At 44.5% G+C, this 541,404-nt stretch overlaps 1 protein-coding gene and 2 long non-coding RNA genes across 4 annotated transcripts; 1 reads left to right on the top strand and 2 right to left on the bottom strand.

Moving 5' to 3' along the window:
- Window positions 1-193,836: 193,836 nt before the first annotated feature.
- PLXNA2 (plexin A2) lies at window positions 193,837-441,721 on the top strand. Of its 2 annotated transcripts, none has more exons than XM_003831204.8 (32): window positions 193,837-194,563; window positions 246,406-247,673; window positions 253,984-254,166; window positions 321,580-321,714; window positions 360,770-360,870; window positions 365,055-365,178; window positions 367,125-367,278; window positions 367,883-367,979; window positions 371,106-371,220; window positions 379,417-379,617; window positions 381,484-381,580; window positions 384,540-384,730; window positions 403,130-403,281; window positions 409,429-409,546; window positions 411,504-411,640; window positions 412,544-412,711; window positions 412,865-412,958; window positions 417,856-418,095; window positions 418,763-418,906; window positions 419,231-419,465; window positions 420,770-420,912; window positions 421,607-421,875; window positions 423,915-423,981; window positions 424,206-424,352; window positions 424,992-425,151; window positions 425,502-425,605; window positions 429,382-429,481; window positions 430,467-430,657; window positions 432,214-432,383; window positions 434,932-435,144; window positions 435,815-435,965; window positions 436,640-441,721. In XM_003831204.8, the coding sequence occupies exons 1-32, from the start codon at window positions 194,524-194,526 to the stop codon at window positions 436,733-436,735; spliced, it is 5,805 nt and encodes a 1,934-aa protein (XP_003831252.5). In that variant the 5' UTR covers window positions 193,837-194,523; the 3' UTR covers window positions 436,736-441,721. The 2 variants fall into 2 exon arrangements, with proteins under 2 accessions (XP_003831252.5, XP_034801699.3); XM_034945808.4 differs by lacking the exon at window positions 193,837-194,563 and adding an exon at window positions 220,101-220,731.
- On the bottom strand, window positions 218,501-219,878 carry LOC117977035 (uncharacterized). The gene is made up of 2 exons (XR_004667929.3): window positions 219,313-219,878; window positions 218,501-219,187 (listed from the first exon to the last, which is right to left on the bottom strand). It is a non-coding gene; the product is annotated as an uncharacterized LOC117977035 (long non-coding RNA).
- Window positions 237,629-240,350, bottom strand: LOC129397272 (uncharacterized). The gene is made up of 3 exons (XR_010110467.1): window positions 240,273-240,350; window positions 239,699-239,757; window positions 237,629-238,702 (listed from the first exon to the last, which is right to left on the bottom strand). It is a non-coding gene; the product is annotated as an uncharacterized LOC129397272 (long non-coding RNA).
- Window positions 441,722-541,404: the final 99,683 nt, after the last annotated feature.

Genomic DNA, 541,404 nt, shown 5'->3' on the forward strand with positions numbered 1-541,404 from the left:
CGCTGAGACCTCCGTGGGGTTGCCCTTGCTTAGAGAATTTTGCAGTGCCAAAACTCAGAACTGATGCTTTGTCTTGCCTGAGGAGCTGAGCAGTTTCTCTTCTAGAGTGGGGCCTTCCTCCCTACCCCAAGAAGAGATGCAACAAGGAGAGGTAGTGGCATCTGCAGTTGGTAATGTCCACAGTTTGTACACAAATGACTTTCTAAAAGCAAACAGATGAGTGGATGGGCTAGTGGCCCAAGAAATAGCCTGTTTGGGGGCAGAGATAAAAGTCTTAGATTGTGTCTCTGGCTAATCTGGCTCCAAATTAACTCAGACTTTAGAATTATTATCCACAAGCATGTGCAGATTTGCGAAATCAGGATATATAAGAAACTCCAAGCTGGGATCTCTCGGTATGGTTTAACTCAAGTGTCGGAGAACTCTGTATGAACTAGATACTGATCCCTTAATCAAAAAAATAAATAAATAAACAGTAAGGTGTGAATGAGTTTTCAGCGTTGTACAAATAACATAATGAGATATTATCTAGCCCGAACTGGAGTGAAACACCAGTTTGGAATTGAAAAATGTATCTATCCACTCACTTCTCTGATGATTCTGAAGGAGAAACAGATTTAATGGAGTAGTGTTTATCTGCAGAATCATTACTTTAGGCAGATGCTCCATTGTCTCTCATTTCCTACCCACAGATCAGCTTGGAAAACTGGTCTTATACCAGAATTCAACTCAGATATCATCTCCCTGAAGAAATATTTTCTCTCGGTATCCTGTACTTCACTTGTGCAGTTGCATTTGTCACCCTGCTTTGTAACTCTGTGGCATGGCTGCTTCTCCTTAATAGGAGTCCTTGAAGGCAGGTCCAAGGTTTACTCAGCTCTGTATCACGAGCACCTAGCACAGTCCTGATACATAGCACGTAAGCAAGAAATATTTGCTAATTCTGTTTGTTAAGTGGGATTTCATTCTGATTTCCATTTTCCCTCCCTGGTCCACCATGACAATCTGGGCATCGCCTTAACCTTGGAGATCATTGCTTCTAGTCCTCTGCCTCCTCCTTTTTCAGGCACTTTTCTCTATTCCTTTTCATTTGTCACTTTATCTTCCTGTCCCTCTTTCCCACTTTTCCAGCCTTGTCCTTGGGTCTGCCAGTGGCTCCCATTGGTATTTCCTAACAAAAAGTACCTTTCATGAAGATAGGCTATTTTCAGTTATTTGCCGTCCCTTGGAATCACCAGAAAGAAGGGCATAGAGCAGTGAAACTTCTCAACGGGATAGGATGAAGGAGAAGAGGAGTGCTGTTTGTCCTCCCTGGTAGGATAGGGACCTGCATAGGGAATGGGGGACCTTATGGTAGCAATCAGCTTTGAGCTTCACCAAACAATACTCCAGCATCCCTAAAGATATTCATGCCCACAAGTTGGGACTCTTTCATCTAGCACAACAGGTAGATATAGGGAGCCAGCCCTACTTTGGTGGATTTAGTTTTTTCCTTACTCGATAGGGCCCAACCAAAAAACATACATTTTTTTAATTCTTAGAAAAGGATACTCTCACTAAGTCCAGAAGTCGTGAAATGAATAGAATCATCCAATGGCAGACTCCATTAGTAACATCTCAATGCTCTCTAAACATAGTCCTCCTAGAGATGCCAGATTCAGCAATTCTGAGATGTGCTCAGGGAGCCTGTGATATTAATCAAATTCATGAGGAAGACTGAGTCCAGAATGGTCAAGGCCGTTGCATCCTAACATGCTCTTCCCCCATTACAGGGAGAAAGCAAGCCCCAGTGTAACATGACATCATCAATCTAAGTAGGCAAGTGGAATAGATTTCCCGATTACCAGGTTAAGCGATGCATCAAGCAGGAGCAAGCCTGGTCATTGCTAATCATTTAAATTTAAGAAGACTGAGCTCAGTGACATTATCAGGCCCACATTAAAGAGTGACTTCTCTCTGCTATCAGGAATGTATTGGTGTTCCCTCCAGGATTTATTACTCTGGGAAGCGCCAGGATGGGCTGATGCTGCAACTATCTATGGCACTAGCTCCCCATCCATCATCCCCACCACCCCTGTTCTGGTCAGCCTAAGAGCCTGAGGCCTCTGATCTCTCCTCTTTGCTGGGGTCTTCAGTGGCCAAGTCCACAAGCAGACTGAGAAGCAAGTGTCTAGAAATGAGTTGAGTTAAAACATTCTTTTTCACATCATCATTAAATCCCCAACTGGCTTATTTTCTCTCTGGTTTTCATCTTGGGAAAACACAATGTTTTATCATACTCTGGACTGTATCTGAACCCGAAGATAGTTTTTGCCTAGGATATACATGATCCAAACTCACCCCCAGAGAGTCTATTTCACTTGTTTTACAGTGGGAATCAGGCATATAAATTTAGAATAAAATCCTCAAGTGATCCTGAATCATACATATCATTAATAATCATTGATTTGCAAGGTTTCCCTCTGAGGAAAACTAGGAAGTAGAGCAGATCTGTGAGGACTACCCACCAAGATTACTAATTAATAAATTGCAAACTAGATCTGAAAACCAGGGTAAAGACATGGGGCATGATCAAGGCCTTGAGCATTATCATCTATAACACTGGTGCTTCGCGAACTTCAGTGCCATGTGAATCACCTGCGCAGATGTTAGTCTGCAGATTATGACTCAGCAGGTCCCAGGTAGAGCCTGAGGTTCTGCATCTCTTACAGGATCCCAAGTGAGGGCAGTGCTGCTAGTCCATGGACCACGCTTGGGAGTAGCAAGTATCTAGAAGAATGGTTCTCAAAATTGACCTCACATTAGAATCACCTAGCAAGCGAATTTTGAAAACCCCAATGCCAGGCTCCCCCCGGACCTATCAAATTAGAGTCTCTAGGGATGGGCGGGGGGGGGGGGGTCTCAGCCATGGTATTTAAAAAATCTCCTTAGTTGGTGCCATTGTAAGGCCAAGGTTGAGAATCAGGATCTATACCGATGAACAGCTCTGCCCCCTGTGACCAAATTCAGTAATTACATTATCTTCTCTGTCAAGCATTCTAGTGGACATTTACTGTAGAGATCCACCTTCTACCCAAACACGCAGGCCTAGTGCTCCCAGGGAAGCTGACCCCACTCCTGGCTCCAAGTATGAATCTGAGCAGTCCAAAGATTACTTGACCCCCCCACAACCAGGCCCTTTCCACTGGTCATTGAGGAATAGGCATGTGATCTAATATGGGCCAAGTGATGCCAGCAGAGTCCCTGAAACCAGTCTTCCCTGTAGATATATGTTAGCCAATAAAGTTCTTATTGCTTAAGTCAATTTGACTTGGATGAGGATATTTTAACCCATATTCTCACTTGGCTTATATAGAATGAGGCATTGGATAACATGGTAAATCCCTCCTCATGGGATTAGATCTATAAAATTTTACCAAAATCTATCCCACCTCCCTTAACTTTCTCTCACCTTTATTTCTTCTGCCACCCTCCTCTCTGTGGACAAGGCAGAGTAGAAGGTAAAGGAAATAGCTTTAGGGCTATAATCCTGTTTCTACCCTCTCATAAGAAGAGTGACCTTGGAATAGTCCCCGGCTTTATCTGAGTCATACTTTGATGATATTAATCGGAATAAAAGTAATATCTGTGCCCCAAGGCATTTGTGAACATCGAATGAGAAAATGGATGGGCAAGCATCCTGTAAATGTCAGCTGTGGTTTTTTGTGGTTGTTGCTGCTGTTAGAAAAAACGAGCAGTGATCTCAAAGGTGGAAGTTTCCCCATAGTGATAGCAATTGTGTGTCCACTCGCTGTCCCATGGGAGAATCTGAGCAAGGCTGAGAATACTGCTGGTGCTGGCATAGCTCCCATCAGTGAAGATGTCCCTGTGCTATCAAGAGCAATCAGGGTGGAGGGAAAGACATAAATCCTACTGATTGTTGCAGGCAGAGTGGGGAATTGGGGCAGGGGGAGGGAAAAGGAGGTTGCACTCTAAATGATTTTTAATTATTTTCTGACTCACTACATCATTAGGAAGACAGGAAAACTCTTAAGACTTAAGACACAGTGATCTAATGTCATTGATTTTCACATATATTTTATGAGTTATGAAATATGATGAAGCTGGGAGAGAAAAGCTTTTCAAATATGATAAGACTAGAGAATATCCAACCCACTTATAAAAAGGATCAAATTGTGGACTCGGGGTTTGCAAAAGCCAAGTTTCAAGATACCCACAGGTGGGTTTGGCCTTAAAGCTTCCTACCCCAAACCTACTATGAGGGTGTTCTAATCCCCCTGCTATCACCACTACCAGTAGCCCTCACTCTCAATTATAAATGTAAAAATGATTTAATCTGCCTACTAAAATGTAAGCTTCTCTATATTATCTCCATCATATACTCAGTTTCTAGCATAGGGTACAGCACATAGTAGGTACTCAATATATTTCAAATGAATGAAATCCAAGTGCCTAGCACTGTATGGGTCCTTCAGGGAAAAAGGAGAATGAGACTTGTACTACCTTCATTGAAGTTATAATTGTTTGGAAACCTAGATTAAAAAATAATTTAACAACAAACAAATAGACAATGGCACAAAATCATCCAATCAAGTATCAAAGAGCCACAACAAGCCATGAGGTATTAGCAGTAACTGAACAAGGGGAAAGTGAGTGTTGGCTAATGTTACATAGGATGATATTCCAAGTGGACTAGAGTGTTTGTTAATACCCCAGAGCCTAGGATGTTGCCCTGAGCAATTACAAAGTCTTTAAACATTCAATCAAGTGGCTTTATTTTCAATCAATAAGCTTTTCATTTTTTCCAAAGGTTAAAGTGAGCGAACTTCAATCAACCCATCTAATGTATGAGTTATTAGTAATGGCATGCAAGAGTGTATGCTGTGTTCCAGCTTTGGACTTAGAATAAACTAGGCATAGATGTAAAGTACTGGAATAAGAGGGGTCAAATATCCTCATGAGATGCATATGGTGGAAGGAATAGCAACACTGTCTATTAGAATTGGTGTTGGAAGTCTCCCTCTCTAGAGTTGGTTCAGACATAGGCTTGATGCAAGCACAAAGAGGGGATGCAAGAAAGAAAGAACAACTTCAGGCATCACAGGTTTCATGTCATTTACATTCTTTGGCTATTCTTGTCCTTCCCAACCATACCATTATCAAAGACCTAGGAATCTTTTAATACCATTAATGTCTTCATAAAAAAATCTTTCAAATAATAATAATGCCAACACAAAACTGTCATTTATTTGAGCACCGTTTATTCCCCAAAATCAATGAGTGATTTATTTTTATTTCTTATATTCTGACGACAACTCTAAGAGACAGGCATTCTGCTCTTATTTTACTGATAGAGAATCTAAGGAATACAAAGCTTAAGTAACTTTCCCAGTGTCACTTAGCAAGTAGTAAAACCAGAATTGGAACCAGCTCTGTTTGACCCCAGAGACAATGCTGTTAACCAGGATACTACACCATTTCCCCCTGCTACTATGTTATTAAATCAGAATTTTTGTAAAAAACAGAGGACAAGGCACTGCTGTTTTAAGACCTACCTAGAAACAGAATGCAGTCAGGAGGTAGGAGAGGATTGGGGGATATAACTTATTTCCTCTTCTTTTTTATGGCCAAGGGACTCTCTCCTGTGATCTGGGAGCCTGTGATCCGGGAGCCTGTGATCCACATGGCAATCATAGGTGAACTGGATGTCAAAAGTTCACTAGAGACTCGATGAACAGTGAATTAAACTTTAAGCCCTGGAGTCCTTGATATAGAAATGGAAGGGCCAAAGAGAAAAAAAAAAAAAAAAAAGAAAGGACTCTCACTTTCTCACTTAAGAAGATGATTCAACAAGGCCAAGAGAATGATTGGCCACCTCAAAGGAAAGAAAAAGGATTCAGAGAGTTCCATAAGTCTATGCTGTGGGGATAACTAGAGAATCATGAGTCCTTTCCTAGTTCCAGGGATTTCACAAAGCATCCTCAACTGTGGTTGGAGAGACAGAATGTGTGCATGACCTCCAGGTAATAAAGGTTAGAACTCAATAAAGTGTTGTGAAAATACGAATGATCAGTTGAAAAGACTATTTTAGGAAAATGAATCTATTAGTGGAGAGCAGGATAAACTAAGGAAGGAGGAGGCGGAGTCAATGCCTCAGGGACTCAGCAAACTTTTGCTAAAGTAACAGTTCATTAAAAGGTTATTATAATGCAATAAATGTTGATTATTTGGAGTGATCATAGAAATTTTTGAAGTAGATAGGAGAGTGGTATGAAAAGAAGGCTTACTATGATGTGTATAGCCTACATTGCTTACAGAAGACTGGTTATGGCTAATAAAAAATGGAAAAATAAAGACACGTATCCAGTTAGAAGAAAAATTAACAATAATAGCCACCAATTATTGAAAAATCACTATGTGCCGATCACAGCGTCAATCACTCTATAAACCCCATCTGCTTTAGCACAAAAATTCTGTGCCCTAGGCACTATTTTTAATTCCCTTTTCAATCAAGGAAACTAAGCTTAGGTTAAATTGTTTGCCAAAATCACATAGGTCATATGTTATGGCGCCAGAATAACAAACTCAGTTTTAAACATGTTGAGATGGAACATCTCAAAAGAAACATGGAAGACAATTTGGAAAATGAGGTAAAAAGAAACTCAACTGGAGGTGTCACCACAGTGACCTTGGAGCCTGGAAGCCACACAGCTAACAAAGATCTGACCAAGTATTGCTCCCTAACAGGACACCAAAGTGAGGTTACCAGAGTAAGGAGGAAAAATAGGGAGAATTTTTCATGGACCTAAACCAAAAAAAGTTATTTATCTAAGAAGGTAAGTGTCAAAAATGATGGAGCAGAAGGCCATGTGAAAGGATTTTGTGAATTCCCACAAATTAAAGAGTAGTTGGCCTTTAGGATGACTATTATGTAATACACACACACACACACACAGAAGACAACAAGTGTTGGAGAGAGTGTAGAAAAATTGAAACCCTGGTATAGCCACTGTGACAAACAGTATGGCAGTTCTCCAAAACATTAAACAGAATTACCATATGATACAGCAATCCCAGTTCTGGATATATACCCAAAACAATTGAAAGCAGGGACTGTAAGAGATACTTACATACCGTCACTCATAGCAGCATTATTCCCAAAAGCCAAAATGTAGAAACAACCCAAATGTCCATCAACAGATGAGTGGATAAACAAAATGCAGTAGATACATACAATGGAGTATTATTCAACATTGAAAAGGAATGAAATTCTGACACATGCTACAACACGGATGAACCTTAAAGAAATTATGTTAAATAAGCCAGACATAAAAGAACAAATATTCAAGAAACAACAGATGCTGGCAAGGTTGTGGAGAAATAGGAACACTTCTACACTATTGGGAATGTAAATTATTTCAACCATTGTGGGAGACAGTGTGGCACTTGACCATTTGACCCAGCAATCTTATTGCTGGGGATATACCAAAGTAATATAAATCATTCTATTATAAAGATACATGCACACATATGTTCACTGCAGCACTATTCACAATAGAAAAGACATGGAATCAACCCAAATGCCCATCAATGATAGACTGGATAAAGAAAATGTGGTACATATACAATATGGAATACTATGCAGCCATAAAAAGGAACAAGATCATGTCCTTTGCAGGGACATGGATGGAGCTGGAAGCCATTATCCTCAGCAAACTAACACAGGAACAGAAAACCAAACACCACATGTTCTCACTTATAAGTGGGAGTTGAAAGATGAGAAAGCATGGACACAGGGAGGGGAACAACCAACAAACACTGGGACCTTTTGGGAGTAGGGGTGCGGGAGGAGGGAGAGCATCAGGAAAAATCGCTAATGCATGCTGGGCTTAATACCTAGGTGATGGGTTGATAAGTGCAGCAAACAACTATGGAACACCTTTCTATGTAACAAGCCTACACATCCTGCACACGTACCCTGGAACTTAACATTTAAAAAAGGACAAATATTGCATGAGTACACTTATATGAGGTACCTAGAGTAATCACATCCATTGAGACAGAAAATAGTATGGTGGCTGCCAGGACCTAGAGTAAAGGGGCAATTGGGACATTATCATTTACTGAGTACAGCATTTCAATTTGGGATGATGAAAAAGTCCTGGAGTGGTAATGATTGCACAATAATGTAAATGTACTTAGGACCAATGAACTGTATGCTTAAAAATGGTTAAAATGATAAATTTTACGTTATGTATATTTTAACACAACTAAAAAGAAAGAGTAGTTGGCCAAGCATAAAATTAGAAGTTGAATACAGGTTCTCTGAGTGTTTTGAGGAAGTGGGAGAGACCCACCTTTTTTCACTCAAAGGATAATCCAACTAATCATTTAAAAAAGACCAGCATTAGGAAAACAAGCTACAGGTATGTGGTTGCAGATTTTTACGCAATGACCCACTTTATTAAAACAGAGGCTGGGACTAACAAAATGATTTTAAGAATTTAGTAGCAGATTCATTAATTTATCCCCCAAGAAATGTCACCTTCCATATGGCACATAACCAGCTCTGGTCCCAGCATGACCTCAGAGTAAAGGGCACTGTATAATTGGGATTAAGAAATTGAATAGCAAGACTAAATACACGGACAACTTTCTTCACAGTGGGAGTCCTTTGACTCTGGTACTGGGTACCTCAGGGAGCATGCAATATTGTTTTCTGGAGGTACTCAGGCACAGAGTAGCATCAAATCTTCCAGGTTAAAATAAAAACAGGAAATGGACACCATGACTCCACAGCCTTCTTCCTGCCTGGTGAGTTTGTGACTCATCCAGCTAGTTGTTTTCTGCTAAATGTCTCATACAGACTTGAATATTTCTCAAGACTTCTTAGCTTGATCAAACAGACAACACAACTCCAAGGCTACGCAAACACTTAGATGGGGGCTGAGGGAGAGGAGTTGACATTTAGTGGAGATAATTCTCACAAACATTTTTCATCTCAGAGATGTTACAACTCTTGACGGCTTCAATCTTTCATTTTAGAGATTTCTATTGATTGGGTAAGAATCACACATATTTTGTCCACAGCACAGAGATAGCAAAGCAAACTTTTCCCCTAGTGCCATTTCCCCAGGGATGGGAATGATTGATTTTTATTGGTTCAGCTTCTAGGATACTCACATCTCAATTCAGCCAATTTTCTTTGGAGAGAGCACACTCCAGTACACTTAATTGTATTTTCTTTCTTTTCTTTTCTTTTTTTCTTTCTTTTTTTTTTTTTTTTGACAGAATTTCGCTCTTGTTGCCCAGGCTGGAGTGCAATAGCGTGATCTTGGCTCACTGCAACCTCCGCCTGCCGGGTTCAAGCGATTGTCCTGCCTTAGCCTCCCTAGTAGCTGGGATTACAGGCACCCACCACCACACCCAGCTAACTTTTGTATTTTTAGTAGAGATGGGATTTCACCATGTTGGCCAGACTGGTCTCGAACTCCTGACCTCAGATGATCCACCCACCTCAGCCTCCCAAAGTGCTGGGATTACAGGCATGAGCCACCACACCCGGCCATATAGTTAATTGCATTTTCTAACCAAAGAGTTGAGAGAGATTTGTCATCTTTACAGTCCAGAGAAGATGAACCTCCAGCCTCCTCTTCCAATTGTGTAAGCTTGTATCTGAAGTTGGTAATCAAAGGAAGGGAGCCAGGGCTTAGGGGGAAAATTAAGTAAAAGCATAAAGCAGAAAATACATAGACTACGATACAGGCAAAAAATAAAAAACAAAACACTAATCAGTGCATAAAGAAATTGAAAGGTCTGAGGAGAAGCAATTTGCTCCGACAGTTACTTTAAGTGAGTCTTTCATTTGGATCTGAACAAGGAAGTCTCATATACTTGCTACAAAAGTCATCCTCACAATTCTCTGATTATATTTTCCTTCTGTTTGCTGTGTCTCAGTTCACTCTGCTCCTGTGAACTTCTCATCATCCCACCCCTGCTTATTTTAATCTCACACCAAATTCCCTATGCCTTATCTGCCCCTATAATAGCCTGTTCTGAAGTGTGGACAGTTTCTAGAGAAAATTAGGAATTCTGTTTTATTTGGGTACTCTGGAGAAATTAATGCCCATGGTAAAAGGAAGCCTTCCTCCACTCTTTTGGCAAACAGAAAAGGTGCCCAACGTTGTCTCTTCTGCACATCGCTACTTTCCAGCTCCCCAATCTTGCACTTGTTCATGTTAAATATACACCAGCCCTGAAAATTTATTTACACTGAACCTCTCCAAACCTATATATCCTATACTATTTTACGTATTTCTATTTGGTGCATGGATTTATTTTTATCCTCACTACTAGACTGTAATATACCCAATTAGACTGAAATATTCCTGCAGATCCAGTAATACTATTTATTTTGCATCTTTCATAGCGCCTAGCAAACACAGTGTTGGGTAAGACTTTGGAAATGTAAGATAGTACTGTACAGTGGCAATATGACTTTTTTTTAAAAAAAGGCAAGCAGAAATTATACAACCAAAGTACTACTAAAACTTAAAAGATATCATTGTAGAGCTGCATCATTTTTTCCAGCAATGCTGCTGATTTACTTTTTTGTAACTTTTGCAGCCAGTTTGCAAGGCCCAAAAGAGAAGTTGGTAGTCTTAGTTGGTAGTAAATCTTAATTTTTGATACATTGTTGTGACTTTATTCTTTACTGGTATTTTTATATTATCTAACTTGTCTGCTACTTTACTTACCCCACTAGGTCAAATTATTATTCTGGAGACTTAAAAAATTACTACTGGTGATTCCCTTAAAGCAAAATATATATATATACACACTCAAGTAAAAACAATGTAACACTGGGTCTACAAGCCATCCTCAAATAGGAACATAAAATATTTTCAGCATGGATAATATCTTAGAGTCTGTGTATGGCTACTTAAGGTGGCTTCTTTGCAGAAGATATTGGGAAATAGCTCTCCATGAATCTGTTCACCTTTCTGCATGGTCTGGGCTTTCTTGCAAACCCAGGTTAAAGAGAGGATTCAATGGTAAACAGTGGTAAACATTCAATTAGAGACAGTGCATACCTCCAGAGATATTTAAAAGACTCATTTCCTCCAGAGCTATTTTGCTATTTTCTTATATTCTAAGAGTGGTGAGTAGAGTTCCTTCTCTCCACCCCAGAGAGGATCTCTCTCTCTTTCTCTTTCTTTCTCTCTCTCTCTCTGGAATTAGATCAGTGCAGATGTGCCAGACATACTGTAGAAGTTTCAAGCCTCATGAATTTGGGGCTCCTCCTCTGTGGTGTGACCTCACTGCTTGCACAGATAGTATCAGGCCCTTGGCACACCAGTCTGTGCTTGACTAGGGCACAGGGAACCAGCACTAAGATGTTCTAGGAGTAAATGGTCTGTTCTCTAATGCAGAGGTCTGGTGTTTCTGTTAGTGTGTGTGTGTGTGTGTGTGTACACACACACGTACCCACACAGGAAGGTTAGCTTGCAAGTCAAGTAACATCTCAGCCCCATTATAATTTTGGACTTAACAGAAGATAATCATTATAACACTCTTTACATTAATCAAACAAACTACACAAATAAGTGCTTGATGATGGCATAATTAGTGGAGAGTCTTCTTTGAAGGATGTAAAAAAACTCTGCCCTTAGCCCTATAGTCTTGCCTTCAAGTGGTTGCCTAATACACACAAGACAGGGTCATTGTCTTTGGGAGCCACAACAATAATTCAACACATTCCCAGTCCTTAAGGAGCTTATAATCTACAGAAAATGCTAACGTATTTACCTAAATACCTTTACAACAAAATAGAAACTGCTTTTGTGAGAGAAACATGTTTGGGATGAGGAGCGAGAAAAGGAAGAAGTTGTTGTTATTTTTAGCTGTATATGTTGTAAATAGGGAGAAGCTAACTGAAGAGTTCTTGTGAAGGAAAATGTTCAACATTTGTATTTATCATTTAGGTAAAACCACAGAATCCATGCTTCTTGAATTTGTGGATCACACAAAGCAGAAAGTGATGGCCAGTAAACTGGTTGGCAAAATCAAGATTCTCTACAAACTGGAATGTCAAGAAAAGCTAACAAATGAAACTTTACAGTTATAAGTGTGGCAAAATAAATGGGTTAGTTGCAATATTTATAGAGGAAAAATAACAAGGTTTGTAGCAGACTACATAAGCTCAGTATCAGTACAATTGAACCCAAACTCTCATTTTTGTGCTATAACAAATCCCTTCATATATCGTTCACCTTTGAAGCTCACCCAAATCATTTGATGGCTTCACCATGTAAGTTTTATTGTTCCCATTGAATAGAAGGGGGATTTGGTCTCAAAGCATGAGTGATTTGACCAAGGTTGGTAGCAATCAAAGAGGTGAGAGCCATCTTTGGTCACACTGATAGAAGAACATCACAATCTAAGAAGGCCCAGCAATGACCAGAATTCTGTATTCAGCTTCAAGAATACCATTATATGAAAGATATTGCCAATGTGGGTACAATCCATTTATGAGGACAAAGGGTCTGGACATTGTGGCATATAAGGAATGTTTGGAGGAACTTGGCCAGGAACAGAAAAGACCTCAGAAGAACTGCTGTCTGCAAATACGTGAGGAGCTGTCCTGAGGAAAGGAATTATGCTTGTTCTGGGAAGGTTCATGAAGCAGAACCAACACAGCTATATGAAAGCTAGGGGAAAGAAAATTTCAGTGAAGTTTAAGGAGAGCATTCTGTCATCTAGAACTAGGAGAGATGAGCTTGCAAGAGTGAATCCACCATTAAAGGGCCCATGATAGCACAGGTTGTAGCCTGCCACAAATTGCAGCTGTTATAGGAGGAATGCCTGGCTAAAAATAAAAAGTCCATGGCTCCTAAGATCTCTTCCAACTCTAAGATTCTATCACTTAAATAACAACCCACAACATGAGTAAATTCATGTCCCAATAATAGATCTTGAAAATATGCTTAGACATTAGCATGCTGACACCATGAGTTAGCACTGTATTCATCTGGGTTATAAAGACATCATAAATAATCATAAGGCCAAACATGTATCATGACTTTTGCATTTTGCTGGTCTTCATATCCCTCCATGAATGAGAACAGGGGCTGAATTATTTTCTCAGAAAAGATAAGTGATGATTTTAAGGTGATATGGCAAGCTAGTGGTAAAATCAGAGCCAAAAAAAAAACAAAAAAACAAAAAAACAAAAAAAACACACACCAGTATCCTCTTACATTCCTTGAGATCTCAGCAGTAATATTAACAACAGAATGACTAATACTTACACAGATAGCACCCACTATGTGACATCCATGGTTTTAAGCACTTTACATGTATGATCTCATTTAATTATCACAAAAACCCTGTGAAGTGGGAACTGTTTATATCCCTATTTTGTAGGTTAGGAAACTTAAGATGCAGAGAGCTTAGGTAACTTGCCTAAGATAGCAGATGTTATGGCGACAGGATTAAATTTCAAACCTTAGCAATATGCCTCGAAAAACTGTACTCTCAACCACTGTGCCATGTTGTCCCTCTAGACCCACTTTATATGTGAGAGAGAAAGAGACCATTCTCCTATTTGCACATCACAGCTTCCGTAGAATACGTTGCCAAAGGAACCAAATAATCGAGTTTGACAAGCTAGAGACACAGAACAGGCTCCACTTTAGGAGATGTCTTCCTGCCTGGCTCCGCTCGGCCTCTGCAAACAAGCAGCGTGGCTGCAGGAGCTTCATCTCACCAATGGGATGGCGGAAATTACCCAAGCAAGTCGCAAACTCGAGACTCAGCGGTTCTGATCACCAGACTGGGCTGAAATGTGACCCAGATTCAGCCAAATCCAATGGAGGAGGGGCACTCAATAGAAGGGTAGATGGCAGAATCCACATTTGACCTTTAACTGGAGTGCGAGGAAGACAAAACCGAAATAATGGGTACCACAGATAACTGTTTATTCCTTTCCAGCACAACAAGCAAATAAACTGCCACTGGTGCCTCAAAACTTCATACAGAGTAATATTCCTTTAATGGAATGCTTTTAGAGAAGAGTCATAAAAATAAATTGAAAAGTGCTTTCTGCTGGCTACAGCTGGCATAAGCAGCATCTGAGCAAACAGGATAACACAAGGCTTAACTTAGCATCGCCATTTTTATTACTCACCCGCGACAGGTCTTATAATAGTATAAATTCACTTAAAAAACGGACTCTTCCTCCCATTGTCGCCCCTCCCTCTCTCCACCACCAACAACCCGACAGTCTTCTGTGTTAATTCTGAACAGCATAATTACAGGTCTTTTTATGATTTAGGTTTGAGACCAATTAGCTGATACTGCAAGCCTTTCAAATGCCAACTTCCCTCTCGGCACTCCCTGTGCTGCTGGGGATTTATCTGTGTGCTTGTAAAAAGCAAATGTTTTGTGAGGAGCACAGAAATCGGGTTTGTTTGTGGGTTGGTTCCCTCCTCCCCTCTCCCTTTCTCATCTGCCTGTGCATCTTTGGTGCACCTGGTCTCTAAAATTGTCGTGGTGTGAAAGACACACTGAATATTTATGCTGGGACCTCAGGCAGCCTCTGATAACAGGTAGTTGTTGCACAGAGCTGCCAGTTGCGCCCGCTCTGTGATTGCCTTCCTTACAGGTGGAGCTGCAGACCCATGCTGGGCCATGAGCTGCCGCCATTTTAGAACCTGTTGGCTGCCGAAAGGAGGCGCAAGAGTTCAGAAACTCAGAAAGCACACGCTCAACAGCCCTACCTCCTCCACTCCCTCTGCCCCTAACACCCCCCCACCCCACACTAATCATATACAAGTTGACAACATTGTCCTTGAAGTCAGATATTCAGCAAAGATCTACATAATCAACTAACAAGCATGAATCGTATAAATCCCTCTGCACCATTGGGGGATTCGGGGGCAAAGAAAATAAGATTCCTGCCCTCGATGTGCTTTTAATTGGATGTAAGAAGACAACTTTCTTTGTCGTGGGGTCCCCGGTAATCAGACCGTCTAGGCATCTACTGTGTAGCAAGCACTTTATAAATGTTGTTGTTAATCCTTACACAACCCTTCAAGATACATATAATTATAGACATTCTCCAGATGAAGAAATTGAGCTCACAAGATGAAATAATGTGCCCAGTGTCACAGGATCCCCAAACTAGTAAATAATAAAAATGGGAAACCTGATTCTGACCTGACAGCGAAGCCTTTACCACCACCCGTGTTTCCTCCCTATAGGCCAGTAGAGATGAAGTGGAATGGGCATTCTGCTGGTGGTTGTGGGGGTGGTTGCAGGTAGAAGTTTAGGAATATTTGGGAAAGGAAAGGCAGACTAATTTGAACAATGCAGAGGAATTAAAGAAGTCCATAAAAATACTCAAATATTGGGCCAGCAATGGATATACAGAGCTAATACCAGATATATTATTACATTAACAATTCTACAATATACTGGGATATTATGCAGCCATTAAAATAACTGTGAGGACCAAGCAGAAATGTGGAAAATGCTAATTGTACAATGTTTAATAATAAAATAATAACAAACTAAAACAGAATACTAAGTACTCTCTTGTACTTTGATAGTGTTTTCACATAAAACTTCCAGTTAAAATTGTTTAAAAGGAAAAAATAAGTCCATCCCCTGGGCATAAGCATGACTATATTTACACTGTTCCAGACAGATGGTTTTCTCTCCTCTTCTAACAGATTTCCACAGAGGGAACTCTAATGCCCTCCCTCTGTTATTTTAGTGCCTTGCAACCCTATTTTTCTCAAGTCTACCCTCATGTCCCTACTGATGCAATTTCACCCCACAGTTGGCTTCTGTCTCTGTGAGCAAACTGCTGGTTTAACATTTTTACCATGCTTTGGGATCCAGGGATCGAGAAAGTAAGATTGTCATTCTTCCCACCTTCTTGCATTCTGCATACCTGCTTTTGATACTTTTGATATGACTGAGGGGGTGGAAGGAGGGAAGGTAATGACAGAGAAAATACTAAGTGCCGTAATTCACCAAACCTATTATTCTCCAATTTTACACTTCTCTTTCACACTACTCCCAATAATTTCACATAATCTCCCAATATTATTCATATGTAGCAATTGTTAAAAGCTCCCATACCTTAGCATCTCCACCTCTCCTCTAACGTTTGTCATGGTAATGTCACATACCTCTCCTTTCAGACGTAGTTACTATTATCTTCTCACCTTCCCCCACCTAATCCCATCCTGAATAACATGTCTCTTGATGAGGTTATAGAAACCACATCTGTTTTTCTCTTATAAGTAGATCTCAATAGCCCTCATTAAGACAGGCCTTTGCCCATCCTATCTGATTCTCTCTTTCCAGGATGGTACCTAGCGCTGGCATATATGGTCACTGCTTAGCTGGACAAAGGCCTGAAATGCCAGTGGAGAAGATGAAAGCAGGGCCTTAACTGAAATAGGATATAAAAGAGGCCATGGTTAAATCAGTAGAGCGTAAAAAAAATGAAATGAACAAAAGAAGGTGGGGATGTCTAAACAGAAACAGATGCCATGAAGCAAGGTCAAGAACAAGCCCATTGGTTAGTCCCCAGACCTGTAGCCACTGAGTAGGAAAGGCAGCATGAGGACAGACATCTGAGCTTGGAATGGGCAGTAATTTCAAAGGAAGAGAAAGTCAGAATCTTCTGCTGATGTCCCTTTGGAAGGTCCACCCTCTCCCCCTTCCCTTGTCTTTTTGGGAGGCACTCTGAACCTGATATCTGATATTCACATAGGGGGAGCTCTGTTACTGCCAGCCTCTAATTTCCCTTTCCAGCCAGGCCTTTGCGCTCTCTCCTCTGCCTTCACTCTCACCTTCTGTCCGGTTCCACAACCCAGCTGGCCATTCCTCCACACTCAGAGCTGCTTATGCCTGAATGCAGTCCTCACCTTCCCTATCTGAAACACTCCCAGTCATTTGCAAGGCTCACTTTTTGACACACTGTCCCTGGTACACCCCTGGGAAATTTATAACTTCATCTTCTGGACTCCCATGGCATTTTGCAGAGGTCTCTGTAGGAGAATGTATCAACATGTTATAATTGCTTGTCTGCATGTCTCTCTCTCCCACTATATATGAAGATGCTTAAGGACTGACTACTTTCTTACTCACCCTTGTGTTCCTGTGCCTGGCACATTGATTGGCACATCAAAGGTGCTTATGTGTTTTCTTTAAATGCCAAAACCAAATATTACTTATTGTATTTTCGCCTAGTTTTTTCATTCTCCTCTAAAATCTTACAAATCAAGAGAAGCAATGTCCCAAGACAAACAGTATGACACCTAATAGATGTGTCTATTAACAGCCAGCCAATGTCCTCAGTCAATAATAATAATAATAATTAGCATGCCCAGATACTGTGTTTCTATTTAGCCCTTTATTCCCAGGGCTCTTTGTCTAGGGAAGGGCTCTGTCTCCGTCAGAGCTGGGGGCACATGCAAATCTATTTTCTGAGACTAGCTCTGTGGAGTACAGAGTGAGATTGTGAAATTCAAAACACACCTGGGAAATTCAGACAAGATCTCAATAGTAAGGACTGTAATCAAGGAAGAAACCCTTACTTAAGCAAATAATTTGCTTTGGGAGTAAAAGGCTGAACATGATGTTCTTCACACACAGGGACTTTAGCTGGCATTTCATCTTCAGTCCGAATAGTCCTTGCTGAACAAACCTCAAAAATGAAATATTTACACTATGCCTGCCACCAGTAGAAATGGTCTTCCAATCAGAGAAGCAAGCTGTGGGAGGTGAATGAATGTCTTGAATTCAAAAAAGATACAAAAAAAAAAGAGAGAGAGAGAGAGAAAGGACAAGTTTAAAATTAAAGAAAAGTGTTATCCAAGGGTAAAGAAATTTGACCTGAGTTCTCCCCAAGTGAGGATAACATGAATGGTAATGAGTCTTGTCTTATCTCTGCAGTTACGGGGATGATTTGCAGACATCAGATTTTGTGATGTTACAGACATGGTTCCCAACTTCGAAAAGCAAGAAAAAAAAGTGGATGCAAAATAATATACTTGCATTGGACAAACAATAGCCAGACAACTGTATATCACAGTGAGATATAATGTCAGGTTTAGAATCAGATAAATTGCAAATAACAATGGAGAAACAACTGAACCTTGAGGACTCTCAGCAGATAAACCAGATGAAGTGGTAAAGACTCGCTGTGTGGAGAAGGCAGGGCAGCCCACGCAGAAAGGTGGGAGGTAAGTAGACAGAGGAGGTGGTGGAGCGGCGATGGAGTGTGAGCATCTAGATAAAAGGCTGCAGTCAGCTTACCAAAAGTCAGGGAAAATAATAGCTGGAAATAATAAAGTAGAATGGTAGCAGTGTCAACTGTGATAAGCAGATAATTTGTTACTCTGGACAGCCTGGGGCCCCTTTCCAGAGACAGGCAGAAGTCCAAGTTCCTAGACTTTCAGCCTGTGCAATCAAGAAGGAAAGAAGTAATGCAAAGGGCAGCAAGAATCACAGAGAGGGGGATTTCAGGATCATGGCAGATGGGAGGGAGAACTAGATTGCAGCTGGGAACAGAGCAGCATGCAGGGGCTTGCACTGTGAATTTTAGCTCCAGATCAACAGCAAGAACAAACCAGCAATCCTGAGAGGACCCACAGACCCTCTGAAGGAAGCATACTGCTACTGCAGGACCCGGGAGACACCTCAAATATACTCTGGGAGGCGGAAAGCATCGGCAGGTTTTCAAGCCCATCTGGCCCTCTGCCTGGAAACAGACTCGGGGCTGTTGTGGTGGGGCACCGTGGGAGGTAAGATCAGCCCTTTGGTTTGTGTGGGAGCTGGGTGAGGCCTGTGACTGCCACTTCCCTGACTGCCCTTCCCTGACAACCTGCATGACTCAGCAGAGACAGCCATAATCCTCTTAGGTACACAACTCCAGTGACCTGGGAATCTTACCCCATCTGCCACAGCAGCTGCAGCAAAACCAGCCCAAGGAGAGTCTGAACTCAGACACACCTAGCCTCACCCCCATCTGATGGTCCTTCCCTACTCACCCAGGTAGTGGAAGAAAAAGGGCATATAATCTTGGGAGTTCTAGGGCCCCACCCATTGCCAGTCCCTCTCCACACTGCTACAGCTAATGCTTTCTGGAAAGTGACACCTCCTGTCAGGAGGCCGACCAGCACAAAAATGGAGCATTATTTTTTGCACAGAGTCCAATGCACCCTCTGCCACCTCCACCAGAACAGGTGCTGGTATCCAAGGCTGAGAGACCCACAGATGGTTCATATCACAGGACTCCGTGCAGACAACCTCTGGTACCAGCCTGGAACTGGGTAGACTTGCTGGGTGGCTAGACCCAGAAGACAGACAACAATCACTTCAGTTCAGGTCACAGGAAGCCACATCCACAGGAAAAGGGGGAGAGTACTAAATCAAGGGAACACCCTGTTAAGGGAGGAGACCACCCCTCATATTGTCTTATGCCCAATTTCTGCCTCCAAAGAAAGAAGTAAAAACTAAAAGGCAGAAATGAAATCCACAGGCAGACAGCCCAGCGCCATGCCCTGGACCTGGTAGTTAAAGATTGACCCCTGACCTAATCGGTTATGTTATCTATAGATTACAGACATTGTATGGAAAAGCATTGTGAAAATCCCTGTCCTGTTCTGTTCCATTCTAATTACCGGTGCATGCAGCCCCCAGTCATGTACCCCCTGCTTGCTCAATCTATCACGACCCTCTCACGCAGACCCCCTTAGAGTTATAAGTCCTTAAAAGGGACAAGAATTGCTCACTTGGGAAGCTCGGTTTTTGGAGTCCTGAGTCTTGCCGAAGCTCCCGGCCAAATAAAGCCCTTCCTTCTTTAACTCCATGTCTGAGGGGTTTTGTCTGTGGATTGTCCTGCTGTGCTGTGGGACAAAAGAATCTGAACAACATCCTTCAGCCCTAGACCTTCCCTCTGACAGAGCCTACCCAAATGAGAGGGAACCAGAAAACCAACCCTGACAATATGACAAAACAAGGCTCTTCATCACCCCCCCAAAATTACACTAGTTCACCAGCAATGGATCCAAACCAATAAGAAGTCCCTGATTTACCTGAAAAATAGTTCAAGTGGTTAGTTATTAAGCTCATCAGGGAGGGACCAGAGAAAGGTGAAATCCAATGCAAGGAAATCCAAAAAATGATATAAGAAATGAAGGGAGAAATAGTCAAAGAAATAGATAGCTTAAAGAAAAAAAATTAAAAATTCAGGAAACTTTGGATACACTTTTAGAAATGCAAAATGCTCTGGAAAGTCTCAGCAATAGAATTGAACAAGTAGAAGATTGAAATTCAGAGCTCGAAGACAAGATCTTCAAATTAACCCAATCCAACAAAGGCAAAAAGAAAAGAATTAGAAAATATTAAAAAAGCCTCCAAGAAGTCTGGGATTATGTTAAACGACATAAGAATAATCGGTGCTCCTGAGGAAAAAAAAATTCTAAAAGCTTGGAAAACATATTTGGGGGAATAATCAAGGAAAACTTCCCCAGCCTTGCTAGAGACCCAGACATGCAAATACAAGAAGCACAAAGAACACCTGGGAAATTCATCACAAAAAGATCTTGGCCTAGGCACATTATCGTCAAGTTATCCAAAGTTAAGACAAAGGAAATAATCTTAACAGCTGTGAGACAGAAGCACCAGGTAACCTATAAAGGAAAACCTATCAGATTAACAATAGATTTCTCAGCAGAAACCCTACAAGCTGGAAGGGGTTGGAGCCCTATCTTCAGCCTCCTCAAACAAAACAATTAGCAGCCAAGAATTTTGTCTCCAGTGAAACTAAGCATCATATGTGAAGGAAAGATACAGTTGCTTTCAGACAAACAAATGCTGAGAGAATTCACCATTACCAAGCCACCACTACAAGAACTGCTAAAAGGAGTTCTAAATCTTGAAACAAATCCTGGAAACACATCAAAACAGAACCTCTTTAAAGCATAAATCACACAAGACCTATAAAACAAAAATACAAGTTAAAAAGCAAAAACAAAAAACTAAGTATGTAGGCAACAAAGAGCATGATGTATGCAATGGTACCTCACATTTCAATACTAACATTGAATATAAATGGCCCAAATGCTCCACTTAAGAGATACAGAACTGCAGAATGGATAAGAACTCATCAACCAACTATCTTCTGCCTTCAGGAGACTCACCTAACACATAAGGACTCACATAAACTTAAAGTAAAGGGGTGGAAAAAGGCATTTCATGCTAATGGACACCAAAAGTAAGCAGGAGTAGCTATTCTTATATCAGAGAAAATAAACGTTAAAACAACAGCAGTTAAAAGAGACAAAGAGGGATATTATATAATGGTAAAAGGCCTTGTCCAACAGGAAAATATCGCAATCCTAAACATATATGCACCTAACACTGGAGCTCCCAAATTTATAAAACAATTACTAATAGACCTAAGAAATGAGATAGACAGCAACACAATAATAGTGGGAGACTTCAATACTCCACTGACAGTGCTAGAAAGGTGATCAAGGCAGAAAGTCAACCAAGAAACAATGGATTTAAACTATACCTTGGAACAAATGGACTTAACAGTTATATACAGAACATTTCATCCAACAAATGCAGAATACATATTATATTCAACAGCACATGGAACTTTCTCCAAGGTAGACCATATGATAGGCCATAAAATGAGCCTCAATAAATTTAAGAAAATTGAAATTGTATCAAGAACTCTCTCAGACCACAGTGGAATAAAGCTGGAAATCAGCTCCAAAAGGAACTTTGAAAACCATGCAAATACATGGAAATTAAGTAACCTGCTCCTGAATGAGCAATGGGTCAAAAAATCAAGATGGAAATTTAAAAATTATTTGAAGTAAATGACAATAATGACACGACCTATCAAAACCTCTGGGATGCAGCAAAGGTGGTGCTAAGATGAAAGTTCATAGCACTAAATGCCTACATCAAAAAGTCTGAAAGAGCAAAAACAGACAATCTATAGTCACACCTCAAGGAACTAGAGAAACAAGAACAAACCAAACCCAAACCCAGCAGAAGAAAGGAAATAACCAAAATCAAAGCAGAACTAAATGAAATTGAAACAAAAAAAAATACAAAACATAAATGAAACAAAAAGCTGGTTCTTTGAAAAGATAAATAAAATTGATAGACCCATAGCAAAATTAACCAAGAAAAGAAGAGAAAATCCAAATAACCTCACTAAGAAAAGAAACAGGAGATGTTACAACTGACACCACTGAAATACAAAAGATCATTCAAGGCTACTATGAACACCTTTGTACACATAAGCTAGAAAACCTGGAAGAGATGAATAAATTCTTGTAAAAATACAACCCTCCTAGCTTAAATCAGGAAGAATTAGACACCCTGAACAGAACAATAATAAGTATCAAGATTGAAAAGGTAATTTTAAAAGTACCAACAAAAAAAGTCCAGGACTAGATAGATTCACAGCAGAATTCTACCATTCAAGGAAGAATTGGTACCAATCATTTTGACACTATTCCACAAGATAGACAGATAAGGAATCCTCTGTAATTCATTTTATGAAGCCAGCATCACCCTAATACCAAAACCAGGAAAGGACACAACCAAAAAAGAAAACTACAGACCAATATTCGTGATGAACACAGATGCTAAAATCCTTAACAATACTAGCTAACTGAATCCAACATATCAAAAAGATAATCCACCATGATCAAGTGGGTTTCATACCAGGGATGCAGGGATGATTTAACATACACAAGTCAATACAAGTGATATAACACATAAACAGAATTTTTAAAAAAATCACATGATCATCTCAATAGATGTAGAAAAAGCATTCAACAAAATCCAGCATCACTTTATGATTAAACTCTCAGCAAAATTGGCATACAAAGGACATAGCTTAATGTAATAAAAGCCATCTATGACAAACCCACAGCCAACATAATACTGAATGGGAAAAAGTTGAAAGCATTCCCTCTGAGAATGGGAACAAGACAAGGATGCTCACTCTCGACACTACTCTTCAAAGTAGTACTGGAAGTCCTAGCCAGAGCAATCAGAAAAGAGAAATAAATAAAGGGCACCCAAATTGGTAAAAAGGAAGTTAAACTGTCCCTGTTTGCTGACCATGTGATTGTTTACCTTGAAAACCCTAAGGACTCCCCCAGAAAACTCCTAGAACTGATAAAAGAATTCAGCAAAGTTTCCAGATAAAAGATTAATGTACACAAATCAGTAGCTCTTCTATACACCAACACCGATCAAGCAGAGAATCAAATCAAGAACTCAACCCCTTTTACAATAGCTGCAAAAAAAAAAAAAGACTTAGTAATATACCTAACAAAGGAGTCAAAAGACCTTTACAAGGAAAACTACAAAACACTGCTGAAAGAAATTATAAATGACACAAACTAATGGAAACACATCCCATGCACATGGATGAGTAGAATCAATATTGTGAAAATGACCATACTGCCAAAAGCAATCTACTAATTCAATCCAATCCCCATCAAAATAGCACTATCATTCTTCACAGAGTTAGAAAAAACAATTCTAAAATTCATATGGAACCAAAAAAGAGTCTGCATGGCTGAAGCAAGACTAAGCTAAAAGAACAAATCTGGAGGCATCACACTACCTGATTTCAAACTATACTATAAGGCCATAGCCATGAAAACAGTGTGGTACTGGTATTAAAATAGGCACATAGACCAATGGAATGAAATAGAGAGCCCAGAAATAAACCCAAATACTTAAAGCCAACTGATCTTCAACAAAGCAAACAAAAACATAAAGTGGGGAAAGGACACCATTTTCAACAAATGGTAATGGGATAATTGGCTAGCCCATGTAGGAGAATGAAACTGGATCCTCATCTCTCATCTTATACAAAAATCAACTCAAGATGGATTAAGGACTTAAACCTAAGACCTGAAACTATAAAAATTCTATAAGATAACATTGGAAAAACCCCTTTTAGACATTGGCTTTGGCAAGGATTTCACGACCAAGAACCCAAAAGCAAATGCAATAAAAACAGTGATAAATAGCTGGGACCTAATTAAACTAAAGAGCTTTTGCACAGCAAAAGGAACAGTCAGCAGAGTAAACAGACAACCCACAGAGTGGGAGAAAATCTTCACAATCTCTACAACTGAGAAAGGACTAATATCCAAAATCTACAACAAACTCAAACAAATCAAGAAGAAAAAAAAATCCCATCTAAAAGTGGGCTAAGGACATGAATAGACAATTCCCAAAGAAGATATACAAATGGCCCACAAACATATGAAAAAATACTCAACATCACTAATGATGAGGGAAATGCAAATCAAAACCACAATGGAATACCACCTCACTCCTGCAAGAATGGCCATAATAAAAAAATTAAAAAACAGTAGATATTGGTGTGGATGTGGTGATCAGGGAACACTTCTACACTTCTGGTGGGAATGTTAACCAGCACAACCACTATGGAAAACAGTCTGGAGAGCCCTTAAAGAACTAAAAGTAGAACTACCATTTGATCCAGCAATCCCACTAATGGGTATCTATCAAGAGGAAAAGAAGTCATTATTCGAAAATGATACTTGCACATGCATGTTTATAGCAGCACAGTTCACAATTGCAAAATTGTGGAACCAACCGAAATGCCCATCAATCAATGAATGGGTAAAGAAACTGTGATATATATATAAACTGAAATATATCATATATCATAGATATATCACATATATATGATGGGATACTACTCAGCCATAAAAAGGAATGAATTAACACCATTGCAGTGACCTGGATGAGATTGGAGACTATTATTCTAAGTGAAGTAACTCAGAAATGGAAAACCAACATTGCGTGTTCTCACTGATCTGTGGGAACTAAGCTATGATGATACAAAGGCATAAGAATGATACAATGGACTTTGGGGACTTGGGGGAAAAAGTGGGAGGGGGTAGAGGGGTAAAAGACTACAAATATGGTGCAGTGCATACTGCTTGGGTGATGGGTGCACCAAAATCTCACAAATCACCACTAAAGAATTTACTCATGTAAGTAAGTAGAAATACCACCTGTACCCCAATAACTTATGGAAAAATAAAATAAAATAATAAAAATTTTAAAAAGATTTGCTAAAAAACAATAATACACTAAGGTAAAGGTGAAATTTTGCTTTTTCTCTTGAAAAAGATTTTCATGTAATTTTTATCAAAGATTTGTGTTTGCTTTTTAAATAAACTGTAGGAAAAATAAGAGAAATAAAAGAGGGAAACAGAAAAGAATCACAAACAGCTTGCACTGCGAAGGACCTTAGGAATTATTTAGAATAACTTCCCTTTCCATGACACCACGCTCCATTGGCTTTCCACCCACCTCACTAGCCATTCCTTCCCAACCCTTTTTCTGGTTTCTCTTTCTAAATATTGCAGTCACAGCCTTGGGTCCTCTTTTCTATCAACATCCATTCCCTAAGTGATCCTATCTAGTCCCTTGGATTTAAATATCAAAATGCCGGTCATTGCCATATTTGTGTTCCAAGGCCTTGACTGTGCTCCCAACTGAGCTCCAAACTTGTATACCCAAGCATATACTTGTTATATCATTTGAATGGCTTAAAGGCATCTCAAATATAGTATGCCCAGGGCAGAGTTCTTGATTCTGCTTTTTCCACCCAAATCTATTGCTCCCCTGTCCCTCCCCCAACCCCTACATCTAAGTAAAGATTACCTCCATTTATCCATTTTCTAAGCCAAAAATACAGAAACCCTCTTTGGATTATTTTTTCTTCTTAAAAACTATATTCCGTCTATTGGCAAGCCATGCCAACTTATTTATTAGTGGCAAATATATGTCTCTGTTCTATTTCCACTGCCACCACCCTAACTGAAGTCATCATCCTCAGTTCATCTAGATCTTTCAAAGACATTTCTTACATAGTAGAAGTTGGATAAATATTTGTTAAATAATGAATGAGACAGAAAAAGTAGGTGGGCAGAACTTTCCTGGAATGATTATTGTGAGTAAACGTAACTTCATTCCAGCTAAATCTTCCAATCACATAATTGCCCACTGAGTACCCAGTATTTCCAGCAGCCCTGCCATGTTTCCTAACACCACACCATCTCTTCTTAGGAGCTACCTGGACTGTACCTCTCCTTGCCCAATTACAAAAACAAACAAACAAACACTCTTTCCATTGTTCTTTCCTCCCTCACTCCAGAAACCTTGTTTCTAAATTGTGATATAAATCTTACCAAAAAACTGGACCATCAGAAATATGTGGATGGTTAGGAACGTTGCATACTTTTCTTTTGAATGCTGAATAATGCATAGTCATAGCTACAGAGTCTCTTAGCTTAATAGAAAGCAGAAGCAATTCAGGATTTGGGAGCCTGTCTCATTCCCATTAATACCACTTCTCAACTGGAGCACATAGGTCAGTGGTCATGTCCATAGTTGCATTAAAGCCATTAAGCTGGCGACGAGGAGGGGTGAGATGGAGAGTTGTGTGTTTGCTTGCTTATGATAAGTGCTAGAATAAGGGCTCTGAAGTGCCCCCAAGGACTCTGGATTCTGAATAATATAATGATGTGCACTTTACAAAGTATCATCACATTCATTATGTCATTATTCAGCCACATAATGCTATGGCTATAGGTTTTAACATCTCTATTTTATAAAAGAGGAAACTGAGGCTCAAAGGGTAAAGTAACATGCCAAACATTACAAAGCCATGTTATTTTATGAAAAATCCTGAAAGCACTTTAAAATGAGTGGATGGTGAAAACATCTCACATCTCCCTGCTGAATGAGCAGATAGCAAAAGGCATTCCAGCAAGGTTACATGTTATTTATGGGAATTCAAGAAAATCTCTTCCCTGTCAATAAGCCCTTTGGCTGGCACTCTTTCCCACAGCTACTATAAGCACCAAATGGGGTCCAGGTTACCCTATTATTTAAGATATTCAACTTCTGGTGCAAGATTTCCCAGTGGACCCGCAGATTGTCTTTTCGCCTCCTCACCTCACTGTTTCTGTGGGTCTGTAAACTAGGTGTCCTTGCTGCAGGGACAACCTCACATTCACACTCTGTGACCCACCTGGGGGAATGACTACTGATTAGACTACGGGCTCTTCCCATCACAATCCAGTCTGAGGCCTGAGGCATTGTCAGACGGCCCCTCCATCATCTTGGGCTCTCTCTGCTGTGTCTTACTATGCAGACAGAGGAAAGTGACAGTTTTCATCATTTCCTGCTAAATGATTCAGTTCTGATTCAGCCAGTTTCAACTCCACAGCAATGCAATAAAAAAAAAAAAAAGAGAGAGAGAGAGAGAAAAAAGACCGAGAATAGAAGAGCAAATGCTTATCAACCATTCTGAGGTATTGTTACAGGTAGGCCCTCTCTTTTCTTTCACTCAGGAAAGTCCTTGTGCTTCTCCAAGGACACGCAGCTGTATTGGATATCAGCCTCCTGGGGTCTGTCCCTTCATTAACCCTTCATATTTCCATTTTAGAGGGGCAGGTGTTTCTTGGGAAAACAACAACAACAACATTATTTCTCAGGCCCCAGCAATGGAAACCACATGCCAAAATAAGAACCATCCGATCAGGAGTGTAGTGGCACTGCTTCCAAGTGGAGCTGCAACCTTAGGTAAGTCATTTCCCATTTCTGAATCTCAACTCCTCTCTACTGAACAAAGATGACCAAACCCTCTTCAGATATATGTGAAATACTTTGCAAGCTATAGAGTATAGGAAGAAAGCAAAATGAATGGAGGGTTTTTTTTCCCTTTCTAAAATCCCAAATTAACTTGCACCACAGGCTCTCCCTGCATAAAAGCATGAAGGCAGGTTGGCCAAACTAAGGGTTTTTGTGCCTGAGAGACACTCAGGACTGAGTTATGGTCTGGACAACACTTCAAGTGCAGAAAGTTTATCTTCTTACCAGCTGAGGGCATGAAAGAAGGTTTCTCACCTCTCTTTGTGCAATTTTTTTTGCCTTGATATCTCTAAATACCTCCTACCATGCCCCAGAAGGCTCATGCTATTCCCCTGTAACCTATCCCCCAAAACTCCACTGCTTTATTCAACCAAACCCTGCCTGTAAGAGATAATCCCCATTTTTTAATCCCTACCAGATCACTTTAATCCGGATCAAAAGGCATGTATTCTTTCTCTGTCCTCCCCTACCTCAACTTTTAATTTAATGCAACCAATTAAGCTGTGAAAATAAGTCCATAAGGTTCTCTCTGACTACCACATTTTGTTTTGTTCAGACATTAAAGCTAAAGGGTAATTCCACAGTTTGGACTTGCCCTTTGTTTCCTCCGTGTTTTCATTCACTCTGTTCTCCTTGCGTAAACGTATCCTTTTCTCTCTCTTTGTCCCTCAACATTTCCTCCTCCAGGAAGTCCATCTTCATCCTATCAGACAATATATCCAAATACCTGCGATACATTCCATAGCACCTGCACTTCTTCATAACAACCAGCACGAGGCAGTAGGTGCCATGAGAGCCGGGTTTATGTCTGTGTGTTCATCCTCATGTCCCCAGTGCCTAGCACTTTGGCTGGGACATAGTAGAGGCTTAATAAATAAGTGCTGAATGAATGAATCATGGTGACAAGGAAGATAGTTTTATGCCAGTTAGAACTGGCACGACCTCAGAGGTCATCCCCAAAAGTGTCCCACCCAAGCCTGGCATCCCCTACACAGTATCCCCAGCAGTCAACTGGCTTCCATGTGAACAGGAGCAGATACGGAGAAATTACTTCTTTACAAGACCATCAGTTCTCTTCTTTGACAGCTCTCACTATGAGCAAGTCCCTCACCCAACCTGGGGAGGCACACTGACTGCTTCCTTCCTACCTACAGGTGAGGCTTCAGGTGTTCTGTAACATGCCCTGCAAATGTATCCATCAGATGAGAATCTTCACATGCGGCGTCCCCTGATTCCCTTCTGAAGTCACCTGCTGGGTCCCACTGCCTGCTGTCCATCCCACTACACACTGCCTGTCTTTCAAATCTCATTTGACTCCATCCTCCTCATTCTATACCTAGGCACGAGTCCTGGACTTCTTATGGAATCCAGCACCCTGGATACCCTCCTCTCCGCAAGGTGAATTAGGACATTATTCAAATAGAATAAAAATATTCTCCCTTATGAAAATAGACTTTGGTCCCAGTATGCCCTCTGGAGCCACTTGCCCCCCTCTATATGAGACTCACTGCTAACTCCTACAATGACCTTCTTCTACCCCTTCTCCCTTCCCTAAGGTTATCTTTCTTCTCCAAGTCAAACAGCCTCAGATCCCTCTGTTCTTCTTCTCACGTGGCATTGTATGCTGGTCCTCTGCAGCTTTGACCATCCTCTGCAGGTTGATTATTAACTGGGGCCTTTGGATAGCCCCAGAAAATCACAAATCTCCAGCCTAGACCTTAGCCACACCCAACCAAGTCCCTGGAGTAACAAATAAGACAACGAACACCACTGGGCAGGTTTCAGGTTTTCATTTATATGCACAGAACACTAAGAAGGGTCTCCGTCACTATCAGATAATTATTCTTTCTCACAGTGGAATATGTTACATTCAGCAAGGCAGAAGTTGCCCTGGGGAAGGACTAGGATATATACAATCTGCTCTATATTTAAAAAATGAAAAAGAAATGGAAAAAAAATTCCACAACTTCTCCCTTTCTGTGCTGTTAAGATAAACATCCTTTCCCCCAGTTACACAGCTAAAGCTGATGGTGAATACTTTTCTCCCCGCAGAAATCACTTCTGAAAAGCAGACATTTAACATTTCCAATCTGTCTCTGAAGCCGAGATTAAATTACATTCTGTTTTGAAGGAATCGAAAACACACTTGTTAATATAATAAATGCCTTCCAATAGTTCTAGAATTTGTCTTTGTTAGGCACATAATTCAAGAATTATCTATTATGGTAAAAAAAAAATTGAGCCATCTGGGTCTGTGCTAATATCTGTAAGCAATAAGTCTTCGATTTCCTTCATACTTCATTACGGGCAATACACAGAGAGCAATCATTCCAAAATCAGAGGTTGTTTTCTGTTGTCGGACTATTGTTCATCAGGATTTATGAAGCAACAAAAAGGCATTTTCTTGATTTTCGTAAGTTAAGCTAACAGTCCGGTGATGACAACCCCATTAAAACTCAGCAAGTTAGATGTTTAAGCTATGGAGTTTTATACCGTATCTATCATTTTTACAAAGTGGCTTTCTGTCCTCCTTCAACTTTCTGTAGAATCTTTCATCGATAGAAAGAAGAGGAAAAATGCTTATTTACCATATATTTGTTAAGCCACATACATTTGCAATGTATCTTACCTGACAATGTGTAAAGGACATAGAGCATTATGAAACTGACCAATTTTGATGATGTGGAGAGAAGAAATATTAGGCAAATAGCATTCTCTTTCAAATCAACCCTGCCTGCTCTGGCTTTTGCTAATGCATTTCTCCCTGGGGCTGGAGGTTGAGGGAGATGAGGAAAGGACAGCTGACTTGTAGCTGGGGGAGGCAGCACACTTTCCTCTAAAGATAGCGGCCCTGTCCAAACTGCAGCCTGTATATTGTTAAGAGCCTTCTTGTGATTTAGGCTGCTGGACACAATCAGCACCAGCTGAGACTTTGGGAATGAATGTGGGAAAGGAATCCCCGGTTGGCAAGAAAAAGAGATTTCTTGGCTTTTAAGTCTTGCATTTACGAATCTCCCATTTGCGATAAGGAAATCCTGTTAGGTATGAAGATGGAGTTTATTCTCTGTGACTCATTTCTTCCTTAGGGCTGTCTGTTGGATTTACCAGCATAAGCGCTATCCAAGGTAGAAAGTCTTTTCTTCTCTTTTTTTCTTTATTGTTTTCTTTCTAAGAAGGGAGCTCTTGTCTTCTGAGAATCAAGAGGCTTTCAGGTCCATTCCATCGTGAATCAGCCTACAGCTTGCTGGTGGCCATGGCCTTAGTCACAAGGGCCTTAGAGACACATGTGGATGGTGCTAGAAACAGAAAGGATCTTGAAAACATTTTATTCTCAAAAGAAGTGAGTTTCCCAAGCCATGTGCATTAATTGTAAACCTCTATGGAGTTAGGAAGACGGACCGAGTTCCCAGAAAGCCCAAGAAAGTCTTGTCTCCATCTGATGATGGAAGTCGCATCTTCTATCATCTTGCTATTCTAGAGACACAGTGGGACGGGGAGAGGAAAACAAGGGCTGACATTTGTTGTGCTCTCGTATTCTATACACTGTGCTGGGCATGTTTATATATGTAAGCTGTGGTTTTCAAAAATGCCTGGTCTGCTGGTTTTCCCAACATAGCCTCTTATGAACCCAATGCTACCAATTCCAGCTGTGATGGTGAGACATGGAAAAATATGTGCCAATTGTGCTTGATGTCCTGCCCCCAGGAGGTGACTGATGTGGAGCCAGCAAACTCACAGTCCCTTTGATAGATAGCTGGCTCCTCCTCCAGGCTCTGTTTCTAAGAAACTCAACATCTTCCTGTGGGATTACCCAAGATTCCAGAAAGCCTGGGTTTTGTTTCTTTCTGCCTTCATTGTGGCTGAGGTCACATGTCATCTTCTGTGTGACTAACTCACTTTCCTGAAATGAAAACCCATAGAAACAGCTACCAAACACACGTGGCATGGGTTGATTGGTAGTTGAATTTCCCCATCTACCAATTTGTGCCTCTTGCTCTCTCAGCCTGGTAGATTAATGCCATAAAGTTAATTCCCATTAGTTCTATTATTGCCCTTTATCTGGCTTCCCTTGGGGCACACAGTGGGATATTGGAACATGACTCTATTTTTTATAAAACTTCCCTGTAATAAAATAATTTTTAAATGATAGATTAGATCTTAAAATATATGAACAGCTTATGTTATCGCTTGCTTGAGAGACTTCACCCCTCCTGTATGGTTTGGATTCCTTTTCTGATTAAAGACAAAAAAAATTGCTATTGTGAGCATTTGGCTTCTGATTTTCCATAATTCTTATTTGTAAGCACTTTCATGCTGGTACCTCCTTATAATTTACTAAGTGCTTTGCTCTTAAAGAGTACTTAACAGAAAGAGGTGCAGAGAAATTACATCTGGCAATTAGGCCAGTAAATTTAACTCCAGGACCCAGGCAAAATAGGTCATTCCTTGCTTCAGGTTTCCTATCCCTGTCACCAGCAACAGGTTGCCTGTGGGCTGCTCCTGACCATGTTGAAGGAAGCATGGGGTAACTGCCTGCTGTTAAGCTGTCATTTAGGGCTCTGATGGCCCTTAGAATACATTAGCAAGACTCATTGAAGAGCCAGAACAAAGATAGTTCAGCCAAGACAAAGCTCAAGAAGCCTGGATTACAAGAAGTCATGTGGTCTTAGTTTCTTGTGGCGCCAACTAGCTTAGTCCTCAAAAAAAAAAGAATTTGGCCCCAGATTTTTTTTTTCTGCCTTGAAGACTGTGCCAGTAACCTTGCCCATGACCTGCACCCCTCCCTTGCTCAACCATTTCCCATGCCTATGCATAGAACAACTATGCAATTTATCTCCAAACTCAGGCATTTTGAGAGTGAAAGGGGGAGCTCCTAATAGTCACACACAGAAAACATGTGTAAAGGAAGATCCTTCTGGACAAATTGGGGATGAATGGACACCGTCTATATGCTATGCCACCCACTTCCAGAATGGAGAAGAAGATGGGCATATAAAACAAGTTCGAAGAAAGTGTGGTTTGAGTCATCAGCTCTGAGTCCATTTCTCCAGGCTGCCTTTTCCAAAGAGCCTGAGGTTTGAGCTTCTTGCTGCCAATAAGAAAGAAGATATTTGATATCATGTGTACTTTGTCTTCTGGGGAGTTAGCATGGTGAGGCATCAAACTGTGTGGGCTCTGAAGCCAGACTGTCTGGGTTTATATTCTAGCTCCCCACTTACTAACTGGGTGACTAACATACTAGCAAGCTACTTTTTTGTGCTTCAGTTACTGAGTGAGCGGAGAAGAGAGAAGCTGGGAGGGTTACATCAACGGAAATTCATCCACCTGAAAACAAGAGGCAAGAAAAAAAGAAGGTGGCCTCCTAGTGAAGATGACCATTTATTAAATCCTCACTCTTGTCAGGCCCTACATGACAACATCTTAACGACAACTCTTCAAAGTACACATTCTCATCACCCTCATAATCATCATCACCATTGATATGTCTGTTTCACAGATGTGGAAATGGAAGCTCTGAGACAGTTATCTTTTGCAAGGTCATGCAGCTCGCAATAATTAGAAGCTATCTCTGACCCTAAAGTCCATGTCATTTCTAGTATGCAAAGTATCTTAAGTGGTGTATGTGAGTAGGACAGGGGCATTCTGCTTCAGTGAGACCTCTCCAGTTAAACTTATCTCAATTTACCACCAGCACATGCTTTCTAGAGACATTTAGCCCTAACCTGGAAGCTCTTCTTGCTAAAGTATTCTTCTCCTCCTTGGGACTTCAGTGACTTAGCTGTGTGACCTAGGCTAATTAGCCTTTTCTTGCTTCAGTTTCCTCATCTATAAAATAGAATGTATATTCATGCCTATATCATGAGAGTTTTGTAAGCATTCAATGAACTAATACATGTGAAGCCCTCAGAATGGTGCCCAACACATGATAAGGGTTCAATAACTATTAGATGTCAACGTCTTGCTCCAAGTTGGCAGGAGGAAGTCAAAAAAACTGAGAGCTAGTAATTCATCACTGGGTAGGGGAAATGTGGGGAAACTTCAAGATCCCTCTGCCACATAGGAAAAACGAGGGCAGACAAAAAGATTTCCCTTTCCCGCACTCATGAAGAACCTTCTCAAGGACAAAGCTCAAAAGCAGCATCCTCATCTTCATTTATATAGTAGCAAACAATTTGTCCATATCCAACATCATTGAAACCTAAGTCTGCGATTTCAGCCTGTGCTTACTGACATTCCCCTACTTCCATGTTGTCCACATTAGCAGGCATGCTAATGACTCCTGTACTAGTCCATTCTCACACTGCTATAAAGATACCACCCAAGACTGGGTAATTTATAAAAGAAAGAGGTTTAATTGACTCACAGTTCCACATGGCTGGGGAGGCCTCAGGAAACTTACAATCATGGCAAAAGGCGAAAGGGAAGCCAGAAACTTCTTCACATGGCAGCAGGAGACAGAAGTGCAAGCAGCAGAAATGCCAGATGCTTACAAAACCATCAGCTCTTATGAGAACTCACTCATTATCATGAGAACAGCATGGGGGAAACCACCCCCATGATCCAATCACCTCCCACAGGGTCTCTCCCTCGACAAGTGGGGATTACAATTCAAGAGGGGATTTGGGTGGAGACATAGCCAAACCATATCAACTCCATAGCCTTCCTGCTCTGGATCTACCTGGAGAGAGCAAGCCAGAGCAAAGCAGCCAAGCCTGCAAGGCACATACACCTAACGAGAGGTTCCTCATCTGTAAAATGAGGAGGTTGGACTTACCTGATGATCTCTAAGGCCCTCTCCAGCACTAACATTCTATGGGTCTGTGATTCAGAGGCACCCCAGGATTACCAGGGCACCAGAAGTTGAGCCAGTTGCATTTCTCATGCATAATGGGCTGGAGAGAAACAGTTGGCGGGAATTAAAGTCTCAAGTCCCAAGCACTGCAATTTGTCCTTGCTGCTTATTGGGGAGCCGAAGGTCATGCTTTGCCAGAGTCTTAAATATCAATCTCATCCATAAACCTCATTCAGGCTGCCTGGAGAGTCAAAGTCTCTTATTTAAGAAGTGAACACAGTAGGGGAGAGGACACAGGACAATGGAATATTTTAATGCAGGCAAATAGCTTTTCGAAGCCCTATAGCCTTGTTCAGCTTTACTCTGCAACCGTGCTATTTGATCCCTTTGCCATTGGGTTGAAAATTGTAAAAATATTTTACTCGCAAAAATTCACTGTATATGTGGATTTTTCGATCCACCAGCTTTTAGGAAGCATTAAATGTATTGCAACAGTAAAATAACCAGAGTTCATGGGCTGAAATCACCAAGGGCAAGAGACCCTGGAAACAGAGATGCAGGTCACAGGCTTAGTCCTGTCCAGCCTATAAAGTGCATATTTGAGAATAAGTGGGAGCCTATGTAAGGCAAAGTAACAGTTCCCTGAATGACACATTCAGCATGGAACTGGGCTAAAGGAGAAAGAGGTTTCTCCTAGTCCCTTAAGACTGAACTCAATTCTGACTGCTGTTGGGATTGCACCTACCCTTGAGCAAGTTGTGTCTCTACAGTCTTGCAGTGGCATATTCAACAGTCTAATGAGACCTTTGCAATGGGTCTTTCTGCCCGCTGATCGGGGAATCACTTGATTTCATCTGGTCCCGATTTCTTTCTGATTCATATCACATGTCTTGGCTCTAAAAACACCAGTGAGGTTCATGTGTGATTTTGGGAGGTTGTGCTCTGGATACATGTGACCACAGCCCTGAGAAGCAGTGTCACAGGTAGCTAAGCACGGAGATCTACAGCCGGACTGGTGATTTCAAGCCTCAAATCTGTCATGCCAATTGTGTCACCTACACACATTACTTCATTTTTTTCACCCCAGTCTCACCATTTTAAAAATGAGAAATCAAATATAGTATACTTAGGAGGTTGTGGGAAGGATAATATGAGTTTTAAAATAAAACACCTCCTACTTTGTACTTCATCCTCCTCAGGAGAGGGCATATTGTATCAGGGGCTACTGAGGAGACACTTACGGACAACTGAAACTCACCTGAGGGATTTATTTAATTCCTGTCTGTGGCCACAGAGAAACATTACAGCGATCTCACTATCTCAGCGAGATCAAATCTTGGCTGGGTTTGGTAGAAAGAGGAAAGAAAATAAGAAGGTACTAAGTGCTCTGAAACACAGGGTGAGAAAATGGAAGGAAGAAGAGAAGGGAGCCAAAATAGGCTTGCTTTGAGAGCTGCAAAAAACCTCGTTGGTTTTACGCATTTTCTTCTCTGGGCCCACTGATTGTGCACTTCTCCCATCTGTCATCAGAAACCGCCATATCCTCTTGCCTTACGCCCTCTCCTCCTACGGCCTGCCTCACCCTAGCCTGTTCCCTAGAGGCAACTCAGGGCTGAGAAAAAGAAGGAGATGGGATGAGATGAGATTTCACGTGACGTACTGGCCACCATGAATAACACCAAGCCCTGCTGGTGATTCCTAGATATTCAGGAATAAGCCTACAGACACATTCAAATAGTGCTCAGATGAACCCTGGACCTGCATCCTGACATCAGGGCTTAGTGCAGAGGCACAGAGGAGAAAACCCACCAGCCAGAAGCTAAGGGAGGGGCCCCCATCTCCACTGGAAAAGAGGGTGTCCCCTCTTCCCATGCCAAAATCTGATTTCTTCTTTGTAGTTCAAAAGCATTGAGAGTTACGTCAATTGCTTATTTTACTAACTAGGAACTGACACTTTCTCTGAAAAGATTCAGATGCCCAGCTTGGCAGACACTGGAACCCCCATAGTGGATCCTCTGGGTAGAATTCCTTCTCCTCTTCCTCTACCTCTTGTTTCTCTTCTCCCTCTTAAGAAAAAGGCCCCTGTACAAGAACTTGGATTTCCAGAAGGAGAATATATTTAGAAAGTAGTATGTGCCCACTGGAGAAAAAAAAATAAATAGATAATTTGTGAAGCAAAAAGCAAAGGCTTTCCAATAGTGACCCAACAAGTCCCCTCCTCAGGGGCAGTCTTGATAAACAGCCTTTAGATATCCTTCTAGGCACTTTTCTAGCTACAAATAAGCACAGTGTAGTTTTCTAGCTACACATATTGTTAAAATGGCAACATTTTAACAAAATAAATTTGCATTATATTTATCGGTCTACAACTTGATATTTTGCTTCATAATAGATCATGGGTGTATTAGTGTGCTAGGATCACCATAACGAAGTGCCAAAATCTGGGTGGCTTAAACAACACGAATGTATTCTCTCACAGTAATGAAGGCTAGGAGTCAGAAATCAAGATGGCAGCAGGGCCATGCTCTCTCTGACAGCTCTAGGGAAGACTGCTTCCTTGCCTCTTCTAACTTCTTTTGTTCCCTGGCTTGTAGACACATCACTCCAGTTACATGACCAGCTTCTCCCTGTGCATCTTCCCATAATCTTCCTTCTATGCCTGTCTATCTCTTTGTTTAAATTTTCCTCTTTTTTGAGGTGGAATCTTGCTCTGTCACCCAGGCTGGAGTACAGTGGCACGATCTTGGCTCACTGTAAACTCCACCTCCTGGGTTCATGCAATCCTCTGCCTCAGCCTCCCAAGTAGCTGGGATTACAGGTACCTGCCACCACGCTGGGCTAATTTCTGTATTTTTAGTAGAGATGGGGTTTCACCATCTTGGCCAGGTTGGTTGTGAACTCCTGACCTTGTGATCCACCCACCTCAGCCTCTCAAAGTGCTAGGATTACAGGCGTGAGCCACCACACCCAGCCAATTTCCCCTTTTTGTAGGAACAGTCGTTGCATTGGATTAGGGCCCACACTAATGACCTCATTTTCATTTAATTGCCTCTGTGAAGATCCTATTTCCAAGTAAGACCACATTCCACAGTACTGGGGATTAAGACTTCAACATTATCTTTTTAGAGGGATCCAATTCAACCCATAACAATGGGCATCCTACTGGACCTACTTCAGTTTCTTAATAGCTACCTAATATTCTATAGTTTTGTTATGCTATAATTTATCATTCCCTAAAACTTGAACATTCAGTCTTCTTCAATTTTCTGATATGCTAACCAGTACTAAGAATTCTTATACATATTATTGTACACTTACCTTTGCAATTTTTTTAAGGATACTGCTATAGTCTGGAAGATGGTGTTCCCCCAGACTGATATTTGGGAACAAATGTCCAATGTTAGGGTATTGAGAAGTGGGGTCTTAAGGAAAGTGATTAAGTCATGAGGAGTCTGCCCTCATGAATGGGATTAGTGTCCTTATAAGAGAGGCTGAAGGCAGTCCCCTAGTCCCTCCCACCCCTTTCGCCATTGGAGGACACAGAGTTTTTCCCTTCTACCATGTGAGGACACAGCAACAAGAATGTTCATCCCTTCCTCCATGTGAGGACACAGCAACAAGGCACCATTTACGAAGCAGAGAGCAAACCCTCACCAGACGCCATATCTGTTGGTGCCTGGATCTTGGATTTCTCAGCATCCAGAATTGTGAGCAATACATTTCTATTGTTTATAAATGACCCAGTTTAAGGTATTTTATTATGGCAGCCCAAACAGACTAAGACAGATGGGTTCCTTAAAGTAGAATGTATGGGTCAAAGGATGTGTACGTCTTAAATTTTGATGAATATTGTAAAATTGTCCTGCATTAAGTCCTATCAGTTTTTATACCCACTAACAGTGTATAGCAGCGCTGTTTCCCCCTACACCTTCATTAACCAGAAATCATCAATCCTTTATATTTCTACCAATCTTGAGGGGGTAGAAAGAAAATTGTATCTTGCTTTATAGCTATTCCTCTGATCCCTAGTGGAATTGAAAATAATATGTTTACACCCCATTTGCTTCAATGAATTTTTAAATGCTTTGCCCATTATTCTTGGGGTTGTTTATTCATCCAACAAGCATTTCTAAAACATCCACGATGTGCCAGTCAGAGTGCTAGGTTGCTTATATGGTATTTTAAAAATTGATTTGTAAATTTTTAGAATCTATCTTTATATTAAAGCAATTAGTCCATTGTCTATAGTATACCTAAATTCTTAGGTTTCTGTTTGTGTTATATTTTGCCCTATACAAATTATTAAAATTTAATTTAATTAGTCCTATATATATTTTATTTATTCTGAATGTCTGTTTAGAAGGCTTTTCATAGTCCAAGATTATAAAGAGTATTCTGATATTTTCTTCTAGTACTTTTGTAACATTGTAATTTTTTTCTTTAATCCACAGAGAATATCTGTGAGCTTGATATAAATGTAATTTTTTCATCTATGAAAATGAAAAGCAGAATGGTCTGCTGATACTTAAATACCACTTACCAATTGTTCTGTCATTTTTCCTACTAATTGGCAGTAAAGATATGAGCTAACATTTTATTATATACTTTCTGTTATAGCCTACATTCTCTGAAAGCAGAACCTGGGATAAAAGCTTGAATGTATTTGGAAATGTGAGCCCAAGAAACAGGCATTCTTAAGTGGTAAGTGACACCTGGGAGGAGAGAAAGTCAATACATAAATATGCTTTCAAGTCAACCACTCCCATGGGCAACCTTTGCAGAATTACCCTGGATCTTCTGAGAAGCCTTACTAAATATTCTGGGAATATTACTAAATACACTGGAATAATAGGGGCAAAGCATTTTCCCCTTGACTCCCATCCCCCATTGCTCAAGGGTTGCCATACAGACACTAACTCCCTACAATTCCAGGTTGGGCATGTATGAGTGCATAATATATTCTCACCTGCATTCCACACAATGTCCTGCAGAAAGGGTGAGTAATGGGGGCCAGAAGCAAGTGCTGTCTGATTGTATCTGCATGAAGCCGGCCAAAATTTACATTGAAATGGCTGCGCAGAAAGCTCTTGAACAACACTGTCAACACTTTCTATGAAAACAGAAATGGTCTAGATCTGAGCTGTCCTGTGTGGTAGTTGCTAGCCACATATACCTGTTAAGCTATCAAAATGCAGCTAGCAAAACTAAGAAACTGAGTTTTTAATTTTTGGTTAATTTTAATTAATTTAAATTTAAACACACATCACCACATGTGACTTGTGGCTACCTATGAGAGAGCATGAGTCCATAATAAGAGATACTTAAAGAGAATTTTGAAGTGACGCCTACATGGTGCCAATATACCTTCTACGATGTACTAAGTACCAAAAAATTCAGCACGTTTTTGATTTGCTAAAATCCTTACATATTTTACTTTATCCCCACAACAAGCCTCTATGATAGATATTATTATTCATGTTTTATAGAAGAGGAAAGTAAAACTTAGAAAATTTAAATGACTATTTTATGATTGTACAGCTAATAATCAGCTGGGGCCAGGATTTAAAACTAGACAGTATAATTTTAGAGGATGCATTTTTAATCGTCTTGCCATGAGGTCACTCTGTCACTAAATTCCTATATATACATGGATCCATACCTGGATTTTGTCTTTACCTATCCATCAGTACCACACTGTTTAAATACTGTAGCTCTAAAGTATGTTTTGATACCTAGTACATTTTTAGCACTTTATCATGTAACATTTTTAAATATTTTGACCACTAACTATTTCCCTAGCTAAATAAGAAGTAATTAAGAAAGGTAGAGGCCAGTTCAGATCCTTCAAGCTTTAAGTTATAGAAAAGTCAGCTAAAAAAAGGTGTTTGTTATCCCAAATAATAAGGCTATAGCCAGGCATTTCTAGAATTTGTTAATATGGCTGCTCAGAGACTTAAGCTTTCACAGTCATTTTCTTTTTCAGTTTCCAGAATATTAGCATTTGCCCTAAGGTTTTTTGGTCCATGGTCCAAGATGACTAAAGCACTTTCAGCATCATCTCCTCACACAGCCATGACCAGAAGATATGGATTTGGGAGTAGTCACCTGATAGTGTCTGCTATAATGACAAAGAAAATTATGATTCAATTCAGAGTCTATGTAGATTTAATATTCAATAGAACTAAAAATATTCAAGTTTGATTTCTATTTAAATATAATCTCTTAGTTGAAACCAAAGTAAGGGCTGGTTCAGGGAATCAAAGCAGTTTCATTTAAGATCTTGATTCTTCTATGGGCAAAAGGAATTCTTGTCTGAGTTCAAAGACTCACTGTAGCTATTTCTTTCTTGGGAGAATTCAATTTTGCCACAACATCTTCTTCATGCTTAGAGAAGCTGAATTTCAACCCTCTGAGCAGCAGTTCTCAATGTAGATTTAAACCATAGCATCCTAAAACTTTAGATGTGGGGAAACCTGAAAAATCATGTGGCCCAGAATCTTCACATCACAAATGAGGAAGCCCGAGCCCAGTTAGAGTTGGAGCGAGGACTAGAATCTTGCTTCCCTGATGACCCTGCCCCTTCCTCTTTCCCTGTGTGATTTCTCCAAAAGGCAAAAAATGAGCTATAACAATTTATTACTTTTATTCTGTGTCCAAAAGCCCTGGAATCTTTTTTTTTTTTTTTTTTTGACATAGTCTCACTCTGTTGCCCAGGCTGGAGTGCAGCAGTGATATCTTGGCTCACTGCAACCTCTGCCTCCCAGATTCAAGCTATTCTCCTGCCTCAGCCTCCCGAGTAGCTAGGATTACAGGCGCATGCCACCATGCTCAGCTAATTTTTGTATTTTTAGTAGAGACAGGGTTTTACCATGTTGGCCAGGCTGGTCTGCAACTCCTGATCTTAAGTGATCTGCCTGCCTTGGCCTCCCAAAGTGCTGGGATTACATTTTTAATCCACTTCTAAAATGGATATATGTTAACCAACTGTTCAGAACTCCAGTATTGCTATTGTTCAGATGATCTGGATATTTCCTAAATAATTTAGATTATGTTTAACTCTTGCAGACATTCTATGAGTTTATCTCAGCATTTATTGGGCTAAGTTAAAACCTGAAAAGACAAATATAAAGTTTGTTGCATATTTTCTAACTAAAAGGGCAATGTGTCCTAATTATCAAAAATTTGGAAACCTTGAAAAAACAAAACTCAAAGAAACCAAAATTAGCTGGGTTCCATGGCTCATGCCTGTAATCCCAGCACTTTGGGAGGCCAAGGAGGGCAGATGGCTTGAACCCAGGAATTCCAGACTAGCCTGAGCAACATGGTGAAAGCCCATCTCTACAAAAAACAAAAACAAACATAAAAATGAGTCAGGCATGCTGACACACATCTGTAGTCCCAGCGGCTCTGGAGGGTGAGTTGGGAGGATTTCCTGAGCCATAGAAATTGAGGCTGCAATGAGCCATGATCATCCCACCGTACTCCAGCCTGGGTGGCAGAATGAGACCCTGTCTCAAAAACAAACAAACAAACAAGGCCGGGCACAGTAGTTCACACCTGTAATCCTAGCATTTTGGGAGGCCGAGGCGGGCGGATCACAAGGTCAGGAGTTCGAGACCAGCCTGGCCAATACATGAAACCCTGTCTCTACTAAAAAAATACAAAAAAATTAGCAGATGTGGTGGCAGGTGCCTGTAGTCCCAGCTACTCAGGAGGCTGAGGCAGGAGAATCTGAATCCCAGAGGTAGAGCTTTCAGTGAGCCGAGATCGTGCCACTGCACTCCAGCCTGGGCAACAGAGTGAGACTCCACCTTAAAACAAACAAACAAACAAAAACAACAAAGAAATTAAAATTATTCAGTATCCACCATCCAGTGATAATCAATGTTAATATCACAGCTTATGTCTTTCTTTGCATACTTTTGCAGTGCATGTTATTATGAGACTTTTAAGATGAAAGTAACTTTTTTGAAGCCGCTGTTTTTAAAAGAAAATTTGCAGATAGATGAGAAACATTTTTCAATATCAATAAATAAAAATAAAACATAATTTGATTTTTGAAGAGTGGAAGTATCATCATGTAGATAAACCACAATTAATGTAATCAACTCTCTATAATTCAGTGGGCAAGTTTGTTACTAATATTTTAATATTTTAGACACATATATTTGTGCATTTCCAAACATAAAAATATTAAGTCAAACGATGAGCACCTTCTTAAGGTCATTAACACATTTTGCCAAATTGCCCTCCAGAAGGCTTATTCCAATTTATATAACCCAAAGCTGCCTGTGAGATTCCCTATTTTCCTACTCCATTGCCCACATAAGGGGTTAGCATTCATCGTCATTTCAGCCAAGGGGAGCTTTTGCAAAAGCCAAGCTTACCTTTGTGACTGCGATTTTTATTTGTCCCCGTTTGCAGCTCCCATGAATTCTTGTCTTGACCAAGGCCATCTGAGGGGTTTCTGCCCTCACTTGGCTGCACTGACATTGATTCAGCAAACAGTTTTGCCAAAAGGACAAAGATAACAGATGTGTTCACTTGGGAGACCTGTTAGCAGTGGACCATGAAGAGGGTTTGAGGGAAAACAGCAGCTTCTCCAGAAGAGCCTCTGACATTCTGGAGAGAGGCAAGCCCTTCTTTAATTGCTTTCAACTTCCTCTCTTGCAGGTTATTTCCCTCTTGGCCTCAGACCTCCCTAGGTAGGGACTCATCTGCATTTCCATTTGCACTTCTTGCTAGTGGACACACAAAGGTGAATCCAGGAGCAAATTTAACGAACTGGCAGGAGAAACTATTCCAGATTGTTCTGGATAAGCTTGGTATTAGTAGGGTATTTCATTTGCTACTAAATCAATGCAAACAACAGGATGCTTTATTTCTTTCCATGCAAGCTTTAATAACCCAGCCCAATCATAATGAATTCTGGGGCAGAATTAATGTAAAAGAGTAATGGTGATTAGGTAATTATCAAGTAAAGAGAGCATTTAACCTTCCCAGTGACTAAACTGCCTAAGACTACCTAATATAATTTATGCTTTCTGGAAAAAATAATAATTTAAAAATTATCTAATCTCTACTATTAATCAAGAAGTAAGGATGCAAGAGCAATGCCAATCAAGTGGAGTTTGCCTCCATTCAATGTCTGCCAAAGCACTACTTCTCTCTAGTGTCTTTGTATGTGTTGGCCTCTTTGATTTTCATTTCAGGCTAGCTAGACATAAGCTGTTGCAAGTCTCTCAGAATATCTCTACAAGATGAGACACATCACCCTCTAAAATTATCTACCCTGAGTGAAATGCCAGGGAGTAACCTTTGGCCTCTGTCTTTTTTAATTGCAACTCAAGCCATTTTTAAGCCATGGCCTGTGACAGCCCCATGCTCTGCTCTCCTTCACCCACTCTTCACTCCCCCTACTCCTCGTGGGCTGTGGACTCTGCAGAGGATTGTGTGTGTGTGTGTGTGTGTGTGTGTGAGAGATGCACTGTATTGTCTTGTTTAAAAAACAGATGTGTCTTCCCCCAGACATATAGTCTTAATTCCACAACAAAGGCACCCATACATAGATAGGCCTTACCAACACATACATTCATGAAGGCACATGTGCACCCATACATATACACACACACACACACACACACATAACTCAGAGAGTGGAAAAATTCACCATGCTAAGTGACAACGCATGTATTTCAGGAAGATTCAGAGTAGAATAACTGGAAAATGCTTTAAAGATTATTTTCTCCAAGCTCCCTACAGAAGATAACCCTGGGGCACTGAGAAAAGAAATGACTTTTCCAGGACCATACAATGAATTAAAAAGAGAAAAATAATTAAAATACAGTTTTCTGACTCCTGAACCCCAGAACTCTTTTCCCTAAATGCAATAAAGCCCAAGACCAAAGATGCCAGACAGCAGTTTAGGGAGTACAGCTTCTTAAATATTTGCTTCTTTAGATGTTGTTTCCTTCTCCTAGACAGCAATCCAGCTCCCTTCTTTGACTGGCAGACCCCTTAAGAAGCAGGTCAAGTAGCACCTCCTCCAGGAGGCCTTCTCTGATGCACCCAGAGTTAAGTTAAGGCCCATTCTGTGAGCTCCCATAGCATTCTGTGCTGAATCCTAAACTAGTACTTTTCATCATTTATCCTGTGCTGGCTCTTTGGTCTTTTATTCCTCCCCAGATGCTAAGCCAAGAAGGATGTATATTGTTCATGGTTGTATCCCCAACCCCTAGCCCACTGCCCAGTGCTCAGACAGATCTCATTAAACTACGCAAAATCTCATGGATCCAGGAAGCCATCACAAGGGCAAGGGGGCATGTGTGCAGCAGAGCCCGAGCCAGGTAATTTATCAACAAGCTGAGACAGGCACACAAACAGGAGAGTGAAGGGAGGTAAGTAGCTACTAAAATGTGTTCCTAAAAGGCAAGCACAGCACAACTTCAGACCATCTTACTCTCTCATGAAGCAGAGATTCTTATGAGGGTGAAGACTGCTATAGGTGAAAGGAGGACAAGAAAGTGACTCCACTTGTATAGAGAGGCAGAAAGGAAACAGGATGAAGCAGGGAAGCAGAAGCTGGAAACATCCTAAAATGGATAGCAGTCTGGTTACCTACTTGGGATCTACGGCTTGTTTCTCAGAGGAGCAGTATTTTGGGGGTTCTCAATTTCTGTCTGTTGAATCCATTGACCATCTGCTTACGGCAGACCCAGGCTTTGTGTGTCTAGTTTGGGGAAGCAGATGGGGGTGGGGTGATGCGAGTCTATGAAATATGCTCAGCCCCTAACCCAGTACTGGGCTCTCAGAAAACACAGATGACTTCTTGGGTGTTTTCCATGTGTAACTCTCTCCCTCATTAGGCTACACTTGGGTCATTAATCCTGCACCTTGGATGTCCTTACTCTTTGCAAACGTTTGCTGAGGACTATCATGGAACTGAAACTGGTCAATCAGTTACATAGATCAGTATGATCATAAGAATCACGGAAGTACACATTTTGTAAAATTACAGATTATTAGGCAACCATTCTACATCTACTAATTTAAACTCTAGAAAACAGGCTTAAGAATATGTATTTTGTCCAAGCACCCCAAGCAATTCATACCCTCAGATAAGTCTAGGAAACACTGGCAGAAATACGTAATAGCAATAACAATAATATTTATCATATAAATAAATTAATTAAATAAAGATAATGGTTCCTGCCTTCAAAGAGCACACAGTCAGGTAAAAGAGCATTCTTTAAAATAATCATTCCTGACTCAAAGATACTCAACTTGCTTTCTAAAATAACACATATAAATAACTACAGTTTCATTTTTAGCTTTATGATGTTCACTTGTGTGATTTCTATGCAAGCATTTCTTGTGAGATTTGACTTGGAAATCCCCAAATGGAGACAGGTAACCAAAGAGAGAGCTCCAGAGTGCTACTGAGAGCATGGGCCCTTTCAGGGAACCCTCTGCAGAGCCAGGCTCAGGAAAGAAAAATGTAAACTTTTAAAAGAGTTTCTTTGGGTTTTGAGGAATATTTGCAGGTAGTTTGGAGAATGAATAAGAGTAAAAATCAGCCACCCCCAGCAGAAGTTAATGATAATTGAGGCACTTAGTACACATTATGGAGACAAAAAACAAATCCCCCGATTCAGCCAATAAGTAATACAGAACTTGGAGTAGCTGGGCAAATAGTTCTCAGAAATTACTGGACAATCAAAATCCTATTTGGCTGTAAATTGTGTATTGCCACTGTACCAGCTGCCCAATCTCCCTCACCACTCTGCATTGGCACCTCTGCCTCTTTAGCCACCATTACCCCTCCCCTGGAGAACCTTTCCCTTCCTCACCCACTATGCTTGGCTCCCTTTTAAATGTTCTCACCCTACTCTGGGGAGCTTATCATCAGACCATGAGGCATTAATGCATGTTCTGATGGTGGAGACACAATGAAGTTCTTTCTACATGGTGCCAAGATAATCAGAAGCCTTGTTAGAAGGGAAAAATCAGTCTGATTGACAGTCGGTAGATACAAAGACTAAATGATGGACTGCATTTATCACTTTTCAGCTAGTACATTTTGAAGTTAAATATTATTGAATTTGGGGGATTACAAGTTTCAGAGTTTTTGTTTCAAATTTGTTTGTTTGCTTGTTTGTTTTGTCTTGTGTAGCAGTGGGGTTTATTTTTCCAATGAGCTGTTATGCAGAAGCCTAATACACAATATATGCAAGTAGAGCTGCTCTGGAAAGAGTAGGGAAAGAGATCAAATTCCTGCTTCTCCTTGCCCTTCTTTTTCTTCAGTGGCTCCTATCACCTCCACAGACGCTGAAGACCCAGAAAAAAAAAAAAAACCTGCTTAAAAACCACTTTTCCCTCCAAGACCCTTGTTTTACAAGCAATGAAACTGAGACTCAGAGAATGGAATTGCCTGCCTGATTTCTTGCAATGGAGCAGAACTGGAAGCAGAACTCAAGTCCCTGGAATTCCATTCATTGCCTTTGTCTCCACACCAAAGGGCCAGAGGCTCTCCACTTCATGGGTTCTCACCACCCCAGGACAGTGGGGAAGGTGGCAAAAGGAGGCAGCAGCTGTTTCTTAGGCAGGCCATCTAATGCACCCTGCACCTACCCACTGCTTTCTTTGTACACAAGTTCTCATTTTGTTGAGGTTCTGAGTTGGATTAAGGTCAAACCCAGTGATTTAACCCTTTCTAAACCAGAAAGATATCCTGAAAGAAGACAAAATGGAAAGTTACAGTTTTCTTCTTCAGTCCACCATCAATTTCTGCCTACTGTAACCAGACCTGCCTATCAAGGAAGCAAGTGCTCACAAAGCTCTCTGCAATCCTTTCTTCATCCCTCTACCTCCTTCTCAATCACAGATCCAGTCCACAACTCCACATTTGCATTTGTCACTCTTCTGCTCTCCATCAAATATTCTTAGCTTCTGTCCAGATTCTTTACCCTGCCCTGGAGAGCTTCTCCTTTTATTATTGGCCAATAAGGTATTAATATATTAGTTGCTTCAAAGTGCACTTTTTAATGAGTGTCGTGGATGTTCATTTAGTGGAATTTGATAGTGACTATACATTGACATTGGTAAGGTTAATGATTCAATGCTTTATTTCATTGAACAAGTTGAACAACACTTAGCACATTGATCCACAATGTCGTACAATCCATCTTTGCTATTACTTTAATGGTGCCATGGCATCGATGCCCTTTAAGTAATTGTCAGTGTGAAAAGATGGACTTGGCCTTGTCATGTCAGATTAGAGCTGTGCTGAATTGTGAAAAAATTTTGTCTTTTAAAAATTCTTTCTTTCCCCTCCTTGTATGTCCTTCTGATTGAATAGGGAGGCGTGGGCTTGTAGATGCCAGGAGGGACAGTCCGGCAATATAGTGAAGACACAGATTGGGCATGCAGAGACACAATGATCTACATTTTCTAAGCCCTGATTTTCATCCTGCATCAGACCTGCATGACCTTGGACAGGCTTCTTAGCTTCCTTAGAGCTCTGTGCTTTCATTTTTAAAAATGGAGATAGTTAATGAAATCTACCTGTCCCACCTACTTCACAAATAATGAGTCTTAGCTTTAAGGCATGATGCTCTGCCCCTGGCTCCAAGGAGATGACAGAAGAGAGAGAAAAGAATGGGTTGGAATCTCACCTGGGCCCTGCCCACCAGGACAGGTAGATAAAAGTCGGGGACACTATACCAGGGGCCAACACTGGGTGACAGCTTGGATGGCTAAAGTGTCTAAGGTCTTGACAAGCCCATGGGTCTTCCAGGAGAGGGTATTGAGAGCCTGACCAGCTAGGCAGAACACATTTGTAGAGAATAATAGTGACACCAAACAGGCAGTCATTACTCTGAAATATGTCCTTGGGATATAGTTGTCCAGCAGGGCTGAACTCAGGGCAGGCCTCCTGACTTGAAGGTGAGCATTGGATGGGTGAAAACCTTGAAAGGGAGACCTCGGCAGAGAGGAGGATGAGCTATGGCTTGGGGACTACACAGGGTCCAGTGGTTTCCCTGAGTAGAGATATCTCATGATGTTTTGGCAAGAGCAATTCTAATGGTAGTTGGGTGACTGAACATAGTTAAGTCTTAAGCCTACAAACTCACTAGATTAAGAATTAAGTCTATCCAAAGTCCTGCCTTGGTCAGGACTAGCTGAGAATTTGGGCGAAGATGCAGAAAGAGGAGAGCTGTAAGCTAGTGAGCAAGAAGCCCCATAGCACCCTATATGAAGGCTATGGAGGTGGCATATTGAACATGGCTTTACCCATTGCTTGCTGGCTGACTTTGACAATTGAGCAGGTTACTAAGCAGCTCCAAGTTTCATTTTTCTCTTTTGCAAAAGGGGAAGCAAAACTACCTCACAGGGGCTTTGGGAGATTAGTTGGTACATGTATGGGGTGGGTGGGGTGGGGCTTGGCTGGGGAAGCATCAAATTTTTGTTTGAAAGGAATGAAATGAGGCAGAAGAAAGAGGTATGAAGTATGTTTAACGTCATCCATTTAACAGACCTGCTATGTACCAGACACTAAACTTGGAGTTGAGAAAACAAAGATAGACCATATGCTATCCCTGCCCCCAAGCCGCCCACAATCTAAGAGAGGAGACAGGCTGTGTATTTTGATGTCAACTCTGAAATATTTAGTCCTAAAAAAGGAAAATGTTAGCAATCTCCAGGAAGGCAAAACTGTAGGGCCTCTTTCTTTCCATCATCTCACTCACTCCCCACAGCACGTTTCTAATTCTGCCTGTGGCTAGATGGGTGAGTTTCACTCTGGAGGAAATTATTAGGGAGCCACACTTGGCTGCAGAACTAAGCCATGTTCTGTAATAAATTTTACCAATAAACTTGGTATTTTTATTTCCATCTGTTTGACAACTGTGTCTTATCTCTCAATTGATTCTGAATTCAATAGGGGAAGAAAGGGGGAGTTATTTATTGGTTTCCACAAAATCCAACATGATACAAGTTATTGTACAGCAGAAGTATGTGCAACGCATAGAAATTGTATGCAGCATGGACAGATTTATTCTATATGGCGTGTGTGTGTGTCTGTGTGTGTGTGTGTGTGCAGAGTCGGGGGAAGACTTACAGAAGTGGGGGACGAGTTGCTAAAGAAAGAATGATTAGGAAAATGGAAAGAAGAACAGAAGAGCACCCCACACACATCCATAAAACAGCAAGTACAGGGGCTGGAAGGTGAGAAAGAGCACATGCAAAAAAATTTCAGAAACGATCAGACATTGTGTAAATGTTCAGTAGGAGTGTAAGTATCATTTGGTCAATATTGTACCAAAGAATCCATATCTTCCAAGAGAACATTCCTCAGATTACTCCATGTTGGAATTAACAATGCCATAGTAAACCCAAGGAAATACCCCCACCAGAGCTGGCCCAGTGCAAAGTGGAATGACACTAAAGTTTATTTTGGGGCATTGTTTTACCTCAACAACACGGAATCTTGGGTTTGGGTCTCATCATGCCATTATCAGTGCAAACTTTGTGAGGCCTCAGTTTAACACGTGTAAAAGGACAGTATTACATAATCTCTAAGTCTTCTTCCAGCTCTCACATTCCATGGACTTCTCGTCCTTTCACAATTTTTTTTTCCCAATCAGTCCTTTCCTGCTGAACTCTCAATAGAGAACCCTAGTCTCAAGATCTGTATAGATTCGTTATCAATGTTTCAGATCTAACTTTGCCAACACTTGGGAACACAGCCCTGTAAAGCATCATTTGGCACTTATTTCGGCACTTCCTTATTCTCCACACAGGAGGGTATGGTCAATTTTTTAAAGAGGGAACAAATATTGAGCTGAGCCATTATTTGATTCTAGAATCAAATTTAATTCTTGAAGTCCTTCTTTTTCTCTTAAGAACTCCATAATCCAATAGTCATATTTATAGACCCATAAAAAAGGGTAATGCCAAGGGTATCTCCATGCTGAAAATAGGGCAAGTGTGGAATGTCTATTCCTTGAGGGTGAATTTCTCAACGCTGGCATTACTGATGTTTTGGGCTGGATAATTGTTGTGGCGGCGGTCCTGTGCCTTGTAGGATGCACAGAAGCATCTCTGGCCTTTATTCCCTGATGCCATAGAACCCCTCCCCAGTTGTGACAACCAATGGTATTTCCCCAGGCATTTCCCAATGTGCCCTGGGGATCAAAATTGAGAACCATTGTCTTAGGAGGTTCCAATTCCCTCTACCTAAGGTGAGTAAATTGATGGTACACACACATGCATGTCCTCAGAGAGGAGCTAAAGAATATATTTTTCTTTGATACTATTCATTCCTTTGTTAATTCAACTAATGGAGTTCTTACTGGATGTTGGCTACATTTCTCGGTTATTTAAATTCTCATTTCGGAATCCTTAACTCTATCCATTTTTAAGCCTCACAATGCTGGCTTTTTCCTACATCTCCTTAGCTGTTTCTCACGTCACCACCACCACCACCACCACCACAGCTGTTACTGTTGTTCATGATCCTAAAGCTCACTCATCCCCGTCTCTGAGCTTCCACACCTGCCACTCACCCACAGGAAATCATATGCACCAGTGAAAACTCTGAGGCCCTGAAGGGAAGGCCTTGAATTCTAGTTTTGGTTCTGTCCCTTACTGGCTGTGTGACCTTAAAAATGTGTGTGCCTCTCTGAGTGTCATAATCTCACCTGTAAAATGAGAATGACAGTGGCACATCCCTGCCTACCCATCCTGGTTGTTTTGAGGGAAAAATAAGAAAATGGCAGAGAAAGTGCTTTGAAAACTATGAAGCATTGTACAAAAGAGAAAGATTGTTATTATCATGATCATTATCTGTAGAACAAAAGATTTGGAAAGGAAAATAGTATTAGCACAAACTGCTTATCCAGCAGAGAGAAAGGCAGATGAAGGAGCAAAACAATAATCAACTCAGATTGGGCACAGGATAAGAAATTGGAGAAGAAAAGCACAGTCCCTTTGCTGTTTTGAGGGCAAGTACACTCCCTTCCTCCAGGAGTGGGAGCTAAAGATAAGACACCCCAGCGTGACTGTGAGAAGGGACTTTATTGGGCCCCTACGCAGGGCTGCTTGATGAGGCCTGGGGCTGCTTTCAAGTACAACTGCAAAAAGCATAGCTTTTTCGTGCAGAGAGGACCTCAAGGTGACAGTCTGTTAATGTACCTTAGATACTTACTTACAACATGCCAGCCACTGTGCTTGGGGTGATTCCTGAGGATGCTTTCATCAGCAATGCATCCAGAAAGGATGGGAAAGTCGACGCTCCCCTCCCAGCCCAGGCTGTCTCGTCTATGCTACAGGACCTGTCTCTGCCTCACAGTGTCCCAGTGTAAGATCTCTATATTCCGTAAGGAAAAATTGGTAACCTTTGGAAATGTACTAGAGCACGAAACATGGAGTCTGTGAAATCACTTTTGTAAATTGTGAAGCATGTGTCATGGTTCTATTTTTTATATCATAAAAATGATGATGATGATAGTGGGCATGTATATATAATGCTTAGTATGTGCCAGGACTACTCTAAATACTTTAACGTTCATTCATCAATTAACAGAAACTGAAAGTGAAGATAAATATGAGTAGTATTGCATAGAGGGGCCTACCAAGCCCCCTCCTTTTTTTTTTTTTTTTTTTTTACTATTTCCATGGTTCTGTGTTTTTGGATTTTCAACGAAAGGGGAAAAAAAGTATGTCCAAAGTGGGCAAGAGTCCACATAGGACCTAATAAGAGCACTACCAGCAGCAGCGAAAATGAACACATCATATTAAGTAAACAAGAGGACAAGGGATAGTGGCTGAGGCTGGGAGGTTCACACTGCAGATTCTATGGCCTCCAAGAACAGAGCCAGTCGGTAACTATGAAACAAGGGGAAACTTATCTGCAAATGTGGAGTTAGAAGCACTAGAGGAAGTTGGAGAAGACACCACTTACAAGACACCATAGGGAATTTCCCTTTTGTACTCAGGTAGAGATTTTAGGGGTCTGAATCTTCCCATTATTCTTCAAATGGTAAGAGAACGATTAAATAACTGTTGTTTCCTTATGTACAAAGATACATGACCTACTGATAGGACCGTCAGGGTCCTGTAAAGAGACAGTTTCTTTGGCACTGAAGGAAAATGTTCTACTTCCCAACAAGGGCAACATGGTATTCCAGTGATATTCAATTTTTTATTTCCCCTACCACTGACTAAAGAAACCATTGTACCCAGAGATCTCCACTTTTCTTTCTTTGTGTGAGATATCCATTTTTGAGGATAGTTTGTGAACTCAAGTCATTTTGATACCTGGAAGTTGTGCTTTTTTATTTTGCTTAAGGTCAAGTCCTTCTTTCTGAGCCAGCAAACATTTCATGTTCGCTAAAACAAGAAGGAAAGAGAGGCAGCATTCACTGATGTCCTGGCTGTAGACCGTGGGAGCCCAGGGCTGACAGTGGGCTGCAGTTTAAATCTGAAAGGATGTCCCGTTCAATGTGGGCATGGTCTTCGTTTCAATCATTTAGCACCCAGACTTGACCCTCAGGCTTCTGTAGTCCAAGGAAACATCTTTGGCAGCTAAAGATTCCTTTTCTCACCCAAATACAATGCCTCTTATATTTAAAACCTCCAAGGCTGGGCATAGTGGTTCATGCTGGTAAATCCAGCACTTTGAAATGCTGAAGTGGCAGGATCGCTTAAGCCTAGGAGTTTGAGACCATCCTGGGCAACATAGCAAGACCTCCTATTTAAAATAAAAAATATTTTAAAATACATAAAATCATCTAAAAATTTATCTTTGTGTATGTTAGTGTACTCCCCTGTTTAGCACTTAAATAGCATTCCACTTAGTCCTTAAAACAACCCTGAAAAGGCAGGCATTATTATTATTATCATCGCTCCATTTTACAGCTGATAAAATGAGGCTGTGAGTGAGTAAATAACATTTCCAAGATCACCCAAGATCAGAAAAGGATGGAGCAGAATCTCAGCCCGAGTGATGTTTAGAGTTTGGAGACTTCGAAGAATGTGATCTTCACATTTCACCCCACTGCATTCACTTATTGGCTATGGGTTTGTAACCTCTCTCTGAACTAGTCTGCCTCACTCTCTAACAATCTGAACCCTCTGATGGCACTGGCTGGGTTCTGAGGCATCTGGGGGCCCATAACTCCCATCTCTTATGGCTGCTTCTTTTATAGCTGTACACCAAGCCATCAGAAGGGTTCCCATCGCTTTTGATGCAGCTGCTTGGAACACAAAGAGCCCCGAGGAGCCTCAGAAAGAATACAGCAGTGGCACAAAACCTCCTGACACTGGGTATGGGGTCTGTCCTTTTATCACTATCTCCTTTCCTTCTAAATTACTTTTGATTATACAGCATCTGCTTTCTTCTGACATGCATATGCTTCTCCCCCTAAATCTGAATGCCTGTCGAGTAGCCCATACAGAGAGCTGCATACAAATACACAGCTGAAAGTTGTCTTTAGAAGCCCTCCATAAATCAGATCTACAAGCTCAGCTAGCAGATCTCTGGGAGGTGGCAGATAGCAGCACAGGCAAAGATAAAAAATGCCAGACTCCTCCAATTATCTGATAGCTCAGAATCTTTCCATTCCTCTGGGTGCAGGCAGAGAGAGCAGGCAATCAGCAGGGAGAGACGTTCCCGCCTTCCACTGGATGATATGTGGTCTCCCAGGCAGTGGAAGAAAAAGAGGGTATCTGGGATGTTAGGATGAGCCCACAAAGCTCACAGAGGAAGACGCAGACAGTGCTCTGGTGTTGGTAAACCCCCGTGTTGGTGCTTCTGCAGCTCCCCATATTCCAATCTCATTCTTCCCACTGGATGCAGTCACTAGTGTTCCCACTTTAGCCCCTAAATCCTGCTCCACTGTGGTGTCCTTGTAGACATCACTGCTTTCTCACTCATCTTTGTTTCTTTATCTTCCTGTAGACGTACCATGTTTCTCACATAAACTTATATTGAAAAAGTATTGGTACAGTTGATTTGATTGAGATGGTTTGATCTGCATTGGTTGGCTATATGGAAATTTACAACAAAATAATACTGAAATAGTTATTAAAGCCAAGACCCCAAGAAGGCCTAGTGTGAGTAAAGAAATATGACAGACTAAGTAAGTCAGCTCTTCTTGGAGAGGATAAAGAAGCCATTGATGACTTCCTTTCCCTAACAAAAGATTTTTGGGAAGGGACTGGGCAGAACTGAGGGCAAGTCAATCCTGTGTCCCAGGGGCCTGTCCAAGCCAGGGTGGGAGACTTCTCCTTCCTGTAATATCAGTGTGTGAAGCCAGGGAGCAATTAGAGAAAACAGGCTCTTACTGCAAGCCAGGCACTTTAAATGGATTATCTTTAACAGCTTTATGGAGGTATAATTGACATACAATAAACCACAAATATTTAAAATACACAATTTGATAAAGTTTGGCATCTATACACCAATAACATTTTCACCATGATCAATATAGTGAACATATTTATCAGCCTCCAAAATTTCCTTGTATTCTCCCTCCTGCACCTCCTCACACTCCTCCCCAGACAACTATTGATCTGCTTTCTGTTGCTGTGGATTTATTTGCATTTTCTAATGTCTTAAAATAAATGGATTCATACAGTTTGTACTCAGCAGGTCACTCCATTATATTGCTGAGTAGTATATACCACAATTTATTTATTCACCTGTTGATAGGCATTTGGATTATTTTCAGCTTTGCACAATTACAAATAAAACTGCTATGAACATTTGTATACAAGTCTTTATATGAACATGTGTTTTAAATTCTGTTGGGTAAATACCTAAGAGTGGAATGCCTAGATTACATGTTAGATGCCTGCTGAATGTTTAAGAAACTGTCAACCATTCTGCAGAGTGGTTATACCACGTTACATTAACAAAACCAGAGAATGAGCATTCCAGATCCAATATATCTTTGACCACACTTAGTCATTTTAATTTTAGCTATTCTAACAGGTAGTGGTATATCATTGTGGTTTTAATTTGCACTTTTCTAATGACTAATGATGTTGCATATCATTTCATGTGCTTTTTTGCCATCTGTGGTAAGTTTCAAATCTTTCGCCCATTTTTAATTTATTTTTGCCTTATTATTGAGGCTTTTAAAAATCAACTTTATTGAGAATTAATTTACATACATCTCAATGAGTTTTGACAAATGTATTCACTTTGGTAACTATCACCACAGTCAAGATACAGAAGATTTCCATCACTTCAAAAAGTCCTGCCTTCTTTTAGAGGGCCCATTCTTTTATGTGTGTGTGTGTGTGTGTGTATTTAATAAGAGCTTTATTGAGATATAATTTAGATATCACAAAATTTACCCAATTAAAGTATATAAGTCAGTACTTTTTAGCACATTAACAGATTTTAAATCATCACCATAATCAATTTTAGAACATTTCATCTCCTTATACACATTAGCAGTCACTCCCCGTTGCCCATCCATCACCTAACAAGCACTACACAACCACTAATCTGCTTTCTGTCTCTAGAGATTTGCCTATTCTGGACATTTCATATAAATGTAATCACACAATAAGTAATCCTTTGTGGCTGTCTTCCTTCATGTAGCATAATGATTTCAAGGTTCATTCGTGTTCTAGTATACATTAGTGCTTCATTTATTTGTATTGACAAATAATATTTCATTGTATGACTAGAATGCACACATTTTATTTATCCATTCATCAGTTGATGGACATTCGTGTTGTTTCCATTTTTTGGCTTTTATGAATAATGCTGCTATGAACATTTGTGTATAATTTTTTGTGTAGATATATGCTGTCATTTATTTTGAGTGTATACCTAGGAGTAGAATTGCTAGGTCATATGGTACTTCTAGACTTAATCTTTCAAGACATGGATGTGTTATTTTCCAGAGTTGTACCATTTCATATTCCCACAGGCACTGTATAAGGGCTCTGATGTCTCCACATTCCTTCAGATATTTGTCATGGTCTGTCTTTTTTATTAGAGCCATCGTAGCGAGTATGATGTGGTAATACATTGTAGTTTTGATTTGGATTTCTCTGATGGCTAATGATGTTGGGCACCTTTTCACGGCTTTATTGGCCATTTTTATACCTTCTCTGGAGAAATGCCCATTCAGATTCTTTGCCCATTTTAAAATTGGTTTACTTGTCTTATTATTGAGTTGTTAAATGTTTTTTATATATTCTAGATATAAAGTCTGTTATCAAATATGTGATTTGCAAAAATTCTATTTCATTTTGTGGGTTATCTTTTCATTTTCTTGTTGATATCCTTTAAAGCTCAAAGTTTTAATTTTGTTGATGTCTTCTTATTGGTGAGTTTTAAGAGTTCTATGCATATTCTAGATGCAAGTCTTTTATTAAATATGTGCTTTGAAAATATTTTCTCCCAGTCTGATTTGTCCTTTCATTCTCTCAATGAATTCTGCTTTTGAAAAGCAGAAGTTTTTAATTTTCATGAAGTTTAATTTAACAATACTTTTCTTAGATTATGCTTTTGGTATAAAATTATCTCAGAAACTTTTACCTAATCCAAGATCATAAATATTTTATCCTATATTTTCTTCTAAAAGTATTTTACATTTGGAACTATAATCAATGTGAGTTAATTTTGCAAAATTATGCAAATTGAAATTTCTTTTGCTTTGTTTTGTTGGCATAAGAATATCCAATTGTTTAGTACCGTTTGTTGAAAAGACCATCCTTTCTCCACTGAATTGCTTTTACATCTTTGTCAAAAACCTGTTTTCCGTGTATCTGCAGGTCTCTGGACTCTACTATTTTCCACTGATACTTTTGTCTGTCTTTATATCAATACCACAGTGTCTTGACTCCTGTACCTTTTATTAGTCTTGAAATCAGGTAATGTTTTCTCTCAGCTTTGTTCCTTTTTTTAAGTTGTTTTGGCTATTCTAGATTTTTTTTTTTTGCATTTCCAGTGAATTTTAGAATTAGCTTGTCAATTTCTGCAAGAAAGCCTGCTGAAATTTTGATTGTGATTACATTAATTTTATAAATTAATTTAGGGACAGTTGACATCTTACAAATATTAACTCTCCCAGCCCATGATAGGGTATATCTATTTCAGTCTTGTTTAATGTTTCTCAACAATATCTTATAGTTTTCAGTGTATAGTTTTTAACATCTTTTGTTACAATTTGTCATACTTTTGAAGCTATTGTAAATGGTACTGCTATTTAATTTCCATATCCATTTGTTCATTGCTAGTATATAAAAATACAATTGATTTCTGTGTATTGATCTTGTATAATATCTTGGTAAACTAACTTATTAGTTCTAGTATTATAGCTTTTTTGTAGATTCCATCAGATTTTCTGTTATCAGAAGTTATCAACTGGGAGTGGTTTTTACCCCTCTGGGGAGACAGAAAACAATGTTTGGATACATTTTTGGTTGTCACCTCTTGGAGGGAGGAGGGGCAGTGCTATGGGCATCTACTAGGCAGAGGCCAGAGATTCTGCTAAACATCTTACAATACACAGGACAGTCCCCCACAACAAAGAATTATCGGGAAAAAAATGTCCAGCAGAGGTTGAAAAAGACCATTCTACATAGACAGTCATGTACTCTACAAATAAAGACAATTTTACTTTCTCCTTTCCATTTTTTTCTTTTTACTTCTTTTTCTTGCCTGGTTGCACTAATCAGAATTTCTAATGTTGAATAGAAGAGGGGAAAGCAGACATATTTCCCTTATTCTTGATATTAGAGGAAAAGAATTCAGTCTTTCACTATGAAGTATGATGTTAGTTGTAGATACTTTTGTAGATGCCCTTTATCAGGTTGAAAAATGTCCTTTCTATTCCTAGTTTGCTAAGTTTTTTCAGGAATGGATGTTACATTTTGTCACATGCTTTTTCTGTCTCCGTTGAGATGATCATATAGTTTTTCTTTTTTATTTTACTAATATGATAACTCAATAGATTCATTTCAAATATTAAACGTGCTTTTTTATGATAAATCCCTCTGGTTCAAGATGTATTTTAATTTTTATGTAAGATTGGATTGGATTTGATAATTTTTTTTGAAATTTTTTGCATCTATGTTCACAAGATGGTCTGTGGTTTTCTTTATTTCTAATGTCATCTGGTTTTTCTATCTGATTTTGATAATGCCAGCCTCAAAGGATGAGATGAAAATTATTTCTTCATCTTCAATTTTCTGGATCAGTTTATATAGAATTGATATTAGCTTTTTTTTTTGTTTTTTTAGATGGAATCTCACTCTGTTGCCCACGCTGGAGTGAAGTGGTGCAATCTCGGCTCACTGCAACCTCTGCCTCCCAGGTTCAAGCGATTCTTCAGCCTCAGCCTCCTTAGTAGCTGGGACTACAGGCATGTGCTATCAAGCCCAGCTAATTTTTGTATTTTTAGTAGAGACGGGGTTTCATGATATTGGCCAGGCTGGTCTCAAATTCCTGACCTTGTGATCTGCCCCCCTTGGCCTCCCAGGGTGCTGGGATTGCAGGAGTGAGCCACAGTGCCCGGCCAACTCTTTTTTGAATATTTGGGAGAATTCACTCACCAGTGACGGTATCTGAGCCTAAAGTTTTCTTTGTAGATGTTTTAACTACAAATTCGAGGTCTTCATGTGCTATAGGACTATTCAGGTTATTTACATCTTCTTGAGTAAGCATCAGTAGTTTATGCCTTTCGAGAAACTTGTCAGTTTCTTCTGAGATGTGAAATTTATAAAGTTGCTCACAGTATTTCCTCTTTGTTTTTTTAATATCAGTGGATCAGTAGTGATGTCACTTCTCATTCCTGATATTGGTAGCTTGTTTCTTCTCTCTTCGATTCCTGATCAGTGTTGTTCATTCTTGGAGATAAATAAAATTGAAAAACCTCTAGCCAGACTGTTTTCTATTTTGTAGATTTTTGCTTTAATAGTTATTATTTTCTTTCTTTTTACTTTAGGTTTAGGGGCCCTTACGCTTTCCTAGTTTATTAACATAAAAGGTGACATCATTGATTTGAGATTATTTTTTATTAATAAATATGTTTAGTGCTATAATTTTTCCCCTAAATACTGCCATAGCAGCATCCCATAAAGTCTAATATGTTATACTTTTTTTTCAATTCAAAATACTTTTGATTTTTTTTCCTTGACCTGATGGATTATTCAGAAGTGTATTTTAGTTTGTAAATGCTTGGTTATTTTCTAGGTATCTGTATGTTATTGATTTCTAATTTAATTTCATTGTAGCCAGAGAACACATTTTCTAGTATTGGAATTCTTTTAAATTTATTAAGACTTGTTTTATGGCCCAGGATATGGTCTATCTTGCTCATGGAACCATCTGGCAATGCGCAATAAAAAGCAGGTTCCCAGCCACAGGACAGCCATTCAAAGGCAGGCTTCTATCCCTGACAAAAACTTAATGTTCCATGTGCACTTAAAAAGGTATACATTTCGCTGTTATTGGGTGAGGCTGTTCTATAAATGTCATCAGGCCAAGTTAGTTGATAGTGTTATTCAAGTCTACTATATCCATGATGATTTTCTGTCTGGAGACTACGGCTTTATAGTTTTATCAACTTTAGAAAAAAATTTTGTCCATTGTACCTAAAAATATTTTTTTCTGACTCCTCTCCACCCTTTTTTCAGAAACTTCAATCACATGTATACCAGACTGCTTGAAGCTGTCACATGGCTGTTCCCATTTTTAAAATTCTTTTTTCTTCCTCTGTGTATTTCATTTTGGGGAGTTTCTATTGCTATATCTTACAATTTACTAATCTTTTCCTGTGCAATGTCTGTCCACTCTGCCATTAGTCCTATCCAGTGCATTTTTTATATCAGACATTATTTGATTGCTTTTTCTTTCTAGAAGTCAGTTTGGGTGTTTTGTATATCTTCCATGGCTCTATTTAATTTTTTGAACATGCAAATACAGTTATAATAACTGTTTAATGTCTTTGTCTAATTCCAACATCTGCATCATTTCTTGATCATTTTCGATTTTCCTCATATTTTTCTGCTTCTTTGTGTTCTCGTATCATTATTGCATTCTAGACATTATGAATTTTACCTTATTGGGCGCTGGATATTTTTGTAGTCCCAGAAATATTCTTAAGCTTTGTTCGTGGACATAGTTAAGTTACTTGGAAACAGTGTGATCCTTCTGAATCTTGCTTTTAGATGTGTTAGGTGGGACTAGAGAAGTGTTCAGACTAGGGCCAAGTGTTCTCCACTACTGGGGCCAGACCTTCCTGAGTATGCCACCCTGTGCCTCACTTATTATTGGTTTCTCCAGTCTTGGTGGTGGAACAGGTACTATTTGTAGCACTGTCATAGCCAACAAAACTCTTCTCTATAATCCTTCTAGATGACTATTTCTCAGCCCTCAATTATTTTTCTAACATTCAGATGGTTGATCAGTACTCTGCCAAATACTTGAGACAGACCCTTTGCAGATCCTGAGGTTCTCTCTGTGTAGCTCTCCTTCGTAGTATTTGGTCTCTGGTCTCACAAACTCCAGCCACATTGGACTCCTCGCACCCTCCCCTGTCTCCTCAAGTCATGAAATTTTCCAAGCTCTGCCTGAGTTTCCTCTGCTTACATCACAGACTAAAAACCCCTCAGTGGAGTAAGCTGGGCTCCCCTCATTTGTTTTCTCTCTCTCAGGGATCACAGCCCTTTGTTGCTTGATGTCCAATCTCTTGAAACTATTGTTTTATATATTTTGTCTGTTTATCCTTTCTTTGCATCAAACAGGATGGTAAATCCAGACCTTCTTACTCCATCTTGTCCAGAGGTAAAAGCCTCTAACTACATCACCTTTCAAATTTCACAACCACTCTGTAAGCACTAAATTCATATTAGAATTGTGCTTACTTTCTAGAAAGATAATTTGAAGGACAGAGAGATTAAGTGAGCTGTCCAGGATTCACACCTAGATCTGTGTGAATCCAGAGTCCATGCTCCGAGTTATCATCAGACTTGCCTCTCTAGGTTTGTGACACCCTCCTAACACTTACAGGTAGGCTTACCTAGCCCATGACCAACCCCAAGTCGTCCTCACTTGAGGTCCACTTCTGACCACACTCAGGCACTCAGTTACTTCTTCAATCCTAGTCCATTTAGTAGTGAGCATGGGTGGTAAGAGAACAGGATGTGAATAAGCAGCTCCAGATCCCAGTTAGGAAGTTAAAGTTGGAAATGGGGATCTACCAAGTGATACCTGGTGGTCCCATCTAGTGATCTTCAATAGAAAGCCAGGCTGCAAGCCACAGGACAGCCATCCAAGGGCAGGTTTTCCATCACTGGGAAAAACTTGGCAAGATTTAAAGGCAGAATAAAAACTTGGACAGAGATCAAAATAGAATTATAGTTTTCTAATATAAGTTTCTAATAAAAGTATAGTTTTTCTAATATAAGTTGTAATATGGGGATAAGATGAAGGTAACAGCCTATTTCTAAAACAGGTGTGCCGTTGGTAAGGAGGTGGTGGATGGAAGAGAAAAATGAAGTCCAGGTGTGAGTACTGGGTAGCATATCCCCAGCCAGAATAACAGAGACAATGACTCAATGCTAAGCCCACAATATGACAGTCTAGGATGGCTTAAGATCAGGATCTCAGAGCCTGGACAGGCCTGGAATAACAGGAACAGAGACAGTAGACCAGCTGTGGAAAAGTAGAAATGAAGATCTTAAGGACTTCTTTGCCCCAGATGCCCTGTCACAGTTACTTTAGAACCCTCAGTGGAGACACTTGCATTAGTTACAGAGAATCAGGCATTGAGAATGGCTCAGTCCGTAGGGTGGTGATCATAAGTTCAAACTTATGCTCACAAGGCTATGAGCATTTGAGGAGGCAATTGTTTTGTATGGCAGGTATGTTCAACTGAAGAAGGACTGAAAAGTCTATGTTGCTACCAGGTTTTTCTGACTTGGGCCTAGGACACGAAGGTCGTTGGTGAGAAAGGACCTTTAGAGCTGCTGCATCCACAGAGACCAGCAGCGATAGATCATAAATCAGGTCAGCTCCCAGGCCACACTCCTTCCAGGAAATGGTATGGAGGCCTAAAGGAGAGGCCCACCCCTAGGGTGGTCAGTAGGAAGCAACACCATGGGAGATGTGCTCTACACTCCTCAAATAAGAAATTCCGGTGGCCAGGCATGGTGGCTCATGCCTGGAATCCCAGCACTTTGGGAGGCCAACTCTGGAAGATCAGGTCAGGAGTTCAAGAACAGCCTGGCCAGCATGGTGAAATCCCACCTCCACTAAAAATACAAAAATTAGCCAGGAATGGTGGCATGTACCTATAATCTCAGCTACTTGGGAGGCTGAGGCGGGAGAATTGCTTGAACCCGGGAGGCAGAGGTTGCAATGAGCCAAGATCGTGCCTGCCACTGCACTCCAGCCTGGGTGACAGACCAAGACTCCATCTTGATAAAAAGAAAAGAAAAGAAAAGAAAGAAAAGAAATTCAGGTGTCCTTATAGGTTTGACAGTGTGTCACAAATGATAGCGACATTTCTTCAAGGTTACTTCACAGCTGAATCATTCTCATCCGTCAGGTCTCAGCTCTAATATCTTCCTCTGAGAGGCCCTTCCTCGCTATCTCTTCTCAAATGGATTTGCTAGTTTCTGACTCATCTCATGTCTAGAACTTAACAGATGAGACCATGAATCCTGAGGTCAAATTGTCTGGATTTAAGCCCAGATTCAGTCACAAACATGCTCTGTGAATTTTGGCAACTTATTAATATTTATTTGTCCACTTTCCATGGATTAAGTGGTCATTATAGGACCTATCTCTAGGATTGTTGTGGCGATTCACTAGCTAAACATTAGGTTGAACCTATGAAATTGCCATTTTGGGAACTCAGTATGGTCATTTATCAACAATTTCATATGGATCAGCCTGAAATATATGTGAGGCCTTAGAACTGGGCTAGTAAGCAGTAAATAGAGGTGTTAGGTATTACAAATCAATCTGTAATTATTATTTTTTAAAATTTTTTAGAGATGGGGGTCTCACTCTGTTGCCTAGGCTGAAACACAGTGGTACAACTAACTCACTGCATCCTCAAATTCCTAGCCTCAAGTGATCTGCTTGCCTTGGCCTCCCAAAGTGCTGGGATTACAGGCATGAGCCACCATGTCCAGCTTACTTATTTTGTTTATTCATTCATTGTTTATACCCCACAGTGGAATGGAAGCCCCTAGATGGACCTTGGCCATCTTCTTTGTCACTCTGTGCAGGGCACCTGGTACAGTCCCTGGCACACAGCCATTGTTCAATAAATATTTACAAAAATTTAAATATTTCAAACTTAAAAAGATTTACATTTAAATTAAATACTTAATATTTACAAAGATTTAAATATTTATTGAACAAACGAATGGGACATTTGTTCTGACCCCTCTAATAAAGACTGGGCACAAGGCTGCTGGTAGGAGGCATATACCTGTGACCACCTCATTCTTATGTCTCAATGGAGAAGTAAGGATAAAAACAAGGCTGCAGGGTTCTGGTGCTAACCCACCTCACCTCCTTGCTTGCACTCAACCACTGCTGGCATGGGTAGGGCTTGAAAGAGCTGATTGGTGTGTTCCCTGTGGGATTCAGCAGAGTCATGTGCTCCTGAGCTGAAGTCAGCAGCGCTCACTTTCCCAAAAAAAGCAGGATTGCAAAATGAATAAACAAGAAATACACCCCTGTGTCTGTGTGTTTGTTTGATGATTTGGGTTTGTATATTTCATTACCATAATGACAGGGGTGAGCTAGGCTTTGGAGCCAAGTTCCCCTCTTCATCTGGATCGCCTGGGAGCCAGTCTGGAGGGACAATTAGTGAGCAGAACCGCAGTGGGAATGAGTGCCTCTTGTTGAATACACAGCTCAGGATCTAGGGGCTCACGTTTTTCTGACATAAAAACAGACTTATTTCAGGCTTATCTGTGCCAGCAGGTAGCTTGGCATTTTAGTAAAGTGTTTTCCTACATTGCCTCCTCAAGTCCTGGCCACAGACTTTGCCAGGGGGGTAGACTCTGAGCTCCTATCAAAGCCTCTGACTGCAGAGCCCAACTGGCCCACCCCATGCACTGAGTCCCTGTCTTTGCTTTGAAGAGTACAGTTTAAAAAAAGCAACTGAAAAGCCCACTGCTTTGTCTACCCATAGATGCCTACTAGAGGCAAGACATGGGCTGGGTTTGTCCCTCTATGGAAGGCTTTGTGGTGTCATTACCCTGACATCTGTGCTGAGTCCCGGCGGCCCAGTAACCATGAGGCTCAGCCACCGCTCCAAGGCCCAGAAAAGCAGTTAAGGGAAGTCAGGCTGCACGTATCTATTAGACCATGTAATGGTTCTTTTGAGAATTTTGCTCCTCTTCCCACTGGTGTCTGTATCTGTGCATTTCCCGTATATGTTTTCTCTTTTCTTGTTGGATTGTAATTCCCCAAACCCTTCCTTTCTCCTTTCAGCTCTTTAGAGTCTCTCCTCCTTTGCCATCGCTGTACTTCAGCATCTGGACCCAGCAGCCCAGCATCTGGACCCAGCAGCCCAACAGAGGCCCAGGTTGAATTTTTTTTTTTTTTTTTTTGAGACGGAGTCTCCCTCTGTCTCCCAGGCTGGAGTGCAGTGGTGCGATCTCGGCTCACTGCAAGCTCTGCCTCCCGGGTTCATGCCATTCTCCGGCCTCAGCCTCCTGAGTAGCTGGGACTACAGGTGCCCGTCACCACGCCTAGCTAATTTTTTTCTATTTTTAGTAGAGACGAGGTTTCACCGTGTTAGCGAGGATGGTCTTGATCTCCTGACCTCGTGATCTGCCCGCCTTGGCCTCCCAAAATGCTGGGATTACAGGCATGAGCCACCATGCCTGGCTAGATTGAATTTTTTGCCACTCACTCCTTTCTTCCCTACACTGGGCCCCTCAGTCCAGCTAAGCATTTATTCCTTTCCCAAGCACTCCATGCTCTTTTTAATGTCTTAGTTCCTTTCTTCATCCTGCTTCCTCTGCCTGAAAATTCTTTCTTAACCTTATATACTTGTCAAACTCCACATACCTTTTAAGCTGAGCTCAAAAGGTCACTTTCCTGACTCCTTAACACATTATCTCTTCCTGATTCAGCACTTTAGTATTACAGCGTAATTTCTTAGGATTTTTCTGCTAGACTGAATGCTTCAAGTTAGGGACCGTGCTTCATTTATTTCTATAGCCCTTGTTCCAAATATAGCACCTACATATTAGTAGGTACTCATTTAATATAAAAGTAAGTGAATAAGTGAATGAATGAATGAATGAATGGATGATGGTCTGCTGAGTATCAGATGCTTTCTTCTAAAAGCTCAGCACTCCTAGGATTCTTAGCAATACCCTTCCCTCACCTAATGTATCATCTTAAAGAAAAACATCTTACATATAGACATCCTTGGGCTTTTATCTTTTCCCTTTATTGCAGACTTGTGTGTAGAATACAAATCAGAAGGAAATATATGGGGGTATCCCTCAGATGGAATCCCCCTATCTATTACTGACAGTCGTCCACCAGAAATGTTTTTGTGCCCTTAGCCCTTCAACTTTAAACATGGCAGTACTGGACTGCTTCTGTTTAACATGAATTGCCTATTTCTGACAGATGTCAAGTGTGGGGAAGATTGCCTTTTATTTTATTTCATTTTATTTTACTTTATTTGAGACAGGGTCTTGCTCTGTTGCCCAGGTTGGAGTGCAGTTGTGTAATCACAGCTCCTTACAGCCTTGACCTTTCGGGCTCAAGCGATCCTCCCACCTCAGCCTCCCATGTAGCTAGAACAACAGGTGAACACCACCACACCCAGCTAATTTTTATATTTTTTTTGTAGAGATGTGGTCTCTTTGTGTTGCCCAGGCTAGTCTCAAACTCCTGGGCTCAGTGATCCTCCCGCCTTAGGCTTCCAAAGTGCTGTGATTACAGGTGTGAGTCACCATGGCTGGTAGAACTTTGCCTTTTAGATAGATAAAGAGATTTCCAAGGGGAAGGGAGACCATTGCTGGCCTTCAAAAGGAGCAAACAACCTACTGCGCTAGATTAGTCCAGGTCCGCATGCCCCACATCTCCCCAAGCAGGATTCTTGTTAACTCTTATTTGCTTACGAGTCTCTATCAACCATGCAAGACCTTAGTTCTCACACCTGCCCCATTCAGTTTTTGCATTTTTCATTACATTATTCCAGCATGTAACCTTGGCCATGTTCCTGACTTCATTCCAATGGAAAGACCCATTTTTAGTATATGGCTATTCCTCTCCTGGCATTTTGACACCTAGCCCACCCCCAAGCTCACTATTCATCCCAGATTGCCTGGGACAGTCCCAATTTACACATGTTGTCCCAGTGTAATTATTAATAGCACCCCCTTTTATTCTTATAAGTGTTCCAATGTGGATGATAAATTATATGATCACCCTACCCGTCTCTGGGTTTTCCTCCTTCTGTCTTGGGACTGACAGCTCACTTACTTGTCATACCCACCTTGTAATATGCTGAGATAGGACAATTCCCATCCTGACCTACTTCTGTCTATTCCACAGCATTTGGATTACTGGGCAGAGCCAGTAAATGTGTTAGAATGAAATTTTTGCCCCCTGTCCATGTTCCATAGACAAATATGTCCATGCTCAGCATGCGCATGTGCGTACATGCACACGCACACCACACACACACACACACACACGTACATGTACATGCACACAATGGAAACAACATTAGCATCCTTGTTTTTCACAAAGAGATCTCCACGTGGTATAAAGTAGGGGAGGAAATGGTCTGGCAGCATTGTAATGATAGATGTCAAACAGTGACACAGAAAAGAATTATAAAGGACCAAAAAGCTAGGGCCAGACAGTGATCAAACTATTTTCTTCCAATGGGATGCAATCCATTTTCCTTTCAAACCTCATACCATAAAGGGAACAGACATTTTTTGCACAGACATGGGCACAAATAATGCTCACAAGGTCTTCCCAGCAGATGCTCATTACCCAAGCCAGCCACCAAAGAGTTTTCCCTTAAGTTAAACCCTGTGAGCTGCTCACCTCATGGCAAAAGAGAACATTTGCCTGTTAGCGGTGTTTCATCAGTGTGGCTTTCCATTCTGCCTCCTCTGAAACCTGCAGAAGCCTAGAGGTATTTGATCTGTTAAGCATTTTATGCTGAAAATATCCCTTATTTAAAATGGCTTCATTATGCCTCTAGAAAGTCTTTAAATAGCACTCCAGGGTTATAAGCTTATCTAACTTGGTATGGGTATTCATTCCTACTCCCTAAACACTGCTAAAAATCTGAGTCTTCCAAGAAGGCTTCCGTGATCAAGTGGGGTCCAAGTGAGGTGACTTTTTCCTTTTAATAATCTTTTCAACCAACATCTCTCCAAGTATTCAGATCAGCAGAGGTAAATACGGACATAATTCTTCCCCCAAATTCTACCAGCTTGAAAGAGAAATGTATGCCCAGCTCAGCTCAGTGCTCTTCTCTGAAGGTGAAGGCTTCCCACCTATGCATCACAAGGTTACTTGTATGCCAAGGCACTGATCTCCAATTCCTTAGTTGGCCAGGCTTGGGGCCTAAGGCAGCCAGAACTTGTGAGTTACTATCTCTAGAACTGAGCAGTCTCAGTTGTCTTACTCCAATATACTGTCCAATATTAACATATTCTGTGTTTGCCATGGCATAAAAACATTAGGAAACAGTGCCATGGATCAACACAAACATATGGCCCTGGAACCAAATACGAACCTTAAAGTTGAATTAGAAGGAAAAAAAATTGTCATTAATGTTATGATTAACAAGTCAAAAAGAATAATAACAGGTAGAGAAATGGATGAATAATGTAAAACCATATCATCTCTAAACACAGCATAAATACCTTGGGTGTTAATACTGAAAATAATTCATATGCTGTCTACTTTGTCATTGATTCTCACAGCTTTTCACTTTTGTTGTTGGTCAGACATTACCTTCTGATGCCATCCAAGGGAAATAACAAAGACAACTCAATGTAGGGAATCAACTGTCTGTTGGAATCAACTGGGCCTGGGAATCAACTGTCTCTGCTGACAATGGGGAGATTGTGGACAACTCACAAACTCTCCAGGTCTCAGTTTTTTCATCCTTTCAATTAAAGATTGATTTAGTTCTTTCAGTACTGAAAACCTGTGACTCTGTGACTATTTTTGAACATCACTGAACCTGGAAATAAAAAGAAATGATAAATATATTGGGCCTATTTAAATTCAAAAAGCCACTACTATTCCATTCAGATCTACTTCAAGAAGCCAACCTGTAGTAGAGAATTCATACAACATAAGTAGAAACATCCAGGACTCGCCTCTAACCCAGCCTCCTCTGCCTCCAGGCACACATGGATTGTGCTCCCTTGGCTCCTTGCAGTTAGGATCATGTGACTGGTTCTGGCCAACACACTGAGAATGGAAAGGATGTGCTTCACTTCTGAGTCAAAGAATTGCATTGTACAGTGGGAGACCCTGCAGCATTCTCTCCTGCCAGAACTATCCAGAAGTCCATGTGTTCCAGATGGCGCAGTGATGAAGTAGCACTCCATCAGCGTGGGTCCCTGAGTGGCCTGTGAAGCAGAGTCCTCCACTGACTGCTATGGGGAATATGCTTTTGTTTTGGGAGATTTAGGGGCTGGTCATCTCAGCAGCATAACCTAACTTATATTGACTAATATATTAATTTCACTCAATTATCCACTACATTTATTTTGTGGTTGTGTTCTTGGTTTCTTCAGAGAATATGCCCTTGGGTAGAGGAAGAAAGGAAAGGCATGTTGTGTTCTTTTATTATTAATTTGTTTTCACTATGTTGAGTTGTGCATGGATTACGAAGTGAAATCGAGGCTACCAGTCTTGATAAGAGTTGATGATTCTCATATCACAATAGGAAACTCACTATTTGAGCCAGGCTTACCAGAGGCAAAAAATATAAAAGTTGTGGGAGGAGCAACTGTATATTTTTATTATTGCAAACATACTCATATTTAGTCCCCATCACCCAGTGTCATACTTTTTGACCTCTTTTTTAGTGGACACCTGGAGCGGCCCTGATACATTTGTCTTTTGCTTCCCTGTACTTCCATTATGATGTGAAATTCGAATGCCAGAGCCCCCATCAGCACCTCTGCTCAGTGGTTCGAAGTGGGTTGAATTGTAGCCGGCAGCAGGGGGTGATAAATGTAGCGTGAGCTGACTTTCCCCCAGAAAACTGCAAATTGCCTGAGCAGTACAACCCACAAAAGGTTCCCGTGGAGTGAATTTATCTTGCATTGTCGAGTGGAGAGGAAAAGAGGAGAGACCAAGCATTCTATTTTTGCAAAGTCACATTCGATCTTGTTCAACGTGCAGTCCACACATCTTTTAAAGGGGGCTCCAATGGAAAAGAGTACCAGCCCAGGAATGCAGAGCAGATAAAAAGATTTATTTTTAACACTGTTGGAGTTCACGACCATGCAAGCATTTCAATTTCAAGTCACTCACTCCTGAATAATAATCATGTGTTCTGCTGGAGTGCAAGTTATGTCACCCAATAATTCAAGATGGAGAAGATCATGTCATGGACTGGAGGATACAACCTACCATCAAAGGGAAAACTCATCTTTCCATGATATTGCCTATTCATTTAGAAGGGGACCTGTGTTCCTATCAGTGGCCCAAATTCTCCTCAATCCTTGCTAAGCAGTTATGCCTATGCCAGATTATTCCCTTCTAGACACAATTTCATCAATGCCTCATGAGTTTGTCAAAGTAGCTGCCATTTTGGAATCCTCCCAAGTGTTAGAAAACAAAAAGAACCTTAGAATACAACTAGCTTCATTACACTAGGCTTTAGAATGAGGTCTTTGGGGAAGTCTTTCAGAGACAAGTCTTTCCCTGTTTCCTGGAATAGCAGATAGTAATAACGGCCTTTCTGGAGAAAGCAAGGATTGTCATAGGACTTCATTACATCACTCTAGCCACAGGTCAGAAGATTTTCTACTACATGACTCTTGTCTTTTTTATGTTTTCAGGAAGGTCCAGGGACTTTATTTAGCTTTCCTTACTATCTGGAAAGCATTATCTATCCTAGAGTCAGGCCCAAACCCTCTCCCAGTTTTCTAGGTCCACCTACTCCATAATGACTTCCCCTGGTAACTCCAGCCCACAGATACTTCCCTTTTTCCAAACACTAAGTACTCATGATCTGAACCACTACTCTCTTAACCCTCATTGTAAACATGTGCTATGCTTATTGTACCTCTTACAGCACTTTACACATAGTAAGTGATCAAAACCTAAACTCTCTCAGCTAGGGCAGCAGTTACTGCAGCGGTGGTTAATAGCTTGGGCTCAGAAATCATTCAAAATCCAGTTCGACCCCAACCCTTTTAATTACTAGCTTGAGCACGTCGGTGTTCCTCTCCATATTTCAGTTTTCTCATTGCAAAGTGGAAATAATGATCATAATATGTACTTCATAGGGTCACTGAGAAGTCACTGAGATAATGCATATGAAGGGTTTAGCACAATGTTCAAAAATATGTGTAACACTCAGTAAGTGTTGTTATTATCATGCTTGATGGTAATTTATGGACACTCCCTTTGTTGCTTTGCAGCCTGCCACCCACACTCCTTTTACCTTGATGGAGCTTTCTGGGGCACATGAGTGACTCCACTCAGGAAATTATTGTACCTAGGGCTGGATTTATGGAAAATAAAAGCAGAAGTTTCCTGTTACCATATTGTGATACAGTTGGCCAGAAGAATGTCTCTGGAAAATTTGAGCAAAATTATGATATATGGAAACCCTCCAAGACACAGCAGTCAGGCACATGCCTGACCAGAGTAGAAATTATCCAGTGTTTCTGTTCAGGACAGGGCTCCTGAATTCAAGTTGTTGCCCCAGTGACTGGAAAGCCATCACATGGATTGTAAGACCCACTGTCATTGATATTGGAAATGTGTTAAGCATTGAGACAACTCACCAACCCACCCAGCTGCTCACAGGTAGACGTCTTCAGGGGAAGCCTGAGGCAGGGCCTGCTACAGATGCCTTTCCCCTCTGTTTAGGTGAAACAGATTAACCTTTTCATAATTCATTGTAACATTTGGGGAGAGAGGGGAAGAAAAATGCATCACTCCATGGTGTTTGGTTATTATCTATATCTATTTTTATAGACGATGTGTACATAATCTATAGATGCAGATTTTTTTTTGCCAGACACTAAAGCCTGGGAGGAAAACTACTCTTATGGGCTTAGAAAATAAGATGATTCAAAACAATTCTGCTTTTCACCTTCAAGTCAGAAGCTGTTCCATGGAAACCATTCAAATCCCAAGCAGAGTGTTGCACTGCCCATACCTGATGAGGAGAGAGCCTCTTTATCAATTACTCAGAATCAGCTAAAACTCCTGCTCTAAACACCAATTGGTCTAGTAGGGCTCTCTTTACTCTTGAACACAGCAGATCTTTCTTTCCTTCTTTTTTCCCTCTGGCCTTTTCAAACCACAAACCTGATTTCCCATCCCAGCAGACAACATCTTGCCATCTGCTCCAACATCATCCAATCTCACCTGCAGGGCTTAGTCTCCAGGGAGTTTGCCTCTAATGCCATGTGGTCATTTTTAATTAAAGATTTCCAAAGCAGGAAACATTAACTTTAAAAACTGTACAAAAAAAGAATGCCGAATAACAGTAAGAATACATTGTCCCCTGGGTATGTCAAATACCACACAGAGACTATAGCCCATTTGCGACATTTCAAAAATAATATTTCAACTGCCTTTATAATTAACAAGGTGAAAAAATAAGAAATGAAGAATAATTCAGTTGAGTTTAAATAGAGACTATTTTATTATTTTGGGGTTTGAAGTCACTGATTTCCAACTCCATAAAATACATTACTAAATTAAATTGATTTTGTTTTTAAGTCATGAATTATGCTTCCTCTACCCATAATAAAGTTCCATTTGTCATTCTGCAGATGGACTAGCCCATCTATAATGATCCTTGCCCTATACAAAAATGACTTCTGTTGCTCACCTCTGCCTTCAGTTGTTTTTATCGTGGCCCAGATGGAGTTACGGGGGTCAGACTTTCACCTCTGTAATACTTTCCCCTTCGGGACCAATAGATGGTGAGGGTGTAGACTTGTAGCCCTGAGCACAGATTGAGGGGAACTGGGACACACCAGACCAGAACCAAATCTACATTCTTAATGATAGTGATATTGTCTAAGCATTGGGGTTAAACACCCATAAGGAGTGAACAAAAAGAGAGCTAGGTTGGGTATGATTTCATAGTGATGGTGCTTGTTAGACACACCAGCATGAAGCAAGAGCTAATATTTGTCAGTAACTCTTTTTCATGGGCAAAATCATCCTGCACAGTTCACAGCACATAAACAAATTTAAACATCTGTTATGTTTGGGGATTTGGCTTTAATATTTGTGGGGATGGGCACAGGACATGAAACACTAGAAAATATTGTTCATTAAAGATAGAACAAACATGTCACAAGAAGATAAAGGAAAATCTGGATAGCTAAGAGGTATATGAAGTTATGCTCTACCTCTCTAACAATTAAAATGGATACGTTAAAACAAAAAAAAATGCTACCTTCTGTCCATGGTACATGGTAAACATTTGAAAATAAAATAACAGAATAGCAATAATAACACCTACTATGGGTCAGACTATGTTCTGAGCAAAACATACATTGACTCATTTGCTCCTCACAGGACATTATGAAGAAGATGCTAGTATCGTTCCATTTTACCGTTGAGAAAACTGAGGGGAAGAGATGTTAAGTATCTTAACCCAAGGTTACATAGCAGGAAAGTGGCAGAGCCAAGGTTTAATACCAAGCACTCACGAGGATGTGGGGAAATGAAACATTCGTGCACTGCTATTAGGAGATCAAACTGGTACAACCATTCAAGGTGGAAATCTGGAAATGCTTAGTGGAATTAGATATGCTTCACCCTACTACCTATAGCAATCGCACTCCTCCGAGATGTATATCCCAGAGAAATGACACACAAGTCCATAAGGATATATAGACACATATATTTACTGCAGCTCTGTTTGCAGGTATTCACAGATAGGGAAATGGATAAATTAAATGAAATATATTTAATATATGTATTTGATCCATTAAATATACATATATGACAGGATGCTACATACTTGTCAAAAATAATGAACATGATAAATTTTAAAATCTATAACTAAGGGAAAGCAAAAAATAATGAGAGCACAAAACTGTTTCTGTAATTTTTTAGTACAAACAACACAAATTTTAAGGCTATTTTTGTAAATAAGCAAATAAAACAGGCAAATAAAAGTTGAGTCATTATGCTACACCAAATTATAGCCTCCATGAAGATTCCACACCCTAATCCCCAGAACTGTAACTATGTTAATTTATATGACTTAATTGTAGATGTAATCAAGGTCACTAACCATTTGACCTTAAAATAAGAAGGTTATCCTGTATTGTTGGGATTGGTAAATGGTCCCTTAAAAGCAGAGAGGAAGGCAGAAGCAGAAGCTGGGGAGATTAAGCACAAGAAGGATCTAGCACACAACTGCAAGCTCTGAAGGTAGAGGGGGTACAAGCCAAGAGATACATTAGCTTCTAGGTGCTGAGAATGACTCCCACAAACAGCCAGCAAGGAATCGTACGCAACCAACAACTCGAATAAGCTGGAAAGTAGACTCTCCCCACAAGCTCCAGAAAACAGCCAAGGCTAGCCAACACCTTGATTTCAACCTTGGGAGGCCCTTAGCAGAGAACCCAGTCAAGTCCGCTGGGCTTCTTTCCTACAGACTGTGAGATAATAGATGTTCGTTGTTTAAAGCTGCTATGTTTGTGGTAACTCGTTAAGGCAGCCACAGAAAACCAATCCAGTCATCCAGGATATACATGAAACAGTCAAGTGGTGGTGCAGATAGATGGAGGGATATAGAGTGAAGAGAGGAAACAGCAGCAAAAATAACAGAATAAAAGAGAATTATTGCATGGATTGATGTTAATATTGTATCATAAATTGAGGACTGTAATCAATTCAATTCTGTGAATCTGAGGTCACGAATTACTATAGAGGCTGGGGGTGGTGACTCACACCTGTAAAATCCCAGCATTCTGGGAGGCTGAGGCGGGTGGATCACCTGAGTTCAGGAGTTCAAGACCATCCTGGCCAACACGGTGAAACCCGTCTCTACTAAAAATACAAAAATTAGCTAGGTGTGGTGGCGGGTGCCTGTAATCCCAGTTGCTTGGGAGGCTAAGGCAGGAGAATCACTTGAACCCAGGAGGCGGAGGTTGCAGTGAGCCAAGATCGTGCCATTGCACTCCAGCCTGCACAATAAGAGTGAAAACTCCATCTCAAAAAATAAAAAAATGACTATGGATACAAAAAAAAAATAGAAAGAATGTATAAGACCTACTAATTCATAGCACAATAGGGTGATTATAGTCAATAATAATTTAATTGTATGTTTTAAAATAATTAAAAGAGGCCAGGTATGGTTGTTCATGCCTGTAATCCCAGCACTTTGGGAGACCAAGGTAGGCAGATCACTTGAGCCCAGTAGTTGGAGACCAACCTGGACAACATGGGGAAACCCCAACTCTACAAAAAAATACAAAAATTAAACAGGCGTGGTGGTGCACCTACAGTCCCAGCTACTCCAGAGGCTGAGGTGGGAGGTTAGATTGAACATGGGAGGCAGAGGTTGGAGTGAGCCAAGATCATGCCACTGCACTCCAGCCTGGGTGACAGAGCCAGGCCCTGTCTAAAATAAAATAAAATTAAAATAAAAACTAAAAGAGTATAATTGGATTGTTTGTAACATAAAGGATAAATGCTTGAGGGGATGAATAACCCATTCTCCATAATGTGATTATCATGCATTGCTTGCCTATATTAAAACATCTCATGTACCCCATAAATATATACATCTACCATGTCATCACAAAAATTAAAAATACAAAAGTTTAAAAAATTACTATGCAGGTAAAAAAAACTTGGTAACTTTTTGCAATTTTCGAGAACACTCTCTGGTCTAAGCAAGGTGCAATTTTTCATGGAAGAATAAAGTTGAACTCTTTTCTGAACAATCCCAACTTCCTTAGCCTATGGATTTGGAGAGGTTGCTTTGATAGAAGTTGTCTTTCCCTACAGTGGTAGTGGGGTAGCTCAGCAGGGTGATCTGAGGTCTCTGGCCCACTGAGAGTTCTCCTCATTGGCCCCTGTCCATCTCCTCTCCTTCCCCAGCTGGTCCCTTCTCTCTACACTGCAATACTTCATTTCAGCCCACCCCTAAATTCTATGGCAGATTTAATTCCTCTTTCTAACGTTACCCTCAACCACTGGCAATTTGAGAAACCCCATTCTTGGCCTTCCAAACAAGCAGCATATCTCTGCTCACAATAAATGTGGATAATTAGAGTGGAATTTGAGTAATATGGGAGTGGAGGTTTCTGTATGTCATGGATTATAAAACTTAATTCACCAGAATCTTCTAGCCAGATATGAATTACTGGCCTTAGAGTATGAGAAGGGTTTCATGTTTCCACTGAGCACACACATCACATGTGACCCACACATGCATCACATGCACACACACGCACATAGCACTCAGACCCACGTGGCTGTTCCCAAGCCCAAGGGCAGGGAAAAAGCTTTTCTGAGTTTTCAGTCCTCAGGAGAAATCTCCATCCCTGTCACTCAGGAGGGGATTTTCCTTTGTCACATCCAGGAAAACCCCACAAGCTCTGAGCCCTCAGTTGATTTGCACCCTAGTCCCAGATGGAGAAAGCAACCCCAAGCACCCGTCTGATCGCATTTGTGACAGTAATTATCCAGGCATTGGACACCAAGTCATTAACAGTGAATGAATTATTACTAGAAACAGTTAGTGTCCAATAATGAAGTTAATGGGAGATAATATGACAGTCATTAGACTGACATGGCTCTCTTCATTGTTGAAGAAAGAGGAACAGTCATCAAAAGCTGGCAACAGGCAGGCAGGATTAATCTATGTCAGGCAGTGTTTACGATACGTCTCCTGGACTCTCTTCTTGTGGCAGGGCCATGATTAGAGGGTTAGTGTTTCCTGTTGGAAGTCAGCATCAGCTGTTCAGAAGAGAGCCCACTGTGCTGCAATAAAACTGTCAGTCTTGCAGTTCCCTGACCATAGGATGCCCTTGCACATGGTTATGTTTTCGCACGCTCCGTTCCCTCTGTCTGAAATGTCCCTTTTCTTTCACCTATAAAATTCCTACACTTCCTTCCATCCCTAACTCAAGTGTTACTTCCAGGATAAAATCTTATACAAATCGTCTAGGAGAATTTAGCCTCCCCTAACATGGGATGTCGTGCACTGCCTTGTTCAAAGCTCTGCTGTTATTTCTCAGTATTACGTTCTACTTATGTGTTTACATGTCTGTATTTCCTGTTTCACGGAGACTGTCTTAGAGGCAGAAGCTCTGTCTTCCTCGTTTCTATATCACCAGCACCTAGGAAATTACCTCTAGGTTCCTTACAAATATCTAATGAAGGAGGAAAGGAAGGAAGACAGAAAGATGGGAACAAGGGATGGAGAGAAGGAGAGAGGAACCAAGTTTCCGATCCAGACTCTGCACCACATGACTGACAGCAAATCACTTAATCCATCTTACCCTAAATTTCTTCATGTTCCAAGAGGAGGATCATCCCTTCTACTTTTGACTTCATGAACTGGGAAGTAGATAAAGGAGCTAGAATAGATACAGGAAAGCACTTTGGGCTAAGATGAAATAATTTGTAAGTACAAAGAGTTTTTATCTTCATATTGCACTGCATAGAGACCACATCTTTTTGACATTGTATAAAAATATCCTTCAGTGTGATTCCACACCTCCCTGTGCATTTCTGTGTATATGCATGGATGAGACTGAGAACAAACAAATCCAGCTTGATTCACCAGAAAGAGCCAGAGCTGTGTGGGTAGCTCACGATACCCCTGTGCCTGGAGAGTTGCCTTTTCCTTTAGCTTCATTCACTGCATTTGGTGCAAAGTGAAAATCTTTAAGGAAAAATTTCTAGTTAATGGCAAATCCTTTTGATAAGACACAAGAAGAGAATAGGTGAAGGGTAATAATTCCTTCCCTTTAATGGCACTGGTCTGTATGGTGTGTATCTGATAGCAATTCCCTGCAACACCGCAAAATAAGACGTCATTTTCCAGATGACCCACTGTGCCCTGAAATTGAAGCCACAGAGTTCCCGTAGAAGGAGTCTGAGCCAGGGATACACCAAAAGCTTAGGGGTGATCTGAAGTGGTTGAAAGCCAGGAATGGGGGAACTTTATGTCCTCTTAACCTTCAACCCATCTTTCTACAGCAGGAGCTCTCAGCCTGCCAGGCTAGGCAGAGGACAAAAAGAAGCATGACCTGAACTTTTCAAAGGTGAGAATACACTGCATCATGGAATTTGAAAAGTAGAGACTAATGGATTGTTCCTGAATGTCAACTGGTCTTATGGATAAGTCAGGATTCTCCAGTGATAATGTTTGGCTCTGTTTCCCCTCCCAAATATCCTGCTGAATAGTAATTCCCAATCTTTGGGGAGGAACCTGGTGGGAGGTGACTAGATTATGGGGGTGAATTTCCCACCTTGCTCTTCTTGTGATAGTGAGTGAGTTCTCAAGAGTTCTGATGGTTTAAAAGTGTGTGGCACTTCCCCCTTAGCTCGCTCGCTCTCCCATTCCACCAAGTGAAGAAGGTGCATGCTTCCCCTTCACTTTCTGCCATGAATGTAAGTTTCCTGAGGCCTCCCCACCCATGCTGTCTGTATAGCCTGCAGAACTGTGAGCCAATTAAAACCCATTTATTTATAAATTACCCAGTTTGGGGTAGTTCTTTATAGCAATGTGAGAATGAACTAATACATTCAGATAAAGAGAACTAACAGGATATAAACAAAATAAGTAAAATACAATATGCACATTTATTATAAGAAATTGGCTTATGCAACTATGAAGGCTGGGCAGTCCCAAAATCTGTAGTCAGCAAATCTAAAGACCCAGGAAAGCCCATGTGTAGGTCCAGTCTGAGTCTGGAGGCCTGAGACCCAGAAGAGCCCAAAGTGTAAGTTCCAGTATAAAAGAAAGCAAGCTCAAGACCTAAGAAAAGCCAATGTCCAAGTCCAAAGGCCAGAAAACATCAATGTCCCACGTCAAGAAGTCAGGCAGGAGGAGTTTCCTCTTACTCAGGCTTTTTATTCATTCAAGTCTTCAGTTGATTGAATGAGACTCACCCACATTAGGGAGGGTAATCTGTGTTACTCAGTCTACCAATTCAAATGGGAATGTCATTCAGAAATGCCTTCAGTGACATATCCGGAATAATGTTTAGCCAAATGTCTGGGTACCCCATGGCCCAGTCAAGTTTACACATAAAATTAATCATCATAACTTAGAACTCCTTTCTACCAGCTCTCCTACTGTGGCAGCACCAACTACTATGAATAGGAATCCCATGAGGATCTCCCAGCTAAAATGCACATAGGATCTCTTCTAGAACATCACCCAGAATGCAAACCTACTGCTTCAGCAAACTGTTGCTGTTGCCACGATGCTATATGGAAGCTCATTTTGACATTAAGCTCCTTGAAGGAGGGGGCCATATCCTTTTTATTATTATATTGTCTCATTTCTCTTTATGTCATTCACAGTACCAAGATAGGGCCTGGCACACAATAGATTTTTTTTTTTCTAGAACTAGCTTCTATTTCTCCTTTTTATGTACCAGCACTATAGCCACCTTAACCACTATCTATTCCTTGGACATCTCTATTTCTTTCCTACTTCCTTGCTTTTGCCCAAGTTGTCCTCTGGGCCTGGAATGTCCTCCTCACTTCTACATGCCCTGCTCCTTCCTATCTTTCACAGCCCAGCTTAGACATCACTTGGTGACTATAATGGTTTCTACTATTCGTAAGTTCATCCGGTCAGTGGTGGTACAACATCATCTCATCTCAGCTGTCAGTATTAAGCATTGAGTGTGCCCTGGGCCAGACTTAGTTCTTCACACTGGGTTGTGAGCACTAGGTTGCAACCCTGAAAATTTCGTATTCCTCCTTGCCTGATGAGTCCATTTTTCTGTGGTTCTAAGTAAATGAATACTCATAGGGCTTAAAATTTACCAACCTGTGAAGGTATAGGCCAGATGAGACCAGGGTGGCCATGAGGAAGGAATAACCAACTCCTCTAACATTGACACAAAGCCTCTTAAAGAAAGAAAGCACTCTGTTTCTCATCTAGTGCAGCTCCAGGCAGGAAGCTCTGGAAAGGTAGCACCGAAAGCTTCTACAAAGTTAGTTAAATCAAGGCCAGAGATGGCCCTGCAGCCTCAACTTTCACAGGGACAAGAAAATTCTACAAAGTCATTGCATGGACCTGGTCCAGCCTTGGCAACAGATACCCTTTATGTACTTGGGTGAGTGGGCGATTATGTTAACTTTCCAGAGGCCACAAGTACTCCAAGGCATGGTATATGAGCTGCTGCCGTGAAACTGCATATTCTTGGAACAGTGTTAAAGGCCCTAGGTGTGTGATATTTTGGTAAGTCCTCAAGTATACCAAACTGCAAAAGGCACCTTAATTAATTGTCATTTATGCCAAACCATTTACCAGCATGACTTCATTAGCAGCAACAGACACGACTCTGGGAAACTGAGAGAAAGAGCTCCTTCCTTTCAGGTGACTGTGGTACCTGTGACCCCACTCTGACTGTACTGCCTATGCGGGCCATTGAATAGGGAATTGGAGTTGGCCTGAGACAGCTCATTTGTAATGACTAGAGCATTAATTATAAGTAATTTGGAAAATGTCTTAGTGACTGTGTGTGCCTTGAGTGGAACCAATTAAACTGGTGAAGTCAGGCACTTAGGAGGCCAGGCAGCTGCTTCATGGATAGCTCAGGTAAAAAAGGAGCTGCGAGGTGTCCACCCAGGGCCTGGTAGTCCTGTGTTAGCAAGAAGTATCCTCTCAGAGAGGCTGCCTCCAGCTGAGCTGGTGATGTTAGGCAGAATGGAATGAAGCATAGAATGGGGGCTGAAAGGACAAGAAAGCCCCCATTAATTTTGCAAAATTAAACATACTTCTAAGAGTACTAAGGCCATTACTAGCCATTATCTGACATTAATATACAGAAACTGATAATGAAAAGGGGTTGATGATCTCTTATACTAAATCAGCATATACTTAAGCAATACACTTAAAATGAAGGCAAGGCAATTAGCAAATCAGGTCAAATATAGATGTAGTCAAGCTAACTTGTGATGGAATTTTTGAGCCTCTCTTGTGATCCACTGGGTTCCCTCCTGGGGAAAACAGGTATTCAATAGGTAAACTCTTCTTCAATGTTGTTACCTACGGAACAAACTTATGACCTTCATTCCTCACATCCAAAAATCTCCAAACTTCTAAGACATCATATTTCAACTAAATTTCTATTTTGTTTTCCTTTTGTGGTATTTCTTTGGTATAAATAATTCGTATCCTATTTTGATGTCTTTTAGTTTTAAATCTATTTTAGCCCCACACCTCATATGCCTTTGGTTTTCCTTCCTAGCTGTTTTTCCAGTATTTGTCTCCCATAACAGAGGTCAAAAGCTTTTTCTTAAAAGGTCTAATTAGTAAATACTTTAGGCTTTGCGTACACTTTGGTCTCTGTCACCGCTACTCAATTCTGCCATTGTAACACAAAAGCAGCCAGAGACAATATATACATGAATAAGCATGGCTGTGTTATAATCAACCTTTATTTACAAAAACAGACGAGGGCAGATTTGGCTTGTGGGCAGTAGTTTGCCAACCCCTGTCCTATAGGAACTGAAAGAAGAGGACAGAGTCGCCTGACAATTAAGCCTGCCAGCCTCTACAGATTTTCCTATGAAAGCACACATTCCTACCCCTGTACCAATTCAAGCAGAGGTAGATGGGCCACTGTAGCACTAACCCTAGGGATAATGCTGGCCCAGAGCTGCTCTGTTACAACAAAGGTGGATCAGATCACTGATCTGCTCAAAGCCCCCAACAGCTTCCCATCTTATGAAGAGTGAAAGGCAAAGGCTCAACCTCATCTGCAACCCCAGTTCCATTGCTCTGTGATCTTATCTCCTTCCACTCTCTCCACTTACATGTCTGGCCATTGACTTCCTCATATTCCTCCAGGAAGCCAGCTTCTGCTCCAGATCCTTACCCTTATAATTTCCTCCTCCTGGAATGTTCTTTCTCCAAAAATCTGCATGGCTCACTGTCTCACTTCCTTCAGATCTTTACTCAGAAACCACTTTCTTGAGGCTTTTTTTTTTTTTTTTTTTTTGAGACAGAGTTTTACTCTTGTTGCCCAGGCTGGAGTGCAATGGTGTGATCTTGGCTCACTGCAATCTCCTCCTCCCAGGTTCAAGCAATTCTCCTACCTCAGCCTCCCAAGTAGCTGAGATTACAGGAATGTGCCACCACACCCGGATAATTTTGTATTTTTAGTAGAGACGGGGTTTCTCCATGCTGGTCAGGCTGGTCTCGAACTCCTGATCTCAGGTGATCCACCCATCTAGGCCTCCCAAAGTGCTGGGATTACAGGCATGAGCCACCACACCCAGCCTCTTGAGGCCTTTTCTGTTCACCCTATCTAGCATTTCACCTGGCATTTCATATCGCCCTTTCTGCTTCATTTTTTTTCCCTAGTCCTTAACAATATTTAACAATATATCTCTATACTTACTTACGCTGTGATTATGTCTATGTCCCTCTACTCCACTAGAACCCAACCTTCTTAAGGGCAAGAATTTTTATCTGCCTTGTTGACTGCAATATCCACGTTACCTAGAACAGTGTTCAGAAAGTACTCAATCAACATTTGTTAAATGAATGCATCCTGGCCTATATTCCTAAAAGGATCCCCCTTAAACGGAAGCATGCTTAAATTAATGTCATTTCTCTTTTGCCTAAGTACACATTCCTTTCCCCTCTACCCTATGCATATGCCTACCTGGGAAAGATTAGAAATTATCATAGAATTAATGTAAAGAAGAAAAAATGAGATGATATTCAATTATGGAAGTCAAAATGTAGATTGTCAAAGCTCTACCACTGCTGGCAAGCCAGTCAATTATCTTGAGAAAGGATTATCCAAATCTTTTTATCTTCTTTAACACATCAACACCTGATCTCAGTCAGCACCAGGACTCAATCACAAGTGTTTATTCTCTGGTGCAAAGGCCCGCTCTGCGAGGTAGAGGCTGTGGCTGAGGGACGTGGAAGAAAATCCCACCCTTTGTTGGATCCTGGGTCTCATGGAAAGGAAGGGGATGAGGCACAGAGAACAGCAGTTCTTCCCCTTCCTCTTTGTGGACTTAGGCTCAGAAACAGAAGGTAAATTAGATAACTTAATAGGAGCACTCATGGGAGGACCATGCATCCTGTTTCTCTTGGAGACTCTGGAAAGAACCCTGCTAACAAGCAGCCTCCCAGCAGCCTGGGTCTTAGCCAGAGGTCATCACTGGCGTGTGGTTGAAGGGAAGCCTGTGTTTAGGTTGACTAAACCACTGCCAGTTCCTGGATGATATGGCTGCTGAGCTGAGAGCCACTGGTGCCCCCCTAGAAACATCCATGGCAGAGCAAAATGACCCCACAGGAGGGCCTGGGGGTGGACTTTCTGGCCAGTAGACTGACAGGAGACATGGTGTGAGGCCCAGTAGTAAGATGCCTGTGGCAGCCAAGGTGAGGCCAAGTCAGGCAGGGAGCTCCCCGGGCAGTGTTGGCTGAGACAAGAGAAATGAGCCTGAGTGCACCAGCCACCCACTTCAGTGTCAGAAACAGAGGACCACGCAGACAAGGGACACTGCCAGCCAGCACTCACAGGAGGAAATAGCAGGAGGGCTGGGGAGCGATTCCTCACTGTAGCCGACCATGGCCAGATCCCACCAATCTGGTTTTCTCTCCTTGAGCTCATAGAGAAACTACATTTACTAGCTGCTCTTGCGGTGAGGCTGGGGCCTTGTGACCAGGTTCTGGTAAATGGAATCTGAGCAGTGTTGATGGCCACCGCTTCAGGCCTGGTCATCATCAACCCCATACCCAATTCTTCACCATTCTCTTTCCTCCGCCACAGCAAACACTCAGGTCATGTACTGAGGGAAGAGGGACAGAGAGGGAGATGGATATTTTGATAGAGATTAAAAAAAGAGATGAAAAGAGAGCATGAATGATTGTCACCACCTTAATTTAAGGAAAGCTACCCTTTCCACATCCAACTGTGACGTGGATGAGAAATAAGCCTTTGCGTTAAGCCATTGAGATTTTTGGAGGGTTGTTTGTTACAGAAGCTAGCATTATTGTTATTATTGTTGTTGTTGTTTGTAGAGATGGAGTCTCACTTTGTTCCCCAGGGTGGTCTCAAACTCCTGGCCTCAAGCTAACCTCCTGCCTAGGCCTCCCAAAGTGCTGGGATTACAGACATAAGCCATTGTGTCCAGCCCTGAAGCCAGCATTATATATCCTAACTTATATGTCTGCATCATTCCAAGTGATGTGCACCCCTCTCCCATATGCCTAAATGCTAGAGGCTTTTTTTTTTCTCTCTCTAGGGAGAGATTGAACACTACCTGAAGGGATTATTTAACTTTCCAACTTTCAAAATTGGACTAAGGTTATATCAGACTCGACATGTCCTTAATTTATTTTCCCACTAAGTGGAAGTTCAGGAGAAAAACCAAATTAATCATAGGCAAAAGTGAAATTTCAGATTTAATTCTTTTCACATCTGTGTTAGGTAGGAACTTAAATTTGTGATTCCATTACACACAGTTTGGGAGAAGGGTTTTCACAATAATTCTAAGATTTTGATTCTAGCTTCTAAGAGTCTAATAAGAGAATGTAAATGTTAGGCTCAAGAAAGTATAGAAATAAGGAAATTTGCATAGGGGCTTGAGTAGGAAGAACAAAGTCAGTTTCTCCTACTGTACTCTCAACGGTCAATACAGAAGACTTCTGTAACCTGTAGTCACCCATAAGGGTGTGGGGATTTTCCCCCCAGCAACCACTAATCTATCAATTCTGCAGCAAATTATTTATTTAGTGGCACCCAGCTGGGTGTCCTCTAATTCAATTCTAACACTGTCTACCTGGAGATAGTGTCAGATCACACAGGTTGAGGGTTCAGTCCCACAAGGCTCCACTGACTTCTGATGCCAATCACAAGTCCCAGGTTGTCTTACCCATGCTTACCATTGACCGGCTATAAATCAGGGTTCCCGCAACCCCCTACTTGGATTCTATTAGTTTGCTAGGGTGGCTCCCGAATCAAGGAATCATGTCTACTGGTTTATTATAAATGATATTACAATGGATACAGATGCAGAGTTGCACAGGGTGAGTACAGGGGAGGGGGCGTTGAGCTTCCATGCCCTCCCTGGGTGTGCCACCCTCCAGGAACCTCCCCGTGTTCAGCTATCCTGGAAATGCTCCCAAGCCTGTCCTTTTGAGGTTTTTATAGACACTACCTGTGTTGCAAGGATTAGGTGTTACATTGTATAAAAATCACGGAACCCAGTGCCTGGTATAGCATACATGTGCAATGATTACCAGTTAAAACAATAATACAAATTGACAAAAAGGGACACTGAGAGAATTCCAGAAGTATAGAGTTGAAAGAAAACTTTTGTACTCTAAGTCCTACTTCCTGAAAGGATGCCATATTTTCAACACTGAAGGAGAAATTTCTCTCTCTTCTAGTCTATATCTGTCTGTCTGTCTGTGTGCTTGTCTTCCTCTCTCACACATACACACACACTCCCTATATAACTATTTTATTTGTATTCAAATATGCTATTGCAGTCTTCTGCAAACGTAATCAGATCCTAACTCAGAACCTCACAAACTTCCCATACGACATCACAACCTTGCAAATAGCCTTTTGGGACAAGCTGTAACACCCCATTGGGATCCCATCTCCAATAAAACAAACAACAGGTGTCTCTGCTTCTGAGTGGATTATGAACCCATTTCACTCTAAAGGGACTGATATCACTAAAGATGTATCAGCAGAGAATGGATGACCACTCATGTAGGATGCTGAGAGAGGGAAAATCATACATTTTTTTTCTGACTGGCTTTGACCTTCCAAGCTGTAAGGAATGATCTATTCCTACAGACCCAGCACCATTCGTTTCTGAAATAAAGGGCCCTCTCCCCATATAAATTGGAACCCACTCCCCAAATAAATTGTGTCAATTGTGTCTAGAACAAACTTCACTGCCAGGTACCCCCCTGGACACTGGGCTGCAACCCCCTTACTATCCCCAACTATGCATGGGCAGCATCTCTCTGTCCTTCTAGTCTGGTCCTTGCTTCTTCATTCCATTTCCAACATCCCCTTGGAAGCTCTAACCCTAGCCCATCTGACCAGAAACTTCCCCTAGTTTACCCTTGCCAGCCCTTTCCCTGGACTAGACCTGGCTTTGCAGCCTCAACACAAACTTGAACAGATCTTCTTGAAAACGACCTACATATCTACAAATACAAGAATCATTGCCTCTACAAGAAGGCCCTCTACAGTGCCATGTTCTCATGGCCTTGGATTTTACTCCAGTCTAGATCCACCCAGAGTTCTGATTCTTTTTCTTCCTGGCCTGCAGCCTTGGGTGATGCCCCTTCCCTGACAAGAGGCACCAGCATATTCCACCACTTCAAGAAAACCGACAGAAATGATCACTGAGTAGCTGAGCGTGACAGACCCTGGGCCACACACTTTCATCAGTTACTTGGGGCTTCTCCTTCTTTTAGAGTATGTGATGCCTTTTTAAATCTCAAAAATATTTCTTACTTCTACATCTATGACACTTTTAGTATTTGCTAATTATGAAATACGTAATGACAAGCAGCTACTATGAATTTAGTTATGCCTTTAAATGACTTTTTAATTGTATTAACCCCAATGGTGTACACACACATAACACATACACACGCACACACACACATATTTGGAAATACGTTGTACAAATAAGAACAAGGCACATTTTTTACTCCTGCAAACAGTGCTTAGCACACTGTATATAAATTAAACTTCAGCCCTCCCAGGTGACTATATCTCATAGGTACATTCTTTACCACTAAGGTAGGGAATCAGGTGAGTGTTGAGGGCCTCGATTTGTTTTTCCACCACCTTCCACTTGACATCTGACATTTCCTTGCATATACCTAGGTTGTGCACAGTTCCCTCCTCACCAACTGACTTTACCCCTTCCTCAGTCCTCAAGAAACAATGTGAAAAATGCAAGCAACCGTGACCTTAATGCAGAGAAAAATATTATTATACTTTAACCTATAAAAAATAAAGGATTTATCATTTACAAATTTTGACTTTTTATTATTACTTAGATGGAATTAAAAACTTCCTAAGTGATAGTGGCACACTAGCATATTATGGTAATAAACTGAAAACCCTTGACTAGATGATCTTCGTAATGATAAAACACCACGTATCAGTTGTTACTTTTGGCCAGGCAGTTTATGTTCAGTAGCTCACTTAATCTTCAATAAATTCCTATGAGGAATTTACCAGAGAGGAAACTAAGACTCAGCTCCAAATCCTAGGGTTAGTAAGTGGCTTCAACCCCAGTTCTTTCTGTACAAAAACCAACACAGTGAATCATTATTCTCGATGACTTGTTTTTCTAGAGTAGTCCTAAAAGGAAGGAAGCTTTAACCACTGCTAAATTATTTTGAGTTTTGGCCATTGCTCCTATTATGGATATAAAAGGCTCAGGGAGGTCAGCTATCAAGATTCTGCCACTGATTAAAGCAAACAAACAAACAAAGCACATCTGGGTTCTAACTGGGCTATTCAATAGGTCCATGTGTTCTCTGCCCATTTATTTCAATAACTTGAATGCTGAATGCAGTATGTGTAGTAATTAGGATCTCAGACTCTGGAGCCAGACTGCCTGATTTCAATCCCTGACTCCACCCTTAACTAAGAAAACCTGGACAAGTTGTCACCGGACCTCTTCATGACTAAGTTTTTCCTCATCTGTGTGATGAGAAGAATAATCTTATAATTATATGAATTAATATATTTAAGTATTTAGCACATTGCCTTACACATGGTAGGAACTATGTATGTATTTGCCATTATTTCTTGATGTGAAGAAATACCTTGCATTGAATATATTTCACTTGCCATCTTGAAATAAAAGAGAGCCAATAAAAATAGATGGGGGCTGGGGGGCCGGGCGCAGTGGCTCACACCTGTAATCCCAGGACTTTGGGAAGCTGAAACGGGAGGATCACAAGGTCAGGAGATTGAGACCAGCCTGGCCAATGTAGTGAAACCCCATCTCTACTAAAAATACAAAAATTAGCCAGACATGGTGGTGTGCGCCTGTAGTCCCAGCTCCTCAGGAGGCTGAGGCAGGAAAATTGCTTGAATCTGGGAGGCAAAGGTTGCAGTGAGCTGAGATTGCACCATTGCACACCAGCTTGGGCGACAGAGCGAGACCTCGTCTCAAAAAAAAAAAATAGGGGGATAAAGGAGTTAACATCCAATGGCCACCATCCATCTGACAGGACTCGTACATCCTTTAAACACTCAGCGAGATGAGCCTTACTATCCCTATCGACAGAGTCATCTGAATCCACATGCACATCAAGCATTAGCTGTACCCAGAGCTGCATGAGAAGTAGATGGTGGAGGATGGAAACCCGGTTATCTGACTCTAAGGTTTGACTTCTACCCAAAAAAACATGATACAATCTTCTGTAATTTTAACCAAACTCAATGACATTTGGGATTAGAACTGAAGAGAAAAATCTCATGAGGAAAAACATGGTTCTTTGCCATTTAATAATACCAAAATGAGCACATCACCATTAGCATTTGCAATGAATTTAAACTCTTCCTTTATACTGGATATTGTGTAACATGAATTACAAATGAGGATTTTACAAAATGCTGTGCTCAGGGTTGGCTGTGGGATGAGTGTGAATGACCTCTACCTCCAGTAACTTATAGTTTAGTATAAGAGATGACACATAATAATTAATTCATTTTGGGTTTAACACTGGATGAATATGAGAAGGATTATCCCAGATGGAGAGGAAACTTCAAGCAAAGACATTGAGGAGGAAAGAAAAAAGCAGGGTGAATTTGGAGGGTAGTATGTGGTTCTCTTCACAAAGCTGGACTGACAGCTAGCATTTCTTAAGTTCAGGTGGGAACTCAGGTGGGCAAGTAGAAGTTGGGAAGATGTGGATTTGTATCTGGCCACAGACACCAATATACAGAAAGGTCAGGCAACTTGCTGAATATTTCAATAAATTAGCACCTCCAAGACCTGCAGGTTCTTCACATCAGAGGCTCTGGGACCTCAGTCATTCCTCCATCAGCATCATCCAGGGTACCCTGGAGTAGGGGTCTCCACTCGCGCAGGGGTCAGCCCATTTGTCATCTACAGCAATTAGAAGGCAGTTGTACTAGTTCCCTAGGGCTGCTATAACAAAGTACCATAACCTGATGACTTAAAACAAAAGAAATCTATTCTTCCACAATTCTGGAGGCCAGGAATCTTAGGTTTCTCCAGGGCCATGCTCTGGAGGTGACCCCTTCCTTGCCTCTTTCAGCTTCTCTTAGCTCCAGGTGTTTCCTGGCTATGGTAGCATCACTCCAGTCTCTACCTCCATCTTCACATGGCACTCTTCTTTCTGTCTCCCTGGGTATTCTCCTCTTCCTTAAGGGCACCAGTCATTGAATTTAAGGACCACCTGAAATCCAATATGATTGCATCTCAAGATCCTTAAAGAAGACCTCTGCAAAGACTATTTGCAGATAAGGCCACATTCCCAGGTGGCAGGTGAACATGAAAATTTGGGAGACACTTTACAACTTATTGCAGCAGCCATGAGACCACACATGCAGGAGCCAAATATCAGGCTCTGAGGAGCCAGCTTCGTGGCCACCTCTGCTGCCACTGCCAAGCTGTCAAGCATAGCCAATGGCAGCCCTCAGGTGCCTACTCTTGGCCCCACAAGACCTGAGAGTTCACCCACATTTCCGTTCTGCCTGCCTTAGCTCTCTCCATGGATCAGGTGGGCATATGGCAAAGTTCACATTTTGAAGTGAGAATAATATTTATTTTGAACCCATGCTCCACTGAACAAGAGTCTGAGAAGGCAGCATGTACGTCCTGCTTCCCAGAGGGCTGCCCTTGACTCATGGAAAAACACTCAGAGGAAAATGCTGAGCTAGAGTACCATGACCTCCCATTAGATGCGCTGGCTGGAAAACATGACACACAGAGATAAGGAGTAGGAAGGCCACAGGGGAGCAGGCCTTGGGGGCACCATGCTGCATCTCACATCAGCTCAAATGACATAGACCGCAGGCCCAAGGAAGCAGATATTTCTTACTGGTGACTGAGGGGTGGCATTGACCCAGAAACAGGTTGGTGGGCCACTCAAGAACACAGGTCTCCAGAGGGACAATGGGCTCAGGAGAGCTGATTCTGCACCCAACACCACACATCTCAGCATTTTATCTTTCTGTAATTGTTTAAAACAGGACTTTTGAAACTGAACCTGTGGTTAGACTTCCAGCAGGGCAAGAATCCCCTGATAACGAATGCCAATTGTTTCCTATCTTCACCCAGGCATTTTTCTGAGTATGTGGTCGATAGTGTTTGTCAGTATTCATAGGGGTCTCTCATTCCAAAATGGTTAAGAAACACGGGATTTCCTGTCTTCTCTTTGTGTATTTAAAATTTCACCGGGGAGCTTTTGTTCTCTTGTATCCCAGATGCAACACTAGAGGTTAGGGAAGAGGTGTTAAATAGACTCTTAACTTGTTGATTGACTTAGATTTAAGACCAGGTAGTCAAAGATCTTGAGTCACCTTCCCTATTTTATCACAGATCTTTTGGGGGGAAGATCTTATGTAAGTTACTGAGACCGGAATGATGAAGTTAAGATATTGGCTCCCTACAGGATGTGCCATTCTATAAAAAGGGACTATTCACAGAGCAGACATTGACATTTTGGGCCTGGCTGGTCAGCATTTAATGGAACTCTTGTAGGCTGCTGCAAAGGAGGCTGTGACTGTCAGTCTGTTTACTGTGGAATCTGGCTGATCTTCTCTAACAAGACTTACTGAAACATTCGTTGATTCCTTGTATTGCTTCAATGTTCTAACAGAAAAACTGTCCTGACTTGGTAAGCTCGGGGAGAAAAAGGCTAACTCTATGAAGGATAAAGCCACTTGCCCTACCCATGACTTGTTTTTGTATGGCCCGTAAATGAAAAATGATTTTTACATTTTTAAAAGATTGTAGAAAGCAAAACAAAATTAAAATACCCCTCCTCTCCACCACACACAAAAAAAGAATATGCAATAGCAAAGAATAAAATATTTACCTTCTGCACATTTACAGGAAAACTTTGCCAACCCCTGGCCTATATTATAATAAAATGAAACCTGGTTCCCAACCACAGCTTCAAAAATTGAGATAGTGTAGAACAGGGGTAAATCACACTTCATCACCATGGATGTGACTGTGTCTGAAACCTGGCTCCAACACCCACTGGCCAATGACCCTAGACCTCAGCCTCTTTAACTGCAAAATGGGGATAATGAAAATACCTCCTCAGTGGATTACTGATAGAATGACACAACAATTACATATTTATGTATTTATTTATTTATTTTGAGACAAGTTGTCGCTTTGTCACTCAAGCTGGAGTGTAGTGGCACCATCTTGACTCACTGCAGCCTCTACCTCCCAGGCTTAAGTGATCCTCCCTCCTCAACTCCTCAATCAGCTGGGAGTACAGTCATGCATCATCATGCCCAGCTAATTTTTGTATTTTTTGTAGAGATGGGGTTTCATCATGTTTCTCAGGATGTTCTCGAACTCCTGAGCCCAAGTGATCTGCCTGCCTCAGCCTCCCACAGTGCTGGGATTACTGGCATGAGTCACCATACCCCACCCAATTACATTTTTAAGCACTTAATATATAAGTATTTAATACAACTAATAAACTCAGTAAGTTCCAGTAGTATTTAAAATGCATTTAAAAAAAAACATTTTTAGGCAAGGAGAGGAAACTAGACTAATAAATCCTATTCATCTAAAAGTGTTCTAAATGTTAGAGAAACCTCAAAATACTGTCTAGCTCATCTCTCAGCCTTGAAGCTGATATACTGTAATTCAAATTTTATTGATGAGAAAACTGACTTCAGAGAGGTCCATTGACTTACCAAAAGTTACAGTTTTCTACATCCTACACTAGAATGCCTATTGTGAAAGGGAGACATTTTGCACTCTCTACTCATTCAAGATATATTCATTCATTCAACAAACATTTAAAGATCAGCTACCACACTCCCAGTACAGCATGTGGCATTAGAGATGAGAGAGAAAGAGAGACCCTGCCCTCAGAGAGTGAGCAGAACTAAAGATTTGGCAAACAAATAAGTGAAAAATATAGAATTCTACAGATGCTAAAATAGAAGCCTATATAAAAAAAAGGGGAGAAGACCAAGATTCTAGGTTGAGGAGATGCTCACAAGGCAGAGGGGGCAAGCAGGATAGGCAAAGGGCCAGGTACATAAAATAATCCAGCATGTTCTAAGAACTGCAGGGAGTTTTGCACACAGTGAAGGGCCCATGATGAGGGCAAGTAGGGACCAGAGTGTAACAGGCCATACATGGTATGCTGAGAAGGTTGAAACTCATTCTTCAGCAACTATTTTGGAATTTTAAGCAAGGGAAAGATCAACATGGTTTGCACTTCAGAAGAATCACCCTAGAAGCAGCCCAATGTGTGATGGATGCCAGAGGAACACACTGGAAGCAGGGAGATCAATTAGGGGTTGATATGGTTTGGCCGTATCCCCACCCAAATCTCCTCTTGAATTGTAACTCCCACAATTCCCATGTGTTGTGGGAGGGACCCAGTGGGAGGTAACTACTGAATCATGGGGGAACATCTCTCCCATGCTATTCTTGTGACAGTGAATAAGTCTCATGAGATCTGATGGTTTTATAAAGGGGAGTTTGCTGCGCAAGCTCTCTTCCCTTGTCTGCCGCCATGTGAGATGTGCCTTTTGCCTTCCACCATGATTATGAGGCCTCCCCAGTTACATGGAACTGTGAGTCCATTAAACCTCTTTTTCCTTATAAATTACCCAGTCTCAGGTTATGTCTTTATCAGCAATGTGAAAACGGACCAATATAGGGGTCTATCACAAAAGACCAGATAAGAGAAGAACAGCCTGAGCTGGGACAAGAATGACTTATAATGTCAAGAGAGAAGAGGTAGAGAAACAAGTGAGGCTGGAAGCAGGGTCTACAGAATTCCATAGCCACTTAGATGGTCACATGGTAAAGCAGAAGAAAGAGCAAGGATGGGTCTTGGATTTCTAGCTGAATGAGCAGATTGTGGGGTCATTTATTCAAAAGAGAGATAAAAAAGAAACGATCCTGTTTTGAGGAAAGATCACCACTGATTGTGTTTGGGACATGATGGAGTTGAGCAACCTGTGAGGCATCCAGGTATCTCGTATCTGGGATATGAGACTGGGGCTCAGGCTGAAGAACCAGGCTGGAGACACAGACACATGAGGAACCAGGACATAGGAAATAGGTAGAAACCTGAACACAGATGCAATTCTCAGATCAAGTGAGAACCAAAAAAACACAAGAGTTTAAGGAGTAGAAAAAGGAAGAGAACATGAAAGACCATCACACAATTGCAGTTGAGAAGAAAATGTCAAGATGATGAAGAAAACCCAATGAAACAGTCATCTCCAAAGCCAAGGGAGGACAGGGGTTCAGAAAGAAAGTAGTGGACAACTCAAAGGTTACCTGCTGCACTAAGAACTGAAGAGTCCTTTGGATTTGAAAACAAGGAAGTCATTAGCGAGATTTATGAGAGCACTTTTCTCAGAGCAAGATAGCTTAGGAGCGTGACTGCAGGAAGCTGAGGGATGAACAGGAGGCTGAGCAGGTGAAAGCAACCAGAGGAGATGCCCTTCCTGGGGCTCGGTGATGAGGGATGCCTGGAAAGGCAGGAGTGGAGAGAGATGCAGGACAAAGCTGCTATTGTTTCTGCCTTTTTCATTGTTGTTTTGCCTTTTTTAATTGTTTGTTTAAGAGACACACGAAAATTTTCTCAAGGTTTGGGAACTGTATCAGAAGTGAGAGAAATTTTGGAAATCTGTAAGCAAGAGGAAAAAAACAGTGGATAAGGCTTACAAAAAAAAGAGAGAGAGGATAGGTCAAGAGTACAGGTAAGTCAGGCCTGGTGGCACATGCCTGTAGTCCTAGCTACTTGGGAGGCTGAGGCAAGAGGATCCCTTGAGCATAGGAGTTGGAGGCTGTAGTGTGTTATAAACACACCTGTGAATAGCCACTGCACTTTAGCCTAGGCAACATAGTGAGTCATCATCCCCTACTGCTTCGTACAGACAGAGGAGGGACTAGGAGAACTGATTGAGGCAGGTGCAAATCAACAGAAGTAAGAGTCATGGTAATAATAATAATAATAATAATAATAAGCACTCTGATATACCAGGCACATTTTACATACATTCAAAAATATTGCACACTTAATATATGTTTACATATGTTAACTTATTTCATGTTCTCAAGAATTCATAAAGCAATACCTTTTTTATTCCCTATTTATAAATGAGGAAACTGAGACACAAAGAGGCTAAACAACATGCCCCCAGTCACGGGTTAGTAAGTGGTGGTTGTGGGATTCCCATACACATATGTTTGTAAAGTCAAGGCACGATACCTAACAGCCTCACAGCCTCAGTTATTTCTGTGATGAGCAAGCAAGATCACCAGCCAAGAATAATGTGGGGTGCGTGTGTGCCCTCCTGGTGGGCTGGTTGGTGACAGCAGTGATGAGGTGGGTGACTTGAGGCCAATGAGGACATGTTAACCCCTGCTTATGGGAGGGGACTTCCCTGAGGCTCAGCTTCAGTTAGAGGCCAAGGTTAAGAGATGCCCCTCAGTAGCAGTCAGTAGTCAGGACCAGATTAAAAAGTGCACGGCAGATGAAAATACCCACACTTCATGCTGAAACATTTCCAGGGATCTACATAGCTCTCAGGATGAAAACTAGAGCCCTTGCCTATGGCCCACAAGGGCTGTGGGATGGCACCTGTCTCCTTAGCCTCACAGGCTCACCCTGCCCCATCCCCAACCCCTATTCAGGCCCTTGCAACTGAACTTGCCTCTGCCACGTGTGCTTTCTTTCCACTCTCCTGTCATCTCCTTTCATCCATTCTAATGTCAACAAAACATTACTCCCTAGGTCGATACTCTCCATATTCATTTCTAACAGTGCTTTAATATTCCAGGCTCCAGAGCCACACTTCTTGACGTTCTATCCTGGCTCTGTCACTCACTGCTTATAAGGCTTTGAACAAGTTACTTCACCTGTCTGTGCTATTAAATGGGGGTAAGAACAGAGCCTGCCTCAAAGGGTTATTAAGAAAATTAAATAAGTTAAAGTATGTAAGGTGCATTGCACAGTCCAAGTATTCCGTAGGTACTAAATGAATTGAAACTGCATCTGTTTTTTAACACTTGTTTCCCCACAGTAGCATCTATCACTATTTTAATTGACTAAATAATTGCTTAATCAATTCTTTAATTCCTGACAGCTCCAATCTAATGGAATAGAAGATCCCTGAAAGCCTGGGGTCGTCTATCACCTTCTTCATCATATTCAAAGGGAATGGCAGAAACGAAGCCACCAAAAAGTATTTGTGGAGAAAATTGAATTTATTTGACTAAGAATACTGAGGGGGATAGAGGGTGGTTGATATGATGTGACAAGGGGACAGGACTAAAGAGGAAGTGAAGTTTGAAGGGGACAAGGTCACTCTGGAGAGCACTTTAGTGAAAGCAAAAGAGGAAGCAAGTTCACATAATAAGAAGATTTTATCAGGGATTGAGAAGTATTTGAAGTTTACCACCCTATTCAAAAAAAAAAAAGAAAAAAAGTAATTTGTACTAACGATATGACGGTGAGCTAGATTGTTGAAGTGAATTAGAGCAGGCATCTTCTTATTCATGTGCCCATCTGGAATGGTAAGAAGCATAGAGTCTCTAAAGTCAGGCAGAACGGGGTTTATAGTCCCTGCTCCTCCCTACCTCTGTAAGTATGGGAAAGTGCCAGCTTCAGTTCTAAAATGGGGAAGATAATACCATCTTGCCAAGTTTTGATAGATGAATGAAAATGTGTAAATAAAGTTTGAGGGACATAGTAGATATTCAGTAAATGATAGCTGCTCTAACTGTAACAGTGATTATTCATGCAGAGATGTATTCCTGGGTGATTGTATGCAAATCAGTTGATGCTTGAAATGCATGGCTGTGTTTGCTGGATAAAAGAATCTTGTGTTGAAGCCTTTCATAAGACACAAAATCATCTTGTGAAGTAGTGACCCTCCCTTTATTTAATTTGTGTAGATCTTTTACGAATGCTGAAGTATGATAATGCATAATAATGTGACTATATGGTTGGCACCCATGGACAAAACTGTACACCTGTTGCAAAGACCCGATACCTCATAGGGCAATTACCAAGAGAAAAGTCCCATTACTTAGTCCAGAGGCTGAAGGACAATAGAACAGTCTTTTCTCAGGTTTGACCTTGAATTGTTACAGCATTTAAGAGGGTAGTCTTGGGTCATGCATTATAAAACCTGGGTTCAAATCTTGACTCCATCATTTACCAGTTTTTGTGGTCTTGAGCCACAGAATTAATTAATCTGTTTGAGCTTTTGTTTTTTTATCTGTAAAATGGGATTAATAGTACTCACTGCATAGGATTGTTGGAAAGAGGAAATAAAATAATGCACGTAAACCACTTTGCAGAGTGTCTGTAACATATTAGAAGCTAATACAGGGCAGCCTTTTTTTCCTCATTCATTAGTGAACCCCCATGCCCACATGGATATAGACTGAAACGTAAGAAGTAAGAATCCCAGTCAAAGAGCCATCTGAGTTTGCAAGACCTTTGGTAAAAGAAGATATAACCTTCAGCCTTTGGGGCAGGCAGGATGTGGTAGCATCAGGAACCCATACGAGAAGTGAGCCAGGATATTTAATATATGTCTCATATTTCTTGGGCTTCTTTCACTCTTGCTTTCTCTTACTATTCAGTTCAGTAAAGTCTTTCAAAAAGATCCATTTTGCTTGGGTCAAGACAGGGCCTCCAAGGAAGGCATTTAGGCTTAGATTGGGCCCAGGAAGAAAGGCAGAGCAAGTCAGCCAGGTGGGTTGTTATCCCAGGAGATCCCGGAGCCAAAGAACCCCAGGCATTGGCCACATGAGCAGCACTTGGCCCGGGGCCTCTCCTGCCTGGAGATTCCCCCTCCAGAGCTCATCTTCAGGGCTTTGGGTTTGAATTCATAAGGGTGATTCTTCCACTTGCACCTCTCCAGTTACCTTCTAAGTAAACTTAACCATTTCACAGAGATGGTTTACTAAGACGCACTGGAGTTTGCCCAGGGCTTCTAGTCTCATCACCTAATCACCAGACGAATAAAATGAGGAAAAAGAAGCATCAGGCCCATTATCTACAGAAGGCCAGAATGGGTGATAAAAGTCTCGCTGAAGCTCCCTCAGTTCTTCCCCTCCCCCTGTTACAGTAGGTTTGGCAGCTAAGCTTCAAAATGCAGCCCACATCTCCAGCCCCAGCAGTGCTGGGGAGGGGGCAGGCGAGAGTGCTCTTTCTCAGTGCACATTAGCCAGCCTTTTGTTGGGGCTGCCTCTCCGAAGACCCCTTTGGCCAGAGTAGTCTCTCAGAAGCTGGAAGATGGCCCAGCCAGGGCCTTGGGCAACACATTCATGCTCTGGCCCCAACCTCCCCTGCCCTACTCCCCAGGTTTAATTTCATTTTAATCAGAAGTATAGAGAAGGACATTTTCAGCAGATCAAAAGGACATAGCAAGCTTAAAAGAAACACTGTCACAGGGCAGGAGCAGGAGATGTGATACCCACAGAGAAACACAAGCTGCTTTCTAGGATGCCTTGGGGGCTGGGAAACAGTGGTCTGAAGTTATCTTTCAGAGATGCAGAACTCTGCAAACAGACTCAGTGCAGTTTGGAACTCGGGGCAATATTGCCCTGAGTGAGTTGGTTCTGCAGAAAAGAGCCAATGCTGGGAGCACTGAGCTCATCAACTCCATAATCCTCCCACCATCCTTGTCTCCTTTTTCTAACCATTATGCAGCTCGCTTTCCAGACATAGGAGAAGACTAAGGCATTGTTGCATTGTCTGTGTACTTCAGGGATATATTGTATATTTGCAAAGATCAGACTATGAAAATTCATGAATAATATTAACTTACTCAGAAGTGCAACCATCCAGAACACAGGCATAAGCAAAGAAGAACTCTGAATCGTATGTGTCTGCCCTAAACCAGGGAGGATTCTGGGCTACTGGTAATTATCTGTGTCTTGATGTAAGTGATGATTACATGGGTATTTACTTTGTAAAAGTTCATGGAGCTTTGCACCTATGATTTGTCCATTTGACTCTGTATTATACATCATTTCTTTAAAAAATTTGCAGAAAAGCTCCTGCCCTGAACGACAATTATAAGAAACCCCTGACATATCCTCCTTCAGAGCCTATTTACTCTTGCTTTACATAAAATTTAAGCAAAGTGAGTTATATAATTTCTTGGCCGTTAACAGTTGTCAATGGAAGTTACTGGAGGTAAAGAGGGAGCAGTGGTAGATTTTATCAGTCTCATGTACATGGACAACGTGAAAAGTCTGGCATAAACAGGAGGGTAGAGAGAATAGAAAGAAAAAAAACATAAAAATCAGACACAAGATGACACAAAACAGAACCACATCAGGCTTCTCAGCATAGAAGCAAATGGTTCTATAAAACATCAAAGTCCTAAGACAGCATTAAAATCCAACCTACTCAGGAATTCAAGGCTGCAGTGAGCCATGATCACACCACTGCACTCCAGCCTGGCCAAAAGAGCAAGATCCTATCTTTAAAAAAAAAAAAAAATCTAGTCTCCCTGCCTAGCCACATGGCCCTGGGTAAGTCACTTAACCTCTCTGATCAAGAAAAGAGAATTCTCATTTCTGAAATTGAATTAATAATAATGCCTATCTTGTCAGGTTGTTTTGAAAATTAAATAAGTGTTTGTGTGCAATAGACACTCACAGATTACTAGTTCTAGTATTATCTCAATATTTGGACACATTCTAATAGGGGAATAAAAATTCAACCAACTATCCTAAATGCTGTCCCATGGTTGATTCTCTAGGAGACATTAAGAACAAAACATGTCCCTTGCTTTCAAGCAGCTTACAATCAAATGGCAACGCACATAAAAACAAGTAGCTCAAATTCAACTCAGAATATGACAAACATTTTGAAAAGGGTACTCCACAGAAGGAAAAAGATGCATATAGCACTTACTATACACCAAACATTGCATTAAGTATTTCACATATATTAATCTTTGTGACAACACAATGAAGCAGATAGTATTGTTATCCCCACATTTAGCAGCTGAGAAAACTGGGGGATAGGGAAGTTAAACAATTTCCCCAAAATCATTAAGTTACACAGCCCTCAATCCAGGCAGTCTGGCTTAAGAGTTGTTGCCATTAGCAATATATTTAATCTAGACTAGGAAATTATGTAATATATTTTAAAATTTACCTAAAATAAAGTAAGAAGTGTCTGAGTAAGGGCCTGAAAAGTCTTCTTATAGGTAAGTACCAGAAATCAAAAATATTATTCTTTTACTTATTAATCAGTTTTATTGAGGTATAATTTACATATAACAAAATATACCGATTTTAAGTGTGCAGTTCAGTTAGCTTTGACAAATGTATACTCTGACATATTTACAACCCCCAAAAAAGATATAAAAGAATTCCATCAGTCCCAAAACTTCCTTCATGTTCCATTAAAAAGTAGTCCCTGCCACTCCCAGACCGAGGTAACCACTGATCAGTTTTCTCTCAGGATATATTAGTTTCGACAGCTCTAGCATTTCATATACATAAAATCATACCATATGTGTCTTTTGTGTCTCTTTTTGTTAGCATATTTTAAGATTCGTCAGTGAGGCTGGGTGAGGTGGCTCATGCCTGTAATTCCAGCACTTTGGGAGGCCAAGGTGGGCAGGTCACCTGAGGTCAGGAGCTCGAGACCAGCCTGGCCAACATGGTGAAACCCCCGTCTCTACTAAAAATACAAAAATCAGCCAGTCATGGTGGTACCCGCCTGTAATCCCAGCTACTCAGGAGGCTGAAGCAAGATAATCACCTGAACCTGGGAGGTGGAGGTTGCAGTGAGCCAAGATCATGCCACTGCACTACAGACTGGATGACGGAGCAAGACTCCATCTCAAAAACAAAAGAAAAAAAATTCATCAATGCTATTGTGTATATCAGTAGTTCATTTCTTCTTAATATTGAGTAGAATTCTATTGCTTAAATATATTATAATTGTTTCACCCATTCACCCTTGTATTAGTCTGTTCTCTACCTACTATAAGGACTTATCCGAGATTGGGTAATTTATAAAGGAAAGAAGTTTAATTGACTTACAGTTCCACAGGTCTGGGGAGACTTCAGGAAACTTACAGTCATGGCAGAAGGGGAAGCAAGCACATCCTCCTTCACATGGTGGCAGAAAGGAAAAGAATGAGTGGTCAGCAAAGGGGGAAGCCGCTAATAAAACCATCAGATCTCGTGAGAACTAACTCAGTATCATGAGAACAGGGTGGAGGAAACCTCCCCCATGATTCAATTATCTCCACCTGTTCCTTCCCTTGACAGGTGGGGATTATGGGAACTACAATTCAAGATGAGAGTTGGGTGGGGACACAGGTAAAACCTATTACCACTTGATGAACATTTCGATTGTTCCCAGTTTGGGGCTACTATAAACAAAGTTGTTGAGAATATCCAGGTATGAATCTTAGTAAGGACATATTTTCATTTCTTTTGAGTAAATACCTCAGAGTGAAATTATTGGGTCCTGTGTTAAGTATATGTCTATTTTAATGAAAAACTGCCAAACTGTTTTCTAAAGTTATTGGATCATTTCACATTCCCATCAGAAACATATGAGAGTTCAAGTTGCTCCACAACCTCATCAACACCTGGGATTGTCAGATTTAATTTTAGCTAATTGGCTTAGTATATGATATATACTGTGTTGCAGTTTTCATGCTGCTGAGCATATTTTGATGTGCCTATAGGCCATTTACACATATTTTTGTGAAAAAAATTTTTGATCTTTTTTAATTTCCAATTTTTATTTCAAGTGCAGGGGTACATGTGCAGGATGTGCAGCTTTGTTACATAGTTAAATATGTGCCATGGTGAATAGCCACACAGATCATCCCTTCACCTAGGCATTAAACCCAGCATCCATTAGCTATTCTTTCTGATGCTCTCCCTCCTCCTACCCCTGACCCTTCAACAGGTCCCAGTGTGTGTTGTTCCCCACGATGTGTCCATGTGTTCTCATGACTCAGCTCCCAGTTATAAGTGAGAACATGCAGTATTTGGTCTTCTCTTTCTGTGTTAGTTTGCAGAAGATAATGGTTTCCAGCTCCATCCATGTCCCTGCAAAGGACATGATCTCATTCCTTTTTGTGGCTGTGTAGATTCCATTGTGTATATGTACCACATTTTCTTTATTCAGCCTATCATTGATGGACATTTAGGTTGATTCCATGTCCTTTCTATTGTGAATAGTGTTGCAATGAACATACACATGCATGTATCTTTATAATAGAATGATTTCTATTCCTTTGGGTATATACTCAGTAATGGGATTCTCTTGTTATTTAATTGTAATAGTTCTTCTGGATAAAAACAAGTCATTTGTCAAATATGCATAGTGTGAATACTTTCTCTCCATCTGTAGCTTATAGGCAAACCACTGTTTATTCATTTCTCCCTAAGAAATTACCTAAAATTATACATGAATAGAGAGGTAGGTAGAATGTAGACAAATGGAAAAAGGTGAGAATAAACATAAATATAAGCAAAAAACAAACACTTTAAGTACAAGGAACATTCAAAGTCAGAGTTGTATAGAGAATAATGTGGAGAGGCAAGTTGGAGTCAGGTCAGGGAGGGTGACATACTCAGAAATCTGGAATTTATTTTATATTCAGTGGGAAGCCATAAAGATTTTCCAATAACAAGTGATACAATCAAAGCTCTTCTTTAAAGTACTTTCAAAGCAATACATAAATAGTTGTGAAGGCCAGATAATAAAGGTAAGGAGATCAGTTTGGAAACAATTTCAACAGTCCAAGTGAGAGAAAATGAGGTCCTGAACTAGGATCATAAAAAGAAGTCAGAATTTGTAGAACTCAATCAACAGATCTTAAGAACCACTGTAGGCTAGGCATGAAAAGGCAGGATTAGATGCTGAAGACCCTGAGGTTCCATATAGAATGCTTGGCAGACAGATAGCACCACACCACAGCTAAGGAAGGCAAGAGTAGGAGTTGCTTTTTAGAGACATAGGAGCCAAGATTTGGACTTGTGTTGTTGTGCCCCCTGGGACCATGTGGTAGCCATGCCTACCGCATAAGAAGCTAAAATGTTTTATTCCCCATGGAAAAAAAAATGGGTTTTGATATATGAAATCAGGAGTCATCTTCCACCTGCAAGAAGAAGATTGCTGACTCTACATAGAGAATGAAGACAACAAAAGAAGAATTTCAGTGACATTTAAGGGGTAGGAAGAGAAACAGGAGTTGGTTAAGGAAACTGAGAAGAAAGTAGTCCCAAAAGTATAAAAAAAAAATAATTCAGTGTTGTGAACGCCTAGGAAAATTTCAAAGAGCAGGATGTCAGTGTTGTCAAATGCTTTGGAGAGGTTGAGAATTTGGAAGCATCCAGAAAAGTGTGCATTCTGTTCAACAGACTCTGTGCTTAACATACTCTATTTAAGAAAGAGAAGTGTGCCATATTTTTAAAATTTCCTTTTTATATGCTATATATTTTTATAACATTGTCAAATTAAAGTAGTAAGCTTGAGTTAACTTGTAAAATCATTTACATGAGGAAAAATATGGAATTCCCTGATGGCAGATGTACCAATGGAGTAGTTTACAAATTCTTTTTTTTCCAACTAGATAACCCTTTCTTCAAATCAATCCTTACTCAGAAGCCCATTATCTAAAACACATAGAAGAAACACTGTTCTGATTACAGGTAACTGGATGGGAGCAGAACCTCACTACCTTGTAAGTACCCCACAATTGATAAATAGATGATAGATTGGTAGAGATAGATGGATAGATAGAGATAGGAGAGGTAGATGATTAGATAGATAGATAGATAGATAGATAGATAGATAGATAGATAAATAGATAGTTTCTAACCCCTTAATATCCCCAGTAGAATGTCATCTCCATGAGAGCAGGGACATTATCTATCTGGCTCACCCACTGTCTTATTAGAGCCTGAAATAGTGCCTGGCACTTGTTAGCACTAATCAAACATTAGCAAATAAGTGAATCGTAGCCTCCCGATACTGTTAGGCAACTGACATTTATAGACTGCCTAGTATGTTCAGAATGCTGGGCTATTTGCCATTATGTGAACTTGACACATGGAACACCAATTCTGGAAGAACATGTTGCTATCCACATCATTGTATACATAAGAAACATCACCTTGAAGAGCTTCCCCCAAGACATATAAGTTGGCAGACCTAGAAATTCAACCTAGAAGCATTTAGTACCAATATGTGTGGCCTTTCTTTCCTGCACCACCATGTTGGGCTGCTCTTCCTATGGTCCTCACGGATGATAACCCGGCCTCTGATGGTTGCCCTGGCACTAACTGAAATAAGTTGTCTGACTCCTAGTTGGGGAGTTTGTTATACCAGTTGAGAGTGGGCACAATTTAGAAAGCATAGAGAACAAGTAGAGCAGCATCAGTAACAGTTCTTCTTGCTGATGGTGTTAGAGTTGGGAATGGAAGACTGGTGGGTCTCATCAATACAGAATAAACTCTGTTCTATACCCTCCCACCCCCACAAGGACCAGTGGGGAATGCTATGAATTCTGCATGCAAAATCAACATTCATGCATTTGCAGTAGGATGTCTGATGAGTCTTTAACCACTGTATCAGTTATCTATTGCCATGTAAAAAATGATTCCAAAACTTAAAGACTTAAAAGAGCAATGGTTTATTTATATCACAATCAATGGGTTGGTAATTTGGGCTGGGATCAGTTGAGTCATTCTGCTAATCTGAGCCAGGCTCAGCTGATCTTGGCAAAACTTGCATGTGCATCTATAGTTATTTGCTAGGTGGTATATTCACTTGCTCGGGCTGTCATAACAAAGTACCTCAGACTGGGTGCTTAAAAAAAACTGAAATTTATTTCCTGGAGACTGGAAGGAAGTCCAAAATCAAGGTATCAGCAGGGTTGATTTCTTCTAAGACCTCTCTTCTGGGCTTGTAGATTGTCATTTTCCCCTCTGTCTTCATGATGTTCTTTTTTTCTCTGTGACTGCATATGTTTGTGTCCAAATTTCCTCTTCTTACAAGGAAACTATTCATATTGAATTGGAGTCCAATTTACACACCCTATTTTAACTTAATTACCTCTTTAAAGGCCTCATCTCCAAATATAATTACATCCTAAAGTTCTAGAGATTAGGATTTCAATGTATGAACTAGAGGTTGAGGGTGCCACAATTCAGCCTATAACAGGTGACAAGTGAGTGGGTGGTCTAAGAAGTTTCCACTGGCATGGCTCATCTCTGCTCCACATGGTCTTTCATCCTCCAGCTGGCGAGCCTGGGCTTATTCACAGGGCAGTGGTGATAGGCGTCCCAAGAGAAAGAGGAAGAATGTAGAGCCTCTCCAGGCTTGAACTCAAAATCAGCATGACAGCACTCCTGCCACATTCAATTATCTAAAGCAAGTCACAAAAACAGCCCAAATTCACAGGTGGAGAACTGTGACTATTTTTGCAATTGACTACAGCCACTCTCCTTTCTTCCTATTCTTGCACCTTAGGGAAATCTATATAACACATTATGGGTTTTCTACTATTTTCACCATCAGGCTGACCCTGAAAAGACTATGATTCATTGAAATTTGTTTTTCAGCCCCATCCTCACGCTAGCCTTCTTCTAAGGGCCTTTCTTCTCACTCTAGCCCTCTTAGGCCTTTCTCTTCTTCCTCATCAGGAGGGGCTATGGTGAAATTATTCATCCTGAGAGTCCATGGGTAGATGGAAGGGGATGCCTCTTTTGAAGATAATTGCATCTTAATAGATACATAAGTCTTAAGCTAAAGAATGGAGCACTTGGGCCGGGCGCGGTGGCTCACGCCTGTAATCCCAGCACTTTGGGAGGCCAAGGCAGGTGGATCACGAGATCAGGAGATCAAGACCATCCTGGCCAACACGGTGAAACCCCGTCTCTACCAAAAATACAAAAAATTAGTCAGGCATGTTGGCGGGCACCTGTAGTCCCAGCTACTCGGGAGTTTGAGGCAGGAGAATGGCGTAAACCCGGGAGGCGGAGCTTGCAGTGAGCTGAGATTGTGCCACTGCACTCCAGCCTGGGCGACAGAGCGAGACTCCATCTCAAAAAAAAAAAAAAAAAAAAAAAAAAAACAAGAAGAATGGAGCACTTATGGCAGAGTTTCTGGTAACACCAAGGAGTAGGAGAAACTTCCTTAAAAATCTGTGAAAATTGCCTCTTCATGTGGAGGAAAAGTCTTTTGTTTTTAGTTACTTTCTACATGCCAAGTACATAGCCCCACAACCAGTGGCCACTCAATAAACAGTGAGTATTCTGAAGTCTGAGAGTGAAGGTTCTAAAATCTTTTCTGTGTCCGTGATTACAGAAGAACATTTAATATGAACAAGGAATCAGAGGAGCTGAGCAAGCCCCAGGCCATTCTTAGCTACCACCTGATGGTTTGACCTTACACAAGCTATTTTTACCTTATCCAAATCTCAGTTGTTCTCTCATTTGCAAATGAGAGATTTGGTAAGACAATCTCTAGGATTGCTTTCAGTTCTGATTTCCTATGAATTCTAATAAAATCTTAATGAGAAGGGAGCAATGGTACATCCTCCCTAGACAATCAGGCTTCATCACATTTGCTCTGCATGCACAATCCCATGCCTTTGTCTGGGGCTCTGAACTAAGTAAGCATTACAACTATGACCAGCCGGAATGGGTCACATGCTGTCCTAGATTTTCTGGATTGTTGTAAGCGACTATGGGAAGATAATAAAACCATTAAGTTTAGGAGGAATTGTTGATGGATTTCTAGTCACCAGATATTTTCTGCCTCTCAGAATAGCTCAGTAATGAGGCTTTAGAAGGTTGGAGTCCTTCGTCCTCTGACTCTCAGCCCTGCTCCTCCAAGCAATAACCATGTCTAGCGTGTATTTCTCTTGTATACATTGAAATTCAGTCTATTGTATACATTTTCTTTATATCCACAATACATCTGTCTGTTCTGGATATACACAGCTATCTCCCAACTTTAAACATCAGTCTGCATATACAACGTGGGTGGGTTGGGTTTGGACCTGACCAGGACAAGGCCATGCACTTATATATTTAATGGCCCTGTCTTAACAATCTGCCATTACAGCAAACATGAAAAAAACAAATGGGGACAGAACTCTTTTCTGTTGTTGTTGTTGTTCAAACTCAACATCAAAAGTTATTGAGTGATTTTGCTATGCAATAGCCAGAGGTGGTGCTAATAGAGAGAAGCTCTAAGCTCTGCTCTCTGTGTGGAAAGTAGTTCATATGCTTTATCATCTCTTAGAACCTGTCAAGCTCAGTTAGTTGAGTGGACATGGATTGCCTCAAACAGCATTTGCTATGCATTTGTTTTCCAAACAGACTACACCTTCCTTGGAAGGTTTATCCTAACAGATAAAACGTTTGGGGGTAGATTTGGAGCTTACCAAGTCACTCCCCTTTTAAAACCATGTCTCCAAAGGAGAAACAGAAACTGAGTTCAAAGGTAGATCACCTATCAGAGAAAGCTTATAAGCTTCTGTTAGACATTAACTGAAAGTTAAGATTTCATTTTTAAGTAGAGAATTTATTCCTGTTCACAAACAAAGCTGTTTCTCTAGTTACCTTGAGGCTCCAAAATTTAGTATCTCCAATCTGCAGGACTGCACTCACTGCCTCCACAGAGATATCGTGTGGCATGGAATTTCAGCGAGTTCTCCCGGGGCCCCGAGCATTCTTTCACTGCAAGGCCACTGCTCTGTGTGTTATTAGCATGGCAATAAAAAACATATGCACAAAAAAGTTCAGGACAAGATCAAAAAGTGAAGAAAAAACAGCAGTACCTTTTAAGTTTCCAGTCCCCCAGCACTGAGTGGGGGCACAAATAGATACAAAAAAAAAAAAAAAAAGGAGGCATCTTCTTGATTCTGAAAGTTGAAGAGACTAGTCCTGCAACAGCTCAAATGTAATAGGAAGCAGTATATAACTGAGTGTTTACACAGAGTGGATGGGAACAGACCACACAGGAACTTTAAGAATTTCAAGAAGGTGAAGAACAACCGTTTTATAAGGTAGTAAGGAAAGGTGTGTAGGCAGAATTCTGAGGTGACTCCCAAAATTTCCACCCCGTGACACGCATGTCCTGTATCAGCCCCTTCCTCTGAGTGTGGGTGGACCCAACCTAATCAGGCGGGTCTTTTGCAAAGAGAGTCTAGAGCAGGTGTGTCCAATCTTTTGGCTTCCCTGGGCCACATTGGAAGAATAAGAATTGTCTTGCGCCACACATAAAATACACTAACATTAAACATAGCTGATGAGCTTTAAAAAAATCACATAATGTTTTAAGAAAGTTTAAGAATTTGTGTTGGGCCACATTCAAAGCTGTCCTGGGCTGCTTGGGACCCACAGACCACGGGTTGGACAAGTTTGGTCTAGAAGAAGCAAAAGAGATTCCAAGCTGCAGCCTATGCTCTCTTGTTGGCCTTGAAGACACAAACTGCTGTGTTGTGGAAAGGGCTATGAGGCAGAAAATGGTGTGCAGCCTCTAGAAGCAGAGAGAGAGCCTCCTGGCCAATGGCCACTGCAAAAGGAAGGACCTCCATTCTACAACTGCAAAGAATTGAATAATGCCAACGAATCCACAAGCTTAAGGATGCTGACCTCTAGAAAGGAATGCAGACTAGATTTCACCTTGATTTCAGACTTGTGAGATCCTGAACAAAGAGCCCACCTAATCTGTTCACAGACTCCTGACCTTCAGAGACTGTGAGAAAATGAATGGGTGTTGTTTTAAGCCATGAAGTTTGTGTTCATTTGTTACAAAGCAGTAGAGAATGAATGCAGAAGGCTTCTTAGAGCAGAAATAACTTGAGTGGGGCCCAGAAGAAGATGCTGACAACTTGAAAAAATTCAAAGAAGGTAGGAAGCAGTGATACTAGGGGAATAAGGAGAAGGTAGGTGGTTAAGCAAAGGCCCTGAAGTAATTAAGTGAATGATAGGATATGTTTAAGATAATATCATGACAAAGAAGACCTTCACCTTCCTATTTCTTACTTTGATGAATGTAGAATGTTTACTTGGTAAGCAGATCATGGCTTATCATGAAAAAACTGAGGTCAATGGATGTGCGTCAGTTGTGCATTGACATGTGATTATCCAGGGGGCATGGTTAGCTTCCTGAAACAAAAATCTCATTGAAATATATGAAGTGTTTTCTCTTTGGTCTTACATTTTAGAGGATAAAATCTAAATTTCCCAAGCAGGATCTGAGGCCCTTCACGTACTTCTCATCACTCAACCTCACTGTTGCACCCTACCCAAGCCAAAACTGCACACACACACACACACACACACTCCCATACATTCCTGCATTGACCAGATAGTCCTCTACATAAGGATATTCTTTCCCTAACTTCTCCCTCCCCCATCCAGCCTCCCACCCCAAGCTGCTCCCTTATGGCTCTTTCGTTCTTCCTTTAAGACTCTGGTCAAAAGCAGTTTCTCTTGGGAAGCCTTCCTCTGGATCCCCACCTAACACCCCAGGCACAAACTTTCATTAGTGATCTTGCAGCATATTGAACATGCCTCTGTTGGCACACTAATAATAGAAGGAATATTAACAGTAGCTCATGTTTATTGGATGAATATCTAAAACCATACACTATACCTTTTTACACACATTGTCTTGTTGTATTTTTACCACATTTTTTCTGTTTACATGCTTCTCCACTAAATGTTGAATCTCTCAAAGGCAAGGATGATGACTTTTTCATCTTTGTACCCCCTAGGGCTTTGCACAGGGTAGAAAGCACTCAAAATATATTTAATAAATGAGTTAAAAGAGTCAAAAGTAAGGCTAGAATTCAGGTCTACAGATCACAAGGCAAGGTTATTTCCTGTCATACCATCACAATAAAATGAATGTAGAAGGGCTTTTGTCAAACTAAAAAATACCATGTGGGGAAAGGCAGAAGATGCCAGCCAAAATCTCCCCTTCTGTGCCCCTCTCTTATCTCCTTCCTGCCTCCTGCTGCCAAAACAATTTTAGATAATGGGAAAGCTCATCAGCAGTGCTGGTCTACTTTATGTAACTCAGGAACCCAAAAATACAAAGTGGAATGTACATGTGTTCATGATCAGCGGGAAGCAAAATGAAGGCTTGCGCAAAGAGAACCAGGCTACACAGTGAATAGGGTATACAATCTGGACACCTGTAGAGAATCTGGTATCCTGTGGACATCCAGGCATCCCAAGGAGCAAAGGTAAGCGAGCTCCCTAGTTAGGCTCCCAAAAGACCTGTGTGCACTCATTTAGTCCTTAGAATTCTGTGCTGTATTTCAACCATTGCTTTGGTAAACAAGGCAGTCAATGTGACTCTTAAGCAAGCTGTAAAAAACTCATTAACATTTAAGTAAGTAGACTTCTCCTTATTCAAGTCTTGCCATTTAGAGGTGGGTAATAGAATCATTTTGTATGGAACTATCCCAGCCTTTGTCTTTTTCCCTTGTCTTTAGGAAAAAGCTGAATATTGAATCGGCTACCAGGTAACATCATGCTTTGTTGTGCTGACCCTAGGTCTCAGCCAGAAAAATCAGAGAAGGAATTTTTTCCCCTCAATTTAATAGAAAAGACTCTATCAGGACTGCATATAGCCCCTCTTTTTTCAAATAGAAAGGTATACAAGCCTCTCCTTGTTTTTCAATTGCCTGTCATTTCTCCCCAAACCTCCCTCCTTCTCACTCTCCTCCCCGCCAGCTCCCACCCATCTTACAAAACCCAATAGGTAGAACATCTCTAAATGTGATCTGCACAAGCAAATGTTTAGTGGGGTGAGAACAGAAGAAAAAAAAAATTAGCTTCCAACTGGCATAGTCGGCCTTGTACTTAGAAGGAACAAATTAAACCCTTGATCTTTAGGAATAGTTAGCAAGATTCTACTTTATGATCCCTAGAAATGGTTTAGTAAGAGCTCTACTTTATTTTCTATAGAAGGAAAAACATTCTTACAGCTTTTAAACCCAAGAAGCAGAAGGAGATAGCCTATTTGTTTATATTATATTTAAGGGTAATTCTTTTTTTTTGTTTGTTTTGCTTTGTGTTTTTTTGTATTTTTTTTTAAATTATACTTTAAGTTCTAGGGTACATGTGCACAACGTGCAGGTTCGTTACATATGTATACATGTGCCATGTTGGTGTGCTGCACCGATTAACTCGTCATTTACATTAGGTATATCTCCTAATGCTATCCCTCCCCACCCCGCTAACCCTATGACAGGCCCCAGTGTGTGATGTTCCTCTTGCTGTGTCCAAGTGTTCGCATTGTTCAATTCCCACCTATGAGTGAGAACATGCGGTGTTTGGTTTTTTGTCCTTGTGATAGTTTGCTGAGAATGATGGTTTCCAGCTTCATCCATGTCCCTATAAAGGACGTGAACTCATCCTTTTTTATGGCTGCATAGTATTCCATGGTGTATCACCCAGTTCAATTCAAGAAACCTTATTCAAAGCAAGACTGGGTAGCAGAAGGGACACAGAGACCAGAAAGAAATAGTTGGTGCCTTCTAGAAACTGATATTCTAGTAGCAGACTGTGATCAGTAAGTAAATAAATAACTCAAATATAAAGCAGAAACAGGATAAATGCTACAGTAGAGATGGGAGCAAGGAAATGTTCAAATAGAGAAAATTAAGTTTATGGGAGCGGTCTTCTGATGCTTCCTTTCTCTGGAAAATGGGGCAATCAAAAGCTATTACAGCTCAGATTTCTGAAAAATACAGAAATGCATTCTTTTGTACTATAAAATAATGGTTGTATTTCTAAGAAATATCACATTATCAAAAATAACATTACAGAAACAATTATTCTAATAGGGAAAAAAAGTCTTGGTGCTAGAGATCTCTAAACATGCCATAACAAAGTCATTTTTCCTACAAGAGTTCCAGTAATAAAAAATGTTTTTACTAGGCCTAAGTGTATTTTGCTATTTTAGGCAATACATCAGTTCATCATAACTGACAAAAACAAACCTAAACATCCCTAGGCAAATCTAAGCAGTACATAAGACCAAACTCGGTAAATTTCAAGATTATCAAAATCATTTGCAGCCCCATTTACAATTTGGGGCAGATTGTCTTAGCATGTGCTAAATACTCTGGTTTCCAACTCCCTGCAGTGTGTCTCCACGTAAAATGGTTATTTATACTGAGCTGCAAGTGTTGAACTCAGGAGTGACCATGGGATTGCCTGACCAGTGCAGCGTGGGCAGAAGTGATAGGTGTCACTTCCAAGCAGAGGCTTCAGAGCTAGTTTCTGGTCCACCATGTCTTTTTCCCTCTGTCATCACTAGAGTAGCCCAGCCAGGAAGTGCTCTTTCAGCCTGAGTCCTAAAGTAGAGATGACCATGGGACGCAGACCAACCCACTCGACATTTGGACACAGAGTGCTCTGGGCAGAATGTGTCCCCCAAAATTAATATGTTGAAATTCGAATCCCCAAGGTAATAGTATTAAGAGGTGGGGCCTTTGGGAGATGATTGTGTCATGAGAGTAGAACCCCCACAGATGGGATGAGTGCCTTTATGAAAGAGGCCAGAGAGAGCTAGCTTTCCTCTTCCTCCATGTGAGAACACAGAGAGAGGCTTCCTTATGAACAGGAAAGCAGGCCCTCATCTGACACCTATATCGCTGGCGCCTTGATCATAAACTTCCCAGCCTTCAAAACTAGAAGGAATATATTTCTGTTGGGTATAAGCTACACAGTTTACATATTTTGTTATAGCAGCTGGAACAGACTAAGACACGTAGCACAGGGGGAGAAATAACCTTGTGTTGCAGCAAGCCAGTAAGAATTGGAGGCCATTTGTTACTGTAATACACACATTTTTTTTCTCACTGGTTGCAAGTACAAGAAGTAAAGAAACATGAATTGATCAGTCTGATATTCAAATAACACAACTTGCTATAAGCCTAGTGATATTTCCCAATTGTGATTCTTATTAGCAATTGTGGCCTAAATAATGTTACCATTCTTTGAGGATTCTGTACTAGGCATTTTTCATATATTATCTTATTCAGTCCTTTCAACAAGCGTAATAAGCTAGATATAAATCTCCATTTTACAGATAAGAAAACTGAGAGCCAAAGAAGTTAAGTAATTTGCTAAATGGCCATCACTTATTAAGTTCCAACAGCAGAATTTAACTTACTCTGTTTGATTCCAAGTCCTGCCTTCCCAACACTCTTCCACAGGGTTAATTAAGGAATAAACTAATTGGCCACACAAGGCGACGGCTGATTACAACTCTGAATTCATAAAAACCCAGGGCATGTTAATGTGGTCTGAATTAAGTTACTTAGCCTCCCTGAGGCTTAGTTTTTTCATCTGTAAAATGGAGATAACGTTATCTCCAGCATTGTTAGAGGATTAAATATACATATACAGTCATGCCTGGCTTAACTATGGGGAGATCCTCTGAGAAATGCGTCGTTAGGTGATTACGTCATTGTAAAAACATAGAGTTTACTTTCACAAACCTAGATGGTATAGCCTACCACACATCTAGGCTATATGGTATAGCTGATTGCTCCTAGGCTACGAACCTATACAGCCAGCACATTATTGTACTGCATACTGTAGGCAATTGTAGGCAAAGGTATTTGTGTATCTATACATAGAAAAGCTACAGTAAAAATACTGTATAAAAGATAAACAGGGCTGGGCATGGTGGCTCACGCCTGTAATCCCAGAACTTTGGGAGGCCAAGGCGGGCGGATCACAAGGTCAGGAGATAGAGACCATCCTGGCTAACACGGTGAAATGCCGTCTCTACTAAAAATACAAAAAATTAGCTGGGCGTAGTGGTGGGTGCCTGTAGTCCCAGCTACTTGGGAGGCTGAGGCAGGAGAATGGCATAAACCTGGGAGGCAGAGCTTGCAGTGAACCGAGATCGTGCCACTGCACTCCAGCCTGGGCAACAGAGCCAGACTCCATCTCAAAAAAAAAAGAAAAGAAAAGATAAACAGTGGTCCATCTGTATAGGGCACTTACCATGAATGGAGCTTGCAGGATTGGATGTTGCTCCAGGTGAGTCAGTGAGTGAGTGGTGAGTGAATGTGAAGGCCTAAGACACTATTGTACACAACTGTGGGCTTTATAAAGACTGTACACTTAGGCCATACCAAACTGATTTTTTAAACTCCTGCTTTTAATAATAAATTAACCTTAGCTTATTGTAACTTTTTTACTTTATAAATTTATTTTTTAATTTTTGACTCTTTTGTAATAACACTTAGCTTAAAACACACATATTGTACAGCTGTATAAAAATGTTTTTTTCTCTATATTCTTATTCTATATGCCTTTTACGATTCTATTTTTTTTTTTTTTTTTTACTTTTAAAACTTTATTGTTCAAAACTAAGACACAAGCAATTTAGCCTAGGCCTACCCAGGGTCAGGATCATCTAGATCACTGTCTTTCACCTCCATTTCTTGTCCCACTGGAAGGTCTTCAGGGGCAAAAACAGGCATGGAGCTGTCATCTCCTATGATGACAATGCCTTCTTCCAGAATACCTTCTGAAGGTTTTGCCTGAAACTGTTTTACAGTTAGCTTTTTTTTTTAACAAGTAGAAAGAGTACATTCTAAAATAATGATAAAAAGTATAGCATAGCAAATACATAAACCAGCAACATAGTCATCTATTATCATTATCAGGTAGTATGTACTGCACATAATTGTATGTGCTAGACTTTTATTGGACTGGTAGCTCAGAAGGTTGGTTTACACCAGCATCAACACATGCACATGAGTAATGCGGTGCTCTATGACCTTACAACACCTATGGTGTCGCCAGGCCAAAGAAATTTTCCAGATTATAATCTTACAGGACCACTGTTGGATACATGGCCCATCGTTGACCAAAAAGCCTGTGATGCGACAAATGATTGCAGTTCCTAGCACAATGCATGGCACATATCAGCACTTAATGGTAACTCTCAGTATCATCCATGTCAGTTCCGTTACAGCCTAGGCACACTAGGACTGAAGAGAGAAAGAGCCATTCTTGCTGGGATCCTAGAGAAAGCAACCCCCTCCTGGGTCCTCATGACACTAAGGCCTAGGAGGAACCTATGTAGGGAGAGATGCAGGGCCAAGCCACAGGGCAGGGTGCAAGTCAAAACTCTGACTTGGAGGGCTACTCATCCCTGCAGGGCAGCGGCAGACATGCCTCCTCTCTCAATCTAAAAGGCGCAGCGCAAATGGCAAGGACTGCCGTCAACAGGCCCCTAACAGATGGACCCATCAAACATAGGAACAGGTTGGGCACCAACGGCCAGAAAAAAAGACAGTTTGGAGGAACAGGACCTGGCTCCGGATGAAGGCAGAGAGAGATAGCTGCGGACCGGAGCGAGTCTGTGACAGGCCATGGCCCCTGACTAGCAATGAGCTGATGGAAGCAGCTGATGGGACTAATGACAGGAGGTAATGATGATGAAAAGCACTTAAGCAATGGGCCTTCAAGTAGCTGTTGTTGTTGCTGAAAGGCCTCCTGCCACAGAACAAAGCAATTAGTCAGTCACCCCACCACCCAGCCCCTCCTCTGCCTGCCTCCCTTTTCCCACCTTTCCAGACCTCAGACCATTCATCCCTTTGTCTCATTAGCCCAGACTGCAGCAACCCAGACCCAGCAAACAGAAATGCACCAGCTGGAGACCAACCTTTAACAGCTGTCGCCCACATCGGGGGCTCCAAAGGCAGGCTGTGGCTACAAAGGGGGCCCAGCCTTGGAGGGCCCTTTCTGTCCCAAGTTTTGGCATGAATTTTCCATGAAAATGCTACCTGCACACATATGTATTTCAGTATGTGGCACTGGCCTTTGCCCATAACACCAAAAGTAGACCTACTCGTTTTTGCAGCTGGGAGAATAACTTCTTTGAGCAACAAATTAGAAAAGTATTTTGAGTTTGGGCATTTATCTGCCCAAAAAGAAACAGTATATGCTTGGAGTTGAGGATTCTTGAGTTCTTACTCTTGCTTCTACTCATCCTTTAATATTCACCTAAAGCATTCTCATGCTTGGACTCCTTCCCTCATCCACACAGGCCATCTTCTCCTGGTACACTCCCATTACAGCAGCCTTTGCAATACAGGATAATACTACCTGGTCATGGTTGCTTTTTCTTGTGTGCCTTTCTGTCTGCCTCCCTTTCAAGACTATGATCTCATAGACAGTGAGGACCATCTCCATTCCTTTTTTTCTCCTCGGTATCCAGCACATGGTTACTACACAGTACCGTCAAGTTTTTGAGCTATGCAACTTCCAAGTCTATATAGTGGAGGTAGTCATATATGCCCTATTACATGTTCCAGTTTTAAGGTTTGGGGTCAAATATGACAGCATAACTGGAAAGTGTTGGAAATGCACAATGATAAGTGAATTATTAATATCAGGTATTGTGTATCTCTGGCTTCCTCTTGCATTCATCTAGCATTTTTGAGCACATTTTGTGTGCTTGGCTCTATGTGGTGCAGATGAAGCCCCTCTTTGAAGCTTCCCTGGCTGAACTCACTGTCTCAGCCTTCTTCAGCCCTGTACTTAACCTCCCGCCATGGACTAAGCCAGTGAATCCATGCTTGATGAACTCTGTCTCACCTTGCTGATGTTTACACCAAAGCCCCAAGCTTACTATCTGCTATCCAGGAAAATCATATTTTGAGTGCCAGCTACAAGTCAGGCATAGGACCAGATATTACAGAGAAGGGGAATGAATTGTATAATGGGCAAGGTATAGAGTCTCTCCCATAAGAAAATATAATACAATATGAGCAGAAAATGAAAAGATTCGAGAGATACACACTAAAAAGTGATACAGCAATTCAGACAAGGGAGCGGTTTCGTTAATAGGTGCCTCAGCAAAGTCTCCAGGAAAGAGATGACATTTGAGTTTGGGCATGAAGAATTGAAAGGCTTCAGGAGGCAGACATTATGCAAGAAAAGCTATTTTCAGAAAACTAGAGCTTTGAGGGACCTTAGAGGGTCGACCCTCAACCTCTTCATTGTGTAGATGAGGAAGTCAAGGCCAAGAGTCAGTAGCTTGCTCAAGATCACTTAGCTAGTAACTGGCACAGCTGGGATACAAACTCCACAGCCCACACTTTGACCAGAAAGTGACATGACAAGAATCTACTTTAGGCAAAAGACTAAGGAGAAATAGAAACAGAGGGAGGGAAAGAAAGATGAGAGAAGGGGAGAGAGGGATGGAAACAGACAGAGAGAGAGAAAGAGGAAATAAAGTAAAAGAAAACCTTTGGAAAATCTCAGAGGAGGGTAGACCATTTAGGAAGCTACTACAAAGGCCTATGAGTAACATAATGAAAACCTGGTCTAGGGTGATAGCTACAGGAATGGGAAGGGATGGATAATTCTGGAAGGATGGGTTAAAAGACTTTGAAAACAGAATGTGGTAAGATGGAGGGGGAGTAGAATTCCAGAATTTCAACCTTAGGAAACAACTCTGAGAATAGTTCAGAAATGTGTAATTTCCTAAGCATGCTATTTCTTTCCCCAGTACCATCACAGATTACAAGCAGTCTTCATGAGTAACCAGAATCCTTCTGATGCAGTTTTCTTCCTGCCTCATGAGCAAAGAATTCTGGCAAGTGAAAACTGAGAAATGATTTTTTCTCAGTGTAGGGCTCGTGTATCATGACAGCAATGTTATTAAGTTAGTAAATAATTGATCCCAGACAAATAAGCAGAGTTTGATGTTGTACAACCCATCACACCTCACCCAAAGTCACATTGCACTGGGCCACGCCATCCTAACTGCTCAAAGGGGCTCTGAGATGTGTAAATTCCTCTAAATTCTGCTTCCAATCAGAAGACGCCAGCTTTGTTGGGGTTTAACCACGTTCAAATCTAGGATGTGCCCAAACATGACAGAGGCATTGTTTTCTCTCCCTCAGCTCTCCGTATGTTAAAAGCATCTATTAAAATGTGTCTGAGATGGAAGGCACCCAACACACTGTCATTAATTTAAGGAAATAAAATTACACCATATGAAGGGTTATCATAAGGAAGATGGTGACCAGCTGTTCTCCATCTCCTCTGGGTTAGAATAAGAGAAAGTGGGAAGGAGTTCAATTTGAAATTGAATCCGGAGTGGGAACTTGACAGAAGGATGGAAGCATAGCCAATGAGGGATACAAGACAGACAAACGGTAGAGCTGTCATAAATGGGCATATGAGATTTCCATGGGGGTGGAGAGGGGAGGGATTCAGTCAGCCAGAGGTAAAATGAGGTTTCATTTCCTTTCTCCTCTTGGGTACCTGATGGCCTTGGAGTTTCTCTCTTCTTTCACCACTTTCCAGGCAAACTCTCCGTTTTAATTTTCATTAAAAATAGAAACAGTGGAGGTGTTTTCATTATGATATAGACCAAAGCCTTCCAGTAAGTGAATAAAGCAGGAGGTAGATTATCAAGGGTCTCTTCCACAAAGTAGCTCATAGTTTTGTTTTGTGTTGCATTCAGTCCATCTCTGCCTAGAGAAGTAAGGACATGCCTGGATTTGGGAAATGGACAGATTAGATTTGAAATCCTACTGATTTAAGGAATTTCTCATTGCAACCTCGTTCAAGGCTAAATTTTGAGAAATCTAGCTTATTCATCAGTGACTCCCAGATCCTGCACCCTCTCTGATACTCCTGTTTTCCTTTCATTTTTAGATATCCAGAGCCACAGTCTCCATCACAATGCATTCTTAACAAATAATTTATAGGAGTCATTTACTGCCTAGTATGAATTTAAATCACTTCTTCTCTCCCTTCCAGTTGAATTTGCATATAAGCTGTGACTCTCACTGGGAAACCAGAGGCCTGGTTCTCTGGTCAAAAAAATTTCAAAATGCCAGCAAAAAAAATAAGGAGATTTTTCTCTGGAAGAGACTCATCCAAATCCTGTAACTGCACGAAGGAGGAGGCAGTCTCCTACCTCTCTGGGATGTTTGAATATAATTGATCTTCCATTGCAACTGAAACCCCAGTAAAAGTGAAAAGAAATCAGAGCACTCACAAATGGGCAAGAAACAGAATTAGCTTTCCATAGTAGGGTATCAGACAAAATCTGGGGAATTGGTCCCTGTTGATTATACAAATGTTATTCATAACCTAGAAAGAAAGGAAATATAAAAAATACCCAAATATACACACTGTCAATGGAGGAGGAACAAAGTACCGGGGGCTTTCAGAGGAGGGAGGGGAGCTTAGAGTTGGTTGAATTAAGAAAGGATATGTGAGAGAGATGATATTTGGTAAATACTCGGATGATATTTGGTAACAACTAAAAGTTGAGAAAAAAAGCATTTTAGGCAGGCAGAGCAACATGAACAAAGTCATGGAGTGAGGAGGGAAGATTGGCCCAGGACGCAGAGAAAATGAGTTTAGCAGGTGCGCAGGGTATACCTAGGGGAGCACAGAGAGCTTAGGCTGCAAAGGCAGGTCAGTCCCATGCCTTAGATTGTCCTAAACACCCACTAGGATGAATTTATATGTCACTCAGCAAACAGGGAGTGACTTGAAGTTTTTAAGAAGGAAAAAAGTCAGGCATCACATAATCCAAAAGATCTGCACTGGCTCTTTGTACCTTCCATAAGGAGTTATCTAATTCTTTACTTGTTACAAACATTTTACAGTTTTCCCTCACGCTTGGGTTTTGCCTTCCTGACTGGGTGCTATGTAAGCCCAGAGTGGAGTGTACAGAGATTAGTCTTTTTGTGAAGCCCATTCCGACCCTGCTCCTGTGCCGTTTTCTTCTTAAAATACATAAGTTCCCCATTTGGGTCTAGAACAGAAGCCATAATTGAAAAGAACTGAAAGAAAAAATACTTTTGAATAATAATTCTTAGCATTCTTGTTGCCTTTTTTCTTTAATTGGGGAACATTTCAATGGAAAGCCCAGCATTACCCCCACTTCTCTTGGCAACCAACAAGAGAAGGAGCAAGAGAAGGGGGTGAGTAACTCCATGGATAGGCATGAACCATTGGCGTCTGCCTCCCTGTCCCCTCAAAGCAAGAGACCAAGCCCCTCTGTTTTTCCTGGCAATTGTAAAGCAAGCATAAACCCAGTCTCCAAATCAGCAGAAACCTTGAAAACAATAAGGGCCGGAAAGACAACTGGGTCCCCTCCAAATCAAAGCAGCTCTCATTTTGTTTCTATGTATTTTAAGGTTGGTTGAGGATAATCTGCTCCCCCATTGACAATCTGTGTCAAAGTTTCAGCCTCACTGGAAATGGTTGTGATCTGAACTCCTTCAGAAAAAAAGAAAAAAAAAATTAAAGGAAAAAGAAAGAAGGAAAACACACACAAACTCCCACCTAACTCCAGCTCTTTTAATGGATAAGTTGACAGAGTCCTTAACTAGCACCCTCTGGATCTCCATGATAATTACAGGCTGGAAAGGAGAGCTGTGTTTCATGTGATTAGAGACTGTTTGTGCCTCTGTCCATTAGGAAAAAAGAGGAGGAAGCATTTTTAAGAACTTGACGCCAAACATTTTCCACTAGGGAATTTTACTCAATTACTTGCAAAATAATCTCAAACATGGTCATTTCATCATTAAAACGTTCCTTTAAAAATTTACCACAGACTTGTTTAGAGCTGATTTTGATGGGTGGCACTTTGGAAATTATGTGCTTGATTTAGCGCCGTCCTCTCCTAAAACTGTACCAACCACGCCCCCTTCCCCATCGGTGTTCCACTTAATTGACTCAGGCTCTCACTTTCGCCTGCCCAGACATTGATGAAGATATACAGCACACAACTCTTTAGCGGCTCCCTTTCCCTCTTATATCAAGGGAATCTATCAACCTGGAGAGAGAGAAAAAAATAAAAAGCCCTAGGGAGGGAAGAAGAGGGGAGGAGGGGGTGGTTGGCTGATCACCAGCAGCCTTTCCGAAAGGACTAGAATTAGTAAAGAGTTTTATTTGCTGAAAGAAATCTCTTTATAGCTTGATGTTTGTGATATGACTAGTCCAGGAAGGAATGGGAAATAGGAGAAAGAAAACTACTTAACACAGCCTTAAAATCAAGGTATCTGAGCCAAGAACTTTGCAGGGAAATTCATTCCTAACCTCTACTGACCTCATCCAATATTGTATCATCAATGCCCAAAGCACGATCAAAATTTCCATCAGGCACTCCTTCCTCTCCCTTTTAACAACTAACCAAAATTCTCCTCAGCCTGAACAATGCGGTTCAGATCCCATTTCCCACCCAGTGTAGCTCACCTTAGCCACTTTATCCTACCCTCTTCTTTCTTTAAAATCTATCTTCACTTATGATCACCACCACAAAGCCTAGATTTTTATTAGTCAATGCCCCTCTCAAGAGCAGAGTCCAGAGTTGTGGGGACTATAAGACTGATATAGTTGCCTCCAGAAAACCAGTTATTAGGGTGTGTCTGGATGAGGTGGGGTGAAGGGGTGGGATGTATAACTTCCTTGAGTATCTGTTGCGTAGGCATGCCTTCTCCTGATAAAGGCAAAAAAAAGTTCTCTCCATGGGGAAGCGAGCTGAATTGCTACTTGGAGAAGGGAAGGAAGGTATTACATGCCTGGGAAGGAGACACAGGATGGAGATGGGGTCCTTGAGGCTACAGAGGGGACTGTTTTCCCATAAGTCTCTGGAGGCTGATACTTCAAAAGGAGGAAGAGGAGACAAGGCCTGTGTTTGTGTGTATCTTTTGGAAAGATGCTATCATAAAAGGTGCTCCTGAATCAAATTAATACAGTATTTTCTGTGGTTGGGAATGGGTGTGGATAGCCTATGTGTTTTTAAAAAAGGCACCTGTGGAATTTATGTTCTCCTTAAGTATGGAAATTACATTAGCAGCACCACAGATGCCCAGGACAGGTCAGGTAGGGAAGGCACAAAAAGGCTCTTATTTTACAGATAAGAAAAAATATATAGATTTTTCTAGTCTGGTATCCTTACACACTTCCTCTTTTATGCCTCACTAAACACACACGCATGCACGTGCACACACACACACACACATGCACACACACACATTTTGCTCATTCTCTTCCCAACAACTAAGGTTTTGCTCTCTTTCTCTAAATTGTCCCCACCTGAGCTTGTAATGCTCATTCTCTTCTTCCAAATTACGTAAAACCTGTCAGGCATTCAATGTTATGCTGAAATGTTGTCCTCTCCATTAAACGTTCCCGAAGGCTCTGGCAAAACAAAACCAGCATTGTCTCCTCTTTGAACTCCTACTGCATTACAATTCTGCTCTATGTTTGCTAGCACATGCATGTTGTGTAGGGGGGCGGTTGTGGATTGGGGCACACGTGTGTGCTTCCACTGGAACCAAAGTTTCTTGAGGTCTAGTTGGCAGGAGAATTTCTTTAAACATATAATAGATCTCAATAAAAGCTAGTTGATGAGGTGAATACTGGATCAAACTCAGGTGGCTTTAGTTATTCCCCACAAACGTCTACTGTTGAATCCTAGGAAGCTTGGAGGAACTAAGAGATTTTATTCTCATTTTCCTTTGTCAATGACTCTGGGACTTAGGAAGTCCAAAAAGTGCTTCCAGAGTTCTCTTCCTTTATCTCAATATCCAGTGTTGACTCTGTCCCAGGTATTTACTCCTATCCCTTCCCTCAGGTAGAAGATAAATGCCATTCTGTAGGTACCAAATCAAGAACAAGGTTCCTCCAAATGCCTTGGAGTCAGCTGTGGTTTGAATGTTTCTCCCCTCCCGAACACATTCTTAAAACTTAATCCCCAATACAACAGTATCAAGAGGTGGGGCCTTTAAGGAGTGATTGGGTCATGAGGACTCTGCCCTCATGTATGGGTTAATGCATTCATGGATTAATGGGTTAATGGATTAATAGGTTATCACAAGAGTGGGTCTGTTATAAAAGCCAGTTTGCAGCTGGGTGTGGTGTCTCACACCTGTAATTCCAGCACTTTGGAAGGACAAAGTGGGCGGATCAGTAGGTCAGGAGTTTGAGACCAGCCTGGCCAATATGGTGAAACCCGGTTTCTACTAAAAATACAAAAATTAGCCGGGCATGGTGGTGTGCACCTGTAGTCCCAGCTACTCGAGAGGCTGAGGCAGGAGAATCACTTGAACCCAGGAGGTAGAGGTTGCAGTGAGCCAAAATTGTGCCACTGCACTCCAGCCTGGGTGACAAAGTGAGACTCCATCCCCCCACCACCAAAAAAAAAAAAAAAAAAAAAAAAAAAAAGAACCAGTTTGCCTCTCAGTGCTCCACTGAGATGGGAACATGGTGATACCTTCCACTGTGTTACGATATAGTACAAGGCGCTCACCAGAAGCCAACGAGATGTGGCTCCTCAACCTTGGACTTTCCAGCCTCCAGAACTATACAAAATAAATGTCTTTTATTTATAAATTACCCAGTCTCAGCTACTCAGTTACAGCAACTGAAAATGGACTAAGACATAGTAATAGAATCTCAAGCAGTGCTCCCTGAACAAGGCACACATTCCTCTGCAAAGGAAGTCAACAAACTATCCTCTCCTTCTCCCCAGGTTTTAATCTTGCTCATTAAAATAGAAGGGTCAGTTATTTTTGAAGTTTTGGCAAAAAGATGCTTCTGTTCTTCCTTCCATATCATTAATTCCTTCCAAAGCAAATATAATGGACTATATGATGGGTGACACTGAGGATAAATAAACGGGGCATGCTTCACTCAGCACCTTCTGGGTTATTGAAACTGCCTGTCCACGGGGTGAAGGCACTCACTTCCACTCCTAATTCCAAAAGAGAATTGGGGGTCTCAGGTGGTCTCACAGTGGTGGGCTTGGAGGCTCTTGTCTCTCTGTTTCCAATATTACGGATTAACAGGCAAGAAAGGGTGATTTAAAATAAGTCTGATTACAAATACAAACCATGCATTCTCAACTCTAGTATTACTATTGTTTTAACTCCATGTTTTATTCTTCTATTTTTCAATTGATTACAAACTTAAAAGGGGATGTAAGGAGTGAGAGCAATTATCAGCCCCAAAACCTCAACAGTTAATGCACTGATTGAGAGGCCTTTGAGATAGGCACAAAGGCTGACATTTGTACATGAAAGTAACACATGGGGAGGCTGATGCTTCTGTGTAGCAGAGGCTGATGCTTCTGTGTAGCAGAGGCAGAGGCTTGAGGCTTCCATGGGCCACATGGGATTTGACCTTTGCAGGACAGTAACAGCTTTTTATAGCTGTGTCTGTGGGCAAGTGGCTGTTTTTTGTAAAAGGTGCTAGGCTGTTCTTAAAAGACTCAGCCTTATTTTAACAGATGCTGGCCTTTGCATGCACCAACTGGAATAGGTCTTAGAAAGAGGCCTGGGCTACCCAAACTTCTTCCAATAGTTTATCACCAACAAATGGATCTTGTTAGAGGAAAAAAACGATACCGTATATGCAAGGCTGAAGGACTCTCTTGCAAGATAAGGTGGGTGTTCTATAATGTTTTTCTCCCTCTTTTTCTGAGTAAGAATCAGTATTACAATTTCATTATATTTTGTTTCTTTATTATCATAATTTTGTGTTTTGCTCTGGTATTTTATATTGATTAAATATACCATTTTAAGTCTATTGGAATGCTACCAGGGAATAAATGGAGTTCACCTAGAAAATAAGCCTTTGAAGTGGCCCTTTGACTTAAACTCTGGATGCAATACAGGTCACGACATCGTATTTTCTCCTAATGGGAAGAGGCTGAGTCAATGCGTGCCTGTATATGTGAAAATGCTGATAATGATTGCCACTATTCCTTAAGTGCTCACCTTCTGATCCATTCTAAGTGCTTTCCATGTATTTGTACAACAACTCTATGAGGTGGTTCTTCTCTTTATCCTAATTTTATGGGTGAGGACACTAAGGCATAGAAAGGTTTAAATAACTTTCTTAAGGGCAGAATAAAACTAAAATGATGGAACCACGTTCCAAATCCAGTCAGTCTGACTCCATAGTCTATACTTTTTACCACTAAGCTTTAAAAATAATTGCTTACTGAGGCAGGGACATTTTTGGAACTAAATGTGTGAGAAGAAGAGAAAGTAAGGAGCTAGACAATTACTTTGAATATACTAGACAATCTGCAGCACCATCTTGCCCCTTCTCCTGGTCACAGCTGATTGAACTGGGGTGGACACTTGACCCAAGAGCCAGGAAAGCAAAATCTGCAGAGCACCCTATGACAGAGTATTTAAAAGACAAGCTGGCCAACTCAATTCTCTCCATGGATTTAAACTAAGTAGTCATACTTGCCAATACTGAGGGTGGGTGTTGGAACTGGAAGGCTGTATAATTTTAGCTACCATGGTAGACATTTGGGATCATGAGGAAAATGAGTAAGCAGAAAACGCTGGCTGGCAGAAAAGAGAACAGAACAGAAATTTAGAGGAAATCTGAGATAAACATGTACTATCTGAGAAAAAGACATCTTCGATTTTCTTGAATGGATCTCCCCTTTTTCCTTATAATCTAAGCAGTCCAACTAACATAGTATAACAATTGGCTTTCTATCTTAGTTACTCAAGCAGCAAACAGAATGTCTGGGATATATTAGGTGCTCAATAAATGCTTTGTTAATGAAAGGATTTAAAAAGATTGGTGTTGAATAAATGCAGAATTCTGTGATTCTGTGCTGAATAACCAGGTGGTTTTCTCAACATATTCATTATTCTCCAGTATATGACAAAATATTTTCCAAACACTTGATTGGGTACAAGGTCTTAAACCTTCTGCTCCCAAGTTTCTGGTTCTTATAGACACCATAAACACTGGAAGAACACTAATAGTTGTATACTTCTTTCATAGTCCAAAGACACTGCTATTGCACACCACTCTACCCCAAGTAGGGTTGCCAGATAAAACACAGGATGCCCATCCAAATTTGAATTGCAGATAAACAACAAATAATTATTTACTATAAGTATGTTCTAAATATTTCATGCTACTTATGTATACTAAAAAGTATTTGTTGTTTATCTGAAATTCAAATTTAACTGGGCATCCTGTATTTTTATTTGCAAAATCTGGCATTCACCGAGGGTCAATTTTTCTCCAAATCACCAGGCCAGTTCAAAATGCCCAGCTTTAGCATTTTCTTCCCATATCATCTCATCCCCATCCAGATGAAGGATTCTCCTCTCCCCAAATCCCATCCACCCAAATGTGCACAGGTACCCACAGGAATGCACACAAACGCACACATGTTCTACAAATGGAAGCTCTAATATTTTTTGATGCTTAAGAGGTAGAAGTTGCTCAATTCAAAGTATCGTTAAGCTCGTTTAAAATTTCAGAGGGACATGGCAATACTTTTACCTTTTTTTCTACACTTTCAACTTGGAGACGTCTTAGTAACACCAACATAATTTTCTCTGCTCCCAGGAATGCTCAACCACTTTGCTAGACTTTCTCCAAGGGACTTAAACATATGAAATTATTTGTGAAAATGTAATCCTATCTTTTCACATTGACCAATTCTTCAAATTATCAGCAAGAGATTCTGCTCCCTATTCCTGCCACCTCATCCATGATTTCCAGTGGCACCATGAAATCCCTCTGGCAGGAAGGGGCCTGCCCCTGCCACCCAACAAACTTTCTTTAGGAGAATCAATATAGAGAAGAGGAGGCAAAGAATCATGACCTTGAGGCCACCTGCAGCAGCACTCCCCCTGTAAGCATCATCACCCCCTCCTGCCATACCCAACTCATGCCTGGTTCTTCCGCTGTCCCTCCCACAGCCATGCTTAAGGATGCAAGGGAGAGGCCATCTCTTTTAGTCACACTCATGATCCCAGATGGCCTCTGTGCCACAATCTTAACTTACATTTTGTTTTTCATCTGTTTAAGGCATTACCAAACTTCTCTCACTTGCTTCATTTAGTCCCCCCAGTAACCTTGTGGTGTGGGTGTCACTGCACCATTTGCAAGAAAGGAGAGTGAGACTTGAGGGAATGCAGCAAGGGCCTGGCCCCCACAACCCCCTTAGGAACTAGCAGAGCTGCAACTCAGACTCAGATTTTTCCCTCCCAGCCCTAAGCTTCTCCCCACTCCCTTGCACCCTGATTCAGGTAAGAGTGTGTGGTCTGTGCAATGATAAGTTTCCTGGGAGATGTAATATCTTCTCTGTATGTGAGGGTGGGGCAGACACTGTCCCCACTTGACACCCAGGAAGGCAGAGGAAATTAAAATTACATTTCCCAAGCAAGTGAGAAAGCACAGTGGGTCAAAGGATGGCTGGAATTTGAAGATGCCCAGCCCCCAAACAGACTAATCTTCCTGAGCCAGGGGCAAGAGGTGCTGCTTGTCAGTTATCCGGGGCACACCAGATCGTTGCAGAGGGCACATGCCCTCCTAAACCATTGCACTAGATGTTAAATGAAGCAATTAAAGATGAAGGGGACATTTTAATTACCAGGCTTGGCCAGCTCCAAAGGGCCCCAAGTTTCAAGTGAATGTGAAGACTCAATTATGCTGAACGGGAGCAAGTCACCTGGCATCATGAGGCTGATTATCTGGAAGCCTGAGGTGGAGAAAAGGAATGCCAAAGAATAAAGCAAGGGAGAAAAGAGATGCCACGTGACAGAAAATTTGTAAGACAGCAGGAAACTGCAAGAGATCCATAACATCCTGAAGTGTGGGATGAACTTGCCTCTCAAGGGAAAATGGGCAAATTAGTCCCATTAGCAATTTTAGAAATTCCCTCTTCTCTTCCCTCTAATGGATATACAATTTTCATTGTTTCAGCTTCAAGTATATCATGAACTTTTCACCTTTCTATCTTCCCCAAGCCACGATTTCACCTGCCTCCATCACCAGCAAGCCCAGGAGAGATGCTATAGCAATGCTGCAGCCAGTCTGTCCTGTCCGGGACATTCCAAACAAGGTTTACCCGGAGCCACCCCAGGAGGAAAGAGAAAGATGACTGGTTTGGGGGTTGCAATATATTATTTTTCATTTTTTGGAAATATTTTCTCAATAATGATCACTAAAACTCCAGTTTATATAGAATTACAAAGCCAGGCACAGTGGCTCATGCCTGTAATCCCAACACTTTGTGAGGCCAGGCAGGAGGATTACTTGAGGCCAGGAGTTTGAGACCAGCCTGGGAAGCAAAGTGAGACCTTGTCTCTACATAATTTTTTTAAAAAAATTAGCTGGGTGTGGTGGCATGCACCTGCAGTCCTAACTACTCAGCAGGCTGAGGTGGGAGGATCTCTTGAGCCCAAGAGTTCAAGGTTACAGTGAGCTATGTTCATACCACTGCACTACAGCCTGGGCAACAGAGCAAGACCCTGCTCCAAAAAAAAAAAAAAAAGAATTACAATATTTTTTCTGCTTCCTCTTTTCTCAATCTATTTTAATATAAATTGGAATCCAGAAGGCAAACTAGTGAGAGGTGTGTCTAGAGAATAATACAATTTTCCAAATTTAAGACTGCTACTCTTTTATGTACCATAAAACACAATACGTCTATAAGTAGATCTGTTTTTAAGCTGGTACAGAGAGGCATTAGGCTCACCCTCTGGCCAAGTGATTTATCATCAGTCACTAGCCTTGCAACATGTTGGACTCAGATAAACTAACTGGTCAGTTCCACAATGAAAACAAGAACCTCAGAATCTGGCCTTTTAGCCTTAGTACTTCTCCCAGGTAATATTGCATGGAATCTTTGGGGTTTTGCCTAATCTCTAAAAATAAATGCATGGTTCATTTGACCCTTGGTGGATTTGTCATCATGTTTCATGTTTTTTACTCCTAAACTAATATATTTTGCCTCCACATAACCTGTCTACCCAACCCTAGAGGTATCTAGAAATATGAATAAGAGTTATTAATGTACTCATCTTCACATCTCCTTATTTTCACTGGGCTAGGGCCAGCTAAGATCACTGGATAGTATTAGGAGGATGCCGGCTCTTTCTCTGAAGCAGAGAGGAGGGGCTGCAACCCCTTGGGTGGAGCTTGCCTCACCGCCCAGCAGGGAAAAGACCCTTTTCAGGCTGAAAGTCAGCAGCATCATAGGGAATGAGCTGACAGCTGAATAGGAAAGGAGACAATAGTTGCTTAAGAAGAGCAGGCCAGCGCCTGAGAAACGGGCCTGCCCGCTAATGAGTGGAACCAGCCCTGTGCTGCAAGCTGGGAGAAGGATGGAGCGCCTTTCAATGAAGATGCATTGTCTTCAGTGCCCAGAGCACAGACTTGCTTGCGAAAATCTGTGTCCCAGAATCCTGATCTGAGAAAGGTCTTCTGGAGGTCAAGTCCATTCCTCTGCCTTCATGATTTTAAATATCATCTAAACAATAGTATCTTTGCCTGTGTTTGGGGAAATGAAGAGTGGCACCTGGTCTATTCCAAAAAATCCCCAAGGAAAAATATGTTTCAGCCCTTGTCATTTACCCAGCCCTGTCCCCACCTCTCATAATGACAGAAAACAAATGTATGAAGTCATTGCCGCTGGTTGGCACAGACCCTCTCATGCCCCTTTCTGCCCTTTCCCACACTTTGTGTCATCAGATTAGTTTATAAAAGCAGTCCTTCCACACCCCCTGAGACAGCTAGGAAAGCTTTGTTTTGGTTTTGACAGATGGGGAAACCAAGGCAGAAAGAGTAATTGAGCCAGGGGCCCTGAGGACTGGTGCATTCTGGTTCTCATCCCACCCAAGCCTGCCAATGCCTCTTCTCCATGGAGCAGAAGAATGGATGGTCTCTTTCTCTCTCCCCCTGTAATTAAATCAGACCAGCCCCACTTCAGTAAAAACAACATTTGTTTAGGGAGAAAAGGGGGAACTCACCGTGTGGTGCGGCCTTCCCTTTGAGCTGCCCTGACAGAAACAACACCGGGCCCATGTGTGCCTGCGGCTTTCTTTTGTAGTAGGCGCCATTCATCATCGCCTGCCTTTCGGGGCAGCTAAGCGGAAGGCTGGAAAGGGAAAGGAAAAAAAAAATGACACAAGCTTCCAAAAACACAGTGGTGATTTTTCTCTTTTCTTTTTTATTTTAAAGTCCAAAATGTAAAGTGCAGGGCTCAGTTAATCAGAGGGCTAATGCTTTCCATTTCAAAGCTCCTTTAATCTGAAGAGACATTTCACAAATATCTCTTCTCCAGGCATCCCCTCTCCCATCCCATTAATAATTTAATAATGCTGCCTTAAATTGAAAGAGTAGAAGTAGATTGGAGTGGTGTGTGCAAATTCACTCATCCATCCTCCCAGGTCTGAATTCAGACCTGCCACCCCAGTGATCTGCAAATAACAAATAAGACCTCCACTTTTTGAAATGTACTCTGTGGAGCCACTTTGCTTTTAGGAAACCTAACATATGAAGCACTTAGCAAACAGGCAAATCTCCTTCATTACGAAAGGTTTGGGGGAAAAGGGACCTGCTGATGGAAGCCTATACTGGGGGATGGGAAGCCTGGGTTCAACTTCACTCATGGCTCATTAATGCACGAGCATATTTATTCTACTGTAAACAAGTAGCCCGTCTGCTAAGGGTTGAGGTTAACAGGTGAACAAAACACAATCTCCTTCGAGCATTCCAGGCCTGGCTCTGCCACTGATGAGCTATGTCCTTGAGTTAGTTGCTCAAGCAATGTGGGTCTCAGATCTCCCTTTTGAAAAAAAAATTAATAGCTGGCTTCCCTCTAGGTTGCAGAGTGAGAAGGTAGTAAACCGGTGCATTTAAGTGTTTCTTTACAGATCATTAACTACTATGGGGAATGGAGGGTCATAGGAATAATAGAATTTTTGAGCTAGCAGGAACCAAAGAAATCAACTATTCCAACCTTTTCATATAAGAAGAGAGTCTTAGAACTAAAATGTCAGGAGCCTGTGTCTGTAGAAAAGCCATCAGAAATGAAAACAAAACGTCTTTGAAATAATAATATAAGACATACGGTGACATTAGACGATGTCTACCAATTCTCAGGGCTGGGTGGGGAGCTGGTGCACAGGAATAGCCATCAGGAAACTCAGGTTCTAGTCCTGCATTTTTCACTAGCCAGCTAAGTCCATGGATGAATGATTTAAGTCCAGTTCTGTTGGTCATCTGTAAAATAAGAATCGTGGAGGGTAAAAACAGTGCAATAGGAAGACTTTGGAGTTATATAATTTTTGAGGTCTGTCTCCACCACATCTTAGCTGTGCAATCTGGAGTAAATTAACTAAAAGTGACTCTCTGAGCCTCAGCTTCCACATCTGTAAATTGGGCATAACTCCACCTCCCTAATGAGGTTGTTAAAAGTAAATATGGCAAAGCATATAAGGTACTTTGAACATGGTGAGTACTTTTAATAAATGTTAATTCCTCTTCTTCCTAGATAACCTCTACTAGCATTAAAATTCTATGACTATGAAATGTCTCCTTAAAATGTGAGCTCATATATGAATACTGACTTTACTGCCTTCTCACCTAACAAGGTAGAAAGGAGCTAGACACTTTCTCTAATAGAAGATGGAATGGAGATCCAGAAGTGTGACAACTCTCTCAAGGTCACAGACATGAGTCACAGAAATGGGCATTAAGCAAATATCTTTGCTTCTAGCCTGGAGGTATTTCTCAAAGCAGCCATCTGTGGCTAAGAGAGGGAAGCTCCTCACTATCTATCAGCCGCATCACCATGAACTCAAATGGTTTAAAAGAACAGTAAAAAGGAGACGAAAAAACTCATAGTATGGAGTTCTGACTTTACCACTGAGACTTCATTTAACTTCAATAACCCCATAGGGTAGTACATATCCCCATTTTATAGATGAGAAAATAGAGGAACAAAGGGGTGAAGAAAGTTGCCCCGTGTTCCTAAGACTGGTGAGCAATGTAGCCAGAATTCATCAAGGTATAAGGCAAGTCCTGTCTGCTCACATCACACAGCCTTGGGGTCATCACCATGGTGTATACATGCTGAGTAAATCTTTACTGTCAACAGATCTCTGTGCCACCAAAAAGGACTCAATCCCTAAATCCATGCAAGGAACTCTGTCTTCTACATCACAATCTCATTTATAATCTTTGATATGAAGCCCCGAAAGAGTATTTTCCAGCCTGAAATGTAAATGTAGCTTTTCCTACACACTTCCTCAGAGTCAAAGAGAAAGACCAAAGGGACCTAGAGTTTCTAGGGAGAGTAGTCAACATCTCTGACCATCCCTAGGTAGACAGAACTGCTGATTTCACAGGCATCAAAGAGTCCCAGGACAAGGGAACATGTGGCATGCTTTAAGGCTAAAGCCAGCAGCTGACAATAAATGAAAAAAGACTTTTCAAACAGAATGAATGTAAATGAGAAAAGAAGCCCCTGGTTAGGGAAGTTATTCTAGCAAGTGGCTATATAAATGTCTTTATATTGTTATTTCCAATATTAGTTTGTTGTTCCTCCATGAAAGCTGATTTATTTGAAATGTTATTACTAGAAACACCCTAATCTTTTGGTGATAATTCATATACTGGAAGATTACAGTTTTGGAAGGCAGCCCAGTGCTGTCTGGAATCCTATTTATGGATTAAAGGATTTGAACAGCATTGCAAGCAAGATCTCTAAAGAGTAGGATAATGTAAACCTGGTTCCATATAAAATGCTTTACCCCAGCTATAGTAACCCCATTAAAGTCAGATTGTTAGACGACACTGGGCACGATGACTTTCATTACACTAAACTGGGATATCACTGCCCCTGAAGAGCAAGGATTTTTCAAGCCCAGTTGCCCCTGATTTTGACAGACTATGCTTAACTTTGTGTTTTCCCTTTCTCCTAGGACATGCCAGCCTTACATAATAGGTCTTGATTTTCGAAAGGCTATGTTCAGGTGAAAGAAGGAAAAAATTACTTGTCATAGCAAAGGCAACAGCAAAGCTCATGGGGTTCATTGACAGAGGAAGGATGACACGTACCCAGTGCTTTTTGTTCTCAGAAAGCTTCGGGTTAAGACGGATCCCTGCTCTGCCAAAAGTGCCCCTTTATAGAGCAATCTAGGCCATGACACTGGGAAAAAGCAGAGAAGACTAAATGAATTTGGCAAGAGAGGGCAAAGGTCACTATTGACCATAATAAGAGCAAAGCACTAACGAGATCCAGGATGACCTACAGAGACAAAAGAGCCCTAATGTGCTCTTTTCTTTGAGAGCTCTTGGGGACAAGTAGTGGAAAGGTGATGCATGTTAGACTCAGATCACCTGGTTGCACTATTTATTGGCTGTGTTGCCATGGGCTGGTCACTTAACCTCTGTGAACCTGAGTTTCCTCATCTTTAAAGAGGTAAAGTCTACTTGAAAGGCTGTTATGAGTATTTAATGAGATCATAGATGACAAATGTCCAACACAGAGATGGTGGTCAAGGAATGGCCATGAGTATTATCAAACAACTGGCACATTACACAAAGATGGCCACCAGTTGCTAAATCAAAGGCTCTTAATTTTGTACTTCACTTTTCTATCACACACTCCTGCAAGGTGCTGAACCAAAACTGCCGTTAGAACTAGCTGGGCTCAATAGAAGAGTAGAGACAGCGGGAGGGAAGCAGCAGGGAGAAAGAACAGACCAATGTCACCTTCTCCTTCAGCAGAACCACTGCCTATTAAGACAGAGTCATCAAGCACCTCATGAACATCATCTGCCACATAAATAATGGATAATAATTCTAATTATACCACCACCTAAAACTTGACTTAGGAAGTCTTTATTTTTTTTTTCTCCAACTTATTCCAGTCACTTCAACCAGATCTTATTTTATTTTATGATTTCCACCCTCTGTTCAATGACTCAGGTCTGGGTTCTGACACAGACACTGTATAGAGGGGAAGATTTCCTTTCAGGCCCAGTGGGAAAAAGGGAACCATCCCAGGGCAATTGGGGGCTGTAGACCAGCAGAGATCTGTATTTTGTAAAAGGTTAGACTTTGGACTGCCTGTGTGAGAATCATTTGGAACAGCAGGACAGGGGAGGGGGGTGGTCCTTATTTAAAATCCAGGTTTCTGGATTCTACCCCAGATCAATTAAATCAGTATAACTAAGAATGAGACTTGGGAATCTGCACTCTCAACAAGCTTCCCAGTGGAACTTTATGTACACTAAACATTGAGAATGGCTCATCCAGGGATTCCTAAGGAAGAAGAAGCCAATGAATATCAATGTCATTCAGGACTTCCAGGGAGTACGATGATAAAGCACATTGTATTGTATTCTACCGATTACAAAACACATCCACAAACATTATCTCATACTAAACAGTGTGCACACAAACAAGATAAATATGTCCGTACTGTAAATTATTTATATTGATAAACAATACAGTTCACTTCATGGACTCAGCACTATCAAAGAAAGACTGTTCTACATAAATAAATTTGCCAAGGAAAAAAATGGGGATTTAACTTCTTGAATGCCAAGCATTTGAAACAATTCATCATATCATATTTTTTAATTAACTTAAACAGCCCCCTGCCTTAATAAACCAAATATCCCAAACAGAATTTAACATTATATTGACTTAGGGTCACCACTAGTAGCGTCTTCTTGTGCACGGAGCTGTAAAAGCAATGATGTTCAGTGAGATACAGAAGGTGTTAGTTATATAAAACACTGTTTTTCTAACATCTTATGGCCCCAGTCTTGAAGCATTTTGCTTGTCATTTGTAGTTTGTCTGATTCTTCTTTGATGGACTAGCCAGTGTCACTTTCCACCACTGAGAGGAAAAGCACTCCCTCCCCATCCTTTTGAATTGACTACTTATATTCCAAGGTAGAAGAAAATTGAGAAAGTATTATCATCTTAAGTACAATGAGAGGAAATTAACTCTGAGGTTTTATGAATAGATAATACTTAGAGTAATATTCAAGAGGTTGAGTATGAGTTGTATGGACTGCATTTTATCTGCTTATAGGTCTTTTTACTTACTTTGGTTCCAGCTGTCTTCAGGAAGTTGAAGCGCGTGTCTATCTGACTTCTGGCTAAGAGAATTTAATGATTGCATAGCCCTGAGGCTCTCAGAGCTGAGTGCCTGTTTACCAAGAAGATCTCGACCAAGGACCTGGAGTCACTTGTGTACTTGCCACCATAGCATAAAAGGAAGCAAAATGGGAAAGCAGGATCACTCAGAGAGAGAAGATTTAATATTGCTGGATGAATTAGTAAGAATTATTTCTGTTACCACTGTTAGATAAACACCTGAGATTAGTTTAAGAACCGGGAGAGATTTCTTAGCTCACAAAACTGTCAGGTTTCTCTCTTTCCATAGCTCTTGTTTCTGCTGCTGTGTATGTTGACAGCACCCACTTCTACTGCAGATGGACTTTCTTCATGCCGCAGGAAGCCTGCCTGCATTCAAGGCTGGGGAGGCAGGAGCAGTTCCCCAAAGGAAGTGGTGTACATGGTGGCGAAGCAATGGTTCAAGCTCCAACTGATAAGAGTGTCAGGAACAAATCAGGTAAGGATGAAGAACCATGTCTCCCCACCCACAGAGGTTAGCTCAGGGCAGCAGGAGCAGCAGGGAAATATATATATATATATATATATATACACACACACACACATGCACACACACACATATATATGTTATCACACACAAACACATACACATATGTACATATATCTATGTTAATATCATATCATGGCCACCTTTCCCTGTGGAATCCCCACCCAGAGGATTTAGTGAGGAGAAAACTCGATTTCAGTGGCTCTGCAGAGGTCGAGGAAGACTAGATTACGTTGTGGTAACCAATAACCTGCAAATCTTAGTGACTTAACATAATGAAGCTCCATCTCACAACCCTAGTGCATGGCAGTACAAGACGGTGGGTGAATAAATGCCTGACCTATGTCAATGTAGGCTAATTGCACCCAATTAAGCTAGTCCCTTCCTCCCTTCCTGTTCGTCATTGCTTGCTCATCATTGTCCTCACTCTGGGACCAAGCTGATGGAGCAGCTGCTTTCTGAGAGTGGTGAATCACAACTCTGCTCTAGGAGCGTTTGTCTGAAAGTGGCCCTTTTGCTTCTATTTAGGCAAGTAAGTGCAGTCCTATCATGCATCTGGAAAATATTTAATGGACAATGCTAATGACTACCAAAGACTCTTGGGATGTCCCAGTATCAGAGGTAACGGGAATTGAGAGAGGAAATAATGGAACCCTACTAGACTCTACCTAAGGAATGTAGCATTTGGGGCTCATTTCTACTCCTCTATCCCTTATCTTCAGTGCTTTGCGCCAACTCCACTGGAACCAAATGTGACAGAGAACAGGACTATCTTGGCCATGATATGATATTAACATAGATATATGTGTATGTGTGTATATATATATATATATATATGTATGTATGTTTGTGTGTCTGTATATCTATACATAATATATGTAGCAGATATGTGTATGTGCATAATACATACATAACATATATTATGTTCTTCTATGGAGCCCAGCTAGTTCTAAGGGCACTTTTGGTTCAGCATCTTGCAGGAGTGTGTGACAGGAAAGTGAAGTACAAAATTAAGAGTCTTTGATTTAGAAGCTGGTAACCATCTTTCTGTATTGTGCCAGTTGTTTGATAATACTCATGGCCATGTATAATAAATACATATATATTTATTTATATATATATTCCCCTGTGGAATCCCCATGTACATATGTGTGTGCGTGTGTGTGTGTGTGTGTGTGTGTGTGTGTGTGTGTGTATGATGATAAGAGAAGAAAAATCTAGGAGGAGGCAGTGAAAGGGCTCTAACTCTGACCAGGGTTACCTGGAAGAAATATCAGGGATGACATTCATCCAAAAAATGATCCATTGATAAACCCGGTGTAACACCATATGTAGGACTGAAAAACAACAACAACAACAACAACAACAACAAAAAACCTTCCAAACCATAAGAGAGAGAAGAGAAATAAAGAGGGGTAGGAGGAAGGAGGAAAGGAAGAAAAGAAGAATGGAAGAAGGAAGGAAGCAAGGGAGGGAGGAACTTAATTGGGTGCAATTAGTCTATATTGACATAGGTCAGGCATTTATTCACCCAGTATTTGCTAATCTTCTAGTCTATTGATCAAGTACTCAAGTTAGAAAGATGACTAAGACACAGTCTTTACCTCAAGAACTTAATGTCTGTAGACAAAAAGGCAAGCAAACAGAAAACATAAACAAAGGGAGGTACTGCTCTGTCAGAAACAAACCCGAAGGTTGTTGGGCACCCCCAGAATGGATACCTAGCTCTAACCTAATCCATAGCAGTTAACTATAAATGGCCTCAAGATAAAGGAAATCTCTCAGGTGAATCCTAAAGGGTGAATAGAAGTTAACCAAAAAAGACTAGATGATTTCAGAGAGAATATTCCAAAAAGGTGGGAGTGCATGTGAAAGGAATCCCTGGTGAGGGATGGGTGCTCTCAGTAGCATATAATTCCAATGGGGATGATGGTAAAATGTGAGATCGGGACCCATAAAGGGTCTTTTGTGGCTTGCTAAGAACTTAGATTTTATCCTAAGATAAATGAAGAGAATTTTAAGCAAGAAACGGAAATGATCAGATTCACATTTTGGAACAGTTGTTGTGCCTAAATTATAGAGGATGAACTGAAGAAGTGCAAGACTGGAGGCAGGGGTGGGAAACAGCCAGGGGGCTCTTTTAGTCATCCAGGCAAATATATGTATATATATTGAAAGCATGAATTGAATCTGTGGCAGCAGAAAGAGAGGTGGGTATCAAAAAAATCCCATCCCAATTAGTTACTTGGGGAAGCAGGTACTTGGAAAGGGAGATAAATGGGATCTGGAGTTATTTGGACCAGGGTAGAGACCATTTCATTGATTTTTCTCCCTTGGGACTTGACCCTAAAAAAAGTTTGCTGCCAGCCATGACACTAAGAGGATAAAGTAGATTGGGGTGATCACATCCCCTATACTCTGTCAACCTCATTCACCTAGGAGTCATCAACTACATGGTTTTGAAGAAGCAAATTTAACATTGCAAGAGGCACCTCTAATAAATAACAGGGGTAAATAACTTACCTGGTTAAAAAAAAAATCCAAAAGAATCAGGTAGGCTATACCCCAGGTGGACTTAGATGCCAAGAGGGTAAGGCATTTAGGGGGATCTTCCTCTCCATCCCCACAGAACTCACCAATAGCTTCAGAGAGCTCAGTTTTTGGGTCTATAGGTCAATAGAAAACAATGTGCAAATAGTTATTGCACCATTTCACAAATCACAGCTCGTAAATGATTGTGTTCATCTTAATGTACTAAAAAGATTACCAGTCTTCCAGCAGTGCAGTCTTTTGGAGACATCTTGAACTCAGCCCATCAATGAGAGAATAGTGTCAAGGAGGAAGAGTCCTCACATCTGGTGGCCATGGTCACTGCAGGAAATGCCCAAGACTCATCAAAAATAAGATGACTAGATCTGTTGTCCTTCCTCCAAGATTAAAAAGGAGACTCAGAGGTAGTTTGAGATAACAAATCTACCCAAACCAACCAAACTTATTATAATAGACAGGAGGAGAAAGGATAGAAGCTGGACTGTTGGAAAATGGGGCAAGGGGGAAATTCAAGGAAACTGTTCATCTGAATATAGGGCCCTTGTTTTCAATTCATCATCTTTTTGGGGGGGGTTGCAGGGGCGGGCACAACACCAAAGAGTCAGGTATAGGAAAGGCCATCAAATCTAACAAAATGTATAGTCTCAATATCCTTTTTTTCTACTTTGCCAATCTTGCATTTTGTATTTCAGAAACAAGCCTATGCTGCTCTAGGAAGAGTCCCTCTGCATTGTGAATAATTCACAGAGCCTGCTAACATCCTCAGTGCCTTGCTAGCTCAAGGGCTGAATGGAGAGTGCAGGACTCTGAGACTGGAATATGAGTTTCTGACAGTACCCAAGAAGTTACAGTCAGCCACGTCACACTGAAACCACTCCTCTTTCCCCACCATGATAAGGCATAACTTCTCAGCTGGGCCATTTTCTCTTCTTATGAGGATGGTGGGCAGGCCAGGGTGTAAGAATGGCAACTACAAGCCTGCCAGCACATTCTTCCAATCAGGGGCAAGCCTTTCATCTCATCAGCACCTGTTTTGGGGAAAACTGCTGAAAGTACCTGGTGTCTTGTTCTGTGTGGATGTTCAACATACTCCTCTGCATTGGCTAAGGTGTTGCTTTTTGCCTTTGTCCTGTGCTTGGCATGTTGCCAAGGAAGGGAGGGCCTCAAGATGTGGCATGCAGGAAGGATTGCTCAACTGGATATTTTGATGTGGTCTCATGGACAGAAGGATTTGAATCCCTGATAAGGATTGATTTGAAATCCTTTTCTGACAGTCCCCTCTGCTTCCAGCACTAGTTTAAGTATATCCTCCTTCAGTTCTCTGTGATGTCTGAATTTCCACCATGGTAGTATCATTCTTTGAATAATAATGTTGCTTTCCCATAGTCTGCTATTGAAATGTAAGCCAGCTTGGGAGGGAGTAATGCCTCAGGCTTTGATCAACCATTAGCCTCTCAGGTATCATCTTTGGAACAGGAGAGAAAAAGTTAGCATTGTTTTAGTACTGGGTGCCCAGGTGAGAAAAGGCAGGATAGGATGGGGTCATTTTATGATGGAAAAAGAGCGTAAATCAGGAGAGTAAACAACTCCTATATCCCTCACTTATCCACTTATTCAAGGCCAGACTTAACTGGGGGCTCAGCCTCCATTAGATTTTAGGTGCTAGAGAAATTTCTAGAGAAATTTAAGGCAAAGGTTCACTCTCAAGTACAATTGAACCCCATTTCTTTCCAGCAAAGTGGAATGCAAATTGATGTTTTTATACCAGTATATCAATGTAAGGATATCTCTATTTTTTCCAAGGACCATGTCAGCAAGTCTGTCACACTTTCAGTAAACATTAGTTTGCTGGCACTTTAATTTATCTTCTCTGTCTGCACATCTACCTACTCCCAACAGAGGGAAAAGAAAAAACAAAAAAGCTTTTCTGTCTATTCATTAATGATGTATACACAGTCACTTAAGAGAACTAAGGAAGATATTCTTCAAGGAAGCATGATTTTAGGTTTTTGGTTTTATTGTAAAACAAATAACTGCCTCCAAGTGTGTATGCCATTTAAGAGATTTTCTATATTGGGTTTCCAGTATCCTTCTTAGAGAAACAGTGTCTCAGTAGAATATCACATTTTTGACTGGACTTAAGGAAATAGCTTTAATTTAGAGGGGGATGTGGAGGAAGAGTTTCTCAGAAGGAAGGCTGCTAAACTGTGGAACAAGACACCAAGAACTATTACGGGAGCTCCTTTGGCAGAGTTCCTGCTAAAATGGGACTATCAAGGTTAAAGTCCTGTCGTAAGAGAGGGGGGCACTCGCACAGATGACCCCAGGAACTCATTTTCGACACTCAAGTGCCATAATCCTAAATCCTGATGCTTTCCCTTTGGGTCCTTAGACAAAGCAAGAAAGTGGAGGCCAGGCACGGTGGCTCACACCTGTAATCCCAATACTTTGGGAGGCTGAGGTTGGCGGATCACCTGAGGGCAGGAGTTTGAGACCGGCCTGGCTAACATGGTGAAACCCCATTTCTACAAAAATACAAAAAATTAGCTGGGTATGGTGGCGTGCACCTGTAATCCCAGCTACTTGGGAGGCTGAGGCAAGAGAATCACTTGAACCCAGGAGGCAGAGGTTGCAGTGAGCCGAGGTAGCGCCATTGCACTCCAGCTTGGGCAACAAGAGTGAAACTCTGTCTCAAAAAAAAAAAGAAAAATGGAGAACACTTTGTCCATCCTGTGCTCATTACGTGCTGAGAAATCTAATGAGATAAAAGCTCAGGTTTGCATAAGAAGTAAATCAGAAGACTATGGCTCCACAAATTCTGAACAGAGCCTATCTTGATAAATAAAATGTGACATTCATAACAAACAAACCAAAAAGCAGATAAAGAAGGAGAGCCCTCAGCATTAATGCTGGAAAACCTTTGGCGATAAATAAGTAATATTATAATAAAAGATATTATAATGCGTTGTCATTTGCAGGGAGAAATGTAATATAGTCTGAGGAGGAAGATAGATAGCTCAAGTTGTTTTTCTGACAGTGGAAGTAATAGCTATTGAATGTTATGTTTAGCATATCATAAAATCAGTGTTAGCAGGCAAGACAGCCCTCAAGCCGTCCTGAAGTCCACATTCAGCCTTTTGACATCAGCAAGAAAAAAGCCTGGAATGCAGCTCGACCGGGATGGATGGTCTCAATTCAAACCAAATTGGAAGAGACAGAGTTTCCCTCGGCCGGCAGGCCCTCAGCCTGAAGTGGAAATGAACTTGGGGGTGACTGGAATATGTCTTTCTTCAGTCTTCTCTGTACTTGCCATCCCGGAAGAGGCTCCTGACAATTGTAGGAGCAAAGCTGTAAAGCTTGAATTCCTGCAGCACTGGAAACTTTGCTGAGGATGATGAAATCAGTTCTCTCCATATACTGAGGAACCATTAGCCAATTCCAGTTTCCTGCAGAGGTGCTGAAAATCCTTCTTCATCTACACATGGCTCTGTCATATTGCCTGAAATGCTTCCATTTTTATTATGCAAGTTGCATCTCATCCACCTGAGGGAGAAGAGAGAGCCACATGTATCCACGAGATGATGGAGCCTGACCTCCTCACATTCGACGAGTTGTGCAGCCTTGCTCATTTTAGGGGCAGGAATGCCAGTAGGCAAAAATAATTCAGCTAAGCACCCACACAGGAAGGGGTCTTCACTTGTGCCAAATGTATACAAAAAGAACATTATTTTATTTATTTTGTTTTTAGTGTATTATTTGCCCAGAGAGCTCACTGATAACGTATCCTGGGTAAAATGCCGTTTTCAGGGTTACCAAAAAAATTTAAATAATGCACTAAGAGAAGTTTACCTGCATGCAATTGAATTTCTTCATTCTGATGCAGTCTATGGGATGGATTTGAGAAGAGATTGGGAGGCTAGGCCTCAGCCTCTGCTTCCCAGAAGCCAGAATAGTAGAACTAGAATCTGAACACTGCTACTTCTGAGCTCCACAGGCTGTAAAGAATAGGGACCTGGGATGCTGTGGTGCAGCTGGGTTCAGAAGAATGGAGGGGGAAGACCAGAGGAAAAGACATCTGTCTTATTTCCTGAGAGAATTGGACTCACTAGGAATATTTCTTCCTTTCTATCTTATCTTCAAGATGAAAATTCCATCAGAAACCTCTAGTTCCTTCTCTCTACCACCACCATCAATCTCACAGAGGGAAACAAGGGTCCTTCACTCCCAAAGGATGCTAGGACCCACCAAGAAGAGCTCTGGGCAGAGTAGTTGGTCAGGGGGCCAGGTGAAGGCAGTGTGTGGGTGGGTACTTGGGGAAGCCTGCACCAACCAGTATAGGCAGGTTGACTACTCCTTTTCTTCCTTATGTTGTGGTTCATTAACCTTGTAGAGAGCAGAGACACACATTTATTGAAGATCCTCTATGCAGCAGGCTCTGTGCTAGGCATGCTGTGTACAGCCCATCCTCTGCTGTCAAGAGAATGAGAGACATATAATCTTGAAATCAAGAATAAGACCAGGTTCACAAAAGCAGCCAACTCAGCTCTGATGCCCATGGCCAATTTCCATTCAACTTAAACAGCATGCACGCGAAAGGCATCTTGGAATAACGATTAAGATCATGGGCTTTGAAAACCTAGGTACTTGACTTTGTGTCCTACTTTAACTACTTTCTAGTTCTGTGACCCTTGGCAAGTTATCTCAAGCTCTCTGAGCACTGGGTTTCAATATATTAAAAACAGACAATTATTGTTGCTACTTCATGGGACAATTTAATGAGCTCACGGATGTGAAGCACTTTGTGCAACATATCGTAAATGCTCAATAATGTTGGCTGAAAGAACGTTACAGAAGTGCCAGGCACTGGGCTTGAAGTTGGGATACCCAGATGGTTAATGCATTGCCTTCTAGGAGCTTAGAGTCTAATAGAGATGAATAACTGTAGCAAGATGGCAAAAACACATACCAAGCTGCCTGCTCAGTACAAATAACTTCCTTGGTTGAGTTTTTTTATGAAATAACTTCCTTGGTTGAGATTGTTTCTTGCAAGGGGATTTTTAAGACTGAGAGATTTTCCTCTTCCAAGTGTGTACAAATGAGATAACATTGTCTAATGAAAAGCCCCTGGATAGAGAAAGCAGGGACTACAATTCTAAAGCATTCTAGTTCCACCTAAGGCTAGGTGTGTGACTTGTGAAAATTAATGAGTTAATTAATTAAAATAGTTATTAAATACCTACTATGAGTCAGGCAGTATGATTGGTGCTGGAGATATAGTGGTCATAGCATAAATTGCTCCTGTTCACCAATAGCCATGTTCTCCTTTGCTCCCTAGACACACAACTGGACTACATTTACTGGCCTTCCTTGCAGTTTGCTGAGATTACGTGACTTAGGTTTCGGCCAATGGAATATGAACAAAAGTAAGGTTCTCCACTCTCAGGTCTGGTTCATGGAAACCTCCCACCAATGATCATTTTCTTGTTCCACAACTACCAGCTAAATTTGGAGCCCTTCAGAGAAGCAGAGGAAAATCTAGCCACAGATAAAGACTTGAGTGCTTGAATCCTGGGCCCACATTGGACTGTGATATGAATGAGAAACATTCTTATTGTGCTGTAACTGAGATTTGGAAGTTTATTTGTATTATTTACAAATAAATATCAATTAGTTAGTTTCCTTACCTAATAAAGCAGTGAACAAGACAGGCATCCCTGGCATTATGGAGCTGACAAGCTCTTAAAAATGAGTAATTAAATAAGTAATTGTAACATAATGAATGTTAGGGCAGTGAAAAGGCAGAAATGGCAGCAGATAGCAGGATGACCTAAGCTAATTGGCGAGTTAAGGAAATCTTCTCAGAAAAGGTGCAGGTATGGTGAGACCTGAAATAAGGTGGATTGGTCCGATCAGGCTGCCATAACTAAGTGTCACACACTAAGTGGCTTAAACAAACTTATTCTCTCACAGTCCTGGAGGTGAAAAGTTCAAGATCAAGGTGTTTGTGGGGTTGGTTTCTTGTGAAGCATATCTCCTTAGCTTGAAGGTGGTCATCTTTGTTCAATGTCTTCCCTCTTTACATGTCTGTGCCCTAATCTCCTTTCCTTATGGGAACACCCATTATATTGGGTTAGGGTTTACCCATATTATCTCATTTCACCAAAATTACCCCTTTAAAGTCCCTATATCCAAATACAGTCACATTTGGAGGTATTGGGGAGTAGGGTTTCAACATGTGAGTTTTAGGAGAACACAATTCAGCCCATAACAGAGGAGTAAGACTTAGCCACTTACTAGAGTGAAGTAACTCCACTAGAGTGGAATTTTAGGGAAACACAATTCAGCCCATAACAGACGAGTAAGAGTTAGCTGGTCAAATAGATAAACTTCCTGACTATGAATACAGTGTGACCTTGGAGTGCAGGCTCCCTTTCTGCAGAACTGATTGACACCTTGTTACTTAAAGGGCAGACACTTAAAGGGTTAAGGTGACCTCAGGTTCTCTATCCAGTCCAACGATGCCAGCTGGCACAGGGAAGGCAGGAAGATAAGAAGGAAGCTCAAATTTCCAAGGGGCAAGGTGCTGAAGCTATTCAAGTAAGTATTCAGATTGCAGCCTGACAGTAGTGCTTTGATTACAGATTTGGAACTTGAGATATTATCAATCAAATTGTAGGAAGGTAGGAAGCAGCAACATACCTTGACTCTCTGGAGATGAGACAAGATTGACTGCAGCTGTGGTTTGTGGACTTAGCATCTACATGCGGGCTGCTACGCTTGCTAAGAAATCCCAAAGGGGTTTTTAGAGGAAAGATTGGCTCCAGAAGTCAGATCACAAGAGCAATAGCTACCTGGCCATATGCAGGGATTGAAGATCAATGGGTGAAAGATCAATCTGAATAAATGAGCTATTAATACATACAACAGGTCCTCAGCAATTAATCTCCAGGTGGATGACAGCCCACCAGTTACAGTGATCTGCTGATGGTGATTGACGTAATGGGGTCGTCTGCCGTGCCAGGCTGCTGAGTTAGTGATATTCACATTTATTTTCTTGCTTGGATTGAATGGTTTCTGGGGCAATCTGGAATTTGGTGCTGAAAACGTACTGCTCAGAAGACCAAAATAGTTTATTCTCTAAGAGTAGGCAAAGCTGAGCAGATCCAGGACCAAGTCTGATTTACTGGAAAAAAGGAGAGCAGCCTTTCTTTTCTCCCAGATGATTAGACCTTTGTAATATAGAGCTTGGTAAAGGGATTTGGAGAGGTTGCATAGAAATCAGGAATGTCACCACACATTTTAGGGCTGCCATTGAAAGTGAAAAGAACTGCATTTCTATGAGAGATATGCACTTTAGGTTATTTTCTTTTGTCTTGGTTCTTTCAGAAGAATACCATGAACCAACTTCTGCTTCCAAAATACATGACTCCACACTTTTGGTCTTCAAAACCTGGAATTTTGAATCTCTGTCTAGTGACTTCCTGCACATTCTTCAAAGCCCATCTCATCACATCATAGACTCCTCTAAAAGATCTTCCCCAGGTGCTTTGATCCTACCCCCAAAACACTGTGTATCCCAATCCATTGGCCATGCCACCCCCGCCATCTTAGTCCAAGTCACCATCGTCACTCACTTGCATGACTGCAGGGGCCTTCTGCCTAGTCTGCCTCTTACAGCCTTACCCTCTACAATCTAGTCTCCACACAGCAATCAGAATTAATTGTTTTCAATCTATATCTGTACATATTACTATAATTACTCTGAGTGAAGTTCAATCTAACACTGACCATGGCCTGAGCAGCCCCTGCTGAGCCTATACCTTCACCCCTTACCAAACACATCTGATTCCTGCTACACCAAAAAGAGGTCAGACTTATTCACGGCATGTACATTTGCTGTCCTCCTTCCTTATCATCCTCTTCTCCCAGTCCCCACAGATCAGGTCTTCCTATTATTGTTTCCTCATCACTTAGGTCTCAGCTCCTCAAAAAGGCCTCTCTACACCAACTCACCAAAAGTAATTCCTACTCCCCCCTCCTTAGGCACCACATTGCTCTGTTCATTGCCTTCACAGCATGCATCACTATCTGGAATTATAAATTTTTAAAGTTGTTTATTATATGTTTTTCCCTACTCATATGTAAGCTCCATAAAAATAAAGATGTTTCCTCCGGGTTTATTTCTATTTCTCCAACATGTAGGAGAGTACCTGGCCCCTAGCAAGTGTTCAAGTATTTCTTGAATGAATGAATGAATGGCATGGTCGATTATTGGCTCATCTAAATTTCCATAGTATTCTCTTCCCATCTTTGTTAAGACATTCAGAACATTGTAGAGTAGGGATTTGTCAAAATCTCTTGCTCTCTTTCTTGATTATGAGCTCCTTAAAGAAAAGGATGTGTGGTACGAGACAATATGCGCTAAAGCAGAGAACACAATATTACCCATGGAGTTGGTACTTCTCAAACTTTAATGGGTGCACAAATCACCCAGGGGATCTTGTTAAAATGTAGTTTCTTATGCATAGTCTGAAGTGGGACCCAAGATTCTGCATTTCTAACAAGCTTCCAAATGATGCCAATGCTGCCAGTTCTTGGCATAGTTTCAGTAGGAAGGTATTCTTTTTTGAGTGGATGCTTTAAAGTATTGTGTTTTTTCCCTTTCTATTTTCTACAGAGCCCCATAGAGCACTTCTATGGTGAATGTAAAATATACATTGAATTAGTATATATTGCATGAATGCATACATGAATGAATGAGTCAAAAACCCTCACACTCAAGGAAATGAAACTGAGTCATACAGAGTTAAGTAACTTACCTAAAACCTCACGACAAGCTAAGTCTGGTCTAGAATCCTTGTCTAAGTGCTCATTAGTCAAGTCCTTCTCATTCCAGCTGTTTCCTAGGATTGAGGTTTAGATGTTTGAGGCATCAAGGATGAGTTGCTAAGTGCAGAGTAGCTTCCTACCCTGTAAGTGTCAAAGAAGGCTGGTGGGAGCACCCATAGGAGAAGGGGCCATTGCTTGGTGACTAACCAGTACATTAATACCCTGCAATCTGCCTGGGTTTACATGATCTGCCCTTATGGAGAAGTGTCATCTAAGGAACCTTTCCGTTTCAGGAAAACAGAAGTCATTTCTTCTTGGCAGAATCTGTCATGTTCACAGGACACATAAGCCCTAGTGCTGAAAAGGGCCAGCTAGGTTCTAACTGAGACCTGTGAGAGAAGATACATAGTTTTGTGGGGCTGGAGAAAAAATTATCATGACCAGAGATTTGAGGGTGAGGGGCAGAATCAAAGGGAAGAGGTCCCTGCTACATTCCTCCCAGAAGGCTTGGAAAGCAGGAACTGCGATGCAGGTTCAACCTCTGCTCCAAATTAGCACAGAATGTTTCCACCTGGGCAGATGGGCCCTTAATTCAACCCATCTAAAAGCACTGAAGCCGGTTGGGGGTTCCCCATACAGAAGTACACACCACATGCTCCTACCAAGGGTTCTGCCTGAAAAGAACCCAATTCTGACTGGCAGGCAGCTGAGCACAAAGAATAGCCCAGGAGACAGATGTGCACAGTTGTTCATATTCCCCCAACAGCAACACAGGAATCAGCCTTAGGAAAAGAATATGGAACACAAAAGAAGCATATGTTTTCAAAACCCCAAACCAACTTGTAGACTTTTCCCAACTCTCTCCATCATCATTATTTCCATCCACATTTGTCCTTCCAATCAGTCATTTAGAGTGGTGTCCAGCCACGCTTACAGGGGCAGCTCAGGAACCAACCCTTTCTAGCCTGCCAAGAATTGTATTGTCTCCTGCTTCCACCACGAAATTGGAAAGAATCAAAGGATCAACATGAAGAGAAGGTTCGCCAGCTATTTTGCACCTTTGGTGTAAGGAGAGTGATAAGAGCTAGTTGTCCATGCTGCATTTCCGTCAAGTAGATAAACTTCCTGACTGTGAATACAGTGAGACCTTGGAGTGCAGGCTCCCTTTCTGCAGAACTGATTGACCCCTTGTTACTTAAAATGTGGTCCAGAAACAGCAGCAGCTGCATCACTGGGAAAGGGCAGAAAAAGCAGGATCTTATCCCCCATCCCCAGGCCTCCCAAATCAGAAACTCCACATCAGCAAGATCCCCAGGTGATTCGTGAACTTGCTGAAGTCCCAGACACTAGATCCTCCTCCAACTGGGATAATAACTACTATTCTGGCCAAGGACAAAAAGATGAGCTAATGAGGATTCAAGCTCCCTGGGATTTTCTCACTGAAATCCTTTTCTCCCCCACCCTGATTAGATGTCCCTTGCTGCACAGGAGCAGAACCTGCATTTATGCTTTATCCAAAGGACACAAATATTTAAATTCTTAGGCACAGACATTAGGCAAGTAAGATAAGCTCAAAATTTCCCCATGCATCAAAAATAAAACCAAGAATGGCTTCTTTCCTTTAAGGGAAGAGCAGAATCTATTGTGTCTTCCCCCTTGCTTTCTCACAAGCCTCCCATTCAGCTCCATCTTCCCCATATTTTCCCTCTTCCCCTTTCTGCCCCTTTCCTCGACTCAGAAACGTTGCTGGCAAAGAACCCTGGCAAGTCATAGGAAGGAGTTTCCGTGCCTCTAAGAGTTTGGTTGAATGGTTCAGACCAGGAAGGAGTCCTCCCTGCCTCCAACTCTCCAGATGGCTTTCAGAAACTGGTCCCTCCTTTCCATGTGTTCCCCCAGTGTTGCCCTTTTTCTGCCGGAGGCTGCTCCAGAGCTCTGGGCTGTGTGTGAGTACATTCTCCTGTCATTGAGAGCACTTGCCCTCCCTAGCGCTCTGCTGCCTTTAACCCCTCTCTTTCCTGGCTGCACACCCCTTCCTCCTCTCCTTGGGGAATCAGAAATGGCAGATGTCAGCTTGGTGTCTGAGGCATCTTCACAGGTGAGTGCATATGCTCCAAGCTGGAAAGAATCTCATTGGCCACCCCTTCATGGACTGAAATTATACTCCATTAGGGGCTATGAGGTGTAGTGAGAACCAATCACACTGCCTGGAGTTCAAGTCCCAGCGCTGCCATTTAATATTTGCGTGGCCAGGAGCAATCATTTGATGCAATTTGTTTTTATTCTTCATCTGGGAATTAGGGATAATCATACCCACTTTCTAGTATGATAACTGGCACATAGCCTATCAGTTTTCCTGGGTTCTGCTCCTTGCCAAAACTCCTACTGGTTGACTGGGTGCTGGGTACCATTTTATTTTGTCAGCACAGGTTCTGAGTATGCAGGTGACATACCTCACCCTTTGCTCCTCCACATCCATGGGCAGCCCTTGGTTCCAAAGACTAGTGGTCAGTGCACCTGCAGGCTCCTAGAAGCGGCTTGTCCTTGTCTACGTAAAATCATTCTGGAAATTTAAACCCTTCACTGATGAAAGAATTAACTATTGCCATTGTTAGAAGCTTTGGGACAGGAAGGACTCCCAGGAGACAAGGACACACAGCCATCTGCCCACAGCCAGGTTGCTCACTTAGGTGGCTCTATCTTTTGTTCAGTGTTTAGTGACTACTTGACATTTTCTCTGTTGCAAATAAAACCTGAAGAAATCAATTGCGATTGAATTAGTACTCTACGTTAAACTGAAATAATTATTGTGGTCTTTTAATCAGAGATTCATTTCAAAAAAAATAAAAATTGTAAGAATAGTTATATAACAGTTTCTTTCCCCAGGGAGGCTTTGACTTGATGCTCTCAGGAGATGTGAACCCAACATAACAATTTTATTAGCTCTTATTAAAGCTTTGATACATGCACTTCAAAGAAGTGGTGGTTCTCCTTTTCATTTGAAGTTCAGAAATCTTTTCCTGCATTTGGGCTGTCTGGAGGGGCAGTTGCTTTCTGGAGGTCTCAGGGCTGAGATCTGGAACACATAGAACTTTCAGACAACCCCAATCCTCCCTAGAGCAGTTTATTTTCCTTTCCCCATCTGCTTCTACAGAGTTACAGGGAGTGAGGAAGCCGGGGGACAATGTGAACAGTGGCTATGGGAGTCAAGGCCGAGCACCATTTGGTGGTTAGGAAAGCTTAACCCAGGGAATGGGTTCAGAATCTCTGAGTTGGAAGCAAGTATGGAGATCTTCTGGTCTATCCACCCATTCTGTGCTAGAATCTTCTTACCAGCATCTTGATTCTCAGGTGGTCACCTAACCTCTGCTTTGAAGCCCACCAGTGATCAGGAGCTGGCTAACTCAAAAGTTGTCTTATCCACATATAGATACCTCTAACTATTGAAAAAATAATATTCTTTACATTGAGTCAGTATCTGCTTCCCTGTCACACCATTCCTAAGTTCTGCCCTCTAGAACAGTGGAATTATCCCATTCATCTTCTCCTTGAGATGCTTTCAAATGTCTAGGACAGTTGTTATTACTTCCCCAACTGTTCTTTTTCTAAATGCACTGTCGACTTTCTCAATCAATCTTCAGTTGACAAGATGTCCAAACACTTTTCAGAGTGGTCTTTGTTCTTCTATTTGTTAATATTTCTTGTAAACATGGAACCCAGAACTGACTACAGTGCTCTGATGATCTCCTCTCCAGCAGAGGACAGATTGCTCTGAAGATAAGATCCTCTTAATAGATATGGATGGATAGATAGATAGATAGAGTATATAACATTGTTATCTATTAAATTAAAATGTATATGTATTAAAATTAACATTTTTATCCATTAAAAGGAATGGCAAAAACCGCAATTACTTTTGCACCAACCTAATACCATGTTGGCCTGGTAGAGTCTATGGTCAGCTAAATCCACTCAGATATTTATGAAGTGAACTACCCTCAGACCAATTCTTTCTCATCCTCTTTTTGTGAAATCAAGCTTTCTTTCAAACCTAAAACCAAGACTCTGCGTTTATCCTTGTTAAATTTATCTTGTTAGTTTCAATCCATCTTTCCAGATAGCAAGATCTTTTAAAACTTGTTTATATCATTTGTCACATTAGCTGACCTCTGCTTTGTGTCATCACAAATTCGATAAGCAGATGGTCAATGTTTCATTCAAGTCATTGATAAATACTTGGAACACGACAGGGATAGGAAAAACAAAAACCTATAAGTTGATACTAAACAATTTCCTCTTTGTTGATAACATTCCAGAGATCGACTGTCTTTGAATGGCATTGTCCTAATAGCTGCAAATACATATACACAGCCTGTATTTTCTAGGTCATTCTGGAGGCTATTGGGGAAATGTTTTCATAGGACTTACACTATTGCCATTCTCTATGTCTACACTACCTGCCCTACCATCACCACCCTCCTTCTGCCAGTCTAGTAAAGATGTCAAAAAAGGAACTGAGGTGGCTGGGTGTGGTGGCTCATGCCTGTAATCCCAGCACTTTGGGAGGCCAAGGTGGGTGGATCATGAAGTCAGGAGTTCGAGACCAGCCTGGCCATGGTGAAACTCTGTCTCTACTAAAAACACAAAAAATTAGCCAGCCGTGGTGGCATGCATGGTAACATGTGCCTGTAATCCCAGTTACTCAGGAAGCTGAGGCGGGAGAATTGCTTGAACCCGGGAGGCGGAGTTTGCAGTGAGCTGAGATCACACCACTGCACTCCAGACTGGGTGACAGAGCAAGATTCTGTCCCCAACCCCCCCCAAAAAAGACTCTGTCCACCCCCCAAAAAAAATAAGAACTGAGGTTAATTGGCATGTCTCGCTTTTAGAAAATCATGGATGCTTCTAGTGATCACCTCTTTCTTTTCTTATGTGTTCATCGACCAGCTTCTTAATAACATACTCCAGCATTTTTCCAAGAGTGTATATCAAGATCACAAATCTATAGTTTTTATAATTCCCCCTTTGTGAAACTGAGGACAGCATTTGCTTATTAGTCTTCCTTATGAATTCCGAGGATAGTATAAAGATGGCCCAAGAACATATAATAATGCATTAAATTCAGAGTCCAAATAATTGATAAATACGCATTTTTAAAACTTATTCCTTAGCCAAAGAGAGAAGCAGAGCCTAAGCCTCCAAGCATTCTTCTGAACACTTTAAGGATTTATGATCTGGGCCCGACTGGCTACTGGAAGACCTAGGATAAAGGTAGAATCCTGGCTGTATCTCCAACTAGCGATTCCTTTCCCTAGCCTCACTGTTCTCATCTATAAAATCATGGAATCTATTCTAGTTCTAAGTTTTAATGACATAAGAGGTTAGTTGCTAAGTGTGACCAGAGAGGTAGCTGGATTTACCTACGAGGTCCGATTCCACCACCCCCACCATCACCCCTTTTTGGAGGATCTATACAGCTGTAAGATTTTCATTTATCTTCTGGGCACAAGCCTGCACACACACACACACACACACACACACACACACACACACACACTAGCATAAGTAGTTTCATAAGTTGTTTCTCTTTCTGTTGCATCCAGTTGATGAGAATAAAGTCCATTGTTTTAATATTAAATCTATGTTATAATGAATCTTCTCTAGGAACAGCTTGTTTCAACATTATCTGTCAAGAATGTATTACTAATGCCTTTTAAGACTTTCTTTTTAATATGTTACTAGAGAACATCACTGGACCTAGATAATATTTATTAAATATTAGGAACATTGTCAAATAACTTCACAAGAAAGTAAGGTTTGAGGGGTTTGTGTATATTAACATATATGTATATTTTTAAGAAGAATAATAAAACCCAATGTGAACAGAAATAGCTTGTGATATTCTGTCAAATCCAACACACCCTATTTATGTTTCCTGAGACATTCCAGGGCATATCTGTTTATCCAACCAGGACTGCAATAAGCAAAACAGAAGAAAGCTAGAAAGCCTTGAGAAAGAAGACAAAGCAGACCGTTCCTCATTTTCTGACATAGAGAAAGTGAAAATAAACATATAGCACCAAAAATGCAATGTAATTGTCTAGTTTTTGGCAATTTTTACTTTAACATAATCCCAGGCTCATACTTAATCAACCTGTGGCTGAAAGATCCTTCAGATTTAATAAGGGATGTCTCAGGACTTCCCTCACCTCATGTCTGAGACCTTCAGCAGCATATTTTGGGGTGCTCTGAGAGGATAATTATTAAGTTCATTAAACCTCAGATCTGACCCAGACTGACAAGGTCTCTTCTGATCTTCTAAAGTATTCATACATGAGACCTGGTTTCTAGTGACAGGCCCACCAACTTTTCCTGCTATAACTTCAGACCTGGCACAACGTACAGCTGTCTTTTGTGGGTTGAAGAACCTCACACGTCTATAGTCTTATCATACGCACATTTATGTATGTGTGTGATACACATACACACACATAAACAGCACTACCAAAAGGCTGCTGTCAAAGAGAAGATTAACAGAGAGGCTGTAGAATTTAACCCAAAGGGTCAGGAAGACCTGCCTCTATCACATTACAACATTTCAACCTGTATATACCTAACCAAAATCTAGACATACCCTCTTGGTGGGACTTAATTCCTAAGCATTTTAATTTGAAAAAACTGTGATGTAAATGCACAGTAGATTTTATAGGGGTCCTGCATCCCCTCACCATGGCTCCAGAGACCTTTGATAAATACCTGAGGAATATTTAATATGCAAAACACTTCATTATACTGAAAGCCAATATGATGGAGGGTTGGGGTATGTATGCTCTGAAACAAAGCCCCTTGGATTTAAATACTATCACAGCCACTTTCAAGCATCTCTGTACATCTGTTTTCTCTGCCATGAAACAGGGCTACTAATAGTACTATTATAGAGACCAAATGAGTCAGTCTCCATAAAGGATAGGGAATGATGCTTGCTTAATGGTGAGTATTCAAAAAATGTAAAATTATTTTTATTGTTATTTTGGAGATGGAGTCTTGCTTGCTCTGTCACCCAGGCTGGAACGCAATGGCGCAATCTCGGCTCACTGCAACCTCCGCCTCTCGGGTTCAAGCGATTCTCCTGCTTCAGCCTCCCAGATAGCTGAGATTACAGGCGTGCACCATGACCGCTGGCTAATTTTTGTATTTTCAGTAGAGACAGGGTTTCACCATATTGGCCAGGCTGGTCTTGAACTCCTGACCTCGTGGTCTGCCCACCTCGGCCTCCCAAAGTGCTAGGATTACATGCGTGAGCCACTGCCCCTGGCCCTTTTTATTCTTTTAACATGTATGTTAATACACACAAACCCTTAGTTTGTAGGATCTGGGCTGGTTGATCCTGCCCAAGCTGTGTTTTCTGTTGACACCGTGGCTAGCTTGACAATGCACTACCTTGTATTTGATTTTCTTCCTACCCTGTTTCAGTTCCTTTTTACCTCAATTGTGCTTTGCTGGGATTGCCCCTTCCATATACACACAGGAAAGCATTTGCAATAAGTTTTACCACAAGATCTATTTTCCACAGAAGCGATAAAGACTCTAGGATTACCAAGGCAGTAACCAGATAAACTGGCCAAGCATTATTATGCATTTGAATAGAAAACATTAATATCTGTGATTGAAATCTGAACAATTATCAAAGGCGATGAGCAGCAATTTGCCTTAGACTTGAAGGTTAAACTGGAGACCAGTCTAGAGGACAGGCTCCACCTCCACCCTCCTTGCCCCACAGCCCCAGTGAAAACTGCCAGAAGAAAGTTTAGTTCAAGATTAAGAACGCCTTCTCCCTGATGTAACCCCGGAGGTGCCAGGTAAGAGTGAGGCTGCTTTCAGGGAAGCCCCTGGGACCGGAGACAGAAGACTGCCCTGTGAACCGAGTCTGTACTGCAAGAAATAAGAAGCTCCATGAATTGGTGCCTTACTGAATCCGTAGGGATTACTCCTAGGTCATGGGATTCGAGGTCCACCTAGGAGTAAAATATAATACACGGAAAACAGGAGTCTTTGCATACCTGAACTTCTTGATCCAAGGTTGCATAAAGTGGATTGTTTCTACTCTCCACTCAATGCAGGACAAAAACCATTGGTGTAGGTCCTACCTACCTGTCCTGAATTTGGCTCAGGAACTGGAGTGGGACCCTTCACTAGACGAACCTGTCTGAGGAAGGGAAAAGTAGCAAAAGGGACAGAGACTCCTAGATCAAGTTTGCACCATGAAATCCCCTGATGCTCCAGAAAATGTTTCTGCAACCCAAATGGTTGCCTAAGCATCTTCATGGTAAAACACTAAATATGTGGGATTTCTGAAGAAAAATAAAGGGAAGGGCTGTGGTTTCCAGAGTTTTGTCTGATGTTCAACCCCACCGTCCTCTGGGTGGAAGCAGCAGAATGCAGATGGGAGCAAACACCAGCAGCGAGGATTATTTCTCTTTCCACCTCCTCAGTTTGCCTTGGGCGGTTTATTCTCATTGCATCTTCCTGCTTGTCCTAGACCAACCTTACCGTGGCTCACGCCCACACAGGAAGAAAATAAAGAGCCCAGGTATTAAGGCCAAGGACTGCGTCAGCAACTGGAGTCCTTATTGCTACTGCCACGCATCTGTGTCTGCTTCTCCTTCCTGGTTCTATTTATCTCTGAACTTTAGTACATTGACTGGTTTCTGGGATTTGAAATTATCTTCTTCTTTGTATTTTTTGTATCTTAGTTCTTTTCCACTTGACTGGCTGTGGCCCTGGGCTTTCCCCTTGCTGTCTTTTGTCAGGAATCACCTGACTGTGTCTGATTCGTCTGATTTAACAACCTTCTCCCACCAGGTATCAGCACCTGAATTTCCACTCTGACCCTGGGCTCCCCAACATACACACACACACTCCAGAATGATAAATGACCCGTTTTGTGACAGAGTTTTTCTTTTATTTCTTTTCTTTTCTTGCTTTTATTTATTTATTTATTTCGAGACGGAGTCTCGCTCTGTCGCCAGGCTGGAGTGCAGTGGCGCAATCTTGGCTCACTGCAATCTCTGCCTCCTGGGTTCAAGCAATTCTCTGCCTCAGCCTCCCAAGTAGCTGGGATTACAGGCGCCCGCCACCTCGCCCAGCTAATTTTTTTGTATTTTTAGTAGAGACAGGGTTTCACCATCTTGGCCAGGCTGGTCTTGAACTCCTGACCTCGTGATCCGCCCGCCTCGGCCTCCCAAAGTGCTGGGATTACAGGCGTGAGCCACTGTACCCGGCCATGACGGAGTTTTTAAAGAGACAAAAATCATCTAATTCTGTTCATGAGTTTTCAAGCTAGATCTATGATCCCCATCACAGCATGAGTCGCAGAGACAGCTGCGCTATACCCAGGGCTCTTCAGCACATAGGTTCTTTGGTGAGAGAAGTCCTAAGCAGTGATCCTTGACCCTGCTGGTGTCCAGCGGATTTACCCCCAGCTCCCTCGACTCTGTTACCCAAACATCAGGAGCCCAGAAACCTCACCTTACCATCCACAGTAAAGGAGACGAGAAATGACACTGGGAAGTGGGTGAAATCAGAGAGGGGAAAGTAAATCCAAGCTGTCTCAAGTCTCCATTTGCACTAGACCCCCATCCCTTCCCCTGCATCTAAGCCCAACCACTGCTGCAGGCAGATTCTCACTGATGAGGCAAAAAGTTGTTTCTAGAGCCACCAAATTCACATTACTTAAGCAAGATTGAACTGTTTAAAATTTCAGTGTTGTCCGCCAAAAAAATAATAATAGGTAGTTGTATAGAGTGGAATATGCTGACAGCAATAATGTTTCTGTAATAATTCATGTATAGTAGATGATGTTCTGGAAGTCAGCCCAGCAGGCTAATGCAGATTGGGAATGCTGTCCTACTGATGGCCAAATGATTGATTGGCACTTCTGCTCCATCATGAAATCGGCTGGCAAATGAACTGGAGGTGGTTCCAAAGGAGGGAGATGAAAGAGGAAAGTGGGAATGAAGGGTAGTGTGCGGTACTGCACAGGGAAGTTGAAGTAGAAAGATCAAAGGAAGCATGTTCAAGCTCAGTTTCTAATCTAAGCCAGCTCCCATGTTGATATTATGCTATAATTTTGAAAAGCTGACCATGCAATAAAGGGGGCGATATTTACCTATTCCCTGTATCTTCCACTTTGGAAACAGATCTGCCTCCCTAAGAAATCATCTGCTTCTTTCCAATTGTTCTGCCAATAATATCCATACAACCAATTAGCTCTCCCCCTGGTGCACATAGAACTGAGTGTTTATCTGCCCCATCCTCACTGGTAGATGGGCCATTGGCTCTCGATGTCAATGATTAAGCCTATCTATTTCCTCAGGTTGAATTCACCCTGCCATCCAGGTTGCTTTAGGGCCTTCTTTGCTCGTAAGTCAGAAAAGGAAAATTTACTTCAGAATTAAAATCTACACAGCATAATTAGATAAGAAATATGCTGCCCCATAACTATGTAATGCATAACAAAGCAAAATGGAAATAAGTTGATAAATGCTACATGGTAACTTTCCTGAATTTAATGTGGATCATTGAAAGACCAGATTTCCAAGTAGATATCTTCAATATTTTGTGATTTAAGGGAAGGAATCAAAAAGAGAGAGAATTACAAAGGGCCTACCAGGTGCCAAACACAGGACTGTGTACTTATTACATATATTTTCTCACTCGACTTCCATAACTTGTTAAACTCAGTAGTGTTACTGTAGATAGGTTACTAGTTAAACACATTGCTCAGTGTGGTCTCCATTGGCCACATGTGACATTCAGCACCTGAAATGTGACTAGGCCAAATCGAAATGTGTTGGAAGTGACCAAATATACCATGGATCTTGAAGAGCGGGCATGAAAAAAGAATGTAAAATGTAAAACATCTTACGGATAACTTTTATAAGGATGGCACACAAAAAGATATTTTGGAAGTAAGGGTCAAGTAAACTAAATATATGATTAAAATTAATTTCACCTTTTGTTGTTGTGGTGGTGGTGGTGGTGTTTGTTTTAACGTGGCCTGCTTTCAAGTCCCCACTTACTCTAAGCCCTTTAATTTCATGGTCTCTTCTTCCTTTGAGAGAAAGTGGGAGAAGCAGAGAAACAGCTTAACTACCTATGAGCTATTTCTCTTTCAGTAAGTTATTTAACTGCTCTAGTCTTTAGTTTTCTCATCTGTAAAAGGGGCTTAAAAATAAATAACTTGTAAGATTTCTGTGATAATTAAATAAAGTGATGTATATGAAGCAATTATTACCATGCCTGGGATATAGTACACATTCAATAAACTTGCATTGTTATTTCTGCCTGTCAAAAGAAGTGATTTAATCGGATGTTGGTTAGTAGCTCTTTAAACCTGCTATTAAATAATTTCATGCCTATTATCACAGAGGTGGTCATTGAAAAACAAATTATGGATACAGAGGAAGCTTTGCAATAATTATTAATACTGGCTATTCTGGTGATACACTTATCGGCACATATCCAAAATATTCTCTGGGTTTGTTTAAGACCTTTTGGAATAGAAGTATGAGGATATCCCAACTCAGATCCAGTTCCAGCTGCTCCCTACTCCATGCCTGGACCATACTACCTGCCACCGGCACCATCCACATCCAATCCTGAGGCTAAGAATCTTCCCCAGAAGCTTCACTGACCACATCTCCTGGGTGCCCACGGCCCAGAGATAAGTGTGCTGGGGAATCAGTGGTGAGGACCTCGACACTCATGGTACCTTAGCTGGTGGAAACTTCCGGGGCAACACTCAAACGCTTGGCTAAAGAAAATCTAGCCATGTAAATAAAGCTAAACAGAGGGGATCTTCTTTTCCTGTTAAAAAATGTTATTAGCTTTCCTTTCATTACCCTCTTACAATTCTTTGGAATAAATACTAAATCTTTAACATTGTCTGCATGACCTGATGTGATCTGCCTGGGCCCACATCACCAGCTGTATTCTCATCTCCCTCTCTCCCTCACTCTGCTCCAGGCAAATCAGTCTTAATTCAGTCCCTCCAATGATCCCAAGGTCTTTCCTGCCCCAGAGCTCTTGCATGTGCTGTTTCCACTTGCTCCAAACTTTGCCTGGCTTTCTCCTACTTATCCTTCAGGTCTCTGCTTACCTGTCATTTCTGCAGAAAGAGTTTCCTCATCTTTTACTTTCATATCACCCTGATTTTTCCCTCATGCCCTTTATGGCCCTGATCAAAATTTTACTGCTTCTTTTTCTCTCAAAATCACAACTCTCTTATTCTTTGCTGCATCTCCAGCACCTTGCACGTAATATATATGCAACCATATTTGTTGAATCAATGCATGCATAGATGAGTAGACAGACATTGGCTGTCCACAATAGAATTCACTATGTATCTCCGTTTCCATCATCGTGTTTTCTGATTCTCTTTCTTTTTCACTCCAGACCCTCATGTCTGGAATTCCTTCTCTTTGATGATTCTTTAGCAGGCCCTGCACTCACCCAGCAGGTTGAAGTGATGGATTATTCTCAGACGTGACAATGCAGCTGAGGGAAGAGATGCACAGGACTCACCATGCCCATGGATACTGCAAATTATAACACTGGCTAATGGTTATATAATTTAAAATATGCAAGGCAGTGAATTATGAAAATGGTGTATATTATCTTTTTATCCTTGACATCAGTCCTATGAGATAAGAACTTTAGCTGTCCCCCATTTTGCAGATGAGCAAATCAGGCACTGTGTCTGAAGCCATACAGCAGCTAAGCACTGACACCATTAAAACAAACTTGGCCTGATTCCAACACTCATGCACCTCATCTGGAGTATTCCACCTTTCTCAGCCTCAGGCACCAGCTTTCCCAGTTGACTTTTTTCTGATCCTAGCCCTACCCTATTCCTTCTTAGTCTACCTAAGCTCTGTTCCTAAGGTACAATACCTTAATGGTGATTTCCAAAACGACTCCAAATTTCAGACAGAAGTTAATTTATTCTCAACATTCTGATATTATGGATTGACCAGCTTTTTCTGTTTAGTTCTCACATCTAGCATTTCTTTAACTAGATTTCTATAACCCTCTTTCTCTCTCTTTTTTTAACCAACATCAACTTTACCGAGGTCATTGTGCCTCTTGAACTTAATGGGGGAGAAAGGGAGGAACGAAATAGTATTACCGTATTTAGTCCCTTAAGCGTCAGCCACTGCTATAAGCATTTCACATATGTCATTTCATCCAATTGCCTAATAACCCATTAAGTGGTCATTAGAATCCCCTTAATATATAAGATAGGCTCATACCTGTAATCCCAGCACTTTGGGAGGCAGAGACAGGCAGATCACTTGAGCCCAGGAGTTTGAGACCAGCCTGGGCAACATGACAAAACTCTGTCTTACAAAAAATACAAAAATTAGCTGGGCATAGTGGCATGTCCCTGTAGTTCCAGCTACTTGGGAGGCTGAGGCAGGAGGATCGCTTGAGCCCAGAAGGTCAAGGCTGCAGTAAGCTGACACTGTGCCACTGCACTCCAGCCTTGTTGACAGAGTTACACCTTGTCTCAAAAAAAAAAAAAAAAAAAAAAAAAAGAAAGAAAGAAAGGAAAAGAAAAGGAAAGGAAGGAAAAGAAAAAGTACAACATAACGTAGAGCCTTAGAGAAGTTAAATAATGTGCCCAAGATCACACGGTTACTATGTGGTAGACTGAAAATTTCACACATATTTTTCTTTGATTCCAGAGTCTTGTTTTCATCCTTTATACACATTGTATCCATAACCCCCAATCTTTCTGCTTTGTCTAGTAAGCCTCACATTCCATTTCTCAGTCTTCTGTTTATTTTCCTTTTCCTATTCTCATGTAGGTTCTCCCATCAGGCGTCTCCATCTGGACAGTGGGTTCTATTTCTATCTCCTACCCTTTACCAAAAAAAAGACTTGTTTCCCCCTTTTCTTTCTTAAGCAGTGGTTTGCCCCATGTAAATTTATGTTTATATGTATGTTTATTCTATTTACATTTACAGAGCAACTACATTTGCATATCTCTTTTCCACAGTCACATTTCACAGAATGTTAACCAAGGCAAAAGTCCTAAGCATGGGGCTAAAGGGGCATTTTATTTAGGAGCTGGTCTTGTTCAAATGCAAATACATTGTCACATATCATCACATTAACAAAAAGTAGGGCCCTAAGGAGATGGGACACGAGACAGACCAGGTTTGATAGGATAAGTAGGAACGATGTACAAGGCATGGTTTGTGATAGGCAGCGCATGGATGGGCGGGAAGCACAGCTATGGGAGGTAGACTGCAAACAACAAAAGAGCTTTGGGAGCCCCAGGACGCTGAAAGAGAAGGGAGTCAAATGAGGTAATGAGCATACTGCTTGAAAAAATGAATAGTGAACTGCAACTTCTTGTTCAAATACCATTACCATTACTTATCTTTTTTTAAAAAAACGTACAGGGGAATTGGAGGAAGATACAACTGGAATGGGATCCTCATGGGAGATATCATTGATCACAGAGGACCTGGGTCACTCACTGAATCTAATCAAGTTGCCAATCAAGAGGACATCTAAGGAGTTTCATGGATCTACCACAAGCAGACATAATTGCTTGGTTTTCTCACACCACTTAGGCCTGCATCTACACTGATTAGGTGAACATACAAGAGGGGTCTGTTCATATTAGTGAGGATGCCAGGGAAGATCTCCTTCTTGGAGTCTGCATCCTCTAAGTGAATGCTAGCTTTCAAGATGTTTCTCCTGGGAGTCACCCAGATCCTTTCTGTCTTGGATAAAGCCTGTGGGCTTCAAGTTATAAACAAGACAACCAAATTTACTTGTAACTATCATGATTTGAGTTTAGGAGCAAGTGCTGTGTTTGACAAATGTGAGAGAGGTCTTTAGAGACACAATGTGGAGGCATTGATGGGTTATAGGTGCATTTGTGGTCCAGGCATGAATGCCTGGCAGCTCTTGATAAGAGTCATGGCTATATCCAGTTTACAGCCCCACAAAAGGACCCCTTTGGCCCTCTTCTTGGAGCTGCCTGATGTAAAAAGGCACACTCTGGTCTGAGCCATTCCTGTGAATACTGTTGCGGTCCCCATTGAGTGGATGCTATTTGTGTGTGACTAGATTCCTTTGAGTGTAGATGCAGCCATCCCTACTGCAGAGCATTTGCCTGACATCATCAACCCACAGCTCCCTTCTTTGCAGAATTGCCTGTGTTGAAGCAGGAGCCTCCTTGACTCTGAGGCCACCCTTTCCCACCCTCTCCAGAGGTACAAAAGGCCAGCGCCTTGTCTCCGGGTGTGTCAGGGGAAACACCCACTACCTCTCCAGCCCCACTGACCCCTCCCTGCTCCACCCAACTCCACCCCTGTGAGCAGAGTGGTGTGACCTGTACTATGCCCTAAGCAGGGACACTCACAGAGGACCCCAGAGGAGGCTTGCTTTCCTCCTTTGGAAAGGAGGAAAGCAAGATAGCTTTTATTCCATCAGGACTGTGTTCTCTGTTGGATGAAATGAGCCTACTCATGAGTTCACCTTCAGAGTTCAGAAATGAATCTTTAACCTGACAAAACCACTGCTATTCTTCATGCTCCTGGAGAATCTGCAGAAAAGAGCAGAGTGCCTATGTCTGTGTGGTAGAGAGGTCAAGCCCAGCCTGAATCTCTCGTGCCCATCACTAAACTGTCCTGACATCTCCTTTAAGGATTCCCTCCTCAGTACAGCCGGGACAAGGGCAGTGAATTGTTCCTTTCCATTAACAGGTATCCTCCTGGACATTCTTCTATGAGCCAGGTGATAAAAACAGACTAAGGCAGAAAATCTGGAAAGGACATCCTGGCCACCATCAGATGTACAGTCACTGAGGGGCCAGGTGCTCAGGAAGTAACACCCCTTGCTTCTCCTCTCAAGTCCAGGAGAAAGAAGACTCAGAACACAGAGAGATAGAGATTGAAATATTAGCTTCATCTGTGATATGCTCCACAGCATATTAGGCCTTCCCCCCAAATGGTTTGATAACACTTCGTCCGTGAACTATACATCTTATGGACCTAGTAAGAGACTATGCAGGTCAACCTCTGGCTTCTCGTGAAACTTCCCACTCAGTGGAAAGCAGAAAAAAAATGTGTTATCTCTAGAAGCAGGCAGGTTCAAAAGTGAGAGAGAAAAGGCTGAGCTCAGCATTCACCCAAATTCACTAATGAGAGAAATTACTGCTTCTCCCCTGGGGAGGAAAGATGGAGGGATGGAGACAGTGCTACTCTCTCAGTGCTTTTGAATTTTTTCTATTATTACTAAATTTCCCCAGGGTGGGCATTCGAAAATGCGGTGGAGCAGAGTGCAGCCAGCATTTAGTGGGCAAGACCAAGGAAGGCTAACCATCCTGCAATATGAAGGACTGTGCCATATGACAAAGAATGGTTCCACCCCAAATGTCAATAACAACCCTTGAGAAACAGAAGTGCCTCTACATGGAAACACAAGACAAGGAGCATGGAGGCTCCTCTCACCTTCACACATAAACACACACACTATTGATTACCTATAGATTGCAAAGCACAAGACACTCAGCAGAGTTAATCACAGAGAAGCAACACCGGTTTCACAACCTTCAAAAACCCAGGGGACACAGACCCCTGTAGAGCAAGCCATTGTTCCATGCACTTCATCGAGCTCCTAACTCTGGAATTAGATCAGAGGACAGGTGGCCTGTAGACTTTCCTGAGAGGAACACAAAATAGAAGAGCCAGCTTGGTGAGCTGAGGGTCATATGGGCTGAAAGCTGCAGTTAGCAACCTGGGAGTTCCCGCCTCCCTTTCTTCCTTCCCTTTTCTCTTTTCCTTTTCTTGAGGACTACGGCTCTTTTCTGTAAGGGTAATTACTTTTTTTACCTGTCATTGTGCCCAGGACTCTCCCTGTCAGCTCCCTCTGCTTAAAGACCAAAGGTGTCAAAGGAGAATTTCTACTAATGGTAGACTCATGTCTTCACCCCCTTGTTTTTGTTTTCTATCTTCACAAAAGGCCAGTATTCCCTTGGTGTTGTCCTTTAGGGGATGAGGGACCTTAGGCACGTATCCCCAGAATCTTTACCCGCTTATCTGATTCTACACATATTACTATGTCTGGCCATATTAACCAGGTTATAAAAATATCAGGTAGGAGTCTGAAGCTTAGAATTAACGAGTGTGATCTATCCCTGCTTATCTGCTGGGGATAGATTCTAAGACCCCCCCAGTGGATGCCCAAAACCACAGAGAGTACCAAACACTATATATATATATATATATATATGTAATGCACAAATTTATTTTTCCTTCTTCACAATTTCATGGATAGATTTGTTCTTACAATAGACCTTAGCAACCTCAGTACACGATGTTTTTTTCTTTCCTCATCAAGTCGAGAACTTTACTCAAATAAACATGCTTATTATTGCAACTTGGAGAGGGATGCAACGACATGCAGAGAGAGCTCCCACACATCATTTTCGCCTTCATTTCCTAATCTTATCTACTTTTATTTCATGCCACATGAAAAATGAACAGGGAACTACTTGCTATTTTTGATGCCTTTTCTGTTTAAGTATTCTTCCCCCACCTGCTGCTTTAATGAGAAGTGACACTGTGTTCTTAGAAGAAGTCAGAGCCAAGTTCCACCCATTCACACCAGGCCAGGCCAACCAGGAAGACAAAACCAACACCTGCGGCCTGGGAGAAATGGAGGTGCCAGCTCCTTGTGGAAATGGGGAATGGATCTCATGAAGTCAGCCAGCAGACCTAGCACTGCCTTTCCAAATTTCTTAGCGACCGAATGAGACGCTGGCAAATGAAAATGTGTAGATAAAAAGAATTATGGAGACCAATTGGTTTTAGATATTTATTTGCATAACTAGTGTAGAGAGCCTTTCTCAAATGGTCCTCTAAGCCTGGCCCTTGTGTTTTATAATGAACACATTTCATAATATCAGGCCCTCAAACATCCTAAGATCATTTGCTACTCAAGACAAGATTGTGTAAATATTCCATTGCAATCTCTAATAATAGTCACAGTGACAGCTAACTATACTGTCCATTTAAGATGTGCCTGGCCGTGTTCTGAGCTCTTTAGAGACACTGATTCATTTAATCCTCCCAGGAGTGTGTCCATTGTGCAGATGAGGAGATGGAGGCACACAGCAGATTAGTAATGTGGTAGTAAGTGGCAGAGCAAGGATTCAAACTTGGACAGACCAACTTTGGAGCCCTGATACTTAATCACAATGTCACGCTCCCCCTTGCACATATGTTGATCAAGATTCTATTAAAAACAAACAAGCTTAGGCTCGTTTATAACGTTAGAGCACTTCTAGAGAAACTAGTCCAGCTGTATGTACTACGCATAAATTTATTTTTCCTTCTTCACAATTTCATGGATAGATTTGTTCTTACCATAGACCTTAGCAACCTCAGCACACGATTTATTTTTTCTTTCCTCATCAAGTCCAGAACTTTCACCTTTTCACTTAAAAGAAGCACGTTAAGGCTTTTCATTGGCATATCCAAATTGCCAGCATCACTACTCTTGCACTTTGAGACCATTATTAAATAAAATAAGAGCTACCTGAACACAAGCACTGTGATACCATGACAATCAATCTGATAACCCAGAGGGCACTAAGTGACTAACGGGCGAGGAGTGTGTACAGGTGGATATGCTGGCCAAAGGAATGATCCCCAACCTTGGAGCAGGACAGGGAGAGAATTCATCACACTACTCAGTATGGTGCCAATTTGAAACTTATGAATTGTTTATTTCTTGAATTTTGCATGTAATACTTTTGGACTGTAGTTGATCTTGAGTAACAGAAACTGTGGAAAACAAAATCTCAAATCAAATAAGGGGAGACTATTTTATAAGTGGGCAGGTAACATCTATGTAAAAATTCAGCAAAGTGAAGTGAGGCCTGTGGATTGTAGAGTGTGACAGCAGCCTAAAGTTATTTTTTTAAATACTTTTAAAAATACTTTTTAAAACACTTTGCTAATAATTAAAAAAAAAAAGTCCTTAGGCCAAATTTCAAGAGCAGGACTGCCAATATGGGATTCCTGGTTCTAGTCCAAAATTTTACAGACAGTGAAACTATAGCCCAGAGAGGGAAAGGGGTTTGCACAAGGTCACACATACGCAGTGACAGAAGCAGGGCTGGACCTCAGGGCTCATGGGCCAGCATCTTTCTGCCTATAACACACTAAGACCCATCTGTACCTTTACTTTCCCAGCCCCTTTCCCTCCCCCTAGTCCCATCTCTGTAATGCACAAGCGGTAAGACTTTTATTCTATTTGCAAAGTAAATAGAGCTGAGATACAGATTACTCTCAAGCATCAAAGCTTTTATCCAATATAAACAGAATCAGAATAACTTGTTCCCTCTCACTCCTCTGTCACACATACACACAGGCTCGGTGCCAGCATGCACATAATTAGCAGACGGCAAATAGAACTCAGGCATCCTGGCCAAACTGAGGAGCGCTATGTAACTCCAACACATGCAAAGAGTGGTATTGGAGATTTCCTCCTTCCTTTTCTCTCTCTGCTGACCCTCCAGCAGAAATAAAGGCTGGATTGTTATGTATGAGGTACCTCATAGGGCAGAGAACAGTGGGCCAGGAGACAAGGTATCTGGGTTCTTTCCTAACCTCTCTGGATCTTAGTTGACTAATTTGCAGTGATGTGAGGAATAAATGGGTTAATAAAAAATAAAGATCTCAAATATGTTACATTTATGTCCCTATTCTTGGCCTTCTGACAGTTTCTCAACTAATCAAAGAGAACACACACACAGGTGTGTGTGTGCACACAACCGATTGTACATTCATGTCTATGAAAAATAATACACATGGTTGGGAAGTTACTTTTTACAACAATAGAGCTGCCATTATTCTTCTTAGAGTTAACTCATCCTTGAGGATGATATTAGGGGCTCTAACAAATTTATTGTAATTGCAAGGATAGCAAATCTTCACTTTATGTGTGTAGATTGAGTTGATCTTTAATAACAGCCAAAAGTTTTTCAGAACCATGGGAAATAGAGATGGGAAACAAGCCTGGGACATTGGTTTTGAGTATGGGGAGGCAGGGGGCAGCATACTAAAAAGGGCTCAAGATTCTAAGTCAGAAGATCTTGATTGATTCTCTGCTCAGCCAATTACTGGTCCTGAGATTTTAGGTAAGTCTATAACCTCTCTCAGTCTCTATTTCCTCATCTATAAAATGGGAATGATAACAATTTCTTTACAGGATTTTTATGATAAAAAGATAATGTCTGTAAAAGAGTTCTCTGGGCCATAAATTGTAAATGGCAACTTTAAAAATTTTTCTTGCAAAAGATGTGGAAAGACTAGTAATTTAAATCTGAAGGCAGTTTCTATACAGGAACTTAAAAGTCATTGATCAATAGGGGCAAGAATAATAACATGTCTCCTTATTGTAGAGTTTAGAAGGAGATAACTTTAAATGACCATACTCATATCTATACATTTCATTCATTCATTCATTCCCTCATTCAACAAATGTCCTCTGAGTACCTAGAGGTATTTGGTAGCCAAAGGCTACCAGACTCAGGGAATACTGAGTCAAATGCAATATAGCCCCTTTCCTTTAAAAGCTTACAATGGATCATGACTACACATTTAACATTTACTTTTCCCTTATTTCTTTACTTGATAGTTAGATCTGCTATAACCAAATGACAACTGCAGAGCAACTGTAGAGGTCGCTGAGGCTAGGTGCCTCCCATGTGTCCACAAAACGCTTTGAAAAGTCATTAGGTACTCTAATAATGAATGCCAAAAGAGAATGAACAAGTGAGAGGGTGAATGAGGACCACAGAGAGGGCAGAATGAAGAGTACAAAGAGAAAGTTTAAGAAACGAAGTGAAGGTGGCACCAGGTTAGAAGTGTAGCCCACAGCTCGTGAGGATCCCCCCTCTCACTGACTCACTGACCCACTCACTGACTCTTCTCTGTTCCCTGGTGCTGTAATCCATATGGAAGTGGGCAATAGCAGTTTTCAAGAGAGTTGTTGTCCCATATATAGGAGCCACCATTCAAAAATTTTCCTTTAGACCCAATCTGACTTTATTTTAGATGTTCCTGCATCAGCAACAGTGACTTGCTGTAGCCTAGAGGTCATGCAGAAGGCCTGCATGGCCACAGTCCTGTCAGTATCTTTCTTTGAGCCAGTTTTCTCATCTATAAAATAAAGGACTTGAGCCAAATGACCACCCAGGTCCGTTTGAGCTAAGAGATTCTGTGATCCTCTGCCATATAGGAGAGCCCTACGGTGACCTGAAGGAGTTAATTCATCTTGCAGAATGTTTCAAACCTTGCATTAGCATAGGTGAGACACAGAATATAGGAAGCCTCACTCCCCACCCCCTTCTCCAGAAGACAAAGCCGCCCATCATTTGCTTTAATCTGTTTTCTTAATTTTCTTCCTAAGGAAAGTCACAGCTCCAATCAGCCCTCTAATCAATGGCTGCACTACTCCTGCACAAATGAGCTAGATTTATTAAAGGAGTCCTCTCTTCAATAGAAATGGGCTCCCTGCTGGGGCTGCAAATACAGCTAAGATTGACTGCTCCAAGAATAGGTAAAAATGTAAAGAAAATGAGAGCAGGCAACTGATGGGGAATATGGCACCCAAGACCTCTGAATGACTACCCCACCTCCATGACCACGAATGGATGGTCACCAGTGGCAGCTGGGATATTTGCATCCCATATAGGCTGACCCTTGGCAGAGTAACCAGTAGCGTTTCACCAGCAAGCATCCTCTGTTACTTTTCTACACACCCTAGGAAAAGAAGCTCGCCTCAAAAGAGACTAAAGGAGAGACTCTTCCGAGTGGACAACCTCACAGAAGCCAAGAGTTTGTAGGCTGTCAGAGCTGGAAAGAACCCTTGAAGATGGTACACAGCTATGAAATGAAGGGGTGCCCTGTGAAAGGACCCTGATATTTTGATTGATTGATGGTCAGAAGCAGAGGAAATTAATATTTCAAAGCTGTAAGGAATTATTCATATTAGATAAAATTAGATATTTACATATTCATATTTGGGGCTGAGAGATCCTTGTTGATAGGGAGTAGATACCGTATTAAACTTTTAGTTCTACTGCATAGGGAAAAAGCCAATGGGGAGATGCTTGGCACAAAGAAATTTTAACCTGTTTTACAAAATAATGTCAAACTCTGCCTTTATTGTATTTCCGGAAACTACTACTATGTTTCCTTGGGGGTCATGGGGTGGTCAATTTGTTTCCCCCTTGAAACCTCAGCATAGAATATGAATGAAGGGACTCACGTGATAGGGAGGTGCATGGCCCCATTAACATAAGGGCGAGGGGGGAGACAGAGAGGAGAAGAAAGGGACAGAGCAAGCCACAAGAGTCTTGTTTTAGAAATAATAGAAGCTAAGTGATCTAGTATCCTGTTTTAAATATTCTATTCCCAGTTACAACTTTCTTCTGTTACCCTTAAACCTTAGTTTCATTCAATGTTTCAGCATGAGAGAGACCAGTCTGGAAAAAAAAAATAGTTACAAGAAGGTAAGGATGATCAGCCATCCAGAGCAAGGTGGAGGTAGAGATGATGAAGATCAACCAAGATGGATTTGTGGAAAATGTAAACATTCCTAGAGACATACCACGTGTGCGCATGTGCGTGCGCGCGCAAACACACACACACACACACACACACACACACACAGAGCCTTGGAGAGGAGAACCTGGTAGACAGCTTGACTTTCTGCAGTTTGGTTGAAAAGGGGGCTGATGTTGATTTTGAGTAATGGAGAATGCAGGGTCACCTCATTTCTATCAGGGACCCTGATGGAGGGTCCAGATGGGGGCATTAAGTCACTTGTCCAGGGTAACGTAGCTAGTTACTGACAGAGCTGAACAAATTCAGTCAGAGGCCTTGTGCTCCTTAATGTTGAGCTCTGTAACCCTAGACTCAGCCACACCTCTCTCCACCTTACAAAGCCCAGCCAAGTTTGAAGTCACTGATACCCCCTGGAGAGGAAGAGGAGGGAGAAAGATGGGAGAAAGGAGAAGGAAGAGGAAAAGGAAAGGACTAATTCAGTGCTGAGATATATATTTTCTAGAGTTATTCTGGTCACTCATCTTTTTCTTGATCCATTCTGGTTTTGAGACTTGAAGCCTGTTGGAGTTGGAAGGCACCTTAGAGATCAGTTAATTCCCTGGCTTTACAGATGAGAAAAACTTCCCAGAGGAAGTAACTTGCCTGAAATTTCTGGCAACTAACCATCAAAGTGTGTTTGAAAGCTGGTCTGGTACACAGCTATGAAATGAAGGCAGCGAAGACAAAATATAGAAGGTGAATAATGAAGAGGAATTACCCCACTAGAAGCGTGTAGCTCCAGAGGAGGCTGGGGTGTAAGTTTGGAATTAACTGCTGTGTCTTCCCATCCTCCATTCTCCACAAGTATTCCCTAACAAAGCCAGGATTCTTACTCTTTCCTTCCTCAAGCCTCTAAAATAAAATGAGAAAATGGGACTCTCCATCTTATTCTGTCTTGTACTGTCCTGATTTACCTTACGTAAGGCTTATTCCCCAAAACTACCAGCTTCTTCAGGGTAGGAATGAATTCCAGGGATTGTACCATACCATATGCTTCTCTATAATAAAATGCCCAGCCCAATTTGGCATAAGCAATTCATATTCAATAAATACCTGTTTGTAGGTTAATCTTTGAGAAAACTGCAAAACTTTTCATAGTGCAAATTCTTACAGGGAAAGAATTAAGGTGAGAAAGTGAGACTCAGTTATCTAATCTGAACAATGGGGAAAAATATATTCAATGATATCTTACAATCGTTCCTTCTTATCTGAGACCTGTCATTTGTGGCCAAAATTTAGCTACATATCGAGATACATTCTCATACCTTTCTCCCTTTTCCTGCCATCCCCTGCTCTTTCATCCTACATACAACCTTACAAAAGCCTTGCCATACAGCAGAGCTCAGAACACCCTGAAGCCTTGCAGGCCTCCAGCAGTGACACAGGCAGAAATTTGCCCAGAGCTTGTGAAGGGTGGCTGCTTTTTACTGCCTTTATATTTGATTCTATTGAAACTTTGTGACTGAAAGAGCAAATCGGGGTTCTGAGTGTATTTGCAGTGGTGGGAGCTGTCAGAAAACTGAGCTTGCTTTGCCTCTTGGGATGGAGGACAGGGAGAGACTGGGCTAAAAGTCGGTGATAGTCACAACCAGAAAACATTTCTCAGGCAGGCGGGAGGGAGGATGAACGTGTCAGTTGCTCACTCTCCCCAATATCTCCTTCCCACAATCTACCAGTTAATTTCCCTCTTTATGTCCATGTAGTAATAAAATTTTACTCATAATATAAAATACCACCCTGAAGTCCTAAGGTAACTATGAGACCTATAAAACTATTTTTGGAAAGCTTGGATTTTAAACTGTCTCTTCTCCTTATCTCAAAACCCTCCGGGTTGAAGAGGGAGGAAGGAAGGACCCACTCAGACTGCCTTCTTCATCAGCTTGGGAGATGGTGACAAAAGACAGGAAAGGTACAAGTATGTTCCTGCCTAACATACCCATTACAAAGCCTTTTGCTTGGCATTATTCAGCCATTTAACCTTTTCCACTTGAAAAGCAGATTCTGAATTTATTCTTTGTCAAGCCAGGCTATAGCTTCACAGCCCTACCAGGGAGAAAATTCATCCATCACCCATCCTTTCATTCGGGAAAATCTAGGTGTAGCTAAAAACAGGCTCCTCTCTGGTCCCCATCTGACCTTCACTCCTAAAAGCCACTTGCTTTGAAGGTGAGCAAGTTCTTGTCTTGGAACCAATTAAATATACATACTACCATGACTGGAGAGTTCTTAAAAAGATGTGCACAGGGAGTACCAAGAAAGAAGATGCATTTCAGGATGAATTATTGATCCAGATTCTTCTCAAACACTTACATGGGTACAAAGGTCTGGCATTTCCAGTCAGGGGAGACTGCATCTTGTGCGGTCTTCACAGGGTTAAGAAAGATAACCTCTTTGCTCTAAACCCTTTTATTTGCTGGATGGGAAATGTGTTTACATCTCTGTGTGTCTCCTTTTGTTTGGTTTTCCAAGAAAGCCTGAATCAGCAGATTTCAAGAGAAAGCCAAAACATCTGACAGGCTTAGAGAAATGATGAGTGCCACGCAAAAAATATTAATTGAAAAAAAAAGACCCACTTTTCACTTACATAGCAGTTTTTACCCAGTCTCTAAATAAGTTATAGATGTTAATTAAATGTTGTCATGCATCACTTGTCACTTTCATTTTATTAACCCAAGTGGAAAAATCAAGTTTGATTACTGTTAGAGGTGGGGAAACTGAGGCAATGTGGAAGTACTGATAAAATAGTCAACGAAGAAGTGAAGGGAGCTGTCACCTTTATTTGAACCACTCCAATCTCACTCATCTCATGAGAACTGCCATGGAAATGCCAAACGGAATACAGTTCACTCTAATCCAGGGACCCTCACTCTCATCAGTTGCTATTTTCTTCTTACCCAGAGCTGATTTAGCTGTCTCCTTACGGGTCAGCTTAATGACCATTACTGGAGTATTAGTTTTCTATGGCAGTGTAACAAATGACTATAAACTTACAAGCTTACAACAACACACATTTATTGCTTCACAGTTTCTGTGGGTCAAAAGTCCGAGCATGACCTAATTGGGTCCTCTGCTGACGGTCTTATGAGGCTGCAGTCAAGGTGTTGACCAGGCTGTGTCCTCATCTGGAGCCTCAGCTGAGAAAGAATCTGCTCCCTGTTCAAGTGGTTTTGGAAGCGTTCAGTTCCTTGCAGCTGCTTTGTGCTGGCATTCAGCCATACTTCTTAAAGGCTGCTCAAAATTCCTTGCCACATGGGCTTCACCAACATGGGCACTTATTTCAGCAAGTCAGCAAAGAGAGTATCCTAGAGTCTGACATCAAGACAGAGTCTTATATAACATAATGCAATCGCAGTATGTGATCTGTGGTTCCAGAGAAAATAGCCCATCCATTTTGCTGTATTCTATTGGTTAGAAGCGAGTTGTGGGTCCTGCCCACACTGGAGGTTAGGGGAATCACAAAAGAGTGTGAATACCAGGAGTCAGGGAATACAGGGGCTACTCAACAGCCTGTCTGCCACATGCAGGAATTTGGAAATAGAAACTCTTTAATACTCTTAAGCTTTCTGGTAAGCTTTGGAGAAAAAAAGGTAAGGATTTGGTTGATTATTTGATATTATCTATCTTGCAGAAAACACAAAGACTCAACACAACACCGAAACCACACAAAATAGGTGTTTAATAAAGATATCGGGGAGCTGCAGTAGTTTAGTTCATTAATTGAGATCTACAGGATTAATACACTCAACTAGCAGCCAGAAAATGTACAAAAATAGCCACCTTCACATCCCGCTTTTTAGTTTTGGGAAAAAGGAGGAATAAACAAGAGAAATTCAGTTCAATTCAATGAAGATTTATTGAATGCCTACTTTTTGCTCACATCATCCAAAAGCTGGATAAATAAAGGACACTTACAGACTGGGGCAGTGTTTTTCAAAGTGTGTTCCTCAGCTGGATCAGCGTTACCTGCAGACTGTGTGACAAAAGGCAAGCATCTGGGGGCTATCGATCTCAGACCTATTGAGTCAAACTCTCTAAGTGCATAATCCAGTAATCTACATTGTAACAAGAACCAGGGGGATCTCATTCACACTGAAGTTTGAGAAACAGGGGTGGAGCATCACTTGGGACACTTTAATAATATGACCCAGCTGAGGCCCTGTTAGGATGAAGATCCTGGTTCAGCAGATCTGGAGTAGGGCCTGAGATTCTGCATCTTTCACAAGCTACTGGATGATGTCATTGCTGCTGGTCCTCAGAGCTCATCTCGAATAGCAAGAGTAAAAGATAAGAAAGACTGGATGGACCAAACAGCGAAAGGATCTCCTTACCCAAAGTGACTGTGAATTATGGAATTTTAAGTAATTTAAATATTTTAAGTGAAAATCCCTGAAAATTTTCCAAAGCCAGATGGGGATTGCTTTTTTTTGTTTGTTTTTCCACATGGCTTCTTGTGAATTTGGGAAGAAAGTGACGTTTAGGCTTGTGGGGAGAAAAGGCTTGGGTCAGAAGATTGAGTGATGCCCCGGAGTTAGATATGAAGTTAATAGGCACATGGTTAGAGAAATAAAGACACACAGAGGAAGAAGTAAGGGTCAAGGAGAGTGTCTGGGGAGGCTAGAGCTTGGTCAGAGCTAGCTAAAATATCCTGGATAGGGAGAAACCCTCCTTTTAGCAGGACCTCTGGGAGAGATGGGGCACAGAGCATGCTAGTACAGGGTCAGCTAGAGGGAGGGAGAAAAAAGACAACATGAGATCGGAATCTTAACAGTTATAGACCAGAATCAACCAAGAGCTTCTGACCAAATGCACAGAGATTAGAGAACACATGCCACTTCCTAGGAGAAGCCTGAGGATAGCAGTCAAGTTGATAAGGGAGATGGCCACCAATTTAGTTTCTCACCAGAAAGAAACCAACAGCAATACATCTCGAAGGCAAGGGTTTGGTTCTGAGCTAGAGGATGGGAGCAGGGAAAATAGGCAGGGTGGCTAGTTAATATTTTAAACTCGAGTCAAGCTAAATTGACTATGGGAAAAACATCATTTTGGAAGGCCTGAGGCAGTGTGAGCTGGAGGAGAGACTGTGGAATTAGGAATCAGGAGATCTGGCTTCTCCTTCCAATTCATTTATTCATTCATTACAAATTTATTGAGTACCTACCTGATTATACACCCTGTGCTAAGTTCTGGAGAATTTAAAATAATAATAAGATAGCAAAAATGATATAACAATAATAATGTTAATGATAATAACATATCGAGTAGTTAATTTGTAATAAGTACTGCCCATATTTACTCTTACATTTATTGGATACATTAAATATCAGAAGGGTCTATTGAGGTGAGTAGTGCTTTTGTACCCATTTTTTAGATGTGGGAGCTGAGGTGAAGAAATAAAAAGACAATTTTTTTTCTGCTGTAATGGAACTTACACTCTAACGGTCATGCCCCCAATCTATAGAATGACTTATGGTGACTTTTCAGTCTGTTTCCTCTCCTACAGCCATGGCAGTAATAACTAAAAATGTTAAGAGCTGACTCTAAGTCATAATCCTCACGACAAGCTTATGAGATAATTACTACTATCATTCCCATTTTACAGATAAGGAAACTAAGATTCAAAGAGACTAAAGGGATTTAGACCCAGGGAGTCTGCCTTCGGACTAAGATATAAACTACTGTAAATCAGGGGACTGAACTGGTTAATCTCTGAGCTCACGTCTCTCTGGAATGTCCTCTGACATTCCTGTGCATTCTCTAAATCTCATATAATTTATAGCCTAGTTTTATATCTGAACCAGCTATGTCTGCTAACAGACTATAAGGGACAGGTTGAAGAAAAGGCCACAACCTAAGCTCAAGTTGTGGTACAGAAAAAATCCATTTGGCCTCCATGTGCAGTGGCAGTGGAAAGCAGATTCTAGCTCTCTCATCTGTGGCTGATGGTGCAGGATGGGCTGTGCCCCCATGTGGGCCCAGACCGAGCACTGCATGGAGGTGTTCTATGTAGCTCAGAGACCTTAAGGTGCAGGGAATAATTGACTCTTTTTGAGCACAGGGATTTGTTTCACCACAAACCCTTCCAGAAACCTTCCCTGATCAAGATGAACAGGAAAGAATTTAAATTGAGGTCCTGAACTAAAAGGAGAATAACATTAATCATGCTCATTACCGGACTCAGAAATGAATTCATTTTTTCCACAAGGAGTGTTATCAAGCAGGAAATCAGGACCCCAGGTGAGGGAAATGGCAAGGTGCCAGAGAGGGATGGCAGAGGTGTTAGGGTAGACACCAGGGTGGGGCATCTCCAGACCCTATAGAACTTCCTAAGATAAAAAGTCTTCCTAGACCATGAGCGACCTTTTGGCTTATAGAATTGGATGATCCAAAATTTGAGAGCTTCAACTTGTCCAGAGTCAAAGTGGCTCAATCATTCATCCAACAAAAATTTAGTCAATGCCTACTGAGTTCCAGACCCAAAGGATTGAACCAAGAACCAAACAAAAACTGATGGTGCCTTTACCGAGCTTATTTCTGGTTACAGAAAATAATTAATGAGCCTGTTAACTATAGATAAAATAATAATTAGGCACAACAGTTTTTGATGGTGATACACGTTATAAAGGGCACACATAGTATGATTTGATACAGAGTGGCAGGGAGGGCGCAATCTTAAATATGGCGGGGAGGATCAAGCTCTATTATGAGACAACTTTGGATCTGAGACCTGAAGGATGAAAAGGAATCCACATACCAAGCGGGGGAAGACAGTGCCAGGAAGAGCGAAGCGCAAGTACAAAGGCCTCTGAAATGGGAGCAAGTGTGGCCTGTCTGAAGACCCAACAGGAAGCCACTATGGTCGATGTGTGATTGGAGAGCCTGTGGGATGAGATGTGTCAGAGAAGAGGCCAGGGCAGGACCATTTCACACGGGGCTTTTTGAGCCATGCTGAAGAGGTAGGCTTTATTCTAAGAGCAAGCAAAGCATTTTAAGCAGAGGAGTGGTTTGATTTGCTTTGTGAAAAAGATCCCTCTGCTGCAGTGTAGAGAATAAATTGTAGGGATCCAGAACAGTGGCAAGGAGACCAATTAGAAGACTATTGAAGTTGTCCAAGTGGGAGATGATGGTGACTTGGATTAAGGTGGAGGCAGGGGGCATGAAAAAAGTGGAGGGATTGAAGAACTATTCTGGAAGTGGAACTGATAGGTCTTGCTGCTGGATTAGGTATGGGGATGAGTACAAGGGCATATGTGTACCTTTATACCATAATTTTTCTGTACTTGAAGCTCTCCTTTGTAAATCCAGTTCAGCTGCATACAATAGAGATGTCCCCATGTATGAAGCACAAGTGACCAGTCTGAGCTTCTCTCACTCCTCTCTCCTGCAGATGACCATGCCCAAAGGTAAACCCCAGGAGGGAGGAGAGGAAGCCAAAGGCCTGAACGATCTACTACCTGGACCTGCAGCCTCCTAGCATAATCAACTTTTTGGCTTGCTTCAACAAGAGAGTAAAACCTACAGGAATCCAATGATGCAAAGTGTTGAGGATGGAACACTGGAAGATGGCCATGCCAGTCATTTTAGATTGAGCTCATCCCAGCAATGAGAAATGGGCAAGAAGATCAGGATAAACAAGCCAGGTGCGGTGGCTCATGCCTGTAATCCCAGTTCTTTGGGAGGCTAAGGCAGGTGGATCACCTGAGCTCAGGAGTTCAAGACCAGCCTGGGCAACATGGTGAAATCCTGTCTCTACTGAAAACACAAAAATTACATGGGCATGGTGGCACATGCCTGTAGTCCTAGCTACTTGGGAGGCTGAGGTGGGAGGATTGCTTGATCCTAGGAGGCAGAGGTTACAGTGAGCCAAGATTGTACCACTGCACTCCAGCCTGGGTGACAGAGTGATATCCTGTCTCAAAAAAAAAAAAAAAATGGAGATGAGCATGCTCTGTGTGTGTGTGCACATGTCTGCACAGGGAAGCTGAGGTTACAGTCGGGAAAGACAGATAGCAGAGGCAGGCTTGCTATGGTCATTAGTTAGAAAGGGTACTCTTTGGCAATACTGGATTAACAGTAAGAAAAATAAATACATCCAAATCCTAGAGAGTTGAACTTTTGTTGATCTGCAGTATAAATTTGCAAGTGGGAAGTAGTAAAAAAAAAAGTTTTGACAAAAACATTATTCTATAACCCCAGCTCACCTCACCCCTAGTACCACAAGCCCCCTCTCCAAGCAGCCCCCTCCGGCTAGACCCTGGCATGTTGAAGCCGGGTTACTGCTTCACAGAGGTCAGGTCCTGGGCCAGAGGAAATCTGTGGAAATGCTGCCCCTCTATGACCTAGTCAAAGCCAATTAGCCTAGGTAGGGGAGACGTAGGTCTTTTAAAACCTTTCTTTAAAAAATATATATATAAACCCAGAGCTAGGCTTTAGTGATCTGCAGTGGGAAACCAGGGAAAATGGAGTAGAACCTTAGATGGGAGAAAAAAAACAACAGCATCACTGAGGAGAGAATGGAAGGGTGCATTTGGTTTGGCCTGTGATAAAAGGGAGACAGCCAGGAAGAAGGAGGGGTGCCCCTCTGACCCTTCAGACAGGGGCTCCTTCCCTCCAAGCCTTTAAAATCTCCATGTTTTGACAATTACTTAACCCCTCGGGACTTCACTGCTTTGTAAGGAAAGATGGAAAGGGAAAACATATAATAAAATCGTAATTACCTGGAGACTGGGGCTGGCCCAAATGACCAAGAGGTCCTTTCAAGCTCTGGGGCCTACAATTCTATGCAGGAGAAAGTACCACACCTGATGGAGAATGCAGGATGGACATTGGGTTTATACAACAGCTCTGCTCTGTCCCAGATGAGTGGCCCTGGACAAGTTACTTACCTTCTCTGTATCTTAATTTCCTAATTTGTAATGTGCAGATCATTATAGGGTTATTATGAGGAATGAATAGCTTAATACAAGTAAGTTACTTAGAATAGTGCCAGGTGCTTGGTTATTGCTCCATAAATATTAGATATGTTTTCTCTGAAAACCAATCTTCTGTGCCAATTGCCCTATTATTTTGGCTCCAAAGAATTCAATTCAAGGATCCTTAGGCTATCAGGATGTCTGTTCTCCTGACTCTATGGAAACTTTGTCTAAACTACCTCAAAGAGATAGAAATTGGTCCCACATACTATAGTTTGGGGAAGCACCCTGAGGTGTCTGGTTTCCATGGCTACCCTCATAGCTGGTGGGCTTGAATGATGTGACCAGGAGGTCCCCTTTGACTAGGAAAACTTGTGGATGCCACAGCCACCTTAAATGAAAACAACATCAAAAAACCATTTGGGCAAAAGATTACCATTGATGGGTTTTGTTCAAGCATCAAAAGCTACCTAAAGGGTAGCCCTAAAGGGTACTCTAGCCCTGGTCCCCCAATCAATATTCCAGAGACTCAGGAGCAGAATAATCTCTTCCCAAGTTTGTTTTACTTAATAAAGCCAAAGATTCATTAATTAACCATTAGTCTCATTAAAAAGAAGAGACACAACTTCACAAAGCACTAGGGATCCACGGTTCTCAGAGCCAGGATTGGAGGCTGTTGGGGGAGGCAGGAAGAGAATTGAGACTTCATGACCTGGCTTAGGGAGCTGAAGACTGCCTAGAAGTCTGCCCTTCCTTAGTACAATTGTGAATGTTTCTTCAAAATGTGAATGATAAATGACATGTAGGTGAGTCCACTATTTAGCAAACTCAGAGGTCTTCAGGAGCAACCTCCATCTTAACTCATTCCAGAAGACACAAGCAGCATTGCAAATGCCTGTCCTTATTAATAGAAAACTGAGGTCCAAAGACATAGAACTTGTCCAAGGTTGTATGCACTAGAAAGGCATGAAACAGAACTCCACTGTGCGACTCCCAGCTGCTCAGGCAGGCTCTTAAGTTATTTTTTTAAACAAAGAGGGGCAAAAGTGACTCCCCACAGAATCTTCTGGTTAACTCCCTTGCTTGACCCAAAGCAGCAACAATGTTTTGGAAGGAGTAGGGAAAGCAGCCCCTAGCTGGTCTTCCTGCCTCTGGTCCCTTCTCCTCAAATTCAGTACTGATCCCATAGTGCTTTTTCTAAAACTCAAGTCTGCTCATGTCACTCCTCTGGTCAAATCTTTAAGCGACTCCTCATTGACTTCAGGATGAAATCCAAAGGCCTAGTAATAAGGCCATTCATCTGCAGGCACCTGCCTCCCTCCCCAGGTTTGATCCCTGCCCACCCCAACACACACTCCATGCTCCACCTGTAAGAAGTTGCTCACTTGTCCCCAGTAGCCATACTCTCTCTTTCTCTTTTCTCTGAGGTGCTAAAAATGCTACACAGTGCCCATCCATCCCTTTCAACTTTCAACTTCAATTCCTCCCTAGTTCAGATATTACCTCCTCCAGGGTGCCTTCCCTCACCTTCAATCTGAAAGAGGGTCTCCTATCAGTGCTCTCCAAGGACACCCTCTAACCAGGACGTCTCACCACCTTTTACATTAACCATCTGCCAGGCTGCCCGTGAGCACCCCTTGGGCAGAGGCTGGAAATGGTCATGTCTGTATCCCCAGCCCTTAGTACACAGCCTGCTCAGTATCTAATAGAGCTAACAAATGCCTCTCCCTCACCTAATGTAGGTCCCATTTATCTTTAATAATTTTGTATACATAATGATTTGCATGCCTATTTTATTAAAACCTAGGAAAAAACAGGATTACAACCAGTTGTGTAATTACTCTGACTGTGATTATCACCTGATTTATCAGAGAAAAAGAGTGGCATCAGTAACCCAAATTAACAGATGATCCAAAAGTCATTTCTAGCTGGCCTTGGATGTGGCATAGGTATGAATATGCGTATGAGGAGGCAAGGGGCATGTGCAATTATGTGTGAGGTTTACTCCTATAATTTAAACTTTATTTTTGCTGATACTGTATACGTGCCTGTTCCAAGAAAGCACTCTTACCAACAAAAAGAGCGAAGGGGAGAAAATGGCAAGAAGTTGAAAGAAATGAGTCTAGTCTATGTCTGACCATAGACATACAATCCACCAAACAGATGGCTCACAAGCCTGCACCCCAGGAATTTAACAACAATCTATCAGTGTCCGTAATCCTTTCGTAACAATACCCTAACACTTAATTTGCATGTTAGAGTTTACAAAACACTTTAACATTGCTTATTTGTTTCTCACAAAATGCGGGAAAGTATGAAGAGTATTTTATCTTGTTTTTTTAATATTTAAATGATGTAATAAGCAATAATATACCCACAAACAATATAAAAATGGAAAGTTTGAGGAAAAACTTGTGCCTATGTATGTTGTGATCTTCTAGGATTCCATCTACTTCATCTCACATCCCATAATACCATGCTGAAGGAACCCATTTTATTTCCTTTATATGTTCTTTTTTTTTTTTATTTTTGAGGTGGAGTCTCGCTCTGTCGCCCAGGCTGGAGTGCAGTGGCGCTATCTTGGCTCACTGCAAGCTCCACCTCCTGGGTTCACGCCATTCTCCTGCCTCAGGCTCCCGAGCAGCTGGAACTACAGGCGCCCGCCACCACGCTCGGCTAATTTTTTTTGTATTTTTAGTAGAGACGAGGTTTCACCCTGTTAGCCAGGATGGTCTCGATCTCCTGACCTCGTGATCTGCCCGCCTCGGCCTCCCAAAGTGCTGGGATTACAGGCGTGAGCCACCACACCTGGCCTATATGTTTCTTAAAAGCATATTTTTTATTTCAGTTTTTTAACTTTATGAAATGGGCATCATGCAACATGAGATAATTGGGCCTTACTTTTTGAAAAAAGTAGTTTATTGCTAAGTTTCATCCATAATGTTGTTTGATTTACAGGCTAGGTAATATCATAATATTACCAACTGACTGTTTACTCACTTACTTCTCCCTCACTGGGTACTTGAGTTGTTGCATTTTTTTGCTATTGAACAGTGCTGCTGTGAACATTCTTGTATATGCATCCTGGTAGATGTGAGAAGGAGTATCTCTTGGGTTTTAACTTAACAGTGCAATTGCTAAGGGACAGAAACAGTGAATGCTTAACTTTTAAAATAATGTCAAACTGTTTCCTAGAATGGTTGTACCAAATTGCATGCCTGCCTGCAGAGTATGGAAGTACCCATCACTCTGTATCCTGTCCACCGATAGTGTTGACACAAATGACTAAGAGTGAGAAACTTAGGTCTCAAATTCGCATCCTTTGAGCCAAATTAGCTCATCTATCTTACAGAGTATTTTATTAGCTTTTTAAAATTTTGAATTTGAAAGCCTTTAAATGGACAGACACTCTTCAGTCTATCATAGGCCCCACTATTCCCTAATGTCTTGTGCTTGGGCCAATCAACACATTTATGTTATGTGTTATCTGCCTGGCCCTTGTAGGCATTAGAGTTGGAGGTTTCTGTGATTCATAAAGTCTATGAATTTAGACTTAGAGAAGAATAGTGGTTGTAAGCAAAAGTGCTTTCTAAAAGAATGCAGGAGGAACCCAATTGAATGCCCTGCAGATTTTTGACCATTAATCCTAAACAGTCAAAGTGTGGATATTCTGTACACAATAAAGTGAATTATAATCTAAAGAGTTAGTGGAATTTGATTTCAAATGATGGGTACAATTGGGACCGTACTTGAAAATAAATACTTGTTGAAGGCATCTACTGCCACAGTTAATCCTCTCACCAATCCTTAGATATATGTATTATTATCCCCATTTTACAGGCAAGGAAAATAATGAACTGAATTAAAAACCCATGCACAGTACACTACAGCACACTGCCTCCCAAGCAACATTTACTAAATGTCTCCTCTCTGTTAGAGCACTGACCAGTTTTATGGGAAGCACCTAATTTAATCCCCAAAGCTCTGCAAGTGGTGATAGCAAATGGCTTTAGCACTTACTCTTCCTGTTTTGTAGATAAAGAAACTGGGCTGGGTACAGTGGCTCACACCTGTAATCCCAGCACTTTGGGAGGCTGAGGCAGGCGGATCACCTGAGGTCAGGAGTTCGAGACCAGACTGGCAAACATGGTCCCTGTCTCTACTAAAACTACAAAAAAGTAGCCGGGCATGGTGGTGGGTGCCTGTAGTCCCAGCTACTTAGGAGGCTGAGGCACGAGAACCACTTGAACCTGGGAGGCGGAGATTGCAGTGAGCCAATTGTGCCACTGCACTCCAGCCAGGGTGACAAGATAACTCCGAAAGAAAGAAAGGAAGGAAGGAAGGAAGGAAGGAAGGAAGGAAGGAAGGAAGGAAGGAAGGAAGGAGAAAGAAAGAAAGAAAGAAAGAAAGAAAGAAAGAAAGAAAGAAAGAAAGAAAGAAAGAAAGAAAAAAAGAAAGAGAAACTGAGGTTCAGAGAAATGAAGGGGCTTTACCCAAGGCCAGTTAGCAAAAGCACTAAGATATGAACATAACCTCCTCATACTAACACCTACTTCTTATTCCACACTGACCAAACATCCAATAGAAAGGATAGTTTTGGAAATAGAAAGCCAATGAAGTTCATACCAAAAGGCCCTAAGAGGACTCATTGCAAGCTGATAGAATTTATTCTTCCTGGACAGAATCCCAAGTTTCTTTCCAAGCAGGCACAGAAGTTGATGGTCCCAGAAGGGTATGTTTTGGAAAAGAGAAAATAGTTTTACCTCTATGGACTTAGAAACTGAATACCTCCACAGATATTGGAGCTGCACTTTGAGTGTGACTGTCTCCTTTGGAAGCCTGTTAAAACAGGAGGCACACACCAGGGCTTAGAGTTTTGCTAATCTTTCTGGGAAGAAGAGCAATGTTAGAAAAGCAATCTTCCAGAGAAAAGTGACATATTTTCTAGAAATAATGACAGAGGGTAGGAACCCTTTCCATGAAGTTTTAACGTGATGCCCTTCTGCTTCTCATAGTAGGTTTGGAAGGTTACAAGAATGAGCTAATCACCTTGGAGAATAGATTAGACTTTGAAGTTTTCCAGTTCAGGTTGGCTTCCTTCCAAGCTGAGTCTTACTGAGGGCTCTACTGTAGACACCAGGAGGACCCTCCAACTTCAGAAAAATCCCCCAGAGGAGCCACCACTGAATCATTTACCAATAACAATCCTGATTTAATATCTGTTGGGAGAAAGATCCCAAAGGATGGAGATGTCATTAGCACAAGCTGCCCCTAACTTTGACAGAAGCTGCCTCTGCCCTGGACTCAACTCTGAAGTCATGGGTGAGGACCACTTGCCTTCCTTCAGTGACAGAACTGGACACAGAGGAGACAAAGATGAATAAGATAAACCATGTGCTCAAAAATCTCAGTCTAGTAGGGAAGGCATATTTAGAAACAGGCAGAAACCAGAGTACTATGTGCAACGACAGAAGCGTGCAGCCAGTCCTACAGAAGGGGGAGAGAGTGATTAATACTCTCAGTGGTGGAGAAAACCACACAGAAAAGGAAGCATAGAAGCAGAGTTCTGAGGATGAGCATAAAGCTCAGTTCTATCTATGCGATCTCAAACATGTTTCTGAAACTCTTTCTCTTGGGCTATCTTTCGCCCAAAGTGGCAGAGTAGTTATCTCCTGTGTGGCAAGAATTAACACTTTCATTTATCGAGCCGAGATTAGGTAGCCCTGAGACTAAAAAGCAAATCTACCACGTTGAAAGGCATCCCTACAGCATGCCTCCTTTTCCTACAGTACATGAGTTAGAGAGATCTCCTCCCAAGCTTTCTCCACCTATCTGGATATGTTTCACACCTGTGGAGACAGAGGATGAACTGATAACCTCTAGCAACAGCATCCTGCCGCTTATCTTTCTCCCTATTATTCAGCAATAATAGCAACCTCTTCTATTGTCTCGGAATCCACAAGTTCACACTAGCACCTCTGTGTCTTGTGACCATCAGATAGCCAGATGTGACTGCCTCTCAGCTCTCCTCTCCAGATAAACCATAGGTTAATTTTGTTCCAAAATAGTGGAGGAGAAAAGTGGGGGGGTGGAAATTGGCATCACCCTCTCCCAGGCAATTTTAGCATTCCCACTCCTTCTGTCCCCCTCCCTCCCATTGAAGTCAAACAAAGCAAACCATTCCATCCTGATCTGTCCCTTTTCCCTGCACTATATAAAGCTAGCTACAGATGGCATGGAAGGATTGATGCTCCAAAACTCCCCAGTGCCCACTCCCTTCCATCAAGCTGGTTCCTAAATCTGTGGATGCAGCAGACTTCAGAAGAGGAAGCGGCGTGATCACGCAGCATGGGCCTTGGCACGCCGGAGTCTGGGCTGTGCCAGGGCCATGATGCCCGAGTCTCACCCGCTCTGATGCAGCACTCAGAATGGCATCTGGTTGCCCCACTGCCCACATGATGGGAGCCTGATGCTGAAAGCCAAGTTTCTCTCTTTAGTGCACCCTGGACTGCAGGTAAAGAAATTCATGATAAAGTGGGGAGAAAGGAAAAAATGAAAATGATCAGGGGAAAAGTTGTTGAGACGCTTGGAGGAAACGATCATGAATATATCCTTCTCTGCTAGTTTATTTTCCTGTGTACAACTTCCAGCAGAGGAAAGTGGGTAGGGCCAGCCAAGAAAGTGTAATAAAGATTATTTGAGGTCTCTTTCCCTTGGGAGTTTTTGTATTGCTGGCAGTACTTTTCAGTACTCCTTCCTCCAGACATCCTAGATTTCATCCCAGACCCCTTAACAACCAAAACCATACACATTTATCGATATTTATTATGTGCCAAGTCCTGGATAAAATGCGTTATACTCATTTTCTTATTTAATCCTCAGGCAAAACTGAAAACTGCTATTATTTTCCCAATTATTCAAAAGAGAAAACAGAGATGTTAAAGAAGTTGCCAAGATAGCACAGCTCTTAAACGGTGGAGCCAAGGTTCAAACCAGGTCTATATAATTTTAAATCCTTTATCCCTAAAGAATCTCTTCAACCTCAACTAGCTGTCATAACAGAACCAAAAAGCGTTACCTGAAGCTCTCTACCCCGGAGATATTTACATTTTAATAGCCTGTCTCTTAACGAGGCTTCAATGAGCAAAGAAATGAATTGCTTGTAATGCTATTTGGGGCACTGTAATAGGTCACAGAGGAAACACATGGGGTCAGGGGCATCTCAAATAACGGTGTCTATCTCAACTCCATAGAATGAAGCCAGGTTCTTCTGAAGGAATGTCGAAGCTACTGCTTTGCATTTATTTCAACAGAAACTGCTTATTCGGAGTTGGAACCAAGAAAAATTTTGTTTGGATATAAGAAAGGCTTATCAGTTAGGGAGCCCGTGGAAATTTGGTAGATGACTGTAATACACACACACACACACACACACACACACACACACACACACACACCCCTATCACTCTCCTGCCTGGGAGGGGTTCAGTCCTACCTGGTCACAGGGAGATGAACAAGGTGATTTGCTAAGAAAACTCTTGGCTCAACTTGGAACACTTAACCTTGACTTGGAGTATCTCATTTTATTTCCCAGGACTTTCTTAGAGATCCAGATGTAGTTGATGCTTTCTGTCTTTAAAACAACATTAGACGAGCAAAGCTAGAGACTTCCAGCACATTCTTTGAAAAGAAAAACATTTTCTCAGACTTGGGAAAGAATGAGTTGTCCAACCAACAATGCCTGGGGATTCAATTGCCACCCTCTTTCAGGCTTCCAGATCTCTCTGCAGGGAGTCTCCAATTACAACCCAAGTTGACTTTGTGTCTTCCTGGATCAACCCTTATAGGAAATCATTTCCTGACAAGCTACCAAACACAATTCCTTGAAAGCAAACAGCAGACCCAAATGCCTTTATTTGTCTTTGTCTCTGCTCTCCTGCTGTGTAGACAGAGCTCACCTCCAGCAGAGGAAGAGACAAATGGTGCCAACCTGCTCCACTCCTGGGACTGGCAGAGGTTGGACACCATTCCTTTCTCAGAGAGGTGCTCCTTCTCTCCTCTTCCTTTCCTCCCAGAAGGCATCTGAGACTGCCCTAGCTGAGAGGGAGAGGAGAGAAGACAACATCTACAAGAGGACAGCCCAGGTAATAGTCTATCATTCAGGATCCTGCCATAGCCGATCAGTCATGAAAAGAGATTTAAACATAGCTTCAACCCTATCATCCCTGACACAGAATTGCAGAACAGTTAGATGCATGTAAGTTTGGCTACCCCAGGGTTGCCATTCTATGTCTTCTTCAGCATTTTAGCACAGGCAGGAAGCCCTGAATAGTCTATTTTTATCCTATCAACAACAACAGATGTTCTGTGATTAATGCTTTCACAATTAGCTATTATATTCGTGACACAAGGTGTGTTTTTGTCCAAGGGGAATTTGCATTTAAGAAAGGAAGCTTAACCGTTAAAAACCAGGCTATGAAAATATTTTTTTAAAGAAAGAAAGGATGCTCAAACCAGGCAATGCATAGTCTCAGAGGAAAAGCCAAAGTCCCCATTACAATGTCCTACAGGACACTTTGCAATTTGCCACCCCCACCTCTCTGATCCCATTTCTGCCTGGTGGCTCCCTTGTCCTCCATTCACCCCACTCTGACCCAGATGGCCTTCTTACTGCATCTTCCATCTTAGGGTATTTTGCCTGGCTATTCTTTTTGACTAGAATAATATTTCTTCAGAAATCTCAGCTCACTCCCTGATTATATCAGGTCTTTGCTCCAATACTACCTTTCACGGAGGTCTCCTCCTTCCCCAAGCACCAAATGAAAATACAACCTGCCCTCATGCTCTCCCCCAAACCCCTTTGCCCTTTACTTGTTTTTTCTTCCACAGTGCTTTGCATTTTATAACATAATGTATAATTTACTTGTTTATTAGGTTTACTGTTTGTTTTCCTTTATCTTCACACCCTGCTAGAAAGTAAACCTATGAGAGCAAGGATTTTTGAGTTATTTCATCACTGATAAATCTCGAATGTATAGGCTAATGTCTGCCACATAATAATCGTTCAAGAAATGCTGGCTGAATGCATGATAAAGGAAAGGAACACACACTTCTAATGGAGGAATTTCAAATACTCTCTAGAACCTGCCTATCCACCCCTACCTGTGTCCTAGGTGGTCAGGTCCACCCCAACATGTACAGAGCAGACCCCCATGCCTCTTGTATTTGTCACAGCCTTGGTGCTTAGTCCACTTGGATCTATTTTCTTTGCATGTGTCACACTCTGCACCACAATTTGAAGTGAGTCCTTCCAGTTTTTTACCTCCTAGTTCATGTCCCATTATGGATTTAAGATGCCCATAACCCTTCCATTTGTTTCTTCTGGTTTTTTTTTTTCCAGTTTGCTTCTTTACTTGCTGGCAATTCAGGCTCTACTTCCCACTTCAGGCTCTCCTTCCCACTCTCTCTCTGGTCTCCTGGGGCTGCGTGTCACCTAGTTCTACTTGGATACCAGCCTCCCCTGCCTGGCAACAGCCCCCACAGGCACCCTGCATGGCTCACAGAGGCCCTTCTAGGGGAACATGGACCCTACGAGGAAGTGAAGCCCCTGAATGCATCTTCATTCCCTGTTATCAATAATACCTGAACACATTTAAATCAATAGCAATAAGCTCTCAGTTCCATCAGGGAACAAGTCTAATAAAGAGCATGACACACAATTATGCCTTGCTGTCTTCTGAATGTCAGCACTAACCTTGAATTTGTACATCAATATGACAAGAGCAAAACATGTAAAAACCGGAAGCCACAATGATGACAAACTGTCCCCAAATTGCACACGTGTTTTACAGAAAATTTCTCCTGGTCTAAGTCTTTCTGACAATAAAAATCAAATGATACTTTACTTTTCAACAGCCATTCAATCTCCAAGCTAAGCAGCCATTTTTTAAACTGTCAACAGCCATACTGCCAACTTTAGAGCATGGAAACTCTGAGCTCTCCAGCCTAGTCGGGGCTGATGTGTATGTGTGCTGCTGAGCTCTCCACTGGCCCATTACAACTGTGAAATTTCAGCATCCACATTAATCACAAACCCCTCCCACTTGTCCCCACCATTCCCCACTGTGTAGGACCTACCTGTTTGTAACTTCCTAGCTTTCTTCTTTGCTCTCCCTTCCCACAATATAAAAATAATACCTAACATGTGCATATCACTTTATAGATTCCAGAGTACATTTACATCCATAACCTAATTTTGCCCCCGTATCAACACAGTATATAGGGTATTATTGTCCACAGTTTCTGAAAGTGGAGACTGAAGTTCTGAAAATATAAGAGACTTATGCAAGGCTATACAACTGGTATGCAGTAAGTTGGGTTCAAACCCAGGCCCTCGGATTCCACATCTAGGGCTCGGCCTGCTCACCCCTGCTGCCTGACTCAGCCACTCAGTCCCCAGCACTTTTCAGCTCTCCAGTTGACATTTCTGTGGAGAAACTATTTTTACGCTGCCAACATGCTTTTCCTCATCCTAACTCCATATCAATACCATTCCATTTGTGGATGTGCCACACATTTATCTGGGGTTCAGACACCAAGTATACATTCTCTGCACAGTCTCTCCTTCCTCCTTTGTGCTATTGATTCGCACTTTGACTATTGTACTTAATAAATTGTTTCACAGTTACTTGCTTATGCATCTCTGTCCTCCTGAAGGTTCCTCCAGAACGAGGACCATGTCTTACTCAGCTCTGTTACTCCAGATTTTAGCACAGTGCTTGATATGGAAGTTTGCAATAAATATATGTGATTTTCAAGATGTTGAATGAATGACAGTTGTGCCCAAGAGAAGAGGGAACGTCCCACAGAGACCAGATCCTGGCCCACTTGCACTATCACAGCCACACAGGCTCCCCCAGAGCTCATCAGACAGAAGCATATGGAGTGGTTACCGCTCAAGGGAGGCACCTCACTTCTGAATCTAAAGTCCTGAGGACCCCACAGTACTGCTACTCCAAGAGCCTTTGGGGAAACTCCACACAGAGAAGAGGGTGGTTGATAGGGTTGATAGGGATTGCGGCACAGGAATGGAGGGAAGAAGGACTGTCGAGAGGGCCGTGGAGGGAGGAGGGATGGCAGGAGCAGCATCAGCTACATCTCCAGCCATGACCTTACTGTGGTAGATTCCAAGAAGTTGCTATGCTAAGAGTGACTTACACTGAGGCCTCTAGAAGGAGGGTGACAGCAGTGCCAAGGAAAGGCATATATTTCAATGGGGAATTGTTTTCTCTATACACAAAAGCCCAGTTGCAGTTGGTTTTACTTCCATAAAGCCTCACTCCAAATCCATCTTCCAGTTGGGGCCTCTCTCTTACACATACACACAGACACAAGCTCAAACATCTATCACAGTGCTGTCACCTGGGTCTTTCTCAGCCATCTGTACAGATCAGTTAAATTGAAGTCATCTATTCAGGCTTCCTATGAGTCCAGCAATGCTCTGGGGATGCAAACCTGAATGAACATGACTTCTGCCTGCATAGAGCTCTGTCAAGTGGATCCCATAAATCCATATAGAAGTTAGGGAGGGGCTGGGCATGGTAGCTCATGCCTGTAATCCCAGCATTTTGGGAGGCCGAGGCAGGCAGAGATCACTTGAGGTCAGGAGTCCAAGACAAGCCTGGCCAACATGTTGAAACCCTGTATCTCCTGAAAATACAAAAAATAGCTGGGTGTGATGGTGGGTGCCTGTAATCCCAGTGACATGAGAGGCTGAAGTAGGGGGATCACTTGAGCACAAGAGGTAGAGGTTGCAGTGAGCCGAGGTTACGCCACTGCACTCCAGCCTGAGTGACAGAGCAAGGCTCTGTCTCAAAAAAAAAAAAAAAAGTTAGGGAGGCAGTAAAAAGTCCTAATATAAAGATGCTTTGGGATTAAGGGAAGGGAGAGATTAATTCCACCTGGAGGGGATCAGCACCACTGGTGGAAGTATATGTGAGTTAGGCCGGGGCTGGAAGGATGGCATGAGGGCCACCAAGGGGCGCTTACCTTGGTCTCTAGGTCATTGGCACAATCCTCTACTCCAGGGAAGAACTCGAACAAGACTAGTATGCTTTCTCAAGAGCAGCAAAAGCCAATCAGAAAGCCAAAAGCAGAGTATAGGGGTTCAGGTTCCTCTCTGTTTGGGAGATGAGGGAGATCCTGGTCCACTAAAGCATTCCATGAAATGATGCCAACTCACTCAGTAATTGTGACAACTCAAGATATGAAATGAAAACATGTACATCAAATGCCTCAAACAGTGCCTGGATGAAATGACCTGGTAGCACCTTTTTTTTTTTTTAACCAACATCATTTTATACTCCTTAATATTTACTTTCAAATTTGATTCCCAGTGCCGGTCCCTGCTCCCAGTCTTGGTATCAAATCTAAATACAGGGACTTTAATAAGAAATTGTATCAAGGTGGGAGCAGCATTTTATAGAAATAGGGTGACTCTCAGGACAAGTCAGGAATGGGAAATACTTCCACATGGCTTAAACAGAGAGCAAGAAAGTGAGGATAACGGGAAGCAACATTGCCAAAGGATTTGGGGATCCGAGTGTGTTTGCTATGAACACTAAGCCAAGAAATTTCACCTAGACATGCCTACAGCATTGCCATTGAGGCTGCTAAGGAGTCGTTTGATCTGCTCAGGTCTCTGTTGGCTTTCTTGGGACCTGGGTTCTCATCTAATTCTATCCTAAAAGGTAGTGAAAGCCTTTGCCACCTCCATGGTCTACACTCTATCGGAAAGCCTAGAACTCAGTGTTTGTGCAGATATTTCTAAGGGCCTTCAATGCCAAATACTAGAGTAGACACTGAATACTGGCAGGTGAGCCACAGATATGCATTGCTGCGGCTGCATCAGCCCCCAGTGAGAGGACCAACAGGCCAGTCTGTGCAGAGCCTTCTGGCTAATAACACTCAGGTCCCTGGATGGCTCCAGTCCAGCAAGTACGGTATATCTCCTCTCATTTGTAATGCCTACTCTCCTACTTCCCTGAAAGCCCCCCAAGGAGGGTGTGTTGCTTCCTCAGGAATGTGCAGTCCTTTTCATTATGAACATATGGTATTGACCAAACCACAGGGATGGGTTTCCACTAAGCCACACAGGCTCCCTTATCCAACCCAAATGGTAACATGTGTTAACTTGTTGGGAGCCACTGGTAACCCATCTTTGGCACTTAAGGGCATTCTGGTGAAAGCAAGTAAAAATTAATCATTAGAGACAAGAATCAGTAGTGGTGTAGCCAATCTACTCTTTAAAGAGGAAGGAAATACAGATTATATTACCTAGTTAGTTACATTCAAATTCTCCTCCAGCCCGAAATCTCTGGGTTACTAGGCTTGGGTGAAGCTGGGGCAGAAACTGGAAGTCAGTAGAAATAAGGTTTTGTTCTTCTTGGTTCTGGGTTATTGGGGACTAGAGGGTGTTTCCATGACAAAATAAATAATCTGATAGTTACAGGAAACATATTCTTTAAAATATAAAAATTATGGTTTGATAAGTACTTTGGGAGATCTAAGAAAAAAGCATTTAAACTTGAGACATGCCTCTGACAAAATCTTTGGCATGTAGTCACCTTCACACAATGCCGCTTCTAAAGGAAAGGACAGTAGCCATAATCCAGGATAAACCAATTAATGCAAATCTCCAACTGCAACTATCACTAACCTATGGTCTACGTGTAAGAAGAATTCATCAGCACTCCTCCGCTGAGCCTCCTGGTGACTGTCAGCTGCTAAGCCAGCCACTCTGAGGTCTCAGCATCTGGAGACAAGAAGCAGACTCAGATGCTGATCAAGTTAAAAAGAGAATTACACACTGTCCTCCCAGAAAGCTGACCCTGATGGATTCATTCATCTTTTTTTGTACAATTTAGACCAGGATAAAATGACGGCTTTTGTTGCTACCTCAGTACACATATGTACACAACAGTCAATCTCTCTCTCTCTCTCTCTCTCTCACACACACACACACACACACACACACACACACGAGAGAGAGAGAGAGAGAGAGAGAGAGACAGAGACAGAGAGAGAGAGATGTAGAAGCAAGCTCCATTTGGTTGTAGCTCCTAGGAGGGATGCAAAATGCAGCCAAATTTGCATAGTATGCCAGACAAGCCCTCCGGCCCCTGAAACTTCACACCTGTCTCCTGCCAGTACCCAAAGAGCCATCTGCTTTCCCTGAAAAGCCAGACACAAGGCCCCATCTTTATGGCTTTGGTAGAGGATGAGAAAACCTGGCATGAGGAGGCTTAATTGCTCAAAAATAACTCCATGGTACATAACATACAGTTACATGAAGATCCGAAGAAAAAGCCTTGGCAGTATTTTTTTGTGAACATTCAGAATAAAGGTTGGGGCATGCAAAAGGGAAACTATTTAAGGACTCAACCTAGTCCCAAATTATTTCCACTGCCAAGAACTCTACGAGTGAGGAGTTCTGTATGTGACAGAGAGTTCCACAAAAAAAGAAATGTAAGGCATCCAGGCAGGATTTTATGTTTTCATCTACTCCACCCTGAATTTGAGATGCTCTCCTAAAGATATTCCTACCACCTCACATAAATAATTGTATCCATTTGTGCTACTTTTAAAATACAATTCTATCTCCAGGTATCAGAGTAGGGCAAAAGGAAATTCCCTCTCTCAAGCCCATTCAGCAGTGGCCGAGCAGAGCCCAGCAGCATGAAACGAAGATTTGAGAGAAGCCAGATAGTTCTCAGGATGGGTTCAGCACAGGCCTGTCTTGAGGCAGAAGGATAGACTAAAGCAGAGTTTGTAAACAGTGGCACTATTGACATTTGGGCTGGATAATTCTTTGCTGAGAGAGGCTGTCCCACGCACTGTAGGACTGAAAGATACTTTGCAGCATTCTAGCCTCTACCCACAAGATCCCTGTAGGTAGAGATTCCACCCCTCTCCCCCAGTTGTGACAATTAAAAACATCTCCAGACATTGCAAATGCCCCTGATGGGCAAAAATCACCCTGAGAACTACTGTACTAGATGATCTCTTGAAGGTTTATCAAAGGTCATTATTGGGGTATGTGGGTTGCAGAGAGGTTCCGATAGCACAGCATTTATCACAGAGAATTATATTCACTGGTTTATGAGTCTTTATCTCCCATTTGATGGTAGTTTTGAGGACAGGAACAATTTCCATGCAAGCACAGCTGTCTCTCCAGCACAGGGCCTGGTGCCTGGCATGGGGCTGAATGAATGACAGCCTGGATCCAGGGATCCCAGTCTTGTCTCCCAGCCCCATGCTCCTTGTGCCAAGTGCTATGTCTTTGTGTTGGACGTGGGGGAAGAATAGGGGGTATCTTCAGAAAACTAATAAAATAAATGACTAAATAAATGGAACCTCTTGTCTAAAGAACACAGAGATAAGATAAATCATTTTGAGTCCTGGAAAAATTATCTCTACCATCCTGCCCCCCGTTTCTCCATTCAGCCAGAAAACACTTTAATTTATCTTGTGAAATTTTTCATCCACCAGACAAACATTAAGCATTTCTTTCTTCTTCTCCTCCTCCTTCTTTTTAATATTCCTCTCTCCACAAAGGTGGGTTGGCTCTCAACTCATTGGAATAAAAGCTCCATTAGCCTCAGTGCACGTAAGGCTTGTGGGGTTGGCGGGGATTCAGGAAGGATAAAGAAACCTGATACACATTCTTCAAGTAATTAGAGTTGGTAAAATAAACTGTGTGCATTTCATTAAGGGAATGGATCCATCAGGCTCAGGACAGGGCAGGAATCCCATGCTCACAGCACCAGCCTTTTGTCTCAAATTAACCCCTGGCTGATAAAAAAGGTTCCCATGGAGTCACTGGGAGAACATTCCTGTATCCCATCTTCATTCCTTTCTTGCTGTCAGTCTCTGAATCCACATAGTTTTTCTCAGCTGTCTGAAGCCCTGCAGACACTACAGTTCTCTTCCTACACATGACATATGTTCTCCAACTCCCCCCACAAGTCCCTACATGGAATGCTCCCTCCCTCAGCAACTTGCTGTAATTTGCAAACATATATCCAGGAACCTACTCTCAGCCGAAAGGACATGACTTTTCCATGCTTGCCAGTAGCCAGGATGGCGTTGCACTGAGACAGCCACGCTTTTGATCAGCCTTGTGACAATTAGCAACACAGATTAGATGATTGATTGGACATCAACAGAATAATCTGTGATTATGAAATAAATTCTCTTTGGAAAGTAAGAAAGTCTTTCCTAAATTCAAATGATCATTCTTATTTTAGCTCCTTCTTTTAAAAGTCTGAGACAACTGAACGAAACTCAGCTTTCAAAAAGCCAAGGACGTCTTTGAAATTTCATTCTACATTCCTGGATTACTGATGCTGCCTCTCTTATCAGAGCTCTTTATCCTTCCTTCCCTTTTTGCAGACTTCAAATCAGCCTCAGTTTTCTTCAATTATCCTTTTGCCTCTCCTTGCCTAGAAGAAACTCTGAAAATTTTTTGCATATTTGATGGATAAGATGGAAAGGACGGTAGGTGAGGAAATACAGCAGCTAAGATGACAAGCCAGCTCTCCACTGACCACACAGGCACATCTCTAGCAAGGGACAGGAAGACAGAAGAATGAATGCAACAGGACTGCTAAGAAGTAAAGACAGTCTTCAGCTATGCAAGAATAACAGCTAGAAATAGACAAACTGAAGAAGAGTTTATGGAAGGAGGAGCTGTTTTGTCCAGAGAACAGCCTGGTAGTTTTCCGTTTTCAAATGCTTGGCTTTCGGGGCTCTGATGTTTCCCTGCACAGTTGTGTCCAATCATGACAGAGACAAGGGAAACAGCCAAGGCTACAATATCAGGTAATGAGGGGACTTTCCTGATGGTGAGGGCTGTGAAACATGGCTTTCACCACTTCTGGGGGTCTTCAGGATTAGGAGAGGCAGTCCTCTATCCAGGGAAAACAATACAGAGCTATCCTGGATGAATTCTGAGTAGCATTTCTAACTCTAGAAAACTCTGCACATCTAGGAGCATATACCAGGGCAGAATGTAGCACCGGAGTAGGGCTGGGATGGGGACAGGGTAGTGCTAGCAGGAAACTGCTCAGCTCCTCAACCCAGCCTGGTTCTCCTCTGGCTTCAGATGAGTGGCTGGTATATTTCCCCATAGTCCTGGCAGATATATTTCGTGGTGTTTTATTTCTCATTGTCTCACTGACGGTTGTGTGTGTGTGTGTGCGTGCGCACATGTGTGTTTCCTTGGCCATTTGCTCTACAGGAAGGTTTCCAGAGATATTTCCGTGAGCACAGATGCTTCAGTGGTGACAGGGAGCAGGCAGAGACAGCTTTGGAGGATTGGGAGGAGGTCTGTTCATGCCTGTGCCTTCTCTCCTCCATGAATTCAGCTATTTGGCATCCATGACGTCTCTCACTTCCAGCTCACCGGAGAATCTGAGGGCAGCTCCTGTTCCCTGCTGTCCTTTGCACACTTCCCTCCCTTCTCCCTCCTCACCCCCTTCTATTCCCTGATCTCCGTCCCCATTCTGGTTTCTTCAATTTCAATGAGTTTATTGGCATGATGAATGTTGCCAAAGCCAATAACACTGAGTCTCAGTGTCTGGGGATGGATTTCACAGTGGGAAGGGGGCGATGGGGGCCTCGGACCGCATTCCCACTGTGGGTTTCTGCCTCAGTCTGAGGTGGTGGCAGGCTGCCAGAGACCTTGTTCACTTGGGTTTCCAGTCTCAGCTGAACCCACCAGCCTTGTCTCCAGACAGGGAGAATATTCTTACGATGGCAGAGGTCATGTCTGGAGCCTCAGGTTTAGGAGAGGAGGGGCTTTAAGCTTATGTTTTCAAGGAACAGTCTATAAATAAATTCCACACTGTCCTGTACCAACTATGTTGTTAAAACTCCAGCCTCCCACCAACACTGCACATTCCCAGACCAGGTCCAGTGTGAAAAGACAGGTGGCTGTCAGCCCAGGAGTTCACACAGATTCAAAAGGGTCCTTGAGGGCTCTTCTAAACAAGTGAGAGTCTTACCTTTTTCCATTTTTTCCATACAAACACACACACACACACACACACACACAATACAAGAACAATTTAGAGAATCTGAGATAGGCAAGAAAAAATGGGTTTTATTACAGCTAGAGCCTCAAACATCCATTGCAAATGAGATCTAGCTAAGGAAGTCTTCTTTCTAATGAATGAATTTTCTCAAGCTCCCATTTTCCCTCTCTCTCTCCCTCTTTCTCCCTCCCTCCCACCTCCTCATTTTCTCAGACCACACACACACACACACACACACACACACACACCCCTTGTCAGCACAGCAGACTTTTCCCTCCAGGGTGCCTCAGCTGATGGAAATTTCTATTTGCAATGAAAATCAACTTTGGAAAACGTCACAGCAAGGGACTTTTTTTCCTGGCTGCCCCAAGATTGATCTGGTCCATAGGATGCCCCAGATCATTGCATTCGGTAATTTCATTCTGCTTATGATCTATTTCTTATACGATCAATATGATAAATGCGCTGGAGAGCAAAGTGGGTTACGGCCCGACGCCGGTGAAGTGAGGAGGAGAAAGGAGCACTGGGCTGCCGCGCTGTGTGTCTCATGAAGCAGAAAAGCAATTCAGTCAGACTAAAGGCTACAGACAAGGAGGCATATTCTCCTGATAAATGCAAATGATGTGACTACATTTCCCCCAGCACAAATGGGATGGGGAGGGGCAAGAGGAGACCAGTCCCGCTGTCTGTATCACAGCATTCTCCTAGGAGCCCATAGCACATCTGCACACAGCACATTGGAGGTTTGAGAGCAGGATGCGGGAGGAAAGAACGGGAGTTTGCTTAAATAATCAGGACTAATGGCAAGCTCCCTCTTCCTGACTCCACTGTGACTCTGAACATTGCTGTTTTTAAAGCACAGTACAAGAGAATCAGGCATCCAGTGAGCGGAGAACCACAGGGAAATATCGGACCGTGCGCTAATCCATGAGCACCCCATCATCTTCTCTGAGCATCAGAGCTCCGTTGGCTTCAGGTCTTGTTAGGTAACAATCAGTTTCACTGTCTGCATTGTGATTTTGTGCCAGGGCCTTCTGTTTTCCCACATAAGTCCACATGTCTAGCTATCCTTGGGCCAGCCATGGAATTCTCTGCCTTAAAGCTGCATCATCTGTAAATGGGGGTCAATTACATCGCTGCTGCTGCTGCTGCTGCTGCTGGAAAGTAATCTTATGAGGAAAAAATGCAATAATGTAAATAACTTCTAAAAGTATATAATGTGCTGAAAGTATAAGGTATTAGCTTTGGCAGGCACCATGAAGCTCTAAAAGGAGAAGAAGAGGTCACTGCCCTTAGATAGTTTAGAAATTAATAGAAAACATGGGTCAGATGTTTGAAAAGGAGAAGCAAGACAAATCAACACAGAGGGAAGGGTTCTGGACTCGGAGAGGTCAGCCCTGTGTTGTAACTAGGGATCTACCCCTCCCTCAATGCATGAGTTGTACAAGTTCTTTCCTTACCCTGGGCCTCAGTTTCCCCAAAGGAACATAAGGCAGTTGGGTAATCTATTAAGGCCACCTCTGGCTCTGGCTTTTTGTGAAGCTAAGATAAATTGAGCCCTAATATGGATGCAAATGTTAACGAGTGATCTGAGCTCCAGAAGGAGATGAAATAGAGCAAGAGTTTAGAAGAGGGGAAGGAAATATTGGCAGGATATTCTAATTGTAGAAATCAACCTTGCTAAGTCCCCAGTTTGGAGTGAGCAAGTCCCAATCAAGCATGTTCCAAGAGGAACCTAGGGAAACATAGAAAGGCGAAGGGTGAGGAGGCAGGGAAGGTGACTTTGGTTCAGAGCCCTTGTCCAGGTTGAGAGAAGATGGGGAAGAAGGAGTGGACATTGTCATCGGGCTGGGTGGGATCTTCACATTACATTCAGGGGAGCCTGACTGCTGCCCCCACATCCTCCCATCTGCATCAAGCAGACCGTAGCTTTCAGAGCCCCTTCTCCATGGTGGGGGTGGTTGGCGAGGTACTCTGTCACTGCACACTGCCGTTGCTCTTGTCATTCCAGGAAATTAAATTTGAAGTTGCTCAGCTCTGCCAGTGCTTGATCCCTTCCAGACACTTTCCACTCCCACTGCAGAAAGCTTGAGGATGGCTGGGAAAGGTGGGAGAGGAGGGAATGCCATGGGTGGGACTGTCATGGAGAGATGGATCCCAGCAACTCTGCATTGGTGATTCTTTGCATGGAAGCCTAGTATGTGGACCTCTAGTCTGTGGAGAAGGGCAGACAGAAGGCCCCTTATATTTTCTCATCGAGATGGCAGAGGCTGTGATGAGACTGTCATTGGGAATATTGATTACATGGCTACTGCTCCAAGGACAGGGCTGGGAACTCTGATACAACTGACAGCCAAGCCATTCATGGCTCAGGTGGAAGTGATCAGGAGAACAGCTCACCTGGACATTTCCAATTTGCAAAGGGACCAAGGAAATTGTGTTCTGGCTGGGTGCAGTGGCTCCCACCTGTAATCCCAGCACTTTGGGAGGCTGAGGTGGGTAGATCACTTAAGATCAGTAGTTCGAGACCAGCCTGGCCAGCATGGTGAAATTCTGTCTCTACTAAAAATACAAAAATTAGCCAGGCATCATGGTGCATGCCTATAATCCCAGCTACTCAGGTGGCTGAGACAGGAGAATTGCTGAACCCAGGAGATGGAGGTTGCAGTGAGCCGAAATCAGGCCTCTGCTTTCCAGCCTGGACAACAGAGCGAGACTGTCAAAAAAAAAAAGAAAGAAAGAAAGAGAGAGAGAGAAAGAAAGACAGAGAAAGAGAGAGGGAGGGAGGGAGGAAGGGAAGGGAAGGGAAGGGAAGGGAAGGGAAGGGATTGTGTTTTTAGTATGCACTGGGTTTACCAAAGGTGTATCTTAGGTTGTATTCAAAATCGCCATTCATTCATTCAGTATATTTTCAGTCACTGGGAAAAGGAATTCCAAAGCACTGATGTACTGCATGTCTTCTCTGCAGCTGAGATGACTGAGGCTTGCCCAGGATCAGACAGATGGTAATTAGGAGAGCCATGGGTCTAGACCAGCATGGAAGGTTCACGGCTTTTTGAAGGAGATAGGGGCCTGGGTGGGTGCAGGGCCACATGCAGCTGCTAAGCCAAATGCAGCTGTTTGAAAATTAAGACAAAAAAATAAAAATTTTAAAAATGGGCACTGCTTATTTTAGTCAAAGTTTTCTCATTTCATCTCCACCTAAATTTCTCAGCAAGTGTGAAGTTCAAAAGAGACTGCAGAGTAGTGTCAAGGATCAAAGGACAAGGCCTACCCTCTTTGACCTTCATGAAATGAGTTGTCTGGACAGAGCGCATCGGCTTCCTTATTAGTGACTGAGGATCGTCAGCAAAGTGAAAAAAAAAAAAAGTTATTGGCTTGCAATCCAAAAAGAGAAATATCATTCTTCCCCACCCTCTCCTACTGAGTTCATTTTCTATTGACTTTACTTAAGTTTCTCTAGGTTCTTGGCCTTGAAGATGTTTCTGATTTGCTCTCTGCCAGCATCCTGGGATGCTCTTCTTTTGTTAGTAATGAGTTCAATTCACATGAAAAGCCAGAGCCTGCTTCTGAGGCGTTTGGGTAAGTCCCAAGCTGCACTTCTGCCAGTCCCACTGCCTGAGAATTCTTATCAAGCCCCTGGACAATTTAGACTCTGCTCACTCCAGCATATTCTCAGTGCTCCAGAATAAGGCAAACACCAAAAATCAATAGGAATTTTCCAGTGGGAAGATTTCCAAAGTCACCAAAGATTTGAATTACCTTTCCATAATTGGAAAAGTCCACCAAATAGCAGAGAAATGATCTCTTTCTTTTTCCCCCTGGTTGCCAATAGAAACAGTGTCTGCTCCTAATCCAAAGAATATCATGAGACCTATTCCCAATGAGCTCAACCCCAGTAATTGAAAGCAGCCCTGTATTGCCTTTGGTCTTGGGTATTTTCATCATAGGACTGTTAGCGCCAAGACATACACTTTGCCAAGGAAAACTTTCCTTTGAAACCTCTATCTTATCCAAACAGAGAGTTGGAATTGACTCTTGGCAGTTCCATAGATAGTTTTGAGTTATGAAAAATAATACATATGTGTCTGCCAACCTATGAGATTGTCCCCAATCTGAAAAAAGTAGCCTTGCACATGGACCCATCTTTCCTTCCAATAAACTGATAAAAACCAATGCACCTGTTACAACTTCAGAGCCTGCTATGTTGGCCTTTAAAGCCACCTGCACAATTCCTCTGGATGTGACCTCAAGTTGCTTCTACTCAAAGAGATGTGTGTAGCAAAAAAACAGGAGATGTTAGAATGAAAGGGAAGAGCTGGCATGTAGAGAACTTCAGTTGCATTCTTCAAGGAGAGGCATTCGCGTTTCAGTTCTTGGAAAGATTGCAGTTTGGGGAAGGTTTGGTCCAGCTTGGAAGAGCTGCAGTGTTAGAAAACAAGGCATTTCCAGGCACTGTCTACCTCCTGGGGGAGTAGAGTGGGTCTTTGTAAAGATAATCATGTTTATATTGAGAAGCTGATGAAAACATTTTGCAAATATCCAAACCAAGTTTGTGACCTGGAAAATGGAGGTATCCACTCTATGTGCAGCCTTTTGCAGGGCAGAGGCTTGGTAAGGAAGAAGACAGCCTTTCTTGAGGAATGGCAGGCCCTGTGACTTGTCTGCCAATCTGCAGAGCTCAAGGCTCCCTGTGCTGCCTCATCCTGGGTTACTGATACCTCTCCTAGTTGCCTTTATATATCCTCGAGGTAAACTTTTGCCACACCACACTCTCAGGACACTCACTTTTGTGGGGGAGAAAACCTACTTAGAATCTTAGAATCGCATAATTAGACATGACCTTAAAGCCTATTTAGTCAGATCACCCATCTCATGCTAGAATGCCTACAAAACAGAGCATACTGCCAATGACAAGACCATCACTACCAAGTGCACCACATGAGAAGCAGGACTGCACAGGGCCAGATGACCCCAAGTAGCAGCCACAAATATCAAAGCAGATAAACCAACTTTGCCAGTTCAGAGGATGAGTGTTGTGGTTAAGATTATGGGCTTAGACTGTATGAAGTTAGACTTCTTGGGTTCAAACTCTAGCTTCACCATTTACTCCTAGATGACCTTAGGCAAGTTACTTGATTTGTCTATGACTTGGTTCTTCATATGTGAAATAGGAGTAATGTTGTAATACCTACTTCATTTGGTATCTATGAGATTAAAATGAGATAATATAAATAAAGCACCTAGAATAGTGCTTGGAATGTCTATCCTACCTAATCAACTGAGATCTTGCTTAATTTTGTTTAAAAAATACTATATATAATTTTAAATATATACAAAAGCAAAAATAACATACTGATTTCTCACATATCAAAATAGTATAATGAATGCCTCACTTAGCTTCAACAATGATTAGTGTGTGGTCATTCTTGCTTTGGCTACACCCCATCCACATTACCCACACTTCTGATTGTTTTGAAGCAACTCATATTTAAACTTTCAGTATTTCAACAAGTATCTCAAGAAACAGATTCTTTAAAAAATAGTAACCACAATAGCAATATCACACTCATCAAAAATATAAAAATAATTCTATAATACTAAATATCAATGATTGTTTTATCTCTCTCTCTCTCTCTCTCATTCTATTTATAAAATTAGGTCATTTGTTGTATAGAGTTTCCAACAGCCTATATTTTCCTGATTGCACATCATTTAATGTGTCCCTCTATCCCCCTGTATTTCCTGTAAACTTGTAGTTAGATCTGCCAGCTTGATTGATTCAAGCTCAATAATTTGATAAGGCTACTTCATGGGTCATGGTATTTCTATCAGGAGGGTCATAAGGTCTGGTCATTTCTTTTGTATGTGCATGTATGTGATGTCACACAATATCAATGATCATTGCCTAGATTTATAAATTCATTGTTGGGTTGCCAAACAAAATATAGAATATCCAGTTGCATTTGAATTTCAGATAAACAATGAATGATCATTTAGAATAAGTATGGGGGCCTTCAAAAACTCATGGAAAATGTGTATTATGAAAAAACAATGCAAGGATTTCAAAAACCTTTTGCACCAAAATACTCATTCTAATCTGTTATAATATGTCTGAACAGAATCTAGTTTGATGCACCAAGAAAGATAAGACATCAGTGTGAAAAGAGCTCCTATCAGAGCAACATGAATTCTGCTAAAATTGAGGCAAGAACCATCAAATTTATGGGGAAGCTTGAAAGAATGGTGAAATCATTGCTGTTTTATGAAATCTTTATGGTGACAATGCCCCAAAGAAACCAGTAGCTTACAAATGGATAACTCGTCTTAAGAAGGGATGGGACAATTTTCCATTTGAAACCTACAGCAGCAGACTATCCACATAAATTTTTGAGGATAAAATTAATCTTGTTCATGCCCTAATTGAAGAGGACCAATGATTAACAGCACAAACAATAGTCAACACTATGGATACCTCAATTGGTTCAGCTTACACAATTCTAACCAAAAAATTAAAGTTGAGCAAACTGACCATTGATGGGTATCAAAATCGTTGCACCCAGATTAGCTGCAAACAAGTGCAGAGTTTTCAATGGAAATTGTAAAGCTCAGTGGATCTTGATCCCCCTCGTTTCTTCAAAGCATTTCTTTGAAGAGTCTTAACTAGAGATAAAACATGGCTTTACCAGCACAATCCTGAAGACAAAGCACACTCTAAACAATGGCTACCAAGAGGGGGAAGTGGTCCAGTCAAAGCAAAGGTGGACTGGTCAAGAGCAAAGTTCATAGCAACAGTTTTTTGAGATGATCAAGACATTTTGTGTGTTGGCTTTCTGGAGGGCCAAAGAACAATTGCATCTGCTTGTTATGAGAGTGTTTTGAGAAAGTTAGACAAAGCTTTAGCAGAAAAACACACAGGAAAGCTTCACCAGCAAGTCCTTCTCAACCACAATATACCTGCTCCTTCCTCTCATCAAACAAAGGCAGCTTTGTGAGAGTTTTGATGGAAAATCATTACATATCCACCTTATAGTCCTGATTTGTCTCCTTCTGACTTCCTTTTGTTTCCTAATGTTAAAAAGATCTTTAAATGGCACCCATTTTCTTTAGTTAATCATGTAAAAAGACTGCATTGACATGGTTAAATGTCCAGGGCCCTCAGTTCTTTAGGGATGGACTAAATGGCTGGTATCATCACCAACAAAAGTGTATTAAACTTGACAAGGCTTATGCTGAGAAATAAAGTTTCTATTTTTTATTTTTATATTTAATTCCATTTTCTATGAACTTTTTAAAGTCCTCTGTTATATCCCGAATATTTCATGAGACATATACTAAGCAATTATGTGTTGTTTATCTGAAATTCATATTTAAGCAAGGGTCCTAATGTTTTTATTTGCTATATCTGGCAACCCTAATTAGGGAGGTTGCAAAACTGTCACATTTTAATTGCTTTATTCCTTATTTGTTAGTTGAAATATTTTTATAAAGAGCAACTTCCCCTCATCTACTTGATCATCCCAAGATATAGATCATATGAGAGAATCAAAATAAATGCTTGATTTTTTCTCCTTTTACTTAGTTTTTTAAATAATGAAAGTTTTTTCAATGACTAATACAAGTATCATTATAAACTCAAAAAGTAAACATATTTGTTGTGAATTTCAATCCTTTGCAGTTATTATCCTTTCTTATGCTCAAAGTATTTCATGTTTGATCAGTAAGAATCTATTCAAGTACATTCCTGAGTTCTTTTGACATGACAGTAGTGTTTGATACTTACTGTGTTTTCTGGTATAACAAGACTTTCCAGACATGTATATTTCCTTCCATGAATCTGGACTCAGACATTTCTTCAAGAAACTCTGGTTCCTTTTAAGAGAAAATGGTATTTAGAAAACACAGTCTGAGAGCTAGAGGTGTTCAGTACTACTAGGTTGTTCATTATTTTTGTTCTTTTTGGTAGATAGAGCCAGTAAACACGTATTTTTAAAAAATAATATAGAGCTCAAGTTCATAACAATACTTCCAGCCCAAATACAGAACCACAGGTTTTTCTTCACTTTGTCAATCTCACATCTGTATCTTTCTCCCGTAAGAAAAAATCCCGGCTGGGTGTGGTGGCTCATGCCTGTAATCCCAGAACTTTGGGAGGCTGAGGCAGGCAGATCACCTGAGGTTGGGAGTTCGAGACCAGCCTGGACAACATGGAGAAACCCTGTCTCTACTAAAAATACAAAATTAGGCGGGCATGGTGGCGCATGACTGTAATCCCAGCTACTTGGGAGGCTGAGGCAGGAGAATCGCTTGAACCACAGAGTTGGTGGTTGCAGTGAGCCAAGATTGTGCCACTGCACTCCAGCCTGGTGACAGAGCAAGGCTCCATCTCGAAAAAAAAAAAAAAAAGAAAAAGAAAAAGAAAAAAATCCTCGTTCTCTATGACAATCATATGATTACTCATATATAACACATACACATAAAACAATATACATACCTAACATACTTCACAGACACTATCACTTTACTACCACCAACAATATGATTACTAAGAATAGCTTAAGATTTTTTTTTTGTTTTTTTTGTTGTTGTTGTTGTTGTTGCTCTTAGGGTATACCCCACTAAGGACATAAAAAAATACTTATTTTTTTACAGTACTTGAAATACTTCCCTGGTATGATTACGCTGTAACTGGAAATACATTTAAGTACTTTCTTTTTGCTTTCATTTTACTTTATAAAATTTTAGGAATTGCTTTTTTGTCTTTTGTTACAAAATGATGTAAAAATATTTGCATAGCTTCAAAAGCAAATCCATAAAACCATGGCATATTTAAAGTCGAATCTCTATCCTGGTCTCTATTCCTTCTCTCTTTCTGTGGGTAAATTTGTTATTTTTATGATTTATCCTTCAATAGTGTATTCTTCCACACATTACTCTAAGCAAATTCAGAGATATATTTGTATCCTTCTGACTCTTCGAGGCTCAGTTCCAGTGTTGCTCCTCTGAGGCATCACCACCATGAATGGAGTACTCATCAAACTGATTACAGCCAGAGGTGTACCCTGCCTGACAATATACTGGAATGGACACACTAATTGTTCATAGTTACCCTCCATTCTGATTGTTCACTCCTCTGTTGTAGTTATTGGTGCCTGAGTTTTACCCAATTACAATTCATTGCATTCATGCCTGCCTCCTTTGGTAGCAAAAATTACTAGGATTTCCTAGAAAGCCGAGACCAGACCAACCCTTACACAGCTTTACATTCCACACAGCCACAGCCTCAATGAAAATTTGTTAAATTAAATGCATAAATCAGTGTCTCTCAGCCCTGGATAAGCATCCAAATTACCTTTACAGCTTTTTCAGATTTGTTAAAAGTACAGGTTGCCAAATTATACCCAAAACTCAGTAAATCTTCAAAAGTGATCAACAAGAATCCAAATTAAATGATAAAGCATGCTTCTATTATGCAGCCAGTTTGAGCACCATTGATCAAAATCATAGCCACTCAGCATAAATGTACTGATAGAGCACAGGCGCTTTCAGTGGATGTTTCTAAATAGATTCTCCCCTCTGCTGCTTGAGATGGTGCAATATTGCTAGCACAGTCCAAAGGAAAATTTAGCTTATCACTTTATTTATCCTGATGGTTTTCTTCAGAGAAAGCTTAAGAACTGTGGAGGGTGTGGTTTCTGCTTTTGAAAGATAATTGGTCGCATATAAAGGTTAACTACATTTTCAAGGTCAAACAGTTGGTCAATACTTGGGATGAACCCAGCTTTGTGACCCTCTGGTCTGGAGTGCTGTCCACCATTAGAAAAGCAGCTGCTTCCCTTTCCCAATCCTAAGATCACCCTGGAGCAGAGATGACACCAATCTTCCGATCTCTCTAAGGGCACTTTCTCCATCCACAGGCAGGACTTTAGAGCCAGAAGGAAACTTGGGGATTTTCCTGAATCCCTAAGGTGAGAAAAGTGTGGCCTGACTCAGAAAGACAGTTAAAGGCAGCAGTTAAAGGACTAGACTCAAAGTCACCTGACTCCCTGACCAATCAGGCTTTTCACTTCCTGTGCTGCAGCAGTGACAGTCTCACCTATTCTCATGTCATCAGAGCTGATAGTCAGTGCACTGAAGTCTTGTGGTAAGAATGAAGCCAAGTTAGAGTTGCTGGCATCTAATCGCAGCCAAACAGCCTAATATCACATCTCTGCAGCTATGTAGAAGGCAAGAATCAGACTCAACTCCGCTTGCCTAAGCTTTAGTGGCAATGGCCATCCCCAGACCTGGGTCCAGGACATTACACCCAGTGCAAGTTGAAAAGAGAGCAGGGAGTGGGCTAAGAAAAGATTATCTCCTCCTACAACAACAACTTTAAATGAGCTCTCTCATTTGATTTTTCTTGATCATCCATCTAGCAGTGAAAGGAGGCAGTGGGTGGATGGGAAGGCTGGGAGCAAGGGGTCACCAGGAGTAGCAGCACTGTTGGCTTCCTCCAAGTCTGCCTTTTCACTCTTTTTACTTTTATCCCCAGGACTCGATAGGCTAGAGATCCTTTAATTGGTGTCCTGGTGGAAAGAGATGGCAGTTGGGTTCTATAGAAATAAGGCTTAAGTTTTTCTTCCATTGTGCAGGTCCACATAATCCTCACCATTCCCTGTGCCCCTGCCCACAGTTTGAACCAAAGGCAAAAACTGGAGGTGGTCCTCCTGGTACATCTGGCTGTTTTGGAAAGCTCCAGGGAGGGAGTCATCATGGTAATCAAATGCATCCATTAAACCCAACAGACCCTTTTAATCATAGGCACTGTGCACACGTGTGCATGCACACACACATGTGCGTGCGCACACAAACACACACACACGTGCGTGCGCACACGCACACACACACACACACACACACAATTGCCTGTCTCAGTGCACTCTCTGGGGCTCACTCTGGTCTCCCTGGCTTCCACAGTGTGAAGCAGGGCAAAAAACTATTCGGGTCAGAAGGCCAAGGTTATGAGGAAGGAAGGAAACCCAAGGGGGTGGGCAAACATGCTTGAATGTGTGCCAAAGAAGGGGACTGAAAGGCTTTGAAGGCAAAGAGTCCTATAGGGATGCTAATCATAAGTATTTTATTGTGATAATGCTGGGTCTCTTTCTCTCACTGGGATGCACACAAAACAGCAATGGGGAACAGGAGCCTCCCAGCTGCTCACTGTATTGCCATCAGAAAAGAGGTCAGTGGTAGAAAAAAGCCTTTTGCCCAAGGCTTTCGGAGAAATCATTGCTTTCACTGGATGAAGGTTCATAAGAAAAACTTAGTCTAGAATTTAAGAATCTTCTTGCTAAGAGGATGGTAAAACTATGACAGTATTCAAGGTTATTGGTAATATATTCTAGACCCTTTAAAAGTTATAAGGTGGTGAATGTCCTATTATCAGATGGATCCAAGGAAATAAAGAATGACGACTTGCTGAGTTGATGTAGAAGATATTCTTACAGAGGGTGGAGTGGAGTTGAATCGTGTTCTCCGAAAAGTTACATATGTTCAAATCTAACTCCTGGTACCCCTGCATGTGACTTTATTTGGAAATAGGGTCTTTGCAGACATAACCAAGTTAAGATGAGGTTATACTGGATTTGAGTGAGCCCTAAATCCAACGACCGGTGTCTTTATGAGAAGACCATGTGAACACACACACACACACACACATACACACGCACACGGAAGATGGCCATGGCCATATGAGGACAAAGGTACCAATTGGAGTGAAACAGCTCCAGGCAAGGAATGCCAAGGATTGCGGACAACCACCAGAAGCTGGAAGAGGCAAGGAAAGATTTCTCCCTAGAGCTTTCAAAAGAAGCCTGGCCCTGCTGAAACCGTGATTTCTGACTTCTGGCCTCCGGCACTATGAGAGCAAAAACTATTGTTTTAAGTTACCCAGTTTGTGGTCATTTGGTATGCAACCTCGGAAACTAAAACTGAGGGTAAGACTAAATGGCCTGAAGGTTTTTTCCAACTATGATAAGCTATAGTCCTAAATTGGTGAGGGTTCCTTTTTTGGGAGTTTATACACAAACATCTTTTTAGACTGATCCCCACACTGTCCTATCGTGTCAGAGAGAAGTGTGGCTGTGAATGAGAAGTAGAGAGGAATGAAAGCCATTGTAGGCCCTTGAGGCAGAGTCCCAACCGGACCCTCCCTTCCTCAAGAAGGGTGCTGGTTCTCTCCATGTGTGCTGCCTTCTCCTACCCCCATGAAGAATAATTGCACACTTTGTGCTGGCTCCTGAGGCAGAAACCAGACCCCAGTCCCCAGGGTTGTCAAGTGGCATTCCTGACTCAGGAGCTCCATCCAATTCCAAACAATTAGATAATTTAATCAGCATTGCAGAAGGCACACACTAATGCCATTAAAGGCAAGATCTCCCAGGGCAGTCTGGGAGGAGCAGAAGGGGAGACAAAGCGGAGTGGACTCAGCCTCAAGGTCACTGTGTCCTCCTCCACTGAATTGCCTGAGAGGGATGGTTCTGAGGCAATGCTGTTGTTCCCAGGGGTGGACAGCAGTGCCCCCTTCTCTAGAAATCAGGGTCAAAAACCAAGATGGAATCTGCACAGAGGACAAGAAATCATCCAGAGACTTGTAGAAGAAGCCCTGCATCTTCATGAATGGTGCATGGGACTAGGAATCAATAGGTCTTGTTTCAACCCTGGATCCATCATATATCAGCTGCATCACCTTGCACAAAGCACTTACTCTCCTAAGCCTCAGTTTCCACATTTGAAAATAGAGACAATTGGCCTGGCACAGTGGCTCATGCCTGTAATCCCAGCACTTTGGGAGGCTGAGGTGGGCAGATCACGAGGTCAAGAGATCGAGACCATCCTGGCGAACATGGTTAAACCCCATCTCTACTAAAAATACAAAAATTAGCTGGGCTTGGTGGCGTGCGCCTGTAATCCCAGCTGCTTGGGAGGCTGAGGCAGGAGAATTGCTTCAACCACAGAGTTGGAGGTTGCAGTGAGCCAAGATCATGCCACTGCACTCCAGCCTGGCGACAGAGTGAGGCTCCATCTAAAAAAAAAAAAAAAAGAAAAAGAAAAAAGAAAATAGAGACAATTACACTGCTTTCTAAGATTTGCAGAGTAAGGGAAAGGAATACATCATTTTTTGTTAGGATTGGGAGTCAGAGGTTGTGTTCTAGCAATCATTGTGCATTGTTTCAGGTCAGGTCCAAAACTGGAACCAAGGATTTAATAACTATTATGAGCAAATATATGGAAATTACAATAGTGCCTATGGCAGGGATCAAAACTGTGACTACCTATTTTAATGTGTTGGCCTGAAAACCAAAATATACCAGGATGCCATGCTTCTTGCTTTCCAGAGGAGGAAAATAAGGCTGTCTGATTTCCCAAAGCCACATCACCAGTTAGTGACAGAACAATGACTGTCACAGAGAAACTGTCCTGTAAGTAGCAGTTTTTCTTGTGCCAGACACTGTGGTTTACAAGCCTCTCATTTAATTCTCATAACAACTCTATGATGTTCACATTCTTTTCCCATTTCACCATTGAGGAGACTGACATTAGATAGAGGTTAAGCAACTTTGCTGAAACCAAAGTGGAATGAGCCCTGGAGCCAGGAATCAAACCCACTCTGAAATCTGTGCACTTAGCAACAGCAATGGAACCCGGCAGTCTTCTTAGTATATATTTACCTGCTTCTAATGTACACGAAAACTTTGTCAATGACAACTTGCTATACACATGACCGCATTCATTATTAATATTAACTGTTAAATGTAATTATGACATTAAGAGAAGTTAGCATTCATTGGACTTTAAAGCTCATCAAAAGCACAGAGGTGATTCATAGGTCCTGGGATGAGGTAGATATAGAAACTGCAGAGCAATTTGGTACATTCCTTTATCATAGGGTCTTTTCTGAGCTCATCAGTCAAAAGGAAAGAGAAGATAGTACCTTGTTTAAACAGGGCCAGAGGTGTTAGTGGTTTTCCCTGATGGTAGAACTTGTAGTGGTGAAATTCAAGGCATATCTAATGTCCCAAAGGAGATTTTTGGCATCCTGACATTCCCTGTGGTCAGCTTCTGTGTATGAAAGAGGGATCCAGATTAGTGGAGCAGAACTGGATGGGTCCTGGTGTCAGCCTTAGAGAGAAACAGAGATCATGGGTGTTTTCCATCCCAGGCCCACAGGGGTCCCAGCATCAGAACAAAGATCTTCCAAAGTGTGACTCCATGATGGTGTGCCAGTCTTGACAGAGAGAAGAAAAGTTGGGATGGGCAATGGCTATAGGGAATTAATACAAAACTTTCACTTCAGATGGAAGGTGCAAGAGAAACATAAGGCATAGCCCTTGCCTTTAAGGAATTTGCAATCTAGTGGGAAAGATGAAGGTGAAGTGCCCCGGTGGGGTGCAATGGCTCACGCCTGTAATCCTAGTACTTTGGGAGGCTGAGGTGGGCAGATCATAAGGTCAGGAGTTCAAGACCAGCCTGGCCAATATGGTGAAATCCCATCTCTACTAAAAATACAAAAATTAGCCAGGCGTGGTGGTGGGCACCTGTGGTCCCAGCTGCTCGGGAGGCTGAGGCAGGAGAATCGCTTGAACCTGGAAGGCGGAGGTGGCAGTGAGCTGAGATCGCGCCACTGCACTCCAGCCTGGGTGACAGCGTGAGACTCTGTCTCAAAAAAAAAAAAGAAAAGAAAAAAAGAAAGAAAGCAAAGTGCCCAAATTAAGCACACTGATTAGCAAAAGGAGAGGTCAGAGGGAATTGCAGTCAGAATGCAGCATAGCAGAGGAGAAAGAATGCTGGACTTGAAATTAAAACACCTGGGTTCCAGTAACTTCTCTGCCATTTCCTGGACATGTGATCTACAAGTCACTTATCCTCTCTGAGTATCCTTGCTTCTCTCATTTCTGAAATGAGTTTCTTTTAAAAAAGCAGATACCACTAGTGAAAATATTTCAACATATATTTATTAAATGACTTATCTGTTACAAGTTCACAATGAAAAGAAGCTAGTGTACAAATCCTTAAAATTCTGTATGAACAGAAAGCGCCATGGCATCTTAAAAGAGATGGACCTTGAGAAGGTCCTAAAGATTGTTCAGGCATTGGATGACTGTGGGAAGTGAGGCAGGGGAATGCCACATTCCAGACTGTAAGATTAACATGAGCGTAGATTCAGGGGAGTGAAATGAACTTAGTATCTTCAAGGAACCACTACGCCCCGGGGTGGTAGGGAGGGGGCTGTCAGAAATAAGATTGAGCACAGAGGGTAGCGCAAGATTATGAGAAAGTTTGAAAGATGGCCTTTAGCCCTCTGATATTATGGTTGTGGAGTGTAATTTTTATTCAAGGGGAAGAAAAAAAAGAAAAGAAATGCATGCTGCTCACCCAAACATCAGGATGTTCTGTTCTTCTGTGATTGTGCTTCGTGAAAATGTTCTCCTGAAAAAAAGAAAGAAAAAGAATGATTAAGGGAAAAAAATAACTAGAGCCACAGTCATTTCAGCTCCACTGAAAGCACAGCAGGAGAAAGTAGCTGTGTTTGCCAAACTCCAGAAAGAGACACAATTGATGGGGGGTGGGGAGAGGGGAGGGTGAGGCAGGGAGTGGGAGATGAGGAGGAGCGGTTCTGCGTTGTTTTATTCCCCCAAGAAGATATTGTAAATAATGGAGAGGTATAGTACATGGAAGGGGAAATTACTCTGACAGGGCCCTTTTAGGGAGGAAAATGGAACTAAATACACGTTCCATTATTCCTGATCTTTCATTCAACTCCCCATTTACATGGGGGCTCCCCGGAGCTGATGTTTCCCTTTTGCTGTCATAAGTAGTCATTGACTGGAGCCGATCATTTCGAAATAACGGCCTGCTACTCTTCCACTGTCGTGATTAACACAGGGTAATAATTATTAACCACACTGATAACTGCAGAGGAGGGGGCGGCTGCCAGGTTGCCCTGCTTTTCTGAAGCCAGGAAACTTCCCTGTCATTCCACCGGCGGGGGGTGATGTCCTGGAGAGACCACAGAAGGCTTTCTGCCGGCTTCTCCAGGAGACCAGGAGCTGGGGCTCCCGCACCCTGGGCAATCGCCAAGGCTGGGTTTGCTGTCATATCAGGACCTTGTGCAACAATGCCAAAGTAGAAATTCCACAAGAAAAAGTGGAGGCTGGAGCTTGAGGGATGGGGGAAGAAGAGAGAAGGTAAAGAGACACTACGGGATTGTCCTATGCTCTTGGCCTTTGAAACATCAGGAAATATTGTCAGCTGAATGGATCAAAGGGGCTATAGCCACCCATGACTCAGAAAGATTCATAACACCAGAGCCCTGAATGGGAGCGTTTATCAAAGACAGGCCGAGAGAGAAATCATCCGACTTGAGACAATTCAAAGGCAAAAATCCTATTTCTCAGCTCTGTCCCTGGATTGCACTCCCTCATTGATTTTTTTAGGCAGTGAGTTTCTTAGGCATTAAAAGAAGCCTTTTTTTTTTTTTTTTTTTTTTGGCATCAACATCTTTCCACCGTTCTCCAAGGAGAGAGTTGGAAGGGCGGCAGCATGGCAAGCTGGCGGTTGTGCTGGGGAGTAGAGGGTGCATCAAAGCTAATTCCTGCGTCAAAGCTAATTCCTGCTTTTTACAGGTGGGGAAACCAAGGCCAGAGGAGGGAAGGTGACCTATGTGACGTCACACTGCCAGGGAGTGCAGAGTCAGGAATCAAACCCAGGTCTCCCGACTCCCAAGGTGGAGTTTTTTTTTAGTTCTGTTGTTGTTGTTGTTAATGGAGACAGCAGCCTTCATCCTACCAGCATTGATTGATTCTAAGTCAAAAGAAGCCATTCCAGAAAATCAGTGCTGCAGCCCCAGAGAGAAAGAGGAGGAAAGCCAGAAGGGAATGATGGAAAAAGAGATCTGCTTTTGCTGATCTTTCTTTTCTGTCCCATATAGCACTCATAATCCCCAGCAAGAGAGTATTTCACAAAAGGAATCATAATGAACTTAATATTAAACTGACTAAGAGGGGAAACCTAAACGTGGGCCTTTCCTTCTAGGAATTCGAAACTCAGAATATGGAAAACATTGTTAATGTGGTTATTAATTGTTTCATGATGTCAGCGCTGATGCAGTTGATCCCTGCCTGCCCAGCGCTTGTGCCACTTCTGGATTTTTCTTTTCAGACACCAGCAATTCACACCCTGTCCTAAATTTATAGCATGGGGCAGGCACTGTGGTTTGCACCTGGATGTCAGGATATTTGATTTGCTTAAACAGCGTGTTTGTTTATTTTTGCATGGAGTGGTGGACTTCACTCTCCCAGCCTCCTTCCCGGGCAAGGTCCCTCCCACCCCTGCAAGGCCCTGGACCAGCCTTCACCTGTCTGGCTTGAGGCCTCCCAGATCCCCCCTAGGCCGCCACTCGGCATTGCCTCACAGTATACCGGAGACAGGCCCCCAGAGCAGGGACTGGCTCTTCAAACCAGCCCCTGTTCATCACTCTTGTCACACTCGGGGCTATAGTCCCAGGGAGAACCTGGCACCGTGTTAGGTACTCCAGATATGAGTCAGGAAACAGAAGTTGGAGGCTGGGGGCTTAATGGGCTGTCCCTGAAGAGCTTGCAGTCAGAAGCAGGAAGAAATTCTTCTGCTATCATTCTTGTCTTTCTTTCTCCCCTAATTAGGAGGAGCTGTGAGTTCAATTCTGTTGGGGTTTGTAGGGCACAGATGCAATCAAGGCGAAGTCAGACACTGGCGTTTTGCTCACCCGGCTCCCCGTGGATTTCCACAAAGACCGACTGGCATGTTCTCTTTAAGGGGTGGGGGTGACACGCGTTGCACCCAATTATCCCATTATTCTGAAAGGCAGGCGTGGCCACATATGTGGTGTTGTACAGGGCAGAGGTGACAGAAGCTAGCAGAGATTTGCATGTATTGGCAACTTCTTTCCTACAGGCCAATTCCCATTATTAAACACACACCCACTATAAAATAGAGGAGAATTGAGCTCATTAGTATGATTGTTTAAAAAAATCACGAAAACAATTACAACAACATGCTCTCCTTTGTAAGAGAAAATGATGCTCCTGACCCTCGGCAGAACTAAAGCTCTGCGATGCTTTGCCTGATTCATGATGAGTCTGGGGGCATTCTCCTGTGGCAGGGGCTCCAGGTCTTTGGCCGGGGAAATGCTAAGAAGCAGGCTGAGGCCTGTTGCTTCCCACTTACTGGCTTTCGAACTCCCACATTGATGGGCCCCCACACTTTCATCACTTTCTCCTCATCAGAAAAGGGCAAAATTCGAGAAAATGGGTGCCAGATCAGCCTGCATTTACATTCTGGCCATACCACACACTACCTGTGTGACCTTAGGACCATCATGTGACTTATTGATCATCAGTTTCAGCATCTGTAAAATGGGATGATAAACCAGGCATGGTGGCTCACACCTGTAATCCCAGAGCTTTTGGAGACCGAAGCAAGAGGATCGTTGAGCCCAAGAGTTTGAGGCTGCAGTGAGCTATGATCGCACCACTGCACTCCAGCCTGGGCAACAAAGCAAGACACTGACTCAAAAAAAAGACGGAGCGGGTGATAATAATTACTTAATTACCTTGTAAGATTAGAGTTGTGAGGATTAGGATTAGCACAGAGTAGGAATTCAATATATTTTAACTTATACCATTATATTTTGATAATTATGGGCAACTGAAGAAAAGGTATTGTTTTGTCTCAATGAAGACGCTGGGACAAAATGATTACTTCCTATCAGTTCTGTGAATTTCTGATCTCAAAGCAAATAAATGGCGCTGATTTTGTCCAGTCTTATCCCCACCCGAGAAAGCCCTGGCAGGCCCGCCCAGAAGACATTGAGCCCTCGGAAAGCCTTAGAACCCAACCGTAGTTCTGGCAGCAACTGTCCTCTGAACCAGGCTATGCAGCAAAGACAGGAGGTCCTCAGCACAGGCAGGGGATTCCTGGCCAGTGAGGGCTGCTGAGCAGGGGTGGACCCCAAAAGCACATTCGCATAATACATCTCAGCCCACAGGGAATGGGACCATGCTAATTTCTATGCAATCACAGCGTGTTCTCCAAGGCACCTCAACCGCCCCTCTCTTCTCTTGCTCCCTGGGAGGGTGTGGGTGTGTACGTGGGCTGCTTAGTAATGAGGACCAACTCCAGCCTGGGTATGCTTTGTGATTCCATAGAGGAAGGTTGGTGGACAGAATCTCTTTTTCTCTGCAGCATTTTCGAGTGGAAGAGTAGGAGAGAAGGAGGGATCCCGAGGTGATGGACAACAATGACCCCATAAGCAAAGGGATATTTCTGGTGAGCCCAGCTGTTTTTCCTAGAAAACCAACCAAGAGAAGAACTGCAGTTGTACAGTTGGGAAATAGGTTTGCCTCCGGATGGAACTTTCAGGTTTTAAGAGAACATTCCTATGGATTTGTATAATGCTTTCTGGCTTGTGAAGCTCTTTCATAGTCAGCATCTTGCAAGACATGAAATGCAAGGGACATTATTCCACTTTATAAAGGAGGAAACTGAGGCACCAAGAGATTTACCCAGGGATTATGTGACCAAATGATTAGTTTCTCCTTTGGGGGGATTCTTTTAGAAAAAATAAGAGAGGAAGGCCCTTTTCCTGACCCTTAGTGCTAGGAATAGAGCAAAAAAAAAAAAAAATAAGTCCTGAGCCTCAGCCTTCACCTTCCATGCCTGGAGCCCAGTTGTCCACACTCCCCTCCCCCACCCCTCCTCTGAAGCCTTCTGACCTTACAAATGCCAGAGCCTTGCAAACTGTTCCAGGGACCTATTTAAGTAGGTTTGGGACTGCAGTTGCCTGGGCTTCACAGAGAATATTCTTCTCCCAGGGCAACACACTAGATGGATGGAGGAGGGGAGGGAGGGTTAGGGAAAGAGGACGAGGTATACAGGGACATAAGCTCTGCTCGTGGGAGGTTTAGTGAGAAAGGAGCGAAATCCTGCCTTCTTTGATTTGGAGCCTTAACAGGCTTGCTACTGTTTAAAGTACACAGGAAAGTGGGATTTGTGAAGGGAGGAGAGGGGAGGGGAGGGGAGGGAAGGGTGACGTCTTTATGAATGGTACTGAGAACCCCGGAGCAGGTGCCCTGTTCCTGTGTCCTGGGCTGCCGGCCCCGTTGCCTGGGCTGAGACCCACCACTCTGGCATCCCGCAGTCTCTCTCTTCCATTCATAGGACTTGGCCCACACACTCCAGTCTGGCCTGTCTGGACCAATCCCTTTGTTCCTAACAATGTAGGGGGTAAGGGGAGGCTGCTCTGCGGCTGGGGTTGCCTGACAGCGTCTGCTGGATGAAGATGAGGTACCTGGTAGGGAGACAGAAGGGACCACATTCCTGCCTGTCTATAGTAGCAAGCCTGGGCTCAGGGCAAGTGAAAGATGACATGCATCTTAGAGCAGAGACCAATCAACTTGGTGGTGGCATCAGTGGTCTCAGCTTTGGGAGCCAGGTACAAACCGGGCAACAGCCAGTGCACCATCCAAACATTGCCCTCTGACACTGGCAAGCAGGAGCCCCCTTGGCTCCCAAGCACAGGTCCAGGCACACATCCTCCTGAGCCCACCTCCCAGCCGACTCAAGGCACCGTAAATATATGCATGCACACACTCTCAGGCAGCATTCCCATGCTAAACACTGATAGCTTGCCACCCCCCGCCTCTAAAGGGAACAGACTTGATGCTGAAAGCCTGCCAAAGTGTGGCTGGCTTCCAGCACCAAAAATACCTCCTGTGATCCGAGGGGCTACTGTACTGGCATCTATTTGTGGGGCTGGAGCTGCTGCTGTGACATAAAGGACTTCCCCTAGGGATGGGCTAGTTGCCCATTTGGGCCTGTGCTCCCCAAAGTCTAAGAGCTTGCTTTCCAGGGCCAAGGCCTGCTCCCAGCCTGGGAAATGCAGGTGGCAGCATCTTAACCAAACCTGCCTTCCACAGGAGAAATATTCATTCTTCACAGGAAACATTCTGTGGCATTCCAGAATGTTGGTGCCCTGTCCTCTCCCACTTCTCTCATTCTCTTGCTTAAGTAACCCATCTAGTTACTTAGTTTGCTTCCTTGACAAGCAAAGAAGAGGCCTGGGGCCTGGAACAAGAATGCAGAAGTGACAAATGACTTTCAAGGTGAGGTTCCAGGAATATCTTGACTAGGGAAGGTAGGTAGGTTGGGGTGAGTGGAGAACCCTGTTGAGTGTGCTATGATTTTCCAAAGATGAGGATTTGGCATAAGGTAAACATTTCCCCATTCATTCATTTGTTCATTCATTTGATAAATATTTGTTAAATATTGACAGCCTGCTCACAAATGTGTTGCACTACGTCTATCCTTCCAGATGGAAATGAGGACAAACTACAAGGCCCTGACAGAGGACTAGTCAGTCCCAAGGGGCTGTGGGCCTGATATCAGATGGACAGAATGAGGAAGAATATAGTGAAGGGCAGAAACATACAAGAAAACCAGAAACCTCAGAAAGAGATAGATCTGAGGTTATAGAATCTGTAGGGTTATTGCCATGCTTTCTTTAAAAATATGTGCCAAAACAGTAATTATGGACTGTATATAGTTCCATTAAAGGAAGAAATTTAGTAAATTTGCTCTTCATAAATATTTGCGTAATAAATGAATGAATACCCAGATCAAAGGGAGAAGGTTAATGAGCAGATGTAAAGACTAGAGGTTCAGGTATACCGCTGTTGCCTCAGAGGATGTCAAATCTAAATACGAACCATGAACCCAAGGTTTTGTTTTTTTTTTAAATTCTCAGAGCATGTTATGGTAATTAGATGTTTAGCTAATAAGATCCATATTTGTTCTAGCCTATTAGAACTAAATATAACAACAATCTTTCCATTTTGATGATACTATTACTTCTTCCAACACTCTTACATGTATCTATTTTAATTCCCCCAGTTGTCTGGAGAGTGAAGACAGAAATTCCCATCTTACAGATGGACAAACTGTGGCCTAGAGAAGTTAGAGGTACTTCATCCACGGTACCTCCCAGTAGATCAAGTTAGCGCTCTTTCCATTGCTATGCTGACCACAGGCTCTTCCATAGTCTCACAGGACTCAGATCTTAGACCCTGTTCAGTGGCAATGTGGAATCTGGATGGCGTCGTGCCACCCTGTCAGCCACAATGTGTTCTCCCGCCTGTGTTCCCTCTTTCTCTCCCTTTATTCAGGAAAGAGAGGGGAGGTGTGGGGATAAAAGATGGGGTGAGTGGAAGAGTCTGTTTCATTTTATGCTTCCTTGCTCTTCATTCTAAGATTTATTTCTGGACCACAGGAGTGGGGGGGGGGCATATGAGAAAATTATTTAAATTGTATCATAATCTTCCCAAGATGTGATTAAATTGAGGCATAGGGAAGAGAGGTGACCTCTTCCAGAGTCAGACACCACTTGATTTAGAACCAGAGGGCCCTAATTTTCAGCTTGGAGCTTTATCAATTAGACGTCTCCAATCCTACCACTGCTGGTCTTAGGTGTAGCTGGCCAAACTCCATGAACAAATGGAGGAAGTGTTCCAAAATCTTCTAGCATCTTCTTCAAATCATCTTTTTTAATAAATTGTGGTTTAGATTCAGTCTACCCAGAGATAAAACGATCGACTAGTCTGTCTGCATGGGGAGACAAGATCTACTTATAAAAATAAATAAATAATAATACAGGGTAAATATGATAATTTATTGGTGTGTTACCAACAATGAATGCTAAAGAAGTTTGAAGGAAAGAACAGGTATGGAACAGGCAACACAGCTTAGACAGATTCTTTGTGGTCCCACAGGACAAAACTAGCAGTAGCCAGTGAAAGTTACAGGAACACAAATTTCAGCTAATTACAATGAAGAACTTTTGAAGAATTCGCTGATTTCTGCAGATGTTGGAGTAAAGCCTAGATCCCCCAGTCCTGTGTTGAATGTGCGATTGCTCGAGATGACTGGTTAGTCTAGATTTCCTTTTCTTCTTCCTCTCTCTCTTTTCTCCGGCTCCCTTTCTTCATCCTTCCCTCCCTTCGTTTCTTCTGCCGCTACTGCTCTAAGAATTTGGTGCAATTGCTTTTAGGTATTCGCAGTGATTTTTGTTGTTTTTTAGATTTATACCACTGAGGACTGTGGCCACGAGAGGGCAGTAGAGGAAGCTTATCAGAATACTTGGACAGGAGTAAACTCGTGTGCGCTCTAATCGCGAGCAGGGACTACGCAGATCCTGCGAACTCGCTGGGGTCCAGCTTGCAGGCCGCTTCCGGAAAGCCGTGTCTAGAGGCTGCGGAGTTACTGAGACTGTGTGGCGAGGAATCAGTGGCCTTGAGGGCACCGAGGCATTGTCATCCAGAATCCCGAAACCTCTCACCTTAGGTTATTAAAATAAGTTATCTTATTGCCACCCCTCTGATTACCCTGCCAGAAAGATTCTCTGAATTGGATATAGAAAGCTCTTCTCCCGTCCCCAATGCCCCCATGCAAGTCGGGACTTACCAGATGCCCAGGATCCCTATCAGGGCTGGAAGTTTGAGATTCAATTCAGAGCAAGGTTCATCTTCTCATTGCAATAATAATAATAACAACAACTTCAAGACTTATTTGACAGCTTGTTGGCCTTTTTCTTTTTTTAATTTACAAGAAGAGGAAATTTGCTCCCACAAATTCCAAGACTCTAGTCTCAACCCCACCAGACAAGCCCCGTTCCTCCCCACTCACCCCTCACTCAAATTACAGATGAAGAGGGAGGTGTGCAGGATGTGTGCGGTGACAGGTGATGCGAATGGGGGGGATTCCCTGTCCCTACTGCCCTCACCCACTCTTCCTGTGTTCTGAGCTCCCCCCTAACCCCAACCCTCGACCTTCTATTCCCCCGGGGGCCAAGCCAGCTGGGCTCGCCAGGCCCGACTCGAATTCCCGGGCCCTGGCAGCATTTTCCTTGCCCCCTTGGCTACTTAAGGTGGCCGATGGGTCCGGGCTGAGCTGGGCGCAGGACAGGCAGCCGAGCGGCCTCCGGATGCCAAACCTGCTTCTCCTTTGTTGACAGCTTGCGGAGGAGGAAGTCCGCGAGGGCGGGGGAGGGGGCAGGGTGCTGGCGGTGGCGGGCGGTGCCAGCAGCGGGCGCGGCCCCAACCCGGGCGGACGCGGCCGGCGGGGAGGGGGTTAACGCGCGCGGCCTCTATGATAATGAGCTGCATGGTAAAATAGGGAGGCCGGCGCTCAGGGCTCCTCCGCCGCCGCCGCCGCCGCCGCCACCGCGGGAGCCAGAGCTGCCGGGAGGAGCGGCATCCGCGCCAGACTGGAGCGGGAGGGCGGCGGAGGGCAGTTGCTGGGAATTTTTCAGCCGAGAGGGCGAGCGATCCGGAGAGAGACCCCGAGAGCTTGGGAGCGGTAGGGAGTGCGAGCGCCGCAGCCAGCGGAGCAAACCTCGAAATAGATCTGGAAAGCCAGGCTCCCGGAGGAAATGGGACTGTGAACGAACCGGAGAGCAAGAAGGGAAGGAAGCGCCGGGATTGCTGATGTCAGAGGAGCCCGGAAAGTCGCGCTGGAAAAATCTGAAGACAGCCGGGGCTCTGCTTCTTCCTCAGGAGAGACACCGCCGGCCGCCCCCACACGCCCCCTCGGCGCCTCCGGGTGCCCCCCGCGAGCCGGCGACAGCGCCCAGCCGGGCTGCTGCGGGGCGACGGAGGACTGAGGGGCGCGCGGAGCGGAGACCGAGGGGCGACTTCAGGAATACAGATAAGTGTCTGGTGGCTTGACGTGGATTTTAATGAATTTGGACTCCATGTGGATTTGGTCGTCTCCCTGATTCCGAGCTGCGGGCAGGGAGAGGGGCCTCGCGCCGCCCTCAGCAGCCGGCGGCGGCCGAGGTAGACGGAGCGGGGACGGAAGGACAGACCGACGTCGCCGAGCTGGGTAAGCGGCGGCTGGGCCGGGCGCTCGGAGTCGGCAGCGCCCTCCGCCCTCTCCCCACAGGCGCGCACACCCGTGGCGGTTTCTCCCGCGCCCGCCTCTTTGGGGTCCCGGCCCCAGAAGACCCGGCTTGGCCGCGGCGGGCGAGTCCCCGCGTGGGCTCGGCCACTTTCGCGGGCTGGAGCGCGGCGTGCGCGCGATCGCAGGCTCACTGGAGCCGCTGCCTCCCGCCCAGGGCTTCCCGGCCGGCAGCCCGCCGGCTTCTCGAACGTGGGCTGAGGGCGGCAGCAGCGCTCCGCGGCGCGCCTCCACCGCGCACCTGCCGGCGCTCTGCGGCTTTGGGGAGCTCGGGGCGGCAAGGCTGTCCCGAGAGCTGGAGCCCAAAGAGGGCCTCGGTGGCACCAGCGAGACAGCCCAAAGCCACACTGGCCAGCGATCGATTTGGGGGCGTTCACTCCAGTGCCGGGGTCCCTGGTGGCCGCCGGCTCTCCCTTCCGATCGGGGACTGGACATCAGGGCAATGGGAAAACATCATTTGCGCGGGTTCCATAAGGCTCAGGCAGAGATTCCTAGGCACTGAATGGGTCTAAGTGTTTCATCTCCCGGGACTCCCTTTGCGGTGTATCGCCCAGCAGGGGTCCAGCCCCTTAGTTTGAGCACCACAGGAGTGCTGGGGGTTGAAATGGGAGTTTGCTTAGGGTCCCAGAGGCTCCTTATGAACCATTTGAGAATGTTTCCTTCCATGTGCTCTTTCTTGCCCCACCCCACAAGTGAGGTAGGGATCCTAGAAAATTCTAGCCCTTTTTATCCATCCCACAGGTAGTCTCTATAATGCCAATCATGGTCTAGATGCCCAGAGAGTCACCAGAAACTACCATTTTAGATCCCCGAAAAAAGTCCACCTGTTTGGAATGACCCTTGCCCTAGTGGGAGCTACCTACTCAAACTCGGCTCTGCTCAGGAGGGATAGAAATAATGGCGGGGAGGAAGTTGGATAAAAGATTTGGGGCTCTAGGTCAGTAAGGGTCTAGAAATGAGAGCCCCATGAAGTGGGCAATGGAAATCCTAACAGGTCCCCTGTAGGAATCTAAGATCTTAGAGTGACAGTGGCACGCCAGTAGAAAGTACACAAGGGACATGAAGGCAGCATCAGTTTGAGGGGACTGGGACTGCCAGTCATAGCTTGAGGCAGTCACTTGGGGGCCCATCAGTTTGGAGGAACCCACAGAAATTTGGGGGCACATTCATTTCCTTCCATTCACGCGCACAGTGGACAAGGCTTATGAGCGGCAGGCCAAGATGAGTATCTTGGCTGGCCTGGGCTGGAGGCTTTGAGAGCAGGAGTCAGGTTTAGCTCTCCCCTCTCCCCACACAATAGCAGTCTCCCTCCTTTGCTGGGCTTCTTTCCCAGACCTTGAAACTTCACTCTTCTCTCTGGGTTGGCTTTGGATTCTGGGGCCTTCTACTGATTGACAGAGCCCCAGGAAGAGATAACCTTGGCTGGAGGAATTCAGCTATTCCTAACTGAAATGCACAACTTTTATGCAATCACCCCAGAAAGCTCCCAGAGTTGCTTGCAGCCCTCTCCCCTCTGACCTCCAGGCAAGAAAAGAGAAGAATTCATTAACTTCCCTCTCTCTTCACGGAGCACCATTTGAACTAATTACCTGGGATCTCTCCTCGGTGGTGGCCTGGAGGCTGAAGGGGCAGTGAGGAGAAAGGGTAGGGAACCAAGGAAACAGTGGAATCTGTCAAAATACCCTAGCGAGGTTGTTTTTCATTCCCCTTCTTCCACCTGGCATCACCACTAACCCCTCCTCATTCCAGAACTTGCCCCTGCTGCCACCAACCAGCATTACCTAAAGGAGCTATTTCCCTCCACTCCGCAGCCGATCGTCTTCAGGGACCTGCTGATAAAGGGAGGGCAATGCAGATTACCCTCTCTGCTCCCTCACTGTCCTCAGCAAATTGCATTAGGATGGGGGCAAACTGGCTTGCAAAGCAGTTAAATGGAAATGACATTTGGAGCGATGTGCAGGGAAGATGCTGAGGAGCAGCAGTGGTAAAGTACCAGGAGATCTCTATCCAGGGACCATGAGTCTGCCAAGGAAATCCCAGCTGGTCCTTCTTTTTGGCAGGGCATAAGGACAGGGGTCCCTCGAAGCCTGGAGCAGGACAGGGGGGCTGGCTAGCTTTTCAGCCCAAGTCTAAATGAAGAGTATGGCAGTGTCTTATGTCCATCGCCCAAAACCATGTCATTACAAGGTTGGTGGCCCCCCTTTCAGAGCTGGTCTGAATACCTATCCCTGTCTTCAGAGCACCAGGGAACATTCACCCTGCAACTCTCTTGACCATCAAAAGCTGCAGATGCGGTGAATGTAAAAGTTCCTTCACCATCTGTTTTACTGAAGTCTGCACTTAAAATGAGGTTAAAAAGAAAGCCCTCAAAGAACAGCTACCTGTTTCCTAGGTCCCTTTCCCATTTACCAATACTTCTGCTTACTCAGCTAATCTTTATTTCATGGGCAGGTTACAAGAAAACATAGGAACAGGAGGGGAAACCAGTGACATGGTTAAATATACAAGGCAGCAGCTGACAGCAGCCTAAACTCACCACTTTAGGTGCTATGAAATATTTATGGTGCTGGAGTTGTCACTGTTTGGGGGTTTTATAGTTTCTATCCTACCTCATTTTCTATGATTGCCTCCCTAAGATATAGGGTTTGGTGTGGGGGAGGCAATTCCTGTCTCCAGCAGCACCTCCCCACCACCACCAGCTGTCTCCCTGCATTGCCACACAGCTGTCTCCACACACACGAACTGAGGCACAATATACTTCTGTCCATCATGGCAAATGGAGAGGCAAGGAGCGCCTAGCCGAGCCCCCACCCCCCACCTCCATTCTGATCATAAAGAGACTGGAGCATTGTGTTACAGTCTGTTAACTAGAAATAATTCAGGACTGACTGTCCGTAGGGAAACTGGTAGAAACAGGCTTTGAGGTGCTGGGAGTTTTACAGCTCATGTGCGTTCCCCCCTCAGCCCCAATCACCACCGCCCCACCCAGGGGCAGTCTGTTATCAATTCATTATATGTGAATATTCTATTTCTACCCTTCACATATGCTCAGTTCAAACAATGATGAATGGAACCAGTTCCCTGAACAGTTTTTTCACTTCGTTACAAAGATTTCATGCCTGATTAGAGTAAATGAGGGGTGGGTGTGCATCCACTTCTTTTTCGGTCATTTCTAAAGGTGAGCCCTATGGAGACAGAGAGAACGGCAGTTCTTCCCAGGGTCAAACAGCTGGTCTCAAGGCACGAGGGAGGGATGGCTGGTAAGAAGAGGATATCCCCGTCCTCCTGGGCTTAGCCCTCAGGCTCTCCTGGGCCTCATTCCCTGGCATTTGGGCATATGGAACCTCTTTATCTAGCTCCACACTGCTCCATCTGGAATTGGAGGGCAGAAATAGAGGCGAGAAAGTTCTTTGTTGGGGAGCAGGGTCCTTGCGGGGTAAGAGTGTAAGGGGAGAGGAGGAAGGAAGGGCACAGAGCTGAAAGAAATGGCTGAGGCCTGGGCAGTGCAAAAGTTCTCTGCTTCTACAATTGGTTAACCATTAACCGCCTTCCCTGCTCTGGTTCTGTCTCTCTCTTGGGTGAAAGAATATCTCTGGGAAACTCAGAGGACCAGCAGGTGTTCCCCCATACCCCCCTTCACCCCAGCTTAACATTTGCTCTGTCTCCACTGCCCTGCCACAGCCCCAGGCTCAGCCACTGACCCCCACTCACCTCTTCCTCACCTTCTTCCCCTACCCCAGCATACTCTTCCCACCCACTGCCAGTTTTCCCTTTACCCAGGCATTGCCAGTTGTTTGCAGGGCAGGGTGTGTGTCAGAGACTGGGAAGCAGGCACAGAGGTGGGGAGAATCTATTGAAGGGAGCAGCTGGCTTCACACAGGATTCGGAGCAGGAGCTCTGAGCTCAGGTTATAGACAGCTCTATAACCACTAGGATTTTCCTAGTGCTTCTCACTGTGGATCTGGCTTGTGGGTGGCTGTTTTGGCCGTTTGAGGTGAGTCCATGTGGTCCAAGGCCTGACCAAGGCATTCCTAACAAGTCAGACCTGGAATCCTGAACATCAAAGAAAACCAGCAGGTGGATGGAAGATGTAGATCAAGATGCAGGAGCAAAGGCACACATGGAAAGACAGAAGTCAAGATGTGGGCACAGGCGCAGATAAATGGAGAGAGGGAGGAAGACAGCAAGGGAAGATAAAGACAGAGAGATTAACAGTGTGAATGGGGGCGGACAGAGCTCAGAGCGAACACAAAGAGAAAAGTGGGAAAGAGAGCCTTGCAGGCAGAAGGGGGTTTTCTGAATCTTCACTGGCCAGGGAAGCTCTGGGCTGAACTGAGAAGCCGAAGTAGCAGGTTATCTCCACTAGAGGGGACTCTTGAAAGCCAGGCTTGGCCCAAAACAGTGGCTTTTGTGCTTTTTTTTTTTTTTAGAAGAAAAAAAAATTAATAGATGAGATATATTCGAAACTCCCAGCCGTCACTTCCCAGAGAATACAACTGGTAGGGTCCTATTGCCAGTGGGACCTTTGGGCCTCTGTCTGTTTGCAGAGGATGAGAAGGCGCCTGCAGCATTAAGCAGGGATGCATGGGTTGTGAGCAACTCCGGAGAGGCCTGCCCCAACAGGTCACGTCTAGGGCTGGGTGGCAGGGAGGGAGTGCATTCTCAACTTAACAGGCAGTCCAATCTGCTGGCTGGCCCGCCAAAAGGCCCTTGCCGTTCTTATCAGCAACAGAAGTTTCTGGCCCAACCCCGAGGGGCCTTCACATGCTTCTCATCTCCCAACTCCCTAAATGCAGATTTTTGAGACTCTCAGGTAGTAGCAAAACTGCTCCTGAGGAGACCTTTTTTTTAAAGAGCTTTCAGGAACTGAATGCATGTCAACATTGTATCGCTGATTTAATCTTTTTCTTCATATTCTCTGTGGGAATCTTTCTCTGAATTATAATTCCCCCTTTCATTTCAGCAGAGGACAATATTGAGAGACAGCAGAGTCCAGAGGCTTTTCTCATCTAAGGAGATAATAACTGCCTAACAGGGGCATGGAAAAATATTGAAGTATTGGGATGGGCAGGAGACCAGAGAGCTTAGCAGCGTCTCTTCCAATCTGATAGCATCCCTTGATAGTTCATCTTGGTTTGCTTTAACTCAGATGTACCTGGAGGTCAGGGCAGGGGAAAGGGAGGATAGAGAAAAGAAAGAAGAAAAACACGATAAATGTATCATGTTATGAAAGTTTAATTCTGCTTTTCTTTGGCTAAAATTACTTTGAGGGTGAAAAATAAAAGGTAGTGGATTTGCCCTTGGAAAGTTCAACTTGTCTTTCAGAGGGAAGAGGAGGAGGGATCCCAGGGCTCCGAGTGAAGAGCTGGTGAATGAGCCTGTCTCCTCTGATCCCCCCAAAACACACATATTCTCTCCGAGGCTTTGAGAGGATGGAAACTTCTGACAGAGGAACCCTAGCACCTCCCAGCCCTCTTGAAGGAGTTGTTCTCCCAGGCTTTCTCTTGTTCTATCTAAACAGCCTCCCTCTCAACCCTAGTATAGAGGGATAGAAGAAGGAGAGATTCTTGCCCTTTGCACTGAACCAAATAGGATGACACTGAAAGCGGGAATTGGAATTCATTTAAGTTTAAATAAATAGGGATCGATCACCTGTGTGGTGCCAAGAATGTGGTAGCTCCCTCCTAATACAAGGATGAAAAAGTAATAGATCTTACCTTCAGGGCATTTACAGTACACTCAGGGAGTGGAGGAAGAAATTGCATAGCCAAGTACCCCCAAATACCTTTAGTAAAAGGCAGAATGGCATTAACAGTGTGTACTAGGGGGTCAGAGGAAGTGAGAGCAGACAGCTCCTCAAAGCCTTTGCTTTAAGTCATGGGAGGTGAAGATTTCCAGGAGAGACTCAGAGGTGCTGGAGAACTTCACGGTTTCCTGTGAAGAAGGATGACTATTTAATGCTCTCGCAGTCTCCAGCCTCTCACAGCTACCCGTACCTACCCAATTTTCCCCTCGTTCTTCTCTGAGGATTTTAAACTGGACAGCGCTGGAGTTGTTTTCTATTAGTCAATATCCTACAGCAAGGACTCCAGGGTGCACACTCCCAAGGATTTTCATGTTGTATTCTATGTAAATTGCATCCCTTTCCGGTACTTCTGGAGCTGGCGTGTAGAGGCCAGTGTGGTGCCTCAGGAAATATTATTACTCATCCACATTCACATTTAAGTGTCCAGAATCCTGCTATTATGCATCTACTCTTATCTGAATGAAGTTATTAAATGGAAGGACCTGAGAGGGAAGATTTGGATTTTATCCCTACACCTTGGCTGTCCACTCCTCGGGCTGCCTCTGCCATGTGCTTGCTACCTGAAGAAGGAGCCAATCTATTTAAAGCTTTCTGTCCATAAAGAGGATAGAGGGATACTAATAGAGAAAGGTTAGGAGGATGAAGATTTCAACTCAAAGAGAAGGTAGCCATTCTCCTTTAAGCTTTCTGTCCATAAAGAGGGTAAGGGATACTAATGGAGAAAGGTTAGAAGGACAAAGATTTCAACTCAAAGGCAGTCTCTAATCCTATAAAGGAAGGTCATGCTCTCCCTGCACCTTGTCTGAGGCTGGGGGAGCCACATCAGTGATGCTGTCAGGGAACCGACCCCTGCACTGGGAAGCGCAGAGCTAGGGCCATACTTGGGCTTCAAGAGGCCTGTGAAACCTTGGAGATTCTATATCTTCAAGAATGATGTGGGTATGTGTAGTCTTGTATTTCTGAAGAGAAGGAGTTCTTGCCCCCTCCACAATGTAAAGAACCACTAGATTCCAGTCTCTAGAGCCTTTCCTAGCCGTCATTTCCGCTTCTGCTCTGGTGGTGGAACAGGGCTTTGGATGAGGAGCTGTAACCCCAGTGCCTCTGAGAGTGGTAGACAACTCACTGAGTGAACAAGAACACGCCAGGGACAGCTCAGAATGTCAGCGGAGCCTATGGATTGTGATTGCTCTGTGACTATGGGCAGGTCTTTTTACCTTTGAGCAGGGGTTAGAGGGAGCAGCCGGCCAGGCAGTGTGCTCCACCCTTTAAGGGAGAGAGGGTGGAAGGTTCAGGAGCAGAGGAAGGGGTGTGTAGAAAAGCCCTGCCTTGCCTTATAGAGGCAGCAGGACCAGCGGGCAGACAGAAGTGGCAAGAGGGGATGTTGCTGCTTTGAAGTGGTTTCCTGCTTCATAAAAGTGAAAGGCCTCGGCTGGGCTGGGTAAATATTACGTTGGCCTCTGACCTCCCACCTCCCCTGACTGCTCCCCGGTTTCCCATTTTTTTCTCCTGAGGAACAAAAATACCTGAAGGAGAAGAGCCAATTTTTTGAATTTCACTGAGAACAGCGTTCTTAGCGGGACCCCAGCCCAAGCCAGACAGGAAGACCCAGGCTCCTTCCCTGTCCACAGGCAGGAGGCCCCTCGTGAGTCAGCAAAGCTCTCGTTCCAGGTCTCCACTCCATGTTTTAGGGCAGTGGTGTTTTCCAGGAGCAGGGCCGGCTGGGATTTCACAGCGCCCTGACAACACTGATGCCCCACCCTGTCTCCAGCTGCTTAAAACTTTCTAACAAGTCCCTTCACTCTCTGTGACATTAAAACCCAGGCTACCAGGTTTTCTGTAAGGCAAACACCCCACCCCCTGAGGTTTATCTGTAAATGAACAAAATTGGAGTCTACCGCCCCACTCTGAGTGACCCACAGGGGGTCAAGTTCTTCAAGTTCTTCAGCTTTCTTGGCCCACAGACTTAGAGAGAAAGATCTGAACTGTATGGGGAGCTGGAAGCCCCTCCCAGCACACTCCTGCAGGAGGTTTAGGCCCCACTGAGATGGTTGAGAGCAGATGGTCAGGAAGAGCCTGGTGTCAAAGAATCAAACAGGAACTAAGTGCCTGCCTTCACACTTGTAGCCCTTCCCACTTCCTAAAGATTTCTCACCTGTTGACCGGTGCTCACCCTCCATTTGTTCCCTGGTCCCAGGAGGGAGATAAGAGGTTAGTTACGCTCTGGCAGAATTGGCTCCTGCCCCTTACCCAGCACCTCGGTTTCTCCATCTATATAATGGAATGAATACTCAAGCACCTTCACTTGTCTTTGTTTCTGGAGCCAGGCCCAGGAAGAGGGTGTTAGGAAAGTTGGAAAAACGACAAGTGCTGGAAACAAGGAAAACTATTCTAAATTTTGGAACAGGTATAAGAAGCGAAACTAGGGTTATTTTCCCCCTCTCTCTACAAATTTGTTTGGAATTTTCTGAGAAAAGTAAGATTTTATTTAAAGAAAATCTCTATGCTAAAGAATAAAGGGCTGAAGACTTGGTGGAGATGGGACATAGAGAAGAAAGCCAATAGTGGCCCTGCAAGGAGACCACATTCAGGGCTTGTGGTCAGCATTTAGCCAGTGGGATTGGAATTTGAATTCTGACTTTGCCGCCCTTGGGTTTTTAGTGTCTTCAGAGCTCTGAGAGCGTACATGAATGACACTGTCGTAGGATTGGTAGCTTGGCATTGCTGTGGGAGTCAACCCTTCATGGAATAAGAAAACGCAGAGCTCATGGGTATCTGGCTGCCTGGCTGCAACAGGGCTTGCATCTCTCCTGCACAGAGTAGCTTTTACCCAGGCCCACACAGTGGATGTGAAACCCAAGTCCAAATTGGGTAAGTGCATTGCCGTGAGTCACACAGCAAGCTGCCATTCACTGCCCTCCAATTGCTAGGAGGTTTGTTTGCCCCAGCGTCACCCACCACACTCTCTTGATCTGCCCACTTAGCTACCTTTTCTTTCCAGTCTCTTGTCCCCTGCACTGTGCCCAGTGACCTCCCCCATCTCTCTCTTCCTTGGTTTTGAGCAGACAGGCATCTCACGAGAGCTCCTGGGGGCAGGGACATGGATGGAGCAGACACATCACAGAGTGTGTTAGCAGGAGTGGAGTCCAGGAGCCCAAGCTGGACGCTGGGGCTCAGGGATCAGATCCTTGGTAGCACTGATCATCGGTCAAAACCTAGCAGGATGTCTGGGGAGAAGCATTAGCTGTCTTCTAGTAGGCCAAGAAGCTCCCCAGGCAACACAAGGAGCTTTGTCCCTGTTGGAAATGCAGAGTGCGGGATGGGGCCTGTGAGAGGAGAGTCCTAAACATCCCATAGCACTGTCCAAGAGCCTGCTGCAGAAAATGGGGTCAGCAAGAGCCCTTGATTTTCCTTTCTAAATATTATTTTTTAAGAAAGAGTTTGAACTGCAGAATAAATAGGTGTTTGGTGTAGAATACTTGGGAAATGTTTTTGAGTGTTTAATAGTACCTTTTACCCGGGCCCACACAGTGGATGTGAAACCCAAGTCCAAATTGGGTAAGTGTATTTCCCTGAGTCTCACAGCAAGCTGCCATTCACTGCCCTCCAATTGCTAGGATGTTTGTTTGCCCCAGCCTCACCCACCACACTCTCTTGATCTGCCCACTTAGCTACCTTTTCTTTTCAGTCTCTTGTCCCCTGCACTGTGCCCAGTGACCTCCCCCATCTCTCTCTTCCTTGGTTTAGAGCAGACAGGCATCTCACGATGAAGCAGTATTCCCTGTGAGAACTGACCTCTCCTCTTCTCTTCCCATCTGCCGGCCCTTAGCACACACCACAGCCCTTCCATGATGCTGCGCAGTGTGGTGTCAAAAGACCCCCCCTTTTAAATAGCTCCAACCAGCTTTCCTCCATCCACAGCAAGCCTTGATATTTGCACAGTCAATGGCTCTGGCAAGGCCAAGCTGCCCCTCCCTCCCCGAGAGGCACTGTGGGCACTGTTTGTGTTTCAGTCTCTATAGACTCAGCATTCACAACTTGAAGAGGCTGAGACAATGACCCAAGCAGCTGCCTGCAAACTCTGCTGGCTGGGAGGCACAGAGAGCTCCAGTCTCACAAGGCTGCGAGGGAATGAGAGGCAGGGAGGGTCGCCCCAGCTTGGATTTGCACACCATGCACCTGGGAGCATTCTCAGGCAGCTGTGGCTGACCTGGAGGAAATGAAGGGGGCTGGGATCCAGAGAACCTGGTCTAGGCCACCCGATTGACTTCCACTGCGGGCCCCCAGCTTCCTTGGCCAAATTTTCCACCAACTGTGCAGTCCCTGGGGGCCAGGAAGAAAAAGCAGGGCCCTGGGGAAGCAGCCATGTCTGGCCTGGGGATGGGAAGAGGCAACATTTGTCTGCATAGAGAAAAATAGGAAGCTTCACCTGGGAGAAGAAAAAAAGATACGTTCCTTGCAAGAAATTTTAAAGTTGGTGCAGCATAATTTCATTTGACTGAACAAGTGTTTATAGAATATCCATATACCGAGTATGATAGAGGGGAGACAAGTCATTGTCCAGGCTCTTGAGGAGGTTTCAACCTGGCAAGAGAGGGTATGCACGCAAATCATCGTCCTACAAGTCACAAATAAATATTACAAAAAGACAGAAGGAGAGAGATTAGCCAGAGCTATCCCAGCCTGGAAAAGGCTACTTAGGGAGGGAATGGGCTCTACAACATTTAGGGAATTCAAGCAGAGGCTAGAAGATGGCCAGGTCTCAAGAAGAGATTCCTGCATAGAGCAGAAAGATATCGTAGCTGATAGCTGAGGTCTCCACCCACCCTAAATCTTCTAAGCTTGAGTTCCCTCTTTGCTGCTAAGTAAATCCAAATTCAGTGGAGGAAAAGGCTGTGTTATGAAGTGGAGTGTCAGGTCCATACGATTGAATTCCAAAGTAAGTGAAGTTGGTTCTCACACCTTCAGGCCCATGGCAGTCTCCACCGAGCAGGGTGCGAGGAAGGCTAGGCTGGGATTAGCCCTGGTCTCCTCTGGAGCCAGAATTCTCCTAATCACGTTAAAATTAACACTCCCTCTACAAGCAGGAGCAGACCCCTCTGAACTGAGATTTGGTCAATTCTCTGCTTGCACAGCTCTAACTTCTTCTAATCATTGTCATAAACGGGACGGAAGCAGCTGCTCACTCCAGTCTATTATCAGCTTGGTTGGAGACAGAGAAATTTAAATGACAGTAAGATGCTTAGCAAAGAAACGAAAGTCAGTGTTAAAAATAAAGAAAACAAGACAGCTTGTTTCATCGAAATAGAAGGGTTATTAAACAGGCCTGAATTAATCAGTGATCTGCCACTGTCGGGAATTGGAGAGCAGCAGGGCCAGGGCTGAGAGCTGGGAGGAGATGGGTAAGGAGAGGAGTCAAGGCAGATAGGAGCCTTCTGCACTCTTGGGCTGGCTGCAGGGACTGCAGAGGTGCTTGGTCTTCAGAGGGGTTGCTTCCAGCTGCATTCTTTCCCACAGTAAAGGGCCGGCTGGGGAGAGGGAGACTGGCACAGTGGTCTCTCCTTACAGATTTGTGCTTTTAGATCCTTTCCATCTGCCGCCACCTGTGCAAGCCCCTGGGGCCATGTCCAGGCCTCAGCCCCTCCCCAGCCCTCCTTCCCACCCGCCAGAACTGGGCAAGAGCCAAATGGCATTCAGTGGATGGCCAGCAGCTCCCAGCCCCAGGCCTTTTCCTCTAAACATTCACAGGGGGGTCCCCAAGAATTCAACTCTGAGTCACAGCTCCTTAGACCCCATATCCATTTGCAAAGAGTAGTAACAGGATATCCCCAACTATGGTCAGAGTATTGCTTATGTGCAGGCAGAGAGTATCCTCTTGAGTAAGTGATCTCTTCCAAGATATATCAGTTGGTGGCATCTGCAACGTCAGGCAGCAGAGAAGCCAAGTGACATGTTTAACTCCAGGACCCCCCAAGTCCAAGTCCCACTTTCACATCTGGTGCCTTTGCCAAAATATTCAACCTCAAATATACCTAAGTCCTCTCACCTGTAAACTGGTGATGCGTATACTGCTCTCAACCTCACCAGCTTGAGTAAGGGGTACATTAGCGGAATGATGCATGTGAAATTTTTAGGAAACTATAAAATCATTGCACAAATACTTGTTCGTATTACAGTGGGGTCCCTTGCACACTCAGAACCAAACATCAGAAGAAAGGTTTTTCCGAAGGGCATGGAATGCATCTGGGAGGAGAGCAGACAGACGTGCTCACACCTTCGCAGGCACGTGGAGGGGAGGGCGGGTGGCCAGGCACATCTGTGTGCACATGTGCCTCCATCCGGTGCAGAACATGTTGGATCTTGAGTCAATCACTCCAGGAGCATTTTCTTTGCTCCTTGACCTCCACATTCTTTCTCCTCACCCCTTCCTCCTGCTTCCCTCCTGGGTCCCTCCTGGCTGTTTACCCTTTTCCCGGCTTCTCTCTCACACCCCATTCATCATCCAGGGCCAGATTCTCACTCAGGGAGCACTTTTCATCTCCTGCCCTAGGTCCTCCCTCCCCGGCCTGCCATTCCCACCCTGCTCCCCATCAGCACATTCTTCCCCCTGTCTCAGCCTCTCTGAAAACTGCGCCCGTCACTCTCCCTCACAGTGGGCTGAGGGATCCGAGAGGTCCGGGGCTGGGCTGATAGCGCCTCGCGGGTCTCAAATGTCTACTTCCTGTGCTCCTTCACCAAGGGGCTGATGCCACTCCAGGTGCTTAAGGGTCCTTCAGGCCGAGTGTCTGTACATCTTGGCACAGAAAAGACCTTTAAGTGGTCAGACCTCTGCCCAGAGTTCCAGCCACCCCTCAGTTTCCGCATGCCCCTTTAATCCAGCTCCATGGCACTCCCCTTGCTTGGTGTGTGTAAGTGTGAGCGTGCCTGTTACTTAGGAGAGGCTGTCTGACAGCTAAGGATCTCTACTGCAAGAGCTGGGAGTCTCAGACAAAGAGAGAAAAATAATAGAAACTGCAGGTAGGAAGATACAGGGTGGGGACATAGCCTGCTTAAGAAGCTTCCTCCTGAAAAGGAGTTAGAGCTTTTTTATTGGAAGGCTGACTGTTGGTTCAGAAAAGCACTAGAGAGAAAGAAAGGCAGGGAAAGACAAGGAAGGGAGAGGAACTTCAGCCTGTGTACTGAGGCGGACCTGTATGGGAAGGGCCCAGAGAATGCGAGGCCCCAGCCTAAGGAGCTGGTATCTCAGCATCTTCTCCTCCTCCTCAGGACCGGTTTTCCTCTTTCCTCCTCCTCGCCCTTCTGTGCTGCCACAGGTGCCTGGACAACCCAGCAAGAGCACACAAGTGGTCCTAAATCACCTGAGGGCCATGAGAGGAGGGTGGCCCGAAATCATGGGACCACTGATAGAAACGGTGGGAATGACAACTCAAGACCTCAAGTCAGCATGGGGAGAAGGTGGGACTAGCAGCACCCTGTTTGTTTCTTCCGAGAGGACTGGGTCTGGGGAGGCGGGTGCTGGGTCACCAGGTTCTGCTGCACAATGATCACCACTCTCTCGAGCTAAAACAGAACCCTCAGAGTTTGTCACCATCATACAAGGCAGCCAAGGAGACGATGTCCTTGTACAGTGTTTCTCCAAAAGCAGAAACAAGAATAACTGGTGTTTACTTAGAGCTCTAGAGTTTACAAAACAATTTCACATCCATTATCTCATTGATTCTCACCACAACCCTGTGAGGTGTCATTTTACAGCTGAGGAAAGTGAGGCTCCAAAAGGTTAAATAACATGTTCAAGGTCACCAAACTCGTAAGTGATAGAATGAGACTTGAGCCCAGGTCCGTCTCCAAAGGCCAAGGTCTTTTCTGTGCGCCATCCAGCGCTGCGAGTTTGACCTCCTTGTTGAAGACCCTGTTCTGGAACCTTCCAAGGGGACTTCCCTCACCCCACTCTGTTGATCACTTTATATTGTGAATTTGTCATTTTTTATTATTATATGCTTTTTATGTGATCCATGATATTATATGGCTAACGGCTCTGGAGCTCTCTTGCAAAGACTTTTCCTGCACAAGTCTGGATTATACATTCTTCAAAGACAGAGCTGGTATCTTCCCATTCTTCTCCATCTTTCTTCCCACCTCACCCATCTAGCCTCACCCAGTGGGTTCAAGGCAAATAATAGCCAGGATCCTTCCTAAATAATTCACCTCCTTCTTCACTACCTCCTGAAGATCAGTCATGACAGATCCCTGAGCCAAGTGTATTAGTTCAAATCATTTCTTGAGGCCAACTAGCAGGGACAGTGTCCACTGAGGAAAAGCAAATGAGCACACCTGGGCACCCCCTCACGCTGCTCTTGACAATTCAGGCTGAACACAATACTGAGTGAAAGTTATCATGCTAGCCCTGCACGGATACCAAGAAGCACGAGATATTGTTCCTGCCTTCAAAGAGCCTCTAATTCAGTGGGGAGATAGGAAATAGTCACATAAAAAAGACAGCTCAATGCTGCAATGTAGTGTGTGCTAGAATCAGTGTGTGATTCTAGCCTCTCCACCTCCAATCTCCTTTCTCTCCTACAAAGTCAATTAAAAACCAGCAGTTTTTAGAGAGAAAGAGAGGCAGGGAAAGACAAGGAAGGAAGAGGAACTTCAGCCTGTGTACTGAGGCAGACCTGTATGGGAAGGGCCCAGAGAATGCAGGTCTGAGCCTAAGGAGCTGGTATCTCAGCATCTTCTCCTCCTCCTCAGGACCGGTTTTCCCCTTTCCTCCTCTACGCCCTTCTGTGCTGCCACAGGTGCCTGGACAAACCAGCAAGAGCAACACAAGTGGTCCTAAATCACCCGAGGGCCATGAGAGGAAACCATTAAAACCAGCAGTTTTTAATTGACTTTGGAGGAGAGAAAGGAGATTGGAGGTGGAGAGGCCCTAGAGGGTTTATGAGGCTTTGAAGGATGGGCTGGGTATGGATAGGCAAAGAAGGGAGTGGAAACAAGCATTCCAGGGCAGGGCGTTTTGGGGACTCAACAGACCAACCAGTTTGTTGGGAGGGGAGTCACTCTGGGAGAGGTGGGCAGTGAGGTTCGAGAAAGACAGAAGAGCCAGCTGGGAAAGGACTTGAACTTGGGTGCTTAGCAGTGCTGAGTCTATCTGGGCAACAGCCCAGATAGAAACACAGAAGGTGTTTCCATAGGTGAATTTCACACTTCAGCCATGTGCCTGACAAAGTCAGACAATGGGTCTGAGGCACAAGGAATGAGGCAGCACAAGGCACAACTTGCAGATCTGTGGCTGGATCTTGGCTGCCAATGGGTTTCACCAGGGTCCATCTCAGAGGAAGGCCTGGATGGTGACAATGTCACTGTCTTACAAGCATTATTTTCAGGGAGGCAGCACGGGGATTCCTGGTGAAGAGTCCTGCCCTTTGAACTTTTGGGAACCCTAGCTTCTGGAAATGAGCAGTGCTAAAAAGTGCACATCATCTGGCACTAATGGCCACTCTCCCTGAGATAGAGATGAAGCATCAGGGATTGGGAGTGATCCTTGTCCCTAGAGCACTTCAGTGGCCAGCCATGTGAGGCCACTGGAGGTAAAAAGGAAGGTCTGCAAAAGAAAGCAGGAAGTTTTCTCACCTGGGTCTCCGGGGAGCCATTAACATTTTTCTTCAAGAAGAAAAAGATGTGGACAGCTTCAAAGGAGAGTAAGTGGGATTTTAGGGTCAGTTCATGGACCGAGAGTTGAGATGAATGCCTACTGCTTTGTTCTGGCTTTTTCTTACTCCCTCATTGTTCCTCCTTTTTTCTCCCAGTAGTATAAATTAGAGCAGTGTCATTATTTTTGAAAACATTATGTTTAATGGCAGCACAATACGCCATTATATGGAGTAACTGTAATTTATTTAACCTTTTAGTTGAGTACTTTTTAAGCTTGCTCTCCTGCCCCATCTCAACCTTTTAGAGTCCCTGGCTCTCCCTTGTACAGTGAAGATTGGATGAGAGACATTTCCAGGCTCTTTGAAAATATCATTTGGAATTGCTCTGAAAGGCGGCTGCCAAGCTAGCAAAGCTCCTGCCACAAAACACCCCTGGATTCCACCTGGTGCTTGATAACCAGGACTCCAGTGTGCCCTACCCCAGCACTGCCTGGTTACCAAAATAAAGGATCAGCTCAGGGTAGACATAAATGGAACTGTGGAGCCTCAAGTTTTGACCTTTAACATAAAGTACTTGCCAAGTCTTACTAAACATTCTGGTGAGTTCTCCCAGACCAGTGATAAGAAGGTTTGGCTGAAAAATAAGTCTTAAAAATCTAGGCAGTGTAGAATAGTAGGGAAAGCATGGGCCTCGAGAATCTTGGCTTCTTAGCTGATACTTGTCACGTTAGGCTTCCTGAGATTCCATTTCTTCATCTGTGAAATGGGGATATTCATGCTCATCTTGCAAGCTAATCACACAACTATGGATAGCATATACAGGGCATGTAGCATAGCGTGCCATGTAGCAGGTGGTTAATAAATAATAATAATAGTAGCTACTCTTCATAGTTTTTTTTCCAGAAAATAAGTGAGAGTTGCTAGTAATTTGCTACTCATGGTCATTAGAGTATGAGGTCTCCTAACATGAATCTTGACTTGGCTTAGCAAAGCCATATGCCTACTTTTATTTCCTTTTCCTGCCTTTGGAAGGAGCCTGAGAATTCCTTTTTTTGTCCTTTAATCCCATAATGTCTACCAGAACAGCAACTCAATTGATAAGATGGTTTAAATAGGGTCCTGTTAGAATCAGGGAAGAGGTGGGATGACCTTTCTCGGACTCCCTTTGCACAGAAGGCTGGAGTGCTCCCATGGCCTGCTTCTCATAGCATCAGAGCCCTGCTAATTTGGAGAAATTCTTTCTGACCCAGCGGGGAGGTGGCCATGGCAAAGCAGGGCTCCTTCCTGACCCTCCCCAAAAGGGGGTTGAAGAGGGCAGAGCCTAAGGAAGGGGGAGCAGGGGATGGGGTGGCAGGGAAGGCAGCTGCTTGAAATTGATTGTTCTTGTAGTTTAGTTTATACCATGCGGCTCTCTCAGCTCTGCCCGGGTGGCGACCTTTAGATAATAAAGGGAATTCTGGGAGATTTCTGACAGGCCCATGACATATGGGGCAGGTCTGCAGGGTCAGGCGGTGTATCTCCCTGCTCCCGGCCCCAGGGTAATGAATCTTGTTTTGACTTTGCAAAGTCAGCTCAGCCAGTGCCCCAGAAAGAAACAGAGCCCCCGCCAGCCCCTCAGATGAGTGCACATCTTGGAACCCTTCATAATTCAGGGATACAACTCCAAACTTTTATAGCCTGTGAGTGGAGAGGACAAACACTACATGTTTTGCTAAGGCCCTGGGAGAGCTGGTGTGGTTTCCAGGGCTCGATCAGAGCCTACTGGGAGACCTGGGAAAAAAAAAACAACAGAAATCTCTCCCTGACGTTAAAAGCAGTCCCAGGACGGGGCTTGTGCCTGGAGGAGGAGCCGGGGTGGGAGTGAGAGAGATCTCTCCTTGGGGTCTGGCAAGTGGCAGATTCACTCTTCTGGGCAGGAGAAGCAAAAAAAGGGTAGGGTCCACTCTGCAGGAACAGCAGAAATCAGCACATCCTAATTCGCATCCCAAAGCTATCAGGGGCAGAGCAAGTGAGTTCTCCGGGCTACTGTTTTCTGGGCTGGGTGAAGGCAGCAGGAGTCAGCAGCTCCTGACTGTTGATACCCGCCTATCTCTGCAAATTTTCGTGTGCCTGCACACCCAGACCCCTCTTCTTTAAAAGAACAATTCCTGAACCATGAAGTTTGAGTGCCTTTCTCCTCCCTGCTGTATTAGTTTGCCAGGGTTGCTGTAACAAAGTATCACAGACCAGGTGGCTTAAATAACAGAAATTTATTTTCTCCAAGTTCAGAAACTGGGAAGTCCAAGATGAGGATGTGGGCAGAGTTGATTCCTTCTGATGGCTGTGAGGGAAGGAGCTGTTCCAGACCTCTCTTCTGAGCTTGTAGATGGTCAGATGAGGATGTGGATGTCTCTTTACATCACCTGGCCTCTGTGAGTGTCTGTCTCAGGCTCCACATTTCCCCCTTTTTATAAGGACACCAGATCACACCGAATTAGAGCCTACCCTAGTGACCTCATCTTAACCTGATTACCTCTGTAGAGACCCTGTCTCAGGGACGGGTGCCATGGCTCACGCCTGTAATCCCAGCATTTTGGGAAGCCGAGGCTAGAGGATCACTTGAGCCCAGGAGTTCAAGACCAGCCTGGCTAGCATCATGAAACCTCATCTCTACAAAAATAAAAATAAAAATTAGCCAGGTGTAGACAGGTGCCTGTGGCCCCACAGATCCCTGTGGTTCCTAGGGCTGATGTGGGAGGATGGTTTGAGTCCAGGAGATGGAGGCTGCAAGGAGCTGAGATTGCGCCACTGCACTCCAGACTGGGAGACAGAGCGAGACCCCGTCTCAAAAAAACCAAACCAAAACAACAGTAACAAAAGACACCGTCTCAAATAAGAACACATTCTGAGGTACTTAGGGTTAGGCTTCAACACAGGAATTTCCAGGGGACACAATTCAGCCTTTAACTCAATCCCTCGCTTTCTTGCTAGTATCCAGCTCCTGCACTTGTGCCCCATTACCCTGCCTCTGTCCACCACTGCAGAGATGGAGGGTCCCTCACTGTCACGCACATATGTAAGATCTAAGGGCCTTGTCCAAAGCTGAGAGCCGCACGCAGCTCCCCTCTCACAGCCCCTGCTGCCTCACCGCCTGGAGTATGGGTTCTTTCCTTATTACTGATTGGGATTGTGAGAGCCTCCCCAAATTTCCGTCTCTTACTCCTTGGTTATTGGAGCGTGGATGTAGTTTATCCCACCTGTGAAAGGAATCGCATATATGAAGAAAAGCAGGAGATCCACCTTCTCATAGTAAGAGAGGGTGACTGGGTAGAAATTGTCCCCCAAATTTGTCTTGACACCTCCTGGAGGGGCCACAGTGTCATCTGTGTCACCTTCTCAGAGAAGGCTGCCAAGGGTACATGCAGGCAGAGACCTATTTTCCCCCCCTCTCTCCTCTCACCTTCCTTCTTCACTCTGGGGCAAGGTATAGCCACTTCGCTTCACATAACCGCACAGAGTCTAGGGAAAAAATGACATTCGATTAATGAAGCAAACGCAGCTGGTACAGAAGTGACATCTAAATTGTTCCTTTGGTCCCGTTATTTTCCATAGGAAATTCTTTCTCTCCTCACCCCCCTCCCCCTTTTCCCTTTAAATCGCGTGCATAAAATATACTAATAACAATCTTCAGTGTCTGTGCATGAGTGACAGCTGAAATAAGAAAAAGACTAATCGTACCTCCTGCAGCCCTGTCACATGGAGATTAAATGAGTCTCTCTCCCCACCCTCTCCCTGCTCCCCACCCCCTCGCCCCCACTCTCTCCTCTCTCTTGGTTCTCAATGAGAATCATGGGCATTTGAATAATAATATTATAGACGGCATCAGGGTGACAGTGGGGAAAAAATCAGCTCAAACCCATGATTATTCCTTCACTCTAGTAATTATTTAAATACCAGATAACTCCTTTCACTCTAATTGAGGCCTTTCAGCCGTCGGCATTACCCGGGGCTTTTGCGTTCGCCCTCTTGCTCACCTTGTGCTACCCAACGTGCCTGGACTACCTCTAAGGTCGGTGTTAGACAGAGCGACGCTCAGAATGCTTGCACGTACAGCTGCACAAGGGATATGAAGACAGGTCCTTCAGTAGCATTCCACCCACGGGGAAAAGATGGGGCCTCAGACTCTCACATTTAGACAATTTTATTCTCACAGAAATCTTAAACCAAAAGGAGCCTTCTGAGATCATTGGGACCAATCCCCTGCCTCTAGGTAAACTGATTCCTAGGCAGCTTCCAGGAAAATTCAATATCAGAAAATTTCAGAATCTCCTTGGCAGGATGCTCTGGAGATCCTCTCTAGACAGAATGTCCCCCTTAATATCTAACTTTAGTCCCTTCTGCTGTAGCTCTAACTCTTTGGGAAGAAGGAGCTTTCTGTGCATAGACTAAATCTGACCTGTCCATGGGGTTGTGGCAGAGGACACCGTAGCCCCCAAGTTACAGCATAGGTGATGGTCCTGAGTGTGACATTTGCCTGGGCCTGCCTGGGCCTAGAAGAGGACAGAAGCAATCATTCTCCCCAAGGGGGAAAGGAGCCATTCGGACATGTGTCTTTCTTTCATTCTGCCCCTTAATCCGCCCCTCTTTGAATCTGCCCTGAGCACCACCTCATTGTCCAGGCCCAATGCCACACTCACTTCTGCGTATCATGGGGCTATTATCAAAGGCATCTACTTTCCCGAAACAGGACAGCCTGAAGGCAAAACATAACTAACTCCCAGGACCCTTCCACCTACAATGGAGGAAGCACCTGCCTTTTTGTCACGAGGTCTGGGTTCTGACTGCAGCCTGTTTCTGACTCACCTTGAGTCGCCCTGGTCAATTTGTTTCCTTTCTGTGGGCTGTGGTGTCTTTCATATTAAAAAACAAAACAAAACAAAACAAAACAGTGGGTTGGAATAATCTTATAATCTCCCTCAGCATTCATCCAAAGTTCCTGCTTTAAAGGCACTACTCATTAGAAGGAAGAGCTGAAGGAGAAGACGGACTCCTCTCCATCATGGGAAAGGAAGGAGGCTAAGTGACTTCCAAGAACAGCTGCTAACTTCCCTGATTTCACAGCCCTCATTTTCATGCTCATCTTTTCCCTACCACTGTCTGGCTCCTCAGGGTGTGTGAGCTCCCTAGTAGGTGCAGTAGTAATAGTAGGCACCCTTTGCTGTTATTGTTATGAAAACTATCAGCTCCAGGATGGTGCTGGAGGTGACGATGATGTTGATGACAGGGTTGTTAGGAATGGAGTTAGTGGCGATGGTGGAGCTACAGATGGGCCCACGGGTATGAGAGCTACTAACAGGAACTTTGACTCAATTTGGCAAAATCGTATTTCATATCTAAATTCTCTTTCCACCAGCTCCTTTTGCTATAAGGGAAAGCCAAGTGGAAACGTAGAGGCATGTGCACCCAGATCTCCTGAAAAGGGCAATAGGAGAGGGTAGCAGGGAGGAGAGAATCCTCTGCTGAGCTGAACTGGAAACGCCTGATTGTCATTTCTTCCCTGCTTTGCCACTGACGCCCGCAGCAGCTGATCAGGAAGGTATCAGATGCCTTCACTAGCTGTCACTAACACCTGCCTCCTGAATCCTGATCGGGGAGATGGTGTCATCGGGCCCTCCACATAAAATATTTAGTGGCACTTGCTTCCCAAAGAGGCAAGCGTGGCCTCTCCTTGGCATCAGGAACGCTCTGAGTTACATGTTCTGGGAGACTCTGTTGTTCAGGCGAGAGTCCCGGAGCAGCATACCTGGTTTGAGACTTGGAGTAGGAGAGAGGGAAACTGGTAGAACAGAGACTAGGCAAGTTTTGGCTCTTGAGAATGCATGTGACAAGTGACTTCATGCACTAAACAGAGAGGGATGTGACAGAAAGAAGAAAGCATCATTATTAAGAGAAAACTCCTGAGGTTGACACTAGCAGAAAATTGGGGATAGGAGGAAGTCACACTGGGTATGCAAAGTCAAATGCATGTTTGTTTACCAGTGTCTACCAAACTGAGGATGGGAAATTCATTCTAAGACAGATGATGGGATGGATGGAGGTGAGGAGCTGGAAATAATGACAAATAAATTGCTAATAACAAAGGCTAATGTATCTTAAACACTTAAGATGGCCATGAACTGTTCTAAGTGCTTTATATGTGTTAACTGATTTCGTTGTAATAATCCTATGACGTAGCTACTAGTACTAAACCTATTTTATATAGATAGTTAGATAACATCATAGAATGGCTAAGTACCTTGACCAAGTGTACACAGCTATAGGCTCCATTTGCGTCCAGGCACCTAAGTTCAGAGCTCATGCATTTAATTGTTATATCGCACTGCCTCTCACCAGAGGCACAAAGGTGGGCTCCGTCCTCCCTTACTCAGAATGTGGATAGGAGGCCTGATCTTTGCCCACTGGGCTCTGCTTGGAACAGCCACTTAGTCACATCAATTTGGCATAGAAAGATGAAGGCTCTCAACGTGCCCTTGAAGTCAGCTGTCTTTATGAAGGCCACACTCCCAAGGTGGGGTGCAAACCTCCCCTCACTGCAGGAGACTGTGCCTCCTCTTGACTCCAGTGTCCAATGACAGCTGCTCCCAGGCGGGCGGTCCCTGAGTCCTGTGAGATGAATTCACTTGGCTGGTTATCAGGAGTGGCCTGTCCCAGAGCAAATGCTGCATGAGGGTGAGAGGAAAACAGCCCAGTCTGTTTAGAACTACTGGCCTGAAAAAAAAAAGAAAAGAAAAAGAAAAAAGCTCCTGACCTAATCAGCCTCTCCAGGTTGGAACAAAAAACCTCAGCTGCTATTGGAATCACAGACTCCAGGAACTGAAGGAACTAAGCTTCGAGGTAGCATTTTATCTGAAAAAGGAAATCTTATAGGTTGACTAATTCAAATACCTTTTGTTTTAAGATCAAGAAATAGGCTCATGGAAATGCCAGACTGGTCTAAAGTGAGTGACACTATAATTCATGAGTCACACAGGCAGAATGTGAACCCAGGGTTCCTGAGTCTCCCACCTTTCTTCCTGCCCTGTGACCTCATGTCTTCTAGACATCAGGACAGTTTTCTCATTCTCAGTCTAACTCTCAGGATCCTGTGTTTCCACCAGCCTTCCTGCAGTCTGCGGAGAGGCTATATTGGGACTTATGCAGTAGTATGACAAAGAAGATCACCTTGGATCTATTTCTTTCCCCTTGCCACATGCTTCCCAGACTGAGCTCTGTCACTGGGTCGGGGAGGCCTAGGGATCAAAGGCACACCCACAGTGTTCATCTCATTGTGGGTGGGAAAGGAAGAATATAAGCAAAAAGAGAAGTCAAGAGCTGTGGCAGGATTTCAGAAGTGCCATCTCCGGTGGAGTCTTCAAAGACAATAACAGGCCAGGTGCAGTGGCTCACACCTGTAATCCCAGCACTTTGGGAGGCCAAGGCAGGTGGATCACAAGGTCAGGAGATTGAGAGCAGTGTGGCCAACATGGTGAAACCCTGTCTTTACTAAAAATACAAAAAAAAAAAAAAAAAATTAGGCGGGTGTGGTGGCACGTGCCTGTAGTCCCATCTACTGTGGAGGCTGAGGCAGCAGAATTGCTTGAACCAGGGAGGCGGAGGTCTCAATGAGCTGAGATCACACCACTGCACTCCAGCCTGGGCGACAGAGCAAGACTCTGTCTCAATAATAATAATAATAACAAAAACTAACATAAGTTAAGTGCTCACTGTGTGCCTGCAACCATGCTAAGAGGTTGGTCTCTATACTGTCTCATTTACTGTCATGACAATTTGAAAGGTACATACTGTAGTTACTCCCATTCTACCAGAAAGGGACATGAGACTTGACTTGCCTCAAATCCTAGATTTGTTCCCAAATTCTGTCTAACAACAACAAAAGCCACTCACTATTCAAACTGTGTCTTGGGAGGATACCAAGCAGGGAGGTGAGGTGGCTGATCTTAATCGCATACTAAGTCCTTCCATGTTATCTCTGCTACCAGAACCCCCTTCCTCCCCTCGCGGCTCCTCACGGAGGAACCACTCTCCACCTGGAACCCAAGGAGATTCTCTTCCCAGCGACAGGGGCAGAGAATGGCCTCTTGCAATTCCCCATCCAGCTGGAGAATTTAAGGATTCTGTTATTTCCTTTCCACAGCTCCTCTTCAGGAATTCACGTCCTGCTACCGGCCTCAGGACATAGCTAAAAATAACCTCTGGTTTCCAAACTGAAAGCCCTGTCTGTTGGGAGGCTTTGCCGGTGTGCGCCTGGGGCCGGAAGGGCTGTGTCGGAGTAGCCGAGGTCAGCCTGAGTCTCATGCCGGTGTTGCCTTCCTCTTTCCAAGGAAGCCCAGGGCCTCATGAGTCACCCCGAACACCCTGGGGGAGTCGGGTTGGAGGAGGGAGTTAGGTGGGACCTACTGTGGCACCACGGTGGCTGCCAGGCCGAGGATGCAGAACTGAACAAGAGGAAGGGTCGTTCCTAAAGAAACTCTAGGGGATTCTCTAAGTGGTGTCTGTTCTAATTATAACCCAATCCAGCCAGAATGGGGAGTTGAGGGAGAAAGGCCTCTCCTAAGCTGCCTTGGAGCAAACTCTCCATCCTTCGGGTGTTTCCATCCCTGCCACCTTATGTGCCCAGAGTTCTGTCTGGACTTGCCTGAGAAGGTTGCTGGATGATCTGTCCAGCTGAGAAAAGCTTTCTCTGCCGGACAGCTCGCTGCCTTCTCCTGGTGCCGCAGTCACTTCCCACTGTCCCTCTCCATAAGTCAGGACAGTACCATGATAGTGATGGAACAGGCCCTGCTCTCTGACCTCCAGGTCCTGCTCTCTGACCTCCAGGCTCTGCTGTCTGACTTCCTGCCCCTGGCCCAGACTGCCCCTGGCTACAGGCTGTCCTCAGGAGCCCCACCTTGCCCCTCTGGGCAGCTTCCTTGGAACAGGGAAGAATAAGCACCAAGGCTCTGGAAGTGGAGGAGCCCTAAAGCCTGGGAGTCAGGAGGCAGGGGGAAGACTAAAGGAGTCAGGGCTAGAGACTGGGCTTCGAGCATGGCCCACTGAGGCCCGCTGGTGATTTCATGGATGCTGAAACAGTCAGGAGGCCCCAGCAGTGCCTGAAATGAGACTGAACCTCACCTCACCACCCTTTGCTGCTCCCCACATTCTCCCAAACCTGGTACCCCTGCCGCAGGTGGCTGAAGCTGGACTCAGCCAGCCAGTAACCCCTAGCAAGGAGACTGGTTCTCTGTGTGTCCTGGCTTCCCATGTGCTCTGCCTGCAGAGGGGCAGAGGTTGAAGCAATTTCCCGAGGACCTGGCTGCCTGGCAGCAGCTGGGCGTCCACCTTGAGAAGGATGGGGGAATCTCAGGAGATCTGCCTGTCTCCCGAGGGCTTTTCCGGCTCCGGAATGGCACATGTGGGAATCCCAGTCTTGTTGGCTACAACATTTTTCCCTTTCCTAACAAGTTCTAACAGTTGTTCTAACAGCTAGTGATCAGGGGTTCTTCTTGCTGGAGAAGAAAGGGCTGAGGGCAGAGCAGGGCACTCTCACTCAGGGTGACCAGCTCCTTGCCTCTCTGTGGATAACAGAGCATGAGAAAGTGAAGAGATGCAGCGGAGTGAGGTGATGGAAGTCTAAAATAGGAAGGAATTTTGTGTGCAATATCAGACTGTGGGAGCAGTTGACCTGGAGAGCCTGGGGGAGGGCCTGCCTAACAAGCTTTCAAAAAACAGGAGCGATTTCCACTGGGCTGGGATAAGACGTGCCGGTAGGATAGGGAAGACTGGGTTTAGTCCTAATATCAAATTGACTGGCTGGGTGAACTTCAACAGCCTTTTAACCTCTCTGAGAGATGAAAACGATGGCTTAAGGGGCCAGAAATAGGATGCTTTGTAAAATAAAATTTTTAAAAAAGCATGTATTTTATAGCATAAAGGCTAGAGACCAAAATAGATAACAGGATTCCCTGAACATTCCTAAGAGGGAGAAAGTAGGTTAAAAATAGAAAAACCAAAATTCAGAAGGAGGAGACTCACAGAGCTAAACCAGGATGGGGACCCTGGGTCAGGCCAGCCTCTTTGCTCCTCCCGGAAATTATTTTTGGTCTGACCACTCTGCCTTGTGTTTTGCAGAATCATGTGAGGGCCAACCGGGGAAGGTGGAGCAGATGAGCACACACAGGAGCCGTCTCCTCACCGCTGCGCCTCTCAGCATGGAACAGAGGCGGCCCTGGCCCCGGGCCCTGGAGGTGGACAGCCGCTCTGTGGTCCTGCTCTCAGTGGTCTGGGTGCTGCTGGCCCCCCCAGCAGCTGGCATGCCTCAGTTCAGCACCTTCCACTCTGAGAATCGTGACTGGACCTTCAACCACTTGACCGTCCACCAAGGGACGGGGGCCGTCTATGTGGGGGCCATCAACCGGGTCTATAAGCTGACAGGCAACCTGACCATCCAGGTGGCTCATAAGACAGGGCCAGAAGAGGACAACAAGTCTTGTTACCCGCCCCTCATCGTGCAGCCCTGCAGCGAAGTGCTCACCCTCACCAACAATGTCAACAAGCTGCTCATCATTGACTACTCTGAGAACCGCCTGCTGGCCTGTGGGAGCCTCTACCAGGGGGTCTGCAAGCTGCTGCGGCTGGATGACCTCTTCATCCTGGTGGAGCCATCCCACAAGAAGGAGCACTACCTGTCCAGTGTCAACAAGACGGGCACCATGTACGGGGTGATTGTGCGCTCTGAGGGTGAGGATGGCAAGCTCTTCATCGGCACGGCTGTGGATGGGAAGCAGGATTACTTCCCGACCCTGTCCAGCCGGAAGCTGCCCCGAGACCCTGAGTCCTCAGCCATGCTCGACTATGAGCTACACAGCGATTTTGTCTCCTCTCTCATCAAGATCCCTTCAGACACCCTGGCCCTGGTCTCCCACTTTGACATCTTCTACATCTACGGCTTTGCTAGTGGGGGCTTTGTCTACTTTCTCACTGTCCAGCCCGAGACCCCTGAGGGTGTGGCCATCAACTCCGCTGGAGACCTCTTCTACACCTCACGCATCGTGCGGCTCTGCAAGGATGACCCCAAGTTCCACTCATACGTGTCCCTGCCCTTCGGCTGCACCCGGGCCGGGGTGGAATACCGCCTCCTGCAGGCTGCTTACCTGGCCAAGCCTGGGGACTCACTGGCCCAGGCCTTCAATATCACCAGCCAGGACGATGTACTCTTTGCCATCTTCTCCAAAGGGCAGAAGCAGTATCACCACCCGCCCGATGACTCTGCCCTGTGTGCCTTCCCTATCCGGGCCATCAACTTGCAGATCAAGGAGCGCCTGCAGTCCTGCTACCAGGGCGAGGGCAACCTGGAGCTCAACTGGCTGCTGGGGAAGGACGTCCAGTGCACCAAGGCGGTAAGGAGGCACGCACCTCGCTCTGCTCCTGCTCCATGACACAGGTTCCAACCTTCCTGTCCATGCCCTGGGGCACATCTGCTCCCACACCACCATGGACCTGAAATGAAAGAGGTTTTCAGACTCAGGTTATCAGGTGGTAACCAATAACGCAGGGTCTTACATATACCAGATACTTGAGATATGTGTGTTGATTTGTTGTCATTTCAAATATATGTATTGAGTGCCTACATCACATCAGGTGCTATTGTAAATGCTGCAGGCTTCAGCTGTGAACCATACAACCCTACAAAGCTCACTGCCCTCATGGAGATTACACGCTAGTTGGGTGAGACAAATGAACACATAATACATGTTAGTTTGCCAAATGGTGATAATGGCTATAGAGAAAAATAAACAGGAAAGGGGGAGAGGCAGTAGCTGAGAGGACTGACTCACTGAGAAAGTGGTGTCTAAGCAAAAACTGAGGATGGGAAGAAAGGGAGCCACGCAAGTGTCCAGAGAAAGCATTCCAGAGAGAGAAAGGGTGAGGAGAATGTGCAAAGAATTCAGGGCATGCCTGGAGTGTCTGAGGAACAGTAAGGAGGCCACTGCAGCCAGATCAGAGTATGTGAGAGAAAGAGCAGCAGGTGATGGGGTCCATCAGAAGTAATGGGGACCAGGTCATGTACACACAGAGCTGTAGGCCACTGTGGTTCCCAGTGAGGGGGTCAAGTGGAGATCGGAAATCTAAGTCAGAGGAGAGGGAAGGGAGTCTGGCTTGACCAACTGATGGAAAACTGGAGAAGAATCAGGAGTGTGGGCAAAGGCAAAAGAGGAGAGGATGAAAAGCTCAGAATCCAGACCTGAGGAAAGCAGAGACAAGAAAATCAGTGGCAAGCACTGCCCTGTCAGTGGCTCATGGTGCTGCCATCAAAGTATTCATGATCCACTCTTCTTCCATCATTCATCCAACCATCCGACCATCCATTCATTTATCCACCCATCTGTCCTTTCATCCATCCCCTTTCCTTCCCTCCTTTTATTCTCCTATCCATCTATCCCTCCTTCCTCCTTAGCTCTCTCCCTCCATGCATCTCTCCATCCATCCATCCATCCATCATCCATCCATCCATCTATTCATCCATTTACCTAAACCTCCATTCATCTGTCCCTGATCCTTCCCTTCATTCTTTCCTCCATCCCTTCATCCATCTCTTTATCCACTCATCCCTCTTTTTTCTCCCTTAATGTATGTCTCTATATCTTTATCTATCCATCATCCATTTGTCTACCTAGCCCTCCATCTATCCATTCATCCCTCTCTTTATTTATCCACCATCATCCATCTACCCATCCCTCTATTCATTTACAAGTAGTATTGAAGATCTTCTGAATGCCTGGCACTGTACTAGGCACTGGGGATGCAAACATAAAAAGACATGATCGGCTGGGTGCGGTGGCTCACACCTGTAATCCCAGCACTTTGGGAGGCTAAGGTAGGCAGATTGCTTGAGCTCAGGAGTTCGAGACCAGCCTGGGCAACATGACAAAACTCCATCTCTACAAAAATTCCAAAAATTAGCTGGGTGTGGTGATGCACACCTGTAGTACCAGCTACTCTGGAGGCCTGAGCATGGGAGGTGGAGGTTGCAGTGAGCCAAGATTGTGCTACTATACTCCAGCCTGGGTGACAGAGTGAGACCCTGTCTCAGAAAAAAAAAAAAAAAAAGACATGATCACTAGTCTCACAGATCTTATAATCTAGTAGGGGGAAGAGAGAGAGAGAGAGGGAGAAAGAGAGAGAGAGCTAGAGACAGCTGGCAACATAATGTAGTGGCTCAGAGTTTGAGCTTCTGAGACAAAAGCCAGGCTTCAAATTCCATCTGTGTTTCTTCCTGCCTTCTTCAGAAGCACCTTAGCATCTCTACATTCTTATCTGTGAGATGGAAATAATAATGCCTAGCTCATGGGATGATCAGATGAGATAATACCTGGAGAGATTAGCACCATGCCTGGAAATGTTAGGTTTATTATTACACAGGGAGTTAACAGGGAGTGTGAGAAGTGCAAAAGTAGGTTTCTTGTACACAGTGCTGAGGGCTCTGGATCTGCAACCTAGAAAAAAATATATGAGAACAAGGGGCCCACATGGCTACCTTCTGAGTACTCTAAATTGAAGGTGCCTGCCATGGGGACCAAGCACCAGTACTTGAAGCAAGAAAACATCATTCCAAGGCTACGCTTCTCTTCCTGTCATCATTTGCTTGGTGTGGTAGAAGAGTCGTGGTTAAGGCTTTGAAGTAAAACAGATGGGGATTAAAAATCAGTCCTACCACTTACTCCTTGTGTGACTTTGGGCAAGTTATGTACCTGGTCTGAGCTGTAAGTTTTTCGTCTTTAAAATAGAGATAATATTGTCTTCTTTTCATGGTTATTATGAGGATTAAATGGAAAATTTATGTAAAGTGCTTAGCACAATACCTGGAACATAATAAGCATTCAATAAATGGGCAGCTATGATTATTAATATTAATCACAGTAGTAAAGAGCCAGGTATTTTCTTAGTTATCTTACTGTTGTAAAATGAGGAAGCTAGACTAGATAGTCTCTGGTTTTTTTTTTTTTAACGCCAAAATTTTATGGCCACTGGCCCTAACCAATGCGGAGAGGTGGAGAGGAAATGTAACCCTCCGTAAGGGTTAAATGCTTGCAGAGTCCAACCTAGTTCCCATAACCCAGAGGGGGCCTTGTCAGGAGGAAACTGCTGATTCCTGCCTGCTTCTGAGCCAGAGGAAAGAGGAAGATGACACTCTTCTCTGCTCCAGAGCAGAGGGACAAGCCTGGGCTAGTTACAAAAGGATAGCAAAGGCACTGGGAGAGAGGTGACAGTGAGTGGGGCCAGGACCTCAGAGTGGAGAGCCCCTTGCCTCCACCCCTTCAGCACCACACCCTTCTGGTGCAAGGGCTGCAAGAGGAATGGCCCCTTAAAGACCCTGATACTCCAAAGAACTAAGACCCAGGGACCCAGAAATATTTTGGTGGCCTTAGAGGGGAATAAGGATAAATGAAAGAAGCTGTGGTCCCAGAGCTTGATTTTAACATGACTCTGGAATAACATGGAAATCTCAGATCAAAAATTTGAGCTCTGATCCCAGAAAAGGGAGGAAGAAGGGGGCTATCACTCATTGAATAGCAGCTAGTCCTAAAGGCTAAGCTTGGCAATTTAAGTGTTATCTCACTTGCTCCTCACAATGACCCCATAAAGCAAGAGTTATCTTCCCCATTTTACAGATTAAAAAACAAAGGCTCACAAAGACTAAGTAAGTTGTTCAGATCTCCACAGCTATAAGTGATAAAGCGGGGATTTGAATTTAGTTCAGCTGTATTACTTCTTAGTCCAGTCTCTCTCTATTGAGCCCTTCTGTTTCCAAGGAAAGCCATACACCAAGCTCTCACCATTTGAGCAAAAGTAAAGGTGCATCAGGTGTTTGGGAATATCTAACAATATATTGAAAAACAACTCGAGGAGGAAAGAAATTCCAGCCAATCCTAAGGGCTTAGGCTGAGAATAAATCTTTTTTTTTTTTTTAATAGTTCTGGAGATACTAGAATCAATAAGACAGTAGCAAAACCTAGGATTACCAGGTTTTTGCTTCTGTCATCATTTCTCAAAAGCTGACTTGGGCTACGCCTGTGCCCAGACTCTGTGGCCTTACCAGCCCTGCAGAAAGTGGGAAAGAAATGGAAGCCATGAAATTAGGGACTTTTAGAGCTCAAAGGAAGCTTGACAATTACCTGTTCCAATACTTTACTTTACAGATGAGAAAACTGAGGCTGAGACATGATACATGACATATCAAGGTCACACAGCTGGTTTCAGTAGAGAAAGGCCTAAAATCTGGATCACTTTCATCTTAGCCAGGGCAGTAGCTGCCTGTAGTGTAGGGCTGAGATGAGGAAGAGAAGTACACAATGTAAAAAGTGTAGCTGATAACTCTGACCTGCCTTTCTAGGGAGCTAGAATTCCCGTGGTTGGCTCCAGTGGTGTGCTGGTAAATATTAAATAACTGGCTCTATGCAGGCAGGGGAGGGAGAGGAATGCTCTGGTTTGTAGCCTCTGCCAATTGCCATGGTATAAATACACCTATCCTGGCTGATTTCAAGCATCATGGGATGTCACTGAATGCACAGTTATTCCCTATCAGCTGGCTTCAGCACACCACAGCTTCACTCCCTTCCTGAGAAACTCATTCCTTCTGCTCCGTGGGGCTCAATATTATCCCGGGTTCAAAAGTCATCTTAACCTAAAAATGTGTTTTCTTTCCTGAAGAATATACACACACAAGTGCAGCACCATCATTCCTACCAGTAACAGGAGCAGCAGCTCTCTACAAAACACTGTGGAACCACAAAAAATTGAGCCTCTGCTCCTTTTGGGACTGAGAAGAGAAGGGAACGGAAGTCCCTGGTTTTAAAAAAAAAAAAAATCATATGCCATAACTTATAAACCAATTATTCCAAAGAAATGAGGCTGTCAACGAGTGATGATGTGTCAGCCTGCTCTTCCCTGGTGAGGGTGAGAGGAGGCTGAAGGGAGCATGGGGGCAGGCTGTTCTGCTGCTTTCTATGATTTCTACGATAGCCATTTCCTTCCTCCTCTGGGATGCCTTCACAGACCCAGAAGGAACAGCTGCCACAGGATGCGGGGCTCTTTCTGGCCCAGAGCCTGCAGCCTTTGCCACAGGATTCCACATTGTGCCATTAACTGGGCCATGTCAGAGCACCCATTCTGACCCAGCCCCGTGCTGAGCACTGTGTACAGAATGCAAACCCCTCAGCAGCCCCTGCCTCAGGAAGCATTATGGTCTTTGTCTTTCATTCTTTTTTAGATGAAAGACCTAAGATCTTTCTTGAGATCTTAGAAATCGTCAATTTAACATTCCCTTTAAGAGCCCTACAAGAGGACCCTGCTTGTCCAAGTTTTCACAACCAGTTAGTGGCAGAACAGGGGGTAGGATCAAGATCTTCCTACTTTCTTTCCAGCAATTTTTTTTTTTTTTTTTTTTTTTTTTTTTTTTTTTTTTTTTTTTTTTGGAGACGGAGTCTCGTTCTGTCGCCCAGGCTGGAGTGCAGTGGCGCAATCTCGGCTCACTGCAACCTCCGCCTCCTGGGTTCAGGCGATTCTCCCACCTCAGCCTCCCAAGTAGCTGGGACTACAGGCACACATCACCACGCCCGGCTAATTTTTTGTATTTTTAGTAGAGACAGGGTTTCACTATGTTGGCCAGAATGGTCTCGATCTCCTGACTTCATGATCTGCCCGCCTTGGCCTCCCAAAGTGCTGGGATTACAGGCGTGAGCCACCGTGCCCGGCCACAATTTTTTTTTCACTTGCTCAAGGTGATCTTCTTTCAAACATGCTCCAGTCGCTGCTGACAGATACATTATGGAGCCACACCACCACTCTCCTTAAAGGCTGGAAATATGAAGGACACCACCTCCAGAATTCTCTCTTAATTATATTTACCCAAACATTGTTGAAGATCTATAATGCACAATAGTGGAAAGAGTTGGACAACTTAACACAAATCTTTTGCATGCATTATTTCATTTGTTCCTTCACAATTCTATCAGAAAGGTAGGCAGGTATTATTCCAAAGGAAGAAACTGAGGCATAGGTAGATTAACTAACTTTTCCAAAGTATAAGGTACTATTCGATATTATTATGACACTTCTGATCTCTTTCCAGTACGGAAAGATAGTAGGGAGCTAGAATTCCCATGGTTGGCTCCAGTGACGTGCTGGTAAATATTAAACAACTGGATAGTTGAATGGCCTAAAATTTCTTGCACCCAAAGGGAGACCCTACAGCCCAAGAAACAAACAAGAAACCCTTTCTGGGCTGGTAGAAATCCTGTAATGTTGCCTTTAGACTGATTATCCACTGAAGGAACTCTTGTCTGAAATAGAAAGATCCCACAGAATGCCATGGTCCTGAGGGACATTAAAATAAATAGAAAATGAGTTCAGGCACTTAGCTTTACAAATTGATCCTGGTTCTCCTGGCAGAAAGGTAGATACAGGTGACGCCAGCTGAGTGGAAGGTTGCTGCCTGTTCTTTCATCTGGCTTCATAAGAACCAACATGGAATCTGTGGGTGAGCTGGTGAGAAGTTTTTGTCTGCAGCTTGTATGAGGGCCCCTGAACTCCCATGTCTGCCTCTCTGAGGCCTGGTGTCCTAAGGCTGGAAGTTGTGGATATGGGTCGTGTAGAGACTTCACCATGCCTCCACTGTTACTCACCCCAATTCCTTCCGCTTCCCTCCAGCCTGTCCCCATCGATGATAACTTCTGTGGACTGGACATCAACCAGCCGCTGGGAGGCTCAACTCCAGTGGAGGGCCTGACCCTGTACACCACCAGCAGGGACCGCATGACCTCTGTGGCCTCCTACGTTTACAATGGCTACAGCGTGGTTTTTGTGGGGACTAAGAGTGGCAAGCTGAAAAAGGTAAGAGTCTATGAGTTCAGATGCTCCAATGCCATTCACCCCCTCAGCAAAGAGTCCCTCTTGGAAGGTAGCTATTGGTGGAGATTTAACTACAGGCAACTTTATTTTCTTGGGGAACAAAGGTGAAATGGGGAGGTAAGAAGGGGTTAATTTTGTGACTTAGCTTCTAGCTACTTCCTCCAGTCATCAGTCATTGGGTATGTAAGGAATGCAAGCATATTTCAGTATTTCCCAAACTTTAAGAAAAAACTTTAAGAAGGTACATCTGCAAAAGCAAAAAAAAAAAAAAAAAAAAAAATTGCTCTTCATTCCCAAATCAAGCAAAACTAAGTTTTTGATTATGTACATTACAAATCTCCAAAATCACAAATCCCTCCCTGGAACCTGTAAAGTTGATTATACTGGTCTTTGTTGAATTCAGAGAAGTTGGTTGAAGCAGATTACTGGTCCCAGTTCTAAGACCTGGGGCAAACGGTGGGTGCTGCTCTCTGATGGTATATGATGCCTGAAGAAGACACCATTCTCCAGTCTTTCCTCTTCCTGCAATCACAGACTCTTCCCTTCCCAGCTCCCCACCCAGATGTAAGCTGCCAGGTGGAAGTAGACGTTTTACCTTGCGCCTCCCAGGGTACTTCTGCCAGCTGGAGGGCACAGGCTGTCTGGGGATGGCAGCATGGGAGGCCTCTTGTGCAGCAGGCTGAAGCCAACAGCTTGTACCGGCTTGTCTAGTGCCTAGGGTGCAGAGAGGGCGCACAATCTGGTTCATTATGTGGGATTAGAGCAGCCACATTCTTTCCGGTCTCAGCTAATCCCTTTTCCCAAGCTTACCCTCCTGCCACCTTTCCCTGGTCCCAGCACCTGTGGATCAAGGAACATGCAAGACCTCACTGCATCTCACCCTTTGATGTTGACATCACCCTGGAGCTCTTTCCTCCTAATCCATTTAGAGCCTTGGGAGGGATGTTGTTTGGAAATGTGGAAGGAGGGTAACCTGGAGTGAGCCCAAGGAAGAATTTCTATGTTCTGCTTGTTCTGAATTACTGCCAGGGGAGGTGAGAAGAACTGGTCTGGGTTCACCTAGCAGTGCTAAACCCTCCAGGCTTCTTCTGGTTCTCATGATACCAAAGATATTTAACCATTTCCTCACTTGCTGTAGAGGTTCCTACATGTTCCTCTTCTGTGCCCTCCACTCTGCCTGGGACTAGGGACCCTAGATTGGCTTTTCGGCACATGGAAGAGAGAAAGAATGTGGTCCTTGCATTTGCTTTTCCAAAATGGGAAGGGAAGGAGTTGCTGTGTGAAATTCTGCTAAGATTTAAAAGTGGCTTCTACCAAGAAGCAATTCAGCTTGGAACCCTGAGGCCAGCTACTTCCCTGCTCAGCCAGGGTCACCACATCCAGTTGAGCAAATTGTGCCTGGCCTAGGAGGACTGTGTTAACGGGCCTAGTGGGAGTTGAAATCCAGCCTGAGCTCTCCCTGTCACATCATGTACCCTGTGGTATAAACATCTGCTCATGGGACTTCTCTTACTAAGTCATCTACCCATAGGGACCACCTTTTCCTAAATGGCACACAGGCTCTCTAAGGGCCAGCAGAAACCACACAGGCTAGTGTGAGCACCTTTCCCCTACCTTCAGTCACTGCTCCAGGTCATGTGTGTCATTCTGTCTCCTTGATTCTCTTGAAAGTTCTGTGAAAGGCAGGGGTCATGCTTTTTGGACTGTTCCCTTCTTCCCCTTTAATCCTGTCACCAAGTGTTCACTCATGGGATAGGCTTCAAAACTGCTTTGAAAAATAGAACCATTCTTTAAGGAACCTTAGAGATTGCCTGGCCCAATACTCTCATTATTTGACAGGGAAACTGAGGTCCAGAGAAGAAAATTGACTTGCCCAAGCATAGAGATCTAGGACAAGTTGCTTCTTGCCTTGACACCCAATTTGGCACCATTTTTACTTAAAGAAGTAGCTCTAGAGCCCAGGGAGGGAGACTGAGAATGATCTTCAGGTCCAGGCTTGCTACAGAGGTCAGCTAGGGGCCAGTGCTTTCACTCTCTTCAGATCTAGATGTGAATTAAGGAATCAGTGTTTGCTGAATGGATGGATGAGAAGTGAATAAAGGAAAAGGGACCCAACAAGATACAAAGGGACCTTGAGTTGACTTTCCCCATATCTCCATGCATCGTGCACAGCACACACTAGGGGCTGCTTGGCATCTATCCAAGTCACACACCTGAGTTGGCCAAGTTCTCCTGGCCTTATTGAAACCCTGACGGACAAGTTACTGTGGAGACCAGTCAGCAGGTTCAAGGGCAAAGCTGGGGGCGTGGTTACCCACAGCTTGTTCTGACCTGTGATTTGGCTGCTGCTTCTCACTCTTTGCTTGGCCTTTCTTTGGCGGTTTCTATGAGCTCATGACACCCCTCCTTCCTCCTCTGTGCAGCTCACCCTTCCTTCCCACCCACGCTGCTTTGAGGTACTTGACATTCATACCCAGGCCCCTGCTGGCCTCCCGTCTACCAGCTTACTTGCTCCCACCCCTCTCCAGAGAAATAACCCATGAAGAATTTATGGAATGTCCCCAGGAAACCCTACTATGGTCCAGGCCCCATAGCTCTTTCAACACAGGAAGGAAAATAAAGAAAAAAAATAGCTAAGAGTTTGGAAAGGGAAGGGAAGCCGGGTGCGTCAGAACTACTCACTTCTCCCGGCGTCTGTCAGGCTGTCCAGCCCTCATCTACTGTGGTCTGTAGGAACAGGATGTCCCTGTGTATGTAAGTTTAGAGGAAGCAGAGACTTGCTAGAAGTGATAGGACCACAGGGCGCTCTTATGTGCTGTGTCCACATAGCTGCTTATACACTGCTTTCTGCAAGATGCATAGAGAGCACCCTAGACAAGACCACTGCCTTCTGAGCTGCAAACATGTGGAAGGAACAGACAGAATAAGGTTAAGTCCCCAAAACCTGTATGTGAGGCTGGGCGCGGTGGCTCATGCCTATAATCCCAGCACTTTGGGAGGCCGAGGCAGGTGGATCACCTGAGGTCAGGAGTTCAAGGCCAGCCCAGCCAACATGGTGAAACCCCGTCTCTACTAAAAATACAAAAATTAGCTAGGTGTGGTGGCACATGCCTGTAGTCCCAGCCACTTGGGAGGCTGAGGTGGGAGAATCGCTTGAACCCAGGAGGTGGAGGTTGCAGTGAGCCAAGATCATGCTACTGCACTCCAGCCTGGGCAACAGAGTGAGACTCCATCTCAAAAGCAAAACAAAACAAAGCAAAACAAAAACAAGAGTTTGAGACCAGCCTGACCAACATGGTTGAAACCCTGTCTCTACTAAAAATACAAAAATCAGCAGGGCATGGTGGCGTGCACCTGTAATCCCAGCTACTCAGGAGGCTGAGGCAGGAGAATTGCTTGAACCTGGGAGGTGGAGGTTGCAGTGAGCCCAGATCGCGCCACTAGCCTGGGCGACAGGGCAAGAGTCTGTCTCAAAAAAAAAACAAAAACAAAAAAACCTATATGTGCAATGCTGCATAAGCTAAGGGTCAGTGCATTGCAGGTGATAAGAAGACATGCAAAGATTCACCATAAGAGTGGAACAATTCAAACAAAACAGCAACTATAGTGTGATCAATCTGCAAAGCTTTACTGAAAAGGAAGATTACCAGGGTCTGCTTATAGACTAGATGAGACAGAAGAACTGATGAACTGATGATTTGGGGGAGAGAAGGGCATTCTAGACCTTGGGTGCCACACTGAGAAGGTACAAAGCATATGCAATGAAGGTCCAACATTCAGAGAAGCTCAGAAGACTTGGACGGGTAAGAGGGGAGGGAGAGCCCTGTGAGGCTTTAAGCCCTAAGGAGATCAAGCGAAAAGGATCTTGGGATTTTAGTGAACCGTGAGGTTGACATGAGCCAACTCTGTGATATATTGCTTCAACAAAGTTAGTCTTCATCATGATAATAGAAGAACAGCTTCTATGTCACGAGACACAGTGACTCCACTTTACCTTGGAGATAACATCGCAAGAGGGTGTTAAGCAAACTCAAGTGCCAGATAAACAAGAGCTAGATGGATGTGGGAATCATGCTATGTGAAGGGAAAAAGAGTGAATAAAGCAGGACATTGAACAGCTGTCTTTACATAACATAATTTACTGAGCACTTATTATGTGTCACATGCTATTGAAGAGCTTTATATCTGTTAACTCATTTACTCTTTATATAACTCTATGAGGTAGGTGCTATTATCACCTCCATTTTAAAGATGAGGAAATGGAGGTCAAGAAGGGTTAAAAAATAATAATAAAGTCACACAGCAAATAAAATGGCAGAGCTAGGACTTGAACTGTGATTACCTGGTTTTACAATCTGCAGGCTTATCCATTAAGCTATGGAAGATGAATTAGGCTTATTCAGTGTGGCCCCAGAGGGCAGAATAGGGCCACTGGGTAGGCGTTACAGCAATGCAGCTTTCCCCTTCATATAAGGAAGACGTTTTTTACAGCCAGACTGTCCCGTGATGGAGAGAGCTGACTCAGGAAGGAATGAGGTCCTAGTCAGTGGAAATATGCAAGCAGAGACTGGATGGTCACCAACCATGGGTGCTGTCAAGGGGATTCCTGCATCAAATCTCAGATCTTCTCAGTGATGGTGCCACTGTTTCTCTGGCTCTGTCAGCAAAGCGTGCGATGAAGGAGGACAGGCTGAGGCAGAGAAGCGGAGCAGAAAAGGGAAGACCAAGGTCCCCTGGGTGTGGGCTTTGGAATGAGGCTGGTTTTGAGCCTGCCCTTAGTGTAGCAGAAAGCCCCTCAGGGTCAGGTAGGAGGGGCTTGGCACAGACAGGGCAAGGCATAGCCAGGATGATGAGGACAGGCGGGCCTAGGGCCAGATGTAGGGGAGGGAAAAGCAGGTTATCCTGGGGTCTGGGTCTAGTTCCTCATGACAGCATCCCTCCTGGTTAAGAATAGGCAGTGGGAGTCCAGATGATAGAGATTAAGTGCAAACACCAAAGCAGATGGAGATGGAGGAAGAGTGGCAACAGGAACTGGAAACTCATTTTACATGATTTTCCAGGTTTCAGGGCGGAGACAGGAGGCAAATCAAGCTCATGCCATGGTGCAAAAGAGGGAAGAAGTCAAGCTGAGCAAGTGAAAGATGCCAGGACAATGGAAGGAAGGACTATCTTGGGTTAGGGTGAAGTTCCTTTGGTTTCTTCCTTCCATTTGCAGCTGCTAAACTGCCGCCTCAACCCAGGTTTCACATCCCTGCAGGGCTCCTCACAGAAGCTTGGGGGTAGTGTTTTGCCGAGGCTCTCTAGCCTCTTAGTCCCAGGGACCTTAAACAGCAGCAGATGCTGCTGGCTCTCTTTTCCATCCCCACCAGAAACCTCTTCTGCTGCTCAAGCATTGTGACATGTCCTTTACCCTGTCCCTTCAACCACTATGCATGGCACCCTCCTAGACCCTACAGCATCTGGCAAGGGAGCAGCTGTTAAGGTGTCTACCTCCCTTGAGATTCACAGATCTTTGAGGGCAGGGACCTTCCTTTTCACATTCATCATGCCATCCCCACTGCCAGATACACATTAGGTGCTCATGAAAGTGATCTCAAATGTATCGGGTGCCTATTCTATGCCAGACATCTATTTGTACGAATTGAAATAGAATCAGACACCAACGGTGACTCCTGTTGATGTGGTTGGTTGCGAAGGAAGGAAGGTATGATGTGTTGGGTAGGTCAGTGAGGGGAGGAGGAGGGTTGGCGTGGCAGTGGCATGAGGAGTCAAGGAAACAGGACAACTTCTGGTGGGTAACAGGAAAGGAGTTTGTTTTCTGGTTAACAACATCTGGAAGAGGGTGGGATGGTAATGTCAGAAATGTTGGCTGGAGGAAGGGGACAGCATTTACACTGTTGCCTGGAGGGCCCCAGAATAGTACAGACAGCCATCTGCTTCACCTGGATCAGATGCAGGCTTGTTCATAACAGGGGAAGCAGGCAAGAATGCCCAGGGAACCACTGCTTCCCCCACCAGTCTCTGTATGACTCTTGGGATGTTTTTGCAAATCCTCAGAGACTTTCCAAGCTCTGGGGAGGGCCCCGGCCTATTCTGGCACTACCTTCTTTCCCATTAGCTAATGGTGGCTGCTGAAATGCCTGTGAAATTCTTAGAGGAAAATTCTTTCTGCCTTTCCCTAAGGGACATACCAACCCAAGGTCTCCAGTCCCCAGCCCACAGGAAGCCCTGACGTCCCAATTCTATTCTTCTCTTTGTAATCGCACAAACGATTTACTAAGCAAAGCCAGGAAAACTGTGAGCTTCTTGCAGTAGCAGCTTAGGCATTGGAAAGAATCCATCAGGAGCACCAAAGTATTAACTCTCCTCAGCCCTGGGGTTATTACTCAGTTATTTGATAACACTGACTGTTTACAAGATACGTTTCTGTGGTTCTTTTCATCTTCCTCAAATTCTTCAACTGAGGGTGCTGATCACCCCTGCATCTTTACCCCATTTTACAGATGTAGGAAACTGAGCCGTAGCTATACTAAATGTCTTGCCCAAGGTTATATGCTCACCTCCACCCTCCAATGCCAATATTGACATTGGCATTTAGACTTTCTCCCCAAACACACTAACCTGTTACTTGGCTCCTCTCGTGGGGTGGAGTTGCCTTGGCGGACGGAAGGCCAAGTTGGATGAAAAGCTGAGAAACATGCCTTTCTCTCTGTGCCAGCCCCACCAAACAATAGCCACTCATTCCTCTGAGTGGAAATGATTCACTTGTCTCTCAGCATGAACCCTTGATTGAGTAAACAGCCGGAGCTGCAGGTCCACATCTAAGAGACTTAGTGGCTCTCCTGGGACCTGAGACCGCCCATCTGATACTCTAACTCGCCCAGGCGTCTCAGCAATGCTGGACACTGGGGTGGTGGGGAGTAGAGACCCTCTCCCCTTCCCCAGAGCCTGCATGGAAGGGGTGGGGTGGTGGTTCAGGGAGCTCACCACCACATCCCTAGTAATGAGTTTGGCTCCCTGCCCGGGCTCCCGCCGCCAAGCTCGCTGTTTGTTTTGTTGTTCTATAGGCCTCTTGGGTCCCCAGAACTGGTCTTCTGAAAGCTGGGAAAGGCTGCATTTGGTTGGCACAAGAAAGGGGCATATTTACAGAATGTCCCACTCCCACCCGTCTTGACACACACACTCTGGCCAGCACATCTCCTTGCTTGACCATGGCAGGTGTAGACAGGGGATGTCGGCTCTGTCCAGATCCCCAGCAGACCCCAGGGAAGGAGGTCCTGATCTCCCAGAGTCATTCTGAAAGGGGAGAAACTAAAGACTCATTTATTTTTTGTACTTTTTGTGTAGTTTCTAATATACTTCAATCTTGGACAATTCTTGTATGAGGCCTCAGGCTGTGTATTCAGCTGGCTGTTTTGCAGTCTTAACGTTGAGCTCCTGCAGCTCGGGGCTTTATTGCAGAGCAGGTGAAACACAGAGAACTGTGTTTTGTGGATGGGTGGGATGGGCGTAATGATTCAAGCTCACAGAATCCAGGCGACCTAAATAGGCTATGCAAAATTTTCAAGAGGCCAAGGTGCTGGTGTTTACAGAGGTCTTATCTTTAGGAAAATACAGACCCTTTTACGCCATTAAGCCTTGCCTGTCTGTGGATTTTGTACATGGACCTGGATCTCTGAGTCGGAAGGGACTTACAAAGACCACCTGGTCCACTCTCCTGCCTTCGAGTAGGGACCAATTTGCATAACAAAGAGTATAGGGGCTTTGGAGAGATCCAGTCCTGACTCCATCCTACTAGCTGTGTGACCTCTGAGCTTTAATTTCCTCAATGTAAAATGAGGACAGTTCTGGTACCGGCATCATAAGATTACAATAAGGATTAAATGACATAATTCATTATTGAACTGATATTTATTGAATATGTACTGTGTGCCAGGAGCTTGGTATAAAGCAGTAGAAAATAAAACTGTCAAAAATGGCTGCCCTGGCCAGGTATGGTGGCTCACACCTGTAATCCCAGCACTTTAGGAGGCCGAGGCGGGCTGATCACCTGAGGTCAGGAGTTCGAGACCAGCCTGGCCAACATGATGAAACCCCATCTCTACTAAAAATACAAAAATTAGCCGGGCATGGTGGCATTGTGCCTGTAATCCCAGCTACTCAGGAGGCCAAGGTGGGGGAATTGCTTGAACCTAGGAGGCAGAGGTTGCAGTGAGCCGAGATTGCACCACTGCATTCCAGGCTGGGGGACACAGAGAGACTCCATCTCAAAAAGAAAAAAAAAAAAAAAAATTCTTGCCCTGATGGAAATTATCTGAATGTGGGAAGTCAGACAAACAAAGTAAGTAATCACTATATATATTATGTTTAGTGGGTGATAAGTGCTAAGGAAAAAATAGATCATAAAGAAATAATTCATGGAAGGGATGGAGTGCAGAGCTTGGGCACATGGGCATATGTGCATTTAAATATTACTACAATTGTGACTTAACTTGTGAACTTCGATTTTTTTTTCCTGTGGAGTGGGGTAGTAATAAGCACTTTGCATATTTGTTGTAAGGATTAAATAAAATCATGTGTAAAAAGTGCTTAATATGGTGCTTGGCATGCAAGTGCTTTCTATTATTACTGATATCTTTGAGGCTTCCCCAAAACCCCACTTCTTCCCTGGCTCCCTGGGGTAGTGAAGCTGTCAGATCAGGCTCCTTTTCAGTGACATGTTTGCAAGGTCAGCTGGAGGAAGAGAATCCTGTCCCCTACTCCCAGCCCTGAGTCATGGGAAAAAAATACTTAGAAGACGGGACCAGCTGAGCCGAACTAATCTAATCCTGCTGGACTTTGGCATCCAGTTGCATTAGTCACCAGTGAGAGGTTTCCCAGTCTCATATCACCAAACAATATGTACTGACCCCCTCCCCAGGGTGGGGCTGAAGGAAGTGTCAGTTGCCCTGTTGTAGCTTCGCAGAATTAACTAAAACAGGCTCATTCTCCCCCTTTGCATGTCTCCACACCAACCACAATATCCTGTGCTGCACAACTCTGCCTTCGATGAATTATGTGATCTGAGGGGACCTCAGTTTACTCATCTGGACCACCCATGCCTGCCTGGCAAGATTGCTATGCGTATCAGACATGGAGGATATATAATGTCTAACACAGATCTTGACATAGGAGATGCTTAATAAATGGCAGTCATTGCTGCCTACCACCTCTGTTGCTGCTAGAGTGACTCCTCCTACTAGTATTACTACTACCACTCCTGTACTATTACCATGTTTTTCTGCCACAGTCCCAAATTCTCTTTGATTCTATTAGTTCATTAGTCCCATATAATTTTCAGATGATCAAGAAGGATTGGAGGCCAGGCGCGGTTGTTCACGCCTGTAATCCCAGCACTTTGGGAGGCCGAGGCAGGCAGATTGCCTGAGGTCAAGAGTTCAAGACCAGCCTGGCCAACATGGCAAAACCCCGTCTCTACTAAAAATACAAAAAAAAAAATTAGCTGGGCCTGGTGGCGGATGCCTGCAATCCCAGCTACTAAGGAGGCTGAGGCAGGAGGCAGGAGGCAGGAGAATCGCTTGAAGCCGGGAGGCGGAGGTTGCAGGGAGCCAAGATTGTACCAAGATTGTACTCTGTCTCCAAAAAAAGAAAAAAAAAAAAAAAAAAGAAGGATTGGGATATTTCACTGCTCTGTTGCAGATGGTGATTCTGAAATTCAGAGATTATGGACTTACTTGGGGTCAAGTTGTAAATCAAGGGAAGATGTGGAAATTGGAACCAGAACGACAAATACTTCAGGGTGGAGATGGGCCCAGCATATACCTAAGTCACTTGTGTAGCCCAAGATGATCAAGCTAAGAGCTTATGGCTACTTTAATGTCTCTTTCCTTCTTGCTAGCATGTGCCTCTCTGTCCAGGGAGGCAGGAAATACATGGAGATGAATGTGGTGAAAATGAATCTGGAGCTCTGGCCTTCTGAGTCTCTTCCTGTGGTTCTATTCTTCTCCTGGCCTCAGCCTCCAGAAAGGTTTCTAGGCTCCAAGGTGGGAAAGAAGTTCAGGAGCTGGTGCCGTTGGGTTGTCCCAATCAGCCATCCCCATCCTACCCTGTGTTCTGGTTTCTATGGCAAAGGCTGAGTGTCCCCCAGCTAATCTGGAAGGAGAAATGGCATCAACAGGCTTTAATAACAAATCTGGAATTCCCACGCTTGACAATTGAGGGGAAGAGGCTGGGGAATTGGGGTTAAGGCCCCCAGGGGATAAGATTGACACTATCAAGCAAGATCAAGAGTGTTCCCTTAAATGTGTATCATAGATTTAGTAGCTGGAGGGGACCTCAGAAAACTGATCTGGTCTACTGACTTTAGACAAGTAAGATGCGTATTGTTCTATTTTATGAATGAGTTAGCTGAGGCCTAGAAAGGTGGAGTGATCTGCTGAAACTCACCCAGGTTCTTACCCACGGAGGCAAGACTGGAACCCAGGTTTTTGAATTCCAATTTTGGGGCCCTTCCCTATATCATTTTAAAGGACTTTTTTTTTCCTTTTTTTTTGAGACAGAGTCTCACTTTGTCACCAGGCTGGAGTGCAGTGGCGTGATCTCAGCTCACTGCATCCTCCAACTCCCTAGTTCAAGCGATTCTCCTGCCTCAGCTTCCCAAGTAGCTGGGATTACAGGCTCATGTCACCATGCCCAGTTAATTTTTGTATTTTTAGTAGAGACGGGGTTTCAACATGTTGGCCAGGATGGTCTCGATCTCCTGACCTTGTGATCCACCCACCTTGGCCCCCCAAAGTGCTGGGATTACAGGCGTGAGCCACTGCGCCCGGCCTAAAGAACATTCTTTCTGCACAAAACATCAGACTGACCTCGGCCTCTCTAGCATGCAGGCATTTCCTATGCAGAACTTAAAATTGATCTAGGGATTTTTTTCCCTGGAGCAAGAATCCAGCTGAGCTTCTTGTACCAGGCCTGACCATACAACCTTGATCTAGGGTGACCAGGATCCCTGAGCCCTCAGTCCACACGTCTCAGGGATCTTACCAGAACCTGCCCAGCAGGGAGGCCTACTTCACTTCTGGCCTCAGGGCTAAGAAGTTCTGACAAATCAGAAGAACACTGAATTGGGACCCTCAAGTCTTACACGTTAGTCTTCTCTCTAGGAATGCCACATTTTTGAATGGGGATAGGCGTAAAAGATCCACTATAAATTAAGCACTTACTATATGCTAAGCCCTGAGCTAAGTGTTTTGTTTTGTTTCAGTTAAGCCTCATCAACCCTTGCAAATTGTAAAAATCATTAGTCTTGTTTCCATTTTACATATAACAAGCTGAGGCTCAACAAAACTAAGTAACTTGGCAGAGTCACACTGCTACTAATTGGAGAGCTGGGATTTGAATCCAGAGCTCTCTGACTCCAGACCTGTGCTTTTAACCACTAGCTTTTTAGCATTCAATTGAACTTCTCTACGCTTCCATTTGTCCATGTGTAGACTACCACTTGCCTGACGGAGAGCTGCAAGAAGATGCACGTGAGAAGAGGGGAAGGGCTACCTCTTTGCACTCTTTTGAGTGAAGGTGCCCTGGAAACTCTGGACATGGCAGCTGTCACCTCGGCACACGCTGTCTTCCTTGTGTCCCTCTCCTCAGGCCTCCTCCTCCACCTTCCCATCCCTCTCGGCCTGGGTCACAATGCGCGGGGTGGCGGCCTTTTGTGCCACACACAGTCCCCAGCTGACTCCCCTTTCTCCAGGCATCATTGTTTGCTGTGAGCTTTCTGAAGGAGAGACAAAGGAGTGTTGCTGACAAGGCCAAAAGCTGCTGGGTAAAGCGTGGGGCCAGGCCCCATCACCCATGCATCCCTCAGAGCCCCCGGGCTCTTCTTCAAAGACATTGTCTGGGATCTTTTGTGTGCCAGTCATACCCATTCAGAGCTGGCCAGGCAAAGGTTTCAGTGGGGAGGAGGAGAACACTGAGAAATGGAGTCATTTTGATTTGGCAAAATTGGAAGAGACATTAATGCAATAGTTAACAGCAGACCACTGCTGGGGGGATGGGCCCAAATGCTTGTTCTCTGTTTATGGGGCTTATGCAATTCCATCAATATTGATGCCTGATGCCTTTGATTCTGACACTAATCATTGCTATGAATTAAATTTGCAGCCATATAATTAGGATTGCTATTAATAGGGCCCTGAGCTAAGCACTCCGATGTGGCGTGTCTTTTTCTTGATAGAAAATGGCATCCTTGGAACTCTGCTAATGGGGCGCACCTGGGATTTGCCAAGAATGATGTGAAAATTATACATTCTATATTTGTATTGGGCCTTTTACTGAAATACCAGCAAGTAAAGGTGAGGCTGGAGGAAGGGTTCTCTCCTACCCAGTGCTGTGGGCAGCAATTAGGTGTCTCTGCTGCTCTTTAAAGTCTTTAGGAAAGGATATGCCAGAGCCAATGTTGGTCGCTCATGGTCAAGCTTCAGACAGCTCGTAGCCAGGAAGTTCTGCTTTATGTCTAACCTAATGGGAGTCAGTTTAGGCTAAGACACTAGCCAACTAAGGGAAGAGGAATTTTCCTCATACCCTAAGCTTATTTGAAAGAGGCTGAGCCAAACTCCTACTGATGGGCCCAGTTGGGCCTCATTTCTAGGTGGATGATTGGGCAAGACCCCTACTGACAACTGATTCCAAGGGTCCCCATCCAGAGAGCTCCCTGGGCCACAGACAACCCGTTAATTTCACACACAAGGGTTAGCTCTCTTTCATGTTGAGATTCTTTTCCAGGTAAATTTGCAGCATATTTAGTCACGGGGAAACCCAGTCTCTTCCGGCAATTAGCCCCCAGTTCAGCTTTGGTGACTGTCAGTGCCCCATTCACCCTCAGCCTGAGTAATCACGTGTCATCATGCACAAGGGTTATCTAACCCTTTTCCATCAATGGCACATGTGGTGACCTCCCTTTATCAATTAGAATAATAACTTGTACCAGTTGGCACAAGGGATGCACTAGTCCCTGCTCTTTTGATCTTCAGACTGAAAATAATTTTTCTTCTAAACCATCACTTATTGATTTTTTTCTTTCATTGTTTTATATCATTGAGATAAGACAATGGTTTGAGTTCAAGTCCTAACTCTACTATTTACTAAGTACGTGACCTTGGCCAAGTTATTTAACTTCTCAGCAATTCAGAGTTGAGAGTTCTTGTCTTTAAAAAGGTCATAATAATACCTTCTTCAGAAGGATTATAATAAGGTTCAATAAGCATCTAAATCTCTTAGCACAGGTCTAGTACACCTAATAAGATTCCCTGCCTTCCCCTTTTTCTTTCACCTCACATATACCCAGATACAGAGGACAAAAGAGATAGCTTTCTTTTCCAACATCTACCCCGGCCCTTGCCACCCATTCTTCTGAATACCACTTTATTTTCCACCCATTCTCAGGGACAACACACATAAAATTAATTTCTCCAAAGCAAATGGTGCAATGGAATCTGAATTCCACATGCCTTCAGTCTTTTTCTCCCCACCCACTGCAAGGGTGAACAGGAGCTTCTTGCCCCCATTGCCATAGTTTCTACTGTTTCTCTTTCTTCTCAGTTAACCCAGGGTCTTAGGTGGACTGAGTCCATTCTCCAATTCAATTCTCAGGACCCTACCACAAACTCACAGGTGTTCAGCACCTCCATGATAGGGAGAAAGGAGCAAGAGCATCTCAGCACCACCCAAAACCAAGACTACTTGAACACAGGATTTGCATTCACTTCTGTCGTCTGCCCCACAAATACACTGTACATTTACCCACTCTGTGTAAGTGCATGCTTAAAGGCAAGTATGTGGCTAGAAAGTAATTGGCTAATGGTCAATATTAGCAGAGAACATGGGTTTTTTTTTGTTTTTTGTTTTTTAACATAAAACCCTAGGAAACAGTGTGTTTGGTTGAGTCCTCAAGTACATGGACTTTTTATTAATTACCAAACAGGTATTTTACTTTTCATTCCTGAAGCTGGAAAGGGATGGGATTCCTGTTGGGTGATTGTTGGTGTTGGTGCTGTTTTGGCTCCTACTAAATAGAAAACATTAATCAGTTTCTTCAATATTGGAAATGTGCCTGATGTTGGGCAAGTTCATGGTTACTCGTAGGTGCATTCAGTCATATGCCCAACATAACTATACTCGCCCCCTTCAGTTATCTTGTCACTAGCAAGGTCTTGTATGGCACAACCAAACCCCAAAATTAGACTCCCCCATGAGGCCATATAATGTACCCACCACCTCCCTTGTACCTTCAGTCTTTCCCATAGTCTAATGGCTGCCCCTCTTGAAGCTGTAAAATGTTGGGTAATTTAAGTCTCAGACGGATTGGTGGTATCCCCAGAGGAATGGTCATAGACAGAGAAATGAAGGAAAAAATATGCCCAACCTACCCCCACCATCAAATCAAAGAAATAAAAAATCTGTCTCCTTGATGCCTCCCCAGTATTTATGTCTGAGCTCAGCAGACACCCCTGGGCTGCAGCCAGTCTGTGTATTAGCATTAGTCCATTACGCTTTTTATGATGCAAGTTGCCCACCCCTAACCCCCCCGCAAAAAACATTTTATGACTGTCCTTTTCATTTCTGGAAAAAGCTTCACAGAATGGCAGAAGCCTGAATCTCCCCACTCTTTGGGGAGCTATTTGTAGGCAGCCTGTCCCAGGCCATAAACAACGGGAGATAAACCACAGCCACCGGCAGTAAATGCAGCCAAGGCCATGGAGGTGCAAAAAGTAGGGGGTGGGATAAGCTTGGTGGAGTCTTGTACAAGCACAGTGCCTGGTGGGTCTGTGGGTCTACCCTACTCACAGGAGAGTCAAGAGATTGGGGCCAAAGTGGTTGCCACCCTCCCGGATCTCCACAAAAGCTAGAGGGAAATCTTACCACTCTCCCTCATGCCTGTCTTCCCTAGTGAAGCCATGCATCCCTTAACTGTGATCAGAACCTGTCAACTTTCCAATCAGAAGGAGAAGGTTAGCTTTGGCATCATTTTCTCCTGCTAGCTCATGCTGCTACCTAGATTACTACATGCCACTCATCTCCCACAGATGCTTCTAGATCTTGGAGCAACTTCTTGGAAGTTTCTCTGCCTTCTCCCACTCACTCTTCTTGTGACACCCACCCCTACCTCTTCCTGCTCCATTCTCTAATGCTCTTCTGCTCCCTTATTGTCAAGCTCGAGTCTTACCAATCCATCACCACTACTTCTGGCTTATTAAAACTTCAGCGTGGACTCTGGTGGCCATGGTGGTGATATGTATTTATACCACCTTTTGAGCTGTACCCACAAGCAAGTCACATAGGACACTGCAGGAAACAGCACCTTGAGCCAGCTTTGCTCCAGAAAAGGTGCCCTTGGGAAAAGAAAACCAAATTCTGAATGAATACTAGAACAGTGGAGATTTCTGATTCTTCCTACACACACGAAACAGCATTCGAAAGCAAAGAAGGAGATGGAGGGGCTGGGAGGTGGAGAAGGACAGCAGCAAAGCCCTGAATAGTTAGTGCATGGCGGGGTTTTGTTTCTCATCTGCCCCATCTTGGTGGCAGGATGTATAGATAGGATGGAGGTAATGGTGTTCTTTTTCTTTTCCTTATTTGGTTTTGGACTCCACATCAAATGGAGACATGTAGATGAAAGTGGCGTGCATTTAAAATGTATGTACACATCAGACTGCTGGAGATAGTAGCTATTATACTGCATGTATGTTTTTTTTCTTTTTCTTTTTTTTTTTTTTTTTGCAGTAAGCTGCTAAATTATTTATTGGGCACTGGGCTTTAATCTCATAAACCTGCCTTCAGGCCTCAGGCACCGGCAGCCTAAGCACTGCATAAAACACATACATCGGGCGGGCTGCATGGAGCACTCCAGTGACTCTAGGTAGTGATTGTTCATTTTCACTCGGCCCTTTCCCCCAGATCAGCTCATTAACAGCAGGCAGAACCTATGAAGAGCCTTCTAGTTTTCCCATCACTGTGAACTTGGAAATTGATTTGCATCTAGTAGCAGACAGGGGCTCCCAACCTGAGCACAGAGTACCAGGGGAACTGTGGCAAGAGGCTGTTCTCACAGTCTCTTTCCTTGGCCGAGGGATAGGCCTAAAAAGATGGAGTAAACGACTCCAGGATTACAAACCATTGCTGGATTATACAGAGCTATGCGCCCTAAGCTATGAACCCCCTTAAGTTCCCACCGCCAGTACTCATAGGTGAATGATCCTGGACAAGTGTTTTTTATTTAAAAATAAAAAAAAATTTTTTAATAAAATTTTTAGTTATTTATTTTACATTTAAAAAGTTTTTTTAGAGACAGGTCCCACTCTGTCACCCCAGCTGCAGTACAGTTGTGCAATCATAGCTCACTACAGCCTCAATCTCTTGTGCTTAAGCAGTCCTCCTGCCTTGGCCTCCTAAAGTGCTGGGATTACAGGTGTGAGCGACTGTGACCAGCCCAGACAAATTTTTTATATTTTGGGCATGAATTTGCCTTTTCTAAGTGAAAGAGATCTTTATTATCCTCCCTGGTTCCAAGGCCTGAGAGCAACTCTCTTGGTATGAATCTCCTTGTCAGTCTCTTAAATGCTAAGATAATAATAACATTCTTAAACTTATTCATTGGTTTCAGTTATATAAAGAGCTTTCATAAATATATATATATTGCCCATTTTTATCTCATTTTGTAATCCTAACAGCCCCATGGGCTGCGATATTATGGGTGAAGAAACTGGCCAGAGTGGTCAAGTGATTTGTCATTATCACTCAGTAATGACACTGAGATTAGAACCTGGATGTCCATCCTTTGTCCACACTAATCATTGCCTAGATGTGTGAGCTAAGTAGCATTACACGAGTATGGAAACTGAGGCACAAATCATCTCTGGCACCAAGGGGCCCTAGGGCTATGAGGGAGTAATGTTAACACCAATGCCCTTGTCATGGAAATATGAGCCCAAAAAGGGTTGTGCTTTCCAAACCCTGGGCCTCTGCTGTCTTTGAGCAAATGAAGCAATGCCAGGACTGTCTGGGTTTCATCATTCACTGTGCTGCAGCAGCCAAAACCTTATGACCCTCCCTTACAAAATCAGTAAGAAGAGGATATTGCGGTAGTTGGATGCACAGCGTTTTCATCTATGTTCCAGGATTCAGGGGGTCTGTGATCTACCAGAAAAATGTTTTACAAACATTTGTATATTTAGTTTCCTGTGTAGCGGGCCCATTGCTTACATTAGATTCTCAAAGTTGTCTATGACCCTAAAATATTAAGACCCTTTGTCTAATGGTTTTTTTTTTTTCTTTTTCTTTTTCTTTTGAGACGGAGCTTTGCTCTTGTTGCCCAGGCTGGAATGCAATGGCGCAACCTCGGCTCACTGCACCCTCCACCTCCTGGGTTCAAGCGATTCTCCTGCTTCAGCCTCCTGAGTAGCTGGGACTACAGGCATGCATCACCATGCCTGGCTAATTTTTGTATTCTTAATAGAGACAGGGTTTCTCCATGTTGGCCAGGCTGGTCTTGAACTCCTGACCTTAAGTGATCTGCCCACCTTGGCCTCCCAAAGTGCTGGGATTACAGGCATGAGCCACTGCACCTGGCCTGTCTAATGGTTTTTAAAAAGTGTGCCTTTGAGTTCTAGGCCACTCCCAACTCCCAACTCCACCCTTCTTCAATCAAAGTATCTTACTTTCATCTATCTATTTCTTCTAGTAGGGTTAGGAGTATGGTTTTTTTGTTGTTTAAAAAAAAAGATTCAAATGGCAGATGATGACATTTTAGGTCTGTTTGATCATCACATGTTATGTACCCTGGGTAATAGGCATACCTGCACCACAGTCACCACCTGCCATATGTGTGCACGTGCACACACAAACACACACACCATCCCCAAACCCGGTGTCCATGGCAGCAGGACAAGACAACCCTGGAAGAATTCAGATCAGGGCCCAGAGGTGGGCCAGAGGAGCCAGTGGGCCCAGACCAGGAGAATGGATCAGAGCAGATGGAAAGAGTGGACTCGAAGGTTACACCTGGGAGACAAAGTCAGGGTCATGGTCTTTGTTGTGACACCAAATCAGGCAGCACGGGCTGAGAGAGGAGGCTGAAGAGGTAGCTCCAAATCAATATTGAGAGAACCAAATCAGGCCAGAAGGTAGGAGTCCCATCAGCTGGGTGGGTCTTACTCCCACCATGAGGCAAGGGGAGGGAGTCCACTCAGGGAGGGTAAGAATCGCCTCGTGGATCCCTGACCCTGACACGTCTCCATGCTTGTTCTCACCTCGGGGCTTTGTGTGCAGTGTTCTCAGACTAGGAACCCCTCGCCCTGCCCCGTGCCCAGCTAACACCTCCTCATCTTCCACATGCTGATACACCACCTCCTCTAGGAAGCCCCCATGTGCTTCATAGCACCCCAATTATGTGGCTGTCAGAGCAGGAGAGCACCGTGGTTAAGAAGAGTCCAGGCCTTGGGGCCAAAGTATCTGTGTTCAACTCTTGATTCTCTCCCTTAATATCTGTGCGACATAGTGACAATAACCTCACCTCTCTGTGCCTGTTTCTTCATTTGCAAACTGCAGATAATAATAATTTCTGCCTCCCAGGCTCATTGTGAGGGACATGTAAATGAGTTAATACATGTAAAGCATATAGATCAGTGTCCAAAATAGAGTGTGTACTCAGGAAACAGTAATATTATTGTTGTATGTACTATTATAATTGTCCTTTTTCTTTTCTCTCTCCCTCCCCTCAGTACACGCCACGATTTTAGGATAAGGGCTGCATTCATTATCTCTCTATCTATAGTAACAGCTAATATAAAAGACATTCAATAAATGTTTTAAAAGAAGAAAAGGAGATGAGAAAAGTGGGGAGGGGGAAGAAATCCTAGGACAGGAGCCATCTCTCTGCCCCAATTTTGAGGCACCTTCTTGATGTGAGTCAAAGGTGCTTGCAGATGTGTGCTGTGTTTCCGCGTGAGGCAGGACCTCAGGGATTCTTACCAATGTTTGTTGCTGGCCATGGGCAAAGAACAAGGTTCTTGGGGAGTGCACATGATTCAGGCAGTCACATCTCATACACAGAAATTCAAGCCAGCAGTGCTGCAGCCGAATCCTTTTGGGACTGCCCTTTTCCAGAGGGAAAAATCCTTTAGCCTCACTTAGCTCATAGCCTCCCTCACCTGTCAGTGCCCCACCTGCAAATCCCAGCAGATGGCAGGTCTGCACTGAAAGACAACTACAGAGGATTCCATCAACCTTCTGGGGTCCAGGACTGAGTAGACTGTACTCCTGCCACCAAAGGTTCGAAGATGCAGAGCAACGCCCATTATTAGCGTGTTCATTCATACAATTATTTACTCACTCATTCAAAAACAATGACAATTACATATGGGCCTGCTATGTGCTGTCAAACATATTACTTGTTGCTAATATCTGTATTAATTACATCAAGCTAGTGGTTTCCAACTGGAGGTGATTTTGCAGACATTTGGCAGTATCTGGCGATGTCTTTTCATTGCTATGTCTTGGGCAAAGAGAGCTATTGGCGTCTAGTGGGTAGAGGCCAGGGATACTGCTAAACATCCTACAATGGATGGGACTTCCTCCCCACAATGAAGAATTATCTGGTCCATGATGTCGATAGTACTGAGGTTGACAAACCCTGATCAAGGCAACCAACATTTCTGGAGCGTCAACCATGTGCCAACCACTGTGCTAAGCACTCTTCATTTGATCTTTCTAACAGCCCTGCAACATAGGTACTATATTTTTTGAGATAAGAAAACTAAGACTCAGGGAGATTAAATTATTTTCCCATTTATTCACATAATATGTAGTTATTAAACAACTCAGTGGGTAGTGGATTTGAAAAGCAAACCCAGGTCTTCTAGCCCCAAAGTCTACTCATCTACAAAAGCATGCTAGCTCTCTGCACAAGGTCAGAAAGGAGAAAACATGACATAAGTGAGTGATGGAGAAGTATGAGTTTTGGGAGGAAAATGTTGTTCATAACTGCCACTGGGAATGAAAAAAAATCCCTTTTCTGCCTCCTTCTCTCCCAGTCTCCCATCTATACTCATATACACACACATACACAATCGAACAAAATCCTTGAGGCCCCAGTTTGCCTTCAGGGTGACTTCGGTGTGGGTGGTAATTTTAGCTTGAGATTCCACCCTCCTTCCCCCACCCCAAAATGTTTCTCATCTTACACATACAACCACACTTTTGGCTGGGAAGAGGGTGGAGATATTTCTCCTGCTCCTGAAATGTCTTGATAAAGATCTTCTCTCTGCCAACCTCCAGCTTCTCCTCGTGCTGATTTAGTGCCTGCTGTAGGAGGTGTGGGATTTTATTTGTAGCTCCTGACTGGCGGGCTGTTGGACAGGAGCTGTGTGTGTAGTGGGAAGAGTAGGGACTTTGGCATCAGACTATCTTGGTTCAAATCCTATCATCTAAGAGGATTATATTGGGTAAATCAGTTAGCCTTATTGAGCTTTGGTTTCTTCATTTGCAAAATGAGAATGATGATACCTACCTTGCAGGGTTGCTCCAAAAGTTAAGTGAGGTCAGTTGTGTTCATCTTTTAGTGCAGTACTTGGCAAAGAGGGAATACTCAGGAAATGCTAGCCAGTATGCTCATCCTTCTGCCTCAGCCCCAGGTTCGCTTTTTTTTTTTTTCTCTTTATCTCTTCTCAGGAGCTCAAAGAGAAGGGGAGGAGGAGTCAGGGTTCCCTTCTGGTGGGCCTGCTGGACCATGCTTCCCTCCCTATTCTGGGCCTCCTGTGGGGCCCTGTGTATAGCTCAGCCCAGGCCCTTGAGTCAACCACAAGATCACTATCTTTGCTCTGCCTCTGTTTAGAGTCAGGTAACACAGACCACAGCTGCCACCACCTCCCCAGGCATGATCATGTGAGTGACAGTCATCACCATAAGACTCTCCCACTTCATCCCTAACTTAGCAGAGATTCACAACATGGCTGGAAGTGTTAAGCAGTGGTGCTGGTTCACCCTGTTAAAAATGTAGCCTGAAATCATTCGGGATCTTAAGGCTGGGAGGGATCCCCAAGATGCCTTGTCCTTGTGATTGTCCTCATGACTGTCTTTTTGCCCTTTTCTTTGCGCTTCTCGTAGAGAATGTTTTGGAATGGTTAGAGACAGAAGGGAAACTCATTCATAGAGAACCTGCCATGCACCAGGTCCTTTCCATCCTAAGGTGGCTTATCCCTTTTCCTGGGCGCACTACATCCAGCCCATCTGGGGCTGGAGTACATAAGCATTACTCTACAGAAGAAGAGGAGCTTCCACAACCTTCTGCCATCTTATCTTTGGTGACTTCTGGAACTGCAGGGTCCAGAAGATCCAACTTTACACATTGCAGTATGCAGTATACTTTCACATTTCTCCTCTCATTTAGTTCTCATAGCAGCTTGAGAGGTTGGGATTCATAGCTCCATTTTTTTTCTTTTTTTTTTTTTTTTTTTTTTGAGACAGAGTTTCATTCTTGATGCCCATGCTGGAGTGCAGTGGTGCCATCTCAGCTCACTGCAACCTCCGCCTCCCAGGTTCAAGCAATTCTCCTGCCTCAGCCTCCCAAGTAGCTGGGATTACAGGCAACCACCACCATGCCCAGCTGATTTTTGTATTTTTAGTAGAGATGGGATTTCGACGTGTTGGCCAGGCTGGTCTTGAAATCCTGACCTCAGGTGATCCTCCTGCCTTGGCCTCCCAAAGTGCTGGGATTACAGGCGTGAGCCACTGCGCCCAGCCTATATCTCCATTTTGCAAATGGATTGAACTGAGATTATTGAGTCAGTAAGCAGTGGATCCTAGGCATAAATCCCTAGTTTTGTGGCTCAAAGTTCACAGCCTCCATGAGGGCTCCATACCCTTGTTGTGTCTTTTCTTCTATCTTACCTAAAGCAGGCATTCAGCCTATCTTGCTAGAACCTCGTGACATGTAATCTCTGTAGGTTTTGGGCTACGGTAGGTGTAAAGGACAATAGGACATGGGTTCTTTCCTCAGGTGCCTAGTTGAAGGCATGAGATAAGCTTGCCTCCTTTGTACTTCCCCTCAAGACGTGATCTGGGGGCTCCATTCTCATAAATATTCAGGTGCGCGGTACTGGTGGTGGTGCAATGTGGAGCTGGGGGAGAGAAGCCCAGAAATCGGGCGGGCTGAGCTCAGTCGTAGCTCTACAGCCGCTGACCTTGGGGAAATCACCCCAGTTCTCTTATCCCTAAAATGGAGACATTGATCATTTCAGTTCCTCCTTCACAGGATCGTGGGGCAATTTAGTGAGATGATACGTGTGAAAGCAACAGTAACTGCACACCACTGCACAAATGTAAGGGTTAGTGCTGCCTTCTCTCTGCTACCTGACCCATCTGATTAGCAGCATCAGAAAGAACCTAACACCTGCAGGTTATATCCCGCAAGTACATGGCCTGGTAATGCTCTGAAGGTGGAGAAAATACTTGCCAGGGACTTTTACAAGATCCTGGTCATTGTGCTAACAGTAAGGGAAACAACAGTCCAGATAGGACGGAGTACCTTGCAGACGTCTTCGCATAGCACTGGCTGGTTTGCTGTCTCTAAAAAATTTTTTAGCTTGTGAGAGTTTCAGGTTTGCTTTCATGAGTCAGCTTTAGGGAACTAAGCTGAAAGCACAGTGCAGAAAAGATTTCAGAGCTCGAGTGTCCAGGTGGTGTTCTTTGGAGCGCATTTGTTGTTAAGGCTGTTGCTCCTGCTTCCCTCCATTCCAAATCCAGCCTCCCTACGGTCTCTCTCACACACACAGAACCAAGATCAGCCTCTCTGGGCTATGTAACAAAAACCATCTTTCTCTTGCTGGTCCATGACATACCCCTGCCAGTCTGGGAGCTATTACTTTTTCCAGATGTGGAATAATTGCAGGGCTAATCACCCCTGGAGACTGCTGGGACCCTTCTCTAAGGGTCTCCAGGTCCTTTCATTTAATCCTCATGACAGTCACTAACAATAAAGAAGAAAGTGGTAGATGCTGAGTGAGGAGCTAAGATATTTGTCCAGAGACACAGCAAGCTGCATGTAATTCTGGTTCAAAATTCTTAGGTCTGCAAAAAAACTGAAAAATGTCTCTTGTCCCTCCCCCACCTTCCTACAGGAAGGATTTTGTACAAAATAACATTGCAATTCCCAGGACAGCCCTTCATTCCTTAGCTACTTCTCTACAGATGTGGGGCCACCTACTCTCCCCCTATCCCATTTTCTCCATCACCGCCTCCTGCCTCCAAGCCTACCTTTCTGAAAGATGTTCTTGACACTGTCATTAAACAGCTGCCAGCAACACCTGCTGGCATTCTCTGTTGCAAAGATAACAACCCAACTTTAAAAAGAGAGAATACAAAACAAGAAAGGCTATGGGAGGTGTGGTTGTGGGTTTTGGTTTTATTGTGTTTTTTTCCGTTTGTTTGTTTTTTTGCCAAATTACATTTTGTACATTTCTCTGTTGATTCTCTTATTCCTTTGCATTTTCTATTCTCTATTTATGAACCCCCTCTCCCAACCCCCACTTTAAAAATCAAGAAAAGGAAACCTGTTTCAGGATTAAATATAGTGTCAACATGTGGCTAGGATCTGAATACCTCAAAGAGAAGTCACAGGGGTTGTCTCCACCTACCCAAGCCTTTAATGTTGGAGAAAGAAAGATGGATTTAAAAAAGATGGAGGAGCCAGCCTTTTCCTCCTACCCTCCTGGGCCTCCTTCCAACAAATGATGATGCAGGGTGATGAAGATAGCGTTCTCAGAATCTGTGCCTAGTGATAACTCCCTCAGAAAGTCATGGGGATGCTTTCCCCACCTGTGCGTGTACACTGGTGTTTCTTCTGTTTATGCAAGGAGTCATTGCAGGGAGGGCTACATCTAGTCTGCTGCCCCAGTGGTTGCTAAGTCTTGATAGACACCACCTCTATCTGCCCTGCCCTCCTGCTCACCCACAGAGATGTGGCCCATTCTGAAACCACCAGCACCTCTTCCTTGCCACACCTGTCTCTAAGTGCCATTGGATCCCACTGCACAACTAATTCCCTTTTGCAGCCAGCTGGAGGAACACAAAGCTTATTATTCTCTTAAGACAATAGCTCAAAAGTGATAGTTTCTTTTTTTTTTTCTTTTTTTTTTTTTTTTTGCTTGCAGAGACCAACAAGGAATAAAGGGGCAGCTTCAGCTTCAGGAAATCGAGTTGTGTTTTGTGTTGCCAGGGGGTTGGGGGCTGGTGAGGGCTGAAGAGGTTGGGTTACTGGAAGCAAGATTCAAGGGAGCTTTGCAGAGGTCAACCCCAAGCAGTCTTTGTGGGAACCATCAAACTGATGACTCTGCTGATTTTCTATAGTGTCATGGAAAAGGATTGTAGGGAATTCTTGCCAAGTCTTTAGAAGAAAAGATATATATAGCTAAAGACATGTATATTTATAGAGAGATATATGGATATATTTATGCCAGTCATGCCAATGAGCTCTGCAGCGAGGAGAGGCCTCTAGAGAAGAGCAGGGCACCAGGATCTCCCTGCAGCACTTTCTGGCCCTTGGGAAAAGGAAATAAGAACATCATCGAAAGTACCTGGGTCTGTGGCCTTAATCCTGAGAGGCCCCACCTCCTGGACTGAGAGGGCCTCCTTAACAAGGCCAAGCTAGGAGTTTTCCTTTGAACGGTTCAGTCAAATCCCTGCAGCCTAGAAGACACCTTAGAAGGAAATCTTTCTGGGAGTCTTTGATCCCTGAGGAACCTAATGTTCAGAGCAGAGTGTGAGAGGCAGGGATTCCTTATGGGCCAATGCCAGGAGTAGGGAGGGGGCTGATGGGAGGGCTGAGCGCTCCATGCCTAAAAGAAGTGAAGAATGGCCCCAAATTCATTTTTGCTTCCACCTGTGGGCAAAAAGCTTAATTGGACTGTTGGGCTTGGAAGGGCCCAGACCCTGCTTTTAGAGGAACTGGGAGGCTTGCCTATTTAGCTGGGACCATCTGCTGGCCCCCCGCTTAAGCCTGGGGGAACAGCTGAGGCTTACTGAGAAATTGGGCTAAAGATTCTTTCCAGAAATCTCCCTGGAACTGCATGAGGCATGTGTGTGTGTGTGTGTGTGTGTACTCTTTGTGATTTCTCTGCACCAGAGGATCTCTTAATGTGAGTAAAGCAGCGCAGGCTCAAGGGTGAGCTGGGCGGGAGGCTTTGCTGGGTGTGCCCAATATCTGGCTTTAACATCTCTCATTCCATCTCCATCATGTCAACAGCTTTCAAGATTGACTGAAGCATAACTGCTTGCCTCATCCCCGGCCTGTGTGCCCCTTCCATCCCTGCCTACACCCACCCCCGTAGAGGCCCTGGGGTGTGATGAGTAAGTCAGGCTAATGACACCACACCCACCTTATCTAGGGCTGGCCTTGGTATACTTTCCTTGGTTTTTTTTTTTAAGCAGGGGGTGGAGAAGGGAGGCAGAATATGATTGCAAAACCTGTTTGGCTGTAGCTACCACCTGAATTCCTCTTTTGCTACAGACAGCGTCCCCCTTCCTCCCCAGGCAAGTTAAATTGCTTAGGACTGGCAAAGAGACTCAGAGTCTAAAGAAAACCTTCGGGTTGGCAGAATAAACATTCTTACCCGTCACTTCCCTCCTCCCTGTCTCAACCCACCCCACATCTATCCTCTGGGCCAGTTAGCCCTCATTCCTAAGGAGCAGGCTATCATGTGAACATCTGGGGAAATCAAGAATGAAAGTTACACTTGAGTAAAAACTTCCTAGAACAGCACTGTCCAAGATAACATTCTGTGATGAGAAAAAACTTTTATATCTGTGCTGTTCAATACAATAGCCACTAGCTACATGTGGCTATTGAGAGATTGACATATATTAGTGTGCCTGAAAAGCTGAATTTCTTATTTTACTTAATTTTAATTAATATAAGGATAAATAGCTACCTGTGGCTAGTGGCTATTACACTGGATGGTACAGTTCTAGAATATGAAGTAGAAATAACTTAGAAGTCTAGGGTACCATGAAAGCCTAAAGGAAAAGTCTCCATCTCTCAGTCCCAGTTGAAAAGGGGGCAGTTTTGTAAGATGCTACAGTGCAATTTCTTTTTCATCTGCCCCAGAATAAACCAAATTCCCAGCTTAAAGCATCAGACGGGCCTCTCTTGGTGATCTGTTTCCCAGGTAAAAGAAACTGAGGGGTGGATAAGCAGGAGTGGGGCCCAGCACTGTCCCCCACCCCCGAAGACCCCCCCTCTCCCTCTCTGGCACCTGGCTCTGGCTTCTCGTCTACAGCAGGGACCCCAGTGGGGACGCTGCGCAGAATGGTGCTGCAACTGCGGACATCTGGTTTCCCTCCCATCTCTGCCCCTTCATTTCTTTTCTGTCAGCAACGGCTCCTGGCTGTGGATGGTCAGCAGAGTCAACGAGGCCTGCAGACCTCCTTTCCGGCTCCCTCTACTCCCCCATCCCCTGCTGAGGAAGGTTAAGGGAGAAAGAGAAAAAAAGAGACAGGAAGGCAGAGTGAGGGTGAAATGAAATGTTAGTGACATTCAAGAAAGTGACTTCATGGGGCTCTCACTGCCCTCCCTCCGGATTCAGGATGAACCTTGTCTGGTTTATAAGCCATCAGTGGCTTCTCCCGTCTGAGTTGCCAAACTCTTGTGCCCCCACCCTCCATGGCTCACTGCAACACATGTGCCTCCTCCCATATCATGGCAGGTCCATCTGTGACCTTTGTTCTTCTGACCTCTCCCCTAGACGAGGGGGGAGCCCCAGAAGAACTTTCCCTCCCTATCCCAGGCTGAATACATTCAACCTGCCTCTCTGTACAGCCTCCCCCAGTCCCTGTGGGTAAACAGGAGGAAGAGAGAGGAAAAGCTTTCTTTCTTGACTAGGAGGTTGGCAGCCCCAGCTAGATTCCACATGGGAAGAAGCTATTCCTTTTTCTGATCTTGACTCCTTGGCTTTTACTGTCCCCTACCCCTAGCCAGAAGCTGCATTAATTCACCGGGTCACTCAGCAGCCAGATTCTCCTCTAGGAGAGGCTGAGCTGCCCAACCTAGGAATGGGCTAGAACCCAGCAGTACTGGATGCAAACTCCCCGCACAGCTCTGCCCAGCTGAAAGGCTGCCCTTCAAACCCCTTTTCTTGCTCAGAACTGCAGGGGAAAGCAGGAGAGCCCCTGTTTTGCTAAAACAAGCAGAGTGATGGCAAATACGCCTCAGTTTTCCTATCTGCAAAATGAGGAGACGACCTCATAAGGCCCTTCCGGAGCTCCATTCCATTAATGCAGTGTCCCAACATTGCCACTCGCATGGGCAGAGCAAGACGCTTTCAGTAGCTATGGAACTGCCATAAAATTCTCTTGCAGTTTTTCGGTGGTTCTGATTTCTTTTTTCTTTCTTTCTTTTTTTCTTTTCTGAGACAAAGTATCACTCTGTCACCCAGGCTGGAGTGCAGTGGCGTGATCTGGGCTCACTGCAACCTCTACCTCCCTGGTGCAAGCAATTCTCCTGCCTCAGCCTCCTAAGTAGCTGGGATTATAGGCAGGCACCACCATGCCTGGCTAATTTTTGTATTTTTAGTAGAGATGGGATTTCACCATGGTGGTCAGGCTGGTCTCGAACTCCTGACCTTGTGATCCGCCCGCCTCAGCCTCCCAAAGTGCTGGGTTTACAGGCGTGAGCCACTGTACCCGGCCTTTGATTTCTTAAGGAAGAGAGATGAACCCATTGCTCATCTCCTTCTACTGGTTTGATTCCTTGTGTCTTGAGTTCTAAGCTCTGGAGCTGAGCTGAGCTGAGCTAGACTGAACAGGCCACGGTGAAAGAGACAGGAGAGACACTAAGTCAATTTGCCTTTGTTTGTATAGCAGCTAGAGCAGGGAGGAGTTGAAATGAGATAACAGAAAGAACTTCCTAAATGGGACAGGGTCTCAGGGGAGTGTAACATTTTCTTTCCTAGCAAAATTTCAAAATAAGAAAGTTGGAGGAGAACATTTGCCTCCCAAAAGCTATTTTTCTGGACATAATTTAAAATTACAGCTTCTCCTCCTATCGCTCTGTATTCCGCCACTTCCCATCCCTGGACCTCATCCCTACCTTCACAGTGAACTCGGGCCCACAACGGCCTGGTCTACAGATGGCGGAAAGAGGTGGGCGGTTTTGCCAGAGAGCAGGGGTGAGATTCCCCTCCCAGCCCCTCTCTGACTTCTGACCTCTGCACCTTTCTTGCTAGTGATCCCTAAATTACTGGGCTGTCTAACCCTCTCTAGGGAGGAGGGAAGCAAACAGGGCTGACGGGAGGTGGAGCAGAGAAAGTATGAGGTGGAGGTCAGGGGTCTTTTCACAGTGTGTTTTGGCAAAGGAAGCCTGTGGAGCTGCCAGTGGGATCAGACTTTCATCTCCTGAGCTAGCCCCCTCACTGGGAAAGCAAAAGCTGTCACTGGAGCTGTGATTTGGAGCATGTGCTCTGGGGAACTAGGCTGCACCCCTCAGGGTCTGGCCCCCTGAAGGAAAGACCAGAGAACAGACAGGGCCTTCCCTGCACCCTCCTGCCACCACCCTCCTCAGCCTTAGGAGGTGACAGCAGTGCCTGGAAAGGGGCTTGCTCAGAAGGAAAAGGCTCGGTCTGCCTACCTGGGTCGGGAAGTGGTGGATGGGATGGTCTTCAGGGCCCCAGCCAGCATGAAGCCTCTCTGATGCTTCTTACAGCCCTCAGTGTGTTCCTATCACTCCAGAGAACCTCCCACATGCATTTGTCTCCCAGTCCAGCAAATTAAAATCTGAAAGGAAGGAAGAGGTCACAGGCTCAGAGCCTGGACACTAGAGGTTTCTCACTGAGTGAACTTTGGAAGGCTTGGAAGGCTGGAGTTTGGGGTCACAGAGAAGTCAGCCTCCGCCATCCCCTCTCAAACTTGGGCAGGGGGAGACCCCAGAAGTTTGACATGGCCAGGGCCAATAGCGGTTATTCCCTTTCCCTCCTACCCCCATTTCCCTCATCACAGTCCTTTTTACCCCTCCTGGGATATCTTCCATCCCAATTCCCCTCGATTGCTTTAGGGTGTGGGGCAATGACAGCGAATACTCATGAGGGGCAAAAACTTCAGACAAAATCTCTGAAGACTCACCCGTGTCTCCACACTTCTTCCACCCCTTGCTAGCTGTGTAAAGTTAACCACTGTGACTCTCAGTTTCCTCGTCTGCCAAACGGAGTAAATAATAGTGCCTTTCTAGGATGGATGCCAATGTTGTTTGGATTCAACATAAAGCAGATGCAGAGGGTGTAACGCGGTGCCTGATACATGAAAGTTAAGCATGAGCTCTTGGGTTTTTGTTTCCCAGGTTTCTTCTCTCTTGGTGGCTCTTTAATGAATAGTGACAGTCCATACCCAGGCAGCCATGGCCACTGCCACTGCCACAGCCAAGGCTCAGGCTATGTGATGAACCTGTTTTCTCTGCCTTCCGCCCCTGCTCCCAGCCATCCCGGCAGAGGTGCCCACTCAGGCCTCCCACTGGAGCCCCTCTCCCACCGCTTGAATGCAGAGGCGTTTCTTCTGCTGACAGCCTGAAGACAGGCCATTTTTCTTCTCCTCCCATATAATGGCCTTTACTCTCCTACCACTCCACCCCCTTTCCCAGCCTTAATGACTTTAACATACACACAGTTCTTTTAAAAAAAAAAAAAAATACAAGCCCCCAGTGAGCTGCTCTAAACCGCCTGTTGTGGAGGAGGAACAACCCAAGCACATGTTCACAAGTCACTGCATGTGATGACAGGGGGCCTTGTGCTAATTTCCTCGTGTTTGAAGCCCCAGGGTGGGGGCGGGGCAGGAGGCAGCCAGAGGGGAGAGACCCAGGGCTTGGGTATTTGCTTGTTCCCTTTGATCCTCCTAGAAAATGCTGTAGCATTTGGGGAAGTATTTCATCCTGGGAAATCTCAAAGAAGAGTAAGAAAGATGCCTTAGGCAGGGGTTGGGGGGTGGCAGGGGATACTATAGAAGGAGGATGCTACCAGATGACCTTTTCTCTCCTTGAGATTCTGAATCCCTGCTCTGGCTTCCCTGGGCAGCAGGAGAGAGTACAGAATCTCCAAGGGGAGGCTTCAGCTCAAGGTATTTATGGATTTGCTGAAGCCTCCTACCCTAACACTCACACAGTTTTTGCCTTCCAGTTTCTCTTTGTGGCTTATCTGAGAGAGGCTAATAGAGCCTCCAGGGCCCTCATCTGCCCCACCCTGTGGATAGCATCTAGGTTGAGCCTCTCCCTCTGATCTTGACCTCTAGGGCTGACGTGTAGTCTGTGAACCAAGGGTTGGTCTGCTGGGGGAGAAGGGGAGTGAGTGCTGCCTGCCTCTTGGCAGACCATTATGCCAGGAGGAAGGAGGTTCCTGACCACAGTTCAGGTCCGGCAGAAGGGAGGGAGGACAAAGAGCCAAAAGCCCCGGCTGCACCTCCTAGCAAGGAAATGGAGCTGGCTGTGAGCCAGGTTTTCCTCTAAATCAGAAGCAAATGCACCAAAGCTGCAACCTTACCCCTTGACCGAGGACGGGAAAGTGCCTGTCTGACCTCACGTTATTGGTGCTATTATCATCATTATTGGTAATATCACCATCATCATCCTGTAATTTACGAGCTTCAATGGCGAGGATGCTTAGGCCTCCTCTGGGCTTTCATGTTAAGAGAAAATGAGTTGTGGCAGCCTCCCCGCCTCTCTCCTCCCCATAACCACCCACAGGGCCTCTGCCCCTGTCCTCATCACCAGAGACTCTCCGTAGCCCAGGCCCAGCGTGCTGTCATGCTTGTGGGGATGCTGTGTGTCAGGGCTTACATGCTAGGGCAAGGGGGAAGGCCCCTTTGTGTGGTAGCACATGTCCCTCCTCTTTAAACCAAGAAAAAGACTTCAACCCACACCCTAAACTAGTTGTTCTCAAACTTAAGCTTGCATCCGAATCACCTGCAGAGCTTATTAAAATACAGATCACTGGGTCCCACGCCCAGCATTTCTGATTTAATGGATCTGAGATGGAGCCTGAGAATTTGTATTTTCCAAATGCTGATTTTGTAAGTTTCCAGTTGATGTTGATGCTATTGATCTGAGTACCACATTTTGCAAACCACTCCCCTAAGGGTGAGTTATTGGAACTCTTCTTCTCCTCGCATCCTCCTGGATACAGGTGTTTACATTGTCCCTCATTCGATACCTTCCAAATTGGGTTCCCAACAAGGAGGCCAAGGGCCCAGGTGCAGTGTGAGATGGGGGAGTGCTGCTAGCTCGCACACATAGGAACCCCTTGGAGAGAAGGCAGAGGCAGGCAACACCCCCGCCCCTACCCCTGAAGATTTATTCTTTCATTTGGTATTTTAGGCCTTCCTCAAGGGGGTGCTGGGGCCAGCCTGACTCACTGTGTAAACCTTTTTCAGGAACACTGGGCTGCAGCCAAGCTCTCCTCCCTCAGTTAGGCCCACCCTCATTCTTCCCCACCTGTTCCTCTAGCTGAGCTTCAGGCTCAGCAGAAAGTGACAATGTCCCTGTGCACACTGTCCCCATGCCCTGCAGGGAACAGGCACCTGGCTGCACATTGTGTACATTAATTTTCAAAGCAAGGCTTCTCATAACTCTTTGCCATAGCTTTCTCCTCCCCTCTACCCCAAAGAGCTCAGGAATTCCACAAAAACAGTGCCATGGGAGCGTGACCTTTGCTCTTTTTTTTTCTCCTCTCGGTAGGATAAAGAGGAAAGAAGGTAGGAATGGACACTTATTATGCTCCTATGGAATGGCAGAGGCTGTGCTAAATGCATTGCCCATCATCTTCTATTACCAGGAGTGTTTTCTGCCTAATGTTTGTTCAAGTCCTCAGGGTAAGGCCCCTGTTTTGCAGTAAGAGGTTTGAAATCTCCAGGTGCACACTGTACACAGATAACCAGAGACGGGCAAAGTCTAGCCCAGTGATTCTCAGACTTGAGAGTGCATCAGAATCACCTGACTGCTTGTTAAAACGCAAATTGCTGGGTCCCACCCCCAGAGTTTCTGATTCATTAGCACTGGGCTGGGGCAGGCCCCAAGAATTTGCATTGCTAACAAGTTCTTAGGTGGGGCAGATGCTGCTGCTCTGGGGACCACGGTTGAGAACCACTTATCTAGTTCTACAGCCCATTGGTTAGACTTTTGCTGGCTGTTGTTTTATGTTTCACTCATCAGAACTGTATTCCCACCTCTAGACCAGATTATACTCTTTCTGAGATCCCTTGAGGTCACTAACGAAAAATGTGATCAGCTTGCTAATTCCATGTTGTTTATTCATTTATTCAAAAGATAATAATCATTATAGTAAACACTCATTTAGTGCTAAGTGCCACTGTCCTAGAGCTTTGCATGTATTAACTCTTTTAATCCTCATAAATAATCCTGAGGTATCTGTAATTATTATCCCCATTTACAAATGAAGCAACAGAGACACAGAGATGTGAAGGTTACACAGCTGATCAGAGGTGGAGTAGGGATTCAAACCAGGCAGTCTAGTTCCAGAATTTGTTTTGCTAATCAGTCCTCTGCTTGGTGAGTATCTGTTTTGAGTTAGGCACTATGCTGGACTCTGAATGCATCAGGTAGGAAAAATACAAAAAGGTGAATAAGTCACAGCCTTTCCTTTAACAATTAACAGTGTTTAACAGTTACAGCCTTTCCTTGTATGAACAATTGGAACATCATAGAATAGTACCAAGACAGAAATATGTATCCAGTGCTGAGGCCCTAAAGCAGGCAGAATGAATAGGTCTGGGAGAGTCGGCAAAGCCATCAAAGAAAAGTGTGCATGGAGCTTGGTTTGTAATGCAAGGAGTTTTGAGCTGTGAAAGAGGCAAAAGGCCATTCCCTAGCAGCAGCCAAAGCAGTCTGTGCAAAGGCACCAGCACCATGGTGAACTGGGCACAGCAGGTTCAGGGGACTATGAGTGGTTCAGTGCTAGAGGAGCCCAGGACTCAAGGAGGAAGGGAGTAGGGCAGAAAGGGAAAGCAGCTGACAGGCAGGCTAGGGCTACGTTGTCAGTGCTCAAGAGTTTGGACTTTGGTTATCAAGGGGAAACCCTTTAAGGTCTTTGGAGCAAGTGAGGGACGTAATCTGATGTGTCATTTTGAAAGATAATGCCAGGTTTTAGCTTTTAGTTCAGCATGGGCTACATGAACAGACACAGTAGGAGCTGGCCTTCCCTTGCATCCTCAGTCACTTATATGTCCCTGGGTAAAATCACCCTCTTTCCCTGGCACTTTCTATCTACCTGGACAGCATCCCCTTACTGTCTGTTTCTCACTGTGGGACTTTTTCTTGTTGATCTTTTCCATTCTTCTCCAGGCTTTTCCAACCTGTACCTACCTAACTCTGACCCTGTAATTCATTAATTTTGCATCTTATTCTTCATGACCCCAAGAAAAAATCTGTAGCAATGTTGTTTGTAGCCTGGAAACCCATGCTTAAGTTGGCCATGGCTCCTTGCTCTGGTAGGTAAGGGCAGATGTGGATACATGCATAATTTGAGGAGTAAAGAAGGGGTGACAGCCTCTTCTTACCCATGCCCATGGAAATGAAATGAATGAGTCTAGAGTTAGTTGCAGGCCACTGGGACCCCTCTGCAGGGCTTACCTGTCTAACCCAGCTCTTGTCATCTCACTGGAAAGGCTGATGGGAACCAGTGCTAGAAGCACCATCCTGGGACCTTTATTTTTTCATCTGTGAAGTGGCAACAATTCCTTACTTGTTTATTTCACAGTTATTGTGACCTTAACTCAAACCTGACTTTGAAAGCCTATTATAAACTGTAAAGCACCAGACAACTATGAGAGAGAAGGAGGGTACGTAAGGCTGGTTGGTTCCAACAGAAACAGAATTGAGCCATCCATCAATTCACTTCAGACAAAACCCCAAGATACCACACAATGGGAAGCCGGCCCGTGTCCAACCCTATAACCATCCTAGTGAGTCCCTAGGCATCTTTTAACTATGGTTTGAACCAGACTGTCTTCTTTCTCTGGCTGTCAGGTTTTCTGAGGCACTCTCTTAGGAAGACTGCCATTCTCCAGCCTGACCTCTGCCAACCAGGGCCTCAGGTTGTTGCTCCCTGGGGCTATGGATGACCTTTCCAGATTTCCAGCCCATTCCCCTGGGGAGCAGTGATTCCTGTTGTGGAGACAGCTGGCCCCAGGACTCCAGCTCAGACTTCTCAACAAAGGACTGGACCAAGAAGAAGAACATAGTTCCAATCAGACTGCCTAGACTGTCACAGGACACAGGCAAAGTTTGGTCTCCTTTACCCTAAGAGAATCCTTTGGAGGCCATTTTACATTCTTCCTCTTCCTCCAGGCCAGGTAGCCTCTATCTCTTCTTACTTTAATGCTGGAACCTTTGTGTCCTTGTTCAGAGGATGTGCCAGCCCTGGAGGGATACAGTGGGGGAACAAGAAGAGACCTCCCCTGGGAAGGAAGGACTCTTGCCCAGTGACTGGCTGTATTCCATACTGGAGTCCACAGTTCACTGTCTGGTGCTCAGCTGGGATGAGTGGACCCAGTTGGAATGTATGAAGACTCACGCTTTGTTCTTATCACATCCCTGCCCTCTCCCCCTCCACCCTTTAGCCTTCTTTCTCATCCTCCCTTAGTGGAGCTCCTGAGTGCTCTTCAGGTACAGGGTCTCCAGGTGTTCCGGTTCACTCATCATATACCTTCTCCCCCCAAAGATTCCTGCAGGATCAGCCAGTCTGCTCACTGCTGTTGAGTTCTGTTTTCTAAGGGGTACAGGAGCTCCCACAGAGCCACTAGTGTGCAAAGTCCTAACAACAGCTGGCTCCCAGCTGTCCCAGCTCCCCCAAAGGCAGCAAATGGCCAGGGCTGGACAGAGAGTTCCCAGCACCAGGGAGGTATCAGATCAGCAGGGGCCAAATCCAATTTCCCTTGCATTCCAGAGGCATTGAGGGAGACCAGGAAACACCAGCTCATTTCCTCGGGGAATTTCTCTTGTATCCACCACTGTTGTCACTTTGCAGTCGTGAACTTGAGGATATACAGGTGGGGGGAACACATGAGGAGGAGAGAAGGCCTAAGGGCTAGTGTGGAGCAGGGAGTGCATTGTGGGGTTTGAGTTTCAGAACTGAAAGCAGAGAAACTGGGCTGAGCCTTGAGCAGAAGTGCCTGGTGACCCCTGTGGCCCTGGTGCATGGACCAGCCTATTGGGGGCATGGGAGCTCCTCCGGCTTGCCACTCTGATGGCTTAGGTCAGCAGCCTTCACCTGCCTCTTCTGCCCTTCCCAGTCTCCTCCCCTCAGTTTGTCTTCTTCCCCTCCCTGCACACCTCCAGCCCGCCTCCTCCATATGGTCTCCACATCTGGCTGATGACCATCCAGAGAGTTTGACAATGCCTTCTTCCCTCCCTCCACAGCCCTTACCTCCTCCCACCCCCACCCGCGGCGTCTCCTTATGACTCTGCCTTCTGTGTTCCTCCTTCCCTCCCCCAGGTGCCTCTGCAAGAATAGAACAAGCAGGCAAGCTTTCCAAAAAGTTAGCCCTTCTCTCTCCAGCCCCCAACCCCACACACAACCATTGGCTGCCAGGCCATAGCAAGTCCCCACTCCTCTCTTTCCCATACTCAAAGCCCCTCGCCGACAGGAGCTGAGGTCTGCCAGTGGGCAGGACCCCTCCATGACCAGGCAAGTGGCCTAGACACATTTGCAAAAACCAGTCACGTCATGACTCAGAGATTCTACCTCTGATCCAAATACCCTTCTCAGAGGGGACTTGGCACAAGGGAGAAAACCCACATATTCCACCAACTTCTCTTCTTTTCAAAGCGCTATCTCAGCGGGCTCCTAATTCTGTCTCCAGCATATGTGCTTCTGTGTGAGTGGGGGTGCGCACATGCACCACATCTCAGCATCCTGGTACCCGCGTGGCATTCCCAGGAGGGGCAGAGGAAATGAAAGTCGAGCAAGCAACAGCAGATGTTGCTGGAGTTCTTCTTCCTGGCTTGGTGCTGCTCATCCTTCTGCAGGTCAGACTGGTAATGAGAGGATTAATTTTAGTTCTCCTCCTTCTTGGCCCCAATATGGCTGGCCAATGCTAGTTCAGCTGGTAACATTTTCATTGGCAAATCCTCCACTCACCCTTGAGACAGGCTCAGCATGCACAGCCCCAGAACTAGATCTGCTGGGAACAGAAGCCTTGGCCCTTATTCTTGGACAGATATGACAGCTTGGTAGCAAAGAACTGATCCTTTGTCCCCTTACTGGTAGAGTGGAAAGAACGCTGGGCTGGACTGCAGGTGAATCCTGCTTGGCCGTGTGCTAGCTGTGTGATTCTGAGAACTTCACTTAGATTCTCTGAGCTCCGATTTTCTCAGTTCTTAATGAACATAATAACATGGGATGCACAGGGCTTGTTGCAAGGATTAAATAAGATAATATATTCATATATAGTAAGCACTCAGCAAATGCTAGATTAAGTCTGAAATCTAAACGGGGCTCATAGTGCAGGGAAATAGAACTGCAGACTTTTTAAGAGACCTTCAAAGGCTCACTAATCCAACATCCTTGATGTGGCAGTAAAGGCATTAATACTAGTGGCTGTAATACTAGTAAACACACATAATGTTTTCTGTGCCATCTACTGTTCCAAGTACTTTATTTGTATATATTAACTCTTAATCTTGCACCGACAGGATTTGAAATAAGGAAATTTTACAAATGAGGGCATTTGGCTTATAGAGGCTGAGAGCCCTGCTCTCGTTAGTGGTAAAGCCAGGAGTCCAATCTAGCAATACTGGTTGTAGATTTTGCTCTTAATCACTACCCAACACTGCCTCTCAGATATGCCAGTGAGGCAGCTCCAGCCTAGAGGGCAGTAACTTGCTCACAGTCACCTCGCTGTTAATCTTCTCCCTCTCAGACCTGGGCTCTTTCTGTGATGTTGAGCTGATTAGTCATATTCATTGGGAGCTGCTAGAAGGACCCATCTTCTGCAGCCAGCCAGCCGTCCCCAGAGTATCCCAGTTACCCCTTTCTTCTCTAATGCTGCCCAAAAGTGTCCCCTGAACACAAAAAAAACAGCTTTGTGCAGGCTCCTGCAGGGACTCCCAGGTAAGGCCTGAGCACTCTCAGTCCTCCCTTCTGCCAAGATGGATAGTACCATCCAAGGACATGATGAGATCAGCTCCCTCAGCCCTCCAGAATCTGTTATAAAGAGAAAGCAGCTTCCTTGGGATAGTTGCCACCCAAGAACTCAGAAGCCAAGCTTTCCAGCGGTGAGATAAGTGTCAGGGCATGTGCTCGGCTCAGCCTGCCCAGAGCTGAGATCAGACCCTTGTGACCCCCAGGTGTCATCTGCGGATGGGGGCAGTGCTGTGGGCACAACTAGCAGGCAGAGGAGATGGAAGAGGAGGGGGCAGCGATAACTTGGAAGTACTTAGGAGTTGTTTTTAAAAGCAATGTCAAAATAGAGAGCTAGAAATTGAAGGAAGAACAGAACACACTTTTTACAAAGCAAAGTCCAGGGATCCCTGCTCTTTCACAATATGACCCCACCAACCTTTCCAATTCCACAGTACTTTCTCCAACCCAAAACATTACCTCTGCAAATAACAGAGCCCCAAACAGTGGTTTTCACATAGGTCTGCAAACAATATGTGCATCTTTCCTTTGGAGCCACTCTTCAGGCTGCTGTTACGTTGGTGCAAAAGTCTTTGTGGTTTTTGCCTGTTTTCCCCCCAGCTCTCTATTTTGACACTGCTTTGTGCTTATCTCACTGCACAACATTGGTGCAGAAGTAATTGCGGGTTTTGCCTTTTTTTTTTTTTATGGCAAAACCCACAATTACTTCTGCACCAATGTAATAACTGCTAAGATGTACTGAGCACCTACTATGTGCCCCAGGCACTATGCATCATATGCATTTTCTTAAATTAATTCTCACCACATAATCCTATTAGGGTAAGAGCTATTATTATCATCTTAAAAAAAAAACTTCCTTTTTATACAGGGTCTCACTGTCACTCAGGCTGGAATGCAGTGATGCAATCACGGCTCACTGCAGCCTGGATCTCGTGGGCTCAAGCGATCCTCTCACCTCAGCTTCCCAAGTAGCTGGGACTACAGGCACATGCCACATCATGCCTGGCTAATTTTAAAAATTTATTTATCGTAGAAACAGGGTCTCACTCTGTTACCCAGACTGGTGTCAAACTCCTGGCCTCAAGCCATCCTCCTGCCTTGGCCTCCCAAAGCATTGGGATGAGGCATGAAGGTGTTGGGATGAGGCACGAGCCATCTTGCTAGGCCTATTACCAACATTTAATAGTTAAAGAGATCAGAGGTTAGCGAGCAGGTTAGGTAACTTAGGCAAGTTTCTTAAACTCCTAGTGCCCCCATTTTCCTTCTGCTACAATGGGGGACTAACTCAGAATTTATTTTGAGGATTAAATGTATTTTGAGAATTAAATGATAGAGTACATATCAAACCTTTAAAATGTATCTGGGCTGTAGTAAGCATTTAGTAAAAGTTAACTGTTATTATTATCATTACTGCATTAACCATCTCCTCTGACTGAAAGTACCCCAGCCCTTCCCCAGCATGCTCAAATCTCACTAGTCCTTCAGGTTCAAGCTGTGACAGTGCCAACATGGCACCCTGCACTACCACCACACTGCTCTTCTTTGATAAGGACAACTTGCCTTTTCCCAAGTTTATCAAATGCTAAGGAAGCTTACCTACTTACCTTTAATCTATGTCCCCTGGTTCAGATTGGAGCCCATCATGAGATGCTACCACTCGTTACAGCCTGCAATGGGAATAATACCCCCTCCAGGAAGTCTTCCTTCCTCAGCCTCCACTGATATCCCTGAATTCCTGCAAGACCATCCTCTATAATATTCAGCATTTGCTCACTGGCATTACTTCTTGTTATTTTTCTTCCTCTGTCTTGCCCTCTGCACTGGATTGTAGGATTCTTGAGAGCAAGGACTATATTTTATTTTATTTTATTTTATTTTATTTTATTTTATTTATTTCTGTTTATACTGCCAGGATATTTATCACTCCGGAGGCACTTAAAACACTTGTTGGTTCATGCATCAACCAATAATGGTTAATTGTTCATTAAAAACAATGTAGATTATAGGGTAAAAGGCAATTTTTGACAGTACTTATTCCTACTTCAAAGGCCAGAATAATACTGGGGTCATGAAATCATACCATGAAACCTATTGGGCTTTGATCACATCGGATTCATTCCATTTTCTTGTGCTTGGTTGAACTAGCCCCTTATGAACATGCCCACAGACAGCTCTTGCCTGCTAGCCAGCCTCATGCCCCGGCTCTGGCAGGCATCCAGCCCCACAGGGCCTCCTGCTCCCCTGCCTCTGTGGGTGGCTGTGCCTCTCCTCCTGGCCGTGGTTCAGATCCACCCGCCCCTGCTTCCCCCTGCCTGTCAATCACCAGTCTCTGGAGATGGTCCCCAAGGCCCATGCTAGTTCTACCCAGCCTCCAGTCACAAATGACTGCTTCAAGGCAGGCTGGTCTTTGTTTAATGCTTCTTTCATTTGACTTTGGGCTAAGAGGAAGATAAATGACACTCTGTCTCTTTAAGGTAAAATAGAGGCATTAAAAAAGGCCTATTTTTTTGCCTTTTAAGAAAAAAAATCCTCCAAGTTATTAGTGGAAAGAAAATCTTTTGACTTAAGCAGCCTCTGGCAGTCTGGTGATGCTGAGAACAATATACCTGTCAGCATCTATCAGGTTTGGAAAACAAAGCCATCTGCATATGGGGAAATGAAGAGGGGCTGGGGACTGAGAAGAGGTGGTGAATATCTAATGAGGGATGCACAGAGCACCCCACGCCTAGCTGGGAAAGTTCTTGGAGATCCTGGTGTCTGTGGTTGTCAGTGACCAGAAAAGTCTAGACATTTAGGAAGGGAGCATTAAGTTTGGACTTTGAAACTTTTTCTTAATAGTCAATACAGATTTTAGAGTTCATCCAATCTAAGTCATCTTTTTTTTTTTTCATTTTATAAACTCAAGACTGTAGAAGATAAGTGATTTGCCCAAGGCTATACTTGATTTGCACCATAATCGGGGCTAGAATCCAGGTTCCCTGGCTTTCTCAGATTGGTTATCTTGTCTGCTGATAGAAGCCCCTTTTCTCACCTGTTGAACATGCTGTTTCTTTTCTTCTGCCCCAATCTTTCTTCCACTCCAGAATCTCTCCCTGTGGACCCCAGTGTGACTTTCCCATCCAAGTCTTCTGATTTCCTGGTGCTCCAGCCCTTTGTCCACTTGCCCACCAGGCATACCTTCTAGGACAGGGGCTCTGTTTATTCCCAAACAGGGCCACGTACACCCAAAATAGACTTTTGGGTGCAGCAGTAATTTGCCCTGGGGCTAGGTCCCAGCAACATCAAGTCTGCCATGGAAGACAGAGAAATATTCATGACGAGTTAAAGTTATGCCCACAGACAAGGCTGATGGTCCAGACTTGCTGATCATGTGTGACCCGTCCGAACTCTCCCTGTGTCTTGTCATCACTCCGTTAATCTGCACTTGTTTATCGGTTTTTGAATGTGTGTCCTGTCTGCATTTACAACGTGTGCCTGTCACATCCTGCCTGCCCTTGACTCCCAAAGGTCAGCCTCAGAGCCTCTTTTTCCCTTGAGCTCTCTCTGGGGCACACAGAGGAGCTCAGTGCAGGGAGGAGTCTGCCTTTACCCCAGCCCAGCTGTTCCATGTTCAATAACTTGGTCTGAGAGCATCCACAGGCCAGAGTGAGGACAATCAAGACCCTCTCTAGGGAGTTCATGACAAAGAGTGCAAGCCGGGTGGATGATCAGCTTGGCCTTATAGAAAACCATCGAAGGGCAGGGTATCTTTTGAAATGAATATGGGGGTGGAGTTGAGAGTCCGTGATCCTGGAGAAGCCTGGTATTCTGACTCCCAGAGGTCCTGCTTCTTGTGCCTGCTGAGAAGTCCTGTTTCTCTGGCCTCATGTCCTGGTTGAGATTGGGTCTCACTGGAATAGCATGACCTGGCCACAGATGGCTCATTAGAACTGTGTTGAGCCATCAGTCTCTCAGGAGCACTACCTGTCATTCTAAAAAAAAAAAAAAAAACCCGCATACTCTTTGTCTTCTTTTTGTCTTTATTTTCCCTTTTAGAGACTCCCTAGTCTCTGAGGGCCTGCTGAAAGCAGCAGATAGAACATTTGAGGCAGACACCTGAGTTTATATCCCAGGCTAGCTGTATGCCTTGAGCAATGCATTTAAGCTCTCTGAGCCTATTTGTTCTTCTGCAAAGTGGGGGCAATAGACTCCCCCTCATGGCATTATTATACAAATTGAATAAGAGATGGAATATCATTCATTTATTCAGTAAATATTTCCTGAGCACCTCCTATGTGTTGGTCACCCTCCCAGATGTTAGGAATACATCAGTGAACAAAACAGATCAGCACCTGTTGCATTCTAGTGCCCTGTTTTAAATTGGAATGTGTGTATTTTAACTGAAATCTGAGGAAAGGTATTGCTACATCCTCATAGTCCATTCCTCTTCTCTGGACAGAATACCTCTACTCGCTATCCAGATGTGGCTATATGTGAAGAAGGGAAAAGAGAGGGAGACAAATATGAACATTTAAGGAGAACCGCTTCTCCTAAATTACACCTTTTAGTTCTCACCGGTGGTGTAGGTATCGCTGTCCCTACTTTCCACATAAGTAGATGAAAGCCCTAGAAGCTTGCGGAACTTGCCCAAGGTTTCACAGCCCATGAGTAGCAAAACCAGGATTTGAACCACAGTCTTCTGACTCTAAAGACCTGCCTTTGGGTTCCATCAAGCTGCTCCATATAGCACATTCACTTTGTCACCCATCTCAGTATTAATAACTCTGGGACCCCAAGCCAGAGAGCAATTCTGTAATGGATTTGTGTTGGGTGGGGTGAGGAGTGGCAAATGGGGGGTCAGCATGCAGGTGCTTGTGTTTGTGTCTGCTGAGTCTGTGTATGTGTGTGGGGTTTCAACGACAGGGATCTCAGTAGGGAATTGGTATTTGGGCTGCTAAATAACCACAATTTGTATTAAGCAGAAACATAGTCATTATGCACCACGTGCGGGCTGCTGCTGCTCACTCCCATTAGGGAAGAGCGCAGCTGATGGCACTTTGGCCTGTGGTCTTGTGAAAAGCTTCCACCAGGGGTCCTGAGATGGCCTTCTGGGGACAGGATATTGGGAGGAGGTGGTAGGGGAGTAAGAAGAGCAGGGCACTAGGGCATATGGACCTCAATTTCAGGAGACGTGCTCCTTGCCTCCTACCTCTACGGGCCTCTCATCAGTAAGGCCATTCTGGTTCTCATTAACACAAGTAAATACGCATCCCAGCACTGGGCAGGGGACACATGTGTTGATATTTAATTATATAGTGTGCACTGAGCATATTATGGCTCCTCCAGGGAATGGCAGCTGCAGACAATGAGGTGCAATGGAGTACATTCAAAACTACTTAGTTAATTAATGCGTTAGCGGCCCACTTTGCTATGAGGGGAGTGTGGGAGAGAGGGCAGAGATTTTCCTGGTGTTCTTTTCTCCCTTCCTGTTCCTCTCTTCCTCTCAGCCTTTTCTTCCAGAAAATATAAAATCGCCATAGTCAGGGGAGTCCTCATTAGGAGCTGTGGTCCAAGATTTACTGAGAGAATAAGGTTAAAATTCAGCACTGAGATAAGTGAAGCTTGGAAATCATACATGGATTTCCTTTGCCTAGTTGATGCTTATCCCCAGCGACCTAGAGAGGCTGGCAGTCAGCAAACTGACATTCCAACGTAGCCCCAAGCTCTGCTCTCTATTTTGGGAACTCCCTCTCTCATTCAGTAGCCCCAGGTGCAGACTCAGGTGCGGAGTTGCAGCAACACACAGAATTCCATTGTGCTGAGAGCTTCATGGTTTGGAGTGAGGAGGAAGGAGTGCTATGCCTGAGCCAGGTGAAGTGTGAGGAACCGAAACCAGAGGTTTAGAATCCATCTATTTACAAAGAGACCCTTCCTTCTAGGTTTCTTTCAATATGTGTTCCCCCTCTCCTCTGACTCCACATGGCACCTTTAATTCTTACATCAATGCATGAAGTTCTCATTCTGTGTTCTTTGCAGTTTTCATTGTTATAAACTTTGTACATTTGTTGATTTTCCTTTCCTCACCCTGGAACCCATGGATTTTATCTCTCATTCTTTTGAACTCAGAGGCATTTTCCAAACTGCTCCATGTGCATTTGTCATTAAGCCTCTTAGTTACCTGTATTGCTCCCTCTCAAAACAAGCTGCTAAGGTCAAAGACTAGATCATACTCAGCATTCTGTGCATAGCACCATACTTTGCACAGGAGGCATTCAAGCTGTATTTGAATGCCTTCCTTATTGGATCTTCAGGAAGTCCCTGCAGGTCAATGATCATGTCTTTTTGTCTTTTGGGATCCCTGCTGCCAGCTCAGTGGGCTGAGCCTGTTGAGGGTTCCAGCAATGCAGACCAGTTGGCTGCCTTAGGTCCAAGCCAGCCTAACGTCTGCTCTTAGGACAGTCACCTAAGCCAGAAATCTCTCGGAGAGAAGGTGTGTTGTAGCAAATCTGTGACTGGGAATGGAACTCCCATCACTAGTTGATGATGTTGTTGAGATTTTTTTCCCTTTTTCAAAATCTCACTATTGTGGTTGATTCCTTTCTATGTTGTGTTTAATGTGCGAAACATAATCTGCCCTTATGATTTCTTTGTAAAGGTGGGGTGGTGGGGAAGGAGGGGTTCCCTTTTCAGAGTTCTCTCTCCTTGGACCATTAGAGATGAGGCCTACGCATGGGAAGTAACTCTCAGTTCATCGGTATGGAAGAAAGAGCCCTCAGCTGTAGCAGGAAGTCAAACCTTAGTGGGGACCTTTCTGAGCAGGAGGGAGGAGTACAGTAAGCACTGAATCAGTTTGCCAATGGGAGTTGTAGAACATTTGTTCTCTCTGATCAAAAAATGAGACCCAGATGTCCTGGCCCACGTGGGAGAGGATGAAGTCACCGGAGGCTTGAGGCCGCTCTCAGTCCTGGAACTCTGTAGTTCTGAGGTGAGGCAGGGACGCCACTGCTCAAGCTGCCTTCTGGTCCTGAGGGAGTGGAGACCAGGGACCCCAAGACCAGCTTAGGGTTGGACCAGCCCCAGACCACATAGGGGTAGCTGGGCTTGTGGGGTTTTAAGACAGATGAAGTTGAAAGAGGCTATTGACGAAAGCTGCCCCGTTGTTGTTTTCCTAATGGGAGGGTTAAGGTGAACAAAATCGTGGAGAGAATGGAGGATACAGGAAGAGCCCTAGAGAGGACATCAGAAAGCCCTTACTGAAGTCCACGCTGCCACTTCCTAGATGTGTGACTTTGGGCAAGTCTCATAAACTCTCAGAGCCTTGTTTCCCCAAATATAAAACCGGGGTAATAATCCTCACCTCACAGGCATGCTGTGAGGCTGCAATGAGGTGTTCCATGTAGAAACACTCAGACACAGTACAAACATTCTCTAAACACAGGGTACTATTATTTCCTCCCATCTGAGACTTACTTCCTTTTCCTGGGTAAGAGAACATAAGCTATAAGATGAATGAGGGCTTGGGTGCACCCACCAGAGATCTGCTGGCATGCCAAGGATGCCCAAGCTTCAGGCTGAGAAGGAGGGAGGCCAGGTGACTGCCATGGTCCTCATTTGCTACATGGCTCCCCAGGCCTTAGAAAAGAGGCAACATTAATCCCTCCATCTCCACAGGCCTTTGCCAATCATTGCGGCAAATTCAAATAGGGGGCACAAGAGAAGCGGAGGGTCCAGCAGCTTTGGTTCCGTCCCTGACTTCCCGCCCCAGAGGCCTCTCATCACTGTAATTCCCCTGGCAAGGCCCCCACCTAAGCCTCTTTGCTAACAGAGTATTTTTAACCTGCCACCTCCTTGCAGCTTTGCCGATCTGCAGACAAGGGTCCCGGCGAGATAAGAGAATCCATTAGTGCCGCTAGAGTCAGGCAGCGCCTGCTAAGTACTTCCTCGGGAGCTCCCTCCTCTGCCCCCAGGGAGCCGCTGCCGGACTGACGCCCAGGGATCTGAAGGCAAGGAGGGCTGGGTTTGGCGCCTGTGTGAAGGGAGCTCCAGCTTCTTCACTCAGCCCAGCCTCTAAAACAGAGTTTGTATTCTCTATCTTAGGTGTTTTCAAAGATGGTCCCTGCCCTGGCTTTTTAAGGAGCCAAATTATTCCACTTCTAAGGGTATCAGATACTTTCATCTTCCCTTTTCCCTCCAAATTCTGCGGGGATTTGGAAAGAAAGTATTTCTTAGAAGGTGTCTGGAACTGGCCCTCAATGGAAGACACCACCAAAAAGCAACTGGTACTAAACCTCCCTATGAGAGGGAAGGGAAGTAAGGCTCACCTCTGCTCTTACCTTTTGCATTAGGGCATGCGGAGCAAAGAACTGCAGAGTCCTGAACAGGGTTCAGGGAGTAGGGGCAGAGCTCTTGTTTCTCCTCTTCCACCTCCTCAGGTAGATGTTGGTGGTTAATGGAGCAGAAGAGGGTTTTGGGGAACAAAGAAGAGGCAGAGGTGGATTGGGCTGGGAGGGGCTTGCCCAGGAAGGGGAATCGCAGAAGTCTTCCCCTGTAGCCTGCAGGGCTAAAGGTGTCCCCTAACCAAATGCTCTCTAATGGGGCACACACATGCCAGCCCCTTCCTGCTAAGGTCAATTTCCATGCTAAATTGTTCATTATTGCCATGCGGCAACACTGTATGGAAGCGTCAGAACCCACAAGTGTGGGCAGAGTGGACAGGTGAACACATGAATACATCTGCCTTCCTGTGCTCCATGGGGGGAAGTGGCCCCTTTGTGGGGGTGGTGATGAGAAGCCCCCCACATGCTGACATCCAAGAGTGGGAGAAGGGCATCCGGCCCAGAGGCAGAGATCATCAATTCATTTAGCAAGGATTTATGGAGCATCGACTTGCCAGGCACTGTGTTCAGCACTGGGGACACCAAACTCAACAAAACACAGGATGGTTGGGAGAAAGGACACCAGCAAGTGGTTGCACAAATAACTGCTTATTACATGGCTAGCCAGTGTTGTAGAGATGTCCAAAGTTCAATAAGCAGCATGGGAACCTGTAACTAGGGAACCAGAACTACTGGGAGAAAAGGGATCAGGAAAAGTTTCCTGGGGAAGCAATATTTAAGCTGAATTGTGAATGCTTTGTCAGCCTCTCTGTCTCATCCCTAATATGCACAGTTTAGAGCTCCCTACCCCATGCCCCTTGGGGCCACCCATCCACATTTCCCACCAGCCATCCCAGGCAAAGGTGAGCTCTCTAAATCCCCTACTGCTCCCTCTCTCTCATTTCCCACATTGAGTTTGTTGCCAAATCTTGTCTGTTCATCTTTTCCCTCACCTGCCCTCCTTTCCACCTCCCTCCCCCAGCCCAGGCTGAGACTTTTATTATCTGTTCTTGAACTTGTGCTGGCTCCTGCCCTGCCTTCTCTAAGTTAGCTTTCACATTTTTTGTATCATTTAATGGCTCTCCGCAGCTTGTAGGTAGGGTATAGCTGAGTCTCTTGAGCAAGGTCTTGGCATCCCTCCACCAGAAACACTTTATCCCTCCCTACATCCCTTCCCCATGCCACTTCTGCCACACTCACACCCTGTTCTTCCAGCTTTGCCAATCCCTCCCTCTTCCCTAAGTGCCCCTGTGCCTTGGCTCAAGGGTCAGTCCATGCCTATGCCTTGACTCAAGCTGTCCCTGCCATGCCTCCCTACTCTCTGCCTGAGGAAGTGCCCTGTCCTTTCAGGCTTCAGTTATATCACACCTCCTCAGTGAAGCCTTCCTGATTTGCCCCTGTATAATCCCACATTTCTTATCATTGGTTACAGCACTTAGCAGAGTCAGCCTTGTATGTGAGTTGCTTGTATTTCTTTGTTAGAGGCAGTGTGCACAGTAGTGAATGTCACAGACTTTGGAGTGGGATTATTTGAGCTCAAAACCTGGCTCTGTTCTTACTAGGAGTATGACTCTGGGCAAGCTACTTAACCTCTCAGTGCCTTACTTTCTTCATCAGGCATAAAGAGATAATAACAGGACCTACCTCACAGAGCTGTTGTAGGCATTTAATGTCTTCATACAGGTAAAGCACACGGAACAGTACCTGTTTGTTATTATGTTTATTTCATAGTTTATCTGCCTTCCTTGCCTGATTGTGAACTCCTGGAGATCAAGAAGCATGCAGGATTCATCTTTGTACTCCCCTAAAAAGATTCTGCTTCTCCCCATAGTCTCCTCAAAGAAAGAAGCACAAAGGGCCAAAGCTAGAAAGGACCTCAGGGCTCACCTTGAGTAAATGCTAATTTTATATATCAGTCAACTGAGGCCCAATAAACTGAAGGACTTGCCCAAATCACACAGCTAGAAACAGCTCTGGAAACCTAGCAGTCAGGAATGTAATACCCAGGTCTAGCTCACATCTCTCCTGCTCCAATACAAATGCTATTTCTACCTCCTCTTTGGAGAAGAACAGATGGTCAGTGTCATCTCCAGTCTTCCCTTGGCATATCACTGAGTCACATTTTCCAATCACCCTCAGCCTTCTGCCCTTCCTGCTAATGGATGTCAGCTGTCCCAAGCCCTTTGGCCTTTCCTAATGAGGCAGGTTTTTCTACCTTCCCATCAGGGCGCTGTGCTTCTACACAGGGTGCTGCGTGTTCTTTAAATAGAGAGCTCTAAGGAGCTACAAGCAGGATTTACGCTTGGCCTCAATGGAGACTCCAGGGCGAAGAAGGGGAGAGATCAAGTTGAGGCACACACAGGCTGGCTCCTGCTCCCCCTCTCCTCCCAGCACCTACCCTGCCAGGCACCCAGGCCACATTCAGACTCCTCCTTTTACTGTGGATTCAATACAATCTGGAAAATGCATTAAACATGACACAGAGTAGTTGACGCGTAATTAATAAAGTACAGATTTTGGCTGGAAGCCTCAACTTAAAATAGCACCATGACTGTGGAGAAAAAGGGAGGGCAGGGGAGAGAGGCTGGAGATGAATGTGATGGGAACCAAGACCGTTATCTCTGAGAGTAACAGGACCACTTCTCCCACCAAAGCACCCTGAAATTAGGGAAGAGAAAGATAACAATTTTTTTATTATTATTAATGGGATGAAGCTGAGGCTCAGAGAGGCTAAATGTCCTGCCCAAGGACACTCGTGCACCATAGGACAGAGCCTTGGCCACTCGTCCGTGCCCTCAGGTGGTCAGAGTCCACCATTTGCGTATTAGTAATCTACTCTCTCGTGAAGTTGCACATTTCAGGACTGTTTTTAATTTGAGAGATGTTTTAATGGCATTTTGAGACAGACTGTTCCCTCGCTGATTCTCCAGAGAGGCTGGAGGGAGCTTCACATTTTCTTTGAAGAAGCAAAAAATAAAATAAAGCCTTTTCTTCTGCAAGCACATTCAGAGAGCCCTTTGCTGCAGTTCACCAGCCTTCTGGTGTGAGGGGAGAGGTGAGAAGGGGATTGAGGAAGGAGAGGGAGAGAGTAGAAAAGGCTTCTGTGGTTCATTCAAATGCCTGGGCCTCAGGGGCATTCTCTATTGAAGCTGGATCCCTGCTGCTTTCTGCCAGAGATTCCAGACTGGTTTTCTGAAGCAAAATGTAAATTTCAGCCCAACTAATCAACCCTGATAAGGCAACATCACCTCCAGCCTGCCAGTCATTAACAAAGGATCCAAGGCAGACCTGGGAGACTAGGAGCAGCAGCTCTGGGTGGAGGAGGCTGAGATGGAATATTCTGAAAACTCCAGAAGCAAATCACCAGAAAGCAGAATTTTGATAACAAAGGGGAAACTGAGGCAGGAAATCCTGATGTGATTCCCTCATGCCACTTGCAGTAATTCCTTCCTATCTCTACAAGGTAGAAATGAACTTGATCTTTTTAAAATAGCAGTGGAGAGATGGGGACGTGTAAAAGTCTATTATAGTACAAGGCCCAGTGGGCCCTCTCTGAGAATAATTAATCTATGAATTATGTGACATAGGAAAACAGCACTGGTTTCTGTGGCATGATCTGTGTTGCATTTGTTTCTGTGCCCCAGAGCATGAATTCTATCCTTAGCACATAGCAGGTCCTCAAACATGTTTATGGCAAGATTCAGGAGACCAAAACCAAATCTGTGCTCTAAACCTCTCAGAGCCTTGGTATATCTGTCTGCAGATTGGGGATAAAGAAGGCTTGTCTTTCTTCCAGCCTGTTGGGCAGATTGAATGAGATGACGTTCCTGTGTGGAAGCCACGCAACAATGAGATGCTGTTGAGTATCAGATATCTGGCTGCCGTGTTCTACCTAGTTCTGTGTTCTTCCCTCCCATGCCTGGGTCAGGGCCAGCTAGACTGATCTGGCAATCAGAAGGACACAAGGAGTTTCTCCTCCACCCCGTGGCTCCCCTTATAAGCACACTGTTCTCAAATACCCAGAACTTGAACCCAGAACCTTATACAGCTACTCTTCCTAGGGGGAAATAGTTCAGAGCTCCAGAGCCAGAGGCCCAGCTGTCAACTAAATTCCCCGCAATAACCCTTTCTACTTCTGGGCGGGGGGGTTGTACTAATGAAGGGAAGAAGGGACAGAGAAAAAACATGCTATCTATCTCTGGTAGCAGAAGGAGTGAGGGAGGCTCTGGAGGGAGAGACGGGTTGGGTTTCACTGGCATTCCATAGCAGGCCTTCCGCGTGCAGCTGAATCAGAGCTGAGGGAGCTGCCGAGACCAGAGGAGCCTTACAGTCGACTGTGGGCAAACCTGATAGCCCATCTGGAATCCATCCATGGCCTGGCTCCCTCCCCCATGTCCTGAGCTCACTGCAGAAGCCATGGTGGAGGAGCAGGGCCAGGCACCTCAACCAGCAGGCTGTAAAATCCCCCAAGTGCCAGCCCACCAGCCCCTGCTGTCCCTCCCTGGCTCTGGAAGCACAGGTTCACCCTCCCACTCACCAGCCCCTGGCTTCAGTTCCTGCCCCTTCCTCTCTGAGAACCAGAGTGAATAATCTTACGGCTTTGAGTAGTACAGAGATGGCGAAGCAGCATCAGAGATCCGGCCCTCCTGAGGTTATTTAGAGGGCCTGAGAATGCCAGCTCCAGTCCATGTCAGCAAGAATTGCAAGTGGGTGTCACGGTAGCACCAGACTTTCAGATCTTCACAGAGGAGTTGACCAGCCCCTGGCTGTCAGAGTCCTAAATCCCCTTGGATGGCTGGTGTCCCCAGTCTCCCATGACTCCAACATCCTAAATGCCCAAACTCTCAAGACAGAAAGAGCATGAGCTGGAGGATGTGGGATTGTGCAAAGAACAGGGGCAGCCATCTTCCTGGAGCCTGGTACTTTAGCATAGGCTCCACAGCGGTTTGCTTGGTGATTTTGAGGGAGTTGTGTGCTTTCACCAGGACTCAGTTCCTCTTCTATGGGAAGGTACTTCCCCCCACAGGATGATCATGAAGATCAAAAAAGAAAAATTAGGTGATAGAAACAAACAAAATGTCATTACCTTCAGCATACCCTCAGCCTAGCAGATGATAATGCAGTGCCTGTTAGATGGACAAAGGACAACATTGGCTGGGAGAATCAATGCCCAGCTCTGAGGAGCCCTCCCCAGAGCCTCTAGGGAAGGGGTTTCCCCATTTTCCTGGCATTTCTCCCACTCCCTAGGTTGATTGGAGTCATGGTGGTTTTGTTGTCACCTGCCATATTTCAGTAACCTTTGACCATTGCCCAGCTAGCCTGTGGGGGTGGATGCCTATGCGGCTCTCCCTCCCTCTCCCATGCAGAGAAGCACAGTCCTCCCCGGGAGCAGGAAGGAATGTGCTTCCTGGGAATACTCCTTGCCCCATGTGCTGGAGATAGAGCCCACCGCAGGGCTCCACCACAGGGAGGATCTTGAAAGCCAAGAAAAGCGACCCATTTATTGGAGAACCCGACAGGGTCAGAGGCAGCTCAGACCACCTGTAGGGAATCAGGCCCTTTTGCCCACCACAAATCTCTTTTAACAACAAACTTTGAGAACAGCCTGTTTTCCCAGCGCAGCTTCCTGCATAGTGTTTGCCTAATCTTTCTGTCCAAAATCCCTCTCCAAACAGGAGGTTTCCTGCCCAGCACTGGCAATCAGAGAGCTAATTATGTGGGATTAGAGATGGAGTTGGGGGGTGTTCCTTTTAATTACAGGAAAAAATTAGTCCAACTGATGTCGGCAAGGCCACTGGGATTAGAATGAAAGTCCAGGTTTGGGCACAGGTCAGTTTGGGAGGTGGTAGAGCCCCCATGCTCTGGGGCTGGTGTCTTCTGCCCTTAACTGCCTCTGGAGTCTGGGACAGACAGGGGGAAATGCAGGTCTCTGAGGAGCTTCTCTTTTGGGAATCTTGGAGAGGTCATGTGTATGTATGAGAGAGGAGACAGACACAGGGAGAAAGAAGTAGAGACAGCACAGAGGAAGAAACAATGTATATGGAGAGATCTGGGGATTGATGGGAGAGAGACAAGGAAGGGAAGGAGAAAGAGAGAGGCAGGTGGGTGTTAAGAGGAGATTTTGAGTAAAAACAGACAGAGGGACACAGGTTTAGAGACCACCATTTCTCTCCCCACACTCACTGTGGACTAGTATTTATGTGACTGTCTCTTTCAATGGGGAAAGAAGAGAAAGGCATCAGAAGCTGTACCTAGGCTTCTGTCCTCCCTCCTTCCTACCTTCCTTCTTTCCCACTTCCCACTCTCTTTCCCCTAGTGTCCCAGCACACTGGCCTGGTTTCACAGCACACGGTGCAAGTGAGGAATGCTTTGGCCTGGCTGGGGACAAGGACGGCGTGGAAAGCTTGGACTCCGCTGGGCTCCTAGTGATCTTGAGTCTCCCCTGTGGCCTGAAGATGGGGCTTTCTGCCAAACAGTCTTGCCTTCTCTCCTATGAGAAGAATCTCTTGGCCAGAAAAGCATTCATTCATTAATTTATTCATTCATTCTTCCATTTTACAAATAATTACAGAGCTTTATTATGGGCCAGACCCATAGGAGTTTCTCCTCCACCCCCGTGGCTCTCCTTACAAGCACACTGTTCTCAAATACCCAGAACTTGAACCCAGAACCTTACACAGCTACTCTTCCCAGGAGTCTATGAATTTTTATTAGTGCAGTGGAATACAAATCAACCACTGGCTTTCCATTTTGAGTGGTATCTCCCCACCTCACCCCTGTCATCCAGCCCCTCACTTACAACATCCTGAGAGTAGCCCAGACCCTCACTCAGAAACATCTGCTGGCCAACTCTTCCTTAAAGAGGCAAATGATATAAGCACAGAGTAAAAAGACCTGAGAATATTTTGAGGCAATGTACAACAGGTACAGATTCATAGGGTACAAAGAAAAGACTTGAGCATAATTATTTGTGTGTATTCATATCTCACTTCTTTCCAAAGAAGGAATTAAGATGACTTACAATAAAAGATTTGGCCAACATGGAATGATAACTGTCTTAGAACTAGAAAAGCCAAGCCATAAAGGGAGTAGAAACACATATGTTACCAAGAAGGTCAACATAGGCACCAGGATCCAGCATGAGATTTGGCCTGAGTGTCCCAGCAGCCAAGTCATAAAGGGAAATGAAATGAGCAAGAAATCTTTACACTTTGAGAGAAGGCAGTGTCCCTACTTTTCAGGACATTTCCCAGACATTACATTCTGTAAATGATTTATCATGTGAGACCTGTACAGACACCAGGACAAGAGTTTGACATCCAAATCAGATGCTTCTTTTATATGGCAATTTCTTGTATTAGCTCCTGACAAAGTGCCAAGGCTGTGACTTCCATGCAACAAGCAGCATTCGATGTGTTATTCTTATGGAGTAACAAACGCTGAAAAATAAGTATATGAGGCTGTGAGGGAAAAGGAAGCTTGCTGGTTTGGCTTTTGTGGTCCAAGTTTATGGCTTTCTGGAGCTCTCACTTGATTCAAGTATAGAATGCAATTTTTAAGCACCCTGTCATGCTTGGCACTCTGCTAAAAGTTGAATAAAATGAACTATATAGATTCAACTTCTACATCTGGGAATTTATAATTTATGTTGGCACTTAGATGAGGCTCAGACAGCAGAATAAGAGCATTAAAATGACAGACAGTAAGATGTTAACATTATACACAAGACAAAGGTGAGTGTATTTTAGGGAAGTAAATGGATTAATAAAAGATTTTATAATCACACTGACTCGTTTGCATGCCTTTCTACTACTGGCTGGCTGTGTGGCCTAAGGCAGTCACTTAACCTCTCTGAGCCTGAGTTTCTTCATCAGTGAAATGGGTTTTGAGTTTCATCAGTGAAATGGGTTTTGTAAATGATTTGCATGTAAATCATTTACATAAGATGCCTGGCGTCATGTCCAATTCGTAGCATGTGCTCAATAGTATAGCTATGCTCACATTCTAGGATTGTTAAATAGGGATGAGTTCCTAGTGGGGTGAGAGGAGCAAGAGTCTTCCGATCCACTCCAGGGAAGCTGAAGACTCATTGCTTCTTAAAAGCCATTCGCTTCCTAATAGTCAGGATGTCTAAAGCTGAACTGGAAATATTCCAGCATAGGTCATCTCAGGAACCCGAGAAACCTCTCCCTTTGATCTGTTTATATCACAACTTGACTGGGAAATCCATAACCCTCCTTTCTTTCACCCTGCTTTCCCCACTTAGGAAATGCCCAGGACTTGGATTTTGCTGCCCCAGGGTCATTATTTAGGCCATCCTCCCTCACCAGCCACATAGGCTCTCCATTCCTTAAGCCTCAGGTACTCCTTCACTGCGCTTCATGGGGAGGTCCTGGTGTCAGGCAGAATGAAGGGCATTAACTCCCACCTTTCCTGGAGGGATCCCTTTGTCCAGATTGGTTGTCAGCCAGCCCCAGGCAGCCTCCAGGCTATAGCAAGAGGGGGTGAAGATGGGAAGCCATGTGATGCTCCCCTGCACACCCCACCACACCCCTGTGACAGCTGGAGCCCAGCATCCCATGAGCCAGAGCTCAGCATCCCATGAGCCAGAGCTGGGCAGGGAGGGTGGGACAAGTCCAGTGCAGCCGGGTGTTGGGCCAGGAGTCAGGTAGGCCCCAGGCGGGTCCTCCAGGCACATCCCCTTGGTCCTGCCCTCCCCATCCTCACCTCCGCTTCTTTGCAGTTTCTCTGGTACTTGCCAACTTACTGCCAAATTGTCAAAAGCTATGAGAGGCAAAGTGCTGTTCAGTTAATGATTCCAGTCCCCGGAGAGGTGGAGCACTCTTTTAAGAGAAAAAAATCCTAGAAGAGTGGGGGTGTGGGAGGGGCAGAATGAGGGATGCTTTAGTACTTTACACAAAAGCCAGGCTATAGCTCCTTTCAGCGCTTTTTAAGGAGCATATTAGCAGTGGGTAGGTTTGCCCCGAGCTGCCTTCTCTCTGTGGGTGAAGGACTGGATCCTCCCCCTTGCTTTTCTCTATTTCACAAAGTGAAAAGGGTCTGAGACAGAAGGCTGCCATCCCTTCGGCCCAGTGACTGCGGCCCTCTGTGTCCCCAGCACCGGTCCTGTGGAGACCCTAGTCAAACGACTCCTCCTTGCTCTGAGAGAGGCTGCCTTCAAAAGCAGGCTGGAACGGCCACTGTGCAAGGGGTTCCCGCTCCACACACCTGCTAACCCTCTGCTGCCTCCCACTCCTCCTCCCCGCAGTCCTGCTCCCTTGGAAAGGACAGAGGAGGAGGTACCAATTTCCCCCATGTCCCCCTGAAGAATTTCCTCCCAGCCCAATTTTCCTCCTCAGTCTGGTCCCACCCAAGTCTATGAATCAGAGATAAATCAATCCAAAATCCCTCTTTCATGTTTCCTTTCCAGTTTCCCAAATGCTTTCACATTCCTTATCTCATTTGTTCCTGCCGCTGCCTTGTCATGCTGGCATGTTGTGTTACCAGTTTTGTAGATGAGGAAAGTGAGAATTAACTCCCTTGGCTGAGTGCCCCTGCGTGGCCTCCACCCCAGTAAGCTAGACATCAGCCTTCGCTGGACAATCAGTGTCTATCGGAAGGGAAGATGGAAGTGCAGAGCTTGGAAGATCTAGAAAGGAAATCAAAAAAATCTATGAAGAGACTGCCCAAGGCGAGACTTGTACAATCTCTCACTTCCATCATCTCTTGCTGTGATCTGACTTGGAGAGGGGAGAATTTTTTAAAAGTTATTTTTGTTTTGAGTTGGCCCTAGTGTAGCTCCCTTGGTCTTAGTCCTTGGTCATCCATGCACATCCTCTGCAGCCACTGCCACTTTTTGGGTGCGATGATGTGGCTGTCCAGGCCCAACAGCACGTGAATCCTAGGTAGTGCCAACTTCTCAGGGGCCAGGAGGATTTGGGGAGTCCTGAGGAGAAGAATAGAGGCTGCACTTTGCCTACCGTTGAGCCCACTGGATATTCTGAGAATGCTCAGAGAAAAGGCACAACAAAGTTCCTTCCTCACAGGGCCAAGCCCTGCTTCTCTTCCTCCCACTCTGCAGTGAGATCCGGGCACCTGCTGTACTGTACCCAGCACCAGCAGAGTCTTCACGCTGGCACTCTGCCCAGCAGCTGTAGGGCGTTAGCACAAAAAGGGGGTGGGCATTGAGGACAAGAAGGTGTCCAGCCAAAGAGAACAAGGTGACCGGGGAGGGTCTTGGAGCAGTGATGGCAGGGAGCAAAGAGAGTCCATGGAAGAACAAGCAGATCGAGACAATCCTTACTCGCCACCCCACCCCCACCCCACCTTGATTAGAATGATCTGGCCCCAGAAGAATAGCAATGAATTAATTAGGGGCCTGTTTTCATGAAGCAGCTCATTATTAAAGCCCCTCTCCTGGGAGGGGAGATGGGAAAAGGTGTGAAGATGACAGCTATTCAAACAGAATCTTTTAAAAGAGCTAGACCCTCCCCCAGCTGTCTGTTCTGCCCTTGGGCTCTGCCAAGCAGTCAGGCAGACCAGAGCACACAGGATACCCCTGGGCTGGCTGCCGGGGACTGCAGGGGATGGGGGCTTTCTGGCTTGACTTCCCTTCCCTCCCTTCTCCTCTTACCCTGTTCCTCAGACCCCAACTCTGACCTCATCTTCGTAACCTCAATTCTTGCTTTCCACCTGTCTGAGCCAGCAGGGTTTCCGCTTAGTGGTCCTGGAGTCCTTTTCATAGCAGTACCTTGAGTGTTTATACTACTTTCCTCCTAAGAGCTCTCACCAGTCCACTGGGGAGCCAGAAAAGATCATTTCGACAGAAACAAATGTGGATAGGTGTTTACACGCCAGGTTCCAGAAGATTTCAGGTGGTTGGGATGGCATGGAACAAGATTCCCTCTTTCTCTACTCATTTTTCTCTAGTGATGGAAAAACAGAGGCCTAGAAAAATGAAGACCCAACAGAGTTCAGATCCTGGCTCTTTTGCCTACCAGCTTTGTGACCTTGGGGAAGTTACCTCACCCTACTATGCCTCAGTTTCCTCATCTCAGCCTTAGGGATAATAGTAGTGCCTACCCCATTAGGTTGTTGTGAGGATTAAATGAGAAAATGTGCATAAAGCCTTTAGCATGACATCAAACAATAATAGGGTTTCAGTCAATGTGAGCCATGAGTAAAGTTCTACTCCTGCCCAGTCTCAGCAACAGGGATTCCTTCATGCCATCAGCCTGTGTTACTGAGAGCCTACTGTGTGCAGGGCAGTACCAAGTGTAGTAAGGCATACGAAGCTGTACAAAGCATGGTTTCTTCTCTAGGAGCCTGACTATCTTAGGAAAGATGACTGCATATGTTTACAAGTAACTGTGCCAAGAGACATTCTAGGTGCTATGGGAGTTCCAAGGAAAGATTGGTGCAGGCTTCGTGGAGTAGGTAGCATTTGGATAAGGCCTTGAAGGATGATTAGGATCTAGGAGGTAGAATAAATTGTCAAGCAAAGGCGTGAAGACGAAAAAGCTGGGGATGCAATTGGAAAATGGTGAGAAGGCCATGTTAGCTAGACCCCTGAATGGCAAACTGAGGAGTATGAACTCTTCTAAATTATTAAAGGGGACAATTGAAGGTGGTGTGTGTGTGTGTGTATGTGTATGTGTGTGTGTGTGTGTGTGTGTGTGTGTGTATGTGTATGCATGAATACATGCCATGATTTACTTTTTTCATTATTCCAAAAGTAGTGTGTGTTCATCATAAAAAAATTAGGAGACTGAGTTAAGCAAGAGAAAGAAAATTACCAACACCTGAAATTTAAGGATTTTGCATACAGATAAGGCAGGATCGAACAAGTGTTTTAAGAAGATTAATCTGGCAGTGTTTGGTAGAATAGATTAGAACAAGAATATGCTGGAGGCAGGGGGATTTCTCAGGTTATTGCAGTAGCCCAGATAAGAGGCAATAAAGACTCAGCCCCAGCGCACTAGCAATGGGAAGAGAGATTCAATGGCATGGTTGTAGGCTCCATTTCTCTCGGTTACCATGGCTTTTCTGCACCATGGTGGGCACATGCCACATGTGTGTGTGTTTTTAATGACTTCTTTTAAAATCTCTGGGAGTCTCCTGCATTTAGGCACAAGTCCAGTGTCAGATAATGGTGCTTAGCGCTCTCGACCTCCCTTCCCATCCCTACAGCTGGAAACGCCGTCCTCAGTGTTAATCAAAGCAAAGATTACTGTTCCAGATTATAAAATGCAAGGCAATCTCAGGCCATAGAAAAGAAAAGAATGAATTAATTAAAGAGAGTAATAACCCTCTTAAACACCCCATCCTTTGCTCCTTTCTCCAGACTGCAGGTGGCCTTCTTTGTCACAGTGGAGGAGACAGCTATATGATCTATTTTGTTCCCCAGGACTTATCTCCAGAGGCACCCAGTGCTTTTTAAATGTAGTTTTTAGTCCTAATGTAGGCATTGTCCTCCTGTTTAACTTAGAGAAAGCCTAGGCTCTGGAGGGAGGCAGAATAAAAGAGTTCAGGCTTTGGAATCAGACAAATTCAGCTTCGAGTTTCGCTCTGCCACTTTCTAGCTGTGTGATCCTGCAATAGATACTTAACATGTCTTTTTCTATAAAATGAGAATGCCTACCTCAGAGTTTTGAAGAGTATTCATGTTTATATCCCTGAATTTTTGCACACGGGTTGACATAGAATAGATGCTCAATAAATGTGTTGAACTAAACTTATAAAGAGAGAGAAGCTATTTGAAAGCACCATGTATATCCAGTCCCAGGAAGTGCTAGTTTCCTTGTCCTGCCCCCTTTTGAGGAGTGAGACAGGCATTTCCAAGGTAGTTAACCTGTCGATATGCCTAATTCCATCAGTTCTCACCACACCCTATTCCAGAGCTTGGTGAGAAAGGCTGCCCTGCACTCCCCACAGACCTGAAAGAGTGGCTCTAAATCATTCCAGTTCAAAAAGCCTAAGAGGTTCAATTCTATCCTTGAAACAACCAGGGCATCTCCAGGAAAGGAACCTGTGTGCGATGCCTTGAATGGAGATTCCGAGTGCCCACACTACTAGAACTTGGGGTAAACAAAGGTTCAGATTTGGCAGAAGTTCCTCGTTATTCTGTATTAATTCCTCCTACCACCCCTCCAGCTACACACCCCCAACTCTGTGTGCTCCATGTGAATTATTGCTTTGCTTCTGCATGATTTGATTTCATCTGAGGCTGCTTAATGCTTTGGCTGTCTCCACTGTGTTTATCTTATTGTTTCCCAGAACAATCAAATGCTTCCTCTTGTTCCCTCAGACTCCTGACCTGCCCAAGCCTAAAGCTGGAGCAGTGTTTAAAGGTGGGGTTGGACTAAGGCCTGAGCCCCGTGTTCCTGAATCACCCAGTGTAATTCACCTCTCATAAGCTCTTGTCCTGGCCCTTGGAGTTCAAAATTCTCCAAGAGTAGAACCCAGAGGACTGGATTCTTTTTGCTTCTAGCTCTTTGTGTCATTCTCTCATGAGTAGCAAAGGGAGAGGCCCCAGAGATGGGGTGCTTGGTGCCTTTGTGAGTGTAGTTTGTCATTAACTGTAGGAAGGCATGGAGCAGGGGCCACTCCTCTTAGTTCTACGAGCAGCATAGACCAGTGATGGCTTGGCCATCCTCATCCACCCTTGTCTGATGAGGGAGCAGAGATGCCACAATTTAGAAACAGAAAACTGGTCTCCGGAGATCCTCACCAGCCAATCTCCCCACCCTAACCCTTGAACACTGACCTTACTCATAGTAAATGCTCAATAAATAGTCATTACAGCTACTATCCTTACTAGCCAGGCTATTAATTCTCATACTGTCCCAAGATGCAAAAGTCCAGAGAACAAGTGAGTCCTCTGGGGACTCCTCCCTACATTCCAGGAGAAAGATCCCCATGGCCTGGCCCCCTGAAATCCAGGACTCTCTAGCCCCATGCACCCCGCTGTTAGCTCCACCCACCCCTAGTTGAATATCTAGGGCAGACTCTTAACATGGACAGAAATAGAAATAATTGTACATGGAAATGTCAATCTCCAGTGTCAACCGAAGATTGACCAACAACTCATTGGGGACCAGTGCTGGAAGCAGTGTGTGTGTGCGTGTGTGTGTGTGTGTAAGGGTGGGAGCAGCAGAAATTCTCAAAGCTTAGAACATCTTAACAACCTCCTTCCCCTTCATGGAAAAGAGAGACCCTTATCCCTGTTTCCCTTCTTCCTCTCCTCTGCTAGCTCAGTGCAAACCACAGGCCAAGTTTTCCAGGCTCCTGCGTCCCCGTCCAATTAGCCAAGCATTTAGGGCCAGGCTCCTAGCTGTCCTCCAGGGAGCCTCAGCCTGCTGAGTTTTGACTCTGCAAGCTTAGTTAATGTTTTCACGGCTCAGAGGGCGGGGCCAGCAACAGGCACCCTGGACTGCCACCGCTGCTGTTGCTGCTGTTGAATGCGTATGTGAGAGAGTGCGTGTGTATGTGTATGTGAGTGTGTGAATGTATGTACAGGATAGAGGGAGGAAGAGTCTCAGAGACAGAATTTACCAAAGACTTAAATCTATAAATAATTCGGGTCATGAAGCTCTACAAAAATAATCTTCAGCTTGAATCTTCTCTCGCAGCACCAAATGCTCAACTGCAGATACACTCTCATTAACTCACTCCCAGGGTCAGCCTCAGCATCACCAGGCCCTCTCCACCTTTCACCTCCTTAAAGGTCTGAACACACACACACACACAATATACGCACACCACACTTATACACACATACTGCATACACACACCACATACAATGCCTATACACCATACTCATACAACAGACTTACACACACCACACATACATACACATACAATACATACCATACTCATACACACTCACAACACATATACACCACATTCATACACACAACAGACTCATACACACATACCACATATACACACACCACATCCATGTACATACAACACATACACACCACACTCATGCACACAACAGATTTACACACACCACACACATACATATCACACATCCAACACACATAATATACATACAACAGACTCATACACACACAACACATACACATCATACACATACACACAACAGACTCATACACACACCACACATGCCACACACATACACATTCACATGCCACATATATGTTAATAGACCACAAAAGCATAGGGTCCTTAGGTGAACAGAGGTAGAAGCAAGTGATAAAGGCCTCTTCTGAAGTGAATCTGAGGACGTCAGATGCTGAGACCTGCTGAGAGTGATGTTGAGCGCTCAATAACTCTGTGTCAAAAGTCTCATCCTCTCCAAATGCTTAGGTCTGAGAGACCAAGTTTCTAAGAAATCTGAGCTCAGGCATAACAAGAACAGCTTTATATTTATGTTACACTGTACGTTTTCTGAAGAACTCACATTTCCACTCCTGCATTTTGGCTTAGGCCTCACCTCCTCCAGGAAGTATCCCCTCAGGGCCTCCTTCAGGCCAGGTGAGATGCTGCTCCGCCCCCCCGTGCTGGTCTCCCTGGGACCCCCATGCAAACCTCTTCTCACAAGGGGTGACCCCTGTGTTCATGAAGACCAGATAAATTGTCCATTTCCCCATCACCGGGCTTCCTGAGGGGATCCTTATCCTTTATCACGTATCTGCAGCTCCTAACGCAGGCCTAGCTCATGGTAGGCACATAATAAATCAATATTGGACAGTACTGACATTCATAGCTAATAACTCATTTTACTTTCACAATATCTTTTTTGAGCTAAGGACCATTATGTCCCACCATTATGGGACAGCTACAGAAACTATTACATAAACAAGTGAAATGACTTGCCTGAAGTCACACAGCCAATGAAAGAAAAACTTGGGATTAAATCCCAGCCCTGCAGACATGATCCAGTGCTTCCTTCTGTGTGGTGATGCCTTTCAAACCAATCTCTTTGCTGCTAAGAAACCCAAGAAGAAGATTCCCAATTCTACTGCTCTTCCACAGCTCTTGCAGAAAACCAAATATATATATATATATATATATATACTATTACTGCTGCTGCTACTACTACTAATAATAATGTGATATTAGAGTACCAAAGGGCTCCATAAATTAGGGCTAACTAGAGAAGAAATCGAAGCACAAGAAAAGGAGTTTAGAGGGGGCTGCAGGTAAGCGAGTTAATTGGATATGCTGATTGGAATTGGATATTCAAGAAAAGAAGCTGACATTAATTTCTGTCCAGACATAGCTGTGATTTAAAGGAAAGGTACTAATAGGGTTACTATTTCATTCTCATTTCAACTGGAGGACTGGACGCTCAATCTCTGCTGGATTTTACCTCACACGCTCCTGCCCCAAAGCCAGCCCTGATAAACTGAGTTTTATCCCCCAGGTAAGGCCCCCAAAAATTAGGTTCTGAGTTTACTGTTGTCCCCAGGAAATAGGAGATTGTCCCACTTTGAACTTGGGATCCTAAAGGGGGAAGAGTGGATGAGGGGAAATTTGGACTTTTAGATGACCCATCTACTCTGCTCAGCGGCAAGGGCAGCTATGTTTGCCCATTATTAGCCCCCTCTTCAGAGATTTCAGGCTCTAGCTGGGAATCTCAGTTACGCCACTCTCCAGCTGTGTCATCTTGAGAGAGTTGCCTAACTCTCCTGTGCCTCTGAGTTTTTATCTATAAAATGGGATTTAAAATAGTATTTACCTCAGGAATGCTTGGAAGTGTTAAATGAGTTCATTTTTGTTAAGTACTGTGACAGCACGTAGCACTGTGGTAGCTATTATTAAATTCTTAGGTGAACAGAACCTTTCAGAATCCAAGTCTATCCTACTGCCTTCAGGCAGGGCCACATTTAACCATGAAGCAAAAGGGGTTATCCTGGGTTTAAAACCCTCCTGAGAATGAGATTACAGTCTCCCATAGTCACCCATTCTATAGTAAAGTCTCTGGTTCTTACTAGAGCTAGACTAAATGTCCTCACGTCAGAGTTTAGGCTGGGCATAGTAGCTCACACCTGTAATCCTAGCACTTTGTGGGGCTGAGGTGGGAGGATCACTGGAGCTCAAGAGTTTGAGACCAGCCTGGGCAACATAATGAGACCCTGTCTCTAAAAAAAAAAAATGAAAAAGTAGCCAGTTGTGGTGGTGCACACCTGTAGTCCCAGCTACTTGGGTGGCTGAGTAGGAGGATCGCTTGATCTTGGGAGCTCAAGGCTGCAGTGAGCTGTGATTGCGCCACTGCACTTAGCCTGGGTGGCACAGAGTGAGACCCTGTCTCAAAATAAATAAGTAGTTTAGGCACATTTTGTCTTTTGCTGGTCTCAGTAAAGACTCACTCTCTTCTGTTCCTTGTGCTATCTGGCTGCTGAGCCTTGTCCAAGCAAAATAGCCCCAGTAGCTTCTGCATTTCCACCGAGGTCAAGTCTTCCCAGAAGAAGAAGATCCCAAATAGAAAAACACACTCCAGTGACTCATTCCACCTGTCCCTGTCACCTCCCTCCTTTGCCCCATCTCCAGTATCCTCCGCTGCCTGGTTGGATTTTGGGACCTGTGCATCTTGGTGTTGCACCGCATGCAAGGGCTGGTTCAGTTTATTGCTGTCACTTTGTGGGACACCATAGAATAAACTCAATTAGTTGGCTATTAAAATCCCACTCTTGGTTTGGGATTCCTTGACACTCCCCTCACCACTGGCCATCCTGTTTCTGGCAAAGACAGAGGACAGCTTTGAAACCCAAAATTTCCTATCCAAGACAGAGACATGCGAAAAATCACAGACTTGAACTACATTAGCAGCCTTCTTCCTAGTCACTTCCAAGGTGTTCTCCCCATCAGCCATGTGCTTTCCTCTGGACCCCACCAGCTGGGGCTGGTTTGAACCCCAGTTCCCCCATGTATTGGAAGTTTTGAATGGAAGAGTTTAGACAAGATTAGCTCCAGTAATTTTTATAAGTCTATGATTCTCCTGTGATAGGCACTGAGCAGATTGCTTCTTCCAGTTATTCAGAGAGGAACACTAAGGCTCAGAGAGGTAACTCACCTAAAACTGTGCCATTAGGCAGAAATCAAGCCCCAGGGAAGAACAGAGTCAGAATGGAAACCCAGGAGGCCTGAGGCCCAGACTTAAACCCTGCACTCATTGGTGTGTTTTGCCTTAAGGGAGCAAAGGGGATCAAGGGAGGGGAAAGACCTCTGCTGCCCAGGGGATCTGCTGCCTTCTCTCTGCCAGCCCCTGCCCCACCTTTTTCTCCTTGACCTGGCCTCCTGGCCCCTACTCTCCATCTTCTCTGACCCCCTATAAGTATCTTGAAAGGTGACTCCATCTTGGGGCAGATAACATGGATCGGGGGTGAGTCGGGGGAGTCACAGACTTCTTGGCCAATACCACATTTCTCTCCGGGATTTAGACTGAATGAAATAGGATAGCTTAGTTCAGGTTCAGTACCAACAACATTTTCTGTTCTGGTTTGGTTTTACCTCTGACATTTGAGACTTATGTAGGTTTGATTCTGGCTTCAACTGGCTTATTAAAAGATTGGGGTTGCAGACAGGGAAAAAGACAAACCTTCAGATTAGGTCTCTGATTCAGTAAAATATTAATGGTTGGGATTGGTCCTGACCGAATGCAGCAGACAATGTGATGATAAGTTGTCTTTGGTTCAACTCCAGCTCTAATCTTGCCACGGGTACCATCTGGTCCCAGGCACCACAGAGGAAGGGCCCTCACCATGGCATTCATTCTCTCTTCTGACTTGGTGTGCAGGCCTTGCTGAATCCACGCAAGTGCCCATGCTCTGGGATAGGGTAGAGGCCAACATGTAGGAAAAGGCAGATGAAGAATATTAAAGTGCCATTAGCATGAAAATAGCGGACTATTCCAGCCAGCAGAGGCTTAACTGGCCTTCTGGGGCAGGAGATCCCAGACCAGGCTTGAGGGAGGGGCCTGGCTCTGCAGCTCCTGGGACCCAGCCCTGCAGCTGCTGGGACGCAGCCAGCACCTTGAGGAGGCTTAAATCTCCCTGGAGAGGAGTAGCTGTCACAGTGAAGGTGGGAGAAGCACTGAGACACTTTCCCTTCAGAGGAGGGGCACAGTTCAGACTCAGGCAAGAAGCAGGGCCTGAAACCCCCATTTTATGGAGACAGAAAACTGAGACCAGGCCAACCAGAAGTCATGGCAATCACATCTGCCCTCTACCTCCTGCAATAGCCCAAGAACTTTTGTGACTAAAAGCTATGATATTTCTGTAAGAATCTTATGGAAATTTGGGTCTGTCTATCTAAGGGAGAATGCTGCTTTGAATGTCAAGGGGAACCATTTTAACTGTGGGGCATTTTCCCACACAGAGACTCTTATTCTTCCTTCTGCTTGAATCTCATCATCAGAATTGCTCCAGGTTACAGGCTGGTGGTCTCAGCCGTGTAACAGCATTGCTGACTCTTAGAATCCCCTTGACCCTGTGAAAATGAAACAAATGGGCTTCTAACAACATTTCTGGAAGGAGGGGCTTTACTGATAGATGACAAGGCAACAGCCTTGAACAGCAGGAAGCCCATTCACTAGGGAGAAAGAGGGCAAGAGCGGAGCATAGGGGAAAGTCCCACAAGGGGAGTGATGAGGGATAGGAATGGCTGAGAAGAGTTTATTTGGTTCCATTGAGGTTACCTCCTTAAGTTCAGGCCCAGAAGCCCGCAAGTCGCCCAGCAAAGCAGGTGAGGAGGAGAACATGGTGTCCTTGCCTCTAGACCCTGACCTACCATTTTCATCCGTGGGGTATAGCACAAGGGCCTCAGGCAAGAATCTGCTGTTTCTACCACTGGGGACCCCCGGGCCAGAGCTTCCCACCCCACGATGGACTCATGGTCTGTTTCCCATGTACATCGAGTCCATCCCAACCCAACAGGTACAGACCAAGCCCTGGTTCAAGCTCCTCAAGGATGCAGATTCTCAGGACAGTAGAGAAATAGGAATGGAAGCTCTTCTCCCACTCCCCTAGCTCTGCAATCAATAATGCTGTTGACCTTCCCCACTCTGCCAATAAGAACTGAAAACACATCCATCCATCCATCCATGCTAGTGTATTTGTTGCGGCATCAGGCATTGAGCTTGGCACTTGGGATGAATAAGTCATGGTGCCTTGGCCTGAGGAGCTCTCAGTGTGGTGTAGGGAGAAACAGGCAGAGGGAGAAGATGATGAAGGGCCCAAGAGAGAATCCAAAGGGTGTAAGGGAGAAGAAGCCTTAATCTTAAAATCTTCCCGGGAAAATGTCTTTTGACCTCACTTTGATTCAGCCCTAAGGAGTCTAGGATATGCTGTCAGTTGGTGCACAGTTCACGCTCTTTCAACAAGCATTTCACAAGCATTCCCTTTTATCCGTCACCGGCTATGTTCCCAGTCGCATGCTAGTCCTCAGAGGGTTATAAGATAAATAGAAAAGATATCCCTGCCTTCAAAATGTTGACAGGACTTACACACATCTGAAGCAATTAGAGAACAATTCGAGTAGGTAGTCAATACATGTTAGCTAGTATATACACAATGAACAAATCAATTGATTATAATCCTAGGACAAAATGTCTGGCAAAAAAAAAAAGGCATCAAAGTGGGAGCAATTAATTAGCCATTAGAGAGGATGGGGAAGGCTTCATGGAGGAGGTGGGGCTTGAGCTAGAGATGGGCAGAGGACAGTGAAAACAGGCTGGGGTCATGAATATTGGTCAAGAGTCAGCTACTAGAAAACTAGAAAACTAACAACTAGAAAAACTGGGGATGGGGCACATTCAGACCAAGGTCTCCTTGCCACCAACTTTTTGTATGACCTTAGGGACCTCTTTTCTTTGAGGTCAGCATTCAACATAAGGGCCTAGATAGTACTTTTCAAACCCTTATAGTAACAGCATCAGCATCAGCTGGGGAATTTGTTAGAAATGTACATTCTCAGCCCTCATGCCCACTGAATCAGAAATTCTGGGGGTGGGCCTCGCAGTGCATTCACCAAGCCCTCCAGGTGATTCTGAGGACACACTAGTGTGAGAACTGCAGGACTACCTCGCTGCTCCTCGACCCTGGGTACTCATTAAATTCACCCGGGGAGCTTTTAAGCTGAAGAAGATGCCTGGGCCCCACCCACAGAGATTGTGATTAATGGATGTAGCCCTGGCATTCATATTTTTTAAAGCTCCCCAGATTATTCTAATGTGCAGCCAGGGCTGAGAAGCACTGGACTAGATGACATCTCAGTCCTTTCTGACTTATTTTCCTAGGATGGGCTTGGAGAGGCTAAGCCAGGATTCCTGGCTCCCCACATCTCACAGGTGGATTTGTGGACAGTCAGGGCATATGTTTGGGGGCTGAAAGACCCTCCTGGGATCCAAAAATCTTTAATCTCTTAATGAGCAGCTTTTTGATGATTTATATAAATTGTTCACCATTCCTTCATACTTGTCTGAGGCTAAGATACTGTGAACAGATGTTGACTTTCCCACCCCAGCCACCATGAAGGAGTGTGCATAAGCACACACTCACTTACACACACATACAATACACAGTGCTATAAATAGATGTACATGCACACAAGAATAACTGCATAGGGATATTCAAAATCATTCCCAAGGGCGTATATGCACACACAAATAAATCCACTGTCAGAAATCCCAGGCCCAGAACACTCAGACTGCTTGGGAAAGGATTCCTTTTGGTGGAAATTGGGCTGTTTAAAAGAAGTGGCACTTCAGTCTATGGAGTAGTGACTGGGGGTTAGCAATGGTCTTCTGTAAGCTACCTGCTCTGGGCAGAGGCAGGTAGCCCACAGGGGAATACTGAGGGCAGATACTGAGGACATCCTTGTTTCTCATACAGATTCGGGCCGACGGTCCCCCCCATGGTGGGGTCCAGTACGAGATGGTCTCTGTGCTCAAGGACGGAAGCCCCATCCTCCGGGACATGGCCTTCTCCATTGATCAGCGCTACCTGTACGTCATGTCTGAGAGACAGGTAAGTGCTAACACCCATCTCTGCTTTCCAAACTCCAAGAAACTGCTGATAATCTGTCACCTTTGTTCAGAAACTGTTCAGTCCAAGAAGAGAGACCTCTGGGCTTGCAGCACAGGGGTCTTGAGAGAGGCAGAGTGCCTGTAGGCTTTTGCAGGGAGCTAGAGAGAAGCAGCCGGGGGCCAGCCACTTCCCGGAGGCTTCACTCTAGGCCACAGCCCCTGTCTCAGCAAGTGATGAACAGCCCTGCAAGAACAGGCCAGACTGCGTGGAGCAGCTTGGTGTGATTAGGAGGTAGATTTACTGCTCTCAGGCCCACAGAGTCTGCTGCTCAAGGGAGCCAAAGAGGTGTAAATAATCCAGGCCTCCGGACTGGGCCCACTCCTGGGAGAGGCAGACCCAAGACAGGGCCCCAGAAGGAAATAAAAATCTTGGCGTGAGTCTTAGACTGGTGCAGAGTATAAGCTGGTCAGCTCTGGGAAGCTGAAACCAGGCCTATGGAGATGGGAAGCCCTGAGAAATAGACTTCTACCCTCTGTAGGGAAATAGCTGAGCAAGTCTTCCACCCTCTGGGATGGATGGAGACTGTATTTCCTGTGAATATGTATGAGTAGAGAGAAGGCAAAAGCAGAGAGAGCCATGGTGAAGGGAAAGAGAAGCAGGGAAGGCAGGGGATTCATGAGATCAACAGAGACCCAGAAAGCTAAGCAAAGACCTTAGCCAAGCCGGACACATTCCATTCACTCGGTCAGTGGGTTAATAGTTGTTCAGCAGCAGCAGCAGGGGTCTTGTCATTTTTCTTAACAGGGTAAGTAAAATAAAGGCCAAAGAAATGAGGAAAAGGATTGCCAGTCTGTCCCAGCAGCTGAGGACACTGACTTAGGCTAGAGAAGGATGCAGAGAGCTTTCACAAGTTGCTTCCCAGCTCATGTCATTATCAGAGAATTCTGCAAGAGTTCCAGGTGTCCTTGATCAAACTTACCCTTTCCAGAGCTCTCCTTACCTCCTTTCTTTTCGAATTTAAAAGGAGTCTGAATCAGGGGATGAGGGATGAGCGAAGAAGTAAGGAAGAGATAAGTGCGCACACGACAGCATTAAGGGAAGCAGTGATGCAGTTCTGAGTTGAAAATTAGTTCTTGAGGACAGATGACGTAAATCATACGATAATTGCATGCCAATTACATCCAGATCCTCTTGAACCCACCTGTCTTTTTCACCTTCTTTCATGTGGCCTCTGCAGTTGAAGTATAAACAGGTCCAGATGGGAATTTTGTGGATCTGTAGACAGCTTTGCCTAACCTAGAGTGGGTAAGACAGTCTTGGAAATAAACACTGACCTATCATTCCGATGAAACAGTCAGTGGGCCTAAAAAGAACTATTCCTGGGCACATATTTATTGGGAACAAAGTGCTGGGAATCATCAAAATGAATGAGACTTAGCCACTACCTTAAGTTGATTGCAATCTAACAAGAGAGAGACAGGTACCCAAATAGCCCAATAACATCAGATTGAATTCTATACATGCTCTTTTATCCTGTTCTTCTTTAAGGGAAAACATTATTTGTTGAATAAAAATGGTGGACGCTTGTTATGCAAATTCAAGCAATGCATACAGAAAAGAAAACAGCAGAAGATCACCAAATCTCACTACCCAAAATATAACACCATGTTAACATTTGATGAGCACCATTCCAGGCACTTATGCAGATATAGATACAGAAAAAAGGACAGATAGATAGATGACAACCTGTATTGGTGGATAAAATGATGGGCAGAGGTTAAATAGACTCACATTTTATGCAATGTTTTCAAGAGGCACTGTGTGTAGCAGAGGACCAGGCGGGTAGCTCTGGGTAAGAGCTCTTTCTTAGATTCTCTGAGCCCAGCAAAGTGGGAAAGAAGAAGTGACCAATGAGACCTTAGTGGGACCGAGAAGGTACCAAGGCATATATTTTAGCTGCATATCTTTTTATCCAATGAGACGCTTTCGGAAAATGCATTCAAAATGTATCCAAAGAAGAGGGGCTGGGTCAGGGCAGGAGGCAGATGAGTGGGTTTCAGAGAATATAATCACCTCCTAGATCCATATCTGATGCCATCTCTGAGAGCATCAGCCTGGCCACACCAAGTGTCCACACAGCTTATCTGTAAATACCCCTCCTCTGTCCCACCTTCTGCTTCAGGTACCCAGTTCTTGTTACAGTCTACACCAAACAGAGGGGTTTAGCAGTAGCCAGCCACGATGAGCAGAGATAGGAAGAATTTGGGTTTCATGCCATGGGCTGCCTCTGGTCAAGTGAAATATTAGTAGGGGGAGCTCCCTGTACCAGATGGAGCTGTGATTACGAGGCAAAGTCTGAGGGGGATTTGTGGTGGAGCTCTGAGGCCTGTCACCTGGAGAGCCGTAAAATGTGTAGAAATAGGTAGCCAGGTGACTTCACCAGGGTCTGAGTCCAAAGATGAAAGCCAAGAACAGCTCAGGAGGCCCATCTGTCTGAGGCCGGCTGTGAGTTAAGTACTCACAGACAGCTTAGATGTCTCCAAGGAAGCAGTTGAATGTGTGGCAGGAGAATAATCTGTCAAAATGAAGTCAGATGTCCTGGGTTCTAGTCCAGCTTGTGTTATCACTGATAGTAGAATCCTCTGACAGCTTCGGTTCCTCTTTTATAGCCGAGAGGAGTTGCATCAGATAACAGGCTTGTCTCTGAAGTCCATGGGTCTGATTTGGACTTCATTTCACCATTCTCTATCTGAGTGGCCTTGCACAAGTCACTTAACCTCAGTGTTTCTCACACAAGGTCAGTGTGAGTCTCAGCTGAGACAATAAAGGGGGAATTTCTTTTTATACTGCCCCACATGCCACATTCTATATGGCCCATTCTAGCTCTCGTGCCTCATGATCCCATTTCTCAGGAGTATAGAGATGGTGTGTGATGAAGAGGGGGCAGGGGGACATGACACACCCAGTCATCCTCAGCCTGAGCCAGGAGATCTGTGTTCTAGGCCTGGCCCCACCTCTGACTTCAAGGGTAACCTGGGCCCTCAACTTCTCAGAGTCTCAGTTTCCTCATCTGTAAAGATGGAGATTATAAATCTAACTCTAAAGTCTCTTTCAGATCTTATAGAAATTTGTTTAAGGTCCTAGGATTGGGACTCTGCTCTGTCTCTCTCCAGAAGATGACACCAAAAGCACAAAAGATGGGCCTGAGACTAAACCAAAAGCAGTGTTCTCTTTTTCAATTTTTAATTTTAAAATTTTTTATTTTGTTTTGTTTTGTTTTTGAGACAGAGTCTCACTATTGCCCTGTCACCCAGGCTGTGGTGCAGTGGCATGACCTTGGCTCACTTCAACCTCCGCCTCCCGGGTTAAAGCGATTCTTCTGCCTCAGCCTCCTGAGTTGCTGGGATTACAGGTACATGCCACCACACCCAGCTAATTTTTGTATTTTTAGTAGAGCCGGGGTTTTGCCATGTTGGCCAGGTTGCGCTCAAACTCCTGACCTCAAGTGATCCACCCGCCTTGGCCTCCCAAAGTGCTGGGAATACAGGCATGAACCACCATGCCAGAGCAATTTAAATTTTTTTTTATGGAAATAGAGATGGGGTTTCACCATGTTGCCCAGGCTGGTCTCGAACTCTTGGGCTCAAGGGATCCGTCCACCTCGGCCTCCCAAAGTCGTGGGATTACAAGCGTGCGCCACTGCGCCTGGTCAGCATAATGTTCTTAAGGAGAGATTTATGGGGCCACATGTGCTCATATGAGCATCTTCGCTGGAGGGTCAACATTGTAGAGAAAGCTGGAATGCTGATTTGGTTATGGATATGTACACATGCTCTCGACTTATGATGGGGTTGCCTCCTACTCAAGCCATTGTAGGTTGGAAATATTGTAAGTCAAATACATGTTTAATACACCTAACCTACCAAGCTCATAACTTAGCCTCACCTACCTTAAACATGCTCAGAACACTTATCTTCACCTACAGTTGGGCAAAATCATCTAACACGAAGCCAACTTTATAATTAAGTGTTGAATATCTCATGTAATGAATTGAAGAGTGTACTGAAGGTGAAGGAGAGAGTGGCTACATGGGTACTTGAAGTACAATTTCTACTGAATGTGTATTGCTTTCACACCACTGTAAAGTAAAAAAACCATAAGTTGAATCATCGTAAGTTGTCTATTTTCCTACTTTGAGGCAGCAATTTAAGACTTTCAAGTTCTCTAAAAGTCCTAAGACCTTTTAAGATATCATGGGAATGGGTTTTTCATCATTTCACTCTAAAACAAATCTCTGGGCAACCTACTCTCATCCCTGTCTTCCACCCTGCCCCAACCCTTGCCTCTCTGTTCCCCACCCATCCTCCAAACATGACACATGTAATATTCTTGGGGCTGTGAGAGTGGAACACATAGTGAGAGTAAAACCAAGTCTCTGGTCTTACATTCTGCCTAGAGAGGTTTTCATCTCCCCACAGAGCTAGAACAATCCAATATAGCACTCATGTATTCTCTTTCACTCTCAATTAATTAATTAAATGTAATTAAGAAATAGGACTAGTAAGTGTTGGGTCGTTAGTGTCACTGCCTAACAAGTCAATGTTAATGTACTGTTAATAGATCTAAGACCGGCCAGTCCCAGGGGAAAATTTGGGAACTGATTCCCCAATCCTGTTAATTGCCCAGGTGCTCCACTGAGCGGATGCCTGGCTCTTTCCTAGAAAGTCTGCCCCAGCTTCACTGACAGCGAATCAGCAGATGTTATGGGCATGCATACAAGTTGCTCCCATATCCTCAGTGTGTAATGGAAGTCAGACAGCAAGTCAAGGGAAAATCAGGCTATGAGCCAAGTGAAAAACCAAGCAACAAGATGAAAAGAAACTTGATAGCCCCAGTTTTCACCCAACTTGTCAGGCTGGCCACTCCTAGAAAAGGAGTATAAATCTATACACAGGGTGGATGGGAAAAGAGTATAGGGATGGAAGCAATTATTCTATTTTATACTTTAATTAGTTTGAATTAGCAGAGGGAATAGAGGCATAAAATGATCCAGCGAAGGGTGAAATGGAAAAAGGGAGTCACAGTGGAGAATGGCTCCGTACAGACTGGAAGGGGCCTTGGGAACAGCAGAAAGGATGGTGATGGGTGTGTGTGTGTTTGGAGTGGGTGCTGGGGCATGGGATTCTGTTCTCTATTTCAAGGCCTGGAGAGGCAAAATAGCATAGATGTTAAGAGCTGGCCCATGGGAGTCAGGCCAACCTCCATTCCATAGACACTTACTAAGTATATGGTTTTGATAATGTTATTCAACTTCTCTAAACCTCAGTTTGATCATCTGTGTAATGAGCCTAATGCAATTGTTGTGAGGATTGAGAGAATGTATATAAATCACCCAGCATCATGTCTGACACATAGTGTTTTCAAAAAGTGGTGGTAATTATTATTACTAGTAGTAGTCTTAGAACTTCTTTGGAACTTCAGAAAGGGCTAGAAACATCTCCACCACAAATTATGGCTGGCACAGAGTTCCCAGTTTCAGGCAGTGGCCTCCAACTGCCATTCCTCCTGCTTCCTCCCTAGCGCTGCCTCAGAAGCCTCTGGCCTGGCCAAATGACAGCACTGGGCTGAGTCTCCCATAATCTGGTATTTATTTTAAAAATCCAGGAATGTGCCTGGCAGACTAAACAGTCCCGCTCCCCTCAGTACACAGGCAGGCAGCCCCAGGCCGATGTGTGAGGCCAGAAGGCCAGGATAGCAGGCATCTGTGGAGAGAAGGGAGGGGGAACCTGTGAGCCTGGGGCTGCATGCATGGACACCGGGCCAGAAAGGGAATACCTATGGGGCTTTTCATTTCTGGTTTCTCCAGGTAAGTAACAAAGTCTCACGCTCTTTGTGAAAGATGGGTCTGCCACTCTCCAGGTAGTGAACATTCAGACCCCAGTTCCGAATGTCCTAGATGTACTAGTAGTTGGCACACTGTTCTGGTTATTTACTGCTTTGTAACAAACCACCCCCAGGTTTGGGGATATTTTTAAAAACACATTTTATTATGCTCAAAGACTGTGTAAGTCAGGAATTCAGATACGGTGCACCGAAGATGGCTCATCTCTATTCTATAATGTCTGCAGCCTCTACTGGGATGACACGAATGGCTGGGGCTGACTAGAAGGACAAGGGGCTAGAATCATTTGGAAGCTTCTCCCCCTACATGTCTGGGAAGTGGAAGCTGGGATCAGTTGGGACTGTTGACCACAGTGCCTTAGACAAGTCCCTGACATGTGTGTTGGGCTTCCTGACAGCAGGCGGCCCCCAAGACAGTCAGAATTCTTGCTCATGGCAGCTGAGGACTCCAAGAGTGAGTACTGCCTACAATGAGGTAGAAATTACATCGCCTTTTTGTGACTTGGCTTTGGCAGTCACGCAGTCGGTCTGCTTGCCTCTTCCCTCTGCTGCCCAACACCCATGTGATTCTGATGCGTGTGGCCCATGAACACACATTAAGAACATGATTCCCCAGCTACCAAGGTCGTGGAATCACAGAGCTTCAGAGCTGGTAAGGACTGTAGAGAGCACCCATTCTGACCCCAGATAAGAAAGACGAGGCCCAGAGAGCACCCTGTTTAGCTGCCCCATCAGCATTGTGCAACACCCAGCGCCCAGCTGGAGTCATCAAAGCTGGATTGATTTCTTCAAACATATGGGGAAGCACTGACAACTTTAAAGCTTGCTGTTGATTTGCTGAAGGTTGTGTAAGTCCTACCTGAGGTCTATCAAATGCCTGTGGGCCCTGAAAATGCTTTCAGGAAGGGTTTGCAGGAATCCATCAGTAGCAGGATCACACTGCCTGGAAATTTTCCCATCGAGGGTATGCTGCTTATAAATAGCTCTCCAGGCAGTCTTCCTGTGGCAATATTGTCTCATCTTGCACAGAAGCAGGCCTCTCAGTGACTTACCTTCAGTATGTGGGGGAATGGGACCTCATCCCCATGGATTACAGGAAACTGGCTTTTTAACCACATCTGTTTAACGTAATTTAAAAGAGTTGGGGCAAGGAGACTGTCAGCTTGGAGTTTCAGAAACAAAAATTATCTGGAAAGATTGTAAAGCCACCCTTTCCTGAAGGTCTTAAATGCAGGAGAGACCCCCCACCACCCCCTAAGAAATTCTCTGCATTGTTTGAAGACCCTACGCAGTATCTGGGGAGAGATGGAAGGACACGCCAGACCCTTAGCATACCATCCACCAATGTCCAGCAGCTGCACCAGAAAACTAATTGTGGTTTCCTCCATTTGGAGGAGGCCCTGTCAACTACTAACCCGGATCTAGAACCAAAAATAAGAATCCTTTTCAGAGGTGCTATTGTGATACATGGGGCAGTAAGTCTTCTACCTGTAGCCAAAGCTACTGAACTGTTAAGTCCCTAAGGCACCTAAAGACCTTGGGGAAGGGAAAGAAAAAACGTGGGGAGCCACACTTCCAGATGTCCCCTGCTCATTTATTTTGACATCTCAGACTATTATTTTGATTGTGCACATTTGTTTAGTCCAGGCGATAAGGCTTCCCAGGGTGCAGGCAGAGCATGCCAAGGTGTATTTTTACAAGGCGGGCAAGGTCTCAGTAACAGGAGACCTCCCTTCTGCCTGGGCTGGGAGGCCTTGGCTGAGCCTCTGGGGAGGAGGGAATGTGAGGGGGCAGGGAGGAGAGTTGAGCCTGAGGGACTTTGGGGAGAATTACAGAGTTTGCGGATTAGGAAAGTGAGGATAAGCGAATTGCTGCTGCACTTTTGTTTTAAAATGTGTCACTTTCAATCCAAGGCTTTGATGCACATGTGTTTCTGGTTAAGGATGAAGGACCCCAGTGTGGCCCAGGAGCTGAGCGCTCACATCAGTGCCTTTCCCAAAGAAAGGGCGGAATCCTGCCTCCCACCTCCCGGGGCTGTGGGTGCAGGCAACAATGACCACCTCAAACCCGGGTTTTGATTTTTTCCTCTTTCTTTCCCCCATTTCAAATGTCAAGGAACAAAGAGGCTGATAGGGAGCTGATTCTCTGGCTATTAATATTCTCATCGGAGTATTTTTTTTAAATAAATATTTTCACATGAGGGAAAGGCAATGCAAACCCACCCTATTAATCAGACACTTGGCTTGCTGTATTTAAGAGAGAAAACTCCAGCCTCTTATTTTGAAATCCTTTGGTTTGGAAAGAAATGATTGAATACAATGCCCAGGCTGGGAGAAGTGGTGCCAAAAACCTCATTTCTCTAAATGGGCAAGGGGGTTGGAGACTCTCTAATACTTGACGAGGGATTTGATTTTTCTTTCTAGATAGGTATTGCTGAAGGATGACACTGACTGCCCAGAATCATGTTCCTATGACCAGGAGATGGGAAGTTACAGTGTCTCACCAGAAGGAAACTTACCCTCCTTCATTCTTCTAAATATGGGGAAACTGATGCCTCCAGAGAGGAAAGTCATTTGCCTAGGCCATCATCTGAATTACCAGAAGAATCAGGGTAAATCCTGAGTAACCTGGTCTAGCCCAGCATCCTTTCCCAACTTGACAACAGTTTCATTCAGCACAGACAAGAGCGAACACTATGTTTAAAAACTTTTAATTAGCAACATTAAAACAACCTAGGCCCAAGAGAGTTCCTGAAGATGTTCCGAAGGGTCAAATTAAAATAGGGAAACATTTGCATATTGTTTGCATATGCAGACTCATTCATTCAATAGACCATTAAGTGTTGACCATGTATAATGCATAGAGCTGTCCACTGACAAGTCATTTGCATATGTAGATATAGATAGGGCTGTCTTTCTAAGTAATATTCCAGCAAAAGTCTCCTTCTAAATAGGGCTGCCAGGAAGATAAGTACCTTCTTGATTTCTTTTTGCTGTTTTCAATGCAACGATAGCACTATTACGTATGCTTTTGTATAGCAAAAAATAAAATAGAATCCCTGCCCTCAAGGTGGTCAAATTCTGGAGGAGCGCAATGATGTATAGATAAATCACAATATAAGGTTATTTATTTGTACATCAGAGCAATGCTGTAGAAGAGATGTACTATGTATTCAATGATTAAAGTAACTCATAAACGCATACCACCAGGAAGGGACCTGTCCTGGTTCCCTCCATAATTGGGGTCACTCGGGGGACTCACCCTCTCCCTAACACGAGAATCCAGAGCTGGTTTATCCAGAGATTCTCTAGTGAAGAGCAGCCCTTTATTTTACAGAAGAGGAGATGAGAGGTCTGAGGGGGCAGTGACTCCGGAGAAGAAAGGGTATACCAAGCCGAATGTGGAGAAGCAGACAATGATTGACTATCAGTAGTTTCCTAACAGCCATGGGGAGCAGCCAGCCTGGGTTCAAGCCCTGGCTCTACTGCTTACTGCCATGTGACCTTGGGCAAGTTGCTTCACCTTTCTGTGCTTCAGTTACCTCACCTGTAAAATGGGCATAATTATGGCATCTGTTTGAAGATTAAATTAATTAATGCATAAAAAGCACTCTGAAAAGTACCAGGAACCTACTACCCGCTTAGTAAATGGTAGTAGTAGTAATTATATTTTTACAGTTGTGCCCCCATACATCATCATCAGGCCAAGCCCTGCAGATCATGCTTTGCAAACAGGCACACCTAAAAAAAGCTTAACCACCCTGCCTTGCCTCTCAGCCCTACCTTATTTAAGCTGTGTTGAAATCTAACTAATATTTTTGCCATGTTTTTCTTCTTTTAGTTTACAAACATGGCCTCAGCTAATACACCAGTCCTATTAGATAAGTATTATTGTCCTTGCCCTTTTTTAACAGATAACAAAACTGAAATTCAAACTGACTAAGTAATTTGCCCAGGGCCACCAAGCTGTCCAACAGCAGGGCTGGGACTCCACCCCACACCTCTGAAGCCAAATCCACACCTCTTCAGCTTCCTGAGACAGCGCCGCCTGGCTGCCCTGTGGCTGCAGAAGGCTCCTCCCCTCCTGCTCTCCCCACACCCGGCTCCCAGTTAGGAAAAGGGTTCAGAGGCGGCTTTCTGGGCTCCAGGAGGCCAGCACAGACTCAGTAACTCCTCATTTGACACCTTCAAGGAGATTGGAGTAGTGCACTGCTTTGTTTAAAAAACCAATAAAGGAAAGCAAGCACTGCCCCGGGCCCTACATGGACAGTCAGGGGAAATGCCTCTGCAGGTGGTCAGAATGCAGGGAGAAAAAGCACCTCGCCCCAGGAAGTTACCGCGGAGTTTCTCCTGCGCAGCCAGCCAAGCGCCTCACGAGCATGATCTCCCCTCTTCACAAGAACCTGGGAAGACAGGTATTATCTCCCCCGTTTGACAAATGAGGAAGGCCAGGTGCAGCAATGGTGAGGGATCTGAGCTAGGTGTGTCTATGACTTTTAGGAGGCATAGCCGGGAGTGAGGAGCCTGTCTGTGTGGCTGCAAAGCTCCTGGACTGCTCGCCCTCCCCCAGCACCAGGAGAGCCCATTCAGAGACCCCAGCGGGAGACATCATGAGTCCTCTGCATATTTTCTTACCCCCATCCAAAGCTCGTCGGTCTGGCAAAGGAAAAACCTTTGCAAGGAGGGCAGCTGCAGAACACATGTGAGGCATTGAAGCCCCGATTCAGCTTCTCTGGTGCTGTTTCAAGTGTGAACCATGCAAACCCATATCAGCTCAATCCCTGGCCCTAAGTAAGAGGTTCTCAGACTCAAGAAAGCCTCCTGTGTTCCCCATCTTAAGTCTTATCCAGCCAGACACAGGGGGCCCCGGAATGACACCCCAGAGCTCTGCAGCCTGCTTTTCAGCTCCTTCCAGGAGCGCTCCCTTGTGTTCCCTGCGTTGAGTTTCAGTAATTGAATGTGTTTTATTTAGACCATAACATTTAGTGCCACTTTGGATTTCCAATTAGGCTTCAATCAGATGCCGAGAGTCTGATTCGTTTTGTTGTTTTGATCAACACGAAAGATGGCAACATCAGAGGAGCCGTCATGAAAAGTTACTTCCATCCACTGATGACTAGGACAGTTTCTGTAGTGTGAAGATGCAGGTTCAGAGGTGTCGAGAGCGGCACCATGCACCAGGAAGAGGGGCAGAGGCAAAGGGGAAGTCAGTGAACCCCTGGAGACAAGCGCAATTGGAAGTCCTGGGGTGCGTGGCCGGGACTTGGCAAGGTCCCTCTGTATGTGGGCCAGGGCTCTGGGTGCCCCTGAGTGAGGGGAAAGGTGTTGGTCTCCACCCCAGCAGATTTCTCATACAAATGGTTCAGGCTTGAACAGCTCCTCTCAGGCCTTTTATCCAGGGACATCTTTGTGAACACAGGGTTCCCATGAAGTGGGAAGCTGACCACCACCTTTTGATTTCTTTAGTGAAGGCCTCTGAACTCCTCAGCCAGAAGTGACCAGCTGTACTCATTTACAGAAATATGTGGGGGGCTTTTTCTCACCACCTGTGAGTTCTGGCCAGCCACTGGCACATGCTGTCTGTCAGATAAGGTTTCTCAATGGGGTTGATCCTAGGGACAAAATTTGGAATCCAACTTTGAACTGCCAGGGAGTTTGTTGCGGGAGGGAGGTGGCAGGATGGCAGAGGGGTGATGGGAGAGTGGCCGGGGAGGAGTAGGTAAGAGTCTGCCTGTGCCAATCATCAAGAGTCACTCACCACGCATCTGAGTCAAGGTCAACTGGAGCCTCATTTTCCCCGTTGATAAAATGTGTTTGAATGCCCCTTGCGGCAATGACATTGGGTGCATTCCTTCTAGCCATGAATGTGTGTGGAATGGAGGCTGTGTGCACAGCGCTCAGAGGCTGACCTGGGTTCGAGTATGCATGTGCTTGTGAGAACAGAAGTTGGTGGGGTTGGTGAGTGAGAGGAGAGCAAACGTTCCTGTGTGTTCTGGGGGTGTTAGTGTCTACACTATGTTAGTGTTAGTGTCTTCACTATGTTAGTGTTAGGCTCTTTCATATGCCATTGCATGTACCCACTGGGGGAAATATGTGTTCAAGCCCTTCTCCTCCCAGCTTTACGCTGTTTTTAGAGCCCAGCTTGGCTGCATTTCCAGCTGGCCCTTTGATCTTTCTGTAGCAGGCCAGCTCAGGGACTCAGCTTTTCAGCCGCAGTCTCCACTTCATAGAGTGCATGCCTTGTGGTTAAGTTCCCTGAGCCTTTGCCACTGTGCCTCAAGTTACCTCCCTCACCTCACCTTGTTCCCCCCAGTTATGACTGGTCCCCACCTTGCAAACAGGTTGGGGTTTGAAACTCCCACCAGGTGATGAGAAGGCTGACTGTGTCATCAGCTGTTGGTGGCTTAGCAAACAGTCTGGGTTCAGCCTCTGTCCCTCAACTAATATTTAATTATAAGAAAGAGGTGGGCAGAGATGCAAGCCAGGTAGAAGGAAGACAGGAGAGGGAAGAATGAACTGAGATGAAAAAAATGTTCTAGCCACTTAGCCATTAAATAGCTCATCAAACAGCCTTTGAGGACCTACTGTGCTCACAGCAAAGAGCTTATCCTTGCACTATCACACATACATATGGAAAATAGACAAGTAAGTAGTGAGTTACAATACAGTATGCAGAGTGCCAGGATTATAGGAGAGGGCACCACCCAATATAGCTTGTGAGTCAAGGAAGGCTTCCTGGAGGAGGTGATGCTCTAGGTGAATCGTGAGAGGGGAGGGGCTCACCCAGTGGAATAAAAAAGCAAAGAAATATTGTTCAAGTTAAGGAAAGCTTGGGAGTGTGAGAGAGTTTGGTATATTCAAGGAATATTTCCCAAAACTTGATACTGGCAGAGCTGAAGGCAAGGATTAGGAGGCATCCATCCTCACAGAATTTCTGCAGCATGCAGGTGAGCAGCCTTCAGGGGGGCTCAATCCACCCACCTTTCCTAAGAGGGATTCCCCCAGCCCCAGCTGCTACAACATAGAACTTGGTAGGAAGCCATCACGCACCCAGCCCCTGGTGCTCTCTGTGGCAAGCTCACCAGCAGGTCCTCTGGACATACCCTGGATCTAAGTAACATCATCAAGAAAAAAGATGCTAGCTCTGGCAGAGCTCCAGTGCTGAAGCCCGTTGTAACCTTGCCAATCCCCTCCCCTCAGGACAGCCATTTCTCTGACTGTACAGCAGGGAAGATCTCTGCCCATCCCAGGTTCATGGAAAGAGGATAAAGGAAATGAGATAGTGCACCCATTTTAGGCATTCATTGTATCATTTCTGCAGCATTTATTACAGGCAGAGACCTTGCCTGTCTGGGCTGCTTCTGTCTCCCCAAGAGATACCACAGCATTTGGTACTTAGTAGGTACTCAAGAAACACTAGGGCTGGGCGCAGTGGCTCATGCCTGTAATCCCAGCACTTTGAGAGGCTGAGGCAGGTGGATCACGAGGTCAGGAGACCATCCTGGCTAACAGGTGAAACCCCGTCTCTACTAAAAATACAAAAAATTAGCCGGGCATGGTGGCGGTCACCTGTAGTCCCAGCTACTCGGGAGGCTGAGGCAGGAGAATGGTGTGAACCCTGGAGATGGAGCTTGCAGGGAGCCGAGATCGCTCCACTGCACTCCAGCCTGGGGGACAGAGAGACTCCATCCCAAAAAAAAAAAAAAAGAAAGAAACAGAAAACACTTGTTAGAACTTAGGAAGAAAGAGAGGAGGGGAAAAAAGGAAACAAAGGAAAATATCTATGAAAAGGAGGCATTCTAGTTTACTGTAAGGCCTCATCTTGGGAGGCAATTAGAATTATATTCAAATCTTGGCTCTATCACTCTTTGATATGGCCTAGCGTATCCTCTCTAAGCCTTGGTCTTGTCTTCTGTAAAGTGGGGATAACAATAATACCTACCTGATAGGACTGCTGAGAAGGTGAAATCCCTATACAATGCCTGGGACAGTGTGAGAGCCAAACCCTCGGCCATGGCTCTAGCTAAGCCCTGTGTTTTCTCCCTGCCTCCAAGGTAATCTCCCTCTTTCACTACCATGGAGTCCCCCACGACTAACACGTTGCCCATTTTTCATCCTTAAGTCATCTGCCAGTTGCATCTATTTCTAGCCTCTGTCTTATGAGATAAGAATAAGGAAGGAAAACAGATAACTGTGGAGGCTCATTTGCCAGTTGTCAGCTCCTGCCGTCAGCTGGGCTCTCTTGTCTGCTTCTCCCTGGGTGCCTGGAAAAATCATTGTGACCTTTTATTTACTGGTTGATCTAGTCAGTTCTTGGCTCCGGATCTCTCTGCCCGCCCCTCAGGCTCCCCGCAGCTCTCCCAGCCCTCCATCAGCCAGTGTGGGTTCCCTGACTCCCAGGCAGAATCATGCTGCAAGACGGGCAGGCTGTGCTGGGCCCTCGGAGCCTGCCTGTCTTCATGATCAGATTCCTAAAAACCTGTGGGCACAGAGAGGAGGGGCAGTCAGAGCTATTGATCTTCCCTACTTGCTGCTCCCACCAGGGGGGATTTCTGCTGCAGATTCTCTCCTGCAGGCCTCTTCTTCCCACCCCATTTTACTGAGCAGCTAAACTGAGCTTGAGGCTAGCGAGTGGCTGCCCCGGAGTTACTCCGCAAGTCAGCAGCATACTCTCTCTCTTGGCCCCTCATCCAACTTTTTGAGCTTTACCAGGTTCTTTTCATCCCTTTCCCTTCAACCTCTTCTACTCCCTACATCAGCTCCCAGCCTGGCTGGCTGGCCATGGCCAGCAGCTATTTCTGCTTTTCCTTCCCTTTCTCCCTGGGCCCAGCCATGCATTTCTCTGCAGCTCCTCTGAGCCAGTTGGACTGAGGTGTGCACCTCGGGAAGTGGAGGGTGGCTGTTGGGAATAGGGACAATTGTAGTGGTGACAAGGAGACAGAGGAGGCTAACAGGTGTGTGCTGACAAGAAGACATGCCACATTGGTCCCTGGAAGGCCAGGAATGAGCCAGGCAGACCCAAACTATGTCTTGATTGGTTGCAGGAGTTAATGGTGTATACAGCATAAATGTGACCTTTTATTTACTGGTTGTGAGTAAATAAAAGGAGTGTGTGTATGTATGTGTGTGTGTACATGCACACATATGTGTATCATACCCAAATCAGCTTCTGCAAAAACAATCATCCAAGGTAGAGTATGGCTTTCTCACTCCATTTTCTTCAGGCCATCTCCTTGGACTTCCCAAAGTTTTCATTGCCCATGTTGGAATTGGCAAGCCTTATGCCTCCCTCAAATTTGGAGAAAGGAGTTTTAAAAGCCTCTTGTGCAAGTCAGCTCCCTGCTTCCCAAGCTCTCTTCTTGGCCCTTGCTGTCAGCATCAATTTTCTGCAGGGAGTGATTTAACCTTCATTTATTCATTAATTCCTTTTTCCTCTTAACTTCATTAGGTAAGATTTATAAAGGTGCTGAATTGGAAAGGTCACCTGTCCCTGGGCCCAGGACACAGTGTGCCTGCCTGTCTTCTTGTGTGCTTCCTTTCAGGAGTGCTTCTGAAGTAGGGAGGTGAGGAGAGTAGCAGAAGAGAGAGTGAGAGCAGAGCCTGTGCTCCAGGAAGGGAGGGCAGGCAGGCAGATGCCATAGGCTCTGAACACGCTTCCAAATTGCCTGCTTACTGTTGAGAGGCAGGATGGCATGGTGGGGAGGATAGGCTCTGTGTTAGGCACATCTGGAGTCCTGGCACTACCCTTCCTAAGCATCAGCCTTCCCCAAGTTACCTGTCCTCATTAAGCCTTCGGTTTCCTCTTAGAAAAACTGTCAATAATGCTAGAATCCACTCCATCAGGTTCTTGCAAGGATTAAATGAGATGCTTCATGAGCATAGTGCCTAGAACACAGCAAACATTCAACAAACAAATTGAACATCTTTTTAAAAAGATCTTCAGTTTTCCAATACAAGCCTTGGTAGCACTGGGCAGTCATTGGATCATGGACCACTAGAGACTAGTGTGCAGAAAGTCTATTTGATTCCCCCAAGCAAGCTAAGCCCACATAGTCTGTGACTGACCCTATCTCCAGAACCACAGGAAAAGCCTGTGGTTTCCTCAAGGGGGCAGCCAGAAAGAACCAAACCACCCCATGGGGTCAAGTTTGCTTCCCAGGGTCTAACAGATTTCTGCAGAGAGTTAGGGTAAGCTAGCCTCCTGCTCACTGCTGTCACCCTCTGAGACCCACCCACCAATCGTTCATGGTCGTGGGCCTTTTTTCAAGTCCCTGAGGCCTGCTGGGCTCAGCTGCTAACCATCTCATCTTAAGGAGCTGTCTCATTGCCAGCCTCCCTGGAAGGAGAGGATGCAGTACAGACTAAAGAGCATGCAGGTGTTTTGAACTTGCACAAAGGTCAGAATATCTGCCTGCTGCCATCTCCGTGTTGTCTTTCCTCCTGTGACCGCAACAGAACTCAAAACCATCTCAATCCACCCCAATCACAGTGAATTCAGTCCTCTGAATTTCTCTAACTCTTATGGTAAAACTGCCTGTCCGGATCTATCTATGTGGTGTCTTCCCCCATCAGGCTTTAAGCTACCTGGGGAGTGGATGCAGGTTGGAAGCAGCCTATCCCCTCCCAGGGCCATTTGTGCAGCCAGAACTCAATCAGGTGTTTGAGAAAATAATTTTAATAGAAAAGTACAGAGGAAAGCGGGCAGGCAAACCTGTTCTGTGTGCCAAGCTGAGAATATTGGGTTTGAATATGATCACAGAGGATTACAAGAATTAATTTTATTTTATCTAATATGCTTCGAATTGGGCTTCTGGAATTCAACATGCAAATGTATGCTCCTAGTGCAAATTGGAGCATGCCCAGATTAATGGAGAAAATTCTCATCACCTTGCTTTTCTCAGAATGCGATTTCCCTCACCTGGGATCACTTATTTGTTTGCCAAGGATGAACCAAGGGGTAAATTCTGATGGAGGAAGGAATCTGAGGGCTGGGTAAATCTAACCAGTGCCTCCCCCATGGCAGATGGAATGAAGAGAGATACTGAGCAGTGGATGACAGCCCTTCAAAGAGCATGGGGACTTCAGGGCAGTAGCCATGGGAAGTCCAGACTGCTCCTCTGGTCCCAGACCAGCCTTCACTGGTATACAGATCACTTCAAATGCATTGTGTTAGTTCCTGCTATCCTCACCTCCCGGATTTAATGAGATTCTTGGGCATCGTTAATAAACAATGCCTGACCTTTTTAGAGTGGCAACATTTTATTATTTCATGAAATATGGCCCTACACAAAAGGCCATTTGGTGTAGTTATTGTTACATTTTGAAGTGAATTTGGGTCTAATAATGAATTTGGTTCTGAGACTTTCACAGTATCCATTGAGAAAACCGGAGATACTAGTCACTGAATAGCCTAAATAGAAAGTAACCAGTGTTTATACCCGAATGTCATGGCTATACCCCATTCTCTGAGCTTCTGCCCTTGTTCTCTAGCTGTGGCCTATACCATTACTGCTGTGCCTGGCCACTAAGGACGCTGTGACACCAGCTTGGCCTAGCTGTGGACAATTTCCTCTCCCTATAATTCAAGCTAAATCAATATTTGAATGTATAGGAAAGAAAGAAGGCCTCACATGTATAGGAAATTTATTTTCTCAACCCTCTTTAGTTGGGCTTGCCTAAAACATAGGGTATCTCTGGTTCTTTTTTTTTTTTTTTTTTTTTTTTTTTGAGACAGAGTTTTGCTGTTGTCGCCCAGGCTGGAGTGCAATCACATGATCTTGGCTCACTGCAACCTCTGCCTACTGGGTTCAAGGGATTCTCCTGCCTCAGCCTCCCAAGTAGCTGGGATTACAGGCGCCTGCCACCATGCCCAGCTAATTTTTGTATTTTTAGTAGAGATGGGGTTTCACCATGTTGGCCAGGCTGGCCTTGAACTCCTGACCTCAGGTGATCTGCCCGCTTCGGCTTCCCAAAGTGCTGGGATAACAGACGTGAGCCACCGTGCCTGGCCTGGTTCTACTTTTTAAAACAACTTTTATTTAAGGTTCGGGGGTACATATGCAGGTTTGTTATTTAGGTAAACTCGGGTCATGGGAATTTGTTGTACAGATTATTTCATCACCCAGGTACTAAGCCTAGTACCCAATAGTTGTTTTTTCTGCTCCTCTCCCCCTTCCCTCCCTCCACCCTCAAGTAGGCCCCAGTGTCTGTTGTTCCCTTCTTTGTGTTCATGAGTTCCCTTCATTTAGCTCCCACTTGTAAGTGAGAACGTGTGATACTTGGTTTTCTATTCTGACAACCACTGGATTGGTTCTACTTTTTATGAAGTTCAGTTTCTTTACCAGTGGCCCTAGACTAACATCTAGTGGCCATGGGGTAATGTTGGTAGACGTCAGTGCAGAGTGAAGCTGCTGCACACACAACATAGGCTTTAAATAGTTTCTCTCTCTGGGGTCAACTAGATGGAATAGATACCTGGCCATTCCTGTAACTCTCCAAGTAGCTTCCCTTAGGGACACATCTCACTTCAGTTATAGAAGAAAGGTGGTTTATGTTTTCTAAGTCCAATGACTAGCCGCGTCCTTTTCAATCCAGATTAGAAACTCCTCCAACCTCAGAAACTGCATTTGGCCCAAGGGTACTGCTTTCTGCTTTCCTGCATCCTAAGGCTACAGTCTTAACATATAAAATTACTTTAAACATAAACAATGACAGATAACCATTAGAGGAGAGTCATTCTTTTACATTGTAAAAATTGAACTGGGAATTGTCACTTTGGAGAGGTAAGAGAGAGACATATGGACAGACTACCAGGAGACCCTTATTTGTCTCTTAACATTAAATCTAAATCATAAAAACCAAGAGACAAGAGACCCTTACACTTGGAGCCTATTTCATTTTCTTTTTTTCATGAGAGGTGTGTGGAGGGTGCAAAAGGCCCACACTCGAAAACATCATTTCGCTGTGCTTTGGTTTCCCTGATGGTAAAAATGAAAGAATCCAGCTGCCTGATATCTTAAGTCTGTATATTAATGACTAAACTGGATCAGTGGGATTTCTTGGGGTGAACAGTGGGACAGTTTCCATCATGACACTTGCTTATGTGGGAGGATATTAAGCTCCTTTCTTTCACCTTCTTGCCTCTGAATTAGGAAATTTAGGAAGTTACTAACATAGGCTACAATATGGATGAACCTTGAAAACATTATGCTAGAAGCTAGTCACAAAGGATCACGTATTGTATGATTCCATCGCTATGAAATGCCCAGAATAGGTGAATCCCTACAGACAGAAAGTCGATTGGTGTTGCCTAGGGCTGGGGCAGGCAGGAGGGAATGGGAGTGACTACTAATGGGTATGGGGTTTATTTTGGGGGGATGATGAAAGTATTCTGAAATGGATTGTGCTAATGGTTGTACAGTTCCTGAATATACAAAACACCATTGAATTGCGCAATCTAGTTTGGTGAATTTTATGGTGTGTGAATTATCTCATTAAAGCTCTTATATTAAAAATCTTGGGAAGATCATGTCCTAATTATCTGGCTATTCCAGCACCTCTCCTTCCCCTGGCAACCACCACCCAAAGAGGAAGTGGATGCTGCACCATGGATGACGTCTATGTGTACATCTAAGTGTTCTGCCATCCTTATTCTCTGTTCCTCTTCCCTTCTTCCTGCTTTCTTCCCCCTGCCTTGTTCTCCTATTCTTTCCTATTCCTTCTATCTCCCTTCTCCTTTTTTCCTTATTTTCCTACTGATCTCACCATCCAATGGGTGCATCTCATGGGCTTTCCTTAACCCTAGGAAGCTGAAAAGGGCATGGAAGAGGGAACAAGAGAGAGTGAAATTTAACAATCACCATAATAATAAAGCGTTAATATTATTATACATTATTATTATAGCTGTCCAGAACTTAATTTAATCTTCACAACATTCCTATTAGGGAGATAATCATCCACATTTTATAGATTAAGACGTTTTTATGGATAAAGATGAAGAAATACACTAACATGCTCAAGAAAACCCAGCAAATCAGAGGCAAAAACAGAATTCAAACCAGGGTCTGTCTGGCCTCAGAGCCTATTCTCCAAAGCATGATAGAACCTTAAATATGAGGCTGGGCCTGGTTATTTATTGATGAATTATAATAGAAGTAATTTGATGGGGTTCCAAACTGCAGTATCTAGGATCTCATCTGTTGGTCTGATATTTATAGCCATTTATGGGTGATATCTGTGTGGCTCTTCCATTCATTATGGTTTTCATTAAGACTCTAATCCTGTTTAGAAGTCTGTTTGTCATTTTTAACTCTCCTGTTTAATCTTGGGCAGCCCTAATCTTTTTTCACTACCAGCCAGAGAGAGACAGCTCCTGATGGCTCTTTTCTTCTCACAGTTGTGTGCAGGTGGGGGTGTGAGGGGAGATGAGTGTGGTGGGCCTGCCTGTCCATGACTGTGTGGGACATGAATATGTGTATGGAGTATCCGTGTGAGCTGTGATGTGAGCATGTGTGAAGTTCGTGCATGGTGTCACTGTATTGGTGTGCACTGTGAGTGTGTGGTATGGATGTGTGTTTGTGTTCATGAGTGTGTGTATACGAGTATGGGTATGGGTTTGTGGAGTAATGGAGTACATATGTGTGTGTGTCAGGGGCTACCATTCATGATATTTGTATTAGTCTGTTCTCATTCTGCTATAAAGAAATGCTCGAGACTGGGTAATTTATAAAGAAAGGAGGTTTAATTGACTCACAGTTCCGCATGACTGGGGAGGCCTCAGGAAACTTACAATCATGGTGGAAGGCACCTCTTCACAGGGCAGCAGGAGAGAGAATGAGTGCCAGTAGGGGGAATGCCAGATGCTTATAAAGCCATCAGTTCTCATGAGAACTCACTCATTATCACAATAACAGCATGAGGGAAACCGCCCCCATGATTCAATTACCTCCACCTGGTCCTGCCTTTGATTACAATTCAAGGTGAGATATGGGTGGGGACACAGAGCCAAACCATATCAGTATTCTTTTTTCATAAGCACGAGAATTCTTGAGTGGAAACCTAACCATCTGCTTCTAAAACACAGAGACCATTTCGTCTCACATCTGACCTTCCCTGGTGTATAAATCCTTCTGGGGTGAGAGGGTTTTAGGGAATCCCGAAAGGGATAGCGATTGACCAGGCCCCCTCCCCTAAGACAGTCTCGGAGCCCAGCTCTCGCTCATGGTGGACCTTACTTAGGTTTCCCCGGGGATGGAAATCTCCTTCCCAGCAGCATTGGTTTACAGAGAAATTCTTCCATTGGGCTCTTCATCCTTGAGGGAGGATTAGATTTGTTTTACTTTTTCGGTTATTAAGCATCTACTGCTAAGGAATGAGTAACAAAGGAAATCTACATGGGTGACATCCCATATTGTGTCCTTCGCTGGCCCCAGTGCACACCCATAGCTCATTCTCTCTGCTTTGGTTTATGGCGTTTTCATGCCCAGGCCACTTTTCACCCTGCCCCTTTTCAAGTCTTGCCTCCTCCTTGGAGCCTTGCCGGCTCTCAGACCCAAAGGTGATTCCCATCTCTCTGCACCCTCTGACCTCCCCTCACAGACATTATAAGAGGGCCCACAATATTTAGTACTTAAAAACATTCTGTCTCTGAGTCCACCAGGCCAGAACTCTGGGAGACCCACCAGCTATATTTCAACTCCCTACTTCCCTAGGGACTTCAAGGCTGAAATGATGGTTCAGGAAATGCACTACATAAAGGCATCTGGCTGAGGGGCAAGTAGGGGCTGAAACAAAGTCCTCATTCATCTTACCAAGGCATGTGCCTAGATGGGGCACCTCTTTCAAATTGCACCAAAGTACCGCATTGGCAAGTGGTAGTCCTGAAAGGGAGTCTCAGAGAGTTCAATCTTCTTGTCTCAGGGCCTGTAGTAGCAGCCAGAGGAATGCTTAATGAAGAACCCCAAGAGTGCTGCCTGCCCCTCCCCATGCGTCAAAGATGAAGTCTGGCCTCACAGTCTGTCTTCAGAAAGCTTCACCCCCTCTCTGATTAATCCCACCCCACTCTAATCACCACTTAACTCCACATGCCCTTGTCTGGCTCCAGCTTAATTTTCACATCTCAGTATCTGCCTTTTAAGAGTCCTGAATCTTTTTTTCACATCTTTGTTATGTTCTTCCAACTAGTTAGCAAGCTGTAGGAGGGCAGAGAGCATGTTTTCATTTCCTTTGGTTTTGGCCACCCTTGTGACATCCATCAGAAAACTCTGCACCCAGCCGGGGCTAAATCAGTATTGTTGACACACTGAGTCACCAGCCAAAGGTGCAGAGACACCAAAGCCCTGTGCTTAGAGCTAGGAGCTGGGCCAGTGACCCCTGTCCCCAAAAGCCAGCTCAGCCAGGCACCTCAGGGGACACAAATCCATCCACTCACCTCCCTCCAGTTCTGGACCTCATTACCCAAAGAAATGTCCCTAAGGATTAGAAAGTTCCAGAGAAGGCCAGGTGCGGTGGCTCATGCCTGTAATCCCAGCACTTTGGGAGGCTGAGGCAGGTGGATCACTTGAGATCAGGAGTTCGAGACCAGCCTGGCCAACATGGTGAAACCCCATCTCTACTAAAAATACAAAAATTAAATTAGCCAGGCATGGTGGCACACACTTGTATTCCCAGCTACTTGGGAGGCTGAGGCAGGAGAATCGCTTGAACCCAGGAGGCGGAGGCTGCAGTGAGCTGAGACTGTGCCACTGCACTCTAGCCTGGGTGACAGAGCAAGACACTGTCTCAATAAAATAAAATAAGAAAGAAAAAAAGGAAGTTCCAGAGAAACTCAGCCAATCTCTTGGTCTCTTTCTGTGATGACATAAAGTGCTGGACAGGAAGAGGAAGAAGTGGCCCTAGCCCTTCACCAGACTCACCTTTCCTTATCAGTTAGTGAAGGAGTGATTCGATTTCCTGTGTTCAAGGGCTTTGCAGGGACTAGAGCTTCACCCCTCCCTGAAGGTGTGTTTGCTTTGGATCAGGGACAGGCCTGTTTGCAGACAGAGCATCCGGAGACCTTTCACTGGGTCTGTGATATGGTGGCTTTGTTGCTCTCCTAGACAACAATATATATGGCATGCCTGGCCAGTGGCACCAGGGAACATATCTCCTGCCACTTCTTCCTGGAGACCTCCAACCCCGAGCCCCTGGCTGACCTCCTCCACTTTCACCTTTCAGCCTCGTACTCCCGTGCCACCTCAGCACACTCTCCTGCTCTAAAAAAAAGAAGCATTCAGGCAGTCACTAAATAGCAGTATTGATGCCCCATCCCCACATGCCCTGGAATGATAATGCATCACCCGTGGTGTGTATCCAGACGAAGCCAGATTACGCTCAGGTGGTTAAAAGTCCAGGTCTAATTAGAGTTCCAGGGAATCAAGCCATTGTATTATTAATGATTCTCCGGCAATGTTCTGATTAAAACAGTAATTTTAATAAGCACAGCTCGATGCTAAGTGTTCAGTGAGCACCTAATTACATCAGTTATAACTCCAAAATTATTTAAAATTCCGCTTTTTTTCCACCGGACCCGGCATGCACCAAATAAAATAGAGACTCAGACAACTTGGTGATTATTTGCTCTAATTAATATCCTAAGCACCTGTTTAAAAAAAAAAAGAAAAAAATGTATCTTTGTCTCTCTTCTATCTCCCCCAGGTTCCCCCCTCTGTGACCCCCAGAAGCTCGATGACATTGGTTACATTTGAGGCAGCCATTCAGGGAGGTCAGGAATAGAAAGCTGTGAGGAAGGTAGATTTGAACAGTCCCCACACTAACCTCCAGGTGAGGGGAGGCTGCAAAGTGCTAATCCCCATTGATTGCCCAGGCAGGACAAGACCCCGGGGTGGGGGAGGCAGAAGCACCCAGAGAGGGCTACTAACCTGGAGCCAGTTCCTGACTGCAGCCTTATCTTCAGCAGACCAGCTTCAGTTGTCACATTTAACCATCACGCTTGCATCTCCTGGAAGAGGGTGGCCAGTGGGTCAAGGGGCTTCCCTGTGTGGCTGTTCTCAAATTCTTCTGGCCACTTTCATTGCAAAAGAGACTGCCTGACCTATTCACTCCCTGGAAGGACACCAGGATTTCAGGAAAAATGGTCTGCTGAACCATCTGAGGATTGGCGTCCACAGTTTTCTTTTTTTAAACAATTTTATCAGTAAGTTATCCATCTGTACGCAATAAGCCTGATAGTGAACAATGCGGTGCTGAAGCTCTCACTTCTTGTGACCCTCATGACAATATGCTAGTGAGGAACAGCAGTCCTTAACATCATCGCGCCCAACCCACGTGCTGGGAGATACCATCACAAGGCAGCATTCTGCTGTCTCCTACTGTCTCTTCAAGATGTTTATCATGAGTAAAGTTTTGCCTGGATCTCAGGCAAGTGGCATAGCTTCTCTGCACACTTGTAGATAATGAAAGGCCTTTCGTCACTCCAGTCTCAAACACAGCCTCAAATCGGAATGATAATGTCCAGTTCCAGACCAGACTTAACCTATGGACTGATGTGCAGATTTTTTTCCTCCCCTTGCCTGAGCCTGCTGCATGGTCTCCAGTTACTTCTGTCTCTCTCTTTCTCATTTGCTTTCCCCCAAATGGATCCACTTTGTAGAAAGGAGAGGGGTCAGAGGAGTTCTTTCTCACATGAACTGGAATTGGCAGCAGATAGCCTCTGTTCTCAGGCCTGGTGGATATTTCTGACTCTTACAGGGCTGGGTTCTTCCTGGGCCTCGAAACTCCCCTGCTGAACCATTCCATGGCTGCAGCTGTCATCAAGAGGCTGGTGCTTCCTCTTGACTGGACACTGTCCTCTTGGCCGTGATTTTCCAGTTATCTCCATACAGATGTCCACAGTGGGGTCCCAGCACCACCTCCAGGGGTTCTTTTGGACAGGTTGTAAAATGCTCCAGGCCAGCCCTCCCTCCTAAGATGTCCACATCTGCTGCAAGGGAAGTACTTGCCCATCTTTAGCCTGCCACCATTGTGCAGCTGGGGTGGGAGCGGTGACCTCCCAAGTTCCTGCTTCGCTCTGCCTCCTGCGGGCTCGCCAGCCTACCCTCTGGGTTTCCTCCTGCATCCTCCTATCCACTTCCAGGTGGTCCTATTGAAGGGTGGTTAGGTTTCAGCCTTCCAAGCCCTCCCTCCAATAATTCACACAGTCTCTTCTTTTTCATTCCTTCAACTCTTTTTTTATTTGAGACAGAGTCTTGCTCTGTCATCCAGGCTGGAGTGCAGTGGTGTGATCCCGGCTCACTGCAACCTCCACCTCCCAGGTTCAAGCTATTCTGCTGCCTCAGCCTCCTGAGTAGCTGGGACCACAGGCATGCACCACCACACCCGGCTAATTTTTGTATTTTTGTAGAGACGGGGTTTCACCATGTTGGCCAGGCTGGTCTCAAACTCCTGAACTCAAATGATCCTGCCCAGCTTTGCCTCCCAAAGTTCTGGGATTACAGGCATAAGCACCTCGCCTGGCCCCTTTAATCCTTTCATTCCATTCATCTGGGTCAGGGGATCCAGGGTCAGGGGCAGAAGAATCATGAACCTGAATCTTGAGAATCTACTCTGAAAAATTGTATGGCAGTCTGCACTTTACCTTAGAACACAGCATTATTGTATCATGGTGCCTTCGTGGATGCCTTAATTTTAACATCCAATAATATTTAACAAATGTGAAAACTGAGGCCCAGGGAGGTTAAGGGACTTGCCCGGTACAGTTGAGTATGTGGTGAAGCTGAGCCACGTTCTTCTGACCCTAACAGCTATGTCCTTTCCGTGGCACCAAAAGCCTCTGCTGTGTTGTAAACATTGACTATTAAAAAATTTTAAAAGCCCTCAAGTCACCGAATGGATACTCGCAAAATACCAGGGGGCCTCAGCCACACCTAGAGAACTTCAGCATAGTGCGTTTGATTAAAGAGCTTAAAATAAAACCTGGATCATTGGGAGAGTATAATTAGCTTCTCAGCAGGTATTTATAGACCTATTTCGTACAAGAAACTGAAGTGGGAGCATACAGAGATGTCTCATAAGAAGAAATAAAAAGAAGAGCCCTATAAGTAATCTAAAAAGTTACCTACCTAAGAAGAGTATAAAAAGTGCATTAGACTCATGCCAATTGGGCAGGCAGTCAGATTCTCAGTTCAGAGAGAGAAGTAACAAAGGTTGATCAAGGAAGACTTCCTGGAGGAGGGAGGGCCCAGGGATTTGCACATGAGCGGGAGAGGGGAGGATATTTGGATTAGCGGGAATGTATGAGCAAAGGCATGGAGGCAGGACTACACAAAGCAAGAGAGGAGGCCAGCCTGGCAGGAGTGGAGTTGACATTGACCAAAGGGGTCAGGAGTGGAAACGTCAGCCTGGGTGAGGAGCAGAATTTAGAAGTCTGAAATGTCACACTGAGGTGTTTGGACTACAAACTTCATGAGATAGGCAGAGTTTTCTTGTTGTTTTAGATTTTATTTTTATTGTTGTGTTTCTTTAGCTGAAAGAAACAGTGTTTTGTATTATTGGTACAAAACACTGACTCTTGAAAGCCTTCCCTGATTTGTACTTCCCTTTTGCTCCTATAGCTTTTACCATGTCTCAATCATATTGCTAATATTTCATTATAGTTTTGGAGGTGTGTCTGTCTTCCTGACAACACTATGAGTACTTTGGGATCAAGGTTGTATCTGTTCATTCTGTGAACTTAATGTCTACACAGACTATATTGTAGGTGTTTAATACATATTTATTAATAATAACTATCAGCTATCAGCAAGGTACAGGGCTGAGCATTTTCTAACCCATGCCATCCTTCATGTCTAAGAGGCGGTATGGTGTCAAAGTTGAGAACATGGGCTCTGTAGCCAGCCTGCCTGAGTGCGAGTCCCAGCTGTATAACTTACTGACTACATGACTTTAAACAACTTCACTGAGACTCTCTGTTCCTCAGTTTCTTCTTCAGCTGCAGATAACTTTTATATAACTTATATATATAGCAGTCTGGTGGATGGATGCATGGATGAATGGATGAACTCAGCGGATAGACTAATGATTGAGTAAATGAATGAATAAACAAGCAAATGCACAAAGTATATGTGCCCGGTGTATTTCTACCACATTCAGGTTGACTTGGTGATAAATCAAATATATCAGAATGCAGATTCACAAGGTCATGCCAATCAACCCACACTGACTAACCCCTGGGTACAAAGCACTGAGGCCATGTGGTCATTGCTGCCTCCATGGAATGGTCTTGATCCAACTGACCAGTCTATAAAGGTTCCCAAACCAACACAGAGGCACGGGATCCAGCAAAGCCTAGGAGCTTTCCTGCCTCATATCACCACCTTGCCAGAGTTGAATGAATGAATGGCAGGAATGAATAAATGAGCTCTATACCAAAAGGAAATTAAAATGTTCCAATGTAAGTATAGGAGACTCTTGTTTCCCCTTAGGCAGAGATTTAATACATATTCTTATCCTCCATCTCCCTCCCGCTCCCTCTATCCTTTCTTCCCTCTCTTACTCTCTCTCTCTTTCACACACATACACACACACTCATCTACTCACTCACTGCCTCCTAGGAAGCTGTGATGGACAAGACAATTCTCTATAGTTCTGCCCAAGGGAACCAGTCACTCAGCATACCAAGAAAAGTCAGAGAGAATACTATCGGGGGGTCTGATGTGTCAGAGAGGACAAGATGCCCAAGTTTTGGATGGTTAGAAAGGAAAGCTGAGAGATAGTGGAGAAGATGCATTCCATGGTGTTTGCTGAAAACCAAAATTCTGTTTTACAGCATGAGGTTCCAGTGGCTTCTTACCTACTCAGAGTCATACAACAGTTTAGGCAGAGAGGTAGAGTCTGGTCTCAGATCCGGCACCTATGGATAATGCTGAGCTAGCTCCCTGCTTCCTTGTGTACACAGCTGTTGACCTGGTGCAGTGAAGAAGGCCTTGGGCAGTCAGGCTTTGCCAAATCTGATTCTATGTCATACCATTTGATGACACTGTCCTCCTTATGTAAAGACGACCTGGGAACATCAACGTGGGGTCCCTTCATAATTGGGGAAACAGATTCTAAGGGAAGTATCAAGGATGGAAGATTAGAAAACAAGGAGTCCCTAAGAACCCACACGTATTATCAATAACCACAAATGCCAACAGCAGAGCAGGAAGTGTTGCTGGGGACCAAGAGGCAAAAACTAGAGCTCTGTTGGGAGGCAGTGCCAGGGACTTTGCCAGAGGGAGCTAATTTTTATAGTATCTTTCAGGAGCAGTGATGTCCTAAAGGCCCCACTTTCCCTATTATAAAAGTATTCTCCCAAACATAAATTCTGAATCCTCATCTCAGACAACACTAAAGGTGGCTTCAACCTTCTATTCAACAACAGCAAAGATGCTCTTACCCGAGCTGTCTGACCAGCTTCTTCTTGGGCTCCTTCCCCTGATGATTTCCACTCCAAACCTCACCTTCTATGCTTAAAAAGGCCATAAGCACTTTACATTAAAAAGGCCATTTGGGGCTGGGCACAGTGGCTCACACCTGTAATTCCAACACTTTGAGTTGCTCTGGCAGGCAGATCGCTTGAGCCCAGGGGTTCAAGACCGGCCTAAGCCACATGGCAAGACCCCATCACTATAAAAAATTTAAACAATTAGCCAGGCATGGTGGCACATGACATGCCTCTAGTCTCAGCTACTCAGGAGGCTGAGGTGGGAGGATTGCATGAATCCGGGAGCCTGAGGCTGCAGTGAGCCAAGATCATACCACTGCACTCCAGGCTGGGCAACAGAGCAAGACCACATCTCAAAAAAAAAAAAAAAAAAAAAAAAGAGAGAGAGAGCATTTGGGATTAACTGGAATTCCAAACCCTTCTTTCATGCTCTCTTGGAGACTGGAAGGCAAGGGAAGTAGAAATCAAAAGGGCAGGGCCCTGAGATGGGGGCCTGTTAGGCAGATGCCCAGTTCTTGGAAGAAGTCAAGCTCTGTGGTAAGGCTAGACTCAGGCTCTGTGTGTCCAGGGGCCTCACTGGAACCATGTCTGGGCAAACAACCATTGTGGAATGAATGAGTAGGAATGAGTAGGTAGGGGGCATCCCTGCCTTATCACCCCACCCCATGCCATCATCACCTTTCCCCCTCCTGGGGTAGGGCAGTCAATGTGGACCCTATAAGGAGCTTTGTACGACCTGGCTAATCCCAGGCATCTGGTCCCCAGATGAGAGGTCTGTTTTAGTTATTTCTTAGGCCCTAGTTCCCAAAGCCTCCTCATCCCCCATTTCCTATCCCAGCTGCTTTTTCTAACTGAATAAATCCACTGTTGTCATGGAGACAACATAGTATCAGCATCTCTGTTTTTTTTTTTTTTTTTGTAGGTCCTTCCAAAAACCAGAACTTCCTAGAAAGGGTCCTACTTCTACCTCCCTAGTATTTCTGGCATGGGAGTCTTCTCTGATAAAATATGATTTGGTGTTTGGAGTATCTGCCTTGCCCATAAGATTTCCTACCCTCTTTGTAGTTTTACCTTGCCCAAGTTTTACCTTTATCCTTAGCAAGCTGAGCTTAATTTGACTTCTTTCAGGCAAGGATCCTGAGTTTCAGCACACTTCCAACACTGGGATTATTTAATAAAGACGGCAGTTACAGGGGCTGGATGGCTCTTCATGCAAAAAGGCAGACATAATTCTCCCCATGTCATAGATAAACAATCGTAGCTCCAAGAGGCCGGGTGGCTTCAGCAAGGTCACCCATCATAGAAGAGCAAAGCCAGGGCCCTCTGCAGCTTTTCCATACAAGCACTGCCACCTTCAGTGGGGTCTGCATCTAGACACTGAGCATGGTAACTACCACTATTGAGCACCAGCTGTGTGCAAGTCTGTATGTACAGACATCACGTAAGCCTCAGAACAACCTTGTGAAATGGATATCAATGTCACCATTTTACAGAGAAGGAAACTAAAGCTCAAGAAAGTCCAACATCTTACTTAGTGTCATACAGCTGATAAGCATAGAAGCTGGATTGGAAACTGAGGGCTGTCCCCTTCAAAGTGCAAAACCAGTACAAAATATGGCCTCTACCTGAAAACAGGTTTCAGGAGCAGTCACTGCCCCAGCACTCATCCAAGGGTTGAATTCCACTGTATGGGGCCAGAAGTTTCTTTTCATATTGTCCTCTCCCCTTTGACTCCTGCAGGACCTCTGCTGAGTTTTTATGAATGAGGAGGAAAAAAAATGTCATTGAAAAGTTCAACCAACTTTGGTCTCCTCTCTCTGAGTGATAGATAGGTTTAATTACTCTGAATTACTCAACCACTCTACTCTTCTCCCCCAAGTCATTACAAATAGATTTTCTCTTTGAACTGCACTCCGCCCTCAAGTCTCCAGATAGTCAGGAGTTCTTAGGAGACAGCCCCGGGGTCAGCTTCTGGTCAGAAGGTTGTGCGTTGCTTTAGTTGCAATCACAGTCTCCGGAACCTCCAGCTGGTTTTCTGGGGTTTTTGTGCCTCTTTTTCCTTAATGATGTTGACCACGTGACTTTCACAGCCCAGAGGACAGGCAGGAGGCTGGGTTGGTATTTACTTTATGAGAATTTAAGGGGATCTGAATGCATGACTATTGATTGTTAAAGAAATGGATCTAACACTGAGAACAAACAATAATGAGTTCTTCACATTAATTACTGTGAAGCTGAGTCATAGGAAAAACCTAAGCTGAAAGTGTGGGCTCAGAGGTGTTCTGCTTCCTGATGAGCCCCAGAGATAGGTGGGACAGATATTGTCTTTATCTCAAAATAAGGAAATGAGGGCCTGAAGCATAACCGGAGTGCCCATGGCGACACAGCTGATCACTGGCAAGACCGGGACAGAAAACTTCTGCTGCGGCCACTACCCAAGCTGTGCTAACAGAGGGCTCGGTGACATTTTGTAGGAAGCTCAGATGGAAAACGTGGAGCCTGCTCACAGCCTCTTCCATTATTGTTCTGGTCCTAGTAAGCTTAAAAACAGAAGTCCAGCCAGGTGCAAAGGCTCACACCTGTAATCCCAACATTTTAGGAGCCAGAGGTAGGAGAGCCCTTGAGCTCAGGAGTTTTTGACTAGCCTGGGAAACATAGGGAGATTCTGTCTCTCCAAAAAAAAAAATTAAATTAAATTAAATTAATTAGCCAGGTGTGGTGGCACACACCTGTAGTCCCAGCTACTCAGGAGGGTTGAGGCAAGAGAATCCGTTGAGCCCGGGAGGTAGAGACTGCAGTGAGCTGTGATTGCACCACTGTACTCCTGCCTGGGTGACAGAACAAGACTTTGTCGTTTAAAAAAAAAATCCCTCAGGGAATCTTTCACCCTTCCCAATCTATGTCCCTCTTCACCTTCTGGTATCACCTCTCTTGCTGTCTGGCTCCTGATTCACCCAGCTGAATCACTGTTAGAAAACAGAGGGGAGTAAAATGAGCTAAGAGATTTGCAGGGGTCAGGCAGGTGAACATAATTGCAGTGTCCAGCAGCTTGACTAGGAAGCAGAAAGATGTTCTTTCTAGGAAGAAGAATGGCCCCGGTGACCGCTTTTGGGGCAGCTCCAGGAGAAGGGGCCTTCCCTCTGTAGTCCTTGCCTCTGTCTGTCTGGACCCCGCTGCATCTGTGTGGGAATTAAACAAACTTAGACTCCAATTTTGTTTCTGTTACCCTACAAAGGATATGACCTTACCTGCGTTACTTAAGCTGATGCTCAGTTTTCTAATAGGTAAAATGGGACTAAGAATACCTCCCTGGAAAGGTTGGTGTAAGGATTAAACGAGGTAATCTATGTGACGTGCCTGGCATGCAGTAAATACTGGATACATGCAGCTGTTGTTATTATTGTTCCTGCTGCTTCAATCCATTCAACAAGCTCGGTCCACTGCCCAGCTCAGGGCAAGGTGGGGCCAGCCAGGAGCCTGCCAGCTGTCAGGAGACCTCAGTGCCCATCACTTCCCCCAGAACCTTAGGCAGCAGATCCAAAGGGACATGATTTCGTTGCTGCCTCCCTCACCTGCTCCCAGCAGGGGAGATTGAGATTAAGGTGTTGCTTCAGGCATCCAGTAGACATCAGCTCTTTCCTGCTGAAGGACAGAAAGTGGTGTGGGAATTTTTCTTTGGAGACTTGCTGAGCCAAAGGGGATGGAGTAAGAGGCGTGTCAGGAGGGAGGGGGCCTGGACTTTCCCCAGAGGGTCTACCTTGGCTTCTCTGCCTGAGAGAATAAGGCCAGGGGCAGGGGCAGGGCTGGGCCTCCCCAAACATTGGCCCACATTTCTCTCCCTGTGAGGACTCTGAATGAGTGTCAAGGGAAGGATAGTACACTAGGCTGCCAGGCAGAAAATCCACAGAAAATCAACATCTCCATGTTAATTGCACCCATTTACAGAAGGGCTTACAAGATTTGGTGCAAGCCTGTGAAGAAGAAAAACTCCACCCACCCATTTATTCCATCAGTTAACAGCTACTGGGTACTAGGAGCTGTAGGGTGCAGAGAAGCAGAAACCTCACCTGCCTTCAGGTTGCTTCAAGCCTCCTGATCCCTGCTCTGCTCTTGCCTCGGATCTCGCAATGGACTCCTGGGCCACCTTCTCCCTCCTCATCCTTCAGAAAGAGCCCTTGCAGTATATCTGAGAAGAGCGAACAGTCGGTCCCATCATGGGCCGTGGAGGATTCTCCTCCAGTTGGCCACTTTGCCACTCACTGCAAGTGAGGACTTAAGCGCTCTTTGGGGGCCTTAATTTCTCAGTAGATCCAATGAAAATCATAACACATAACAATACCTGTCCTCTCTTCCTCTCTGGGGAGTTGTGCAGATCAAATTAGATAATGTGTGTGGAAGCATTTCAAAAATGCCAAAACCCTCTGCCAGGATTGCTGTGACTGCGTTATTGATCTCTGTCCATACAGCAGCCCCAGCAGGGGTCTCTCTTCAATCCACCATCAGCTGTGTGTGTAAATGAGTATCAGATCTTTTCTTGAAAACAGGTTTGGATTGGGGGAAAGAGAAGAAAGTGGCTCTGAGACCCTATAAACCTGAAGGGGTGAAGGGGTGGGCCTGCAGGGAGGGACCACCAAGAGAAGGTACAAAGGAAAGGAGAGAGGCCCAGGGAGCCAGCTCCGTCAGCTTCAGCTGCTGTGTGCTCTGCCCTGAGCCCTGAGGACCAGGAGGCTGTTGATGAGGCCAACTGGTGCTCCATTCGGGCATCTGTGCCACCTCCCACCCCTGCCATCTGGCTCCCAGCCACTGAGAAGGCCTCTGTTTCTTCCCTTGTGTCAGGAGCAGGGGACACGTGTGAGGACAGGTGTACCATCTGGTAGGGCAGATTCCAGGGAAGAAAGAGATTAAATTCTCAATCTTGGAGGGGCCCACCAGCCTGGGGAACAATTTTCCCTTGTTCCTTTCATCCCTCTGTGTCTCTCTTGCATGATTGCAAAGGGATCTTGCAGATCGCTTGAACACTGAGTGCTCCTGCCAGAGCCCCCTGAGGCGAGCTGCCACTCTCTGTCCTCTGAGCCACGACGGTCCTGGTTCTACTTCTATTGTGGCATCTGTCCTACCATATTGAGATTATCTGTTTCCTTGGTTTTGTTCTCAGCTGAACCATGGGCTCCAGGAGGGAAGAGAATGTAGCCCTGATGCCTAACAGAGGGTTGAGTACAATGTAAGTGCTCAGTAGATGTTTAAGGACTAAATGGGCCTCCGGCATGATCCACTGTCAGAATCATGTGAGGTTTTCTGCTTTCACCTCAGGCGTTTCTCCAGAAGAGCCATGTAAGTGCTCAGAACCACGTGGTCCTTCCAGGTGTCCATATAGGGTGGCAGAGATGCAGTGTTGATTCTCTGTCCCCAGGCTCACTTGGCAAAGGGCGCTTGTTCTTATGCCTACCATTGGGAAACTCTTCTGTGGAAAGGGTGATGTGTCTGCTCCTGATGGGAGTAACTGCCCAGGGGCTCTGTCCAGGATGACTCACTCTTAGGGCCTCTGAGGCTTTCCTGGCCTTACCTTGGATGGTCCAAACACTACAGGTGTGCCATGCTTTTCAAGACCTTCAGGAAAGAGGCTGGGTCCAGCGGCTTCCCTCAGTGACTTGTCCCCACTGCCTCTAATAATTATCTGATAATGTGTCTGGCTATACTGGGCCTGACGCTCTGTGGGCTACTCGTGTGCTGAATTGAGAGAGTTGGTCAGGGAAGGAAAACTGCCCGACACTCTGCACTCCCTGCCAAGTCCCTCCCACATGTATCTTCAGCCCCGCTGAATCAGGCCAAGGAAGGCACCAGAGACGCGGGGCCCCGGGGCCAGGAGAGCCAAGAACACAGTGTGAGTCACCTTTAATTAAGAGTATTTCTTAAGTAAATGACTTAACAGGACAGTTATATTCATTAAAGGTGTAGTTACAAGCCATAAGATCAAGCAGAAAAGAATGTCAAGCATGAGGGTGGAATCCAGTTTGAAGCAGCACTGCGGGTCCTGGGGAGAAGGCCATAGGGGGCAGGAGAAGGGCACCCTCCCATTGTATAATTCCCATTGCCACACTCACCCGCCAGCCCAGCCACCCCCAGATCCCAGCACTCAGAGTGGAGGGGGCCAAGGAGCCTCAGGCATAATTAAAATGCAATAATAGTAAACAAATGCTAATTAAAGTGTCATAAAGTGTCCCATTAAACTCTGAGTCAGCCCTGACAGAGGGCGCCCGACGCGGTGGACACTCTCCAGGAGAAAGCTCCCTTTCCTTCTTGAGTTTCTGAAGACATCTCCCTCCCCACCCGACCCAGTCCTAGAACAAGTGCTGGGCTGTCACCTGGGGTACACAGTGAAGTGGCTCCTGACTGCGGAGGCTTGAACTTGGTCCTTTATGGACTTCATAGATGCAGAATGATTAGAACCAATTTCTCACTGGGCATAAAGTAGTCCCCAGAGCACTGTTGCCTTCCCCTACACCCCTAAAATCCCTCTAATTCCTTCCATTGCACCAAGGAAGAGTGATATTCTGTTTCTTCCTGGCCCCAGGACCTAACATTTAAAAAGACCCACTCGGAGAGCTGGAGTCATCTATATCAGTGGTTGGCCTGCGTAAGAATCGGTTGGAGAGTTGTTAAGACCCATTTCCTGGACCTCTTCCCCAGTGTTTCTGATTTAGTGCACCCTGGATTTTCATGTTCAGTAATCTCACACGTGACACCAATGGTGCTGGTTTGAGAACCACACACTGAGGGCCATAGCTCCTTGAGAGCCCCAGGCCTGCCTCATGGAGGACATTGTTTTGGCCAAGGCTAGAAGGCTTGGAGGCATCACATATTCCAGCTCTGTGGTCTTTGCAGTTCTTCCCATGGTCACCCAGACTCACATATCCAGACTTGCACCATCCCTCCCTTGCCCTCACCAAAGGTGTTTGAAGAAACCCTGCTTTCCAATGTCTGCTTATATGGTTCTTTCCACCTGGAATGCTCTTCATCTGTCTAAATATTCTTCACCTTTTAAGGCCCGGACACATACTGTGTATACTCCGTTTAGGGCAGCACTGTCAGATAGAAATAAAATATAAGCCACAAGCATGAACTACATGTGTAATTTTAACTTTTCTAGTAGCCACATTTCAAAAAGGAAGAAGAACAGGTGAAACTAATAATACATTTAACTCAAGATAGGCAAAATATCTTTTCAACATGTCAATAAAAATTATTGATGTAATTTTTTCCCTTTTTTCTTTTCCTCACTAAATCTTCCAAATCCAGTGTGTATTGTAGACTTACAGTACATCTTAATTTGTCCTAGCTACATTTCAAACTCAATAGCCGCATGAAGCTAGTGGCTATTGTATTGGGCAGCACAGATGCAGGCAGTGTTTTCTCGTTGCTCTGAATTCCCTCAGCCCTCTTTGAATACTTGTCTTAGAACACGTATCGCTTTCTTCTTTTTATTGCTAGCCTGTTCACAACTTGAAGGTGCTAGTTGTGTTTTAATGCTGTCGTTGTTTTTATTCTGAAGTGCCTAGCACTGGCCTGGATGGAGGACACGATCAATGAATATTGACTGACAAATGAATATAGAAGCACATGAATATAAGAGACAGAGAAGGCTCCTGGGAACATCTGACTTTGAGGGTCTCCCCCCCGGTCACTGTGACATTTCTTTCCTCTGGTTTGTGTGTGGCTGTTACATCTTAGAGGACAGAATAATTCAAGTTTTAGACCACCCCCCTCCACCCCTGCCAACTTACAAGTTTCCTGTTTCACTTTGCTCTTCAACTCAGTGCATTAAAAAAAAAGAAAAATCACCAGGAGGGCCCAGGAAACAGGAAAAATAGTTGTGCTATTGGTTTCATGTTTGGAGAAGAACAGGGTTTCACTATCTCCATGGCACTTGGCGTGAAAGTGGGCTTTGTTGCTGGAGACACTGCTCCCATTCAGGGCCCCTTTTCCCAGCTGCTGAGGGCTGGGCTGTGTTTTGACAGACGGGCCGAATGCAATGCAGACAGTTGTTTTAATTTGCAGCCAGATGCAGACATCACTCACAAGGAGCCCGAAACCCAAGAAAAGGAGGCTAGGCACTGGACCACCATTCTCAGGCCTCAGAGAGTGGTTTGGAGGGGGCCAGCGGAAGCCTCCCAGGCAGCCAGGGTCTCTGTTATCCCAGAGGGCTGATAGTCACCAGGCCTGGGAGAGGTACACTAGAAGGTCTCCGGCAGATACCTGTCTGAAAGGTGTTTCTTGTAGGCATCGTGGGCCATGAGGCAGGGTTCAAGGGTTATTCTTTAAGGCAGTGTGAATTGGTGGTGGTGGTGGCTGCATGTTATCTTTCAACTGTAAAGTTGTACAGGACAAAAATCATCAACAGTCTCAAGGAGGAGTTAGGGAAACTGTGGGAAATAGAAGGCTGGAATGTCAGAATTGGCAGGGACTAATGTAGCCTTCCTCTGAGGGCAGAAATCCTTTCTTCCAGCCTTTGGGACGAATGTCACCTTGACTGCTTATGCATCCCTGTGATAGGCGTTCCTTTGGAAAGCCAGGCGGTTGCATGATGTTGAGCTTTTCTGAGCTTTTCACCCATGAGTCCCACTGCAGCCATACTGCTCCCCTTCGAACACTGGAAAACAGCCTACATGACTACTTTGAGACTCTTCATTGGACTAAATAAACATCCCAGGTTCATCTGCTGTACCTCAGACACCACTTCTGCATCCCACCCCATCCTGGCCACCCTCCGGGAAGGATCTCTGGTTGAGCAACGCCCCTCCTAGGGCAGGTTGCGGAGACCTGAACTCCGGACTCCCCAGTGGGGGGTGGCTTCTCTCGACCCTGATGCTGTGTGTCTATTTATGCAGCCCATGGTCAGATTAGCTTCTTTCGTTATCACCTCACCCTATCAGGTCACATCAGATTTTGAGTTGAGTTGACTTTGAGTCAACTCAAACCCTTAGGTCTATCACACTTGAACTATTTCAAATCAGCTATCCCCCGTCTTAAACTTAGAGTACCAGTCTTTTTTAAAAGCTAAATTGCAAGATTTTACACTCATCTCCCTGCATTTCATGTTTTTATTATTAAAGGGACGTGAGGGATGTTTAAAGCTGATCATGTCACTGACTTACAGAAAAGCCTCATATATGCAATGTTAAGTGTGATGATGTAGGAAGGATGGGTGGGGACACCCAAGAGAGGAAAGGCAGGCTCATCTCTCTCCCCTCCCACCCACTGTACACCCTACACTTAAGTTTATACTGAACTTATCCATGATCGCTTTCGCTCATCACAATCCTTCAGATTGGCATGTCTTTCCAGGTCTCTGCATCTGACCCCCTCTTACCCTTCAAGGCACCCCTACCCCACTGGTCACCTCTTTGCTAAGTTCCCCAAACCTTCAGCACTCACAGAAATCCCACACAACAAAAACTCAGCAAAATGTAGAGCAAGTCTCGGTTTGTCATCCCCAACTCCCACTGGACCGTAGGGTTCTGGGAGGGCAGAATCTGTGTGCTGTTCGCTATCGTTTCTCTGTTGCATAGCACCAGAGCTCCACAGCGTTGACATCTGATAAACATTTGCTGAGTGAACAGTGTTAGGATCCATCCTGAACCTCTCAGGAGGATGCCATGGAGATGTCTCCATCATATCTTTTGTCCCCCCGCCAGAGGCAGAACACTGTGCTGCTGGACCACAGGTTATGTTTTTACTTTTTACACATCTGGTAGGTGGGGGACCTCTATGCCCTAACAAATAAGAACCCATTCCCAGCCCAGCAAAAGTTTTTGCAGCCCAGCAGCCTCCTGCCCCAGCCAGCAACAGATACCTAGGACATATCAACTGGAACACTTCAGTCCTCTGGCCCCCTTGCCTGGTCTTTATTTTCACCCCTGCTGTGCAAGTAGGGGTGAGTAATATCCAGACAGGCCCAGCTCAAGCCCCTGCAGGGCCCCAGCAGAAGACCAGGAGGAGTGTGCAAGGGCTACACTCTCTGGGGGGCAGGGTCTTGATCTACAAATTCCCACTTTCCAGGCAAGACTGAATCAGGCAGCTCTTTTCTGTGGATGTTCCCATTTAGCCAGACTTTTCAAAGGATGGGAGATTTACTAGAGAAACTGAATGCAGACATCAGAGAATGGGATAATTGGATCCAGGTGGTATATTTGGTTGGCTGTAAAGAGTCTGTGCCATACTATGAATATTATTTGATGGGAAAAGTTTCTCCTTTCCCTTTTTGAATGTTTTCTGTGTAGGCAGGATGTCTCAGCCCAAGCCCAGCTGAAAGCTCTTCAGAGATGAGTTTGTGCCACTCAATAGCCTTTCAACAGAGTTAACCATTTTCAGTACTTGCCACTGGCTTGCCCAGCTCTCGGGAGGATGCTAGTGGAGGGCAGAAATAGATGGAGCCTTTGCTGCTACCTCTCGCGAAGGCAAGAAGTCTTAGGGCTGCCACTCAGAGACACACTCGGCTTAGCCTACCTGCCTTATGCAGGTAAAGAGATTGGGGACATTGAGGCCATGACTTGCCGCCCAGTATCACCTCTTTAGGGGAGTTGACAGTGCAAGTGTGAGTACACACAGGACTGTGTGACACACACCTGCTAGTCGTCACAGCCTAACCTCACTGTACCCTCTTTCCTCTCTCTGCCAGGTCACCAGGGTCCCCGTGGAGTCATGTGAGCAGTATACGACTTGTGGGGAGTGCCTGAGCTCTGGGGACCCTCACTGTGGCTGGTGTGCCCTGCACAACATGTAAGTTTGGGGTATACTGGAAAAGGGTTTGGCATGCAGAAGACCGGGGCTTTCCGGGAATGATGGGATATGACAGTACTTTGCAGAGAGAGAGGAATTGTCCTCTTCAGAGCAGTAATTCTAATCGTGGCTTCAGTGTTGAGAGCAGGAAGAGGCAAAGAGGCCATGGGTTGGCCTTCTTTCTAAGTGCAGGGTCTTTGCCTCTCTTCTTCCATTTTACTTCCAAATTCAGCCCTTCAGCTGCTCTGAAGTGAGGTGCTTATATCCTTGTGTCTTTGAAAGAACTCACAAGGGATACTGTAGTCTTTAGGTTTCCCAAAAACTTCTTCAGTGTAGCCTGAAATAGGTGCCCCTCTGTGCCAAGAGTGTGCAGATGGTGGTGCACTGGCATTGGGAGGTTTAGACTCCAGCTAGCTGCTGTGTGACCCTGGATGGGTCCCCTGACAACTCCAGGCCTCTGTTTCTCCATTGCTGTTTAGGGAAAATGCCTATTTCACAGGTGAATTGTGAAGACTGAATGAAATAATAAATGCTTTGGTAATAAGGAAGCCCAGAAAAGGCTACACAAATCAGAATAATTATCATGGACCCTATACCCTTGGGAGGACCCTTCTGGCCTCATTATTTTATGATTCTAAGAAGTTCACATCTCACTTCAACTGGCCTCATCATCTGCCGTTGAATACCAACTCAATATAAATGCTAAATCACACTTAAACTTCCTAATTTGAAGAGCCCCAGGGGAAGAGAAAGGGTGAAAACCCCGAAAGACAGGAGCTGGCTAGGAATTCTGTTGCCCAATGGAGTTGGAAACTCCAGGGCTCCGTGCCAGCCAGCAAAGCATCTCCATGAAATGAGCTGGATTTGGGGTGGAGGCGGAGGCGGAGGGCCAGAGTTCAGGGTCCTGCACAATAGCTCTTGGCTTCCAGCCTCTGCAGCAGGTGTTGGGAGGGCTCTGGAGGGAGGGAGGGAAGCTGGTGCCTCACAGATGCAAAATCTGGACTGGATTTGAGCCCGTGAATACTGGGTTCCCTGCTTGGGTTTTGGAGGTAAAAGATTGCTCAGAAAGTTTTGCAGAAATTCTCTTAGCAGACCTGGACAGTGTGTCTCCATTTAGGTCAGACAAGTGGTAAAGATGCTAATGTTGTGCCCCGGAATGGCAAAAGGGGGTAAATTTTGGTTCCCTGCAGTGAGGCTGACCCACCAGCCAGCAGGCAGGGTCTTTCCTCGAGAGAATTTCTTTCTCCAAAGAACCTGACAGCCTGCTGCCAGCTCTGTGCAAAGGGCCCTGGGCAGCCTGCCCTCTAGCTCTGCAGTGGTCATGTCCAGCGGTACCTCCTACTCCCCATGCCTCCGCCACTCTGTCCTCCCAGCTTCAGTGCCTGTGGCACTTCTCCCATGTCGAACACACCAAAATTATAGATCGGGGATTATCATTTATTCAACAGCAAGGACGTCTGTTTTCCCCATCTTGAACAAGTGCCTATAGATCTATCAGCAATGCCTGGGCCTCCCCGCTGGCGCAAACCACCCGGTCTTCCTCCTGGTGCAGGTCAGCCGTGACTGCTGGAATTAGCCACATCAGAATAGTCCCAGGTTTCCTCTGTCCCCTTAACTCCTTAACTCTTTAGAGAATCCTCCCTACCTACCAGGACACTCATCTCCCAGCTTCTCCGCCCCAAGAGCTCGCGGAGAACAAGATTTTTGCTGTTTATACCCAGAGGTTTCTCTGCATCTGGTCATTCTCTTCTTCACCAGACCCTCCTGCAGTGCTCTCCCACCTGCCAAGCAGCAGCCTGGTATCAGGCGTGAGGAGATGGGGGAAGCTGCAGCTCCCGGGTCCCCACGGTGGCCTCTTTAATGGAGGCCGAGGGCTGAGGAGCCTCTGAGGGGTTGGGGGGAATTGAAGCCTTCCTGTCTCTTCTGTATGCCTTGCTCTTGCAAGTGTGTTATTGTCTCCAAGGCTATTTATCTCTGTTAGGGCTGTTGCCATAAATAGTATGATAAAAAAGAGCCATTTCAGTGAGTCAATGAGATAAAGGCTCCAGTCAAGAGCTCACTTTAGAGCTATCTTAAGGATTCACTTAAACCTCAATAATTCTTTTCTTTGACAGCATTCATATTTAGATCCATTATGTGCCTGAAAAGGAAGAGGGGGAGGAGTTTGGGGGCGGTTAGGGTGCGAATCACTGCTTGATTGTGGAATCACTAGTGTCCCGATGGCTATTTGGTTTGGACACACTGGCACCAGCCGTGGAGCGGGTTTCCATGTGACAAGGCAGACAGTAACCTGAAGCTCCCGAGTGCTGGTGTCACCTGCCCACCTGCTACTGTGGGCAGGGGAGCCTAGAGCCCGAGATGAAGATGTTGGGAGAAACAGCCAAACAAGCTTTCTGACAGAGGCAGCCCTGGCTGCAGCGCCTTGTCTGTCTCTCTGTCTCAAGGCATTATTTCGTGACACAAACATTTATTTAAAATATACCATGTGACAGGTAGAATATCCCAATGAATAAAACATGGCCACTGCCTTCAAATAGCCATTAATCCACCCACAAGATCATATGCACACTGTCCCACACTGCCAAGACCCTCTCCTATTTTCTTAAAAATTTCTCTGGAGGAAAATGATAATATGAATCATTATCAGCATCATTAATATTAATATTATAAGGGCTAACACTGTCATGGCACCTACTATGCGCCAGGCCATTTTCTAAGCACTAACTCCTTTAATTCTTACACCAACCCTGTGAAATAGGTATTATCATCCTCCTCCTCCTTTTTTTTTTTCTTTGAGATAAGGTCTCACTGTGTCACCCAGGTGAGAGTGTAGTGGTGCAATCACAGCTCACTACAGCGCTCAAGTAATCTAACCAACTCAGCCTCTTGAGTAACTGGAACTAGAGGCATGTGCCACCGTACCCAGCTAATTTTTTTTTTTAGAATGGGGTCCCACTATGTTGCCCAGGTTGGTCTTGAACTCATAGGCTCAAGCAATCCTCCTTACCTTAGCCTCCCAAAGTGCTGGGATTACAGCTGTGAGCCACCATGCCTGGCCAATCCTTATTTTTTTTTTTTTTTGCAGTTGAGGAAACTGAGGCAGAGAGAGATTAAGTAGCTTGTCCAAGGGTCGCAGCTAGTAGGTAACAGGTCTGGGGTTGGAACCCAGGCTCTTTGGCCCCAAAGTTCATTTGCTTTTCCATGGCTGTGCTGCTTCTCAGGTCCCACAGGCTGCCCTCACTCTGTGGTCTCAGCATCCCACAGTGCTGTAAAGAGTCATTCTAGGGCCAGGTGCGGTGGCTCACACCTGTAATCTCAGCACTTTGGGAGACTGACGCGGGTGGATCACGAGATCAGGAGTTTGAGACCATCCTGGCCAAGATGGTGAAACCCCGTCTCTACTAAAAATATAAAAATTAACCGGGCACGGTGGTGGGTGCCTGTAATCCCAGATACTCAGGAGGCTGGGACAGGAGAATTGCCTGATCCCGGGAGGCAGAGTTTGCAGTGAGCTGAGACCCTGCCACTGCACTCCAGCCTAGGCAACAGAGCAAGACTCTGTCTCAAAAAAACAAACAAACAAAAATAACAGAGTCATTCTGAGGCAGGAAAACAGGGTCTGGAGGCAGGGAACATAAGGCTGATTCACACTTCAGCTCTGACAGAAAATATCCTCTCCATAGGCGTACACTGGCTGTAAATGACTTTGTAACTTTACTTCATCCTCTTCATTTACATAAGACATACTCCAAGCAGAGGGTATTTAAACTCCCCCAAAATTCTGTAACAGGGCCTTTGAGCCCCTATGCTCAGGCCCGCTCCCGCACTGTGGAGTGAACTTTCATTTTCAATAAATCCCTTCATTCCTTCCTTGCTTTGTTTGTGCGTTTTGTCCAATTCTTTGTTCAAGACATCAAGAACCTGAACACCCTCCACTGCTAATTCTTTATGTCGAAACTGGATCTCTCATGTTGGGGATTAATCCTCTTCCCTCTCGGTCTGTCCTTAACTGCGACGGAGACTGTCTGAGAGTCACCAAAGCCCTCCGGAGTACAGTAAAAGTCTTCTTCAGAAGACAGGACACAGGCCTCAGGGCAGCAAACTCCCATCCTGCCCAGGGGACAATGGAGCCAAACAGATGGGTCCCAGAGGCCTGACCTCTTGTGAATCTGTGTTTATGGCAGGTGCTCCCGCAGGGACAAATGCCAACAGGCCTGGGAACCTAATCGATTTGCTGCCAGCATCAGCCAGTGTGTGAGCCTTGCAGTGCATCCCAGCAGCATCTCAGTATCTGAGCACAGCCGGTTGGTAAGTAACTCATCCAGGGGCATGGGGAGAGGGAATACAGTGCATGCACCTGTGTGGGTGTGCTCCATTCACGCTTGCACAAGTATCTGTAAATTGATCAGACTTTAAATCCAGTAAGGAGACTTTATGATTATAGCAAAAGTATGGCAATGCCTATTGTAAAGGGCATAGTCATTCTCCAGTTTCCCTGAAAATTCATTACCCATTGATCTGTTTTGTAAATCTAGATTTTGCATTTAGTAACAAACATCTGCAACATAATGCAATCCAATACCAAATAACACATTCTTTAGTATCTGCTGCATTTACAATTCTCCACTCGCTGCACTCTTAAAGAAATCTGCGAGTTGCATGTGTGTATGTGTGTGTGTGTGTGAGAGAGAGAGAGAGAGAGAGAGCAAAGAATAAGAGCAAGAAAGAGACTGCCTCAATTCGAAGTCAGTGTATGCTTAAAGAGAATATTAAAGAGAATAAAATAGCCCTTAACTATCTGTCAAGGTACAACCCAAAATATTTCATGTCCTTAGGCCCTGCATTATTATTTCATTCTGAAGGTTTTATGAGCATTCACGAATGTTAATTAGTTAATGAACCTTCCAAGATTTCAGTTCATTCATCCCCACCAGGAGCTTTTGGCTCCAAGGGAGCTGAGGAAACAAACAGGGGAGTTTGTACCTAAGTCTCTTGGCCCCATGGAAACGAAACTGGGGCAGAGATTCAGCAGCAAACAAATGTATGGAAAGGTTAGGTGATGCCCACTGAGACTGAGAAACCCACTGCAAATAACACCACTGGGTATTGATAGGAAGATAGAGGGAAACCTACAGGCTGGGCGCGGTGGCTCACGCCTGTAATCCTAGCACTTTGGGAGGCTGAGGTGGAGAGGGTTGCTTGAGCCCAGGAGCTCAAGACTAGCCTGGGCAACATAGTGAGACCCTGTCTTTACTAAAAATTTAAAAAATAAAACAAAGGGAAACCTACCTACGCCATCACGGTCCTCAGCTTGGAGGCCACAGAGATGTCATCACCATGAACCCTATGGGCACACCTCATGGGCAGAGGAAACCAGTCGCCTTTCTTACCTATTCAAATACCACTTAGATGCTGTATTGTGGTAATTTGAGTACAAACTCATTTAAAAGTGCAGTGGATTTAGAGCAGCATTTTGCCATTGAATATTTTCTCAATCAGCAGATTCCTCAGAGAGTCTGTGATATTTTTACTGTTAAAAGTAGGGTCTTCAAATTCAAAAAAGCTGAAAACCGCTGGCCTAGATTATTGGAACCCATAGGTAATAGCAGACATCAAGCAGTTGGTGGCCACTTCTCTGATCCCCTGAGCTCCTTATGAACCTACTGGTCCATTTCAAGGGAGCTGCTAGAGAACAGAGAGCCCACATGGAACAGAGAAGCACAAACTCTAGGGAACACGCAGCCTTTAGAAGCAGCCTCTTGATGAATGACAGCCAGGTGAGGAGCTAGCTATCTTCCACCAACCTAGTGAGCTCCTGGTAAACCTCCAGGTTGGTGATATTTACTCCCATGAGCCATGGCTAAGGCCTTGTCTGTGAAGGGCTCGGCCCATGACTTGCTTTCAAGTTCGCGTGGTGCCTTGCAATTAATTTTCATGTCAAAATGAACAGGGGCTTAGATGGATTTTGGTACCTTTCCCTCTAGCGCCCCCACCCCTCGGGCTTTCTAATGCTGGAGAAGATGGAAACATTAATTAATAATAATATTAATAAAGACCATTGACCCTACACACATTGAATAATTAATGACTGTAACTTCAGTGTTCAAAGCTGGAAGACCACTTAGACCAACATCCTTCTTTTATAGATGAGGTCAGGGGAGATCAGTGAGCAAAGTGGGTCACAGCAGGGCTGGACCTGGAGTCCAGGTCTCCTGAGGCATTTCTTTGGCATCATCTCTTTGCTCCTCCCACAGCTCAGCCTGGTAGTGAGTGATGCTCCTGATCTATCTGCGGGTATTGCCTGTGCCTTTGGGAACCTGACAGAGGTGGAGGGGCAGGTGTCTGGGAGCCAGGTCATCTGCATCTCACCTGGGCCCAAGGATGTCCCTGTCATCCCGCTGGATCAAGGTAAGAAATATCTGCCATGAGAGCCACAAATGAGGGGCTTCTCTATACTGAGGGAGCTGGGGGTCACAAGAACTAGGCACACAGTCTTCTTATACCAGATACTAATATTGGCTTAGACAACTTGTTTAAGTTTGAAAGCAAACTGTCATGCCCCAAAGTGAATTTCAGGAAGGAAAATACTTGCTCCACTTTGAGTTAAGGCTGCACAGAACACAGCGTCTTTCCAGATAGCCCGTCCCTCCTAGGAATGGAGTGGCTTCCATCAGTAGTTTTTTAGCAGGTCTCTCCACAGAACTGGGGGCTCAGACCTAATATTTCTGAAATCCTTTCAGTAATGGAACATGACTGACAAAGGCAAGGGGCTCCATGGAATCTGCTTCTTCCTCCCTGCAGGCAGAGGAAGTCTGGGTGTGAGGGGTGGGCTGGTATTTACCCAAAGAGGCTTCCTTGGGAGGAGAAGAGACGATTCAGGCAGGTTCCACATAGTATCTGCATCCTAAGAGAGCCCTGTGGTGGCTTCATGACTTACATTTTATTTTTGTGGCTGTCCACAGGGTCCCCCACGTTGTTACCCAGCCCCATCCTTTTTTGTTTGTTTTTCCAGACTGGTTTGGGCTGGAGCTACAGCTGAGGTCCAAGGAGACAGGAAAGATATTTGTCAGCACCGAGTTCAAGTTTTACAACTGCAGTGCCCACCAACTGTAAGTGCTTATTAGAAAGGGTCTTGTTCTGGGTCTGGATGTGGGTATGGGCTTTCTTCCCCTCGATGCTAAGCTCCTTTAGGGCAGGAACCATGTTGTAGTCACCTCACAGTTTCCCCATGGGGCCTGACACTTTGTTTGGACAGAGTACACTGTACATAAATACTACCATATTAAACCAAATGGTATTTACTCTCTATAGTCTCTGAATCCTTGGATGCCACCCCAACACACCTAACCCCCAACTCTCAGGCCAAGATAGTAAAAAGAGAGTCAGAGAACAGGAACTGTAAAAAAAGTTCTTCATTTTCCATCACTTGGTGGTGACTTTGAAGGTAGAGGCTGACAGTGAGTGGAGTATGGACATGTCACCCACAACCAGATGAAGAGGGACTCCGAGATAGCGACTCGGCTATGCACACAGTCACCCACAGAGGAGGAGCAGGGAAGGGGGAAAGTAGCCTCTCTCAGCACATGATAAAAAGACCTGGATGGGGAGGTGGAGCAGAGGCCTTCACTCCATCATTTTTTTAATCCATCCTTCAATATTTTCAAGAGGAAGGGAAACCAGACAGGCCAAACCACAGCCTTCAGTGGGGCTTGACTTTAGTTCTATGGACCTCACCAGCCATTCCAGCAGCTGAATGCCTGCCAGTTGGTGCCCACACGCTATGAGACCCCATAACTGTGTGAGAAGCTGGGAACATTTCACAGGGAAAAAGCAGAAATGGAGGGAGTGAAACCCCTACTTAGTTTCTGCTGATCCTCCCTGGTAGAGAAACTGAGACCCTTTCCACCGAAGCTGGGAACTCATACACCATTTGGTTTAGAAAGAAGGAAACACAGGCCTCTGTAATAGAGCCACATAAGGGTCATAGGACCAAAAACCCTGGACATTCAGCAAGGGGAGAGGTCAATCAACAGCTCCATATCAGAGGAGGCAGTGATTCGGAATGTTTACGGACTCATCCTTCCCATTGCCCAGGGCAGGAACCACTTGGGATCCACATCATAGTCAGGTCTTCGGGGGTATCCAGTCTGTAGGGTCCAAGCTATGGGCATGAAGGACTCAGCAATCAAGATGGGAAGAGGGTCTGTTTGCAGCTAAACCCTAAAGGAATCTTTAGTCATTAGAAGAGGCAAATAAGCTAGTCCTCCTTATTCTCCATTTTTCTGAACTTGATTTTCATAATTAGAATAATCTTCTGGAGTTCTTTGGTCTCTACATTAGTCAAGGAAGGAGCCCCATTGGGACAAATAAATAGATGTGCTGAGAAAGACAAAACAAGTGATAAAAATGGCCTGGTGGGAACCAGGGAGGGCAGAAAGGGACTGAAGCTGAACTAGACAAAGCTGCCCTCTAACCACTGCATTTGAATCCCAGCAAACCCTGCTTTGGGAATGGCAAGCATCTGGGCGACAGAACCTCTTACCTCCTTCTCAAACTCCAACATGGTGGTGATGGAATCCATTGTTTGTGAGAGCAATCTTATCTCCATGGCAACACAGTATGATGTCACCACTTTCAAAGATGTATTGCTATGGCAACACAGATGCTGTCACAGGCAGCAAGTTTTAACAGAAAAAAAAAAGCAGGTCTCCTTGACAGCAAAGATTCCATTTTAATGCCAAACACTGCCTCTCTTGCCCTTCTCTACTGGAATTCAGTTAAAATTCATGGAATCAAGTATAGTCCCCTCCTTTTAATAATTTACTGTAATAAAAGTAAACTGAGGCCCACAGAAAGATTAGTGCTACAATGAAGGTCACAAAAGTAGCCAGCGGAAGAGCCACATCTAGCTAGAGCCCCAATAACCATCCTCCTTAGGCCCTTGGTCCATTTTCATTATTTACTTGCTGAATCATAAGATGTTACCAAGAACCAGTCTATCTGAGAGTACATGAGATAGCATGAAGCTCAGAAACTAAAAAAGTCTGGGCAATGGAGAATGGGATAAAAATGCTCTGAATGGGAAGATGAAGTGTAAATGGGCTAACCAACCCAATATACTATGGCCTGTGAGCTGGTGACCCCTGGATCAAGCCCCAACCACCCAAATGTAATCAGAGCCCCACCAGGTGGCGCCAGACTGCAGACCTGGTCCTGCCCATTCCAGGTTGGCCTAGTTGTGAAAGACTAGATAGAGTAGGGGGGCTGCGAGGAGGAGCAAGACTAACCCCCCAAAAAAACCCATTTCCATTACAATGACCTGATCACACACAGAGAGCCAAAAGAATATACACAGTCTCCAGGTGAAATTGGAAGGAAAGAAGTGCTCACCCTGGCAAGAAAAGCACATGCCACACACATATCCTACTGTTCCATGCCTGGGGGAGTGGGACAAAGTTACTACTTAATACTGTTAGCTCCCCCAAGCCCAATAACACAGATGATATGAACCAATTGTTAACTCTCAAATGTTATTTAAGAGGTTGAAATAACAGGTAATTTAAGCGCTTGACAATAATACTCACATTTAGCATGGCATTTTTTGAAACCATTTTCTATACATTATCTCATTTGACACCAAACAGCCCTGTGACATAGACAGGAATGTTTTATTACAGGCAGATGAAGATACTCCAATTCAGAGGGTGAAGTGACTTACTCAGTGTGACCCCAGTGGCAGTGGCAGAAGCAAGTCTATAATCAGATCTGCCCAATTCCTGTCCCTGTGCTCTGCTGGCTACCCTGTCTTTACAAGCAGTGAAATATTGGGAAATGTTTAGCTACCAGCATTCAGAAGAAAACCTAGTTTGCAGCATTGCCAAATTCTGTGGCGCAACTATTTCCACCATGGCCGATTTCAAACTACCACCATGATGTCTATCAGCTTGCAAAATTCCTGAAAATGTGAATAATCAGTTCTCATGAGCTTATAGAAGCACACCCCTGCTTTGTAAGTTATACTCTTATCTGGTCTCATTTTCTTTCCAATTTTCTGTTCCCATGAATATCATGGATGGAGAATCCACAATTCTTGGTGCTAGAGGATGGCCCACCAGTCTTCCCTCCTGAGAATGAGACTAGGATTTAAACACAGGTTAACAGACTTCTATCATGACACATGCCACCTTCCCTCTTTGTTCTCTTCTCTTTGCCTCTCACCATCTCTGTCCTTGCAGGTGCCTGTCCTGTGTCAACAGCGCCTTCCGCTGCCATTGGTGCAAGTACCGCAACCTCTGCACTCATGACCCCACCACCTGCTCCTTCCAGGAGGGCCGGATCAATATTTCAGAGGTAAGAAGGGCTTACCCTAACATGGCAGTATTCCCAGTGAGTCTGAGTGGCCCCTCCCTCTTTAGATGGTCAGTCCAATGGCTTGGCCATTTTCTTGCCCTGGCCCATCTTGGCCGTCTTGCCAGAAATTCTGCATGCTAGAAAGCCCTGTTATTATAAAGCTCAAAAAAGTAGCAGCAAATGACCCCAGAGGCAGAGGCTATGTCTACTAGACTCCTAAGACTCTATGCATTCAAAAGCTTGAAGGTAACTGGGGGTTGAGACTGAAAGCTTAGAGGAAACATATTCAACCAAACAGACTCCCTGGTCTAGAAGAGTGTAGTAAATGGCATTTATTCTTTGAGTCTAGCCCTTTGCTTGGCTGCAGACATAGTCTAGTTCAATAGAACATTCACTCGCAACCATTCTTTCATGCCAACTTCTCTTCCAACTCTAAAATTCAATGATTCTTTGACTCTGATGTATAACTGGGTGGGTGGCCTTGTAGAAAGTGAGAAAAAATCAGCTAGTGAAAAGAACCAGGCACTGCTAAAAGTCCTGTTTTATTATACAGTCGAAACTCCATCCCTAAACCTGACCCACCTTTGTTATTAACACAGTGAAATATCAAATTGCTTATCTTTCTAATGGGTATTCCATTCAATGATTATTCACTGAAGTCTACTTTCTTACATATTCATAGCATGTCTCAGGACCGTGAAGCCTGCTTGCTCAGTCTCCCTTTCTTGTGTCGAAAGCTTTTCATACCCCAGCATGGCCAGTTGGATTTGAACAACTATAGAGACCTTACATAGTTGCCCAAATGCACGTGTGCATATACACATATTTCTTACTCTATATTTTAGAAAATCCAAAAATGGTAATAAGTGACAATGTAGCATTTTTATATACAACTGCCGTCTTTTTTTTTTTTTTTTTGATATGAAGTCTCGCTCTATCGCCAGGCTGGAGTGCAATGGCGTGATCTCCGCTCACTGCAACCTCTGCCTCCCGGGTTCAAACAATTCTCCTGCCTCAGCCACCTGAGTAGCTGGGACTACAGGGGCGTGCCACCATGCCAGCAAATTTTTGTATTTTTAGTAGAGACAGGGTTTCACCATGTTGGCCAGGATGGTCTCAATCTCTTGACCTCATGATCCACCCGCCTCGGCCTCCCAAAGTGTTGGGGTTACAAGTGTGAGCCACTCCGCCCGGCCTACTATAGCCTTTCTATACACATCTTCCTCTTGCGCTAGACTACAAGCTCCTTGAAGGCAAGGACTACATCTTATCTTTAAATCTTCAATGTCTTATTTAGCAAATGTTTGTAGAATGCATGCATGAAAGAATGGATGAACGAATGACCTTTCTATTTAAATCCCATTGATGGCAATTGTGTCAACTTGTCTAAGATTTCAAGTAATGGAGTCTTGTGTCTTCTAATCTTGATAGCAGTGCTGGTTGCTTCCATGGCTAAACATAAGAAAATAGACTCTGAAAGGTTTCTCAAACACATACCCCTTTGAACTCTTCTTAGTTTATGAAACAACAGGTGTTATGTTCAGTCAGAAAAATGGAATTTGCCTGTCTTGAAAGGGTGAAACATAGATGCCACAGGTGGCTTTTCAAACAGACCCATCTACGGGTGCCTCAGCATGACGAAACCAGGCATCTAGTGCCCTGAGAACCTTTCAGAAAAGCATTTTCCTCTAGCCAGTTGGTATGCTTTGATGCAGCTGGCCTAAAAACCCTACACCAGCCTTCCTGGACACTGGAGATTAACTCCAGCCCTGGAATTCTGCAACGGTATGAAACTGCTCTGGGGGCAGTCCTTTCACTCAGAGAAAAGGACAGAGCTGCAGGGAGAGGTGGGAGTGGGCACCACAGCTTGGAGCCAATGAAAGAATCGCTTAGAGGGGCAGACCTAGCCAGGAACAGCAGAGCCACCATGGGAGGCCTGGGCAGGGGTGAAGACTGAGCAGTGAGAGAGTATGAGACACAGTCTCAGAAACTAACCTTGACATGGGCCACTTTGAAAGTTCCTTAATAAAATAGATTGAGGTGGCCCCCAGGACACAGAGAGATTGGGTGAAGTACAAATCTAGACAACAAAGAGCAGCTGCTCCACTTTCTCCTGAGGCTACCCACCTCAGGCCAAGAGAAACCCAAAGCCAAGCCTGAAAGCGACCTGCAGCTGAAGCAAGGGCATGCGAGTGTCACTCAAAGCAAGATAAATAAACTCTGCTGGGGTGTGTGTGGAGGCCAGAGAGCTGAGCCCCTGCAGGCTAATTGGAAGCAGGCCCGGCCTTCCTCACACCATTCAGAAGTCACTGAAATACAGCTCCCTCTCAGCCATGGATGAGAGATTCAACATTCCGGAGCTGGGCCAAGAGAAGCTGTTGCCTCCCTGCAACTCGGGATTAAATTAATACCAAAAGGGACCTAGGGGCAAACTCAGAGACTCCCCACCTCCTTTTTGTTTCCTTTTCTGTCCTTGATGTCTGTGGCTTAGGGTTAGAGAAGAGCAGTCCCGTTTGTCTCCCTTCATCTCCCCATTGCCCTGAGTAGGAATGGTGTACGGCTGCTCTCTTATGCTCGTGTGCATTGGTCCCTGGCATGGCCCCAGGGATTGGCTGTCCAGAGGACTGTGAGGGAAGCCCAGACTCCATCCAGCTCCCAACTTTGCTCAGGAAAGGAAACAGGGTGCAGATTCCCAGCAAGGTTGCCAGGGCCACTTCCGGGGCTTCCTAAAATACTGCTTTGGCTCTTAACCACAGCTGGCCACATGTTCCTTTTCAGCAAACAGCAGCTAGGCCCCACTCTTTTCTGTCCAAAGTTCTGCTTTAGGAGAACCCCATCCCTGAAAATTTGAGGAACAGCAAAGATGCACATGCCCAACTTGGGTAAGGTTTCCCTTACTCTCTCAGGCGTCCCAGCTGATATTTTCACGTAGTTTGGGGAACTAGAATCCCCTGGATTTCCAGCTAACTGGAAATCCCTTAGCTGTCTCTTTAGGGGTTCCTAGAATATCTCTTTTAGAATTCCAGTAAGCCTCCCTTCCCAACTTTGAATCAAAATTTTATGTCTGTCTGCTTCCTAGAAACAATATATAACTGATTAGCTCCATTGATTAATATAGCAACATTAATATATCACACATTTATAATTTCTTCACATGTGCCAGGAGTTCTCAAAGTGTGCCCAGGGACCGGCAGCATCAGCATCACCTGGGAACTTACAGAAATTCAAATTCTTGGGCCCCATCCCAGATGAGGCTAAAGATTGAGAACCACTGACATTTGGCATTTCAATGGATTCTCGCAACAGCCCTGCCATTTCATATAATTTATATTTGACATCTGTAGTAACCAGAATGCTAAAAATTTCGGGTTTTTGCCCAAGGCTACAGAGAACTCAGACATCCAAAAAAGCTGAGTACAGTATGTTTTCTACAGAAAATCAGGGCCCATGAGCTTTGTTTCCATGGTCACAGCCACACTTGCTGGCCTGACTTCAACCTGGTCCTTTGCTATTGGTCATGAGGATTCAGGCTATGGATGGGCCAGCACAAATCCATCTCCACAGATGGAGAAACTGCCCATAGAAGATGGGTCAGTGGTGCCATTTCCAGATAAAAAGACAGCCAGCATATGAGGTAAATCTGCCCACATCTTTCCAGAAGGCGGATGGACCAATTCCATGCTTAGGCTTGACAATGAAGAACAGCTGTGCTAGAACGAATGCAATTCAAAAATAAAAATATTAGTACTTATTATATATGCAGCATATATATAATTTAACCTTAAGTACTCTATGAAGTGGATTATATTATAGATGAATAGACTGAGGCTTAAATAAGTTAAACAGCTTTCCTATGATCATCAAATAAATGCAGAAATTAGGATTCAGAGACAATTTTTCAAGCTGACCTTGAATAAGTGAAAGTCCACTGATTCTGCAGTCACACTCACACGCACACACACAACAAATAGGCGGTAATATTAACAATTGTTAATCCAGCATATTACCACTTACGACACACATTGATTTTCCTCTTTCATGCAATCTAGGTTTGTCAGATATTATTGGCACCATTTTATAGAGGAGGAAACTGACTTTCAATTAAACCATTTGTCAAGCTCTCTTAAGGTAATGAGTCAGACCTTTCCAGCACTCAGAGCACAGCAGATCTCTGATGGGGGCCCCCCAAATCTCTTCCTCCCTGAGCCAGATCAGGCTGTGACATGGTGTTAGCAAGCGGGTGTGCACAGGAGGATATATGGCTTTCAGCTTTTAAAGCTCATCTCCCTCCATGGCTAAGCCAGGCCTAGTGAGATGTAGATACATAAATATCTCCTTTATGCCCTGTCCCAGGGGAAAGATAGAACCAAATAAATCCGATTAGCTTCCCAGGATGTTGGCTGCTCTCTCTTTGAAGTCCAGTGGGTGAAGATAATGCCATTTCCACATGGGAGAAGTCGCTTCAGAGGGCTAAAGGGTCCCCAGCACAGAACGCTGGCAGAGCACAGCTGAACAGGTGGGCAATGTGAGCCCAAGACTCATAGGGCTCCTAAACCAGGTCCCTGCTCTCCCTGCAGCTGTGTTTCCTCTTCCCCAGCCTACCGCCACCCCTGGGGTATTCCTACAAGTTTAAGTCTTGGTTTAAACTAAGATTGCTGCTGAGAAGGTGATCCTGGCTCCAGTTGGCCTAGAGACAGAGGAGAAAGAAGATGACCCAAAGAGATCACTCAGAAGGCTGTGAGGATCCGCGGTAGCAATCAGTATTTTAAGAATGTGAACAACAGTCTTAACATTCTGCAGGAAAAGCATCTTAGGATGATTTGCTTTCTTTTTCATAAGACAGGTACTGTATGTGTATGTACACATGTGTGTGCCTGTGTGTGTGTGTATACCCACAGAAGCAAACAGGTTGGAAGTGGCCTCATTGTATCTGATTAAACCCTTCACCATCCTCAAACCCCACAGATATTGAAGTTTCAACAACTTGGCAATTGTTTGGGGTCCAGTCTCCTCCACCCACTTTCAGCCCTTACCACTGCAATTTCCACCCAAGATTCACAGATCCTTCATGAATATACTCACCAGAATCATCTCATAACCCGAAAGGCCTGTATCTTCCCATTTCCCAAGATGAAGAAAGCATACCTGGGGCACCAACCGCTTCTTTCCTTTGCCTTAGAGAATAGAAGGGGAAAAATCCTATTCTGTCTGACCTGAGAGCAATTGCCAAATAAAGAAACAAAGCATAAGACATTCTTTTTCTACTAGGGCAATCTTGGGGCCTGGTTCAGCATTTGGGAAGACCCTAATTGTTACCCTTAAATTTGATTCTAAAAAGTCTGAAACAGCAGACCATGGGAAATTTCCTAAAATTCTAGAATCCCTTAAAAAAAAAAAAAACTCATGTAATAGTACTCATAAAGTCTACTCATGATTCTCCAACCTCCAGGCTGGACTGGACTTAGCCCAGCCTAAAAGATGAAAGTGTGTGTGTGTGTTACATATAGATAACATATGTGTTATATATAGGTATTACACATAACATCTATATAAAAGTATACTTTTTTTGGTCCACATTGAAAGGATTCAACAATCTTTTTTTACTAACCCCAGACATCATACTTCCAAAAGCACATCTTTAAGATCCTGCTACTGAAATTTGAATTTGTTGTCTAAGCTCATTAGAGATGAAAAACAACTGCTCGTCATTTACAATTCATCAGCTGGTTCGGAGTAAGAAAATCTCTCTCTCTTTCTGTCTGTCTCTCTGTCTGTCTGTCTGTCTCTCTCTCTCTCTCACAAACACACACAGAGAGAGAGAGAGAGAGTGCGAGAGAGACCATTATACCCCAGCCTTATTTCTAACTTAAATTCTAACATTAGATTTGATGCAGATATTTTAGCTGCTAACAGGAAGTGTTATCTCCTTTTCTATGAGATGCCTGGGCTTCCCTAAAGTGGTGCTCATCTTTTTTTTTTTTTTTTTTTTTTTTTGGCTATAAATATATGAAAGAGTCTGTCAAGAGTGCCTGCAGGGAATGAAAGTGAAAGTGCAGTAAAGAGCAAGTTTATGAGTTGGCAGCTTGAGTGACTGGCTCCTAAACAGGGACCCATCTGTTCTGGGGTTGCCTTGTGATTCTCTCTCGTGGAGGCCGTGCCTGCCTGGAGTCCTCACATGCAGGTGGCCAGCTGACAAGGGATGACACTGGTGAGCCTGCCGGTGTGTCCAGACCCTCTTAGGTAGGTTTCTGTGCAGAATTTCCCCCAGATCCGGCTCTTCATAAATTGTCAGTAGTAAATTATCCTTAGTAAATGTGGACATGCCACTTTAGAAATCATGTGACTCCAAAACCCATGACTATTTCCAACTCCAGCTTTTGAGAACCAAATGCCTTCTCAAGTCTCTTCAAGCCCAGAAGGCAGGCTTTACCTCATCTCTAAAGAATCTACAAAGTTGGAGCTAAAAAAAAAAGATTTTTTCACAGGTTGCTTTATTTTATTTTCTATTTACCCTCCCACAAGCAATGACATGCTTGACATGTCCGTTACATGTCAAGCACTGGCAGAAAGACTGGGGAGATGGAGGTGAGTAAGATGCAGCCTAATCCTCAAGAAGCTCACAGCCCAGTGAGGAAAGCAAATCAAGAAATTGTAATTCTGTGTGTCAAAAGCAATCATGGGTGAATATTCATAACCCATCCTGAAGCCAGTGCAGGGACAGGGGCAGGGACGGCCTTGCAGAGAAGAAACTGGGCTGAGTTTGAAGGCTGATTAAGAGGTAATCAATTATTAATTCTCAGAGAAGGTGATGATTTAAAAAAACCAAAAAAGTAAAAGAAGAGGTAATCAACTAAAAGAGGGGCTGAAGCAGGGCAGCAGCAGGAGGAAGACAGGCAGGAGTGTGTGTTTCTAATAGACGGAAAAGCATGTTCAAAGGGCCAGAGGCAGATCCTGTAAGGGAGAGGGCATCTCAGAGTTAACCATACATTCAGTATGGCTGGACTATTATGTGCAAGAACCACAGAGTTCAGAGGGAGGTAGGCAAGGGCCAGATGCTGAACGGCTTGCAAGTGGGGCCCAGAGAAAAGAGGCAACAGCCCGAGCCACACCATGACAAGAGGTGGCCACAGGAGATTCCCTGTGTGAGGCTGTGCCGGCATTGCACAAGGCTTCTTAATTATTGCATTTGCCATTAGGTGGACAATATTTTTGTCATTGAACATGTCCTACACCTTGTAGGAAATCCAGCAATCCTGGCCCCTGGCATCAATGCCAGTAACACCCTCTGCAGGCCCTGTAGCAGCATCAGCCCCCAGGCATTCCCAGAAGTTCCCCCTAAGAACCACTGCCCAGGAGAAGGGGACAGAGAAAGGGGAGCCTCCTGTGAGAATTCCCCTAGTGATTCCCTGTGGAGGTGGTTCCCACATCATCACTGCCAGGGGCTACCAGGCTCATCTGCCCGAGGAGAGAAGGAGAAAGAGGAGATTGGCACAGTGGGGTGGCCCTTTGACCTCTAGTGGAAAATCAGCATCTAGTCATGGAGCTCCATAAATCAGTCTTTCTCACTGTCTCTCTCTCATGGTCCTTCCCAAAGCCCCTCCCTACCAAGACTTTCTTTTTTGGTTTTGTTTTCCAAAGCAACATGGCATTCACGCAGGGCCTGGTAATGAAATGAGATTTAAAAAAGAAAAACAGAGCAAGTGTTTAGAGTATTGCTGGGAGGGCTTGATCCACCTTCTGGAAAGCCTAGCTCAGTCGGGGCTGGGAAGCTGAAGCTGCTGATAACAGATGCCCCAGGCATCGGCATCAGACAATGCAAGGGGCCGAGTATCTGGAGCTGGGGAACAGGATGAAACCCAGAGGTAGGGGTGCCAGGTTGGGGACAGGGACACGTGGAGGCTCTTTTATCCAGTGTCTCAGGAGATAAAATCCACAGCTTGCCACACTGTGCTTGAAAATTAATTCCTGAATTGTAACACACACAGCAGATACAGGACAACTTGTGGGACGGGGATGACAATATCAAAGCCCAGGAGCTAAGAGCGATTCCATTTTCCCTGCCCATTCCACGGGCCTTACATGAGGTAATATCCTGCTCTTGGGCAGCCCACCTGATACAAGAGGGGCCTGCCTGTCCCAGGCACGTAGGACAGCATGAACAGGGGACAGATGGAGCCTCTTCGTTTGTTCCCCCAGGACTGTCCCCAGCTGGTGCCCACAGAGGAGATCTTGATTCCAGTCGGGGAGGTAAAGCCAATCACCCTTAAGGCGCGAAATCTGCCCCAGCCGCAGTCCGGCCAGCGAGGCTATGAGTGTGTCCTCAACATACAAGGAGCCATCCACCGGGTCCCCGCTCTGCGCTTCAACAGCTCCAGCGTTCAGTGTCAGAACAGCTCGGTAAGAAAACGCAGGCTGGGCCCTGCCTGGAGCAGGGCTTCCTCTCACACTCGTGCTGGGGCCTCAGTATGGCCAGCCTTGGCTTCCGGAGCCTTCCAGGTTCACAGGCTGAGCCCACATCCCCAGGGACGCAGGAGCCAGCCAGCACCCCAGCCGCTCAGCCAGAGCAGGGCAGGTGACTGGTGCCAGAGGAGACAGTTCCGTGAGGACCCTCATGGCAGACACTGAGATCTTTGTGCCCTTTCTGAAGTTGATTTTTTAAATTTTAAATTTTTTATTTTTAATTTTTGTGAGTACACAGTAGGTGTATGTATTTATGGGCTACATGAGATGTTTTTATACAGGCGTGCAATGTCAAATAATCACATCATGGACCTTTCTGAAGTTGAAAGAGCACCTCTTTGTCTTCAGTGAAACTTGAACCAGAGCGAGTCAACTCCACCCTACACCCCATTCCACATCCCCGTTCAGGGAGTGAATAACCAGGAGGGTGCTCCACAGGCAAAAGCTGGAGAAGAGAGGGACAGGAAGTGAGATGGGAGGAGGGGAGGTAGGAGGGGAGGGGTAGCAGGAAGCAGTGAATTTCAGGAGCAGCAAGGGTTAAACCAATCCAGAATGGCAGACAGAGAGCATGAGGTGTTTAATTATAATACTAACCCCAAGAAGATCTTTTTATCTGCCAGCTCCCTGTCTCTGACTGTGGGGGGTCAGCTGGAGATGCGGGAGGGGAGGATGTGACAAAGGTGTTGAGGGAAGCTAATTCGCCTGGGAGAGATAAAGGGAATCTGGGCCTCTTATCAGGGAGCTGTCAGATTCCCAGGTCACAGGCGCTTGATAGAATTTGTAATCGGTGGAAGGCCGCCAAGCGCAAGGGGAAGGCAGGATGAAAAAGAAAAGGGACACAACAAAGGGAGGCAGTGGGCAGGGGAGGGCGGGAGCAGAAGGCTGACAGTGACATGCCCTTCAGAGCTGAAGAGTGGGGGGTCGGGAAGATGCCCTGAGGTCTCCATCACAGGGTGCCAGGACTGGCCACCCAGGGGTGTTATTTCTGAAGTGTGAAGGGGCTAAATGTCTTCTGTGGGATCAGCACAAGAGAGAAAGTCATAGACTCCTGGCCACAGCTAGAGGACTTTAACGATAGGGCTGATGAGATCTGTGCCCGGAAAGCTGTGGGCTGATGAGGTCTGTGTCCGGAAAGCTGTGGGCACTTCTCCCTAGTGGACCATTGGCTAAAGTAAGGCTCGTGCGGAAATAGAGGGCCACCGCAGGGGTTGGCCAGGTGACTGCTCGATGAGACTCTCGGCCTTACAAGAGTAGTAAGAGGGCATTAGCTCTGCCTCTGGAGACACATGGACTTTTTAGGGAGACACGTGAAAAGAGGCACAGCAGATCCTGGAAAGTGCCAGTGCAAGACAGAAAGTGGCAACACCAGGGGATGGACAGTTTGAGGCAGATCTGCAGGGTTGTGGGAGAGGACTCCTGGGGAAAGTAGAGCTGAGCTGGGCTAGAAGAATACGGGTGGGTTAAAAGGATGGAGGTTGTAGGGAGACGGTTGCATTCCTTATGAGATAGGAACTCAACAAAGACAGAGAGGGACTTAAGAAGATGTGTTTGGAGAAAGGTAGATTCAAAGCTTTCCACGGGAGAGCAGTGGAGGAGAAAGCTGGAGGAGTCAGTTTGCATCCGATTATGCAGGGCACTGAATGCCAAGCTAGGAGGCTTGGGTGGGATTCTCTTGGCATTAGTGACTGGGATTCAGGGAAAGAGCGTCATAATAATCTGAGCAGCATGCAGGGTTTGTCTGCATCCCTGACCCCTGTGATAGAGGGCCACATGAGCCCCGTGCCTCTGCCCGTCTCCCTATAGTACCAGTATGATGGCATGGACATCAGCAATCTGGCCGTGGATTTCGCTGTGGTGTGGAACGGCAATTTCATCATTGACAACCCTCAGGACCTGAAAGGTAAGCGGCTACTTCCGGGTAGAAGTTTGATCTTTTCACGACCCCGGGAAAGACTAGGGCTAGAGGGATCAGAGCCAGCCAGCCGCTGTGCCATGAATAATACACTCCCTCTGTCGGCGGAACTCTTCAGAGGATCCTAAAGCAACATTTGGAGCCATCAAAGGAGTCCTGTTGGGAGCCCTGTTTTATTACAACCAGAGCATCCGCCGGGCGGCCGCCGGCCCATCCACGTTATTCTTTGGCTCCTGCAGGCTTTGAAGTGTCTGTGGAACCTGACCTAGGAGAACAGCAGGCAGGAACGTCTGGCTAGTTTCCCTGGAAATGGAGATATTGTTTCCAGTCAGGCTCTTGTTCCCCTGTCCTTGGCCCTGGTCACAATCACTGCACAAAGAGGGTTTTTAAGGCTGCTCTCCAGTTCCTGAGGTGGGCGGGAGAGAGCAGCATGCAGAGTCCAGCTCACATCAGGAGCAAAGAATTCAGGAAGGGGATCTGGCTGAAGAAGGAGGGGTGCTCCATGAGGGTGACCCTTATTCATCGTCCTATAAACTCATGTCGAGCTCCTCCCATGTGCCAGTTAGGCCCGACCCTCAGTGCAGCAAATGCCAAGATTCCACCCTGCTCTCGAGAATGATAAAAGTGACTCCAATATGATGAGGACTCGTGATGGGTAGACACTCACTAAGTAATTTATTAGAGATTATTTTCCTTAAGCATCACAATAACTCTGAGAGGTATGTACTATTATTATTCTCATTTTCTAGATGAGGAAACTGAGACCCAAAGAAATTAAGAAATGGGCCACGAGTCAGATAGTAAGAGCTGGGATTGGAACCAAGACAGTCTAATTTCAGAGCTCGCAAACTGAGCCACATCACTGTGAGGATCTGCTACTTAGGCCACTGTAGGATTTAAACTCCTTCCCCCCTGGAATATATTCCTATCCCCCACACTCCTCCTACCCTCAGCCACAAGCCTTGCCACATTTCAAGTAGCTAGGGTTGTCACAAGCCTCTGCTTCCACCTGACGGGTCAGCCAATGGAGATGGGGTAGGGGGCAAGGCCATAGCAGGGGCTGCAAGTTTTTCAGCATCTTTAGGGCTGTAGCTCCCTGTCCCAAATGCTGCCATTAAAATCGAGGCTACTTAGACTGGGAGAAAGGAACGGAGCCAGGAGGATTATTTTTTTCTATTTCTCCTCATACCCAGGCCAAACTTTCTCACTGCTAAAACATAGGAGACACTTTCCCTGCTGGGGATCTGGGCTTAGATCCCAGAGGTTGCCTTAGCACCTGGAGCTTAGAGAGCAGCCACATCCGAGCTGTTGCATCGGAAACTCTACTTGTGACTCTTGCAATGTTGAAGAAGCTCTGAGAGTGCACAGACAGCGTTGTCTTCACATTCGTATCACCTCCACCCACTAGCCTGAGTGTCTGTGCCGGCTGCGCATTGGGCTGGGTGGAGAGGACCACACCGTTTAAAGACTCAGGTTCTAGAATCCAGCAAAGCGGGGTTCACCTGCTGGCTCTTTCACTTACAGCTGTGTGAACTCAGATGAATGACTGTTCCCCTTTACATCCAGTCTCCTTATCTGTGAAGTGGAGAGAAGGATGCCCACTTCTCAGGGTCACCGTGAGGATCAAATGAGCTCATGGGTATGAACCATGTGGTACATATTTATAGATGCTCAGTGTGTACTCATTCATTTTAAGATTCCCATTCCCTGCCCTCTACCTTACAAAGCGATAAGCATGAGGGTATTTAAATACAGGCCCTGCAGCTGGGACTAAAGGATGCTGGACATAGCAGAGGAACAGGATGAGGACCTATGGGAAGAATTTTAAAATTACCCTTTCCCTGGGGCATGTGTCTCACTTCCAGCAACGGCATACCACCTGGTCCTGAAAGCTTGCATGCGCTTGACCAAAAGAGTGGAAAAATGACTTTTCCGTGTTTTGCTTTTGGAGAATTCTACTTGTAACTCAAAATCTCAGCAGGCAAGGAGCTAAGACCAGGTTCCTGAACCTGAAGCACAGTTCACTAATTCGCTGGTTATACTAGCACTTTAAAGTCGGCAGGAGACAAAAGCAAAGACAAAGGGTTTGCACACTCCACATGTTACTATTTAAATAGCCAGTTTGCCCTCTCTGGGGACATATTCTCCATTCATAAGGGCTGGGAACAGACTGTGTCACCCCCTTTTTTTTAATCAGCAATGCTTCCCTCACTGCTAGCCACCTGGCCTTTCTTTAACCCCAAGCTGACTCCTGTCTCAAACCCATGCAATTTCCAGTTTGCCAGACCACAGTCCTCACTTCTCAGGACCTACCATTAAGCAGCAAAGCAAGTTGGAGTTTGAAGATTCCAGTTTGGGTCACTAATTTTACTAAGCTCTAAGAGTCATTATCTCTCCCTGAGCCTCATTTTTCCTTCAATGGAGGAAAGCAGCCCTTACCTCCTGCATGAGGACCATATGTGAGAGTGGAGAATAAGAGAGATGGCAGCATAAGAATATAGCATGAGTTCAAAGAAAAGATAATAAACATATATAGGGCATCAGATATGTTACAGGCACTGTGCTAAGCACTTAATATACAGTATCTTATTCCAACCTCACAAAAAAACAATGATTATCTTCATGTTAGAGATTAGGTAAGTGAGGTTCAAGGAGGTGGAATCCTCTCTCACATTGCTAGGAAGTAGTGAAGCCACAATTAAAGCCCTAATCTGATTCAATCTAGAGCCAGAATTCTTAAATAATATTATTCTTCCCAGTGCCCTTAAGTGACTGGTAAGAGGCTCAATTTACTAATTCCTCAGTCATTCTTGCAATGATAATGATGATTGGTGGTGTTATCCATGGTGGGGAAGAGTTTCTATCATTTCCATCACACCTGCAAGAGGAGGGTGCATTGTGAGCAGCCCTTTCTGGTTTCATCTGTGACCACCTGCTCTCTTTGCAGTCCATCTCTACAAGTGTGCAGCCCAGCGGGAGAGCTGCGGCCTCTGCCTCAAGGCCGACCGGAAGTTTGAGTGTGGCTGGTGCAGCGGCGAGCGCAGGTGCACCCTCCACCAGCACTGTACCAGCCCCTCCAGCCCCTGGCTCGACTGGTCCAGCCACAATGTCAAGTGCTCCAACCCTCAAATCACCAAGGTAAGTCCTACAAGTCTCTAGAGCAGGAAGGGGCGGCCAAGAGCTGACCCCAAGACAGTGGGAGAGGAGTGCAAATTGATACTCTGTGGACAAATTATTGGCGTACAGTGAGTTTAATGTGGGGGGGTGTAGGAAACCTCTCGCGTGTGTCTTAACGGCCCCTGTCTAGGTATAAGAGGTAAGTGTATGGAAGCGCATCCTCATGCCTGCGCATGAATGTACAAGCGCATTGGTGTGCACGTGCACACGACAAGGGAGGCAGAGCCAGCCCAGTCTCCCTGCCAGGCTGGCTGAGCCAAGTGAGGAGGAGAAATTGGCTCCATGGTGGGTGAACATTTCAGAAAACAGGTTTAGCTTTTCTCAGCAGAAATGTGATTTCAGGAGCCGCAATTAGCTCAGAGTTGCAAAGCTGAAAATGGAAGAAGAGAGTAAAGGCAGGCACTACATTAGCCACCGTGCCATTTCCCAGGATTTACTCCCCGTCCCAATTTTTTCATGCATTTTAATGGAAAGAAAAGGAAGTTAATTATCCTGGGGAAAAAATGATGTTTCCAAAATAGCAAATTTCAAAGGAAGATGATGTGGATGAAAATGCAATTGCTTGGGTTTCAAATGGCCTGGGAGAGGAGTCGCTGTATTTAACTTTGGTTGTGTTCTGTGCTCCCTCTTCACTGCTCCCCAGTCTATAACTGTCACTCATGCTTTGAAACTAACTGCACTTTCCTGGTGGTGGCTAGGAATAAAGGCCCAGGCAGGTACCCAGTGATCTGCATGTTTAAGAAAGGAGGAAGAGGCTGCTCCTTTTCTGCCTCTTCCCTGAGCTGCTGCACCATCCTTTTCCCTGCTTCATTTTCCCTGCTGGCCAAGGAAAGCAACTCTGGTCCTCACCTATGTCACAGAATATTGGGAAACTTCTAGAACATCTCTATGATTATATCAAAACCCCAGATCAGTTTTAAAAAGAAACCCTCAAGATAGAATGGGTGCTGCTAACCTACAGATAGGTTATTTGAAGAGGTAGAAATTATTTAATGTGAGTAAATTACATTTAATCCTCACAACCACCATGGGAAATAAGTATTCTCACCCCCACTGTACAGATGAAGAAAATGAGGCTCAGAGAAATTGAGTGACATGCCCAAGTTTATACCGCTGATAAGTGGCAGAGCCAGCATTTGAACTCGTATTTAATTATAAAACCATTTTTAAATTCTTTACAATATTCCCAAGTAACATAAAAGAAGAAGTGGTGCTTCCCCTTCCTTCATATCCGGACCTTTCATAGACCAGATAGATGCAATCCATCCACAAGACACCATATCCCGGACAATGCAGGGCTGTCGGTGGGAGAGCTCTTACTGCATCCAGGCCCTCATTCATCTGTGCAGAGAGGAGTTAGGAGAGCACAGACACTGCCTTTCAAAGACAGAGCTACTTCAATCCCATTTTATTCTTGATCGTGACCAGGGATGGTGCCTCCTGACTTTCTCCTGTGTCTTTATGTCTCTGGAAGAGAATGTTTGCAGGGGTTGTTGGTGGTGCCCCAGCCTCTGCCCTCAGACAGCTAGCTTCCTGAGCTGCTCAGGGCTCCATGCCTTCCCCCTGATTCGAGTGATTTCCGGCCACTGCTGGCCTGAGAACTTGCACTGTTCTGTAATTCTTGCTGCTGCAGTTGTCAGTCTCTACATCTGTGGGCACCCGTGGTGTAGGGGAGCTTAAATTAGGCAGAGACTTGCTTCTATCAGCACCACCCGCCTCTGCCAGCCCCAGCAGCTGCACCATCCACTCCCCAACTGGCTGGGGCCCCTTTCCAGCCGAAGGCAAGCTTCTCACTGGGAAACCTCTGCCTCAGCCGCCCCTGCTCGCTGACCGGGGGCTGACGGGCTGCTCTGTTCACAGAGGACACCCAGGCTACACGAGGCTAATTAACCCCCCGAGGTAATTATGCTGTAATTGATTTTCCCAGTGAACATATCAGCAGGCATCAGAGGCCCCAATCTCCTGCTGGTACTTTTCAAGTCAAGGCTGTTGTGAAATGAAGGAGCATCTTTGGAGAGAGACAAATCCATGCTGTGTCCCAAGCCACTCGGGGGACGTCACTCTGAACAGGACATGGGGGAGGGAGCATCCAGGCCTGGAATGTTGTATTCATGATTATCTGGAATATTTTCTTTCATTTCATTATTTTCATTTCAATATTTTTTTTCTTTTCATTTTCTCCTACCCCTACCCCATCCTCCTTTCCCTGTGAAAGTCATTGTCTCTTTCTTTAACTTTTCATTCTTGAAATAATTTTAGACTTATAAAAAGGTACAAAAATAGTACAAAGAACTTTCATATACCCTTCACCCAGATTTCCAAAGTTAACATCTTACATAACCACAGTATAATTATCAAAATCAGGAAATTAGCATGGATATAATAATACCATCTAATAAACGTGCCTTATTAATATTCTGCCAATTGTCCCACCGATGTCCTTTTTCTGGTCTAGGATCCAATCCAGGATCCCATGTGGCATTCTATTGTCATGTCTCCTTAGTCCTTTAATCCTCAGTCTTTTTTTGTCTTTTATGACTTTGGTACTGTTGAGAAGTACAGGCTAGTTATTTTGTAGAATGTCCCTCAATTTGGATTTGTCTAATGCTTCCTCATGATCAAATTCAGGTTATATATTACTTTGGCAAAAGTACCAAAAATACCTGTATGGTACCTATCAACAGGGCACCTGACACAACTTGAAGGGGATCTCAGAAGCCGAATCTGGGCAATTTGAGCAAGAACATAAAAATTGATAGCCGTGGATTTCACCAATAGAATAAGAATCCGTGGTTCTTCCTGAAAAAAAGAAACAAACAAGTAAATAAATAATGGGGGGACAGCTGCAGTGGCTCACACCTGTAATCCCAGTTCTTTGGGGAGCAGAAGCTGAGAGGATTGCTTGAAGCCAGGAGTTCAAGAACAGCCTGGGCAACATAGCAGAATCCTGATCTCTAAAAAATAATAATAATAATTCTAAATTTTGCTGGGTGTAGTGGTGCATGCCTGTGGTGCTAGCTACTCGGGAGACTGGGGTGGGAGGATCACTTGATTCCAGAAGTCCGAGGCTACAGTGAACTATGATCATGCCATTGCACTCCAGCCTGGGCAACAGAGCGAAACCCTGTCTCTTTTTTAACTTTTTTTTTTTTTTTTTTTGAGACAGCGTCTCACTCTGTCACCCAGGCTGGACTGCAGTGGCGCAATCTTGGCTCACTGCAACCTCCACCTCCTGGGTTCAAATAATTCTCACTCCTCAGCCTCCTGAGTAGCTGGGACAACAGGCATGCACCACCACGCCTGGCTAATTTTTGTAATTTTAGTAGAGGTGGAGTTTGCCATGTTGGCCAGGCTGGTCTCAAACTCCTGACCTCAAGTGATCCGCCCACCTTGGCCTCCCAAAGTGCTGGGATTACAGGCTTGAGTCACCATGCCTGGCCAAGACCCTGTCTCTAAATAAATAAATAGAGAGAAAAGCTCTTCTTTACACTAGATTCCAACTAAAAAATGTAGAAGTAATTACGGAAATAGAAATCACCATTTGGCACAGTACACAAGTAATAATTGTTTCAGGCAAAGAATGGTCAATGAACACTAAAATTCGTAGCTGAAAGTATGATGAGAAATAGGATATTTACATAACCTTAAGCTACCTTCCCATAAGATACTTGTTAATTATGACAAGAACAATAGTGACTGGGCAGTGAAGAAACGTGGTAGACCTCACCTAAACCAACTGATGAAAGTAAACAAAGCCAGTAATGGGAAAAATCAACCTCATGTACCTTTCAATAGAATGCTCTGAGAAGGACACAACCTCATTTTTATGGTGTTTTTGGCAAGAATATGTAATTTGCTAAAAGCAACCTTTAAGGAGATTTTTTTTTCTTCTTCTTATTTTTTTTTTTTTTGAGACAGAGTCTCACTCTATCGCCCAGGCTGGAGTGCAGTGGTGTGATCTTGGCTCACTACAATCCCCGCCTCCCGGGTTCAAGGGATTCTCCTGCCTCAGCCTTCCGAGTAGCTGGTACTACAGGCACGTGCCACCACGCCCAGCTAATTTTTGTATTTTTGCTGGAGACAGGGTTTCACTATGTTGGCCAGGCTTGTCTCAAACTCCTGACCTCAGGTGATCCACCCGCCTCAACTTCCCAAAGTGCTGGATTTATAGGCATGAGCCACCATGCCCGGCCAACTCATTTTCTTTACTTCAGCTTTCTTGGCTAATCCCTTTGCACTGGCATAGATGTTTTCCCCAAACCTCTGAATCATCGGACTTCCATGAGGCCCATACCCTTTGATGCAGACCTCCTTGTCCCCAGCCTTCATCTTCAGAATGGGTGCCCTCCTTAGTGCAGCCACTCTGTGCAGTAAATAGAAGCCATTTACTACAAAGATCCTTCTTGAAGGATGAAAAGAGAAGGATTCTAAGATGGCCTGTGATGGCAGTTGGGGGTGGCAGAATCTCCAGTCCTGGAAATAAGTGGAAGCTGGAATGGATGCTGTCCTTCCTGGGACAGCAGAGAAATAAATGAGATGATCTCAAAGGAGTTCTACGTTAGAAAAAGAAGTGGGCTCACGCATAGTTAGATAAACAGCTGTGTTATTCCTTAACCCCTCCTTACCCCTTCTTCTCCATGGCAACCAGGCCCACCCGAGGGACCCATCTTTTATGGCAGCTTCATGTAGAACAAGTTGTACAGGCTATTGAATTTCACAGTTTGCATAAACTTCAGGTTAGGACCCCCTCAGGACTTACCTTCTGCTCCTCAGCCAGCTCGTGGTGTGATAATGATGCTATCCCCCATGGGAGGCCTCCTGAGCTGCTCCCATTTCCAGCTGTCATCGTGGGTGTCTGTGCACGTGTCACCTGTTCAACTCTAGGAACAGGAGACGTGCAGAGGATTGGAAAGCCCATGAGATGCCTGGCCCGCCACGTTTCTGTTCCCCCAGCCTATGCTTCAGGACCTGCTGGGACCTCAAAGAAGAGGGTGTTAGGAGCCACAGACTAGAAAGGAAGGCCCAGAGAAAAACATTTCTTAAGGAGCCATGAGTAGGCAGGATCCAGCAGAAAAGGAAGAGACTGAATATTTTCTCAGGAAGATAAACTCAGGGAGGGTAAAGGGATTTTGGAGCTCACATAACAGAGGTCTTCTTCACTCCAAGCGAGTGTATCAGTTTCCTAGGGCTGCCCTAGCAAAGAACCACAAACAGGTGGCTTAAACAACCTGAATGTATTTGGAGGTCTGAACTTCAAGATCAAGGTGTCAGCAGCGTGGGTTCCTTCTGAGCGCTGTGAGGGGGAATCTGTTCCAGGTCTCTTTCCTGGCTTCTGGTGGTTGCTGGGAATCTTTGCCATTCCTTGGCTTGTAGAAGCATCAACCTGACCTCTGCCTTCATGTCCACATGGCATTCTATCTCTGTGTGTGTGTCTGTCTCCCTATTTTTTTTTTAAATAAAGACCCTGTCATATTGGATTAGTGCCCACTCTAATTATCTCATTTTAATACGATTACCTCTTTAAAGACCCTATATCCAAAGAAGGTGCCATTCTAGGGCACTGAATTAGGTCTTCACCATATGAATTTTGAGGAGACAAGAGTCAAACCATAAGAGTGAGCATTCTGATCAGAGGGGGAAGATGCCACCATTCCAAATATGTTAATTCACTCATTAAATGAATATTTAATTAATGACTACTGTATTCCATGAACTATGCTGGGCTTGGAAGTTGTCTGTCACATGTATATGTGACTCCTGGTTAAGGAGGCTAGGTTATGCAGCCTCTTCCAATGTAGCCCCAGCCTATGCTTGAACATTGGCCACCTGGAAGAGGCTGGAAACTGACTGCCCTGCAGGCCATTGTGCTTCCTCCAAAAGGCCTAGGGCAGACTTCTAATCTCCACCCTCTGCAGTTGTGTCCTGTGTAGAAGGACTGAAGCAGGGATACAGGTCTTCTGTTAATGAGGACACTAACCTCAGGACCTCAGGCAAGGGACATGAGCAGACCAGCCAACATTCTAATTCTGGGAGTCTTCATGATAATTGCTTCCTTTAATAAGACTCTCCCATGTGCCAGGCTCTGAGCCTACTCCTTCAAACAACCCTGCAAGTTGGCTATTATTATCTTCACTTAAGAGTTGGGGAAACAGTTCTTAGAGAAGTAAAGAATTAGCCCAGTGTCACACACACATCTGGTTAGTGGCAGAGCAGAAGGCTGACTTCCTCCACCACACCATGGTGAGGGGGATGGAGGGCTATTCCTTGGCTATACATTTCCCCACCTCATCCCACCCCAAGAGTACCTAAAATGTCTCTGCGTGCAGGATCAGAATCCTCTTGGAACTTACCAAGAGATGCCAGATAAATTGGGAACATTGGCTACCCTTTGTACTGAGCCTTAAAGTAATCTTCACCTAACTGTCTTCCTAAACATAATGAGGTCCACACTTACTCCTATGAGTGGGAGGAAAAACAAGAAGGGGATATTGGGGTGCATGTGAGCTTGGGGCAGTCACTTCTTGCCTTTTGGGGGAAGCATTAGTCTAACCTCTACCCCAGTTATTTCTTGAAGCTATCACACTCAGTTGGGTTGTTTTTTTGGCTATGCCCACCAATGAGATGGCCATTAAGCTAAAGTGAAAGCTGGATTCCCTGGCCTGGCAGCTCTGACCTCTCAAACATCTCAGCCTAATGGGAGAGGCCAGACAATGGGGCCCAGGTAGTTCACACTTGCAGGCAAGAACAGAGATCAGGGTGAAGCCAAGGCAAATCAGGCTTAAGATGCAGGAGATGAACACCAGAGTTGGTGTGACCAGGAACCCACCACCCTTAAGATGTGAAAGAACATTCCTGTGTGTTCCTGAAGTCACCTGGCACATTGCACCATAAGGCCACATTGATGCCAGGCAGTGGGGGTGTTAGGTTAACAGCTGTTTCTCCAATGACCACCATGTAGCTTTTACTTTATGAATTTTTCAGCCTCAGTAACTTCTCCAACACCTCCCTAGTCCATGCTTAGGGAATATAAATTCTCTTTAACATTATCTTACGTATCTTAGGTACATGTAACTGAGAAAGAAAATCAATTATAGAAAACCATGTACACTGGCCTCCAAAACCAAGCTCAAATAATTTTTGATACCTTAATAGTTTGAGATGATCCATCACTCCTGCTGGCTCCTGTTCTCCACTTTCACAAATAATTTAAAGTAGATTGGTTTCGCCTAGATTCTCTCAGATGCAAATGCATTTGTGAAACTGTTTGGGAAACTGTGGGACATTTAAAAGTATTTATCTGCAAGGCTGCACCAAATCTCTGCAGGAAAGGCCAAAAGCCACCTGCCCAGGACCAGAGTGACTCACTGCAAAGTCCCCCACAAATAAATAAATAAGTCAGCCAGCTTTCCTGAGAAACAAGCCGGCACTCTGATCTTTCGTTCATTTATTTGCAGGCCTCATTAATATAACATCACTGCAACAAACAGCTAACGGGGGATGGTGTCAGGATGAATAATGGAGTTACTCTACTGAGATAACAATTAGGTTTTGAATGTACTATCAGCTAAGACAGAGCCAGCAAGGATTCACGCCGGGCAGGAGAGCTGGCACCGCCAATGCCATAGATTCCTACAGAGCTCATCAGCTGGGCTCTAGCCTACTGTGAGGAGTGCAGACACAGGCACACACACACAGACACACACACATACACTCCAAGTGGAAAAGAATGCCACAATTTGCTTTCTCAGACCCAGCATCCAGGTGTCTTTAGAAGCCAGGAGGGAATGAAAATGTGCGGCCACAAAGTTGGCATCACTGCCCTGTAAAGTCAAAGGAGTGAGAGGATTAGGAAAGAGGGGAGAAGCTGTCAACACATCCTCGACTTGTCCTCACTTGTTGGTCCTGATTAGGGGGCTCCTCAGGGCAGAACCCTCCTGAAATCCCAATCTCAGACACAAAAGCTTTTAATACAGAGTATGAACATCCGCTGAGGAGGCTGATGGGACTGAGACCATTCTGGAGTGGCTTCTTCGGCACCTCTTCTCCTTCTGCGAGGCTCTGACATTAGTTTCTCCTGTATCCTTTTACAAATCCAGTGTGGGGGACTGATCACCTGCTGGAAACCATGGTGAGAGCTGTGCAGGCCCATAGAGGGGCAGCCAATGCCACGCTGGGCAATGTCCCCACCAACCACCTCCCCTTCTCGAGTCAGCCTGCCTGCCCCTGCCCTGAGTCCCCACCAAGAACAATACGCAGAGGCTCCACCTGCACAGGACGCTCGTGAAAACAAAGCTACTTTTCCTTTGGACCTCAGCTAACCCAGCTTCCCTCTGGATTTCTTCATCATAAAACAGTCATGAGAAAAATCATAGCTAACTTTCACTGAATGCTTAGCTTACACTTAGCTCAGCACCTCCCATATGTCATCTCATTTCGACCTCAAAGCAACTGTTTTGAAATAGAAGTTAGTATTGTCACTAGACCCATTTTACAGATGAGGACACTGAAGCACTATGAGGTCTGATAACTTTCTTGAAGTGACATTGAGAATAAGTTTTAGCACTGAAATTTGACCTGCAGCTAGCTACTTGACTCAAGAGCCCCTGTGTTTGACCAGTGTCAAACCAGTCCTTCATCTCTTTCCTGAGCTCACTTGGACAAATAGAACTGTCAATCTGCAGAGCCAGAGGAGAGAAAGGAGCTGGCACCTAGCTCTTCCTCAAGCCTGCTGCAGAGATGGGAAGAAAGCCAGTAGTCCCCAATCCCAGCATTGTTTGGGGAGACTAGACATGCACAGGAAGAGACAAAGGGGCAAGGCCAAGAGGGGAGTGTGGATATTGCCTGGGTGAGGTCAGAGAGGAGTGGGGATGGATGCTGAGAAGTTCAGGGAGCCAAAGAGAGCAGGAGTAAAGGCAGTGACCAGCAAGGCCAACTCCAGAGCTCCTTGGAAAGCAAGGCATGGCCTTAGCCATGTCTTAAGTCCCGGCCATGCACTTCTTGATCTGTACATCTTAAGCCTGCTGCAGAGATGGGAAGAAAGGGAAAGGGGCTGGAGTGCCTAAGCAGACAGAAGCGAAGAGCAGGCCAGGGCATGCATTCTCATGGTGGGTGACCAAGGATGGGGTCTCCCCTGGGGCAGTGCTGTGTAAGGCAAAAAGCAGCGGTTAGATAAACCTGGCTGAGCTCTGCCCCACTCACTGTGGAACCTTCAAGAAGTTACTTAACCTCTCTGGGACATTATTTCTCATCTGAAAAATGGGAATGATAATAACACCTCACAGCTTGTTTTGAGCGCTTAGTGGGATAAAATATGTAAAGCCCCTGGCACAATTCCTTACTCATTATAAGCACTTAACAAATGTGAAAGCAGCAGCCATCATTCTCAGAATCTTCAATACCTTGGAGCTGAAGCCCTGCTTCTGGCTTCTTTCCCGCTATCTCTATCAGCCCGGAGATACAACCAGAGGAAGATAGGGTCTCTAGAATGGGAGCTGGGCTTTGTGAAGCTCCCACCAAGCTCCTCTGCCCCGATAAGCCCCTACTCTGAAGTTGGCCCCAACCCTGCCCTGACAAGGCTCTGCCTGAGGCTGAACCTAGGAACAGCCCACCTGAGCACTCACTCCCCAGGCTGCCAAGCCCCTGGGCCTTCCAGCGCCTCCCTGGTGCAGCCCTTCGCATCTCCCCAGCTGTAATTAATCGGCTGCATCTGCTCTCACCCTTGGGCTGCTTTGTGGCACAGTTCCCTCCAAACTGTTCAATTAGTGGCTGCAAGAATGAGGTCGGGTGCAGCATCACCGCGGCTGCTTTCCAGGTCATGGCACCCATGGAGGAAAACAAACATGACAGGGTCTGGCAGGAACACAGATTTAGCTGTGGTGCCCTGGTGCTCTCCTGGGTTCAGTTGGGCTGTGCAGCTGTCAAGGTGGGGTCTGAGCAGGTGGAGAAGTGACTCCCTAAACCAGAAGTTCCTGGAAGCTTTGAGAGGGCCTCAGCAGAAGATAGGAATCTGCTACTTAGTCCCCTGCCATCGTCATATGTGCTATGACCTAGGCATGCCTGCCTAATCCCACATCCTGCTGACCTAGTCTTCCTGGCTTAAGATGTACAGATCAAGAAGTGCATGGCCAGGACTTAAACTAGCCACCTTTATACCTGGGCGTGGTCACTGACTGCTCCTGGGGCAGGGTTTAGGGCTGCTAGCCTGAGCTCTCTACCCTAAAGTGTTTCCCTTATTTTCCTTCTGAATCCTGCAAACGATATACACACTTTTTATTCTACAACCAGTCAATAGATATCAGTGCTCTTAAGGCCAAGTAATAACACAACTTAAAAGTCCCATTAAGACGCAAATACAGCTTTCTGTACTTGCTGTATACAAATACAGAAAGGGAGGAGGGAACAGCTGAATGAAAGGTGCCTAAAGTGGGGGAAAGAACCCCAGGGAGGAAAACACAAAAGAACATGGGAAAGATACCAAATGTTTATCCTCCACTGGGTTTTGCCCAGGGCCAGCCTGGTTAATGGCGTGTGTGACAAGCAAAGGAAGTCATCTTCGCAGGCCCTCCTTACTGCACATCAATCAATCAGGCCTTTGCTGAAGGCACGACCCGAGTGCGGGTCACTACACTCTCAAAAGATGCATAGAAATCCGAGAGTCCACAGAAAAGCATCCAAAATGATCAAAGGGTTTAGAAACCAAGATCTTCGGTGAAAAGGCTGGAAGAACTGCAGAAGCAAAGGCCAGGGGTGACTTAATTGCTGTCTTCAGTAGCTAAAAGATGTTTGATGAGGAGGCAGCTGTTCAGTCCTCCATTCGATGAGGAATCAAACCAGAAATTGGCTTAAATTAAAGCAAGGGAGATTGCAGGAAGAGCTGTTTAATGATCCCGATGTTAAAATACTACATCACTCTCAGGCAACAGTTGGGTACCTCCACTCATCCAGTCATCATTAAAGAACACAGTCTGTTCTAGTGTCTGGTTGAGACCAGCATTTCCTTTTAACAGAGAATTGGGGATATTTATTGACAGTTACTCATTCCAGGCAGCATGCTAAGGATTAATTTCCTAAGAAAAGCTAGATAGTCCCTTGTCCCAAGATAGTTATCATCTTATTGAGGGAATAAGCAGTTACAATGCAATGTGGCAATTGTGGTCCTGGAGGTGTCCATAGAAGGATGTGGGAGGGTAGAAGAAGGGACTAGTAAATCTACTAAGGGAGTCCAGGGAGGCCTCCCTGAGGAGGCATCTTTTGAGTAGAGACTTGAGGATGGGTAGGCATTTGTCAGTGGACATGCTTGACCAGCACAGGGAACAGCATGTCAAATGCATAGAGGCTTTACACCCTATAAAGCTATAGCTGTGGGGGCCCTTGAGCTCTCCCAGTGAGCACATGTACAGTCATGCATCGCTTAACCATGGGGATACATTCTGACAAATGTGTCATTAGACGATTTCATCCTTGTGTGAACATCATGGCATATATTTACACAAACCTAGACAGTGTACCCTACTACACACCTAGGCTGCAAATCTGTACTGCATGTGACTGGTCCTGAACACCATGGGCGATTGTAACACAATGCTAAGTACTTGTGTATCTAAACATAAAAATGGGATGGTAAAAATATGATATAAAAGATTAAAAATGGTACGCCATATAGGGTATTTACCATGAATGGAGCTTGCAGGACTGGAAGTTGCTCTGGGTGAGTTCAGTGAGTGGTGAGTGAATGTGAAGGCCTAGGACGTTACTGTACACTACCATAGACTATAAACACAGTATGCACTTAGGCTACACTAAATTCATTAAAAAATTGTTTTCTTCTTTAATTATAAATTAACCTTAGTTACTATAACTTTTTTTTTTTTTTTTTGAGACGGAGTTCACTCTTGTTGCCCAAGCTGGAGTGCAATGGTGCAATCTCGGCTCACTGCAACCTCTGTCTCCCGGGTTCAAGCGATTCTCCTGCCTCAGCCTCCCGAGTAGCTGGGATTACAGGCATGCAACACCAAGCCTGGCTAATTTTGTATTTTTAATAGAGACAGCGTTTCCCCATGTTGCTCAGGCTGGTCTCAAACTCCCGACCTCAGGTGATCCGCCTGCCTCGGCTTCCCAAAGTGCTGGGATTACAGGCATGAGCCACTGCGCCCGGCCAGTTACTATAACTTTTTACTTTATAGACTTAATTTTTTAACCTTTTGACTCTTTGTAATAACACTTACCTTAAAACACACACATTGTACAGCTGTACAAAAATATTTTCTTTCTTTATATCCTTATTCTATAATATTTTTTCTATTTTTGAAATTCACTTTTTTACTTTTTAAACTTGTTTTGTTAAAGACTAAGACACAAAGACACACATCAGCCTAGGCCTACCCAGGGTCAGGATCATCCATATCACTGTCTTCCACCTCCTTATCTTGTCCCACTGTGAGGTCTTCAGGGGCAATAGCATGCATAGAGCTGTCATCTCCTATGATGACAATGCCTTCTTCTGGAATCCCTCCTGAAGGTCCTCCCTGAGGCTGTTTTACAGTTAGCTTTTTTTAAATAAGTAGAAGGAGTACACTCTAAAATAACAATAAAAAATATAGTAAGTACATAAACCAATAACCTAGTCATTTAGCATCATTATCAAGTATTATGTGCTGTACATAATTGTATATGCTAGGCTTTCCTATGACTTATGACTGCCACAATGCCACAAGGTGGTAGGAATTTTTCAGCTCCATTATGATCTTAAAGGACCATCGTCGTATATATGGTCCGTCATTGACCAAAACGTCAATATGCAGCACAAGACTGTAGTCCATAAGAGGACAGGGCCAGGACTCTGGGGGTCCCAAGTGTGAGGGGCGGGCAGAGGAGGGGCACACAGGCAGTGCCAGCACAGCACAGAGGGGAAAGCCTCAGTGACCCCTTTCGCCCCAACCCAACAGCAGCAGGCCGCTTCTAGGATATTCTTTCTCCAATCCCCTCCTTCTAGCTCTCACTTCTGAGGTCCACATGGGGAGAATTCAGATAGACTTCTAGTCCACAGTATAATACAGGGAGAAAAGCTTGGGGCTGAAATGAGTCAGTATCCAAAGATCTTCCCTGCTGATTTGACAGGTTTCACTTCCCTTCCCTCTCTCTCCACATCCCCACCACATTCACTCACACACACACACACACATACACCCCCCAAACTGTCAAATCATTTGTTTGCGTGGGTGTCTCATTCAGAAGTACTTCCCTGAAAGCATTAATTGAGTTCATTGTGGAAAGCTGCACCTACCCCAGAATGGCTGATAGCCAGGGAAAGAAGAAATGGCCACAAGGGAGGGAGGAAATAATAAAGAACATCTTGTACAGGGCCAGTGTTCTTCCAAACTTATTTTGGGTGAAAGGATGATGTCTCGCTCTGAATCTGCTTCTGTGCAGGGCCCAGAACTCGCCAAAGCCAGGGCCCTGCTCTGGCGGCATCACTACTCCCTGCCCAAGCTCAGGCTTCGGGCATTCTCCAAACAGCCCATGAGCAGCTCTTTGTACCCCGGGTCACCCCAGTGTCTGTGATGCGCTCCCTCATCCATGTGCTGCCCTTCCAGATGGATAGGAAGACTTCCATCATCTCTAACCCTGCCAATTCTAACATCCCATGTTTTAGTCATCTAGGAAGACAGAGGTGCAGGGAAACACAGGGAAGGAGATTACCAATTATCAAGACCTACTCTCTAAACCAGCATACTAAGAACTCTCCAGATGTTATCTCACTTAATCTTCACATCATCCCTGTGAGGCAAGCATTATTATCTGTTTTTGAATGAGGATATTGAGATTCAAGGTCACATAACTTGTAAGTGTCAGAGCTGGTATTTAAATTCAGGTCTGTCTGATTCCAGAGGTTACTCTCTTCCTTCTGCAGACACTGTCCCAGCATCAGATGGTCTTTCTTCCCTCTCCGACTGTAGCCAGCAGCATAGAGCTATCTGAAACTGACCAAGACATGGATCTGCCTAACATGCTGGCCATACTTTGGTTTCCCTTCTGTCATTGGGGCACTCCGTATGACTCCACCGCAGCCTCTCATCCTCACCTCTGTGGGAGAAAAGCTCTCCCCTCCCCTGCAGCCTCTCAGCTCCATCCAGATCTAGAAGGACTTGCTTAAAGTCCTGCAAGCAGTAGCTGGGGATTCAGCCAAATTGCCCCTCTATAGATCCATGTAGAAAGGCCAGACTTGGCTTCCAGGAGAGCCAACTTTGTGGAATGCAACCCTGGGTGCCCTGCAATCAAAAGCTGCTTTTAAGAGAGAGCCCTGGGGACACAGTCTCTGTGTGTGTTGGGCGGGGCTGGTGGGGGTTGGGGGATTGGGACCCTGCAGCTTCCTGGTCTAAGGTGGTGTCCTGCAAGATCCTGCTCACTCCCCCTCTGGAGAAGAAATTCTTTGTCACCAAGCCTCCCCTCCCTGGCCGTCTCCGAATCCTTGATCCTAAGAAGAAATACAGAAGGCAGGATGCAGGGTCCTTGCTTCCCGGGCCCAACACAGAGATGGCATGGCCCTTAGACTCATTCTCAGCTGCCTGGAAGGCTTACAGAAGCTGCCTTCTACAGGGTGCCTCTCTCTGTTCCTTTGCACTCTGCACACAGACCTCCACCTTGAGCCACTCTGATTTTTAAGCTGGAGGTGAATGGGTAACATGTCCAAAGGCTCAGGGATTTTTAAACAGCGTGATGTAGAAAGGAACCACCGATAGGGCAGGGCATGAAGGATGTGCTATTGAATGGAAAGTGTGGCAGAAGGGGTAAAAGGGATCAGAACCAGAAAGACCACACCTGCCAGGCCAGCCTTAGGAATTAGGGACTTTGCCTTGGCAATGGTCAGAGCCATGGAAGGTTTTTAGAGCAAGTGACTAGTAACCTGGTCAAGTATGTGTTCATGAAGGTCACCCTGGCAGCTACTGGAAAGTAGATTTACATGCAAACCCTTGGGGTTAGTGTGGGTAGGAGATGATGGAGTCCTCCTGAACACCTACTCTGGAACACATGGACTCAAAAGACACCTGGGAGTGAGAACTGATAGGGCCTGGCGACCTTCTTTATTATTTGTGGTAGATGGGAGAAAGAAACAGTTGAAGGTGCTTACAGAATTCCTGGCTGGGTGCATGGTGAGTCCATTAACCTTGAAAGAGGATCTGGGAGGGTAATTGGCTTGGGGGTGGGAGGAGGAAAAATTAAGAGTTCGTTTTTAGACATGGTGAAATGTGAGGCGCCTGAGGGAGATACATGGGGAAGTGGAGATGCCCAGTAGCAATTGGATATATGGCTATGGAGCTCAGGAGAGGGGCCTGCGCCAACCATATGGATTTGGAAGTCGTCGGTAATGGAGGCCTTGGGAATCCACTTGCAAATCAAATAATCACCACTTCATCTATGTTTTGGAAATTCAGGCTTTTACACGTCAGTTTTGCTTTAAGCAAGGAAGCTATAAGCTGTGTCTCCTGTAAGCCCCAGAGCATGATAGTTGCTTAGTTGTCTCCTGAACTCCCTTGCCACCTACCCTGGGTGCTGGCAGCATGGTACACTGCATAGAAAGAAGACCCCCATAAAGACCCTTCACTCCCCAGACACTTTCCAAGCCCTGTGGACCTGGTTTAATGACCCACAAGGACACTCATTCTCCCGGCTTGGATTCCCCCAGCTGCTAGCTGGAACTACCCATCTCACTTGTATCTTCATGCCATGATTATAATGCTTGCCAATAATTTACCCAAAAACATCTTATTCTCTAAACAATATAAGCTGAATTATGCCTCTGAGCAGCTCTGTGCTAACAAATAGACCCTACAGCACCCCAGTGCCCACGACCATGTGTCTGCCACTGATCCTTGAATGTTGGAAGGGAAACACTACAGTGATTTACCAGCAGGAGGAAGCTACCCTGTGGAACCTGCCAGTGCCTCTGAGGATCCACAATGCGGTCCCCACATGCTACCTGCAAGACAGAAATATTGTTAGGCTTTCCAGAAAGATTTCATTTCACAGTTTTTCTGAAAGGTTGTAATTAACTGCAGCGAGCAAAAGAATGTTTTTTAAGAAATAAAAGTAGGGGAAGGAGAGGTTTTGTCAGTTCCTTTGGGTAGGTGGGTTCATGCCATCCAGGTGGCTAGGGGAGGGGATGGAGGGGCTGGTGAAGCTCATTCCAAGTGGATTAAAAGAGAACCAGAAACTAAAAGCAAATTGTCTCCTGCTGATGCTCTCCTGCAGCAGGTAAGGAAGCAGCCCTTTCCATTTCTCATTAACAAGGGTTCTTTTCCCAGAGCCCAGGAGTCCCAGGTCCCTGAGGAAACTGTGCCAGGGGAGACTGGAACAGCCAGGGTGGATTATTGTTGGATATTTTTAGAGTGCAGAGACAGATGAGCTATAGTGGCTGTCAGTTCCTCATGCCAGCTCCTTCCTCTCCAAGTTGTCCTTCCTTCTCCCACCCTCACCCCCAGCATACAGAGACACCTCTGAGCCCCCTTGACTATATCTCCCTTGATTCATTTCATGTGTGCTGTTTATTTTTATTCATAAGGGGGATATTTTATTTTCAGACAAGGGAGTCAGAGCCATAGACAAGGTGACTTGGGTAAAATAAGCCTCCAGATAAGAGCATTCAGGGCCTGGATGGGACAGAGGGAAGGAGGCAGCACCATCTTTGGCCTACGGAGGATACACAGGCAGGAGGTCTGGGTTCAAGTCCCGGCTCTGCAGCCAACTTGCCAAGAGACGGGGAGTCTGAACAGCATATCAGCTGGGCAGTGAGGGAAGGAGGCATCTTTTCTCTGCTCACTATCACTTGGTGGTTGGTGGCTGAATTGGCAGCACAATTCATGGTGCCCACATCACAGGAAGGGAGCAGTGCACTTGCCCAGAAGCCAGGAGATAAGAAGGGTCTCCAGATCGCTCTACAGCATGCTCACCTGTACTCATCCATCATCTCCACCTGAGGGTACGCTGACCCTCCCACCCCATCGGACACTCCACCAGCACATACAGGGTCAAGAGGGAGACTGTCCAGAAGTGTCCAAAAACAGAGAGGCTGTGGCTCTGCCCAGGTATCCTCTTCTGGGAGATTCTAGAGGACCCTCGATCTTCATCAAGTCTCCTTTTTTTTTGCTCCTTCCTTCTTCCATCCTGCCCTCCCTATGGTGTAGTAAAAAGAACACTGGACCTTTTTACAACTGTGTATACAAGTTGTTCAAAGCTTTGGATATATCCCTGACTTCTCTGGGTCTCATTTGTCTTGCTGTAAAAAGTAAGGATCTTAGAATAAGATACTCTCAGATCCCTTCCAGTTATGAAATTCTGTGTTCCTCTGCTATCTAGGATTGAGTTCACTTCGAATTATTTTTCCTACTTCAGATAACTATTGGCCACAAAGTGTGAACTTACTCACTGGGATCTGTTGGATCCCAAAGAGCTACATTTTTCCAAGAGCCTGGTCTGTTCCCAGATAGAACTTTATTACATCTTGAGAGACCCGGATTCTGCTATTCTGTTTCCAGTGTTTGGGGTCTGAATTAAGGAATGAATAAATAAGGAATCCTTGCCAACAGGAAGCCAGCAAAGATTTGGAAAATCCTAAAGTTATTTCTTCTTTGTCCTAGCATGTGTCATAGGATGTTTTTTGCAGAACAGTGTCAAGTGCACTTTCCATCTTTGATCATCTCCCCTGCAGCCACACCTAGTCTCTACTCCCCACACTCCCACTGCTTTCCCTCTGTATCTCTTATCCGTGTATACCCCAAATCAGTGGTATTCATGAACTGCCTTTATCTCATCCTCGACTCTAAGTTTCTTGAGGCCAAATTTCCTGTCATATTCATCAGTGTACCCCCAACAGGCTGTAGCACACAGCAGGGGCAATAATAACACTGTCACAATTACAAAGCCCTCTGGTTTCCAAAGTGCTCTCAAGCACACCTTCTGTTTGGTGCTTCCAGACTCCCTTTGAGGTTGGCAGAAATGATTATACCCCCTTCACAACTAAGAAAACTGAAGTTCAGAGAGATTACGTGACTGATCGCAATCAGGCAACTAGTGAATTAGAGACATGTCTCAAACCATGGTTTTCTGCCTTGAGTCTAGTATTCTTTCTGATAATTTTTTAAATAAGTAGATGAATGAATGACTGACTTAAAGAACCGAGGAAGCAGTGTAAAACAGAACATGATGTCAAGATCCGAGATAAGCTAAAAAGTGGACAAAACACACTCACTCACCAGAATTCCTGGTGTCCATAGGTTCTTAAACCTCCCTGGGGGAGGGGGAAGGGTGCTGCTGTTTCTGTTCCTGTGACCAAACCAAATTGCTAATCCCATTTCCCTCCTGCAGATTTTGACGGTGTCTGGACCGCCGGAAGGAGGGACGCGAGTGACCATCCATGGCGTGAACCTGGGTCTGGACTTCTCCGAGATCGCCCACCATGTGCAGGTGGCTGGGGTGCCCTGCACGCCCCTCCCAGGGGAATACATCATCGCTGAGCAGTGAGTCCGCCCTGGCCAGCCCTGTTCCCATGGGAGCTTCAGAGTGGAGACTGGAGACTCTCCCCTCTCCCTTCCTGGGCCTTTTCCATGATTCATCTCCCATTACATTCTCCTCCCATGGACCTGCCCCAGAAGCCTCCCCAGGGCCCCCTCCTCCCTCAACTCCACCCTCAGGGGGTCTCATCCTGTTTGATTCCCTGTTCCCTGACTCTTCTGGCATCAGGGCTCCGGCCCTGACCGTCCCTCATTCAGTCTTTGCCTGCCCGCCAGTGTGACTGAGCATTTCCTCCTAGGTCTCCCCCAGCCCTTCCCCTGTCAGCCCCCATTGGAATGCATCCTGTATGGTGGGCTGCAGGCAACAATTTGTTTGGTGCGTGGGGCTCTGACAGCAGCTTAATCCGAGCAGGGCCTCCGCTGGAGCAAATTCATTTATTTCACTAAGGGAAATGTCAGCTGGAAATTAGAAAATAGGCATGTAGTGGCGGATAGGCAAACGGGGCTCCAGGAGTGACATATGTTTCAATTTGGGGTGTTCATTTGGCAGTGGTGGCTGCTGTGGAGTTGGCGGGCAGGAGGTGGGCACGAAGCTGGGGGTCGGAGGATGGAAAAAGGGAGGCTACCCCTCCAAAGGAGAAAGCGGGGGAGCAGCCAAATCATTCTGCATGATTTATCAGGGAAGTTGGGTCAAGCCATTCTGATTCCACTGTGAACACAGCTCTGCAGGGGGTACTGGGAGCATGAGCAAGAGCATGACTTTGGGGCAGGGACTTCCTTCCCTTATCCTAACCCTCTGCCAGGTCAGGTTGTTTCCTCTGATCCCCCCCACCGGAGCCAGCCTTTAGTGGCAACCATAAAAATGACATCGCTTTATCTTCCATCAGCCCTTTGCAGTTAACAGAGCACTTTCTCATCCACTATCTCATTTTTAATTGGTAAGGACTCTGAGAGGTAAATATTGTTATCATCATTCTGCAAAGCAGGAGAGAGCAAAGGACTCATGAGAAGTGAAATGACTTTCCCCAGTTCATTCAGGGCATAAGTGGCTGAGGCAGAATTAGACCTTGAGTCTCCTGACCCCTAATGCAGGGCTACTTCCCTTCCATAACAGTGATGGGGCACGACTCCTGGACAGGAGCAGTCTGAAATTCCATGAATCAGTGTGTAGCTCTGAGGCTTAGAGGCCGTGATTCTCGCAAGGCCCAGAGAAGGGTCAGAGTCCAAAGGGGTGAATTCCCAGACTCTGAGGGCTGTGTGATGCCTGCCAGCCACAGCAGGGAGAAGAAAGAGCTGGCCTGATCTCTCAGATCCTTCAGGTCTGATCCTTCAATGACAGCCTTATTCCTGCAAGGAATGAGTCCTGGAGGAAAGGCTGGCTGGGCCTATAGGACAGAGATGAGGAAGATGGAAAAAGGGAAAGGAAACAAATAGTGCTTCTGAGCCAAAAAAGAGGTGAAAGCTGTTGTGGCAGGAGCCAGGGCACCCACAGAGGTCCTCCTGGCAGACCATCTTTACAGAGCCCCGCACCCTGCCAGACTAGGCAAGGTGCTCAGTTACACGACCCCAAATCCACCTCAACCTCAAGGACCTCCCTTGGGCCCCTGGACACAGACCTGTATCCAACTTGGTGAGATGCCACAGGAATCCAAAGGAAAGGGCTAGGGTATGGGGTGAGGGTGGGAGGTAAGGCTTTTAGCTGAGAAGTGCAAATTCCTGGGCAACTGGCCCTCAGAATCACATGAGGTTTGGAATGAAACCGTGTTTTAGACCTGCCTCCTCTACTGACCAGCCCCAAGACCTTAGCAAGCTGTTCAATCTCTGTGACCTTCATTAGCCTAATGTGCTGCCCAAATGTAAGGAATTTCAGTTCTATTTATGAAAGGAAATGTACTGCACTCACCCCGCACCCAGGGCCATGGGGAAGAAAGTGTCGAGAGAAGCTGCAAGTGAGGCTATGAAAGGAGCCTGGGGAGGGGAACGATCCCCATGCATTCCTGCAGAGGCTGGTGGTCACCCCAGAAAACCACCACTTCAGGTATGGGGTAGGCAGAAGACAGAGAGCACACCCCATGCCTCGCTGGATGCAGCCCTGGTTTCCAGCTGTGCCAGGCTCGTTACCACTCCCGAGGTTTCAGAGTTTGCTAACATCATTAAAGCCTCCATCCCGGGCAGTGAGCAGCAGGCACAATCGTTACAGATGTCTGTGAGAGATGAATTTGGCTAAAAGGGCCCGGTGCAGAGTCCCGGGCGCGGGCAGGATTCGCCAGCATGGTAATGATTCACCATATGCTTGTGCTGCGCCATCTATCACTCAGCAATTAGGTTAATGTCGGTTAAAGGGCCCCGCTTAGTCCTGCAATCAGCACCCCACAGGTCTGTGGAGGGCTGGATGATTCAGTCACAGGAAGTTTCCTGGACCATGGGATGCATGTTGAGGCTGCAGCTCAGCCCCTCCTGGGACAGGGGCTCCACATGGAGCAGATTCCCCTTAGATCCTCAGGCTGCTTCCCTCTCATCTGCTGTACCTGTGAACTCAGCCATTGCGGGATGGATGTGAGATGTGTGTGTGCTGCCGCCCCAGGGAGCGAGGCACCATCTATGCAAGTCTATGGGAGGTGGTGTAGTGTGGGGCAAGGGTACTGGGTTGCATTCCAGGAGACTGGTGCTCAAGCCTTAGCTCAGCTGTGGATGAACCAGGTGACTTTGAGCAAGTCACTTTGCTCCCTGCTTCTCAAACATCTCATCTGGAAAATAGGTATTTAGGAATAGATGATTTCTACATTTGCTTTGGTGGTCCTTTAGATGTCCAAACCAGTAAATGGTATGCCCCATGGAATCTGCAGCTCCCATTGTAAAGATTATCTGTGGCACTAAGGTGCCTCCGGAAGCCCCCTGCCACCAGGAGGAGTCAGGTCTTCAGATGTCAAAGCTGGATGGCTGTTTGGTCCAACTTCCCATTTTATAAGGAGAGAATCTAGGCATCTCCAGCTGTTGTCTCCTAACAATACATAGGGACCCCAGAGCCACCAGGGACACAGGGAGGAGACAGGGAAGACAAGAGGCCTCAAGAAATCAAACCACAAGAAATCAACCAACCTTGCTGACTTGCAAGGCTTGAAGGAGGTGGTGGTGCACACACCACTGCCTATGGTTGTCTACAACCAAGAAGGTAGAGGGGACAAGTGGTTAGCTCTCAGAACCTGAGGAACCCAGCTCAGCCTTTCTCACCACCCCTGCCAACAACCTCACCTCTACCATTGCTGCCATATCCATACTGTCCCTTCCTTGAAAGACATACAGAGCATCCCATTAAATCTATTGGCAGTAGAGGGGAGTGGTCAGAAGCATGAGCTCTGGAGTCGAGCTGACCTGGATTTGAATCAGGGCTCTGCCACTTACCAGAATTGTGGCCATAGATAAGTCACTTAGCATCCCTGAGCCTTAGTTTCATTGTCTGTACAATGGAGATAAGACCCGCTCTGTAGCAGAGCCTGAGGATGGCATGAGATCCTGTCTTGTAGAGTGCCTGGCAGAATCAGTAAACTGTAGTTCTTATTATTATTAAGGTCTAGAATTTGCTTTGGCATAATACTCCTTCCTCAATATAACCCTTTCCACTCCCTGCAGCTGCCCTAGCTTCTTCCTTTAACTCCCTATCTTCCTGAACTCAAAGAACAAGTGCCTGCAACAAATATTTTCAAGCCCTTTCCACCCTTGCCTGCAGGCACTGGGTCCCAGGAATGAAAGGGAAGAATCGTTGAGGTGATTAGAATTTGTCTGCAATGCTACCTGATTTTCTTATGACTCTCCAGTTCTTAGATCTTCCTGCCCAGACCCTTTTCTACAACCCACTGCTGACCACAGCCCTCTGCCCACTCATTCCACAGCTGAGAAGGGGGCTCGGCTGATGCCCGAGGAAAGAGACCTATGGCCAGCTCTGATTTCTCCCCAGCGCAGCCCCTGGACCCCTGCATCCTGCCTTTCCAACTACAGGTGCCCTTCCTTGCACACTTGAGTGGCATCCATCTCTCAGTCATCACTCTTCTCCTAGGTGCTTGAATATACTGCTTTTCTTTTGAAACATGAGCCCCAAGCAGGAAAATGTCCTAGAAGAGACAGTGTGCCAAGAGGCCCTGACCCATCATTAGCTCCACACAGGGGCAGCTGACCAGGGCTGTTCCAGGCCTTCTCCTTTCCTACACAGACCCAGGGCCCGGGGAAGAACATTTCCATGCTGCCCGTGACCTTCACATGTTCTCTTATTTCTTTTTTCCTTAACTTCAAGCCTGTGATGATTTCTTCCTCCTTTTCTTCTCTAAGATCACTCCAACAGAGTGTCTGAGGGTGATGACTGAGTAACAAGCACACCCTCATTAGAAGAGAGGGAGAGAAACTTACCTACTCCCTCCTGTTCTCTTCCTTTGTCTTCCCCAGCACTGCCCACAATAGCTAGTTGATTCTCCTCTGGAGCTCCTTGAGCATGGTGGGCATCGTTTGCAGGATGTCAGGGACCTGAAACAGCAGCGGGTTGCCAGGGTCCGGGAAACAGGATGAGAGAGTCGTTAACCACACGCAGGTAGCAGCATGAAGATAACCACACGGTACCTTAAATTGAGCTTCTCGAATGCTCCCCTAATGGGGTTTCAGGAGACAGTTACGTGTAAAATATTAATTGATCATCACTATCATGTTTCCTTGGGTTTATAATTAATTGATTGATTCATAGAGAAAGGGAAGAGAGACTATTCTTCCATATGCGTTCAGTACTTTCTTGTTGAATCTAATATGCTAAAACGTAATAAGACAGTTATTGCATGTTAAGTAAATATTCGCCAGGAGTGAAAGTAGTTATTTGGGATTAACTGTTATGAAGGAGATGGAGATCAGTGGCGTGCCGTGTGTGTGAGCATGCAGCGTATTTGTTTAATGCAAGTTTTATTACATCGAAATGAAATCTCTGTTTAGTTACCTTCCTTCCTAGAGAAGCTGTTGAGATAAGCATCGCTCGGTTAAACACGGATCTTCCCCACCGTGTCAGGATAATGCTGGGGATTAGTGGAGATGGGGTCTGTTTTTCTGACTCCCCACTAAGCAAACCTACCAGGAGCACCAGACTGCTCTGAATCTCCGAAATGATGTTGGGAGGAAAGGAAAAATCCTTCCCTCCATTCCCAAGCTCTTTTTAGCTGAGCTGTCAGGGCCCTCTCCCACCCAGCCCAGGCCCGACCATTCCAGGCAAGAGTTTCCCCAAGTCCCTGATGCCTTCATCTCTCCCCATCCTCAGCTGCCCACCCTTTCTAGAAGGGTACCGTGGCTAAGGCAACCAGTATCTAAATGTGCTTGTGTAACTGTTCTCAGGCGCCAGGGAAGTCATCACTAGGGGTATTGATCTGGGCTGCTCGAGAGAGAGCGCTGCACACTTCTTCCCTCCAGCTCTCCCGTTAGTGTGAGACATGACTTTCACTCAGGGCCGTGTCACTGTCTCTCCCACCGGGTGTGCTCAGCCCTTGATGAAGTGAGAGGCCAGTGTCACCTGCTGGCCTAATGAACTTGTCCAGCTCCCACCCCTTTGCCTACTGCGGCAGGACTCCACCCCTCCCGTTCTGCAGGGAGCTCCTTCTCTGAGCTCTCACTATCTCACCAGATTATCTCTCCCCTTTTTAAAACTCACTACAGGAAGCAAACCACAATTGAATCGGCTTGGCAAACACACCCTCACTCACTCATTTAGGGAGTGTAGCAATGTCTGCTTGTTACATAGGAGAGAGCGTCAGCTAGATTGCTGCCCCGAGATCTCTGTTAGACATTCCCTTTATTCTACAAATTCTGGGTCCCTACCCAATGCTAGGCACCGCGCTAGGCATGGGGAACCACAGAAATGGCCACAGAATTAGGCAGCAGAGCATATCAGAGGCACACAGGGCTTTAGAGATGATCCGGTTCAACCTTCACACTGTGCAGTTGAGACCAAAGCCCAGAGAGGGAGAGCACTGTACTCAAGGTCACACAGCAAGATGGATGACCAAGCTGAGTCTTGGTCTGGCATTATTGCAAGACTGTGATGAGTCATTTGCCATGACTGGGAGAGCAAGTGGACAGCGATGCCAGCCCTTGCCCAGTCCCTCACCAGAAGGTTTGCTTTCTCCCCAGGATTGTCTGTGAGATGGGCCATGCCCTCGTGGGAACCACCTCCGGGCCAGTACGCCTGTGTATTGGCGAGTGTAAGCCAGAGTTCATGACCAAGTCCCATCAGCAGTACACCTTCGTGGTGAGTACTGGGTCCAGGGCCAGGTGCAGGTGCCCAGGGAGGAGACACACATGCTCCAGACTCCTCCCAGGAAGCCCCCACTCCCCTCCACCACCAGGCTTCTTGCAGACCAAGGAGGAGAAAAGGACCCTCCAGATAAGGCAACTTCTGGTCTTGCTGTTTTGAGAGCCTGTCTTTCCGGGATGAGATGGGCATGTGATAAACAAAGCTGTGGAGTCTTGGGAGTCCCAGAGGGCCACAGGTCAGAGTTCTAAATAAGGCAAAATCCAGCCTTTCTTAGAAAGTGGATCCTAGACTGGGGGCGGGGAGGAACTGCCTCTTGTCCCACCAGTGTAATATCTTAGTCTAATTCTAGCCTAATGAGGACGCATAGCCTGAGGGACCTAATTAAATAAGTCTATATTTATCCGCATGCTTTGTTTTCTGCCAAGGATATTTTAAGTGGGAGTTTAGAAGAGTCACTGAAATCTGGCAGGGATGTGTATCTGCACAGGACCACCAGAGTCACTCTGTATGTGTAACTCGCTACTATGGTTACATGCACACATTCACACAGTCACACCTGAAAACATCTCTTTATGCGCAGGCAACAGGTAGTCAAATTGCAAAGACTTTCTTTCTGTAATGGCACTCTATTCATACTGAATCAATAACTTGCTTCTGGGGCCCTGGAGCCACCCTGGGCTATATTCATACTGAATCAGTAACTTGGCTTCTTCGGCCCCGAAGTCTCTCTTCTGACACCTACATTGCTACATCGAGTATTTCATTAAAAGGCATTAACACTAGCAGATGGGGTCAAACCAGCCTTGCTGAGAGTTTTTAAAAATCTTTGGGGCACAAAATTCTATTTTCTGTAAAGCATTTTACTGATTGTTTCAGGTTTTCTAGCCTCTGCCTTCTTATCTTGGCATCTCCACCTTTTTCTTATACTCTCCTCTCTCAGACTGGACAGTACCTTGCCCTATCTGCAGCCAACCTACTCCATCTCTTACCCAGGGCAGGGGCAGTGGGCATTTGTGTGAGAAGCAAACACAGGAGAACTAGCTGGGGAGAATGTCAGTACTCTGACAATCTGGAGCAAGTCAGAGCTGAGAGGGGCTTTAGAGATAACCTAGCCCACCCTCCTCACTTGACAGAGGAGTAAAGAATGATCTCAGAACTTGCCTCAGGACGCACAGCAGATGAATGGCTGATGCAAACTAGAATTCATGCCTGTATAGTTGCTCAGTTAAATGCATTTTCCAATTGACTCCACTCCACTGCCCTCCAGGCAGAAGCAATTCTTTTCTGATTCAGGTCAGCCGCCTGATGCATTTTAGGTTAAGCAATTCTTTTAAGCTTCAGGCTGAATTTTACTACTTAGTGAGCTTAGTAGAAAGCCCCAGCGAGTGATGCGCCATCCTCCTGATGAGGGTCTGAGAAGCCATCCTAACATTTACTGACAGCTCTCTGCACCAGGTGCCCTGCTGTGCCCTTCTTATGCTCAGGGAAGGACAGAAGGGCATGTGCATGGGCCATTAATGGAGGACTTTAGCCTCTTGGTGGCCCAACCCAGGCAGGGATGCTTTATTCAGCCCTATCGATTTTGTGCCCAAAAAATCAGTACAGGCTCTAGATAGAGAAGCATTTTCAAATTGTTCTCAATTTGTAAACTAATTGATAGATTAGTCAGTGTCACCTCTGCTTTCCGTTCATTGTTATGAGCATGAGACTCTGGGGAGTTAATTAATTTCTCCCCACGTGACTCTTCTGCCTTCCCGGACATGCCCAGAGATGATTCTTAGAAAGAGTCTCACCTCTGGGGTAAGCAGAGAGAGCATTTAGGATTGAAAAGGACAGGACAAGTACCACCACGCCCAGAATGAAAACAATCTCTCCCATCCTTAGATCTAACCATGGTCCATCCTTTTGGAGAAAACCTAAGCTGTAGTCATTTCTCTGCTTCTTTCCAAAGAACCCTTCTGTGCTGTCACTCAACCCAATCCGAGGTCCCGAGTCAGGAGGCACTATGGTAACCATTACCGGCCATTACCTTGGGGCTGGGAGCAGCGTGGCAGTCTACCTGGGCAACCAGACCTGCGAGTTCTACGGGTGAGATAAACTTGAAGGGCCACCAGAAGACTGTACATCTGGGACATGTGCTGTTCACATGTTACTGTGCATGTTCATTCATAGGCCTGCCCCATCACCTCCATGTTATTTGCTACACCTAGACCCAAATACCATACCGGTCACTGTGAGAAATATATGCCACTTGTCAGTTTATATCCCGTATATCAAAGGGGCTGGATACTTCTAAGAATAATGAGAAGTGAGGGCCATGAGAACACCAGATGGAGGAGGCTCCTAGGAGCTCCCCAGTCACCACTAGAATCAAGCATTCATTGAGTCCTCACTATGGTGACTTGAAAAACACGGAGATTGCATAGCCTCAGTTCTTAGAAAGCACAGACTTAAGCTTAGGGAATCCTCTGTACATAAAAAATTGAACACCTACCATTTGCCAGCACTCCCCTAGCCCTGAAGATGTAGAGAATTTGGAAAGAATCCATGGATGAGAACCCAGTTTGCCCAGGATTATCTACTTGATAATCTCCTTGGACCATAAATTCCACAAGGGCAAGGACTGTGCATTCACTGCTATGTACAGTAGGTGCTCAGTGAATATTTGTTGACTGCCTGACCAGATTCTAAGCACTGACTAAATAGTTACATTCTAGAAAAATCCAGAAAAAAGGAGTTTCCCCGAAGCCCATGAAACCCTATCCCTGCCCCTCATTTTCTAACCCCCGTCTCCAATTTGCTACCTCCCTAATCTACTGGGGCACTGATCTATACTGATGCGGGATGTGTTCCATTGTTGTAGAATATAAAAGGATGACAGAACACTTCTGTGGCCTTACCCGCAGACCAAGGAAAGCCCCTTGTCAAGCCAGTGGGCACCTCTTGTTGCCCATGCCTTTCTTCTCAACCCTCCTGCTGTCTCCCTGTCAGGAGGTCAATGAGTGAGATCGTGTGTGTCTCACCCCCATCATCCAATGGCCTTGGCCCAGTCCCTGTTTCTGTGAGTGTCGATCGAGCCCATGTGGATAACAACCTGCAGTTTGAGTACATAGATGACCCTCGGGTCCAGCGCATCGAGCCAGAGTGGAGCATTGCCAGGTGAGGTGGAAGGTGGGAGGGATGCACCTGGAAGCCACCCAGCATGATCCCTGCAGCCCAAGTCTGGCTCATGAGAGGGATCCCTAAGGTGGAGGTTCACCATGCCAGATTTGAGGGGGTTTTTTACCTAACCGAGCCTCTGCCTGTTTTCAGTGGCCACACACCCCTGACCATCACAGGCTTCAACCTGGATGTCATTCAGGAGCCAAGGATCCGAGTCAAATTCAATGGCAAAGAATCTGTCAATGTGAGTAACTGTTGGTCTGCCCCAGCCTTTGGTAAACACAGCTCTGTGTTGATGTTTCGCAATGGGATGAGCTCTGGGTTAGGCACTGGAGCCTCTGAATACTGGAGAGGAAAACTGGCTTAAGACTCTGAGCCTGGAATCATGGTCCAAATACCTGAACCTTATAATTTTTTTTTTTTTTTAAGACATGGCCTCACCCTGTCACCTAGGCTGGAGTGCAGTGGTGCAACCACAGCTCACTGCAGCCTTGACCTCCCGGGCTCAAGAGATCCTCCCGCCTCAACCTCCTGAGTAGCTAGGACCACAGGCGCATGCTTGGCTAGTTTATTATTATTATTATTTTAGAGATGAGGTCTCTCTCTTTTGCCCAGGCTGGTCTCAAACTCCTGGGCTCAAGTGATCCTCCCGCCTTGGCCTCCCAAAGTGCTGGGATTATAGGCGTGGGCCACCATATTCGGCCCTACAATGATTTTTATATTATAATGACAGTACAATTTCTTGTCAGAAGGTGATATAGTGAGTGTATCAAAGTACTGGCTTCTGAGTTTATGATACAGCACAAAAGGACTCCTGTTTTATGACAGGTTGACTTTGAGGTCCAGTGAAAACCCATATTGGAAGTGGTTGGAGAAATTCTAGCTCCAGATTCAGACATGTCTGGAGAGGAAGCAGGGTTCTGCCATCCATTAGCTGTACAAGCATGGTCAAGTCATTTAACCTCCAGATCCTCCACCTCTCAGCTATGAATGGTGACAAGCAGACCTGCCTCAGCTTCATAACCTGCCAGCCCGTGGCTGGCATAAGGTTGGCAGATGATAAATGCTAGTCACTGCATCAGATAACTCCACCTAGGTTGCTAAGATGATAAGTTTGGACATTTTATATTAGTCTTCCATGCACAGCCATGTAATTTTTATAATTTTTAAAAAGTTGTCTGTATCATAGGGATAGAATGTCTGATATGTTGTAAATTTTTTATCATTTTTCTAGGCTCCATCTCACTCTTTCAGCCAATATTTTTTGAAACATGATTGTATTCATAATTATATTATAGCAGAAGCTACTATGACCATTATTTTTCATAGAAATTACTATCATTACTGCTTTGACCTTCAGGGGCTTGACTAGGCTAAGATGGAGATGGAGAAGATGGTGTTATGTCTCCCCTCTTACCCCTGACACATTTCCAGGGTACTTGAGGCTTCCATAAGAAACACAGAGATACACAAAATGACAGAGTGTTAGAAGGTTAGATATGGAAAGGTCTCAGGGATCATCTGATGCAACCCCTTCATTGTGTAGCAGAGGAAGCTAAGGCCAGAAAGTTAAATGACTTGCCCCCAATCATACAGGTGACTGGTGGAAGGGCCAAGGTGGATCCCAAACATCCAGACTCTTCGTAACTAGGCCACATGAAATGCTGGTGGGCTTGACATTACCATCCTGCTGGAGATGTGGGGGCACTTGTACCACACCCTCAGTATCCACCATGGTCACTCCTTTTTGGGCTAGGTGAGCGCATGCCTCCTTCTGCCAGGTGTAGAACTTGATCCATGGGTAAAAGAGCCTAGGCCCCCACTCCATTTCCAGACTGAAGCTCAGGGTCCCCAGAAACTCACAGGTAACTCCAGAGTCTAGGGTGAGGTATGGGAACAAGAATGGTAAGTTCACACCCAGGAAGGATTAAAAAAAAAAAAAAAAAAAGCAAGCAAATTAGGTACATGTTTTAAAATATAGGTTTTATTGTTATTCAGGTATGGCAAGGCCAGAGTATAACTTGTTCTACTCATAGATCAAATCCCAAGAGAAGAGGGAAGTCCATGCCCCGGGGGTCACAGGGGGAAGCACCAGGGTTGGTCTGCCTGGAGGCGGAGGGAGAAACCGTGGCAAGAGTCTTTATGTGGTTTCTGCAGGAAGGAACAGGCATAGCAGGGTAAGCAAGTTTAGGATCAGCTAGTTTGAGTCGTTTTAGCAGGCTCTGGGGCCCAGGGCTGTCCCTAGATGTTTGGTGCCTGGTCCCGGAATGATGAGGGCATGAGGATAGTGTGGAAAGGGGCAGTTGAGCTGTGGGGTCTGGATTGGTTTGTGCATATGAAAGCCACGCTCACAGGCAAGTTATTTGCTATCTCTAGGATTTTGCCCTGGGAGGGACATTCCTCCCCAGTCAGCAAGGCCCCAGATGTCAAAGCATCGGCATACAGAAAATAAAAGACGTAATTAATACAGTCCAGAGAAAATTCTGGAGAGTGAGTACGTGACCTCCAAAGGCTTCAGCCTTAGTCCTCAGGAAGCCATTGAAGAGAAGCCTGGGCTGGGAAGCCCCTCCCCTTCCCCACACCTGACACCTGTGGCCAAAGACTCAGGTCCCAAGCCCCCTGCCCCCTCACCAGGACTCATTTACAGTACTGGGCAGGAATGTTCTCAGCGCTTCCTCCAGCCCCATGCACCATGATCTCAATGTTCCAAGGACTTAAGAAGCAGTTCTGCCCTCTGGGGAGCTGGGGGCCCTCAGTTTCAGTGGTGACGTGCCTGGTATCTACAGGCTGGCAGACCCAGAGGGAAGGATGCAGGAATATAGATTTCCATCAGCTGGCTCCAGAATGGGAGGCTCAGAACCCCTGCCCTGTGCTTCTGCTTTCAGGAATGGTAGGAGAGAGGCACTTTGCCCCTGAAGCCCTGCCTGGTTGGGCCCCATCTCATCCTCAGCACACCTGGGCCTACCCCTCATCTTTGGGTTTTGAAGCTGCCCCAGGGAATAGCTAGGAGGGCCAGAGTGAAGCCGCCAAACCCAGAGGAATGTTTGGCAAACAGAAGTGCCAACGCAGCATGGGGCAGGCAGCGTCCAGAGGCCTCTTGCTTGGGAGTGATTTGCTTATTCATAGAGGAGCCTGGTCTAGGGAAGCTAGACTGGGACCAGCAGAGAGGAAGATGTTGGAGTGAGGCTCACCAAGGCTCGGTGTCTTCTTGCAGAACCCAGGAATTGGGACCCCCTGGTTCAGCTGTACCCATTTCACCACACCCCTCAACCTCCCCATGCCTCATTGTACCCTGCTGGAACATGAAAGGGGCATTAGGTTCATAAGGGGCTGCTGAATTGCACCACCAAAAGGGCAGGAATGTGTACTCCCTCCCACTACAGCATAAAGGCCGCAGTGAGCCGTTTTGTTTAAACTCTTAAATTCCCTTTGGAAAGGAAGGGTTAAGACTTGGACTTGAAGCTCTGACATAATCTCTATGCAAGTGTCAGCTTTTTTTGCAATTTCACACACAGTCTTGTTTTCTGAACATGAAGCTCGTGTGTGTGTATGTTGGCCAGACGCATAACATGTGTGGACCTGCCAGGACAGTGTGTACTTGAGCAGTCTGAGTTCTCAGAGATGCCCTGGCTGTTGCCGGGACCCCGCTGCTCCCAAAGCTGAAACTGAGCTGTGCTGGGTGGGAGCCAGGCAGAGAGGGAGTAGGAGTCTGGGTTTTTCTTCCCAAGCCCCACGTGGGCCCTTTAGTGGTTTCTGCAGTCTGGCTGCTGTCTTGGGCAGCCCCAGAACTAAACCTCCACAGGAGAGAATGGCACAGCTCATGCTAAGGAGGGACTGGACCAGCCAGGATTTTAGTGGGCATCAGAGACCTCCAAGAGAAAAAAGATATCATGAACTCTGTGTCAAAACCAAGCTTCTGTCCCAGTGCAGGGTTAGGGGACACTTGGTTAGAGAAGAGAGAGAGGTCCTGCATAAAACATTTGAAGAAGGCTGGGCCCAGTGGCTCAGGCCTGTAATCCTAGCACTTTGGGAGGCCGAAGCGGGTGGATCACCTGAGGTTAGGAGTTCAGGACCAGCCTGGCAAACATGGTGAAACCCTGTCTCTACTAAAAATACAAAAATTAGCTGGGCGTGGTGGCACGTGCCTGTAATCCCAACTACCTAGGATGCTGAGACAGGAGAATCGCTGGAACCCGGGAGGCGGAGGCTGCAGTGAGCCAAGATCGCACCACTGCACTCCAGCCTGGGCAACAGAACAAGACTCCATCTCAAAAAACAAAAAAACAAAAAACATTTAGAGAGTTGCAGAATCCTATTTTTCATCAGTATTCAATCATCATTAACTGAACACCTACTACATACTGGGCAAAGTGCTCATCTCGTACCACTTCCTGCTCCACACTCTACACACACACACACACACACACACACACACACACTATGCTGTTCTGTCCTACTTTTTTCTCAAACATCCCATGCTCCCTTGTCCCCAGGCCTTTTGGTGCTGTTCCCTCTGCTTGGAACTTGTTCCCTTCCCCCTCCCTCTCCTTATCTAGGTAAGTCCTACTCATTCTTCAGATTAAATTTCATTCATTTCTTCCATGGGAAAACTTCCATGAGTCACTCCTACCCTGCTTCAGGCCATGCACACCCACGTGTGTGCATGCATGCACACACACATACACACACACACACTCATGCACACACACAGACACTCCTAGAGTAGCTGGTACTTCCCTACCAGGGCATTTATTTTTCACATCTCTGCATGCATCCAACAGTGCCGTGTGCCCCCCATGCCCCAGGCCCTCTTCCAGGACTAGACTATAATGCTTCTTTGTCTTCCCTCTAGACTGTGACTATTTCGCTCTATAGCCCCACCTCCTAGCACAGTGCCAGCACAAACTAGAAACTGGATGCCCAAATAGCGTTGGTGAATGAATTAATGAAAAAGCTAAAATGCCCCCCACTCCCCCAAAATTTCACTGCCCTTTCCTGGAGGGCTTTCCCATGGAATGGAGACAAGCAAGTAAACCCAGTGACGAGGCACAAAAGCAGGGAGAGGGTGGGAGAGCGGCTGTGGGCCCCTGGGCTCTGTGCCAGGCACTCCGTGTGTGAATGCTGCACTCTGGATCTCTTAGGTGTGTAAAGTTGTGAACACAACCACCCTCACCTGCCTGGCACCCTCTCTGACCACGGACTACCGCCCTGGCCTGGACACTGTGGAACGCCCAGATGAGTTTGGATTTGTCTTTAACAATGTCCAATCCTTGCTAATTTACAACGACACCAAGTTTATCTACTACCCCAACCCGACCTTTGAACTGCTTAGCCCTACTGGAGTCTTGGATCAAAAGCCAGGATCGCCCATCATTCTGAAGGTAGGAGTGCCCGCCAGAGTGGAGTGCCACCAGGGGCAGCAATGCCAGAGGGCGCTCCGCGCTCCTGGCCTGACTTTCTTTCTTTCTGGCTCTCCTTTCTATGCAATTGAACTTGCAAAGCTGTCTCCTTCCTACAGAAGTAGCTCATGGGTAGATATCGACCCATCAGGCGATATAGCTTGCACCCAGGCTTCTTAAGAAATACTTTAGAATATTTCTGTTAGTTCTTGTGAGCTTTGGGAACCAGAGGTACTGCAGTGAGTTGGGAGTAACTGTTTCCTTTTCTGTCCACTCTGTGGCCACAGGAGCCCACACAAACATTTCAAGAGGTCACAGTCCCTGGCACTGTCCATCCAAGTGATTTGTTGCCCCACTACTTTCATGAAATCCCATGCATCCTCCCCCAAAATTTTCTCTTGTTTAGTGTTTTGTCTCCTCTGCATTTTTCCCACTCTCTTCTTCATTTTCATTCTCTCCTGCGTCTGTTTTCTCTCTTTCTCTCTAGATCATGGCTGTTAGAAGTCCCCTCCACAAAAACTTGCCAAGGAGTCATTTCCTGGTTTTTGCACTGCTGCCCTTCCCCCTCTCCTTAATCTCTTTTTAAGTAGGCAATTAACTTGTGCGTGCATGTGTCAATTATGCCTATAAAGACTGCTATTCTCTACAGGGCAAAAACCTCTGCCCTCCTGCCTCTGGAGGGGCCAAACTCAACTACACTGTGCTCATCGGAGAGACCCCTTGTGCTGTCACCGTATCTGAGACCCAGCTTCTCTGCGAGCCTCCCAACCTCACCGGGCAGCACAAGGTCATGGTGAGTGAGCCCTGCGTCTGTAATGCCTCCTCCCCGCCTCGTGGTGCATGTGTGATCTGTCCTAAGGAAAGGCTTTCTTCTGTCTCATTGCCTGACTCACCCTCTCCATATCTCCTCATCTCTGGGTCCTACATCAAAATGGGTATAAGCTGAGAACACAAGAAAAGAAAGGCAGATGCCGAGGCAGGAAATTGCTTTTTATCTAGAGCTGCACTGTGTGGTTGTGGTCTGTCATGTCCTTCCTCGCACTGTAAGGATCTGCTGGCATGCCCGGGCTCTACACCTGTGTGCATCCATGTGCGTCTGTATGTGTACAATGCACAGGTTCACGTGGGCGGGATGGTGTTCTCGCCTGGCTCGGTGAGTGTCATCTCAGACAGCTTGCTGACCCTGCCAGCCATCGTCAGCATCGCGGCCGGCGGCAGCCTCCTCCTCATCATCGTCATCATCGTCCTCATTGCCTACAAGCGCAAGTCTCGAGAAAATGACCTCACTCTCAAGCGGCTGCAAATGCAGATGGACAATCTGGAGTCCCGTGTGGCCTTGGAGTGCAAGGAAGGTTAGTGGAAGCACACCCTCATTTGCTGGGTCCCTCTTTCTCCACCTGCCTTGTTGCCTTTCTCCCTGCAGACAACTCCTATCTTTACTCCCATCGCTGCCAGCCATGCCTCTGCATTCCACTTTCACCCCTGTTTTCCCAGAACTTCTTTTGCTTATAGGGCCAGAGATGTCCAATGAAGAATGCCCACTGCATGAGGACCCAGGTCCGATTGCATTGTTCTAGTCCCTTCTTTGCTCTGACCCATCCCACAATCTGGCAAACACCTTCTCCCTCTCAGGGCCTCAATGTCCCCACAGTCAGAGCCCCCAGGCTCCACAGCCCCAGACTCTAGATCCCCCATGGGAGTGTCCAGCTCTTGTTTTTCTGCACACTATCTTCGCAGCACGTGGGAGCAGCAGCAGCAAAGGCAGAAAAGCACCTGCCTCATCTCCCCCAGGGTTTGTTTTCCATCAGTGCTGCAGGCTGAGTGCTCTGAAGGCCGCCACTTGCTGGTGTCCTTGGCTGTGGACGTGTGTGGGAGTGCAGATTCTGTTTTCTCCCATGTCCCACACAATCACAGCCTCGAGGTGACGAGTGTACCTGGCGTCCTCTCAGGCTGAGGACCTGGCAGGCTCTCTGGGTAAACAGCTCAATTAGGAATGAAAACATTTCTCCTTTTGCTGCAAATGTCAAGATCAGAAACAAGCCCTCTGCTGGATGACAGGGAAGAGCTGGGCTGGGAAATAGGACATGTGGAGCCAAGGTTCCTCCTGGCAACAGGGCTGGTGAGTTTGGCAGAGGAAGGAGCCAGGAAGACAGGTGTGCCACCACCAAGGTGAGGCTTCTGAAGCCCTTGCCTTCCCAAACTCGGCTCTCAGCTGAGCGTCTCATGACCAGACCTCCCCTAGGCTTTTGCATCTTGATTTATTGTCTTGATTAGAAAAGGGCAGCACTTTGCCTGTTCTGGTCTTTGCTGGACCCCCTCAGCCATGGTCTCTCACCTGCCTCCAGCATCTCCGGGATCTTTACTAAACGGCCCAATCATGATACTTTTTTTTCCTTGTTGAAACTACACTTGTAATATGTAAAGAGAAAATTCGAAATTATAGATAAGTATAGAGGAGAAAATAACATAAAAATCACCCATTTCCCCACCACCTAAAAACAGCTGGGAGTAGCCCCGCCCTCTGGAGACACACTCCCGTAATCCTCAGAGTCTCTACAAAAGGTCCTCCCCTCCTCCTTTGCAAACTTCTTCTCCCTCTTTCTCCTCCCCCGACTGGGGCTTCCCCACAAGCCTCTCTGTCTGCTTATTCTCATAGCTTTTGCTGAGCTCCAGACGGATATCAATGAGTTGACCAGTGACCTGGACCGCTCAGGAATCCCTTACCTGGACTATCGTACCTACGCTATGCGAGTCCTGTTCCCGGGCATCGAGGACCACCCCGTCCTACGGGAGCTGGAGGTAATGCCTGCCTCCTGGGCCCAGCCACCCAGCAGGGATGCAGGCCCAGGGTATCCCAGGAAATCCAGATGAGACTCAGCAGTACTGAGTAAGGTTAGCAGTGAAGAGGGGTCAGTAGTTTGTAACAGCATCTCAGCAACAGAGCTATCAGGAAGGTTACGGCTGAGGGGGCACCCAGGCTCCTTGGGATGGTTCCAGGGTAAAGCTCATTGTTTGTCATTTTTTAATTAATGACTGAACTAATTAACTAAGATCCTGCCTCATTCTAAAATGGATTTAAGATGGCTTAAAGAAAGACACAGGATTCTATGAGGTTTGTTTGTTCATTTGTTGGTTTGTTTTACTAAAGATAATAAATCAGGCAGAGGAGATTAAGGGGAGACTAGTAAACTGAAGAAGTTTGAGGGGGCATCTCCTATTCTATCCTTGGGAAAATCAGGCAGCCTCCCCTCTGAGAGCTCCGCATGGAGCCCAGCCTCCCCGGCCCAGTGCAAGGTCAGAGCAGACTGTCGACCTTAGAGCCAGCTGTTCCTACATCATCACGGGTGAGTGGAATGGGGTGGGGTTGGTTATAGGCCTCAAACATAGGGTCCTACAGCTAGTGTCATCGCCAGCAGGCCCTCAGTGAGACCCTCAGGTAGGAGGCCCGATGCCTGTCCTCTGAGGGCGTCGCCTCCACCACACCCCACCCCAGGTACAAGGAAACGGGCAGCAGCACGTGGAGAAGGCCCTGAAGCTCTTTGCCCAGCTCATCAACAACAAGGTGTTCCTGCTGACCTTCATCCGCACCCTGGAGCTGCAGCGCAGTTTCTCCATGCGCGACCGGGGCAACGTGGCTTCGCTCATCATGACCGGCCTGCAGGGCCGCCTGGAGTATGCCACTGATGTCCTCAAGCAGCTGCTCTCTGACCTCATCGATAAGAACCTGGAGAACAAGAACCACCCCAAGCTGCTACTCCGGAGGTCTGGCCCGCAGCAGTGGGTGGAGAGGGTGGCAGGAGTCTGAACCTGGACAGAGCACCTCATCATAGCAGGACCCACAAGCAGCATGAGAAGGCCCACTCCCCAGAAGGGGCACCCATTCAGAGCAGCCTGTGTCCTCATGTCTCTGCAGGGCAGAATCTGACTTTCCCTCAGCCCAGGGAGACTACAGAGTCTGAAGTCACCCAGGTGTGATGGATGAGCTCAGACCCTTGCTCGGATCTCAGCTGGAGTCCCAGCTCTGCCTCCTGCTAGCTCTGTGATTTCTGGCCAGTGTTGTAACCACTCTGTTGTTTAGTTTCCTCCTAGACAAAATGAGAAAAATAATTCCTATCTCACAGTCTCTTCCTCCCGGTGCCTCTAGAGCTGTGCTGTCCAGCACAGCGGCCCCTAGCCACAGGTAGCTGCTACAAATTAAAATGAAATAGAATGTAAAATCCAGCTCCTCCATCGCCCTAGCACCTAGCCGCATTCTAAGTGCTTGGTTGCCACATTGCAGCTAGTGGCCACCATACGGGACCGCACAGATAGAGAACATTCCCATTATCGCAGAAGGTTCTATTGCACAGCACTGAGCTAGGGATTTGGACAGCCTGGAAGACTGTGCCTTCTGAGCTCAGCTTCCTGGATCTGAATCACAGCATCCACTACACATGCCCACTGCATTTTTCCTGTCAGGGGAGAGGGTTGGAGACCTCAGCATCCCCTGAGTCCACCCTCTCTAGAGGCCGTGGGGAGCCGGGCACAGCTTTGGAGTCCTCTGGGCAGCGGGGGCTGGAGGGCTCCAACTCCGTTCACCACCCCTCCTCTTTAGCCTTCCTCTAACAAGGTCTCAGGCTTCCAGGCCCCACGTGGGGTGAGGAGGGAGGAAGAATGGCTTTGCTTTATGAGTACTGAGCCCCCATCCTGCCAATCTGAGCATTAGAAACTCTCATTAAGAACTGTTGTATTTAAATTAGAGCTAATCTCAAGCACAATGCAGGGAGAGGGTGCTGGGAGGAGCCACGGGAGAAAGCTACAATTTTTTCTGCCATTGTCACTCTCTCCCAGGCCCAGATTGCTGAGCAGCCCTGGCAAATGCCTGGGATTTACTGCAACCAGAGGGTATAATTTGCACCACGTGCAGGGAGTTAAAATACCCCTCCGGCATCCCCTTCACTGAGGGTCTGTCACAGCCGTTTTGTTCCTTCCCAAATCCCCAGATCTGTAGCCCTGGGATGGGAAGGGGAGGGGGGCCAGCCCTTGCATGAGCAAATCGCCTGTTGGCAAAACACTTAAGCACTGCTCTCTACCTGAGGGCTGGGATCCAAGACCCCACATGACAGCAATAATGACAGCTAATGGATAGTGCTTAGCAGGTGCCAGGCACTTTTCTTAGCACTTTACAAATATTAACTCATTCAACCCTGACAACAACCATTGGGGGTGGATGTTATTATGACTGTCTCCATTTAGTGATAGGAATACTGAAACCAGAGAGGTTAAATGACTTGCCCAAGGTCACACAGCCAACGTATGGCAGAATCAGGATTTGAACCCAAGGAAGTCTAACCTTGAGTGTTTTTGGAGGGGAAGGGACCAGCCACCTTCCAGATAGGCAAAACAGGGTACTCACACATGCAAGAAAGCCCAGAGGGACTGGGAAACTCTCTAGTTATCACCCTGAGGCCAGAAGTGAGTTGGGAGAACCGGTTCTTTATAGCCCTGTGGGATAGTGAGGTGCCTTTATCCACGGACCCTGTCTCAGATGCAGCCAAAGTTCAGAGCACCATGGACCATCAGGGCTGAAAAGGCCAACCTCTCCATTTTCATAGGAAATTGAGGCCCAGAAAGAAGCCACCCCTACCCCCAGGTCACAGTCTAGTTACTGGGTGAGCTGGGCTGGGACCCAGGTGTCCTGACTCCCGCCCTGCGTTCTCCCATGCTCCATTGTTCTCTTGGGAGACCTCATGGCAAGCCCAGGCCCCACCATGGAGACCCCTCTGTGAAGGACTGCCCCTTACCCTTTCTCCCTTCCCCAGGACAGAGTCTGTGGCTGAAAAGATGCTGACCAATTGGTTCGCCTTCCTCCTGCACAAGTTCCTAAAGGTGAGAAAGGGAGTGAGACGGGGCCTAGCGTCCAGGGCAGGATGGCACTGCTGCTCAGATCCTGGCCACAGGGCTGCATGGGGACCCCCTCCCTCAGGAGCAGGAACCTGGACTGGGTGTGCTAAAGCCCCTCCTTCCACTGGCCTCGCTCCGAGAGAGGAAAGGGAAAACGTGCAAACCTGAGGAGGCCGTGCCCACACCTCCTGCCCTGCCTGTGCCCACAGGAGTGCGCGGGGGAGCCACTCTTCATGCTATACTGTGCCATCAAGCAGCAGATGGAGAAGGGCCCCATTGATGCCATCACGGGCGAGGCCCGCTACTCCCTGAGCGAGGACAAGCTCATCCGGCAGCAGATCGAGTACAAGACCCTGGTGAGGAAGCCGGAAGCTCCGGGCCCGCATGTGTATCTTCTACTTCTGCCCCTTACTCTGCCTTCTGTCCATAAAAGCAGTCTAGGGGGTCAATAAAGAGGATGGGAGGCTGGTCTGGGGTGAGCCCAAAGGACAACTAAGTGTACCAAGAGCAAGGTGGCAGGCCCGCCCCCCCCCCATCCCAAGCACTCTATGCCTCGGTTTATCCTAGATAATATTGGAGGAGAAAAAAGTTCACCCATGATTAGTTATTGGGTAATTGGTATTATGAGAAAGATGTATGTTGGTTCCTAACATAGAGGCTTTGGGGAAGTGCATGACTAGTCTCTGATACATGTAGAGCCATCTCTAAACACTGAGGGTGCCTCATTCCAGGACTATAGTCTCCCCTAAGCTGTTCAGGAGCTAGAAAGTAGAGTCCTGGTGCTTTGAGAAAGAAGAAGTGGACACAATGACTCAAGCTCTCATTTGGCAGATGTTACGAAGGTGAGGGAAACTGAGTCACAGACCAGAAAAGTACCCTTATTTCCCCTATAAGGAGGGTGAACTTTGGAAAAAGAAGATTCTGAGGTCCTGACCCTCTCCCTCAAACTACTCCTTCAACTCCTGTCCTGCTCACCCTCTGTCCCCCACTTGTAGATCCTGAACTGCGTCAACCCTGACAACGAGAACAGTCCAGAGATCCCAGTGAAGGTGTTAAACTGTGACACCATCACACAGGTCAAGGAGAAGATTCTTGATGCCGTATATAAGAATGTGCCCTATTCCCAGCGGCCGAGGGCGGTGGACATGGACTTGGGTAGGAAACCTGGACTCAGAGTGTGAGGGCAGGGGTTGAGGGGTGAAAGAAGGGAAGCTGCCCTGCACACAACCCTTGCAGGGGCATGACTGTGTCCTGGCCAGGTGAGGCCCATGTGAAATGCTTCCCGCTTTGGGCACTGCCTGTTCAGATGTGGCTGTCTCTGGGGAGGTCTACGTGTTTCCTCTGCTGCCTGGGCCCATGGAGCCCTAGATGTCTCTAGCCTCTGTTATTGGTACCAGCTTGAGGGGGCCGGGTTGCCAGGTCCCTAGAGAAGGTGCAATCGGGAGACACTGGCTCACAGCCCTCATCCCTCTCACGCTGCTCCCTGCACCACCCCCTCCACCCAGAGTGGCGCCAAGGCCGGATCGCCCGGGTCGTGCTGCAAGATGAGGACATCACCACCAAGATTGAGGGTGACTGGAAGCGGCTCAACACACTGATGCATTATCAGGTGAGAGGGGGTGTCTTTTCCCCTTTTCAGCTTCCCAGAATGTTCCCTTCCCGCTAAGCCTTGCTCTAAGGCCTCAGAAGTCTAAAAAGGATTTTCCTCTCCCTGCTTTCCTCCTCCTGCTGGAGCATAGAACAGGGATTCCTAGCCATGGCTGCCCATTGGAATTACTGAGGGAACTGATAAAAAATGTGAGTGACCAAACTCCACCCTCAGAAACAGATTTAACAGGTCTGGGGTAAGGCCTAGGCATTTCTATTCTGTGTACCTCTACATTTGCAAAAAAACAAAACAAAACAACAACAACAACAAAAATCAAATGCATATTGCAAAGCCCTCCACATGGACAACTACCTTAAGGTACCTGGCACTTTCTCTCTTTAGCATCTTACTAACACAGCCCACACCTCTGACTTACAGTGGAGCAGGGAATTGGATAGACTTCTCTTCAGGTCTTACATTCTTCCTCTTAGTAGCTGGTGTCCTTGGGAAAATTACTCAGGCTTTCTTTTCTCTCATGTGTAAAATGGGGCTCCTGGTGAACCCTGCTCCGTACAGTTGTATGGAATAGATTCAAGATAGAAGGTGAGCTGTTTAGCACACAGGCAGACACATTGAATGAGCAGTCAAAAAAAAAAAGAAAAATCCCAGCAAAAGAACACAAGATCAAGGAGGTATCTACTCCCGCCTCTTCTCCCCTCCCATGGTAACTACTCGCAGCTGGGGGTCTCTGTAAGATTAAGCACAGGTAGACAGGTTGGGATTCAGAAAAAATACTAAAATAGAAACTGGAAATAAGAGACACCAAGGGAAATTAAACCAACCAGAGGAAGCGCCTCAGGCTGCAAGACCCATGGGATCGTCTGATTAATAACATCCTCCCATGTCCCTGTCTCGGAAAGAAGGATCTGTAGAGGGGCTGGCAGGCTGGGCTCTCAGGCACTGAGCTGCCAACCACCAGGCGCTGGAGCTGGCAGGAGCCTCCATGGGCACAGAGGAAGCTGGGGCACAGGGGTCCCCAAAAATGCTCTTCTCCAGGCTCCAACCCCCTGACTCGCCTGCACCTCCCATCCTGACACCCTGCCTAGACCCCTGCCCAGAGGACATGAGTGTGGTGTAATGGGAAGAGAAGAGGCTTTAGAAGCTGTATTTAAGCCCTGCTTCCCCACTCATTGGTGGTGTGACTTTAATCTCTCTGCACCTTGGGCTCCTCATCTGTAAAATGGAGATAACAACCCTGACTTGTGAAAGTGTGAGGTGCCCAGGATTGTACTTACAGATAAGGTAGCTGTCATCACTCCCTGTTAATTGTGTACACATACACACATGCCCAAACACCACCATTTCATATGGTGCTTAATGTATCCAGTAGAACAATTGTAATGAACCAATTAAAGCTGAATAAGAAAGTACAAAAGAAAATAGCATGATGCCCCCAAATCATGAGTTTCTAAAGGGCAGGAGTGGGGTCTTTCTGCTTCTGTCTCTGATACCCTAATGCTTGTTACTGGGCTTTCCAGCCTACGGCTCCCAATCAGAAGAAGGGACTATTTTGTTCTCATGGTGCTGATCATACAAAGCACTTTCAATTCCCTGATGTCATTTATCATTCATGTATGCATTCAGTCCTCAAATATTTACTGAGTTTTACTGAGTGCAAGTCACTTCCCACATGCTAGCCCTGAGTGACAGGGGACAGCAGGGAGTATTCTTCCCTTTGGGAGACTGTGATGATGATGCTGATGATGCTCATAATAGCAACGCTAATACCAACACTTACTGCGTGCTCACTGGATCCCAGGCACTGCTCTCAGCCTTTCTGTGTTTTAACTTCTTTAATTCTCACCACAAACTACATGCAATTATTATCCCCAATAACCAGTAAGGCTCAGAGAGGTTAAGTCCTGGAGCGGGTAAGCAGCAGAGTCAAGGTCAGACCCAGCCAGGCATCTTGACCATGGACTTGCACCACCTGTTGGTTAAGACAGAGAAAAACCAAGGACAGGAGAGGTTTAGTGACTAGACCTGCAATCAAGTTGAACTGTGGTCATTTGAGTCACCTTGTGAATCTTTCATTAGGTGACAAGAAACTATAAATGATAATGTAATCTGTTCTCCCTGGGAGTGTAAACTCCTGCCCCTGCCAAGCTTTCCAGGTATCATTTCTGGGCTGTCAGTTGTAAGGAGAATTCCTGAAAGAGAGAGGTAGAGACTGCCCCCCTCCCAGTCCTAGTGCTGATGGTACCAACAGCTGACAAGTCCAGGGAGCTACTCTAGCTGGGAAGTAATGGAGCCTTGGCACCTTCCAGGCACAGGACCTTGGAGCTTTATACCATCAAGTCAATGCACTGCCCTCTTGTTACCCTCTCTGGAGTCAAAGGTCCTTGGAGCCCTTGCAGAAGAAAATCTGCATAATCTTAATTAACAAAGAGATGTTAAAAAACTTCCCAGGCTTCCGCAGATTTATAGGGAGGGTAAAATTAAACACCACCACTAAAACCTGCTATCAGGGAATCTCGTTAGCACTAATGTTCATTTATAGTTTGACTTCCCCACATTTAATTCTTTTTTGGTGGGAGAGAGGGACTGACAATTTAAGACCCAGAAAGATGGTTTTATGACTGGTGCAGCTATAAATCAAACTTATAAAGTTCATAAAAATTGTTAAAATAAAAAATGGTTTAATAGGAATGTTTTATGGCCCATAACATTATTATAGCTGTTTTATTCCCTCTGCGTTAGGGGTTTAATTGGATCACCACGATTCTGGGGATTCTCTGTTTTTACTGGATGGAGGGCAATCTTAAATCAAAATGGCCCCAAATGTCTTCAGTATGGCTCCTCATTTATCAGCCCTCTCCCTGAAGGCTGGGTGCTGAGCTGGGGCACCCTCATAGAGGATGGGACAAGACACCATCTTTCTCGCTCAGTCCCCAGGAGTGGCTGCCCTTTTGATGAAACTATTTGAAGTGATCCAGGCATTATAGGACCCAGGCCAGAAAGAAAGCAGAGCCAAAAGGGAAAATGGGCTTCAGACCAGTGTGACTCGAAATAAAATTCCAAGTTAGAATATATAATGAAGAGAACATGTGCTCTGGAGCCTGACATACCTGGCTACAAATATTGGCTCTACCATGTATGAATTATGTGACCTTTAAGAGGTTTCTTAGCCTCCCATGATTCCATTTTTTTTTTCATCTGTAAAATGGGAATACTTGTGCATAGCTCGCCAAGTGGATGGGAAAATAGGTCTAGCCCAGTGCTGTCCAGTAGAAAATTAATGCAAGCCACATGTGCAAGCCACATGTGTAATTTAAACTTTTTGTATTAGTCACATTAAAAAGGTAAAAATAAAAAGATCAATTAATGTTACATATTTTATTTAATCTAACTGGTCTAAAATGATTATCATTTCAATATGTAATCAATTTAAAAATTATCAATAAGATAGTTTATATTTGTATTCATACTGTCATTGAAATCCAGCATGTAATGTATATTTATAGCACATCTCAATTTAGACACAGCTTATCTTAGTTGGGATTAACCACATTTCAAATGCTCAATCCACACACATGGCAAGTAGCTATTTTATTGGGTTATGTACCTCTAACCCAATAAAAGCTCAAAAAACAGCAGTAATGGTTGTTTCTGGTATTCCTGTACTCCTTGCTCTCTACCCCACAGCTATCTTATAACCCTCTAGAAATACTTGACTATCCAACTTCCCAAGACACCTACATTCACCTTTTGTACTGTACCTTTTGTACCCTTCTCAGGTGTCAGACAGGTCGGTGGTGGCTCTGGTCCCCAAACAGACCTCCTCCTACAACATCCCTGCCTCTGCCAGCATCTCCCGGACGTCCATCAGCAGATACGGTGAGAACCACGAGGGCAGACTGGGCAGCTCAGAGCAGAGTCTTCTGAGACCTAGCAGGGCCCACTCGCTACCCCTTCTAACAGCAGGCAGCCCTTGCTGCTGCTGGCCCAATCACAGGCTCCTGCCAGTTGGTTTCTGTCCTCCCTAGTCCAGGCATTCCCAGGCAGCCTGCGCCCTCAGAGCCGTGGGAGCAGGTGGCACCATGTGCCCTTTGTTTGATATCCCAGCCTGGTAGAGGAGTCGGAGTGGCCCAGAACCAGGAAGGCACCTGGCTGGGGGTTCATATATCCCAGGTTGCCTGGGCCAGTCCAGTTTATACCTGTTGTCCTGGCTGAATTATTAAGAGTGCCCCCCTTTACTCTCAGAAGTGTCCCAGTTTGATCAATAAATTAGTCCGAGGAGTACTGGGGCCCCCAGGCCCTCCGGGCAATGAGGTTATGGCACCTCCTTCTCCCTTATTTTATTTGCTCTGGTTTCATGTATGCACTAAGGCCTTGGGCTTCTCAACCAAAGGGCACCACAGGACTGAACCCAGCAGCACCAAAAAGGGCTCAGGAAATTCCATACCCCAGGCTCCATACAAGAAGAGACCCTTAACTCCCAAGAGGAGAATTACAACTTGCAGCTCTTTAGTATCCAGATTTCTATTAAAACACCGACGAAAATATCCTATTGACATTTTACCTATTAATTATTCATTGCTGGGAGTGTCAGAGTAGAGGGGACTCCCAAATTCCCAAGGATGTCTCTAATTCACAAAATTTATAAATCCTTTTCTAAAAAAGCCTTCAGGCTCTTCTGTCCTCATGCCAACCAAGGATCCCTAAAATAACCTACCATATATGAGGTCCCAACGGTCCCCTTTCAGCTGAAATGAGTTTATTCTGAGCGGATGCAGCAGGCGGGCAGGGATCCTGGAAGGATTCTACAAGCAAGGCTGGTGACTCAGTTACTCACAGCCCTCCACCAACCCCTTCTCCTCAGACTCCTCCTTCAGGTATACGGGCAGCCCCGACAGCCTGCGGTCCCGGGCCCCGATGATCACCCCAGACCTGGAAAGTGGGGTCAAGGTGTGGCATCTGGTGAAGAACCATGACCACGGTGACCAGAAGGAGGGTGACCGGGGCAGCAAGATGGTGTCCGAGATCTACCTGACCCGGCTACTGGCCACCAAGGTAACTCCCCCTCTGCCCAGACCAGGGAGTGCTTGTTAAAGGAGCACGTCCTGCCCCTCCACAACACGGAAAGGAGGTCTGGAGTGTGTCCTTCAAGAGGACCCATTCAGACAGTCCAGGTACAGCCAGACCTGGTGGCTCATGCCCATAATCCCAGCACTTTGGGAGGCCAAGGCAGAAGGATGCCTTGAGCCCAAGAGTATGGGACCAGCCTGGGCAACATATCAAGACCCGATCTCCACTAACGAAAAAAAAAAAGAGGAAAAAATTGGAAAAAAAAAAAAAAGAGAGAGAGAGATAGTCCAGTTCCCTGGGCAGGGCTTCCAAAGGATCAGGCCACCGCTGTTCTCTACCCTTTGGCAAAAATAGCAAATATATCTTTGCTTTCTGCGTACTTCTTGAGACTGTTTCACTTCAGAGGAGTAACTCTCTCCCTCTGGACCCCTTAAGCTTTAGGAAGGCAGTGGGGTTTCTTGCTGATATTAGTTGGATAGATATGCTGGCCTTTCTATCCCCTTTCTGGCCACAATGGGAGGGAAAGCACAGAGGCCTGGCCCTGCCAGTAATCCAAGGGGAGGCTTCCTCTTCCCATCCCATCCCACCCCAGCTACCCCCAAATGTTGATGGAAGTGAGGCTTCATCTTTTAGCCTTCCTAGCAGGTAGCAAAATAAGCCTGTAAGTATGACAATCAAAGAGCCAATGTTTTCCAGGCAGGGCTAGATTTCAAATATTCTCCCCGATGGACCCTCCAACAATGGCACTGAAGTTTTAATACAGTGGCATCCAACTTAAAGCTCTCACACTTGCTCCCAGAGTGGCCCAGAAATATTCCACGAGACCCCATGTCTCCATTTTAGCTTTGCCTAATATGCTCAGCATAACAACAAGAGACCAACAAAGAGATAACAGAAAAGGCTAGAGGTTTCTGCTGACCCTCAGAGGTGTGCCATGAGCCTGTAAACTGTGGGAGCCAGGCCCAGTCTTATTCCTGCCCCAGAGACCCTCCAAAGCCCTGTGGATCAGCAGTCTGCCTGTGGGGAGGTGGTTCTTGAGTCTAGACCCTTCACCCACATTCCACATTCCAGATACCACTTGTCTCAGGTCACTAACTTCCTAAGCCTCTTCATACCTTCCTAACAGACTCTCCTGGTCCTGCTGTGCTCCTGCCAGGAGGCACCCAGTCCTCCAGCTTTTTCCTCGGACACTGTTTCCGGACTGGCTTGCAGCCTGTGCCCCCTCATTCACCCATGGGAAGCCCGGACTCGGGGCACTTCCTGTCTTCCTATCAAAGACCCTGAGCCTACACCCTGTGTGGAATGTGGAATGTGGCTGCAGGTTGGAGGAGAGATTCTTCCCCAGGATTCACAGCCCACCCAGTTTCTCCCACCTCCCCAGCTAACCAATAGTACCCTTCCCCACCCCGCAACACTGCCTGCACAGCCTCGTGTCCCAGACAAATTTCCAAGGCAGGATGGGTCCAAGGCACCATCTGGTATGCCTGTCTGCTACCTGCCGTCACCCCCCTCCATCTTACTCTCCCCCACCCCTCCTCCAGGGCACCCTGCAGAAGTTTGTGGACGACTTGTTTGAGACCTTGTTCAGCACTGTGCACCGGGGCAGCGCTCTCCCCCTGGCCATCAAGTACATGTTTGATTTCCTAGATGAGCAGGCAGACAGGCACAGCATCCATGACACAGATGTGCGGCACACCTGGAAAAGCAACTGGTAAACCCTCGGGGAGCTCAGCAGGAGATGCAGCCTGGAGAGGCCTGGAGCTAAGAGGGATGAGGACCAGGAGATGGGAGGGTGGGAGGATAGCCTATTCTCGGCTGGGGCTGGGTGATCCGAAGCTCCTGGAACAAACAGTGCACATATGCTCTGCAGAGCCCACACGGTCCCCAGCTGCCTGTGCCAAGTGGGGCCTGCCTGGCTTGAGGCCCAGCAATAGGATGCACCCTTGAATTCTGCCCTTCCAGGTTGTGACCAGTCCCCCAAGAAGAGCCTCCTCCCCTGGCTCTGAGATCTCTGGTTCTCAGGAGAAGGGAGCTGGGGGAACCTATGCAAACAGCTGCATTTGAAGCCTGCAGCAGAGCTTCACAGCCAGGCATCGTGGGGCATTCTGAGTGGGGGCAGTTCTAAGGCACTTCCTGAGATGGGGAATCCCTGAATTAAACTGAGACACCCGGTGAAGTTGGTCAGCACCGGAGAGGGAGTTCACACCTGCTATAGACTTGAGCCCACTGACAGGGAGGATTTCATTGCAAACTTGATCTCTTAAGGCCAAGTGATTATCCTGGCGCCATAGCTTTCAGGAAGCAGCAGGCAGAATGCCCTGCAGGCATGACTCTCTCCCCTAAAGTCATCTCTGCAACCAGACCAGCAGTGGGAGAAGCCCTCAGGCCCCTGGTATGAGACTTTATCCTCATGGGTTTTGAACCTGGACCACAGACCAAGCTAAGGACTGGCTTTCAGGTCAGACAGGACCCGGCCAAGAGCTGGCATCAAAAGGCTTCCTTTGGGAAAGAGCACAGAGAGGGGAGAGGGGAGGTCCAGGCATTTGGGTTGGGCAGGCAGCCCACGCAGCTGTCTGGAGTCAGCGGTCTCCTCAGAAAACAGAGCCGACACAGATGGGCCCAGGCTGTTATTTGGGAATCAAAAGTCCTAGCAACCAACAAAACACTTTGGAAAAAGCCAACCCCAGCCCCATCTCTTCCTTCCTCCTGCCGGGTCTTGTGGTCGCTGAGCCTTCCTCAGTCTGCAGCTTTGATCACAGTGGAGTGAAACGGACAGGCTGGGGTGGCCCTGGGGTTAAGAGCCCACAGTCCACTTTGCCAGGACAGGCCTTCCATCTGCATTCCCTGGACAGCACATGCCTGTCCCCTTTGCTTTGGAGCATCCCCAGCCCAGCGCTGGGAGAGGGCACTTCAGGGGAAATCAAGAGAAAGTCCAGGGTTATCCGCATCTCTGTGCCTTCTGTGTGCTGGCCAGATCCAGGTAATAGAAATGCACTACCCTGGCATCGTGGTGTGGAGAGAGTTTCCTTAACCAGACCTCAATAGCAAATGTCCAGGGAAAGATTACCAGAAACTACCCAAGGCTGCCAGAAGAAGGGGAGGGCAGAAGAGATGAGTCAGCTCTCAGCTGCAGCAGCTTCTCCCAGGCTAGAGGAAAGTGAGGGATCCTGTTGTGTTTTGGAAGATAGGCAGAAATCATCGTGGAAGGGCTTGAGGCTGGGTAAAGCAGATCTTCCCCAAGACCTGGCACTACTGAGACATTTGGGAAAGTTTGGGGCCCATGAGAGTCAAGAGAAGATGAAGAAGGGGAGAGAAGAAGAATCTGGGGAGCTGGGAACATCATCTCAGGCTGGAGGACAAGCCTGTGACAGGGCCGGTTCCACAGAGGAGTCAAAAGAGTTAAAGCCCAGAAGGCAGCTGGAAGAGAAGGCAAAGCTGGAAAAGGAAGTAAAAACAGCAGCTGTTCTGATTTTGAAGGAGAGTAAATGGGCTTATTTGCTTTATGGTCTAAGGAGCAGAGAAAACTCATTCTCCTCTGGTTATAAATTCCCAAGTTGCAGAAGGAAGTCTCCTAACTACTGATCGGTTCCTCTTGGGGTGGGAAAATCTCTGAGCTACAGTGAGTCATTCCCAGGATGCCAACAATGGCCTCCACTTCTCCCTCTGCCCCTGCCCAGATACAAGAACGCCCTGGGGAGAGTCATGAAAGAACTTCCCCCAGGGGAGCCCATTCCTCGGCCCAGCCAGGCCAGGCCAGCCCTGGGAAGTAGCTTGGGCAGCCGGGCTGGGCGGGGAGCGCAGGTGGCGCCCTTTGTGCCCGCTCCGAGGCTGAGCCTGGGGCTCCTGGCTGCCTTCTTCCAGACAATGGCCACAGGCACTGTGAGGGGACTCCAGGAGCCTGGTGGCTTTGTGTGAAGCCCTGAGAAAATGTGCTGTCCTCTGTACTTGGGCTTGCCTAGGGGCACAGAGGCCTTTAGAAAAGTCTCCCAGAAGGGAACAGAACACACCCAGGCCCACCCCTCGGATGTTAGAGATCAGGGTCAGTGCCCTCATTAGGGTACAAAGTGCCTCTCCTTCCATTTCTCCCAGGTCAGTAACAGCTTAGGCTAAATTAACCCTTGCTGGACCTATTTTCTTCCATTTTACTCCTTTGCCCCTTCAGGTGGACAATTTGACCTTTGATGGGGAAGAATATCAGTGGGCAGCAGAAGGGGCACGGCCCGCATGCATTCTCAAGTCTTCTCTGCCTTTCCCCACAGCCTCCCTCTGCGCTTCTGGGTGAATGTGATTAAGAACCCCCAGTTCGTGTTTGACATCCACAAGGGCAGCATCACGGACGCCTGCCTCTCTGTGGTGGCCCAGACCTTCATGGACTCTTGTTCAACGTCAGAGCACCGGCTGGGCAAGGACTCCCCCTCCAACAAGCTGCTCTATGCCAAGGACATCCCCAGCTACAAGAGCTGGGTGGAGAGGTCAGTAGCACCCTCAGGACAGGCCCATGCCCCTGTCTCCCTGCCCATTCCCCGCTCTATAGTCATCACTGACTAAGGACTCAGACGACGGTGTCTGTCATCTCTTCAGGACCTCCCGCTCCCCTCCCTGCCACGCCCCCTGCTGCGGGAGGAAGGGTGGCTTTGTGCCCGTGGAAGTCAGATGATTATCATCCTAATTACTATTCATTGAGCACGTGCTAAGCATTCAGCATTCTGATAAAGATTTTGTGTGTATCATCTCATTAAAATGTCCAGCAGAGTTGTGAAGCCAGTATGATTATTATCCCCATTTTACTGATAAGGAAACTGAGGTACAGAGAGGGTAAGTAACTTGCCCTGCGTCACGCAGCTAGCAGGTAGCAGAGCTGGGATTTGAACACAAAAAGCCTGGTGAGAGTCTGGGCTTTTAACCACTCTGTTGGGCACCGCAGCCATGAGCTCTTGGCTAGATGGAATCTACTAAAGAAACTCTGGCCTTCAGCCTCAACCTCAGCATGAAGCAAGAGGCCAGAGGAAGCCACATCAGAAGAGAAATAGGGAGGCAGGAGCAACTGGGTACATCAGTGCCCTCGAAGGACCTGGGCCCGGGGTAGCTATAGGTACATGTTTGCTGAGGCCTCCACCAAGGCGCCTATCCTGTCTCTGGCAGATACTACGCAGACATCGCCAAGCTCCCAGCCATCAGTGACCAGGACATGAACGCCTACCTCGCCGAGCAGTCCCGCCTGCACGCCGTGGAGTTCAACATGCTGAGTGCCCTCAATGAGATCTACTCCTATGTCAGCAAGTATAGTGAGGAGGTGAGACAGGGCCCCAGCAGGGACAGAAACCAACAGGCAAGGAGCAGGAAGCCTGACTCAGTCCTTAAATAGATGGCAATTTAGAAAACACATTCAGGGAGTCAGAAGCCCATGAGCTCGAAAATTATCATTCCTTTATAAGGCAACTCAACTCCTGATTCACTGAAGGCTTTATACGCTTCATTGTCTTTCACTCATTGTTAACACAATAAATAACACTTTTAATCATTTGTTTTTCAGTTCAAAGTATGGTATAATTAATTTCATTCTCTCTTAATGAATCAAACTATTCTTTGCATTCGGGCAAATCCTGTCAGTTACATTTCAGATAGACAGGTGGACCCTAATACGAATAGAGATTGATTAGGATACCTTTGGAAAACTCACAAAGCTTCTTTAGCATTGAACCTGAAAGTAGTAGTAGTAGTAGCAATAATTAACACTTGCATAGCACTTCCTATGCCAGATAATGTTTGAAACACCATACATACATACATACATATATATAGGTGTGTGTGCGTGTATTCATTCAGTTAATCATTTAAATTATTTAAGGTTATGTGCATGAAGGCAGAATGGGAAGGTAGACAGAGGTCAAAGAGGGAAGGACTCCAGAAAATGGTGTCTTCTATTCTGAGTCCTGAAGTCTTCCTGCCTTTGTTTTTGCTCCTCAGCTCATCGGGGCCCTAGAGCAGGATGAGCAGGCACGGCGGCAGCGGCTGGCTTATAAGGTGGAGCAGCTCATTAATGCCATGTCCATTGAGAGCTGAGAGGAGGAGCCTCGCATTCCTGGGAAGAGGGACCTGTCCAAGCTGTCACACTGGGAGTCTCAGATGGAAGGACAAGTGATGGGGATCAGGCCCCAGAGCTTGCTGTCCCCTGAGACCCCATCCTGGGGAGAGGGGAGGGCCCCTCTCCCTACGCCAGCCAAGTTTCGTCATAGCCAGTTCCAGCTGGGAGAGACAGTGGGCGTCGTCCATCCTCAGTGAGAAGACCAGAGAACCCGGGGCCAGGAGAAGGTGGTTCTTCAAGCCGAGAGGCACGAGCTGGGGACAGTTCTGCCTCTGTGACTGCTGCTTTGCATGAAAACTCATTTGATGTATATTGGGGAAATAATGAGAACTTTATTTAATTTTTTTTAAGAAAAAGGGAAAAAAACAGAAATAAAACAAAAAGCCGCCCTGTTAATCCCTTCCAACTTTTGTTTAATTCTGATTTCTGTCTCCCTTCCTTCTTTTCTCCCATTCCTCCTTCTTTATATAATGCCTATTTCCAAATGCCAGAGAAAGCAGAGATGCTGAGAGACATTGGAGAGAAAATGACTGTCTCCTTTTCCTTGAAATTAAAAAAAAAAAAAAAAGAGGAAGAGGAGAAGAAGAATGAGCACAAGTATGCACCAAACACTTCGCAAAAACAGAGGCCAGTAAAACCTGGAATTATCCCGGCAGCCAGAAGAGTATGGAACTTCCAGAACTTTGCACAAATTGCAAAGCCATCAAGAGCTCACCCTGGCTGACTGGAAACTGAGCTTTATCTACCACACACCTGTATATTCTCATCTTTTGAGAGGAGATGTGTACCTAGATAGTACCAATGCTTTTTGCTACTGTTTTTTGTTTTGTTTTATTTAATCCTAAACCTCAACAAATGAGGAGCTGGTCTTTGATATGTTTCCTTTCAATTTCCCTAAAGTTACTATGAGAAGTGGGGTGAGGTGGGCCTCTCCCAGACCAGACACCTGGCAGCCCTGCCTCATATCAATCCCTGTCATAAACCAGGCACCCTGGGGAAACGGCCTGGAGGTGTGTGGGCCAGGCCTCCACGAGTTTCCATTTGAAAGTTGATTTGGAGACATAGGTGTTTGACTTTGGAGTTCACGCCAATCATCCAGTGGTCCCTGGCAATTAAAAAGAAAACAAAAATCAAACACTGTTTACAGCAAGCAATACTTGAAGAGCATAGGTTACAGAAGCTGCAGTATTTATTATTATGCTTTGTTTCTTTCATTCTCTTGTGCCTGGAGAGGGGAGACCACCCTTCGCTCATATACGGAAGCTCCTGACCATCTGGGCCTACAGCACTTCCTCAGTATAAATGACTGTGGCATGCCCACGTTACTACCTTCTGCCTCTCTTTCTGCCTCTCACGCACTTGTGAGTGTGAAGGACAAGTGGATGACTTCTCACTGGACTTTCCTTCTCTGTCTCTTCTGATGATGCCTAAAACTATGGATAACCAATTCTCCTGAGTGTAGTTTCCAAACAAAGAGACCAAAGCTCCATGCCCAGGTCCAAAGGCCCCATAGAAGCCAGTGGGAGTCATCGAGAGGAAAGGCGCTCTGTTAGTGTCAGGACCTTGGTGGCCAGAATAGCCATCAGAGTGTCCAGGCCTCCCACATTAGCTTGGATCCGAGCAGCCAGCTCCAACTTTTTTGCAAGCAGCACTGGAGTCAGGGGGTAGGAGGACAAGTGGAAGCAAAGGTGTGGGACTGGGGAAGACAAAGAGGAACAAGCTGCCCTTCCTCACTTTTCAAAGGGTCAGGAATCCTAGGCTATGATGCTGGGAAGCTAGACCAGCTCCTCCAAGAGAGGCTAGACCAGGGTCATTTTCTCTGTTATTAACTCTGGGCTCCAGCTTCTCCGTGCCCTGCTTTACCTCCAAGTGGTTCCAATTTCCAAAGGCCCTGCGGACCACATGTGATTCCCAGGAGAGGGCTGGGGGAGGGGAGCGCAGAGGTCTGGCTTCCATCCTTGGCGTGTAGCTTTGGATCGCTGTCTAACCACACAGCAGACGTTGCCTGGTCTCCCCCAGCTCTAGTTTCTTGCCTGAATGCGGCTGACAAATGGGAAGAGAAAAGCATTCAGCAAAATACTCAGGAAACTTGCTCTTTTCATTATAATTCACAACCAGCCATGCCAAGGCCACTTTCTTTTGAAAATCCACTTCTTTAAAGTTTCTCAGGCCCTATTAGTAGCCTGAAGTAAATACTAATGACTGGCCTTCCGCACTAAGCCAAAGTGTTTGCTCTTCATAGCACTCAAAGCTTATCAGCGCAGAGCCCATAATTTATGGAGATAAAAGGAAAGGAGATATAGGCAAGAAGAGTGTGACCAGGAGACCTTATGCTACCTGTAAAAAAGTTCAGCCCACCCCATCTAACTTCTGAGCTCTGTTTGGGTGAAGATTTTCTGGCCGCACGGCTGCTCAGACTGGCATCCAGGCTTTGCTCCACCAAGAAGTTAAAGGCAGTCGGACATCTCAGTAGCATCTCTACCAGCCCTTAACTCAATGCATCTACCTGGCATCTCCCAGCAGTTACTTTTGGAGACGATTCACTGCCCCTGGGGCGTTTCCTTGAAGGTTTGTGGAGAGCGTGGAGAATGATGGGGCAATGGCCAATTGGAGGGTGGAGAGTGAAGAGCCAGAGCTGGCTGTGAGTGGTTTGGCCACATTTCTCAGGATTCCATGAGAGAGTTGGGGAACTTGGGCTGACAAAGGAAGTAGCCTGGGGCATCCTTAAGGAAGGAATTAAGAAAAGGGAAAAAGCTGGACTCAAGCCACACCATGAGGGTGAAAGGTTATAAGGCCCTGCCCCCTTTCCAGCTGCCCACCTGTTCCTCCTCCACACCTCTTCGCTTTGGGCCACCAAGAACCAATGAAGTCCACACCCTTTGGATGAGAAAAAGAGGGAGTTGGTTGGCCTCTCTTCTCCCTGTTATCCAATTTGAGGATATTTTGACCTTGGGTAAGGATGAAGTGTTAAAGCCACAGCTCCTCTCCACAAGAAGCCATTCATCTTGGGGGAGGCAGAGAGGGAAGTCTCTCTCCAAAGTCTATCCAGCTTCACTTTGTTTCATTGATCTGCACAAGAGACAATGCTCTGGAAAAGGAAGAGGACCCCAGAAGGGTGCTTGGCAAGACAGAGGATGCTAATGGGCAATGGAGAGCACTCCCTCCAGCTGGCCCCTGCTGCTGCCTCCCGTCCTCTGCATGGGGTCAGGTGCTTCTGTGCTTGCTGTCCTACCTCTCTCCATAGCACGGCTCTCAAAACCATTTTGATCCCCCATTGGCAGAGGGTTCCCCTCTTTACAGAGTTCAGTCATTAAAAGCATGGATCAGCTGTTAATCTCATTGGAGGAGGGAACTGTTTCCTGCATTCATTCATCTGGGAACCTTCTTGAGTAGCCACTGTCTGCCAGCCACTGCTCTAGAGATGGGAAAACAGCACGGAACAAAACCAAGGTCTTTCTTCCAGCGAATTTATATCCTTCAGGAAGCTGGTTCCTGCCACCAACTTAGCAGGCAACAGTTCTCCCCTAGTGGCACAGGGTACCAGTTTTGTAGGAAAAGTGGTCCAGCAAAGGAAGAAAGCAGACCAACCCAGCTGCCTTACCTTATTCTGGGGCCATTCCCCCAGCGATGAGAGCTGCTCTTGTTTCTACTGCCACCATCTCTTCTGGCTGCACTTCACCTGCTGCTTGAGCTTCTGACCTTCCTTCAATTCCACCAAATGAGGACAGGAAATAGCAGTCAAGACCCCTGGCCCTGCTGAGCGTGAAACAGAAGCAATGGATGAGTGCTGGACGAAGAATGGCCTGGGCAGAACAAATAGGGAGCATTTGAAAGCTTCTGGCTGATAAATCTCCAGGTGCATCCCAGTTGCCACACCTGCCCCCATTAACCTGCTCCTGGTAAATACTGATCCAGCAGCTGCTCCAGGAGAGGCCGTCTTTTTTTCCCAGCCACGCTGTGTCTTGCATGAGACTCCTGGGGCCTGGGCACAGAGAGAAAAGAATTGAGACTCAGGAGGCTCAGTGGGTGAGAAAATGCAAAGTGGCTTCACAGACACAGGGCTGTGGGAGCAGATCGACAGGGAACTTGGGAGATGAACTTCAGGGCCTTCCGATGCCTTGTCTCAGGAACATGCTTTGAGAAAAATGGTAGCATCCTTTCCATAACTCAGTCTCTCTTCCCTAGTTTCCCTGAAGTGTGACATTTTAGTATCTGGAGCTCAGTGATCCCCATGAATGAGGGATAAAGTTTCACTCTTGGTATTTTCTAACTAGTGCTAGGGAAAGTCCTGAGACACAATCACAGCCACTGCTTGGCATACAGGGCCTCCACCCAATAAGCAAACTGGAGATTCCTCAGCCTCTCGTGGACACCCACATCTCATTCTTCTCACAGCAGAGAAGCTCTCCCTTCAGCCTGAGCTGTCTTCTTTCTGCCGCAGTGCAGCCTGCTCCCTCCTACCCTGGCCTCAAGGAAGGTGGGAAACATCTTCTGCATTTCAAAGTCCTCACTTTGACTTATTTGGCCTTCATCTTGGCATGGAAGGTGGCAGGCAGAATGGAAATGGTCCCCCCAAACAGAACAGATATTCTTGCGTGTGTAAGGGCAGAAGGGACAAGCTCTCTGTCCCATGAGACTAGGGACCGGAGCCCATCTGCCTTTCCCCACAACTTTTCCTGCTCAAACCCACTCCTCTTGACACACTGGAATCTGTACTATATATATTTTTAAGAAAATACAATGATGGTTGTCTGGTTTTGTTGTTTTTACAGGTGTTGTGGAATAAAAACTGTAAGAAAATTAAGTATTTAAAATGTTCCAATAAAGTGGGGTTTTTTGTTATTCTAATATATTATTGTGTACCTATTGTAAATATGAAACACTCCTATTTTGCAAGCTGAGGACACAATTTGTACTGTTGTTATATATAAATAAAGTTTACTGAATTAAAAAAAAACCTTAAATCTTTAAATAAACCCGATTGTTCAGCAGCATATATGCAGAATAACATTTTACGGACATATTTAAGAACGGTACTCATGGAAAGATGAGCTAAGTTGTTTTGAGGGAGTTTTAGAATTCTCTCTGGAGCCAGAGCTTATTAATGTACCAGTCATCATCATCAACATAAAACACACACACACACACACACACACACACACACACACACACACACATACACACACACACACGATACCCTGGCTTATACCAGCAGGTGAACACTGCCCCCTAGCCCCAAGACCTCAGAATACAGCTTTCTTCCAACTGGAGGCAGCTAGTGCACTCCATGAGTTAGGACCCCTTCCCAGGAGAGAAGGGAGGTCTCAGAAGAATGAGATCCTCCTCTGCCTCCATGCTTAATACATGTTCTTCATGTGTTTGTACATTCATGTATACAAAGTGCATTCTTGTGTTTGTACAAAACGTATTAAGCACGGCCTAGCACTGTGGTAAGTGCTGGGGGATAACATAATAAGTGAGAAAGACAAGATCCTTGTCCTCATCAACCTTTTAGTGTAGTGAAAAGCATAGGCTTGCTTAAAAAGGAATGTTTCACCATGCATTGAGAAGGGATTTTATGGTTGCTTTTTTTTGGTCATTTTCAGTTAAAGGATTAAAGGTAAATAAAGGGAAAGATGCCAGATAGTGTGTGCTTTTAGATCCAGTGCAGGTAAGACAAGAAGGTGGGCCCTGCCTAGGGGAGAACAGTAGCTGGGCAGACAAAGTCCAGAGGCAGCAGAAGCATCACAATTCCACAGTAAGGCTGAGAGGTAGGGAATTGATCTTAGGACTCCTAATCCTTAGGGGTCCCTTAACCCTAGGAGGTCATGCCTCCTCCCCTCCTCTGTACTTCCATCTATTTTACATTCTGGTGTTCCAACATGTGTGGGTGACACTTCTTCTCTCTGGTAAGAGAAATAGATGAGAATAACTCAAGTATCCATCTGACATCTCAACTGAGCATGCAAGCAAACTGCTGCTCACTATTTCCATGATAATGGGACCAGGAGAGTTCTGGGTCTTCAACCTTATACCAGGCACTAATAGTAGAGCCTCCTGAAGGATGAGGTGCAGGCCCTGCCTTCAGAGTGCCTCCAGTCTAACATGGACAGCCAACACACAAGGGAGAATGGGGCCTGGGACTTGTAAAACAAAACATGTAAACAAGTGCATGTTGGTAAACATAGTGTGAGCTTACAGCTTCAAAGAGATCATAATTGGGAAGATTGTTAGTCCCGACTTAGCAGCCTCTGAGTTCACAGTGTTTGTGGGTCCCCCATCCACACCGCACACATGCACACACACACACCCTTCCCAGATGGAATGGAGAGATGCAAAAGCTGGTCCCGAGGGTGAGAAAAATGCAAACATAACACCATGAGGAGTCAGGAGGAGAGGAGAAGAGTGCAGTGCTGAGGTCTGCATGTAATTAGTGTGTCATTTTCAACAACACAGTGGGCCTCAGGCCTGGGGAGTGCACCCTTGGGCCTGGGGAGTGCACCAGAGCTTTTTACTAACTTTAAACCATCCTCCTCTTCTCTCTGAAATGCAAACCTAGAACCCTGGAGGCACTCGAGTGTCTAGCAGTGAAAAAGGTGTCTTTTCTCAGTAAAAGCAACAATATGGCCCTGGTGAGCTCCAATGTGGGACAGAGCAGTTAGATGAGTCTTGCCTCTGTCACTGCCTGACTGGGCTCCTGGCTTCACAAGAGGCCGGGATACAGGGAAATTTGGACAGAGGAGGACGTTTCTCAGTACAGGATCCTTACTTCCCTGAGTTTTCCCCAATCTTCTTGTTGCTCCCCTCAGCCCACCGCCATCTGTCCCCTCAACAACTTGGACTTAGGGTATCCCTATTATTAAATACCTGCTGCAGAAACTACCATCCTCTGGCAAGGAAGCAAAGGAAGAGGATGGAAGCTACCAGGTGGTCTGTCTTGTTCACTATCGTATTCCCAGAACAGAGCACAGACCCTGGCCCACAGCAGATGCCCCTTGAGTATGTTCTGAATAAACAGATGATGGAATGAATGGAACTTGGGAACCACCTACCAAATGCCAGGCTCTGGAACATCCTCCCTTGTAGGCTTCTCATGCTCACATGATAAGAGTTTTCCATTTTTTAGTCTGAGATTCAGAGAGGTTAAGGGACTTACTTAAGACTGCACAGTTACAAAGTGGTAGAGCCACAGAGGTCTGATTCCAGACTTCACATTGCACAGGCTTTTTCCACTGCACTTTCCACACTACCTTTCATTAGCTCTAGAACCATTGAATACTTGGAAGTCCACCCCAGAAATGGATCCTTCCTCTTGTAACAAGAAGATCCTATGGAGACACTCTTCCTCATTCACCAATAGTCATATTTGTTCAATGCAATTGATATCTCTTCCTCACTTGCTATGAGCATGACACTAGACTAGGTACTATTAGGAACACAAAGGGAGGGAAAAGCTAAGTCCTGAAGTTGCAGCTTTCCCTGGGTTTACACTCTAATGCCAATACCAAATCATTATTCTATAAGAAAAAGATTCATCCCTTTTATTAGGGGTATTTCTATCTCATTTTTACCACAAATGCAAAATAATTTTGCCAAACTGTGTCAGTAGAACTCTCAGAGACCTATTTTCCTCAATTTGAGGGTAAAACCTGCATGATAAGACACTCAAGAGAATTTAGGGAGATGGGTGCTGCTGATTGTCTGCGCTTGATCATATCAACACCACGAGCTGCCAAACATCTCGGCTCGGCAAGTGAGCTGAAAGACAGAGGAGGCTTCCACCTGTTTTGCATTGGCTGCTAAAAACTTAGAGCCAAATGAGCAGCCCACCAAAGCACATGCACAGAAATTTCTACTGCATGTAATTGCATTCATCTTATTCCTGGCTTTGCTTTATGTCTCTGTCTCATTTATCTTGATTCCTCACCCCTACTCCTTTCTAATTGCTAGGTTTCATGTATCCCCGGCTAAGAGCATAAGCTTTGGATTCCGAATGCCTCGGGTTGAATTCCATCCTCAAGCTGTATGGTCTGGGGCAAGTTATATAACCTCTCTGTGCATCAATTTTCAAATCAATAAAATGAGGATAATAATATGCATCCAATAAGGTTTTTATATGGGTTAAATAAGGTAATGTATGTAATGGACTAAGTATTACAATAGGTAAATGAGCAGGAGAGAGAATGAACCATACATCCTTCTTTTTTTTTTTTTTTTTTTTTTTGAGATGGAGTCTTGCTGTGTCACCCAGGCTGGAGTGCTGTGGCGTGATCTCGGCTCACGGCAAGCTCCACCTCCTGGGTTCACGCCATTCTCCTGCCTCAGCCTCCTGAGTAGCTGGGACTACAGGCACCCGCCAGCACGCCCGGCTAATTTTTTGTATTTTTTTGTATTTTTAGTAGAGACGGGGTTTCACCATGTTAGCCAGGATGGTCTCGATATCCTGACCTCATGATCCGCCCGCCTCGGTCTCCCAAAGTGCTGGGATTACAGGCTTCAGCCACCGCACCCAGCCACCATACATCCTTCTTTTACAGGCAGCCCAGGAGGACCTACAGGCAGGAATTGATGAGCATCTCCATCTGACTGTGGGAAGAAGTTGAATTAATAGAAGTTTTGGAGATGAAAGTTGGTGCCTGAGAGTTAAGTCCTTAGGAGACTAGTCATGGATGCTAACATAGGAAAATAGAAGATGAATCAAGGTTTCACCCAATGGCAGAACCAGCTATGAACCTGCCAGTGAATATGCTATAGGTAAATGGGAAGTGGCAGACAGAAGTGGATCAAGCCTAATTTCCATGTGCTAAGGCCACAGACAGGGCTCAGTTGGCTACAAGAGTCTGTTGATGGCCTCCTGAAAGCATGCCCAGATCAAGGGTCTGAAAAGGATTTGGGGCCTACTAGGAAAGGTAGTTCTTCACCCTGAGAGCCAGAGGGCAGGGCCGGCCCACAGGCAGAGGATAACAGCAACAGAGGGGAGCAAAGAGGCTGGAGGCAGAGGGCACAGAAGGACCCCAGAAGGACTATTCCCAGCAAGAAGTCAAGGAAGTGGAGTAGGAAACGGGCTGGAGCACTCACCAGACCTGAGAGGGGGATTCACCTATCTCCCCTCAGGAGGAGTCTGGGCACCTCCACACTGAGCTGGTTTTAGGTAAGTGTATTAGTCAGGGTTTTCCAGAGAAACAAAACCAGTAAACCAATAGGGTGTGTGTGTGTGTGTGTGTGTGTGTGTGTGTGTGTGTGTGTGTAAGGGGGAAGGGGGTGGAGATTTTAAAGAATTGGCTCATGCAATCATGGGAGCTAGCAAGTCTGAAATCTGCAGGTCAGGCTGGCTGGCTAAAAATTCCTGCAAAAGTTGATGATGCAGCCTTGAGTACAAAAGCAGTCTAGAGGGAGAATTTCTTCTTCTTCGGGAAACTTCAGTCTTTTTCTCTTAAGGTCTTCAACTGTTGATGAGGCCCACTCACATTTTAGAGGGTGAACTGCTTTACTCAAAGTCTACAGATTATAAATATTAATCACATCTAAAAAATACCTTCGTAGAAACATCTAGACTGGTATTTGATCAAAAAACTGGGCACTGTAGTCTAGCCAAGTTGATACATAAAATTAACCATCACAGGGAGGAAAAGACCAGTCAATCCGTTAATCGAACGCTGAAACTAAATGAAGTGCCTGTGATCCTTAAATCTATTCACTTTGATGATTTCTTGTCTGGTTTCTTTTACCCTTAGTCTCTGAGTAGAAGATGCTTTTGAAAGATCCTAACCTTTACTGGGTAACCAAAGAAGAAAAGGAACAGACATCAATGGATATGGAGGGCCCTTGAGAGGCAGAGAGGGTACTGGCTCCAGATCAGGGAAGTGGACGACTCTTGGACTCATCATGGGAAATAATAAGAAGGAAAATCTGGAAGCCATCCCCCATCTGGTTTTCTTCCAGAAATCATTAATGTCTGAATTATCCCAGCCCATTTAGAAGAGCCCCACCTAAGAGGCAAACACCAGAAAACCGGTAAACAACAAAAACATATGGCTGGTTATTTAATCCTCCCGAATTGGGCAGTACTCCAATCTTCCTGATCCATCCTCCCAGGCTCCTCTCTCTTTGGTTCTCCCATCTTCATGTGGCTCCATTTTGCAGGTTCTAATTGCCATCACAGGTGCCCCTAACTTCCATGACCCATTTTAGAAAAGCTCACCTGGAACTCTCCTTTTGCCACAATCATTATCATCATCCTCTAGCATGCTGCAGCACCCAAAAGTGCCCCTGGCCCCACAGAAGAGCCTACAGTGCCACACACTGGAGGGTAAGAAGGGAGCCTCCCCAGTCTGACGGTACCTGACTTCTCCTCTGCCTGGCACTGACCCTGAGTGATTTTAAAGGCCACAGGATCTTTTCAGAGCTGAGATGTGGGTGACTTCATGAACCCTGAGCTTCAGTGGCTGTGGGAACCCAGCTCGTGCCCCTCCTCATTTGAGGCAGCCCTTGGTTTTCATTTCAACTCCATTTCCCTGTTCGAATGGTAAGGATGCTGAGGGAGAATGGAAGCACACATTGTCACTCCTCTTGGCCATTTCCCCAAAAATGTTTTTCTTCCACCTTAAGGAGTCTCCCTGGTCATTTGTTTATTTAACTAAATCTTTAGCGAGTCACTTATATGCTCTGCTGTGTGCTAAGCAGAAAGGTCCAGGACCTGACCTCTTACTCTTGTGAGCTTCCCTGGCCGTGATGTTCATCTGGTAGCAATGATTTAGTGTGTCTATTGCACTTTCATTGTGTAACCAGCACTGTGGTTAGCACCTCACAGACATGATCTGATTGACTCCTATGAAGGCCAGAGGAAACAACTGGCATTCACTCCCATTTTAGAGATGGGGAAACTGAGGCTCAGAGAGATTATATAACAAATCTAAAATCACACAGAGGTCAGCGACATCCTTAGGATTTGACCAGATCTTCACAAGCTGTGGATTCAGTGGCCATGAAGAAAGGCCCGTTGCTCTTTGGGGCTCAGGGTAGGGCTGTTCCCTGTTTGAGCACATAGTGACCAAAGCAGAATGGCTCTTCCTGCTCACAGCCAGCCTGTGACAGCAGCACTGGCCCTCCGGCCCCTCCCAGCCAGAGCTAGGACAAGACACAGAAATCCACAAGACTCTTGGAGAAGTGGGTCCTGTTGCTGAGTCAATGTCCTCAGCAATCGGCCCCTGCCACTGGGCCTGTCTCCTCCTAAAGCCCTATCTGCTACTAAACCACTTGAGTGGCCTTGGCAAAGCCTTTTTCTTTGCTCAATTTCAGCTTTCTCCTTCATAAATTGAAGGGACTTCGAAAAGATCAGTAGTTTCCAACTTTGTATCAAAGAAAGGCTCACACAGAATCCAGATCCAAGTGCAGTTACACTGATGGAAACAGATGGGAAGGCAAGGCCCTACTCACTCCACCTTCCCTTCCCACACCAGGCCTCCCTTGACCTTGCCCCCACTCCCTGTGTTGGGCCCTATATGCCTCTGCACAACCCTACGGCTCCATGGAATGCTACTGGTTCTCTAAGGTCCCACCTGGTTCTAAAAGTCTACCACCCTCCCTGTCAGGCAGGGGTCCTCTGACCACAGCTGAGATATAGGCCACATTAAGAGAAGTGTCCAGGTCAAACTGGAATTAGTGTCCTAGGGTTCCAAGCCGCACCCTGCCCCGGTTACACTTGCCCCCTGTGCCTGTGTCTTGGTTTGCTTTGAGTCTTCTGTGAACTGAGACAGAAATAGAGCAAGGTGGTGAGATAATTACGACAGGTCAAACAGTCCACAGACTCTGCCAGCACAGAATAGCAACATGGTGATGACTCTGGCCTGTTCCAAGATCAGCTGAAAGGAAGGGCCAGCTCAAACAGATGGGAAAGGTAAAGACATGAGGAAGGAGTCCTGTGAGTGAGAAACAGGACAGCCTCGGGGCTCAGGGGGCCCTCATGGCCCTTCCTCTCCCTTCTATAAAGCAAGGTCAAATAGACCCCACGGAGCATCCAGAAGCAGAGGCACACAGCAACTCCCTAGATGGAAAAACATGCCGAAGGCTCAAGGTTGGGCTGGGCATGGGTCTTAATGAAGGTTCCCTCCGGGCCTTTCTTCAGAGGACCAAACCCTCCATCTCTGACCTAATTCTCCAAAACTAGGAAGCTGGTGGAGGTGATGTCCACAGAGGCACTGGCTGACTCTGTGACCTTGGGCAAGTCACTCAACCTCTGAGGAGCCCTGCATCTCTGTGCTTTTGTGACTCCTGTGATTATCAGAACAGCACAAATAAAATTTGGGAATCTGGGAAAGAAAGCATCTCACAAAGAAACTCAAAGTAAACAAAAGAAAAAGTCAAAGTCAGAGCCAGGTGCCTAGATCCCTAGCCCAAGGTTCTGTCTGCATAGATGGAAGACTGCAAGAATAATACTTTGTGCTATTTCATTTCCCAAGCCCCCCAAAATGATAAATTTCCCCACAAAGCAGATCTACCTTATACTCCCACGACGAGACCCTTCCCTATCAATCTGTTCATGTGTTGACCCTTTCAGACAGCATTTAAAATATGTTTTCTTAATTTATGAATTCACATGATGGAAAACTACAGGCCATTAAAAACTGAGTGGGACAACTGTGTCAATATGTGAACATGTGAGTATGGGGTAACTTCAAGTGGAAACGTGGAGACTCCACCATACGGAGTACACAGTTGTGTATATGTGTAGAAAAGCAAACATGTGCACATTATTTATTGACCAAGATTGGAAGTAAATTGAGATTGTGGTTTTTATTAGTAGATATTCAATAAGTGAGTGCTTATTATTTTCAGATTCTGGCTGTTTCAGCCCTCTCAACCACTGTTTTGATAGAAGGTGGCCAGTACCACAGAACCCTTTTTAAAGCAATGGGCTTCTGCCTGTCTTCCTCCTACCACCACGCCCCACCTTACCCTGCTACATACACAAGCTCTCTCCCCTACACCACAGAAGTTAGCATTTGCAGGTAACAAGGAAACTCGCCTGCCTGACTGGGACGAGGAAGGTGCGGTGGTCTGGGGTGAGGAAGGGAAGCAGAGCTCCCACCCCCACCAAGCGTGGTATGGACCCCACTACCCTGGGTAGAGAGATGGCCACTGAGCTCAGGCTCAGGTGACCAGCTTCAAACCTCTGTCCTCACATCACCAGATTCTGTTACCACGACAGCTGGAGTTGGAGATGAAGCAAAGCTCAACAAGCCTAAACCATTTTCTCCAGGGGAGGGGCTGTGGTGGTCGTTCTGGCTGAGTCAACTACCAGTGGCTCGGAAGTATTGATTGTGGATTTTGGAACTGGACACAACTGGGATGAAAAATAAGCCACTTTGTAGTCGGGTGATATGTGGTAAGTTTCTTACTCCCTCTGAGCATCTTCTAATGTGGAAAATGTGGCTAGCATTAGCTCAGGCAGTTATGGTAAAAGTTAGAACTAAGGTATATAATGTCTTCATCACAGGCCTGGCACAAAGCAGGCAGCTGAGAAATGCAGAGATTTGTAGTATAGCATTATTATCTTGTACACCTCTCTGAAGCTTTCTGGGCCCTCACTCTTGCCTGGGGAGTCTGGAGTCTGGGACCCCCTTTCAGCCAGCATCTGGCCATACTGAACTGAGAGAAGGACAGTGGCAGGGATCAGGAATCAATCTCCATTGGCCTGGGTGTTTTCTGAACTAAAACCAAAGCCCTGGCATCAACCTGCTCCATTGGAGTGCCTTGAGGCACTAAAAAGCTTCCAAGCAGAGGCTCTGACCAAGGAGCTGACTCTGTATTCACGAAATGAATCCTGGTTTTGCAGAAAGCAGATAGTGACTCCGAGAGCCATCTGGAGGGGGGTGGCACTTCCCTCTAGTACTAGGAAAGACAGACAGTAATCAGATCAATGAGAATAAATAGATGGCCTAGAAACAGACCCTCCTATATATAAGGACTTAATAAATGATAAAAGAAACATTATAAGTCATTGGAGAAGCTGTGAGTTATGCAAAAACTGGAGTTTGGGAAAACTGACTAATTGAAAGGGAATTAATTTTGATTCTCATCTCACAGTATACACTAAAATCCCATTTAGATCAAAGAGTTAAAGCTGCAAAAACAACATAAGGGGGAAAAGAAAGTAGCATGTCATTTTCCCGAATGGTAGGACTGAATAGTATAAAGATGCAAATGCTTCATGAATTAAGATATATATTTAATTTAATCCTTTACAAAATCCCAAATGAGATTTTTTTTTTCTAGACAGCATGACTCTAAAATTTATCTGGAAAATACATGAACAGAAGTAGTCTTTTTTCCTCCTAAAAAACAGAGTAACTATGGGAGATTTTTCTGCCAGATATTAAAATGCTATATTTCATACACAAATATGTTGTATTTTTAAATGTGTGAATGAATAAAGATACAGTAATTAAAACAGTGTGATTGTAATAGAAGAACCAACTGAACAGAATAAGACAGCTCAGAACAGTCTACTGTATATATATGTTTAAAAATTTAGCGTAAGCCAAAGGCAGCATCTAAGCCAATGGGGAAAGGAAGCCTTGTTTTTTTTTTTCTTAAACAAGGTCTCACTCTGTCACCCAGGCTGGAGTGCAGTGGCACGATCTCAGCTCACTGCAACCTCTGCCTCTCAAGCTCAAGGGATCCTCCCTCCTCAGCCTCCCACGTAGCTAGAACTACAGGATGCACACCACCACGCCCAGCTAATGTCTGTATTTTTTGTAGAGATGGGGTTTCACCATGTTGCCCAGGCTGGTCTCAATTTCCTGAGCTCAAGCCTTGCACCCACCTTGGCCTCCCAAAGTATTGGGATTACAGGCGTAAGCCACCATGCCCGGCCAAAAACATTCCTTAATAAATGATTCAGGGATAAATGTTTAACTATTTGGGGAAATATCAATCTAAATCCTTACCATGCAACACAGAACAAAATAAATCCCAAATAAACTAAAAAATTAAATGTGAAAAAATCAAACCTGACTGGGTGGTGGGGTTGCTCACACCTGTAATCCCAGCACTTTGGGAGACCTAGGGAGGAGAATCACTTGAGCCCTGGAATTTGAGACCAGCCTGGGCAACATAGGGAGATATCACCTCTACAAAAATAAAAGAAAAAACAATTCTAAACCTTCTTAACCAGGAGTGGTGGTGTGGGCCTGTAGTCCCAGCTACTCCAGAGGCTGAGGTGGGAAGATCACTGGAACTCAGGGGGTCAAGGCTGCAGTGAGACGGGACTGCCCCACTGCACTCTAGCCTGGGGGGCAGAGCAAGACTCTGTCCCCCGACCTCAAAAAAAAATCATAAAATACTTAGAATAAAATATTAGTATGTTTATCTCAGTGTGGAGATGGAATTTCTAAGTATAAAAGCAATTGGAGGAATCACAAAGAAAGAATAGATATATTTGGCTGCATATAAATTCAAACCATATCTATAAAAAACATCAAAGTAAAAGTAAACAGCAAAATCAACCTGAGAAAAAATGTCTTCAACAAAAACATCAAAAAGTTAATGTTCTTAAAATACAAAATAGCACTTATACACATAAAAAGCCCCACTAAACCCAAAAGAAAAATGTGCAAAGGATGAGAATAGGCTATTTGCAGAAGAAATGCAAATGATTATTTAGACACACAAAGAAATGTTGAAGCTCACTAGCAATCAATATATGTGAAAAAAACACAATAATGAAATACCATTTTTGCCCTATTAAATTAGCAAATACTTGTAAAAGTCAATGTGGATTATTGATGAAGGAAGGTGTACTACAATGCTGGGCCCTCTCACACTATTAGAAATTTGTACAATATTTCTAGAACACAAGATGGCAGTAAGTCTCAAGGGCCTTTAAAATATTCATTCTCTTTGTGGTAATAATTTCACTTCCATTCTGAGCAGGTAAAAACAAGGACAAACATATATGTACATGTCTTTTATTTAAAATAATAAGTAGAAACAAATTAAATACCTGCCAATATGGGAGAGTTAAATAAATTATAGTATGTCCACAAGATGAAATATTATATTCTGATTTAAAATTATGTCCACAAAGAATTTTTAATGATTTGGAAAACTGTTCACAGCATGTTACGGTGTGGTCTAAATAGGGGAGTAGGATTATGTGAGAATTTTACTTGTTACTTTATTCTGTTTCCCAATCACCCTCCCAAATATCTACAAGTGTAATGACAATTGTAATAAAAAAAATACTGTACTCCAAAACTCCTCATCAGCCACAATTACTTTCATAGAATAGCAGAAGGTCCTCTCCCATTCCCTCATCTCAGGGAAACTCCACCCCACCTCCCAGGTCCTAAACTAAATTAGTGACGTCTTTTCCTCCTCTGAGGTTGCCCAGCAAAGAAGGTGGATGGTGACTCCCAGTGTGGGCTTTGTAGGAGGCCACAAGACCCCAAAACCTAGCATTCAAGAAAAGGAAAAGCAATTCCCCAGACTTTGGCATTGGTAGAACCTGCCTGGTTTCCTATCTAAGCCCGGCCAAGCATGAATGTGGATCAGTGACCTTGGGACTATCTCTGCATTGAGCAGGAATGTAGGCTCCAGGAGGGCAGGTTCTGTCCTGTCCACCACTGTGTCTCCGAGGCCTATCTTATGATATGGGATTCAGCAAATATTGAATGCATGGATGCACAAGTTTCTTCTTCTATGCAGTGGATGAAATAAGCCTGTTTCACAGAGTGGTTTGATGTTTGTAAACAGTCAGGCCACAGTAGATGCTCCGTAGAGGTTGGTACCCATGCCACACCTAGCTGACCACAGCAGAGGCCTCAGTCTCCTCGCTCTCGTAAAGTAAGGCAGCTTCGCTGGAGGTATAAATGGTTTAGCCTTGTCTCTGAGTTTTCTCAGATGGTCTGAGACACGTGGCTTTTTTTCCCTTCTGGTTTCCTCTGAATCGATTCCGCCACTGGTGAAGGGCAGTAAATTAATAACTAAATTTCCCCCCCATGACAACAAGCCCAACAACTAATTGGCTCGATATCTCCCTGTTGCTGTAACACTTTGGGATTTTTCTAGGTGAGATATAAATAAGCCAATTCTATTAATAAGCCATTTGGCCAAGGGAAGAAAATACACTTGCGAGATCCCAAGGGGCCTGGGGAAGCCGCTCAGTGGCCCATGGAGTGAAAGACTTGATTACAGGAATGAAGTATTCTGCCTCTGTGCCCTCCTCCCTGCAGATCTGTACTCCCTGCAGACTCCTCTCAGGCTTGGTGGGGGAGGGGGAAGTGAAGCTTTGTTAAGTTTAAAAATTATAATTTAGATAAATCTGTGCATTCATTGGTGTGAGCGTGTCTCTGGAAAATAATAGTTAGCAGGGTAGAACCTGCCGCATTTCAGGGGCTTTATTGTCTCCTTATAATTAAGTCCTGCACAGAAATCCAATTACAAATGTTCTCAATCACCCTCCAGCTAAGTGCTAACAGAGAGGGGAGGAAGGCTCCTGGACTTAAATAACTGGATAAAAATTAATATCGTGGCCATGTTGGCTAATTAAAAGTGCCGCCTCTATTAGCAGGCCTTTATATTAATAAATGAGACTATTATTATCATATCCGACAACCAGGGTCCTTATCAAGTCTGCTCTGTCAGCCCCGCTTTTGAAAGCACAAGTTCATGGCCCCAGGTCTGGGCTTCTGTGGGAGCAGAGGGGACAGCTCCATCCTATCCAACAGTTGACTGAGGTGGGAGCATTAGCGCCCGCCGTCTTCTGTGGTCCTCACACCAACCCTGTCTAGTGTGTGTTACGGTTCCTGCTTCACAGCTGAGTAAACTAAGCTTAGATGTTGAGTAACTTCTCCTAATAAGAAGCAGAGCTCGAATTCAAACCTGCAACCTCAGGACCCTGGGTCTAGTATTCATTCTATTACAGCAGCTCATTGGCCTTACTATGGATGGGCTGGGTGGGTTGGATGGGTGGCAGATTTTTATTATGGACCAGTACCTAGATGGTGGAAAACTTCCCTTCAGTAGATCTGCAACATCCCTTGTGGGCCAATCATGTATTTACTGATCCCCTCCCATGGGTTAGGCACTGTTCTAGGTGCTGGATACGATGGCCAGCCCGCTTTCAAGAAGGCAAGCAGGTATTTACAACGACAGAGCAAGTGTAGGGTGCCGCAGAACCACACCAAGGAATACCCAACCTGGGCTTGGGAAATAGGGAAGATTTCTCAGGGGAGATGGCATCTCATTTGAGTTTGGAAGAACAAAGAGAAGAAACCCAGGCCAAGAAGTGAGTTGAGGGAAAGAGTTCCAGGCAAGGAAATCCTGTGTGCAAAGGCACCAGAGAGAGAGCAGCTATAAGCAGTTTACTGTGTCTGAAATATAAAATTCAAAGTGTGTTGTGAAAAAATTATACAGCTGGAGAGGTAAAAAGGGCCAGATCACATGAGGCAGGACCTTGCGGCTGTGCTCACAGCTTAGGCAGCTTACCCCAGGGGTGACTGAGCATCTTTGAGTGGTTTTTGGCAGAATGATGTGAACAGAAGCACTTTTTGTGTTCATCCCTCTGGCAGGAGTGTAGAGGACGGACTGGCCAGAGGCCACCCTAGAAGCCAACAGCCAGATAGGAGTCATGCAGGAGAGATGAGAGTGACAGTGGGGATGGGGAGATGTGGCCCCTTCCAGAGACAGGCAAGAGATAGAACCATCCAAACAGTGACTGACCACAAGTACAGTGTGAGGGAGAGGTGGGAGCCACGTCTGACCCCATTTTTCTGGCTTGAGCAAAGCAGAGGGATTTTAGAAGGTGGGAAAGAGAGGATGAGGGAGTAGTTTTGGGTGAAAATAGTAAGTTCAATTTTGACATGAAGAGCTTTCAGTTTCTTAAGAACATTCAAGGTCAGGTGTCCAGTGAGTGGTTAGATTCATGAGTACAGAGCTCCAGAGAAATAATGGCCTGGAGATAATGCTTTGGAAATTATCAGGTCACAGATGATGACTCAAGTATGATCATAGATTAAATCATCCAGGAAGGGATGGAGTGGCCACACAGGTCTTAATCTCCGTTCATCATTTCAGTCCACAAGTGCCATGCATCTCCTGTATGCAAACCACTCATCTCTTGTCACCAAGCATTTTCGTCTATTAGTATAATATTTCCTTAGCGACAATAGATGAAGAATGTCACGTCCAATTTCCAACCAAGGCTAGACATCCTCCAACCCACACAGAAACATGGAATTTAATGTGAGCCATCAGTATCTGTTGGCAATCCAGTGAACATGAATTGAAACCTTGGCTTGACCTCCAATTTACTTCAACGCCTGACCTATCATGAAACCAGGAGCTCTGAGAAAAAGTAGCCAAGTACTCTTTCAGTTTCACAGAATATTTACCCTAAGTCACCAGAGCCCGGTAATGAAATCCAGACTCAATCATTTTAATGTCTAAATTCCAAAAATAATGATAATAATGAATGAAATGCTGAATGGACTTAAAGAATGAAAGCTTTTAAGTGAGGCAGGGGTGGAAGGACGAGGAAGGAAAGAAAAATATCTGAAAACAACATCTTGTTTTTACAAAGTAATGGGCCCACTATTTGCCATCCATCAGCTAACAAATGCAGGAAAGTCCTGATTGATAGGCACACTAAGATTGGGGTGAAAGTTACAATGTGATGAATTTTCTCATGATAAGGAGATTGTTTCAGCTTTCACTGAAAACCTTGCCAGGGCATCTGGTTAAGCTTTCTAGCTCTAGTAAGTCAGCTTATTTTCTGATCCTGCTTCTGGTGAGACATGGGGGCAGGTGAGAGGCAAGCCTGGCCAGAGTGGAATTCAGAAGGTAGTTCCTTTTTTTTTCTTTCTCTTTTTCTTTTTTTAGAGACAGGATCTGTCTCTGTCATCCAGGCTGGAGTGCAGTGTTAAGATCATAGCTCACTGTAACCTCAAACACCTGGGCCCAAGCGATCCTCCTGCTTTAGCCTCGTAGTAGCAAGGACTACAGGCACATGCAACCATGCCTGTCTGATTTTTAATTTTTTTTCGTAGAGACAGGGTCTCTCTATGTTGCCCAGGTGGGTCTTGAACTCCTAAACTCAAGCAATCCTCCAGCCTTAACCACCCCAGGTGCTGGGATTACAAGTATGAGCTACAGCGCCTGGTGTCCGTAGGTAATTTCTTACACAAGATTATGAAGTGTGAAGTCAGAAGGCAGATCCCCAACATTATGTCTGGGGAGGTACCAAGTTCAAAGCCACATGATAAGGCCAAGACCTGACCAGCCATTAAAGCCATTAGAGAAGGAGCCTAAAGGAGGCTACGGGAGGGATGGGAACAGTCAGGAAGCTGGAGGAAAGGACATAGGGACAGTGGTGAATAGGAAGGAGTCTGAAAGATCCCCAGTGCTCAAGAATTGGCAACATCTGGGGATATTCATTATCCTTTGCTACATAACAAATTACCCCAGACCTGAAACAACCCACATTCACTATCTTGCAGTTTTTGTGGGGAAACTGGGAATGTCTTGGCTGGATGCCAGTGGCTCAAAGCCTCTCCTGAGGATTGAGTCAAGGTGGAGATGGGAGCTCTGCCTCCTCTAAGCCTCTAAATGGAGAGGGAGGATCCACTTTTAAGCTCACTCACGTGATTGAGGAAGGCCTCAATTCCTCATCCCATAGGCCTTCCCAAAGGCTGTCTAAGGGTCCTCAAACATGGGAGCTGGCGATTGGAGAAAGAGGGAGAGGAAGAAACAGTGAGAGAGAAACCAGGAGAGAGCAAGTGTTCCAGGTGGAAGCCACAGTCTTTTTATAACCTAATATTGGAAGTGACATGTCATCAATTCTGTCTCATTCCATTCATTAGGAGCAAATCCATAAGTTCAGCCCACACCAAAGGGGAAGAGATTACACAAGTGAGTGAACACCAAGGGGCAGAGAATGCTGAGGGCCACCCTAAAGGCTGCCAGCCACAGTGGGGTTACTTTTCAGGTCCCAAAGGCAGGACTGAGTGCATGGGCATGCCAGGTCTATTAAAAACGCTATCAGGCCAGGCACGGTGGCTAACACCTGTAATCTCAGCACTTTGGGAGGCCAAGGTGGGTGGATCACCTGAGGTGAGGAGTTCAAGACCAGCCTGGCCAACATGGTGAAACCCTGTCTCTACTAAAAATACAAAAATTAGCCGGGTGTGCTAGTGCATACCTGTAATCCCAGCTACTTGGGAGGCTGAGGCGGGAGAATCTCTTGAACCTGGGAGGCAGAGGTTGCAGTGAGCAGAGCCTGCACCACTACACTCCAGCCTGGGCAACAAGAGCGAAACTCCATCTCAAAACAAAACAAAACAAAAAAATGGCTATCACACGCTGGACAGCAGAATGTGGCACCAAATTCTTCTTTGGTGGATAAGAGTCTCACAGAATTTCTGGGCCACGTCGGTTATTATTTTCCATGACAGCGGGTGTCAAGATAGAAGGTATAGACAGCTAGGGTAACCATGTACTGATTCTCAGATATTCTCTAGCAGTTGACTTTTTGAGTAAATCACTGATGGAATCCTGACATCTGTTCCCCTTTCCCCACTGACCTTTCCTTTTAAAAAAATTCTAGGTCAGGCACAGTGGCTCACACCTGTAATCCCAGTACTTTGGGAGGCCGAGGTGGTGGATCACCTGAGGTCAAGAGTTCGAGACCAGCCTGGCCAACATGGTGAAACCTCATCTCTACTAAAAATACAAAATAATTTAGCTGGGCATGGTGGCAACTGTCTGTAATCCCAGCTACTCAGGAGGCTGAGGCAGCAGAATCACTTGAACCCGGGAGGCGGAGGTTGCAGTGAGCCAAGATCATGCCACTTCACTCCAGCCTGAGCAACAGAGCAAGACTCCACCTCAAAAAAACAAAAAACAAACAAACAAAAAAACACAAACAAACTTCACTGTTCTTTTCTGTGCTATAAATTAGTCTCTCCTACAAAAGGCACTACCTTCAAATTTTCTGCACAATCTCACAGGGCTACCTTGATGGAGAAATCTTCTGGGAACAGAGTTGCAATTCTGAGAGCACAGTCAGTCACATTAGGAAAATCGAGTTGATTTCTTTACTCTTTGAAAAGAATTTTAAGAATCAGCAAGTCTAGGAGAACGTGGGTGTGATGTATGGTCATGATGACCACACACCAAGTCAAATCTTATTCTGGGCTGCCCAGCCTGCCCTGTGGAGAAGTCTGACTCAGTCCTCTCACGATGCCTTGGGGAGACCGTGGGGAAGGGGGATCCTGGGAAGGTCCATGAAAGGAACACATTGGGACCCTGGCCACATATTTCCATACTGGGATTAGGACTTTTGGGAGATTCCCAGTGGAGACTCTATGCTATAAATACATCTGCCTGTATGGTTAAGAATAGCCAGTGACCAGGCCAGGTTTATGGAGAGGAAATAGAGAAAGTGAGAAAAGAGAAATGGAGGGTAGTAGAAGACAGAGAAGGGAGAGGAAAATAAACCAGATGAAAGAGCCCCCAGCAGCCACTGCACCCTCAGGACCCATAGCAGCCACTGCACCCTCAGGGCCCACAGAGGCCACTGTGCCTTCAGGACCCAGCAGCGCTACGTCCCTCATGAATCAATGCATTTTACCACCTTTACTGAGTTCCTACTATGGCCTAGGCCCAGAAGATACAATGATGAACAAAATAGACATAGTTGCTGTTCACCATAGTGAGAATAACAGACATGGAATCAGTGTGATAAAGCTTGCAAGGGAGATGGCAGGTCATCAGGATGAATTTGTAGGGCTAAAGAGATTGAGGCCACCCCACCAGCAAAGCAGGGTCTGGCTTGCAGCCCTTCTGCAAGGGGACATAGGTGGGGGAAAATGCACCTTCCTCACACCAAACCTGAGCCCTGGCTTTGGACCACAGCCCATGAGTCTCGTGTCAACTGCTGCCCTGCTCACAGATCCACCTCTCCCTTAGCCTCTCACTGTGCTGTCCATCTCTCAGGATTTGGGTGTTTTTTATCTTGTCATTGCCTCTTCCTCCGTCCATTCAGACTCTTTGGAAATGTCAAGGGTACAATAAAAATCCAACAGCTGCTGTTTGCCATGGGTTTGGAAAAGAGCAGTATCCTCTAGTCTGGCCGACAGAAAGAAGAAGGAACTATATCCAACAGATCTCTACGTGGAAGACATAGAGGGGCGTTTGGCCTAAAATAGACTGAGACCCAGCGTCTGCTCCCACCTTACACATCTCTTAATGGCCCTGTGCCCCATTAAACCATGGGGGCTGACTCTCTGGGCTCGCTACAGGGAAGACTCTCAACAAAGGAAGAAAATGGTAGCTGGGGAGTCTATAGCTCCAAGGTGGGCACTGACCTCAAGTCTACCCAGAGAACTCTACCTGTCTTAGATTGGTGAGCTCCTTCCCAGCCTGCAGTAAGGCCGGCTATCAGCTCCTCCCCTTCTGGCATTCCAAAGTTCCGGCATGGACCATCGAGGCAACTCTCAGTCCTTTCTTCCATAAGTGAGAGTCCTACTTTCATAAGTGAGAGTGTCTTCCTGATGTCTGCCCTAGATCCCTCCTCCTGTTATTTTTTTCATAATTATAAGCAAAGAGCTAGAGTCACCCAAATGTCACAGATTCTGGACACTGCAGCACACTGTAGCCACATGCCTGAGGGCACCCACCGATCACACTGGTCAGCGGAGGGTGAGGCATCTCAAGTAGGACAGAGGGAAGCCAGGGTGGGGAGGGGTCCCCAGAGGCCCAGGCACCCAGATAGTCGGGGGACATATCCCAGTGGATATGTCTCCCACAGCCGGAGCTCCACTGACAGGCCTTGTGAATGCACTCCCAGATGAAAAGGATGAGCCCCACCCTGGGGGATGCCCCCAGCCCCAGTCCTGTCAGTGGTTAACCCAGAGCCCCTCTCCAGAGGCCCGGTGTCATGACTTCTCTGGCTCCTGCCTACCCACTTCCACCCAGAGCTTCAGTGTGCATGTGGAGTCATCTTTTAATTTTCTGCTTGGCTCGGTAGATTGCAGATGCTCTCTCCCCAGAGCTCTGGGCCTACGCACAGCTTCCATTTGTATGTGGCTGTGATGCTCCCCTCTCTCCACTCTTCCCTGCTCAGCGAGCACCAAACTCCAACCTCCCCATCAAACAAGCTTCCAGACACTCAGAGTCTGTGGGGTCCCTACTCCTCTGCCCTCCTAATCCCAAGGCTCCCTCCTTAACCCGCAACCCTGAGACTCAGCAACGGGACAGCTCCTCAAGCCAAAAGGGGCGGAGAGGGAACATGAAGGAAGAGACTGGGAAATCAAAGCCGCGGCCCTCTCCACATCCGCCACCGCAATCACAGCACTCTCCAACCCAGAGCTGACAAAGCCCTTGTTGGAGCCAGTGGCTCCAATGCCAGCCAGCCCCTTAGAGCAATGACAGCCATGTGCTACATTTGCCCAATTCTGCAGCTGGGCTGATTACCGTGGTTCCCAGGCTTAGGGTCCAGCCCCAAACCAAACAAATTAGGACAAAAACCACAGGCTTCTTCATTCCCCTCATTCCCAGCCAGCAATTGCTGCAGGACCCCTATAATTGATAACAATGCAATAAAAAGCCCACCACCTGTCCTTTATCTCGAGGATTTGGCAGCCTGGCCGACAGCTAAGCACATCCTTCACTGGCCACAGCCACATGGAATTTAGCACCACCGCATCTCTAAATGCCGCATCACCCCAGGGACAACCTGAGACCTGTCGTATTCAAAGACGTGGCCCAGACTGGAAGAAGTACCACAGCTGAATGACAGGATAGGCAGCCTAAGAGCAGGGAGGACTTGGGGCTAGAAGTGCCCACCGTGATGGGCCAACCCATAGAGACTGGAGCTGACGCTGGTGCTGAGGACTGTGCAGCCAGCAGATGCAGGGGTGTGGTGGAGAGAATGGCAGGAGCCAGTGGCCCAGGCCCTCCAGATGCATTTGGGAGGAGGCCACAAGGAACATCACAGTGGCTGGGAATCACCTCCCAGCAGGCCATGTTCAGAAATGTTGGGAAGCAGGAGTTGGTGTCAATGAAGTCTGGCCATCTGTAGGATCCTGTAGCACTCTGGCTCTAGCATCAAGGTTCAGAAATAGAAATTAAAACAAAGATCCAGTGATGTGTGAGGTCTGGGTGCAAGGGAGGACCCAGGTACCTGGAAGGAGAAAGAGGCAAGGAAAGAGGTCCAGTCAGGGATAGAGAACCAGATTTCGAGCCCAGGTGATGTGGACCTATTCTCCAGCTGGAGTCTAAATTGAGAGGAAGCAGGTGCTTTGGAAGCTCTGGCCAGGAAACAGCAGGCACCCCACTGCCAATGCTGGACAATGGGGGACAGAGCAACAGCCCAAGGTCAACTCAGGATGCAAGGATCAGTCAAATCCAGGTAAAGGAAACAGAGAACACTTTGGAACTGGATCCAAAGTGAGGGTCCTACCATGGCCACCAGAGCAGTTTTTCAGGAAGGTGCCAGAAGGGTTCACTTAAAGCAGTGGTACCAGGACCAGCAGCATCGCATCCCAATAATGTGTTAGAAATGCAGATGATCAAGCCTCATTCCAGTCCGCCTGAATCAAAAACTCAGGATGGGGCCCAGCAATCTGTGTTTTATCAGCATTCTAGGCAAGTCTGACTCTAAAGCTTAAAAACAGAGTGCCAGTTCTCAAGGGAGGCATTCTTTTATTCGAGCAGTTGTTCTAAAACTCTACCTGAAGAGTTTGCTAAAACCCAGATTGCTGGATCTCAGCCCAATCCCTGATTCAGGAGGCCTGGGAAGATTGGGGGTGAGACTGAGAATTTGTATTTGTGACAAGTTCCCAGGTGAAGCTGCTGTTGCTGGTCCAAAGACCACACTTGGACATCCACCGATTTAAATATCTGGACACAAGATATAATCCTCAGGCTGAAAGATGGCTAGTCTCAAACCAAACTTCTGGGCCCAGAGGGCAAGAGGAAGGCTGAGGAGGAACAATTCCAGTGAGGCAGTTGTCTTAGTCTCTTCGGGCTGCTATCACAAAATAGCATAGACTGGCGGCTTAACAACAGAATTTATTCCTCAGAGTTCTGGAGGCTGGGAAGTCCAAGAGCAACATGTCAGCAGATTTGCTGCATGATGAGGGCCACTTCCTATTCTACTGTAACCTCACATAGCAGAAGGGATGAGGGAGCTCCTCTGGTCTCTTTTATAAGGACACTAATCCCATTCATGAAGGCTCTGCCCTCATGACCTAATCACCTCCCAAAGACCTCTGTCTCCTATCATATTCATCAACATATGAATTTGGGGGGAGGGGGGGATGCAAACATTCGATCTATAGAAGTGATGTTATGGACTAAAAGTTCATGTCCTCCCAAATGTAATGTATTAAGAGACACGACCTGTGAGGAAGTAATAAAAGTTAAATTAGGTCATAGGATGTGGCCCTAATCCAAAAGGGCTGGTGCCTTTATAAGAAGACACCAGAGCTCTCTCTTTGCCACCTGAGGACACAGCAGGAAGGCAGCTGTCTGCCAGCCAAGAAGAGAGCCCTCACCAGGAACCAAACCGGTTGGCAGCTTGACCTCGGACTTCCCAGCCTTCAGAACTGTGAGAAATAAATTTGTGTTGTTTAAGCCACACAGTCTGAAGTATTTTGTTGTGGCAGCCTATGCAAACTAAGGCAGCAGACTCAGGGACCAAACAACCTGATTTAATAGTGAAATTAAAATAATAGTAATAATAGAAAGGTCTTCATGTATACCCCCCAAGGTGGCAACACAGATGACTCCCTTCTGGCCTCCAGCTCTTTCAGACCCACCTTCACCTTATAACTGATCCTTCTTTGTTTTCATGCCCAGACAATCCTAACAAGGGTGCCTTGAAAATTTCTTTCTGATCCCTGCTCCTCTCTCAAGTTACTGCCTGAGCCTTTAAGCAGCATTCTCTCCCTCTGCATCCATCTCCTCTCACCTCTGCCCTCAGCCCTGGCCTGGATTAATCATCCAAAACCATAGTTAGGAGAAGCAGGGATTGGGCAGATGAGGAGAGGACTGGCCCAGCCAGTGAGTCCCTGCAGAGATAGCAGCCACAGGTCAGGGAGGCTCAAAGATTTATTGGCTACTAAACTAGGCCAGAGAGGGTGGGCTAAGAAGGCAGCACATAATCAAAGTGATACTTTATGTTGCTCCATCTCAGGAAAATAATTGTTCCACTGGAACATCATTACACTATCATTTTTCTACTCCTGTGCCACTTTCAGGGCAATAGAAACTCACTTTCTTCTCCATAGTAAGCTGCAATTTCAATAACTCAAAAGGCCTTTTCTGAGATGGAGCCACTCTCCTACCCCCACCTCATCCTCTGATGATGTAGGGGAGGACAGGTGCCTCTTCCAGACTCTAGGCTGGGAGAAAGGCCTCACTGGTTCCTGAGCACAGCTGTCCCTTCTTAGTGTTCTTCCTGCCTGTCACTCAGGTGACCAACTGTCCTAGTTGTGTCCCAGGAGGCTGAACTTTCAGTGCTAAAATCAGGCTAATACAAGGAAAACCAGGACAGTTTGTCACCCTACTGCCACCAGCTGGGGACAAGGGAGCAGCCCATCATTCATGCATTTAACAAGGATTTGTTAAATACCTACAATGTTCCAGGCACTTTTCAGGTGCTAGGAAGTAGCAGGTTACAAAGCAGACCAAAACGTTGCCTGAGCTAGGTGTGGTAGCTCATGCCTTGTTATCCCAGTGCTTTCGGAGGCAGAGGTGGGAGGATCACTTGAGGTTGAGAGTTTGAGATCAGCCTGGACAACATAGTGAGACCCCAGTCTACAAAAAAATTTTAAAAAATTAGCCAGGCACGGTGGCTTGCACCTGTAGTTCCAGCTGCTTGAAGTGGGAAGATCACTTGAGCCCAGGAGGTCCAGGCCACAGTGAGCTATGATCATACCACTGCACTGCAGCCCAGGTGATAGAGTGAGATCCTGTCTCAAAAAACAAAAAAACAAAAAAAAAAAGGAGAAGAAGAAGAAGCAAAAATACAAGTTTGCTCTCAGAGACCTTACATTCTAGTGGAGGGAGCAAGCAATACACATGATACATAAGCACATTGTATGATGTACTAGAAAATGACAAGTGCTGTGAAGAAACATGAAATGGGCAAGGAAGGTTGGTAATGAAGGGCAGGGGATGCAATTTTAAATAGGGTGGTCAGGGTAGGCCTCACTAAGAAGGTGGCATTTGAGCAGAAGTTTGAGGGAGAAGAAGGAAGAAGTCCTGAGATAGCTGGGGGAAAGGCATTCCAGGCAGAGTGCTCTGCCAGTGCCGAGGTTCAGAGGCAGAGCTTGACTTGCATATTCAAAGAGCCCCGCAGGGAGGTCTGTGGGGCTGGAACACAGTGAGCGAAGAACAAGCAAAGGGGAGAAAAGTACCAAAGTAGTCAGAGAGGCCAAGTTATGTAGGGGCTCTGTAGACCCTTGTAGGGTCCTTCGATGTTTTTTACCTGGAATGAGATGGAGGCAGGGACATGATTCAATTTATGTCCTAACAGGGTCACTGAGGCTGCTGTGTTCAGAATAGATGACGTGGGGAGAGAGGGAGAGCACAGAGGCTGGAAGAGCAGCCAGGAGGCTATAGCAAGGGCACAAATAGGCAAGGATGGTCCCATAGGCCAAGATGGTCACAGTGTAGGGAGTAGATGAAAGCTGGATTCTGGTAGAGCTGACAGGCTTTCCTGGTGGGGCTTGGGTAAAAGGCGTGAGAAAAATAAGAAGAATCGGCATGGCTTCCAGTACTTGAAGCCAGAGAGGCGAGTATTAAATCCTCAGAATAAATTATATCCGTTTCTAAGACCCATACTACCCCAAAGGACGTGCACTTGAGATATTCCTGGATTTAAGTTAGAGACTAAGATGCACTTCAAATAGGATCATTAAAACTCTGGAGTGTGGCCTTTACATGCAGAATAGATTTTCATTCATTCCTGGACCTGGAGTGGGTGGATAACATGGCCACATAGGTCAGCTCTTTAGCCTGGTGACTCCAGATAGCCCATTAGTTAAGAAGGTCGGACCTGCTCTTAAACTGTCTGGAACTCAGTTTTCCAATGATTGGTGTGAGAATTAAAACAGGATCATCCTCATAAAACACTTAGCACAGAGCCGAAAACTTAGAAAGCGCCTCATTCCTGGTGGAGTTAACACCCACTGATTATACTCTTAGAACGCATGGTGTTGAAGCTGAGAGTGACCAGCAGAGGGCACCATCAGTAGAAGACGGTGGAGCTGCACTGCTGGGGAGACTGGCTTATCTGCCTTGGCTCCAACTAGCTTCGCACAAATGAGGGATTGGGATTCACAGTTTTCCTCTCTCCTCTTTCTCCTCACTCCTTTTTGCTGAATTTTAAATTTCCTCTGGATTCTCCCCCTCATTGGAGAGATCTCCTGCTGTGCGAAATGGGTCTTCTGGTTTGAGGTCTCCCCTGCTCAAAACAGCCCCAAAGCCCTGGCATTAGGGGAAAATAACGTAACCACCTCCAGCATCAGTCAGCTCTTACCTCTGCCCCAAAGCCCTGCAGGATACCCAGAGACTGGATGACTCTTCCAGTACCCTGGGCATAGGAGGATGGAGACAAGCGAAGATAAGTTTCGTCCCATTTGTTCTGGTCCCAGGAAATTCTGCTTCTTATCTCCTCTCCCATTGCTTCATCACATTGCCAAAATTACCTCGATAATATATTTTTTAATTTAAGAATTCATTTTCACTTCAAGAAAGAGGAACACTGCAGCCAGATAAGAAACTCCATCTGTCTTCAAGAAAAAGGGTCGTGGATTTGGGTGTCACGAATCCTGTAATATCTTAAATTAAGGTGCCACTTCTGAATGCTTTCTTCATATTTATGATATGATTATTCTACAGAGGTGCATTTAATATTGTTAAAATAATGATCATGCATGTTTAATACATCAATTTAAGTTATTATCGCCCATGCTATAAAATGCAGGATAATTTCATAAATAATTATAAAGCATTTACAAATGGTGACTTAATGCAAAGCATTCTTGCTAATCCTTTATCTTTCACAAACACAGAAATAACGATTAGATTCATGGAATGAAAAAGGGAGGTTATGTTCTAGAATGTGTCACCTCCTCACTGAATGCAAATAAGAAGGCCAAAAAAAAAAAGAGAGAAAGAAAGAAAGACAGACTTGGATTGAAACAGTGCTTCTTTCCTCTTTCTTGACAGATGGAAGATGCCTGTCCACAGTGTCATTATTCCAGGCTTAGGGACACTTTCTCTGCAGATACTGGGGATGGGGCATTGACTCAGATAAGAAGAATTCTTTGAACCTCTTTTGAGGAAGGCTATTTCTGCTTTCTGCTATTGCCTTTGGGGAAATAGAGAAGCTGCAGTACAGAGGCCTGGCCATGTGGTTAGACTAAAAGCACTTTTCTCCATGCATCTGACATTCTCACAACACATACATAGGCAAAGGATGGACAGGATAACCCTAGATTCCTGGCAGTATGATCCAGACCTTCAACCCTTCCAGAGGATGAATGGAGTTAAAAGTCACTAGGAGTCAAAAAAGATTTTTTTTAAAAAAAGCACCATACGTATTCATTCTTCAGTCTGCCTGTGAATAACACAGAATTAGAAAGACAAGGGATGCCCTCAAAGAGCTTACACCATAGATGGGGAGTCTGAATATTCACGTTCGAAACAATTCGGTACTACTTACAGGACAGGATAGAACTGCAGTTAAATTAGCTCTATTAAAATTAGGTTGATGTTAAGTTAATCAAGGAAGTCTTCTTGGAAGAGGTAAATTGGAGCCAGGTCAGATCAATGAAATCAAATAAATCAAAGATAGGCTGAAGATATTGAGACAATACATGGTTCCCTTCATACACACACACACACAAACATACGTACGTACATATATGCGGGGAGCACCTGCTGTGCACCTAAAGCAACTAGTGATTCCAGCAAAAGGGGTTCCTAACCAGCTCATGGGTCACCTTGCTGCTGATCCAAGCCTAGCTCTGCAAAAACAAACAGCTTCCTAATTTCAGCGACTGTGTTTAAAGCTGAGATATGGAAAAACAAAATAGGAGAGGAAAAACCTTAAAGGTCCCAACGCTGGTCTATCAGCTTCCTGTCACAGTCTATTGCCACTATTCACACACCAGCAGGTCCAAAGTGAATCCCAGCTGTTGAATGATGCTTCAAATCTGGGGAAGAGATGCGGTAGGGGGAGCTGATCAAGAACAGACCATCAATCAGAGGACCAGCAAGTTGGGTTGTATGAAGCTGCAGCCCTAAAGAGGAAGCTGCTTACAGTTCCTAAGTGGGCAGGGGGGCAGGCTCCCACTACAGGTCAGAGGTAAGGCCCTCAAAGAAGCCACAGAGCATCTCCTTCAACCCTGTCAGTCCCATAGCAAAGCAGGGAAAGCCATGGGACAAGGCAGCCTGAATCCTTATAGCTGACCAAGTTCCTGATCCCTCCCCTGCAAAAGATGGCCACGAATTCATCACTAGAAACCAATGCTAATCGCACCTTACTCCTCCCCTACCTGCACCCCCACCTGTTCCACCAGCTCCATAGCTTCCTCTCTTCACGGACTTGCCAGGTTCTCAACACTCAGTTCTAGTCCCAGCTCTGGGAACAAGTTGCTAGGTGATATGCCATAGGCAAAAAAAGTTAACTTCTCTGGCTCTCACATATGCCTCTCATCCTATGTCTCTCCCTCCCTCCTAAATATGTCCTCTGTCCTGTAGTCACAGCAAAATCAACTTACCTCATAATGAACCCATGAAAACAGGATATTTACATAGCTTCAAAGCATCTCCTCTCAAAATAGATATCAACTACTTGGGGATTTTAACATATCTCCATAAATTCTTTACTACGCTTTCCTCCAGGAGTGGGAGTTTAATTTCCATCCCCTTGAGTATGGGATGGACTTAGTGACTGGCGTCTAAACAAACAGAAGAAGGAAAAGGAAAATAGTAACTTTTCAGTGGAGAATCCAGACATGGTAAAGTATGCAACTTTTCTTTCTTTTTTTTTTTTAATTATACTTTAAGTTCTGGGATACATGTGCAGAATGTGCAGGTTTGTTACATAGGTATACATGTGCCATGGTGGTTTGCTCCACCTGTCAACCCGTCATCTAGGTTTTAAGCCCTGCATGCATTAGGTATTTGTCCTAATGCTCTCCCTTCCCTTTGCCCCCACCCCCCGACAGGCCCCAGTGTATGATGTTCCCCTCCCTGTGTCCATGTGTTCTCAGTGTTCAACTCCCACTTATGAGTTAGAACATGCGGTGTTTGGTTTTCTGTTCTTGTGTTAGTTTTCTGAGAACAATGGCTTCTAGCTTCATCCATGTCCCTGCAAAGGACATGATCTCATTCTTTTTTATGGCTGAAATATGCAGCTTTTCTAAAGCAAGAAATCTTTTCTAGTTTATCTAGATAATAAAGTACATCTTAGGCAGGAATGCTAGATTATTCTGGAAAATTAGGCTGAATCTATCCCAAGAGAGAACCTTGCAGAGCTGGCTTCTGCAGTCATGTCATGTGGATGTCATGTGTCTCCTGATATGATAGAATGAGAAGGGCACTTCACCTCTGTCATATTCTTCCTAAAAACTCATCACCTCACTCAGATCATAAGAAGACAACGGACAAGCCCAAACTAGGGACAGTCTACAAACTATCTGATTGGTGTTCCTCTGAACTGTCAAGATCATGAAAAACAAGGGAAGGTTGAGAACTGTCATAAACCAGAGGAGATGAAGGATAACTAAATGTAACATGGTATCCTGAATTGGATCCTGGAACAGGAAAAAAACATTAGTGAGAGTACTAGAGAAATTAGCAGAAAGTCTAGAGTTTACATAATGGTATTGTACCAATGTTAATTTCTTCATTTTGATAAATATATCATGGTTCTGCAAGATAGAAACCTTAGGGGAAGCTGGATGAAGGGTGCATTGTAAGACTGTCTTTGCAACTTTCTGTAAATCTAACATTATTTCAAAATAAATTTTTGATTTTTAAAAAGAACTTATTGTTTTGCTTCCTCCTCATCAAAATAAAAAATGAAAAAACCCTCCCCACCCTAAAATTATTGTTGATGCTGGTTTATTTCACAAAGTCAGCACTTGGAGTTATTTCCCTTTCCCCAACACAGCAGGCTCCCCCTGTCCTCTGGAGCTGAGCTCCTCCTGGCCCTCCTAGCTGTGGGCCTCCCTCTTAGCTGCCTTCCTGTTGACCCCACTATGCCAGCCTTTTGAGGCCAGCCCCAGGCTCACCTCAGTGGCTCTCTCACAGTCTGCACTCCCTCCGATGGCTCTCTGGGCATTTGTTGTCCACACTACTTATTAGGATCTCAATAACCAGAGAGTATTTTTGCAGGATTAACCCCCACCTTGGAAACATCCACCACACACCCTGCATGCTGCTTGCCCCACCAACCCCTCAAATGTTGCTCACCCCCAGCCCTGGGCTAAAACAGAGCAACAGTGCCTCCTGGTGACCAATGTGGAAATCTGTCTAACTCAGCGTCTCCTCCACATTCCCTAAGCTCCCTTCAGAGCCTGGGCTTCCAGACCTCTGTCCCACACTCCTTCTCAGCAATCACCCCTCATGGCTCAGTTAATTTCACCCTGGACAATCTCATTCCCACATAAATATACATCCTTGTCCATGCTGGTTTTCTCCCCCCTCTCTCTCCTGTCTAAACAGCCCACCGTTTCTTTATTATTTTTGTTACATGTGTGAACAAACTAACACCCTTACCTGAGACCAATAAGAGCTGGCCTCTTTCTATAGCAAAAAGGGAGCGGGAGGAGCAGCCATGAGTTCTGAGCAGAACTTAGATCAAATAGAGAATCAGTCCCATCGACTTCTAAAACCCTGGAAAATACTCAGAAATTCCATTCTGATTTTCCATTAGTCTCTCTCTACTTGCTCATCCTTTTGTAACCATTTTTCTTCAAAACTCCAATATTCTAAATGAAAAATTTTACCTATTTTTATTCAATACTATCATACTTCTCTTCTAATTACTAGTCTTGCAAGAGTATTGTTTTCTACTATTTTTCATGGCAAATGCACAGTGTTTAATCTATACTATGGGTTAAATAGGTTTCTGGCAGCCAGCCCAGGAGCCTTGCCAGCACTGATATCCTTGTTGTTATGGGAAAAAGTTTCAGACAACTAACTCAAATGAATTTTTGGAACTAAACCTATTTATAAGTCAGGAACTGACCGTACTGCCTTGGATGGTTATTTGATTGGTGCGGGGATGTACGTCTTTCTTGTTTCCCAAATGAATTCATTCAATGTGCAACAAATACATATTAAGGTCTATTACAAGCAGGCCCTACACGAGGCCCAGGGGATGCCGTGGTACACAGAACCCAGTTTAGTTTCTGTCCTCACATTCTAGTGAAGGAGATGGTCAGGAAAGCAGGAAAGTCCACAACCAGATGCAATGGGATATGTATCCATCGGGGTTCATCAGAAAAACAGAACAAATACAGATAGATAGATCTTAAGGAACTGGTCCATGCAATTGTCAGGGCTGACAAGTCTCAAATCTGTAGGCCAGGCCAGCAGTCAGAAACTCAGGTACGATTTCTATGTTTCAGTATTGATCCAGAATTCCTTCTTCAGGAAACCTCAGTCTTTGCTCTTAAGACCTTCAATGGATGAGGCCCACCCACATTATGGAGGGTAATCTGCTTTATTCAGTGTATTGGTTGCCAATCTAAAAATAATCTTCACAGGCCGGGTGTGGTGGCTCACGCCTATAATCCCAAAACTTTCAGAGGCTGAGGCAGGTGGATCGCTTGAGGTCAGGAGTTCGAGACCAGCCTGGCCAATGTGATGAAACCCCATCTCTACTAAAAATACAAAAATCAGCTGGGTATGGTGGCATGCACCTGTAATCCCAGCTACTTGGGAGGCTAAGGCAGGAGAATTGCTTCAACCCGGGAGGCGGAGGTTGCCGTGAGCCGAGATCACACCATTGCACTCCAGCCTAGGCAATAGAGCAAAACTCTGCCTCAAAAAATAAAAGTAAAAATAAAAATAATCTTCAGAACAGTATCTAGACTTGTATTTGCCTAAACAACTGGGTATCGTAGCCTAGCCAAGTTAACACATACAATTAACCATCACATGATAGAAGCTTAGTAAGCCTCAGAGCCCAGAGAAGGTGACTCCTAACCCAGTGTGTGTGTGTGTGTGTGTGTGTGTGTGTGTGTGTGTGTGTGTGTTGGGGGATGGGGTGTAATGTATAAGCTGGAGCCTGAAATAGGCTTTAGCTAATGAATGGTAGCAGGGAGAACTGGCACATCCTTTCACATCCCTGGGTGGCCCGTTTGTGACAGGCTCATAGAATACTATGCTATATTTTACTCAGCCCCACTCTGCAACGTGAACATGCCCCCCACTGCCTCAAGATCCTAGGAGGGGTCACAGCCTGCCTGTCTGCTCTGATTGCTATCGGCAAGTTCAGCCTTGATCCCTGGGGCATTGGTGTCAGGCCAATCACCCAACTGGACAACGGAGGAATGAACATCTCCCCCTTCCTCTCCTTCAGTGGGACTGGGGGCTCCTTCCTGGCATCCACTTCACGTTCACATTCAAGAATGTGAATCTCTCCATTTGACCCCTTGTGAAACCAGTCCAGACCAGCCCCATGTGCACCAGCCTGCCTGGTGGCCCCCTGGCTGCCTCCTAGCCCTGAGGACCCCTCCCTGCCTGCCCCTGGCAGAGGGTGTGTGTGAGCATCTGGCGCTGCTGCCTGAGCAGTCCATCATCCTTCACACCGCTGTCACCAGGAGACGTGGTGGAACGAAAACAAAAGACGTGACAAATTTGTCCTTTTCTCTTTATAATTAACCAAAATATCACAGCATGTAGCAAAGCACGGCTCCTAATTAACAGACAGGCGAGAGGCGATTAAGAAAAAAAGCTGTAGTCCCTTCTCATCACCCCTCCCACATGCGCTCCCACCTCCCCATGTGGCAGCCCACCCCCCACCCCCGTACACTCAGCCCGCCTCCCCTACCCCGTAATTATATTTGCAGAAGAGAATGATATTCTGGTCAGACACGACAGACAGAAAGAGCCCAGTCCCCAGTGAGGCAATTAATATTTCACACCTGCCAAAGCAAAGTGGCAACTGCAAGGGGAGGAAGAGACGCTGGAAGGCGACTCGCATTGCCACCAGGCCGGGGTTTGCAAAAGCCAAGTAAGGATTGTCCTTCTGTTGGGCTGCAAGAATGGGCAGGCCAGGCTGGCACAGAAAACAACTCTTTAGGGTCTGCGTAGAGATGGGGCAGGGGAAGTCATTGAACAGAACAAAGAATCTGCGACTGTATGTGCTCCTACTTTGTTCCCTAACTCCCAGCTCACTTCCACACTCTGCACACATTCCCAGCCCTACTGAGAGTGTAGCATGTGCAACCCTAAGGGGTTGGGGTGCAAGCGAATGCAGAGCAAGTGGGCACAAAACACCCACCTGCACCCCCACCCCAGCCCTCACTTCCACTGATTTGTATGCCGCCAGTCCTGCCTACCACCCACAGACCCTCACGCCGTCTCCAGTGCTCCCTATTGGAGCACATACAGTGCACACGCTCATGCTTTTACACACTCACACTTTTACACACTCCCATACAACCATCTCCAAGTCAAACAATCAAGTAAGAGTTACTGGCTACTTATTAGGGTCAAGTTCTTGGAACTGAGACCTTGAGAATCTAGCATTAGTTCTGGAAATAGAACTGCCTGAGATTTTATACAGAGGAACTAACAATACAGAGCCCTGATTGGTAAGGGACACGTGTGTGGTCTAGTAGCTTCCTAGCATGCATTGAGCACTTACCAATTGTCAGCCGTGCTCACCAGCCACTTCACATGCCTACAAAACTAGTAAAGGACAGATCAGACCATTGTGTTTTACATTTAAGAAATCTGAGACTCCTGAAGGTTAGGCATCTTACCCAAGCTAGAAAGTTAACGAAGCTGGGATTTAAACTCAGTTCTGTTTGATGCAAAATGTGTGCTGCTTATTCCCAACAGCCAAAAGCTGGAACAACCCAAGTGTTCCACCACGGATAGATGAATAGATAAACAAAATGGGGCATATACATACAATGGAATATTATTCAGCCTTTAAAAAGAATGAAATGATCATATATCCTACAATAGAGATGAACAGGGCATTACACCAAGTGAAATAAGCCAGTCACAAAAGGAGAAATACTGTATAGCACTGTATATTGATTAGATGGGGTACCTAGAGTAGCAAATTTGTAAGGACAAAGTAGAATGGTGCTTACCAGTGGCTGTAGGGAGGAGGGGATGGGGAGTTACTGTTTAATGGGTATAAAGTTACAGTTTGGCAAGATGAAAAGAGTTCTAGAGATGGATAGTGGTGATGGCTACACAACAGTGTCAATGTACTTAAAGCCAAAGAACTGTAGATGGCAAACTATGTGTTTTATCACAAAGTTTAATAAAACTTGTGTTGCTAACTATCATGCCAAGGGAACAGAGAAGGAAGAAAGATTCCTGTGTGCTTGGTGACCAGAGAAAGCTGCTTGGAGGTGAGATTTGAATGGGACCTTAAAGAGTGGGGGGATTTGAATGAAAGGAGTAAGGGTGGATGAGGTGGCAAAATAAACAAAATGCAAGACAGACATTGGTGTCTACTTGGAGGACGGAATCTGTGGAGACTGTTTCAACCAAGGGAAAATAATTTTCTCTTTAAATTGAGATGGAGTCATGCTAGAGCTGGAGTGCAGTGGTGCGATCTCAGCTCACCACAACCTCCATCTCCCAGGTTCAAACAATTTTTGTGCCTCAGCCTCCTGAGAAGCTGGGACTACAGGTGTGCACCATCACGCCTGGCTAACTTTTTTGTATTTTTAGTAGAGATGGGGTTTTGCCATGTTGGCCAGGCTGGTCTCGAACTCCTGACCTCAGGTGATCTACCCACCTTGGCCTCCCAAAGTGTTGGGATTACAGGCATGAGCCAACATTCCCGGCCCAGGGAAAACAATTGTATCACAGATGGTTCCAGCAGGGATTCCTGAATCGGATGAGAGGCTGGATTAGGTGCCATTCGGATATCTTCCAGAGTGAAGAGTTTAAGATTCCACAACAACTGAGCCCTCTCTGAAAATGGAAGTGGGTAAATGAGTCTGCTTGAAGTGCAGGGGACCTGAGGAGGAACAAGGCCACCAAGGCTAGAAAAGAGAAGTAGGAGTGGGTGAGGAGAGCTTAGCCGAGGCTAAGCTGAAGAGCTTGGATTGTGTCTCTAAGCAATGGCAAGCCCTTGCAGGGCCTGAGCAGGGAGTGGCTGATGACCTGTGGCTTGAGGAGACGCTCCTACAGAGAAGGAGGAGAAGATGGCGGGGAGTGGAGTAGGAATTGGAGCGTGAAAAGGAAGGCAGCCTCACCCAGGAAGGCGCAGTGCTCCTGAGGCTACACTGGAGAAAAGGGAGGTAAAAAGAGACTCCAAGGCTTTACTCATGGACAAACAAGAGAGTGGCAGCACCAGGGACACTATCACCTTGAAACAAAGGTGCACAAATAATGGAAGCTGTGTTTCACCTTGGACTGCAGTCCAGCCCAAGTCCCCCAGTCAGGAATGATGACAATCACCCCTTACGCTGGCAAGCCTTGTTGATTCTGCCTCCAACACATGTCTCAATCTCATGCCTTCTCTCTAACTCCACTGCCACCACCCTGTCCAAGGCACAGCCCCTCTGCTTCCCTGTGGCCACGCTGAGGTATAGATGAGTATATCATCATCCCCAAATGACTGGGAAAGTAACTCTAGTAAGTGATATTACTCATTTAAAAGATCACACAACTATTACTGATGGACTCTATTCAGAAATCTGAGTCTCCTCTTTCAAAATCAGAGCAGTTCTGGGGTCCAAGGACCTGTTCAAATGTTAGCCATCATCCATTCTCAGGGAGCTTACAATTAATTGTACCTTTTCGTGGCCCAGACTCATAGCTGGAATCTCAGTGTGCCCCTTTCCACAGTGAGGCCATGAGATCAGGATCCCATTAGTTAATAAGCCTCATGGATCTGCATAATGGCTATACAGTCCTTCATTTATTCACTTCTTCCATTTGTTCATTCATTCATTCATTCAAAAGTAAACATTGAACAGATTCCATGAGCCAGGCATTGTGCTAGGCTCTAGAGATAGAGTCCTGAACATGACATATAAGGTCTGCTCTCATAGAGCTTATATTCTAGTGGGTGGGAGGCTGGAAGAGAAACTAGAAAGAGGCCATGCTGTAATAGAGGCAGGAGAGGACAATGGCTTGGATTAGGGTGGTGGTTGTGGAGATAGACAGAGAATGAATGTAAGTTATGTATCGGAGGTAGAATCAGCAGGGCTTGCTGATAGATTGGATGTTAGAGCCAGAGGAATAGACGGGGAAAGGAGAGTAACTGTTATTATGAGAATTAGAAGAGTCGGGCACAGTGGCTCATGCCTGTAATCCAAACACTTTGGGGAACCGAGGTGGGAGGATCACTTGAGCCCAGGAGTTTAAGACCTGTCTGGGCAATATAGTGAGACCTCGTCTCTAATTAAAAAGAGAAAAATAAATTTAAGAGAATTAGAAGCAACACATGTAAGGTGGGCAGCATAGTACCTAGCACACAGTGGTGCTCAAAGATGATCACTTCACGTACTATGAACACTGACGGGATTAGAAATTAATCACAGAGTGGTTTCTACAAGGGAGGACAGAGGGGAAGAGTAATGGAGAAAGATTTCTGGAAGACGTGAATTCTCAGCCAAGTCTAAAGCAGGGGAGGGAAGTGGATTGACATGGGGGTGGAAGAGGAGGGTGTCAGGAATTTCTGGTGGGAGGCAGGAAGGAATAGACCAAACATTGGCTTGAATGGGGGAACTGTGAGTCATCAGACTTCAGAATCAATTAGGGTTGTGTGTATGAAGATTCTGCTTATAAACAAGAACACTTGACCCTTGAACAATGAGGGGTTTAGGGGCGCCAATCCCCCCACATTTCAAAATCCATAGAAAAGACTACACATTGGGTACAGTGTACACTGCTTCAGTGATGGGTGCACCAAAATCTCAGAAATCCCCACTAAAGAACTTATTCGTGTACTCAAACACCACCTGTTCCCCAAAAACCTATTGAAATAAAAAAAAAATCCATATATAACTTTTGACTCCGCGAAACTTAACTACTAACAGTCTACTGTTGACCAGAAGCCTTACCAATAGTCCATTAACACATATTTTGTATATGTATGATGTACTGCATTCATACAATAAAGTAAGCTAGAGGAAAGAAGATCATGAGGAAGAGAAAATATATTTACTATTTATTAGGCGGAAGTGGATCGTCATAAAGGTCTGCATCCTTGTCATCTTCATGCTGAGTAAGCCAAGGAGGAGGAGGAAGAGAAGAGATTGGTCTTGCTGTCTCAGGGCGGCAGGGGTGAGAAAAATTTCTTGAATAAGTGGACTTGTGCAGTTCCAACCAGCTGTAATATGTACGTAAAATTTTACTGAATCCAGATCCTAAAACGAATTCCTATCTTCTCTTCAGATCCACAAGCCTAGATTGGGAGATGACTTCCTCCACTCACAGAGTCCCCATTTCTGTGCACCTAAAGGAGGAAATGAAAGCTCTGAGACGCTGAGGGGTGAAGGCCCTGGACCAGGCCGGCGGGGCTGGCACCCTGAGCCACCTCAGCACACCTACAGCCTGCAGGCTCCTGAGTATCTTCTAAGAAAATAGCCCCCAACCCAGTGTCCATGCTGGGTTCCTCTTCTAGCAACTGCTGCCCCAGACAATCTCCCCTTTATTTTCAATCCCCACTCTCCACTGAGGCTGTGTCCTCCAACCTGCACAGACTTCAGATGAATGGCCTGGCCCCTGGCACACACAGAACCCCCAAACCCTACACTGGCCCACCCTCCTGCATGCTGCCGTCTGTGTGGGCACCAAAAGCCCAGCCTCCATGAGGGGCATGGGGCAGAAGCCGGAAGCAGCTCCTCCAGCAGGGGGGCCCTGCCGTCCCCGGTCTCATGCCATCTACTCCTGATTTTCTCGGTGTGGCTGAAGACTCCGGGGTTCCCCACGACACTTTCAGGGGACCATGAGGTCAAAATATGTTTATAATAATACTAACACACGATTTGTCCTTTTCACGGTGCTGACATTTGCACTGGGGGTGCAAAGGCATTGGTGGGTGAAACTGTTGACACCCACATCAACCAAGTGAGAGTACGAAGTCTGATAATAGTCATTTTATTTTCTCGTCACTACACGCTCACAGTTTTTTTAAAAGCCATTTTTATTTATGAATATTCTTTATGAAGCAGTAGCAATCACTAATTTTATTCCATCTCAACCCTTGAGTACATATCTTTTTAATATTCTGTGTGACTACCTTAGAAGTACACACACGGCGTTTTTGCTGAAGCGTGATGCTTGTCTCACAGAAGAAACGCTTGTGCAATTGTTTGAGCTTTGAGCTGAGCTAGCCACTCCTTTCACAGAACACCATTCTTACCTGAAAAAACAACTGACATGCCACAGTTATTAATACTTGTGTTTTTGGTAGAAATTGTCTTGAAAATGAACAAAGTGAGCCTGTCACTTTAAGCAAAACGATTGACAGATTTGTGGCCAATGATAAAATTTGAGCTCTCACATGAAAATTAGAATTTTGGAAAATTTGTGTTCACCACCATGAACTTGATAGCATCCCAATACTTAAGATCTTTCCTGATGAGGTCAGTGGTAATAGTAACAAATCTGTCTTGGCTTTTTAAAAAAAATTTTGTATAATGAAATGTGTCAACATTTGGAAGATCTTCATAACTCAGTGAAATAATACTTTCCAAATGTCCAATGCATGATTTACACATGGATAAAGGAATCATTGGAAGCTGTAAAACCACCAGTGTATTTTCATGCATTTCATACAGTACATAAAATCAAGTGTAAAATGTTCGTCGATATGGTTTCAAATTCCACATTGTAAATAATCTTTAAGAAACTACCATTTATTGAGTTTAAGTGTAGTATCAAAGATAATAGCCACAATTATCTGAAACAACTATTAAAAAATCCTACCTTTTGCAACTACATATCTGGATGAGGCCAGATTTTCTTCCCATATTTCAACCAAAACAACATATCCCAACAGATTGATTGCAAAAGCAGGTGGTGGGAAAATTCTGCCAGACATTAGAGAGATTTGTAAAGATGTATAACAATGCCACTCATCTCACTGATGTTCTTTTGTTTTGGAAAATGTTACTTTTCATAAAAATATGTTATTTATATTAGTATCTAATATGTTTACTATTTTCTTTTATTTTTGAGACAGGATCTCACTGTGTCACCCAGGCTGGAGTGCAATGGTGCAATCACAACCCACTGCAGTCTCAGCCTCCTGGGTTCAAGCAATTCTTCCACCTCAACCTCCTGAGTAGCTGAAACTACAGTGCATGCTACCAGCTAATTTTTGTATGTTTTGTAGAGATGAAGTCTTACCATGTTGCCCAGGCTTGTCTCGAAATCCTGGGCTCACATGATTCTCCCACCTCAGCCTCCCAAAGTGCTGGGATTACAGGCGTGAGCCACCGTGCCCAGCAATTTTACTTTTTATTTTTTTAGTGATAGGGTCTTGCTCTATCACCCAAGTTGAAGTGCACTGGCAAGATCATGGCTCACTGCAACCTCAAACTCTTGGGCCCAAGCGATTCTCCTGCCTCAGCCTCCCGAGTACCTGGGATTACAAGCATGCTCCGCCATGGCTAGTTTTTTCCATTTTTTGTGGAGACACGGTCTCACTATGTTGCCCAGGCTGGTCTCTAACTCCTGGCCTCAAGTGATCCTCCTGCCTTGGCCTGTTTGTTTATTTATTTATTTTATTTTATTTATTTATTTATTTTTTTGAGATGGAGTCTCTCTCTGTCGCCCAGGCTGGAGTACAGTGGTGCGATCTCGGCTCACAGCAAGCTCCGCCTCCCAGGTTCACGCCGTTCTCCTGCCTCAGCCTCCTGAGTAGCTGGGACTACAGACGCTGGCCACTATGCTCCACTAATTTTTTTTTTGTATTTTTTTGTATTTTTTAGTAGAGATGGGGTTTCACCGTATTAGCCAGAATGTTATTTTTAAATTAATTGAAAATAAGTATTTAAAATTTTGTTGTCTTAATGTCTAATACAGAAAATACTGTGTTTGAAATTCAACCCAATTAACGAAAGCTCTTTGGGGTCCTTCATAATTTTTAAGACTGTAAAGGGATCTTGAGACCAAAAGTTTGAGAGTCCCTGCTCTAGCTCACTGTTCCTCACCACTATCTCCTTTTTTGGGGCTGGAGCCCTAATGTTTCTCCTGTGTCCAAGTCCCAGGGTTAAGTTTCTGAACCACAATGCCAGGCCCAGACTACTCCAGCCCCCTCCAGGGATTCCATTTTGGGGTGGCCCATGAGAGCTTCAGTCTGCTGTGTGTCCCACTGTCCTTACCACCTGCCCCTGCCCACACAGACACACATGCACATACACACCGAACAATTGATCCTATATGGAGTGAAAATCAATGTCTTCCTAGTGGCAGCATTTTCATCCTGGGCAAATCAACCTTTTAGGGCTTATCTTCCTCACCAATAATACATGGTTGTTAATACTAAAGTCATCCTCGTTGGGCTGTTGTGAGATTTAAATGAGACTTTGGGTGTGTACTAGATATTCTGCATCTGCCAATCTCCTCTCCTCCCTTCCCCACCCTGCTCTGTGCTCCTGGAGGCTTCCAACTGGGTCTTCCAGGAGACTCCAGAGGAAGAAGATTAGAGGGCTGATCACCCTGCTGCATGCATGCATGTGTACACATGCGTGCACACACACATGCACACACGCGTGCACACACACATGCACACACAATTTGGCAATGCATCTAAGGGTTGGACAGCCCCGGTCTCATGCAGAGTAACTCCTCCTTCCCTGGTCCCAGCATGCCCAGGGATGGAACTTTGCTCTCGCCAAGGTGCCTTACCCCACTTGTTGGTTTCCTTTAATAGCTACACCTTTGTAAATAGCACTCCCTTAAATTATCCTCAATGGACTTGTCTGAGTATGTCATTTCTTTCCTGCAGCAACCTTGACTATATAGGGTGTGTAATATTATAATCTTGGATGTGTCTGTACCAAAGAAAAACCTGTTTCTTTCTGATTTAATGTCTTCTATGACCACTGGGCACCCCCACTTCTGAAGGATCCAGGAGAAGATGGGGATTTTATTCCACTCGGCGCAGTTTATTCTTAGCACCACTTACGTTCAAGGAACTATTCAGAGAGTTTGCAAAGATGCCCGAGGAATAATTCCTGCCCTGAAAGGGAACAAATGAACATCCTGCGCTTTCCCATCTTTGTGTCTTTGCTCACAGTGTTCCCCTCACCCTGAATGTTCTCTTTCCATCAGTCTAAACCCTCCACTATTACCTTCTTAAGAAACCATTCCATATCCCCAAACCATAAATAAAGCCTTTCTCCCCCAAACACTTCTTTTAAAGCACTTATCTGTTTTTAGTTTGTATTATTCAGTTTGGTTCAACACACATTTACCTGGTGCTTATTTTATGCCAAGCCCTAGGCCAGATGCTGAGAAGTGCAAGGAAAAATATTACACAGTTTCCACCCTAAGGGAGCTCACTCTCTAGCTGGGGAGACAGAAACATAAATACTTATGATGCAAAGGGAGAGAGGTCCTAACAGAAGTTTGTACAGAACTCTACAGGTTTTAGTTAAGGGAAACACTGTGGAAGCATCTATATAAATGTGGGGCAATCAAGAATATTAGAAGGATGGCACTACACTGTCAGGTGTAGGTTAGGGGAGGCTGGAAGCTTCAGCCTAACAGAAGTCCAGCACACAGGCACATCCGACATGGCACAAAGCATACAAGCAACCATTGGGCAAGCATGAGGCTGTGCTCTTGTTTCCCTGCTACATCTATTGATGGCCTGCAGGGGCGGTATAGGACCACCCCATGCCCTGGTGCCTGGTGGGCCATGGACCAGCTGAAGCTTGATGTCTGATGAAAGGGCTCTAGCTGCTTCCCATCTAGAGTCACAGACCAGACCATAAACTCTGACAGTGGTGCCAGCATAATCCCCCAAACAGCCAAACCTCCAGGGGTCATGAGGCTGAGCACAAGCCCAGATCAGCCATTCTGCAGGAGAAAGCTGGGCAATTTGAAATGATGTAAATTCAAGATATCCTTCTCTCCACAGCTGCACAAGGTCTTGTAAACTCACTATCACAATGAAGAGGACCAGGGAGAGGGAGAAGACATTTCGAAGACTGAGCATTTACCCCCCAAAAGAATGAGTCATTGTTTTCTGACAAGATGGCCAATGAGCATAGGCTACTGGCTCCCACCTCCAAAATTAATCTTGGGGAAACCACAGTAGAGAAAATATACCATGGATCTGATGATCCAAAGATAAAACAGTGAGAAATTCCAGGAAGACCAAAGGCTTCTGAAGACAGAGATCCAGTGTGTGTGAAGGAGACAGGTGGGTGGATGAATGGGAATAGAAAAGGGAGAAGCCCCAGTGGGATATTAGTTGCTCTAAAGTTGTGGTCTTGTACCCCCTCTGCACACACATGCACACACACACACACACACACAAGGTGACCATTGTCTATCTAGAACAAGCAGCATCATAACCAAGTCCTCAGAGATTCCAAGAATATAATCAGAGAAAACCAAAAACCCTATTAGGATAAGAGCTAATGGGACCAGAAATGGACTTCTGTCTGCCCTTGGGTATTCGTTCATCCATCCTACATCCCCTGCTGCCCCTTTAACCCTGAAGCCTGCTGGATCTACTAAAGGGATGGCCACCTCCCAAGTCTGCTTCTTTGAAAGGAAAATACTGGACAGAGGGGTTGCACAGTAAGAAAGTAGCATCTAAAAGGGATCCTAAATTGGGAAGGGGGATAGCAGGTTGCTGGAACATATCAAGAGGGTTTCTGTGGAACCAGGGGCTCTCTGGCTTGGAGCTCATTCCCTCCCCTCTTATTTAAATTCAGCAGGAAGTAATAGACTAAGATTTCAGATGCTCCTTCACTACACATTACTGCGCAGAATAACTGACAGCCCCAAGGGAACATAAGTTTACGGGCCAAATTAATTTGACCTCAAGGAATAAAACCACTTTAAAAGAAAGGCAACAAACTGAACAATAAGCATCCTGTGAACCAGGATAATTGAGACAGATACACCAAGATTTTAAACAAGCATAATAAATATTCTCAACAAAAGAGAAGATACTAAAATATGGAACAGGTAGAATAAATTATAAAAAGGAAACAAATAGAAATATTGTATATGAATGATTTGAAACAAACAGAAGGGATAAATAACTGGATGGACATCCCTGAAAGCAGAATTTCTAAGCTGAAAGATCATGTCAAGATGTTCTCCCGCAGGGCAGCAGCAGCAGATGAAAAGATAGAAAATATGAAAGAAAGGCTAAGAATGTTGTGACTTACATTTACTTACGATATGGTTATAAGTAAACTGAGGTGCTAATATCCAAACAATGAGATTCCCAGGAGGTGAGGAAAAACATGAAGGGGAGGAAACATTTGAAGAAATAAGAATAAAAGACAAAAGACTTCAGATGGAAAGGACTTGCACAGTGCCAACAAGAATAAAGAAAAACCCACACCTAGAATACTTCAGTGAAACTAAGAATATTAAACATACAGAAGAAGGCCAGGAGCAGTGGCTCACGCCTGTAATCCCAAAACTCTGGGAGGCCGAGGCAGACAGATAACTTGAGGACAGGAGTTCGAGACCAGCCTGGCCAACATAGCGAAACCCCGTCTCCACTAAAAGTACAAAAATTAGCTGAGTGTGGTGGCACATGCCTGTAATCCCAGCTGCTTGGGAGGTGGAGTCATGAGAATCACTTGAACCTTGGAGGCAGAGGTTGCAGGGAGCCAAGATCAAGCCATTGCACTGCAGCCTGGGCAACAGAGCAAGACTCTGTCTTGAAAAAGAAAAAAATCAGAAGAAAATTCTAAAAGTTGCCAGAAAGATAAAACAGTCACCTAAAAAAGTAAAGAATCACAATTTATTAGATTTCTGAAGAGTACATTGGGCATAGGAAAACATGGAGAAAAATACATTTGAAGTATTAAAGGAAAAAGAATATTGAACCTAGAATTTCATATCCAGCCAAATTGTCACTTACATGCAAGAACGCCATGAACATATTTCCAGGAATATGAGGCCTCAGAAAGTTTGCCACACAAAATCCCAATTTGAAAACACTCTTGGAAGAGTACCCGATAAAAAGAGAAATAAATTCAGGAAAGTGCTGAGAGAGAAATATGATGGAAGAATGGTCAAATTACTTGGTACAAATTATTGTGTAAAAAAAAAAAAAAGCAAGGATCAAAGAAAATGTAAGAAAAAAGCATATCCAAATAACAAAAAGAAAAAAAAGAAACAGAAAAACCCATAAACCAGGTCTCCACCTACACTAAAGTATATCTGTGAGGATGTTTAGTTGTATATGCATCTGGGCTTGCCCTTACACAGGTCTGTGCGGTGCCCCTGTGGAGCACACCTCCATGCCCTGTCTGTGTGGACCTGTGCATTGGGTTTATATCAAACATGGAGGTTTCTTTAGTACTTGTCTGGTTTGCTCCCCAAGCTGTTCTAACCCCTCAAAACTAAAATTGTAGACATTATCAAGACAAATAAATATAATTATAGGTTTTGGATTAAAGGCAGCCACCATAATAAAAAAGTAGAAGATAAAACCTTTAAATAAGCATAAGAAAATTTGATCTATCCAATAGAAACCATAAAGAAAACAAATAAAAAATAAATGTAGAATAAAATAAAATATAAAATAACATAGCAGAAATAACTCCTCAATTAATAGAATTACAATACCCATACAGGGATTTAGTGCATCAATTAAAACACAGAGGCTCTTTCCAAAATTAAAACAGTATGGTACTGCTGCACTAATAGGCAGACTAATAAAGCAGGAGATAAAGAAATAGATGAAGTCCATAAGAAACGTATTATATGAAAAAGGTATCATATCAAATCACCGGAGAAAAGACGAACTTTAAAATAAATAATGCTAAGGCAATTGGATAACTATTTGGAAAAGGATAAAATTGGAACCATACCTCACACCCTATCCAAGAATAAACTGCAAATAGATCAGATGTGTGATGCACACATGAAATCACACAGGATTAAAGGAAAACAGGGTGCTATGGTTTGGATATTTGACCCCTCCAAATCTCATGTTAAAATCTGATCCTCGATGTTGGAGAGGGTGCCTACTGGAAGGTGTTTTGAGCCATGGGGGCGGATCTCTTATAAATGGCTTGAGGCCTCCTCCCCGTAATGAGTGAATTATCACTCTATTAGTTCCTGAGACACCTGGTTGTTAACAAGCGCCTGGCAACTTCTTCCTCTCTTGATTCTTCTCTCTCTTGCCTCCACTCTCATCATGTGATTTCTGCACAAGCTGGCTCGCCCCTGCCTTCTGCCGTGAGTGGACACAGCTTGAAGCTCTCACCAGAAGTAGATGCTGGCACCATGCTTCTCCTAAAAAGCCTGCAGAATCGTGAGTGAAATAAACCTCTTTTCTTTATAAATTACCCAGAAATTACCCAGCCTTGGTATTCCTTTATAGTAACATGGACTAGGACACAGGTGAGTTATCTTATAATCTGGCTTATTAAAAAGTCTTATTATGACTCCCAATTCAGAATCAATAAAAGACAATATTGATTAATACAATTACATTAAAAAAAACTTTTACATGGCTGAAATCACCAAAAACACAGTCAAAAGACACATTATATAATGGGAAAATATTAGCAATTGGCAATGCATATCACAGATAAAGGTTTAACATGCCTGTTACACAAACAACTCATAAAAATCAAGGAAACAAAGAAAGATATACAAATCATCCACAAATATATAAAAAGAGCATCAGAATAAGAGAAATGCTAATTAAAATCACATAGATACCATCTTGCAATTACAAGATTGGCAAAATTTCAAAAGCTTCACAAAGCATTCTGTTGACAGGATATGGAAAAATTGGCACTCAATTTCAATGCTGGTGGGAATGCAAAATAGTAGAACTCTACAGAAGGGATTTAGCAATATTTAATATAATATCTAATATCTGGCAGTATCTAACACAACTATGTATGGATTTAACCTTTCATCCAATAAATAATATTAATTTACTTTGAAGATCCATATCCTAAAATGTGAAACAAAATATGTACAAGATCATTCATGATACATGTTGAGTATCCCTTAGCTGAAATGCTTGGGAACAGAAGTGTTTCCAATTTCAGATATTTTTTGGATTTTGTAATATTTGCACATAAATAATGAACTATCTTGGGCGTCAGACCCAAGTCTAAATATAATATTCATTTATGTTTTATATATACCCTATACATGTAGCCTGAAGTTAACTTTATACAATATTTTTAATAATTTTATGCATGAAACAAGGTTTTAACTGCATTTTGACTGTGACCCATGAAATAAAGTCTGGTGTGAGATTTTCCACTCGTGGCATCATGTCGGCACTCAAAAAGTTTTGGATTTTGGAGCATTTTGAATTTCAGATGTTTTAACTAAGATTCTCAACTTATAGTATTATTTATAAGGACAAAATATTGGGAAGAATCTGTTATGCATATATGAATGATAGATTGGTAGAATAAGTCATTGTATATCCATTCAAAGGCATAATACACAGTTATAAAAATGAGAAATAGCTCTGTAAATTGATGTGAAGTGATTGCCAGGATATTTTAATGTAAAAATCATAGATAGTATGTTATATTTTTGTATGAAAGAAAGTAAAATAAAAATATATTCCCATTTTTGCAAAAGAAACATAGGAAGGATAAATCAGAAGCCAGGGAAATTGGTTTCTGGCAGGGAGTGAGTTGAAACAAGAAGAAAATGCTAAGAAAGGGGAACAGTTCTTTAAATGTACCTTTTGTTTAGTTTTACTTTTTGACCCACCAAATATTTTACTATACGTGAAAATAAAATTAAATCATCAAATGTTTTCCTCATGTTTGATGAGGAAAATTGTATAAACAGAAACAAATGAATTTATCTATATACCTTTGGTAGTTGACAAGGTGTCTATACAGAAGGGAAACATCAATCCAAGTAACTCTTTTTTTTAACTTTGCATATAATGTACCTTATTTATATATTTTTTTATTATACTTTAAGTTCTAGGGTACATGTGCACAACATGCATGTTTGTTACATATGTATACATGTGCCATGTTGGTGTGCTGCACCCATTAACTTGTCATTTACATTAGGTATATCTCCTAATGCTATTCCTCCCCCCAATCCAAGTAACTCTTGAGAACATAGTATTTGAACTGTACATTCTCAGGGGGACATGTTCTAAATAAAATAAGAACTGCAAAGAAAGTTTGAACTTTGTTTTGTTTTGGTAATGATATACAATAACAATTCCCAAACTATTTTGTCAAATGACTATATATGCTGATGTTGTTGAGAACCAGGGAGGCTAAGAATCTTTTGGAGAGAATCATTGTGGAAGAACGAGATACAAATAAGGAAAGGAAAAAGAAGAGGAAAACTCCTGTAGTATTAGATTGAAGTTAGAAGTGTTTAGTAAGTACTCGTTACTTTTTTTAGGCATTTATTTTTTTCCAATCTTACTGAGTTATAACTGAAGTACACTAAACTCCATATTTAAATGTAGTTTGTTGAGTTTTGACCATTTTACATTCAAAAAAATTGCCATGATAAAGACAACAAACATTTCCATTCACTTCCAAAAACTTATTTGTGTTCTTCAACATCCATGCCTGCCTCTACCTCCATTTGTAAGCAACCACTAGTCTACTTTCTGTCACTATAAATTAGTGTGTATTTTCCAGAATTTTATATAAATGAAATTATATGGTATGTGCTATTTTTTGCCTGGCTTTTTTTTTTTTTTACTAAATATAATGATTTCAGATTCATCTCGGTTATGTATCAAGGTTCATTCCTTTTTATTGTTTTTATTTCCAGGATTGGAATGGCTCTGTTACTAGGTTCATATACATTTATAATTGCTATGTCTTCTGGATGAACTGTCCCTTTTATCATTATGAAATGTCCCTCTTTATCTCTAGTGATACTCTTTGTCTTGAAATCTATTTTAGCTGATTTAAAAATAGCCATTCTAGGCTTCTTATGCTTATTATTTGCATGGTGTATATTTACTTTAAACCTATCTGTGCCTTTGCATTTGAAATGTGTCATTTGACGGCAGCATATAATAACAACTTGCCTTTTTATTCACTCTGTCAATCCTGGACTTTTAATTGAAGGGTTTAGATCATCAGCATTTAATGTACTTATTCATATTGTTGGATTTAGTTCTACCACTTTACTCTTTGATTTCCATTTGTCTCTTCTTTTTTTATTTGTTTTTCTGTTTTTGAGACAGTGTCTTGCTCTGTCATCTGGACTGAAGTGCAGTGTCACCATCATAGCTCACTATAGCCTCAAACTCCTGAGCTCAAGTGATCCCCCCTCAGCCTCCTGAGTAGCTGGGACTACAAGCACATGCCATCATGCCTGGCTAATTTTTTTTCTTAATTTTTTGTAGAGATGGAGTCTTGCTATGTTGGCCAAGCTGGTCTCAAACTCCTGGGCTCAAGCGATCCTCCTGCCTTGGCCTACCAAAGTCCTCAGATTATAGGCATGAACAACTGTGCCCAGCCTCCCTCTAGTTTCTTTCCTATATGCCCCTTTTTCAGCCTTCTTTTGGGTTACTTAGATAATTTTTAGTAGTCTTTTTAAATTTATCATTAGCATTGTGGCTAAGTCTGTTTGTATTATTTTTTAGTGGTTGCTTTAGAGATTACTATATATATATATTTTCACATTCAAGTAAAATATAGAAGCCTTGCAACCACATAAAATTCCTTTAATATTCCCTTCAAATGACTTCTATGTTATAATTGTCATTTGACTGTATCCTCACACATTAAAAACTCCACCAGCTTATGTTATAAGTTTTGCTTCCAATGGTCCTAGGTGTTTTTTAAAACTTTTTTAAAAAGTCTCTTATATTTACCCAGATATTTACCACTTCTGTTACTCTTTCTTCATTCCCTAAAATCCAACTTTCTTTTGTTATCATTATCTTTTAGCCTCTGATGAATTTCCTTTATCATTTATTACAGAAAATGTATTCTGGTAATAAATTATCTCACTTTTGCTGCATCTGAGAGTAGCTCTATTTTGACTTCACACCTGCAGGATATTTCTGCTGGATGTAGAATCCTGAGTTGACAGTTCCTTCTTTTAGTAGTTTAGAGATGTTGATCCCATCTTCTGACCTTCATGGGACAAGAAGAAACCTGCAGCCCTCAGAACTTGTGTATATGTAATGTGTAGCTTTTCCTCTAGCAGCTTTAAAGAGTCTTTCTTTGCTTTGATTTTCACCATTTTGACTCTGAGATTAGGTGAAGTTTTCCTTGAGTTTATCCTGTTTGTGGTTTACTGAGCTTCTTGAATCTTAAATTTACAAACATGGAATAATATTAAAATGCAAGAAGATGTTAATAGAAGCATGGAGCAGACACAGTGACCACCCAAAGGAGGAGCAGTCACTTCTACCAAGGAGGGGAAGGGGAAGGGGAAGGGATGCCAGGAATGTATGAGACATAGAGTATGGGACAGGCAGTCTAGGCACAGGGGACAATGTGAGAAAAACTGTGAGGTATGACAAATACAAAACCCAGTTCCCCATTCTCCAATTCTCTCGCACGTCACGTCACTTTTTTTTTTTTTAACAGCCGGTTTTGTTTTGTAACGTTCTTAATGACATCTTTGGGACAGGCACATTTTCTAACTCTGCCTTGTCTTTTTAAGGACAAAAGTAGCATTTCTCACTTTCCTTGTATCTTTTGAGGATGTCTAACACAAGGCTTTTCAATTTAAATAAACAAACAAAAAAAACCCAGCCACCTGCTCTTTGGACAGCATGTGGGAGGCTAATGCTGGTTGTGGCTCTATGAAAATGAAGTGATAGAACCAAGAAACTCAGCTTTCACTGTTAAAACAGCACAAAAGCTGCCTCTTTAGACAGAACAAGTTAATTGATTGAAGCAGTTTGAGACTCTCAAATAATAGTAAAAAATTTCATTTTATTACCCAAACGTACACTTATTAAAATTCACCCTCCAAACCTTAGATGATCATCCAGAATTAATTACTACATTTAAGGGGCTAAAATTGAGTGCTTTGTTGGTTTCTCTAGATAATTTACATATTATTACTTTACAATTCATGTTGTAACAATTTTTATTAAAATTAGTAAATGAAAATGGAATATTACATCCCAAGTTTATAGAACCCTGGAATCAGAGTCACTAATCTTTTTCTCCTTTAAAATTACAATTGTCAATTTAAAATATATACATATGTAGAACTTAATCATTTATTTTAAAAAGAAAAGCATGAAACCAAAATGAGTTAGTATTTACAATTTCGTTGAGATTGTGTCAAACCCACAATCAAAGTTGTAGAATGTAGAGAGCAAGAGGGAAAAAAAACCAGAAAGAAGTGGAGAAAAATTAGCCAAAGTAGAGAAGAGATGGAAAGCAAAGAATACCAAAAAGTAAGTCAGGGGAAGAAGCACTGTTTAACTTTGTTCAACTCTGGAACCCAAAGAACAGCCCAAGCACCATCAGTGCTCTAAGAGCTACAGTCCAGTCTGGACAACCTGGTTAGCGTCATCCTCAAACTTCAGCCGGGAGTAGCGTGCACCATTGGTACAAAGAGCTGGGAGTTGCAAGACAAAGACTGGAACATTTGTCGGAAGTCCTCCTGTGTCCACCAATTCCCGCAGAGACAAGTGGCCCTGGGAGCCCACACTTCAGTCCACAGCATTTCCTCCCACAGTCCACCTCTTTGGAAAAGCCTAACCAAAGGTAGTCTGCAGTCTGGGGGGTGGGTGTGAAGCGTTTGGTAAAACACAACCCACCTGTGAGATTCCTGCTATTTACTCGGACCCTGGGCACTCAGTGCACCTCCACACAAAATAGGGAGTGCGTCAGGAATGTGCCTCACTTTGGAGGCAGCACCCCCACTCTCCTCCGGAGGAAATAACACAGTAGAGACTAAGGGAGGAGAGATCCCCAAACCCCAAAACATGCCCATCCATGCTGGAGACAGGAACTGCGAGCTCTTGCCATAGACTTCTGTATTTCTTTTATTCCATCTCTCAACATCCCTTTTTTCTGGCCCCTCGGCATTTTCCGGAGGTCTGCTCTGCCTGTCTTCCTCCCCCATCTTCATTTTAATTTTCTATTTATCTCATTGAGATCCTTCTGGTGAATGAGGTTCTTCTGGCCAGGTGGGACCTTTCAGGACTTCCCCTGGCTCTCTCTCCCACTCTAGATAAATCCACCCACCTGCCATGCTCCCTTCATCTCCTCCTCAAGCCATCCCAAGCACAGTGACTGGACGAGCCTTAGGAAATCCTCCAAACAGAGAGGGAGTGGGGCAATGTTCATGTGTCCCTTTCAGTATCACCTCTGAGCTGGGAGGGGACGGTCAATTCTTGAGCAGAGTCTACCAGAAACCCTGGCTCCACCGCATCCCTCCACTGGCAGAAATCGGCCCTTGGGACATTTCCTGACAGCTCTGACAGGCCTCAAGGAGAAAATTAATGCCTCGCAGCTGCCACTAACAGAGAAGGTGCTGGAAGAGGGGGGGAACAGGGAAGGAAGTGTGTAAATCTGCAAAAAGTTATAAAGCAATAGGAGAGAGCAGGCAGGGAATTGAATGAGAATCTTACTGAACAAATTTTGCTTGGAATCTCCTCAAGGGCTGGTCCGAGGAAACCAAAGGCAAGCTTAGAAACACCACAGAGCTGGGCTTGTGGACGTCTCTGCAATGGACATAACTTCTGGAAAGAAGATGAAAGCTGGAGAGGGGCAGAGTCTCTGTCCCTGGCCTGGAATCCTGAGATGTGGGTCCTTGAACCTTGCTAGCTCCCACGCAGGGCCAGGGGACTGTCTAAGGTTACAGGTGCCCAGTTTCTGGGGCCAGGGAAGGGGAGGGCAGCTTCTGAAAAAGTGGTTTCTGACAAAAAGGCAGACAGACAGACAGACAGAGAGATGGACGGGTCTCCTTCTTTCCCAGACATCCCCACGATTGTCTGGGCAAACAGATGGGCCTTTCCTCCGGGCTTTATAGATTAATGCATCCTTCTTATCAATTATGGAGACAAGAAAGTGTAATTTTCTCCCCATGTTTATACTGTTCAGGATTAATCTGGCTGTAAATGGATAATCTGTCAGCCTTCTGAGACACTGAAGTGGGGAGGGGGTGGGGCAGGAAACGGGGAAGAGATTTACCAGCGGGTGATGCCATCTGCTTTATTAGGTTGTTTTATAAACCTGACATTCAATTTGTTCTGGAGGACTTGGTGACAGATTATTCTGTAAATTCCCAAATAATTACAATAACCAGAGAAAGGGAGAAAAGGGGAGAGGGAGGTGGGTTTGGGGGAGTAGGGGTGTGCGGCACGTTCGTGAGTAATGGTTCCAAGGGCAACATCCGTCCTCAGCTATTACCAAGGGTGGCTAAGAAAGGCTGGGCCTTAGAGGCAGGGGATTGACAAAAAGGGCCCTGACAGCCCTTCCACTCTGGGTCTCATATAATGTCCCTTTGTTTTCAAACCTTCAGACACCTTGCTCCCCACAAGATGGTGAATTCAAGTGAGCAGGGATTGTGTTATCATAGTTTTATACTTAAATATGCATATCATATTCTTTCTCCTGTCCCTGGGTCTAAATCCTGCTTCTCTCCTTACTAGCATATGAACTTGAGTAAGTTACTTAAACTCTGCTTTAAACTCTTTGACGGTCAAATTAGGACAATAATAGAACTTACCTCCTGTGGCTGCTGTGAGGATCAAATTAGTTCTTATATGTAAAGCATTTAAAATAGTGCTTGGCACACACTGAATGCTAGATAAACTATTTGCTGTATTCTCACTCTTTGTATGTTTATTCCACAGTGCAGAGCCCAGTGCTGACGAGACAGATGGTACACTCTCAGCAGATCTCTGATGGTTGAATCTGAAAAATCATAATGGTAGAATCGGAATCTCAGAGCTGATGGGCCCTTGGCAATCACAGGGCCTACCCCACTTCTCCACCCTCAGCTTAAACAAGGGGCTCCCTCTAACACCGACGCCTCATTCCATCATCGGACTTTTCCCACGACTCCTCAGTCTTCACAAAGCCAAAGCCTGCCCTTCCCTAGTACAGCCCTCCCAAAGGGTTAAAGCTGCTGGCCTCCTGGGTTTGCAAAGGGAGACGGGGAGAGCCCCTCCACTAAAGCATAGCCTCGATTATGAGCTCTGAGAGCTCATTTTTCAGCAGAATGCTATTCAATTACCCCGTGCATGTTTATCTTTTAAATTCCTGAATACTGCCTTCTGTGGCTTTCTGTAATCTTATTTGTGCTTGAGTTGGGACAGGGATAGCTGGAGAAAAGAGGGCCTCATAGTGCGTGTCCCAAGACCCACCCACTTGACACCTGTCTTTGTGTCCTCAGGGACCATGCTCTGAGCTACAAGCATGTGATCATGGCTCAGGCTGGAATGCAGTGGCGCAATCTCAGCTCCCTGCAACCTCCGCCTCCCAGGTTCAAGCGATTCTCCTGCCTCAACCTCCCAAGTAGCTGGGACTACAGGTGCCTGCCACCACACCCAGCTAATTTTTGTATTTTTAGTAGAGACGGGGTTTCACCATGTTGGCCAGGATGGTCTCAACCTCTTGACCTTGTGATCTGCCCGCCATGGCCTCCCAAAGTGCTGGGATTACAGGCATGAGCCACTGTGCCCGGCTTGCCTGCACTTTCTGATGAGCTCTGTGCCTTTCCAAGGACAGTAATCTGTTACCCTAGTTGGCCGCCGGGTATTGAGGCTCAGGGAATGAAACCACTTACTCTGTGGCTTGCTACAAAGAAAATGTCTGTGCCACGGGCTCCAGTTGAATAGAATACCCCCTAACATCTCAGAGTGCATTCTTGACCATCGGCTTCATGCTACGCATTGTGTAAATATAACATAAATCAAAACTATGACCGCTCTTTCAGATGAAGAAACATGCATCATGAGGATAAGTCATTTGCTTCATACAGTCATACATGGAGTTAAGGCTTAGAGGGTGTCATAGGCTGCAATTGTGCTGCCTGTCCGGAACTGAGCTCCCTACTTCTTCCAGTAAAAGATTTCTGTGGGGAATCCATTGCCAGTGGTCTGGATGGCATGGCCACTGCCCCTCTTCAGGGATGTGCACAAGACCCTGGCCTGGCCAATCAGAATATCTCATGCCCTTGGTCACAGTGATTGGGTTGGGGTGGTCATGTGACCCAAACCCAGCTAAGCAGATCTTCCTATAGGACTTTTCTGCCAAAGCTAGTGGGGAAGGAGCTTTACTCTTCCTGGGGTTGGTTGCTAACTGGTAGGATGTGAGCCTTAGGCTACTACTCCACCATGCCTAAAGCCAGACCTACGCTCTGGACTTTCCACTTAGATTACCCAAAATATTCCCTTCGTGCTTGGTAATATGAGGCTACAACTATTTACTTTATAGCTTCATTAGTATAGGCTATAATTAGCATCTCCTCCCCATCCTCAAACTTCATCTTGCAAATTCAAGGTGTTTATCAAGGCAGGCCTGGGAGCTGGGGTGGTCTCCTGCATCTCAACAGACGCTGGATTATACAGCTTTGTAGGACCCTCCCAGTTTCCAAATGCTTCCCTTGTATGAAAACCCCCTTTCCTATTATTATCCCTGTGTATGCTGACAGGTGTGTTTGTAAAGTTTCTCCTATCCCCCGCCCCCCACCTCCTGCAAAGACTTCTGTCTCTATCAGTAATTGTAAACTCCTGAGGGTAGGGCAAGCAACCATTCCTAGGTCGTCTTTGTCTCCATCAGTTCCTGGTCCAAAGCTCTCAAGTCTCTGATGTGGCTTCTGGTAGTTTGAGGGTATCGGAGTGTTTATGTGTACATGAATGTGTAATTGAAGAGATGGGGGATTGAAGAGGAAAGAACTGCCAAAAAGCATAAACGCTGTGCCAGAGACAGAGAGAGAGAGAGATAATAAAGATCTGAGCACAGAGGCCTCCTTGAGTTTGCAGCATCTGGGAGGCTCTGCTCAGTAAGTTCAGCTGGCTTTATGTCATCATTTATTCAGGCCCCACCTTCTACCAAGAGAGAACTGAAGGAATCCACAACTATGGCTACTAAGATACAGACAAGGATGACAAAATGTTTACTTTCTTAATTGTGTGTCTTGCCTTCCCCAGGAAAATTTGGCAGGCAGGCGTATTGGTTGTTGCTTTTGTTTTTTATTTTTTGTTTTAAGAGACAGTGTCTCGCTGTGTGGCTCAGGCTGGACTCGAACTCCCAGGCTCAAGCCACCCTCCAGCTTCAGCCTCCCAAATAGCAGGGATTACAGATGCCTGCCACCAGGCCTGGCCTCCCAGGAGAATGCACCTGCTGCTGCTGTCCCATCTGCACACTCACACCATGGCTGGCCCACAGAGTGACATTTCCCCACAACAGCACAGGCTTTGGCAGCTTAGAAGCAGACAAGGGCAAAAGACTGAATAGTGTCTTCCCAAGATTGGAAACAAGGCTCAAATGTCTACCTTTTTAAAAAATATATTTAATATACAACTGAGGTTCTACCCAGTGCAACAAGGCAAGAACAAGAAGTGAAAAGCATAAGTTTTGGAAACGAAGAAGTAATGTCGTGTATATTCACAGATGTTGTGATTTGTGTACATAGAAAATTCTAAGAAATCTAGAAAAATATAACTAACGCATGAATTTAGCAAGTATACAGGATACAAAACCAATATGTAAAAATCAGTTGTATTTGTATATACTCACAAAAAACAATTGGCAACTGTAATCTTAGAAACATTTTTTATTTTAAATATTTTAACAAAACATTTAAACATTTTATGTAAATCATTTATATAAATCTTGACAACCCCTGACCCAATTACTGTGGTCCTGGGCATGAGGTATTCTGATTGGCCAGGCCAGGGTCTTGTGCACATCCCTGAAGAGAGGCAGTGGCCATGTCATCCAGACCACTGGCAATGGATTCCCCACAGAAATGAGAGGTTTTTTTTAACCAAAGGCCCTATGCACCCTGGGTGTGGGCCTGACCCATACATCCAACATACCTGCGTATCTTAGTTTCTAGGGCTACCATCATATAGCACCATGAACTGAATATGAGATCACAGAAATTTATTCTCTTACACTTCTGCTAGAAGTCCAAAACCAAGGTGTTGCAGAGCCATGCTCCCTCCAAAGCCTATAGGGGAAGGATCCTTGTTTCTTCCAGCTTCTGGGAGCCCCAGGAGTTCCTTCCCTTGTGGCCACATAACTCCAATCTCTGCCTCCATTCCCAATGTAGCCATCTTCCTAGGTCATCTTTGTCTCCATCAGTTCCTGGTCCAAAGTTCTCAAGTCTCTGACGTGGCTTCTGGTAGTTTGAGGGTATCGGAGTGTTTATGTGTATATGAATGTGTAATTGGAGAGATGGGGGAATGAAGAGGAAAGAACTGCCAAAAAGCATAAACGCTGTACCAGAGACAGAGAGAGAGAGAGAGAGAGAATAAAGATCTGAGCACAGAGGCCTCCTTGAGTTTGCAGCATCTGGGAGGCTCTGCTCAGTAAGTTCAGCTGTGTCTCTGTGTCCAAATTCCCCTCTTCTTTCGAGGACACCAGTCACATTGAATTAGGGCTCTCCCACCCTATCCCAGGATGACTTACTTTTTTTTTCATTGTTGCCATTACCTTTATTTATTTATTTATTTATTATTATCCTAACCAGTTTACATCTGCAAAGACCCTATTTCCAAATAATGTAGATGGCAGATGAGACTTGAGCATATATTTTGTGGGGGGACATAGTCTAACCCATAACACCAGGTCTCCACCTACATTAAAGCGTATCTGTGAGGATGTTTAGTTGTACATGCATCCGGGCTTGCCATCACAGAGGTCCGTGTGGTGCCCCTGTGGAGCACACCTCCATGCCCTGTCTGTGTGGACCTGTGCATTGGGTTTATATCAAACATGGAGGTTTCTTTAGTACGTGTCTGGTTCGCTCCCCGCCGTGTTCTAAGACTCCTCACCTGCCTACAGGGTGCTGTGCTCATACGCAAAACCAAGGGTTTTCAATGACTTTCCACAAGTAAATAAGTTATTTCCTGACACATTTCTTCCTCCAATTATATATTTACCTCCCCCCAGTGGCTTACTCAGGAGCAAAGACAAAAGGCTCAGGACTCAGGCTGACTCAGGACATGCGCACACACACACACACATACACACTTACTTTCACAAGGACCCCACAGTTCTTCTTGAGTGAGATAAATATATGCAAAATGCCTCACAGCACCGCAACCACTAGAGTCTTCTACTCTAGAACTGCATGTACATTTAAATGCACAAACAACATCTGAAAATATTCTTTGCAGATAAAAATCCCAATAATAACTCATCCCCCCACCCCTCCAAGATTACTCTAAGGTTGCCACTGATTTCCCCACTGGCAAGAGGGAGCAAATAGGAGGCGGGAATAGTATAGTCTTCTTGCCTGTCCTGATCCCAACTCCTCCAAGAAATGGGGTTTCACAGACTGAGTCTGCGGACCCAGAATCATTGGGGCAATCATTCTGTCTGACCTAGAAATAACTGGACAGGAATCTGAAAAGCAACAGATCCCCTCTGCCTCTTTTTGGTGAAATATGGTTTATCAAAATGGGCAGAAAGGTTGAGGCCATATATCAACCTTCCCATTTTACAGATGGGGAGACTGAGGCCATGGAAGTCATTCAGCATTGCCTTCACTCACAGATCCAGTGTCTCCTGCCTCCTGGTCCAGTATTCTTTTCCCATCCCCTCCTGTCTCACCTCCTGCCCCCATCTTTTTAGACTTTGGGAACAGCAGTGGTGAAGAGGGAGGATAGAGGGAAGAGTATTCCATGTCCAAGGAAGGTTAGCAGGAGAGAGACACAGAAGAGCATCTTGTAAGGTACTGAAATCCAGCTGAGGCTTCCTCCATAACCCAGACTTCTCCCCCAAAAAGTTCCATGACATCTGCTGGCTGCCTGGCCTTCGCTGATCTATTTAACCCAGAGACACTGTGATCGCTCATGTGCTTTGATCCTGCAGGCGCCGGCAGCTTTTTGTTCTATTATTCACTGCAGGGTGGATGCTGAGTTGTCTCTCCTTATTACAGGCAGTGGTTGGGCTTCCCACCGCCTCCCCAAGGCCACTGGGTGATAGCCATCAATAAGTCAGTAGCAGCGGCTGGCTTTGAGATGCCTTTTGGGAAAGGGATTTGTACCATTTCAGAATCATCGTTTTCCACAAGCATTCTTTTTGGGAGAGATCTGGAGAGAAAAACAATTAGCATAACAATTACAGAAATCCATGTAAAGATGCTAAGAGGAATACCTTATCTGCCCAGCTGGTGGCAGCTTTTGAAGACAGACCCCTGCCTTTATATCTGTGTGCCCTGCACAGCATCTGGCACATAGTGGGGCATCTCTAATGTTTATTTAATGACCCAATGTATGAGTGAACATCTCTTCTCAAGCCTCAAACCCATTCCCTTCAAAAACAAGAGGAAAAGAGGCACTGAGTATCATAAAAACTTTTAACCATGTGGCATTCTGGATAAATCTGTTTATTTGTTTATCCACAATCTCCCCACACACACACTACAAGACACAAGCTCTATACGGGCACTTTGTATATTCCTAGCACCTACAACAGTGCCTAGCGTATAGTAAGTCCTCAGGAAACGTGCAAAAAATGAATGAACTGGATGTCAGGAGACCTGGGAACGAATTCCAGCTAAGTCACCAGCTGGCTGAGTGACCTGGGCCAGTCACTTCTCTCTGGATCTCAATTTGCCCCCTGTGTGGCAGGAGCATTGTGCCAGATCTCCGATAGAATCAATCACCTAGTCTAGACATTTCTTGAAGAACATGGGACATTGTGTCACCCTACCAAATCCATGCTGTGAGCCTTCCAGATCCATGTTCTGTCCCCGACTTCTTCCTGCACAGTCATGAGGTGCTTTGACAATCTATACAGATGCAATGTGACGGGGTCACACAGAAAAATCCCAGGGGCCTGCAGCCAGAGGGAATGTGTGGAGGCTACGGAAAGGAATATCCTTGAACGGAATGCATGACTTCTGCAAGAGTCATAGCTTCATTTCTGCACTTGCTCTCCTCTCACCAATAATCCAGGCACAGAAACCCTCCCCCGCCCTCCTCCCTCGGGGGCACAGGATAATGTCGATGGATGGGATGGAGTCTGGAGCTGAGAGGGCATGGAAAAGAGGGGAGCCCTCCTTAGCAGACCGTCTTGGGGCATACAGGTGGAATGATCGAGTAGCCAACATGCACTTCAGCGAGGGCAGAGTGATGTTTTTCATGACTAATCTTCAAACCCCGGACGAGAGGAAACACATTCCAAAGCGACTGCTTGAGACAAGAACAGGGTGGGACGCAAAAAGTTAACCCAGAATCAGGAGATAGGAGAAGACTCAGCCACACCCAGCTAGTGAAGATGAATTTAAAGAGAACACTATGTAGTGCGGCTCCCTGGGTGGAACAGAACACATGATTATCGTGCCAGAGTGTGGGTTCACCCCTCTCACCTAAACCTTCCGTTGTGGGGTGTGCCCTTCAGACAGTTATTCTTGGGTGGGCCCTGAGCAACCCCTCCACCCTCCACTCTCACCGCCCCCGCACCCTTGCAGAAAGCCAGCCTTTCTGGAATGGTGACTTGTCGGGGTGTACGATGTCTTCGTGGGGTGGGCGGAAGGGATGGTATTCCCTGTTTGCAGCCCCTGGGGTGGCAGGCGTATGTTGGGCCTAGCTGGCTCCTATTTCTGAGTCTTGACACCTCCCCCGCTGCCTGCCTCCTCCTCCTCCTCCCTCTCCCCTGGGCCGCCGAGCTGTTTGGCCCGCGGTGCCGCGCTCAAAGTCAGGGCCAAGGCCAGGGGAGGGGGCAGGCGGTGGTTCCCAGCACTGCCCTCACCTGATATTTACTTTCCAGGCTGTTGACTCCCAAACAATACAGTGCACGCCGATTTGCAGGGTACCTTCCGTCTACTTTCCCAGTAAACCACTCCCACCAAGCAAACACGCAGGGTTCCCCTGGCCCGCGCGGACCTGGAAAAACACAGCGCTTGGCTGGTCTCCCTGGCTGGCCGGACCCGCCGCCTCCCGGCCAGCGCACCTCCGCTGCGTGGAAGCGGCCGTGCCATGGCGCCTTGCGGCCACGAGAGGGCAGCCGCGGGCCGCAGAAACACCACCGCGCCCGGCTTCCCCGGCCTGCGCCTGCGCAGACCCGAGGCCGACCCGAGGCGGTCGCTGGCCAAGCGCCCGGCCAGCGCTTCCGGCTGCCGAGGCTGCAGCCTTCAGTGAGCTGTGGCTCTGCCGCCCCGGGAGGGAACAAATGGCGGATTTCAGGCCTCCGGGCCATGCAGCCTCCCTCTGAGGCCCCAAAGGCGCGATAGAGGCGGTGAGATGCGGCTGGAGCTGGGAACGAATTCCCCGGCCGGCGGGGAGGCCGCCCAGCCCGGTGCGCTGACCGCACTCGCCTTGCTTTCACCCCTCGGGTCGCCTCTCGCAACTCGCAGCCGAAAGCCCCTCCGCTGGGTCACGTTTCTCCATCCCGCTGCAGCCTGAGCAAGGTCGCCTTCATCCTTTACAGACAGAAGTTCCTCTACCCGGAGGCCCGGAGCCTGGGAGAGGGCCACTGGGAACGTCGCATTTGCAGAGCCCCAGTAACGGGGCTGTGGACGGTCTTCTTACTGCTTGAAGTTTCAGGCTCAGAGCAGGAAACGATTCCAGAGCTCAGCCAGGCACCGATGAGAAGAAAAACAGAAGAAGCACATTGCCCAGGGCCATGGAGCTTGCCAGTGAAGAGCAAACCAGGCCACGTAGGGCCGCTGCTTGGGACCCTGTCCTGGCACCCCCAGCTCTTGGAGAAAGTCAGCGCTCCCAAGGCCTCCAGGCCCGCCAGCATCGTCTGGCCCTGACTGCTCTCCACCATACCCCACTCTCCACTGCAGCTCTTCCCCATGTCCCGGCTGTGCACATCCGGCCCCATGATCCCAGCCGCGCCCAGCTTCACTCTCTGCCCAGCAAACTCTTGCTTGTCTTCTAGGTGTTGGCTTAGAAAACATTCTCCCTGCAAAGTTTTCTAGGCGTTCCCTGCACCTCTCACACAACCCTATGCAACACTGTATTCCAGGGTAGCCCACACAGAACCTCACCTGCTTGTTCACTTATCTGACCCAGAATACGAAAGGCCCACACTAGGTCTTAATTAATATGTCCCCTACATCCCAGCTGCCCCATCCAAGTCCCCAATTTCTGGGCCCTTGTACTTTTTACCGTGTTGCCCACTGGCCCTTTCACTATTGTAACTAAAATAAGCAGATTTATGGCCTAGAAGACTCTATGCTTCTACGTCAGAACAAGAGCCTGCTCTTTTCCAATTCCTGGGAGAATATTATGACAATTCTTGCTTCTGAAGCCTGGAGAATAATTTCCAACATGACAGTCTCCCGACTTCTGTGGTCCAGAGGGTACTTTCTAACTTGAGTTATTCTCATTATTCCACTCAGAGAAGTAACTGCAAAACAGGTGTTAAACCATGCAGTAGGATTTACAGAGGTTGAGGGACTCCATGAGTCCACTTGAACCAGAGCAGCACGACTTTTATTTTTTAGGTAGGAATTTCTTTTAGGGGGAAAATAAGGAGCCAAGAATTCTATTAATGCTTTAAAAATGTTTTCAGTGGGAGGAGGGTGAAGGGACAAGGAACTCTACTTTCTGCTCAATATTGCTGTGAACTAAAATTTTTCTAAAAAATACGTTGATTGATTTATTTAAAAAATGTTTTAGATGTCACTGCACTAAAGGATTATAAAGTAGAGCAGCTGAAGAGCTGTGGACAATTGTTAACAACTAATCATTTCCAAAGGCTGTACCTACATTCCCAATGAAGCACATATCATAACTTCTCAACCTAGGGAGCTTTTCCCTTCCCTTTTATGTGGAGTCTATTTATTGTCACCCATTGTTTCTTCTTCCCTGACACCAGGGAGTCTGATTTTTTTATGGGTGTAGTTAGGAACTGAAAGTTTGTTTCTTTGTTTTTTTTTTTTTTTTCAGAATTTGTTACATTTATAGAAAAAGTTGCTATGTTACTTATTTGAAGAAGAGTTGAAGCTTTTATATTTCTCTTTTAAAAATGTTTTGTTTGAGGCCCTAGGGTTTTTGTTTTTTGATAAATGCTCCCTCCGCCTCAAAGATGTCCAGGTGTTAATCCCTGGAACCTGTGAAACTGCTACCTTACAAGGCAAAAGGAACTTTAAAGATATAATTATATTAAGAGTCTTGAGATGGGGAGAAAACAGTGTTAGGGAGAGAAGGAGATGTGTCCACAGAAGCAGAGGTGGCAGTGATTCAATGTGAGAAAGACTCAGCTGGTCACTGATAGCTTTGAAGATGGAGAAGGGGCCGCAGACCAAGGAATGCAGGTGGCCTCGAAAACCTGGAGAAGTCAAGGAAACAGTCTCCCCCAGAGCCTCCAGAAGGAACAGTCCTGCTGACACCTTGATTTTAGCCCAGTGAGACACATTTTGGACTTCTTACATCCAGAACTGTAAGATAACAAACGTGTGTTGTTTTAAGCCACTACGTGTGTGGTTATCAATCACAGCAGCAACAGGGAACTAATACAAACACACTCCAAAGGAAAAAAAATCCTGCCATAGATCACGCAGGTGGTAAGAAGGAAGCTAATTGTAGAGGGGAGACAGATTGGCTAGAGCCATTGTGGAGAGGAGTTCTTGCAATAGTAGTAGAGGTCACCCAGATAGACCTGTATATATTCTTTGTTATTACAAAATCAGTATGAGTTGGCACCAGGCGGGCATATTGGTGGAGCATTTGCATGCCCTGTTTTATATTTTAACTGTATGGCCATTCATATTTCCCCTGCTAGCCTGAAAGTTTCCAAGATGGCATTCATCTTTGTATTCCTGTTGCCTGCAGTGGCTTCTATGAATAATACCATCTTATGTTTATGAGGCACTTCACACTCCCCAGAGCACTGTGTGGCCATTATCCATTTTGAGTCTTACCGCAACTCTTGTGGGGTCAGGCAAGACTGGTGGTGGCATTATCAATAGATTCCATTTTACAAAAGACTGGCACCCAAATTTCTCTGAAACCCAGGCCCTCCTCTCCCCAAGAGTCCACTCATTTTCTCTGCAAAGTGAATTCTAAACACAGATGAGAAAGTTGAGGCACTGCTGGCGTCCTAAGAGCTCAAACTGGGCCTCAGGGTTCTCGAGTTACTGTACAGACCTTCTTGGTCTTCTTCCCACTCTGAGCACAGGAGAAAATCCTCTTGTGCAACTGGTAGTGGAGGAGAAATGCCACAACAGTGACACCACCTTGTCTCTCAAGGACATTGAGCAGTGTGGGGTAGAAATGAGGATGGGAAGGGTCCAGGTGGGGGTGGTGTGCAAGGCTGACCCAGGGGTCCCCAGTCCCAGACCCTACCTCTTGCACTCTGACCCGCCTAGGGAAGCGTGGCTGAGGAGGTAGGGAGAAAGAAAGGTCATGCTTTCAGCCTGGACTTCAGGACGTGGCCTGAGGACAGGTCAGAAGAGAATGGTATCCGTCACCATCTTACAGTTTTAAAATTCTTTGTATGGCGTCAATGTTCTCACTTACAGAGAAAGTACAGTCTCTGGAGTTAGAGACAGGTTCAAGTCATAGGTCTCCACTTACCAGTGGTGTAACCCTGGCAAGTCACTTTCCTTGGATGAGATCCCATTTCTCCATCAGCAGAATATGGCCTGTAAAATCGTTGGAAAGATAAAAATAACATACGTAAAGTACATGGAAAATAATAAGCACTCAAATGGTAGCTATAGTTATTTATAACCAAGAAAACAGGGGGAGTGGATTTCTCCAGGTTGGACAGCTGATAATTGGTGGAACCAAAATTCCAAACTACTCCCCAGAAGCTTCAGTTCCTTATCCCAAGGCCCCTCTGCTCCCCGGAAACTAAGTCTCATACTTCTGTAGCCAGGTGCGACCCTCCAAGGCAAATCTCTGCCCACCGACTCACAGAGAGGGAACCCCCACCAAGAACCCGCTGGAAGCCTGGCGCCACACAGCTGCACTATCTGGAACCTCGCGCGACTGCAGCCCTGGGGGGCGCGCCCGGACCCGAAATGGCTCAAGACACTTGAGGACCGGCGCGTCTCCTTTCTCCGGCCCCAGTCCCCAACTCCCGCCACAGCGCAGAGGGGGCAGTGCGGTGGGAGGGGGGGAGTTGTGGGGCTGGGGCTCCGGTCTGGCCGGTGAAGCCCCAGGACCCGTCCGCTTGGGGTTAAGGCAAGGGGTGCGGCACGAGGAGCGCAGGGAGCCCCGAGTCCCAGGCGCAGACCCAGCTGCGGACCCGCCGTACAGCCCTGGTGTTGCAAGCGTGGACCGTGGGCGTAAGGCCCCGGCGGGAGGCACTCGGCCCGGCCGCGGCCGGGTCTGCAGGGTCCTGGCGCAGCGGATCCCGGCCCGCCCTGGCCCGCGGCCCGCAGGGTTCAGACGGGGCCGAGACAGCCAAGCCCGGTTCGCTCGCGCCAGGCGCTGGAGCCAAGGCTGACGGGCGGTTCTGAATCATGTTTGGAGGAGCGGCGCGGCCCCCAGGGCTCCGCTGAGACGCGCTGCAGGGCTGTCCGGGCCCTCCCTCGGCGACGCGGCCAGCAGCCCGCGCCGCGTCCTCAGCGGCGGCAAAAACTCGGAGTCCCGGGGCTCTGCCGGGCGCCAGCACTGGAGGGCAGGAGATGCTGGCTTCCCCCGGGGCTCATCACCTCGGGGTTCCACAGCACTTACGTGGGATGGGGACCCCGGAGTAGACCACGGACGGAAAGTAACGGTGGTTTCATTCTCTGCAAAAGAAATCCTCGCGCGCACACGGGTGCCCCGGACCAGGCAGACCTCCAGCAGAGGCGCCCAGGTGGGGCGTGCAGAGCTTCTGAAAGTGGGCACCTACTTTAGGAGGCTGGCAAGCACAGAGAGCCCAGAATCACCTGTGCCGAGCCCTCAAGGGGGCCTGCTCACAGCCCTGATGTGCCCCCTTACTGCGATTAAGGCTGTTTGCGAGTCCTAAAGAGCTTGCGTTATGCAGGGCACTTTCAACCAACCATTCCTCTATGTACAGCAACCTGTGAAGCTGGCAGGACCAGTACCTTTATTCGTTTTACAAGTGAGAAAGCAAAGGGGTGGGAAAGCCCTAGGGTTCTGTGCCCGACTGCCTAGTCAGGCCCTGCCAACCAAAGATTGAAGTCCGTTCTTTCTCTCTCCTGCCAGGAGGCGAAGAAGTGTCCACCTTGTCTATTGAGAGGCCTCTACTTTAAGAATTAAGCAGGCAGTCGCTGCTGTGTGGAGGGGTGTTGACAGCAAGTGACAAGGAAGCAAGTCTTTATCGCAGGAAAAATTACTTAAGTGGACTCCTTAGCAGCCTCCTTTCCATTTGGAATGAAGATTAGCACCCCTAGCCCTAGAGCTGTGATTCTCAAAGTGTGGTGCCCAGACTAGCAGCAGAAGCATCACCTGGGAACTAGTAAGAAATGCATCTTAGCTGCCCCCTCCTAGGCTTCCTGGATCAGAAGCTTTGAGGTAGTGCCAGCCCAGCAATTTATTTTTTTTGCTTTTCATACATATATATATCTCCACAATGGATGAAAGAGAACAATCATCAAGGATGTAGGTACCAGACACAGGGCAGAAGGTAGCTAGAAAAGTATGCCTGAAGGAAGTTAAGGACCCTAGCCTCATTCCTACCTCGTTTCAATAGGTGGACCTAGCATAAATAGGTTACTTTTCCATTGTTCTAGCTTCCTCTGCCCCATCTACAAACATGGCACAGCTGGCTTGCCTTGCAAGGCCTCAGCTGAAGGACCCCATGTACACAAAGGCCAGTACAGCAGTATTAGGATCTAGAAGAATCTCATCCCCATATATGGTCTCATTCCAAGTCTATGGCCGAGTACCTTCATTGTTGTGTGCAAGATGGTGTCATCCCTTGAAAATATGGCCGCTTCAGCATAAAATAGTTAAATCTTTATAATGGTCGATTATCTCATCCTACCCCCTTTTACATGCAGCTGAAAAACGGCAGGCTAGGGACATAGAACATTGTGGACTTTATACTGTTAGAATCGCTGCCCATCAAATGATCACTAGCTAATGGTCACTAAATTTACAAATTAAGGAAATTATCTATAGAACACTGCAAAGACACAGTAAAAAGACTGAAGTTTGCCCATTTCTGCTCAGGAAGTCCCTTCACTCCTAAGCTTCATATGTTGTCCTTTTGAGCCCAGCAATTTTTAAGGAGCCCTTCAAGAGATTCTCTGATGCACAAAGAAATTTTGAAAACCACTGTTCCAGAAAAGCCTGTGTATCAGCTAGAAGCAAGCCTGCATGGAAAGACAGAATGCCATCACTGCTTAAGAGGCCCAAGGAGGCAAGAAATGAACTGAGAAGCCCAGAGTTAGCAGTGGCATGATAGGTTCATTCCTTGGAGTCTGTTGTGTGTGTTTGGGGCCCCGTAAAATATTAGAAAGCGATGGAAATTTTAGGGCTCCGTATAATATTGTATTTACAAAACCACTCAGCTCTCAACTACTCTCAAAGAGTACCTACTGAAGATCATGTCTTCAACTTGCTAAGGCTGATCTGGGTATTAGCCAACTCTCTGAGTTGAAGGAAACAGATGTAACCAGGTCATCTCATGAAATGGAGATCTGTTGTTCAGTAGATGAGGTAGTAAGTGGAGCAGACACTGCTGTTTGCCTTCTCCCTGGCTAACAGAGGACTGACATTGACTGGGTTAAAGGATAGAGCTACCCTGTACTTCAGGCGGCTGCATTCCTCCCTGCCGGCACCAGTGATTGATTTAGGAATGGGTAGATGGTGCAATTCTGACCAATGAGACGTGGGAGAAGCTTGCTGGGGAGTTGGTGGGGTATTTTCCTTTTGCTTTAAAAGGGGCAAAGGAAAGGTACATTCCCTTTTTTTTTCCTTTTTCATCTCTGGATGTCATTGCCTGGAACTTTTGCAGGCTTCTGATACCATGAGAGAAAGTAGGCTAGAAGGACAAGCAAAATAGAGGGTGATGAGAAGAAATTCAGGAAACATGTGGGGTCTTCACGACATTGTTGAGCCACTAAATTAGCCAACCCAGGGAGTGGGGGAAATGCTTAGGATTGTCTTGTTAAGTGAGATGACTTATTTTTCTTATGAAGACTGCTTTTAGTTGGGTTTTGTGTTACTTGCAGCCCAAAGCATCCTAATTGATGTAATTAAAGAGACTAAAATCTCACTGTAATACCAGAGTAGAGACAAAAATCAAGCCAGGTGTCAGAGGGAGGTGTCAGGAGGACATTCGGGATCCCTGGCCACTCTAAGCATTGGGCTGCCTCATCTCCCTCATCCATCTCAGGAGTTCCCAGTTCCGAGTGTTTCACCATGAATGTGGCCCCATTACTCTCGTGTAGTCTCCCTTTTTCTGTCTGCTGTTTTCTCTTTCTGCCAGTTGCCTGGTTCTCTCTATAATCTCGAATTCAGGTTTCCAAGAATGAGAACTTGATTGGCCTAGTTAACCACACTGCTTGTGGTAGGAAACAGATTCCATACCTGACCACCTTACAGGTTGCTGGTCAGTCTATGGACTGGCTGTCCTTGAATCAGTTTCCTCCTTCTTGTCTAAGGTAAGGAGAGTGGATATAGGACTTGGCCAGCCCCACTCAGCCTGAGGCCCTGGCAGAGGCCAGGGGCTGGGAAGATTCTCCTAGAAGGAAACAGTGCTCTTGGCAGGTACTAAGACTGATTTGCCAGCAGAGCCTTTCTTAGAAACAATGAAATGGCAGTGCTGAGTCTACCAGGGTCAGAACAAAGGAATCTACTCCTACCACAAGCCCTTTCTGTTGTAGATCTGTTCCACACCCAAGAGTAAGGGGTGTCGGGCCAACATGTGTGCCTGGGTACCTAACGCTGCCCCCAAACACAGTCATACTACTCAGAAAATATTCCTGCCTTCAGTGCACCCACCCATGCATCCTCACAGGAAGCAGACATTCTGCCGCTGCCGAAAATGTGCACGCCACACATGATGTTTGCATATGGCACTTTATGGGACACTTTTTAAGAGTTGTTTTGTTGTTTGAGTCCCTGTGAAACGCTTCGCAGCGCAGCACTTTGTTGGGATGTGCAAGCAGCAGCCACAGTGATGGAACCAGATGCAGATTGAGGAAACGACTGCCGCAGAACGTTTCCTAAAACAAAGGTTTTAAAAAACACATGGGACACAAGTGTTGAGAAGCCCAAGTGTGAGAGCACAACACCGCTTTCTTTCGCTGTATTCTTGGCATTCTCATAGTGTGTGTGATTCTCTAAGAACAAGTTGTCACGGGAGTGGAAGAGGTGTGAACTGTGCTGCTTCTGTCACTTATTAGTTCTGTATCCTTAGGCAAGTGGTTTGAACTTCCTGAGCCTCAATTTCTTCATTGGTAAAATATGTCTAATAATACTTCCCCCGTAGTATGGCCATAATCCTTGTATACAGTAAGTCAGTGAAGAAAGTGTTGGACACATAATATAACATGTTAAAGCTGTCATTTTAAAAGATCCCTTCCCTGAGGCAGGTATTCTACCTTACTATTTAGAGGGAATCATGGTCAGAAGCACCAGACTATGGTATTGACCAGATCCTGTGATGTCTGTCACCCAGCTCAACAAATGAGGTTTCAGTGAGAATTCAGTGAGGTCCTCATTAGAAATGAGAAATGGCTGGGAGGTGCCAAGTGGGTGGTGGGCAGTTGGGAGGATGACACTTTCATTAATGTTGATCTATCCAGGATATGGAGAGAAAGTCACAGTAGCTTCCAGAGCCAAGCCCAAGTATAATGCATTATCTTATGCTACATAGAAAGTAGGATAGGACCAGGACCAGGCCTGATACCGGCTAGGACCCTAAAGGAAAACACTCAAGTTCCCCATGGAGCAGAGACCACGACCACTGTTATCAGTTAGTGATTGCTGGCAAGCCACCCAGAACAGGAAGAGATGGGTCAGGAATGAGAGTAGGATTTTCAAGATTTGGGAGCCAAAGCACCTTTGGCAGCATGTAGAAAGGCAGATTTAAGAATTCTTGGGGCCAGAGTCAGGAATGGTCTATTACACACCTGAGAGCACCTGAAAGTCCAGTGAGGCTGTCTGAGGCCCCACTCAGAGAGGAAATCAACAATTAGTGTTGGAGAGGTTTTAGGGATCCCTACAGGCCTTACAGTAGGGGTTCTAGAGCCTGTGGTGTTACTTAAGATGGTAGAAAAAAAAAGCAGAGCGTGTGTACCTCAAATAGTATTTTTTCCAGAAGACAGAATTCTAAGATGTTTCCTCCCGCTTCCCACACTGACCCCCGTGCACACACCCTACATAATCCCCAGGACTATGAATATGATGGATTTTCCTCCCATCATTAGGTTATATTAATTTGGCACAGTTAGCCTTAAGATAGATGATCTGGGTGAGCTGGACCTAATCATCTGAGCCTTTCAAAAGCAGAGAGTTTCTTCTAGCTTGTTGCAGAAGAGGAAGTGGAGATTTGAAGCATGAGAGGGATTTCAGGCTCCACTGCTGGCTTGAAGATGGAGGGGACCACCTGTTAAGAAATTTATGTGGCTCTAGGAGTTGAAAGCAGCCTCTAGCTGACAGCCAGCAAGAAAACAGGAATATCAGTCCTCCAACCACAAGGAACTGAGTTTTGCCAAGAATAAGAATGAGCTTGAAGTAGTCTTCCTCAGAGCTTCCAGGTAAGAGGCCTGCCTGGTTAACAACTTCATTTTAGCCTTATGATACCCTGAGCAGGGAACTCAGCTATGCCATGCCAGATTTAAAACCTGCCTGGCCCACAGAACTGTGAGCTGACAAATCTGACAAATGGGTGTTATTTTAAGCTTCTAAGTTTGTGGTGATTTCTTATGTAGTAAAAGAAAGTGAATTCAAATCAGTGAAGAAATACATGGTTCAGAGTTAGGGCTAGAAATGTGTCAATCTTCATTAGATTTATACTTTGCTTTTTCCCACATTTATTTCCTTTTTATTTTCCATTAGCTTCTTTATACATTTTTTTTTTGAAAACTCACTATCTGATTACTAGGAACCAGAAAGAATTTGACTATACCCAAGTGTTAAAAAAAAATAAGAAAATATTAGAAAAATATAAGGTCTACATCCTGCATCTGCCACTTAGTTTGTCTGGTTTTGGGAAAATGACTTCATCTCCTTACATCTTAGTTCCTCATCTATAAGATAGAGATAATAATGTTTACTTACTGTATTTAAGTCAGACTCAAGTCAGATAATGTATTTCAATGTGCTTTATAAAATAGACACCTGTATATATTAATAAATAAATGTGAGCTACTATTTTTATTCAGACGGAATAACCAGCAAGATGCTCAGGGCAGCAGGTGAGCCAGAGGCAGTGAAAGTCCCAGTTTGAAAACCTAGAAACCCGACAGAGAGGAAAAAATTAGTAAGTAGAGCCCCTTAGAGAAGGCAATGGGGAATAGCTGCAAGGGCTAGTTCTCCTCTTGAGTGTGCTTTCATTATGCAAGTAAAAATGAAAAAGCAGACTGAGAAACATGCTAGACTAATTCTCAGCCTCATCAAGAATAGAGTTTAAAATCCTAAGCAGAAAAAAAGTAGTATGACCCCCCAAATGGCCAATTAAATTGCTTAGAGAGCAAAAGAAAAAAGGAAGCCACAACAGAATACATATGTAATAAGGACATTACACAAAACGAATGAATGGAATCAAACACCCATAAAGCAGAGGAGAAGCAGAAGTCTTGCAGGAGATGTTATCAATGGCTCAAGATTAAATGTGCTTGTGCTTAAACAATGGTGTGTGAAACGTCTTAAACAGGAAAGGAATCCTTGGAAAGAAAGGCTGTCATCAGTATGAAGCAGCATTTGAAAATTCAATCTATAAAATAACAAAGAAAATTAGACAAGAGGTGAGTGATAAGCACACCCAAGGAGGACAAAAAGATGTAAAAGTCAGATGAGTTCTCCCAACTACCAACAGCATTCCAATTAAGAGGATGTGTACTGAGCATCAGATTACAGTAGCTATACAGAGAAATACTTTGGAGAAAATTCAAAAAAGAGAAAGCCGGCACCAACACCCAATAACAACAAAGTGTTTTGTTTCCTGCGTCTTCCATCATTCACTGACAATGAAGATGCATTTTAAAAATGTGAACCCAGGTAATATGAAAAAAAAAGCCCACAAATAAAAAAAGTAAAATGCCAAATATAGTTAAAGAACTAATTAAACATTTTCACAAGTACACAACGTTTTGTACTCCATCTACAGATGGACAAAACTAAGAACCATTTCCAACATGAGCAGATCCACGTTTAGGGTCTTCAGTTAACTTGACAACAGGGACAGGCTTGAGTACAAAGCTCAGCTCCTCCATTTGCCATTTGGGAGATGCTGGGCATGTTATCTAGCCTCCCTGAGCTTCAGTTTCTTGATCTATAAAACTAAGATAATGAACACACCATAGGCTTTTGGAGAGGATTAAATAGGATAATGTATATTAAATGGCTACCATATATAGTCAAAGCTCAACAAATGATAATTAATTTAAAAATTAATTATCTCCCCAGTTGTATAGTAAAGGAGCTAACAAAATTCTCTCCAGGATTCTTTCCATCTTTAAAGTTTTGTGGTTTTGCCAATATTCAGTTTGGTGATTCCTCAAAAAGCTACACACAGAATCGCCATATAACCCAGCAATTCCACTCCTAGGCAGTTATGCAAAAGACTTGAAAGCAGGGACTCAAGCAGATATGTGTACACCAGTGTTCATTACAGCATTATTTACAATAGCCAAAATGTGGAAAATACCCGTGTCCATCAACAGATGAGTGAATAAACAAAATGTGGTATGTGCATACAATGAAGTCTGTTTCAGACATAAAGGAAGTTCTGATACATGCTACCACACGAATAAACCTTAATGACATTGTTCCAGGCAAAGAAGCCAAACACAGAAGGATAAATATTGTGCAATTCCATTTACATGAGATATCTAGAGTAGGCAAATTCATAGAGACAGAAAGTAGAGTTTACCATGAGCTAGGGAAGGAAGAATAGGGAGTTATTGCTTAATGGGTACCAAGTTTCTGTTTGGGCAGATGGAAAAGTTTTGGAGACATATAGTGGCAATAGCTGCACAACAGTATGAATGTCATTAATGCCACTAAATTTTGCACTTAAAAATTGTTAAATGGCATATTTAATGTTCTACACATATAAAACATGTGGTTATATTTATAAAACCACAAAAAATCTTGTAGTTCTATCTCAGACTCTTTCCCTGAAATATAACATCCAAATTAAAGAAATGAATGCTACTTGCATTTTTATATTTCCTGCAGTGATTAACGTGAGCTCTAGGATCAGTTTGCTTGGGTTCAGATCTTCCCTCTATCACTTACTACCATGTCACCTGGGGCAAGGTACTCAAAGTTTTTGAGCCTAGTTGCCTCATCTGTAAGATGGATATAATAATACCTACAACACAGAGTTGTCAAGAAGAAGCTGTAAAATGCTTACATTGTGTCTGGTACAAAGCAAGTGCTTACAAAAGACAGGTAGGTTATTGTTATCCCTTGATAAGCATGCTCAAGTGGTAGTGGAAGGTAGAGGGAGTCAGACAGTAGAGTGCCAAATGATGCTGGGGCCAAATTTCCTATCACCCTTGACTCTGAGTTCCTAAGATGCTCCCACTGACATGATCCGAAGGTCTTGATGCTCTGACTCCAGCCCCAGATGATCATAAGACAACAAAGTACTCGAAGCTCTACCCAAGCCCACACCATCCTTCCAACTTAAGGGAGAGATATGGATCTAATCCTTTAGTAAACAGCACACACTGCTCTTAGAATCAAGTCCAAACAGTTGAATAAGGCAAGGTGCTTTATGATCTTGCCTGTTTACCTCTTTCATCCAAACTATCACTACACCTCACCTCACCCTTTATGCTCCAACCTTGCTGACTGCTTACAGCTCTGCCTGGAAGGCTCCTACCTCACCACTTCACCTGGCCATCCCTTCTCCATCCTTTGGGTCTTCACTTGGACATCACCTCTCCCAGGCAGGTTTCTCTGACTCACCTGAGCTGAGTTAGATGCTCCTATGTGCTTGCATAATGCTCTGTCTTCTATTACCCATCATTGCATACTGGTGTTACTGCCCATTTTCATGTGTCTCTCCAATAAGACTATAAGCAACTTGCACTATTAGCCATTTCATCCCCAGTATCTAGCCTGCAGTGCCTGGCTCATATAAACACCTGTTAGTTGAGTACGAATGAACCTGAATGGATGGAAGAATAGATGGATGGATAACCTGGTATTGGTTCTATAAATTGGATCAGGTTTTGAGATGGAAGTGTCAGCTCTTTTGCCTCCTTCAGACCTTTATCAGACTGTTAGGGAACTCTTGACATTGTGTCAATATTAATAGGGAATAGTAACTGACGGCATAGGTCCCAAACAAGGAAGGCAGGGTGTCCGTTAATTTTTTAGGACCTTTGCTGAACCCAACCATCCACTTTCAAATAGATTTATATACAAGTTTCCTTACCCTCTACCATCCAAACCTACCTGGTTCTTACCTTTCCTACTGCTGCTGATTACGGCATCACCCGAGCTGCTGAATTTTAAAATCCCTGTCCTTTTTGTTTCTTTCCGTAGCCCCCAATCATTATGGTCCCTCAGTCCAGTAATTTGACTTCCTATCTACACCCACTTTTCTATTCCTACTGCTACTACTACAAAGTGCTTTGTATAGAAACAAAGCTCTATTAAAGAATACATTTCCTCCACATTGTGAAATCATCAAGGGCACCTGGTAACATAACATCATTTAATACATAATACAGACCCAGGCTAGCCTCCTGTTTCTTTAGCATCTCTAGAAACCAGCAATGTTAGACTAGTCAGATTCTCATAGCAGATACAGAACCAACTTTAAATGGCCTTGCATGGGGCATTGACCTAGCACTGCTTCTTTCTAAATCTTTCTAGTACTAAGAAAACTAATTTTGCTGGTCCATGTGTCTCTGCCATAGGAAACAGGAAGGCCAGCCTTTCTCCTTTGAACCAGGAGCATTGTTTTATTGTCTTTGTCAAGAGAGGTCTTAAGGAGCAATTGAATTTGTAGTTCAGCTATTGCCAGAAGGAACATTAATAATGTTAATTATGCCATAATTACATCATAGAAACAAGTAATCATTCATCCACATTTAAAAGGGCAGTTTTAGACAATCTTCTGCAACTAGTTAAATTGAATTATTCTGCTATTTAAGTTACTTTTTCACCCTTCTACTTATTTGTGGCATCTAATAGATGCCTTCTTCAGAAAAACACCAACAGAACAATAGAGAAGTTCTCTTTGAGAAGGTGTACACAGGTGGGAACATCAAACCCAATGACTTGTCAGACTAAAGTCACGTTTTCCCAAGTAGTTTGGACTAGAATTCTTAGGCCTCTCTGGGTATCAGTATTGTGCTCTGGGAAGAACAGTGGCATTGAAGTCAGGCTGCTTGGATAGGACCTTTAACTTTCTAATTTTCTAAGCCTCTGTTATCTCATCTGAAAAATGTGGATAATATTTTCAAACAGTGCCTAGCATATAATTAAACTATTATTCCTACTTCACCCTGCTAGGGATGTTTTATATAGATACATATCACATGGGTGTAGGACCTGAAGTGGTCAGTCTGTCTGGTCAGGATTACAAATTGAGGTCTTAACATTCCAACACACAATGACATATTTATTTCTTTGCTATCTTGCATCTAAAGCTTACAGCTCTCATAAACACCGGAAAAATCTGTATTGTTTAGAGGATTTGCTCATTATTTACAGGTATTTAGCATGTGACCAGTGATTGTTAAAGAATCTGGTATTTGAGAGAATTGCACATAAATTACCCATCAGAGAATCTCCAAGTTCTAATCATGATTTTAGGTCTTAAAAAAAAACACAGCATTATGTTTTTACAGCCTTAGAGAGACGATTTAACAAGTATCAAGTTAGTATGTAAGGGCATCTGCTCTTATTTAAGAACAATATGACAACCAAGTATCTGAATGACTCTTCTGTGTCTCATAAAAACCTGGGTTAAATATTTTCCATGTTGTTGTTGAATTCCCTTTATTAAAGCCTCATGCAATCAATTCCTACTTAAGTTGTCTGCAGCTGAATTTTATCCATCTTATTGTCAGGAAACAAAAACTATGCAATCCAACATGTTTAGTTTTTGCTTTGGCTGCCAGAAAGCTTACAGTCAGTTTATTGCTCACGTGTGCCAATCAGTTTGATTTCAGCGCCTCATTGCCACTCTCTCTTGTTCCTTCAGATGTAGTCTGCAGAACTTTACTGTTAATTATCTTATCTTGCCCTATGTCTTAATCTTGAGTCCTTTCTAAAGTAGGAGGCAGGACAATTTTTAAACCTCAATTGAAGAAAGTTAAATTAATTAAACAATAGCAACAACAACAAAAATATTGGATCAGCATTATAAGCAAACATAAGTAAAGCACTGTATAGATATTTAAGATTTCTTTTCAGAAAGGCTTAAAAGTAAAAATAATAATAATAATAGGGATTTTGTTTGTTTGTTTTCAGATAGAGTCTCACTCTGTTGTCCAGGCTGGAGCACAGTGCCACGATCACTGTCCACTGCAGCCGTGACCTCCAGGCTCAAGTGATCCTCCCTCCTCAGCCTCCCGAGTAGCTGGGGCTACTAGTGCATGCCACCACGCCCTACTAATTTTTGTAATTTTTGTAGAGACAGGGTTTCGCCATGTTGCCCAGGCTGGTCTCGAACTCCTGGGCTCAAGCGTTCCACCCACCTTGGCCTCCCAAAATGCTAGGATTATAGGCATGAGCCTAGCATATAATTAAACTATTATTCCTACTTCACCAAGCTAGGGATATTTTATATAGATACATATCACACATGTGTATAAGAGCAAAGAACTCAAATCTAGAGTCAGACTGCCTAGGTTTGAATCTTCACTCCACCCTTTACTAGTTGTATGTCCTTGGGAAAGTTATTTATCTTCTTGCTGCCTCTGGTTCATCATCCCCGAACTGGAGATAAAAGCAACCTCAATAAATTTTGCTTTGAGGATTAATGAGATATTTAGGATATGGTAAGCTCTCAATAAATACCGATGTTTACTCTTAAAACTTCCTTTTCCTCATTTATGATAACACTGTATCCTGACAATGTTTAGAAGTCCAGTATTCAAAAGTTGAATAGTACACTTACCAATTTTAAGGTGGGATGAGGTATCCTCCCCAAATGCAAAATATTGGAAAATCCTTAATTTTGCTTCCCGTAGAGACTGCCTTACTCAAACTTCAGTAACCTAGAGCATATAAACATCTTTAATAGGCACAACTAGCCAGGGTAGAAACTGCTGCGATTATGGAAGAAGGGCTCGAGGCTTCTCCTTAAGGCAAGGTCCTAAGGTAATCCTTAGGACCAGGGGAGTAAAGCTATGCAGTCCCTTCCCTGACCCTCTGCAGGACATTCCAATACACAGGGATTGGGGGCAGAGGAAGGAGATCTCCCTTCCTTACTTCTGAAAAAAACACTGAATGAAGGCTTAGTCTGCTCTTCCCCACAAGCCTGCCCTTGAACAAGGCCCTCCACTCAGTGGTCAGCTTTCTCTATATATATGGTCAGAGAAGAGGGGGCCTAGCAGGAAGACACCAGCTTAAGATGCTAAGCCCACGTGGTGAGCAAGCCCCAGACACCCTGGCAGTCAAGAGATGGGTTTACGGGTTGGGGGAGAGGTTGAGGGTGGAGACATCTGCTGTCTTAGAAGTCCAGTCTTGGCTCTCAACCATCAATCTCCCGGGGCAGCATCAATCCCCTCATCCCCAGCAGCATCAACAAATGGACAACAGCACCACCCTTTTTTGGCTCAAAATCATTAGCAATCAGATGACATAGTGAAAAAACAAACAAGCATGTGACTTCTTATGTTCTAGACATTATGCTTAATGGCTTACATGGAAATCTTATTCAATATACTATGTTATAAAAAATAATGTGGAAAGTATGAAAGCTAGATTTCTGCAAGTTGAGATTTTTTTTATTCTTAGTTTACATTGTGATTTTATTACATCCTTATTTAGAGGAGTCACGATAAATAATAGCTTAATCATATTTTTAAAATATCTGTTCATGTGTGTTTTTAAATATTCACTCAAGGAAATGGAATCAAAATCCCTGACTGAGGGACTGAGCTAGGTGTCTACCAGGTCTAGTTACCACATAATTAGAAGCTGCAGTATCCAATATGGTAAACACTAGCTACCATATGGCTATTGAGCACTTGAAATATGGATAGTTCCATTGTGGTACTAAATTTTTTATTTTACATAATTGTAATTAATTTACATTTAAAAGCTGAAACTGTGTAAAAGAGTTTTCCAATAACATAGCTTGATCCCTTTGTAGGTTAACATTTCGGTGGCTCACGCCAGTAATCCTAGCACTTTGGGAGGCCGAGGCGGGCGGATCATGAAGTCAGGAAATCAAGACCATCCTGGCTAACACAGTGAAACCTCATCTCTACTAAAAATACAAAAAATTAGCTGGGTGTGGTGGCGGGCGCCTGTAGTCCCAGCTACACGGGAGGCTGAGGTGGGAGAATGGTGTGAAGCCAAGAGGCAGAGCTTGCAGTGAGCCAAGATTGCACCACTGCACTCCAGCCTGGGCAACAGAGCAAGACTCTGTCTCAAAAAAAAAAAAAAGATGTTATTGTATTATAGTGTATATGTAGAGCACATGCATTGTTTCTAGTATTAGATGTAAATGCATCATTAATTTAGTTGATGTCCACATATTGATCCAGTTTAAATAATTGTTTGCTATATAGTGATGTAACATTATAATATGCTTATTTGAATATTTTATGTAGACACAAAAAGTTAGAGTGACACCTATATAAATCATAGCCGGTAATGAAATGAAAATATTATTACTGTAATTGTAACATTTAAATTATTTGTCTGGTTAAAAAAAAAGTATGGATAAATTTTAAATTTCAAATGAAGACATGTTACTGATGCAGAATTGCATGGAGGTGCAGAAGCTAGTACTATGATGGGAAAAGAAAGAAAGAAAGAAAGACTGGAAAAAGTATATTGCAAATTTCACAATGAATAGCACTGCAATTTGCTAATGCGCAAAATGAGAAAGCTGTTGTATAAAATTTATTTAAGTATAATAAAGTACAAAAATATTGAGATTTTTTGACAACTACATAGTGAATTTGATAAATTTTCTCTCAACATTCAAAAAAGAACCAATGGAATTTATTACCTGAAATTAGAATTAAATATCCAAGAAAAAATTAAGACTTTTTACAGGTCCCAGCTTGTCACTTTGGCCAAATATAATTTTGCTTTGGTTCTTACAGATACATACACACATACACACACACACATTTTTTACATGGAAGGATAATAAAAGAAACTATTTCAGTTATATAATTTTTTAAGAAAATTATGAGATAAAGACAAAAAAGATATTTCACAAAAGTAAGAAATTCAACTAAGCCACCAAAAAATTGCTTATAAAATACAAGATCTCTTTAACTACAACAGAGATCAGCTGATTCAAAATCTAAAAAACTGCAAATTTTGTGGTTGTTGTTTTTAGCTTTTGATAAATCATGAGATATAAAATACACTGCCAAATTAATGCTTTGGGTATATTTTGTCCCTAACAACTTATTAATTTACTAATAATTATCGTCTATTCGTGGCCTAAAATATTAAACTCATGGCATGAGTATTTTTCAATATTTTACATCTGTTGAAAAATTTCAGCTAGTTATTGAAAAATTAACTTCTAACACAACAAACAGTTTTCCATCTATGTTAAGCTAAAAATCAGACTTACTGGAATTTTTCTAAAGGGACTGATGTTTTCTTTACTTCTTTGTTTCACTGTATGATACATCTTAAAAATATTTATGCTCGTTTTCTGAAACAAACTCCATGAAATGTGTCCTGGATACATTGTTAAAATCATTCAGTGCATACATGCAGGTGCAATGAATCATCACAAGTTTATAGAACTGTTGAAAGAAATAGAAGACAATGAGTTCAATGACCTCATGCCTTCTTTGACAGTGCTCTTTGGTTGAGTCGTGAAAGAACTTTACGAAGATTTACTGTACTGTTAATTCCAATTCAATATTTTTTGAAAATAAAGAAAAATTGCCAAATATTCAAAAATCAAAGACAAAAGATGGCGATGTGATTTAAGTTTTCACAGTGATATCACACTGCATATAAATGAGCTAAACTTGAAACTCCAAGGAAAGGTAATGCTTATCTGTGGCCTCTCTGGACAGATACAAGATTTTAAAATGAAATTAAAACTTTTCATAATTTAATCAATAATAACAATCTTTATCATTTTCTTATATGAGTCAATATGCAGAAGATTGTAATTGTAATGGATAGCATTACTTAAATTGGCTATCAAAACTGCAAGAAAAAGTGTAAAGAACTCATTGTGGATACTTATAAACAGTTGCTTTTCAATCTATCAATATCATTTTGAGTCAATATTAATAATGCCAAGTTCGCACAAGAGTTAATAAATTAACTTTGATAGTTTTGAAACTGATAGCTTTTGCTTTAAATTGACTTTAAAGCAATTATGGTTAAAAGAAAAAAAGCTGGACCAGTTTTGTACATATGGACGCAAATATTAAAGGAGAATGATTTTTCAGTTAACGGAAAACATTTTAAGTATATTTGGAACACCTTATGTATGTGAATATAGTTTTCCAACTGTAAATTTTATAAAATCATACACTTCAACTCAATTATTTCCTGTAAAAATTGAGCATCTGCATTTGGTGAGCTGTAAGTGTAAAGTACATTTAGTAAGGAGAAATAAATCTAAAATATCTCAATATTTTTTAGATTGATTGCATATTGAAATATAGTATTTTAAGTGTATTAAGTTATATAAAGTTATATTATTAAAATTAATTTGTCCTTTTTTTACCTTTTTTTTTGTTTTTTTTTTTTTTTAAGAAAGGGTTTCATTCTAAGACTCTGAGACAGAGTCGCCCAGGCTGGAGTGCAGTGGCAGTGATTTTGGCTCACTGCAACTTCCACCTCCCAGGTTCAAGTGATTCTTTCACCTCAGCCTTCTGTATCTCAGTAGCTGGGATTACAGGTGCATGCCACCAGCCAGGAGAATTTTTGTATTTTTAGCAGAGACAGGGTTTTGCTGTGTTGGCCAGGCCGGTCTCGAACTCCTGACCTTAAGTGATCCACCTACTTCGGCCTCCCAAAGTGCTGGGATTACAGGGGTGAGCCACCTCGCCCAGTCCCTACCATCCCCCTTCTCACCCTTTTTTGGTAACTGTTTAAAATGTGGCTACTATTAAGTTTTAAATGACAAATGTGACGTGATATATTTCTAGGGATCACTGGTATGGGGAGTCTATATATATATACATATATATATACAAATTGCCTCCTCAATAAATACTGCACTTAAGGGCTTTAAAAGGCAAGGAGGGGTGGGGCACGGTGGCTCACGCCTGTAATCCCAATACTTCGGGAGGCCGAGGCGGGCTGGATCCGCTTGAGCTCAGGAGTTCCAGATCAGCCTGGGCAACATGGCAAAACCCCACCTCTACTAAAAAAACAAAAACTAGCTAGGCGTGGTGGCGCACGTCTGTAATCCCAGCTACTTGGGAGGCTGAGGCACGAGAATCTCTTGAACCCAGGAGGCGGAGGTTGCAGGGAGCTGAGATCGCGCCACTGCACTCCAGCCTGGGTGACTCTGTCTCAAGGGCAAGGAGGGGAAGAAGCCAGTCTGACCCTGACTACTGCAATAAATCTTTGCCCTGACTGTGTATATAAGTGCTTCTCAGTGCTTGCCATTGTCTTCCTGCTCTTTCCTTTTTTTTTTTTTTTTTTTTTTTTTTTTTTTTTTTGAGATGGAGTCTCACTCTGTCACCCAGGTTGGAGTGCACTGGCGCTATCTTGGCTCACTGCAAGCTCCGCCTCCCGGGTTCAAGCGATTCTCCTGCCTCAGCCTCCCGAGTAGCTGGAATTACAGGCGTGCGCCATCACGCCCAGCTAATTTTTATATTTTTATTTGAGACGGGGTTTCACCATGTTGCCCAGGCCGGCCTCCAACTCCTGGCCTCAGGTGATCCACCGGCCTCGGCCTCCCAAAGTGCTGGGATTACACGCGTGAGCCACCGTGCCCGGACTCCTCTTCTAACTATGAAAGAAAAAGAAAGAGGAAGGTCTCTTCTGAAAGCTTAAAGCCAGATTTCCTCTGAAAGTCTAGCCGGCCAGTTAAAATGCGTCAGAGTCTATTCATGGCAGCAAACAGTAAAATAGAATGCCCTTTCTCTAGTAAGTATACGTAAATAACTACAGGCTTTTGACCCAAGAACTATCAGAAGCCCTGAAGCAGAGAGAGAAAGAGACTCTAGTTTCTGAAACTCTGAAAAGCTAGGATTTTGTGGCACTGGACACTTTAAAGGTTGTTTTTACAAAATAAGAAAAACGGGGTTAGATAAAGAAATGGTTAGAACTAAAGTTGAAGTTTAATGGGAGGTAGATACTCAGTTTGCACTTCCCTGTTTTTACTTCTTTATACTTCGCTCTAAAATATATAAGCATTATAAACAATGATAAGTAATTAATAGCGACGTAAAAATTGATGCTTTTATTTTAATGACCACGTTTTGGGTGAATATCAACATAAATGACCAGATTGCTATTTTGTCTTGCTGGTTATGGTTGGGGAAAGCTTTTGTTTGGAGAGGGGAGTGCTGTGGAGAAATAACCCAGTTACCTAGCGGCAGATACAAGGCATCCAGACATGGAAACTGGGAGGAAACAAACATTTTCCGGAGCGAGCTTACAAGCTCAGCCTTGGTGCTCCGTCTGCGTCATAAGTAGCTCCCTGCCTCCAGTGCCTGGCGCTGTGCCTGGCACCACGTGGGCGGCCAGCATCATTTGTTGGACTGAATTGTAAAATGAGGTCATTTCCACAAAGGGATTTGTTGTCTGATCAGAAGAAAGAATGCAAACCATAAGAAAATAAATATAATAATTTGTCTTCCTTTTTGCGTTTTTGTATTTTGTTTGTATATATTTTGTTAATTAAAATTTTTTTCACCTATTTTTTTTTTAGAGAAGACAGTGGACGAACAGAGCACAATATAGATAACCCTTACTACCTGAATTCTCACTCTGCAAATATTCCCTGTAATGGCTTGCGTCCATTTTTATCCCACATGCAGTACCCTAATTGAAAACCTGCTATAAAATATCTGCATGCTGGGGCCAGTGAAAACTTATAATTTGAACACAAGTTTGGGCAGGAGGGTATAGGGTGCCCTGCAGTTGGATCTAGCTGCTTTGCCTGTAAGATGGCTTCTATTTTGCTTGCATTGCTTGTTGTGCTGTTTAAACCTGTGTGTTATCATTGTCATCTTCTCCACATTGTTAAGTGAAAATGCTTTCTAAAAAAGTGGAAAAGCCTGTGAAGAAAGTATATGAACAAAAACCCAATCACTAAAAAGAAGGTTGAGAGTGAAAAAGCGTTTTGAGAAAGGATAATAAATAAAAAAATATGTATAAGCAGGTAAAAAGACAACCTAATTTGTATTGGATATTAAAAAATGGTATTTTTGAAGGTAGTATTTGTCTATACTCACTAATTAGAACTAATGAGAATTAAATGTAATTGACATTTTAAATCCTTTATACCTTTCAGAAATCTTTATGGATTAATACATAGATTTATGACAGTGTTTTAGTGAAATTTGGGGAAATTTCTTGGGGTTTTAAAAAAATGCATTTTTATTTTTTTATTTACAGTAATTATGGCTTCTTTGATTTTCTTGTGTTAAACTTTAAAAGAGTATGCAAATTTAAAAAAAATGAAATATAGGCTCTAGTTATCTGAAATTTCGAAATCTAAAACATTTTCCAGAATAAATTGGATTTGGATGTCTCAGGATGCCTGAGGTCACAGACTGAAAGCAGAATTAAATGGTGTTATGAGCAAATGTTCTTTTTCACATCTAGAAAGGCCTTTTAACTACAAAGAATTTAATTGTTTTTGTTGTTGCTACTTAGAAATATTTGGCAAGCAAATGACTCTAGATAATGTTTCTAAGAGAACTTCAGAGTCCTCTGATATTGAAGTAAAGTTTGAATCCTAAATCAAATTTTAAAAAAACCAACACACACATTTGAAATAGTTGAGACCTTTATAAATTATCTTTCTCCCAAAAAGAAAAAAAAAATGAGTGTGAAAGCCACAGTTGGTCCATGGACTATTGTGGTTGTTCCTAGCTGGTTTTTCTATCTCTAGTCATCCCTGTCCCTCCCTGTCTCATGGTCAATATATAAAGCTCTCAAAATTCTCTGGTGAAACACTATTTGATCATAGCAGCTTCAGGTTCAGGAAACATTAACTCTCCATTTTGTGTGTGTGTCAAATTAAAATGTCTCCTTCCAGTGATCCAATTCCTGCCATGTTTCCAAGCCTCCTTTGACCATAACCTGTGGGCGTGCCCTTCCTTATATGTTACTTTGTGATTCTCTCCAACACCTTGAGTTGGCGACCCTCTTGTGCTCAATTAGGGACGCTGCTCAAATCTGCTTTATTCTGTTCAATTCTCTAGTCCTCTTGGGCACATGTACAACAGGGACATATCTCTCCATACCTTCAAGCACAGGGTATATATAGGGTTAAATACTGCTTGTAAAATGAATGGATAAATATGACATTATCTGCCTAAGTAACCATTGCCAGTCCTGAGAGACATCCATCCTTTTAAATACAAAGCTGAGCTCACAAAAAAGTAAAAGAAATCCCTAAAAGAACAAGAAATCAGATTTATAAATCCGTGCTCCATGCCAAGCTGTCCAGAGGAATTTTTTCAATTGGTCAAATAGAAGTTTTGATTTAAACCATAATAAAGAGGAAAAGAAAGAAGACCTTTTTTCTGTGGGACCTGAACCAAGACCTCTGGAGAGCACTATTGGTGGAACCATAGGGCCACACTTACTGAAGAACCATACTTACTCACTGAAGGAGAATCAGAAAAAATGCATGCTACTTCTGGATGCATACAAAGGATTATTTTATCATTTACTGTTATCCCTTTCTGAAACCCCACTAAAATGGGAGCAAAGAAAATTTTTTCGCAAGAATAAAGAGGTGCAGGAGAGATCAGTAATGGTAGAACATTGGAAGCTTAAAAACATATGGAAGAGCAGTAACTGACTTAGAAGAACTGTAGAAGGCTGAATCCTAATCCTGTACTGGGGAAAGCTAAAACAAACAAACAAACAAACAAACAAAAACAGACCTTTAATTTTAAAATCTTCCAAAAGCTTAGAACTGGCAGGAGGAACCTCTAGGAAGTGAAGGTAAAGTTAAAGTTAAAAATGAAATAATTGATTGCAGGTCACTTTAAGAAACAGTTAATCTCCACATTTCCACCCACCTCCTACTTGTTCCTCCTCCCATACCATAGGTAACTGTCCCTTCCCAAATGCAGAAAAATGACCAGAGATCTAGTCTCTGAAGGATGTAAGACAATCACTAGACTGCCAGACATCAGCGTCTGCTTAGGACAGGTGCATAATTCTGAAAACAGAGCATCAGTTGAATGCTGAGATCCTTAGCCTGCTCTCTCACTAGTTCCCAGGACATATGCAGCTAGCACTAAACATCCCAGACAGGAGAATGGAAAATTTCCTGGAGCCTCTGACAAACACAAGAGGAAAGATCCAAAGCTACTGATGCCAAGGAGTTCCCCAAAGATATATCTCAGCTGCAACCCAAACCCTCACTCTCAGAGCCTCACCAATCAGGTCACTGGTGCTCCCATAGCCAGTAAATATGAACAGACACTCAAGGGCCATCAGATATCAAAGAAAGCCTCTATCATGATACATATAAACCAAATCAAACAAACATGGAAACAGGGTGGTAAAGCAACTTAGAAAAAATGGAGACTATGCAGGAAGAAAAAACATTTTTTAAAAGAACTATCATTAATATTCTCACAGAGATGTGGAAAGATACTAATATCTTTTCTTTTCTCAAAGGGATGAGAGAAGAAAAGATATTACAAAAAAAAAAAAAAACAACCCAGAATGCCAAAAACAAAAAACAAAAAAAAGAAACAACATTCAGAAAACAAACGTAATAAAAGAGTTGAAAATCACCCAGGATAGAATAAAAACACAAGATGGAAAATATTATTGAAAAGAAAAGAAAGCCAGAGGGCTAGTTCAGAAAGTCCAATACCCAGACAACAAAATAGTTCAAGATATTTTCCACCATTAAATTCAATTAAATTTGGCCTAAGCTGCCTCTGTATTTTGAATTTTTACATAGCAAACTGCAACCTCAGCATGTACACAAATGGCAAACCACCTTAAGAGTATTCTTATAACAAATAATAGTCACAGGCTGCCAGCTAATCAGACCATGTTCAATTACAGCAAATGCCATGCTGTATCCAAGCAAGCTATCTCTGTGTGTCACTTCCTCCTGTCTATAAAGAGCTCCACTTTCAGAGAGCTCCACTTTGCTGAGTGGAGCTCTCTGAACCTCTATTGATTCTAGCTACTGCCTGATTCATGAATCACTCTTGCTTAAATAAACTCTGCTGGCTGGGCACAGTGGCTCACGCCTGTAACTCAGCACATTGGGAGACCGAGGCGGGTGGATCACGAGGTCAGGAGTTCGAGACCAGCCTGACCAACATGGTGAAACCCCGTCTCTACTAAAAATACCAAAAAAAAAAAAAAAATAGCCCAGTGCAGTGGCATGCACCTGTAATCCCAGCTACTTAAGAGGCTGAGGCAGGAGAATCACTTGAACCCAGGAGGCGGAGGTTGCAGTGAGCCGAGATCATGTCACTGCACTGTAGCCTGGGTGACAGAGCGAGACTCTGTCTGAAAATAAATAAATAAATACATAAACTCTGCTAAATTGAATTTGTCTAAAGTTTTTCTTTTAACACCCCTGAATGGCCAGATATGTGTTTCCAGAGACAAAAGACTTATCAAGCACTCAGCTATATAGATGAACAAAATCCACACCAAGTAAAAACTCAAGACTATGTTTATTAGCAGGGAAAATAAAAAAATAGTTCAGAAAAGGCAGAAAATACTTGTTACTTTATTCACCTATAGAGTTTGTATAATTTTAAAATAGTAAATGCAAAATAAAGATTGTCCACATCAGTATTAGGATATAACTGTGCAAAATGAACCACGTATTCTCATCCCTGGAATTAACCTTGTGGGGCAGGAGAGTAAATGGTATAATGGAGGAGGTAAAGCAAAACAGCTAAACCTCGTCTGCCAACCTTGGGAATTTACTTGTAATGACCGAAATAGAAAAAATCAGGAAGTAGTAATATAAGCATGTTTTTAAAATAAATATGGAGGTAAATGCCAAAAGAATTTGTAAAAAGAGAGGAATGTGGCTGATGTAGACAGGGGAAATGAGGAGAAGGTATGCTTTTTTTCTTTTTCTGCTTTTTTTTCCTTTTATTTTTGATAATCAGCTTTGTGACAAATAGGAGTCTTTAAAGTACACAGGGATATATTCTGAAAAAATCTTTGTTTATATGCATGCATGGATATGCACACATATACATATATCTATACATATTTTACAAATGTGTATGTATGTGCTATTTAATTGTTTATTTCCACTTTTATTTCTGACAGTTTATATAAAGATAAATCACAAGGAAATTTTTCTTTTTGCATCTGGAATTTGGGGATGTGGTGGAGTAGGGACAAAAAAAGTTCCCCTAGAACTCTTAACTATAGGCTGACCTTATAAGGGTGGGGGTTAAGAATTCTTATTTTGGAAGATTTTGTTTACTGATGTATTGTGTGCTACTATGACAGTGTTGGCATACAGTAAGCACTCAATAAATATTTGGTGATGAAAAACGAATGAAAATAGATTTCAATTAACAGAATACAATATCCTGTAACACAAAAGGGGAAATCCTTGAATGTTTGAAAAAAATTAAGGTATTAATTTTGGACTTTGTTAAGATTAATATACTGCTAAAAGTTTAAGTCTAACCTCTCAAATAATTGAAATAGAACACTGAACTTCCAAATTAGTATAAGAGGAAAAAAATTGAATCAAGAAAAATGACCTATCTAAAAAAATGAAAATAAAGAAAAAAGAGTTTTTAAAAGTAGGACAAATAGGAATCATGAAATACAATGATAGAAATAAATCTAAATGAATAAATAATTATAATAATTGTAAGTAGACTAAAAACCTACCAATTAAACGATAGAGATGATTAAAATAAAAAGTCAGCTTAATACTGTTTACAAAAGACACATCTTAAATGTAAAGACACAAGATGCAGAAATGTCAAAAGTAAGAGGCAAGTTAGTAATTCAGGCAAATACTGATAGAAAAAAACTCATGTATTTATATTAATATCAAACAAGATAGACTTTAATGCAAAAAGCTTACTGAAGATTAATATAATTAAATATTGTTTTAATTCTATCCCATTCTATACCTAATGATATAGTTTCAAACATACAAAGCAAAATTGATAGAACTATGAAAAGAAAACAACAAAAATCTATATACTTAGTGAAAGATTTTAATGCAATCAATCACAACAATATTACATTAATAGATTAAGCAGTCAATCAGCTACCAGTAGATTTAAATGATATAATCAACATTTATTCCAGTAGCTGTATATAGTACTCTGAATCTACCAACTGGCAAATGTACATCTGCTCAAGTAAAGGAACACTTATGAACATGTATTATTAGGTTATTAAACAAGTCTCTGCAAGTAGGAAAGTTGTCATATCATAGACACTATCTATTCTGACCAAAATGGAGCTAAGTGGTTTCTTTACAAATATAACAAATCCAAGATTTTTGAAAATTTAAAAATGCTTCTAAAAAATCCATGTACTGAAGAATAAATCAAGGTGGAAATTGGAAAAAACATAAGCTTAAATGGTAGTAAAATACTACATATCCAATTATGTGTAACACAGAAAAGGAGATATTGGTGGCGATTTTGCAGACTTAAATATTTATATTAGAAAATAAGAATGGAAATTAATGAGTTAAATGTCTTAAGAAATTGCAAAAAGAACAACAGAATGCACACAGAGAACAAAGCCAAAAGTTGATGTTTTGAGATTTTAAAGACTGACACTTTGTAACTAGATTGATTTTGCAGGAGGATGAGCCGTGGACAAAACCCCTCAGACACTGGGTTAAAGAAGGAAGTGGCTTTATTCAGCCAGGAGCTTCAGCAGACTTGCATCCAAAAAACAGAGCTCCCCAAGAGAGAAATGCCTGCCCCTTTTAAGGGCTTACAGCTCTAAGGGAGTCCATGTGAAAGGGTCATGATTGATTGAGCAGGCATGGGGTACGTGGCTGGGGCTGCATGCATCAGTAATCAAGACAGAACAGAACAGAAAGTTTCACAGTGCTTTCTCATACAATGCCTGGAATCTATAGATAATACAAGTGGTTAGGTCAGGGGTTGATTTTTAACTACTAGACCAGGTCTGGGGTGCAGCACAGGGCTGTTTATTGATCTCATTTTTGCCTTTCTTTAACTTTTACTTCCTCTTTCTTTTTCTGAGGTATGAGACAATAAGAGAGGTGGTCTCCTTCCTTAATTTTTTTAAAAAACAAAGAAGGAAAATAATAAATATTGGAATTTGAAAATAACTCATAACTGTAGATATAGAAGATAGTTTTAAATACCAAGACTAGTATGAACAATTATGTACTTTAAAGTTTGAAAACAGATCAAAGAGAAAATATTACACATCAAAACTGACTAAAAAATAAATAGAAAATCTGCATGTTGCTATAATTATTAAATAAGTTGAATAAGGATAAAAATTTACCCACACAGATACATTCTCACCCAAGACTCAGACATTTTAGTGGTGAGTTCTGTAAAACAGTCAAGGAACAAGTAATTCCAATTTATATAAATACTTCCAGATAATAGACAAAGAAGAAATACTAACCACTTATTTTACCAGGCTAATAGAACTTTAAAGCAAAAGCATACTAGGACAGTAAGAAAGAAAAATCACATATCAACCCATTAATAAGCAGAGATACAGAATTCAAGACAAAATACTAGAAAACTGGCCAGGTGTGGTGGCTCACGCCTGTAATCCCAGCACTCTGGGAGGCTGAGGTGGGTGGATCACCTGAGGCCAGGAGTTTGAGACCAGTCTGGCCAACATGGTGAGACCCTGTCTCTACTAAAAATGCAAAAATTAGCCAGGCGCAGTGGTGCACACCTGTAGTCCCAGCTTCTCAGGAGGCTGAGGCAGAAGAATTGTTTGAACATGGGAGGTGGAGATTGCAGTGACCTGAGATGGTACCACTGCACTCCAGCCTGGGTGACAGAGCAAGATCCTGTCTCAAAAAAAAAAAAAAATGTACTAACAGCATTTTCTATACTAACCAATTAAAGAAAAAAACCAATATGATTACTGCTATAGATTCTGGAAAAAATTTAACAAAGGTTAATACTGGTTTATGTTAAAAAGAGTATTGTATTAATTAGGATTAGAATCATCTGCACATAACAGAAATCTCCTTCAAATATCAAGAGAAAAAAAATCATTTCTCTCAAACACCAGTGATGGTATAGTGACTCTATGGCATCATCAGGGACCTAGGCTTCTCTCTACTTTGCCATCACAATGCTTGGCTTCAATTTCATGGTCCAAGACAGCCATCATACATCTGCTTCCCATCCCTCCTGTGGCAGTTCCTATTTTCCAAATATGGCCACAGCAATATCTCTCATCCCAAATGTTCTTTTGCAATGTGACCTTTCCATTCTCCCACCAAAGAATGGAGTTATTTCTCTACTCCCATGAATATTGAAGGATTTTCTTCTTTAACCAATAAAATATGGCAGAAATGACACTGTGCCAATTCCAGGCATATCCCTTAACTGGAGTCATGGCTACTGCTTCCTTCCTCCTAGCAGCCGGGCTCAAGGTGATTATTCTGGGACCACCATGCTGTGAGAAAAGCCCAAGCTCCATAGAAAGGCCCTGGAGGAAGAGAAGTCATGTGATAAGAGACCAAGGAGCACAGAGGTGCCAGACATAAGAGTGAAGAAGTCATCCTGGAAGTGGATGCCCCAGCCCTAGCTATCTCAGTTGACACCATGTGGATCAGAGATAAACCATCCAGCCAGACCATTTCTGAATTCCTGATCTATGAAACTGTGAGCAAAGTAAAATGTTTGTTTTGAGCCTCTGAGAGTATGCAGTTTCCTTCATAGCAATATATAACCGGAACATCTCCCTTTTAAGGAGTCTTCCAGAAATCTCAAACAACACTTGGCTTTAATTTTCTTGGCCCAAACTTAGTCACATGGCCACACTTAACAATAAGTAAGTCTGGGAATTGTAGTCTTTTCCCTGGGCTGCAATGTTCTCAACTAAATTCAGGATTCTATTACCAAGGGGGAAGGGAAGAATAGGTAAGAGAATTGAAAACAGCTGTCAGTCTCCAACAAAATTTATGTCTAATCCAGTGAGTCTCAAAACATCGTCCCTGGGCCAGCAGCATCAGTAGCACCTGGAAATTTGTTAGAAATGAAAATTCTCCAATCCTACCTTAGACCTACTGAATCAGGAATCCTGGAGCTGGGATCCAGCAATCTGTGATTGTTGTGATTGAGTGGTCAAGGAAATTCTAAAACACACAGAAGTTTGAGAACCATTGGTCTAAACTTAAAGGAAATTATTCTTCCTGGTGAAATGTCAGAAATATTTCCTTTAAAATCAGGAACAGAACAAAGATGTCCAGATTCATTGCTTCTATTTAACATCATGCTTTCTGTTCTGGCCAGCGCAGCAAGAAAAGAAAAAGAAATAAATGTAAAAGAAGAGATAAAACTGTCATATTCACTGTTGATTTGATTGTGTATATTTAAAATAAATCCAAGTTCCAAGTTGCTGATTGTATGAATGTACAAAAATGGGTTTCTTCCTATACGACACAACAAATTATTTAGATATCATTGGTAATGGCAAGCAGTAGTTACCCAGGAATGAATCTAACAGCAAAACTGCATTCATTTGGGGTAGAAAATGATAAAATGTCTGGAGTCATTAAAAAAGACTTAAACAGGCCAGGCGCAGTGGCTCATGCCTGTAATCCCAGCACTTTGGGAGGCCGAGGCAGGCAGGTCACTTGAGGTCAGGAGTTTGAGCCAGCCTGGCCGCAGTGGCTCATGCCTGTAATCCCAGCACTTTGGGAGGCCGAGGCAGGCAGGTCACTTGAGGTCAGGAGTTTGAGCCAGCCTGGCCAACATGGTGAAACCTCATGTCTACTAAAAATACAAAAATTAGCTGGGCATGGTGGCCCACGCCTGTTGTCCCAGCTACTGGGGAGGCTGAGGCAAGAGAAAAGCTTGAACCCGGGAGGTGGCGGTTGCAGTGAGCCAAGATGGCACCACTGCACTCCAGCCTGGGCAACAGAGCAAGACTTCATTTAAAAAAAAAACTTAAAGAATTAGCTTTGTGATGTTCATGTATAGATAGACAGACTTAATATCATAAACTCTCCTGCGTCTCCAATTTAATCTTTTTATTTGCCATAATTATAATTTTTTAAAGCCAGCATGGTTTTTCTGGGTAAGCTGATTCTAAAATTTATATGAAAGAGTGAAAGTTCAATGATAGTCCAGATATTTTTGAAGAAAAAGGATGAAGTGGAGGGGATTGCCCCTACCATCTATATATCAAGATTTATTTCGAAGCTATGGTAATTGAGATAGTGAGGTATTGACACAGGATAGAAATATAAATGAATGGAATAGACTACAGCATCTAGAAATATACATACATGGAACATTTATCTAAGATTGGAATGACATTTAAGATTGATAAAGAAAAGACTGACTCTGACAGGCAGTCCTCACTTTATTGTGTCTCTCCATATTGATACTGAGTTTTTTACAATTTGAAGGTTTGTGGCAACGCTGCGTCCAGCAAGTTCATTGGCACCATTGTTGAGCAGCATGTGCTCACTCTTTGCCTCTGTGTCACATTTTGAAAATTCTTGCAATATTTCAACCTTTTTCATTATTATCGTATCTGTTGTAGTGATCTGTGATAAGTCATCTTTGATGTTACTAATGTCATTTTGGGGGGATGTCATGAACTGTGCCCATAAAAGACAGAGAATTTAATGGATACGTCTTGTGTGTTCTCTCACTGCTCCACAGACTGGCCATTCTCCCTTCTCTCTCCCTCTCCCCAAGCCTCCCTATTTCCTGAGATATGACAATAATGAAATTAGGCCAATGAATTATCCTATAATGGCCCCTACGTGTTTAAGTACAAAGGAAGAGTCACACATGCCTCACATTAAATGAAAAGCTAGAAATAATTAAGCTTAGAGAGGAAGGGCTGTTGAAAGCTGAGAAAGGCCAAAAGCTAGGCCTTTTGCATGAAACAGCCAAGTTGTAAATGCAAAGGAAAAGTTCTTGAAGGAAATAAAATTGTTATGCCAATGAATACACAGATGATAAAAAAGTGAAACAGCCTTATTGCTGATATAGAGAAAGTTTTAGTGGTTTGAATAGAAGATCAAACCAGCCACAACATTCCCTGAAGCCAAACCCTACTCCAGAACAAGGCTATAACTTTCTTCAATTCTGTGAAGGCTGAGAAAGGTGAGGAAGTGGCAGAAGAAAAGCTGGAAGCCAGCAGAGGCTGGTTAATGAGGTTTAAGGAAAGAAGCCATCTCCGTAACATAAATATACAAGGTGAAGTGGCAAGTGCTGATGTAGAAGCTGCAGCAAGTTATCCAGAAGATCTAGGCGAGGTCATTGATGAAGGTGGCCACACTAAACAACATACTTTCAATGTAGATGAAACAGCCATGCATTGAAAGAAAATGCCATCTAGGGTTTTTATAGCTAAGCAGAAGTCAATGTCTGACCTCAGAGTTTCAAAGGATAGGCTGACTCTTGTTAGGGGCTAATGCAGCTGATGATTTTAAGCTGAAGTCAATGCTTCTTTGCCATTTTGAAAATCCTAGGGCCCTTAAGAATTATGGTAAATCTGCTCTGCCTGTGCTCTATAAATGGAAAAACAAAGCCCAGATATGACAGCAGATCTATTTACATGATGCTTTATTGAATATTTTAAGCCCACTGTTGAGACCTACCACTCAGGAAAAAAAGATTCCTTTCAAAATATTACTGCTTATTGACAATGTACCTAGTCACCCAAGACCTCTGATGGAGATGTACAAGGAGATGAATGTTGTTTTCATGCCTGTTAAGATAACATCTATTCTGCTGCCTGTGAATCGAGCAGTAATTTTGACTTTCAAGTCATTATTTAAGAAATACATTTTGTAACCCTGTAGCTGCCATAAATAGTGAGTCCCCTGGTGGATCTGGGCAAAGTGAATGGGAAATCTTCTGGAAAGGATTCACCATTCTAGATGCCATTAAGTACATTCGTGATTCATGGGAGGAGGTCAAAATATCAACATTACCAGGAGTTTGGAAGAAGTTGATTCTAATTCTCGTGGATAACTTTGAAGGGTTCAAGTCTTTAGTGGAGGGAGTAACTGCACATGTGATGGAAATAACAAGAGAACTAGGATTAAAAGTGAAGACTGAAGATGGGACTGAATTTCTGTGATCTCATGATCAAACTTTAACAGACGAGGAGTTGAGTTGCTTCTTGTGGATGAGCAATGAGAGTGGTTCCTTGAGATGGAATTCTACTCCTTGTGAACATGCTCTGAACACTGTTGAAATACAACAAAGGATTTAGGGTATTACATAAACTTAGTTGACAGGGCAGGGTTTGAGTACTGACCCCAATTTTGAAAGAAGTTCTACTGTGGGTAAAATGTTGTCAAACAGCATCTTATGCTCCAGAGAAGTCTTTCATGAAAGCAAGATTAAATCAATGCAGTGAACTTCATTGTTGTCTTATTTTAAGAAATTGCCCCAGCCACCCCAACCTTCAGCAACCACTGCCCTGATAAGTCAGCAGCCATCAACATCAAGGCAAGACCCTCCACCAGCAAGAAGATTACTACTCACCGAAGGCTCAGATGATCATTAGCATTTTTTAGCAATAAAATATTTTAAAAATAAGGTATGTACATTGTTTTTATAGACATTATGCTATTTCACATTTAATAGACTATAGTAGAGGGTAAATATAACTTTTATATGCACTGGGAAATTTAAAAAAATGTGTGACTTGATTCATTGAGCTATGTGCTTTACTGCAGTGGTCTGGAACTAAATCTACAATATCTCTGAGGTATGCCTGTAACTAATTAATGCTGGACCAATGAGCCTCATGTAAAGTAGTAATACTGGATACCAACATCATTACAAAATCAATATTAATTCCAATAGAATTAAAGACAAAATGTAAAAAACTTAAGATTTTTGGATAAAATTCTAAGATGATATTTTTAAGATTACAATGTAAAAAAAACTTACACAAGATACAAAAGGCACAATTCGTAAAGGAAGAGACTGATGAATTAGACTACACTAAATTGAAAACTTCTACAGAGCAAAAGAAATCATGTTTAAAAAGGACACATGACAGACTGGGAGAAGATATTACAACATACATCTGATAAATAATCTGTACCCTAAAAATATAAACATCACTTGAAGCAATCCAATTTTGGAGTACTCTACCTGTGTGATGTATTTTGTAACATAAAAATCAAAGATTAGAATTAAAATATATGATTTAAAATAAAGTACAACTGAAGACATAATTAGTTGAATTAGTAAATAGTAAAATAGATAATACACTTGCTCTTAACCAAAAGGTGAAGAAGTGATAAAACATTAAAACAGAAATGAAGGCCAGGGGCAGTGGCTCATGCCTGTAATCTCAGCACTTTGGAAGGCTGAGGCGGGTGGATCACATGAGGCCAGGAGCTTGAGACTAGCCTGGCCAATGTGACAAAACCCATTTCTACTAAAAATACAAAAATTAGCCGGACATGGTGGTGCAAGCAAACCCAGCTACTCGGGAGGCTGAGGCATGAGAATCGCTTGAACCCGGTAGGCAGACATTGCAGTGAGCCGAGATTGTGCCACTGTACTCCAGCCTGGGGGACAGAATACGACTCTGACTAAAAAACAAAAAATTGAAATGAAAAAATTGCTAAAATGCAGCTCAGATATTCAAAGAGGTAGAAAATATGAAAGAGAAGTTAAGAGATATAGAGGCTATATTGAGAAGTTCTGATCAGCATTCAATTAGAGCTCCAGAAAGAAAGGATGGAGGATATGGGGCAAAGGGAATATTTGCAGAGATAATTGCTGAGAATTTTCCAGACCTGATCAATAGGAACAACCACACCAAATAGCAATTTGTGAATTTAGCTTTACTGAAGCTGAGCATATTCACTTGTCAACAACTCGGCAATCTTACCTCTAGGTATGTATGTACCATAAATAATTTATTGCATATGTGTACGTGGTAACATGTACAAGAATGTTCATTGTGTCAATGTTTGTAATTGAAAAATACTGGAAATATCAATAGGTGAGAAGATAAATAAATTATGTTGTATCCATATAATGGAATGCCACACATCAGTAAAAATTAATAAACTGGAGTTGCATGTGTCAGCAAAAGTCAATTTCACAAAAATATTGAGGAATAAAACCAAGTTGCAGAATATACATGATGCCATTTACTTAAAATATGCAAAATTGTAAGACAATATATATATCCCTTAGAGATAAGTGCAAATATATGTTTTGTATAAAGAAATGCTCAGGAACTATAAACAGCAAACTCCAGATGAGGATTCCCTTTGAAGATATTGGGGAGGGGAGGAAGTCATGATCAGAAATGAGAGCTAAAGGACTCTTCACTTCTTCTGGTAGTGTCGCATTTCTTAAGGTGAATGGAGAGTTCATAAGTTCCTTACAATGCTCTTTATAGCCTTTTTTATGCCTGAAGTATTTCAAAATACATTTTTTTAGGCAGCTAAAAGACCTTTGAGACATAACTGAGAATGTCCAAGCATTGAAGCTATTTTAACTGAAATGTTATTATAATAGTTTCTGGAGACATTTAAAGATACATAAAATTCAGTTTATCCACCTGTTATTCTTGACTCTTAATCTTCCTCTCTCTCCTGGAATACACTGAATTTCCTCTGGACTAGCAATATAATACATCTTCAATGACATGTATTTTCCTTTTCCTCTCAACTTTCATCTTCTCCTCAGCTTAGAAACATACTCAAGTCTCCGCTAGCCTTAACAAATAAATAAGGAACACCTGTTCCTTATACACTTGTAAATTTTTTGCCTCCCTTCTCATCCAGGTTCTTGGAGGAACAGCCCAGGCTTCCTATGCCTAACCCATCACTTCTACTCACTCTGCAAAACACTATAATCTGACTCCTGTCCACTTGACTGGAAGAGCCCATTTTAAGATATAAACATTGCACTGCAAGTCAAATTCAAAGTAACTTTTCAGCTTCATAGACACCTACTGTATTTGACACTGTTGATCTCTCCTTCCTTCTTGAAGTTCCTTCATCCCTTGGGTTCTGTGACACTCTTTTCTTCTTCTCTGCACACTTGTCTATTGCTCTTCTGTATCGTCATCATCTCTGATTTGTCACCTTTGACATAAATCATGTGACCAAACACAGGTAAGTGTGTTCCTGACTCTGTTCTGTTCCATTCATCAGTTTATCTATCCTCATTCCAAAACCACACTACCTTAGTTACTACCTCTATGATAGATCTTGATTTATAAAAATATAAGACCTCCAGCTTTGTTCTCTTCAAGATTGGCTTGGTTATTATTGGCCCTTTGAATTTACATAAAATTTTAGAAAATTGCTTTTTTAAATTTTTCTGAGAGAGAGAGAACGCGTCTCACTATATTGCCCAGGCTGGTCTTGAGCTCCTGGCCTCAAGCAATTCTACTACCTTGGCCTCCCAGTGCTGCGATTATAGGTGTGAGCCACTGCACTCATCCTAGAAAACTGATTTTTTAAAAGTATTTTTCCCTAGATTTGTCCCCAACATTTTTTGGAAATTTAAAAAATTCTAAAGTCTGAGAATATCTAACCTAGTTATTCTTACTCATTTTGAGACTCAATTTAGGGGGTGGCTTCCTCAGAAACCTCTCTGTCTGCCTCACGACAGGTTGCTTAGGTTCCCATCTTACAATTACCACTTATTGCCCTTGTAACTACCTTGTAATTACCACTACACATTTTTCCTGAGAGATCTTTCTGGAAATAATAACAACAATAATTATATTATGTGCTATAATTACTTTTATTCAATATCTTCCACAGCCCCTATGCAGTAGATATTATTAAACTAATAGATTAGAATACTGAGATATAGAAAGATAAACCACTTGAGATCACACACTGAGTAAATTTTAAAGTTAGAATTCAAACCCAGTTCTGTCTGATTCCAAAGCCTGATTTTTTTCCCACTATGTACTCTCCCTCTGCTAATGATGTAATACTTAATCGTGGAATTTAAATTTAATTTGTTAGAGATTTGATGCTTACTTTTTCTTTTTGAGATAGGGTCTTGCTCTGTCACCCAGGCTGAAGCGCAGTGGCCTGATCATAGCTCAACGTAACCTCAAAATCTCATCTAATTTTATTTTTGTAGAGACAGGGTCTCACTATGTTGTTCAGGCTGGTCTTGAACTCCTGGCCTTAAGCAATCCTCCTGCCTTGGCCTCCCAAAGTGCTGAAATTACAGACATGAGCCACTAGGCCCAGCTCTTGATGTTTACTTTCAAAAACCTAATGGACTATTAACCGTATAACAAATAAATAATATTGAATAATATGTATAATATTTAATATATGTAAATAAGATATATTTATCAAGATAAATGTTAATGTTAATTTTAATTTTTTAAATTTATTTATTTTTTGAGATGGGGTTTCACTCTTGTCACCCAGGCTGGAGCGCAGTGGTGCCATCTCAGCTCACTGCAACCCCCACCTCCCAGGTTCAAGCGATTCTCCTGCCTCAGCCTCCTAGTAGCTGTGATTACAGGCATGTGCCACCATGCCCAGCTAATTTTATATTATCTTTAATTTTTAAATACAACATTTAAAATTTTTTTCCATACATATTCTGCTTAAGTACCAGATTTATTTTTTATACTAAATAAAAAAATAATGTTTATGTTTGAATTATTTGTTGCTGAGGAACAAATTACTTGCTCTATGCCAGAACTTACTGGCATAGAACAACAAGCATTTTATTCTCTTCATGAAGTGTGTGGGTCAGAGCACAGCAGGAAGGGCTTGTCCCTGCTCCACCGTGCCTGAGGCCTCAGCTGGGAAAACTGGAATGGCTGGGGGTAACTTGAACAACTGGGAGGTGGAAGCATCTGGCAGCTCCTTCGTTTACATGCCCGGTGCCTGAGCTGGGATTACTGAAAGGCTGGGCTCAGCTGAGGCTGTCAACCAGAGCGCCTAGGCAGGACCTCTCATGTGGCACGCGGCAGCTGGATCCAAGACGGGGAGTGTGTCAGGAGAGCAAGCATTCCAAAGGAGACAGGAGGAAGCTGCAGGGCGCTTTCTGCTCTGGTCTCAGCAGTCACACAGCAGCACTGCTGTGTTACTCAGTTGAAGCAGTCACACACTAGCTCAGATTTAAGGGGTGGGGGACCTAGAGCCTGCCTCTCAATAATAAGGGCATTGACAAATTTGGGGCCATATCTTAAAACCACCAAAGCTTACAAAAATATGTGGATTTTAGTCATGTTTTGGATATCTGCACTTTATCGTTAGTATTTACTGTTCATATTGGGTCTGAGAGTGGTGCCTTCACAGCATCCACATTCGGCAGGAGAGATGTCACAGTTCAACAAGAGTTCCCACCACTCCTCACATCAGGAGGATTTGGGGGTCATAAAGTTACTGCTGAACTATATGGTATGAGAAATACATTCTGAATCTTCCATTCCTCTCTTCTTCCCAATGTCATGGACGATGAAAAGAACTGGCCTCATATGGTACCCTAGAGATGTGGCAGGGAGTGCTTCCCTGACTTAAGACATTTTCTTTTAACTTATGATAACATGGGGAGATATTTGAATGAAGATAAATGACCATTTTTCACATTACATTTGAGTAGTAATAGGGCACATTTATTGAGCACTAAACTTATTTGCTAGATGTGTGCTCAGCACTTAGTTGATCTTTCAACATCCTATGACCTTGTTGCTCAAAGTGTGGTCCTCAGATCAGCAGCAGCAGCATCACCTGGGAGCTTGTTAAAAATGCAGAACCCCAGGCCCTAGGCCAGACCTGCTGAGTCAGAATCTGCATTTCTGCAAGATTCCCAGGTGATTTGTTCATACGTTAAAATGTAGAAGTACTGCTTTATAAAGTGAGTGCTATTACTATCTACCTTTTACAGAGTAGGCAACTCTGAAGGGTTAAGAAACTTACTGATCACATTCTGAGAGAATGGAAAAAAGAAACTGGATGAAGAGTACACAGTTTGTGAGTTAGAACAGCTGAAATTCAAATTCAGGTCTGATTGACTCCAAACCTATATTCCTCACAAATATTCCATCATGCCTCTCAGTAAATTTCACTGCATTGGCAAATGTGTTCCTATATAGAGAGTTATCATCCGTTTAAAGAGCGGTTTAAACAGGTATCACCACCAAAAAGCATTGTTCCATCACTTCATAAATTATTTAGCCCTCTGCCTCCCCTTGCTCAACTGTGAGTTCCTTAAAAGACAGGACTATTGTCCTATTTGTTGTTAAATCTGCAGAAATTAACCCAGAATCTGACACATAACAGAGTATCTGCCCCTTACAAACTCCTTAATTAATATACATTAAGCCTATTTGTTCAAGTGAGTTGTATAGATTGTGGGCAGTTAACTGGGTGCTAAGATTATTCTGCTGTAAAAGAGGATGCAGGGGTCCTCCCTGGGGTTTCCTGCAGGCCAGGACTTCGGCGGCAGAAAACCACCAAGGCTGCTGCTCCCGACCCATCGGCGCAGCTTATCTCTCTGCCCAGGCGGCCCCCAGCCCAGCCCAGCAATGGGACTTCCTGAGAAAGGTTCTCCTTTCTTTCCTAGCCCTGGAGCACAGCTCTGCAGCTATAATTAACTTCCTTCCACTTGATTTATGCAGAAGGGACAGGACCTGTGAAATGCAGGGAAGCTTGGTTATAATCCCTGTATTCCTGTGGTGCCTCAATCTCTAAAGCTCTTTTTTAATTGATTGCATCTCATGTGTTCTTATTGAGAAATCTATGGAGAGAGGAACACAGACACTCAGCAATGTATAGTGGTTAGAGCAAGCAGAAGTCCTGGCTTTCCCCGGACAATCCCCACCTGTGCACACCATCCTGGTGTGATTGTTGACAGTCTTTGTTCATGGTCAAACGTGCCCCTGTTTGGGTGATAAATTATATGGTCACCTTAGTCACTGGGGCTTAATGCTGGTCCTGATGTCACCTCAGGAGTCAGAACGGGAGCCAGTCCCTGATGCAGAGATTTGCTTTCTGGACCAGTAAACCATCTGTCATTAGGGCGTTTCTCCTAGTGTAGTCTTCAGGCCACCTGCTTCAGAGCCAGCTGTGAGCTGAGTGTCCACACAAGTGCCCAGGCCCACCTTGGTCCTACTCAGAACCAGGAACTTCTTTTCCCTCTGAGACTCAGTCTGATGCTCCCTCCTCTGACCTCAGCTTACGCTGAAGTCCCCGATGACTTTCGCTTCCCTAGGCATCCATTCTCCAACCCTTAGCACTGGGAACCATTTGATTTCAGTTTGAAGGCCTCCATCTTCCCACCCCTTAGAGGGTGGCCTGAATACCACCCTGCCCTGTACCCCACAGCACTATTATTAGATGGGAACGTCAGAGGCTAGAACTGAAATCCCTGGCAGGCCTTTGTCCCCAGAGCGAAGGAGAGAATCGCCGGAAGGGACAGCCTAGCCTGAGGTTAGACAGTCCAGTTCTCTTTCCTCTGGGCTCCGGAGGACTGCAGGCCAGCAGGAAAGAGCTGAGCTATTCTTAGCTGAGGTGTGGGAGCCTGGCAGGAGCTGCAGGCGCTGCCCCAAGGGTCAGAGACAGGAATCGGCCACCCACTC

Source organism: Pan paniscus, chromosome 1 (genome assembly GCF_029289425.2).
Source record: "Pan paniscus chromosome 1, NHGRI_mPanPan1-v2.0_pri, whole genome shotgun sequence".
In the NCBI taxonomy this organism is placed as follows: Eukaryota; Metazoa; Chordata; class Mammalia; order Primates; family Hominidae; genus Pan; species Pan paniscus.

What these genes read in the sequence shown, in the direction of transcription:
- PLXNA2 (XM_003831204.8), top strand. Translation starts at nt 194,524, where the DNA reads ATGACAGAGACAAGGGAAACAGCCAAGGCTACAATATCAG. An exon ending in GAATACATCATCGCTGAGCA is followed by an intron (nt 403,282 to 409,428) that starts GTGAGTCCGCCC and finishes CTTTCTCCCCAG; the next exon opens with GATTGTCTGTGAGATGGGCC. An exon ending in ATCAGCAGTACACCTTCGTG is followed by an intron (nt 409,547 to 411,503) that starts GTGAGTACTGGG and finishes TTCTTTCCAAAG; the next exon opens with AACCCTTCTGTGCTGTCACT.